The sequence below is a fragment of the Bubalus kerabau genome, chromosome 14, assembly GCF_029407905.1.
Source record: "Bubalus kerabau isolate K-KA32 ecotype Philippines breed swamp buffalo chromosome 14, PCC_UOA_SB_1v2, whole genome shotgun sequence".
Classification (NCBI taxonomy): Eukaryota; Metazoa; Chordata; class Mammalia; order Artiodactyla; family Bovidae; genus Bubalus; species Bubalus kerabau.
The window spans coordinates 22,268,788-22,845,503 of record NC_073637.1 but is presented as its reverse complement, the minus strand read 5'-3'; the positions used below and the strand labels follow the sequence as shown (position 1 = coordinate 22,845,503).

The 576,716-nt window shown below is 40.7% G+C and overlaps 1 protein-coding gene, 1 long non-coding RNA gene and 1 pseudogene across 3 annotated transcripts; 1 reads left to right on the top strand and 2 right to left on the bottom strand.

Annotated features, from left to right (window-relative positions):
- Positions 1-112,696: 112,696 nt before the first annotated feature.
- SNTG1 (syntrophin gamma 1) lies at positions 112,697-259,856 on the bottom strand. 2 transcript variants are annotated; one of them, XM_055545957.1, is made up of 17 exons: positions 259,830-259,856; positions 251,520-251,654; positions 239,974-240,030; positions 230,361-230,418; positions 229,727-229,770; positions 229,595-229,636; positions 209,342-209,444; positions 204,630-204,712; positions 196,857-196,987; positions 189,578-189,707; positions 181,212-181,250; positions 149,447-149,563; positions 147,126-147,197; positions 143,707-143,859; positions 138,450-138,542; positions 135,075-135,185; positions 112,697-113,159 (listed from the first exon to the last, which is right to left on the bottom strand). In XM_055545957.1, exons 1-17 carry the CDS (start codon positions 259,854-259,856, stop codon positions 113,001-113,003), a joined length of 1,554 nt encoding a protein of 517 aa, XP_055401932.1. In that variant the 3' UTR covers positions 112,697-113,000. The 2 variants fall into 2 exon arrangements, with proteins under 2 accessions (XP_055401932.1, XP_055401933.1); XM_055545958.1 differs by lacking the exon at positions 135,075-135,185.
- Positions 259,857-259,862: 6 nt separating this feature from the next.
- On the bottom strand, positions 259,863-364,933 carry LOC129626672 (uncharacterized). The gene is made up of 3 exons (XR_008702141.1): positions 364,845-364,933; positions 364,635-364,709; positions 259,863-259,882 (listed from the first exon to the last, which is right to left on the bottom strand). It is a non-coding gene; the product is annotated as an uncharacterized LOC129626672 (long non-coding RNA).
- A 136,001-nt stretch (positions 364,934-500,934) lies between these two features.
- On the top strand, positions 500,935-512,884 carry LOC129626883 (alpha- and gamma-adaptin-binding protein p34-like; annotated as a pseudogene).
- Positions 512,885-576,716: the final 63,832 nt, after the last annotated feature.

Sequence of the window (576,716 nt, the reverse complement as noted above, 5' to 3'; positions counted from 1 at the left end):
CTTTCCTACTTCTATTAATCTTTGGGCCATGTATCTTTCTTGTTAAGTTTGTTTCTCCAAGTAGTAGTATGACAAGAATATCCCCCGGCCAACACCCAGACAGTGCTGGGACAAGCTGCCTTATCATTCTGTGGACTCTCACCTCCCTCCGTAAATGCACCCTGAGATCCTCAGGCTATTCTCCCTTTGAGATCTTATATGGGAGACCACCCACAGTGATAGAAAAGCTCAAGGGAGACCACCAACAACTAGCTGACCTCGAGCTGTCCCAGCACCTCCAGACCCTGGGAACAGTCTTCTGCCATATTGCCCGAGAAACCTTAGGAAGGACACCCATTCCTCTGGGCAATTGGGTTCATCCCTATCAGCCAGGAGATGAGATATGGGTTAAAGATTGAAAAAAGGAACCATTTCTTCCAGTTTGGATAGGCCCTCACATGGTCATCCTGGCAACCCCTACTGCTATTAAAGTTATAGGTGTCATCCCTTGTATCCATCACACCAGAGTCAAGAAGGCAGCAGCTCCCTGTGATGAGGACACCTGGAAAGCCATTCAGGACCCCGAAAACCTCAAGGTCCAGTTCCAAAGACAACAGCCCTCACCCATGAAGGATGCTGAGCCCTGCTCTAGTCACTCCAGAAGCTGACCTAGTCAACGCACGGCAGAAGCTTGAGGATTCTTCAGCCTTGCTCCAGCCACACTCCAGCAGCTGGCTGGTCAACACACGGCGGAAGCTTGAGGATCTGGATATTGAAATAACGGTGGATTTTCATCGTCAGCCCTGGCCTCTATCCCTAATCAGTATCATTGCTGTGCTCTTCATTACGGAACCAACTAGACACCCTGGCTGAGGTGGTTTTACAGAATAGGAGAGGGCTAGACCTACTGACAGCTAAAAAGAGGGGACTCTGCCTCTTCTTGAATCAAGAATGCTGCTTTTATGTAAACCAATCAGAAATAGTCAGGGACACGGCCCAACAGCTAAGGGAACAAATCTTAAAAAGGAGAGAGAAACTAGCTAATTCCTGGGGTAATTGGAACAATATCTAGAGCTGGGCATTGTGGCTTCTCCCTTTAACAGGTCCTCTCTTCGTGGTCTTTGCAGCACTCTTGTTTGGCCCTTGTATTCTTAATGTAATTACCCAGTTCATAACCTCTCGGATTGAATCCATAAAGTTACAAATGGTATTAGCTCAATTCAGTTCAGTTTAGTTCAGTTGCTCAGTCGTGTCCGACTCTTTGCGACCCCATGAATCACAGCACGCCAGGCCTCCCTGTCCAGCTATATAGCCCCCTAAACGGTGGGGTGCTCTGAATGTCCTACCAGAACATGAGATGATGATTTCTACAATGAGTGATAAAAGCATCAAGAGGCGAGAATGAAGATGAAAAGTTAAAATTTTACATAACCTCCTGCTTGTTCGTTCTGCCTCTGTAACTCAGCTTGCTCCTTGCAAAGTCTGGATCACATAGGTCACATATTCTCAGAAAGTGGGGACTTACAATACTAGAAACTGGAGCTTATCTCACTCACCCTCGTCCTGCTCTTTGCAATTGCCCAGCCCCTGCCAACCTGCTTAATCATGCCTATCCCTCCCCATCTTGACTGTGGTTCCCGTGCATGCAAAACCCTTAGTTTAAACCAGCTTATTAGCAGTTAGTGTTGCCCACTATAGTCTGTCTATAAAAACTCTGTAACCACTTTGTTTGGGGCTCAGAGCTTTGAGTGTTTACTCTTCTGGGACCGCCAGCATAATAAACCTGAGTTCTCCAACTCTTTGAATGTGGTGTTTGGTTTCTCGATTACTGATTTCTGCAACAGGATGAAAATATTACCATAATGCTATTTAATATAAAGTGCCATTGAAGGAGGAAACAGACAGAACAGGCTCCATCTTGAAAGCAGGACTTCATCTTGGGCCGGACTGTGGACTTTGAGCTATATGCCCAGTACCTATGAAAATGACATACCAACTGGAAAACCAGACCCCTGGATGGAAGAGCCCCAGGGCTCATACCTAGACTCTCTTTTGCATAAAAGAATACCCTAATTATTTGTGTAACCAAATAGAATCATAAATTCTATTATGCTTATTGCGGTATGACCACAGGCCTATTGATAATTGTCCACTGTTAACTACCTAGGCTTAAGGCATACGAATCATAGGTTAACTTTGATTGTATCTTTCTTTTCCTTTGTTCAGACTAGTTTCAGAGAATTTGAGGAGGTGGGTTTGAGCATGTACACTTAGGGTATATAAGGTTTTATATATATATATATAAGGTATATATACAGAGAGAAGGCAATGGCAACCCACTCCAGTATTCTTGCCTGGAAAATCCCATGGATGGAGGAGCCTGGTGGGCTGCAGTCCATGGGGTCGCTAAGAGTCGGGCACGACTGAGCGACTTCACTTTCACTTTTCACTTTGATGCACTGGAGAAGGAAATGGCAACCCACTCCAGTCTTCTTGCCTGGAGAATCCCAGGGACAGAGGAGTCTGGTGGGCTGCGGTCTATGGGGTCGCACAGAGTCGGACACGACTGAAGTGATTTAGCAGCAGCAGCAGCAGCAAGGTATATAAATAAGGACCATACAAAAACTGCTCAGGGTTCTTGGCTAAGAGGAGATTCTGCCTTGGGCTTTCTGGTGTAATAAACTGCACTCCACTATCTGCATTGTCCTTCTGAGTGAGTTTGTTTCCCGGAACGCATGGCTACAACATCATAGATCATAAGATCTGTCACTATCTAAGAGACTACTAAGGAAAAAACGTGGTAAAATAAATTACATCATAATGTTTTGTCATTTGTATTTTTTATCTTTTACTTAAGATTTTTAAAAATCTCTTTATTTATTTAAGGGCTTCTCTGGTGGCTCGGGGTAAAGAACCTTCCTGCCAATGCAGAAGACTTGGCTTCGATCCCTGGGTTGAAGATCTGCTGGAGTAGGAAATGGCAACCCACTCCAGTATTCTTGCCTGGGAAATTTCGGGAACAGAGGAGCTACAGTCCATGGGATTGCAAAGGGTCAGACACAGCTGAAGCAACTTAGCACATAACAGTGAACGGTTTAATGTTTTCTTCTTAAATTTAGAGAATGAGCAGAGATGTTCTCTGATCATTTCTGTCCAGTGATTCTGGAGATCCAAATCAGTGTAAAGCAAAAAGGAGAACTGAGGATTACAGATTAGAAAGAAAGATTTAAAAATGTCATTAGTTGCAGATGAAATAATCAATGTAGAAAATACTAAGAAAACGGTAAAATAGCTATTAAAAGTAACAGCGAAATTTAGTGAGAACACAGGGTACAAAGTCGATACAAAAATCAATTCATTCTCAGGTGTCAGCGAAAATGCATGCCATAGTAACAACTTCGAAAATCTCCTCCATAAAAGCAACAAGAACAAAATAACTGGCCCAAATTGTCAGAATCAACATTTTCTGGCTCTGGAAATTAACCCTAGATAAAGAAAAAGGCTGAATCTTAGTGAGATCAGCAATTTTTGTGGTTTTTGGTCCTGGTCAATTTCCATCCCTGGCCCAGGCTTTGAAAATCAACAGCCCATCATTGAAGGGTGGCAGACTTGGACAGCCCAGGAAATGTCTCCTTGTCACAGGATTATTCTGAATTAATTACTTTGAGTAACTGCAAAGGAGTAGCAGTTGCCCCTTTGTAAGGGAAATCTGCATTTATAAGAGAAATTTCCATTAGAAAGGGGGCCTGTGCTGGGGGTGACATTTCCCCATTTGTCCCCTAGGGCAACATTTGTCCCTCAACATTTTCTTCTGTACACCCCTCTCCCTAAGCCCCCAAGCCCTGTGCTTTCCTCAGCTCAGGATGCTGTAAAAGCCTTCATCGCTGGCCACATTTTGAACCTCACCTCTTTTGAGAACTGGAGTATTTCCTGCCATATCAGTAAACAAGGGTGGTAGGGTCCACATGGGGTCTTACTGATATATGGCTTGTTATATTGACCTTGAAAACAAAGAATAAATCACAGTGATCCTTGAGACTGACCAAATTGCCCAAATGGCATTCTGTTATCTCACTGGCACTTATCTTCTCAAAGCTGTGAGACCACCAGATTCCAGACCTCCAGCTACGTGACCATCCCTTCAGAGAGTTTTTCTTTGGTGGGGTATAAGACAGACTCTGTCAGAAAGGGAGAATGCTAGTTCTCTTTAGGAGCCAGTCACCCTCTCTTTTCCTCCTTGCCTGACTGCCCAGCTTGCTCTCTTTTTCTCTGCACTCCCCATTACAAAGGGTGTTATAGTCGTCATTGATTCCAGCCATCCCTGTGAGCTGATAAGCCCTAACGGCACTCAGGAAGGAGAACAGTACCTTTGCCTTAACAGCCATCAGACTGTAAAAATAAACACAAAAACAGGAGAGCTGACCCAGGAGAGCTGAGATTCATACAAAAGGAATGATATCAGTGAACCCAAACTCTTTCATCTTCCCATACATAGAAAAGCACTAAATTCTTTAACTTGGGATATCTGGTTTCCTTTCAGTTCAGTTCAGTCACTCAGTCATGTCCTACTCTTTGTGACCCCATGGACTGCAGCATGCCAGGCCACCCTGTCTATAATCAACTCCTGGAGCCTACTCAAACTCATGTCCACTGAGCTGGTGATGCCGTCCAACCATCTCATCCTCTGTCATCCCCTTCTCCTCCCCTCTTCAATCTTTCCCAGCATCAGGGTCTCTTCAAATGAGTCAGTTCTTCGCATCAGGTGGCCAAAGTATTGGTGTTTCAGCTTCAGCATCAGTCCTTCCAGTGAATATTCAAAATTGATTTCCTTTAGAATGGACTGGTTGGATCTCCTTGCTGTCCAAGGGACTCTCAAGAGTCTTCTCCAACACCGCAGTTCAAAAGCATCAGTTCTTCAGCGTTCAGTTTTCTTTATAGTCGAACTCTCACATCCTTACATGACTTCTGGAAAAACCGTAGCTTTCACCAGATGGACCTTTGTTGGCAAATGTCTCTGCTTTTGAATATGCTGTCTATGTTGGTCATAGATTTTCTTCCAAGGAGCAAGTGTCTTTTAATTTCATGGCTGCAGTTACCATCTGCTATGATTTTGGAGCCCCCCAAAATAAAGTCTGTCTCTGTTTCCATTGTTTCCCCATCTATTTCCCATGAAGTGATGGGACCAGATGCCATGATCTTAGTTTTCTGAATGTTGAGCTTTAAGCCAACTTTTTCACTCTCTTCTTTCACTTTCATCAAGAGGCTCTTTAGTTCTTCTTTGCTCTCTGCCATAAGGGTGGCATCATCTGCATATCTGAGGTTATGATATTTCTCCCAGCAATCTTGATTCCAGCTTGTGCTTAGCCCGGCATTTGGCATGAGGTACTCTACATGTAAGTCAAGTAAGTAGGGTGACAAAATACAGCCTTGACGTACTCCTTTCCCAATTTGGAACCAGTCTGTTGTTCCATGTACAGTTCTAACTATTGCTTCTTGACCTGCATACAGATTTCTCAGGAGGCAGATAAGGTGGTCTGGTATTCCCATCTCTAAGAATTTTCCACAGTTTTTTGTGATTTACACAGTCAAAGTGGAGAAGGCAATGGCACCCCACTCCAGTGTTCTTGTCTGGAAAATCCTATGGATGGAGGAGCCTGGTAGGCTGCAATCCATGGGGTCGCTAAGAGTCGGACACGACTGAGTGACTTCACTTTCACTTTCACGCATTGGAGAAGGAAATGGCAACCCATTCCAGTGTTCTTGCCTGGAGAATCCCAGGGATGGTGGAGCCTGGTGGGCTGCTGTCTATGGGGTCGCACAGAGTCGGACACGACTGAAGCGACTTAGCAGCAGCAGCAGCACACAGTCAGAGGCTTTGATGTAGTCAATAAAGCAGAAGTGGATGTTTTTCTAGAACTCTCTTGCTTTTTCGATGGTCCATCAGATGTTGGCAATTTGATCCCTGGTTCCTCTGTCTTTTCTAAATCTAGCTTGAACATCAGGAAGTTCGCTGTTCACATACTGTTGAAGCCTGGCTTGGAGAATTTTGAGCATTACTTTGGTTTCCTTTAATTCACAATAATGTCTTGATGTTCAGATTACCTGCTCTTTGTTGCAAAAGTTCTGTATAACCTGGCTCCTCTCCCTGCCTCTTTGGAGCAGTTCCCTCAGGGTTACTTGAGATGCTGCTCCTGGGTTTGAAGTCCTAAGAACGTCCACCAAATAAAACATAACTCTCAAATTTTAGGCTGTGACTATTTTTCAAGTTGATACTCTTCTTAATCTATCTCATGTCAATTTAATTCTTAGGCCAGCCACATGACCTAGAACTGTAGAAGGGAATATTTCTGTTTCCCAACAGCTCCACAGTAAAAGCCATAGCCTGACAGCCACCTGAGGGGACAAGATGTGGCTGGAGCTCCTTAAAACCCTCCTCAGGTGACTCCAGTCCTCTGACCTGCCAGGTGTCTCCTTGAAAGACCTCAGCTGCAAGGCTCTCTTTGTCTTAACTGACTGGAAACACACTCAAGTCTAGTAAAAAGTGTTTTCCCTGATCTTTTTCCTGAAAACAATTACAAGTGTTGTATTAAAAAAGCATAACTCCAAGGGTATTCTTCATAATATTGTCTGTAATAGGAAAACACTAGAACCAATATGGTGGCATTAGTGGTAAAGAAACTTCCTGTCAATGCAGGAGACTTAAGAGGCACAGGTTACATGGATTTGACCCCTGGGTTGGGAAGATCCCCTGGAGATGGGCATGGCAACCATTCCAGTATTCTTGTATGGAGAAACCCAGGAACAAAGGAGCCTGGAGGGCTACAGTCCACAGGTTTGCAGTCACACAGGACTGAAGTGACTTAGCAGGAATAGAACCAACACCAACATTATCAGTAGAGAACTACTGTGTGTGATTAGTCTACAAGGGGGCCTTTAGCATGATATTGAGTAAAATGTCACAATTAATTTAAAAAATATATTTAGGTTAAAAAAGTCCAGAGGAGGATTTACAGTATTGCTGTTTAAAATAAGATGTATATATATACATATCTGTTTGTGTATTTATTAAACTATGAAGTATGCATATGTATGTATATATATATGGGCCAACAGTGGCAATCACTAGGTGGGTGAACTGGACAATATTCTTAGGGATCATTGTCATTTGGGGAAAGTGTATTCAACATTAAAATACTTTATATTTTAAAAATCAAACAAAACTGTTATTTTTGTAATATAAGTGAAAGTGTTGGTCACTCAGTTTGTGTCCCCATGAACTGTAGCCTGCCAGGCTCCTCTGCCCATGAGATTTCCCAGGCAAGAATACTGGAGTGGGTTGCCATGCTCATCTCCACGTGATCTTCCTGACCCAGGGATCTATTGAACCTGGGTTCCTGCATTGCAGGCAGATTCTTTACCATCTGAGCCCAATATATATAATATAATATAAAACAGTGAATCAAAGTTTGGCAAAATCTTCTTGGGTTCTAAAAGCTTATAGTGGGAAATTTACAAACAAGTCGGCAGGAAGAAAGCAGTTTAGTGTGAGATGGAAGCCATCAGCTTGTGTAGAGGGTTCTGATGTCTAGATTTATCAGAAGTGAGCATAAATTTTAAAAGGAGAAGAAAATTCTTACAGAATGACTAGATACTTTTTCTAAAGATTAGAGTAAAAATCTGTGTGTAATAAGATTTCTGAGCCCTGACATTTATTGAGGCCATCTAGTTGTATTCAATACAACACCATTTTAATTGAATGGAAAAAAAATTGTGAGCATCTATTAAAGTTTACTGTAACTATACTTAAATAAACATCTTGAAAGAAGGGCTTATTTAAGAGTCTACATTACACTGGATAAAGCATGTTATTGCAAGGGGATTTAGGGATTATAAAGATAAACTGCAAGCCCAGTTTTGAACTTTTATTATTGCAGAAGAAAATACAGAGGAGGGGAAAATGAGAATGTGGAGAAATAGAACCTCACCTTTTGCACAGTCATGATTGTAAAACAGAAAATTTGACAAGTTTTAATTAATTGACAAATAAACCCTAGATCTCAGGCCTAGGCAACCAGCAACCTACCTTGTGTCTCTAAAGATTTGCTTATCTGGACATTTTCATAAATAGAATCATATATGATGCGTCCCTCTGTGACCAGTTTCTTTCACTTGGCATGCTCTCAGAGTTCATCCACCTAGAGGCACCCATCAGTACATCATTATTTTTATTGCCAAATAATGTTCTCTGGTGTAGATATGCCATATTTTGTTTATCATTTCATCATTCAATAGACATTTCGGTTGCTTCCACGTTTTGGCTATTTGGAATAATGTTGCTATAAATATTTCCCACAGAGTTTTTCAAGGACTTATGCTTTCACGTCTTTTATTGGTACATTGTTGTTGTTGTTGTTTTCTAGTTGCTAAGTCCTGTCCAATGCTTTACGACCCCATGGACTGTAGCCTGCCAAGCTCCTCTGTCCATGGGATTCTCCAGGCAAGAATACTGGAGTGGGTTGCCATTCCATCTTCCAGGGGATATTCCCAACCCAGGAATTGAACCTGCCTCTCCTGCATTACAGGTGGATTCTTAACTGTCTGAACCACCATGGAAGCTCTTTGGTACTACCTAGCTGCTAAATTGCTGAAGTTGCTAATCCTGGAGCTGGTGTTGGTCAGAAGTTGTGCCTCAGTCCCTCCAGTCAGATGAGCTGGGGTGGGGACAGGGAGGACCCTGGGCTGAGCTGACTCCCAGGAGAGAACTCCCCTCCTACAAGCAGGACCTCAGTGCTTCTGGCTGCACAAAGCAGAAGGGAGCTTCTGAAACCCTGAGCTGAGAGGATGGGAAAAGCCAGAGGCCACCCTCCTGGGGTCTCAGGTTCTAGGGCAGAGTTTCCGGACCAGAGCTCAGGTGGGTGGGGGTTAGGGTGGTGGGTGTGGTTCAAACACCAGAGACTGCCTTCCTCCTTACACTGAATGGTTTTAACTGGATGATTACATACTCATGTGCTGTATGCACTCAGGATAACTTCCTGAGACTGTAGTTATTTTTATAATTTTCCCTAGTTAAATGGTTGATTTGCTGAGAGTCCTCCAGGCTCCTCACTCCACTGTTTAGGAAATCTCAACCCTCTGGGACATGCTATTATATTAAACTGCACGCCCTACACTCCACACCCTTTGGACTTACTATCTGTATCATGTTCTTCTGGTTTAATGGGAAGAGGATGCTTGTAATTCTGGCAACTGTCTGTCTTCCTCTGCTTGGGGTCACCTCAGTCCTGTTTTGAGGCTGAGCCCTGTACATCACTGGGCTCCACGCCCATTGCAGTCCACTCACCCTGCTCTGAATGAGGAGGTCAGAGAGGAGGCCCCTTCCTGCAGAACTTCTCCCAACACTGAGTGGGTGGCCCTCACTCCTGGCCCCACACAGAGGACAGAAGGTCCCATTTTCACTGGAAAAGCTGAGACAAACATTATCAAGGGCTTTGCAGAGTCATTCTAGAACTTTGTGACTTTTAGTTATTTTCATGTTTCTTTTTACCAGAAAATTATGAACAATTTGCCCAGAAACATCCATCTGCTCTTTTTACATGGCATAGAAAGTAATTTGAGGCATTGTTATGCTCTGCCATACCTAGGCAGAGCTCTAGGTTGAAGTAACTGATTTTTATATACGTTCACTTTCCCTCAGCTGATAAGGGCAATGGTTGTTAGATAATAAGGGGGTATATTAGTGGAAAGTTTAGAAAGTGAAATTGTATAATTTTAAATATTGCTTTTTAAAGCTATATATCTCCCTGGTAGCTCAGCTGGTAAAGAATCTGCCTACAATGCAGGAGACTCAGGTTCGATTCCTGGGTTGGGAAGAACCCCTGCAGAAGGGATAGGTTACCCAGTCTACTATTCTTGGGCTTCCCTGGTGGCTCAGTTGGTAAAGAATAAGCTTGCAATGAGGGAGATCTGGGTTCCATCCCTGGGTAGGGGAGATCTCCTGGAGAAGGGAAAGGCTACCCGCTCTAGTATTCTGGCCTGGAGATTCCATGGACTGTATAGTCCATGGGGATGCAAAGAGTTGGACACAATTGAGCTACTTTCACTTTTAAAGTGATAGCAAGTCTTTTCTATGAGGAGAGCACAAAATTATTGTTTTGTAATTCAAGGAAAATAATATAAAAATTGTCTGAAGGTTTCTTAAATCCTCCTGTATTGGACATTTTGGGGACAATGCTTTTTTCCTATAAATTACTTAGCATTGGAGATTATAATGTAGTCATTGATTGAACCTCAGGAAAAAAATTGTTGTTTCTGTTCAGTTGCCAAGTCATGTTTGACTCTTTTTGACCCTATGGGCTGTAGCATACCAGGCTTCTCTGTCCTTCATTATCTCCCAGAGTTTGCTCAAACTCATGTTCATTGAGTTGGTGATGCCATGCAATCATCTCATCCTCTGTCACCCCCTTCTCCTCCTGCCCTCAATCTTTCCCAGCATCAGGGTCTTTTCCAGTGAGTCGGCTCTTCGCATCAGGTGGCCAAAGGACTGGAGCTTCAGCTTCAGCATCAGTCCTTTCAATGAATATTCAGGGCTCATTTCTTTGGCAATGGACTTATTTGATCTCCTTGCAGTCCAAGGGACTCTCAAGAGTCTTCTCCAACACCACAATTCAAAAGCATTTGTTCTTCAGCACTCAGCCTGCTCTCACATCTGCACAAGACTACTGAAAAAAACCATAGCTTTGACTATACGGACCTTTGTTGGCAAAGTGAAAAAAATAGAAGCACTAAAATAAACTACCAGGATATACATTCAGCAAAGTAAACCCAAACTTTAGTTACATCCTACAGATAGCTAATTCTGCCTTCAACAGCCTTGACATGGAAACACTGTGATAGATGTGAACAATTTAATGAGTGGTAACACACAGCTCTCACCTTCAGAAATTTCATATTCTGAAAGGGCAGAGAGGAACACACAGTGAAACCTGTCATTAGAGATTCTAAGAAGGTGATAATGTGAGCGCATCTTCACTTTCACTAGTCGTAGCTCCAGTCTCTGGTGCTCCCACGTCTAGAGACACTCGATGGCTGCAGTGATTGTGTGTGAGCAAAATCAAGGTTCCTAAGGACCCCAGGCGACCCCACGACCCTCCAGAGGTAGGACCATCCTGGACAGTGGACACTGTGATGGGGCTTCCTGACCCCCAGAAGCCTAGGTGACAATGAACGAGTGACTGAGTGCATGGAGACCAGAGAGAATGGCTTAGCAAGCTTAACCTGGGGTATATAATCTGGGAGGAAGCTGACTTGTGGGAGTAATGAACAGGCACTTCTCAGGACTTCTACTTTGGGAAGCCCAGCTGAGCAAGGTTCCTCTGTTTTGAAATGCATCACCGTGATCTTCGCAGAGGCCAACTAACTCTCAGGGGCTGCTCCCAGCCAAATATGAATCCCAGCAGAGAGATCCCGGCAGGTGGTTCCTGAGAGAGTCTCAGTGGGAAACTGGCCTGAGGACTGGCAATGGCCTCACCAAACATCCTTACACCTGTGCTGTGGTCTGGACATCCCCCGTCCAGATGGGCATCACTGTGGTTAGCTGCACCCTCCTCTGGTTGGTTCACCGTTTCCCCAGGAGCATCTCCCCTGATCACCCTCCTCACACCCAGCATCTGAAAGTTTGTTGTTTAATCACGTGAAGACACCAGGATTCTTGGCCCCTGGAGGAGAATAATTCAATCCGGGGCCAGAGACGAGGCTTGATCGCTCAGAGCTTTTGTGTAATAAAGTTTTATTAAAGTATAAAGGAGATAGAGAAAGCTTCTGACATAGGCATCAGAAGCGGGCAGAAAGAGTACCCCTTTGCTAGTGTTAGCAATGAAGTTATATACTCTCCAATGAATCCAAAGAATGTCTGGAGGTTGTAAAGACCTCACTAGACCTACTCCCATAACTTACATTTCAAGATAACAGAATTAGCCAGAAGGTTTAATCCAGAGACTGACCTCAGGCAGGATACACTATTGTTATATAATCCTTGTAAAGACCAGGTCTACTCCCATAATTTACATTTTTAAGATAACAGAATTAGCCAGAAGGCTTAATCCAGAGACTGTCCTCAGGCAGGATACATTATTGTTATATAATCCTAAGGAATGCAGAGAAGGAAAAAAAGTTTGTCCTTTCTTCCTTCTTGAGAATTCCAGGCCCCTCTCTCCTTGGGGACCCCTAGACTCCTTATCAACCTGCCTAGGAAATGACTCTCTCACATCTCACCTTGGAATCTGCTTCTCAGGTACCACGATCAACACAAGATTCTTTATCTTCACTTGCGCTTTAGGCTGATGTGCCCCTGGAAGAATTGACTCTCACTGCTGGGGGCAAACAGAATAGGAAACTGACCACTTGCATATCTGAGGATACCTGGAAACCAGGCAGAAGATCAAACAGGACCGACGCCCACAAAAGGAAATAGAGCTTCCTGAAGGGATGTATCTTGAATGATAACTTTAGAACTTTACTACATAATGAAAGTTCCTGTGATCTAAGCATTCTTTTTTTTTTTAAATTATGTGTGTGCTCAGTTGCTAAGTCATGTCTGACTCTTTGTCACCCCATGGACTATAGGCTCCTCTGTCCATGGGAATACCCAGGCAAGAATACTAGAGTGGGTTATCATTTCCTCCTCCAAGGGATCTTCTCAATCCAGGGATAGAGTCTCTTGTGCTGCCTGATTTGACAGGTGGATTCTTTACCACTTGAACCATTTGGGAAGCCCTTTTTAAATTATAATGGACTTAAAATCTAATATGTCAAGTTCAGTAGATACGGTTTATTCAATGGCTAGTATTCTCATGCAAATTAATGTTCTGGAAGATTAAAAATAAAACATATTTCTAAGCCCAGGGCAAAACCAAAAGAAAAACAGTGAAGATAAGATAATAAATTCAGAATATCTTATATATGCATAATTAGATATCCAGAGTTGTAAAAGGGGTTGACAGAGGAGGAAATACTTAAACCAATAAAATACAATTTTCCTGAGCTAAGGAAGGATATACAATTTTAGATTCAAAGAGTCCAGGCCCTGGGGTAGATTGATTAGAAGAGAAATACACAGCAGCATACTATGGACAATTCCTAAATGTCCCCAGGTTTCTAAATTTCAAAGAGAAGGATAAAATTCTACACATAATCTTAGAAAGAACATACTATTTATTAAGGAAATAAATTAGACTTGTATCAGTGTTCTCATCAGAAATATTGAAATGACATCATTGGAATATTAAGAATGAAGGACTGAAATTAATAAAATGACATGCACAAGCAAGATATCTTCCCTGTTGGAATAATGAGATATTGGCAGACATACAGGAATTGAGTGTATATCATCCATATAACATGTAAGGCAACTTTTACTGAATTCTGTGTAACTACAATTTTGCTAGGATTTCATGTGCATCATTTCATTTTGTGTTTACAATCATGTGAGATCAATGGACTTATTGTTTTTATATGAAGATCAATGACTCAAAGAGGTTAACAAATTTGGGCAAAGCACAGAACTGGCATGCTATGTTTGGATGAAAATTAGGTGGTTCTGATCCTATTTACTTTTCAAAAACATAATTTTCTTTTTCCAGATAGCTATCACAGGAACCAAAAGTGTTAGTTTTATATTTATTATACTATTTTTTGCTAAGATTAGAAAAAAATGTAAGAAAGAGGGACTCCTGATAGCCTGATAGCCTCCAGCAGATTGCAGTTTGCAAAAATCTGTTTCTAATTATAAGATCTGTATATGTGTGTGCCTCTTTAATATACATATTTAAGGTCATTAAGCAAAGTAAATGCCTAAACTCACAGTATTGCAAGTTTATTGTGTTTATACTCATGTCTTTAGTTTTGTCAAGTTGCTGGGACTCTTTATGTAAAAAGGGGCTTCCAGGGTGGCTCAGATGGTAAAGAATCTGCCTGCAATGCAGGAGACCTGGGTTGAATCTCTAGGTTGGAAGATCCCCTGGGTGAGGGAATGGCTACCCACTCCAGTATTCTTGCCTGGAGAATGCCATGGATAGAGGAGCCTGGTGGGCTACAGGCCATGGGATCACAAAGAGTCGAACACGACTAAGCGATTAACACTTTCACTTTCCTTATATAAAAAAGGGGACACAGCAGTGGTTTTACAGGTTTTGAAATGCCAAGGCAGACTTCCTAGCGAACAGGAGGCATTACTGAGGTATAAATTTTGTCTGCAGTGATCTCACTAGCTAGTTTATTTCATCATGTGATGGTGTATCAGCTTTTGAAGGACATATAAATAACCATGGTATCACATTACTTTAGTGAAATGTAATAATGGAAAACACGGTATAATATTAAATAGCTCCCAGAAGCCTGGAAGAGTTAACATACTTCTAACACTTAAGAACTCATTGTCAGGGAGACATCAGACTCTGGTGAGGGGGACTAAGACCCAGCATTTCTTTCTGAGCATGCTCACAACCAAACAACAGCCAAACTTTCTGTAGCCAAAGTTCTAGTTCTCATTTCTTACAACCCCTACTTCTCTGACTGTTTGCTAAGGTCTGTCCCGTGTACAGTGAGGTCTGCATTGTAAAGGATGAACTGATGTGATAGATTTCAGCATGGCTGGGAATCAGAAATTTGTATTATTTTTTTCAATCAAATGTAGAAAAAAAGGCACATCATAAGAATTCTAAGAAAGTGTCATCGTTTTGATGAGAGTTGCATAGAAAACTATTGATGCAAATCCCCAAATTATTTTGGCAGAGAAAAAGAAATATATTATATAAAAAGTATAGCCTCATAGTATCAGTGAACACTAAAGAGAAAGAAATCTATATGGAAAAAAAATGAGAATCACACATCACAGCTTTAAAGTCAAATGAATGTACATGTAGTTCATGTTTAAATTTATGAGGGAAAGAAAATTATTTCTAATGAGATCACTGGAAGACATATGTTAGGTGCTAAACTTTTTTTCACACTAATTGCTAAATTAATGTGATAAAATTGTTCACAGTATTGCTAGCGTCTTGTTTGTCTGCCTTAAATGATTTTTTTATTAGCTTTGATTATAGGCTACTGTAAATATGATACTGAAAGACTGTTCTAGTCAGTTATATGCTGAGTGGTTTTATTATATTCTAGTTAAAATGCTGGCAATGTACCTTTGTTTAAAAGAGATGTAACTTTTATTTGACTTTACTGCTTTAACCCTATGACTTGGCTATAGCCCAAAGCAGTAGATAAATATTATTATAATGACTGTGACCTGTCACCTGTTTAACTGAGACTAAAAGTTCAATAAATCTTCCTCACCTCTGACACCACCTGCTTCTCACTGTGCACTAGGTGATGAACTCTTCCAGAGGTGACTCAGTGAAAACACAGAATTAAAATGATTATGGTATGGTCATCAATCAGTGCAATACGTTTTATTGCCTGTGTTTTTTGGAAGGGAGCCGAACACCACAGTAGCTAACTATGACCTCAGCACTCAAAAGGTTTTATTTCTGCTGCTGTGTAATGAAGACCCAACAGCAAATTGAGGCAGAACATAAGAAAACACATTCTTATTAAAATGAACAGAAGAACTACTCCAATCCAGTATTCATTGTTGCCCCAACACACATCCACATGCATCCACACACACACACGTACACACACATCCACACACACACATGCACATGCACATCCACACACACATGTACACACAGAAACATCCACACACATACAGACACATGCACACACACACGTACACACACATGCACACACATCCACACACATCCACACACACACATGCACCTGCACATCCACATCCACACACATACAGACACATGCACACACACACATGTACACACACATGCACACACACCCCACACACACGTACACACACATCCACACACACATGCGCAAACATGTACACACGTGCACCTGCACATCCACACACACATGTACACACAGACACACCCACACACACACAGACACATGCACACACACATGTACACACACATGCACACACACATACATGAGCAGCATCTGTAACAGGCAGTTCTGTCCCAGGTCTGCAAGCTCCCTCTGTTATCCTGCGCTGAGGCCGCTGCAGCCCTCCTGTTTGAAGTGCTTGATGATTAAGGAGTTTCTAGATGGGGGAGGAACATTACATGCTGACACTATCTGAAAAAAGTACTGAGAAAACCTTATAAGGTGCTCATATCACAACTAAAAGATCCTACATGGTGCAACTAAGACTGAGAAATAAGTAAGTAAATAAATAAACTAAAAAAAAAATGTTATCATTGTAAGGAACGCCATAGGAGACAGGGTGAAAACATCTTAAAAGTATATATACACTTTTTTCATGAAACGTCATTCTTTAATAAGAAAATTTAATTTTCAGTTCTGTATATATTAAAAAGAGAGAATGAGATATTCCTGTTGTTTATCATGAAACAAATTATTGGTTTCTACTTTGAATATGATCACTGTATTTCTAGTAATCCTTGAATTCAAATAGCTTGAATCTTCTACAAGGAGCCTGTAAAGGCAAATGTAAAGGTGCAAACTGGTCAAAGAAGTAAAAACAGGTGAGACATTAAACTCAGATATGATTTGGGATCAGTTCTCTGACTGTATTAAATATATTAGTTGCCATAAGTATTAACTGTTTTTGATAATATATTCTGTGCTGAATTTATTGATAATTTTAAGGTCAAAGCTGCTGATGCTGCTAAGTCACATCAGCCGTGTCCGACTCTGCGACCCCACAGACGGCAGCCCACCAGGCTCCCATCCCTGGGATTCTCCAGGCAAGAACACTGGAGTGGGTTGCCATTTCCTTCTCCAATGCATGAAAGTGAAAAGCGGAAGTGAAGTCGCTCAGTCATGTCCGACTCTTCGCAACCCCATTGACTGCAGCCCACCAGGCTCCTCTGTCCATGGGATTTCCCAGGCAGGAGTACTGGAGTGGCTTGCCATTGCCTTCTCTGAGGTCAAAGCTAGAACTTATTTATTTTTATTTTCTTAAGGTTTTTAATTGGAGGATAATTGCTTTACAATGTTGTGTCAGTTTCTTCTGTATAGCAAAGTGAGTCAGCCCTGTGTCTACATATATCCCCTTTTCTGATTTCCTTCCCATTTAGGTCACCACAGAGCACTGAATAGAGTTCCCTGGGCTATACAGTAGATTCCCATTAATTATCTATTTTATGCAGATAATTTATGTAGAATCCGCCTGCAATGTGGGAGACCTGGGTTTGATCCCTGGGTTGGGAAGATCCTCTGGAGAAGGGAATGGCTACCCACTGCAGCATTCCAGCCTGGAAAATTCCATGAACAGAGGTGCTTACTGGACTATGTCAATTCCAATCCCCCCAATTCATCCCTCCCCAGTCTGTGCAGTCTATGTTGAATTTAATTACTCAACTTTTCTAATAATTTTCAATAACAACTTACTTGTACAATGTACATCATACTATGCAATCATTGCAGGATACAGGCATTCCACCCTCCTACCCCAGAGACATTTTCTGCTTCAGAAGAAAATATATAAATAAATTTAAATTTGAGTTATCCATGTGTCAGATTTTGGGTAACTTAGTATTTATTTATTAAACCTATATGAATTATGCCATATGAGAGAAATCACCTTAAGAAAATGGACAGAAGTGAGGAATGATTTGCCTTAATGACCTTAAGAAAGACTTAATAGAGACAGTAATATTTCAGCTAAGCCTTTTGTGGTTGGTAGAAATCCTGTCATGAACATATAGCATTCAGCACATGGTAGGGTCCAAGATAGATACAGTAAACTCAGGATAATAAAAGCAATAACATGACAGAATATTAATTATAACATTAATGTTATAATATCACTGATGATTTTGCAAAGCAGGTTTGAGGACAGTGTTCAGGACAGACCTGAAGGTTGGATGGGACTGTGGTGTGAACGAGAGGAGAAGGTATGGAAGCAGTGAACACAGCCTGGACTTAGAGGAAAAGACCACTCAGAGAGGAGCAGGGGGTAAGAAAATTGAAGTTCAAGGACTGAGCCTGTTTCTTTTGTTTGTCTCAGGGCAGAGAGACAAGATTAGAAGTCAACAGGAGAGGAGATTGGTGATATAGGCGTAGGGGGTCAGGCGGTTGGTTATGTGACCACAGCCTATAGCCCACAGCAGCTCCTTGGCTATGTCTCAGCGTTGATTAATGAACTGGACTTATGGAATTAGGGCATAAAAGGAGAGCTGGCCTTCGGCTGGGAACAGATGCAGAATCCGTAATTTAATGTTGTCTTTTATAGTTGCTTTCATTTGCTTCATTAGAATACAAACAGAACTGATTTTGTGTTCAAATACTGTCCAAAGATTGTATCACTGATTCAATGAACGTGAATCTGAGCAAACTCTGGGAGATAGTGAAGGACAGGGAAGTGTGGCATGTTGCAGTCCAAGGGGTCACAAAAAGTCAGACATGACTTGGCGACAGAAAACAAGGTTTGCCCACTCGTGAATTTGCAGTTGAGTATTTCTGCCAACTGGCATTTCAGTTACCACGTGATGTGTCCACCAGAGAAGTGTTCTACAGCATTTTATGTACTTGCATAAATATGGTACACATAGTGAGTCTCTCTGAGTTCTTCTTTAAACTGGCTCTTCTTATTTCCTCATAAATTGCTGTTATCCTTTCTAGTTTGGTTTCTATGAAACATACCTCCAACTCTTTTTTCAAAGCAGTGAGGAAGATAAATGGTACCATTTTCTGCCATAATCAAAACTGAAAGCGGTGAGATCAGAAGCCAGCTTCAGCTTGTTCCCTGCTGTTCCGATCTCTACCCTGTTGGGTACCCTGATAAATAATCTTCTCTGTAATTGTCAACTGCAGCATCTCTCACCCAAGACACATCACATTAGCCACTTACCGTATTGCATCCTGCAGAGCTGGGAAATTTCCATTGTCCCCTGTGCCTCTCACGTAGTGGCAGGCCTTTTTCCTTTCTCCTCTCCTGCAAGATATCAAAGGAGCAGATGCTTTTTTATTTTCCAAGGGGTCTGTTAGCTAAGTTGGCTTTTAGACATGTTTAGAGCACAGGGGATCTTGGTATTCACAGACTGTCTGTGTGGCTTTGCAGGAGGCTTCAAAGATTTAGACAACCTGCTTGACCCCAACCATGGCAGTGCCCACCTACTGTGTGTGCAGAGAAACACACATACACACAGATACATACACACACACACACACACAGATATACACATACAGACACACACACAGATACATACAAACACACACACACAAACATAAACACGCACATGACAGGGACAGAGCTGGAGTCAGGCCAGTGGATTAAAAAAACCCCTAATTTTCTTTCACTTCTCATATTATTCCTTCCCCTACATTTATTCCAGCAAGTTGTTTGGGTTTCTCCTGTGGGCCTGCTATTCTATTTCAATGAAGATCTTGGATTTTTGATGAACTATTTATCCATCATTTCTTTGGTTTTAACTTTTCACTATGAGTAATTGAGATGTTCAAACAAGAGACAGATAAGATTTAGTATAAGGAAAATTACTTCTGTTTTGAATTATTTGGGGAAATAATAAATCAAGATATAAAGCAGTATTGTTGGATCCCCGAATGGCCTGGGGACATTTCCTATGGTTATAATGTTGTTAAAGTAGTGGCCTAGGTTCCTGGACATCCAAGATTCCAGGTTCTGCCCATCCGTTTGTGTCCCTTCATGTCACTTGTCTGGGCCCTAACAGAATTTGCAGTTGGCCCTGAATGCTAGGGGCAGGGAGTTCTTGCCAAGTCCTGTTACACAACCTCATCATCGAGGTTAAAGCGTCTGCCTGAAATGCGGGAGACCCGGGTTCAATCCCTGGGTCAGGAAGATCCCCTGGAGAAGGAAATGGCAAAGCACTCCAGTACTCTTGCCTGGAGAATCCCATGGATGGAGGAGCCTGGTAGGCTACAGTCCACGGGGTTACAAGGAGTCAGACACGACTGAGCGACTTCACTTTCACTCATCATCTCAGAGAGACATGTCCTCACCATTTTGTTGTTGTTGTTGTTCAGATGGTCAGTTGTATCTGACTCTTTTGCGACCCCATGGACTGCAGCCCACCAGGCTTCTCTGTCCGTGGGATTCTCCAGGCAAGAATATTGGAGTGGATTGCCATGCTCTTCTCCAGGAGATCTTCCCAACCGAGGGATCAAACCTGCGTCTCCTGTGTCTCTTGCATTGGCAGGCAGGTACTTCACCACTAGCGCCACCTGGGAAGCCCCACTCAACACTTCAGGTGTTTTCAAATATCAGCGGCATGAGGCTTTGACCTTGTGTCACCTGTGATCATATCACCATAAATTACCTGACCTCATTTTATCACTGAATAGGAAGAGAGAACAGATGTTCACCAGGTACACACAGAAAACTAGCATTTCAGTATAAAAAACACTTTCAAAAGCAAACTCTCCATTGCTATTATTTGTCCCATGCTAGAAAATTTCAGGGAGAAATGAGTCATGTAGAACAGTTTGGTTTTTTTTTTTCTTTTTAAATTTTATTTTATTTTTAAACTTTACAATATTGTATTGGTTTTGCCAAATATCGAAATGAATCCACCACAGGTATACATATGTTCCCCATCCTGAACCCTCCTCCCTCTTCCCTCCCCATACCATCCCTCTGGGTCATCCCAGTGCACCAAGCATCCAGTATCCTGCATCAAACCTGGACTGGCGACTCGTTTCATACATGATATTCTACATGTTTCAATGCCATTCTCCCAAATCTTCCCACCCTCTCCCTCTCCCACAGAGTCCATAAGACTGTTCTATACACCAGTGTCTCTTTTGCTGTCTCGTATACAGGGTTATTGTTACCATCTTTCTAAATTCCATATATATGCGTTAGTATACTGTATTGGTGTTTTTCTTTCTGGCTTACTTCACTCTGTATAATAGGCTCCAGTTTCATCCACCTCATTAGAACTGATTCAAATGTATTCTTTTTAATGGCTGAGTAATACTCCATTGTGTATATGTACCACTGCTTTCTTATCCATTCATCTGCTGATGGACATCTAGGTTGCTTCCATGTCCTGGCTATTATAAACAGTGCTGCGATGAACATTGGGGTACTCGTGTCTCTTTCCCTTCTGGTTTCCTCAGTGTGTATGCCCAGCAGTGGGATTGCTGAATCATAAGGCAGTTCTATTTCCAGTTTTTTAAGGAATCTCCACACTGTTCTCCATAGTGGCTGTACTAGTTTGCATTCCCATCAACAGTGTAAGAGGGTTCCCTTTTCTCCACACCCTCTCCAGCATTTATTGCTTGTAGACTTTTGGATTGCAGCCATTCTGACTGGTGTGAAATGGTACCTCATAGTGGTTTTGATTTGCATTTCTCTGATAATGAGTGATGTTGAGCATCTTTTCATGTGTTTGTTAGCCATCTGTATGTCTTCTTTGGAGAAATGTCTATTTAGTTCTTTGGCCCATTTTTTGATTGGGTCATTTATTTTTCTGGAGTTGAGCTGTAGGAGTTGCTTGTATATTCTCGAGATTAGTTATTTGTCAGTTGCTTCATTTGCTATTATTTTCTCCCATTCTGAAGGCTGTCTTTTCACCTTGCTTATAGTTTCCTTTGTTGTGCAGAAGCTTTTAAGTTTAATTAGGTCCCATTTGTTTATTTTTGCTTTTATTTCCAATATTCTGGGAGGTGGGTCATAGAGGATCCTGCTGTAATGTATGTCGGAGAGTGTTTTGCCTATGTTCTCCTCTAGGAGTTTTATAGTTTCTGGTCTTACGTTTAGATCTTTAATCCATTTTGAGTTTATTTTTGTGTATGGTGTTAGAAAGTGTTCTCGTTTCATTCTTTTACAAGTGGTTGTCCAGTTTTCCCAGCACCACTTGTTAAAGAGGTTGTCTTTAATCCATTGTATATTCTTTCCTCCTTTGTCAAAGATAAGGTATCCATATGTGCATGGATTTATCTCTGGACTTTCTATTTTGTTCCATTGATCTATATTTCTGTCTTTGTACCAGTACCATACTGTCTTGATGACTGTGGCTTTGTAGTAGAGCCCAAAGTCAGGCAGGTTGATTCCTCCAGTTCCATTCTTCTTTCTCAAGATCGCTTTGGCTATTCGAGGTTTTTTGTATTTCCATACAAATTGTGAAATTATTTGTTCTAGCTCTGTGAAGAATACCATTGGCACCTTGATAGGGATTGCATTGAATCTATAAATTGCTTTGGGTAGTATACTCATATTCACTATATTCATTCTTCCAATCCATGAACATGGTACATTTCTCCATCTATTAGTGTCCTCTTTGATTTCTTTCACCAGTGTTTTATAGTTTTCTATATATAGATAGGTCTTTAGTTTCTTTAGGTAGATATATTCCTAAGTATTTAATTCTTTCCGTTGCAATGGTGAATGGAAGTATTTCCTTAATTTCTCTTTCTGTTTTCTCATTATTAGTGTATAGGAATGCAAGGGATTTCTGTGTGTTGATTTTATATCCTGCAACTTTACTATAATCATTGATTAGTTCTAGTGATTTTCTGGTGGAGTCTTTAGGGTTTTCTATGTAGAGGATCATGTCATCTGCAAACAGTGAGAGCTTTACTTCTTCTTTTCCAATTTGGATTCCTTTTATTTCTTTTTCTGCTCTGATTGCTGTGGCCAAAACTTCCAAAACTATGTTGAATAGTAATGGTGAAAGTGGGCACCCTTGTCTTGTTCCTAACTTTAGAGGAAACGCTTTCAATTTTTCACCATTGAGGATAATGTTTGCTGTGGGTTTGTCATATATAGCTTTTATTATGTTGAGGTATGTTCCTTCTATTCCTGCTTTCTGGAGAGTTTTTATCATAAATGGATGTTGAATTTTGTCAAAGGCTTTCTCTGCATCTATTGAGATAATCATATGGCTTTTATTTTTCAATTTGTTAATGTGGTGTATTACATTGATTGATTTGCGGATATTGAAGAATCCTTGCATCCCTGGGATAAAGCCCACTTGGTCATGGTGTATGATCTTTTTAATGTGTTGTTGGATTCTGATTGCTAGAATTTTGTTAAGGATTTGTGCATCTATGTTCATCAGTGATATTGGCCTGTAGTTTTCTTTTTTTGTGGGATCTTTGTCAGGTTTTGGTATTAGGGTGATGGTGGCCTCATAGAATGAGTTTGGAAGTTTACTTTCCTCTGCAATTTTCTGGAAGAGTTTGAGCAGGATAGGTGTTAGCTCTTCTCTAAATTTTTGGTAGAATTCAGCTGTGAAGCCGTCTGGACCTGGGCTTTTGTTTGCTGGAAGATTTTTGATTACAGTTTCAATTTCCGTGCTTGTGATGGGTCTGTTAAGATTTTCTATTTCTTCCTGATCGAGTTTTGGAAAGTTGTACTTTTCTAAGAATTTGTCCATTTCTTCCACGTTGTCCATTTTATTGGCATATAATTGTTGATAGTAGTCTCTTATGATCCTTTGTATTTCTGTGTTGTCTGTTGTGATCTCTCCATTTTCATTTCTAATTTTATTGATTTGATTTTTCTCCCTTTGTTTCTTGATGAGTCTGGCTAATGGTTTGTCAATTTTATTTATCCTTTCAAAGAACCAGCTTTTGGCTTTTTTGATTTTTGCTATGGTCTCTTTTGTTTCTTTTGCATTTATTTCTGCCCTAATTTTTAAGATTTCTTTCCTTCTACTAACCCTGGGGTTCTTCATTTCTTCCTTTTCTAGTTGCTTTAGATGTAGAGTTAGGTTATTTATTTGACTTTTTTCTTGTTTCTTGAGGTATGCCTGTATTGCTATGGACTTTCCCCTTAGGACTGCTTTTACAGTGTCCCACAGGTTTTGGGTTGTTGTGTTTTCATTTTCATTCGTTTCTATGCAAATTTTGATTTCTTTTTTGATTTCTTCTGTGATTTGTTGGTTATTCAGCAGCGTGTTGTTCAGCCTCCATATGTTGGAATTTTTAATAGTTTTTCTTCTGTAATTGAGATCTAATCTTACTGCATTGTGGTCAGAGAAGATGCTTGGAATGATCTCTATTTTTTTGAATTTACCAAGGCTAGATTTATGGCCCAGGATGTGATCTATCCTGGAGAAGTTTCCATATGCACCTGAGAAAAAGGTGAAATTCATTGTTTTGGGATGAAATGTCCTATAGATATCAATTAGGTCTAACTGGTCTATTGTATCATTTAAATTTTGTGTTTCCTTGTTAATTTTCTGTTTAGTTGATCTATCCATAGGTGTGAGTGGGGTATTAAAGTCTCCCACTATTATTGCATTATTGTTAATTTCTCCTTTCATACTTGTTAGCATTTGTCTTACATACTGCGGTGCTCCCGTGTTGGGTGCATATATATTTATAATTGTTATATCTTCTTCTTGGATTGATCCTTTGATCATTATGTAGTGACCTTCTTTGTCTCTTTTCACAGCCTGTGTTTTAAAGTCTATTTTATCTGATATGAGTATTGCAACTCTTGCTTTCTTTTGGTCCCTATTTGCATGGAAAATCATTTTCCAGCCCTTTACTTTCAGTCTGTATGTGTCCCCTGTTTTGAGGTGGGTCTCTTGTAGACAACATATGTAGGGGTCTTGTTTTTGTATCCATTCAGCCAGTCTTTGTCTTTTGGTTGGGGCATTCAACCCATTTACGTTTAAGGTAATTACTGATAAGTATGATCCCGTTGCCATTTACTTTATTGTTTTGGGTTCGAATTTATACACCGTTTTTGTGTTTCCTGTCTAGAGAATATCCTTTAGTATTTGTTGGAGAGCTGGTTTGGTGGTGCTGAATTCTCTCAGCTTTTGCTTGTCTGAAAAGCTTTTGATTTCTCCTTCATATTTGAATGAGATCCTTGCTGGGTACAATAATCTGGGCTGTAGGTTATTTTCTTTCATCGCTTTAAGTATGTCTTGCCATTCCCTCCTGGCTTGAAGAGTTTCTATTGAAAGATCAGCTGTTATCCTTATGGGAATTCCCTTGTGTGTTATTTGTTCTTTTTCCCTTGCTGCTTTTAATATTTGTTCTTTGTGTTTGATCTTCATTAATTTGATTAATATGTGTCTTGGGGTGTTTCGCCTTGGGTTTATCCCCTTTGGGACTCTCTGGGTTTCTTGGATTTGAGTGATTATTTCCTTCCCCATTTTAGGGAAGTTTTCAATTATTATCTCCTCAAGTATTTTCTCATGGTCTTTCTTTTTGTCTTCTTCTTCTGGGACCCCTATGATTCGAATGTTGTAGCGTTTAATATTGTCCTGGGGGTCTCTGAGATTGTCTTCATTTCTTTTAATTCATTTTTCTTTTTTCCTCTCTGATTCATTTATTTCTACCATTCTATCTTCTAATTCACTAATCCTATCTTCTGCCTCTGTTATTCTACTATTTGTTGCCTCCAGAGTGTTTTTTATTTCATTTATTGCATTATTCATTATATATTGACTCTTTTTTATTTCTTCTAGGTCCTTGTTAAACCTTTCTTGCATCTTCTCAATCCTTGTCTCCAGGCTATTTATCTGTGATTCCATTTTGATTTCAAGATTTTGGATCAATTTCACTATCATTATTCGGAATTCTTTATCAGGTAGATTCCCTATCTCTTCCTCTTTTGTTTGGTTTGGTGGGCATTTATCCTATTGCTTCATCTGCTGGGTATTCTTCTGTCTCTTCATCTTGTTTAAATTGCTGAGTTTGGGGTGTCCTTTCTGTATTCTGGCAGTTTGTGGAGTTCTCTTTATTGTGGTGTTTCCTTGCTGTGAGTGGGTTTGTACAGGTGGCTTGTCAAGGTTTCTTGGTTAGGGAAGCTTGTGTCGGTGTTCTGGTGGATGGAGCTGTATTTCTTCTCTCTGGAGTGCAATGAAATGTCCAGTAATGAGTTATGAGATGTCTATGGTTTTGGGGTGACTTTGGGCAGCCTGTATCTTGAAGCTCAGGGCTGTGTTCCTTTGTTGCTGGAGAATTTGCTTGATATATCTTGCCCTGGAACTTGTTGGCCCTTGTGTGGTGCTTGGTTTCAGTGTAGGTATGGAGGCGTTTGATGAGCTCCTGTCAATTAATGTTCCCTGGAGTCAGGAGTTCCCTGGAGTCAGGGTTTGGACTTAAGCCTCCTGCTTCCAGTTATCAGTCTTATTTTTACAGTAGTTTCAAAACTTCTCCTTCTATACAGCACCATTGATAAAACATCTACGTTAAAGATGAAAAGTTTCTCTACTATGAGGGTCACCCAGAGAGGTTCACAGCATTACATGGAAAAGAGAAGAGGGAGGAGGGAGTAAGAGGTGACCCAAATGAGATGAGGTGGAATCAATAGTGGAGAGAGTGGGCTAGCCAGTAGTCACTTCCTTATGTGCACTCCACAACTGGACCACTCAGAGATGTTCACGGGGTTATACAGAGAAGAGAAGAAGGAGGCAGGAGACAGAGGTGGCCAGAAGGATAAAAGGGGGGAATGAAAAGGAGGGAGACAGATCCAGCCAGTAATCAGTTCCCTAAGTGTTCTCCACCGTCTGGAACACACAGAAATTCACAGAGTTGGGTAGAGTAGAGAGGGGTTAGGGAGGAGACACAGGCGACCTGGTGGAGAAAAAGGAGAGTCCAAAGGGAGAGAGAGCAGTCAAGCCAGTAATCTCACTCCCTAGTGAAAAATGGGTACTGAAGATTGGGTTCTTAAAGGTACAAAATTGGCAACAAATACATAAAAGCAAATATTAAAAATCTAGAGTAGAGTTTGGAATTTCAAAAATACAATGTTAAAGAAAAGAAGAAGGAAAATAAAGAGAGAAAAAACAAACAAACAAAAACAAACAAAGTCGCAAAAATTATAAAGAAAATATAGGTACAAAATTGATAACAAATACCAAAAAGCAAAAGTTAAAAGTCTAGAGTAGAGTTTGGAATTTAAAAAATACAATGTTAAAAAAAAGAAGAAGAAGAAAAAAGAGATAAAAAAACCCCAAACAAAAACGAAGTTGCAAAAATTATAAAGAAAATATAGGTACAAAATTGATAACAAAAACCAAAAACCATAAATTAAAAATCTAGAGTAGAGTTTGGAATTTCAGATATACAATGTTATATAAAAGAAGAGAAAGAAAGAGAGAAAAAAAAAGTCACAAAAATTATAAAAAAAAAAAATATAGGTACAAAATTGATAACAAATACCAAAAAGCTAAAATTAAAGATCTAGAGTAGAGTTTGGAATTTCAAAAATACAGTGTTAAAGAAAAGAAGAAAAAAAAAAGTCAAAAAGATTATAAAAAATATATATATGATGTTTGCTTTAAAAATATATATTTTTTTTTGCTAAGTAATAGGTTATAAAAGTGAAAATTAAAGGAATAATAGAGGACTTAAAATTCTTTAAAAAATTAAAAAAAAAGGAAAGAAAGAATGATCGTAAAAATAGTAAAAATATATCTAGGACTTTCTCTAGTTTTGTTGTGGGTATTGTGGGTTCAGTTCATTTTCAGCTAGTTCCTTGGTCCAACTTATATTTCTCAAGATCTATAGGCCCCTTCCTATGAAGTCGATACTAACCACAGGGTTTTAATCTATTGCCTGTAGCTTCCAAGGCGGTTCCCTCTGTTATAGCTTCTTCTGTTTGCTGGTCTCTTCAGTGTCTGGTTTCTGCCCTGACACAAAGGGGACGGTGGAGGACACTTTTTTTTTTTTTTAGGCTCACTTGTTCAGCCGCGCTGTGGGGAGGGAGGGACGCTGCAAACAAATAACACTGGCGTGTGCTCGCAGTGCCTCAGCCACACTGGGTCTGCCCCCTCTCATGGTGCGTGTAGCCTCCCTGCCCACACTGCTCAGACTCTAGGTTGCTCCGCCGGGAACCATCCGTGGCCGGCCCTGGGCTGCTTGCACCTCCCAGGTCCAAGCCGCTCAGGTTCAGGCACTCGGGTAGTCCTCAGAGGCGCAGACTCGGTTGGGCCTGCATTTTGTGCCCTTCCCAGGTCCGAGCAGCTCAGGTGATGAGGTGTTTGGCGAGCGCAATTGCTGCGACTTATCGCCTCCCCACCGCTCAGTTATCTAGGTGTACAACTGGTGCACCTTCTCAGGCGGATGTTGACTGTCCAGACCCCCCAAGAAGTTTCAGTTAGCAAAGAAGCCTGCTTACAGTTTTATAGATAATGTCTCTCTGGGGCTGCGAATGCCCCCTTCTGGCTCTGGCTGTCTGTCACTGGAGGGGGATGGTCTGCAGCCGGCTATCTCTGTTCAGTCCTTTGTTCCATGCGCGGGCCTGGCGGTGTCTTAGGTTAGGGCTGGCTTTTCGCGTGGTAGATATCCCACAGTCTGGTTCGCTAGCCCAAATTATTTCGCTCAGATAGCGCTCGGGTTATTCAGGCCAGATCCTTATTCTAAGCGATGCGGCCCATGCTGCGCCTCTCTGCCCAGCCCCCTCTTGCTAGTGGCGTGTGCAGGCATCTGCACTGCTTCTCCGCTGGGGGAGTTACCGTAGGGCTCCTAATCTGCAGGTTTTAATTGTTTATTTATTTTTCCTCCCTGTTACGTTGCCCTCTGTGCTTCCAAGGCTCGGCACAGATTCAGCAGTGAGGAGGTTTCCTGGTGTTTGGAAACTTCTCTCTTTTTAAGACTCCCTTCCCGGGACAGAGCTCCGTCCCTCCTTCTTTTGTCTCTTTTTTTGTCTTTTATATTTTTTCCCACCTCCTTTCGAAGACTTGGGTTGCTTTTCTGGGTGCCTGATGTCCTCTGCCGGCATTCAGAAGTTGTTTTGTGGAATTTACTTGGCGTTTAAATGTTCTTTTGATGAATTTGTGGGGGAGAAAGTGTTCTCCCCATCCTACTCCTCCGCCATCTTAGCTCCTCCTTCAGAACAGTTTTTGGAAAGAGATTCCAAACAACAGTTGGAGGGAAGACCCAGGTGGGGTTGGGAGAGAGAGCCAGCAACTTGTCCATGACGCTGGTTATATTGACTAAGTGGGTGTCAGGAGGCGGTCCTGAACTTGAAGAGATGAGTCCTGAGGGGAAGCAGGCAGACAACACTGGGCAGGGCATGCTGAGTGGCCTCTAAGTGGCCCAAAGTCTGACCCCAGAGTAGAGAGCAGGAGCCACAGACACTGCTGGAGCCCCAGGAACCCAGGCTCTTCCACCACCATGGCTCTGTGCCCGTGACCTTCCTCACTGAGGTCGTGGCTTCTGCTCATACAGAGGCCACCGTCTCCTGAAATACCCAGGACAGTCCCCACCTAACACAGAAAAGATGACAGGATTCATCCAAGTTTCACGGGCTTGAGGTTGCAAAGTGACGATGTGAGAAGATGCAAGGGCAGACAGATGTTTTCCCAGGCTGTTGTCTTTTTGGCTCAAACCACACGGCCCAGGGAGTCTCATCCGTTTGGGAGGAGCTGGACACCATTAGAACAAAGGGTGATATCAAGTCCTTTTGTCTTCAAAGCTTGTCTCCTAAAAAAAAACTCATCTCTTACATAGCAACACGATGTCTAGACATCTGTAACTCAACCTTTCCTGCAGGGTGCGATCACAGAGAAGTCAGGATGTGAAAACAAGAAAGCCCACTTGTCTGGAGAAGAGGTGGAGAAGCTTTGTGGCAAGAACAGGAGTGAATCAGAGAGAGAGAAAAAACAGGAGCTCAGCCCTGAGGCCCCCACCCTCATCATCAGTGCCTTTGGTGTAGGACAGAGTGGGAGGCACAGGAATCCTCAGAATCTGAGACAAGAGCAGGGAGGGGCCTGATAGGGGGCAGGACCTCTTCCAGCCCCAACACAAGTACAAGCCAGTTACAGGGGTGCTGATTCAGACACTATTTGGAAGGAGCTGCTGAACACCTGGGATGCTGAGGTCAGTGCCGTGAGTCTGAAACCTCAAGGACTGCAGATTTTCAAACTGGGTCCCAGTAAATATCGATAGCTGAGCTAGAGCGATGCTCCAGCTAGAATATTTGCTCATTAAAAACAGTAGTGCCCTAAGAAAATCAAATGTTAAAGGTTGTAGAACAAACCATTCCCAGTGCTAGTAAATGTTATCATTTTTATAATTAGAAAGAGAATATGTGTTTACTATACAAAAACGAAGCATGTGTGGGAGCATATGGTTTTATACACTGGGAATTATAAATCATATCTATCTTTCACATTGGAGTGACTGAGATTACACTGTTTTGGAATTAAAATTATAATTCACATCAGCTAGTTTGGAAAAATCCATTAAAATGCATAAACGACTAAATGGAATGAATTCAAGAATCCTAGTTTTAGAGATTAAAATACTAATGTGTTTATATGTTTCCAGGATTTTTTTCTGAATATATTTTCATAAACTAAAACTAAAATTGAGACTAAGATTGCATTCTTAGGTTGTGATGTAAAGATATTTATGTGGTAAGACTTTGTAAATGTATATTAACAGCACTGGATACATTTTTGTTTTGGTATGGCCCACCAGCTGAGAAGGCTTTTTAACATTTAAAATTCACTGAAAAAAATCAAAAGAAGAATGTATTTCGTGGCACACTAAAGTTGCATGAAATCCAAATTTTAGGGACCACAAATAAAGTTTTATTAGAACATGACCAGGCTCATTCATTTGCATATTGTCAGTGTCATACAGCAGCAGAGTCACAAGTTGTAACAGAAACAGCCCACAAGCCCTAAACGTTTACTAACCGCTCGTTGCAGATTCCTTTGGTTGACTCTTGCTGTAAGCCTCTTTGGGAAAATATTGGGCACTGACTCATCTTCTCCTCCTCAGTTGGCAGTCTGATGAGTAAGTGTCCATACATTTTAGTAACTTTTGACCCTATTTTTACTTCCAATAGAGAAGCCACAAGCATTCAACTCTCCAAACAAGAACACGCATGCATGGCTGCCGTGCTGTTTGGTGGTAATTAAAGCTCACAGCTGGAGGATGAGCTGCTCAGCCATTCATCTGGAATGGCCCCCTCAAAGAACGGAAATGAAACTTCACCTCTGATGACAAGTCTAGGGGAGCTCATGACAAATGGCAGCCTTCAGCAGCATAGCTTTTTGGGTCCAGTGGAATCAAGAAAATTTAGAACACCGCATTTTTTTTTCTAATTTCTGTTTGTTATTTTCAGGGGGTGTGTAGAATTAAAATGATACCAGAAGGGTACAGTCTGAGGAGATGTACATAGGACCATATCCCATCTGTAGGGACAGAGATGTCTGTTGGGAATAAACCCTGAACTTTGACTAGAGAACAGAGGGCTTTAGAGGTGAAATATCTCCCCATAAAACTTTCCATCATTTGTGTATTTTTGACACAGCAAAATGTATGTCAAAATCAAGCAATTATATTTCCCATTTTATTCCCATATGCCTTTCAATTTGTAGAAACTTCGCCCTGTATTGTAATACTTGTTTAGGAAATCATGGTTTTCATTCTTATTCTCATCAGAAGAAGTTTTTTTTTTTTTTCATTCCCCAGAAATGTTTATGTGAGAATCCAAGAGGTCATTTAATACTTTAAAAGGAATCAATCATTGATAATATAAATTAATATAATAGGTTAGCTTTGGATATCTTACAGACATTGAATTTTTTTTAGAGAACAGAATTAGTGATTTAAAAATATGAGGGGAAAATACAAAAGGACAAAGAGAATAAAAGAGATCAATTAATACCTTTAATTACTGTTACTAATATTGGTCCTGATTTGTAAAGGTGACCGAAGTTGTGAGCAGTCCAGGTGAATGATATATAATTAGTGCAAATTTGGTGAGTTTTTTTTCTTCCTGCCACTTCTAGCTGACACCTGCTAACCATTTCCAGGACTCTGTAGCCGTCTCCAGGTTCACTGATCTTTTCCATAACTCTCTTGTAGAAATCAATGAAAAGTTCCCCTCAAGCAAAGTCAGCCTCAATGAGGTAATCACAGTCTACCCACTGACTAGATTATGGCTCTCAGTTTTAAGTGAGCTCTTCCATTTTCATACTGTCAGACAAATTAATTGAATTTTATGGACTGGTCTAGTGCATTAGTCTGGGATTTCTATATGAGACTTTTAAATTATATTCTATTTTTCTGGGCACTAGATATAAAATTGTGGAAAAGACATGGTCCCTGCCTAGCAGGAGAGAGACAGACATAAACACAGATGATTTTAATAGAGTACTTTTAGATTTTTGTGACAGAGCTAACTAAAGGTTCTATAAAAGCCTCAAGGATACATAAGCCTTAATATGTATACTTCATCATTTTTAAATTTTACACAGATGTATTAAAAAAAAAACCTTGAGAATATTTTTAAACAAAACTACTTATTTGCCAAATGTTAGCGGGATGTTTAGGTGTAACCATCAGCCTAGGGATGTCCAAGTAACACAAGCCAGTTTAAAAAGGGCTTCAAATCACCTCTAGCTTGGCAGCCAAAAAGTATTCCCTAGAGAAATCTGAATCCTAATGCTTCCTTTTCTACCACACAGAACAATGGTATTTTCAAGACTTTTTTAGGTTACCTTCTCTATTTTGCTAAACTTGTTGTTTTACTTCACGTGTTTCTTTGCAGTAACTTGCCACTTCACATACACTCTAGATTTTCATGACTACTGATGCTCTATGCACAAACTTCATATCTTGGAACCACACTGACTGGGCCAGTGTTAGTGAAGTTCTCATGAAAGTAAGGGTAGATTCCCAAGTGGCTCAGTGGTGAAGAATCCACCTGCCAACGCAGGAGACCCGAGTTTGATCCCTGGGGTGGGAAGATCCCCTGGAGAAGGAAATGGCAACCCACTCCATTATTCTTGCCTGGAGAATTTCATGGACAGAGGAGCCTGGCGAACTATAGTCCATGGGGTCACAAAAGAGTTGGACATGACGGACCACACATGCACACAAAAAAGTAAGAATATTGAGTATAAATGCACTTGAAAAAGAGCAGCAAGATAATATAAAATACATTTGCAACTACACAAGAAGCAGAGGCACATGAGGATTGAGGTAACAATTTAGAAAGTGATTTGGGGTGACGGTTATCCACCATCCAAACTAGCTTTCCTATTTTAAAAATAGAGCAAAGGCAAACAGGAGAGATGATGGGTATGAAGGGTGTTACCTGTAGAGGACAGCAGTAGTGGTGGAATGTTTTTGTGTAATTTCCCTGAATCTCTAATTCAGTAACAAAAAATTAGATATCCTCCCAGACCCCAAAGTACAAGTGGATGGAGAAAATCCTTAAGAGCTGCAGGCTATCAGCATCTATGTAGAAAGAATCACAAGGAATAAATAAGGTAAGTCATACACCTAGAACAAGATAGCCCTCAGTAAAATGGGGCAAGGGTAGCAGCTGAAACTGGGTTGACTATTGCTCAGTCTTAAAGTTGAGACCTATGGTCTGATGTGTCAAGGATTGAGGCATCTGAACTCTCAAATTTCTGTGATTTCTGTAAAGTCAGTCAAGGCTGATCACCTTCAGGTCCCACACTGAGGGGCAGGACTCAAGATGGAAACAAAATTGAGCAAACCAGGATATCAAAGCAAAGGGAAGCAAAATCCTTGCCAAAACTGATGGAAGAAACAGGACTAGGGAGCCTTGAAAACCAACAAACAAGAAAACGACAGCAGTGATTTCCCTGATGGTCCAGTGGTTAAGACTTTACCCCCCAGTGCAGGGGGTATGGGTTCAGTCCCTAGTCAGGGAGCAAAGATCCCACATGCCTCAGGGCCAGCAAGCTGAAACATAAAGCAGAAGCAATATTGTAACAAATTCCATAAAAACTTAAAAAAAAATGGTCCACATTAAAAAAAGTTACAACATATGGCCCCATGTTGACTTCAGAAAAACTAATCTTGCAAAAACTGTGAGCCTCAAAAAGTATCAGCTTCTGATTCCACACAGTCACACTCCAGAGTGACGGAGAAGCAGCACAGCACCCCAGTGACAATGAGAGGATGCCAGAAAGACATTCCAATAAAACAGATTACATCTCACCTACTGCTTCCAAATGTGATAGAGCACACTTAGAAAATGACGGAAGAAATTAAAATGACAGCAAAATAGAAAAACTCAGGAATAAAATAAAATATGTCAGACAGAATTGGAAATAAAAAAAACAAAGATGAAGAAAAAATTAAAAGGAACACAATAAACAAATAAACAGAATGGAAAAATGGCTAAAAGGGAAGATAAAATGAATACAGGGTCCATTGTAAAACTTTCTAAGAAGAGAGATTAAGAGACAACCAGTTCTGAAGATTATGGAATAATGCACTAAACGATTTGACAAAATGTATTCTGATCTGATGAAATAATGACTTTTAGGCATTAGACAAAAGATAGCGCAGCACTGTATCCCCAGGGAAGGGAAAGAGACAAGGTCAGTTCAGCAGTAGCTCCAATTTCAGGTTCCATCTGCAGGACAGGGAGGAGGGAGTCTCCCTGAGGGAGACTGCTGACCTTGCTGACCTCAGAAGCAGAGCTCTGATTTCAGGGAGGGTAGGTCACCTGGAACAGAGGGTGGGACTTCGCAGGGGCACAGAGCCCCAGAGATCTGCAGAGGGCTTCCTACAGTTCTTCAGCTGAGAATTAATCTGTGTTTGCATGAGAGGAAATTGGTTGAGGCTGGGGAGAGAACCACCACCAATTGGTGGAGAGACACGGTGCTGGGAGGAGCTTGTGTCCACACAAGGCAGAGTGGATAAACCTTCTAAGCCTATGTTACCTGGGTGAACATGACCAATCTTAAAAACAAACCTAAAAAGAGATCCCATCAATTCAAACTAACTTAACTATTTGCCCAAGCCTGGCGTGCTACAATCCATGGGGTCACAAAGAGTCAGACATGACTGAGTACTCATCAATCACCAGCAGAAGATATAAACACAAACTTCTAAATACGAAAAATATAGTATCTGAAATTAAAAAAAAAAAAAAAAACCCTCGGGTGAGATTAATGGAAAATTTGTTGACACAAAACTAAACAAAATACTTGAATTCATAGCAATAGAAATTATCAAAGTTTTCCCTCCCTCAAAAAAGAATTTAAAAATTGAACAGAGTGGTACAGATCTGTGAGACAGTATTAGTCAGTCATACATGGGAGGAGTTGGTTTTCCAGAGACAGGATATATATCCAAGAAATTTGATGAACAAGAGTAGAATAAACATAAACAAAACTATACAAAAGCAGGATGAAATTTCTGAAAACTTGTGAGAGGCAACCATAAAGAAAACCAGAGGGAAAAATACTCATTAAATACAGAAGAATAAGGATAGTAGATGATTTCTGTTAAGAAAACCTGTAAGTTAGAACAAAATAAAGATACATTTTGAGTTTACTGAAAGAAAAAAATGTATATAAACTAAAATTCTCTATCCACCAAAGATGATTTTTAAAGTAAAGGCGAAATAAAACATTTTTAGACATACAAAAGCTGGGAGATTTTGTCGTCAGGAGACCTACACTGAAAGGCATATTCAGGAAGTCTTTCAGGCTGAAGCAAAATTATATAAGAAGGAATTTAAAATCTTCACGAAGGAATGAAATTGGATGAAGTATAACTAAATTTAATGACTTTTCTCACTTATTAATCTTGAAACAGATTTATTAAAAAAATTTATATTAAAACTTTAAAAATGAGTGATTTTTTATATTAAAAAAGCACTCAGTGTAGCATGGGGCTTACAGAATATGTAGAAGTAAAATATCTAAGAACAGTAGCACAAAGAACGGGATGGATGAATTGAAGTATATTGTTGTAAACTTCTTATATAATAAGTGAAGTAGTATAAAATTAATTAATTAAAGGTAGATTATATTAAAAGTGTAGATCAACCAATAAAAAAGAGAAAAATAAAAACTGATAAAATTGATAGTAAAGATAAACTGCTGCTACTGCTGCTAAGTCGCTTTAGTTGTGTCTGACTCTGTGTGACCCCATAGACGGCAGCCCATTAGGTTCCTCTGTCCCTGGGATTCTCCAGGCAAGAACACTGGAGTGGGTTGCCATTTCCTTCTCCAATGCATGAAAGTGAAAAGTGAAAGTGAAGTCGCTCAGTCATACCCGACTCTTAGTGACCCCATGGACTGGAGCCTACCAGGCTCCATCCATGGGATTTTCCAGGCAAGAGTATACTGGAGTGGGGTGCCATTGCCTTCTCTGAAAGATAAACTAGAAACAGTTTAAAAAAAGCTTAATCTAAGAGATAATAGATATAGAAGGGAAAAAAAGGGGGACATACACGTAAGACAAATAGAAAAGAATATTGAGATGGTAGATTTGCACTTATTATCAATACTCACATTAAACTATAGATAGTTTAAGTGGTCAAATTAGAAACCAGAGGTTGTTGGATTGGCTGGAATGAAGCTCCAAACAATGCTGTCAAACAGAAATCTAATTTAAATAGTGATTCAAATATAGATGGAAAGTGGAAGACTAAAAGTGCATGAAAAAGAGACACTATGCAAAAACTAAGCCAAAAATATAAATAGATAAAATAGTTGAATGGCTTATATGACCACAAGGAAAATTAGACTTCAGGGAATTGAATATTTAAATGGATAAAAGAAAATCGTTCTGTAATAATGAAAGGATTAACTGGCCGAGAGGATGAGAAGATGTGACCATCCTAAATTGTACTCACTTTTTAAGCTTAAAGGAGTTTACACAAAACCTGGAAATGTGAAGAGAGAAAAGTCCTCAGATATATTTGGAGATTTCAACATTGTACTCTCAGTAACTGATAAAACAAGTTGTATTTCCATATATTAGCAATACACAATAGGATGTACTTATTTAAATATTCAGTTTGTGATGCACTCACAAAAATATAAAAAAATGAAATATTTAAATAAAAGGAACAAAAGGATAAATTGTGCTTCCTTAAAATTAAAAATCTTTTTATATTCAAAAGACACATCTAAGAAAATGACTTATTTTCTGCGCTATGCAGTTTGGTTTCCTTTGTAGTTATTGTACAGAGGATATATCTTTTCCTGTTTTCCCCTTCCCACAAATTATCCCAATTAAATTCCTCCCTCACTTTCACACCCTGAGTCTAGTGTTATCTTTCTAGAGCTGGGTCTGCAGACTCACTCTGTAAGGATCCAGAGTGAATATTTCAACCTTGTGAACTAAGTAGGCTTTGCTACTGCTACTCAGCTTCCCTGGTGGCTCAGACAGTAAAATGTCTGCACGCAATGCAGGCAACACGGGTTCGACTCCTGGGTCAGGAAGGTCCCATGGAGAAGAGAATGGCAACCCACTTCAGTATTCTTGCCTGGAGAATTCCATGGACAGAGGGACCTGGTGGGCTAACAGTCCATGGGGTCGCAAAGAGTGGGACGCAACCAAGTGACTAACACTTTGTTTTTTCATTCAACTCTACCACTGCAGCACAAAAACCTCCTTGGATTACAGGTAAATGAATGGACTTGACAGTGTTCCAATAAAACTTTATTTACCCCAATCTGTCAGCAGGTCTGACTGGACCCACAGCTTCAGTTTGCCAGTCCTGGGCTAGACCAGTCCTGTCCAGTAGAAAGAACACTTTGGATGTAAATGCACCCTGCGTGCATGCTTTTAAATCTCCTCCTTGCCACCTAAGCTTTAAAAGTGACATTACTTTTGATATATTTTATTCGATCTACATATAAAGATTTTAATATATAGTTGACACAAAGCATTATTAATAAGATATTTAACATCCTTGATTTCATACTGCTGCTGCTGCTGCTAAGTTGCTTCAGTCGTGTCCGACTCTGTGCGACCCCATAGATGGCAGCCCACTAGGTTCCCCCGTCTCTGGGATTCTCCAGGCAAGAATACTGGAGTGGGTTGCCATTTCCTTCTCCAATGCAGGAAAGTGAAAAGTGAAAGTGAAGTCGCTCAGTTGTGCCCGACTCTTAGCAACCCCATGGACTGCAGCCTACCAGGCTCCTCCGTCCATGGGATTTTTCCAGGCAAGAACACTGGAGTGGGGTGCCAGATTTCATACTGCTGTTGCTGCTGCTGCTGCTAAGTTGTTTCAGTCGTGTCCAACTCTGTGTGACCCCACAGATGGCAGCCCACCAGGCTCCCCCACCCCTGGGATTCTCCAGGCAAGAACACTGGAGTGGGTTGCCATTTCCTTCTCCAATGCACTAAAACATTCAAATTCTAGTGTATAATTTGCATTATGGCACATCTCAATTGGGCCCAGCTCAGTTCAATTCAGTTCAGTCGCTCAGTCATGTCCGATTCTGCGACCCCATGAATCACAGCATGCCAGGCCTCCCCGTCCTTCATCAACTCCCAGAGTTCACCCAAACTCATGTCCATCGAGTCGGTGATGCTATCCAGCCATCTCATCCTCTGTCATCCCCTTCTCCTCCTGCCCCCAATCCCTCCCAACATCAGGATCTTTTCCAATGAGTCAACTCTTCACATGAGGTGGCCAAAGTATTGGAGTTTTGGCTTCAGCAGACTCAAGTTAATTGCCCAGTAGCCCCAGGGAGCTACCAGCTTCAGTTGAAGAGCACCGCCCACCCCTCCCCAACCCCCCCACCCCCCCCTCCCCAACCCCCCCACCCCCCCCTCCCCACACACACAAATTGAAGTTTTCCACCACTCAGAATGGAGGGTGCCGCTGAAAGAGACTTGCAGAGTTCCAGAGGAGAGGTGGGGAAAATTGTTTTATCTTTGGCTCATGTTTTCCTTTCCTGGGATTATTTGCTCACTATGTGTGTGCTCAGTCACTCAGTCGTGTCTGACCCTCTGTGACCCCATGGACTGTAGCCCGCCAGGCTCCTCTGTCCATGGGATTCTCCAAGCAAGAATACTGGAGTAGGTTGCCATTTCCTCCTCCAGGGGATCTTCCCGCTCCAGGGAACCAATTCTAGTCTCTTGTGTCTCCTGCATTGGCAGGCAGACTCTTTGCCACTAGTGCCCCCTGGGACATATGAAGAACATTAGTTTTATTGGTATAGTTTAGTTGCTGATTTTACAAATTATTTAGATTCCTTGTTAACCTTGTTTTCTGAAGGTCTCTTCTGCTTTCTGCTGACAGCTGAATCCACTGAGGTAAAGCCTTTCTGTCTTTTCTCTGCACTTTGAAATGGGAGTTACACATTTAGTCTATTTCAGTACCATTCTGGGGGGAAGTCCACAGAGATTTCAGTGTTCAATAAGCTAAAAATAAGAAAATAATGGAGTGCTTATTTTTAAAATGCAAGTACAGTAATATATTTGGATGTAGCAGAATTGTATACAGATATATGTAGAGCAGCAACACAAAATAAAAATAATTTGAGTTTATGCTTTTTTTCTAATTAGGATTTGCAACATCTATTACTTGCAGTTGAGGAAACTTCATTCTGAAATTCATACGGTTACAAGGAGATTTAAGTAGCCTCTATGGGAAAGGTTAATGAAACAGTTAATATAGGATAGAAAAGACCAGAGGTAAATTAAGTTGTATTCAAGAGCATTGTGTTTGGGGGAAATTGCGCTCTATTTTCACTAAGGATAGAGCTGAGGAGAATTAGCTTAAACTGTAATAGAAGCAATTTAGCCTAGACATTACAAAGAAACTTTTTTCAGCATGAGGGCTGCAAAAGGAAGTGTTACCAGGGGAGTCCTTGGCATTTCATTTTCTCAAATATGTATGTTTTAAAGGAAAGAGTAAACAGATAATAATTTGAGAGCATTACTGGGGTATAATTTTTCCCTAAAGTGCAAGGAGGTAATAGACAAACAATATCTCTCTATTCCTCTCATACCTTTAATCTTCTGTTCATTTAGAGACATAAGCATTCTCTCAAATGAAAAGAAATGCAGTGAGGTGCTGAAAAGCTACAAAAATGTGCTGAGATGTGAGGACAAAAGACTTGTGTGGTTATTATCACTTTTAGGCTGTTGTATTTTATTTTAATATTTTAATAAGCACAGTGGTAAAGAATCTGCCTGCAATGCAGGAGACATGAGTTCCCTGGGTTGGGAAGATCCTCTGGAGGAGGAAACGGCAACCCACTCCAGTATTCTTGCCTGGGAAATACCATGGATAGAGGAGCCTGGCGGGCTGCAGTCTGTGGGGTTGCAAAGAGTCAGACATGACTGAGTGACCATAGCACACAGCACAATAAGAAGTATCCCCAAACTCTATTTTGTCATTATTTTTTTTTCAACCTTGAAAGTCTACAAAGCTTCTTTTCAACTCCAAAGGTAATTTTATTTTTCTAAGTGTTCATTTCTAGTGTTTATTCAAAAATTGAATGGGCCCCTCAGTTGATTCTTTTACCTTCCTTTATACGGTTTCTCATTTTTCTACAAATACACCAAAGTGATCAATTTTAAATTTTAAATAATTTAAACATCACTACTGTTATGTGGACAGTTGTATGGCATGTAGGTCTTGACAGCCACATTGGTTCCTTCAAAGGGGACCAAGTTGGAAGTGGGTTTGGATAGTGAGAGAGAACCTAGCATAGGGCTCGAGCCGTGCAGAACTCACCACTGGCTAAATTCTAGGTTCCCCTGCTCTCCTTTAGATTTATCACCCTCCTTGCCATTCTTTCTTCTGCTTTTAAATCTCTCTAGTGAAATTTTCATTTCCGTTATTGTACTTTTGAACTCTAGAATCTGTATTTGGTTCCTTATTATGAATTCTCTCTCTATTCATACTCTCAGTTTGCTAAGACATCATTATCTTGGTTTCCTTTGGTTCTTTGTCCATGGTTCCCATAGCTTTTGATCATATATAAAGCAGTGGATTTAATGTCTTTGTTAGTAAGTCTATGTTGTCCTCTTAAAAGATATTTTCTGTTCTTTTCTTTCTTCTGAGTGGGATATTGTTTACATTTCTTTTAATGTCTCATAATTTTGTGTTGAAACCTGGATATTTTGAATAGTATATGATAAATCTGGAAATCAAATTGCTAGCCTCCTTCAGTTTGGTTGTTATTCTTTGCTATAATTGTAGCTGCTTGTGGTTTGATGCCTCTCTACACTATTTTTTTAAAGCTTGTATTCTTTGTAATGTGTGGTCTCTGAAGTCTCTTCCTTAGATTATGGCAAGCTATCGGCTTGACACAGAATCCCTTACATGTTTAGAGGCACAGAAAGGAAAGAAGAAAGCTGGAGTACCGGGTGTGCTGATAGGCTCTGTGCTATGGCACTCCTTCAGTGCTTGGCCAGTGTGTTTACTTCTCTTCATTAGCCTGCACTCTGCTTATACTGAGTCTAATGATCAGCGACAGGGGAAAGCCTCAGCTTTTCCATTTCCTCCTGAGCAGGACTTTCCCCTGGGTCTGGGGCTGGCTTTCTAGGTACCCTATTATATGCCGGAGAATTCTGAAGTCCTTATGCCCTGAATTAACTCTCTCCTTGGCTTTCCCTCCAAGGCTCTTTGGCCTGTCTGTTTATGTCCCAACTGCAATCTTTCATCCCAAGCAGCAGCGGCTTGTTAACTTCAATGTTGCCAAGCGATGCTATTCACTTAGGGACTCTTACTCTGTAAGAGAATTCAAATTAGGCTAAACAGACACAAATGTTTTGTGTCAATCAGGAAACCATCAGACCAGCTTAAGAGACAACACAGTTCCTCGAGAACAAAGCCCACTTTGCTCCCTCCATGGCCAGACCACCATGCTGGGAACACGGCTACCATCTTTGCCACCACCCAGACAGGGGAAGTGACACAACTAAGTTCAAAGGCCACAAAGCCTTCCTACTGTGCTTGAGTCAGCTTTGTCCTGATGAAACGTTCATTGCATTCCTATATATTTTTTACTATTCTCCAGAGTTCTGATCACTTCGTGGCAAATAGATTGGGAAACAGTGGAAGCAGTGGCTGACTTTATTTTTCTGGGCTCCAAAATCACTCCAGATGGTGATTGCAGTCATGAAATTAAAAGACACTTGCTCCTTGGAAGGAAAGTTATGACCAAAAGCAGAGACATTACTTTGCTAACAAAGGTCCATCTAGTCAAGGCTATGGTTTTCCAGTAGTCATATATGGATGTGAGAGTTGGACTGTGAAGAAAGCTGAGCACCGAAGAATTGATGCTTTTGAACTGTGGTGTTGGAGAAGACTCTTGAGAGTCCCATGGACTGCAAGAAAATCCAACCAGTCCATCCTAAAGGAGATCAGTCCTGGGTGTTCATTGGAAGGACTGATGTTGAAATTCCAATACTTTGGCCACCTGATGCGAAGAATTGACTCATTGGAAACACCCTGATGCTGGGAAAGATTAAAGGCAGGAGAAGGGGACGACAGAGGATGGGATGGTTGGATGGCATCACTGACTCAATGGACATGGGTTTGGGTGGATTCCGGGAGTTGGTGATGGACAGGGAGGCCTGGCATGCTGCAGTTCATGGGGTTGCAAAGAGTTGGACACGACTGAGAGACTGAACCGAACTGAGAGTTCTGATGAACTGGATTCTGACAGATTTAGCTTTTTTTTTTTTTTCTCACAACATTCTGTCAAGGGCCAGACTCTTGGAGCTCCCTACAATGCCGTTTTAACTGAAATAACCATTCTTGCCTAGTTCCTCACTTTAGTGATGCATTAAATAAATAAACACAATGCTGGGTTTTAGGCTAATAATATGTTTTTTATGTATTATAATAAAAAAAGATACACGGATTCCTATTTCATATACCTTTTAGTTATCTTCAGGGTGATGTTTTGTCAGATGTTTTCTGCACAAGTAAATAGGTTATCACATTATATATAGATTATCACCTTCTTTTCATATTAAGATGTATACATATAAACATATGAATGTATACCTTAATTAGAATCACCCTTTCACTCCTAGAATCAATCCCATTTAGTTGCTATGTGTTACTGTTTTAGTGTACAGTGTAAATATTTACTTAAAAAAAATTTTTTTTAATTTCTTTTGGCCATACCACTTGGCATGTGGCATCTTAGTTACCCAGCTGGAATCGAACCTATGCCCCTGCAGTGGGATCTTGGAGTCTTAACCACTGGACTGCCAGGGAAGTCCCTGTTTGTTTCTATTTTATTTGTGATTTGTATATTGATACTTGAAGTCAACTAGGTTCAGAGTTGTCTTTTATGTGCAATTTTATGATACAGTTATATTTCTGTTTCTTAGAAAGAAGCTGTTATTTTTCCTTTCCTTTCTTTGCTCTGGGGCAGCTTAAATAGCCCTAGCATTCTGTGACATGTGCCAGTACCTTAAAACATTACTACTGGAGTTTAATATTATGGCTTCTAGTAGAATTACCTGGAGATGTTAAAAAAGCATTTTCTCTTGAAGTTTAATTTTTTTGGGCCACTGCAATAAAACAAAGCCAAATAAACCAAACACATTATTTGGTATTTTGGTGTTAAGGAAGGATTAATCATCTACCAAAGTTAAGTTTAAAATTATCGTTAACATAGTTCTACCTATCCCCATCTTTGCCTACGATGGTCCCTGACATTTTTAAATGGAGAAATAGATAATATAATTTAACTTTTGTCTTTCAGGATGAAAATGGATCAAATGCATTGGGTGTACATTTTCATTATCTGAATAAGAACTCCCTCAATTTACAGGTGTGAACATAAATGTTAATCTTTCATTTATCTTCAGTAAGACTGTTAATTAACTATTTCACACTTCTTCAGCTGCTTTTATCAAAATGTCATAGGCTAGAATTCCTGAGACAGTGTTTCAGGCAGTGAGCAAATTATTAGGGAAAGTACTATGTTTGCATCTTATATTTAAAGAAAGAATGTGCTAAAAATACATAATTTTGGAGTATATAAATTTAAGGGATAAATTCTTAATATTTTTCAGTGGAAGAAAAATTATGTATGAATTATGAATTATTTATAAAAGTATGGCCAACTGAGTTGAAGAGGAAAATTGTATACACACTTTTTAAAGAAATAATATGTAGTATAAAGTTATTTTAATAAGACTAAACATTTAAATTATTTAATTTTTCTAGCATAATTTTCTTCCAGATAATGATGAACATGTATTCTTTGAATGGCTGCATTTTACGTACTTCATAAAGAAACAAAATTCCTTTCTTAGGAAAAGTCAGAGCTAGTAATATATTCACATCCCTTCAAAATGACCTCTTTTTATTGGAAATGTCATTAGATCTTTCAGAAAGGACTTACAAATTATTGATGTGTGTGAGTGTTAAGTCACTCTAGTCATGTCTGACTCTTTGCAACCCTGTGGACTGTAGTCCACCACACTCCTCTGTCCATGGGATTCTCAGGTAAGAATACTGGAGTGGGTTGCCACGCCCTCCCCCAGGGGATCTTCCCGACCCACGGATCACACTAGCGTCTCTTATGTCTCTTGCATTGGCAGGCAGGTTCTTTACCAATAGTGCCACCTGAGAAACCCAAAATTATTGATCCAATATCATAAACTAACAGGGCAAATCACTATCACAAACTGTGGAGACAAATGAGCACAGAGAGATAAAGATTAGTTCACCTGGAGCAGACGTCCTCGGAGGTGTAAACTTACAGGGGTGCCGAGGTGGTCGTTTCAGTGAACTTCCCCAGAACGAATGTGAACTAGGATGAGAGTGAGAAGCTCCTGAAGACTACCATCTAGGTGGGGGGTCTGCTTCCTGTGCTCTATCTCCAGGATCCCCATCGGGTTCTTCATATGGGGTCCTCTTCATGGCTCTTACATTGCAGAGAAGGGAAAATGTAACCACTGGGAAAACACAGAGGCTGCTCTGAAGACCTACACTGTAGGGGGGAGGTACCAGAGTCCAACTGTGAAACGTTCTGCCAATTCGGGAAGGGAATCCCTCCTCTTCTTGCTCTCCTTTGCCTTCCTGGGTCACATGGAGCAGGGAAATCTCTAGCCAGCAGGGGTTAATAATTCATAGAAATGCATTAAGAATTCAGTGGGCAGGGTAGGGAGTAGAATTCTGAGAGGGTAAAGAGACCATTTTACTGGTGAAACACTCAAGAAGGTCAGAGACCCATGACCTCAGCCAAATTAAACTCTAAGGCTTAGCTGGGACATTATACAAAGTCCCCTGCCACAACCTTACCAAAACATATGGTATGAAAGCCTACATGTGCGTGCATACTCAGTCACTTCAGTCATGTCTGACTTTATGCAGTCCCATGGACTGTAACCTGCCAGGCTCCTCTGTCCATGGGATTCTCCAGGCGAGAATACCTGAGTGGGTTGCCATGCCCTCCTCTAGGGGATCTTCCAGACCCAGGAATCCAACCCATGTCTCCTGCATTGCAGGTGGATTCTTTACCACTGAGCCACCTGGGAAGCCCATGAAAGCCTACAGTCCAGAACAAAGACAAAAACAAGGATGATAGAAATTTGAAGACTCTTGCATCTATACCTAAAAAGGTAGGTATCGCCCAACTCTTGGCCAAATCAACGTGAATACTTACAGTAAGGACCTGTCTACCTTAATTCTACTACCTATATAACATTGCATATTGATAATGAAAATTATAAAGCAGCCAAAAGGCGAGAGAAAACAGTCTTAAGAAACAAAGCAGTCATCAAAACTAGATTCAAATATAAAACAGATATTGTGAATTATCTGATAGACAATGTAAATAACAATGATTAATATTTTAATGGGATTCTCTGGTGGCTCAGACGGTAAAGAATCTGTCTGCAATACAGGAGACTCAAGTTCAATACCTGGGTCAGAAAGACCCCCTGGAGAAGGGAATGGCAACCCACTCCAGTATTCTTGTCTGGAGAATCCCCATGGACAGAGGAGCCTGGAGGGCTAAAGGGAAAAGCAGAAAACATAAAAGATCAGATAGATAATATAAGTAGATAAATGGAAATGCTAAGAAAAAAGAAAATGTTAGAAAATTAGAATCATAGGATCGTAAATGAAGAATTTCTTGAGTTAGCTCATTTATAGACTGAACAGCACCAAGGAAGGAGTCAGTGTTCCTGAAGATGTGTTAATTGAAACTGAAATGCGAAGGGAAAAGGAAAGTAAAACAAAAAGGGATATCCAGGGGATATAGGACGCTCAGGTCTATGAAATTACAGTATGAGAAGAATGTGAGAACAGAGCAAAAGAAATATTTGAAATAATGGCTGAGAAATATCCAAAATAAATGCCAAGAGATTCTTAGATATGACTCCAAAAACACTGGCACAGAATAACAAACAGATAGTCTAACTATCATAGCTGAAAACTTTGTGTATCAGAAGACATTACCAAGAAAGTAAAAAGACAGCCTACAGAATGGGAGAATATTGCAGCTCTTATACCTGATAAAGGCTTCCCTATGGCTCAGATAGGAAAGAACCCATGTGCAATGCGGGAGACCTGGGTTTGATCCCTGGGTTGGGAAGACCCTCTGGAGGAGAGCATGGCAACCCACTCCAGTATTCTAGATGGAGAATCCCCATGGACAGAGGAACCTGGTGGGCTACAGTCCATGGAGTCGTAAAGAGTCAGACATGACTGAGCCACTAAGCACATACCTGATAAACACTAGTGTCAAGGGTACATTAAGTATTTTTACAACAAATAAAAACAAACCAAAAAAATTATAGGAAGATGTGTAAAGGACTTGAAAAATGTTTTTTCAAAGAATATATGCAACTGTCTAACATGCACACAAAAGCATGCTCAACATCATTATTCCTAAGATAAATGTGAGTCAAAACCACACTGGGACACCATTCCACGCCCTCTGGGATTCTCTAATACATATTAAAAAAAAAAACAACCCAGGAAATGATAGGTTTGAGTGAGCTAAGGAAAAAGTGGAATCTTCATAAAAATTTGCAGGGAATATAAAATTTCCATTTTTACATAGTTTGAAATAGGTTGGAAATAGTTTGGCAACTCCACAAAAAGTTAAACATAGAATTACCACTTGATCCTGTAATTCCACTTTTCAGTATATAACTGAATAGTTGATAAGAGATACCCAAACCAGTATACAGATACATGCATGTTCACCACAGGACTATTCACAACAGCCAAAAGGTGAAGACAGACCAAATGCCTTTCAGCTGATGGATGGATAAACAAATGTGGGCTGTGAATACAATGGAATATCATTCAGCCATTGAAGGGCTGGGACAAGCTACAGCACAGATGTGTGTGACAACATTTTAGGATGCCTGATGTAAAATTCACATTGTGTTGATTCCATGTATGTGAAATAATCATAACAAACAAACTCTTGGAGACAGAATGGCGATGGTTGTTTGCCAAGGGCAGAGGTTGGGAAGGGCAGCAAGGAATCGGAAAAATTGCTTACTGGGTAGGGGATTTTACTCTAGATTGACAGAAATATTTTGGAACTAGATGGAAGTGGTACTTGCACAAGATTGTAATGTACTGAACTGTTCCACTGAAATTCGAAAATATAAAAATGAAGTAAAAACAGAATATTAAGCAGTTTTTAGATTTATTAGTATCTTTAGGGATATTGGGAAGATAAGTATTACATTCGATTCTTAAACTAGAAGTGAGTCTGGTGTCTAACCAGCTCTTGGATGATTAAAGCACATTTAGACGATGGGAACTTGCTGAGATGCTGGTGCTTGCTAACACTGCCTGAGGGACTGGAAGATTTAAGCCAGAGGCTGGAATCAATTTCAGCGTGTCAATGTCAGAGCTTCTTCTGAAATTTAGTTTTCTGTTAATATAAAAGTAATATTTTGCTATATAGTTTAGACTCATAAACATATGAAAGCAGAGAAAGCCAAGGGGAAAAAGGCTTTAAACTTTAAAGAAGATATGAATACCATCCAAACATTATGCCTGCTTCACATAATGAAAATAGCATTATTTGAAGTTATGTCCCTGCTAGACAGAATGCATTTGCTATTCATATATTTTAAAAACTGTAATTAAAGTCATCTAATGAGGTGTGATGCTTGAAGCTGTTTTTGAAGCACTTAAAATCAGATGCAAAAACAAGAATTTAAATTGACTCTGCAGTTGGACTCCTTAAAAAGGAAAAATAGATTTTACTGGTATAAAATAATATTCTTAATGCTCTTTCACCAGGCCAGGTGGTGTGTTCAGAATGCTTTATTACCTTTTCTTCACAATTAGCAGAAAAAAATTAAATTCAAGGCACTATTGTCAGGACCTAAAACTATTTGCTTGACTTACATTTTAAAATTAAAGTGCTATTGGATCCTATAGGAAGTCTTATTAGAATGCAAATAAGAGAGGGGTTATATCTGAATACAGAGATGTGAGAAATAGATGCATAGAGGTGGTAAACAGGGTCACTAGAGATGTAAATAGCAAAGAATAGCTACAAAGAGCAGCAAGTCAAAGTCCGGACAACCATCTGCAAGTGAAGAGAGGAAGAGTAACAGCCAGGGTCTAAACAGTTCGAGAGAGATTCATGACGCTCAAGGACAATGAAAGCCCAGGAGCCCATCTTTCCCCACTGATGGCAGAGATGACTTCTCTACGCACCTGTATTCTCCACCATTTTCCATCCATTAAGGCCTACAGCTACTCGTGTTCCTTTTCTTTACTCGGTCAATGTGATTAATCCTTCACTGAATAAGTGACTTTGGATACTCTTTTCTTTGTGATTGCTTGTCATTTAAGTTCTCCGCTGAAAAGTAATTACTTAGAGCAACATTCCCTGCCCTTCAGCCTGATACAGATCTCATCTTTTGTGACAACCATTATTCTCTGTAGTTTTTTATGGTATTTGATCAGCTGTGAACAAGGTTGTTGTTTTTAGTCGCTAAGTCATGTCTGACTCCTTTGCTACTCCATGGACTGTGGGCCCGTCAGGCTCCTCTGTCCATGGAATTTTCCAGACAAGAATACTGGAGTGGGTTTCCATTTCCTTCTCCAGGGGATCTTCCCAACTTAGGGATTGAACCCATGTCTCCTGCATTGGCAGGGGTATTCTTTACCACTGAGCTACCTGGGAACCCTGTGAGCAAAGTTGGAAAATGTTAAATCTTAAGGAGAGATGAGCATTGAATAGGTGTGGGAAAAGTGATGTGAAGAAGGCGACTTCTTCAGGGAAGAATATCAGAATATTAGCATAGACAGTGAAAAACCCATCATAGCCTCAGTTTTGCTGAGGTCATTTTCCTGAAACCAAGAATGGGCAAAGATGAAACCCAAGACTGTTCTAGTTTCCTACCAAATACCAGACAGTGGGCTGTAACTGAGTCCAGCAAGGTAATGAGAAGGCCAGCTGATTGATACCAGGGGTTCGGAGGTGCCAACTGGGTAGTATCAAACACTAGTGCTCAGGGATCTGAGTCTTTTCGATCCTACAGTGCAGGTGGGCACCTTAGGAGTCCTGTAAACCATGGCTCCCCATCCTGTGAGATCTAATGCCTGATGACCTGAAGCGGAGCTGATACAATAATAATAGAAATAAAGTGCACCATGAATGGCAACCCACTCCAGTGTTCTTGCCTGGAGAATCCCAGGGATGGAGGAGCCTGGTGGGCTGCCATCTATGGGGTTGCACAGAGTTGGACACGACTGAAGCAACTTAGCAGCAGCAGCAGCAGCAGCACCATGAATGCACTTGAATCATCACTTGAAACCATTCTATCACCCCAGTCTGTGGAAAAATGCTCTTTTACAAAACCAGTACCTGGTGCTAAAACATTGAGGACTGTTGAATAGAGCATTCCACTTGCTCCAGGTAAGGAAGTCCTGTGGTGGAAGGAGGGGTGGTGAGCAAAGTGGCTCAGATAAATCCCGTAGGACAGTCCTGAGCCCTGATGCCACCATCCCTAACTTTAGCAGTGCTGGGTCAGCAGGAGTCAGATACAAAGCTTAACGTAAAGGCAATGTGACCACCACCAAGGGTTGTTGCAGAAATGTGCAGCCTGCTCTTCTGGCCCAGATCCTGCCAGCTTCGAGGTCTCACTGCCAGGTTCCAGGTGGAGTCCTCACAGCTCTGATCTCCAAATCTGGTTCATTGCAAGGCATCTTCCCTTAAAAAGAACAGCAGATGCTCCAATACCAAGGAACAGGGAAGAAAAGAAACACATGGTCTCCAATGACAGATGGTGTAGGCTGGACAAGCAAAGCCAAAGGTCAATGTGTGATCTGCATTCTCCCTTCTGGGCCCTGTCATCAAGCCCCACCATGCAGTGCTTCCTCCAAGAGCTGAGCTTGAGCCTCTGAGGTGTTCTGATCTTGAGGCCTTTACCGAGGGCTTTTCTGACTGAAATGTGCTTTAGACTCTTGAGTGAGGTTGAGGAGTTTTAGTTAAAAGTTAATGTTCTATTCATGTCACTAAGGCAGCAGATAAAACCCAAGCAAAAGTGGCTTCCCTGATGGCTCAGTGGCTAAGAATCTGCCTGACAATGCAGGGGACATGGGTTTGATCCCAGATGCAGGAACATCCCACATGCTGTGGAGAAGCTAAGCCCAGGAGCCACAACCACAGAGCCCACATATCCTAGAGCCCGTGCTCTGTGGCAAGACAAGCCACTGCAATGAGAAGCCTGCACACACAGCTAGAGAATAGACCCCACTCGCCACAACTGGAGAAGGCCCCGCACACAGCAACAAAGACCCAGTGCAGCCATAGATAAATAAAATGATTAAATCTTAAAAAAAGGCAAAGGATATGTTTGGAAGAAAACGCTGGGTGAGGCATGTTCTAATTTTGTTGCTTATTTGCTTTGTGTGATTTCTGTTGGAATTCTGTACTTATGAGCAAGGTGTAAGTAATTCTGTACTTATACTACTTCTACGAGTAGGTATAGATATATGGCAGCTGTTACAGTCATTATGAGGTGTGTGGGTGAGGTTGGAGATGGGGCAATTTACAGAAGGAAAAATAGGTGTACAAGGAAAGCCAAGGGAGGGAGCATGCAGCTCAGTGCAAGGCTGCCACAAATCAGCAGAAATACATGACCAGGTGGTATTCCTCATGTTATGTGGACTAAATATATTATATAGTATTAAATATAATATAGTATTAAATATAAAAATAAATTTTCTGCTTCATGGAAAAGAAATGCAAAAAAGCGAAATGGCTGTTTGGGGAGGCCTTACAAATAGCTGTGAAAAGAAGAGAAGCGAAAAGCAAAGGAGAAAAGGAAAGATATAAGCATTGAATGCAGAATTCCAAAGAATAGTAAGAAGAGATAAGAAAGCCTTCTTCAGCGATCAATGCAAAGAAATAGAGGAAAACAACAGAATGGGAAAGACTAGGGATCTCTTCAAGAAAATCAGAGATACCAAAGGAACATTTCATGCAAAGAGGGGCTCGATAAAGGACAGAAATGGTATGGACCTAACAGAAGCAGAAGATATTAAGAAGAGATGGCAAGAATACACACAAGAACTGTGCAAAAAAGATCTTCACGACTCAGATAATCACGATCGTGTGATCACTGACCTAGAGCCAGACATCCTGGAATGTGAAGTCAAGTGGGCCTCAGAAAGCATCACTACAAACAAAGCTAGTGGAGGTGATGGAATTCCAGTTGAGCTATTCCAAATCCTGAAAGATGATGCTGTGAAAGTGCTGCACTCAATATGCCAGCAAATTTGGAAAACTCAGCAGTGGCCACAGGACTGGAAAAGGTCAGTTTTCATTCCAATTCCAAAGAAAGGTAATGCCAAAGAATGCTCAAACTACCACACAATTGCACTCATCTCACACGCTAGTAAAGTAATGCTCAAAATTCTCCAAGCCAGGCTTCAGCAATCCATGAACCGTGAACTTCCTGATGTTCACGCTGCTTTTAGAAAAGGCAAAGGAACCAGAGATCAAATTGCCAACATCCGCTGGATCATGGAAAAAGCAAGAGAGTTCGAGAAAAGCATCTATTTCTGCTTTATTGACTCTGCCAAAGCCTTTGACTTTGTGGATCACAATAAACTGTGGAAAATTCTGAAAGAGATAGGAATCCCAGACCACCTGATCTGCCTCTTGAGAAATTTGTATGCAGGTCAAGAAGCAACAGTTAGAACTGGACATGGAACAGCAGACTGGTTCCAAATAGGAAAAGGAGTATGTCAAGGATGTATATTGTCACCCTGCTTATTTAACTTCTATGCAGAGTACATCATGAGAAATGCTGGACTGGAAGAAACACAAGCTGGAATTAAGATTGCTGGGAGAAATATCAATCACCTCAGATATGCAGATGACACCACCCTTATGGCAGAAAGTGAAGAGGAACTAAAAAGCCTCTTGATAAAAGTGAAAGTGGAGAGTGAATAAATTGGCTTAAAGCTCAGCATTCAGAAAATGAAGATCATGGCATCCGGTCCCATCACTTCATGGGAAATAGATGGGGAAACAGTGGAAACAGTGTCAGACTTTATTTTTCTGGGCTCCAAAATCACTACAGATGGTGACTGCAGCCATGAAATTAAAAGACACTTACTCCTTGGAAGGAAAGTTATGATCAACCTAGATAGCATATTGAAAAGCAGAGACATTACTTTGCCAACAAAGGTTCGTCTAGTCAAGGCTATGGTTTTTCCTGTGGTCATGTATGGATGTGAGAGTTGGACCGTGAAGAAGGCTGAGTGCTGAAGAATTGATGCTTTTGAACTGTGGTGTTGGAGAAGACTCTTGAGAGTCCCTTGGCCTGCAAGGAGATCCAACCAGTCCATTCTGAAGGAGATCAGCCCTGGGATTTCTTTGGAAGGAATGATGCTAAAGCTGAAACTCCAGTCCTTTGGCCACCTCATGCGAAGAGTTGACTCATTGGAAAAGACTCTGATGCTGGGAGGGATTGGGGGCAAGAGGAGAAGGGGACGACAGAGGATGAGATGGCTGGATGGCATCACTGACTCGATGGATGTGAGTCTCAGTGAACTCCGGGAGTTGGTGATGGACAGGGAGGCCTGGTGTACTGCGATTCATGGGGTCGCAAAGAGTCGGACACGACTGAATAGATCTGATCTGATCTGATAGTTTTTGTAATAATACTAAGGGTAGTATAACATTTACCTTTTTAATGTATAAATGACCTTATTATGCTCTAAGTATTTATAGAAAATAGCATTCCATAAATATTAGGTTACAAAATTTTCTACATCTGTTCAGTTTTTATATAAACAAAATTATAATACTCAGCACTAAAGCTAGCCATTAAATGTCAAAAACTAAAATCAGTCAGTCAGTTCAGTCTCTCAGTCATGTCAAACTGTCTGCAACCCCATGGACTGCAGCACACCAGACCTCCCTGTCTATCACCAACTCCCGGAGTTTACTCAAATTCATGTCCATCGAGTCCGTGATGCCATCCAATCATTTCGTCATCTGTCGTCCCCTTCTCCTGCCTTCAATCTTTCCCAGCATCAGGGTCTTTTCCAATGAATCGGCTCTTCGCATCAGGTGGCCAAAGTATTGGAGCTTCATCTTCAGCATCAGTCCTTCCAATGAATACTCAGGATCTCTACTAGCCACTATACACTTTTAATGTGTGCATTTACCATTGTTACATCTTTGCATTCTAGTCCCCTGTAATGAAAAGGACGTCTTTTTTGGGAGTTAGTTCTAGAAGGTCTTACAGGTCTTCATAGAACCATTCAACTTCAGCTTCTTCAGCATTACTCGTCAGGGCATAGATTTGGATTACTGTGATATTGAATGATTTACCTTGAAAATGGACAGAGATCATTCTGTCTTTTTTTTGAAATTGCACCCAAGTACTGCATTTTGGACTCTTTTGTTGACTATGATGGCAACTCCATTTCTTCTAAGGGGTTCTTGCCCACAGTAGTGGATATAATGGTCATCTGAGTTAAATTCACCCATTCCAGTCCATTTTAGTTTGCTGATTCCTAAAATGTCTATGTTCACTCTTGACATCTCCTGTTGGACCACTTCTAATTTGCCAGGATTCATGGACCTAACATTCCAGGTTCTTATGCAATATTGCTCTTTACAGCCTCAGACTTTACTTCTATCACTGGTCACATCCACAACTGGGTGGATTTTTTTTTTTTTTTTTTTTTGCTTTGGCTCTATCTCTTCATTTTTTCTGGAGTTATTTCTCCACTGATCTCCAGTAGTATATTTGGCACCTACTGACCTGGGGAGTTCATCTTTCATGTCCTATCTTTTTGCCTCTTCATACTGTTCATGGTGTTCTCAAGGCAAGAATACTGAAATAGTTTGCCATTCCCTTCTCCAGTGGCCCATGTTTTGTCAGAACTCTCCACCATGCCCAAAATGGCACGACTTATAATTTCATTGAGTTAGACAAGGCTGTGGTCCATGTGATCAGATTGGTTAGTTTTCTGTGATTGTGGTTTTCAATCTGTCTGCCCTCTGATGGAGAAGGATAAGAGGCTTATGGAAGCTTCCTGATGGGAGAGACTGACTGAGGGGGAAATTGGGTCTCACTCTGATGGGCAGGACTATGCTCAGTTCAGTTCAGTTAAGTTCAGTCACTCAGTCGTGTCCGACTCTTTGCGACCCCATGAATTGCAGCACACCAGGCCTCCCTGTCCATCACCAACTCCCAGAGTTTACCCAAACTCATGTCCATCGAGTCGGTGATGCCATCCAGCTATCTCATCCTCTGTTGTCCCCTTCTCCTCCTGCCCCCAATCCCTCCCACCAACAGGGTCTTTTCCAATGAGTCAGTTCTTTGCATCAGGTGGCCAAAGTACTGGAGTTTCAGCTTCAGCATCAGTCCTTCCAATGAGCATGCAGGTCTGATCTCCTTTAGGATGTACTGGTTGGATCCCCTTGTGGTCCAAGGAACTCTCAAGAGTCTTCTCCAACACCACAGTTCAAAAGCATCAATTCTTCAGCACTCAGCTTTCTTCACAGTCCAACTCTCACATTCATACATGACCACTGGAAAAACCATAGCCTGACTAGACGAACCTTTGTTGGCAAAGTAGTGTCTCTGCTTTTTAATATGCTATTTAGGTTGGTCATAACTTTCCTTCCAAGGAGTAAGCGTCTTTTAATTTCATGGCTGCAATCACCATCTGCAGTGATTTTGGAGCCCCAAAAAGTAAAGTCTGACACTGTTTCCACTGTTCCCCATCTATTTCCCATGAAGTGATGGGATTGGATGCCAAGATCTTCATTTTCTGAATGTTGAGCTTTAAGCCAACTTTTTCACTCTCCACTTTCACTTTCATCAAGAGGCTTTTTAGTTCCTTTTCACTTTCTGCCATAAGGGTGGTGTCATCTGCATATCTGAGGTATTGATATTTCTCCCAGCAATCTTAATTCCAGCTTGTGTTTCTTCCAGTCCAGCATTTCTCATGATGTACTCTGCATAGAAGTTAAATAAGCAGGGCGACATTATATAGCCTTGACATACTCCTTTTCCTATTTGGAACCAGTCTGTTGTTCCATGTCCAGTTCTAACTGTTGCTTCCTGACCTGCATATAGGTTTCTCAAGACGCAGGTCAGGTGGTCTGGGATTCCCATCTCTTTCAGAGTTTTCCACAGTTTATTGTGATCCACACAGTCAAAGGCTTTGGCATAGTCAATAAAGCAGAAATAGATGTTTCTCTGGAACTCTCTTGCTTTTTTGATGATCCAGCAGATGTTGGCAATTTGATCTCTGGTTCCTTTGCCTTTTCTAAAACCAGCTTGAACATCAGGAAATTCACAGTTCATGGATTGCTGAAGCCTGGCTTGGAGAATTTTGAGCATTTACTAGTGTGTGAGATGAGTGCAATTGTGCGGTAGTTTGAGCATTCTTTGGCATTGCCTTTCTTTGGGGTTAGAATGAAAACTGACCTTTTCCAGTCCTGTGGCCACTGCTGAGTTTTCCAAATTTGCTGGCATATTGAGTGTAGCACTTTCACAGCATCATCTTTCAGTATTTGAAATAGCTCAACTGGAATTCCATCACCTCCACTAGCTTTGTTTGTAGTGATGCTTTCTAAGGCCCACTTGACTGCACATTTCAGGATGTCTGGCTCTAGGTGAGTGATTACACCATCGTGATTATCTGGGTCGTGAAGATCTTTTTTGTACAGTTCTTGTGTGTATTCTTGCCACCTCTTCTAAATATCTTCTGCTTCTGTTAGCAGAAGCTCAGCAAATCGTGCTCAGTAATCAGTAATCAGACCATGCTCAGTTCAGTTCAGTTTAGTCACTCAGTTTGTCCGACTCTTTGCGACCCCATGAATCGCAGCATGCCAGGCCTCCTTGTCCATCACCAACTCCTGGTTCAGACTCATGTCCATCGAGTCAGTGATGCCATCCAGCCATCTCATCCTCTGTCGTCCCCTTCTCCTCCTGCCCCCAATCCCTCCCAGCATCAGAGTCTTTTCCAATGAGTCAACTCTTCTCATGAGGTGGCCAAAGTATTGGAGTTTCAGCCTTAGTATCATTCCTTCCAAAGAAATCCCAGGGCTGATCTCCTTCAGAATGGACTGGTTGGATCTCCTTGCAGTCCAAGGGACTCTCAAGAGTCTTCTCCAACACCACAGTTCAAAAGCATCAATTCTTCAGCACTCAGCCTTCTTCACGGTCCAACTCTCACATCCATACATGACCACAGGAAAAACCATAACCTTGACTAGACAGACTTTTGTTGGCAAAGTAATGTCCCTGCTTTTGAATATACTATCTAGGTTGGACATAACTTTCCTTCCAAGGAGTAAGCGTCTTTTAATTTCATGGCTGCAGTCACCATCTGCAGTGATTTTGGAACCCAAAAAAATGAAGTCTGACACTGTTTCTACTCTTTCCCCATCTATTTCCCATGAAGTGATGGGACCGGATGCCATGATCTTCATTTTCTGAATGTTGAGCTTTAAGCCAACTTATTCACTCTCCACTTTCACTTTCATCAAGAGGCTTTTTAGTTTCTCTTCACTTTCTGCCATAAGGGTGATGTCATCTGTATATCTGAGGTTATTGATATTTCTCCCGGTAATCTTGATTCCAGCTTGTGTTTCTTCCAGTCCAGTGTTTCTCATGATGTACTCTGCATATAAGTTAAATAAGCAGGGTGACAATATACAGCCCTGACGTACTCCTTCTCCTATTTGAAATCAGTCTGTTGTTCCCTGTCCATGTTTAGTAAATCTTTAATCCAATTTTCTGTTGATGGGTGGAGCTGTGTTCCCTCCCTGTCATTTACCTGGGGCCAAACAATGGGGGAAATAATGGCAACTTCTTTCAAAAGGTCCGAAGCAGGCATTGCTACACTCAGTGCACCCTGGGTGCACACCCCAACCCTGCAGCAGGCCACCACCAACCCACACCTCTGCCAGAGACTCCTGGACTCTCATGGGCAAGTCTGGGTCAGTCTCTTGTGGGGGTCACTGCCCCTTTCTCCTGGGTCCTAGTGCACACAAGGTTCTGTTTTTGCCTTCCAAGAGTCTGTTTCCCCCATCCTGTGTAAATTCTGGCACAGTGGGGTTAATGGCGACCTCCTCCAAGAGGGCTTATGCTATATCCAGGTCTGCTGCACCTAGAACCCCTGCCCCTGCAGCAGTCCACTGCTTACCTGTACTTCTGCAGTAGACACTCAAACACAGTTCTGTCTCAGTCTCTGTGGGGTCTCTGGGTTCTGGTGCACAAAAGATTTGTTTGAGCCCTCTGAGCATCTCTGGCGGGTATGGGGTTTGATTCAAAACATGATTTTGACTCTCCTACCATCTTGCTGGGGTTTCTCCTTTGCCCTTGGACTTGGGGTATTCTCCTCGAAGTCACTCCGGTGCTGCACAGCAGCCGCTCCAGCGCCTACTGTCTTGCTGGGCTTCTCTGCCTTTGGACACAGGTTATCTCCTCACAGCTGCTCCAGCACCATGCAGCTGCTGCTCCAGCACTCTGCAGCAGTCCATCTAAGTAAACAGAGCATAGACTGAACACTAAAACTGAAAACAAAAATAATCAAAGAGAATGTTAATTTTCACTGTACTTTGAATACCAAAGAGCTTACTCACTCATGTTTTTTTCCTGCTGTGGTTTTCCCATGAATGTTCCAGTACAGGTTATGAATAAGCTAGCTGAAATTTAAAGATTCAGTTAAAGATGTCATTTTTATTGCATATGTCAATGTGCCATCTGATAAGCATATAATGCATATTTTATTTTTCAACATTGAAGTGTTTGCTATTAAAGAGTCACCCCGGTTAGAAGATAATAAAAGTGAAGGTGAGATTAAGACATTTGCCCAACATCACCCAGCTTGTAGGTAAGTCTGGATAAGAACCCCTCCAGGCGCGGTGGCTCTAACATTTATCTGACCCCGATGTGCATATGAATTACTGATTCAGTATGTCTGAGGTGGAGCCTGAGATCCTGAATCTCCTATGAGCCCTCAGTGGTACTGATGCTGCTCATCCGAGAAACAAACTTTGCAAAACAAGATTCCTCTCTAGACTTCTTCTGTTCAAAGATGACAGTGACTACATCTGTGAGACCATGGCGTTCCTTAAGTGAGCCACTGTAGATCTTAAAATAAGAGAAAGAAGGAAAATTACATTAACTGTTTAAAACAAAATCATGCAGCATTTGTCCTGTAGGTAGATGCTTATGTTTTCTTTGGGCCCACGGTTTCTATTTGGTCATTGTTTTGTATTTTTACTCTTTTATGGTTCTTTAAAGATTGTTGTATAACTTCTTGTATAACCAAGATGGTCATATAACTTGGACATTGCAAAGCTATATGTGGCATACTTTCTAAATGTCTTTTGGGGACTATCCCCCTTTCTTGCATTGTCTGGTTGTGATAGGCCTTCCAATAGTCATACCTCATTAGCTTTTTGGTTATTTATCCTTGGCTGTACTTTTGACTCAGTCAGAGAGGATAAAACCTAGAGAACAAAACCACTCTTGATCGGGGATCACTAATGCTATCCTGAAGCAGTCTGTGGTCATTCTCTCGCTCTATATCTCCCCACCTCCTCACATGCCCCCACTCCACCCTGGGAGGAATTATATGGATAGTAGGGGAACATGTGACTGACAGAAAGGGACAATTTTGAACCAAGGATTCAGGTCAGATGAGAGTTGGTTGATATCCTTCAAATCTCTGAATTCTCTGAAGATGACCTATTCCCAGATCTCCTAGAACAAGTGCATTTTATTGTCTGCTTACTGAAGAATGATCTGGTGTTCCATTGTAGACAAGTGAAAACACACTGGAGTCATTATGTCTGTCTGCATCTTAGTTTTAACACTTCACACTTTTTTGACCGTGAAAAAGTTGGTTTATTACCAAAAAGAGCAACTATATCTTAAATAGTTTGAGGATCAAAAAACATTGTACACTTGCAAAATGAGCACTTAATAGACATAAAACCATACCATGAAAAACAAGAGTCTGTCCAGCAGTCACTTTGGTAGAAAAAAAATAAGTGAGGAGATGAAGAGAACGACAAAGATTACTTCCACACATCTCTGACCTTCTCTGCTTATTTCTCTTGTCAGTCGCACTTCTCACCTTTGATCATACCAAGCAATTTATTTTGCTGCTTATTATTTTTATTTAATTTTCTGTTTCTCATACGGGATGTAAAGTTCCACAGAGGCAGAGAAGTCTCTCTGTTTTGTTTACATCAAACAAATGCACCAAAAAAGATGCATCAAAGAACTTAGAACAGGACTCCACACAATCAGAGACTAAGAACAGAAGCTCAATAAATACATGTTGAATAAATTCATAAATTTAAAAAGGTCTGCTCTGCTTAGAGAGAATTGCAAGGGACTGTTCATGGTTCTCACTCAGGCTGGTGGAAAGAATATAAAAATATCCTTCTGAGAATTTGTAACCAAAATCCAGGCTTCACTTGAGTTTGAAGCTTGAGTTCAGACTCCCTGGGTTTCTGAAAACCTCAGCAGAATTTATTTAGGACTAGACGGGTCTATAGTGTCACTATACCTGGCAGGAACCAATGCTCATTTTCTTCCAAGGAACAGGCTCTCAGCCCAGGACTCACACATTTCAAATATTCTTCAAAAATATGAGCTCGAAGTAAGCAAAACAAAACGTAACCAAAATACAAAAGATAAAAAACAAAAACAAAATAAAGCCCCACTGAAACAAAATTAGATACCTTAAAAGCCAGAAGGAACATAGACATCAGAGTCACAGCTGCAAAGCTTTGACTGATGGAAGGCTCAGACTGGGAAATGAATCAAGAGAAATGCTGGAAAGCAGAGAAGGAGAAACCCAGACAGAAATTCCCTAAACAAGAAGGTAGAAATAAATCCAAATATATGACTAATCACTATGAATGTAGGGCTCAACTATCCATGAGAAATTATAAAGTATCTAATTAGCTTTTCAAAAATATGGCATGACACAGTTATGAAGCAGAAAATGAAATGTAGAATATAATAAGCCACATTAAAGAAGGTTGTAAAGCCATATTAATATCAGAAAAAAATAAACTTTAAGAAAAGAAAGCATTACCAAAGAAAAAAGTGACTGTTACATAAGGACACAAAATAATCAAGAAGATATAATTTGCTACTTGTATCCAATGAATACCTTATCCTTAAAATATAGTTTGCATGTTAACAGACCTACAAAGAGATACTAACCTGTCTATAAGAATAGAGAAGGATTTTATCACTATTTCCCAATTAATGATTATAATTAAAGTTTGTGAGATAGTTAAGAAAAATTATTTCAAAAAATGTTCATAGGAAAAAATGTGTTAGCAACAAACAGTAAGCTATACAAAATATCTATTAATATCAAAAGGAAAGCTAATTTGCTATGATAAATAGTGAACATTTGGGTATCTGAGAGAATAAAAATTGTACATGGATGTTTATAACAGGTTTATTTATAATAGTAATAGGAAGTGATCCAGATGTCCATCAACAAATGAGTAGTTAAATTATGGTACATCAATACTATGGGATACCATGAAGCAGTAAAAAGTTCAAAATATTCATACTTAACAACTTGCATGGATCTAGAGGGAATATTGCTGATGAAAAACGCCAATCTCAAAATATTCACTGGTATTTGATTGCATTTACATGACGTTCTTGCAATGACAAAATTATCAGTTCCGATCAGTTCAGTTGCTCAGTCGTGTCCGACTCTTTGCAACCCCATGAATCACAGCATGCCAGGCCTCCCTGTCCATCACAAACTCCCGGAGTTCACTCAAACTCACGTCCATCGAGTCGGTGATGCCATCCAGCCATCTCATCCTCTGTCGTCCTCTTCTCCTCTTGCCCCCAATCCCTCCCAGCATCAGAGTCTTTTCCAATGAGTCAACTCTTTGCATGAGGTGGCCAAAGGACTGGAGTTTCAGCTTTAGCATCATTCCTTCCAAAGAAATCCCAGGGCTGATCTCCTTCAGAATGGACTGGTTGGATCTCCTTGCAGTCCAAGGGACTCTCAAGAGTCTTCTCCAACACCACAGTTCAAAAGCATCAATTCTTTGGCGCTCAGCTTTCTTCACAGTCCAACTCTCACATCCATACATGACCACAGGAAAAACCATAGCCTTGATTAGATGGACCTTTGTTGGCAAAGTAAGATCTCTGTTTTTCAATATGCTCTCTAGGTTGGTCATAACTTTCCTTCCAAGGAGTAAGCGTCTTTTAATTTCATGGCTGAAACCACCATCTGCAGTGATTTTGGAGCCCCAAAAAGTAAAGTCTGACACTGTTTCCACTGTTTCCCCATCTATTTCCCATGAAATGATGGGACCAGATGCCATGATCTTCGTTTTCTGAATGTTGAGCTTTAAGCCAACTTTTTCACTCTCCTCTTTCACTTTCATCAAGAGGCTTTTGAGTTCCTCTTCACTTTCTGCCATAAGGGTGGTGTCATCTGCCTATCTGAGGATATTGATATTTCTCCCGGCAATCTAGATTCCAGCTTGTGCTTCTTCCAGCCCAGCATTTCTCATGATGTACTCTGCATAGAAGTTAAATAAGCAGGGTGACAATATACATCCTTGACATACTCCTTTTCCTATTTGGAACCAGTCTGTTGTTCCATGTCCAGTTCTAACTGTTGCTTCCTGACCTGCATACAGGTTTCTCAAGAGGCAGGTCAGGTGGTCTGCGATTCCCATCTCTTTCAGAATTTTCCACAGTTTATTGTGATCCACACAGTCAAAGGCTTTGGCATAGTCAATAAAGCAGAAATAGATGTTTTTCTGGAATTCTCTTGCTTTTTCGATGATCCTGTGGATATTGGCAATTTGATCTCTGGTTCCTCTGCCTTTTCTAAAAGCAGCTTGAACATCAGGAATTTCAGTTCATGTACTGCTGAAGCTTGGCTTGGAGAATTGAGCATTACTTTACTAGTGTGTGAGATGAGTGCAATTGTGTCATAGTTTGAGCATTCTTTGGGATTGCCTTTCCTTGGGATTGGAATGAAAACTGACCTTTTCCAGTCCTGTGGCCACTGCTGAGTTTTCCAAATTTGCTGGCATATTGAGTGCAGCACTTTCACAGCATCGTCTTTCAGTATTTGAAATAGCTCAACTGAAATTCCATCACCTCCACTAGCTTTGTTCGTAGTGATGCTTTCTAAGACCCACTTGACTTCATATTCCAGGATGTCTGGCTCTCGGTGAGTGATCACACCATCGTGATTATCTGGGTCGTGAAGCTCTTTTTTGTACAGTTCTTCTGTGTATTCTTGCCACCTCTTCTTAATATCTTCTGCTTCTGTTAGGTCCCTACCATTTCTGTCCTTTATCGAGCCCATCTTTGCATGAAATGTTCCCTTGGTATCTCTAATTTTCTTGAAGAGATCTCTAGTCTTTCCCATTCTGTTGTTTTCCTCTGTTTCTTTGCATTGATCACTGAGGAAGGCTTTCTTATCTCTCCTTGCTATTCTTTGGAACTCTGCATTCAGATGCTTATATCTTTCCTTTTCTCCTTTGCTTTTTGCTTCTCTTCTTTTCACAGCTATTTGTAAGGCCTCCTCAGACAGACATTTTGCTTTTTTGCATTTCTTTTCCATGGGAATGGTCTTGATCCCTGTCTCCTGTACAATGTCATGAACCTCCGTCCATAGTTCATCAGGCACTCTGTCTATCAGATCTAGGCCCTTAAATCTATTTCTCACTTCCACTGTATAATCATAAGGGATTTGATTTAGGTCATACCTGAATGGTCTAGTGGTTTTCCCTACTTTCTTCAATTTAAGTCTGAATTTGGCAATAAGGAGTTCATGATCTGAGCCACAGTCAGGTCCTGGTCTTGTTTTTGCTGACTGTATAGAGCTTCTCCATCTTTGGCTGCAAAGAATATAATCAATCTGATTTCAGTGTTGACCATCTGATGATGTCCATGTGTAGAGTCTTCTCTTGTGTTGTTGGAAGAGAGTGTTTGTTATGACCAGTGTGTTTTCTTGGCAAAATTATAGACATGGGAAAAAGTTAATGATTACAGTAGTGAGTCGATTACTTGGAACCAAAATTATCATTATTTACCTTTTGGGTCCATGGACCCTTATAAATTCTTTATATTTTAAGTCCTTTTATTCATTTTATATGAGTAAGAATAAAGGAAGAAAGAAAAGCAACTTATCAGAAATTGTGATAAAGTTAAACCATCGCAAACCCAAAATTTATTTCTCATTTCCCTAGTTTTCAATTTATATGTACCCAAAAATGGGCAATACTTTGGCCACCTGATTGATGCGAAGAGCTGACTCATTTGAGAAGACCCTGATGCTGGGAAAGATTGAAGGCAGTAGGAGAAGGGGACACCAGAGAATGAGGTTGTTGTATGGCGTTACCGACTCAATGGACATGAGTTTGAGCAAATTCTGGGAGTTGGTGATGGACAGGGTGGATTGGTGTGCTGCAGTCCATGGTGTCTCAAAGAGTCTGACACAACTGAGCGACTGAACTGAAAAGGGGCAAAAATGGTCATCAAGGATCTAGAAAAATATCCATCTCATAAATGCTAGTACTAGATTCCAAATATGTTAATTCCAGCTCATCACTAGTGATTCCTCCTGCATTTCCACCAGCAAAATACAATACTTGAACAATTTTTGAAACCTCTAATGGCTCACAATGATCTTGAATAGATGGCCATATTCTTGATATTTTACCTTATATCTTCTTGATATATTATGATATATCTTCCATTTTTATTTATAAACATCACTCAGAATGATCTACCCAGTAATTTAAAAATATCTACACCATCTATTTCCTTCCAATGACCTTCATTTATTCACTTGGTTCATTGTTTGTCAACTTCTGAAGAGTGTCAAGTAAATTTTGGCACCTAAACATAATGAGTACTCCACTCCAGTACTCTTGCCTGGCAAATCCCATGGACAGAGGAGCCTGGTAGGCTGCAGTCCATGGGGTCGCGAAGAGTCGGACACGACTGAGCGACTTCCCTTTCACATTTCATTTTCATGCATTGGAGAAGGAAATGGCAACCCACTCCAGTGTTCTTGCCTGGAGAATCCCAGGGATGGGGGAGCCCAGTGGGCTGCCATCTATGGGGTCGCACAGAGTCGGACACGACTGAAGTGACTTAGCAGCAGTAGCAGCAAACATAATGCAGAATGAAAAATGTAAATTGGGATTGGCCAGAATCTTGTCACAAGATACTGCATAATGAAGTCCTTTCTGTTGAATGGCTAAACTAATATGAACATCATATTTCCCTTTTAACTTAGACATACATTGTCTATCCATACATTCTTAAGTTTGAGAAAATCTGTCTCAGATATTGTCATTTGAGTTTTTATCTGATGTTACATTTATATAATCAAATTCATTCAACTTGAATTGCAGTATCAAGTGTTGCTATCTATTTACTCTCTGATTTTTAAAAATAATTATGTCTTTCACTGCCAAATTTTTTCCTTTTGGCATTTTTAGTGAAGGACAAAAAGCTGTTTTCAATAAAATTTTTTTTAAAAAGTCTATGAAGATGGTATCTCCAGTCTTCTATACATTTTTGAAAATGCATAACTCTGGGCGATACAGTAAAAAAAAACTGAGTGATAATGCAATAGTGATAAATTACTGCACTTTTACATCATCCTTTGAACCAGCCGTAGGCAAATTTTTGCTGTAAAGAGCCAAATAGTAAGTATTTAGCTTTGGGGGCTATGCAGTCTGTGACATCTTGTTTCAATTTTGTTTTTGTAGCATGAAAGGAGATGTAGGCAATGCATACTGCATACACTTGGAGATGATCTCATGAATCTTTATTTATAAAATTGGGAGGAATACTGGATTTGATCCACAGCTGCATTTTGCCAGACCTGTTTAAGGAGTTCATAATTCTTTTGGTTTCTTATTATTCAGTATATATACCTATTAGCTTTCTTGGAAATAATTTCTGCAGGTCGATGAATATCTACTATAACATGATTAGAAAGCAAAATGATATATCAGTTCAGTTCAGTCACTCAGTTGTGTCCGACTCTTTGCAACTCCATGGACTGCAGCATGCCAGGCTTCCCTGTCCATCGCCAACTGCCAGAGCTTGCTCAAACTCATGTCCATTGAGTCAGTGATGCCTTCCAACCATTGCATCCTCTGTCATCCCCTTCTCCTCTTGCCCCCAATCCCTCCCAGCATCAGAGTCTTTTCCAATGAGTCAACTCTTCACATGAGGTGGCCAAAGGACTGGAGTTTCAGCTTTAGCATCATTCCTTCCAAAGAAATCCCAGGGCTGATCTCCTTCAGAATGGACTGGTTGGATCTCCTTGCAGGCCAAGAGACTCTCAAGAGTCTTCTCCAACACCACAGTTCAAAAACATCAATTCTTCTGTGCTCAGCTTTTTATAGTCCAACTCTCACATCCACACCTGACACTGGAAAAACCATAGCTTTGGCTAGATGGATCTTTGTCGGCAAAGTAATGTTTCTGCTTTTTAATGATACATAGAATATTGAAAAATAAGTCTCTAAGCTTTCCTAATGTTATTGAGATTTATAAAAGGGTCCCATGATTCAATATAAAAGTTGCAATGTAAAATTTTTCTATCGAAAATTAGTACATTTTAGTTTTAGGTTTTGAATGATATCTAGATAAGAATAAAATAACGAAATACCAATTATTGCAAATACTTCTAACAGCACAAAAACTCAAATTAAAAGTTCAGTAGATGCTGGTGGACTTTTATCTGGCGATAAGGAAGGTACTACATTGGGGTGAAACAATGGACCCTCTCATCTGACTTTCTCTCCAGAATTGTTGCCTGTTAACAAATCCTAGTGACAGTAACCCATGGAGGATGCAGAAGATCACCTGGAGGTGAGCACCCAGAGCCACTCTACTATCCAGCAATTAAGTTTCACAGTAGCAGCCAGGAGAGAAAAATGGACCTTTTTATAAATTTAAGATACATTATGACAAAAGGAATCTGGAATAGTAAGCCTAGGAATCTTGAGTGATACTGAATTGATCCAGTTTTAGTAGTGACCCCTGCTTCCCATCAAAAGCATGTGCATTCCTTCTGAAGAAATCTAGGAGAATTTAAGCCCTCACAGAAAATCTAAGATTGAGCACTAATTAACACACAAGCAAAATCTAGTGTAGGAAAAAGGCCCAGTGGATGAGGGACAGTAGAAACAGAATAGAAATATCATCCCTACAACTTTAGATCAAACCAGTCAATCCTAAAGAAGTCAGTCCTGAATACTCATTGGAAGGACTGATGCTGAAACTCCGAATCTTTGGCCACCTGATGCAAAGAACTGACTCACTGGAAAAGACCCTGATACTGGGAAAGATTGAAGGCAGGAGGAGAAGGGGCCAACAGAGGATGAGATGGTTGGATGGCATCACCGACTCAATGGACATGAATTTTAGCAAGCTCCAGGAGCTGGTCACGGACAGGGAAGCCTGGCATGCTGCAATTCATGGGGTTGCAAAGAGTTGGACATGACTAAGCAACTGAACTGACTAACTGACACTTTTAGATCCTTGAGAACTTTAGGTGATATATTTATTATATAAAAATATAAAGTGCTTGTAAATTAAAAGGACACATAACAAAAGCACAAAATAAATAATAGAACATCAGGCTGATCAGAAAGATTTGAAAAGATATCTTTCTCTCATGTGTGTGTATATATATATATATATATATATATAAAATGTCATCCTTTAATCTTCATCACCGACTCTAGCTGGTTTTTTAACCTAAACTCTTCTGTCTGAAAGCATCTCTTTCCTCCATGGTACCACCATACCCTGTCCCAAGTGGCCATTGGCTCTCTTCTGGATTCTGCAGTATCTTCAAAACTGACCTTATATCAACTCTCAACTCCTCACCCTCACTTGCTGTAACTAGAGGGATTTTATTTTTCAAATACATATCTAGTTATGTCACCAACTCTCTCCTATCACAATTACCCAGCACGGCCTTCTCAGATGTGGGTGCTCCTCTGGGGAGAAGATCCAGCTGGAGTGGGGGTGCCAGGTGTTGCCACCCCACCCTCAGGTCCCGTCTTCCGTCCCTTCTCAGGTCTTCTGTACTTGCTGGGATGTTCTGCTGTCTCGTACCACTCTTTCTCTCGGTCATCCCACTCCTCTCTCCTATGTAGCTCATCACCACGTTCTTGTGGGAGAATCCTGTACTTGCCTCCTTGGGATGCTCCCTTGGCAAGACAAAATTACAGCACTTTGTATTCTTGTTTGACGCTTATTTGAAAGAGCGTAACTGTATTTATTTGAGTGGCTCTTTTATTAGCGCCCTTCCAGCCTACCAACTGCAAAATCCCAGGAGAGAAGGAGACAAAGAGCTTTGGGCTAACATAAGGCCTGTCATACTGTGGGCTTCATAATATAGTTACCAAGGAAAATGATTGAATAATTAGCATTTATGTGATGAAAACATAACTGGACCAAGAAAATGCTAATATAGCTACCGTCACATGAATATCAGTTTGTTAAATGAAGAGATCAGTGGGCTGTGCCATCAACAGAAAAATAAACAAAACAGAACAGAGTAAATGGATTCCAGATTCATTATTTTTTATTATGTATGACATAGGGAGCATCGCTTGTCATTGAGAATTAAATGGGTATTAAATAAACTGATATTTACATAACTGATTTGCATTTAAAAAATGAGTACATTTAATTCCCATATATATGGCTGTAAAAGAGAAACAGAATACTCATGACTCTGAACAATAATTCAGTTCTGAAAAAGTTATCCTAAATGGTCTCAACTTTCCCTGTGATGACTTTGACCGTGGGGGGCTGAAGGTCCTAGGCTGTCACTTGCTGGTTATAATAGTCCTGCATGTATTTTCAGTTCACTGTAAACCCCATCCTGCCTCTGATTCTGATTTCAGAGCTGCTTGTCTTTTAAACATTTATTTTTTATGAACAGCTTGAGAGTTACCATAACACTGAGAGGAGAGTACAAGAATTTCCCACATAACCCCTGACCTTTTTCATCCATAGGCTCCCACACCAACACCACTCTTCAGATGGATGGTATTTTCTTTCTTTCTTTCCTTTTTTTTTAACCAAAGATGAACCTGCACTGACACATCACTATGCTCAAGAGTCCACCATGGTATGCCTGCTGTGAGTTTGGACAAATGTTAACATCACACAGTATATTCACTACCCTAAAGTCCTCCATCTCCCACTGACTACCTCAACTGCTGCTTCCCTGGGGCTTTACTGGGGCTTCCATGGTGGCTCAATTGGTAAAGAATCTGCCTGCAATGCAGGAGACCAGGGTTCCATCCCTGGGTCAGGAAGATGCCCTGGGCATGGCAACCCACTCCAGAATTATTGCCTGGGAAATCCCATGGATGGAGGAGCCTGGTGGGCAGTCCATGGGGTCACAAAGAGTCGGACATGACTGAGTGACTAAACTTCAACTTTAACTGCTGCTTCACCCTGCAAACGCTAAAACTTTCTACTGTCTTCATAGTTTTGTCTTTTCCAAAAGGCCATACAGTTGGAGTCATACAGCCTTTAGCTTTCTCAGGGAGCTTCTTTCACTTAGGAACGTGCATTTAAAGTTCTTTCCATAGCCTGGTAGCATATTTCCTTTAAGCACCAGATCACAGATGCTTTTCCAGCTGCCTGAAATATTGGTGATCCTTTATTTTCTTTCCACGTTCTTTCTCCTTCTAACCTAACACTTACTCATTCTTTAATCAGTTCAGTTGCTCAGTCATCCAATTCTTTGTGACCCCATGGACTGCAGCACGCCAGGCTTCCCTATCCATCACCAACTCCTGGAGCTTGCTCAAACTCATGTCCATTGAGTCGGTGATGCCATCCAACCATCTCATCTTCTGTCATCCGCTTCTCCTCCTCCCTTCAATCTTTCCAAGTATCAGGGTCTTTTCTAAGGAGTCTGTTCTTTGCATTAGGTGGCCAAAGTATTGGAGTTTCAGCTTCAGCATCAGTCTTTTCAATGAATATTCAGGACTGATTTCTTTAGGATTGGCTGGTTTGATCTCCTTGCAGTCCAAGGGACTCTCAAGAGTCTTCTCCAATAGCACCGTTCAAAAGCATCAATTCTTTGGCGCTCAACTTTCTTTATGGTCCAACACTCACATCCATACATGACTACTGGAAAAACCATAGCTTTGACTAGACAGATCTTCAATACTTAGGACATATTTTTCTCTCTTTTAAACTATCAATCTCCTCTTGTAAGCTGAAAATTCCTTCCACCCACCGTAGGACCCTCAGTGCCTTTTGCAGAGCCTGACAAACAGTAACAGTATATAAGGTACTGAATGGAGCCTTGCAGTCCAGTAAGAGCAGAGTCCAGACAGCCTGCACGCTCCCAGCATGAAGACACAGGTTCACCCACACCAGGATGAGTGCAGCAGGGACTTTCAATCTTGGTTAGGTCTTTGGAATAACTGCTTTCATAGAACAGGTAAACAGAAAAAGGTAAACAGAAAGGTTAAGTTTTTTAAAAAATGTATTTATTTTTAATTGAAGGATAATTTCTTTACAGTGTGTTGGTTTCTGTCAAAATCTACATGAATCAGACATGGATGTACCTATGTTCCCTCCCTCTTCAAACTCCCTTCCACCTCACTCCCCATCCCACCCTTCTGGATTGTTACAGAGCCCTGTTTGAGTTCCCCGAATCATACAGCAAATTCCCATGTTACTGTCTCCATACATCTCACCCTCTCCTTCCCCTGCCCATGACCAAAAGTTTGTTCTCTATATCTTAAACAGAAAGATAAACTGATAATTAAGCATTGCTAAATTTGTTAGGTCATTTTGTATCAAAAGGTCAAGTATGAAATGTCTGGAGTTGTTCAACTAAAGGAATATGCTGTTTGAGTTTTGCTATTTGCCCAACAGTGTTAACTTTTTAACTTTTAAAATTCTGTTGTAGGTTTTGATTTTTTTTCCACCAGAAATTGGTTTTATTTGATGTACTGAGTCTTAAGTTTATCAGTAAGGAAAAAAAAAATCTCAATTAAAGAGAGAACAAACTAATGACCAGTAATGCAAGTGTATCTTGAATAAAACTCAAAAATATTGACAGAAGTAATAAAATATCCAGGACCTCATGAGACACAATTCAAAACATCTAGAATTTTATCAATAATTTCAAAGGAAGAAACATAGCAAAATATGTTCTATACTTAAGAGGAAACATATCACAATTTATCCAGAATTGACAGGAATTAATAGACAAAGATATTAGATCAATTATTAGAACTCTATTGCTTATGTTCAAAAAATTTAAGTAGAGCCATGAAAGTTATAAAAAAGACAAAATCAAACTTCTAAAGTTGAAACTACAGTTTCTGGATGGATTAACATCAGATTAGATATGCAGAAGGTGAAATTAGTGAACTGAAAGATAAAGCAATAAAAATTATCAAATTCAAACATGGAGAGAAAAAATTAACAGAGCATTCTTGACCTGAGGCATAATTTCAACCAACATAACATACATATAATTGGAGTCTATGAAGTTGAAACAAGGATATTTTAAATATAATTGCCTGAAATGTTCCCATGTTGTTGTTGTTCAGTTGCTAAATCGTGTCTGACTCTTTGTGAAGGCATGGACTGCAGCACCCGGCCTCCCTGTCCTCACTATCTCCTAGAGTTTGCCCAAGTTCGTGTCCATTGAGTTGGTGATGCTATCTGACCATCTCATCCTCTGCCGCCCTCTTCTACTTTTGTCTCCAGTCTTTCTAATATTATGAAAACTATAAACTTCACAGATCCAAGAAGCTCAATGAAGCCAAAACACAATAAATATGGAGGAAGCAAATAAAATATAAAGGAAAGTATATCAAGTCATATTATAATCAAATTTTTCAAAATCTGTGATCAACAGGAATTTTTATAAACAGTAAAGGGACAAAGACAACAGCAGATGGCCCAAACACCCTCAGAATGCAACCCCGGTGATACCCCCCCCCCCACTTCTGCCTGTAAGCGTTCCTCCCACGTCAGGCCCTCAAATCTCCAGAAGAATTATCATGTTATGGCTTTGCCCCCTGTGTTGGGCACACAATTTAATGGATCACCGAAATCCTCAGTAGTCAAGGTAAATGGTATTTTAAAGCAATATTCTTACAAATGAAAACTTACACCAAAACCCTGGTTTAATAATTTATCAAAAATTTAAATAAAAGAAGAAAGGACTACTATCACCTTCATCCAACTTTACCATTCTGCTCATTTCTGGTTTTGATCTTCGCGCTGTCTCCTCCCCTGAACCAGTCCAGCCAGACACCCTCAGGCTCCTCACCAAGGTAGGGCGGCTCCGGACCCTCCCTCATCCAGGCCTTTCTGAGATTAGCAGATCTAACCAAGATTCTAGAAATACTTGCTACAACCAAACTGAATTACCCACAATCTTCCTTTTTGGTGTATACAAGCACAAGTTTTTGCTTTGCTTTGTTTTGTTTTATAACAAATTCTGCCTATAGAGATTTCCTCCTAAAGAAATATCATAAATTATAGCTCTGACAGTTTAAAACATAGTAAGAGAATTTTATGTGAGCTAGAAGAATTTCTCTCAGTCAAAACTGCTAAAACACAGACATGGGTTACACAGGAATTTTCATTACTGAGGGTTATATATATTTTAAAGGCAAATACATTTTGTGCAAAGGGTTATCAATATAATAGGAATCCCAAGTATTTTATTTTTCCAGCCTTCAAATAAACATTTATCATTTATATTTTTTCCTCAGAGGAATTTACTTCTCAGTATACATTTTCTTTTAATAGAGCATATTTTTGTAAGAAACTTCCTTGTCCTTTAAATAATAAAAGTGAGACTATTAAGAAACTTGATAAAATAATGCAACTGTTTATTATACAGAGAGAAAATACAGTTTTGAACCTGGGTCTGCCAGGTTCATTCTCTTCCTGGATTTCTCTTAGCCATTTTCCAACTGTTAATAACATGTTCACACTTCCCTCATGGGCTTGTGCCAAGTAATGTCATCGAGGTTGATGCTGTTGTAGTTTAGTGTCTCAGTCGTGTCTGGCTCTTTTCTGACCCTATGAACTGTGGCCTGCCAGGCTCCTCTGTCCATGGGATTTTCCAGGCAAGAATACTGGAGTGGGTTTCCATTTCCTTCTCGGAGGGATCTTCCGGATCTAGGGATCAAATCCAAGTTTCCTGCACTGCAGGCAGATTCTTTACCGCTGAACCACCAGGGAAGCTGTTTTAAAAGGACAAATTGGCAAAACTAATACAATTATGTAAAGTTTAAAAATAAAACAAAATTAAAAAAAAATAAAAGGACAAATTCTCCTAAAGTGCAGTCTGGTGCTGTGTAAGAACCCGCGACCATAGCCCTGCTTGAGAGCAGCTGAGTCGTGCGCCTCACGTACAGTTTCTACCTTCATGCTGATGACAATGTCCTATGTAAGGTAAAGACAGGTGACTGAGACAAAGTGTATTAGGGATCATACACCACTGGACTTGAACATTTTATTCAGTGTAGAATATTTCAAACAACTTGATTTACCATCTATGTAGCTTGAATTTCTGACCCATGAAGCAAAAATACTGGGTGAAGCAGTCTTCATGCGTCTATGCAGTTCTGACATTCTCTATGTGTAGCATATAAAAAATAGCATATTTTTTTAACATTTTACTTATTCCTTATCCTTAAATATTTAATGTATTTTGGAAACAATTTAACTTCCTCTTACTGTAGTTATGTTTGTTTAAGACTGTGTTAAGTTAATAAAGTGAATGATATCTGAGTACTTAAATTCTACGTCACTCAAATGAGAGCAACTTAGGGTAGTTGTTTGGATTAAAATTGCTAAAATACGTCCTGCTGCTGTTCGAATTGCTAATAATTGGGGATTAAAAGATGAGAAAAGATAAGAAAAATGAGACATAATTAAAACAACCCTGCTGGATATATAGTCCCACATTTTATGTTGAAATAAATTTAATCTACTTCAACATTTCTCAAAAGAACATTATATGACACTTCTGGTCATTTCTTCTGCCCTCTATCTTCCATTCCTAGAAGATTACATAGAAAAAATTATTTTCTTCTCTCTGACTAAATGCACTATTGTTGCTAGGATACAACCGGTTTCAGTCTTTTAAAAGTTGTTTTATGAAATAATAACTAAAATGTCTTTTTCTCAGTACAAGAATATAGGTGGGACCTCTCAAATCAGTCACTGTACTCTCTTTACAGAAGTAGACATTTTACTTGAATGTGCATAATGATTAATATAATTCTATTCCTGGAAGAGAAGGAGCTTAAGAATTTTGACTGTAAATGTCCTTTTAAAAATTCATTAATTTTAATATTTTTTACAAAATTACAAAGGCACATGTGTTTAATTTGTTTCTACAGAAGAAAAATATCTAGACAGAATGTGTTTCTCCCTGGATTCAGAGATTTACAGCCTGAATATGCTTAAATATTTAGTAGATTGCATAAATAAAATTACTTTTTGTGCTATAAAATATTCTCATTTGAATATTAAACTCATTTGTTGCCACTTCTTGATGGAAATTTGTATAACTAATAGAGTCACTTCTCATAATACTCAAGTACATTACTAATTACTATTCGTAAATCCTTATATTGCAGGGTGTTTTTCAAGATATTTCTTGAGGATATTTTTTGAAAGGAAATATTTTCTTAGCATGTAAAATTGAGTATACACTCTTAAAGTTGTATGTTTTCCTGGAAGATCACTGATCTGGTAAAATTAATGAAGATGCAGATTATTTTTAATACTATAACACATCAGTTCCTTATAAGGTATGCACCATAGCCCATGACTGCTATGATACCTTAGTGGATGTTTTAGTATTATTTTTGTATTTCATATAATTATTCAATGAAAGAATACTAAATAAATGATTTCATTTTTCTTGTTAGTATACATGTATGTGTGTGCATACACCATATCTTCTTTATCCAATCATCTGTTGATGGGCACTTGGGTTGCTTCTATGTCTTGGCTATTGTAAATAGTGCTGCAAGGAACCCTGGGGTGCATGAAAACTTTTGAATTATGGTTTTCTCCAGATACATGCCCAGATACATGTGATATATTTTCTCCAGGTACATGTGAGATCATTGGATCATGTTAGTTCTATTCTCACTACTTGATAAAAATAATTGCTTCTAGTCTTTCTTTCTCCCTTTCACCAAATTATTAAAGTGTTTCATAAACACATCATTCTACAAATTTAGGGGAGCACATTTTAAATTGTGAAACATTAAAACATCATTGGGAATTTTGGTAGATTGATAACCTGCCAATTTTAGCCTGAATGGGGGACCCTGATTCTGTGCCCTGGTTTCCAGTTACTAGCAGCTTTACTGATTAGATACCTTAATGCTGCTTCATGTTTCCAAAGCCCATGTTTGTCTTTATCATTTTCAATGTGGATTCAGTTCACAGAGGCATTTCCTGTTATTTATGAAATTTTCAAGTAGTGTGTTAGTTTCCTTAACTATCAAGTAAGAACATTTATAGTTTGGAAGCCCCTCAGGAACAAATGTGTGTGTGTGTATGTCCTGACATAAGCTGGCTAAATGTTCTTGCATGCCTGCTGCCTGAGTGAAAGATGGCTGCACTAACGATGAGGTCCTTTCAATAAGAAAAAGTAATTTGATTTTGTAAAAGCATCCTTCCCTTCCATGATTATATATATATATATATATATATTATTAATGTAATGCCAAAAATGCCTGGTACTCTTGCACTTACTCTCATCATCATTGCAGCCACCGTGCAAGGACTATGTTGCCATGGTAATTACTTATTGCTCCCAAATAGGACTTGCTGTGGTAATAACATCCCAGGCAGATCTCAGGCAATCAAGTTAGAGCTGCCTGTATACGATTGTGCATCTATACGAGACACAGGTATTTAAAACCCGTTTATGTTGCTTTGAAAAAATCAAATGTATTCAGTGTACTGAGAGGTCCAGCTTGGTCTCCACATTTCACCTGCTGTTGCGTTCTCCCTTCTCATGTGTCCCAGACTGTGTGTGCCTTTTGGAATAAAATAGTCATCAACATGCTGCTGTCACCTGGCTGTGAAATGCTATGAAAACTGTGAGAAACAAGATGTATAATTTTGAATAATCGCATCCTCTCTCATTTTTCAGTCTGTTAAGTGGGCATTAGTGCTGCTTATTCTTCCTCCCTCCCTCCTTTCTCCTTCTTTTTCTTCCTTCCTTCCTTTCTATCAAGTACAGAGGGGAAGTAATATGCAGATACCTACATCAGGAGAAAGTGAAGTCGCTCAGTCGTGTCCGACTCTCTGTGACCCCGTGGACTGTAGCCCACCAGGCTCCTCCGTCCATGGGATTCTCCAGGCAAGAATACTGGAGTGGGTTTCCATTTCCTTCTCCAGGGGATCTTCCTGACCCATGGATTGAACCCAGGTCTCCCGCATTGCAGGCAGACACTTTAACCTCTGAGCCAATACTGCCTCTACATCAGGAGGAAGAACACGATAAACACCCTAGGAGAGGTGTTGAGTTGTCAGCAAGTTCAAAGCCCAGGGAGACTACACATGTGGAAGGATTTGGGGGTGTTTTTCAGAGGTTGGTGGCTTTAGCATTAGGCTGCAATGTGTAGAGGAAATGGTGTGAACAGTAGTGAAAAGGGCATTTTGCAGGGTAGTGTTGGCAGGACAGCACACGTGCTCACATTAAAAGACACAGAAGACTGGAGAGATGTCTGAGAATACGGTCAGTCCCTGCCCCCGGAGGAGCTTGACCATGTGGTCAGGGAATTTGGAGTCTGATCTGAGGGCATCATTGTGGAAGAGACCCACAGAGCCCCTAATATCCTGCAGCCCTGGCCAGAAAAGGATTATGTGGCAGGACTATAGACCGGGCCTTCCCAGTGCCTCTAGGGAAGCAGTGAGCATGTTTCCCCGGAGGACGCTGAGGTTTTTCATGCAACTTAGTGCAGGTAAAGGGTCCGGTTCTGCTGGGAGGCTTGATGAGGCAGTGGGTATTTCTTCCCATCTCTCTCTCACGTGTGCTGCAAGAAGACCAAGTCCCAGAAAGCTTCTACTCTTTTGTGTCTTGGAAAGAGAAAAATGAGAAATGGTGTGTTCGAAGACACTGATGTTCTGGGATTGTTTGTTGTTCCAACGAAGATGACTAACAAACATGGTCTTTTTCTGCAGGGGACATAATCCAGTTCCTAAAACTATTATGTGGATTGACCCTCTTAACTGTTTTAGTTGAAAATCATGATTTCACCAACATAATTCTAAATATCCTTGGTGCTACGGATCTTCAAAATGTGTGAGTAAATTTAAGTGCATTTCAGGGTCCCTCATGGTTACCGGATCAAGAGCTACTTTGATTTCTTTCTTAATGCTTCTTGCCAAAACCTGAAGATTCGGTATCAGTGTGTTATATGAATATGTTTTTTACTGAAATGAAATTGAAACTCTGAAGTGCCTTCCAATCCCACATCTTTAAAATTCTGCGGCTGTACTAATAAAATTTTCTGACTCATGTTACATATATTCATAATGCATCTTGGTCTCTGGCTATTTCAGAAGTGACTAAATCCACATTATTCTAAAGCCCATGCTAAACAATTCCAGTTTTGAAAATTAGGGAGTGACATGGTGATTGATGTTAGTATTTAAGCTTATGTTTAAAGCATCCTATTTATACACAAGGAGAAAATTCAAAAGAAGAACTAGATTTTCTTTTGGAAGAACTGTATCTTTGTCTTTGGAAAGGTTATGTTAAATCCTATTTTTGATTGATCTGCTTTGCACCTTTCTTGCAACAAGAACATTTGAATACTGTCTGTTGTCTTGGGCTTAACTGTGTGTTGAGACACAGTGCATTTGGTAGGTACCTAGCTGGTTTTCTGCAGTGACAGATATGCTATTTCACTGGACTGTTTTCAGTTTCTCCTGGCTCTGCTATTTAGACAAGGGATCTTTGGATGAACTCACTCATGCCCAGTAACCTGCTGCCAGTTTTCCAGCAGGGCTGTGGAACCAAGTGAGGGAGGTCAATTTTACTCTACAGAATACCTGAATGTTGAGAAGAGAGTGATTAGAAATATAGGAGGGAGGTGGTGTGTCCTAGGTGGCTGGACACTAGCTGTTGCTCACCATCCAAAGTTGTCCTGTCATTGCTAAAGTATATTTATTTGATTCTCTGAGATACTCAGATGTCCATGCAGTAAACCCTTCTGACATTAATCAGAATCTATTGAATTACTTGCAGTAAAAAATGTTGCCATAAAATGCTGTGGCAGTGTTGCCCATGCATCTCGGCAGGCCCCTACTTTGAGTATTATCTTTGTGACTGTGTGAAACAGTAGAAAGCATATTGGGTCAAAAATCAAGCTAGTTTCCCAATAATCACCTTAATTTTATTTCAACAACAGCTACAGAAAGCCAGACTTTCCTTACTGATTAGCAGAAATAGTATGATAAAGAGCTGATTTGTCTTCCCCTGCCTCCTTTACCCACTCCAGTATTCTTGCCTGGAGAATCCCAGGGACGGGGGAGCCTGGTGGGCTGCTGTCTATGGGGTCGCACAGAGTCGGATACGACTGAAGCAATTTAGCAGCAGCAGCAGCCTCCTTTTACCTTATTGTCATAGAAACGATTTAAAATCAAGACTGATAGCATCACTCCCTTATTCAAAAACCTTTTGAGGCCTCCTCATGACCTACTGAATGCTCTTGGTAATCCTCAGACCAGCATTCACTATATGATTGAAGCTTTATGTTTTAGCTATAAATTCTAAGCTCACCTCTCATGTGTTCTAAACACCTGAAAAACAAAACAGTGGCTACTCCATAAATATGCTCCTTTATGTTACAAGCCCATGCTTTTGCTCATGTTAAGTTTTCTGTATCTAGAACATGCATCCAACTATACCTGACAAAATTGGACCCAGACATTAGACTCATATACAAGTTCTGCCTTAGCATGAAAACCTTGACCCTAAGACAGCTCATCCAGTATTACTCGTTCAGTATTTTCCATAAGATGGCTCTAGTAGCACTTGGTTGTCTTTAACTTTATTCAAACAATTTTGTTAGATTGAATTGTGACAGCTGTCAAATCAGCATGCATTTAAAAAAAATCAAAACTGGTGAATTTTTGTGTAGCCATTTTAATATTGAAAATGGAAGGAGAAAAGCAACATTTTAAGCACTTATGTTATAGTATTTCAAGAAAGGTACAAACATAATTGAAACGCGAAAAAGAAAAAATGATTTGTGCAGCGTATGGAGAAGGTGCTGTGACTGATTGAACATGTCAAGGGTGGTTTGTGATGTTCTGTTCTGCAGATTTTTCACTGGAAGGTGCTCCATGGTTGGGTAGACCAGTTAAAGTTGTTTCTGTTGTTGTTGTTTAGTCACTCAGTTATGTCTGACTCTTCATGACTCCATGGACTGTAGCTCACCAGGCTCCTCTGTCATGGGATTTTTCAGGCAAGAATACTGGAGTGGGTTGCCATTTCCTTCTCCAGGGGATCTTCCCTGACCTAGGGATCAAACCCATGTCTCCTGCATTGGCAGGCTGATTCTTTACCATTGAGCCACCAGGGAAGCCCTTAGTTGAAGTTGACAACAATCAAATCGAAACATTAATTGAGAACAATCAATGTTATACCTCATGGGAGATGAATCAAAATATCCAAATCACTCATTGAAAATCATTTGTACAAGTTAATGGCTTTGATGTTTAGGTTCCACATACGGTAAGAAAAAAAAGCCCCCTTTTAATTGTATTTCTGCAAGTGAAATGAACCACCACCAACCACACCAAAGGCTGGTCTTCATCTGAAGAGCGTGATATCAGAAAACATACAATCTTCCATCAGGATAATGCAAGACTGCATGTTTATTTGATGACCAGGCAAAAACTGTTACAGCTTGGCTGGGAAGTTCTGATTCATTCACTGTATTTACTAGAGAATGCACCTTTGGATTTCCATGTATTTCTGTCTTTACCATATTCTCTTTTTTGTTTGTTTGTTTTTAGCTTTTTATTTTTATTTATTTATTTTTTTAAATTTAATTTTATTTTTAAACTTTACAAAATTGTATTAGTTTTGCCAAATATCAAAATGAATCCACCACAGGTATACATGTGTTCCCCATCCTGAACCCTCCTCCCTCCTCCCTCCCCATACCATCCCTCTGGGTCGTCCCAGTGCACTAGCCCCAAGCATCCAGTATCGTGCATTGAACCTGGACTGGCAACTTGTTTCATACATGATATTTTACATGTTTCAATGCCATTCTCCCAAATCTTCCCACCCTCTCCCTCTCCCATAGAGTCCATAAGACTGTTCTATACATCAGTGCCATATTCTCTTAACAGATACAATTTTCGTTCCCTGGAAGACTGAAAGGGACCTGGAGCAGTTCTTTGCTCAATAAGATAAACTGTGTTGGGAAGATGGAATTAGGAAGTTGCCTGAAAAATGGCAGGAGGTAGGGGAACAAACAGTGAATATGTTGTTCAATAAAGTTCTTGGTAAAAGTGGAAAATGTGTCTTATTTTTACTGAAAAACTGAAGGAACTTTTTGGCCAACCCCAATTTTTAAAATTTAATAATTAATTCATACTTTTATGTACAGACCACAGTAAAATCGTAGAAAAAATATGGGGTTCTTTTGATCCTTCTACCACCTGGATAGCACTTAATATGATAGGTTCTCAGCAAATATTTTTAGATTGAACAGAAATTTGAATTATTCATACCCATGTTAGTTCCTAGTCAATTTATCAGATGGTTGTGTTAAGCTACAAGCAATAGAAAATCCAAAATGACTTAGGACATAAAAATGATATATTGGGTTGTGAACCTGATGAACTCTTAAGTGTAGGACTAAGAAGAGGCCGGATTTACAATGTCCCCGCCCCATTTCTCATGCCATGCCCTCTCTCTGCCCAGCTCCGAAAGTAGTTTTAGTCTCAGGCTGTGACAAGTCCTGGATTGATGCATGCATCTGGATACACGCAGAGGAATAGAGACAGCCTTTTATGGGAGATTATTCCTCAAAGCAGAGGGAACTTCTAATGTGAAATCTTGCTTGGAGTTTATTGACTGCAATTGGGTCAAACACCTATGCTGATTCTAATCCCTATCACAAATGGATCGCCATGTGGGGAGTGGTTTTCCTGGGTTATGGAATCTGGATGGGGGAGAAATGCCCTTAGACCACCAAGCACACCCAAGGGATAGGAAAGGGTCCAAGTTCCCTTGATGCAAATGGTCTGTAGGAAAAAGACAGAAGTGTTGCCAAGAAAGAGATACCCCACGTTGGTCCTGGGGTCCAAATCCACCCCTTTTTCCCCGACTGTCCCAGGGGCTGGAAGTTACGACTGCCCCCTGTGCTCTCCCAGTCCAGTTCTCTGTGAGATATAAACAGAAACCTTTAGTGTTGGACCATTTTCCTCATCAACCCTGCTGTAAAGGGCGTGTGACAGCTGCCCACAAATCATCCTGTGACCAAGAGGGAAATACCAGCAGCAGCATGGACACGCCCTCTGGTGTCACGGGCCCTGAGACTGCTAACTCCATGGACATCTTCAGGTTCCTCCTTGTGTGAGAAAAATAAAACCACTCAAGTCAGCATAACTGGGTCTTGCATTGCAACAGGTGAAAGTATAGCTAAAGCTCATGGTGGGAAAACGACCATTGTCATTTCAGTAACACAGGAAAGTGTGAACTCCCAAACCTGAAGTGAGTGTTAGATGTGGTTCTGCCTTCGACAGATTCCAGGAAGTGAAGGTCACTGAACCTTGATCTCATCACCAGTAAACTTGCTGTTAGTAAAATGCGTGGTGCCGAAATGCACGGTGTCTGATACCTAAAACTCCTCGTGCTCAGATCTTAGGAGTGTCTAGTTCTATCTGCTCAGTCACTCAGTCGTGTCTGACTCTCTGTGACCCCATGGACTGTAGCCCACCAGGCTCCTCTGTCCATGGGATTCTCCAGGCAAGGTGAGTTGCCATGCCCTTTCCAGGAGCTCTTCCCAAATCAGGGATTGAACCCACATCTCTTATGTCTCCCTCATTGGTAGATGGGTTCTTTATCACTAGTGCCAGCTGGGAAGCCCATAAAGCTGGTGGCTGAAAACCACACTTTATGATCATTTCTTGTAGCTGTGTGTCTGTTAGTCGCACAGTTGTGTCCGGCTCTTTGCAACCTCATGGACTGTAGCCCGCCAGGCTTCCCTGCCCATGGGATTCTGCAGGCAAGAATACTGGAGTGGGTTGCCATGCCCTCCTTGAGGGCATCTTCCTGACCCAGGGATTGAACCCACATCTCTTACAGGCAGGTTCTTTAACACTAGCACCACCTAGGAAGCCCAGTTGTTGAGCTGTTGAATAGGTAGTATTCAAGAAGAAGGGCCACAATTGTCTAAAAATAGTAGTGAAATAAGCCTCTCTCTGCAAACTGTTTATCTGTGTGAGGTAAGACTGCCATTATATATTTCAATCCAAACAACATAAGTTCAGAGAGTGAATTCAGAACCCAACTTCATTCTTTATGCTGCACGTTAAGTATTGGTAAATCTAACCAAGGCCACAACTCAGCTCACTGGTTTTGAAAAGTTATTATCTTCAAAGATATTTTTTTCATATATTTTATTCTTGACATATTTTATACAAAAATATAAGATTAAAGTGTTTCAAATATGTGAGTTATTTACATTATGCAATAAATTCACTATTGTTATTTTCACTGAATTAACCTATAACATTTAAATTGTTTTATTTTTAACTTCTATGAGAAATAGTGATACATATAACCCACATTAGGAAAAAAGCTCTTTAGTCCCCAATAATTTTTAATGGATGTTAGGATCTCTGAGAAGCATTCTCACATGGAACACCTTTTGTCTTTTTCCTTTCTAACTCATCTAAAACCGAGTACAAATTACCTTTGGCTGTGAAAAGTAAAGTAATAATTATGTTTGGTGTAAAATATCATGTATGAAACGAGTTGCCACTCCAGGTTTGATGCACGATACTGGATGCTTGGGGCTGGTGCACTGGGACAACCCAGAGGGATGGAATGGGGAGGGAAGGGGAGGAGGGTTCAGGATGGGGAACGCATGTATACCTGTGGCGGATTCATTTTGATATTTGGCAAAACTAATACAATTATGTAAAGTTTAAAAATAAAATAAAATTAAAAAACAAAAAACAACAACAACAACAAAATAATTATGTTTGGTAGTAGGACAAAGATATTTCCCTTTAGAATGTATTAATTGACATTTATAAAATGATTATCCTAAATGAGATCTCATGAAATTATTTAACTTTAAAGCATACATATAAATGTCTATATATATAAATGATAAACACAGATACATGTATACATTTGTACACATGTTGTATATATATAAACAATAATTTGTTTATAAATATTTATGCACAACATAAATAACTAATGTGTAGCTGTGAATGTTCATGGAGGGCAAATATATTGATGAAACAAAAAGATACTCAGTTGCAATAAACATACTTTGGTTTATTTTACATTCATTCAAAAATTATTTTATTCACATACAAAAATAAACAAAATATTGTAAACAATCTCATAGGTATACAGACATGTTTCTTACACTCAGCCAAGTGACACATAGTCTAACTAGAGTGACAGGCTGAAAACAATGCAATCTTACTGCTAGATGAACCTATAAAGACTATAATTATACTCTTGCTTGTTAAAAAATTTAAGTGGAAAATCTACAGTGTATATATGTTATATGATAATTTCATGTTATTCACTGTAACTAACTAAATGAACCTGAGTGTTACAGAGTTTGATGAGTATACGTCCACTTATCTCCCCACTTTTGTTGTTTTGTGGCATGCTTTCCACTCAGACACTTGAACACAATAATTTAACGACACTGTTAGTGAAGAACTTGATGGTAGTGAGGTTATCCAGGGAGGCAGAGGAGTTCATGTTCTAGATGCCTCCATCCTTCAGCTTATCATTTCCAATTTATCCAGTTTTATTGGTTACACTGTTACACCTTTTAAAAAGAAAATTGGAAGAAATGATCTAAAAGAAGAGAATCAAAGTGATTTATGAATTAGGGAAATGAGATACGCATGTATGACTCTTGTAAAACCCAAGGGAAAAGTAAAATAATTGGGATTACTCCAGTGAGCCGAAGGCAGACTGCGTGTCGCCCTATTAAACATCACTCGGTAGAACGTGTCAGCACCAAGGAGACGACTCCACTCTTCCCCATCCATAATAAGGACAGAACAAGGACAAATCTGCTTATTCTCAGAAATAGGGACATTTGGTTTGCTAGATACATGGAAGTTTTATGAAGATTTTAAATCTGTAAGAACTCCCTGAAGGTTTAGTGTAGTAGAAGATAACCTCGTTCTAGAGTGTATGAAATTAAGAGTCCATCGAGTGAACTGTATAACTAAACAGCACAAAGTGGGGACCTTAGTGGCTCAGGAGTGTTTCTCAGGGCATAGTGCTTCTCAGATGGCTTTTCCTGAACGAGATCTCAAGCTCAGTCACTCTGGAGAAAAGTCTTCCGAGCTTTTCCAGCTAATCCCAGCCCTGGAAGTGGCTTTCTAATGGCACATATGAAAACAAACTGACTGATGTGTGCTTCTATATGCCACCTGATGTATCACGTTGACTGTTTACCTTGTTATATGAAATTCTGTTCTCTCCTAAGGGAGAGAGCTTGTGTAGGCTGAATATCATGTTATCTTAGAGTATAAAGTTGGGGGATATATTACATAGAGCAGGAAGAATTGTTCTGTAGAGAGAAGAGGGGCCAGAGGGTTGGGGATGTACATCTGATTTTACTGGGAGAGCAAGGAGACTCGAGAGTGTTTGTTTTGCTCCCTTGTTTTCTGTCTCTGGGTACCAGAAAAAGGAGCTAAAAATCCTGAGTTTGGCAGTACAGGCCCCACCCAGCAAAAAGGAACACAAACAACAATTTTTTTTTAATAAAACTTCTGTGAAATGTGCAAAGGTAATATTCAGTCTTCCTCCTTTCTTATGGAAGGAATGAAGTTTTTCATTATCCAGTCAGAATGGATAAGTGAAGAACGACATATAAAGGATAAATGTAAAATTCACACAACCACTGTCCCTACTATGCAGTTCTTTATGAAGCTTGCTGCTGCTGCTGCTAAGTCGCTTCAGTCGTGTCCGACTCTGTGCGACCCCATAGACGGCAGCCCAATAGGCTCCCCCGTCCCTGGGATTCTCCAGGCAAGAATACTGGAGTGGGTTGCCATTTCCTTCTCCAATGCATGAAAGTGAAAAGTGAAAGTGAAGTCGCTCAGTCATGTCCGACCCTCAGCGACCCCTTGGGCTGCAGCGTAGTAGGCTCCTCCGTCCATGGGATTTTCCAGGCAAGAGTACTCGAGTGGGTTGCCTAAAGGGTAGGAAATAAAAATTTTTGAATAAACAAAAATAATTATATAACATGTGGGTCATTATTACTAGAAACATGTTACTTCTCAGTCATATACTCCATTTACAAAGAAAACCTTACATTTAAGCTCTATTTATAATTAAGAAATAAGCCAGTATATAATGGATAATTAAAACGTGAATAAGATTCTACTTTTATCTGGAACTGTGGATATAAAAATGAAAAGGCATCTAATTTTAAGTGATAATTGAATATGATGAATGTCATTAAATGACTTCTTCTCAAAGTCTTAATGTATTAACTCATTCTGCTTGTGCAGCCAGCCAGAGCCAAACACACAGGGAGATCAATTAAGACATTATTACAAGCCAGGGAGGAATTTTATTTTCTGTATGAAGCCTAGGATGTCTGAGATTTGAATAATCTTTATATGTATTTCTAGCAAGTCAAAGAAAGGGAGCTAAAATGATCAAGAATAATATAAAGATTTTTTTGAGATAAGATGAAAGATGAAAACTTTGGTAAAAGCTGAGAGTTTTGATCACAGCCTGAGCATGATGAATGCCAGAGAAGTATTAATTTTCTTTCTAAAAGTTTCAAAGACTTTAAATACTCAGGAATTTTAAACTAAGACAATGATTGTCATCAAACATGAGTACTACCCTGAGGATAAGACTTCCCTTGTAGCTCAGGTGGTAAAGAATCCGCCTGCAATGTGGGAGACCTGAGTTTGATCCCTGGGTTGGGAAGATCCCTGGAGAGGAAAGGCTACCCACTCCAGTATTCTGGCCTGGAGAATTCCGTGGACTCTATACTCCATGGGATTGCAAAAAGTTGGACCTGACTGAGCAACTTTCACTTTCACCCTGAGGATAAGGGGGTGAGGCTGGCTCCATCCAGGGAGGGAAATAAGACCACAGCCTCCTAGGTCACTAGTCAAAGCCATATTCAATTTTATTGGGATAAAACTGACCTTGTTGCCTCTGCATGTCAGGGAAAAATTAAGTGAGATGGAACACAAGCTTTTTTTGCTTTGGTGCCCCTTGACACTTGAGGGGATGGACAAAGAGGAGCTGGGCTGAGGTAACCCCCCATCCTTCAAGTGCCCCTAAGAGGAGGGTCAAGATCTCTTTACAGATGGGACTGCAGCTGCTGCTTAGACAACAAATGCAGTGAAGTTTCTCTAAGAGCGTGAGGTAGTGGATGTGGGTTTGATGAACTTGTCCATGACCTCAGCAATGCAATTTACTCAAGAAGAATAAAGAATATATATGAATGATTTTAAGTGGTCTGATCACCCTCAAGCTGAGTGTTTTGGTTACTAAACATACTTTTCTAAGACAGATATTGCTTCTTTAGTATTTTATAAATATAGACTAATTGTAAAATATTTACCTTTATCTTTTAATATGGCACCATTCAAAATAGTGGAAGTATTAACTAGGTGAGTGACTCAGATGGAAAGAATTTACCTGCAATGTGGGAGGCCTGGGTTCTAACCCTGGGATGGGCAGAGCCCCTGGAGGAGGACATGGCAACCTACTCCAGCATTCCTGCCTGGAGAATTCCATGGACAGAGGAACCTGCCAGGCTACAATCCATGGGATCGCAAAGAGTGTGACCTGACTGAGTGACACAGGCCCCGGAAAACTAACAGTGAGTGAATGAAATGTATACATACAGTACAAAAGAGCAAAAACAGTGGTTCTGATTAGTTACTAACATTGTAAATGAAGTAAAAAGGATTAAAACCCAAATAATCAGCCTGTGATGTTTGTCTGTTTGCATTATTCTCAGAAATGGAGATTTACTGTGCATTTGACATTCCAAATTTGAATATGAATAAATAGTATTAGTATCATCTTTTGAATTTACATATAAGTCAGTTTCTCTCCTGTCACTCATGAACATATAAAATATGGAGTGGACAGCATACATAACAGAAATAAACATTAAATTGTGTTCATACTCTTGAAATACAATTAGCAAATTCCATCTAGCACTGTCTTTGAAATCGGGATTAGTAATTTGAAGCCAGACTATTTGCTTTCAGGCTAGATGTTCTCAGGGTTATATGTATGTTTGAGAAATTTCTGTAACTGTTTAATCACATGCTACACTTTGAAAATGCAGAACTCAGAAAAAATTACAAATGAATTTATTTCTTTTAACATGTATTCTTGACCTGATACATCTAATTTAGTGGCTACCTAAACCATTGTAGGTTAAAAAATAATTTAAATAAAGATATTTTAGAAATAATCTTTCACTTTAAAACGCTTAAGGCAATCTGAAAAATACTGAGCATTGACACAAAATATATTTTAAGTGAGAACTTCAAACAGGTATAATTTAAAAGGAGAGGATGTAAGGAATTTAGTTACGGGATAACGGGCCAATTTTTCGGTTCCCTGACTATAATACAGGATGATCAGGGAGGATCGGAATGAGCATTGCCTTGGATTACTGGTAATGTTATTTTACGACTCTGACATTTATTCTGAAAATTCTTAGGCATTAAGAGACTCTTGTCGGTTAGTCATATTCACCTGAAGAAATGAAGAAAATGGTGAGGGTGAAACTCACTTGCATAAATCACAGAGGATGAGATGGGACATCCAGGGACGTAACATGGGTCCCAGTGACCGAGACGTCCCAACTGACTCTCTGTGGAAGACTAGACGTAAGAAACTGCGCTTTACTCAGCGCTATACACCAGACCTTCCTTCTTCTACCAGTAGTTAGAATTATGACTTTGGGTTTTAAATAATTACTCTAAATTGCATCATAAAAATGAGAATTTAATGATTACATTAATTGGCTTTTGCCATTGTGGACAGTAATAATTGTTACCTTGAATTGGCAAAGTGTCTATGAGGATAACTTTCAAATGCTTGCCTAGACTAACCTAATATCATTTTATGCTTATTATCCTTGGAATAACATTTAAATTGCTAATTCTTTAATTAAAAGACAAATGAAAGTGATAACATAGTTTTACTTACATCAAGACAACTTTTCCCTTGATCTTTAATCTAAACCTGTGAGTTCATATGTACCACATCAGTCATAACACATCTTTCCATCCTATGAAATGTCACACAATTCCTACATGAGAACTTTTCTACATTCTTCTTCCCTTCACCTGATATAACATTCATTCTTTTACTAAGTTCCACCCAATTTTTTATTCTGGCTCTGACCTCCCACTCTGTCCCCTCACTCTGTCCCATGAAACTTATCCTTGACTAGTCTGACTTTGTTCATTTTCTTGTTTCACCTACTAAAATGTGCAGTTTATATAATTTAATTTAGTGTACATATTTTGTTCATGAAATAGATTATTTCAAAAGTCATTGTCACAATTAAAAAAAAGGGATTTCTTTTAATCTGAGAAGTCAGTGTAAAAGAAAAGTAGGTTAGGGGAAATTTAGTGAAGGCAGTAGATTGATAGTACTTACTGATTGCTCACTCGGAAATTTTTTTGTGTGTAATGTCTGTTTTATATACTATATGTGGAACTTCTGGGCTTGTCTCCAACAACCTTAGATGCTCATCACTCCTATTCTTATTACATAAAGTTCTTTAAAAATGAATAATCTGTGACTTTTTTGCAGCCATCAGAATCCTGAGGCCCCATGGTAGACTGCCACCTTAGATCAGGCTGAACAGGTGAGCCCCGAGGGTCATGGACAGGACCAGAAGCCACTAGAGATAAGCAATATACAGAAATAAACGTACAATGTACACATAGAGGTGAAAACTCAAAGAAAGAATCAAAAGAAAATGCTAGAAATTAAAAAAACTCCACCACGATGAAATAAAAAAAAAAAATGCCTTGATGGTCTCATCCACAGAATGGGCAGAGCCAAGGAAGAGTCAATGAGTTTAGAAGGTCATGCATCACCGACCCATTGGACATGGGTTTGAGTGAACTCGTGGAGTTGGTGATGGACAGGGAGGCCTGGCGTGCTGTGGTTTGTGGGGTCACAAAGAATCGGACACGACTGAGCGACTGAACTGAACAAAAATCACTTATCCAGGTAAGTCCACACTTTCTGACAATCTCCTTTCTAGAGGCTGCTGAAAGGCTAGAGAATAGATGTATGATCTCTAAAATGTTCTCTTTCTGACTCTCTCTCTCTAGTTGTTTCACATGCCAACAGATGTTGCAAAGGCTCTTCCTTCTCTCCCCTTTTTGAAATCCCTCTACTCCCATGTGGTCTCCCTAACCCAGGACCCATGAGCTTTGGCACGCTGGTGTCTTCTTAAAAGGAAATGTAGGACATAGTCATGTTTCCGGCTACACATCTCTCCCTCTGTTTCTCGTTTCTGCCTGTGGTTGCTTATCCCCATCAGTCTGGAAATCTCACAGGAATCAGCCCAAGCAGAGTCACCAAAACCTACTGCCACACAGGGGGCAAGTGAGCTGAACCTGTGAATAAACTCAGCTAATGTATCTCGGATGATATTTATCTGATTCGTTTTAAAAATATACTTCTTCATGGCTCAAAGTCAGTTTTGAATTCTTTGTTGCTCCCTTTTCTATTTTCTAATTACAGGAGCATTATTTGAGAGCAGATGGACTGTACTGAGTCAATAGCCAGTGAATCAGAAAGGAAGTGCTAATGCTTGTCCAGTCTTCTGAGTGCATCCGATGCCACAGAAAGGGCAAAGGTGACTCTCACAACAGAGTCAGGTGCTCTCTCAAGGTCTGCTTCTGTTTGTTGCACATCAAGTCATGGAATCCTAAAGGAATGCTTTGACTCTTCTGTACTTGGTATTCATAATTGAGCAAAAAATTCCTTTGACCTTTCTATCAGAGGTAAAACTTTTTCCATACTTCAGAAATTCTGCTTTTAAATCCACCTCAGTTTCACAAAAAGAATAATTTACAAACCTCTGAAACAAAATGAAACTAGGTAGAAATTTTTAAGTCAGGAAGAAGACAGGGTGTGAATAGATGATGCAAGGCGTACCTTTCTAGAGAGATGAGCAGGTGCTGGAGCTTATAATGAAGGCTTTCTAAAGAAAATATAAAGGGATACAGACTTTACACAGAATATATTTAAATTGCATTTTTTTACAGTTATTGCTAATGACCTTTATATTTTTGAAAGCCAATGAATTGTCTTTCTGTGCATTTATACATACCATGGCAACTAAAAAATTAGAGATTGGAGCAATTAATAAAAATTCTTATCCTAGGAGAATATTGATTATTAGCAACTGAACAACAATAACAACAACAATCTCCTTCCCTCTGTCAACCACTAATCTGATTGCTTATCTATGAATTTGGTTTTATTTTATTTTTCTTTTTTAATTCCATATACAAGCAAAGTTTTATGGTATTTATCTTTCTCCGTCTGACTTGTTTCACTTTACATAATCCTTCAAGTTTCATCCATGTTGTTACACATGGTTGAGTCTCATTCTTTTTTAATGGCTGAGTAACATTTCATTTAATACATACACCACATTTTCATCAGTTCATCTATTGATGGACACTTGCAGGTTGTTTCTGTAGCTTGGTAATGCTGCAACAAACATAGGGGTGCACATATCTTTTCAAATTAGTGTTCTCATGTTCTTTGGATAAAAACCCAGAAGTGGAATAGCTGGGTTATATGTTAGTTAGTTCTAGTCTAAATTTTTTGAGGAATCTCCATACCTTTGTTCCACAGTGGCTGCACCAACGTACACTTCTGCCAACAGTACACAAGGGCTCCCTTTTCTCTGCACCCTCTCCAGCATTTGTTATTCCTTGTCTTTTCAGTAATGATCATCTTAACAGGTGTGAGGTGATGTCTTATTACAGCCTTTACTTGCTGCTGCTGCTGTTAAGTTGCTTCAGTCATGTCCGACTCTGTGTGACCCCATAGATGGCAGCCCACCAGGCTCCCCCGTCCCTGGGATTCTCCAGGCAAGAACACTGGAGCGGGTTGCCATTGCCTTCTCCAATGCATGAAAGTGAAAAGTGAAAGTGAAGTTGCTCAGTTGTGTCCGACTCTAGCGACCCCATGGACTGCAGCCTACCAGGCTCCTCTGTCCATGGGATTTTCTAGGCAAAAGTACTGGAGTGGGGTGCCATTGCCTTCTCCAGAGCTTTTACTTACAACTCCATAATACTTGGAGACATTGAACATCTTTCATGTGTTCGTTGGACATTTGTATGTCTTCTTTGGAAAAAGGTTTATTTAGGTCCTCTGCCCATTTTTTAAATCAGATTATTTGTTACATTCTTACAAATAGTGTGCATGTAAGGAAAAGTGTATTCTTCATCTAACATAATGACTTGAAAATATTTTATCTTTTCCTCTTGCTTTAAATTTGACTTATGTTAACTTTTATTTTATAAGCATTTATAATTATTAGTAGCTGTGTTTGTCTGATTTTTCCTTTGTGGTTACATGTATTTCCAGGGAAGAATATTCTTGCCCCAATATTATAGTAAAAATATTTTCTATGATTTTTCCTAATGATTTTATTGTTTCTAGAGGCTTTTTTTTTTCTTTTTTTTGGATCTATATTTGATCATTTACAATCTCAGAAAAAATGTTCTGCACAAAGAACTGCATAAATAGGATCATTTGCAGGACTTCTGTGCCTAGTGGTTAAGACTTCCCCTTCCAGTGAAGGGGATGTGGGTTCAATACCTGGTCGGGGAGCTAGGATCCCACATGCCATGGGGCCAAAAAACCAACACATAAAACAGAAGCAATATTGTAAAAAAGTTAATAAAAACTTAAAAAATAATAGGACTCTTTATCACCCGATCACCCAGGGGTTGTTCATTCTGCCCACTGGAAAGCTGCTTGGGGGGCCAGCCCTTGAAGGGTGTTTGTTCTCCAGTTCCTAGACTCGGGGGAGAGGTGTGCAGACACGCTTGCCATAAAGTGAGTGCAGGTGCCCGCTGTGCAAGCGCCTGAGGCTGGCTTGGCAGACACACTCGTTCTGTAGCATGGGGCAGCTACTGGCTCCTTCAGCACACATGGCCCACAGAACAGCTGTGCTCTGTCACCTGGAGACATGATGTCCATCCTGTGAGGATGGACAGAGATGGAGCCAATGACACTCCCCCTTGTAAGGGTGAATGGTGCTTCTGTGCAGTGGTTGAAGCCAGGTGTGGGCACTGCTTTCTGCTCTGCTAACACAGTTCATCCATCACAGCATCAGACTCCCCCAAATCCACTCCTCTGTTCCCTCTAAGAAGTCAGTGCACTTTGCACAACTGGGAACCAAAGTCGTCATCATCCATCACTGTCTCGTGGTCCAAGCTCCTGAGATGCTGAGTAGCCTCTCAAATGTAAGGAGTGTTTTTCTTAAAATCTCTGTTCTCATTGTGATTTTACTAAAATTTACAAGTGTGCAAAATCTTTGTTTTAAGTGAGCATACTTTAAAGCTTCTTTATCAGCAGCTGAATTAATGTTTTAAAATTTAACTTTCAGTCCTTGGAAAATAAAATCTAGATGTCCAGAGAGAAAAGTCTGTCTAGAAGGAGTTTATTTATTTATTTTTTCATTATCAACCTTTTATTCTTTCTTATTTTTGTCTATATTTCAGGAACCAGGCATAGTTTGCAAAGATGATCTATACTCAAGTATTGAAGATTTGTAATACTGTAAGTTAAAAATTGCAAAATTAACAGATTCTCTGAAGGCAAAGTGCACCTTGAGAATAAACGACCATGTTGGACTTTAGCTAGTTGCTAGTACTCTGAGTGTCACAAAAACGATAATCTAATACATGGATGTGTGGTGCTATAGGTTCAATAAATATCTCCCCAATTGAAATCAAGCAATTTTATTTGCCATAAGTATTTACTTTTTGAAATCAGATTTGTTGTTTCTGGAGTTATTATGTGCAGTTAGTTCCACAGGGAAATGAAATGCTTGTAAAATGCAAATCGGGAAGGTCATCCAAGCTCTCTACCATTTCACTAGATTCCCTAATGCCCTGGCCTGAACATCTCCTGTATTGTTCCTGGAATTGGCAAATCCAGAAGGGAAAATAGCTCAGTATAAATGGGGCAGTCCATGGTTATTAAGACATTTAAAATCAAGGGCGAATAATAAAGTGGACGCTCAGCTCATGCTATACCATATAATTTTAGTTCCAGCTGCTGACACCAGGCAATTAAAGATACGTTTGTTTTCAACAGCATGGATTACAGTAAAGACAAAGGCACTTTGGGTAGATAAAACTAAGAAGAAGATGACCTTTACAGCGCCTCTCAAGAAATTTTATCTAATTTGTGCTGGAGGCTGTCTTGGGCCATTGGTGGGAGAAGAAAATTAAGAGAACAGTGTCATAGCCCCTAAAGAGCTTATTAGAGGAGCCAAACAAACATATTTGGAAAATGATCATGCTGCTGCTGCTGCTAAGTCACTTCAGTCGTGTCCGACTCTGTGCGACCCCAAAGACGGCAGCCCACCAGGCTCCCCCGTCGCTGGGATTCTCCAGGCAAGAACACTGGAGTGGGTTGCCATTTCCTTCTCCAGAAAATGATCATAAAAATGTAATAAAAAATTATCACAGGAAGCAGTGGTTCTGAGAGATGGACACAGTGACCATGTAGGACAGAGAAGAGAGATGGTCCTTCATTTCCCAGAACACGATGGGCAGTATCTTCACCTGTGACCCCAGTAACAGATGGACATTCCTCTAAAGGGGTCAACTCCTACAGATACACACAAAGTCATCAGGAAACAGAAATGATGAACGAAAGGGTTGATGTTTCTTTCAAACACACACGTTTGTGCTCATAATTATTTAAAATTAAATACCTCTTCACAAGTACTTTACATTAAATACTCATTTCCATTTTTCTTCAAATATCAACAAAATCAGGTTCTTCTCCATATAATTTTTAATGCATATACTTAAATTTAATTAACAACTATACACATGTATTAAGGAGTATTAAGCATGTATATACGCAAACAAAATATTTTTTCTTAAGTTAATTGTGCCTAGAACCTAAATTTGAGTGAACTTATTTCCCACTATGAGTCTTAAAAGTTAAATCACAAAATGCAAGATAAAAACGCTGCATGCTCCTGGCTTAAATTCACACCAAACATTTATGTATCAGAACCTATGATTAGGAGAGGAGGGCATTTAAAAAGAGAAAGAAAAATATCTTCAATGGTTTTCTAATTTTTCAAACTTTTCTGAGGAAAAGTGGTCAAAAACAAGAAAATAAAAACCCAGATAATGACATTTTATAGACTCCATTGACAAATCCTCGCAGTCTTCTTTGTTTTATTCACCACACCTCCAGAGTTTCTTCATGCAGTTTACCTTTGACAAGATGTGGCCATGGGATTCTGTTTTTTGGTAGCGAAATGAGAACAGAGGTATTTGTGCAGATTCTAACATCTTTCCAGTTGAAAGTCAAACCAGTTCTTCTGAAATTGTCTCTTTTTCCTTCCATCCTCTGGGAGTGGAATCTGGATGTCAATCTGAGCATCCTGGATCCCAACCAGGAAGTCATCTAAAAAGCACTGAAAGAAAAGATGGAAAGAACCTGACCAGGAGTGATCCCTATCTGCTCTGGGGTGTGTCCTAACGTCACACTCTCATTCAGAAAGCTTTCATTCTTTTAAAGACACTCTTGTGCTCCCTTTGGTTTAGCAACAGTGAACCTTCCTGTCAGTAATAACATTTTACTTATCTCATTTTACATCTACTTCAGTAGATTAAATCTATCTCCAGTCTTCAGGGCATGGATAACTTTCCTGAGCACTTACCTGGTTCCTAAAGTTAGGTTGTGGTCTATGAACTTCAAGGTACTTTATTACAGAATTTTTAAATCTTTAATAAATAGAGTAATAGACAGATTTTCTTATTATTCTTTTCCAGGTTGATTCATTATTTTTTTTAAAAAACATGTAACCTGTTTGGTGAATATCACCAAATATTTTTCAATAGATTATCTCACAACACATCATGTTCAGGTTAACATGTCAGATGCAAACACCAATATTTACAACTGTTTTAAAGAATATTCTCTCAGTGGTAAAGGACCTGCCTGCCAATGTCAGTTGGAGTCTTAGAGAATTTGTTTGTGCCTTTTCATTTAGGTCCTAGAATTCTGGCTCTGGTAGTTCAATCATATACTTTTCTACATCATCAGCTTCCATACACAGAGAGATTCTGTGACGACAACTTTCACACTTTTTTTCCCCTCAAATTTTCATAAATGACGTCTTGTTTGAGACCAGAGTTCTTTTTCTCAGCCTAAGGAGAGCTACCCTCAGTTATCTAAGCATCACATCAACTTTGGAAGAGATGTAAGTCACTGGGCCGGAACACAGATGCCTGCCCTCTCTAGCTGCACCTACTTCCTGAACTTCAGTGTATTAGCTAACTTGGAAGTTTTTACTAGATTGGAAAAAAAAGAAGAAAGACAACAGAAGGGATGTGACTAAATTTTCACTGAGAAGAAACTGACAGTTTTAAACGTATGTGCTATAATCCAGTGGAGAACAGCTAGGAAAGGCAAAGCTAGTTCAATATTTGACAATCCATTAGTGTAATTCACATATTAACCAATTAAACAAGGAAAAACCTATGTGGAAACTGTCTTTTCATGGTGTGATAGCTCTTTATTTTAGGGTTGATGATAGAATGACATGGTCTGCACCATAGTATATTTATCCATTTACCTACTAAGGGACATCATAGTAGTAATAGCAGGGCTAAGTAGATTCAGTCATGTCCAACTCTTTGTGACCCCGTGGACTGTAGCCTACCAAGCTCCTCCGTCCATGGGATTTTCCAGGCAAGAATACTGGAATGGGTTGTCATTTCCTCCTCCAGGGGACCTTCCGGACCCAGGGATCGAACCCACGTCTCTTGCATCTCCATGTCAAGTGGACTCTACCTGGGAAGTCACCTGGGAAGCCAAGGGACATTAAAGTTGCTTCCACATTTTGGCAGTTATGAATAAAGCTTATATGGGTGGAGACTGTAGAATTCTTAAGAGCCGAGACTATGGAGCCAGACCACCTGGGAAAAGTGCCCTTGGGATCTATATATATATACATTTTTTTTATAGTTCTGATTAATCTATGATCATTCCAAAATAAAAAGTTAAAAAATCTTGGTAGTTAGCCAGAGGAGTTGAAAACTTATATTTGCACACACAAAAAATATGGGTCCATGGTTTTGTGCAAATGTAAGTTTTCAACTCTTCTGCCTAACTACAAAGATTTTTTAACTTTTTATTTTGGAATGATCATAGATTAATCATAACTGTAAAAAAAAAAGTATATATATATAGATCCCAAGGGCACTTTTCCCAGGTGGTCCGGCTCCATAATCTCGGCTCTTAAGAATTCTACAGTCTCCAATATGCAATCTAGAAATGCCTAAACTACTTAAATGTTAAATAAAGAAATAACTGAATGAAATAGAAAATGAACCAGGAAAATATTGGGAGATATTATATATGAGTGTCAAGAGCTGTGAAGGCTCTGAGATTTCCCTGCTCACTAGCTGTTAATCTCATGGCTGTTGGCAGAAGACATGAGGCTCCCAGGTACAAGCTGAAGGTAAGTTTATTAGTTGCAGTAATGGCAATAGGCAGAGAGCTTCGTTATTTTTTGTGCTGGTTTCCTGACTCTTGGTCCCATGGAGCAGTGAAAAGAGGACTGGATGATTCATGAATGGGGCTGCAACACCACTGAGAAGCCCAGAGTTATATGGACAATAAGGACTCCTGAACCAGCTACAGTGGACATTGTTATCTTATTACACTGAGCAGTTCGCTTGCCTGACCTCCACTCCAGGAGGAGACATCATCTCTGCTTCCCAAGGCTGAAAACAAACACGCTATTTGCTATTTAGGGAGCGACTAGTTCTATCATCCAAGACACTGGACTATAAAAGCATCCTTGCTAATGTCTTTCAGAAGAGGGACAGCCTGTGTTTCCCATGGAAGTCGTTTGAGTCATGAGACGCACAGGCAAAAACTATCTCCAAAAACTGATCTATGCACTAGGGGAGCATTTTATAACTAAAAATAAACAAAGTCATCAAGAAAAACTCGGTGTGTGTAATTAGGAAATAATTTGAGACATACACATGTCAAACAGCAGGCAGATAGCATCTTAAGTAACAGACAAATGTTAAATTGGAAAGCAATGTAAAATAATTACAAAGAATATAAAATAAATTTGAATATTGTATATTAATGTATAGAAAACATGCAAGACCATATGTAATAAATTAATGGACAAATGGCAAAAAAAATGCTCTAGGCATAAATGGACTCAAAAAAAATGCTCAGTATTTGAAAATAAATTTCAATATTGCTAGAAATTAAATAAATTAGCTAATAACACCAACCTCAGTCTTCTCTCACTTCATGGATATATATTATTACAATTCATGTAAACTGATAGAATATTGTTGTGAAACATTCATTAAATGTGTATGAAACATTTCAAATTCTTTATATCTTTGATTTTACTAATATAATTCTATTGTTAGGAATTTTTCCAACTCTGTTATAAAAGATCTTTATATATGTGGAGCCACAATAAATGTTTTAAAGAGGTTGGCATTTGTTGGGAGCCGCTTTAGGCATTACTGACAAAATAGAGGCAAGGCCCCAGCCCCCTCTCCTCATTCCACAGGCATGGACGGGGGATTAAGGAGTTAGCCTTGTAATTCTGACTTGTCTTTTCCTCTCCTTGGCTGAGTTGACTGAAAAGGAATATTAAGGTGCTTATTTTTCTTGAGAGGAGCATGAGAAGGCACAAAGTCTTCTGCAGCTGTGCTCAGAAAATAATTCATAAAGTTAATCATTGACATTTGTTCAAGGACTTTTACAAAAGACTGTTCCAGGATGAGCACATAGGCCGTAGCTTGAGGCCATGGGAGGGATTGATATCTGAAGCCTATTTATGAGGAGAATGTTTATGGCAAAGGAGTTTACTGAATTTAAGGCTTAACAATAATTAAAATAGAAGTTAAAGATTTAAGGAATGTTGTAAAGTTAGCATATTTTACTATAGGTTATAGAAGTTAGGAATTTTTAGAGATACTATAGCTAGAAGCCTTTTTAAGAGATAGTGAGCTCAGGATGTTAGGGGCAAACAGAATTTAGGAAGATAAGTAGTAAACTGAGGAATGTAGCATGAGTTACAATGTAATCACAAGTTAACTATAGGACATATTAGAGGAGGTAGATAATAGATGATAAGGCTGATTCCGAGAGAATCACTGAAGCAGGAACTCTGTTTGAAGAGCAACAATGATTTGTGGTGATAGTAAATCTGGGAGAGGGGGAACTGAAAATGTCAAACCTCTGGCCTAATGTTTTTGTAAAAGTATAAAAGAGAATCTTAAACTTGAAATAAGCAGGCAGTCCATAGAAAATTGAGAGGCTGTCTCATTCTCATCGCCGACTCCGTTCATCTCTTCCGGTTGAATCCCTGGCTGCTGGAGCTGGACTCCGGCAGGCATTTAAATTGATACCAATCTTGATGGTAATAGTATAATTGTTTTAAAATAACAGACAAACTTAAAAGGATACTCCAGCCATCAAAAGATATTGATATAAGAAGTATGAAATGAGAAGGAAAAAAATGTCCTCAGAATATTTTCAAGTGTTGAAAGTATGTTAGAAAACGCAGTACAATGACATGTTTCTCTTAGACAGCTGCATGCATATAGATACACATACACAGGCCTGCAAAGACAGTCATAAGGTTAAATGCAGGTTTATTCTGAATTCAGCATTATTTTTGTTTCTGAATTTATCATTTCTCTATTTTCCAATGTTCTCGGTAGATCACTTTTCAATTTGACTTTCAGGCTCACAGGAAGTTGCAAAGATGGCTCAGAGGGCAGCCTGGCTCTGTTCCCATCAGTGTCACAGGTCACACGACTAGGGCACAGTAACCAAGTCAGGGCATCTGTATGCACACGGTGTGCTGATGTGTGTAAGCAGCATGGCAGTCAGGATGCCGGGCTGTCCCCCGTCACAAAGACCTCACTCCTGTCATCCCGTGCTTACCTCCACCCCAAGCTGCTCGTTGGAAGTTCCTGTTTCCCCAGTGCTGTGTAAGGGGAATTGAGACCTGCCTCTTTCATGTCCCAGAATACCTTTGACATTCATCCTCGCTGTTGGGTGTCAGCAGTCTGGTCCTTTTTCACGGCTGAGTGGTGTCCCACTGTTGAATACTTGACCATTCACCCATTAACGGGCCTTGTGGTTGTTTCCAGTTTGGGGCACTGCTAGGGCAGCTGCTCTGAACACACTGCAAGGTCTTTGTGTGAAAACAGCTTAAAGTCCTGGGGGATGGGGCTTCCTGGGTGGTCTAGTACTTAAGATTCCGAGCTTCCACTGCAGGGGATGCAGGTTTGAACCCTGGTTGGGAAACTGAAATCCTGCATGCCACATGGCCAGACCAAAAAAAAAAAAAAAAAATTCCTGGGCGATAAATGTCCAGAGGGTCAATTGCTGGGTGGAGTGGTGAGCTCATGCTTATTTATTTATTTATTTATTTTAAAGAAACTGCCAAACTGTTTTCCCATGTGGCTTTAAAACTTTCCATTCCCATAACTAATGTAAGGGAGATCCAATTCATTTACATCTTCATCAAGATATGATTGCCAATGTATTTTCTATAGCGGTTATGATATACTTGGAGAGATATCTCCTTGTGGTCTCCGTTTGCATTTCCTCTTGCCTGTTGATGCTGAACGTATTTTCATACACTTATTTGCTCCTGTGTATTTTCTATGCTGAAATGTCTGTTCATATCTTTTGCCCATTTTCTAATTATTGACAAAGATATAAAAGCAATTCAGTAAAAGAAAGTCTCCTAAACAAATGGTGCTTGAGCAATTGGATACATATATTTGTGTACATGCATGTCTATATAAAAATCTCTAATTGAGATTTTTTTCCCCAGTTGAGTCACCAGGGAAGCCCACCAGTGAGTAGCCTGTCCCTTTCTCCAGGGGATCTTCATGACCAAGGAATCAAACTGGGGTCTCCTGTGTTGCAGGCAGATTCTTTACCAGCTGAACTACCATGGAAGTCCATACTATCTCTAATATATAATAAATAAAACTCCAATATATAATAAATAAAACTCCAATTTATTTGCATATATTTAATTAAAAAGTCAAATACAACCTAATCCTTACACTTTATACAAAAATTAAGTCTAAATGGTTCCCAGATATAAATGTAAAACATAGGGAAAAATCTTGAGGTCCTCAGGCATGGTGAGATGCTCTTAGACATGACACCAAAAGTATGAGGTATAAAACAAAACAAAAAATAATGAACTGCAGATCATCAAAATGAAAATATTTGCCCTGCGAGTTGAGTTTTACATTTTTCTTTTGACCTGCCACACTAAATTGCTAAGTCATTTGAGGAGAAATTTTATGTCTGTTTATATTAAGTGTGTCTATCATAGGTGCCAGAAAATGATTAATTGTGATTGAACAAGCAAATGCTTCTGTATATTAGAATATTTAGCATATGTTCAGGAATTAATGCTTATTGAATATTTATATAGTGCTGAGCTAAATCTGCACTGTGGAAATTCTCCAGCACTCAACAAGCATGTAATGAGTGATCATAATATTAACATATTCACCAACCTAAAGGGTTGGGCTTACTTGTTGGCTCAGATGGTAGAGAATCCTCCTGCAATGTGTGAGACTTGGGTTCAATCCGGTTGGGAAGATCCCCTGGAGGAGTGAATGGCAACCCACTCCAGCATCCTTGCCTGGAAAATCCCCATGAACAGAGGAGCCTGGTAGGCTACAGTCCATGGGGTTGGAAAGAGTCAGACAGGACTGAGCAACTGAGCACAGCAAAAGGTGGATACTCAGAAGGAAAGAAAAAAGGTTAGTTCATTTTCCAAAAAAAGGTAAACAGTGTTCAAAGGGACAGTCTTCACCTACATAGAAAAAAAATACACCAAGAAGTCAAAATAAAAATTATTAGAGAAGGAAAAAGATGAGCGTGGGTCAGAGAGGGCCCAGCAGAAGCTTAGGGGAAAGAGGAGAAAGACATTGAGAGAAGGCGCTGGTCTTTGGGGACTAACTCTGGTCACTCCTTTTATACAGAAGGTGACAGTCATGTTCTATCAACTAGGAATCAGTAAAACAAAGTCTAAACTGAAAGCATGGACATGATATGGAATCAATGAAATAATTCAAAATATATTTTCAAAAATTTTACAGGGCAAAAACTCCATAACAATTCCCTGTTCCTTCCTTCATTATTTTTATTTTTCTGAAGGAGAAAAGATGCCCTCCTTTTTCTAAACTCTAAGCCTATCATTATTTCTGCTTCTCTTCACTTTCCTTGGAAAATAAAACTTCAGGACAGGAGGAAGCTCATCTAGAACTCAGAGTATATACTTCTGATGAGCCAGTCCTCCATGAAGAAAAGAGAATACTAGAAAAATGGTCAAAATACACTTATTCAAAACACTAGAAATTAACCAAAATCTTGCACACAAGTACCCACAAGTGTTGATTAAGAAAGAAAAAAATGCATCATGTGAAGACTGCAAGGTTTGTGGGATTTAACCTTGTCCTGTGCCCAATGCCACGGCATATATAAATTGCAACAGCCTTTTAATGTTATTCTATCTGAAAGAAGCCAGACAAAGGAAATCACATATTGTCTGATTCTATTAATAACTTGGTAAGTAGTTGACCTACGTGTTGCGAAAGATTGAGAGCAGGAGAAGTGGGTGACAGAGGATGAGATGGTTAGATGGCATTACAGACTCAATGGACATGAGTTTGAGCAAGCTCCAGGGGATGGTGAAGGACAGGCAACCCAGGCATGCTGCAGTCCATGGGATCACAAAGAGTCAGACAGGGCTTAGTGACTAAACTGCAAGTAGTCATCAGAGTTTGGGGAAATGGGTAATTTAGTAGGGATGTTAATGGGTTAGAGTTTCTTTCTGTGGTGATGAAAATATTTTGGAATTCGACAGTGGTCATGGTTACACAACTATGTGAGTAAATTTAAAAAGCCAGTGTATTATACATTTCAGAAGGGTGATTTCTGTAGTCTTATACCAAATAAATCTGTTGTTTAAAAAATGACCTTCATAATACTTAAAAGCAAATATATGTGTGAAATCAAGCTAGCAATTGTTTAACTAACATAAATGTACACAATTGTTTAAATATCACCTATTTTATTAGCAATGCTGTTTATTGCTTGCAGTTAGAAAGTCTGCACACTAGCATTTATGTAGTAGTAAGTTAGGAGTTAAGTTGCTATATATATAATAAACAGAGATAATGAAAAATTTATGAAAAATGTTCTGTATGGTTTATAGCAAAATAAAAATAAGTAATATCACTAGATATAGCTGTTAAGTTTATAACAAAGCTTGCAAAATAAGTTCTGCGAACTGTATGTCTGTGAGGGGTGAGTTTATGCTCAGTTCAATGATCTTCATACGTGACAAAAATGCCCATCCATGTAGCACAGTGGTAAAGAATTTGCTTGCAAGGCAGGAGATGTAGGCTCTATCCCTGGGTTGGGAAGATCCTCAGGAGAAGGAATAGGCAATCCATTCCAGTAGTTTTGTCCGAAAAATCCCATGGACAGAGGAGCCTGGTGTGCTTCAGTCAATGGGATCGCAAAGAATCAGACACGACTTAGTGGCTGAACAAGAAGACAATTTTAGGGCAGCAGAATTGACTGCTTCAAAAATCTGATGTGTGTTTGGAGCTAAAGATGGAATATTGAAAGTTTATGTTAAGAACTTTTCCAATTCTTATATTAAAATCACCCCCAATAATATAAAATATAATTTTTTATTTCAATTTAATTTAGAAAACTTGATTGATATTTTTAAACATAAACTTAGACAACATATTCCATTTCAATGCAAAGTTAACTTATATGGAAAACTTTAAAATTTTATTTTATATATCTTTATGAACGTGAAAGTGTTAGACGCTCAGTTCTATCTAAGTCTTTGCAACCCCATGAACGGTAGCCCTTCAGGCTCCTCTGTCCATGGAATTCTCCAGGCAAGAATACTAGAGTGGGTTGCCATTTCCTTCTCCAGGGCATCTTCCTGACCCAGGGATTTGACATGGATTTCACACATTGCAGGCAGATTCTTTACCCTCTGAGCCAGAGAAGTCCCTATATATCTTTATATATAACTGTTAAAATAACAAAATTCTAGTTGCATGTTAAATGTTTTTCATAATTGCTTTTTTGTGAGAGAGCTTCTTGTGAGTGATGGAAAAATAGCTTGCAATGGTAACTTTGGGCTTTTCATTGTCCTTTTCTGCCATCTTCAATATATTTATTTTAATCCACTCTGAACAAACTTATCTCTGCATTTAATAAAAAGGCTGTTTCTAGGAGTATTTTTATTTGCTTGTTAGTTTATCTGTGTCTTTTATAGAAGAAATAGAACAGGGTATTTTTTCTGATCTCATTACTGAAAACAGTTGATAATTTCATGAGCAATTGAAAAAATGATCTTGTAGACACTGTTGATCAATAATAGCTCTTCATATTAATGACTGGAAAGCTCATAGCAAAATCGGTGGAATGGGAAAAATGAGTGCCTACACTTATACGAAGAAAGGAAAAGATCTTTGGGGTCATTGACTGTGTAATGTAATTGATTAGGCCTATGATTAGAAATTCAACATTCAAAAAATAAAGATCATGGGATCCGGTCCCATCTCTTTATGGCAAATAGATGGGGAAACAATGGAAACCGTGACAGACTTTATTTTCTTGGGCCCCAAAATCACTGCAGATGGTGACTACAGCCATGAAATTAAAAGACACTTGCTCCTTGGAAGAGAAATTATGACCAATCTAGACAGCATATTAAAAATCAGAGACATGACTTTGCTGACAAAGGTCTGTCTTGTCAAAGCTATGGTTTTCCCAGTAGTCATGTATGGATATAAGAGTTGGACTATAAAGAAAGCTGAGTGGCGAAGAATTGATGCTTTTGAACTGTGGTGCTGGAGAAGACTCTTGAGAGTCCCCTTGGACTGCAAGGAGATCCCACCTGTCCATCCTAAAGGAGATCAGTCTTGAATCTTCATTGGAAGTACTGATACTGAAGCTGAAACTCCAATACTTTGGCCACATGATGCAAAAAGGCAACTCATTGGAAAAGACTCTGATGCTGGGAAAGATTGAAGGTGGGAAGAGAAGGGGACGACAGAGGTTGGGATGGTTGGATGTCATCACCAACTCATTGGACACGAGTTTGAGCAAGCTCTGGGAGTTGGTGATGGACAGGGAGGCCTGGCGTGCTGCAGTCCATAGGGTCACAAAGAGTTGGACATGACTGAGTGACTGAACTGAACTGATGATTAGAATGAAAATAAAAATAAGTAGACATGGTTTTTAGAAAAAAAAAAAGTTAAAACTTCACTTATGGGTAAAGAAAGCATAGATAATTACCTTTTTATTTACATATGATAGATACATGTTTCCTTATAATAAATCTAAAGAATCATCTCAACGCTTCATATCATCAAAATTTTAAAGATGGGGGATTTCCTGGTGGCTCAGTGATAGAAAAAATCTGCCTGCCAATGCAGGAAACACGGGTTTTACCCCTGATCCAGAAATATCCCACATGCCTCAGACAGAGCCACTCACCCCGGGAGCTGCAACTGCTGAATGCTGTGTGCCCGAGCGCCTGTGCTTCACAATAGAAGAAGCCACTGCAATGAGAAGTACCTGTGCCACAAGCCGGTGCAGCAACCAGAGAAAAGCCTGCACAGCAATGAAGACCCAGGAGAGCCAGAAATTTAAATACATAAAATTTTAAAACTGGGTTTCTAATTTGTATTATGCATAAACTAAGGAATTGAAATAGATTTGACTTGGTCAGACTGAAAAAATGAGCACTAGAATTTGGAGATCTTACATATTAATATTTCAGATGGGAAGAAAATTAGAACATACTAATGATTAAGCTATCTTCATCAGGAAAGACATGAACTGAATCTAAATTATAGAAATTAAACTAAAAGAAGCAATAATTCTACACAAACTCATAATAACTCACACCCACAGAATTAAACAGTAATTCTCAAAATTTTTCACTTAAATGTTGCCATAATAACATTAGGAATTCCAAAAATTTAGATCGGAACATACCATCTGCTGAAAATATTAATGTCTGAACAAGTACAGCTGTGAGCTCAATTAGTCACACAGTCATTAAAATGAAGCGTGCATAAAAAATGCACCCTTTCACAAATAAAAGCTAGCCTACCTAATTCATACCAATGTTCTCTGCTGTGGATACCCTTGCCCTAAGAGAAGAAGATGACTAAAAAATTGCCTGAGTCCACACATGCAGGTGGCAAATATCACCCCAAAACTGCTTTCTCTGGCTATTTTCTTGAGAATCTTGAAAACCACAGCCTTCTGCCCAGAAGCTGCATGGAAGTACACTTCATCCAAATCTGGCTTCACAGACACAAGGAAACATCTGTAAAATTAATAAGGCACAGCATACCTCTTGCTTCTGTCAACTTTTAAGATGTTCTATTTCCTTATAAACCTTTTAGATCTCATAAATATTCTGGTAAATATGAAATACTGAAAAAAGCTTGTTAATGGAAGTTGCTTTTATCTGTTTCTCAGAGATCAGATCGGGTTGCTGAAGTTGAGTGCGTTCATGAGTTTGAAGTATATTTGAGTGTGTCGTTCAATGAGGGCAACTTCAAAGAGTCTTCACACTTGTTTCAGGTGCTGTCATAGTGTTAAATATTTCTTTCCCTTGATAAAAGGTGTTTGTTGAGCTTGACATATTAAAAACGTATTGCTGAGAATCCCTTCTTTGTGTTTTTTATATTTAGAATTGAATCATACTTGAATGATGTTTTGATAGCATCTATCCTCAATGAAATGAATAAATTATTTCTTATTGCTCACATTTATCAAAATTTTATAATGCTTAAGGGTTACAAATGATAGCTTGTCATAAGCAACTTTTTTAAAATTTGTGTAGGGGGGCAACTATTTATGTGAAGGAGGTTATATTGGAAAAAGTGATTTGAAGGATCCTACGTCCTCATTCCCACATTTCATTCTTAATTTTTAATTATCATAGAGTATGCATTAAATTGGGAGAAGGCAATGGCACCCCACTCCAGTACTGTTGCCCGGAAAATCCCATGGATGGAGGAGCCTGGTGGGCTGCAGTCCATGGGGTCGCTAAGAGTCAGACACTACTGAGTGACTTCACTTTCACTTTCCACTTTCATGCATTGGAGAAGGAAATGGCAACCCACTTCAGTGTTCTTGCCTGGAGAATCCCATGGACAGAGAAGCCTGGTGGGCTGCAGTCCATGGGGTCGCACAGAGTCGGACACGACTGAAGTGACTTGGCAGCAGGCAGCATGCATTAAATTACTATTATGCATCAAGCATTGTTCTTACACAGAGGATACGTTGATGAATAGGAAGCAGCCCCAGTATTCGAGCATTCGTCATCTCTGTGGGTATCGATAAATGAGAAGGACAACTATATTCTCCACTCTTCTGAGACATTTCAGACACTATTCTGGAAACACAAAAACAGGGCACATAAAGGAGATTTGGCTGGAGTTTCAGGGTAGGAAAGTCAGAAGAGACTCTTTGCTATTTGCAAGAGCAGAATTAATTCTAAAGGAGGAGGAAGGTATGGGGGTTGGGCAGAGCATCCAGGGGAAGAAGATTAAGTTAAAGTCCTGTATAAACAGATGTGACACTGTTTGGCTTCTGCTATAGTTCTGTATGATCCACACTGTACGTTGAAGAAGTGAGGAAGTGGGAGGATCCAGGGCATATTCTTTCCTCTGTGTCATATTAATGGATTGAAATTTCCAGTAAAGCTACAGGAGATTTTTGTGAAGTATGGAGTAGGTGACACAGTCAGATCTCTGTTTCTTAAGGGACCCCATAGCTGAATCACAGTGGATTTTTAGAACAGGTCAAACTCCCAACCCAGAGACCAAACAGGCAGGAGATAAGTATTCTCGGTAGGTGATGGGAGCCTGAATGCGGTGACTGATAGGAATTACAACAGGTGGTCCTTGACTCGGGCCCCACCATGTATATCGGATCACTTAATTTGCAATGTCATTCGTTTTCAGTTCAGTTCAGTTGTTTAGTCGTGTCTGACTCTTTGAGACCCCATGGACTGCAGCATGCCAGGCTTCCCTGCCCATCACCAACTCCCAGAGCTTGCTTAAACTCATGTCCATCATGTCAGTGATGCCATCCAACCATCTGATCCTCTGTCACCCCCTTCTCCTCTTGCCTTCAATCTTACCCAGCATCAGGGTCTTTTCCAGTGAGACAGTTCTTCGCATCAGGTGGCCAAAGTATTGGAGTTTCAGCTTTGGCATCAGTCCTTCCAATAAATATTCAGGATTGATTTCCTTTTGGATTGACTTGTTTGATCTCCTTGTAGTCCAAGGGACTCTCAATAAACTTCTCCAAGACCACAGCTCAAAAGCATCAATTCTTCATTCTTTAATTCTTCATTCCCTTTAATTCTGAACAAAGCTTCACTTTTAATTAGTACTTTTATTGAAATCATTTAGCAGTAGCCCTTTTCATTAAGCTCCTTCTGTGTTTCAGGCTCAGCTCAGTGGTGAAGATACACAGCTAGCCACGGTCACAGCCTTTGTAAAAACTAAAGCTTGAGAGGGATGGTAATTTCAGCCAGAGCAGTCAACGTGGCCAAGTGTTGTGAATGTGTCAGAAAAATTCAGCTTTTTTTTTTTTTAAATTTTATTTATTTTTTTTTGATGGTACTGTGTCTTTATTGCTGTGCAGGCCACTCTCTAGCTTTGATGTGCAGACTTCTCACTATGTTGGCATCTCTTTTGTGGAGCATGGGCCTTAGGGCACTCAGGCATCGGTAGTTGCGGCTCCTGGCTCTAGAGCACAGGCTCAGTAGTTGTGATGCTCGGGCTTAGTTGCTCTACAGCATGAGGGATCTTCTTGGATCAGATATATGTATAAAGTTCATCTAAGAGGAATTGTGCTTGTTTTTGGTGGTGGTGAGACTTAATATGGTATCTATTTGGAGTTTTTGTGTTCTTTTTGATTGGTTTAATTATTTACGATGAACAAGTATTAATTTTCCAGCAAATTTTTTTCAAAAAAGATAAAAATGAGAGCAAATAGATAATCATTAAGAAATGAAAATAACATAGATATCAGAATTGCTCCAGAACTATTTATACAATTGTTCACTCTTTGGCACTGTAATTACCTGAAAAAAAACTGGAGTCTCTTATGACACAGAAATGAGCTGCTTCTCGATTATGAATGACCAGACAGTAATGTCCTGTCAGACCTGTCTTCTCAGTATAGATTCAGCTCTTAATGGACCATTGTGAAGCCATAACTCTGATGGCTTCACAATGGTGAAGCCATTCACAACTCTAGTCTTGCTTTCAGTAATTCTGGTTGCTTAAATAATTGGACAAATATCATCTTTATTCCATTTCTAGGGCCTTTAGGGGCCAGATAACTAATCTTCATAAACATTAATGCTTGTTACTAAAAGCTGCTCAAAAGCCAATAAACAGTCCAGATTGGTGGAAAGAAAAGTTTGCTTTATTTTGGATGATGGCAACCGGTGGGGAGTGTAGACTCCTGTCCAAAGGCCAACTCCTCCCCTCTCACCCTTGACAATCGGGGGCAGGGGTTTCATAGATGGAGGGAGGAGGCTACATGCAGAAACAGCAGTCAGCTCTAACAGTTATCTTAAAATTGGCCATCAGTGGTCTGACCAACATCATCTTGATTACTTTAGGTGCAGTTAATCTTCAGTTCTAGGGTCAGTTGGTTTCCATTTCCCTGAGGCCATTTCTTGAAACTGTAGCAGCTTATGTAAGTCTGGTCATCATGTAGTTAACTTCTTCTGCTTGGTAGGGGTTTCATAGGATACAGCTCAGAATATGATCTATAACCCTTGAGAAGGAACCAAGTAAAGGTCCTTGACTGCGCTTAATGACTACATTACTATTATTTGATCTCCTTTGACCATTTTCCTTTGTTTCTGCATGTTCTCACTTCTCCGATTAAACTTATTCTTTGGCTAAAGTGTTTCCACAGATGAAAGGCAGGCAAAAGACACGGAGGGAAGGGCCGTAGGGTCCTGCTCCATTTCATACTGGTGGGCCAGAAATTGTGTTCTTAGAGTTATGCACCCAAGGGAAGCAGCTCACCACCGGCCCTGTTCATGGCAGCCAAGTCTTCTAAGGACATGCTCTAAACATCTGTGAACTCTACAAATCAAATCCAGGAAGTGAAAACACAGATGTAGTAAAAATTATCTGTTTTTATTTTCCTGTATGTGTCATTAAAAAAGGTACAGTTTTATTAGTAGTACATTAATGAACTTAAAGAACAAAGTGACAAGCTGTTGTCACAGATATTAATTTACATTTTACAAACATCCACCAAAACAATTAAAAATGAAATAAATATATTTACATTTCATACTTCTGGTATTTTCATTGCATTTTAATATGTATAAAATATATAACATTTATAGTATTCTATTTATCTTTAAAAGCAACTTCAAATGTGCAAAGAAGTGAATTATAATTTTAAAGTATTAGGCAATAAAAGTAAATCATAAACAAGAGTTTTAGAGGAATGAATAAAGTAATTCCTTATGGAGAGTCATCAGGACAGCAGTGTTAAGCGTGTGTTAACATTATAGAACATTAACACTTACCTTAAAGAGCTACGCACAAGATCTCCCTTGTGCTTTTAAAGCTTCTCCACATTGCTGATTTCTAGCAGTAATTCTACATCTGTGTTAGGATGAATACTTTTTCACAGTAATAAATCAAGCATTTCTCAAACCCAGCATTCCATGTAAACAAAGTTTATGACAAGTTTTGTTTTTGAAAATGAGGGAAACCTCTAACTTTAATGTTCCCAAAGGAAAGTCTCTCTGCTGACATAGTGAATATGGGGTTGGCATTTATTTTCAAGGACTTGTTTCTTCTTGATGAATGTGTTGTGTGATCAAAGGCTTTAAAACTCTAAGTTGGTGCATGCCTGAAAAATGGGCAAGAAATGACACGCTTATTATTTTCCCTTAAAAATAGTGTTGGATGGTAAATGTTGGGGTACACATTACACTTACATTATCTATTAAAGTAGTTTTGAAATAAATACTTGTTGCAATATAACAAATTACAAATGTCCCTGCTTTAATATACTTCAGCTTAAATGAACTGTGATTCTTTATCAGGCAATATACATTGTTATAGTAGTTAGCAAAGAGGTCAAATGATATTTGAACTCCTTTCTCTGACCCAAGTATGTATAATGTAATGTTCTCTTTGAGCTTATACAATGTATACCATCATGAACTTTAGCATGTATTTATATACACACATATGTATACATATATGTATATATATGTATATTGTGTATGTACACACACACACATACACACATATACCAAGGCACTGGAGAGATTAACACATTATTAAGCTTTCTGCTGTTAAAATGGCTCTAGTATAAACTAGGATTTAAGAAGAAAATCTCATGCATCTAAATCTAAATTACATGAGAAGTAGAGATTAATCTGAATATTTTTGTTTATTTCTAAGTTTTCTCATTCAAGTAGTCCAAGTTATAACAAATTTCAGTGTCTAATCATTGCACAGTGAAAAAATATGTTAAATGTTATTTGCTAACTGAAGAAAATCAAAGTAATATTTTTGTAATAGGTGGCTTCTCTACTAGTCATGTTAAGTAGCAATTTAGGCTTGTGGGTTTTGTTTTCCAGTAGTATCAAAAATAAACTCAACATGGTATTATCATAAATTTTAATTTAGCCTACAATTTACAATGTAAATTTAAAGTATATTAATATATTTATTTGAAATATATTCTTCTATAGAATTTGTTTAGCATTTTATCATATATACATGTGTGTGTGTGTGTGTGTGATACAAGGAGACATATACCCACACATATCTCATTGTGCACCTTTTCCTTTACATACACATAAGCACAGCCTAGAAGAGCTTTATGGCATACAAAAAGGGCATTTAATTAAATTGCTTTTTTTGCTATTTTTTGAATGGAGTTTTTACAAAATCTGACATTTTTAAATGATTATGTTATATATGTAGAAAGCTTCAAACTTTCTCTTTGTTTAGGTTGAGTAGCCCATTTCCTATTGCCTGCGGCCCGACTGATCATCACATTATGGACGCACGGACGTCACCCCAATATGGGGCAGGCTAACACACATTCAAGGTGATGACAGAGGTCTGTGATGAGCTGGCTGCTCTGCTCAGACCCTGAAGCAGCGGCCCATCCCTCCACACCCCGCCACCTTGAGCTGGTGGCCTCCTAAGTCTGTCTTTGGTGGCTTCTGATTTTAGAATGACTGTTGTATCTGATCAAAAAACAGTGAGCCATAATGCCATAGTCATATCCCCATTATGCTATGTTAGTCGCTCAGTTATATCCGACTTTTTTTGCAACCCTCTGGGCTATATAGGCTACCAGGCTCCTCTGTCCATGGCATTCTCCCAGCAAGAATACTGGTTGCCATTCCCTTCTCCAGGGGATCTTCTTGATCCAGGGATGGAACATTGCAGGCAGATTCTTACCTCCTGAGCCACCATATTCCTGTTATGAAAATGTATTTAGTTAGATGGTCAAAATAAATTATGTTAAAACTGTATTTTGTCCAGTTTGCCCCAGTCCTTTTTAAAAGGACTCCTAGATCAAACTGAGCACTTGCTCAGCTACAATCCTGAACCTTCACTTCTTTTCCATTTAATGTGCTTAAGAGTTGATCAGAGTGAATTAGTAATTTATATTGATTATGGAAATAGCTTGATGTTCATTTTTAATTATAATGTTCATGTGTCCTTTTTACAAATAATGTTTCCTTCCTGAGAGATTTTTTTTCCTTCTTTTTAAAATTAGTCCACCTTATTATATACTTGGTCATCTTCACAAGGAAGTATGCAACAAGTCTGACTGAGTTGGGAACATGTGTACTAACAAAAAAACTAATTTTTTCTTAATAGGGAGCTGGTTGTTTAAAAGATGATCTCAGCACAGCTGTGGTGTAGGACAGACAATGTTATACAAACACCTGGGATCTGAGCTGTGTGCACTTCAGGGCTTTCAAATCTCTAACCCCTTTATATCTACATTCCTAGGACAAGATGCCTACAATAATTCATAACTTGGCATTGCATGACTGCTTTTTATGACATGATAACGTAGAAGTTTTAACTTGTATTTTCATATCTCACCTTATTCTCTCATATTCTCTAACTAAAATGGAATGATGTTATCTACCCAGCAAAAGTAATAGATTTGAGAATACCTCCTGGGGACATTTCCCATCAGGATTAACTCCAGCTCCAGGTGGGGTTAGGAATACAAGAAGGAACTGTCTCTTATACCACATGAATTGATATTTTCTCTATGAAAGGTTTGGGGGTCACTGAAAATTTATGAAATTTTAATTTAATAATAAATTCCAGGTAAAATAGAAATCTCCTTAAATGAAGGAAAGAACAAGAGGTTCACGGATGTTTCCTTCATTTCTCACTAAATTAGCACATTTTGGCATCTTTGAAGGAACACTGGCTGTGAATAAAACATTTGGTGTCAGTGACCCCAGGAAGAAACTTTCCATTTCACATTGTATCTATTGTAGGTCGAATGTAACGATCTTTTTGAAATTCTCAGCAATGATTTACAACAGCATACACAAATTGGGGTGCCACTGTCAAGTCATGGGCTGAAGCTATAAGCAGAATCCACACCAGTGAGCTGAGGTGCTCTCTTCTTGGACAAGGGTCTTCACGCTGGTCTCAGGGCCTCTGCCTCCTTCTGTCGCTCCTCACATAGTAGCAGGGCACCGGTTCCTGATCAGGCCCTTCATGCATTTGTCATACAAAATAGTCTAAAATACAGACGTGACTGTTTAATGGGTGTTTTATTTATAGGTAGCTTACAATTTTTATATTATTTACACACTCGAGTCATTCATCGGTTCGTCTTCCCTTTCAATGAAAACAACACAGCGGTCCTGACCCAACGAGGAAGAGCAAGTCGTCCGCTCATTTAGGACGATCCCTCGAGGCCTTCGAACAGCAATGCTTTGGGGATCCGTCTGATCTTCTCCGGTCAGATTTCCACTTGGCTTCACTGCTAACTTGGGGATGTGATGGCTTCTCCATTGTCTGCGGCCATGAGTAATGTTGTTCTGTTTACAAGTCAAGATGAGAGGGAGGCTGAACTTAGGCTGTCAGGTCATGTACTTGGCTTTGCTCGGTACTCCGGAGCTGGAAGCCGCAGAGGCAGCAGCCTGACTGCCTAGAAACAGAGGGTCCAAACAAGCCACTTTGGCAGCGAAGAAGGAATGAATGCAGTGGAGAACAGCAAAGAGATTCGAAAACTCCAGCTCCTGAAAGGGACAGAGAGATGAGTCACACAAAATAAAAATCAATTTCCTTGAGATAAATGAAACATAACCACACTACTAGATAATAGCTAGACCTTCTCTTTAAAGTGCAATAAACTCAACTAGAATCCAAGATATCTAACCTATGGAAACTGTTGGCACTTTTGTTCCATATGTTAATTTCAAATGAAGATTTATTTCAAAATACAGTGCTCCAGGAGCTGGAAGGACTTAACATGATTATCACCCAGGAGAGTCTTTTCAACATTGATCAACGCTGCACAGAAATATACTTAGCCAGATTAAAATTTTACTCTTGATAAAGTGTAAACAAAGAGAAGCAGTAGATTTAAAAGTATTTTTATCTCTTTAGAGACAATTCAAATGAAGAATTTGGATTAGAATGATTAACAAGTACTCTTCACTATTCTCTAGAATCAGTTGCTATTTGCTGTTGGACAATGAATATGAAATACTGAAGCAAGGGATATGAGTGTTTTCGATGCTATAAGCCAAACGGTTCACTTCTGAAATATAATGTGTGTGCTCATTTTAAATTTAATTAGTTTTGATTATCATACTTGGTTGTTAAATCAATGCATCTGTTCAATGTAGGCAAGATAGCTATGCGGTCCAAGTAATTCTCTTCATGATGTCGGAAGTTCTTAGTTTCTGATGCTAAGTATTAAAACACCAGAGCTCTGGTTTAAGTATTTTAAGTTCCTAAAATGACTCCACCTAAAAGTGATCTTAGTTTCTCGGCCATTATGATTTCAGGAGCCTTATTATTAGTAACCTGCCTCATGTCACTGTGAGGTGTTACTGGTTATACAGCAGGTTTCCTCTGGTCACAATTCAGTCCACAAAAGAGCCCCTTCATTCTCTGTGCAGCCAGCTCATTTTACACACAGGTTTTGAATACGTTCAGTGTCAACTTGTATAAATCCACTAGGTATAAAAAGGTGGGAAGGCTCTGGAAAACATGAGGTGTGCTTTCTGTACTCTTGGTAAAAGGGAGAATACTGTTGAATATTGCAACTGGGCAAAAATACAAGTAACTTTTTCTCAAAAATATATTTGCCGCATCTCTGTTAAACTGGAGATTATAGCTTGGTTGTCAAAAAAATAAATAGTCTAAATATGAAGACATTTTGGAATGATTAATATTTCCATACCTTGTCAAGAATATGTCAACGATTTGATGTAGTTGGCACTTTAAAATTTTTACACCTATTTTCAGCTGTGGGGTGGGCAAGAAATTAAAGGCAATCAGAAGAAAAAGCAGGAGGCAGAGATGTGCTTAAGTTTAGCCTTTGATTCCAACATCAACTCATCTTTCCTCAGCTCAGTGGTCATCTTTTGCCATCACATCTACTCCTAAGGCTTTGATTTGCATTGCTATATACACAAGTAACACTCTTTTCCTCATTTCCAATGTAAATTCTAGACTTTCAGGTCCACCTATCTACTGAGCATCCACAGATGATGTCCATCGAGCCATTTACCATCTCCTTGGAACAGAGCTCTTCTGGAGCCCATGAATCTCGCTAAGTATAACTCTCCCCAAAATGTAATCATTCACTCAATGAATATTTATAGGGTTTACTATGCATCAGGCCTTTTCCTTGTTGAAAAGACAGAGTAATAAGCAATGCAGACAGAAAAATGTCCTCCTGGGAGTTACAATCTCGAGCAGGATACAACATGGAAGAGCATAAACAAATTAATATTTCTGGATGTAGTGATAAGTACAGTCAAGAAAATAAAGCATGGACAAGAGCAGAGTGTAGGAGGGGCTGTGGGATGGGAAATCCATGTCGTCATGAAGGCAAAACCTCAAGAGATAAGGGAGTAAACCATCTGGATGTTTGTGAGAGAAACACTTGAGGCAGAAGTCAATTTCAGAGGCCCTGAGATGGAGATATTCTAGGAGAGCTTGAGGAAAAGCCAGGGGCTGTTGGCACTGGGATGGAATGAAATGAGTGAATAATGGGGGCATCCCAGGCAGCTCAGTGGTAAAGAACCCACCTGCCAATGCAGGAGACACAGGAGATGTGGGTTCGATCCCTGGGTGGGGAAGATCCCGGGGAGAAGGGAATGGCAACTCACTCCAGTATTCTTCTTGCCTGGGAAATCCCATGGACTTAGGAGCCTGGTGGGCTACAGCCCATGGGGTCACGAAAGAGTCAGATACAACTTAGTAACTAACAAAACAACAATAATAGGTCAAGCAATGAGGTTGAGGAATAATACAGAGCATTCCAGCCCTTTATGAGCTTTACTCCAAGTGACACAGAAAGCCACTGGAGATTTCTGGGCATAGAGTGATAAGAATTAGTATTAAGTCTTAAAATGATAATTTGGGCTACACTGTTGATAAACTCTGTGGGAATATGATTTAAAGAAAAAAAGGAAGTTGTAAAATTTTTCAACTAAAAAATGTGTGGGATTGAAAGTAAACTCGAGTCAAGGACGATTTCAAGATATTTGATTGAATAACTGAGGAAGGATTTGCAAATTATCTGGTGAGGGCATAATATCCAAAAATATAAAGAATTCATATAACTCAACAGCAAAAAACACAACACACTCTGGTTAAAAAATAGGCAGATGATATGAATAGATATTTCTCTCAGATAAGATGTGTAGATGGTCAGCAGGTACACGAAAGGATGATCAGCATCGTCAGAAATGATCAGCCTCAGTGACATCAGAGACATGCAAACCACGCCCACCATGAGATACCACCGCACAGCTGTTGCAACTGTGGTTTCACCAACTCAGGCAGCTGGAGTCTTACAAAACTTGCTGCCAACTGTTTTCAGCACATACCTCAGTGAACAAGGTTTGTGTCACATCGAGTACTGACAAGCACTGCAAATGGGCTTTACCAGGGTAATTACCATTTTCATAATCAAATTGTTCCAGGAGGGTCAAAATTCACTTTATTTTTTTTCCATTTTCAAATGCTTTCATGATTTTTGCAATTTTGATTTTTTTTTATAATGAGAAGATAACACCATACCTGATTATTTTGAGTTACTTTGCCTCCTTAGAAAAACTTTCAAGTATATCTTTATTCTTAAAATTTTGATTTTCAAATGTTTTTACTTATATTAAATAAAAATGCAATTCCATTTCTTCTATAGGTGACTGGTGACTTTGGGGAAAAAGGAAAAAAAAAAATCACACCCTCGACATGTTCCCTCTGACAGTTGCTTACTTTGGAGGCAGTTAATATATGTTTTACCTAAAAAATACCAGGTTAAGTTTTCTAGTTTACTAGATTAAAAGAAGTTGGGATTCTTAACATATGTGGGTAAATAAAATTCAATATCCCTATGAAGAATATAAGAGGCTTGAAAATAAATTATGCACAAGGAGGAAACATTCTCAGTGAGAAATAAACATGACTCGGAACCCTTGGGGATTCCCAGGAGCTTAAGAGCTCTTTTCAAGGAAGACAAGTATCCAATGCAGAGTTCTCCTTCATGTATTCATTTCCCTGCTCCAATCAAGCGTTTGAAATAAAGTTTTAGGTAAGATCAGAGGTATGTAAATCTCACACACACACACTTGACTCATTCTCCACATTTACTTCCAGCCACTCCAGTTTCTTCTACACTATGATTTTGGATAAAGTCAGTTGTATGGAAATCACACTCATGCATGCGCATTCACACACACATACAAACACACATACCTCATCCCCACCTCCATCCCCATTCACTCCCAGCTGCTCCAGTTTCTACTGCTGTATGAGGCACCAAACTGCTTTGATAAAGGACCTCATTACAAGCATCCTCACTTTTCTTCTTCAGAATCTAAACAGCTGGGGCTCTGGGAGTTCACAATGAAAGGAGAGTTCTAGAAAACCTCTGGTTCTGGATGCCAGAAAGAGTGAGAAACTGAGCAACAGGCTAGCTAGGAAGCTGATCTTTCACTTTCTACACAGAGGACGGTTGTCGGTCCCAGTCCCTCCTGGGTTTGGGTTTGTGAATATTAAACTTCCTAGTGAGCCCTCCAAATGCCACATAGGAATCTGCTTAGATGATGAGTCATTATCTTCTGAAAGGCAGACTTCAGCACATCATGCATTCTTTAGTACGGTCTCTGCTGAAAGAGAAACTCCCCAAGTCAGTAGGTGCCCAATATGCTACTGGAGATCAGTGGAGAAATAACTCCAGAAAGAATGAAGGGATGGAGCCAAAGCAAAAACAATACCCAGTTGTGGATGTGACTGGTGATAGAAGCAAGGTCTGATGCTGTAAAGAGCAATATTGCATAGCAACCTGGAATGTCAGGTCCATGAATGAAGGCAAATTGGAAGTGGTCAAACAAGAGATGGCAAGAGTGAATGTTGACATTCTAGGAATCAGCGAACTGAAATGGACTGGAATGGGTGAATTTAACTCAGATGACCATTATATCTACTACTGCGGGCAGGAATCCCTCAGAAGAAATGGAGTGGCCATCATGGTCAACAAAAGAGTCTGAAATGCAGTACTTAGATGCAATCTCAAAAACGACAGAATGATCTCTGTTCATTTGCAAGGCAAACCATTCAATACCACAGTAATCCAAGCCTATGCCCCAACCAGTAATGCTGAAGAAGCTGAAGTTGAACGGATCTATGAAGACCTACAAGACCTTTTAGAACTAACACCCAAAAAAGATGTCCTTTTCATTATAGGGGACTGGAATGTAAAAGTAGGAAGTCAAGGAACACCGGGAGTAACAGGTAAATCTGGCCTTGGAATACGGAATGAAGCAGGGCAAAGACTAATAGAGTTTTGCCAAGAAAATGCACTGGTCATAGCAAATACCCTCTTCCAACAACACAAGAGAAGACTACACATGGACATCACCAGATGGTCAACACCGAAATCAGATTGATTATATTCTTTGCACCCAAAGATGGAGAAGCTCTATACAGTCATCAAAAACAAGACCAGGAGCTGACTGTGGCTCAGACCATGAACTCCTTATTGCCAAATTCAGACTTAAATTGAAGAAAGTAGGGAAAACCACTAGGCCATTCAGGTATGACCTAAATCAAATCCCTTATGATTATACAGTGGAAGTGAGAAATAGATTTAAGGGCCTAGATCTGATAGATAGAGTGCCTGATGAACTATGGAATGAGGTTCGTGACATTGTACAGGAGACAGGGATCAAGACCATCCCCATGGAAAAGAAATGCAAAAAAGCAAAATGGCTGTCTGGGGAGGCCTTACAAATAGCTGTGAAAAGAAGAGAAGCGAAAAGCAAAGGAGAAAAGGAAAGATATAAACATCTGAATGCAGAGTTCCAAAGAATAGCAAGAAGAGATAAGAAAACCTTCTTCAGCAATCAATGCAAAGAAATAGAGGAAAACAACAGAATGGGAAAGACTAGGGATCTCTTCAAGAAAATTAGAGATACCAAGGGAACATTTCATGCAAAGATGGGCTCAATAAAGAACAGAAATGGTATGGACCTAACAGAAACAGAAGATATTAAGAAGAGACAGCAAGAATACACAGAAGAACTAAACAAAAAAGAGCTTCACGACCCAGATAATCATGATGGTGTGATCACTGACCTAGAGCCAGACATCCTGGAATGTTAAGTCAAGGGGGCCTTAGAAAGCATCACTACGAACAAAGCTAGTGGAGGTGATGGAATTCCAGTGGAGCTATTTCAAATCCTGAAAGATGATGCTGTGAAAGTGCTGCACTCAATATGCCAGCAAATTTGGAAAACTCAAGCTGTGGCCACAGGACTAGAAAAGGTCAGTTTTCATTCCAATCCCAAAGAAAGGCAATGCCAAAGAGTGCTCAAACTACCGCACAATTGCACTCATCTCACACATTATTAAAGTAATGCTCAAAATTCTTCAAGCCAGGCTTCAACAATATGTGAACCGTGAACTTCCTGATGTTCAAGCTGGTTTTAGAAAAGGCAGAGGAACCAGAAATCAAATTGCCAACGTCCGCTGGATCATGGAAAAAGCAAGAGAGTTCCAGAAAAGCATCTATTTCTGCTTTATTGACTATGCCAAAGCCTTTGACCGTGAGGATCACAATAAACTGTGGAAAATTCTGAAAGAGGGGAATCCCAGACCACCTGATCTGCCTCTTGAGAAATTTGTATGCAGGTCAGGAAGCAACAGTTAGAACTGGACATGGAACAACAGACTGGTTCCAAATAGAAAAAGGAGTTCGTCAAGGCTGTATATTGTCACCCTGTTTATTTAATTTATATGCAGAGTACATCATGAGAAACGCTGGACTGGAAGAAACACAAGCTGGAATCAAGATTGCCAGGAAAAATATCAATATCCTCAGATATGCAGATGACACCACCTTTATGGCAGAACGTGAAGAGGAACTCAAAAGCCTCTTGATGAAAGTGAAAGAGGAGAGTGAAAAAGTTGGCTTAAAGCTCAACATTCAGAAAACGAAGATCATGGCATCCAGTGCCATCACTTCATGGGAAATAGATGGGGAAACAGTGGAAACAGTGTCAGGCTTTATTTTTCTGGGCTCCAAAATCAGTACAGATGGTGACTGCAGCCATGAAATTAAAAGACGCTTACTCCTTGGAAGGAAAGTTATGACCAACCTAGATAGCATATTGAAAAGCAGAGACATTACTTTGCCAACAAAGGTTCGTCTAGTCAAGGCTATGGTTTTTCCTGTGGTCATGTATGGATGTGAGAGTTGGACTGTGAAGAAGGCTGAGCGCCGAAGAATTGATGCTTTTGAACTGTGGTGTTGGAGAAGACTCTTGAGAGTCCCTTGGACTGCAAGGAGATCCAACCAGTGCATTCTGAAGGAGATCAGTCCTGGGTGTTCTTTGGAAGGAATGATGCTAAAGCTGAAACTCCAGTACTTGGGCCACCTCATGCGAAGAGTTGACTCATTGGAAAAGACTTTGATGCTGGGAGGGACTGGGGGCAAGAGGAGAAGGGGACGACAGAGGATGAGATGGCTGGATGGCATCACTGACTCGATGGACGTGAGTCTGAGTGAACTCCAGGAGTTGGTGATGGACAGGGAGGCCTGGCGTGCTGCGATTCATGGGGTTGCAAAGAGTAGGACAAGACTGAGTGACTGACTGATCTGATCTGGCAGGTGCTGACTCAGCATACAAAGTGTTCCCTTCACCGTGTTGTATACTCAATCCTTATCTGCAAAGCAGGGAACATTTCATCCTGAGAGTGATCCTTTTGGGCAGACACTTTTATCCACAATTTATAATCAGAAAATGAAGATTTATAGAGAATAGCTTGTAAGTAGCATTACTGGGATTCAATCCTCAATTCCTGATTCAAGTCTCACTAAACCTTGTATTATGTGGGAAGTTCTCTTGGGGCCACTTGATGTCTCTGAGACCATGGAGATTGGGGGCAGGAAGGATTTTGGGGAAAAGGTCTGTTTAGAGGTGTTTCCAAACTCTGCTCTGTTCCACTAAATAAAAAAGCAATTTTCTTTTTCCTTCTCTTATTATACAAAAAGTACTACCTTGGCTGCCAGATGTTAAATCCAGTAATTTAGGATTAATATGAGGTATACACTAGTTTATGAAAGATTCTAACAGTGGTTCCCTACAGGGATGGTCATGAATTTCAATGAATAAAGCGACAGCAGTGCCTTTGGAAGGCAGACTGTTTTGAAGTCTGGGGATTCCCTGACTTCTTGTGTTATATCAAATTATAATTTAAAAGTAGATACACATAAAAATAATAATGAAATGTTAAAAATAGTAAGCAAATATATATATATATTTTTTTAACTTAGGAAGTTTACTAATGGCCAACAATGAGAATATGTTAGTAACCCTTGATGAATTAGTATCTATACTAACATCATAAAAACAGCACTTTAAAAAAAGTACCCAGTAACAATAAAATGAGCTTTTAAATTAATTATCAAATTACTGCAATATTGCTCATGACTTCAACTGGGAACCACCCCTCTGTTCTACTAGGAAAGTTCTGGGAAGTTTAATGAGGCTTTGAAAAACTGATGGCAAATTTACTAAGCTTTCTGAGTAATGAAGTGAGAATTTATGAATTTCTACTTTCAGAGAAAAAAAATATAACCAGTTTTGGTATTATAACATTGTATTAATAGCCATAAAACAACAAAAACAAAAAATAAAGTATATTTCCCCAACTCTTGTCCTTTTTAAGTATTTCTAAGACTTTTCACAACGAAAAGTTTAAAAACTATTTAGAACTTTTAATCTTGTAATATGCACAGCAACTCAATCACATTCCTCAAACAAACAATATCTCTTGTGAAATAAGAAATAAGCTCTGGCTTTAATGTATTTGCCTTGTAACCTGGGATATATTATATACTATGAGAGTGTCTTATTTAAAGCTGTTGTCTTATCACATATAGCAAGAACTGAGTCCCTTTACTAAACCATTTCATCAGTTTTTTTTTTTAATACAGCTTTTTGATGATATCTTAGACATATAAAACTACGTGTTTAAGGTGCATGAGTTGATGTTCTGATAAATGTATGCACTGTAAAAAGCATACCACAATCAAACTAATTCATATACCACAACCTCTATAACTACTAGAGTGTATGCTAGGGGTGCTTTACTGACTACCTATCCTTGCCGCAAATGTCAAGTATTTCATATCATTACCTACCATCACCACATTACTCATTAGGTCTCTATTAGATACATAGATAGATAGGTGCTTCAGTCGTGTCCGACTCTGTGCGACCCCATAGATGGCAGCCCATCAGGCTCCACCATCCCTGGGATTCTCCAGGCAAGAACACTGGAGTGGGTTGCCATTTCCTTCTCCAATGCATGAAAGTGAAAAGTGAAAGTGAGGTCGCTCAGTGGTGTCCTACTCTTCGTGACCCCACGGACTGCAGCCTATCAGGCTCCTCCGTCCATGGAATTTTCCAGGCAAGAGTACTGGAGTGGGGTGCCATTGCCTTCTCCGAGGTCTCTATTAATCTTGTATAACTTGAGCAAACTCTGAGAGATAGTGGAGGACAGGGAAGCCTGGAGTCCTGCAGTCCATGCGGTTGCAAAGCTGGGCACGACTTAGCAACTGAACAATCACCACAAATCTTGCATAAGGGAAACTGATATATTTTCAAGATATAAATTTCAATTAATTTGGAAAAATATCTGAAAGTGGGATTGCTGGATAATTGCTGGCATCCCCTATTAACCTCTTTAGAGGAATCCTCATACTGATTTCTAGAAGAGTGGTACCAATTTACATTCCCACCAGAGATTCACAAGGGTTTCCTTTCCTCTTGTCTTTGCTTACATTATTATCTTCGTCCTTTTGTTGATAGTTGCCCAAGTTGGTGTAAGGTGATATCTCACTGTGTTTTTGAATTGTGTTACCCTGAGATTTAGAAATATTGAGCAAATTCTTATGTATTTGATAGCTATTTACATTTCTTTTTTAGAGAAGTGTCTATTAGACCCTAGCTCATTTTAACTGTAATATTTGTATTTTGGTATTGAGTAGTATGAGTTCCTTATATATTTTGGAAATTAACTCATTGGATGCATGGTTTGCAAAAAAATTTTTTCACACTACTTAGAATGCTTTTTAAAAATTTTCTTTGCTATGCAAATCATTTTAATTTAATGTACTACCACTTGTCTGTTTTGGTTTTTGTTGCCTGTGCTTTTATATCATATATCATATTTTGAATCATATCCAAAATATTATTGTCAAGACCAGTGTCAAGAAGTTTTTTCCCTATGTTTTCTCCCAGGCGTTTTATAGTATCAGGTATTATGGTGAAGTCGTTAGTTTATTCTTTTTTATTTCTGTATTATCGATTGTAATGTTTCCTCTTTCATTTCTAAATTTGTTTATATATCTTTTTTTCTTTATCTAACAGTTTTTGAGTTTGTTTTTCTTTTAAAAAATACAACTTTCAGATTTAGTAGAAGTGGGGTATTGAAGCTTCCTTTTGCTGTTGTTCAGTTGGTAAGTGGACATCAGCAAATGGTCAATACTGAAATCAGATTGATTATATTCTTTGCAGCCAAAGATGGAAATGCTCTACACAGTCAGCAAAAACAAGACAAGGAGCTGACTGTGGCTCTGATCATGAACTCCTTATTGCCAAATTCAGACTTAAACTGAAGAAAGTAGAGAAAACCACTAGCCATTCAGGTATGACCTAAATCAAATCCCTTACAGTCACACAGTGGAAGTGACAAGTAGATTCAAGGGACTAGATCCGATAGACAGAGTGCCTGAAGAACTATGGACGGAGGTTTGTGACGTTGTACAGGAGGCAGGGATCAAGACCATTCCCAAGAAAAAAGAAATGCAAAAAGGCAAAATGGTTGTCTGAGGAGGGCTTACAAATAGCTGAGAAAAGAAGAGAAGCTAAAGGCAAAAGAGAAAAGGAAAGATATACCCATCTGAATGCAGAGTTCCAAAGAATAGAAAGGAGAGATAAGAAAGCCTTCCTCAGTGATCAATGAAAAGAAACAGAGGAAAACAAATGAATGGGAAAGACTAGAGATCTCTTTAAGGAATTAGAGATACCAAGGGAACATTTCATGCAAACATGGGGACAATAAAGAACAGAAATGGTATGGACCTAACAGAAGCAGAAGGTATTAAGAGGCAGCAAGAATACACTAAAGAACTATACAAAAAAGATATTCATAAGCCAGATAACCATGATGATGTGACCATTCATCTAGAGCCAGACATCCTGGAATAAGAAGTCAAGTGGGCCTTAGGAAGCATCACTACGAACAAAGATAGTGGAGGTGATGGAATTCCAGTTGAGCTATTTCAAATCCTAAAAGATGATGCTGTGAAAATGTTGCACTCAATATATCAGCAAATTTGGAAAACTCATTAGTGGCCACAGTAGTAGAATAGGTCAGTTTTCATTCCAATCCCAAAGAAAGGCAATACCAAAGAATGTTCCAATCACTGCACAATTGCACTCATCTCAGAAGCTAGCAAAGTAATGCTCAAAATCCTCCAAGTCAGGCTTCAACAGTATGTGAACCAAGAACTTCCAGATGTTCAAGCTGGATTTGGAAAAGGCAGAGGAACTAGAGATCAAATGGTTAACATCTAATGGATCATAGAAAAAGCAAGAGAATTCCAGAAAAACTTCTACTTTATTGATTATGCCAAAGCATTTGACTGTGTAGGTCACAACAAACTGTGGACAGTTCTTAAAGAGATGGGAATACCAGACCACCTTACCTGCCTCCTGAGAAATCTGTATGCAGGTCAGGAAGCAACAGTTAGAACCCAGACATGGAACAATGGACTGGTTCCAAATTGGGAAAGGAGTACGTCAAGGCTGTATATTGTCACCCTGCTTATTGAACTAATATGCAGAGTACATCATGAGAAACACTGGGCTGGAAGAAGCACAAGCTGGAATCAAGATTGCCGAGAGAAATATCAATAACCTCAGATATGCAGATGACACCACCCTTATGGCAGAAAGTGAAGAAGAACTAAAGAGCCTCTTGATGAAGGTGAAAAAGGAGAGTGAAAAAGCTGGCTTAAAACTCAATATTCAAAAAACTAAGATCATGGCATCCATCCCCATTACTTCATGACAAATAGATGGGGAAACAATGGAACAAATGAACAACTTAATTTTCTTGGACTCCAAAATCACTGCAGATGGTGACTGCAGCCATGAAATTAAAAGATGCTTGCTCTTGGAAGAAAAGCTATGACCAACCTAGACAGTATATTAAAATGCAAAGACATTACTTGGCTGACAAAGGTCCATCTAGTCAAAATTATGGTTTTTCCAGTAGTCATGTATGGATGTGACAGTTGGACTATAAAGAAAGCTGAGTGCTGAAAAGCTGATGCTTTTTAACTGTGATGTTGGAGAAGACTCTGGAGGGTGCCTTGGACTGCAAGGAGATCCTACCAGTCAATCCTAAAGGAAATCAGTCCTGAATGTTCACTGAAAGGACTGATGCTGAAGCTGAAACTCCAATACTTTGGCCACCTGATGTGAAGAACTGACTGATTGGAAAAGACCCTGATGCTAGGAAAGACTGAAAGCAGGAGGAATAGGGGATGACAGAGGAGGGAATGGTTGGATGGCAACACCAACTCAATGGAAGTGAGTTTGAGCAAGCTCTGGGAGTTGGTGATGGACATGGAGGCCTGGCATGCTGCAGTCCATGAGGCCGCAGAGTCAGACATGACTGAGTGACTGAAGTGAACTGACTGAGTTGGTAAGTTGTGCCCCAGTCTTTTTGATCTCATGGACTACATCGTGTAGGATTCCCTTCCTGCACTATCTCCCGAAGTTTGCTCAAATTCATGTCCATTGAGTCGGTGATGCCATCTAACCATCTCGTCCTCTGATGGCCCTTCTTTTGTCCCCAGTCTTTCCCAGCATCAGTGTCTTTTCCAATGAGTCAGCTCTTTGTATCAGGTGGCCAAAGTATTGGAGCTTCAGCATCAGTCCTTCCAATGAATATTCAGGTTTGATTTCCTTTAGGATTGGCTGGTTTGATCTTCTTGCAATCCAAGGGACTCTCAAGAATCTTCATCACCATAATTGGAAAGTATCAATTCTTTGGCTCTCAGCCTTCTTTATGGTCCAACTCTCACATCCATACATGACTACTGGAAAAAAACATAGCTTTAACTAGATGGACCTTTGTCAGCAAAGTGATGTCCTTGAAGTCTCTTACTATGGTTGCATTTCTGTCAATTTTTTCTCTTCAGATATGTCAATATTTTTATATATTATGTGCTCTGATGTTAAGTACATATATCCTGATAATTGTTATAACTTTTTGTTGAATTGAACCCTTTTTCATTATATAACTTTATATTTTGAACAGTATTTTAAAGTCTATTTTGTCTTATTCAAGTAGAGTATCTGACATAAGGTAAGAGAAAAATGAAGTGAAATCATACAGAATATATTCTCTAACTGTATCATACTAGTAATCAATTCTAGAAATATAACAAAAAAATCTCCAGATACATAGAACATAAACATCACACTTCTTAAGAGAAAAATCCATTTGTTAAAGAGGAAGCCTTGAGGGAAATTAAAAACACACTGAGTTGAGTAAAAATAGAGATACAATATATCAAAATTTGTGGAATACAGTCCTAAGAAGGAAATTCTGGAATTAAATTTTTATATTAGAAACAAAAAAGTTTTGAGTCAACAATTTTAAAATTCCACTTGTGAAATCAGAAAAAGAAAAGCAATATAAAACCAAAGCAACCAAAGAGAAGTAAATAATAAAGGTGAGAGCAGAATTCATCAAGTTTCACAGAGCTCAACTGAGGAAATAAAGGAGAACTATTAGTTCTTTGAATAGTCTCTAACAAGACTGACAGATAAATAGAAAGAAGGCACCAATTATTAACACAGGGAATGAATTAGGGATGCTATTACAGAATCTGCAGACTTCAAAGTGACAATAAGGAAATACTATGAAAAAGTCTATACACATATATTTGACAGCTTAGATAAAATTAATGAAGACCTCGGAAAGTAAAAATTACCACAAATCATCTGATTGGAATAGATAATTTGAATAGTTATCTACTAAGCAAGTTGAACTCATAGTTTAAAAAAATCCTCAAAATGAAATCTCCTGACTGACGTGGTTCTACCAGAGAACTTTACTAAACTTTTAGGGAAGAATCAGCAACAATGGTATACAATATCTTCCAGAAAATAAAAAAAGAGGAGGAACATTTTCAACTCATTTTATTCCAGCTAGTCCAATACCAAAAGTAGGCAAAGACAGTACCAAACCAACCAGCCAACCAAACAAAAAACAACAAAAAAGCCCCAACAGACCAATAACTCTCATAGATGTAAAAGCAAAAATACTTAAAATTTTGACAAATAAAATTCAGCCACATATGTAAGAAATTCCACATCATTATTAACTAGGGTTTATTCCAGTTGTAAGACAGGGTCAGTATCTGAAAATCCATTAATATATTCTGTTGCATTAAGAAGCCAAACAAGAAAACTGATATTGTCATATTAATTGATATTCATTCATAATAAAACCTTTAGAAAAATATGGGACCTAGCTTAACCTGAGAAAATAATTCTATTAGACCACTGACTCAGCTGGTAAAGAATCCTCCTGCCATGCGGGAGACCTGGGTTCGATCTCTGAGTTGGGAAGATCCCCTAGAAAAGGGAAAGGATACTCACTCCAGTATTCTGGCCTGGAGAATTCCATGGACTATACAGTCCATGGGGTCGCAAAGAATTGGACACAACCGAGCAAATTTCACTCACTCACTTGGTGAAAAGCTAAATGATTTTCCCTAAAATAAGGAACAAATGAAGAATATCCACATTCATTACTGGTATTCAATATAGTATTTAAATTTTTAGGCAAGAAAAAGATAGCAATGCTATATGAATCTGAAAAAAGAAACATCTTTCTTTATTTCCATATGTCTTAGTAATCTATGTAAATAAACTGGAAGAATTTTAAAAAGCATAAATAGAAACAAAAGACCTAGAACTAATAATACATATATATGTGTGTTATATATATATACAGGTTTCAGGATGCGATGTAAATATATAAATGTTAATTATATTGCTGCATATTAGCATTAATATTGGAAAATGAAAAATTTTAAGATGTTTATATTCTCTCAAAAAAAAGAATAAATGGTTTATCTAAGTTTAACAAAATATACATAGGATCTATATAATGAAAACTACACAATACTGAAGAAATAAATCAAAAGTTCAAAAATATAGAAAGATAATCTGTTTTCATTGCTTTAAGAAATCAGCATAGTAAAGATGTCAGTTCTCCTGAAATTGATGTCATCATGCCCTCCCTCTTGAAGGGCCTCTGAGATTATTCATGAATATACAGAGGGTAATTCTGAAATGTCCATGGAAACACAAAGAAACGAGAACAACTAAAGCAGTTTTGAAAGATAACCATAAAGTGGACAGAACCATCCGTTTCAAGGACTGTCGTTTAGCTACTGTGTCAAAGAATGAATGATACTAGCAAAGTGACAGATGCAAAAATGAACCAAGAAGTAGTACCACAGAAGTAGGACCAGGTGATTTTCCAGTGAAGCTGCTAAAATAATTCTACAGAGGAAGAATGGTCTTTACAACAAATGGTGGTGTTGTAACCGGATAACCACAGGCAAAACAGAGAAGGTCAGTCAAACCCCACAACTTACAGGAAAAAAAATAGACTCAAATGTATCACATATTTAACTGTTGATGGCAAGCCTATAATACATTTTGAAAATGGCATAAGGGAAAACCTTTGGCCCTTGTGATGTGCTGAAGAATTTTTTATATGACACTAAAATCATTATTTCTAAGAGAACTGATAATTTAAAATTATCAGTTTCTAAAAATCTTTAAATTTGTCTGCAAGATACATGATACACTGTTAAGAAGATGAAACACAAATTACAAACTGGAAGAAAATATTTGCAAACATTACATCTAACAAATCCTCGTAGACAAAATATTGAATTGGCCAAGAAGTTTGCTTGGGTTTTTTCCAAACTTCTTGGCCAATCCAATATATAGTAACTCATAAAACTCTTAAGTAAAACAAATCACAAAATACAATTTGAAAACAGGAAAAAGTAGGAGGAAATGTTTCACCAAAGGGGACATAAATACTTAGAAAATAGTCACATAAGAAGTTGTTCAGCACTGCTAGTCATTCAGTTAAGTTCAGTTGCTCAGTCATGTCTGACTTTGCGACCTCATGGACTGCAGCACTCCAGGCTTCCCTATCCATCATCAACTCCCAGAGCTTGTTCAAATTCATGCCCATTGAGTCGGTGATGCCACCCAACCATCCCATCTCCTTCTCCCGCCTTCAATCTTTCCCAGCATCAGGGTCTTTTCCCATGAGTCAGTTCTTTGTACCAGGTGGCCAAAGTATTAAAGTTCAACTTCAGCATCAGTCCTTCCAATGAATATTCAGGGTTAATTTCTTTTGCAATTGACTTATTTGATCTCCTTGAAGTCCAAGTGACTCTCAAGAGTCTTCTCCAACACCACAGTTCAAAAGCACCAATTCTTCAGTGCCCAGCTTTCTTTATAGGCCAACTCTCGCATCCATACATGACCACAGGAAAAACCATAGCTTTGACCGGATGGACCTTTGTCAGCAAAGTAATGCTCTGCTTTTTACTGTGCTGTCTAGGTTGGTTATAGCTTTTCTTCCAAGGAGCAAGTGTCTTTTAATTTCATGGCTGCAAGTCACCATGTGCAGTGATTTTGGAAACCTCCGCCCCCCCCCCCCCCCCGAAAAAAAAAAAAATATCACTGCTAGTCATTAGGGAATGAAAATTAAAACTATCATGAGAACTCCTGGAAAGAAAAGTAGTGACGATTCCAAATGCTGGGGAGGCTGTAAGGAGACTGAGTTTCTGGTACATTGTTGGAGGGAATGCAAAATGTCACAGCTACTCTGCACAGCGATTTGGCATTTTCTTTAAAACTAAATAAACGTTTTCCATATGACTGAGCAACTGCCCTCCTAGGCATTTATTCCACAGAAATAAACTCTCATGCCTACACAATGACTAAATAATGGACCAGGAAATATTAAATTAAATGAAATAGAGACAGTTATGACTTGCCTGTTTCCAGGCAAGCATCAGGTTAAGCCTTAGGAATGCTGGGTTGTAAGACACGTTCCTCACACTTACACATTCTTGATCTAGTGGAGAAGGCACAGTGGTGAGTAACAACCACATGGGGTGGACGCCAGTGTTACAACAGACAGAAAGTAACAGCACATATATCATATAATATGCAGGAGAAGTTTCTGTCCCTGACTTGGGGCTCCTGTCTCTAACCCCATTACAATTTTTAAAATAATATAAATTAATTGTCCAATGAATTTGATAAGTGACACAAACTTGGATTATGGTTATACATTTGAATTTCTTAAATGTGGACAGGACCGTTTACATATAAGTAATCACCTTTACTAACTAGTCTTCTAATTATAACAACTGCTATTTTTAAATACTTCCTCTATATTTATTTTACAATCTTTGAAGATGAAATCATGCCTGAGTGATTTATTGTCTTCCATATGCCAGGTACCATGGGTATTTATTCCTTACATTTTTCCTGCAAGGCAGCAGTCATAATTTGGTGAATTGCCCAGGTCATGTAGCTGGGAAATGGTAAAGAAGAGAGTTTACTCAAGTTATTGTTCAGTCACTAAGTCGTGTCCAATTCTTTGTGACCCCATGGACTGCAGCACGCCAGGCTTCCCTGCCCTTCACCATCTCCCAGAGTTTGCTCAACCTCATGTCCATTGAGTCAGTGAATGCATCCAATCATCTCATCCTCTGTCACCCCTTTCTTCTCCTGCCTTCAATCTTTCCCAGCATCAGAGTCTTTTCCAATGAGTCTATTCTTAGCGTCAGGTACTTAAAGTTCAGTTCAGTTCAGTCGCTCAGTCGTGTCCGACTCTTTGCGACCCCATGAATCGCAGCACGCCAGGCTTCCCTGTCCATCACCAACTCCCGGAGTTCACTCAGATTCACGTCCATCAAGTCAGTGATGCCATCCAGCCATCTCATGCTCTGTTGTCCCCTTTTCCTTGATCCTAATTTTCTTTTCACTGTATTGTGTTGCCTATTCCCTCATTTAGAAAAAGTGAGGAAATGCTGAATTCTCAAGTGAATTCTTATCAGTTTATAAGTTCTGTGATGTGATATGTGCTGGCATTCTTCCTGCTTTCCTCCTGTGCAGGAGCTTCTGATTACTGCTCACATGTTATCATGATAAAGGTTACAAAATAGCAACTGTACTAGTTTTAATAGTATATGTACTCTGTGGTATTGGCAGAGGCAATGCACACCAGAATGGCTAAATGATTCTATAGAACTGGCCACTGTTCTGATTGGCTGGTTTTAAAACAGTGTCCATGATTAATTTGGTATTTTCAGTATCACCCATCTAAGTCTTTTTCTTCCTCATTTTATATAAGGTGGTGACTTTGAATAAGTCTGGCAATTCACCAATGGTCACACTGTCTCATTAGCCTTGAAACTTCTCTTTTCACTTGCTCAAAAATTACTGCCTCTAAATTTAAGGAGGAGTACCAGTGGAGCTATTTCAAATCCTGAAAGATGATGCTGTGAAAGTGCTACACTCAATATGCCAGCAAATTTGGAAAACTCAGCAGTGGCCACAGGACTGGAAAAGGTCAGTTTTCATTTCAATCCCAAAGAAAGGCAATGCCAAAGAATGCTCAAACTACTGCACAATTGCACTCATCTCACAAGCTAGTAAAGTAACGCTCAAAATTCTCCAAGCCAGGCTTCAGCAATATGTGAACCATGAACTTCCAGATAAAAAGCAAGAGAGTTCCAGAAAAACATCTATTTCTGCTTTATTGACTATGCCAAAGCCTTTGACTGTGTGGATCACAATAAACTGTGGGAAATTCTGAAAGAGATAGGAATCCCAGACCACCTGACCTGCCTCTTGAGAAACCTGTATGCAGGTCAGGAAGCAACAGTTAGAACTGGACATGGAACAACAGACTGGTTCCAAATAGGAAAAGGAGTATGTCAAGGCTGTATATTGTCACCCTGCTTATTTAACTTATATGCAGAATACATCATGAGAAACGCTGGGCTGGAAGAAGCACAAGTTGGAATCAAGATTGCCGGGAGAAATATCAATAACCTCAGATATGCAGATGACACCACCCTTATGGCAGAAAGTGAAGAGGAACTCAAAAGCCTCTTGATGAGAGTGAAAGAGGAGAGTGAAAAAGTTGGCTTAAAGCTCAACATTCAGAAAACAAAGATCATGGCATCTGGTCCCATCACTTCATGGCAAATAGATGGGGAAACAGTGGCTGACTTTCTTTTTTTGGGCTCCAAAATCACTGCAGATGGTGATTGCAGCCATGAAATTAAAAGACGCTTACTCCTTGGAAGGAAAGTTATGACCAACCTAGATAGCATATTCAAAAGCAGAGACATTACTTTGCCAACAAAGATCCATCTATTCAAGGCTATGGTTTTTCCAGTAATCATGTATGGATGTGAGAGTTGGACTATGAAGAAAGCTGAGCGCCAGAAGAATTGATGCTTTTGAACTGTGGTGTTGGAGAAGACTCTTGAGAGTCCCCTGGACTACAAGGAGATCCAACCAGTCCATTCTGAAGGAGATCAGTCCTGGGTGTTCTTTGGAAGGACTGATGCTAAAGCTGAAAATCCAGTACTTTGGCCACCTCATGTGAAGAGTTGACTCATTGGAAAAGACTCTGATGCTGGGAGCGATTGAGGGCAGGAGGAAAAGGGGACGACAGAGGATGAGATGGCTGGATGGCATCACGGACTCAATGGACGTGAGTTTGGGTGAACTCCGGGAGTTGGTGATGGACAGGGAGGCCTGGCGTGCTGCAGTTCATGGGGTCACAAAGAGTTGGACACAACTGAGAGACTGAACTGAACTGTACTGCACCTGGTGGCTCAGGTGGCAAAGAATCTGCCTGCAATGCAAGACACCTGGGTTTGATCCCTGGGTTGAGAAGAACCCCTGGAGGAGGGCATGGCAACCCACTCCAGTGTTCTTGCCTGGGGAATCCTATGGACAGAGGAGTCTGGCAGGTTATAGTCTATGGGGTCTCAAAGAGTCAGACATGACTGAACCACTAACACTATTAAATTCAAGGAAAAACATTCAATAAATAGCTTCTGAAACTATTTCTTATTAAATGAATTTATGAAGTATTATGTAAAACATGTTAACCATAAAAAGTAGCATTTTGAAGCTGCTGCTGCTGCTGCTAAGTTGCTTCAGTAGTGTCTGACTCTGTGCGACCCCATAGACGGCAGCCCACTGGGCTCCCCTGTCCTTGGGATTCTCCAGGCAAGAACACTGGAGTGGGTTGACCTTTCCTTCTTCAATGCATGAAAGTGAAAAGTGAAAGTGAAGTCGCTCAGTCATGTCCTACTCTCAGTGACCCCATGGACTGCAGCCCACTAGGCTCCTTCGTCCATGGGATTCTTCAGGCAAGAGCACTGGAGTGGGGTGCCATCATCTTCTCCTTTTTGAAGCTGGCAGACAATTAATAAATAGAGTAGTTAAGGAAGCAGTAAGTACATGAGCTACATTAACGAAGTCTAAATACAGTAGTTAGTAGTCATTTCACTGCATTTATCGTTTTTGCTTCATGTTGTGGACTAAGGTTTTGTTAGCACGTTAGATATATCAGACGAGAAGGAGTTTATCAAATCAAACATTAACTAGCGGTGGACACTCCACGTTTGCCTGAAGAACACAGAGCTGACAACACTGACACCACTCACCATGTTAAGATTCCTGAGTGTCGAAGTGGGAAATCCGCCAAAACTGAAAGATACATCCTTTTGGAGAGTAGAGATTCATTCTTATAGTGACACCAAGAAGCAATTGGAAGAGCAGTGTGCATGATGACACAGAGCAATGATCCACCCACGGCAGCCAGGAGCACGGAGTTGGGGTGCCCACACACAGGTCTGCACTTAGGAACCGGGTGAGGACATGGGAGTCAGGAGGGAGAGGGCGATGGTACCCAGGCCTCCGTCCACACTGACCGGAGACAGATGTGAGAAACAGCTGGACAGAAGCTGGCAGAGAGGAGTCGCTCCACAGCCCCTTCGCAGCTCCCAGGAGCAGGTGCTGAGAGGAGTCTAGGGACAAGCTCAGGGCAGGGGTGGGCACTCTGATAGGGTCAGAGCCAAGCAGACAGAGAGAGGAGTCCAGACAAAAGCAGGAGCAGCCACGAGAAGGAAGCTGTCTTGTTAAAAGGAGAGCGAGAGCCTCTGGTCTGCACAGAGGAGGGCTGCAGAGCCCGGATGGGAGTCAGGAAGGGTCTGTCCTTTGAAGGCTTTGAATGTCAGCCAAACCTCCGCCGGACTTAATAGGTACCGGGATGTAACAGAATTATGGTGATTTTAAGTCAGAGTGGAAAATTTATATCTGAGTTTTCATTTCCATAGAATTCATTTTTCACTTTGGTATTCATTATTTATTCTCTCTTCCCCACTGAAATAATATATTTATAACTCATTCTAACCCAAAGACTGTTGGTGTGAATTTCACAGTAGGGCAAAGGAAGTCCTTCAGATTTTGAACATCTACAAATACATAATCATAAACATGAAAGCAGTGAATCTTTCTGATATATTTCAGAATACTGAAAGTCTACATGGAGCAAAGCAAAAAACCATTCATTTATTCATTTTGTCTAACAGAATAACATACAAAAACATGAATTGATTTTTAAAGTATTTTTTAGGAATTGGTATTTATATCCAAAGGTTTCCCAGGTGGCGCTAGTAGCAAAGAACCCACCTGTCAATGCAGGAGAGGTAAGAGGAGTGGATTTGATCCCTGGGTTGGGAAGCTCTCCTGGAGGAGGGAATGGAAACCTACTCCAGTATTCTTGCCTGGAGAGTCCCATGGACAGAGGAGCCTGGCCAGCTGCAGTCCATGAGATCACAAAGAGGACACGACTGAGTGACTGAGCACACACATACACTCATTCATATCCAAAGAGGGAATAAATAGTGATAGAATATCTTTTATGAATTATTATTTAGAATGTGAAACCACCAAGAAAATGTTTCGGTTCCCAGAATATTATTTTAATGTGACAGAAATTCAGTTCACAAAAATTAAAACTAAGAAATGAAACGTTGTATGTAATTTATTCTCAAGTACGCATTTCAGTGAAAATTTGTCATTAAAATTTTAAAGTGAATCTATTGTTTTGGTCATGAGAGCTACTCCAAAGTAAAAAAACAACATGTGTTTTTGCACTTACAGGTCTCCTAAATTCTCTCCCCTCTGTCTCTTAATGGCATGAGTGCATTAAGGAGGTGGTTTGTGTGATGAATTTGGGTTTACCTTTGCTTCAATCTGTTTAGTATCTGGATTCTGAAACAAAAATTTGATTTTGCTCTTGCCGTCATCAGAGGAACCTTTCAGCTGAGAAAACTTATACCTCCAAAGTACCGCCTAACGAGAAAAGAAAAAATAGGTGAGTCAGTGCAGCTCATCTCTGTATTCAAATGGAGAGATTGCTCTTTAAACTGGTAAAAGTAATCATACTAAGTTAGTCCTATATATCCCAGCATTAAAAAGTAAACTAAAATATGCTTATCAAAGGCTATAATTTAGTAATTGGTATATCCTTTAATTCCCCAAAGCAACATCCATTTCCATGAAATAATCATTTAAATATATACATGAATAAATTAATTTGAATATCTCATTTTACATAATCATGAAATAAAAGCCATGCCAGGGAATCAGCAAAAACACCTATCATCCATTTCTTTGTTTTTCTTTCATAGTAGCAACAAAGTGATTTTCAGCTGATTACTCCACAGAACTTCCTCTTGAAGCACACGCTAACAACCAGACCCACATCTTTGTCAAGATGAAAGGACACCCGAGTGTGTGACTACGAGGAAGCATCTTAGAAACATCATTCATCTGGCAATGGTGGGAGCGGGGACAAAGAGGCAGGGGACTCTCCCAGACCACCAAAGGCCCCCAGCTCCAGACCTGTCCCATTCATGAGACTGTGGGTGTCTTGAGAGGAGGGAAGGTATCCTTTTCTGCGTACCTTGTGTCTCTCAACTGTCAAGGCACAGAGTCCATGCATAAAAAGGTAAGGTAAGGTAAGGTAAAGTCGCTCAGTTGTGTCCGACTCTTTGCGACCCCATAGGCTGTAGCCCACCAGGCTCCTCCATCCATGGTGGAGTGGGTTGCCATTTAATAAATACAAGGAGAAGGCAGGACTGGCTGATGCTGCAGGAATCCAAATGAGAAGGACTGCCTGCACTGGTCAGGTGCACCCTCCAGATTTATTTAAGGGGAATTGTTGAGGAAGAGGCCCGGGCACAGGACACAACTTAGGTTCCTTTTGATAATGGAGAGAGGAATGCAGGGGAGTCAGAACGAGATGGACAGCAAGCAGTAGGGTGGACCCGTGGTGCTCAGGGGCTCAGGATGCATCCTGAGGAAGCCAGGTGCGTTATCTGAGCTGGAGTCAACAGAACAGAAACTCACCAGCATTGGGCCAGGCCCAAGACTGGATGAAACTTCCTGATCAAACGTTTTAATTTATTTTCCTATAATGTCTGTATGTATCAGTATTTCCATCAAATAAATGGAACCTTTACAGAGGTTTAAACAGATGATCACTTTGACAGTTTACTTGGACTCTCTTAAAAGAAAAGGGGAAAAAACAAACAAACAAACAGAAAAAGTCTTTCTAAAATGTAGACCTTGTGGGTTGCTTTGCAGTAGCTCAAAGTCATGGAACTCTTCACTATGATCTTGTGTGGCCTTGCATGTCATGGCTCATAGCTTCTCTGAGTTCCGCAAATCCCCACATCATGACAAGGGGCCCTGATTACACAGAGTACTTACTATAATCATATCTATGTAAATTTTAGAATAATCAAGATACACATGGAAAAAGGGGTTCTTGCTCATGTTTCCACCTGCTGCTGGATGTGGTGTGCTGTTATTCATAACTTACTAATCTTATATTGAGTATCTTCACATGCCATCTGCATAATAAAGACTGGCAGAAAATTTTGGTTTTGCTGGTATAAATTTCTTGGATCCTTGGGGGTTTGTTTTTATGTTGTTTATTGTTGGTTGTTGCTTTTTTTCTGGTAACGTGATGAAATTCAGCCACATTTACGACTCATATTAGCAATTCTCTGTAGAAATCAGCCCTTTGCCCGTGATTTCTTTGTAGCATATGCATACATACGCCTTTGCCAGCTTAATGGAGAGCAACAGCTCTGGGGAGAACATGAAATGAGTTTACTGAGATGGCTACATCTAAGTCAATATACCTGACAACGTAATAAGCCACCGCTGCTTTATTCTCCTCCAGGTTGTCTGAAGGCTGCTCCAGTGACAGAGACTAAGCACTTTATTAAATAACCACTAAATTAACACATGAGCCCTAAGACATTTTATTTTTGAGGCAGTGCTATTCTTCAATTTGACTAATTTGATTTCTAAGCTTAGCTATGAACTTTATTACTACAAGTCAATCATTTTCCCTTTTCCCCCACTAAGTATGATTTAAAAATCCTGCAATTCAAAGAAATCTTTATTCCTAGAAATTGACTCAAATGTAAAGGTGTTCATTAAATTAGCAACGTATAACAAGTTACCTTGGGATGAGTGGTCTTTCTGTGCTGAATTGAACTGATTTAGTTACACGCTTCCAGGCTGCCTTGAACTCCCTTTGCTGAGAACCAGTGAACCTCCATCCTATAATTCTAACATACTACCTGTGCTGTGTGCTTAGTCACTCAGTCGTCCGACTCCTTGCGTTCCCACAGATTGTAGTCACCAGGCTCCTCTGTCTATGTGATTTCTCCAGGCAAGAATACTAGAGTGGGTTGCCATGCCCTCCTCCAGGGGATCTTCCCAACCCAGCGATCAAACCCAGGTCTCCTGCATTGCAGGTGGATTCTTTACCATCTGAGCCACAGGGAAGCCCCCACTACCTATAAAACTAAAAAAAAAAAGTTTCCCAATTTTGATATTGGAAATGTGGACACAGAAAAATAGTAAAAGAATACTTTGTTTAAAAAAAATGTTCTGAAAGAAGAAAATTTCCCTTCACTGTGAGGTCATACCTTTAGTAAAAGAGAATATACATATGTGTTGTGCTTAGTCACTCAGTCGTGCCTGACTTTTTGCAACCCTATGGTCTGTAGCCTGCCAGGCTCCTCTGTTCAGGAGGATTCTCCAGGCAAGGATACTGGAGTGGGTTTCCGTGCCCTTCTCCAGGGGATCTTCCCAGCCCAGGGACTGAACTCAGGTCTCCCATATTGCAGGAGGATTCTTTACCATCTGAGCCTCCCAGGGAAGCCCATTTATATAAAATACATGGATATATATGTCTATATGGGGCTTCCCTGATGGCTCAGACAGTAAAGAATCTGCCCACAATGCAGGAGACTCAGGTTCAGTCCCTGTGTTGGGAAGATCCCCTGGAGAAGGGAATGGCTACCCACTCCAGTATAAACACTTTATATAGTTGTAATGTTTTGTGGCAAAACATTTGTTTTATTAAAATTCAAACTTCTATTTTTCTCTAAGCAGATTGAGGCATAATTTATCTCCTATTAATAAAGTTTGACACCTGATCACCAGGCAGCCTGCTGACAGTAGTTGGAAGCAGTTTCTGTTGTTCTCAGCGCAGGACGCCTGCCTCATGCTCGAGCTGACGGGGTACCCTACCTTGGTCGCAGCGTCGAAGCAGATGAAGCCGGTGCTGAAGTCAATCGTGAGCCCCATCAGGTGACCCTCCAGCACACATGCATATGTCTTGCACTGGACAGAACAGAGAACTGTTACTTTCATGGGACTGACCCAACATCAGGGTGAAGAGCCACATTTATCAGACTGTGTCATACTGCCTGTGACAAGTTCCTTATATGATTAATAACACAACAGCAGACTTTACTTCAGCAATAGCTGTAGAAGAAAGCCGGTCTGACTGACATCCTGATGTAAACAGAGCACGAGCTGAATGGTTGTGGATCTGCCTGGGGGATGCAGGGTTGTTTCTCATCCTACCCTAGGTGACCTTGTCTTGACCTTGTGCCACTTTGATGCCCTTCACTCTCTTGGCAATAAAACTATACACATATTTTTGGGTGTAGGCAAGATGATATTAAATCGTTATATTCTGTAGCTAAATATCACTGCATTTTTATTAAACTAAAAGTGAGTTATTTTAAAGTTATTGTCATTTTATCAATATTATTAGAGAGAGCTCTCAGGCAAACAGACATATTTACTAATCAGGTCAAGAACACCACGACCTTAAGAGTCTCTGTATATTGATTGGTACAAGTTACGTCCTAAAGACATTTACTTTTGCCTATTATTTGTGTAAACTTATTGATTCTTCTAAATCAATAATTAACGATTGTTCACTGAGATCAGACTAAATTATAATTTTAATTATATAAATATTTTGGGAAGACTACTAAAATATAGATGCTGAGATACAAAGAATAATAGATAAGAAATCAAATTTGGGGATTATATGAAATGATGCATGTTTATGTTATAGGCTGGTTTTACTTGCACTTAATTGCAAACTGGAGTGGGATATTCAAATCATGAAAAATACTTGTAATTAACAAGCAAAGGGGAAAGAGAGAGGGAGGAAGAAAGAGAGAGACCTCTACCAACCCTTATATACAATTTGTGTTTGTAATACTGGGTATGAAAGTATCCATACATTAAGTGAGCCTCATTCTGACCATTGTTTTGTTGAGTTGCTAAGTTGTGTCCAACTCTTTCGTGACCCCATAGACTGCAGCATGCCAGACTCCTCTGTCCAACTATAACAATGGCCAAATGTATCAAGTTGCCTCCACCAGACAGGTATATTCATGTGCTTAAGCCCAGTTTACATAGGAAAGTTATGACCATGCCAAATTATTCATTTGAAGTTCAGTTTTTCAAAAAAGGAGATTAAAAAGCAAACTTAATGGGTCTTGTGAGTTGATTTGGGGGCTTCCTGGGTGGCTCAGTGGTAAAGAATCCACTTGCAATGCTGCTTCTTGCAGAAGACCTGGATTGGAGGTTGAATTTCTGGATGGGGAAGATCCCCTGGAGGAGGAAATGGCAACTCACTCCAGTATTCTTTCCTGAAGAATCCCATGGACAGAGGAGCCTGGTGGGCTACAGTCCATGGGGTTAGAAAGAGTCAGAAATGACTCAGCACACAGCAAGTTGATTTTGGAGTGTAATTTCATTTAGTACACGAGCACCTTCCCTCCTTGCATCCAACCATTGTCACTTTATTAAAAGTACTATCAAATTTAAGGAACATCCAAGGTTGCCTGATTTCCTCTAAATTATACATGATTGTTTTCTGTTTTCAAATGACATTATTTAAAAAATACATGCCAAGTGAAAACACCTTCAGTATAGAGCATTAACAGTTATCTAATAAAGAACATAATTGTGAATTAAATTACATTATTTCAATAATAATTATATTAAAACAGATGATATAAGTTGAAACCCCTCAAAGTTTTATTCTATGATTTATAGTCTTAATAAACATATATAATGAGTATACTTGTATGTTTGAATATGGAAATATTTGATTTATTGTTTAATTTATATGTTTATTTCATAATAAAATTGAATTACAGCTAGAAAAGAGCAAAAAATTATCCTTCTTAAAAAAGTTAAATTTGCACTTTATATATATATATATATATAAACATATATTTATATATTATAATATATAATCATATAAATTATATATTATATGAAAGTGAAAAAAGTGAAAGTGAGTTGCTCAGTCGTTTTGGACTCTTTGCAACCCCATGGACTGTAGGGTCCTCTGTCCATGGAATTTTCCAGGCAAGAATACAACAGTGGGTTGCCATCCCCTTCTCCAGGGACTATATATTTGTTATATATTATGTATGATCATTATATGTAATATAATTATGATATAATATATAATGATTATATATTAACTTGCACAATTTATATATTATTACATAACATTTGAAGATACATCAAAAATAAAATTATTTTTCATATGCCCTTTTGGATGACTGCTAAATGTCTATAGTGGATAAAAAACACAATGAAAGTCTGAAATAAATAACTTCAAGAGAAATCAATTTTTGAATGTTATACACTTTACTGAAAGCCTTATTTTAAAAAGGCTGTATTAATTCAGATTGAATTAGTGTAAAGTAAACAATAATTATCCATCCCTTACCAGTATTATTCACTTACTCTGGGGAAATGTTTCAACAATTGGACAAATAAAGGTACTAAAAATAATAGTAAATTAATTAGGCTTAATTGTGGTAATTTGAATACTAGGGAAACGTAAGTTGTAAGTCATATTTTGATTAATATAAAAATGTTAATTTTTGGTGTTCATTACATTTTATACTGTCATCCTGGGAAGTATGATTAAATTTTAAGATGTTAATTTAAATGACAATTAGGATGTTTAGAAATATCTCCAACAGTTAATTATCTATTAAATAAATATATAGATATTTGCATTAAGTACTAAGTAATTAGAGATCAGAAAATATTTAAATAGATAAAGGAATAGATTAGAAGGTAAAAATGTTAAAATGCAGTCCTCTTAATGAAAACTGATTTCAAAATAAAAATAATTTATTAATTCTTAATAATTAATCAATTCACTGGACATGAGTTTGAATAAACTACAGGAGATGTGAAAGCCAGGGTAGCCTGGTGTGCTGCAGTCTGTGGGATCATAGAGAGTCAGACACGACTGAGTGACTGAACAAAAACAACAAAATACCTGTTTCACAATGGGGCATGTGTCTCCTCTTTATTTCATTTAATTATCAACTTTAGTTGAAGTGAAAATACTAGGAAATATGAGTAAACTAAACTTGTGAGTAAACACATAAACTTCTTCATGTAAATATTTTTACATGCTTGACTTTTGAAAATAACAGATCCACAGTAATCAGTCATTGGTTATTTCTGGTGGAGCACACAAGGGGAAGTTATAAAATGTGCAAAACAACAAAAAGCTAAAAAGATATTAAATATTTTACTTTCACGTATATATGCATCTTAAATTCCTATTGTGAATATGTAAGGTGCCAGTCAAAAAAAGGCATTGCTCAGGACATCAGCTTATAGAATATGAGGTTCAGAGTTTAAAAAAATAGTAAAATAGAATGAAACAACACAATTTTATCTCTATCTCATTTCTAAACATTAGGAGACTTGAAAATCTTAAATTGAAACCAGCAAGTAGAAATTGCTGTGTATTTGTTTCCAAGTGAAGTGCAATATTCCAGGGAAATGATAATAAGGAAAACCTAAAACTATCAAAATGAGTAACAAAAATGTCAACTCCTATACAGCTTCATACAATGCTTTAAAATAGTCTTAGGGGTTGATACTTAAAATATTAATAAAATAATATTTAAGATATTTCTCATCTTTCCACTTTTGATATGAAAAATCTATTTACTAAATTGAGGTTCTATACAACTAGATTATTGAAACAACACGTCTTAGTTACTTTAACAATTTTAAATACATGCATATCAGCAATATATTAGAAAATGTTAATTGAGCAATGAAAAAATGATAAATGAGTCTTCTCCTTGTCTCTTCCCCTGATTTGTCATGTCACATTGTTGTGATTTGATGGATTGAATATAAAAATTTGTAGTCAGAAAAAAAATTAATACATGTCACAAATCAGTTCAATGTAATTGGAAAAGTATGCATCCAGGTCCATTGTTACAGGCAACCATCCCCGGATAATAATGATGTGTTGTTGCCATCAGACATTTCACATATAAGAAATAAAGTTTAATAAACACCTGCTGATTACCTGTGAGTACAAAATGCACTGACTTCAGTCGGTAGAGAAATAAAATACTCCCAGAAACCTATAACTCAGTGTGAGGAAAACAAGTACAGATCACTCCAACTCATGCAGAGTGTGGACAGACCTAAGGAAAAAAGACAAAAGAGATGCTGCATTCTGGAGGGGGTGGGGGGCAAGCTTGAATAGGACCAACGAGGAGGAACAGTGGTGGGCACATGGCAGGGCAGACTGGGAGTCAGGAAAATCGTCCTCCATGGTGTGACCTCTGAGAAAGCTTCAAATTCACCTGTGTGGTTTTGTAGGGTAATGATGAAAACTAGGCTTTCCAGCAAGAAAAGAGACTTGTGAGTGATAAAGTCATTCCGGCTGGAAATTAAGTGGTTGTGATTGGAGACCAGGAAATGGTTTTGTAAGCAATTATTTAAAGTAAGAACATTTCTGTTTTAGATGTCAGGTATGGATGTCAGAGTTTGGCTATAAAGAAGGCTGAGCACCAAAGAATTGATGCTTTTGAACTGTGGTGTTGGAGAAGATGCTTCAGAGTCCCTTGGACTGCAAGGAGATCCAGTCCATCCTAAAGGAGATCAGTCCTGAGTGTTCATTGGAAGGACTGATGCTGAACCTGAAGCTCCAATACTTTGGGCACCTAATGTGAAAAGCCAACTCATTAGAAAAGATCCTGATGCTGGGAAAGATTGAAGGCAGGAGGAGAAGGGGACGACAGAGGATGAGATGGACGAATGGCATCACCAACTCAGCAGACATGAGTTTGAGCAAGCTCCAGGAGATGGTGATGGACAGGGAAGCCTGGTGTGCTGCAATCCATGGGGTTGCAAAGAGTTGGACACAACTGACTGACTGAACAACAACAGCAAGATTCTAATTAAATTTAGAAATGTGTTTTTGATGAGCAGTAGGAAATAGGATAGAAAGATCAAATTATAGAAAAATTAAAATGCTTTCAGAGTCGTGTTGCACTTCATTTAAACAATGGCCAATGACTAAACGTTTGAGCCTCACAAAACTGGATTTTCATGTTCGCCTGAATTTATATCAGAACTCTAGGGAGGGGTCATGCATCCTGGGGGTCACAGGTCCTCAGCTTTCACAGACCCTCACCTGTATCCGCTCCACCTCGAGAAAGGTTGCTGTTTGGAAGGCTCGTTCCCACTGGGCGAGGTCAGAGTCGAGCTCCACTGAGAAGTACAGGTCCTCCCCAGACTCGGACTGCACGGTGAAGCAGTGCCTCCGCCGGTCCAGCAGGTCACTGTCCTGATGGAAACTTGGAGTTATGCAGACTGGCACATACCTGAGCTACTGACCCAGTCACCCTTGGGTGAGTGCTGACCACTGTGTGGTGGAGACGCTGTAGAAACAAGGATTCTACCCTCTGACATCACTAATTCTTCATTACAATGGTCACAGAGGACAATTTCCAGTCCTCAAAGTCCATAACACATTTCCTTTCTGAACTGACACTGAAGAATTTCTGGCTTCAACTCTTCCTAGCAAGAGTAGTTATCAAAGTACTGACTGCATGAGATTCCATTTCTCACTGGACAGGTGGATAACACACAATGTTCCTTTTTCCTTCCAGAGCTGTGAAGATGATGAGATTAAGCAATACTTAATGTAATTTGTAAGTTTTAAGGAGATTATAAGCATGGTATCTTTTACTGAGTTGATTTCTATAATCCTTAAACTATCATGGGAATATTCTACCAGCTGAGACATAAAAAAACTGAGTCTAACATGTTTCAGAAATTTTACTGCTTTTTAAAAACTACACATTGCCCTTACTTATGTAACTGTAATTCATTAAGTCAAAAGGACTTTGATATGGCAATTTCTTGGTCTGAGGAGAAGTTTTCAACTAACATGCTCACACATCTATATGTGCAGCAACTTCAGGGATGTTAAAAGGTGAAAAGAATGCAGCTAAGAACTGATGAAAAATTGTAGAAGAGAAAGTTGAGGAAATGACTCAGAATGTTATAAATCTGCTTTTGTACATCACAAAATGAAAAAAAATATTTTGTGTCCTTTACAACTAATATGACCAATGTGGGAAAATAGCATGCATTTTAAATGATATTAACTCAATAATTACAACACTTCAATTCTTTTGTGCTATGCAGAAAGTCATCAAGAGTAGGTGAAAGTAATATACATGAATGCAAGTATTTCCATTTTTATAGCTACGGGAGATGCCAAGATATTGAAATTACTTTTCTAATAAAATGTCACTGAATACCTACTGGAATAATTATTTTCAAAATGATCTAGCCTTTAAATTATTATTCATATATTCACTATCCAAAGGGGTGTGGGGAAGGGGGATATCATGACCCTGGCTGACCCTCTGCCTTCCAAACTGCCCTCTGTCACAGCCTGGATAAGGATCCCCCTGTTTAAATCTAGCCACTCGGCCTGCCTTGTACTCCTTCACTAGCTTAACATCTCTTAGATTCAGCTGTTGACAGGAAACCTGGAGGAAATTCCTTCTTAAAAAGAGGAGAGTTCCAGTAAAGACAAGTAGCCCTCACGGACAATGCTGCATACCTTCAAAGGGAGAAATGCTTCATACTTAAACTTTTTAAAAAGTATACAGCATATAAACAAAATATGATCATCAAAAGAAGCTTTTTTATCTTTGATTTACATTCTTGATTTGTTATTTAGTATACTTGAATCAGTTTTCATTATTACTTCGATTGATATCAGCATTTCCCCCCAAGACATTGTTATGAAGCAAACAGAAGCTTTGCTACAATAAATTAGCATAACTAGCACTAGAAAAGCAAACAAACAAGAGACACTTGAAAACAATAATGCTAATTTCTTATAATATTATTCAGGGTTGACTTTAAATACTGCCTATTCAGATTAATGGTTTTAATTAATAGCTATAAGATTCATCTTCAGATTTCTATTCTAATATTCTACTTCAGAGGATAATTACACCATACTAAAAAGAATCATCAAATCCATGCTTTGCAATCCAAAGAATATATGGTTTTTAGGACAAAAATCCATCCAGCAGGGAGAAGTGTACCACTTCTTCCTATAAATGTGGGCATTGTAGGGTCATAAACAGCCAGAATCATGGCTAGTTATTTGGCCCTACCTTTAGGAAATAATCCAAAGTCCCCCCTTTAAATAGTTCCAAAGAATAAAATTCCTACTCTCAGCTTTTAATACTTGGTATGTGAAGATTGTTCTTCAGTCTCCTAATATCCTTTTTTAGAAAATAGAATCTTTTGCAGAAGTAGTAAAAATAAAAATAGTTTATAAGATATAGACAGATGAAAATAACCTGTTAAGGTGTCAGCTGAAAAACCCTGCCCCCCTCAACAATAGGGCTTCCTGGCTGGCTTAGTGGTGAAGAATCCACCTGCCAATGAAGGAAATGGGGGTTCAGTCCCTGGGTCTGTAAGATCCCCTGGAGAAAGAAATGGCAACCCACTCCAGTATTCTTGCCTGGAGAATCCCAAGGACAGAGGAGCCTGGTGGGCTACAGTCCATGGGGTCGCAAAAAGTCCAACACAACAGCACACACACACACTCTTTAAAGTATGCAAAGGAGAAGTAACACAAAGCAGACAGTGCTCAGAGTGTGTGGCTGAGTTTCTTTAAGAAATACTGTGGCTGCTGCTAAGTCGCTTCAGTCGTGTCCGACTCTGTGCGACCCCATGGACTGCAGCCCACCAGGCTTCTCCGTCCATGGGATTCTCCAGGCAAGAACACTGGAGTGGGTTGCCATTTCCTTCTCCAATGCATGAAAGTGGAAAGTGAAAGTGAAGTCGCTCAGTTGTGTCTGGCTCTCAGCGACCCCATGGACTGCAGCCCACCAGGCTCCTCCATCCATGGAATTTTCCGGGCAACAGTACTGGAGTGGGGTGCCATTGCCTTAAAATTGACATCATTCTAAAGAAACAACTAGAAAAATGGATACAAAAGCTATCTGGAATTTTACCAAATTCTCAGAGACTTCCTATTGCAACAATCCTGTGTATAGCACAGAAGTTTAATTGATTTATGACAGCTAAATATGCAGCTCTACACTCAGAGAAACAATGTAACTGTGAGACTTAAATATATTACAACACCCACATATATACATACACACACACATCTTTCTTTGCATATACCTTTTTACTTTCTACATTCTCTAATTCCAAGTCTTATTCGGATCTTTCTCTTCTGCATTTTACACAGCAAATACAACTCTGGTAATAACTGAAGCTTAAATTCAGACTGTCTCCAGGTGACCTTCTACTTCATCCTTCAAGGACCTGACAAACTTCTCCTTGTGTCCCTCTCCCACGGAAGGGCCTGGGATCTGCTCAAGCCTTATCTAAGTCAATGTGCATTTCTCTCCACTCCATCTTTTCTCTTATGTGTTTTTCTTTTCCACGCCTTCACCTTGTATTTTCCTTCATATCCAGGTATTGTTTATTTTCATAAACTGCCTGTGAACCCAGGACCCCAACTGGCTAAGCAAAGCCTTTACAACCATCACTGCTTTTTGGTCCTACCTTCAGGATCTTACACATGATCTCGTAAACTGAAAAAGTTTTCTCTGCTCGGGTCCAGTCCCACGTGGTCACCTTGAAAAGATGAGAAACAAACTCATCATGTGTTTTAGAAAGATGGCCCCTACTTTCCTCTATTAATACACAGTGGTGCACCCATGAAGTTCTCACACACACGCAAGGCAGCCTGAGTAGTGAGGTTTTCCTCATGCAGTGTTTCTGCCTCTGCCCGCCCAGTTTCACACTGTTTCTCTTCCTCTTTCAGCAGACATTTCATATTATAAGCATATTATAAGACATTTCATATTATAATGGGACAGCTTCCCATTGCTCAGTGTCTTGACGTATCTTAAGTAGTGTCTGCGTTGTTGCTGTTAAGTCACTTCAGTTGTGTCCGACTCTGCGTGACCCATAGATGGCAGCCCACCAGGCTCCCCCATCCCTGGGATTCTCCAGGCAAGAACACTGGAGTGGGTTGCCATTTCCTTCTCCAATGCATGAAAGTGAAAAGTGAAAGTGAAGTCGCTCAGTTGTGTCCGACCCTCAGCGACCCCATGGCCTGCAGCCTTCCAGGCTCCTCCGTCCATGGGATTCTCCAGGCAAGAGTACTGGGGTGGGGTGCGTTATCTCTACAAAAATTATAAATGTTGTTTTGAGGGGAGTTAATTATTTTAATATGGGAAATGTAGCCAATATTTTGTAGCAACTGTAAATGAAAAATACGGTGTCCATATTTCACTATGTAATAGTCTGTTCTCTGTTTACCACTTAGAAGGAAAGTTATGACCAACCTAGATAGCATATTGAAAAGCAGAGACATTACTTTGCCAACAAAGGTTTGTCTAGTCAAGGCTATGGTTTTTCCTGTGGTCATGTATGGATGTGAGAGGTTGGACTGTGAAGAAGGCTGAGCTCCAAAGAATTGATGCTTTTGAACTGTGGTGTTGGAGAAGACTCTTGAGAGTCCCTTGGACTGCAAGGAGATCCAACCAGTCCATTCTGAAGGAGATGAGCTCTGGGATTTCTTTGGAAGGACTGATGCTAAAGCTGAAACTCCAGTCCTTGGCCACCTCATGCAACGAGTTGACTCATTGGAAAAGACTCTGATGCTGGGAGGGATTGGGGGCAAGAGGAGAAGGGGACGACAGAGGATGAGATGGCTGGATGGCATCACTGACTCGATGGACTTGAGTCTCAGTGAACTCCTGGAGTTGGTGATGGACAGGGAGGCCTGGCGTGCTGTGATTCATGGGGTTGCAAAGAGTCAGACACGACTGAGCGACTGATCTGATCTGATCTGATCTGACACACAAAGAATACTGGACATTGTGTCAACGCTGGCTTTTCATTTAAGAAAGACATATTTACATCAAGAAGTTTTTCTAAGTTCTTAACATTGTGAAGCTCTAAATAGCATGTTGAAGCTGTTTCACTAGTTTGGGCTTTTTTTTTTAATTCTTTTTTTAAAAAATTTTATTTTATTTAACTTTACAATATTGTATTGGTTTTGCCATATATCAAAATGAATCTGCCACAGGTATACATGTGTTCCCCATCTTGAACCCTCCTCCCTCCTCCCTCCCCCCTCCCCATACCATCCCTCTGGGTCGTCCCAGTGCACCAGCCCCAAGCATCCAGTATCGTGCATTGAACCTGGACTGGCAACTCATTTCAAATATGCTTTAAACATGTATTTGTCTCTCCAGTCCTAAGAAATTGTTCAGAGTAGGGCCAGTGTAAAAGGTGTAAGCATTTATGATTTTCTGTCTTCTGGGTGATTTGAACTTTATGTGCACATAGATACTAAACATTACAACAAGTCTAATCTGATGATTCCAAGATCCTATGTAGTTATTAGACCTGTAAGCAAGTAGTTCAGCATTTAATATTTATAGTTGATAAATATTTATTGAGACTCTACTGTTGTGTAAGGTACATGTTTCCAAAAGCAAGACCTTAGGTGCAACAGGGCCTCATCCAAATTTAATTTGAAGGCTGATGATTAAATATGGGATATTACAAGTTATCGAAAGCACTACTGGTTTATTTGACTTAGACCTGTCAAATAATAAACATATTGAGCCTGGAAAAAATGCCAAAATAGAAATGCATCCTAGGTCTCTCAAGGGCTATAAAGTCAGTGTTTAATGCCAAAACATATATCTTTAGCAAGAAATCCTCAGAAACATTTGGACTATTTTGCATTTTTTCCTGTACCTTATTTTCAAAATATATCACTAATATGCCCTTTGTCATTGTAAAGTTGATGTCACTATGCTGTGATACCATGGGAAAAATAAGGGATGTTGAACAGAAACACTTACTGGAGGTGCCAGAAACTTGTAAAGGCAGGAGCCCCTCAGGGCCAGAAAGGCGGGTGAGTACACACGGTCCTGAAGTGGGTCTTGCTCCCGCATTTCACACCAGCCCATGTAGACAATCTGCAAGGAAGTGGAATACAATGATCCATCAACGGAGTCTCATTTCTGGGGGCTTATGTGTATAAAGCACCACAAGACGCTTTCATTCTCTTATGAACGTATCAGATTAACTGCTGCAAAAAGTACGTTAATCACATTTACCTTCAATAAATGAGTGTGAACCAGTCATCAGATTTATAATATGTCTCCATCAATGTTTTTAAACAATAACCTCCAAGGAACCAATGATTAGGTTGATAACTGATTTCTCAAGAAAAAGAATGAAAGCCAGAATATCGTGGAACATAAACATCAGGGTATAAAATGAGGACAACGATCGGCCTAGAATTCCATACATGGCAAAATTATCTTTTATTCATGATTGAATAAGGTTAACCCAAATTTGGGGTGACTTTATGTATCTATTACATTGATGGGTTAAGTCTGAAAATTACAGCTCCTGTGCACTGCTTTCTTTCGGCTGATAAATACATTCAGAGCAGAGAACTACCTTAACCTATGGTGTATCACGAGTCTAACTTTGTCTAACTCTACGGAGACAAAAAAATACCTTTCTATTTACAAGTAAGTAGTCCTTAATCTGAGAAATAGTGCAGGGAGATGAATGTAGTTAATTTTTGCTTTTCGATAGCTCAGAATCACATATAAAATCATTTGGAAGTAGACTGTACATATCTATTGTGCTGTTTGCTGCCTTAGCAGCCATTAGGTTGAGATTCTTCTGCTTTAGAAAGTGTGTATGTTTTATTTTATAGTGACAATATATTACATTTAGCTTTGTGTATTTGCGGGCTCTGCACTGGCGGATTCAACCAACTGCGGACTGTAAACATAGGGCAACACTTCACAGTTGTGTGAATTCACAAATGCGGAACCCACAGACGTGGAGAACGGACTGTGGGACTTGAGAATCTGCAGACTTTGGTTCTGGAGACAGTCCTCTGCAGGAACCAAGGGATGGCAATAAGATCTGGGTAATAAAAATAGCCGTTTGACAGGAAGGGGCAAAAATGTTAAACAGACTTGCACTGGACCCTGTTTGCAATATAAAGACAATTTTGTGGGTATTAGAGACTATTAACACTAGACCCAGTAGACATAGTCTACTCTCCTTTGCTATCATATTGTAGAGAAAGAGTTGATTTTTATTCCTTCAAAGCAGGTTTAATCCTCAAACAAACAAATGCAATGCTGAGCAGACTATTTAAAACATATGCTAAGATCTTTTATGACAAATACGTGAAACATACTAGATAATGAAATAGAAAAGTACAGAAATGGTATTTTAAAACTTTGGGGAAATTTTACCTGCTTTAAAATGTGATTTACAGACTTTCTTTGTTTTCATTTCTTTGTTAATTTAATCATTACTATATAAATTTGCACACTGAGCCTTAATTTTGTTCCCCTTTGCTATTTTTAACTTTTATTTGAAGGGGTTCATTTTCCAGTCTTTAAATGAAATTAAGAAAACAATCTCATTCATAATTGCTACAGAGACTATAAAATACTTAGGAATTAACCCAAGAGGTGGAAGATTTGTACATTGAAAACTACAAAATTTTAATGAAGGGAATTATAGATACAGATAAACAGTAAGACATTTGCGTCCATGGATTGGAAAAATTAATATTTTAAGAGATCTGTAACATCCAAAGTGGCCACCATTGCAGTGAATCCCAACCAAAATCCCTGTGGTTTCTTGAAGAAATCATCCTAAAGTCCACAGGAAATCATCTTAAAGTCCACAGAAGACCCTGAATAGCTGTATCAATATTGAATAAGAAGAACAAAGCTAGAGGCACTGCATGTTCTTATTTCAAATGTATTGCAAAATAACAGTCATCAAAGGAATAAGATACCAGCAGAAAAACAGATATAGACCAACGGGACAGGATAGAACATCCAGAAATAAACCTATGCATACATGGTCTCTGAATCTTTGAGAGAAATGGGGAATGGCTAATCTCTTCAGTAAATGGTATTAGGAGAACTTAATATCAACCTGCAAAAGAATGAAATGGGACCTTTATGTCACACTGTATACAAAAATCAATTCAAAATCAATTAGACTTAAATGTAAGACCTGAAACCATTGCAGTTTTAAAACTTATGCATTTCTGTGTAAAATTTCCCAGAGTGGCTGCAACTAAGAAGACAGGAAATGTCACATTTTGGTGAGGGGAGGGTGACTAGAAACGTAGAAGCCCATATACCGCTGGCGAGGCTTTGATCCTTCACGTCTAATATAAACGCACCTCGGCGTGGACACCTGTGCCCCATTGCACACATGCAAGTGTGTTCCTTATGGCATTATTCTCAGTCCCAACCACGTACACGTGGCTTAAAACATTGATAAACCGTGTGCCCTCCAATATATGTTGTAGACGAACACCGTAGTAAACTGTGATACCATAAAGGAAGAGGATACAGCAAGGAAAATTCGTGCATTGTCGTCACACAGAACAATGTAAGTGAATGTCACAGAACACAATGTGAACTGAAAGAAAGCAGATACACAACTATATTTACACGCATTATATACATATATGACCTTGATTCAGATAAACTACAGGAGTAGTTTGCAATGCATTTCTGGTTGGGGTACAAAAGCAAAGCTAGACAATCATTACCCAGTTGTCAGGACAGTAGTTACTTTAGATGGACGCAAGCCCAGTGTGAGTGGGGAGGACAGACTGGGGAGACAGAATCTGAGTTGAACACAAGCCACTCTTCTTGACTTAGACTGTGATTACACAGGGCTTTGGCTTTTGAATAATGAAGCTGTACATCTATGTTTTATGAACTTTCTATATATGTATTATATTTTATGAAACCTCATTTTAAAAATAGCACCCAATGTGTACTATTAATAAAAGTCTTATAACAAATCCATCTTAAAAATAATAGATTTTTGTGAGTTTTACAGGCAGAAAGTCTTACAACAAATATAGTTAAATTGCCCTATTATTCTGGGGCTGCTACAATGAGGTAAAACTTTATTTATTATGAATTATATCACCCATATTATTATATTATTGCTCAATTAAGTCAGAATATTTCATTTTAATTCAATTGGATAAAACTTAGTTTCCCTGTAACTTCTCTGCATTGACAAGAGAAAAGAAGAGAATAAAGTGGTGTACACAATCAAGAGACGGAAATAACTGAGCTTCCTCAGAGCATGCGATTTGGAGTTTACTGTCTCTTTCCACCTCTATAATTTACTAGAAGCTGAAATATTAAGAATGATGTACTGATATTTTTCAAGAATTATCATTAAATACAATTTTTTAAAGTTTGAACTGATTGTAGCTTTGAGGAATGAGCTGAAGATGTAACTAATAAAAATGGGATTATCAGATCTGAAAGGGATATTTCTTCATACTTGTTCTCCAGGCCAAAGATTGACCTTATTACTTTCTGTGCCAAGGGAAAGGGCTGTTCTCAGTTTGGCAGAAAGGTCAGAAAGCAGTTTCTGCTTCTCATCATTAACCTGATTCGTGGGAATAATTACATGGTTGAGGAGGCATAATGCATTTTCAGTAAATTCATCCTACACTTGTCACACCAAACAATAACTCCAAAGAAAAACTGTGTCACTTAACCTTATTTTAAAAAGAAATAGATGAGCAATACAAGTATAAGGATATTTCAAATAGAATACTTTAGAAATAAGTAGAATTAAAGGGAAATAGTTTTTTATATAAACAAAACGACAAACGAACTGCCAACCATATATCATACAATTTTCAGATAAATATTTTGGAGACTTGCCTATTTTTCAGCTTTATTGAGGTATAAATTGACACAGAAAAATGTAAAATATTACAGTGATTTGCTATGCACATCTACTGTGAAACGATTCTTTCCATCTAGTTGATAAACACATCTATCATCTCACATATTTATTTATATATAAATATATATTATAATGTTCCATTCAGTTCAGTCACTCAGTCACATCCAACTCTTTGTGACCCCATGGAGCTTGCTCAAACTCACATTCATTGACTCGGTGATGCCATCTGACCATCTCATCCTCTGTCATCCCCTTCTCCTCCTGCCTCCAATCTTTCCAAGCATCAGGGTCTTTTCCAATGAGTCAGTTCTTCGCATCAGGTGGCCAAAGTATTGGAGCTTCATCATCAATCCTTTCAATGTATATTCAGGACTGATTTCCTTTAGGACTGACTGGTGTGATCTCCTTGCAGTCCAAGGGACTCTCAAGGGTCTTCTCCAACATCACAGTTCAAAAGCATCAATTCTTTGGTGTGCAGCTTTCTTTATAGTCCAACTCTCATATCCAAACATGACTACTGGAAAAACCATAGCTTTGACCAGATAGACCTTTGTTGGCAAAGCAATGTCTTTGCTCATTAATATGCTATCTAGGTTTGTCATAGCTTTTCTTCCAAGGAGCAAGCGTCTTTTAATTTCATGGCTGCAGTGACCATCTGCAGTGATTTTGGAGCCCAAGAAAATAAAGTCTCTCACTGTTTCCATTTTTTCCCCATCTATTTGCCATGAAGTGATGGGACCAGATGCCATGATATTTGTTTTTTGAATGTTGAGTTTTAAGCCAGCTTATTCACTCCCCTCTTTCACCTTCATCATGAAGCTCTTTAGTTCCTCTTTGATTTCTGCCATAAGAGTGGTGTCATCTACATATCTGAAGTTATTGATATTTCTCCCTACAATTTTGATTCCAGCTTGTGCTTCATCCAGCTCAGCATTTCACATGATGTACTCTGCATATAAGTTAAATAAGCAGGGTGACAATATACAGCCTTGACATTCTCCTTTCCCAATTTTGAACCATCCATTGTTCCATGTCCAGTTCTAACTGTTGCTTCTTGACCTGCATACAGAATTCTCAGGAGGTAGCTAAGGTGTTCTGGTATTCCCATCTCTTTCAGAATTTCCCGTAGTTTGTTGTGATCCACACCATCAAAGCCTTTGTCATAGTCAACAAAGCAGAAGTAGATGTTTTTCTGGAATTCTCTTGCTTTTTCTATGATCCAATGGTTGTTGCCAGTTTGATTTCTGGTTCCTCTGCCTTTTGTAAATCCAGCTTGAACATCTGGAAGTTCTCGGTTCACATTCTGTTGAAGACTCCATTGGAGAATTTTGAGCATTACTTTGCCAGTGTATGAGATGAGTGCAATTGTGTGGTAGTTTGAACATTCTTTGACACTGCGTTTCTTTTGGATTAGAATGAAAACTGACCTTTTCCACTCCTGCGGCTACTGCCAAGTTTTCCAAATTTGCTGGCGTACTGAATGCAGGACTTCTACAGCATTATCTTTTAGAATTTAAAATAACTCAACTGGAATTCTATTACCTCCACTAGCCTTGTAGTGATGCTTCATAAGGCCCACTTCACTTCAGACTCCAGGATGTCTGGCTCTAGGTGAGTGATCACACCATCGTGATTATCTGGGTCATTAAGATATTTTTGTATAGTTCTGTGTATTCTTGCCACCTTTTCCTAATATCTTCTGGTTTTGTTAGGTCCATACCATTTCTGTCCTTTATCGAGCCCATCTTTTCATGAAATGTTCCCTTGGTATCTCTAATTTTCTTGAAGAGATCTCTAGTCTTTCCCATTCTATTGTTTTCCTCTATTTCTTTGCATTGATCACTGAGGAAGGCTTTCTTTTTTTTTTTTTTTTTTTTTTTTTTTTTTTAATTTTATTTTATTTTTAAACTTTACATAACTGTATTAGATTTGCCAAGAAGGCTTTCTTATCTCTCCTTGCTATTCTTTGGAAGTCTGCATTCAGATAGGTATGTCTTTCCTTTTCTCCTTTGCCTTTAGCTTCTCTTCTTTTCTCAGCTATATGTAAGGCCTCCTCAGACAACCATTGTGCCTTTTTGTGTTTCTTTTTTGGGGGGATGGCTGTAATTTATATTACAATATAGATGCACATAGTTTTGGTGAGGGCATTTCAGTTCTCATCTCTTAGAAAATTGTAAATAACTCATGTTATCAACCAGTCACCATATGCACAGAGGGTCCTGGACATTGCTCCTCTTATATGTGCAAGCCTGCCCCCTTACACTGGTCTCTCCCTGTTTTCCCCAGCCCCAGCTGCTGGCAGCCATGGTTCTACCCTCTGTTTTTCTGAGTTTGATTTATTTTTTTATTCCATGTATAAGTGATACAGTGCATTATTTATCTTTCTCTTTTAGCATAGTGACTTCAAGCTTCATCCATGTTGACACAAATGCCAGGATTTCCTTCATTTTCATGGCTAAATAATATTTCACATGTATATGTGTGTGTGTGTGTATACATGTATATAGTATATAAACTCTCCATTATCCGTTAACCTGTCAACAGCTTGTTTCCATATCTTGGCTATTATAAGTAACACTACAGTTACATGGGAGGGCAGATGTCTCTTTAAGACTCTGTTTTTGTTTCCTTTGAGAATATACCCAGATACGGCATTCCCAGAAGGAAACAGCAACTCACCCCAGTATTCTTGCCTGGAGAATCCCATAAACAGAGGATCCTCATGGGCTACAGTCCATGGGGTAGCAAAAAGCTGGAGATGACTGAGTCACTGAGCATGATGGCTGGATCATATGGTAGCTCTATTTTTAACTTTTTGAGGATCCTCCATACTGTTTCTTGGAGCAGTGGCTGCGCCAGTTTACATTCTCACCGACAGTGCACTGGGCTCCTTTCTCACATCCACATAAATACTTACCTCTTACCTTTTTATATCAGCCACTGTGGTTTTGATTGCATAAACTTGCCTATTTTATTTTTTATTTTATTTTTTTTACATTGCTTTATATTTATTTTATTTTATTTTATTTTTAAACTTTACATAACTGTATTAGTTTTGCCAAATATGAAACTTGCCTATTTTAAACTACATGTGAAAACACATCCATTATGTGAAGCCGGTGCTGCATAGCAATATTTTATTCTTTAATTTTTGATCATTTTATTTTACATTACTTTTTTCCAGTTTTAAACAAACTTTATTTTGCAGAGCTGTTTTAGGTTTACAGCATCATTGAGTGGAAGGTACAGAGATTTCCCAAAGAGGTCTCACCCTGCTACCTCACACCTGTGTAATCCCCACTATCAACATCCCCCCACAGACAGCACATTTGTTACAATTGCTGATTCTATATAGATACACTTTATTGCCTGAAGTCCTCCATTTACTTTAGGGTCACTCTTGGTGTTGTACATTCTATAGGTTTTAACAAATGTGTAGGGACATGTATCCACCACTCTAGTATCTTCCAGAATAATTCCATTGCCCTAAGAACCTATTGTGCTAAGCCTATTCATACCTCCCTACTCAACCTCTAGAAACCAATTCCCCTTTCAGTCTTGCCAGCATTTTGCCCTTTCCAAAATGGCACACTGCTAAGTCACTTTAGTCGTGTCCGACTCTGTGCGACCCCATAGACGGGAGCCCACCAGGCTCCCCCGTCCCTGGGATTCTCCAGGCAAGAACACTGGAGTGGGTTGCCATTTCCTTCTCCAATGCATGAAAGTGAAAAGTGAAAGTGAAGTCACTCAGTCATGTCTGACTTTTAGTGACCCCATGGACTGCAGCCTACCAGGCTCCTCCGTCCATGAGATTTTCCAGGCAAAAGTACTGGAGTGGGGTGCCATTTGCATACAACAGCGGAGAAGGCAATGGCACCCCACTCCAGTACTTTTGCCTAGAAAATCCCATGGATGGAGGAGCCTGGTGGGCTGCAGTCCATGGGGTCGCGAAGAGTCGGACATGACTGAGCGACTTCACTTTCACTTTTCACTTTCATGCATTGGAGAAGGAAATGGCAACCCGCTCCAATGTTCTTGACTGGAGAATCCCAGGGACGGGGGAGCCTGGTGGGCTGCCGTCTATGGGGTCGCACAGAGTTGGACATGACTGAAGTGACTTAGCAGCAGCAGCAGCAGACTCAAACAGCACATAGCTCGTTCAGACTGCCCTCCTTCATTTGCTATCACACGTTTAGTTACACACGGGTCTTTCGTGGCTGGATGGCTCACTTCATTTTATCACCAAACAGCATCCCACTCTCTGGAAGTACCACAGGGTATTCATCCTTTCACCCACGGAAGACTGCTGGGCTGCTTCTGAGTTTGGACCATTATGATAAAATAAAAGTGCTGTACACAGCAAACGCATGGCTTTCTGTGTGGACACAGGCTTTCAACTAAGGTAAATACCATGAAGGGGTGATTGCCAAAACGGACGGTTAAAATATACTTAATTTTATAAGATGCAACCAAACTGCCTTCCACAGTGGCTGTGTGCACCACCTGCGTTCCCACCAGAGTGGATGAGCGCTCCCGCCGCTCCACACCCTCAGCAGCACTTGGTGCTGTCAGTGCTCTGGAGGTTGGCCATTGTAAGAGGAGTGTAGTGGTATCAATGTCTCATCATTGTAGTTTGCATTTTCCTGATGACATATGATTTGGGCCTTCTTTTCCTATGCTTACTTGCCATCTGTATTTCTTCTTTGGTGAGGTATTTACTAATGTCATTGGCCTCCTTTGAAATTGAGTTGTTTTCTTATTCTTGAATTTCAAATGTTCTTTGCATATTTTGGGTAACAGTCCTTTATCAGATACATGTTCTGCAAATATTTTCTCCCAATCTGTGGCTTGTCTTCTCATCCTATTGATACTGCCTTTTGCAAAGCAAAGGTTTTACTTTTAATAAAGTTCACTTTAGCAATGATTTCTTTCATAGATCATGTCTTGGTGTTGTTTCTGAAATGTCATCACCATGTGAGGGCTGGTCATGAAAGGTGAGACCCAGAGTGCCTGTCACCCGATAAGCAGCTTTGCTAACAGACACCCATGGAGAAGCAAGACTTCATCCGAATGGATGGTAGAAAAGGTCAAAATGCTTAAGGCTTTGTTGCAACCTAAAAGGTAAGATTTGTTGGTAGTTATATGTTTCAGGTTATAAATATTTAGGCCTGGGAGTTTAATTGGTCCTTTATTTGAATATAAGTATTTATTTAATTATGTACTACAACAGCAGAGGTGTAGTGGAATTTTTGCTTTTGATAAATATGTACAACTCTGCAAATAAAACATCATAAGCATGATTGTAGGGATTTCTGCTGTGGTCAATGAAGCGTTTTAGTAGCCAAAGCTACTGTGCATTTGAAATTAATATGGAAGCAATAAAATCAAATCACATTTCTTACAATCTATTTTAATTTCATTGCTATGCTGACATTACAATTTTTTCTACTACATAATTTCAAAGAAAAAAGACAATAAGTTCCACATATAAGAGAAGTTTATGAAGGGAATCAAATTACTAAAAATTTAGAGAGCTCGGAGTGAAGCTTGGCTTAATTTCCTATTCTGCTAAAAGCCAGTGAGTATAGGACCATTGTGGAAATAAATAAGCCACTGAAATATAGAAATAGTTTATTTTCTGAAAGCCATTTTTGTCACTAACAGATATTTCATAAAAGAACAATTAGTTTCTCTTCTAAAGAAATTTAAAGTTGTATTTCCATTTCAGTTCAGTTCAGTCACTCAGTCATGTCCAACTCTTTGCGACCCCATGAACTGCAGCATGCCAGGCCTCCCTGTCCATCACCAACTCCTGGAGTCCACCCAAACCCATGTCCATTGTTTCAGTGATGCCATCCAACCATCTCACCCTCTGTCATCCCCTTCTCCTCCTGCCCTCAATCTTTCCCAGCATCAGGGTCTTTTCAAGTGAGTCAGCTCTCCACATCAGGTGACCAAAGTACTGGAGTTTCAGCTTCAACATCAGTCCTTCCAATGAATATTCAGAACTGATTTCCTTTAGGATGGACTGGTTGGATCTCCTTCAAGTCCAAGGGACTCTCAAGAGTCTTCTCCAACACCACAGTTCAAAAGCATCAATTCTTTGACACTCAGCTTTCTTTATAGTCCAACTCTCACATCCATACATGACTACTGGAAAAATCATAGCCTTGACTAGACGGACCTTTGTTGGCAAAGCAATGTCTCTGCTTTTTAATATGCTATCTAGGTTGGTCATAACTTTCCTTCCAAGGAGCAAGCACCTTTTAATTTCATGGCTGCAATCACCATCCACAGTGATTTTGGAGCCCAGAAAAATAAAGTCAGCCACTGTTTCCCCATCTATTTGCCATGAAGTGGTGGGACCAGATGCCATGATCTTAGTTTTTGAATATTGAGCTTTAAGCCAACTTTTTCACTTTCCTCTTTCACTTCCATCAAGAGGTCTTTAGTTCTTCTTTACTTTCTGCCATAAGGGTGGTGTCATCTGCATACCTGAGGTTATTGATATTTCTCCAAAATTTTGATTCCAGCTTATGCTTCCTCCAGCCTAGTGTTTCTCATGATGTACTCTGCATATAAGTGTGGGGCCACCCAAGACGGACAGGTCATGGTGGAGAGGTCTGACAGAATGTGGTCCACTGGAGAAGGGAATGGCAAACCACTTCAGTATTCTTGCCTTGAGAACCCCATGAACAGTATGAAAAGGCAAAATGATAGGATACTAAAAGAGGAACTCCCCAGGTCGGTAGGTGCCCAATATGCTACTGGAGATCAGTGGAGAAATAACTCCAGAAAGAATGAAGGGATGGAGCCAAAGCAAAAACAATACCCAGTTGTGGATGTGACTGGTGATAGGAGCAAGGTCCGATGCTGTAAAGAGCAATATTGCATAGCAACCTGGAACGTCAGGTCCATGAATCAAGGCAAATTGGAAGTGGTCAAACAAGAGATGGCAAGAGTGAATGTCGACATTCTAGGAATCAGTGAACTAAAATGGACTGGAATGGGTGAATTTAACTCAGATGACCATTATATCTACTACTGTGGGCAGGAATCCCTTAGAAGAAATGGAGTAGCCATCATGGTCAACAAAAGAGTCCGAAATGCAGTACTTGGATGCAATCTCAAAAACGACAGAATGATCTCTGTTCGGTTCCAAGGCAGACCATTCAATATCACGGTAATCCAAGCCTATGCCCCAACCAGTAACACTGAGGAAGCTAAACGGTTCTATGAAGACCTACAAGACCTTTTAGAATTAACACTCAAAAAAGATGTCCTTTCCATTATAGGGGACTGGAATGCAAAAGTAGGAAGTCAAGAAACACCTGGAGTAACAGGAAAATTTGGCCTTGGAGTATGGAATGAAGCAGGGCAAAGGCTAATAGAGTTTTGCCAAGAGAATGCACTGATCATAGTAAACACCCTCTTCCAACAACACAAGAGAAGACTCTACACGTGGACATCACTAGATGGTCAACAACAAAATCAGATTGATTCTATGCTTTGCAGCCAAAGATGGAGAAGCTCTATGCTGCTGCTGCTGCTAAGTCGCTTCAGTCGTGTCCGACTCTGTGCGACCTCATAGACGGCAGCCCACCAGGCGCCCCCGTCCCTGGGATTCTCCAGGCAAGAACACTGGAGTGGGTTGCCATTTCCTTCTCCAATGCATGAAAGTGAAAAGTGAAAGTGAAGTCACTCAGTTGTGTCCAACTCTTCGCGACCCCATGGACTGCAACCTACCAGGCTCCTCCATCCATGGGATTTTCCAGGCAAGAGTACTGGAGTGGGGTGCCATTGCCTTCTCCAGGAGAAGCTCTATACAGTCAGCAAAAACAAGACCAGGAGCTGACTGTGGTTCAGATCATGAACTCCTTATTGCCAAATTCAGACTTAAATTGAAGAAAGTGAGGGAAACCTCTAGACCATTCGGGTATGACCTAAATCAAATCCCTTATGATTATACAGTGGAAGTGAGAAATAGATATAAGGGACTAGATCTGATAGACAGAGTATTTCCATTCAGTGCATTTTTAGTTTCTACTTTTGCATAAATAATACATTCTCCTCAATACCAGGCTGTAGTTAAGTTCTTGGGCTTCTAAGGTGGTGCAGTGGTGAAGAATTCACCTGACAATGTGGAAGATGCAGGAGACAGTTTTCAATCCCTGTGTTGGGAAGATCCCCTGGAAAAGGAAATGTCAACCCACTCCAGTATTCTTGCCTGGAGAATCCCATGGGCAGAGGAGTCTGATGGACTACATACAGTCCATGGGGTTGAAATGAGTCAGACAACTGAGCGACTAAGCAGGAACATGAGTTAAGTTCTTACACAATTTAAATAATGTTATAAAAACTCCAAAAACTGAATCAATAGAACAAAGCGATAGCAACAAGCATTTTTTAGCCTTTTGAGCACAATAATCTTTTTTCTCTAACTTCAGTTAATCAAATCGGCCATGAATCTAGATCTGGACAGAGGCGATCTACACACAAATTCAGTGTTGATGACTTCATAGACATCCAGTATCATTTGGTTGGTGGAAAACTGCTACTGTATAGCATGGTGGTGGTTTAGTTGCTTAGTTGTGTCTGACTCTTTGCAATCCCATGGAGTGTAGCCTGCCAGGCTCCTCTGTCCATGGGATTTTTCCAGGCGAGAATACTGGAATGGGTTGCCATTTCTTTCTCCAGGGGATCTTCCCAACCCAGAGACAGAACCTGGGTCTCCTGTATTGCAGGCAGATTCTTTACTGACTGAGCCACCAGGGAAGCCCACTGTATAGCATGCTCCAGACTAAACTCCAACTTAGTTATCAAATTTTCAATGATGTAAAACTATTTAAAGTGGAAAACTTGAGAGGGTTTCCTTCTGTTGGAAGAAAGTCTACTGAGGTATACCACAGTTACTTCCTCTTCTGGAGTGGAGGTCAGGAGATCATACAATCTCAAGAAGATTCTCAAGAGAAAGAAATATCATATGAAATCCCTTTAATGGTACAAATGAACTTATAACACAGAAACCGACTCACAGACCTACAGAATGAACGTCTAGTTGCTGGGGAAAGGGATAATTAGGGAGTTTGGGATGGTCACATACATTCTGCTGTGTTTAAATGGTTAACCAACAAGGACCTACTGTGTAGCACAGAGAACTCTTCTCAGTGTTATGTGGCAGCCTGAATGGGAGGGAGTTTGGGGGAGAATGGATACATGTATATGTACGACTGAATCCCTTCACTGTTCATCTGAAACTCTCACAACATTGCAAATCAGCTACACTCCAATATAAAATAAAAAGGAGAGAAAAAAAGGGAAAAAAGGAAGAGCTCAACATGTCAAGAAAAGAGTTTTGCTTCCTCCTGACTATATCAGTATATGAAGGGCTTTTCTCTTAAGACAGCAGAGGACAGATGCCTTCCTGCCCTGCCTGCTCACACTGGAGTACACAGTGTTCTGTGAAAAGGTTTTAGGAACTTTACTCCTTGCTCTTTCACTCAAAAATCATAGCAGAAGGCAGATGAGAAAAACCCATATTGTTACATGTTATCTTTGGATCTGTATTAATTTATAAATAATGACATGTTTAGTACTTTATAATGGCACTTCATTTTCAGATACCAAAATCTGCATTGTTTCCTGTTGCAGGAATAGAAAAATTACCACAACCATGGTGACTTGACACAGCATGAATGTATTATGTCATGGGCCTGCTGGATGGAGCAAAAGTCAAGATGCCAGCAGCCTGCCTTCCCCTCTGGGACTTCGGAAAGAAACAACTTCTCTGCATTGTCCAGCCTACAGAACTGCTGTGTTCCCTCTCTCATGACCCCTTCTTCCACCCTCAGAGCCAGCACCTCTGCCTGCATCCACAGTCACACAGTTCCTGTAATTTCACTCTCTTCCACTCACCTGAGCCTGGAAAGGTTCTCTGCTTTAAGGATTTGAATGGATAAATCAAGACAATACAGGGCAATGTCCCTATCGCAAAATTATCAACCAAAATCACACCTGAAAAGTCCCTTTTTCATGAAATCCATTCATAGGTTTCAGGGTTAGGACATGACACATCTTTGGTGGCCATGGTATTTGTGAAAGCAATGCAAGAATCAACATGTTGACAAAATATGCTTCAGAGACTTACCCTTGATACATTCAGTTCAGTTCAGCTTCTCAGTCATGTCCAACTCTTTGTGATCCAATGGACTGCAGCACGCCAGGCTTCTCTGTCCATCACCAACTCCCAGAGCCTGCTCAAACTCATGTCCATAGAGCCAGTGATGCCATCTGATCATCTCATCCTCAGTCATCCCCTTCTTCTCCTGTCTTCAATCTTTCCCAGCATTAGAGTCTTTTCCAGCGAGTCAGTTTTTCACATCAGGTGGCCCAACTAATGGAGTTTCAGCTTCAGCATCAGTCCTTCCAATGAATATTCAGGACTGATTTCCTTTAGGATGGACTGGTTGGATCTCCTTCAAGTCCAAGGGACTCTCAAGAGTCTTCTACAAAACCACAGTTTAAAAGCATCAATTCTTTGGCACTCAGCTTTCTTTATAGTCCAACTCTCACATCCATACATGACTACTGGAAAAACCATAGCTTTGACTACATGGACCTCTGCTGGCAAAGTAAAGTCTCTGCTTTTTAATATGCTGTCTTAAGCCTGTCATAGTTTTTCTTTCAAGGAGCAAGCATCTTTTAATTTCATGGCAGCAGTCACCATTTGCAGTGAATGTGGAGGCCAAGAAAATAAAGTTTCTCACTGTTTCCATTGTTTCCCCATCTATTTGCCATGAAGTGATGGGACCGGATGCCATGATTTTCGTTTTTTGAGTGTTGAGTTTTAAGCCAGCTTATTCACTCTCCTCTTTCACTTTCATCAAGAGGCTCTATAGTTCCTCTTCAATTTCTGCCATAATGGTGGTGTCATCTGCATGTCTGAGGTTATTGATATTTCTCCCAAATTTTGATTCCAGCTTGTGCTTCACCCAGCCTGGCATTTCACATGATGTACTCTGCATATAAGTTAAATAAGCAGGTTGACGATATACAGCCTTGACATTCTCCTTCCCCAATTTTGAACCAGTCCGTTGTTCCATGTCTGGTTTTAACTATTGCTTCTTGACTTGCACACATATTTCTCAGGAGGCAGTAAGGCACCCTGGTATTCCCATCTCTAAGAATTTTCCACAATTTGTTGTGATCCACACAGTCAAAAGATTTAGCATAATCAATAAAGCAGAAGTAGATTTTTTTCTGGAACTCTCTTGCTTTTGTGATGATCCAACAGATGTTGCAAATTTGATCTCTGGTTCCTCTGCCTTTTCTAAATCCAGCTTGAACATTTGGAAGCTCTTGGTTCATGAACTGTTGAAGCCTGATTTGGAGAATCTTGAGCATTACTTTGCTAGCGTGTGAGATGAGTGCAATTGTGTAGTAGTTTGAACATTCTTTGGCATTGCCTTTCTTTGGGATTGAAATGAAAACTGACCTTTTCCAGTCCTGTGGCCACTGCTGAGTTTTCCAGCTGGCATATTGAGTGCAGCACTTTCACAGCATTCTCTTTTAGAATTTGAAATAGCTCAGCTGGAAATCCTGTGCTGCACAGCATGTGGGATCTAAGTTCCCCAGCCAGGCTTGAACCCATTCCCCCTGCATTGGACGTGTGGAGTCTTAACCACTGGACTGCCAGGGTAGTCCCCTTGATACAATAGTGTGGGTTAAAGGAAATATTTCAAAGAGAATTACAGTATGATATTTTAAATTTATTTCTGCATCTTAAAATACAGAAACTAGACAATAAATTAATCTCTAGATAGCTAATTTGAATAAATTCTTTGAGAAACTAAATGCATCCAACGCTATTATGACTTATCCCTGATGCACATGTCCACCACCATGGGCCGCTTAGTGACGTGGCCTTTCACGAGTGTCATCAGGTAACAACTACACCTTCTTGACATGTTTCCAGTCTGGCTTACAGTCATTTGGGACCAACTTGGAACATTGCTTATGAACACTCAAACCACCATCTAAAGAATTTAAAAAGGAAAAAATCATTATTATTTTCAGAATTTTGGGTGTTCTGGAGTGTTTATTTTGGCAAGACACTTCAACCTGAATTAGGTTTAAAGACTAGCTTTCAGCCAGGAGAGTGAGGGGAATATTCTTCTCATTCTCTCTTTTGGAAAAATTTGATTTTAAGTTAGAAGATTAGAATTCCAGCTTATGTTCCATCATTTACTCACTGTATGATCTCAAGAGAATACCAACCCAGACCAAAGTTAATAAGTATTCAATTAAATGTATACAAAATGTAATATTATGCCAATTAAAAATGTATCCATTTCTTTACAGTTAAAAAAAATACATTAGAAAATAACCCAAATTAATCCTGAGATGTTTGTGATCAATCTTCCCTTTGTCAAAAAGATAAGGCATCCAATTTTGGGTCTTGTTTGGAGCAAAGATAAAATAGAAGCTTGTCATTGACTAACTTCAGTTCAGTTCAGTTCAGTCACTCAGTCGTGTCCGACTCTTTGTGACCCCATGAATTGCAGCACGCAAGGCCTCCCTGTCCATCACCAACTCCCGGAGTTTACTCAGACTCACATCCATCGAGTCGATGATGCCATCCAGCCATCTCGTCCTCTGTTGTCCCCTTCTCCTCCTGCCCCAATCCCTCCCAGCATCAGGGTCTTTTCCAATGAGTCAACTCTTCACATGAGGTGGCCAAAGTATTGGAGTTTCAGCTTCAGCATCAGTCCTTCCAATGAACACCCAGGACTGATCTCCTTTAGGATGGATTGACTAAAGACTGAACTAAATGTTGTTGTGAGAAAAGATTTATGAAATCTGTATCATAAGCCTGTTCTCACAATTCAGCTGCTTCCTGACCTTGGAAAAGTCATTTAACCAATACTGCATGTTAAGCTCCTGAAAAGGAAAGATGGATTATTTATGCCGGGTCATCAAAGCCTAAAAAGGTTTAGCTTCTAGAGATAACAGAAAGAGAACGCACTGAACAGAATTAATCTTCTGAGGTTTTTCTCTGTAAAATGCGAAAACTAAACTCAATAATCTATAAACTAACTCTAAATTAAAGGCTTTATGATTTTAATGAATATGACAGTATCATGTGTGCATGCATGCTAAGTCACCTAAATCATGTCTGAATCTTTGGGACCCCCATGGACTGTAGCCTGCCAGGCTCCTCTGTCCATGGGCTTCTCCAGGCAAGAATAATGAAGTGGGTTTGCCATGCCCTCCTCCAGGGGATCTTTCCAACCCAGGAGCTGAACCCGAGTCTTAAGTCTCCTGTGTCTCCGGCAGGTGGGTTCTTCACCAGTAGTATCACCTGGGAAGCCCTGATTGTATCATAAGAAACTTATTCATGACAATGCTAAGATTTAGAGGTAATTTTAGTTATGATCTTGGAGTACAGTGAGGTATCAGCATGTTTCTTATCAGGTAAGTGCAACGTTGTACTGGAACCACCAGTGTGCTAGGAGCAGGGGCATTGGGACCACTGACAGGCTAGGCTCCTATTCTACCTGCTGGATGCATTTTGATACCCAGCCCCTGGCAGGTGGTGGAGCTGCAGGACTCGGCCCTGGATGACCATGAGGAAAGGGTCTGCCTGCCTGTTCAGAATGCCTATCCTGGACTGTTAGTGAGAAGTTAATTTTATATCATGTTTAAGACATTACACTGTCGGTATTCTCTGTTATGACAGGTTAGCCTAATATAATGATTATAATGATTAGAGAAATGAATATTGTAATAATTACTTGTTTTAAGCATTAATATAAGCATTATTATCATTCTTTAAAGCTGCTTTTAAATATGATCTAATTATATGGGGGTCTATCTCAGGACTATTTTTTTTTCCAGTAGTCATGTATGGATGTAAAGAGTTGGACCATAAATAAGGCTGAGTGCTGAAGAATGGATGATTTCAAACTGTGCTGTTGGAGAAGACTCTTTAGAGTCCCTTGGACTGCAAGAAGATCAAACCAGTCAGTCCTAGCAGAAATCAGCCCTGAAAATTCATTGCAAGGACTGATGTTGAAGGTGAAGCTCCAATCCTCTGACCACCTGATGCAAAGAGCCAGTTCATTGGAAAAGACTCTGATGCTGTGAAAGATTGAAGGCAGGAGAAAGGGGAGACAGAGGATGAGATGGTCAGTAGGCATCACCTACTCAATGGACATGAATTTGAGCAAACTCTGGGAGATGGTAAAGAACAAGGAAACCTGGTGTGCTGCGATCCATGGGGTTGCAAAGAGTAGGACATGACAGCAACTGAACAAAACCAACCATCTCAGGAAGCATGAATGATTATCTCCTCAAAACTCAGTGTCTTACTTATACAAAGAGAAGATGATGAGTTTACACTAGTCCTTCCTTTCTAAGTTATCATGAATCCTTGTCAGCGGCCTACTCCTGCCAGACACCTTGCAGGATGTGGGAAGTGAAGTCACTTCCTGCAGCTCGTACTAATTGAGCCTCCAGATTACCACTGGGTCCCGAGCTATGTGATCAAGCACAAGTCTTAAGAGAATTTCTTAGAACCATTTAAAATTTCTGAAGAACGAAAGAAAATGGAAAGTTTTTAAAAAAGTGCATGCTACCATGATGACTGATGGCACAGAGTTCTGCACCACCCCTTCTGCTAAGGGCGTGTAGGAACTTAAGAATAGTGTAGTTGCCACCCCTTAATTATTTAAGGTTACATGAGTGCAGAAGAGCTACTGCATATGTAACTAAAGCCTCTAATCAGAGCTGAATCAGGTAAGCCATTTAACAGAGACTGGAAAGAGCAGGACGATGCCCTTGGCCTTGAAGACACCAACATGCGGGAGAGAACCCTGTTCTCAAATTCATGTCCACCGAGTCAGTGATGCCATCAGATCAACTCATCCTCTGGATGAGAGGAATGATGGGGAGCCCCTAGAAGCCAAGGATCTCAGCCCCACAGTTTGAACGGGACCCTTGAAGAGAACTCCAAGCCTCCCGTGCGATGATAACAAAGGTCAGAACCATGACTGCATTCTTGTGAGACCCTGGGAGGAGGACCTGAGCTTGGATTCTTGACCAGAACAAAATGGGAGATAAGTGTGTGCTGTATAATGTGGCTGCATGCACAGTCACATGTTGTACAGTGGAAAACTAACACAGGATTTTTCACTGGAATAGAGTTCTGCTTTTATAAACAGCCAAGAGATGGGAGCAGCTTGAGAAACAGTTGGTGGAGACTGGAAGAGTATGGGCCGGTGGGGAGGAGAGTGAGAGAGTGAGTCTATATCACAGGACAGAAGACAATCTCACCGTTGGTAGAAACCTGCACAGGGGGCAGTTGCCTGCCAGGGAGAGATCAGAAGAGAGTCAGGAGCATGTTATTGGAAACGAGAAGACAGAGACCCTTGCTGGTCATGGCAGGAAGCTTGATGTCACTGTTTCCTGCAGGAATGTGGAAAGCAGAAACGGTCAGTAGTCATGTCTACCTGGTTACACCCCTATGCTGCAGGTGCTGCCTGGTTTCTTCATTATTCGATCATAAAATGTGAGAGGAGGGGAGGAAGGGAGGACCTTGGTGACAAACTATCAGATTCAAACAAACAGGATTTGGTGATTCTTTTGGGTGTGTATGTGTGTGTGCACATAAGTTTTCTTTTTTTTTTTTTTATTGGAAGTGGATTGTTTTACAAACTTGTGTTGGGTTTGATGGCTCTGAATAGTCTCAGCTTCTTCAGATGCCAAAATATGCTGAAAATTGGGTGGCTTGAAATCCTAGCATGGGGGCAATCCTAGGTGTGTAACACAAAAGCTTTTCCTCAAATCTTAGAAGGATCAAAACTTCTCACAGAGGGTCTTCTGAAGGGATTAAGAACTTGACTCAGAGATCGCCTCAGCTAGACCAGAGGGTCTCTGGGAATCTGAAGGTGTTTGTCGTCCCCAGGCCTCTCAGCAGGAGGCTGGGAGAGAGAGACCGGCTCAGAAAGATCTGTGAAGTTACCTTTTGTCCCACACAGTGAAGGAATGCATCTGAAATCCATGAGAGTCCTAGAAACTGGTAAGAAAACTGAGCAGCAGCTGGGACAGAGTGAATGCAGAATCAAAGGAGGCTTTGAGAATCCCTAAATGCTACTGGCAGGGACAGTCCATGAAACTGCTCAGGGACAGACACTACTACCTTTCATGATGAAGGAAAGACTGACCTTTGTTCAGAGGTCAAGAGCCCAGGGCTGCAGTGGAGAGCTACGGAGCCTGGCAGTGCACTCCATGCTAGAAGCAAGGTGCAGTGGTTTTCCTTTGTGTCATTCTTCCTTATGAAACATTGTGTGCTCCACTCTCTCATCCCTCAAGTGAACCTCAAGTGAACCACGCATAGTTTTAACTGTTCACCTGGTTTCTCCCTATTGTTGTTTAGTTGCTAAGTCATGCCTGACTCTTTCAAAACCCCACGGACTGTAGCCCGCTAGGCTCCTCTGTCCATGGGATTCTCCAGGCAAGAATACTGGAGTGGGTTGCCATGCTGTCTTTCAGGGGATCTTTCCAAGTCAGGGATGAAACCCACGTCTCCTGCATTGGCAGGCAGGATCTTTACCACTGAGTCACCTGGGAAGCTTTCTCCCTGTAGTGGCTATAATTTTCCCCTCTGTAATGCTCAATTCAGGAGCATTTCTGTAACCATTGTCTGAAAAAGATCAGAGCTGTCTGCTGTCCCAGGACAAACATTATAGGGGTCACAGTCAGAGGACTGAGCAAGGCTCCCACCTGAAGGGCAGCTGAAAACACTTGAGGATGCTCTGTTCACAAGGCTGTTATTTAATCTGCTACCCATCCTCTGCTTAGCACCTCCCCTCAAATCACTCCTTATTAACAAGCAACTAACATGTGACTGTGTGGATCACAATAAACTGTGGAAAATTCTGAAAGAGATGGGAATACCAGACCACCTGATCTGCCTCTTGAGAAATCTGTATGCAGGTCAGGAAGCAACAGTTAGAACTGGACATGGAAAAACAGACTGGTTCCAAATAGGAAAAGGAGTTCGTCAAGGCTGTATATTGTCACCCTGTTTATTTAACTTATATGCAGAGTACATCATGAGAAACGCTGGACTGGAAGAAACACAAACTGGAATCAAGATTGCTGGGAGAAATATCAGTAACCTCAGATACGCAGATGACACCACCCTTATGGCAGAAAGTGAAGAGGAATTCAAAAGCCTCTTGATGAAAGTAAAAGTGGAGAGTGAAAAAGTTGGCTTAAAGTGCAACATTCAGAAAACGAAGATCATGGCATCCGGTCCCACCACTTCATGGGAAATAGATGGGGAAACTGTGGAAACAGTGTCAGATATTATTTTTCTGGGCTCCAAAATCACTACAGATGGTGACTGCAGCCATGAAATTAAAAGACGCTTACTCCTTGGAAGGAAAGTTATGTCCAACCTAGATAGCATATTGAAAAGCAGAGACATTACTTTGCCAACAAAGGTTCGTCTAGTCAAGGCTATGGTTTTTCCTGCGGTCATGTATGGATGTGAGAGTTGGACTGTGAAGAAGGCTGAGCGCTGAAGAATTGATGCTTTTGAACCGTGGTGTTGGAGAAGACTCTTGAGAGTCCCTTGGACTGCAAGGAGATCCAACCAGTCCATTCTGAAGGAGATGAGCTCTGGGATTTCTTTGGAGGGAATGATGCTAAAGCTGAAACTCCAGTCCTTTGGCCACCTCATGCGAAGAGTTGACTCATTGGAAAAGACTCTGATGCTGGGAGGTGGGATTGGGGGCAGGAGGAGAAGGGGACGACAGAGGATGAGATGGCTGGATGGCATCGCTGACTTGATGGACGTGAGTCTCAGTGAACTCTGGGAGTTGGTGATGGACAGGGAGGCCTGGCGTGCTGCGATTCATGGGGTCACAAAGAGTCAGACATGACTGAGCGACTGATCTGATCTGATCTGATCTGAACATGTTCACTTGGGGAAGGCAATGGCACCCCACTCCAGTACTCTTGCCTGGAAAATCCCATGGATGGAAGAGCCTGGTAGGCTGCGGTCCATGGGGTCACTAGGAGTCGGACATGACTGAAGCGACTTAGCAGCAGCAGCAGCAGCAACATGTTCACTGCAGGTGTGCATGGACTTCTTTCAAATCTAATTAACCATCCTTCCACTACCAAAAAACAACATTTCTGTCACCAGCTCATCCTTGCTACAAAATGTGATGAACCACGAAAGGTCTGAGATTTTGCAAGGTACTGAGCTATGAAGATGGTTGGATGGCATCACTGATTTGATGCACATGAGTTTGAGCAAGCTCCAGGAGTTAGTGATGGACAGGGAGCCTTGGTGTGTTGCAGTTGATGGGGTCGCAAAGAGTCAGACACGAACGAGTGACTGAACTGAACTGTTACCCTCTCACAGGTTTACGGATGCTGGCGGAAGATGTTATATTCTTGGGTCAGAGACAGAAGACTTCATATTCACAGCACAGCCAACACCATGAGTATCAGCATTTTGTGACTGAGGTATATGCACAGAACAGGCTGTGTCACATGGGGGTCCCTGAGGTTAGGGAACCAAGATCTTTTATAAAGGGCAATAGGCTCTTTTACTGACAAACCTAGACAGCTTATTACAAAGCAGAGACATTACTTTGCCAACAAAAGTCTGTACAGCCAAAGTTACGGTTTTTCCCGTAGTCATATATGGATGTGAGAGTTGGACCATAAAGAAGGTTGAGAGTCGAAGAATGATGCTTTTGAACTGTGATGCTAGAGAAGACTTTTGAGAGTTCCTTGGACCGCAAGGAGATCACACCAGTCAATCCTAAAGGAAATCAGTCGTGAATCCTCATTGGAAGGACTGATGCTGAAGCTGAAACTCCAATACTTTGGCCACCTGATGTGAAGAACTGACTCATTGGAAAAGACCCTGATGCTGGGAAAGATTAAAGGCAGGAGGATAAGGGGACAACAGAGGATGAGATGGTTGGATGGCATCACCAACTTGATGGACATGAGTCTAAGCAACCTCCAGGAGATAGTGAAGGATAGGGAAGCCTGGCATGCTGCAGTTCATGGGGTCAGAAAGAGTCAGACACAACTTCGAGAAGGAACAAAGGCATGCCTCCCCTGGGCCCTGCCCGGAGATGTTGTCTCTACCTTCTGAGACTTCCAAAGGGAGGGTAAGAAATTCTCCCCTTGGTTCTGAGGAGAAACACTGTCTGATTTACTAAGTCTGCTTTGTAAGTAAACACCCTTGGAGAAACAGTCTGAAACAAAATGCGTGCTCATGAGACAGCATGCAGAGATGCAACATGTCCAAAGAGAAACATCTCCCATTGCACAGCTCCTGCCCTCTTTCCCTGGAACTGGAGGGCCCATTTCTGATACTCTTCAGAGGTAGTATGACAAGGGCAGGTGTGTCTCCTCCACGTGTCACTGGGTCCCACTGATGCCTGACTCAACGATTACTTATCATTTCAAGGTCATGTTTTCCTCACCTTCATTAGTATGAAACGATTCCTTCCCTGCTACTTGTCCAGCCACACACAGTTCCTATTACCCTGGAAACCATCCTACTTTGATCCCTGTAGATGCAAAGCCAGCACACGTGCCACAGGCAGCCTGACTTTCTCCTCTCCTCTCGGATGACCGCCTACCTGCTCCACTCCACCAGGACCTTGTTTCTCATACTTGACATCTGACCTCATGCTTTGTGTTTATGTTTTATCCCCTTTCTCATTGACGACTCTTCCCTCCCAGCTCTGGGCTCCTAGTCCTGCCGGCCTCTCTGATTCAGGTGGGCCTAGGCTCCTCCCACCTGGGGCCTAGGCTCCTCCCACCTGGGGCCTAGGCTCCTCCCACCTGGGGCCTCGGCTCAGCGAGGAGCTGCCACCCAGCTCCTTGGGGGCCTGCGAGTGAACATAAAAGCATCACCTCAGTTTGCCATAAACTGTGACTTCTTGAATATGACACCCTTCATATTTTTAGCTTTGGGTTTGTATATAGTTTACTGCTTTTATAATATTAGGCCCCGAGTTATTCATATTTTTCTCTTTTACTTATTATTTCATGATAGAGCACACAGAATACATTTTTCTTAAGCTAATAGAAGATTATAAAATATAGGACATGATATTTATCATTTTATAACATATTCCTCCATTTCCCAAGCCTACACCTATCTTTTGCAGCTAGTATGTAACTATACATATAAACGTACTTTAAAAGACAGTTTTGTGTTTTGAGCTGTTTTGTTCCTCAGGTAAGGGCATGGCCTATCCTGTGAAAATTAATGACTGGTGAAAAAAACTGCAGTGTTTCTAAACAGTGCAGTGTATCTTTTTGACGTGAACTTGTTTTTAAAAGTATTTTTTAATTAATTTATTTATTTGGTTGTGCTAGATCTTTGTCGCTGTGTGGGCGTTTCTCTAGTTGCGGTGAACGAGGGCTCCTCTCTCCTTGTGGTACGCGGGCTTCCCATCGCAGGGCTTCTCTTCTCGAGGAGCTTGGGCTCTAGTGTGCAGGGGCAGTAGTTGTGGTGTGTGGGCTTAGCTGCTCCACAGCACGTGGAACCTTCCCAAACCAGGGATGAAATCCGTGTCTCCTGCACTGGCAGGCAGATTCTTATCCACTGTGCCACCAAGGAAGTCCTTTAAAGTATTTCTTAATGACAGATCATTTGACAGATCAACCACATCATCTGGGTTATATTTTAAGGCTTTGAACAGCAGACAGGAGAGCTGGCTCATTGCCGACATCATCAAAACTGCAGTAAGGGACTTCGGGCAGGTTCTGCAGTGCACGCACTACGGAGTTTAGAGTCAATCCATTAACCCCAATGGGATGAATGGTTCTTTTACGTGAACATTCTTGCTGTGCTTTTCTGTAGTGCTTAATCACGTATATCTTCTTTCACATTTCAGAGGAAAAGGAGTATACAATTTGGTCAATTAAATCACACTTAGAGAAGTGATAAAGGAAGTGAAATATAGCCACTGTCCTATCCACATGTGTTTAAAAGCATGAACTTTTTCACCAAGAGGACTTACCTTTACTTACCTTTTGCTAATTTGCCCATTTACACATTAACGGGCAAATTAAATTAAACGGGCACTACTCACTGCCCCTCTTGAGTAGTGAGGGATAGGGAGGCCTGGCATGCTACAATCCATGGGGTCATAAAGAGTTGGACACCACTTAGAGACCGAACAGCAACAGCAACATCAAATTAACAATGAGTGGCTCTGAATCTCAGAGCCAGAAGGTTTACTTATGAAACCTCTGCCACTATCTTTTCACAATGGTTTATAAGCTAATAGCTCCTACAAGAGTTAATTTATATGGGAATATTATTTTTTACAAAGTTTTAAGTTCCAGCATATTTTATTGCCAAATATTATAAAATGAACTAAACAACAACACTCATTATCACCAGATCATGTGACTCTATGATTTGCTGTCATTGTTTATAAACTGAATATATGAAAAATACATGAAGAATGGAAAAAAAAATTGCCCTTCAGTTGAAAAAACCCTCGGCTTTGAAATCCAAGATAAAGACCAATTGTCAGTCCCATTAATAGAATATTTTGTTTAAAAAGGATGCAGACACTCATGCAAATATCTTTGATACAGCAGACACAGATGATGAAAAAAATACGCATCATCTTATTAGATTACAAATTTTGAGCTAGCTGGTTTTAAGTGACGGGACAAAGACTAGACAACCAAAAGATCAGAGCTGATGGTGAAGAAACATAAGCCCTTAATTTTGAGGCTGCCCGATTGCTAGGAAGCAGGGGTTGGGGCTGGATCAGTTCAAATGCCGCAATGATCACTGTTCCTACCAAGATTCAGCTGTTTTTCTTGAATAAACGCTCACTGAGTTCAGCATACTCTTGGTGAATTTCCATAGATCTGAAAATTTTAATTCAGACCATTTTGCCAGTTCTTTGTTACTTTTATGGAGAAACAAGTGTTTGGAGGTCCTAACTCCTCTCTTTTCCCTAATGTTACTTCAAAACTCAATTTTTAATGTGTCCTTTAATTTCTCAGCACTCTCAACACAACTGGAGATTACTAGTCACTTTTTCTCTGTTGTTTCCAGAATTCTATGTATTCGTCTAAAATAATGTTTCCAAATTTTTATAGCTAGTCAAAAATGAATAACATTTATATGATAAACTTATTGAGGTAATAATTTATTGTAAATGAGTATGTGCTGTGTATGTGCCGTGCTAAGTTGCTTCACTTAGTCGCTAAGTCGTGACTCACTCTTTGAGACCCTATGAACTGTAGCCCGCCAGGCTCCTCTGTCCATGGGTATTCTCCAGGCAAGAATACTGGAGTGGGTTGCCATGCCCTCCTCCAGGAGATCTTTCTAATCCAGGGATCAAACCTGTGTCTCTTATCTCTCCTGCATTGGCAGGTGGGTTCTTTACCACTATTACCACCTAGGGAGTATAGTTTTTATGTATTCAGACTACTATAATTTAATAACTCTATTTTGCACAGTGCCTGATATAAAGGGAGATCAGTATTAATATTTTCATGATGAATTAATTCTCAATAACCCTTCTTCTTAGGAATTATAGAAAATATTAATTGCAAAGTGCCATTTTATGGGAGTAATGCGATGTATTTCAGGATGGAGGAGTTTTGGTTAATAAAGATTAAACATTAGAAATGCAACAAGTCGTGACTCAGAAGGCTATGTGCACAAAGCGCTGCATGTAGGTCTACTTGTGTACATGACCTGTAACTGAGTGAACTAGCACAACACAGTTTCACACCCAACTGAATATCCCTGTGTAATCTATCAGCAGGACCCCATTATCACTGTTATCACCATTATCATATGCACCGAGTATCCCTGTGTAATCTAGCAGCAGGGCCCCCATTATCAGTGTTATCATCATTATCACAGGCACTGTGTATCCTTGTGTATTCTAGCAGCAAGACCCCCATTATCACTGTTATCACTGTTATCACCATTATCTCATGCACTGAGTATCCCTGTGTAGTCTCACAGCAGGACCCCCATTATCAATGTTATCACTGTTATCATCATTATCACACGCACGGTGTATTCCTGTGTAGTCTAGCAGCAAGATTCCCATTATCATTATTATCACCATGATCTCATGCACTGAGTATCCCTATGTAATCTAGCAGCAGGACCCCCATAATCACATGCTTTTCAGGAAAAGTCATCATTCGCAGCTGAATCTCACTCTGCACTTCACAAATGAACCTGATCTGAATTGTGCTAATGGCTATGCTCCAGACACAAAGAGGAAATGAGAAAGTTGTTCTGAACAAAAGTGAACTGGGAGAAACTGTACTGACTCTACTGTAATTTCAAGTCTAGACAATAATTAAGATGGAGCCAAACCCCAATGGCCTTGATATAATATTATTTCTTAACTTATCTGGCTCCCAAACATTTTAATAACAAAAATGGCTTTAGCTTTATTGAGGTACAATGACATGAAGAAAGTACACATATTTAAAGGGTAAAATCTGATAAGTTTTGACATACATGTGAATCCACAAACCATTATTACAGTCAATATAATGAACTTATCACCTCCCAAAGCCCCCTCCTGTCCCTTTATAACCTGTCCCTGACCTGGGAGACCAGTCTATCCTAAAGGAAATCAGTCCTGAATATTCACTGGAAGGACTGATGCTGAAGCTGAAACTCCAATACTTTGGCCACCTGATGTGAAGAGCCAACTCATTGGAAAAGACTCTGATGCTAGGAAAGATTGAGGGCAGAGGACAAGGGGATGACAGAGGATGAGACGGTCGGATGGCATCAGTGACTCGATGGATGTGAGTTTGAGTAAACTCCAGGAGTTGGTGATGCACAGGGAGGCCTGGCGTGCTGCAGGCCATGGGGTCACAAAGAGTCGGACATGACTGAGCAACTGAACTGAACTGAACTGGCCTGGGAGGGGCTAGCAGAGAGTAACACACAGTGTGAAAACACAATGAGAAAAGTCAATTGTTCAAATGTAAAAATAATAACATAAACTTATTAGAAATCAGCAATGGATTGCTTTTCTCCTTTTATTAATCTTGAATGGATAAACTCTAAGAACAACATAAATCCTATAAGCCACTAACAAAGCGTGCTGATTTAGGTGACATAAAATACAACGGTTAAATTCCCTTCATGTATTGAGTACACAGTGCTTACAAATAAATAAGAAAACAACAAGAATAAAAGAGGAACATGTTCAAAAGGGTAGAGAAAGGCAAGCGAAAGGATACGCCAGTGTCATTTCAAGTTGCTCAACCTCATGCACGATATGAGAAATGCATCCTGAAAATGGCCAGTGCACACGTTTCTCCAGGTATCCAAGTGGACAGAGATGATTCCGGTCCACAAAAAGCAAAATAGAATGTAGGAAGAATAAGGACAGACCTAATACACATCTGTTTTCAAAACAGAAATGCAATGTCCTTGTGCAGGAACTGAAGAGGGGAAGAAAGTGAGAGAAGTCACAGGGGAAGGAATCCAGGCTGGGGTGGGGGAAGGCAGGAGCTTATGCAGGAGGCTGGGGAGGAAACCCTCCCCGTGGGAAGGAGGCTGGGCTGTTACTCTTGCTCCCAGATGTAGGCACTCGGGCATCTTCTTGTGCATAACATATGTCTGTTTCATCCTTTATTACACCCTTTATTAAAAGTAGAAGTTTATCTAGTCCCTCGTCCTTACTTGCCACTGGTACCTCATATGCTTTCTTGAAGAGTCTTCCAGACCAGCACCAGGAAAGCCAGCTCACCCTATGATGGTTGCTCACTACCCCACCGGTGGGATGTTCAGGTTGTGGATCTGGTTTTCTTCATCATGCTCCAGGGTTAGCGTGGTTCTCTAACCTCAAGTCTTATAGAAACTCTTAGCCATCAAATCTCTTCACAAGTTCGTCATCTCCAGTCTTTCTGCAGAATTTTTCTTTTTGGAGCCTCTCATTCTAAACTTCAACTCTTACATCATTTTTCATATTTTCAGCCCTTTCTGTATAGGATGTATTCTGATGGTACTCTCAGATACACTACTTCCAATTACATGTTTTATCTTTATTTTTATTTGTTCTATTATTCAGTTGGCTAATTGATTATAAGCTTAAACATATTAATGCTTTATTCATTTTTGAACTTCTGTTGAGTTGTTTTGCAAATCCACAATTTTTGATACCACTTCTTGTTCTTGCCTTACATTTTGTACCACCTTATTAAAAAAAAATAATTTAAAATAGTCGTGGATTGTTCCTTAATCTTCACAGTGTGTTTTCCCTTATGATGGTTTATTTGCTCAAATGGCTTATACTTCTGATAAAAATATTCTTCTCTGAGATGAACTTACTGAGAGTCTGCTGTGCTCTGGAGCATGGGGGTATCTCTGGAGACTCGGTCCACAGCGCTGGCCTCTGCTGGGTGCAGTGACTTTCTCCAGTTCCAACCCCTTTGCATTTTTTAATTTTAATTTCTCTGGTTGGGGTACTAGTACCACAGTGGCTGCACGAAGTCAAAACCAAACCCCACAGGAGGCAGAAGACTTCTGTTCTAATGTATTTCAGCTGATGTCTTTTGGTTTTGTTTAAGACCCAGAGTATCATGGCTATGAGGGGACTTGAATACTGTAACATTATGTCTGATGTTATTTAATAAAAAGCATATATATAAACATATATACTTATATTGAATCTGAGCATCAGAGAATGCTACCTGAAAATTAAGTTTGAAGAAATTTGAGATGAAAGCAACTAGTCCAAGGTAAGAGTTTGAGTGCTAAATCTCGATGAGAAATTAGATTACATATAATTTTCAATTTTTGTTCCTTGAAGTGGCTCAGATTTTAGGCAGAAGATGTACCCTGATCTCCTAATGCACGGCTATTACACTACGTGGGTGAGTTCTTCCTATTAAGCATAGATACGAAGGTTGAACTATAAAGTAATCCTATATCCCGAAAGACTTCATTTACAAGGTGGGAAGTAGTGAGGGAAAAATCTATTAGCTGTAGCTTTCAGTTGTTAAAGTATCTAGAATTCATTGTGATTTCAAATTGTGAGATGCTAGGAGATTTGAAATAAAATTTCACTATAATCATAATATTGAAAGGTTAGCAGATAAACAGCCGTGGATGCTTATCTGTGTTTATTAAATGTGAGTAGAATATTAAAGTTTTTGATTTCTTCTATAATCAAGGTTTTCCAGATTTTTACTGACTTCACTCAGCATTATTTAAAACCTAGATAAAAGCAGGGGTGGTGAGGAATGAGACAGGTCCCTGAAGGGAATGTGTAGGGAGTGTTCCACATGGTTGTCATCATGGGGAATAAAGCATAGCTGTGGACTAGTCAGGGTTAGGAAACATTCCTAGTGATGAAATCACACTAATTATTGATACTTCACATGCTGAGGGTTGAAGGGACAAGAGAGGGGATAACATAAATATTAGAGTCACTTTTAAAGAAACACTTCATTTGTATTTTTGGCAAGAATTCCCCAAAAGAGCAGGTCTACATTTTTACACTTCTGACTATAAAACAACCCTATCTCGTCCTGGGCATTGCAAACTTCCCTCACAGCTGAGGCTTCCAGTTGAACAATTTACCCTTAATGCCTGGCTTTTCCCTCCTGTTCAGCCCCGTGAAGCTGTAAAGTGTTTTCCCAGATGTGACCTGTGCACTCCAGCCTCAGAATCACCTGCGGTGGATGGAGCGATGCCCCAGTGTCCCAGGCATCACCCCAGAGCGAGTGAGTCAGGTGCTCTGGGCTGAGCCTCGTCTCTGCCCGTGAACAAGCCCCATGTGCCCGCACTTGCTGTGGTTCTGGGAGGCACAGACACCCCTCCAACCCTGTACCTGCCAAGAGTGTGGCATGGCTCAGAGGCAGGGGCCCGAGGGAAGGGAACTGGTCCCCCTGGCCTCACCCCAAGCAAGACAGGTCAGGGCTGTAGGCACAGCAGGCTCTGCAAAGCTGCCCACCACCTCACTCAGCCACATGGGCTCTGTGGGCGGCCCGGGCAAGGCGCACCCTGAACACCACAACCTACCCCAGAACATAAGTTCTCTGTTGCAAGGAACACACACATCTGACACGCTGATGCAAGCAATAGCATATGTTGAGAAATTTTGTTCTCATTTAACTTTATAAACACATATGAGATGGTTGCCCTTACACAGATGCTACTGATATGGGACCCCAGGCTTAGATGAAAAGGAACTTGGTTTTAACATACTGAAAGTTATTTTAAAATTTTACCATGGAAGCTAACTAGTGGTGGGTATGCCATTTAGGAATTGATATCGTCGATGTTCAGATTGTGGTCAGTGGCTGTGGACTGAGGCTGCTGTGGGGAGTCAGTATCAGCGTCCTGCCACCGAGCCCCCTCCCCGTCCACACACTGGACGGGGACAGCTCAGCGAGTCCAGGCGGTGAGCCTTCACTTCCTTTTCTTATTCTATTAATAGCTAATGCTTATATTATGGTTGTGAAAGCAATAGAAGTTAAGTTTAACATAATAAAATTATTACCATTTCCTTCCCCAATGCATGAGAGTGAAAAGTGAAAGTGAAGTCACTCAGTCGTGTCCGACTCTTTGCGACCCCATGGACTGCAGCCCACCAGGCTCCTCCGTCCATGGGATTTCCCAGGCAAGAGTACTGGAGTGGGGTGCCATTGCCTTCTCCGAATTAATTAATAATTCGTACGAATTATTTCCATGTAAAACTAAAGGCAATCAAAATTACCATTTGTAACAGATAAAATGAAAGAAATATACAGTTTGACTTTGCATGTGTTTCTCCATCTTACCTGCTGGTTTACAGGAAAGTTTCTGTTGATTTTTTTAATCTGAAAAAATAAACAAAGAAAAGTGAGGTCAGCAAAGATAATGTAATACAAGAACCCCAGGTTTATGGGACTCTCTTCTTAGTGAGTAAACTAAGAGTAAACTCTATTGTTGACACACTAAAATCATTGCATATCAAGCACCAATTAGGAATGTTTTTTTAAATTCTGACTGTCAAAAGTGTCCCAAATTTCATATACGAACATTTCAGAAATATTTCAACTTAACCATATTCTCTTGATGAGAAATGAAAAGCCTCTGATCCCACACAATCTACCGAGAATGTACAGCATAAATTTTTGTAACTTCTTTCATTATTCACTTTCACTTCATATTATATTTAATAGATAAGAGAACAGAGGGGATGGAATATTCAGACACTATAGGATACTGTATATTATCAAGATAGTTGCAGTCAGGATTACAAATAAAATAAACATTTAAGACCATTTATTGAGTGAACTGGAGAAGGAAAAGGCAGCCCACTCAGTATTCTTGCCTGGAGAATCCCATGGTCAGAGAAGCCTGGCGGGCGGGCTGCAGTCCATGGGGTCGCAAGAGTCGGACACGACTTAGTGACTATGCTGCCACCACCACCGTTGAATGAAATGTTATAAAAATTTAGAATAAATCTGCGGAGTTTCCTCTGTATCAAGTCATGTAAACAAACTTTAAAGACCAAATGAAAAATGATTATCAGATTTAGACAAATGACCTTATAACACATGAAATCTTCATTCAACAGAACTTTTACTAATTAAAACCTTCTTTTTCACTGGTTTTCTAGAGAAACTTAAATGATGCTCTCTGTATGCTATAATCTGACATCAGACTAAACACAGACTGTTTTCACTTAGAAAATGTTCTGTTGAATTGCTTTGTTTTTCCTTGTTTTAGTGTTAGTTTACCTTTGTCTTACTGATAAACATGAATTAAGAGGAGATGCAAGGAGGCACAAACTTGGAGAAGCGAAATGGCCCGTGGATGAGAACAGACTCACTGGTGGAGACATGTCATTTAAAATATGAAAAAAAAAGCTGACAATTTGAGAATATTTGTGTGATTCCTCAGGGTCATGTATAAGAAGCATATCTTTCTTGTTCTGCTCAGTCATGCCCAACTCTTTGCGACCCCATGGACTGTAGCCGCCAGGCTCCTCTGTCCACAGGATTCTCCAGGCAAAGAATACTGGAGTGGGTTGCCATGTCCTCCTCCAGGGGACCTTCCCAAACCAGGGATTGAATCCAGACCTCTTGCATTGGATTCTTTACCATCTGAGCCACCAGGGAAGCCCAAGAAAACTGGAGTGGGTAGCCTATCCCTTCTCCAGGGGATCTTCCCAACCTAGGAATCAAACTGGGGGTCTCCTGCATTGCAGGTGGATTCTTTACCAGCTGAGCTACCAGGGAAGCAGGTTGCTCTAATTGTTTAAAAGTATTTTCTGCTCTGATGAGGAGTCAACCAAGGAAAGTCTCTAGAAGTAAAGATGCTTTCAACCAAAGTCAGGATAGTTTGAAGATGGAGACAGAAGAGCAGATCCCTAAATGTGTTTTACCAATCAATCAAAAACCCACAATGAACACTTTGTGGAACAATACTTGTTACCAGTTTTTTTTTTTTTATAAAATTCCACCAATATATTTTTTAATTTTTTTAATTGGAGGATAATTGCATTACAATGTGTTGGTTTCTGCTGTATAGCATTGTGAATCCACCATCTGTATACATATACGACCTCCCTGCCCCGCCCCCATGCCAGCCCTCCAGGTCATCACTGAGCCCTGAGTTGAGCTCCCTATGCTGTACAGCAGCTTCCCACTAGCTCCCTATTTTACATGTCCACTAACATTTTATGTTGACCGTTGTCTCTGAGGGCATACTATATAGTATTGCATTTTTAAGTTCCTCCATCATGTAATTTTAGTTCTATGAATGAACTAAAATTTAGTTCAGTCATAAAATGTATGACTGAAGTTAAATCAATGATACTTCTTTGCATAGTATTTACTTAAAACAACATTCAACAAATATTGTTTTTCAAAATCAAGTCTATGCCATCAAATGTACTTAAAATCGGGTCCTCCAGATTTATTTAAAGGAGGTGTACTTACACTCTCCTTCGAAAAATGACTTAGTAACTTCAAGGTATTTGACTATGAAATGCATATAAATCAATAGTCATCCTAAATTTTAAACTAGACAAATAAAATACATTTTAAACAAAATACATTTCATTAAAAAATAAAATTCATAACAATTAGCCTTATATGAAATCATGGGCTTCCCTGGTGGCTCAGTGGTGAAGAATCTGCCTGCCAATGCAGGAGACGGGGGTTCTACTCCCTAGGTCAGGAAGATCCCCTGGAGGAGGAAATGGCAACCCACTCCAGTATTCTTGCCTGGGAAATCCCATGGACAGAGGAGTCTGGCAGGCTACAGTCCATGGAGTCACAGAGTCAGACACAACTGAGCCACTAAACAATGACAAATATGAAATCTACAGATCCATTTCTGAATGTCAAATTTCTTCTAAATTAAAATATTATACTGTGGTATTATTCTAGGGTGACTGTTTTTAGGCCTTTAAGGGCCTGTGGAGAATAAATGGTTGAATGCTCCCAGAGGTGTTTAATGTCAGGGGCTATTTCAATGCATTACAGAGCTACAATCATTGAGACAGGGTTTTCCACTGCAAAACTAAATGTGACAATGAATTTTGATAGAAAATTAAAACTGAATATAAAATGCATATTACTGAGTTAACAATAAAGATTGTATTAAATGTGAATGGAGAACAACACTTTAAAAAGTGGTTAATTACTTGAAAAACAATGTCTCACCTGCCAACTCCCAAAACAGCCCATATTTAGCCTATAGATTTAAGGCGGCTTGGGGTGGCCTGAGGCACGCCAACCTTCCTATTGCTAGCAATGGAAGCAGAAAGATAAACCTAGCAGCAGCACTTTTTGTGAAGACTTCTGAGAGCCCCCTGCACAAGTGTGGCTGAGATTCTGGATGTGAGTGGCTCAGAGGCGGGAGCGGACCCTCCGCAGTCACTAGCGGGCTCAGGGGGGTGTCCACTAATCGCTCAGATGGGACCAGGTGGACCGAGGGAGAAGCAGAGCTTTTGCTTTCTCCTGCGATAACCTGGGCAGCACTTGTGATGGGTAGGGCTTCAAACACAACACAGGTCTCTACCTCAACATGTGTGCTGAAGTCTGGATCTGAAAACCTATGAACACAGACAAGGGTTTTGTTAATTTGTGCTGAGGGAGAAGCTGGGAGAAGTCATTATCCCTGCATAGACCTGCCCCCCAGCCTGGTTGTGGGGTGTGCATCTTTGGGGCAAAAGGAATAGAAACAAAGAGAACCTCATGGAAACTCCAAGCCAGCCTGCATTGGGCTGCATTAAGACATCAATCATAGTTTACAAGATCAAAGAATGCTCATATTCTTAGATTCTTCTCCTAGACGCCTATGGTGGTTTGGTGGTTTCATTGCTTAGTCATATCCAACTCTTGAGACCCCATTGACTATATAGCCCAGGGATTCTCCAGCACTAATACTGGAGTGGACTGCCATTTCCTTCTCCAGGGGATCTTCCTGACCCAAGGATTGAACCTGAGTGTCCTGCTTTGGCAGGTGGATTCTTTCACTGCTGAGCCACCAGGGAAGACCCCTAGACCCCTATATTAAGGTATAATTAGTGAATTAGCAACATTTTCACTGACTAATATGCCAGAAATTCATAGGGCACTATTACATTAATGATGCATTTTAAATGATGTGCATTTCAAATAATACTCTATTCATTAATTTTAATTAAATGAATAGCAAAGTATCTATTAGTCCATTATATATAGGTGATTTCAGAATATAATTACTATCATAGGAAAATGCTCAGGATTATATGTTAACTGAAAAAAGGTTAATACCATCTACACAAGAAGATGGTCATTTTCTTTTATGTACAGTGTCCTGGCTGTGGGCTGGGTTGCAGGCACTGGGCACCTGGGTTTCAGGCGTGCGGGGGGAGGGGGGGTGGTGTTTGATTGGCCCACATTGGTCACAGGTGAAGAGGGCAGGGTCTAGCATTGTGGAGTCATTAGTCAGGCTTCCTATGGAGGGGACACGGAGTGTTTATAGTTAGAGCCTGGACCCTCAGGACGCCTGTGGCCACCTCTGCTCCCTCAAGCTTGGCTTCTGAGAGACATTCATCAAGCAATAGCAAACTGAAAGTGATTGCTGTATGATTTCTGCTGGCCCTTCGTCTGCACTGAGCTCACCGTGTGCCTCCTCTTCCACATGATGCCTGGTGCTGAGAGTGGGAACATCTCCCCCCGCCCCCCAGGACTGATCAGAGCCCTCAGTGAATGTCTGGAAGCAGGCGGTCCCCTGCGAGAGTCACAGGTGAAGGGAGGGGCCTGGTGCAGGGAACAAGCAGCAGCTGGTGAGTGGTCCATGTGTCTGAGCTGCTCAGGCTTCTCGTAACACGCTGTCCACGGTTCACCAGGTGTGACCTCCCCCTTCAGGGCCTGAGCGCTCACTGGGTGTCCAGTGGTTCATCTAGTGAGCAGGTTCTCTGCTGGCCGGTGTCCTCTGCCCTTGACATGCACTGGACAGCGTGTGTCCCCACACCCCTGTGGGGTCTCCAACAGCTCTGGGCCCAGGAGGGTCAGCTCCTGAAGCCAGCCTCAGCAGGGCGGGAGAAGGGTGGGTGGGTCGGGACAAGGCCCCGGGCACTCCCTGGGGGCTTTGAGGCCCCTGGAACATGGGAGACTGGGGAGCTTGGGCTGGAAGAAAAGAGAAAGACTGAGGCCCAAAGGGAAGGAACTAAGGCCAGGCAGGCAGAGTCTGGCTGGCTAGGGGGCAGCTCCTTGGAAACTTCCCAGGAAAACTGCCCATTTGCTTATGACTGCAATTGTCAGTTAACATCAAAGCAAAGGGTCTGGATTGTGCAACGAAATTACCAGCTAATTTTTTCCAACGTAAAAATTTGTTGAAACTTCCCTGGTGTTTCAGTGATTGGACTTTTCCTTCTAATGCAGGGGTTGTGGGTTCAATCCCTGATGGGGGAGCTAAGATCCCACATGCCTTTTGGCCAAAAAAACAGAACATAAAACAGAAGCAATAGCATAACAAATTCAATGAAGACTTAACAAATTGTTCACATCAAAAAAATCTTTAAATTTAAAAAAAAAATTGTTTAAAAGCTTTTTTTGGTGAGTAGCTTTCTACCGATAAAGTAGGTTAGTTATTTTATTGAAATCCCCCCAACACAACTTGCCAAAATAAACTCTAATCATGTAAAAAGAACAGTATGATTAAGAAAATACACTCGTGGTATAATGCTAGACTTCCCCTTGCTCTTATCCTGACTTGACTTACTGTCCCTGCCCTGTCTGATTCCACTCTCCATGGCCCACATCGAGTTGATGGCTGCACGACTGAAGTTCATATTTGATGTGTGAGAAGAAACAGTGGTGAAAACAAGACACTGCACAAAAGTGCATCCAAGGACTCGGGAATGCCAGCTGCTACAGAAGGAAGAAAACGTCTCCCTCGGTGACACCGCGCCTGTCAGAATCTCACTCTGCAACCTCTGATCACAGCTTCAGGCCTTTCTGGTAAATCTCTTTTCTGTTAGGCTTTATTTTGTTATGACTTTCAATTCACCTACGAGCTTTGTTGAGTCTTTCTAAGGCGGCAGACACAATAGAAGTTTTTCCTTCAGTTCTTCACAACCAACAGTATTATGGAAAAAAATTCTCTTTTCAGCTTGCAAGTGTTTGCCATCTAAAATAGCAGAACTCTATGGATTAAACATGACTCCCAAATGACCCTTTTTTTTTGGCTCCTGCAGGTAAATGGGTAAAATGTAGGAAGATGGCTGAAATACAGCCTGCAGGAACTCAAATGACTGATGAGATGTGTGGTGTGTGTATGTGTGCGTGCGTGTATGTATGTGTATATGTGTGAATCCTGAAGGACTGTGATCATTCCATAAAAACCACAGGGCGGCTGGTTGTTCATGCATTTTTTTAGAATTAATATGTTTTAAGTATTAAACAATGTAGTCGATACTGTCAGTTATCTGACTCAAAAGCCATTTACAGTCTTCTCTTCTTGGTCATCCCACCATAAACAGTACTAAAGGTAGAGACTAGCCACCCATCCCCAGAATTGTCATGGGGCTGAGTCAGGAGGAGGAGGAGAAGTGAGCCTTATTAGTCTAATAAAGAGTTTCTGGAAAATTTTATCTTATCTTGATAAAAAAAGGAGAGATGTAGCTGGCACTATGTATCCTTCTTCCCTTTCTTTCCTATTCTGAACACTGAAGTGATGTTTGGAACTGTTGCAACCCTTCTGTGATCATGAGGCAGCAAACTCAAGGTAAAAGCCAACACTCTAAGAGTAGTGGGTAATAGTAGCAATAATGTGTGTGGACAGAGGAAGGGTTCTGGGTGGATGGTAGCTTCCAAGAAATGCTGCCATCCGTGACTCTCTTCATTTGGGAAAAAAAGAAAACCACTATTTACTCCTTTGAGGTCTCTCTAACTTGTTATTGAGAGCATTCTCATTGATAAAAACATTTCGGGAAGAGAGTCTATCCTTTTTCTCATAATCAAATATGATTATGTATTTTGAAAATCTCACATATGCAACCATACATCCTCATTTAATATCACAGATTTTCAGTGATCCTTTAAGAATAGAAGCATATTGCATAAATATTTGTATTTATCTATATGCAAACACACACACATAAGTGATATATTTCAAGTACCACATTCCATTCTGATAAAGGGAACACATGCATAGGACATATGTGGAAGAATTTAGACCAGAAGAGATTCCTTTGTGTTAACAGGTAACCTTAGTAGAAATGTCGCATGAAATTCTCTCTGTTTATCAATCGGGATCTATTTCAGTGCTGGAGCAGTAAAAGGTGACTGGAAAGGTTAGATTCATGAAATGCTGGCTGAGAGAGAGCTCTGCCTTTTATTTGCTTCCCTCTGTCTCTTTTAAAGATGAGGGACTGAGGGGTAGGTCTTCGGTTGCCAGAAATCAGAGCTGCTTAATGGTCTAGTCAGCATTAGACATTTATTTTAGCTCAGCTTGTCCTGTGTGATTCACATTCTGGTATCCACACAGCCATTCTTCAGAAGATGAAGAATCTCAAATGACAACCGGACAAAACAGAGATGTGCAGTGTCACACACAATGAGCGAATCTATACAGCCATTTATCAGCAGTTTTGGATTAAATCATGAAATTTAGAGTGCTGCTTCAGAAAGGAGAAGTGCAACTGTTTCAGCATCATTTCAGGGCCAGAATGGCTGAAGCACTTCTTCATTTAGCCCTCGCAGAGACTGAGGCTAACAGCATTCATTTAAGAAGAGGAGCTTGAAGTCCAGCTCAGAGCTGGTACAGGGAGACCTGGGCTCCACACCAAGTCCCCTGACACCGCATCCCAGCTTCTCCCCGGCAAAAATATCACTGCAAAGGCAATCAGCTTGAATCCCCTTTGCCTGATCACAGGAGAGTGTGTTTGAAGTTATGCATCCATGGGTCCCTTCATGGTCCCTCCACGGGTCCTCCTTCACACGCGTCCTGTCCTTCTCCCTCCCCTGTATGTGATATTCACAGGCCTCCAGCCATGCCCACTGAGGCTGTGAGAAACACATACCCTCCCTTGCCACCTGAAGACAGCCCCTGTCCAGGTGCTTTAGCTCAGCAATTATTGCACAACTTTAATTGTGATATTCTTACAAGTGAATTATTCTGAAAAGATCTAGGGGCTCAAATAATATTGTAGGCTGCTTTGCAAGTGGACAAACTAGTAAACATATAGATGTATAGATATATAGGTAGACAAATGCATATATATACATGGATTATAGATGCTGATGGATGCATGATATATATATAGATAGACTGTATAGAGATATGAAATGTTAGGTAGATAGATGCATATATACATATATAAAAATATAGGTGGATGATATATACACACAGATACAGATATTTAGTGCTTACATGTTAAATATCTATTTTCAGTTATTTAACTAATGTAGATGTTACAATGTTTGTGAATGGAAACTTAGGTGTAAATACTGTTATACTGATACACTGGACTAAAACACTCAAGATCGAGTGGCTTTCTTTGAGCAAGTATAATCCACTTTAATAATAGCTCTTATGGTGGGTGTGCAGTGGTCCATTCCTAGCAGAACACCAAACAGCTGATGGAGTTAACTTGTATACTGAAGAGGTTCACTGAGGCAGGCGGAGGAGCTTTCCCAGCATTCCTGGAACCACTACTTACGTTGTGCTTTGTGAGGCTGGAAATGTTGGTGGCTATTGCTTGCAGCCACTCCCCGCAGTCCTCTGCGGAGAGACACTGGATGACCCCGCTGCAGACCCCGTCCACGGCGGTGACTTGGAAGGCGTTCTGCCTGCAGAGACGTCAGAGCAAATCAGACCAAGACATCATCTCGGGTGTCTGTGTGCAACTTGAGATAGCTGTCTGCTCAAAGGCTCTTCTTGCAGACCACATAAATGCAGCTTCAAATTCCTCTTTCCTTATATCTTAAAAAATCTGTTATTACACGGAACACTAAAGATAAACCCAGTTTCCCAGCTGGCACTAGTAGTAAAGAACCTACCTGCCAAGGCAGGAGCCATAAGAGACATGGGTTCGATCCCTGGGTTGGGAAGATCCCCTGGAGGAGGGCATGCAACCCACTTCAGTACTCATGCATGGAGAATCCCATGCACAGAGGAGCCTGTGGGCTACAGTCCATAGTGTTGCAAAGAGTTGGACACGACTAAGCAATTTAGCACACATGCATACAAATATGAACCCAGATGACCACAATTTTGAATTACTTAAAGCATCTTGAGAAACAGGTAAGTTTGGAGAAACTTGGAGATGTACAATATATTATGTAAATGGAAACATGTCAAAGACCTTTGAGAGGGATTCTCCCTGTTCCCTGCATATCACAAAGTTATGCATAGATGTTTATCCATTATTTTGGCTACCATCTCCTCTTGACATTTTTCAGTGCATTTCTGATGGAAAGCTCGCACGAAAACCCCGCACCCAGATACCGAGCATCATTTAAAACTCTCATGCTGTCATGAGCTGAAGCACTTTCTCAGCTGTTCATCCAGCTGTTTGTCTTCTCAGGGATGGTTTTGGACAAGGGTCCACAGCTCTTCACGTCTAAATATTCACGCTGTAAATTTATATAGATGTTTGCATTTCAATAACAACCACAATCTCCTTAAAAGTGCTCTGGCCAGCCTGAATATCTCTATTGTCTTTTCTTGAGTTTTTGTTGTTGTTAGAGAAAATTAAATAATGCCATCCTAAGTTGTTTACAAAAGTGCTGTAGAGTTTAAAGCAGCTTTCCGCAGCTTTAATTACTTACTTTTATTTTTCTGTTTCAAGTTCTTGCATGTTTCAATATAAGCTTAATGGAGAGGAATAGATAAAAATCCCAAAATGAATGGAAAGTAGCCAAATGCCTCATGCTTGAAAATTACTCTGTGGTGCAACACAATACACTTCAGAAAATGCACAAACTATCTTTAAATCCCAGCCAGTTTTGAAGCAATAGACAAATGATGTAGTTCAGCATTCCAAAGGCTATGTAAATAGTGTACATTTATATGTTTTTCTCCAATTAAATTGCTTTTTTGTCTCTTCTGAATTTTGTTAAGTAGGTGTTTGTGGATATTACACATATTTCAATTTCAAAAATAAAGACACTCCAGCTGGCAATTATCTGGCCTAGCTTCATCATGAGGCTGGTGTCTCTCTCCTGTCCCATGAGACTGGTCCAGACCTCAGAACCGGACATGCTCCAGAGACTTTCACACTGAAGGCCCTTTGCATCCACATTATTAATATTTTTAGAGACACTTGTTCTGATAAATTTGACCAAGCATTTTCAACTGATTATGGGAAAGTGTTCAAATATTCTTTTTTATTTGCTCTGAAAAACACATAAAAAGTCTGAGAGGGGGCAACTATTGTCTTTCTCTTTGAAATAATATTCTTTTGAATTTGTGACAAGAAAAAAACATGCACAGCACAAAAAGAATACTTTAACTTCCCATGACTTTCTCAACTTTAATTCTGATATTCACTAGTGAGTAAGACATTTAAGATATGCAGTCAGAAGCTCAACTATCCATGGAAAATGAGAACTAATTTGAGTTAGCAACAACGTTTCTTTCTGCTCTCTGATTATGGTAACCGTTGCTTCATGTACCAGAAATTAAAGCATGTCTTGAACATATTTGTCCTCTCTGCTGTAAATGAATCATGGCAGCTGGGTATTTTTAGCTGATTAGAGTTGATGCGCTTAGAGGAAACCCACAACCCATGCAATCGCATGTGGCACACAGTCTCCACAGTCATTTGCAAGGACTAGCCTTTATAAACCCAGGCTTATACACTACTATATACCAATTGTACATTCTGTTTCCACTTTGCAGGTTATTTGTCAGAAGCCCTTTCATGAATATAAGTGAAATATTTCAATGGTTTCTTTGATTACATACAACCTCTTACAAAATAAACAGGTCATCAAGATATTAGCCTGGGCCCTGTTTCTACTTCTGCTATTGAATAAATAAGAGCACTGGCACATTAGTCCACTTAGTTGTGCCCCGATTTCCCCTAACAGAGAATGAGGAAAACATACTTTACAGATTCAACAAACATTTATGGAGTAACTGGTGGGACCCAAATCCTCTCATTGATCACTGAAGCACTGAGAAAGAACTGCCAATGTGTGACCCTGAGGCAATATTTAAGAAAGTTTGGTAAGCATGTGTCACCCAGCACTTAGCCAGAGCCCCAAGGCTGTGGGGATATTTGTGCTTCTAGAAAATGGAATTCTTTAGGTCAAGATAATCAGTAATTGTAAAAAAAAAAAAAAAAAAAAAAAGAAAGAAAAACAAGATTTCTTTTTTTCAGCTTGTTTGATCAGATACTCTCTGAAATCAGTAAACTACACTACCTACTAAGTAGGACTTCCCAGGTGGTGCTAGTGGTAAAGAACCTGCCTCCCAATGCAGGAGACATAAGAGATGCGGGTTTGATCCCTGGGTCCAGAAGATCCTCTGGAGGAGGGCATGGCAACCCACTCCAGTATTCTTGAGTGGAGAATCCCATGGACAGAGGAGCCTGGCAGGCTACCATCCATGGAGTAGCAAAGAGTCAGACACAACTGAAGTGACTTAGCATACACATGCAGCTGCTAAGTTAGCATTGAGGTATTGGGAAATATGAAAATTTAACAACATTTGTAGTAGTCTTGAGGATTCCTAGATTAAATTACAATTCTTTGTGCACACACACACACAGATACAAACACACACACACACACTTGCTCAAAAAAAACCCACAGTGACAAGATTACAGTTAGATAATTTGAATTTTTTCCACTTTCCACTCAATATTGTTTTCTATTTTTCTAATGATTCTTGATCACTATTCTGGCAACAAAAGTTATGCTCAAATGTTGCTAAATTTCAAAGTAATTTTTTTCATTTAAACTACAAATTTATTCTTCTGTTGCATGAAAAATTCATAAATAATTAATTGTCAATATGCATGTTGCTGCTGCTGCTGCTGCTAAGTCGTTTTAGTCGTGTCCGACTCTGTGTGACCCCATAGATGGCCACCCACCAGGCTCCCCCGTCCCTGGGATTCTCCAGGCAAGAACACTGGAGTGGGTTGCCATTTCCTTCTCCAATGCATGAAAGTGAAAAGTGAAAGCGAAGTCGCTCAGTTGTGTCCAACTCTTAGCGACCCCATGGACTGCAGCCTACCAGGCTCCTCTGTCTATGGGATTTTCCAGGAAAGAGTACTGGAATGGGTCAATATGCATATACATCAATATATGCAATTCTTATTTACACAGTTAGTAATTCATGTTTGTGTTCATTGTTCATGGCATGCAGGCACATGCAGGAGAAGTTTACTTTGTGAGGAGTGAGGAGGAGAAGGCGGTGGTGGAAGGGCATTGCAAGCAGGAGGGAGAGTTGCAGAGCCTAAGCTGCACCAGTCTGGAGTGGCTGGACGGCCTTGTCCAGGAGGGGGTTAGCGGGACTGTGGGAAAGCAGGCAGAGTTAGACAGGGCAGCCCGGTGAATATCACGGAAGGAGCTTCAAGTCTATGGGAACCGTGGCTGAACCTCCATGGAAGACCCCATGGTCAGATTTGTGTGCACTGGGTTGATTGTGTCAGATAAGGTAGGATGACCGGCAAATACAAGCTGATGTGGGACTGCACATGTGTGAGTGGGAGGGAAAGTAAACATCAGCTCAAGAATATTACAAAGGCTATGGATCAACGAGAGCTTCCTGTAAAGGAAAATGAGGGAGCAGGGTCTGGGGTCCACCTGGATGGATGGCTTATACAGGGCATAGGAGACAAGGCACACGCTTTAGACAGGAGGTGATTCCTCCAAAAACAAACAGCAGCAGCATGAAGGCATGACTGGCTTAGAGGAATGGGGTCGTATGGAAATTAATCTGTTTCTCAGTCTATTCAGGATTTCTGTTCTATAGTTAATACAATGAAGCACTTTCTTCTCCTTAATAACCTTCCCATTCTAATCTCCCGACACTGAAATGTTCTGCAATATTATGATACTTCAAAATTGAACCAAAACACATATTTCCAAGTCATTATATAACAAACATAAACTGTCTTATTATTGATAAAATGTTATGATGTTTTAATTCATATTTACACAATAGCTATGACAGTAACACAATTTTGTTGCAATTAAAAATGAGAGGTATTATATCACCAAAGTTAACATTATGGGCCTTGGAAAAACCAACCAACTCATAATGTCCTGGCTTTTGATCCAAGTTCAACAATTTTGTATATTTGTCATCATGGGGCACTAATTTATCTTTTTTCTTTTATTTCCCTCACTTTCTCAACTGCCACTGGCCCATGAGCTCCTTCAGGGAAAGAAGCAAACACAACATCTTGCATATAGACATTAAATCGATATTTATTGAGTGAATGAGTGAACAATAAATTAGCTCTTGAATCTGAATTGTTGTGCAATCCACTCAGAAGAGTGTTGTGTTTATAACTGCTTATTACTGTCATAGTCACTGAGTGTAATTAATTCAACTGCTAAAAGCTGTTGATGTGTTGAGGTGTCATAAAAATAAAAATGGAAGAAGTCATCTAGATTTATACATTTCCTTTGTCTCATAAATTTCTTTAGCTAAACATTTCTACATCGTTTAACTACAAAAGATTTTTAAAGTAAAAACAAAAAGAACAAATACACACACTAAAAATACCATTAATAGAAATATTTTAAAACTTCTTAAAGCAGAAGACAAATAGATTCAAAAGAAACAAATAAACAGAAGCAGAAAGATTAAAAGTAGGGCATATTTGAATAACAGTTATCTGAAAACAAAAAAAAATATCTTGAGGAATTTAAGATACATATATAATTCAACCTTGAAGATTCATTGGAAAGACTGAGGCTGAAGGTGAATCTCTAATACTTTGGTCACCTGATGCAAACGGCTGACTCACTGGCAAAGACCCTGATGCTGGGAAAGACTGAGGGCAGGAGGAGAAGGAGGTGACAGAGGATGAAATGGTTGAATGGCATTGGTGACTCAATGGACATGAGTTTGAGCAAATTCTGGGAGATGGTGAAGGATAGGGAAGCCCGGCGTGCTGCAGTTCATAGAGACACGAGGAGTTGGACACAACTCAGCGACTGAACAACAACAACAATATAATTCAAATATCTTCAGAAATATGCACAAAGATAAGAAAGAAATAAAGGAATTAGTTAAGGTGTTTTAAGTTTCTAAAATTTCCTGAAAGAGGTAAAATTAATAAGTTGTACTGGTGGTAGTTTAGTTGCTAAGTCATGTTCGACTCTTGCAACCCCTTGGACTATAGCCCACCAGGCTCATCTGTCAATGAGGTTCTCTAGGCAAGAGTACTGGAGTGGGATGCCATTTCCTTCTCCAAAATAAGTTGCATTAAACACTAATAAATCGTGCATGGTGGTCTGAGTGTTGGTGCCAAACCTCCTAGTCACATTTTGAAATCCTAGTGACCAACATGATGGTGCAAGAGGAGATGCTGAAGCCACGAGGGTCAAGGCCTCACGCACAAGATCAGTAGTTCATAAAAGAGTCTCGGGAGTGACCCCAGGCCCCACCCCAAGGGAGGGCAGAGGAGAAGACAGCAGGCACGAATTAGGAGTGGTCTTCGTCAAAGAACTTGAGGACTCAGCCATGACCTGGATGCCTTAAACCAAGGCTTCCAGCACCCAGAGCTGTAAGAAACCATTTCTGTTGTTTGCTGCGAGTACTGGGGCTTCCCAGGTGGCACAGTGGTAAAGTACCCACCTGCCAAGGCAAGAGACACAGGTTAGATCTATGGGTTGGGAAGATCCGCTGGAGGAGGTAGTGGCAAACCACTCCAGTAGTCTTGCCTGGAGAATCCCAGGGACAGAGAAGCCTGGTGGGCGACAATCCACGAGGTCGCAAAAGAGTCTGACACGACTAAGTGACTAGAGAACAACAACTGCTATTATTATCTGCCATATTTTGTCACGGCAGCCTGGAAGGACTAAGACATATGGTGTAATGTTTAGACGATAACTAAAGCTAAATAAAAGGTGTATGTATAGTGATATAATAGAGGGAATATTAAAATTTTAAATATTTAATTACTTTGAAAATTAAAAATAAGTTAAAAAAAACAGAATAGAAAAACTAGCGTGTTGATACAAAGGACTTTTTTTCTTGAATATATACAAAACTCTCAAATCTCAACAGTAAAAAATAAAAGGGTAAAAATACATAAGTAAAGCCAATTTACTAAATGATCAAAAAACAAAGAGATATTTCACCAAAGAGGATTTCCTGTGATAAATACACATGTGGAAAGACGCGCAACATCATTAGGACACACCAGTTAAGGTCATGTGACACAGTGTACCCACACCTTACATCGATAGGAAGGCTAAAGCGGAAGACGGCAGCAACTCTAGCCTAAGTCTGCAGCTGCTGGGCTGGGCGAGGTGACCCGAGGAGGGGCTGCTGGACTCTGTACCCTCTTCCCACACTGACTGCTCTGGCTCAAAGGGACCTCAGGCCCCACTCCACCTGTCCTCCCCAAGATGGGGTGAGGTGGTGGGCGGGGGCTGACTGCCCTCAGTTCCCCTCCATCCCTGCCTCTGTGAGCAGGTTCCACGGAGAGCTGGGGGTTCATCACCACCTGCAGCAACAGCACAGTGTCCATGGCCCCAGCCATCCACCCTCCTTGGTGTCAGCAAGGCCGGCCCAGCCATGGAGCAGAGGCCCCACGGTGCGGACGGCCACAGGGGTAGAGCTGGTGTCTGAGGGTTCCCAGGGCTCGGTCAGCAGGGCTGAGAAGCGAGCCAAGCCCACGCCCACCACTTGCACTGCGGTGTGTTTGCTACCTGGCCCTCTTCCCACTTTTGGAAGCACACTGAACAAGGAATCATAGTCCCGTCACCAGTCAGACTCCAGGCCTCACTGTCGGCGCCCGTGGAACTCACCGGCTCAGGTCGGTCCCGGGAAGGTACTGGGAGAACCGTGAGTGCAGCAGCGGGATGAGCCTCAGGTCGCACCACCGCTTCTCCCACCGCAGCCCCGGGGACGCGGGCCACGATGAGCAGGACAGTGTGTCCTGAAAGGAAAACAGACTTTCAGCATCGAGGCCACAAACCCCTTCCACCATAGGGCTATTTCCCCCTAAGCAATCCAAAGACAGGGACAGAATACCATGGGATATCCATATTCACTGGCAATGAAATTAAATTTGCTAATGTCTCCATTAATGGAATCCTATAAGAAAGTGAGGAGGGAATCGTTGAGATGAAAAATTATAGTGAAAAACATATGAAAATAATGGGTCAGGAGCTGGAAGAAAAAATAAAATTGGGACAACTGAATCCATTCAAGAATGCAAAGACGGGTCAAACTGTAACTGTGATGAACTAGTAGGTGACAAAAAAATAAGTTCAGTTAGCAAGTATTTTCTATCTGTGAAGCACAAAACATTACAAGGGCTTGCGATTCATTGGTTAGTTAATATTTTTGAATAGAATGAATATTCTTCTAAAACAACTCTCAAACAGTACTCAAGGAAATCATTGTCAATTTATTTAACTTTATGTTAAGATGTTCGTATTTTCCTGTATTGTTTTAAAGTTATGTTAAGATAACCACTACTGGTTTGAAATTCCATGTATTTTAAATTCCATAAAAAGTCTGTGTTTTTTTCCTTTTGTAGAGAGAAGACATACATTTGAATAAAATTTGAGCTTTTCAGTGGGTGTTGATCAGTGTTTCTTTCATTTTCTTTCACTGTTGGATTTCTCCTTGGCTCTAGTACAGGGAATGATGCTGGTGTGTAGGTTGGCCTGGCTTCTGCCAGCCAAGGCTCAGTTTGATCAGAGAGCTGCTGACGTGGATTTGTCTCTAGTCTAGAGATTCTTTGTGTATAGATGGGTGCTCAGGCATGTCTGATTCTTTGTGTCCCCATGGACTGTAGCCCACCATGCTCCTCTGTTCATGGGATTTCCCAGGTAAGATTTCTCTCATTCTTGAGTGATGATACTAGAAGGAGATTCTGTTTTAGTCTAAATATTGAACTTCTGTGAGTCTAGATATTATTAACCTTTTCTTCTGGTATAATTTCTTCAAAATTGGTTATGGCAAAAAAAAATCTTCTATTATTTTCACTAAAGGTTGAGAGCTCTCTGGTATTACTATGTTAATTGTCAACAGTTGTGCCAGTGAAAGTCCATGAAATCCTTGGAGCAGTTTGGAGCACCTGGAAGGAAGGTCTGGCTTAGACGGTCAAGAGGCCCCCTTGGTGTCCAGTCTCTCGGGGGCTCAGCCTTTGTGCAGGATGGTCGCGTTCAGGGCTTCCGTGGTGACTGTGATGCAGACACCCAGGGTTCACATCAACCACCCCCTTTCTCCTCGTGTCAGATGTCACAGACAGTCAGCACGTGGCCCAGATGAGACAGTAGCTGTGCACCAGGGGGAGAGGGCTGAGCCCCCATTAGAATGAAGCCACCTGGGTTCAGAATCATGCTTCCCCAACTGACGAGTCCTGGGAGAGTCACTCACCAAGTCTGTGCACCCATGCATCTGTCTCCAAAGTCATGGCTGTCACCAACGGAACCCACAACTCCTCCTAAGTCTTTTCTGCACAGGGGTACTTGAAACCACCATCCTATGTGACATCCTGGGGAAAACCGACGTGGTTTCCTTGGTCAGGCTGGACCCAACCAAGCAGCCCAGAGAAGGGAGAGGCAGTAACCCACTTGTGGGCTTTTGCTTGAGGCCCCACCTGGGAGGCTGTGCAGTCAGGCATTGACCAGAGGCCCCCAGCTGGTCAGCAGCAGTGTCAGGATCCACTCGGACCTATATCTCTCTGACTCCACAGCCAACATGTGGCCCAGAGCGCAACATATAACATTCATAATCAGTGCTGAAATGATGGAAAGAATGACTCAGATTTTTGTCTTGATTATTTCACAATTCTGCAAAGTTATTTCAGGCAAATTATTTACAGACGGACCCTCATTGTTCATGAAAAGCACAAAGAACTCCTCTCACTCCATTGTTTCCTGAACAAATGGACAGAAAAAGTAAAAGAACATAAAAGACATGGGAAATGGAATATGGAGAATGAAATCACCATAGGAGAGGATGATAAGCTTTATCAATTACATTTTATAGACTTTGTGTGCTGGCAGGTATGAAAATACACATGACCTTTGACCCTTCCTGATATAGCACCTCAACCTGGAGTCTTTAAGTATCAAAGTTGAAAAATGTCACTTCCTCATACATTTCTTTCTCATAAAAAATGTTATAACTCCCACTTCAGCTATTGAAATAATTAAGGTTAGTGCATTTCATTTTACAGATCTGTTATTTACAGTCAAATATCTGGTGTCTTTTGAAAATTATTTATACTTATTGCTTAAATTATGACAGTAGAATATAAATTTACTTTCTAGTCTTTTTCTGTAACAACTGCCAGAATTATTTTTGATTGCATACAATGATCTAACAACACAAAGATTTTAATGGTTTTAAGGCCCATAACTAACTTTCAAAACATTTATTCTTCAATGTCAAGAATGTTGTTTCCTATAATATTAATAGCACAAATGGGAAAAGTAGCATTAACAGTCTTTGCTTTAAAATAAACTCTTGCCTGACTTCAGACTATACTACAAAGCTACAGTCATCATGACAGTATGGTACTGGCACAAAGATGGAAATACAGATCAATGGAACAAAATAGAAAGCCCAGAGACAAAGCCACACACCTATGGATACCTTATCTTTGACAAAGGAGGCAAAAATATACAATGGAGAAAAGACAATCTCTTTAACAAATGGTGCTGGGAAAACTGGTCAGCCACCTGTAAAAGAATGAAACTAGAACACTTTCTAACACCACACACAAAAATAAACTCAAAATGGATTAAAGACCTAAAGGTAAGACCAGAAACTATAAAACTCCTAGAGGAAAACATAGGCAAAACACTCTCTGATGTAAGTCACAGCAAGATCCTCTATGACCCACCTCCCAGAGTAATGGAGATAAAAGCAAAAATAAACAAATTGGACCTAATTAAACTTAAAAGCTTCTGCACAACAAAGGAAACTATAAGCAAGGTGAAAAGACAGCCTTCAGAACAGGAGAAAATAATAGCAAACAAAGCAACTGACAAAGAATTAATCCCCAAAATATGCAAGCAGCTTATGCAGCTCAATACCAGAAAAATAAACGACACAATAAAAAATGGACCAAAGAACTAAACAGACATTTCTCCAAAGAAGACATACAGATGGCTAACAAACACATAAAAAGATGCTCAACATCACTCATTATCAGAGAAACACAAATCAAAACCACAATGAGGTACCATCTCACGCTGGTCAGAATGGCTGCTATCAAAAAGTCTACAAACAATAAATGCTGGAGAGGGTGTAGAGAAAAGGGAACCCTCTTACACTGTTGGTGGGAATGCAAACTAGTACAGTCACTAAGGAGAACAATGTGGAGATTCCTTTAAAAAACTGGAAATAGAACTGCCATACAACCCAGCAATCCCACTGCTGGCCATACACACTGAGGAAACCAGAATTGAAAGAGACACATGTACCTCAATGTTTATCACAGCACTGTTTACAATAGCTAGGACATGGAAGCAACCTAGATGTCCATCAGCAGACAAATGGATAAGAAAACTTTGGTACATATACACAATGGAATATTACTCAGCTATTAAAAAGAACACATTTGAATCAGTACTAAAGTGGTGGGTGAAACTGGAGCATATTATACAGAGTGAAGTCAGAAAGAAAAACCCCAATACAGTATATTAATGCATATATATGGAATTTAGAAAGATGGTAATGACAACCCTATACATGAGATAGTAAAAGAGACACAGATATAAAGAACAGACTTTTGGACTCTGTGAGAGAAGGCGAGGGTGGGATGATTTGAGAGAATAGCATTGAAACATGTATATTATCATATGTAAAAGAGATGACCAGTCCAAGTTTGATGCATGAAACAGGGCAATCAAAGCCAGCGCGCTGGGACAACCCAGAGTGCGGGCATGCGGAGGGATGTGGGAGGGGGCTTCAGGATTGGGGACACATGTACACCTGTGGCTGATTTATGTCAATGTATGGCAAAAACCACCACAATATTGTGAAGTAATTAGCCTCTGATTAAAATTAATTAATTAAAAAATAAACTCTTTTTACAAAATGTAACACATTTCAAGGTATATTTCCATTCAAGATCTCAAGAACAATGATCAGGCCAAAGTAGAAATGCATACAGAGCAAAAGTGTGCTGTCAGTTACTCAGTCATGTCCGACTCTTTGTGACCCCATGGACTATAGTCCACCAGGCTCCTCTATCCATATGATTTTCAGGCAAGAACACTGGAGTGTGTTGCCATTCTCTTGTCCAATGGATCATCCTAACCCAGGGATTGAACCCCCATCTCCTACATTGACAGGCGGGTTCTTTACCATCTGAGCCACCAGGGAAGCCCATATAGGGCAAAATTCAGATCCAAATTTTGTTAAGGACTTGGCATAGAAAGCACTGATTAAAGGTGAATAGTGAGAATGTTTCTCAGAATCTGGTGAGCTAGTCGCCTGAGTTTAAGCCTCCTGGTGAGCACAAGGCAAACTCTCTCTTCACCTTGATGAGCAAATTGGGAGAATCTCATGTGTCCTAAAATTAGTGACCTCAAGTCCTTGGGAGGACTAGGCTACACTGTTATGTAAGGCAGTGGAGTGATGTTAACGTATCATCAGGTGTTATTTTCTCATATGTTTCAAATGTTGTCTTAAATACGTAAGCAATGTTTCAGGAAACTCAAACAGCATCTGCTTACTCAAAATTTGCTTCAGAAAATAAATATGCCGCAGGAACTGAACACAGCATCCCTGGGTTGGGACAGAAGTGAGGACTAGACACCGCAAGGACTGATGCTTCTCCTAGGGACCTGACTCCACGATGCACGTTCCAGGAACATGTGCCACAAGGCGCCCTGCTGTCCAGGTTCCCAGGTACCTCATTATCAGTGACAAGTCAGAAGGACACAGGCTCCTAATCTTATGAATCTCTGAGTAGACCATCCTCCATTCCCCAAACTGGCCACCAAGTCTGCGTGACCCACTAATTCCTGAGAAGCTTCAAGTTTGGTATGAAGTCTCCCAATTCTGGTTGATTTAAATTAAGTCAGATGTTCATAGTCTCTAGCAGACCTTTCTCTGATATTAGGATGCTAATGTCCACTGTTCTTTTTCTGCTAATGTTAACAGTTTATTTCACGCATTTGCCTATAGATTTGGGGTTTAAACATTTTTGGGTCAGGAACCATAATTAACTGTTTCCCATGGCACCTAGACAGATCCCCACATGGTAGGTTCTCAGTAAATATCCATTTGATTGAGATGCAATGTAATAATTGTCTTTACTTTTATTGTACTTTAATTTATATGTGTCTTGATTCTTATTGTCTAAAACATTGCAAGTGCTATTAATTCCTTTAAAAATCCTTGCATGCATGTGTGTGTTAAGTCATTTCAGTCGTGTCCGACTCTTTGCAACCCTATGGACTGTAGCCCACCAGGCTTCCCTGTCCATAGGATTCTCCAGGAAAGAATATTGGAGTGGTTTGCTATGCCCTCCTCCAGGGAATCTTCCCGACCCAGGAATCAAACCATCTTACCTCTCCTGCTTGGCAGACAGGTTTGTTACTATTTGCACCACCTGTGAAGCCCTAAAGATCCTTAGCAAAGTCAAACAATGTTCAATCCTAACACTAAAAATGGAAATCAAGTGGAAAGATATAACTCAGAAAGAAAAGTTTATGATGATGGAGTTTTTAAAGATTTGACAGTTGAATTTATTTGGAACAGTTGTGCTGTGGAATTGCTGAGTGGTTTCCTTAATGCAGTCAGGTATTTGTAAGGGAGACATTGACTCAAGCACCACACTGAGGCACAAGTGGTGAACTCAAGTCCACAGCCACTGCTGTGTATGTAATGGGAAGAGAATAAAGCAGCCTGAATGGCTCCCACCCACTGAGCTTCCTCTTTCCGTCTCCTTATTAGAGAGGGGTCCACGGGTATGGGGCAGGGACTAGAATAACATGTCACCCAGCCTGTTCAGCTCTGCAGAAGAACAGCTCTTCCCGCCTCTCAGGAGAGAGCGGAGATGGAGGCTCTGATGTGAGGGACAGATGGGGGAGGTCTCCGGAGAAGGGGATGAGGAGGGAACCTGGCAGGATGTGGGCTCCTGACGGGCGGGGTGGACACTGTATAACCTGCTTGCCAAGGCTGGAGGGCTGCTCAGTGCCCCATCTCTGCATCCCTGCTGCAGCCACAGTGGGGACGGGGCACTGAGCCCTGATTCCAGGCAGAGGCTCCTTTCAGAGGGGAGGCGGTCGACTCACAGCTGTGGGGGTCAAGGCCCACCCGTGAAAGAACCCGAAAGACAGCAGAGGCGTCACGAGCATGTTGACCGCAGGGATGGATGAGAGCACGCAGGAGGTGGAGGCTGGGCTGCGGCGGCGAGATGGAGCTGACGGCTGCGCGGACTGACGCCTGTATTCACTTCATACACATGCGCTCATTGTTTGAGTCACTCAGACCTTGCCGCCTTCTGAAGACCACATTTTAGATATTCTCCACCGGGTGACAGTTACTTCTCTGGTGACAGGAGTGAGAGAGAAGGGCAGTGAAGTACCGGATGTGGTTGGTTTACTTTTGCAGAGACAACCCTGGTGGTGCCAATGGTTCCTCTTTCAGAACAAAAAAGGCAAAGGAAAATGACTGGGAGCCTGCTGGACTTGGCTGAGACCGACGCTTTGCGGTTCAGTACACTGAGGCCAGAGGCATGAAGATGCTCGGAAGGAGGACTTTGAAGTGAAATGCCACAGTGAGGTCAAGAATTTCCAATGGAGAGTGAATTATACAGGTCAGAGGAAGCTCCACGTCTTATACATCCTAATACTTGGAATAGAAAAATAAAATTCTTCGTAAGTGAGCTCTACTTCTCTTCACGTTTGTGAGCACAGAGGTAATGACCATCTTACATTTAACCGGAAGGATTCGTTTTGTCTTTAGAATGTGTGCATGTTTCAAAGGGTGAAATACAAGGAAGTTCAAAATATTTATAAAAGAAAAAGAACTGCTTACTCCAAAGTACAGGTGGTAAATAAAAATCAGCACTTTATTAAATGTGTATAAAACCAACATGCTGATTTTATCAATTATTAAATACAGATCTAGTTTAACATCCCTCACATTTTACACAATGTGTAGATTAGATTTTCATCTTTATCACTTTGCATTAATTCCCTGGTGGGCATGAAGGTGGCTAAGAAATCCTAATATATCACAAATTAGATAGCTACTTTTTGTGAAATAATTTCAAATGAAAAATAACAAATTATGTCAAATTACATATAAGATGCCATGTTATAAAATGATTTATGATGTTCTTTCAAAGTTAAGTCTCTACAGCTTACAAAGGGCTTAGTGCAGACCTGAGAGGAGAAAAATGACATTAAAAAAATAACAGACCTACTTATTTACGTCCTCCCTGGATTAGCATAATTCTGAAAAAATAAAGCAGCCAAGGATTTCAAGTCTGTCAGAGAAGCCAGGTCCCAGAGCAGTTTGAGCAAATTCTAACTCTGTGTACCCTGGGCTTTGTCTAGGTTCCCTCCTCATTAGTGGGGACCATGCCCTGGGCATCTTACTGTGTTGTTGGGATGGTAGTTGAGGTGCAGGCCACTGTCACAGAGCGGGGAGGAGGTGCCGCTGCTCTGGTCGCTCGGTGCACCTGCGGGAAGAGTCAGAGCATTGCTGGTTAGAAGCCCACCTGCTCTGCATGGACATCTTCTGTCCCGTGAACTTCAGGTCACTTCAGGTATCATGCAAGCCAGGGAGTAAAATTATCTCTGTTTTATTTATGTCAAAGCCAGAGTTTTGGAAGTAAACAAAAATAAAAATGAAAACCTAAAGTGGATCCTAAAAGAGACCTGCAAATATTTATCTTGGATTTCAGAAGCATTAAGGTTTTATTAAGGGAAGCATTCAACCATATAAAAATAGTATTTTACTTTATTACCCGAAGAGGCCTATTCTTACGGACCATACTTAAAATGGTGCAAGATTTTGTTTGGCTACGAAGTCCTACTTAATTTTTTGTACTAAGGTACTAGCAAATCTCGTGTGTATTTACCATAATTTTCCGTAATGCAAACTTTGTAAGTACTCTGTCTTCACAATCACTCTTGCTGTGTACACTGTCACTGGGAGCACCTTCATTGACATGCAATCAATTTACAACTAAAATAGTTCGTATTAGATCCTCATGAGAAAACTACAAATATCTATTTTTAAAGATGAGTAATATAAAATAAAGACTTGTGATTTTCTAAGATTTTACAATTTAGTAATTGCTTCAAAGATATAATAACCTTGGTACCAAAATCCCACTAAAACATCACAGGAAAAATACATCTGGAAATCTTTAATGAACATACATTAAAAAATAATAACAAGACTTTACAAATTAAAACCTGTAATATATCTATAAAAATACAGCATGATCATGTTTATCCTAGGAATGCAAGCTTTATTTGGCATTCAAAATCAACTTTTAAAAAGTTACCATATCAACAGAAAAAAAATTTTAAATGTAGTATCTCAATGGATGAAAAAAATATTTGACACAATTCAACATTAACTTCTACTAAAACAAAGAAAGAAAAAGAAATATCTTCAGTAACCAGGATTAGAAGGGTGTCTATATTTTAACTGGGGCTTCCCTAGTGGCTCAGCTGGTAGAGAATCCACCTGCAATGTGGGAGACTTGGGTTCGATATCTGGGTTGGAAAGATCCCCTGAAGACAGGAATGGCTACTCACTCCAGTATTCTGGCCTGGAGAAGTCTATGGACTGTATAGTCCATGGGGTCACAAAGAGTTGGACATGACTGAGCGACTTTCACTTTCTATTCTAGCCCAATAAAAGGCACCTGTGTTATACAGAGCAAAGTAAGTCAGAGAAAGAAAGGCAAATATTGTATATTAAAGCATATATGTGAAATTTGGAAAAGTGGTACAGGTGAACCTATTTGTAGGACAGGAATGGAGACACAGACATAGAGAAGAGACTTGTGGACACGGTGGGGAAAGGAAAGAGTGGGATGATGGGAGAAAGTAGCACCAACATACACACACTACCATGTGTAAAGTAGACAGCTAGTGGGAAGCTGCTGAATAACACGGGGAGCCTAGCCTGCTGCTCTGTGACGACCTATAGGGGTGGGATGGGGAGGGAGGGAGGCTTAAGAGGGAGGGGAATTATGTATAATTATGGCTGATCTGTATTGTTGTATGGCAGAAACCAACACAACACTGTAAAGAAATTTTCCTCTGATTAAAAATAAATTAAGTAACTAAATTAATAATAAAAAGGGCAACTATGAGCACCCACAGCTGATGGCACACTTAACAGCGAAAAGCTGGATGGTGTCCACCAGTATCTTGCACAGGGGAAGGACATCTGCACTCAGGACTTCATTCAACACATTACTAGAGGACCACCCCATTACTATGTGCATAATCAAGAAAAAACAAGGAATTAAAGAAATATAGCTTGGAAGGAGACAAGCAAAACTCACTATTTGCAGATGACATAACTTCATATGCAGAAAAATTTTTACAAAGCACAAAAAATCTTATTAGAATTAGTAAGGAAATTAAGCTATGTTGCAAAAAGTCAATATATAAAAATGCTTGTTTTTTGTATGTTAGCAACCAATAATTGGAAAATTAAATATTTAAAATATTATTTACACTAAAATACAAAAATATAAAAGACTTAAACTTAATGAAAGATATGATATACTTTCCCATTGGAAACACTAAAATATTGACAGAAAAAAAAATATAAAGAGATGGAAAGATATGTTTGTGGAATGAAAGATTTAAAGTTGTTAAGGTGTTAAGTATACTAATTGTTTATCAATTCAATCTAGTCACATTCAAAATCATAATAGCTTTTTATATGGAAATTGATATGCTATTTATAAAATGTACGCAGCAGTGCAAGGATCTAGAATAGCTGAACACAAAATGAAATAGCTTGAAATATCACATAGTTGAAGAACCTACCCTGGATGACTTTTTAAAGTAGTATAAAGCTGCAATGATCAACCTCAGAGAAGGCAATGGCACCCCACTCCAGTACTCTTGCCTGGAAAATCCCATGGACGGAGGAGCCTGGTGGGCTACAGTCCATGGGGTCGCTAAGAGTCGAACACGACTGAGCTACTTCACTTTCACTTTTCACTTTCCTGCATTAGAGGAGGAAATGGCAACCCACTCCAGTGCTCTTGCCTGGAGAATCCCAGGGACAGGGGAGCCTGGTGGGCTGCCGTCTATGGGGTCGCAGAGTCGGACACGACTGAAGCGACTTAGCAGCAGCAGCAGCAATGATCAACACTGTGGTTTTGTTGAAAGAATACAGTATGCATAAATTAATGGAAATAAGATGGTGATTCCTTCATTCTTGATTCCTACTTCAGAACCAAAATGTTATTACTATAAGATAGATTATAAACGTAAACATAGAAATCAATGTTATAGGCGCTCCCCTGGTGATCCAGTGGCTAACACTCCATGCTCCCAATGTATAGGGCCCGGGTTGGATCCTGCATGGAGGAAACTAGGTCCCAGATGCCTCAACAAAGATCAAAGATCCTGTGTGCAGGAAGAGCCAAATAAATAAATAAATCTATTTTAAAAAAATCTAGCTGAAAAAGCTGCTTGCAAAAATGTAGAGAGAGATCCTTGCTACCAAGGGGTAGGCAAATATTTTTTACAGAAGATACAGAAAACCAAAAGCATATACAACAAAACAACAACAAAATGATAAATTAGATCTTATAAAAATAAAATCAAACTGTCACAAAGAGTTGTACAAACTGAGACACCTTGGGTAAAAAATACAGTCATGCACAAAATGAGTGAAATGTTTGTAACACACGTAACTAACAAAAGGCTTATAAACAGTCTTGTATTCTCCTGCAATGTGATAATATAAAGGCATACCAATAGAAATAGGGGGGAAAGACTTGAGCAGACACATCATAAAATAAGAGATGCAAATAGCACACGACAAGGAGCAAATCATCATCAGCCTTCAGAGAAATGCAAATTGAAACTTCAATCCGATACCACCAGACACTCAAGAGAACAGCTGAAGAAATTGTGACCGTCACATATTGCATTAATGCAGAGCAACCAAAACTCTCACCCACGCTGGAGTGGACACAGAGATCCGTAAATATATGCCCTTCTTAGAAATAGATTTGGCAGTTGGTCAGCAAGTTAATTGCACATCTGTCTTGTCACTCAGCAATTCCACTCCTAGGTACTTATAGTACCAGTTATAGTAGTGACATAAAATACTAAGACTCTCCATCCTTGTACAGGATTGTTTATAGCAGCTTTCTTTGCAATAGCAAAACACCGGAAACAGTTTGTTTGCCTGTAAGCAGGAAAATGTATTACCCAACTTCACTACAGTCACAAGTGGGACACTATGCAACAATGTAAAAAAAAGTTCTGAAAATATGTACCATGAGATGGTTCATTATGAAAGAAGCCAGATGTAAAAAAATAAAAACAGCTTGATTACATTACATAAAATTCTAGAAGAAGCAAAAAATAATACTTGATGGCAAGAAATCAAGTCAGTGGGTTTTTGTGGGAATGTTATTTATAGGAAGATGCACAGCAGAACCATTTTATGATCTATATGCATGTGGACTAAGCAAACATGCATTTGTCAAAACGGATCCAATTGAGAATTGAGGATCTTTGCATTTCATTTCATGTAAACTTCATTAAAAATATACTCTTATTTGATTTTAGCAAAACCTGTAAGATGTATGCATTTCATTTCATATTGTTCAAATAGATATGGAAAATTTTAAGTAGCTCTTATGAAAATTATTACATTTTCACATAGACCAGGGCTTCCTTCAATCTCCATATTTTCATCAGGACAGATTAAGTGTAAATGCTTATTTAGTAAATTCAGTAGTTGAATAAGAGTATATTGCTTTCTACTTAGAGAATATATATTCATCAAACATTATGAATGAAATTCAATCGAGATACAAAATGTATATATTTAATATGACACATTTTTAAATAAATAATGTTTCCCCAGTTATAGTTGGAAAATAGCTAAATGTGAATACATTTTGAAACAAAACCAACAGCTGTTCCCTTTGGAGAAAGGTTAATTGAATGCTTTGTGACATTAAGACAAAATGTTTGTATTCAGGTAGAAATCTCAACTTTGAAAAGAAGCTACTAATTACTGTCAGGAAATAATGGTTCAGAAAGCAAGCATGACGTGAGCATTTTACCCATCCTTCACAAATGCTTACATGCACAGTCTTCGTTCAGTGACAGTTTGAGGAAAGCAGGTGCTCGTTTCAAGAATGAGACTGTCAGGGTCACCTCTTCTCCAGCATTCCGAAGAACTTGAACCTAATAGAAAACATAATAAAAACGATACCACTATCAGTGTGTCGGCAAACATTTCTGTGATTGCAGCAGCTTAAAGTACTGGGTGGTCTTTTCCAGCTCTCACGTCTTGTGATGTGGCTGGAAACATTCAGTGGGAGGTGCACAGGATGAATGAGCTAAGCTGCAGGCACTCAGCCTTCACAGCCTCCCTCCCCGCACCATTCTGTGTCCCTGTTCACACACGATGTCATCATCCTTCATTTACATTCATCAAGACTCTCTTGAGTTTATGGTCTACCTTAGGTCTACAGAAAGATCTATATTTATGAATTTACTGAATATTCATTGAACATCCATGATGCACTATTTGGAGACCTATGAGAAAATTACCCTGCAGATGTTGACCAGAGTGCTAATTCTAATTAAATTGTTCCAGTGCACTCACACAAGTTCGCAAAGAATAAATAGATATTGCTGTTCCTTTATATCATTGCATATTTTCTTCTCTTTCCCTGAAAATATAGAACAACTCTTCACACTTTCCAAATTATAGAATTACTAGGTCTATTTCTACCAGTTAAATAATAGTCATTTGCCAAAATATTATAACAAGCCAAACGTTAGCAATATTAAAAGAAGTTCAGAAAGCTGAGGATTATTTATAGCAAACATATCTAGAAAAGATATGTATATCTATAATTTTAAAAACTCACATAGACTAAGAGTAGAATTAAGAATAAATAGTGAAGAAGCAGTTAATAACCATGGGGACATAATTTGTTATTAAACTTATAGAAAAATGATCATCATAAAATCATTAAAGAACTGACTATGAAAATGGTTTAGAATGACTTCTGGTCTCTATGTGCTATATGCATGTTAAGTCGCTTCAGTTGTGTCCAACTCTTTGAGACCCCATAGACTGTAGCCCACCAGGCTCCTCTGTCCATGGGATTTCCCTGGCAAGACTACTGGAGTAGGTTGCCATTTCCTCCTCCAGGGGATCTCCCAACCCAGAGATCCAGACTGCATCTCCTGCATTGCAGGGGGATTGTTTACAGCTCAGCCAGCTGGGGAAGCCCCCCAAATCAAATGAAATTATAGAAATAAAAAAGCAAAATAGCATAAACAACTTTGCTGGATTGGCCCTAACCCTGACTTGAGGACAGAACAATAACATTAACCCAGTCTGATCATTAGATAAGGTAGACACACACACACACACACACACACACACAAATAATACATAGCATCATGTTAAAAGTAGGAAATTTTAAAAATGAAGAAAATTATATAATCATTTTAATAGATATAAAGAAGACTTTGATTACATTCATTCGATTCATTTGATAAAAGCTCATAGAAAATTGAATGTACAAAGAAGTATCTTTCATATTATAAAGAGATACACAAAAAGTGTATAAGAAACATCACAGCTAATGGTGAATTACTGAGACATTTCTCTTTGAGATCAGAAATGAGACAAAAATGGCCACCAATTTCATTTCTCCTTAATCTTTCTTCAGGTTTTACTGTAATAAGGCAAGAACAGAGCTAATCAAAATCATTAAAATTGAATAGAAGAAATGAAACACATTATTCAGAGGTAACATGATTTTTGAATTTAGAAAATCCTTAAGAGCCTGTAGACATCACTGCATGGTGAGTTATTAAGTGAGTTTAGTGTGGAATATCACAGATACAAAGTAATGTATAGTGATCAACTGGCTTTGATTTAATATCAACAAATAAATACAAGATTAGCTGAACTGGAGGAAGATGGTGTATCATGGACACCCCCAGACATAATACTGTGAGGATATCAGTTCTCTTCTACTTTCCCATTGATTCACGATAATCCCATGCAAAGTTCCCATTTTTATTTTTTTTTAGTTTTTAGCTTAGTAAGAATTTATGAACTTGGCTTGTTTCACAGTGGCATTTAATGTTTATATAATCATTATTATACAAGTGCACTGGAGTGTGTGAGGCAGTGGAAAGCAGCCACTAAATGCAGACATTCTACAGCAAGTGTGCAATACATAATATCCAATGTTAAATAAAAAACAACACTGTCAGAAGCTCAAGTATAATTAAGAGAACAAAGTAGAATAAGTTAAATATAGTTGACCCAGAAATAGCTAATGGGCAAAAGCTTTTCTTTTGAAGCTTTATATTGGTAAACTTGAGTCTTGAAATTTTGTTCAAATGCCATCGAGATAAATAAAAACTTTTCAAAAATTATAAAACCTTACTCTAGCAAGGAAACTTTGAGTTTGTTTTCAATAAAAGATCAGTTATGGGTGTCTTTCTGGATAACCACAACTTCAAGTCTTCAACACATACATATTTTTTAATTAATGCAGAAACACATGCTTGATTCAGCAGCACATATACTAAAAAAATTAATGCAGAAATCGTCATATTTTCAGAGAACAGGATTGAGATAACTGGCCTGATACTGTCAGGTAGAAAATACAGGTTCCGTTCATAGCAATACAGGCACACCTCAAGAAACAAGAAAAAAGTCAAATAAATAACCTAACTCTACACCTAAAGCAACTAGAAAAGGAAGAAATGAAGAACCCCAGGGTTAGTAGAAGGAAAGAAATCTTAAAAATTAGAGCAGAAATAAATGCAAAAGAAACAAAAGAGACCATAGCAAAAATCAACAAAACCAAAAGCTGGTTCTTTGAAAGGATAAATAAAATTGACAAACCATTAGCCAGACTCATCAAGAAACAAAGGGAGAAAAATCAAATCAATAAAATTAGAAATGAAAATGGAGAGATCACAACAGACAACACAGAAATACAAAGGATCATAAGAGACTACTATCAACAATTATATGCCAATAAAATGGACAACGAGGAAGAAATGGACAAATTCTTAGAAAAGTACAACTTTCCAAAACTCGACCAGGAAGAAATAGAAAATCTTAACAGACTCATCACAAGCATGGAAATTGAAACTGTAATCAAAAATCTTCCAGCAAACAAAAGCCCAGGTCCAGACGGCTTCACAGCTGAATTCTACCAAAAATTTAGAGAAGAGCTAACACCTATCCTGCTCAAACTCTTCCAGAAAATTGCAGAGGATGGTAAACTTCCAAACTCATTCTATGAGGCCACCATCACCCTAATACCAAAACCTGACAAAGATCCCACAAAAAAAGAAAACTACAGGCCAATATCACTGATGAACATAGATGCAAAAATCCTTAACAAAATTCTAGCAATCAGAATCCAACAACACATTAAAAAGATCATACACCATGACCAAGTGGGCTTTATCCCAGGGATGCAAGGATTCTTCAATATCCGCAAATCAATCAATGTAATACACCACATTAACAAATTGAAAAATAAAAGCCATATGATTATCTCAATAGATGCAGAGAAAGCCTTTGACAAAATTCAACATCCATTTATGATCAAAACTCTCCAGAAAGCAGGAATAGAAGGGACATACCTCAACATAATAAAAGCTATATATGACAAACCCACAGCAAACATTATCCTCAATGGTGAAAAATTGAAAGCATTTCCTCTAAAGTCAGGAACAAGACAAGGGTGCCCACTTTCACCATTACTATTCAACATAGTTTTGGAAGTTTTGGCCACAGCAATCAGAACAGAAAAAGAAATAAAAGGAATCCAAATTGGAAAAGAAGAAGTAAAGCTCTCACTGTTTGCAGATGACATGATCCTTTACATAGAAAACCCTAAAGACTCCACCAGAAAATTACTAGAACTAATCAATGACTATAGTAAAGTTGCAGGATATAAAATCAACACACAGAAATCCCTTGCATTCCTATACACTAATAATGAGAAAACAGAAAGAGAAATTAAGGAAACAATTCCATTCACCATTGCAACGGAAAGAATAAAATACTTAGGAATATATCTACCTAAAGAAACTAAAGACCTATATATAGAAAACTATAAAACACTGGTGAAAGAAATCAAAGAGGACACTAATAGATGGAGAAATATACCATGTTCATGGATTGGAAGAATCAATATAGTGAAAATGAGTATACTACCCAAAGCAATCTATAGATTCAATGCAATCCCTATCAAGCTACCAACAGTATTCTTCACAGAGCTAGAACAAATAATTTCACAATTTGTATGGAAAAACAAAAAACCTCGAATAGCCAAAGCGATCTTGAGAAAGAAGAATGGAACTGGAGGAATCAACCTACCTGACTTCAGGCTCTACTACAAAGCCACAGTCATCAAGACAGTATGGTACTGGCACAAAGACAGAAATATAGATCAATGGAACAAAATAGAAAGCCCAGAGATAAATCCATGCACATATGGACACCTTATCTTTGACAAAGGAGGCAAGAATATACAATGGATTAAAGACAATCTCTTTAACAAGTGGTGCTGGGAACTCTGGTCAACCACTTGTAAAAGAATGAAACTAGAACACTTTCTAACACCATACACAAAAATAAACTCAAAATGGATTAAAGATCTAAATGTAAGACCAGAAACTATAAAACTCCTAGAGGAGAACATAGGCAAAACACTCTCTGACATACATCACAGCAGGATCCTCTATGACCCACCTCCCAGAATATTGGAAATAAAAGCAAAAATAAACAAATGGGACCTAATTAACCTTAAAAGCTTCTGCACATCAAAGGAAACTATTAGCAAGGTGAAAAGACAGCCTTCAGAATGGGAGAAGATAATAGCAAATGAAGCAACTGACAAATAACTAATCTCGAGAATATACAAGCAACTCCTACAGCTCAACTCCAGAAAAATAAGTGACCCAATCAAAAAATGGGCCAAAGAACTAAATAGACATTTCTCCAAAGAAGACATCCAGATGGCTAACAAACACATGAAAAGATGCTCAACATCACTCATTATCAGAGAAATGCAAATCAAAACCACTATGAGGTACCATTTCACGCCAGTCAGAATGGCTGCGATCCAAAAGTCTACAAGTAATAAATGCTGGAGAGGGTGTGGAGAAAAGGGGACCCTCTTCCACTGTTGGTGGGAATGCAAACTAGTACAGCCACTATGGAGAACAGTGTGGAGATGCCTTAAAAAACTGGAAATAGACCTGCCTTATGATCCAGCAATCCCACTGCTGGGCATACACACTGAGGAAACCAGAAGGGAAAGAGACACGTGTACCCCAATGTTCATCGAAGCATTGTTTATAATAGCCAGGACATGGAAGCAACCTAGATGTCCATCAGCAGATGAATGGATAAGAAAGCCATGGTACATATACACAATGGAGTATTACTCAGCCATTAAAAAGAATACATTTGAATCAGTTCTAATGAGGTGGATGAAACTGGAGCCTATTATACAGAGTGAAGTAAGCCAGAAAGAAAAACACCAATACAGTATACTAACGCATATATATGGAATTTAGAAAGATGGTAACAATAACCCTGTGTACGAGACAGCAAAAGAGACACTGATGTATAGAACAGTCTTATGGACTCTGTGAGAGAGGGAGAGGGTGGGAAGATTTGGGAGAATGGCATTGAAACATGTAAAATATCATGTATGAAACGAGTTGCCAGTCCAGGTTCGATGCACGATACTGGATGCCTGGGGCTGGTGCACTGGGACGACCCAGAGGGATGGAATGGGGAGGGAGGAGGGAGGAGGGTTCAGGATGGGGAACTCATGTATACCTATGGCGGATTCATTTTGATATTTGGCAAAACTAATACAGTTATGTAAAGTTTAAAAATAAAATAAAATAAAATAAAAAAAAAAGAAAATACAGGTTCCACATCATGAATAAGGAAGAATGTCATCTTCCTGCACAATCGGAAATCAGTGCCAATAAATCCAATCATCGTTTTCATATTCATTCACATTTCTTAATGCAAATCAAATGTCCATTTTAATCAGATGACATATCGGCACAGTTTTTCTCTCATACTGCCTTGGGTGAGTACATGAGCAAAAGCACAGAAGTTGGTAAAAGATGACAATCAATAAAAATGGAAAAAGGAAAGGGAACTACTCCTATATGTATAGGCTGACTCTGTTAAACCAGGACAAGATAACCGTTCGGACCGTGACCTAAATGTCTGTAAATTCCATCCGTCTGTTAGACAGGAAACTGCGTAGAATCCTGTTGTGTTCTCTGTCCTTCTGCCTTCACGCGGGGGCGATTCTAAATTCACAGGAGATTCTGAGGAAATATTTAGCCGCCCACCACCGCTGTGGTGTATGAAGCCAAAAATGCTCATAGCTGGAGGTTATTTTACCATTTTGCTTTCTGAAGACTTTATTTTTGTAGGGCAGTTTCAGGTTCTCAGCCAACTGGAGGGGAAAGTACAGAGATTTCACCTGGGCCCCCTGCCCCCTAGAAGTAAGCCTCCCTGTGGTCAACACACTCGAGCTGAGTGGGACATTTGATACAAGTTATGAACCTGCACTGACATGTCAACACCACTCAGAGTGCACAGCTGATGGGAGGGTTTAGTCTTGGTGGTGAGCCTGCTGTGGGTTCCACATAGCACACACACACAGACCAACCACAGAGACACACACAGACCACACACACCCACAGACACACCACACCACACACACACAGGACTTCCCTTTGACTTTGGCCTCACCCTGCTGATATGTCATTAAGTGCAGTAAATGATTTCCTTAGAGTCCTGACCTCTGGAGGAAAAAGAAATTGAGCATGACTTTGAGGAACGGTCTTAAACAAACTTCTTTTCAGACAAAACAGCTAAGCTGGCACTAGATATGATACCAAGCGTTACTATCCATGTTGAGATGGTGACCACCTGTGGACACTGAGTGAACAAAGTGTTTTCTTGTATAACTATTTTTATTTATACTAACTGTAGGGGGAAATAATGTACTTATTGTGTGGGGCTCTCTTGAGTGGGACTAGGTCCTCTGCTTTCCACTTTCACATGTACACTTGAGGGGAATCTGTGGAGCAGTGGGGGGGCACACGCCCCTCTCTGTGAGGACAGGTGTGCGTATCCACACCTACAGGTGACGGGTGGGGTCAGAGTGCTGCCAACGTTCAGGGTGGAGACAGGGCCTTCTCAGGAAAGAGACATCTGGTCAAGGACGGAGCCTATAGTTCCCATGAACCCTGGTGCCGGTGCGTGTGTGTTTAAGTCCTGTCCGACTCTGTACGACTCTGGCGGGACAGTAGCCCACCAGATTGGACAGTAAGTCGTGTGTGACAGCCTGAACTGTCCAGCTGGAAAATGAGGTGCAGAACTGCATACAGAAAATCCTGTCACCCCTGGAAGTAGTGGGTGGATCAACATGAGAAGGCAAGTATCACATGGAATGTGGAAAATAAGAAAGTGCAAAATAAGAAAGAAGTTTGAGGTAACTTAGAAATACCATCTCTTACCACAAAGTGACACTGAACAGTGATGGAAAAGCTGAAGACAGATGGAGGAAGGGATGGGGGTTTGGATTACTGTGGACATCACAGCTGGAGAAAGGTGCTGTGACGTTCCTGAGGGTGAATCTCACACATTCATTCATCCCATCACCTTTCCTGCATTTTAATTTGTGGGAAACATTCCACATGCACAAATAAGTACAACAGGATCCCTTATATAGACATTTCAAGTCTGAATGTTACATTCATATAAAATTTTTAAAAAAATCACAGCAAAAATGTGTATATAGTTGTATGTTTTAAAGAGAACTACTAAATTTTTAGTACTTCTGAATTCCTAAAGTTTCACCCTAAAATAGTGTGCAAGTATGTAGTAAGTTTTCAATTTGGGTAAATATTACAAATAAGAATGGAGGTTGACTAAATAACAATGTCAGCTCTAATATTAACCAGGATATAGTAATAACTCTTAATGAATTTCAATATGGAAAAAATCATTTACTTTAGTGAGGTGAGCATGTAGAACACCTGATCCACTTTTACTGTCATATTTGAAGCTATAACTAAAAATTCCATCACTTTAAAAGACCTCATTAAAATAAGATTCTATGTAATAAAAGTGGGTGAAATGCCACATTCTAGATGAGTTGAACTTAACAAGCAGAATACATTGGCAGCTAGTTCATACACTATAGTAACACTATTTCAGCATTTGTTTTAATTGCAGTATTTTTTCAAAGACACAAGTAATATTTTACCGTGCTTTCTAACGTTGTATGTCAACCGACGAGTTCATGTTCTATTAGGCACTTTAACAAAAATTTTAAATTGGTAAAAAGTTTATTTTTAAAAAGTCATCTGGAACAGATGGGTTCAAAACTAAGCTTTATCTAATTTTTGAAGGAAGGGAGAGACTTTCCCTTATTTTTGTACAACTCTGTATGAGATTGTCTCAGGAGTGAATTGTCAGGATCTGAGAAGCAACACGGACGTGGTGACTCCCACACCGGAAGAGCAGCTGAAGCCCGGAGCCGCAAGTGTTTGTTTACACACATCATCACAACACGTTTGCACAGCAGCACAGGACTCGGAAGTAAACACTGTGGAGTTGCTGGTGCACTTTGCTCCCGTAGTCTTTCATCTCACTCTATCACATGCATCATTTCTTATGTCACTTTGAACTTTAGGTACGCCCCCTGCTCCCCGGAGCACGCGGAGAGCAGGATTCATGCTCTGGTACCGTCAGCAGCGCTGTGGGGCCCCTGTTGGCTCTACCAGCACCTCCCTGGAAATAGACATTCAAGAAGGAGAAATACAGCTGTCCTGCCATGAGAAAACAGTGATTTCTCTGGGCGTCTGGTCATTTCAAATACTTGAAAATAGATGTGAGTTTCAAATATAATGTGTTAAATGAGTGGGGAGAAAATAATCCTTTAATGCTGCTAAATACATGAAGGAAAACAGAGTTTATTACTTCATGATTACTTCAGATTTCAGTTTTCAGAGGAATCTATCACACACAAAATGGTGAGGACATGGCGATTATAGCCCTGAAGATGGTTATGAACTTGTTGCAAAACGCAGGCACTTTATTTTGAAGCTGTGTATGTCTGTTCCTCTCTGACGTATCTGAAATTACTGAGAATGTGTAAGGGTGGCCCTTAGTAAGAGTATCAACTTACTGCCTTTTTATTTTGTCATCTGGAATCTCCCTCAAGTCTCCTGTTCTACTTTGAACTCTACTTCTTTTCAACAGAGTAAGTCCCAGAGGACAGTCCTGCCATCTGGTACCTGACAAAGTGACCAGTGATGGGATGACAAAGCAGAAATCAAAACAGACTCTTGGGGAACCTCTCTGTCAGTCACTCAGCTTCAGGCTCAGACCTCACACTCACCCATCCCTCTCCAACAGGCAGCATCATCTCAACCCAAGGACACTTCACGAAAGGGTGAACTGATCGAGACGATACATGAAACACAGCCGGTGCCCAGACATTAGCCTGTCTTGTCATAAAGCTGCCTTGTCTCAGAAGCCATGGGGAATCCTGTGTGTCTCATGTGACCCTGAAGCCAAGGTTGAACAACAGGAACTTTAAGCTCTATCTCTTTAAACAAATTCAGGTCAATGAATGCCAGTTTCAGAAATCTATAAGCTGGTCACTTGAGATGTAAAATTGAAATGGCTTATGTTCGGTTAGAAATTTTAGAAGAATGAGGGTTCAATGAGGGCACATACGCTTGCAGAGAGTACTTTCCAATGAAACAGTATCAGAGAAAACCACTGACTGTAATTCTCACCAGCACGTCCCTTAAAATGCAAATGGTGAGGAACACTGGGCTCCCTGCCCCTGACCCTCCTGGCTGAAGTCCCCACATACTCCCTCCACCGGCTTAGCTCTATTTGCAGTCCTGAGCAGGAGAAGGGTTCACCTTGTGAGTAATGAGAGGAGAAGGGCTGCTCTTACTCCTGCATCTAGTCTGGCTCTGTTTCCATAGCAACCTGGGCAACCGTGTCCCTAGACAGAGCACCTGCCCAGCACAGCTCCCGAAGAGGAAGGAGATTGATGAGGTGAGGACAGTCAGACCACTGGACCCACAGGGCCGTCACTCACCAGCGCGACTGGCAGTTCCCGTCTGGGTTTCACAAACAGGAGACTCAATCAGCAAGTCTGTGCCGTGTGGCACATGGGGCTGGAACTCCAGTCCAGTGCTGTTTCTATTCACTACTGGGAGGAACCCTGTTTTTTTTTTTCATCACTGAGCAGAAACCACAGCATGGACTGAGCAGCAGCCATGCCTGGCCAAGGACCCCAGTAAGAACCATCACACATTCTCTTTGATGTTGCTTGGCAAAGAAACTCTGAAGGAATTCTTGACGTTTCCCAGACTAACTATCCAGCGGTTTCTGAAGTAACTGGGAGATGTGTATGACCATCCCAATTGTTGAGGAAACATCTCAGGGGGATGCTGAGATTTACCTCCTGACATCCAGAGTAACAAATGGAGAGCCTTTCATCTTTCATGTGTCGCCTCACAAGGTTCACCATAGGGAAAGAGAAAAATGTTTGAATTTCATCTGATCTGGTCAGATTATTTGCTAACCAATAAACATAAAGTTCACATTATTTGAATAGATGGAGCACAAGTAATTATAGGCAGAAAGAATAAAACTCTCAAAGTGAATGAAGCAAGTGTTGTATATTGTCTATCACTGCTAAGTCACTTCAGTCGTGTCTGACTCTGTGCGACCCCATAGACGGCAGCCCACCAGGCTCCTCTATCCCTGGGATTCTCCAGGCAAGAACACTGGAGTGGGTTGCCATTTCCTTCTCCAGTGCGTGAAAGTGAAAAGTGAAAGTGAAGTCACTCAGTCATATGCCCAACTCTTAGCGACACCATGGACTGTAGCCTACCAGGCTCCTCCATCCATGGGATTCTCCAGGCAAGAGTACTGGAGTGGGGTGCCATTGCCTTCTCCGATTGTGTATCACTAGCATCTGACAATGCCTTATATTGTACACTGTATGTGGTACAGTGTACATTATACTACTGGGATTCTGCTTTGTGGATCCTGGCATCTCAAACCATAAAATCTTCACAGGGACAAACATAATTTCCAGTACAATTGTTTTATCCCAGAGACGTGAGTGCACACTAGATATAGTTGTTGTTCAGTTGCTAAGTCATTTCTGACTCTTCCCAACCGCATGGACGGCAGCATACTAGGCTTCCCTGTCCTTCACTACCTCCCAGAATTCGCTCAAACTTATGTCCATTGAGTGGGTGATGCCATCCAACCATCTCCTCTGCCCACCCTCTTTTCCTTTTGCCTTCAGTCTTTCCCTGGATACAATATTTGTTAACAAAAATAATGCTAATCATGGTTTTGTGTCTCTCACTCAGTATCTGAGCTACACCACTTTAAAAACAACTGTATTTTCCCTTATTTTCACAACCTGTAATTCTCTTGAAAAGACATTTTTATTGCTAATTACAGGCTGATTTTTGATGTGAAAGCAAAAAATTTTGTAATCAATCTTAGATTCCACAAAATAATCTGTATCTGAGCATCAAATTATACTTTCGTTAAGAATATAAAACATCTTTGAACAGACTTTCACCATCAAGTCAGTGTGAAAGAAACTTTTAGATGTGGTTCACAGCACAGCATAACTCTATGTATTATCTGACAGCATGGTTATTATCTGCCTCATTTTTTTAAATTTAAAATCCACAAAAATAAAATGAAATTACGTCATCTCTGAACAGAGATCATCTTTTTTATTTTCCAATTTTGATGTATTTACTTTCCTTTCATAGTTGCACTGGATAAAACTTCCAATACTATGTTGATTAGAACTGGTGAAAGTGGGCATCCTTTTCTTATTCTTGATCTTAGTGAAAAAGCTTTTTTTTTTTGCTGAGTATGATATTAACACTGGGTTTTTCATTTAAAGTGTTTATTATGTTGAGGTAGCTTACTTTTATTCCCTGCTTGTTATTTTTATCAAGGAAGTGTTGAATTTTGTCAAATGCTTTTCTCTGCATCGATTGAGACAATCACTCCTTTTTATCACTAAAGAGTATTCCACCTATGGTTGCAGCACAGTCTGTTTATCCATTCATATGTCGAGGACATGTTGGTTGGCTCTAAAATAAAAGCTTTACTAGAACCTCCTATACATATTTTTCTATGAACATATGTTTTCGTTTTTCTTGGCTAAATACTTGTGAATATGCATGCTCCGTTGTATAACATAATATTTCACTTTGCAACAAACTGTCAAACGGTGTTTCACGGTGGCTTCATCATTTTGCATTTCCACCTGCAATGAGTGAAAATTCCTGGGGCTCCACACCCTCTCCATTATTTTGTACTGCTGATTTTTGGATCGTGTTATTCTACGGGATTTATGGTCTATCTTCCTGTTTTCGACTCAGTTTTGTTTGTGGCACATAATTGTTGGAAGGCACTGGCTCACAAGTTGAAGCAATAGGTAGATAAACATCCCTTGAGGAATGCTGATGTGATGCTGGGCAGCCCCAAATGCATTTATGCAACAATCTTCAAAAAGTCATTAGTACATCAAACCCAACCAACAATGTATAAAAGGAGTTATACATCACAACAAACTAGGTTTATTCCAGGTAAGCAAGGATGATTCAGCATTGTAAATTCAAACAATGTTATCTCCACATCAAACATTTAAAGAACAAAACAAGTATATCCATATCAACTGATGTAGGACAAGCATTTGAAAAGCCTCAACATATGTCCTTGATTAAAACTCTCTGCAAACTAGAAATATAGGAGGACTCCTTCAACTTGATAAAGAACATCTACAAAACACACAGCTCATATCACACTTAATGATGGGAAATCCCCTTCCCACTGAGACCAAGAACAAGAAAACGACATATAAGGACACATTTTCTCATATTCATATGAGTATTCAAATCATGCTGCAAGCTTCCAGACTTGTTTCTAATATGATGGAAACAAAACAGAAATTAAGGTTACGTAGATTTAAAGAAGGAAATAAAGCAATCTTTATGGCTATCAAATAATTGATGTGTTGGACTTTATTGAAATTAAAAAACTTTTGTTCTGTAAAATATACTTTTAAGAAAATTAAAAAGCAATTTTCTCCCCCACAGACAGGGAGAAAATATCTTTAAACCACTTATTTATGTTGTATCCAATACACACAAAGAGTTACTTCCTATGTATATATACATATATATATAAAACTTTGTTCAGTTCAACAATAAGAAAACAAACAACTGGATGTAAACATGGGCAAAATATGTGAACGGACATCATCAAAGAAAATATAAAGAAGGCAAATAAACATATGAACATATGTCCTCCATCATCTGTCATTTAATGAATCATACATTAGCAGAATGAGATACCCCTGCCCACGTGGTTCAGATCCACAAACCTCGAGACACCAGTTGTGGCTGAGGATTCAGAGCACGGGACACTCCTTTACTGCTGACAGAGGGACTGCAGAATAGCACTGCCATTTCAGAAGACAGTTTGGCAGCTTCTTGTAAAGTAAGTAAAATCTTACCATACAACCAGCAATATACCTGCTAAGTTATTTATTTTCAAAGTATTTAAAACTTAGGTCCACACAAAAACCTGCATGCAAATATTTATAACAGCTTTATTCATAATCACTGGGTATCCTCCAATGGGTAAATAGATTTAAAGAAAAACTGTAGTGAAATTGCTTAATATTCCCTTGTCCAGACCCTGAAATATTATTTGTTGCTCAAAAATAAGTAAATCATCGAGAGCTAAATTACATGGATCATTCTTCAATGACATTGCTAAGTGAAAGAAGCCAGTCTGAAAAGGCTACATTCTCTATGATTTCAACTGCATGACATTCTGGTGAAGGCAAACTCTGCAGACAGTGAGATGGTTATTTCCAGAGAATCGTTGGTGTGGGGGAGAGGGGATGGTTGAGGAGGATATTTTAGGGATGTGGAACTCTTCTGCATGGTGTTATGATGGTGGAGACGCAATGCTGTGCACTTGTTAAAACTTGTAGAGTGTGCAGCAAAAGGTGAGTGAACCTTGGTGTGTGCAGACCTTTAAAGGAGTCATTTGAGAGGTTGAGGAATGTTAGGATGAAGAACAGAAGGCAACAAGATTGTGTTATCAGTGTCTGAAACCACTTTCCTGTAGGGCATGGGGGAGTGGAACCGACCTAAAACTAATGAAATCTAGAATACGAAAGGCAAAAAGGAAATGTACATCAATCCTCTACTGTCCTCATGGAGTTTGCCCACTGGTGAGTGGGTTAACCATCCTGATCCTGCTGTACATATGTACTGGGTTAGAACAATTAAATTAACAGACTGCAGATGGTGTGGCCATCTGTTGAGGGGGATTCAGTTCAGTTCAGTTCAGTTGCTCAGTCCGACTCTTTGCAACTCCATGAATTGCAGCATAACAGGCCTCCCTGTCCATCACCAACTCCCGAAGTTCACTCAAACTCAAGTCCATCGAGTCGGTGATGCCATCCAGCCATCTCATCCTCTGTCGTCCCCTTCTCCTTCTGCCCCCAATCCCTCCCAGCATCAGAGTCTTTTCCAACGAGTCAACTCTTCGCATGAAGTGGCCAAAGTACTGGAGTTTCAGCTTTAGCATCGGTCCTTCCAAAGAACACCCAGGACTGATCTCCTTCAGAATGGACTGGGTGGATCTCCTTGCAGTCCAAGGGACTCTCAAGAATCTTCTCCAACACCACAGTTCAAAAGCATCAATTCTTCGGCGCTCAGCTTTCTTCACAGTCCAACTCTCACATCCATACATGACTACTGGAAAAACCACAGCCTTGACTAGACGGACCTTTGTTGGCAAAGTAATGTCTTTGCTTTTGAATATGCTATCTAGGTTGGTCATAACTTTTCTTCCAAGGAGTAAGTGTCTTTTAATTTCATGGCTGCAATCACCATCTGCAGTGATTTTGGAGCTCAAAAAAATAAAGTCTGACACTGTTTCCACTGTTTCCCCATCAATTTTCATGAAGTGATGGGGCCAGATGCCATGATCTTCGTTTTCTGAATGTTGAGCTTTAAGCCAACTTTTTCACTCTCATCTTTCACTTTCATCATTGAGGGGGGTTACAGATAAGCAAAGGGAGGGGGCTAGTTCTAGTCGTTCATCTACGTGATGATGGCTTTCCTTGGAGACAGCCATGTAGTCTCGTGTTTATTCTAAAGTGGATATGGACATGGACATGGACATGTGTGAGTAGGTATGTGAGCACCTCGGTACACACACACACTCACACACACACACACTCACACATGCCCCCTGTCCTGTGAGCCGAGGGGCTTTGGAGGCACAGCTGCTCCAGAGCAATGAGCACCCAGCTCCAAGAACGCAGTTTATCAGCAGGGCCTCTGGGAGAAACGGTTGATTCCTGGCTTGGCAGGAAATGTGCAAAATGCGCCTAAAACAACTTTTAGTGCCACAAACTGAGAAAGTGCTTAAAAAAAAAAACCCAAAGCCCAAGGACCATTGCAAAGCAACACTAAAACCACTTGAAAAGAGCTTATAGCCCAGAGTACAAGGTCAAGGTCCACAACCCTTCTGATCTATCAGAATGCTGGAATAAAGTTTAAACATTGAGGATAAACAGACAAATCTCCTGTGCAGCAGAATTCCAGGGAACGTAGGCAGACAGCCCACCCCATGACAGAGAAGCATGTTACCACTGAGTGCGGAGTCTGCACAGCGACCCCCTTTCTCAAAGCAGAGCATTGGGGGAGCACGTGGGGCCTCAGGCAGAGAAGCCTGACACTCAGCCTCTGCCCAGCGCTGGCCACTCAGTCAGGAAGGTGCGTACACATGGTGAAACGGGATGAGGATGGGCTGTGCCTCTGTGGCCTTCCTCCTGCAACACAAACACCCAGTCTAGTTGCAAGAAAAACATGAGAAAACTCCCAATTGAGACATATTGCACAAAACAGCTGACCAATATGCCTCAAACCTATGAGTGTTATCGAAAAAAGGAGTCCTGGAAACTATGACGGCCCGGAGGAGCCATGGGACACTTGACAACTCCCTGTGATGTGTGATCTGGCTTGGATCCTGGGACAGGAAAAGAAACATTGGGCAAAAACCAAAGAAATGAAATAAAGTACAGACCCCTGTTAATAGCCAGATGGAGACTGGTGGAGAGTTTGTAGCCAGGAGGAAAATTAATTAACTTATCTCCTGTGCTGTCTCTATTCATAACCTAATTAGGGGACAGACTTGTGAGAAGGAACTCCTAAAGGTGTTAATGAAAACCTAAGGATATAAATAAGGCAAGTTTTGGATACTTCATTGCTTTTCCAAAATCACAGAGTTCTGGATATTTTATTGCTTTTCAAAATTCACAGATTCAATAAATAATATTTCCCACATTGTTGCCTTTGCACTTAACATTTCCCAAACCAGTGGGAAATATTAAAAGTTAAATTATTTCATGTGTGGCTTTAGTTGGTGGTAGTTGATCCAAAGAAAAAAAGTTCAGTATGGTCAGAGTTCTTGAGAAAAATATTAATCGGCTAGACCTTAAAACCTATTTTTAAACTGAGAACATGGGAGTTGTCAGTAGTTAGGTTAAACATGGTATGTAACTCAGTGACAAGTTTACCTTTTTGCCAAGGTCTAAATTGATCTGTAGTCCCAAGTCACATCCTGAATGTGTTTCTTGGTAACTCACAAAACCTCTAGTATATAAACTAATGCCTCATTTTCAGATGATGTGATACAAACCCTTGCAATGGCATTTTCTGATTGAGCTAAAAAGGTAAATGTTATTTTTATTCCAATGAAAATTTTGAATTAAGCATATATTATAATAATCAAAATTATATTAAGAAATATTTTATGTTTCTCTTATCAAAATTTGATATCATTGCTTGAATGAATCCTTTAATTTACATAATTTGAGCTCCTCCTTCTGCTGTTGTAAAAATTACACACTCTGGTAGAGTTTGGTTCAAATTCACAAATTCAGAATTAGAGTGACAGTTATTTTCACTTCTAATTATCTAATGCTCTTTATGAGTAAGATCATAACAACAAAGAGTGGATGAAACTCTTTTTCAGGACACATACATCTCAAAGTTGGTGCCTGTGCTAATCCTTTTTGATATGGAAACTGGGAGCTTTTCTTTCTTGGTTTCTTGTATCAAGAGGGCTCCCAGGGTTGGGTGGGTACAGCCTGGAGTTGAGATCACTCACCCCAACTGGCAACGTGAGAAACAGATGCAGAAGCCATGATGATCTATTTCTAGGCATTTGGGTAAAGAATTCCATTAACACAATCCCCTGAACACTTAGGGGTGAGGAGGAGGGATTCCCCATATACACAGTCCAGCCTACAGCTCATCATAGAAGCCATGGCTTCCTGTAGAAGGCATCTAAGAACAATGCTGCTTCCAACAGCAGTGACCTGTGCAGGTGAACAAGAGAGTCTCAGGTGTGCAAACAACCTACGGTCACACCTTCTCAGTTTCTTTCTAAATTAGGGACTCTGAGGCACTGACTACCCATACCTCTAAAACTATCCATACCTCTCAGGTTGTGGTGCCTTTTTCTGCCCATGTAAGTCTGGTCTTGAACATTTAATTAAAATCAGCCCCACTGAGGTGTCAGTCAGTTTGCTTACTTAGATAATTGACAGTGAAGATAAAAACTTGCTAATCACTGTTGCAAAGTGAAAGACTGGAACCAGCTAAGAAAATCAGTATCTACATTTCAAAGCTGATAAGTTTAAACTTCTCAAAAGAATAAAAGCTTATTATAAAGGGCCATATACAATTTGCAATACAATCTCAAGTCCCTTTTCTTTGAAACAGAATGAACACCATTCAAGCACGTTCCAATCTTTTAGACTGCAGCCATGAAATTAAGACACTTGCTCCTTGGAAGAAAAGCTGTGACAAACCTAGTAGCATAGTAAAAAGCAGAGACATCATTTTCTGACAAAGGATTGCATTGTCAAGTCTATGGTTTTTCCAGTAGTCGTGCACGGATGTGAGAGTTGGACCATAAAGAAGGCTGAGTGCCGAAGAATTGATGCTTTCGAATCATGGTGCTGGAGAAGACTCTTGAGAGTCCCTTGGACAGCAAGGAGGTCAAACCAGTCAATCCAAAAGGAAATAAACCCTGAATATTTATTGGAAGGACTGATGCTGAAGCTGAATCTCCAATACTTTGGCCAGCTGATGAGAAAACTGACTCATTGGAAAAGACCCTGATGCTGGGAAAGATTGAGGGCAGAAGGAGAAAATGGCAACAGAGAATGAGATGATTGGATGGCATCACTGTCTCAATAGACATGAGTGTGAGCAAACTCCAAGAGATGGTGAAGGACAGGTAAGCCTGGCGTGCTACAGTCCATGGAGTCGCAAAGAGTCAGACATGAATACTGAGCAACTGAACAACAATCACAAATCTTTCAGGCCACACTGATCTATTCAATCAAAGCCCCACACAGTTTCTGTAAGCTCACTGCGGCCTCTGAAGATCACAAACCGGACTCCATTGATAGCATGCGTTTTTGGAAGAGAATGCACCTGTTCTTGCTCCCTGGACAATGAGTTTAACATCTCTCTGTACTTCTGAAAAAAAGACTAAAGTTAAAATATCTCTGCTTACAGGGCTTTATTTGGAATTTACACACTTTCAGAACAGAGCAGTTTGTGCTGTGCTGATTATCATTTGTCTAAAAGTTTGTTCTCAAATGTTGCTTTTCCCTGTACCTATGTGGTGTGGCATAAGATCTGAGGTATATACATTTTCTGCGAGGCTCACCAGGGATGCCAAAAGGGACCAAGTAGGATTTTTGAAATAGCAGAGGAGTGATGCAAAGGGATACTCCTTGCCTGTCCCACGAAGAACCCTCCAGAACTCTGCTCGTGGAGCTGGAGCTTTTCAGACACTTGAAGCTGCCTCTTTGAGGTCTGAAATATGTAAATATGTCAGAAGAGTCTTCTCCAAGTAGCTGTTAGCAGAGGTGCCGCGTCCTCACAAACCAAATGAACTGAAGCTGTGAGAAGCCGAAGGCTCAGGGTATTTTCATTTTGTTTGACCCCTGAGTACAAACCTTTAAACATAATTTCTCCTCTCTCCTTTCCCATGTGAGCTGATATGGAAATTCAGTGAAGGTTCTATGAGTGTTATTGAATCAACCGTGAAAAACATTTCCCAAGTGCCCGACACTGGCTGTTCTTTCTGGCATCATTTTTTTATGTCCTCCCTGAGCCCCACAGAAGCTCCTCCACCTCCCAGCTTCTCCCAAGTGTCGATTAGAGGTTGCTGACAAGAAACCACTGGGGTGGCTGCTGAAAGACAAATTCCTGGGTCACCTAAAAGTGAATTAGGACATCTGAGGCCCGGAATTCAGGTCTGCACATTTACCAACATCCAAGAAAATTCACAATAAACACGGCTGACCTTTTTGTGTAGCTGCTGAGTGCTAAACCAGAGCCTTGAGATCAACTGTCTCTAAATGTTGTCTATCTCTGTCACACACGCATGCGTGCGCGGGCACACACACACGTGTCTCTTAAGTCTCCTGCCAGTTTGAACCCTGGGTGGGAAAGATGACCTGGAGAATAAAATGGCAACAGACTTGAGTATTCTTGTGTGGAGAATCCCAAGGACAAAGAAACCTGGCAGGCTACAGTCCATAAGGTCACAAAGACTCAGACAGGACTGAGCAACAGAGAATGTATAAGCTTTCAAAGATTTGCAAAGATTTAGAGGTATATTTCACCTAGAGATATGCTTAGTGGACACGCTCTGGTGGTGGTTTAGTCCCTAAGTCATGTCCGACTGTTGGGACACTGTGGACTGTAGCCCACCAGGCTCCTCTGTCCATGGGATTCTCTAGGCGAGAATTCTGCAGTGGGTTGCCATTTCCTTCTCCAGGGGATCTTCCTGATTCAGGAACTGAACCCAGGTCTCCTGCATTGCAGGCAGATTCTTTACTGACTGAGCTACAAGGGAAAGCTGTGGGGATTAATTGGGAAACATAGCAAATAGCCCTCCTTTAGTATTTCTTGAATTACATTTTGTTCCAGGTGATAGTCACTGATCTGTTTCTAATATGAAAAATAAAACAAGTAAGAGATTATTTGAAAATCTGATATCACACAGGACCAGTTTCATATGTTCCTAATGAAAAAAGCAAGTTTTTATCAATGCCATAAATCATTTGCACATGGGGAAAATAACAATATTAGAAAAAGTAAAGAAGACTCACCACTTCTTCATGTCTGCATTTTCTTACATTAATCCCATTTATCTGCAATGGAAAGAGAGAGAGAATTTGAAGAGCGTACTGTGAACTGACTGTATCTTGGTGACACATGGAAAATAATGGTAAAATGTATACCTGGAGAATTGCGTCCCCAATAAACAGCAGTCCTGACAGTTCAGCTGTGAATGGAGAAGGAGAATTGACTATGCCTCATCTACTTTCTTCACACAGATGTAAGAGTTCTTAATTCAATAAAGCCAAAACTAATTGAGGGCAAAGGCAAAGATGGTGGAGGATTAAAGGAAAAAGTAATTAAAGGGAAAAGTAAAATGGTCTATAAGGGTAGCATCTTAAAAGATCCACAAGCAATGGAAATGCAAAAAATAATCATATGATTCAGCTCAAGTTCTGAAACCCATGCTGAGATACTTCCATTTAACCCCATCATTTCAGATCTTACAGTCTGGAGGGAGGACTAAATGTTCTCATGTTCCCTTAAGTTTAAGGTGCCTATGAAAATGTCTAGATCTGGACAGTCAATCCACTAACAGAATCAGCTCCATGTTTCTTTTAAAGACCAGCCTGCCCCACCGCAGGGGGCTGGGTGTGGATAAGGGTCTGAAACGCCATAGTTAGAACCAGCCACGTGTGGCCAGGTCATGGGAACTGGACCGAGAAATTTCGTACAATCTCCTGGTTCTGAACTACAGTCTTGCTCCTCAGTGACTCACTCAGGAAGCAGCCACAGGACACCCTCTGAACACTTTACCTCTCTGTTCCTTCGAGATTTTTGAAACCACAACTGGAATGTTATGTTCCGCTCCCCCCTGGAAAGAAAAAAATCACACGTTTCACTTTTTCATCTCAAAAGAATAAAAACTCAGCTTTTAGTTCAGAAACTATACAGGCCAAGGATAGCAGGTGAACAGACACTAAGTAGAATTTAAATAAACTCGTGGAATCTCTCTATCAAGGAGACTGTGCTCCCAAGAAGCTTATCTGTTTAGAATTTCACTGTGACATCCCAGAATTAATAATAGTTGACTTTGAAAATTTTAATTTTTTAAGATTAATATGGTGATGCCTGAAGAAGACATTTCCTCCAATGACCAGCCATGCTATCCATCGTAGAAACTCTTATTTCGGGTTCCAAAGAGCAGACAATTATGCATTTCCATTATCTGGCTAAGTTGCTTTATGCTGGAAACCAAGCAATGGCCCCTTGGAATGCTAAGTAGCTAGACAGAATCTCTACCTGCACAAACTGGACAAAAAGCAGAGTGTGCATATGCTTAATGGAGCGGGGTAGGTCATCAGTATTATATGGAAGCGTATGCTAAAGAACACAGTAAGCCACCAAGAATAATGCAGTAGTGCTTTGGCTAATGGACCAAATGAGACAGGAAAAAATACAGAAAAATAAGTAACTGAACTTATGTGGAAGAAAATAAATTCCTGAAGTAACTGTATAAATTACTGTTTTATGTAACAGAGTTGAGAAGGTTGAAAGCAATAGTTAAAAAATCAAGTAAGTTCATTAAACAGTAAGATTTCACATAGAAGGTAAGGATGGCACTTTTAATGTGGGTAGTTCAAAAGAAGATCTAAATTCCACTGGGGCTTCTGCAGCTTCAGAATAAGTAAATCCCTAAGCCTTTCTCCCTTCAAGGGCAAAAATTATTTTAGAATAGACAATTTTTTCCCATAAATGTCCATTTTTAGCACTGAGTTTCAATAAACTTAAAAATAAGATAGACAATGCACACATGCTCAGTTGTGTCAGATTCTTACAGCCCCATGGACTGTAGCGCCAGGCTCCTCTGTCCATGGGATGGATTCCCCCGGCAAGAACACCAGTGTGGGTTGCCGTTTCCTCTTCAGGGGACCCTCCTGACCCAGGTATCGAACCTGCGTCTCCTGCATTGGCAGGCAGATCCTTTACCACTGAGCCCAAGAGAAGCGATAGTCAAGAAAAGCAGTGGCTCTGAGATTTTTCTTGACAAGTAGTACTTTCTACTTCTGGGGTATTAGGAAGAGATGTGATAAACAAATATTGAAAGCTGCCTTACCCAGGGTGAAATTCAAACCCACCCATCAGTCCCCTGTTTTCACCACATCCCACCGAGCACTCACCCCCTCCCCACATGAGTTCTGGGCAGAGTCTCTGGTGTGAGCTTCCTCGGCTCTGGGTCCTGCTTTTGCCTCCTGGTCTGTGTCACAGCGCCCTGATCCTGTCCAGGACAATCCTCACATGATCAGAGCCCAGGACTGTGACAGAGGGCACAGTGCACATACGTGCTTCCAGAGCATAGGAAACCCCACAGGATCAGGACCCAAGGACCTTTAAGTGTAGGTTTGGGGCTCTGGGTTCTCCATGCCTGCGTTCTGTTCTGTCTTCTCCCATTATATTCATCAGCTTCTCCTCTTCTACTGTCTTCTTCATTTCCTACATTCATCTTGTATTTTCTTTCTTTTTCCCTTGTCCCCAACCACAGAGTAAGTTCTGCAACAGCAATGGACTTATTTATGTATTTGTCTTGGCTATTTGGTTTGGCTATTTGTTTCCTGCTTGTGTGCACATGCTAAGTTGCTTCAGTCGTGTCCCACTCTTTGCAATCCCATGGATTGTAGCCCACCAGGCTGCTCTGTCCATGAGATTCTTCAGGCAAGAACACTGGAGTAGGTTACTTTGACCTTCTCCAGGGGACCTTCCTAACCTAGGGATCAAATTTGTTTCCTACATTGAGGTAATATCTGTGCCTGGAATAATGATGCTTTCTTAAGCTTTGAAATGTTTGTTGAATGAATAAGTGGAAACAATGAACTCTAGAGCTTTCTCAGACCTAAAATTTTTCACTCTTGAAAATACTTTGCAGAAAGATTTTGAGTAGAAACTAAGAAGGTGAACAATGGAATCAAAGGCGTATGGTTACAGATAGTTCCTAGAGATACTTCAAAAATGGGAAAAATTTTCAGAATACATCTCCGTTTCTTAGAAGAAAATGCTGATTAAAACAAAGCATACAGTGATGAAGTTTTATGTGACATAAAGAGAGAAAACAGACCCATCCAGATATGGTTCTGGTGTTGGGGGCAGAGGAGAACCCCGTGTATTTCACTCTAGGCCGGCAGCTGGCGTCATAGCACTTTCCTTTAGCTGTTCATTTTCTCTTCTTGCAGTACTGAATTCAAAGGTTTTCTTGATGCTCAGGTGTTTAGCACAGGCTACCATGGTAGGAGAGTGGGAAGTCTCTCCCGGGTTTGGTCTAGAGGTACCAGTTTTCTGAGGGTCAACTCAGCTATCCATCCTTCTCTCAATACCTGAGACTTACAATTATCTTTTAATAATAAGGTGTAACTAACCCCTGTTTGGTCAATATTTTTCTTTTATATGTAAAATTGCTTCTGAAATTTCAATGATTTGAATCCAAACGTGTTTTATTTTTACTATTTTTTTAATCAGACATTTGAGGCTCTGAGAGAATTTTAAAGCTAATTTAAGGAGATCACTTTATTAATTGATTAGAGAGAGATTTTTAAGACAAAACTCAGAAGATAAAATTGGAACTGAAGATCACTGTGCCTTCATTTATTAAATGAAATGTGAGAGCAGTCCAGCTTTATCAAAGTAAATTAGATTTAGCTCTGGACCTAACTAGGGAGATTCAAAACCTTCCAGACAGAAAGCAGATAACATGATTCACCCTGTTTACAATTGGTGACAGGCTTCACGTTGCACGTGGGATAAAAGCCAAGGTCCAGTGACCTCAGCCTCCCCTCTGCTTTATCCTGGACCTTTGTCCTCCTCCGCAAGCACGACCCCTTGGCCCCCAGTGCTTTTCCCCTTGACCCTTGGCCAGGTGTAAGGTTAAGACTCTGCTCATACACAGCCAGAGTCCTTCCATCAGCCTCTGTGCACATGCCCTGGGCCATGCCTGGGACCACATTTCTCTGCATGACACTTTGATCAGTGTCTCCTTTCCCTCTAGAATATGAAGGACCTGAGGTCAGGGCAGATTCCCTTCATCATCTTCTCCCCGACCTACCCTAAGGCCAGTCAGGCTGCAAGGCTTTTGGCCATGGTTTATAGAAAGTAAATGAATTACTCGAGCTCGGTTGATCCAGGGTAAAATGAGATTAGAAAAAGTGAGGTGACAATCTAAATTGCATCCCAGAAAATATTAAAAAGTACGCCACTCAGTTTTGAGAGAGCCTTTTCACAAAAGATAATCAATTCTATAGCTAGTTCTAGAGGTTCCAGGATATAAGGCCTCAGTTAAAGCATTTTGAGCTTGAGACTATACAATGATTTTCTAGTATTACTGTGAAATTCCACTAAACCAAACTCAGTTATGTTTTTAATAACACTGGGAATCTTGCCAAATAAATCCTTTCAACTCAATCTTTTCATTACAATCAATCAGTCATATTCTGGGCTCCAGAAAGAAAAAGATAATAGACTTCAACATCACAGATCCATTCAGAGAAAGGAGAATACTTGTAAACAGAAAATCACAGACAGTCAACAGGTATAGGAGAAGCACCTAAAGGAACATCATTTTGAGAACATGGACAACGTTCTTATCCATCTGAATGCAGTGCTGATCTGCCAAAACCACTCAGCTTAGCTATGGGAAAGTTAATGGTCTTTCCCACATGATTTATGATTGCCTTCCAATGGAAATTCAGAATAGGGAATCTGTAGGGGAGCAGACTGCTGGCTGCTCAGAGCTGAGACAGACTTGGGGGTGGTGGCTGAAAGCTATGGGTTTCTTCTTCAGTTGATGAAACTGTTCTAAAACTGACTTAGTGAGGGGTGCACACATCTGTGAACATAATAAAAACCACTGACTTGTACATTTTAAGTTGGTAGATTGTATAGTATGTGAACTACAACTCAATAAATTATTTAATTTAGAAAATCATCCTTTGAATGCTAATTCATTGGTGGTTTTACCTGGCCCTTGGAACCAGTGCACACTCTAACTGAGCTCAACTTCCTGCCCTGTCACACTCCTGTTTCTGCGGCGCAGAGGGATCCCTGTTGACACTGGCGGAGACAGAAGCCTCAGACTCAAAGAGTGAGAACAGGGCAAGTGAGCAAATGAATGCAAATACGTGTGTGCTTGTAGCAACCCCTGGTATCTACAGACTTTTGCCCTGAAATCACTAATAAATTAAAATGCAGACATTTATGACAATTACTATGAAGACGTGCATGTTTATTTGGTGAATCTGATACAATGAATACCCAGTCCTTGATGTTAGGAAATTGCTTGCTGCTGGACATTTCAATCTGTCTATTTCAGTTGTAAGTAAACCAGAAGGCGAATAATTTAGAGAGGAAGCATTGTTGTTGTTTTCAAATAGAGAGCATAGAGATAATTTCGTGCTGGTTGTACAGCTAGAGAGAATATTTATTGGGAGTCAAGACTCTGTCATCAGCTTTGATGGGGGTTGAGGTGCAGCTCTGCCTGTTATAACAAATGAGTAAATAACCTAACCTCTTAATACTAAATCTTGTTGTCTATAGAGGTCCAACAACAGTTGTCTACTTTCTGGACACAGAATATATTTAGCTCAGAATCTGGCAGTTCAAGAGCGGTTAATAACTATTAGAAATTATTGTTTATAAATGATAATTTTAATGGTAACAATACTTAGAATTTCACATTGCTGCAAAGTTCAAGATTTCAGATAGAAATTTTATCTTTGATCACAGACATTTCCTTGGTCCATCAACTTATTTAGGTAAGAAAAACTGAGTCTTTTGAAAAATACCCCATAAGACATCTTTCTAGTAATAATATTCAAAACACTCTTTCTCTAAAAGGTGATTATTTTAATCACAATGACCAGAGGTATGATTTAATAATATGCAAATGGATGGTATTGCACTTTAAGAGATAAACAGAAAAAAAATTAAAGTCTGACAAGGTCAAGATGACAGCTTACTTTAAGGTGATTATATGGTGATTCTTAAAAGCAGAATGGGGCAAAATGCAAGGTTATTAGATCTCTGGGGGAGAAACACTGGTGATTATTGGGGATGTAATGTGGAGACCATTACATTATTTTTAGAAATGTAAGTATCTGGATGGTCCAGATAAAAGAACCAGAAGATGCAGTAGGTCTAGTGGTAACCTGGACAGGAACCAGAGGCCACGTGAAGATCAGTGTGGACAGTGGGTGCCTGCAGAGAAGCCGAGGGTATAAACCAGGTGGATGCAGGAACCTGAGCCCTTCAGAAAAGTGGCTTCAGGCTGAGAACCCAGGAAAGTAGGTGATTGTAAGAGGAGAGTTAAGTGATTCTATGTCCAGCCTTTTATTGAAATCTAAAAATACAATTAGAAGAGCTTGGCATTTTACTGAGAGGCAAACAAAAACAAAAACTAATACAAGGGAAAAACACCCAAGTTTGTGACTTTTGAGAGATATTTTAATCAAGGAAGACTGTGAGTCTTGGTAGCCGCCATGAAGAATTCCAAATGGCCAAGAAAAAAGATCCTAAATTATAGCAGATATGGGAAAGACTCTAAAAAGCAGTATGAGAGTGAAGATGATGTAAAAGGAAGGACAGGAGGCCAGAGGGCAAGAGGGTGCACCCCACACAGACCCTGGGAGCACTTCACCGAGGGGCCAAGTCTCAGGCCTGCTGGTGGGCGCATTCCTCTCTGCTCTCGGCTCACCGTAGGGGCTGGGGGGTGAACTGTGGCTTGGAGATGCAGGGCCGGGCCAGGTGTAAACGTGTGCGCCCACACCTTCAGAGTTCATCCCACTGCACCCTGGGTCAGCTGCTCGACTTGTCAAGTTGGGAGATAAGCAAACAAATGGGCAACGTTAAAATACAAATTCTGCTTTTTAGCCAGAATACTTTCTTAAACTGCCCCTTATGTTTAATTCTCAGATGCAAAGGAAGTAATTCAAATAGATAATCACAGTAGGTTTACCCAATTTACAGGGTAAAGGAATTTGCATAAAATGTTGCCATTTAAAATAACTGAATGAATGAATAAATAAATAATTACATTTTGAAATACCTTAACAGAATGATAGCTTAAAATCTTTTTTTTTTTAATGTAGGAAAGCAAGAGTCAGTGGTAAGTATTGAGAAACCTAAAGTAGAAAACCCTAAAAGGAAAGTTTTCAGGCTGAATGGACAATACTCTAAATAAAACATATTGATGTTTTTTATTTCTGGTTGGTTGGTTTGTCACAAGAATTATAAAATAATTTCATGTTTTTGTCAAATCTCTTAATATATGGCACCAATCACAATTCAAATATTGCTTCTGTAGCCTATATTTTCAATGGAAAATATATACTTATTTGATTTAGAAAATAACTATTACATGTATAAGAGTTTTGTTTGTGCTGAAATAATGTAAATATTAAACTAAAATGATTTATTGGCAAAATTCTTAAGGTTTTAAGAATTGTCTAGGCTTAAATGTTATATTTCTTAATGTGTCTAGGCTTAAATGTGATTATTGACTATGCCAAAGCCTTTGCCTGTGTGGATAACAATAAACTGAGAAATTCTGAAAGAGATGGGAATACCAGACCACCTGACCTGCCTCTTGAGAAATCTGTATGCAGGTCAGGAAGCAACAGTTAGAACTGGACATGGAATAACAGACTGGTTCCAAATAGGAAAAGGAGTACGTCAAGGCTATATATTGTCACCCTGCTTATTTAACTTATATGCAGAGTACATCATGAGAAATGCTGGACTGGAAGAAACACAAGCTGGAATCAAGATTGCTGGGAGAAATATCAATAACCTCAGATATGCAGATGACACCACCCCTATGGCAGAAAGTGAAGAGGAACTAAAAAGCCTCTTGATGAAAGTGAAAGAGGAGAGTGAAAAAGTTGGCTTAAAGCTCAACATTCAGAAAACGAAGATCATGGCATCCGGTCCCATCACTTCATGGGAAATAGATGGGGAAACAGTGGAAACAGTGTCAGACTTTATTTTTTTTAGGCTCCAAAATCACTGCAGATGGTGACTGCAGCCATGAAATTAAAAGACGCTTACTCCTTGGAAGGAAAGTTATGTCCAACCTAGATACTATATTCAAAAGCAGAGACATTACTTTGCCAACAAAGGTCCATCTAGTCAAGGCAATGGTTTTTCCTGTGGTCATGTATGGATGTGAGAGTTGGACTGTGAAGAAGGCTGAGTGCCGAAGAATTGATGCTTTTGAACTGTGGTGTTGGAGAAGATTCTTGAGAGTCCCTTGGACTGCAAGGAGATCCAACCAGTCCCTTCTGAAGGAGATCAGTCCTGGGTGTTCTTTGGAAGGACTGTTGCTAAAGCTGAAACTCCAGTACTTTGTCCACCTCATGCGAAGAGTTGGCTCACTGGAAAAGACTCTGATGCTGGCAGGGATTGGGGGCAAGAGGAGAAGGGGACGACAGAGGATGAGATGGCTGGATGCCATCACCTACTTGATGGACATGAGTCTGAGTGAACTCCGGGAGTTGGTGATGGACAGGGAGGCCTGGCATGCTGCGATTCATGGGGTCGCAAAGAGTTGGACACGACTGAGCAACTGAACTGAATGGAACTGAACTGAAATGTGACATTTCAGTAAAATGAGTAACACTATTTTTGGGTTTAACTCTAAATGGAAATTGAACAAAAAGAAGAACATTTCCATCCTGAACAGAATTCACACAGCTCCACTACCAGAAACATCAGTGCTGATGTCAGATGAAACCGCTGTCATGAATGGATTTCAGCCACATTGAGCTGTTGTTCTCTTTTCATGGACAACATCTTCAGTGGTACTTTAGATCCTTCACGACAATCTCAATAAATATAGGGAAAAAAAAAAAGACAACAACAAGAAAACTTGCCTCTGTTTATTCCCACTGCCTCATTTCCACACCTTATAATTTGTCCTACATCTCTTGTAGGCCTTAGTTGATGATAAAGTGAAAGTAAAAAATATATCTTAAAATTAACATTTTAGATAGAAATACTCTCATCGCTTGACAAGATCATGCCATTCCACACTGATCAGATTTTTGAGTCATTTTCATAATGTAACTAGAGCTGATGTTCACCAAGCTTAGAGTTCTACTTTCCAAGCATCTATACTTTGAGTTGTGTTAAAATTTCATGAAATGTACACCTGAGATGTATGGCTTGCACCCCACACAGGCAAAGTATCTAAACCAACAACTAAGATAAAGTTACATTCTGTTGATCTCTGCACAGATGTGGGTTTCTGAAGGGCATTTAAAATCACTGAGGTAATTTTTTTCAATATTTATGTAATTTTCCATCCTTTCAAAACATATACTTTGTTTCAATGATGTTAAATTGCAGATATGTTGCATGTTTAATAATTAACAACATACAGGAAGAAAAACCCTTTAAAATTTGGTAATGAATGGAACAAGAGAGAGATGGTCAATTTTAAAAATAATTCAGAAATTAAAACGTTGAGTCTTCCTGCATACTTGGCACTAGGACATGAGGTTTTCAATTTCTTAAACAAAAAAAAAGAAAACTGCACGGAAGAAAAAGACAACTGGAATCAAACCAATATTTAACTTATTATCAGACCTTATATGAACCTGACACACATCCTGGCTCCTTTCACTGACAACCCAGATTTTTCTGCTCTGACTGGTTACAAGATATGCACACTTGAAGACTGTACTTGAAGTTCTAGATGAAACCACATAAAGAAAATTAATGAGTTGCATTCAATTTCAGGTAAGGTAAATCTCCCAAATGGGGCTTCCCTGGTAGCTCAGACGGTAGAGGATCTGCCTGCTGTGAAACAGACCCGGGTTCAATCTCTGGGTCAGGAAGATCCCCTGGAGGAGGGCATGGCAACCCACTCTAGTATTCTTGCCTGGAGAATTCTGTGGACAGGGGAGCCTGGTGGACCACGATCCATGTGGCCACACGAGTTGAACATGACTGAGCGACTCCAAAATACTTTTCTAAAATTTCTAAATCCAAAGGTGGCTAAGATTTTGAGAGCCTACTTATTTTACATGTCAGGGCAAATACTGAGAAGTTTTCTATAGGCACTCTTGTCTAATTAATTATCAATGAGCAAAAAGTTAAAGGGCTTTCCTGATGGTTCAGCAGTAAAGAATCTGCCTGCAATGCAAGAGATACAGGAGATGCAGGTTTGATCCCTGGGTTGGGAAGATTCCCTGGAGAAGGAAATGGCAACCCACTCCAATGTTCTTGCCTGGAGAATCCCATGGACAGAGGAGCCTGGTGGGCTACAGTCCATGGGGTTGCAAAGAGTCGGACATGACAGCACACGCACAATAGCACAAAGAATTAAAGTTCACAGAAATGCAAGCTTTAAGCACATGCTCTGTAGGACAGATGGAGAGACAGCTACCTTGATGCTCAGTCCAAATCCTCCCACAGCCTGTCTCCGAATGGTCACTGTTCTCTCCTGAAAGACAGGTTGTAAGAGTGGTTAGCACTTCCTGCCACTGCACCTGCACACCATCTTCCTTCTCTGGGTTTTGTGCTCACCCTTCAAGAAAAAGAACATTTTGTGACAGCATAAAGGCTCCAGATTTTGAAATAAATGGAGTCTTTTGGAATTTTTAAATCAAAGTCTAACCATTTGTCATGATAAAAGGGACTGTAGTTTATTAAACTGCTAACCTCTCAAAAGCTAACTTTTTTCAATGCCTATTTTGGACATAGTTTGGAATCTGAGCTTTAAAACCTCTTTTCATTCCCATGAATGCGTTGTCTAATAACACAATTTTTGTTACAGAAAAACAGCTTAGTGTCTGTGGTGAGTATGGTTTCCATCACTAAGTCATACTGTTCATGGAGACTGGAGCACACGGCTGGGGGCTGCCACATTGCGGCACATTAGCGGTCCATGTGCATGTCTGGGGGTGAAAATGAATAAACCATGTTCACAATGACTGCTTGCTGGGAAGAGGAACGGATTTTACAATTAACTGACAGTCATAATGGGATTATGACAGTGGGATTATCCATTTTCAAAAGCAGCTCTGTTTCCTTCCACAATATAACCAATCATTCAGTCACCAGCATATGACACTTAAAAATCAAAAAGAGTCACATTTGGACAAATCCTTTAGTTTCCAATAAAAAAAGACATCAATATTACTATTTCATGGTACTCTTCTCTACATAATACATATTCTCCTGGCATGCTGAAGGGTTGAGAGCTTTTATATACAAGCTTCTCCATTTATTTATAACCTTCTCATCTTCCTGAGCCCTCCCCTACCCAGGAAGGTTTACACTCCACCCATCTCCCCTGGTACCTGGGCAGATGTCTGTTTTCTGGTCCCTGCATGTCCACAAACTCCCAGTTTATTTGGCTACATTAGCCACTCCCCTAACTAACAGTCACCTAAGATGTCCCACCTGTGGTGGTTTAGAAAATATATCATAAATCAATTTTATCATTTTAAGGGCAATGTAAAGTATATTTAACAAAACTAGTTCTTATATTACTTTATCTGGGTTTCCTTCTGAATAATGAAAAATTACTCTACATATTTAGAATCTAATCAATACTGATCCACACCATCACCAATAGCTGAATCAGAGAAGCTCCAATCCTGGACGACTCAGAGAGACAAGCTGATTAAAGGTCACCTTTATCCTCACCAAGCAGACACTGCTTCTCCAACACTGCTTGTCAAACTAAACCACAGTTCTTGGATAGCAGAACCATTTTCTTCATTCTGTTTCTGAACAGAATAAATACTTGATCCCTTAAAACAGTGTCAAAACCAAGGTTATGGTTAATTCAGACAACCCACATCGACTCTCAAAATACAAATTTCAAAATGTCAGAACAAACACATTTTCTGCCACTTTATTTTTTTAATCGAAAGATCATTGCTTTACAGAATTTTGTGGTTTTCTATCATACATAAAGAAGAATCAGCCATAGGTAGACCCAGGACCCCACCCCTCTGAAACTCCCTCTCATCTCCAGTCCCATCCCACCCTTCTAGATTGTCACAGAGCCCCTGTTTGAGTTCCTTGAGTCATACACCAAATTTCCATTGGCTGTCTATTTTACATAGGGTACTGTAAATTTCCATGTTATTCCCTCCATACATCTCACCTACTCCTTCCTCCACACCCCCTGTGTTCATAAGTCTGTTCTCTATGTCTGTTTCTCCATTGCTGCCCTAAAAATAAATTCATCTGTACTATCTTTCTAGATTCTATATGCATGCATCAGTATACAATATTTAGCTTTCTCTTTCTGACTTACTTCACTCTGTATAATAGGCTCTAGGTTTGTCCACCTCACTAGAACTGACTCAAATGTATTCCTTTTTATGGCTGAGTAGTATTCCATTGTATATATGTACCACAGCTTCTTTATCCATTCATCTGCTGATGGACACCTAGGTTGCTTCCATGTTCTAGCTATTGTAAGTAGTGCTGCAATGAACACTGGGGTACATGTGCTTTGGGGTTTTTTTTTTTTTTCAATTTTGGTTTCCCCAGGATACATGCCTCATAGTGGAATTGCTGGGTCATATGGTGGTTTTACTCCTAGTTTTTTTTAAAGAAATCTCCATACCATTTTCCATAGTGGCTATATCAATTTACAGTCCCAGCAGCAATGCAAGAGGGTTTCCTTATCTCCACACCCTCTCCAGCACTTGTTTGTAGACTTTTTGATGATGGCCATTCTGACTGGTATGACGTGGTATTGCATTATAGTTTTGATCTGCATTTTTCTAATAATGAGCGATGTTGAGTATCTTTTCATGTGTTTGTTAGCCATCTGTATGCCTTCTTTGGAGAAATGTCTGTTTAGGTCTTCTTCCCACTTTTTGATTGCGTTGTTTGTATTTCTGATATTGAGTTGTATGAGCTGCTTGTATATTTTGGAAATTAATTCTTTGCCAGTTGTTTCCTTTGCTATAATTTTCTCCCATTCTGAGGGTTGTCTTTTCACCTTGTTTGTAGTTTCCTTTGCTGTGCAAAAGCTGTTAAGTTTTATTAGGTCCCATTTGCTTATTTTTGTTTTTATTTCCATTATTCTGGGAGGTGGGTCGTAGCAGATCTTACTTTGATTTATGTCATCGAGTGTTCTGCCTATGGTCTCCTCTAAGAGTTTTATAGTTTCTGGTCTTACATTTAGGTCTTTAAGCCATTTTGAGTTTATCTTTGTGTATGGCATTAGGAAGTGTTCTAATTTCATTCTTTTGTATGTAGCTTTCCAGTTTTCCCAGCACCATTTATTGAAGGGGCTGCCTTTGACCCATTGTATATTCTTGCCTCCTTTGTCAAAAATAAGGTACCCATACATAGATGCATGGGTTTAATTCTGGGCTCTCTATCTTGTTCCATTTGTCTATATTTCTGTTTTTGTGCCAGTACCATACTGTCTTGATGACTGTATCTTTGTAGTATAGTCTGAAGTCAGGCGGGTTGATTCCTCTAGCTCCATTCCTCTTTCTCAAGACTGCTTTGGCTATTCAGAGTCTTTTGTGTCTCCATATGAATTGTGAAATTTTTTTGTTCTAGTTCTGTGAAAAATTCCATTGGTAAATTGATAGGGATTGCATTGAATACATAGCTTGCATTTGGTAGTATAGTCATTTTCACAATATTGATTCTTCCTATCCAGAAAGATAGAATATCTCTCCATCTATTTATATCATCTTTGATTTCTTTCATCAGTGTCTTATAATTTTCCCTATGCAGTTCTTTTGTCTGCTTAGGTAGGTTTATTCCTAGATATTTTATTCTTTCTGTTGCAATGGTGAATGGAATTGATAATGCATTTTTAACAGCAAGCAGCATCACCAGAAGTTTCTAGAATGTCTTGCACGGCAATCATCGGACAGGAGGACAGCTTGGTGAGTGAGTTCTCCTGAGCAGTGGAGTGTGTGTGAAACCCGGCTTTTCTCTGAAACGATGGCAAGCATGCAAGTTACCAAAGGTCTGTGCGGGCCTTATTCACTCTGTATGATGCCCTCCCATCTTTGGGGGAGCATATTTAGAACAGGTTCCAAATCAAATACAAAACTGCTGATGCAGAGGAGAGTCTGGAGGGACCAAAGAGTCAGCAGAACCTACTAGAAATCTCAGAAGCAGCACTTATTTTAATGTTTTTTAAACACACAGGCACACGCACACTTGCAGACGCAGCCAGCACCTTTGGATGCTGCTGTTTCATTAGCTGACTACTAAGAAAGTGGGGAGACAGGACAAATGACTTTGTGCCTTAAAGCCAAAACTTTAAATTGGTGCCTGCAGGCAGCAGGAGGCATGTAAAGGCAGACCACTGTTTGGATGTCACCTGCTGACACTCCATCCTAGTCTGTGTGCCACCTGAGCTATGCCCCCAGCCCCTTCATACCTCCCCACGTCGGGGGTCTCCTTCCTGCCCCAACAGTCAAAGGAAAGAGAAACAGTGTTAATGGGTTGTTTCAGCTGCTCACCTCTAAAATCAGAGGCTACCTGGAAGTTAACTGGGAGCTGTATTTAGTTATCACAGCGTGAGTTTCATAAAGAAGTTGCCTAGCAACAAGCCACTGTCCTTTGGGAAACCAAGTATAATCGGTTATTTTATTTCTTAAAACACAAAATTGAGTCAGGAGCTCTGATGCACTCATACACATGAAAAGCTTTCCTTTAATCTTTCTGCTCCTCACAGGACAAAAAGATGGAGCCTAACATCAGTGCTGGCTTGTGTGAAGTTCTGTTGTGCACCTGAACCCATTCATGTTATGAAAAAGACATTGTGCTACCAAAAACATAATTATTTTCACCCCTGCTCTCGGAAAGATTATATTTGACATACTCTCCACATTTACTGTCTGAACTGCATGTGAATCAGTATGTACGTGTCACCAGAGAGAACACAGTGCTCTTATACACCTGAAAAATGGACATTTTCGAGACATGTAGTGAGAAGAGGAGGAAGTTATGAGAACGAGGCAGAAACTAGAGAGATTACAGTGAAGAAGTGGACTGATTTTGTGTTATAGATGCAAAGAAGATATATAAGAAAGAAACAAGAAAAGTCATGAGCTCTTTTTGACAATTCAAGAAAAATAACTAAACCTCAAAAAAAGAATAATAACAAGACAGTCGCTTCTGATTACTAAAAACCTACTATGTGCACACATGGGTCTATTAACACTCATGATGGTTTATTAAAATACACTGTGACCTCGACTGTCTTTTCCCACTAGTTTTCTGAGTTCTGAATCTATATCTTGCTCACAGTTGTATCCGTAGAATTTAGCATTGGGCCTAAATCAAAGTTAGATAATCATGTGCTAAGTGAATAAAGAGTTTTCCCCCCACATTTTCATTTCAAACATGTAATCATTGCAACAGCCCAGCTGCGTAGACAGCATTGTCCCAATTAAGAGTGAGAAAATGCAAATGCAAATGAATTGAAGTAACCTGGCCAAGATCCAACTCAGGATGGAAATGAAAGTTTCTCAGATTCTACTGTCTTTTCCATTACACAGCCCTGAGACAAAGTGGAAAAATAAGATGAAAGAAACAAAGATATTGAAAAATCTGGGTGTGCTCTGACAAAGGGAAAGAGTACTTAGAAACACCATTCTCCCCTGAGATGGGGAACAAGGTAGGCACGACCCTCACCACTGTCCTTCAACTTCATGCTGAAAGTTACAGGTAGCACAACACAGCAGTGACGGGAATGAAAAAATCTGTGGGTTAGAGGGGAAAAAAGAAAATTGTCTTTGTTCTCTATGTAGAAAATGCCAAAGAAGCAACAAAAATCCCATGGAACTAAAAGTAATTACAGCAAAGCCATAGGAGACAGAATTAATACACAAAATTTGACTGCTTTCATGTATATCAGCCATGAGAACAGAAACTTGAGATTAAAATCACAATACCATTTATAGCAGCCCATTAAAAAGGGAATGTGTGTGCTTAATTGTTCAGTCGTGTCCAACTCTGTGACCTCTTGGACTGTGCAGTAGGACTTACAGCCCGCCAGTTTCCTCCATCCATGAGGAATCTCCAGGCAAGAATACAGAAGTGGGTTGCCATACCCTCCTCCAGGGGATCTTCCCAACCCAGGGATCGAACCCAGGTCTCCTGCATTGCAGGGGATTCTTTACCAGCAGAGCCACCAGGGAAGCCACAAAAGGGAATACTGTGGTACAAATCTAACAAGTAAAGGTTTTCCTAGAGACTCAAATGGTAAAGGGTCTGCCTGCAATGCAGGAGACCTGGGTTTGATCCCTGGGTTGGGAAGATCCCCTGGAGAAGGGAATGGCAACCCACTCCAGTATTCTTGCCTGGAGAATCCTATGGACAGAAGAGCCTGGTGGGCTACAGTCCATGGGTCTCAAAGAGTCAGACATGAGGTCACAAAGAGTCAGACATGACTGAACAACTAACCAACAAAGACGAAAAGTTTTCTATGTGGAAAACTATAAACTCTGAGGAAAGAAATCAAAGATGAGGAAGGTAAAGAGAAATATTTTTATATTTGTGGACCAGAAGACTCAACATTTTCAAGACACTGACTGATTCCACTTGATCTATGGAATCGATAAATCCTAATAAAACTCCAGCAAGCTGCCTGTAGGTATTGGAAGCTGGCTCTCGGGTTTGTGGGGAGAGGACCCATAACAGCTGTGTGATGCTGAAACAGAGGACAGAGCCAAAGGATCTGGGATCTCTGCCTCAGACCTGCTGTAAAACTGCAGGAATCAAGACGACACAGTGGCTTTGTTTTTTTTGAAGATTAAACACAAGATCAGCGGGATAGAACAGCAAGCCCCAAAGTTCAGGAGACAGATGATGGTGAGAGTTGTAAAACAGCATGAATGTACTTAGTGCTGCTGAAATTTACAGTTGAATGTGGTTAAAATAGTATTTTTATATTATGTGAATTTTACCACAATAAAAAAAAAATTTAAATAGTTCTTAAGAGCTATAATTCATGTACCTTTAGAGCAGCCACTTAAAAGTGCATAATTTAGTGGCTTTTAGTATTGTCTCTGGAGAAGGCAATGGCACCCCACTCCAGTACTCTTGCCTGGCAAATCCCATGGACGGAGAAGCCTGGTGGGTTGCAGCCCATGGGGTCGCTAAGAGTCGAACACGACTGAGAGACTTCACTTTCACTTTTCACTTTCATGCATTGGAGAAGGAAATGGCAACCCACTCCAGTGTTCTTGCCTGGAGAATCCTAGGGACAGGGGAGCCTGGTGGGCTGCTGTCTATGGGGTTGCGCAGAGTTGGACACGACTGAAGTGACTTAGCCGCAGCAGCAGTATGTCTCAGTTATGCATCCATCATCACAATCAATTTAAGAGCATTTGTCTTTTCAAAATGTTGCTGGAACCCATCACTCCTGATCCCCTCATTCTAATCTTCAGCATGCCAATCTACACCATATCTCCATGGAATTATCTGTTGTGGACATTTCACATTAATGAAAATATACAGCATGTGGTCCTTTGTGTCTAGCTTCTCACTGAGATGCTTTTAGGTTTGTCCAGATTGTAGCATGTACCAACACTTTGTTTTCTAAGCTGCCAGCTAACATTCTGCTGTGTAGTTACACCACAATCTATGTATCCATTCCTCCACCTCTGGGGTATTTATATGATTGGGCTACTATGACTCATGCTACTGTGAACATCTGTGGGCACATTTCTGTGTAGACATGTGAGCTCATTTCTCCTGAGTGTCCTCAAAGGAGTGATACTGGGAACTGCCGGCTGTTCCACCCCATGGACATTGCACATCCTTCCCAGCAGGGTCTGAGAATCTCTGCTTCTCTGCATATTGAGGACTGCTTGCTCTTTTCTGTCTTTTTGATGATAAACATCTTAGTGGATATAAAATGGACCTTGCTGTGGTCTTGATTTCCATTTCCTGGATGGCTGATGGTATCAAGCATTTCTTTTTCCTTATTGGCCATTTATAAATCTTGTTTGAAAAAAATCTCTGTTCAAATCCTTTGCTCATTTTTATTGCCCATTTCATTAATGAGTTATAAGCTTCTGCCAGATTCTTGAAGGTTACTTAGGCATATATAGAAATCTGGGTTGCTGGTTCTTTCTCTTCAGTAGTTGAAAAATACTGTGCCACTTCCTTCTGGTTTCCATTGTTTCTAGGGGGGCTGGCGGAAATCTACTATCATTTGAATTACTTTTCCCCTATTGCTAAAGAACAATATTATTTTCTTCTTGCTGCTTTTAAGTTTTTTTCTTTGTCTTTAGTTTTCAGGATTTGACTAAGATCTGTCTTGATACAAGTTTCTTGGGTTTATCCTTTTGAGATCTGTCCCACTTCTTTGATGTATAGGTTTATGTCTTTGGCAAAATTTGGGGAGTTTCAGCCACTATTTCTTCAAGTGCTGTTTGAGCTCAGATCTCCTTCTCTTTTTTCTGGGACTCTTAGGACTTAAACGTTGGATTTTCATTTTAAGCTCATGGGCCCATTATGTTTTTCAGATCAATTTCTCTCCTAAATTCAGAGAGGGTGATTCTTATTGTTCTGTCTTCAAGTTAACTGATCCTTTCCTCTGTCCTTTCCATTCTGCTGCTGAACCCATCCTCTGAGCTCTTATTTCAGCTGAATTTTCAGCTCTGCATTTTCCATTTGCCCTCTGCTGAGACTTTCTTTTTTTCTCACTCATGTCAATGCTGTTGTAAGAAGGGTAAAACCATTTCATGACGGCTCCCTTCCAGCTCTTGTTATAATTGTAACATCTGTGACATTTCAAGGTTGGCAGCTGTTGATTATCTTTTCTTATTTAAGGTGAGGGTTTCCTTGCTACTGCTGGTCCAGGCAGGAGTTCCAGCTGCTTCAGCACCCCCTCCTGATGAGAGCCTGACTGGGAGGCACAGGGCTGCCCCATGACTGCCCCTGGAGAGACCTCCATGGAGGTCTCTGTCAAGGTGCTGAAGTAAATCTCAACCTTGCACAAGGCTTCTTCTCTAGTGGGAAGGGGAGGAAAAACACATTTTTAAACATCAAATTTCTCTACCTGTAGTACAAAACAACTGATGGCATTAAAGGCTGAAAAAAAATTTATCTATATAATGTGTATGTTGTGTGTATGTGAGTGGCTCTTTGATGGAAAAAAAGAGAAAAAACCTAAGGCTTCACACCCCTTTCACCCCAGATGAGCTGGTAAGAATCCACTCCCAGGAGCTGCCATATCTCTCCTGAGCAAATTCCAGACAGTGGACCTCACCTCTGAATCCTGCATCCCAGCCCATCCCGCATGGAGTGAACACTGACTCTCACAGTGAAAGCCGGACATCAATTTCTCCTGATGTCGACTTCAGGAAATGATGGTTTCACACATGGGATTACTAACTGCACACTTTCTCCCACAGGGAAAACTAAAGGAAGTTGCCCAGTTTTGTTGATTCTGAGTCCTAATGATATTCATTAGAACTCTGCTGCGGAGAAGGCAATGGCACCCCACTCCAGTACTCTTGCCTGGAAAATCCCATGGATGGAGGAGCCTGGTAGGCTGCAGTCCATGGGGTCGTGAAGAATCGGACATGACTGAGCTACTTCACTTTCACTTTTCACTTTCATGCATTGGAGAAGGAAATGGCAACCCACTCCAGTGTTCTTGCCTGAAGAATCCCAGGGATGGGGGAGCCTAGTGGGCTGCTGTCTATGGGGTCGCACAGAGTCGGAGCTGCTGGTGTTAAGTCGCTTTAGTCGTGCCCGACTCTGTGCAACCCCATAGACAGCTACTGAGGTGCTAATTACATTGACGCCACATATCTGATAGTTCTGCCATATTTAGAATTTAATCTCCAAGAGTTTCTTGTCTGTTACTGGCAACCCCTTTGAAACGGGCGTCTCTGAGATGAAATATGCAGCCATCTCATATTGATTTTAGTCTCACTGGCCTTCTAAAAATATATTGCCAACATTTAAAACTGACCTTGGCTAAATTTGATTTTCTTTCAGGGCAATGTTGAAGGAGATAATATCACAGGGATGGACACGGCTTCCTCTGGTTGAGGGGGCTGGTCACTCAGGAGGTACAGGGACAGAATAGTCCACTTCTGAGTACAAGGAAGGTGACTTTTTCTGTTAACTGAAGCATCACGTCTCCACCTGACAACTGCTATGTACCATGCTGATGTATGTAATACATGTGTATATATGTACCATTTTGATGTATGTAAAATATGTGTATATGTGTATATATGTAATGTATATGATATATGTAATATATTTTTCTGCCAAAAAATAAAGGAAAAGAAAGGAAGAAAAAAGGCAATGGGCCATTACTCTTTTATTAACTAAAAGAAAGAAAGGGCGATCCTATGGGAACAGTGTAATCAGCCTTGACAGCCAGACCCATGATTCAGGATGATATAAATGGTTTGCGACAAAGAACAGTTAACAGTCTGCAAAGCATCCATTGTCTTTAGTCAGCAGGAGATTATCGATTTAGGACCCAGTGTGACTCCCCGCAGGATGTTGGTGAGAAGTGAGGTGGAAGCTCAAATTCGGCATTATTCACCCCAACAAAATAGTCTGAAATAAGCCCGTGAATCAGCTACACAGTAAGTCTACCTGCTGAGTCACTACAGACATCCAGTGTACCCAGGAGTGGCCTGTGTGACACATGCTGACTCTCCCCTGAGATCACACGTGACAACACTGTTAAGCTGATGTCTTTGATGTTATTACACAAGAATGATAAACTCGAAAACATCTAGTTTTATGATAAGAGTATTCTGTCACATTCAATTTAGTTTCACCTATTGAAAAGGGTCCGACAGGCCCACATGGAATCCCATGTGCTAAGCCCAGGTCACCAGGAACTTGACATTGACCACCCTGCAGTTCCAGCTTCCCCAGGATGGCCACTGGTTTAACCACTCAGCCTGGAACTCCCCTGTCAGCCCTAGAATGACCCACCTCCCCCACAGACCTTCTCTCTCCTCAGGAGGATGACTGTCACAGAAACAAGCCTTTCTTTGGGAACAGTTTACTTTTTCTGACCATTTCTCCCCATGAAAACCTCTTATTTTCTTTAGCTAACAGAACTCCTCCTAATTACCAGATGGGTACTGCCCAACCCATGGACTGTAGCCCATCATGCTTTTCTGTCCATGGAATTCTCCAGGCAAGAACACCGGAGTGGGTTGTCATTTCCTACTCCAGGGGATCTTCCCGACCTGGGGACTGAACCTGCATCTCCTGCATTGCAGGTGGATTCTTTAACACTGTGCCACCAGGAAAGGCCTCATGAATCACTGAATAAAGCTCATGAGATCTTTAAATGTACTTAGGTGAAATTTTGTCATTGAACACCCCCAGCCTGTCTCCAGAGCTGTACTTCAGTGAGGCTGCTGACCAGGGGGCTGTGAGATAATTAATGCTGGTCAAAGGCAGGACCAGCAGCAGGTTCCCATGTCCACTGCTGAGGGCACAGACAGAGCCTGCACAGCACCCAGCGTGACTCTGTGAGGTCCACGGAATCTTCCACCCACAAGCCCCAGGGAGAATCTTGACATGTGTTCAGGGACCACTACCTAAACCCTCCTGCTTCCCAGAGACACCCCCCTCTGAAGGCTCAATGAGATGTAAGGTGAGTTCAGAGTGGAAACTGTCACGTGATGCTTCCACTTAGTCCTTGGGGAGGAGAGCTACAACCCGCTCCCTCATGATCACAAACACAAGTGTCGCTCCAGCCATACAGTGGCAACTCGGAGTCAACAAGACCCCGGGCTGGAGATGGGCCCCCATGTGTGTCTTTGGACCTGGTACGAATCCATAAGCAAGGATGCTGCTTACTACACTGTAGACAAAAATTACTGGCTCTGAAAGTAAAGGGAAAATATTAAGTATTTTCTGTGGATAGATGTTTTTATTCATAACAAGACAGAAAAAAATGAGAAAACTTCAAGAGAGGGAAGAGATACTTACACCGGAATAGAAAGGCTCTCCAGAGACACATGTCACGTCCTGCTCCTGGATCATCAGGATATCCCTAGCCAGGTGCAGCCGCACTTTGAAGGGCTCCTGGTTACCATCCTGCAGCAAACAGATCCCCGTCTTTGTCTTCAGACCAAAAAAGAGCAAAACAGAGAAAGAATTATACTCAGTTCATAGACTATATTTTTATGGCCTTTTTAGAAAAACATCAAGAAAGCTAGAAGAAATGTAGTCAGATGAGCCTGAAACAAAACAGGTACAGAGAAAAGTATAACCATTTCACACCAAGCTGTTGTTCAGTTGCTAAGCTGTGTCCAACTCTTTACGACCCCATGGACTGCAGCACACCAGGCTACCCTGTCCTTAACCATCTCCCAGAGTTTGCCCAAATTCATGTTCATTGAGTCGGTCATGCCATTCAACCATATCATCCTCTGTCACCCCCTTCTCCTTCTGCCCTCAATCTTGACCAGCATCAGGATCTTTTCCAAAGAGTTGGGTCTTTGCATCAGGTGGCCGAAGTATTGGAGCTACAGCTTCAGCATCAGTCCTTCCAATGAATATTCAGGGTTTATTTCCTTTAGGATTGACTGGCTTGATTTCCTTGTTGCTCAAGGGACTCTCAAGAGTCTTCTCCAGCACCACAGTTGGAAAGCATCAGTTCTTCAGTGCTCAGCCTTCTTTATGGTCCAACTTTGACATCCCTACATGACTACTGGAAAAACCATAGCTTTGACTATACAGGCCTTTTTCAGCAAAGTGATGTCTCTGCTTTTAATAACTGTCCAGGTTTATGAACATACCAGGTAGGCCTCGTAGAGATCATATCAGAAAATACCCACGAAGATTTGGAAAGGAAGGATTATAGTTTATATGCTATATTTGAAAAATAGTGAGCATTTATTTAATATTTACAATCTACATAACTTTTTTGGTAATGGTTTTAATGAAATCCAGCTCACACAGTATATATTACAAAATTCAACCCCTTAAAGTGTTCAATTAGATGTTTTTAGTGGAGCAATACACAGCCATTGTTATAATCAAGTTCTGACCATTTTCATTTCATTGAAAAAACATCATATCCCCATGCCGCCCCACCCCCATTGCATGCTCAGTCACTTCAGTCCTGTCCGACTCTGTGACACCATGGACTGTAAACCACCAGGCTTCCCTGTCCACGGGATTCTCCAGGCAAGAACACTGGAGTGGATGTCCTTCCCCAGGGTTCAAACCTGCATCTCCTATGTCTCCTGCACTGGCAAGTGAGTTCTTTACCACTAGCACTACCTCGAGCCATTCTTCATTTGGGTAAAGGGATAGATACATAGAAATTTATTTTTATCCTTAGTAGTTAAGTAGCATGAAATCCCAGGTAAATAATACAGGACTTTCTCTTGGAATATAAATTACACATGGATTATTAGGGGTTTGTTTCTTTAAGAGAGTGTTCACAACATTGATGAGAATATACTGAGACATCATGGCTTCTAGAGAGAATTTTCTGTAATTTGTTTTATTCCATGTGGGATACATACCATTATGCCCTTTATTATATGTGGTTAGATTGGTCTGTAATTACTCTGTAAGTATTATAATGTCTTTTAAGGAAAAATAAGCTTTGCCAGGAGTTGTGATGGTCCTAGTCCCTCCTCTGAGACCGCACAGCTGGGCCCCCATAAATCGTATCCATTAATTCCCCCAGAGCTCAGCTCGAGTGACAAAAGTATTGATATTTCAGCAAAAGCAAAATTTATTTTCTTTAATACAGAACACAAGTTTTGTACATTTTTCACAAGGCAAATTCTCTCATGCTTACAATGTGATCTTGGCCAGAGGCCGATATCAGACTGCCTGAAATGCTCAGGAGGAGATGACATCAAAGCCCAGGGAATTTAATTGGGTGTGTTTGATGGTTTTTCAGTGGACAGAACATTCCACACCATTCCCCTAGCAGAATCACGGACTAGCTGACACTCACAGATAAAGCTCTGCCTCAATTCCAGGAGGAGAGAGGGGCTTTTCCCTGAGACCCCATAAACACATTATTGTCTCACATCAAAGAGAGATTGAAGATCATCCAGGGAAAGCTTAAGGAACTAAAGCACAGTTCGGAGGTTTCTCTCATCACATTTCTGATGTGGTCACAGTTCCACCCACTCAAGCAATATGTGTGATGTATCCTAATTACTGGATAGTTGTCTGGAAAACAGAATGCTGACCTACAGCCGTGCTGGGCTCCTCAGAGGACAAGAGTGACAGGAGATAAAAAATGAGGCAGCTTCTATTAGAATGTAATATATGTACCATAAATATATATACCAATAAATTTCTATTTGGAGAAAATGACAAACTGAGAGATAATGAAGCTAACAATAAATTAACATTAAAATATATATTTCAATATAAATGCTATATATATTCTATTATGAAACTACAACTCATGGACATGAAATTACATTAAAAATCCCACAGATGCATTTGTTTTTCAAATATAATGTAACTAACAGAGAGTCAGACATGAATTAGATGATAATCTCTGGTCTCAGAATATTCCTACCCATCCAAATATACAAATAAGGTGCAATATGATGTTTCAGCACTTGATACGGGAGAAATGTAGAGGAATTAATTAGCTATTCATGAGTGAAGGCATGTGAGAGAAGGCTTTGTGGACAGAAACAGGTGGCTCGTCTTGAAAAAAATAAATTGAGAAAACAATAAGTAGAGAAGGTAAAAGTTATTTTATCCCAAAGGGGGAAATTTGAGTAAAAATATAGAAGCATGAGAATGCAGAGTCCATGTGATGGAGAACACAGCCCTGATGTGGAGCCCATGGAGTTTGACAGGAGCTGAACCAGAAGAAGTTTCAGGAGGTGGGGGGTGGTGGGGGGTGGGAGGCCAAGGTCCCTGTACCGTGTGCCTGGCAGGTAGGCACTGCACAGTGAAATGGTACACTTAGAGTAAGGCCTTATAAGTCTATTTCTTAGACCAGAGGAGAAGGTGGATGGGGACTAGGAAAGTGAGAACAGTTACTGTTGGCAGAAACATAGACCTCGGGCAGGAGACGCTGGGGACCGAATTGATGGGTCAGGCCCAGAGCTGCTTCAGTAGCTGCAAGAAGATGGGTAATATCCATTTTGGACACTCTCCTGGCTCAGAGCAGCCTGCTGGGTTGGCATCATCACTGTGGAAGGCGGGCACACCGTTCATTCACTGTATAGAGCTGACTGTGTGCCCAGATGTATTCATTTATTCACTTGACTTTGGTCCCCCAGCACAGCGGTTCTGGCAGACGGGACAGAAGCAGAGGCGTGGAGACAGGCAGGAGGTGGGGTTTGAACCTGGGCCTCCGACTCCCTGCCTGGTGTCCTCTGGCAGAGATCTCTGTAAGGATGCCTCCCCATCTTCCTGTACACGATGGCAGGGCTATCAATGTCTTTCACCAAAGCTCTGGAGAGAATTCAGTCTTGAATAGTGGTGCTTTCTGGATCAGAGTGATTGCAAGTGGCGGCAGAAGCCACTCGGCCTGAGGGATGCCCTTCCTGCCACAGCCGGGCTATGGAGGGAGCTAAGGACACCAGCTGACATGGGATGGGAGGGCTGGGTCCACACGCCCTCATCTCCGATGCAGTCGTGGGGGTTGAGAATGGGGAACAGCACCTGAGAGTGCTGCCTGCGCAGCATGAACTAAAACAACCCTGGCTGCAAAGTCTTTACAGATTTGTGGACCCAGATTGTTCAAGAATAAGAACACCCAGATAATGACCAGTACCACATTTTAGCATAAACTTAGGACCTGCACCCATCTTCTTTTTCTTTATTAACATAAGAGTTGCTTGTCTTCAACCTTTTTAAGCTGTGGTTGCATCACACATGCATGAGGACATGCACGTGCTGCATATAAGCTACAAGCACAGTATGTGATTATAAAATCTGAAAAATGACACATCTTCAAAGGCTGTTTTCCTATCCCTGATGGATGATCCTACCTTGCACTGGATTTTGCAAACCCCACACTGAAGTCTGTTTCCTTAGAGGAATACTAAAAAGCAATGCCTCTTCGTTACTCAAAAGGCAATGCTTTTAAGCATCTAGTCATTGATTTCTTTTCTGTGAATCAATGAAGTGTGTTCATGAATTTACATTGATTTACTCTTTGTTCTAAAAACATACCTCACATGTAAACTTATTAAGAATGTGTGCTTAGCATAAATCAAGTACTTTTGGAAATTCAAAAAGTAGACTGTCACCGACTTCCTACGTGAAAGAGAAAACCTCTTTAGTTTAGGTTCTAGGCCCTGAAAGAACACAAATTGTGTTTTCATTAAACTTTAATATCTATGTTCCTTTCACCCTGAAAGGTAGTATTTGCAAGATGACAGAAGAAACTGCACAAAGCCTGGTGGAGACCACCGCATGCATGGCCAGTATTCTTTCAGGAGTCCTCCTATTTCTCTGGTTTGGTTGCTGAGTGTAAGTTACCTGTTCCTTAAGCCTGCAGTTGTGAGTGATACGTGACCGCTTGTGTGGCTCCATCTGTGGTAGCAGAACTGATCGTACAAAGCGTCGTCCACACAAGATGCTTCTAGCCTCATTTCAGCCCCTCCCTTCCCTGCTGCAGTGTGTCTGACCCAGCCTCCTCCTCTGCTAACTTCCAGCCACTTTTCAAGCTCTTATACAAGAAGTGCAGCTCCTTGAAGCCTTCAGAGGCCCTTCCATCCAAAGGCCTTTGTTGACTATGAGGGCTACTCCATTTCTTCTAAAGGATTCTTGCCCACAGTAGGAGATATAATGGTCATCTGAGTTAAATTTACCCATTCTGGTCCATTGTAGTTCACTGATTCCTAAAATATCAATGTTCACTCTTGCCATCTTCTGTTTGACCACTTCCAATTTTACTTTGACTCATGGACCTAACATTCCAGGTTCCTATGCAATATTGTTCTTTACAGCATTGGTCTTTACTTCCATGACCAGTCACATCCACAACTGGGCGTTGTTTTCGCTTTGGCTCCATCTCTTCATTCTTTCTGGAATTATTTCTCCACTTATCTCTAGTGGCATATTTGGTACCTACCAAGCCGGGGGAGTTCATCTTTCAATATCATATCTTTTTGCTTTTTCATACTGTTCATGGAGTTTTCAAGGCAAAAATATTGAGGTGGTTTGCCATTCCCTTCTCCAGTGCACCATGTTTTGTCAGAAATCTCTACTATGACCCCTCCATCTTGGGTGGCCCTACATGGCATGGCTCATAGTTTCATTGAGTTATACAAGGTGTGATCCAATCCAAAGGCAAGTCCTTACTTCTTGAAACCCAGGGCCTTCATCAGGTAAGAACATTCACCTAAGAGTCAGTCAGTGTTGTATTTAGGTGTCACATGCCTAAATGATATCATAACATTTAGCTCCATCACATCATTTGACTTCACTATATATACTATTATCTCTAGAATATCTTAGCAAGTTATTACTCTTTTCATTTTTAAGGATTATTAATCCATAGGACCTAGTACAGTCTTTTACTTATAGTAGAGTTTCTTTCAATGTTTATTGATTGAATCAGTCACAGATTATATTTTATTATATGAGAGACTAATCAAATTATATGTGGTCAGGAATTATTAAATTAGTAAGTGTATGTTATAAAGGAGCATGTATTTTCACATCAACATCTATGATATCTCAAGGAGGACAGATGTGAAAGTGAACTGTGAGGACAGCTTGGACTGAAAATGGAATGGGGACCTACTGCTGCACATTTTGATGACACTTTTAAGGCAAAGAAGCAGTAATCACGCCTGGCTGTGCATACACTGCTTCTTCTGCACTGTGGGTTTTGTGTTTGTCTTCATTGTATTCTCTCCTAATTTTTGCTTCTTTTCAGATTATTGAATGCCAATTCCTTAAAAATAATAACAACGTTTTCTTCTTAAGAGAAGAATTTTTTAAACAATAAATAAACCTCCTTTTCAAAAACACTCTGTATTAGATAATTAAGATGTCTACATGAAACGTATCTAGCCACATTTCTATTTCTTCACAAAGAAGAAAGATCATGCCATTTGTAGGGTAATATTCTAAGTAGATCTCTCTGTGGACATGAATATCAAAATTTCATCATTAGTAGTTTATTGGCAGTCAAGAGAAAATAAGTTTACTTTAATATATCTTTGATATAATTTTCAGTGATGTAGGACTTTATAAAGAGGCCGAAACTTAGACTTCCCAAGTGGCACATTATGGTTTCGCTTTTGCCGAATTCATTAAATGGAACTCAGCGCTTCATGTTGTTGTTCAGTCACGCAATCGTGTCTGACTCTTTGTGACCCTATGAACAGCAGCATGCCAGGCTTCCTGTTTTTCACTATGTCCCGGAGTTTGCTCAAGTTCATGTCCATTGAGTCAGCGATGCTATCTAACAATCTCATTCTCTGCTGCCCTCTTCTCCTTTTGCCTTCAATCTTTCCCAGCATTAGGGTCTTTTGCTGCATTTTTCAGCATTTCATGAAATCTCTCAATCTGCTTCTCTGCAGAGTGAGAGATAGGCTAGAGTGTCTTTACGTGCCAGTCCATGGAAATGTCCTAAGGCCGAATGTCTGGCAAGCTCTGATTTTGGCCCATCTTCGAGGTGATTTGCTCATCCTCAGAGCATCATATCGTCCTGTATCCCTTCCAGTCCAGCCAGCAGATGGGAGACACATGGGAACTGCTCTGACAGCTCTAAGAAGCCGCTCCACTATGGGGGCGTCAGAATGGCGGCACCCTCAAGGGATCAGTGCCAAAGGGCAAGAATGTCGACTATAGAAGCAAGGGTGAGAGAAACCCCAAAGGTATCACTGGTGTAACATACAGCCGAAACCTAAGGGAATTTGGTATCTGCTTCAAATCAGTGAATCAAAACCTTTTGTGTAAGAAACCATCTAGGAATCAATATTCTGTCATCTCAAGTCCAGGTGAACTGTGCGCTAGAAACACTGCCCACTGTCCAGTCTCTAGCACAGGAATCTCCAAGGTGTTTCGTGGCTGTGTCATTCATACAACACATGTTCAGACTGATGAGGGCCTCACTGCCCAGAACTAAAATAACACTTCAATGGAACTGGTAGGTTTACTATACTCATTCAAAATTAAGAATACCTTGTTCAGTTAGTTGCTAAGTCAGATCCTACTCTTTGCAACTCCATGGACTATAGTCCACCAGGCTCCTCATTCCATGGGCATTCTCCAGGCAAGAATATGGGAGTGGGTTGCCACACCCTCCTCTAGGAGATCTTTCCAACTAAGGGATCGAACTTGAATCTCCTGTTTGGCAGGTGGATTTCTTTATTTACCACTGAGCCACCTGGAAAACCCATGGTGTATGATATCATATACTATATTTACAACTAGAAATGACACAGGATTCAAATTTATGCATCTAAGTTTGAGTTTCTAGAACAATAATTTACCTTTTTTTAAAAAATGTATGAAAAAAAAAAAGCACAGGGGGCATGTGCACCTGACACTGATTCATGTTGATGTATGGCAAAAAATACCACAATATTGTAAAATAATTATCTTCCAATTAAAATAAATTAATTAAAAAATAAAACAATAAGTTACCTTTTTAAAAAAGTATGAACTGAAAGGTGTTTTCCTTGGTTATTTATACCTAAGCAAATATGACATTTCTTAACATATGAATATTGGCCTTTTGCCTGAAGAGCGCAAAGACAATGCCTTGAATGTCACATGAAAAGATCATCTTTCTTCCTAAAATAGAGTCATTGCCTTCTCTGAGGGCCCAAGTTCACGCACTGTTGACTGCACACTTGAGTGGCCTTTAACGCCCTTGACAGAGCAATGCATCACTTTAGCTCACACAGAACATGATGGCAGCTCCACAGAGCCAGAATCACCAATATTAATAGTTCAACAACACTGAAATAGTGAAAGAATAGTGCAATCATGAAATCGGGGGACTTTAGTGCTAAGAGGGACCTTAGACGCCTTCTAACTTATAACCATTTATGTGAAAAGAATTAGTTTCAAGGCTCCCACTACCTGAAGCCGTCAGCACACAGTTTAGGGAGGAGGACAGCTCGACCCAAGGAAACATGCTCCCTTTTTGCAGGAAGAAGCCCAAGGCTTCACAGACCCTCCGAGCCTTCGAGTCTCACAGAAACAGGTTGTGCTCTGGACCCGAGGAGGGCCTTCACCCATCCCTCTGCTGCAGGCCAGGCTCCACAGACATGAAGGGGGGCCAGTGCCCACCCCCAGCCCCCTAATCAAAAAGCAGAAAGGTATGGGACCTACCTCCTCACAGGCAGTCCGGAAATCCATGTGCTACGGCACCCACAGGATGTCGTCTGAAAAGACAGAGAGAAGCCATCAAGCACAGCACTGAGTGTCAGAGAAGACTGCAAACCAGTACGAGAGAGGAGGCATCGGGTCCTGTGGGGCACCTGTGTTCACAGCCCCTGTGAGGACGCAAGGATGAGACAGGAGGAGGTGATGGACCGTCTCCCTCGGCTCCTGTGAAGTGTGAACCCCCTGTCATGGCGGGGCGAGGATGTACATGTCCAGGTCCCTCTCCCTCTGCTCAGCACCCGGATGGGATCCAGGGCAGCATGAGCCCCTCTCTCCAGGGGGCTCATCCCCACCATCCACTATGAACCATACTTTGCAACTGGGGAAGTGAAGTGAAAGTCTCTCAGTCATGTCTGACTTTTTGTGATCCCATGGACTATACAGGCCGTGGAATTCTCCAGGCCAGAATACTAGAGTGGGTAGCCTTTCTCTTCTCCAGGGGATCTTCCCAACCCAGGAACAGAACCCAGGTCTCCCACACTGCAGGCAGATTCTTTACCAGCTGAGCCACCAGGGAAGCCCAAAACTACTGAGTGGGTAGCCTATCCATTCTCCAGTGGATCTTCCTGACCCAGGAATTTAACCAGGGTCTTCTGGGGAGGAAACTTCAACAGGAATAATTACAAGTTGTCTATCATGTGGTTATCTCTTGAAAAAAAAGGTTGACAAGTCTTTTTCTTTTCAATTAAAAAGCTACATGCATGAATCATTGTCTCTGGAACTTAACATTTGATTCACAAACAGTGTGAAGTAAGAAAGCAAGCTATTTATCAGAGAAATAATAAGATAAATTGATGTATGAAATATCCAATACAGATTCCTCTAGTAGTCACTGTAATATCTAAATGATAGGCATAGACTTAAGTGACCAGAAATCCTGTCTTGTTTCATTTTAAATACTTTAGAGAGTTTTCCTTTAAGTATATGATAAACTTAAAACTAAGAGTCATCATAGAAAATTGACACCCTGTCAGTGTAGAAAATGTGGAGTTAAAATATAATCTTTTAAGTAAATGAGACTTCAAAGTAAAATGCATGGTGCTTTCCAAAACAGAAGACTTGATGCAATTCAAATTACTGCTCCTCTCCACCTTTGGAACAGTAGACTCTCTAGTCCTCTTTGTCACTTTCTGTTGTGTGAGATTGATGAGCACTTGATAAGTATGTGTGAGTGGAATAGAGTACGTTGCCACTGGATTATCACCGTTGCCTTTGAAAGAAAAGAGATAGACCATTTTCAGTATAATTGAACATGCCACATAATATATTATTTTCCATAAATATAAGTCTTGTGGACTGTGAGCCTAGTTTGGTTTGACTGGAGAGCATAAAGAGGTTGATATTAGTAAAGTTAGGTAAGAATAAATCGTTAGCAAATAAAAGGGCAATTTGATGAAATTATAACTTGATGACATGAATTACGTATTTTGTCCATGAAAATTTTGTCATTAATTTAATGATTATTTTTAAAAATCGCTCTTGAAGATTATATTTGAAAGAGCTGCAAATATTTACTTATTTCCATCTCTGACATATAGTTATTTCTTATCTTTAAAAGTAGGAACATTTCAGTATCTATTGATTACATAAAAACTCAGTGTTTCCAGAACCAATTTCCTGCTTTTAAATGCAGCCAGAGAAATAGGCATGAGGGCATTTAACCACTATCTAAACTTAACTCATAGTTTAGCAGGGAGTATATCTGTGCCTTCTTAACACTTTTTCAACCATTTTAATACATCTTCCTTTTTTCCCTTAATTTTCCATTAGCCTTAATGAAAATATCTGGTAATAATATCAAGAAAGAGAATTAGTATGATATTCAAAACAATTTAATTAGTAGTTACCATAAATTTCATAGTGTTATTTTTCAGTCACTAAGTTGTGTCCAATTCTATGTGACCCCATGGACTACAGCACACCAGCCTTCCCTGTCCTTCATCATTTCCCAGAGTTTGCTCAAATTCATGTTCATTGGGTCAGTGATGCCATCCAACCATCTCATCCTCTGTTGCCCCCTTCTCCTGCCTTCAATCTTTCCCAGCATCAGGGTTTTTTGCAATGAGTTGGCTCTTTGCATCAGGTGGCCAAAGTATTGGAGCTTCAGCTTCAGCATCAGTGGCATAAATTCCATAGCTATCATAAGACCATTTTCAGTGATTATGAATATAAAAACTGGAGTAAAAATCATACTAATTTATGTGTTTAAAAATTTCTGAGAACTTTTTCTGTATAAACTGCTATGTTAGAATGGTTTTAGTTTTACAGAGATATTGTAGAAATAGCTCAGAGGCTTCCTGAACACCCTTGTGTCAGCACGTTTATGGACGCCTGCATTAATAAGGCACGTGGCATGTAACTCTGTTACAATTAATGAACCAATGCTGTTGCATTATTGTAAATCAACCCCTACTTCTTTCAGATGTTCTTGGTTTCCCCCTCTTCCTCTACAATTTCCAGCATCCCATCCCAGAGGACACATGAGGTTTAATCACCCTGTCTCCTTATACTCCCCCTGCCTGTGACCATTTCTCAGACTTTCCTTTCTTTAATGACTTGGGCAGTCTTGAGGATTACTGATCATTTGTAGAACGTTATTCCATTGGGATTACTCTGACGTTTGTCTCATGATGGTGATGGGGTTGTGGGTTTTGGAGGGGATGCCCAGAGATAAATGCCACTTGACCACCTCACGTCAGAGAATCACTCTGTCCACACGTCCACAGGCTGCTGAGGCTGCCTGTGGGTCTGGATGACAGATGTTGGTCAGATCTCCCTGTTGTCAGTTCCTCTTTTTTTTTTTTTTTTCCTTTCACAATGTATTTATTTGTGAATATATCAAATCATCACAATGTACATTTTAAGTATCTTATATTTTAATTTGTTAATTGTACCTCAAGAAAGTCAGACAAAGGTGAATATTACTGACTTGTCTTTTTTTGTCCTGTGTTCCACACTGCACTCTGGAGCCCAGGCACTCTCAACAGCATAGGCTGTCCTGAGAGCAGAGAACCCACATGAATCACTTGGAATTGCTCTGCACAGTGGGTGCATCTATTCTCCCCATCTACTGATTTATCATTTACTCAGGCCCTCTAAGCTGACAGAGCAGGGCACACATGTGCATAAGATAACCCAGGTTAGAGCACAGGTGTTTACAAAGGTTTCCATGAGCAACCATCTGTATCTTTGTTAAATCACATATGAGCTCTCAATGATGTTCCTGCCTCTAATGCATGAACACAGGGACCATCCTAATCTCTTCCCTTGTTTTCCTGTAGATCCCCACTCACCAGGGACCCACCATTCACCTGCCTGGTTGTACAGGAACAGTCACACAGGAGCTGTTAACACATATCTCTGTGGGGAACAACTTCATCACTTAGAGTACAGTTTATTTTGCCTTTAATATTACAAGCTATGCCTATTTTCAAAATGACTAGTGTCAACACCTTTTCCTCTCCCCTATTTCAGTGAGATTTTTTAAGACATTGCATTATTAGTATGTCTTATAAGGAAAAAAAATAAAGCCTTTGTTTAAATTAATTTCTTAAAATATGATTCTTAAAAAACCTCATCATTTAAAATATGGAGATGAGAAAAGCAAAACATAAGAAGCCTGGGTGGGTAACGATAAAATTAACTTTGATGTTTACAGAATCACAGTGTGTAAATGTGACCACCACCCCACCACCCCCCAATTCTTGATCAACTTGGAATCCCTGTAACCAGTTCAGAGATGAGCTACACAACATGGAAAAGTCTTAGCCTCAGAAAACCTGTTTCTACCATTATTACAGGTGTGACCCAAGGAACAGTGCCAGTCTGTCGTCCCAGGCCACGAGTAGTGGGAGAGGAGTGAACATTCCCAAGTGCCCCCAGAGTGCCACCTACGTGTCCCAGGTCTCAGACCTGGCCTCTGCTCGAAGGGCTGGCCTTCTGCAATTAAATCTAACACTCCAGAGTTAGATGAAACCACTCTTGTTAACTATGCTGACAACAGCACCAATTCCTGTTGATTAAACCTCATTTATACCCCAAACCAGGGAGCAGAGGCATGTTGCTGCCTATGGAAATACTACTTCTCTCAGAATGATTCATTTGTCACGAGGCTGACAAGATGAAGACAAGGCCCTTCCCCACTTGCACACACATGGGGACGCGCTCAGGTGGAGACCTGAACAGGTGGTTATATAAGACTGAACGGAAAGCATCGGTGCAAACACATTTGGATTTAAATTATTTAAGTAATTTCCAGAATGTTTCAGTCAGTGCATATAAAAAAAGTCTCTGTAACACTCTGCTTACCATGACAGTTCAGTTTACTGAATGGAAAAATGTTATCTATTTATAGAACTTGCCCGAGGCTAAATAATAAAATATGCAAAATTTATTTGCTATCTTTCTGTGCACCCCAAACTCAAGCCTGACACACGCTCTCTACACACTTTCACATCTTCTTCACATGGTGATGCTTTGATCAATTGGAAATTAACTCCCTCTCCTCCTGGTTAAAACAATAAGAGTAAAAATGACATTTGCATTCACTTAGGTTTGATTTTTAGAGAACCTTTAGATCATTCAGGGGTGGGCATCTTTGGGGCGACTCTCCTTTCTATATTGATTAGGAGAGCGCATGGTTATTTTAAAATGCCACAAGCCAGTGGCTTGACCAGGAGAGCAGTTGGTTTCTTCTCCTGTGAGGACTGAGCCAAGTAGCTGAGAGGTGGCCTCACAACGTCTGGAGCCCACACTGCCACCCACAGCAACTCATGGCCAGATGTTTAGATGTTGAGGGGAGAATATTTGATCACCATCTGGAGAGGACATGGCAACCCACTCCCATATTCTCGCCTGGAGAAGTCCATGGGCAGAGGAGACTGGGGAGCTGCAGTCTATGGGGTTGCAAAGTTGGACACAACGGAGAGACTGAACAACAACAACTATTATTAAACCCAGGTGAGTTCTTTCTCCTACCTTGGCTTAAACATTTACTGAAGCACAGTGTTAAGTTTCCATGAAATAGGAGAAGACACATGTCACATTCATAGCTGGAAAGACAAAGTATAAACATAATATTTGAAAGAAAATGTTTACTTTGTAGTAAAGGAGATCTGGATTTGAATTCAGGCCACTCACTTGCTTTCTATGAGTAACCTTCTGATTGTTCAAGTTCTCTAAGTTTCATTAGTTCCACTCTAATCTTAGGTTGATGATCTCTATACCCCCAGTGACTGGGGAGTTTAAAGCATGTAAGAGGTGATTAGGGCCCCACCACCCAACACACAGCAGCCACCTAACAGTGCTGATGAGAATGAACTATGCCTTGTGTGCGTGCCTGCTGCTGTCTGCAGGTCACTCAGGCATGTCCGACTCTTTGCGACCCCATGGACTGTGGCCCACCAGGCTCCTTTGTCCTTGGGATTGTCCAGGCAAGAATACTGGCGTGGGTTTGCCATGCGCTCCTCCAGGGGATCTTCTGGACCCATGAATTGAACCTGCATCTCCTCCTGCATTGGTAGGCAGGTTTTTACCACTATCACTACCTGGGAAGTCCGACCTATGTCTTACATGGTAATGAAAGCAAATAAGAATGTGTCCCACTTCTGCTTAGATTAGCTCCAAATGCCCTAAACAGGAATGTATCAGCATGCACCGAGCAACTTGAAGAGGCCCATGGAATACAGCTCGCATAGTCTTAGCTCTGGTGTCCCACTCTCCCCCTCAGAAAGCAGAGCCTGGCTCACGAGCCAGTAGGCTGGGCGACTCCGTAACGATGGCAGAAGAGGAGCTTCTACCATCTTTCCCTGGAAGAACACCTAGTCTGACAACGACCTGCGGATGAGCACCTCTTTGTGGAAATCTGGGAGTCCAGTGGAGAAGTTTCCAGCAGCTTGCTAGAGGGAAAAGAATCCAAGTGTGGACACACTGGAGAGGGTCAGAGGCAGAGTCACCCCCTGCTCCTGCCCCGAGAGAGGTGCTTCCAGGACACCTCAAGGGGCTACAGCAAAAATATAATGAGACTGATGTGGACTTTTCTCCAAGAGAAAAAAGAAAGAACAAAAGAAATCTGCCAGATGCTGACAGAGAGCTGGATTACCAAGTGGATGCTAAGCAATGCAAGTGTTTGGGATTATATATATGTAATTATATGTGTATATGGATAAATATATGCATATATGTGTATGCTACTGCTGCTGCTAAGTCACTTTAGTCGTGTCCAACTCTGTGCGACCCCATAGACTGCAGCCCACCAGGCTCCCCTGTCCCTGGGATTCTCCAGGTAAGAACACTGGAGCGGGTTGCCATTTCCTTCTTCAATGCATGAAAGTGAAAAGTGAAAGTGAAGTCGCTCACTCATGTCCGAGTTTTAGCAACCCCATGAACTGCAGCCTACCAGGCTCCTCCGTCCATGGGATTTTTCCAGGCAAGAGTACTGGAGTGGGGTGCCATCGCCTTCTCTGATATATGTGTGTGTATATATATATATATGTAATTATATGTGTATATGGATAAATATATGCATATGTGAGTATAGGGATAAATCACTGCTGAGTTTGCAGCCCTATTTAGTGTGATGGGGGAACCCTGAAAGATTTGAGTAAGGATGATCTATCCTATCTGTGTGAGGGTGTTGAGCATTCTGTGTGAATAGTAAAAACTAGTCAGTAATCGCTGCTGATTATCGCATTCATTGAGACTTAGAATTGTTGTTAATTCATCCTAACATCTTTTCTACACAAAAACTTATATTTCTAGGAAAATTGCCTGGCTTTATTTTTTTTTTTTTTTGATGACCATTCAGTGAATTAAATGAGCACAAATGTAGTCAGAAAAATCCATAACAAATTCACGTAGAAAGAGAAAGAAAAGTGTCATAGTGGAAGAAGCAGAAGTAAAACAACGAAAGATGAGAGGTTTAAAATCAGACCAAAGATTGAAAGAAGTCAATAGAAAGAAGAGAAAAACTTCAAAATAATATTTTTATCTTGAATCCTGAAACTTTCTACCTTAAGTTTTACTCCCCTGATGCTGAAAGATATTTTTTAAAGTGTTTAGGAGAAGTTGACAGACCACTCTGTGCTTTTTTTCACACATTTAATTTAAAACACATTTGTTTTCATATTTCATTTAGACATTTGTGTCATATTTTAGATTCACAAAATCACTCTGAGATTGGAAAACATTACTGCTATCATGGATGCAAAGATTAGCTCAAAGCAAACTTTCTTGAAAAACATTATCACATTGAGGACAACAAGGAAAACAGAGACACAAAAACTGGAAATAAGCCAGAGTTTTATGTGTGAAAACATGCAAAACAAGCAAGTTGGGGACCACTGAAACAGCGGCAGTTCACATCATGCAGACCCAAAAAGTAAGATACACAGAGCAGCATAAAGCCCAGGCCTGTCCAGGTGTCAGCTACGGGCTAGAGAGTCTAGCATAGTTAAGTCAGAGACCTGGAGCCCCCGGCCAGCAGGGCTGATCCCATGAACAAAGGCAGGGAACTCAGATGAAGGCCGAGCAGGAAACAGCATGAGAGGCATGTCTGTCTGGGGAAACCTTGATGTTCATGTACCAGGGAGAGAGCCAGCCGATGGTTTCAGTTATGACAGCAGAAGCAAAGGGAAACACTTCTGCAACAAGAAGGCAGAAATGGTCATGATTATGACTTGGCAGCACCATGCTGGGATATGTCTATCGATGGTACCCAAAGCTCCTAAACCCTGAGAGGCAAAAGAGGGCCCACCTGTGTGCAAATTCACATGCAATAATAGGAAACAAACCGTCTGGCAGGGAAAAGTTCTACTGTCACACTTGATGGTTTGAACTTGCATAAATTAACCAAGGCTTAAAAAAAAACAGTACTGCATCTGCATAGAAGATGTTAATTTTTCTAATTTATAGGCTGAATTCCAAATCTGTGAAACATAACAGGCATTAACCCAACACTGCTGGAATAAACCACCCTTTCCATCCTCTAGTGGCAATGCTGGTAATTTACAGTGATTTCAGTTTTCCGCCGCAGAAAGCGATGGTAACCTACTCCAGTACTCTTGCCTGGAAAATCCCAGGGACGGGGGAGCCTGGTGGGCTGCCGTCTATGGGGTCTCACAGAGTCGGACACAACTGAAGCGACTTAGCAGCAGCAGTAGTTTTCCACAGAATCCACAGAAACACTCCCGGAATGTCAGTGGTCCCCAACCTGCTTGTTTTGCATGCTATCACATGTAAAACCTTGGCTTATCTCTAGTTTTTGCAACGTGGAGAGATTTCTTAAAAGAAAGAAGTTAGGGAAGTTGAACTCTAAGTTTTCCGGGGGCTAAGTGATTGCAAAGCTCATCAGAAATCCTAAAATGTGAACTGGGGTCCAAACCGCCCACCTGGCTTTATTTTATTCTCTCTCTCTGTGCCCAACACAAACATGGAGCTGGTTCCCTGCTCCTGTCTTTCAGGGTTTCCTGAGGACATGTGCAGATAAGCAGTCCTGACTTTTGCTTTTATCCTCCATCAGCTAATTAAAGTTGAAAACAAAACAAAACTTATGCTAGTGAAAATGGAGCAAACATCAAAGTGTGAGCCTCTCCCAAGCAAACTGGGAATGGCAGCAGCACCGCTCCTGGGGCAGCACTAAGGTTTCTCTACCTTTTGTCTCTATGAAGTCCAAGGTCTTTTGACACTAGCCCACAGCCCCTAGAGAAGGCTCCCTGCTCACCTCCACCCTTGGCATAGCATCTCCACACCCAGCACAGGTAGAGCCTGCCCTGCCGCCTGGTGGGCACCTGACAAATACTTGAAGGAGACCTCATGTCATGTCAGGATGGCTGGAAAACACTTGTAAGTATCAGCTGGGGTCTGGACTTTAAAGGACTGAGCAAGTACTTAAGACAACACAAAACAAGGAAACAAGAACACCTTCTAATTACACACAAAGACCAGCCTCCAGGCACCTGCAGGGACACCGTGGCTCCCACAACCCAGCAATTATTGATAATTGGCTGTCAAGTTCATTGTATGGTTTTCTCTTATTAAGTCTAGTTAGTCATTTTGTAAGTAACATGAGAATAAATTGCTTGATATTTCTTCAAATCATGTTGCTAAGCAGTTATTAAAGAACTGGAAAATATCCTAGGTGCCAAGAGAAGACCACTGGAAACACAGGGAAACATAACCGAGAAACAAAGGCAGGGAGCCTGCTTCAGTGTCAGGGCTTGTCAGTTTCCCTTCGGTCAGTATTTGCACAGACAGCGATGTTAGTGTAATAGAAAATCTCTTCACCTTGGTAATGGGAGGAGTAGCGATCACTCCCAAATACAGGGCACATTTATATTACTCTGGGATACAGTTCTGGGCCGGCTTTAGAACACAATGTGCCGGCTGCTCTGAGGGCTTATCACGTCAGAGTGGTAGTCAAGCCTGTCGCAGTACGTGTGCTTTGTCTCCTCTTGAGGCAGCTTAACTTAGAGCACTGACTGGCTTCTACAGCAAGGACACTGAGTGGACCACCCTCTGGTTCATGCTGGGTGGGACTGGACGGTCTATGGAGTGAACCTCAGAATGAGCAGATACACCTGAAGCCAGGGATCAAGTCAGCCTAAAGGCTGGGATTAAATCCAGGAAGATAATCACCAGGTTTTCAATGAATAGATTAAATGTACCCTTGTGAAAATGAAAGCTAAAAATGAGGATGCAGCTGGTCCAGAATAAAACCCTCCTTATTTTACAGGGCAGGAGCCTAGAGACTGAGGGCAAGCCCCACAGCTGATTGTTCAGTGGACTGGAAACCCTTGGGGGTCAGACTTCTCTACGGCACTCCATGAGACAAGAGGATGGACAGATGTCCTCAAAGCTCTGGGCAAGATGTACTTCAAACTACCCTCAAATGTTAGTGGAGAACACAAACATTTTAGACCTTTAAAGGCTCACAGATTTCATCTTTGGTGTATTCTTTCTCAAGTAAAGCAAATGAGTATATACAGAAGGCTCCATTTAATCCAAAAATACTAATATAATTTCAAACATGGACAGTAGTTGGCAGCATGAGAAAATAATAAAAATGAGCTCAGCTTCCTCCATTCAGTAGGTAACATCTGACCCTAATCATCACCAACTAGACATGCACACATATTATTTAGATTAAAATTGGCAACTTAAGAAATAAGAAAAGCAATGAATACATATCAGAAGATCGACGTTCTTCCATTCTGAAATCTTTTACTAACCAGCCCTTTGGCTTATATTTTTATTCATTGATTAAATTAAATATTTCAACCAAAATTCTGTGAGGCAGTATGATTTCAGGGACACACTGCAGGTGTTGAAAGTAAACAAACACAGTAAGTAAACACTCTTAAATTTTCCTTTCCTGCATTCCGGATCTCAGGTCACCTGTTGGAAGAGATACACACAACTCAAGGGTGGCGGGCTTTCTTATGTTAAAAGACATTCGACCCTCATATCCCAGTGCATCCCCCACATCCCTGAACTTTCCAGAAACTGAGTGCATCAGAGTTACATTCTGACTGGACACAACGGGGCTCACGTCCCTGTGTGCTGATTGCACCTTGAACTCTGCTCTTTCTTGCTGGAAAGAAAATGGAAACCTCAGGGCCCTGTAGGGAATTAAGTTCTCAACAGCTCATGAGCTGGGAATGGGACCCAGCTCCAAAAAGGGTGCAAGTGGCCAGCACCTTGATTGTTGCTTTGGGAACCTCTGAAACAGGGGTCCCTAAAAGTCAAGACTGGATACCTCCCACACACAGGCTGGGAAGTAACACATGCTGCTTAAGCCACTGAGTTTGTGGCAATCTGTCACACAACGTAAGAGACACAGGTTTTATCCCTGGGTCTGGAAGATCCCCTGGAGGAGGGCATGGCAACCCACTCCAGTGTTACTGACTAGGGAATCCCACGGACAGAGGAGCCTAGCAGGTTACAGTCCATGGGGTCGCAAAGAGTCCAACATGCCTGAGCGACTAAATAACAGCAACAAAGTAATTTTTATGAAACTGTAAGTAACATATAGTAAAAGAAAGTATTTTCTAAATCTGATCTACTTGGCTATTCGTTTCCTATTTACATTTATTCATTAAAAATCCAATGCAGTAATAGCTCCTGTTAGAAATAATTTGCTTTATTTTCTTTAGATTTAGTAATAGTTTAAAATTTTATTTTTATAAAGCAAATCAACTGTTATTTGCAATTCTATATTCATGACTCTGGTTATTCTTTTGGAAATAACTCATTATTCTATCCTTAAGATGTCATTTCATGACCCTTTTGACATAGAAATCCTGGTGCTGACACAGGTTGTCCTTGTAGCAGCTGGTTCATGAACCACTCTCTGATTAATAGGCCACATGACCTATTGCTCAGTGCTGATGGCATCCCGGTCTGTGTTCCCCACCTTCCAGGGGAGACCTGGCACTGATGGCATCTGGGCCTGTGTTCCTCACTTTCCAGGGGAGGCCTGGACAATCTTCGCTCACCAGGAGCTCAAGCTCCTTCAAGTCTAACTGAGCGTGAGCCCTCTGACTTGTGTAAAGCCAAGGCAGGAACATTTCAGTAACAACATTACGTGTGATGTGTATGTTTGTTGGCTTTCTGAGTTTGATCTCCATTTTGTTTCCTGGAAATAAAATCCAGGCAATTTTGCCTGAAGAAGGACTTTGACTTAATCCAGAGCTGTCTTGCTGATGGATTTGTCAGGCGCTCCGGGCAGATCACTCAGCTTCTCTGGAGCCCGCTTGCTCCAGCTTTGAAAGGACAGATTAGACCAGAGGACACATCAGTCCTTTTCCAGCTCTGAATCACCAGAACTCCTAAACGCCCCACCACCTGGCTGTAAGCCTGTCTGGACATGCACACAGGGGGATTTCAGCCTCAGTTTCCCCTTCCATCCAACGTGAGCATTGCACCTCTTCCATTCCCACATCTCATGTGGGGTAGCAAGGTCTGCTCTGCCTACTTCTCATTACACATGACTGCAATGAATTACATGGTACAATATATTTGAAAATATTTTGTTCAGAAACATTAATATGTTAACAGTCCTTGAGGAGAGAAATATAATACAAAGGGATCCACTGTAAATATGGGAAGAGAAAATATCAAAGATTAAAGCAGCATCTTCTATGGCAAAGTGGGAGTCTTGAGCCTAGTCTAGGGAGAATGTACAGACAGAGCATCTGGGCATCAGATAAAAGCAAGATTGGTTTCTCTCCTTTTCCAAGTTTAGCAAAGAGTAAAAGTTAATTTTACCTAGTTGATTCATATAACTATCAATATATAAGACTATATATACACGTGAGTAAAAATTATGCCTTCTTTTCTAGTGACATGTTTATACTTGTTACAGACTGTCATGGAGTCACAAACTAACAAATACTAAATCTTGAAGACACCAGAAAGTCTGAGACTCTGTAAATATAATGAGCTAATCACTACATGAAGACCAACTCAAGCAATGAGAATATAAATGTATCGTTAAACTACAATTGAGTTGATTTTGTTTATAAGTACGGGGATCATGCATTGCAGTAAAAAATGCTGTCCTTCCATGATGGGTTTGCACCACTTCTCTAGAGAGGGGCTGCCTGGAACTTACTACACCCAAACTTCACTGATATGAGATCACTGATATGAGACCTGCATGATCTGACCTTCCAGGGTGGCTGAGAAGCCGTCCAGTCTGAGCCAATGAGAGGAAACTCAGTGCAGGTTCTCTAGGTCCTGTGCGCCCCCTGCCTCTCCTGTGTGCTGCACGGAGCAGCGTCCTCCCAGATCCTGGGGCTGTGTGGTCAGAGTGAAGTGTGGCCACAGCCAGGCGACCTGTCAGCTGAGGGTGAATGTCATCTTCCTCTTGCCTCTATGGGTCTCACCACTTTTACCAGTTTTTACTGACTTCCATGGACAAAAGAAAGACATAAGGATACAGAAATAAATATAATGCATAATGCCTGTTCTGTGTTTAATTTGTATGGAAAGTCCCCCTTTATGCAAGGCCCAGAGTTCATTTCCAGTTTTGTAAGAGCAGATCGACAGACTGGGGGAAAGCAGATGTATTTTTACATCAGTAACAAACAACACGAGAATTCTTTTTCTATAATTGATTATTATACTAGTTTTTTTGGCTTCCCTGGTTGCTCAGGCAGTAAAGAATCTGGCTGCAATGTGGGAGACCTGGGTTCGATCCCTGGGTTGGGAAGATCCCCTGGAGAAGAGAAAGGCTACCCACTCCAGTATGCTTGCCTAGAGAATCCCTACAGACAGAGGAGCCTGGTGGGCTACCATCCATGGGGTCACAAGAAGTCGGACATAACTGAGCAACTAAGCACATACTAGGTTTAGGTCTATTTAGCCAAACCAAACAGGATAAGTTTATCCAAACGTCACCATGAGTGAGCATTTGTTTTTTCAAAGTTACTTTTAACTCATTTGTACAGACGTTTTTCACCAATAACAATTGTGTGTTTCTTTGGTTTGTCTTCCAGCTTGGATGACTTGCTTTGTTTGGGGAACGTAGGTGAGAGATTTCAGACAACTTAGAATGTGACATGATGGAGCCATCAGCAGATTAAACCAAAAGATGTTCTAGAAGTTTTGGAGTCAAAACACCTCTTTCTAAATATAGATGCAGAGAAAGCCTTTGACAAAATTCAACATCCATTTATGATAAAAACTCTCCAGAAAGAAGGCATAGAAGGAACACATCTCAACATAATAAAAGCCACATATGATAAACCCATAGCAAACATTATCCTCAATGGAGAAAAATTGAAAGCATTCCCCCTAAAGTCTTGAAATTGAAAGCATCACCCCCTAAAGGGTGCCACCTTGTCTTATTCAACACAGTTTTGGAAGTTTTAGCCACAGCAATCAGAGAAGAAAAAGAAATAAAAGGAATCCAGATTGGAAAAGAAGACGTAAAACTCCCACTGTTTGCAGATGACATGATCCTCTACGTAGAAAACTGTAAAGACACCACCAGAAAATTACTAGAGCTAATCAATGAATATAGTAAAATTGCAGCATATAAAATTAACACAAAGAAATCCCTTGTATTCTTATACACTAACAATGAGAAAACAGAAAGAGAAATTAAGGAAACTATTCCATTCACCATTGCAGTGAAAAGAATAAAATACTTAGGAATAAATCTACCTAAAGAAACAAAAGACCTATATATATAAAACTATAAAACATTGATGAAAGAAATCAAAGATGACACAAATAGATGGAGAAATATACCATGTTCATGGATAGGAAGAATCAATATAGTGAAAATGAATACTACCCAAAGCAATCTACAGATTCAATGCAGTCTCTATCAGGTTACCAATGGTATTTTTCACAGAACTAGAACAAATAATTTCACAATTTGTACGGAAATACAAAAAGAAGAATAGAACTGGAGGAATCAACCTGCCTGACTTTAGACTATACTACAAAGCTACAGTCATCAAGACAGTATGGTACTGGCACAAAGACAGAAATATAGATCACTGGAACAAAATAGAAGGCTCAGAGATAAATCCATGGACCCCTTATCTTTGACAAAGGAGGCAATACTATGCAATGGAGAAAAGATAATCTCTTTACCAAATGGTGCTGGGAAAACTGGTCAACCACCTGCAAAAGAATGAAACTAGAACACTTTCTAAAACCATACACAAAAATAAACTCAAAATGGATTAAAGATCTAAATGTAAGATCAGAAACTATAAAAACTCTTAGAAGAAAACATAGGCAAAACACTCTCTGACATAAATCACAGCAGGATCCTTTATGACCCACCTCCCAGAGTAATGGAAATAAAAGCAAAACAAATGGGGCTTAATTAAGCTTAAAAGCTTTTGCACAATGAAAGAAACTATAAGAAAGGTGAAAAGACAGCCTTCAGAATGGGAGAAAAAAATAGCAAACAAAGCAACTGACAAAGAATTAATCTCAAAAATATACAAGCAGCTCATGCAGCTCAACACCAGAAAAATGACCCGACCAAAAAATGGGCCAAAGAACTAAGCAGAAATTTCTCCAAAGAAGACATACAGATGGCTAACAAACACATGAAAAGATGTGTTGTCATCATTCATTATCAGAGGAATGCAAATCAAAACCACAATGAGATACCATCTCATGCTGGTCAGAATGGCTGCTATCAGAAAGTCTACAAACAATAAATGCTGGAGAGGGTGTAGAGAAAAGGAAACCCTCTTACACTGTTGGTGGGAATGCAAACTAGTACAGTCACTAAGGAGAACAGTATGGAGATTCCTTAAAAAACTGGAAACAGAACTGCCATATGACCCAACAATCCCAGACTGCTGGGCATACACACAGAGGAAACCAGAACTGAAAGAGACATGTGCACACCAAAGTTCATCACAGCACTGTTTAGAATAGCTAGGACATGAAAGCAACCTAGATGTCCATCAGCAGACGAATGGATAAGAAGGCTGTGGTACACATACACAATGGAATATTACTCAGCTATTTAAAAGAACACATTTGAATCAGTACTAATGAAGTGGATGAAACTGGAGCCTATTATACAGAGTGAAGTAATTCAGAAAGAAAAACACCAATACAGTATATTAATGCATATATATGGAATTTAGAAAGATGGTAACAATGACCCTATATGTGAGACAGCAAAAGAGACACAGATATAAAACACAGACTTTTGGACTCTGTGGGAGAAGGAGAGGGTGGGATGATTTGAGAGAATAACAAAGAAACATGTATATTACCATATGTGAAATAGATCACCAGTCCAAGTTCAATGCATGAAACAGGGCTCTCAAAGCTGGTGCATTGGGACAACCCTGAGGGAGGGGTTGGGGAGGGAGGTGGGAGGGGGGTTCAGGATGGGGGGCACATGTACACCCATGGCTGATTCATGTCAGTGTATGGCAAAAACCACTACAATATTGTAAAGTAATTAGCCTCCAATTAAAATAAATAAATTAATTTAAAAATATATTTCTGGCTTGTCTACCTTAGCAAAACATCTTCCTGTTGATTTATATTTTAGCACTATTTTTTGCCATGCATAGAGTAAATTAGTTTCTGGTTATCCATGAAAATGTCTTTACAACATAGTATAGAAATAAGCCATACAGTTACTGCTCACATAAAGCATACTGATGTTTCCTTCTATTGTGTGTGTGTGTGTGTTTGTGTGTGTGTGTGATAATGTGAATATTGCATGTTTTCACAGTTGTCTTATACATGTTTACTTTGTCTTCCAGTAGGTGGCAGTCTGTGATGTTAAAAGGATACGTGGCATTAATATTATTCTGGAAGCTTTTAAACTCCTTCATGCAGAACTGAAATGAGCAGAAGAAAAAAATAATGCCTTTTATAGCTGCCTATATATTCTGTGTAACAAAAACAAGTTATGTATTTATTGTCATTCTGCATGTAATGACAAAATCACTACTGTACAAATAATGATTATGCTGCTTTATGACCCAGACTATAAGGGTGAAGGGAGGTTTAAAAAACACAATATTTGGGACAGTACGTTTAATCTGAGAGTATAGAAATGGGCAGTTGTACGAAACGTATTTTTTGGAAAATGATCAGTTATTTTACTGTTTTCTAGCCTCTCTGAAGGAAATGGCAACCTACTCCAATATTCTTGCCTGGAAAATCCCATGGACAGAGGAGCCTGGTGGCTGCAGTCCATGGAGTCACACAGAGTTGAACACAACTAAAGTGACTAAGCAGCAGCAGCAGCATCTCTGAAAGTGAATGAGAAGATAACTTTATTTATACGTAGCTTATTATTGATAGCTCAGTTGGTAAAGAATCTGCCTGCAATGCAAGAGACCTCGGTTCAATTCCTGGGTTGGGAAGATCCACTGGAGAAGGGATAAGCTACCCACTCCGGTATTCTTGGGCTTCCCTTGTGGCTCAGCCAGTAAAAAATCCACTTGCAATGCGGGAGACCTGGGTTTGATCCCTGGGTTGGGAAAATCCCCTGGAGAAGGGAAAGGCTACCCACTCCAGTGTTCTGGCCTGGAGAATTCCATAGACTGTACAATCCATGGGGTTGCAAAGAGTGGGATACAACTGAGCGACTTTCACTTTATTATTATTCTACAAGGACAATTATCTTGCCGTGTACTGAGGGTTATTCAGACTCAATATCAATTACCTTTACAAGGCAAAATGACAATTGTCACCTCCTAACTGGTAACACAGTGCTTGAAGCTAACTTATCGACGTTAGTTTTCCTGTAACACGGTAAATCCCATTTGTGTGAGGACAGAATGCAATAATTAGGTTGCTCTATTGTCAGGTCTTCTCTCCAGTTGTGCACTTTCTTCCTTATTCCTTGTGTCAATCCTCCCCTAAATTCATTTTCTGCATCTACCAGCTTCCAGTATTCAATGGAGTAGCAAGCAGTAGATACTTTAATAAATGCTTGTTGAATAAATTAATATAAATGTTGAATAAATAATATGTCAGATTGGCCCAATATTTGGCACAGAAAGGAATACAGCAAATATTCACTAAGCTTCAAGCCTGGTTAGACAGAGAAGGAAGAAAAAGTCCCATTTAGGGAACAGAGAAGAAGTATTAGTGATTGTTCCTCTAATTCTTATTTGTCCCTTGTTTGAACTCCCAACACATTAACTGCCTTTTTCAACAATATGGATCTCTTCTCTATGTGCTAGGAGGCATGCTCAGTTTTATGTTTCTCTAGTTAAAACAAGAGAGAGAGAGAAAGAGACCAATTTCTCCAAGGAAGCTTGGGACTGACCACCTCTATTTATGCCGCCTTGCATCAAGCTGCCAAACTGTTATTCAGCTGGAAACAAACAAAAGACAACAACAAACAGTTGAAGTGATAAAAACTCAGATAACTTCAATCTTTTTGTTTCATTCATGCCTCTCCCACATTTGAATGAGGTAAATCAAATCTCAGTTCAAGAGTAAAACACTATTCTTTTGTGAACAAGTGAAGTAATTTCCACACTAAATTGAGTACTATCTACTCTGTAATCAAACTCGTTAAACAAATCGAACACCTCCTTGAAGCAGGAAGTGTTTTAAGTTTCAAAGACGCTACAGGGACAAAAACAGCATCTCTGATTTACAGAGTGTGTTATTTTTAATCTACTTGCAGTCGATGGACCAGCAAGACAGACCAATGTAAACACTGGTGAAACTCTTGCAGAAGTCCGTTCTCCACCATCTGGAACCGCAGCGCAACAGGCTGGAGGCATGCCTGTGTTTGTTTCTATTTTGTTGCCTTTTTTGTTTGTTTCCTTTTGCCCTCCTCTCTCTCTTCTTTGTTTTTAATTGAGCCCATCAAAGGCATTCTTTATTTCTGTTACCCTGATTTTCATTTCTAGCATTTACTTTTGATTCTTTATAACAGTTTTCTTCTTTTCTTGCATTGTGAAGTCACTCAGTTGTATCTGACTCTTTGCAATCCCATGGACTGTAGCCTGGCAGGTTCCTCTGTCCATGGACTTCTCTAGGCAAGAATACTGGAATGGGTTGCCGTTTTCTTCTTCAGATGATTTTCCTGACCCAGGGATCGAAACTGCATCTCCTGACTCTCTTGTATTGGCAGAGGTTCCCCGCCTCAAGGTTACCATTGAGCCACCTGGGAAGCCCGTACTGGGAGATATCACAGATCAGTCACTCAGTCATGTCCGACTCTTTGTGACCCCATGAATCACAGCATGCCAAGCCTCCCTGTCCATCACCAACTTCCAGAGTTCACTCAAACTCATATCCATTGAGTCGATGATGCCATCCAGCCATCTCATCCTCTGTCGTCCCCTTTTCCTCCTGCCCCCAATCCCTCCCAGCATCAGGGTCTTTTCCAATGAGTCAACTCTTCGCATAAGGTGGCCAAAGTATTGGAGTTTCAGCTTCAGCATCAGTCTTCCAATGAACACCCAAGACCGATCTGCTTTAGGATGGACTGGTTGTCCAAGGGACTCTCAAGAGTCTTCTCCAACACCACAGTTCAAAAGCATCAATTCTTCGGTGCTCAGCTTTCTTCACAGTCCAACTCTCACATCCATATGTGACCACGATGGACCTTTGTTGGCAAAGTAATATCTCTGCTTTTGAATATGTTATCTAGGTTGGTCATAACTTTCCTTCCAAGGAGTAAGCGTCTTTTAATTTCATGGCTGAAATCACCATCTGCAGTGATTTTGGAGCCCCAAAAAATAAACTCTGACACTGTTTCCATTGTTTCCCCATCTATTTTCCATGAAGTGATGGGACTAGATGCCATGATCTTAGTTTTCTGAATGTTGATATAGATATATATAATATATGATATAACATACCTAATATCAAAATATAGATGCTGCTGCTGCTGCTAAGTCACTTCAGTTGTGTCTGACTCTGTGCAACCCCACAGACAGCAGCCCACCAGGCTCCCCCATCCCTGGGATTCTCCAACCAAGAACATATTAAAACAAATATACACATGCATTTATAAGCTCTTAAAAATCGATGAAAATTTTTTTCATTAGCTAAATGAATCCCCATAATGTGATAATGTTATAATACTGTACACCTAAAATGTGTTTCTTAAGACACAACTTTCTGATCCACCATTTTGCTTAAATGATATCTCAGTAAAGTGAATACTGATGATAGGGATTTAATTTAATGTTGGAAAACATATTCATCATTTGATTTATGATTTTAACACTTCAGTTTTAAAACTACAGAAATTTTAAAACTTCTGTATTTTAAAAGTTTAGTTGTATATATGACCCTAAAAGTAAAATTCAGCTCCTGAATGAGATAGATAGATGACCATTATGAATGAATTCTTATCTTAGCCAGACACCTGAATCCAGATATACTATACATCTATATATCTTGGTCCTTGATGCAATTCTAAACTTTCTTTCAGATATTTTTTATTTAAATTTTTCCCCTCTGTGGCTTCCACCTTTGATTTAACCACTTGCCTTAAAAAAATAGAATAAAATAACAAGCAGGAAATTTCTTTAAAAGATTTCTCCTTTCATTATTTCTGATTCTATTTTCATTTTGGTTTTCCACATAATCTTTCTGCAACATAAGCCTCTGGTTATTCTCTTAAACCTAGAGAAACACAGGCCAAGTAACTGTGTAATGTATCTCTTTTCTTGGAATCCTGCTAAACAATTGTTTACAAATAATCCATTTTTATGCAAGACACATTTTATTGTTATGAAAGAAAATCATAGAGGAAATGGTGTTCACTATTAATAAATCAATATGTAAACTTATGAAATTCTTTGATGCACTCTGCCTGCTATGATGTGGGAAGGATCAGGTATGTGTCCACTCATGTCAGCTCCTGTATTTCACACCCTTTCTTGACTCAGTTGTGGCTGCCATCAGCTGCCACTGCATCAATGCCTCAGTCATATTTTACTCCCCTAAAGATAGTTTCTCCTATATTACTTTACACCAGCAACAAGAAGAAAGCTGAACTGAAGAAATCAGCATGTCTCCTCAGATCCACCATAACTCGAGGGTTGTAGAACACACTGCTGCCCCAGATGAGCCAGGTGGGTGCAGAGAGTCTCCACTCACTGGAGTGGAGACAGCTTATGGAGGAGCAGAGACCTGTGTGGGAGCCGGGAGCAGGCAGGACAACCTGAATGAGAACTGACAAGTCTTTGGAGGGCCAGCATGGACAAGACGGAGAGGTGAAAACTCTGGGCGTGGGGTCCACACATTTCTGAATTTGTTTCTAGGAAATCTACCTGTTTCTCACAGCGAAAGCTGGAGGAAAATCCCCTTATTATTCTGGCAGGAGAAAGGGAAGATAGCTATTTTGAAATACACCAGAGCGTCCTGTTCTTTTCTGATTTAATTTTTATTTTCTATCACAGTATACTTGATTCACAAAGTTGTGTTCATTTCAGGTGCACAGCAAGGGGTTCAGTTACACGTATAAGCATGGGAGCATTCTTTTCTCAAGAAGCTCTAGATTCGAGGAAAAGTAATTTACCAGAACCTAACCTAGTTTTTTCCAAAGCCTAAGGAACCTGTGTGAAGGGAAATAGCCAACTCCAGCTCACATGGAGAAGTAGAACTTCCAGTTCCAGCTCCCTCTGACTCTCCAGGTAGGAGAAGGGAAGAATCCAGCTCGGGAGGGGCTGCAGAGAAGCACAGTTGAAGGCCACGTCCTGGGGGTCTGGGCTCACTAATGCTGAGACCACAGGATGGTAGAACCCTCTCTTCCCCTCAGACCTCACCACCACATTACTGAAGGCTAATTTACTACAGTCTCTTACACTCAGTACATCATGAGTGGATTTCAACAACAACAACAAAAAAATAGCAAAACATTATCAACAGCAAAACCCACAGTTTTAAAAGATTCAGAACGCATTATAAATAAACATGGCAGGGATGTTGGAATTATCAGACCAGAAATGTAAAACAATTATAATTACTATGTTAAAGGCTCTAATGGGTAAAAGTAGACAAAAAGGAAAAATATATGGGTAATATAAGAAGAGAGAAAAAAATTCTAAGAAGGAATAAAGTAGAAATGCTATAGAGCAAAAACAATGCTTTTGATAAGCTCATTAGTAGATTGAATGCAACAAAAGGAAGAATCTCTGGGCTTGAGGATATGTCAACAGAAACTTCAAAAGTTGAAAAGCAAAAAAAAAAAAAAAAAAGACTGAAATATTGATCGAATATACAAGAACTATGGGATGACTACAAAAAGTACAATGAATGGATGAGAAAAGAACAGAAAGAAGAAAAATGGTCTAAGAAAATGATGACTAAGAGTTGCCCAAAGTAATATCAGACACCAAACCAAAGATCCAGGAAGCTCAGTGAACACCAGGATGGATAAATACAAAACCAAATACCTTGTATATCATAGCAAAACTAGAGAGAATCAAAGATAAAGATAAGTCTTAAACCAAACCAGGGGGAGGAAAAAGCCTTATCTATCTGGGAGCAAAGCCAAGAATTGCATCTACTTTCCTCTCAAAAAAAAAAAAAAAAAAGGAAGCAAGAAGAAAATGGAATTAAATATTTAACATGTTGACAAAAGGAAGTAAACAAAAACACCAAGATTTCTTTATCTATAAAATTATTCTTCAAAAGTGAAATGTGAATAAAGGCTTCCTCAGGCAAACAAAAATTGAGGAACTTTGTTTCAGGTATTTCTGTCTCATAGAAATACTAAAAAAGTTCTTGAGAGAGAAGGAAAATGATATAGGTCAGAAACTCAGACACACAGAAAGAAGATTAGAAAAGAAATAAGTTAAGACAAAGCAAAATATTTTTATTATTCCTAATTGATCTAAAAGACAGTTAAAAAATAATAGCAAAATGTATTTGGTGACTATAGCTCATGTATAATTGAAATGAATGACAGAAATAATACAAGAAATGGATGGAGAAATTAGGAATAATTTATAAGTTACTTGCACTAACAGAGAAGTGGAATAGTTATTTGAAGTACATTTGAATTAGTTGAAAATGCATATTGTGAACGCTCTACAACAATAGATAAAATATTTGGTAAAACTAATACAGTTATGTAAAGTTTAAAAATAAAATAAAATTAAAAAAAAATAAAATAAAAGGTAAGTGAATATCTAAAAAAAAAAAGTTTAAAAGAACTATAATTAATATTCTAAGAATGAAAGTTGTAATCATATAAATGTTTAATTAACACCAGAAAAGATAGAGAAAGAGTGGGGAAGAAAAGGAACAAAGAACAACAGGAATGAATTGCTGTTGTTGTTCAGTCACTAAGTCATGTTCGACTCTTCCCAACCACATGGACTGCAGCACGCCAGGTTCCCCTGTCCTTCATTATCTCCTAGAGTTTGTTCATATTCATGTCCATTGAGGCGGTGATGCTATGTAGCCATCTCATCCTCTGTCGCCCCCTTCTCTTGCCTCCAAACTTTCCCAGCATCAGGGTCTTTTCCAATGAGTTGACTCTTCACATCAGGGGGCCAAAGTTGATGCTTCAGCTTAAGCATCAGTCCTTCCAATGAATATTCAGGATTGATTTCCTTTAGGATGGACTGGTTTGATCTCCTTGCAGTCCAAGGGACCCTCAAAAGTCTTCTCTAGCACCGCAATTTGAAAGCATCGATTCTTTGGCACTCAGCCTTTTTATTGTTCAACTTCACATCCACACATGACTGCTGGAACAACCATTGCTTTGACTAGATGGACCTTTGTTGGCAAAGTGATATCTCTGCTTTTTAATATGCTGTCTAGTTTTGTCACAGCTTTCCTTCCAAGGAAACATTTTTTTTTTTAAATTTTGAGGCTGCAGTCACTGTCTGCAGTAATTCTGGAGCCCAAGAAAATAAAATCTGTCACTGTTTCCACTTTTTCCCCTACTATTTGTCATGAAGTAATGGGACTGGATGCCATGATCTTAGTATTTTAAATGTTGAATTTCAAGTCAGCTTTTCACTCTCCTCTTTCACTCTCATCAAGAGGCTTTTTAGTTTCTCTTCACTTTCTGCCATTAGAGTGATGTGTGTGATATGTGTGAAAGTTGCTCAGTCACGCCCGACTCTTTGTGACCCCATGGACTATACAGTTCATGGAATTCTCCTGGCCAGAATACTGGAATGGGTAGCCTTTCCCTCCTCCAGGGGATCTTCCCAATCCAGGGATCAAACCCAGGTCTCCTACATTGCAAGCAGATTCTTTACCAGCGGAGCCACCAGGGAAACCCAAGAATACTGGATGGGGTAGCCTATCCCTTCTCCAGTGGCTCTTTCTGACCCAGGAATTGAACCAGGGTCTCCTGCTTTGCAGGCAAATTCTTTACCAACTGAGCTATCAGGGAAGCCCAGTGATAACATCTGCATATCTGAGTTTGTTGATATTTCTCCCTGCAATCTTGATTCCAGCTTGTGCTTCATCCAGTCCAGCTTTTCACAAGATGTACTCTGTGTATAAATTAAATAAGCAGGGTGACAATATACAGCCTTGTATTCCTTTTCCAATTTTGAACCCCTCCGTTGTTCCATGTCCAGTTCTAACTGTTGTTTCTTGACCTGTGTACATGTTTCTTAGGAGACAGGTAACGTGGTGGTCTGGTAGTGCTTTCTCTTTAAGAATTTTCCATAGATTGCTGTGATACACACAAAGGCTTTAGTGTAGTCAGTGAATCAGAAGCAGATGTTTCTCTGAAACTCGTTTGCTTTTTCCATGATCCAGTGAACGTTGGCAATTTGATCTCTGGTTACTCTGCTCCTCGAAACTCAGTTTGTACACCTGGAAGTTCTGTGTTCATGGACAGCTGAAGCCTATCCTAGCTTGAAGGATTTTGAGCATAACCTTGTTAGAACATGAACATAATAATTACACCACTGTACATTATGCTTTTGTGTTATAAATATGACTGATCTACCTTAGAGATAACAAGTCACTGAAGTAACTATAGTACAAAATAAAAAGGAGCTTTTCAGATTCATTATGACTTAGGCTGTTGGCCAAGATAAAGAACAAAGATAGGATTCAATCTTCATAAAACAAGAAAAGCTGAATATATGAAAAAATGGTATTCAAAATATGGACATCAGGCAATAAAGTCAGTGTTCCATGGAAATGAGAAACATTGAGGTAAGCCCTAGGAATGCCCCTGCTGACTGCCTGGACAGAATTCCCAGGAATAGCATGCATATACACAGGAGGAAATTACTCAAGGCCAGGGAAAGAAACAGCTAGCTGTAACTGTACCCCACCTTCACACAGGCCTGCTGCTGCTAAGTTGCTAAGTCACTTCAGTTGTGTCCAACTCTGTGCGACCCCGTAGACGGCAGCCCACCAGGCTCCCCTGTCCCTGGGATTCTCCAGGCAAGAACACTGGAGTGGGTTGCCATTTCCTTCTCCAGTGCATGAAAGTAAAAAGTGAAACTGAAGTCACTCTGTCGTGTCCGACTCTTCGCGACCCCACAGGCCTAGAGGAGTGCTTTCCCAGTATCCCAGCGTATCTCTCCCCTCCTTCCCCAATAGCCAGAAGTTCTACATCTGTAACTCTATTTCTGTTTTGTAGATTTTTTTCATGTCTTTTACTGTTTATCTTGAAAAATGCTATTTATTTAAGACAGAACAGTAAATGAAATGGGTTTTCCCATAATCAAAACCAGCATGTAATCAAGGCTTTCTGCTAAGGGCATTTATCAATTAAGAAACCTTTCACTGAAACACCTAAAATCATGGCAGCTAAATAGAATTGATATCTGCCACATTTACACATCCTGGTGAGACTGGAGGGAAGTCTTCCTCCAGTGCCTCTCCATCATATTCTGGCTAAATCAGCTTCACCGGAGGCTTTCTCTAACATAGCTGCTGGAATCCATATTGATAAGCATAAAAAACTGAATATATCATTTCAGTTTAGAGAATGGTTCTGAAAATTGAGAGCATCATTTCTGCCCTCTTAATGCAGCTTAGACTTCGGCATGTATTACAATAAATGTGCAATCGCTACACCATTGTGCCTCAACAGTTGGAAGCAATGATGCATAACCAAACTGTATTATGGAGGCTGAATCTGTGTGCAAAGTGGAAAGGAATAAAGAAAGAAAGCAATACAGTTAGTGGAACCTGAGAACAAATTAAGGATAGGAAATAAATAATAATAAATGTTGCATAAAGATATCATTTTTCTATTTTATGATGAAGAAAGGGAATAAATGCCTTTCAAAAATACAGAAAGATCATGAATGCAAGATAGAATTCATAACTGAATGATGGATTAGAATACAGAAAGATAAAACATATTCTGAATAAAGCTGAGGCCCACCAGGTAAGTGAAGAAGGTGCCCAGAGCTGCAGGAGAAATCAGGGGAAAAAACAAGGAAGAGAAGAGATTTCCACTGCAAATTGTTTAGGTGGAAAAAACAGGAAAGATGGCATATAGTTGTAGTCCTATAAATGGTATAAACACAGTTGTGTAATGACTTTAACTATCATGAAATCAATACAGACAAAATAAGACACTGACTCAAAAACTAATGCAATGTCAAATATAAATTAAATGCACCAAAAATAAATAACTAAATACAACAAATAAGAATTTAAAATATTTTTATTTTCCCTATGTCCTACTATATTCTGCATATGTATTTCCACAAAAAAAAATTGCTCCAGAAATTACTTCTTTAATAATGAGAGTGGATACATATATAGGCAAAATTCAATGAAAAAAAATGGTATATTTATTTAACATTAAATTATGGGTAGGAAATTATGTATGAAAAATATAACAAAGTTATCAATGTCATGATTTTCTACTTAATTATATAATATGCTGATTGTCCATTTTTAAAATTTCTAGTTACCCAATTGAAGACGTTCAGTCACTCAGTCATGTCCAACTCCTTGAGACCCCATGGACTGTAGCATCCTAGGCCTCCCTGTCCTTCAGTTTCTACCATAATTTGCTCAAACTCATGTCCATTGAGCCAATGATGCCATCCAACCATTTCATCCTCTGTCACCCACTTCTCCTCCTACCCTCAACCTTTCCTAACATCAGGGTTTTTTCCCAATGAGTCACCTCTATGCATCAGGTGACCAAAGTATTGGAGCTTCAGCTTCACCATCAGTCCTTCCAAAGAATATTCAGGGTTAATTAACTTTAGAATTGACTGGTTGGATCTCCTTGCAGTCCAAAGGACTCTCAAGATTCTTCTCCAGCACCACAATTCAAAAGCATCAGTTCTTCAGTGCTCAGTCTTTATGGTCCAACACTCACATACACACATGACTACTGGAGAAACCATAGCTTTGACTAGATGGACCTTTGTTGGCAAAGTGATTTCTCTGCTTTTTAATATGCTGTCTAGGTTTGTCACAGCTTTTCTTCCAAGGAGCAAGCCTCTTTCAATTTCATGGCTGCAGTCACCATCTGCAGTGATTTTGGAGCCCAAGAAAATAATATCTCTCACTCTTTCCATTTTTTCTCCATCTATTTACCATGAAGTGATAGGACCAGATGTCATGATCTTAATATTTTGAATGTTGAGTTTTAAGCCAGCTTTTTCACTCTCCTCTTTCACCTTCATCAAAAGGCTCTTTAGTTCCTCTTCACTTTCTGCCATTAGGGTGGTATCATCTGCGTATCTGAGATTGTTGATATTTCTCCTAGCAATCTTGATTCCAGCTTGAGCTTCATCCAGCCTGACATTTCACATAATGGACTCTGCATATAAGTTAAATAAGCAGGGTGATAATATGCAGCCTTGATGTACTCCTTTCCCAATTTTGAACTGGTCTGTTGTTCCATCTCTGGTTCTAAATGTTGCTTCTTGACCTGCATACATGTTTCTCAGGAGGCAAATAAGATGGTCTGGTTGTTTAGAAAGATTATATAATTATTAAAGATTATTATATTTATTAAATATAAAATACCTCATAAAAGAAACTTTATATGTAAAAATATATTTTTGCTGTTTTTTTTGTTTTGTTTAAAAATAGCCCAGAAAAGCATGTCAAGACCGGAAAAAAGTTAAAAGTGAATCATATTTTGTGATACATAAGTACAGTGATAGAGATGTCGTTATTTATAATACTATTTTCTTTATTTTTGTATATGCTTAAAATTGTCCATAATCACAGTATTTTTAACCCAAAACCTTCATTAGCAAGAACAGAGCCCTTCTGCAGCCACATCCTCTTCCTTTATGAGGCAGCTGAAATGCCATTTTCTGGTTACAGCCCTGATTTTCAGTTTTCCTTTGGTACTTACCTTATTTTCTTAATTATGTTTTACACTGAAAATTGTTATATTTTAGCTGAATATTTTAAAAATTTTGTACAAAATATTTTTTCAGATTATTTAATTTGCCTTATGTTTGCAAATAAAAAAGAATTCATTTAGAATAGGGAACCTGTTTGCATTATTTTAAGATTATAACTGAACATTCATCTTTTTGAAAACAGAATGAGGGGTGTCGAAAAGAAAATGTGGGTGGGAACTGAAAAGTGTATGTTGGTTTGAGCTTTTACAATATCACCTAAATCATAGGTTATATCCTCAACTTATAACTTTGGATTTATTAATCACACTTTCACATTTTTAATATAAAAATAACTGCTATTCTTTAAGATTCTTTAAATTCTACATTTAGAACTGTTTTTATTTTTTATTTATTTATTTTTTTTTAATTTAACTTTACAATATTGTATTGGTTTTGCCATATATCAAAATGAATCTGCCACAGGTATACATGTTTTTAGAATGCATTTCTGCAGCTCTCTGTATCAATGTAAAGTCTTCATCCTTTAAAACTGAAATTTTATGATGCTCCAAGAAACCTGCAAAGTGATTCAGTAAAACTGGAGAAGAAACTGGGTGAGAAGTTTGAAATCAAAACAGATACTTGGGACAGTGCAGTAAGCATCACTGCAGTCAGCAAACTGCTTTCAAGCTTGAAGGATCAGGTTCACTTAGGTACATCATGGAGATTAGCACGCAGGCCAGTGAATATGCACATATGCAGACTGAGGCTCACTTAATATCTATTAAATACAATGGGCAATTGTGTAAGTGTTTTCGCATATGTAGATACAGACTTTTAACTCTCAGCATGACAGAGTTACAACAAATTCATATTTTCCATTACTTGTCTCAATTCAACGTGTCTTCCTTCCTGACTAAAGTGGTCTATGGACAATGAATTCATATGTGCAGGGTATTAAAATGTAAACATTTTACTATCATACAAGGTACTAAAATATTTTTCTTCTAGGGACTTATGGCTTTTTGGAAGAGAAGTGATGAGAGCTAAGTTAGGTTCACACTTGGCCAACATCTCCCCTTCCTCTTTGGCTGCTTACGTCAGTCAGCTTCAAAACAGCCGCACAGTTAGGCCAACAACGAAGACACAGTGTACTTGGTTCAGCCTTTAATATTACCTTTCACTTTTGTAGATTTTTAAATCTTTTCACCAAAGACAGACACAATTAATCTCTCTTAAATGAAAGAGGGTAGGACGCATAACAAACTTAAAATGTTAACACAGTGCAATAAGATTCACCGACAAATGGAAGAGTTTGCCTAGCAGTTGTTTTGCATCAGATGATGTGGGAAAAAACAAAACTACTACTTTCTTTCCTTGGAATCATTGTACTTTCTTTTTTCCCCAAAGGAGAACGTGGCATAGCCTATTTAATATTTAGCAGTTTAAAGACAGAGTGAACGCACTGTTAGCTTTTTATCATGGAATGCTATCATTTCTGGCTTGGGGAATGAAGGACATGTATCAAAAGAAATTTAAACCACTATGCCCTTTCAAATATAGACAATAGCAAAAAGCCTGTGTTTCCTTCATCTCTTGAACTTTAAGCTTGATTAAACTCAGTAAAGGGCCATTAACACCATCAGACAGCTTTAGAAAACTATTTTTATTAGCTCTTTCCAGATGACTATAAATGCCAAGCATTCATGAAGTTACATTTGCTTCCTTTTGTGAAAGCTGTTCAAAGTCATCTTTGATGTGTAGATCAAAAGTATTGCTTCCTAGTTAAAATAGACAAAAACTGGTTCATGAATAGAAGTCTCTTTCAGAAAACAAATTACTATTTCTGCAATTCTGTAGCTCTGGAAAACATTTTCTAAGAAAATGAGGGCAGGAAATTAGCAAGAACAAAAAAAATATCTAAATAGCATTTATAACCTTAAAAACCAGCTGTTGAAATACTTCAATATCTATGGACAGTTATGAAATGATAGACACTCATATTTTACCTGGTATTTAATATGAATAAATGAATAGGTATAACATATGAGATGTTAAAGAAAAATGAAGTTAACAGCAATATACTCTACTTAGATTAAGATATAGAACTTGGAATATTACAATCTAAAAGAATATAAAAGAAAGTTGGAGGTGATGCCAGTATAGGTCTTTATCTTCTTAAATTATGGCCCCTTCCAAAGAAAAACAACCCTAGAGTGACTGATACAAAGAGACAGTCTCAGATACACAGGTATATACTTTCTATATAAAAACTAAGATCATGTCATCTGGTCCTATCACTTTATGGAAAACAGAAGGGGAAAAATGGAAACAGTGACAAACTTTATATTCTTGGGCTCCAAAATCAGTGTGGATGGTGACTGCAGCCTTGAAATTGAAAGATGCTTGCTCCTTGGAAGAAAAACTATGACAAACCTAAACAGTGTATTAAAAAGCAGAGACATTACTTTGCTGACAAAGGTCCATGTAGTTAAAGCTATGATTTTTCCAGTAGTTAGGTATGGATGTGAGAGTTGGACCATAAAGAAGGCTGAGCACCAAAGAGTCGATGCTTTCATACTGTGGTGCTAGAGAAGACTCTTGAGAGTCCCTTGGACGGCAAGGAGATCAAACCAGTGAATTCTAAAGGAAACCAACCCTGAATATTCTTTGGAAGGACTGATGCTGAAGATGAAGCTCCAATACTTTGGCCACCCGATTCAAAGAGCCAACTCATTGGGAAAGACTCTGATGCTGGGAAAGATTGAAGGCAGGAGTTGAAGGGGACGACAGAGGATGAGATGGTTGTATGGCATCACTGACTCTATGGACATGAGTTTGAGCAAGTTTTTCTGGGAGTTGGTAAAGGACAGGGAAGCCTGGTGTGCTTTATTCCATGGGGTCGCAAAGAGTTGGCCATGACTGAGTGACTGGACAATAAAAACAAATGAATATAAATTGGTAAGATATTAATGATCAAACAAATATTCTGTCTGAGAACAAGAAGGAAGAGGAGGAAAAAACAGGCTTTGAAACACTGGCTGATGTTGAAGTAAAAGGGAAAATTCTGCATGTAAACAAACAGAACCACATGTTCTTTTTGTTTGTTTGTTTTTTGCAGGTTTCTACTGTCTGGAACACAGGCTCTCAACACAGAGGTGCTAACACCAGCAATTTCTAGGGACGAGTATGAAATTTTAGGGAAGTACTTAATCCCCTCTGAGAACAAGGAGATTAATATTCAAATAATATTTGGGCTTTATATTTGCAAACAAAGAATCTGGAAAACCTTTTAATATTTCTCTGTGTTCTATAACCTTTAAAATCTCCACTTTTGGCGTTAAAAGCATCAATGCATGAACTGACCCTGGAAGAGACAACTTAATTTTAATGATAATTAAAATAGTGTCAGCCATGATTTTGGAATTATTTGATTTATTTCACATAAGAATTCTGAGTATTCATATTCAAAGTAAATGCTATTTCACTTTTAAACAAATGCATCAGGACAACCTGGATTTTAAAACTTTCTAAGAGAGAAAGCTTTCCTGCAGCTCATATATATTAGCACTGTTGCTGTGAGATGGAAGGAAACCTCAGCTAAGACTAGAGTTGGGAAGAGAACTCTCATCCCTACCACTCATCAGTTTCCCCAGATGGTAAGAGACCTACCAGGACCTCCAAAAGGAAGAAGGTTGCTACTCTGCTACTCAGCTACCCCAGCTGTAGGAAGGAAGACCCTCTTCTCTTCCAGCAACAAGCCCAGCCAGCCAATGAGAAGCCACACCCTGAAATCTTACTCTCCTCCAATAAACTTTCATCTACAAGAGCCCCTCGGAAAGCCCCCTCCCCTCTGTAAAAACAAGCTCCCTGCTTTGCTCTATGGAGCCATAGATGGTATTTCCCAAATGGCAATCCTGGTGGCTATTCCTGAATAAACTCACTTTTCTGGTGAGATAACTGACTGTTTTATTAGTAAAGTTGACAAAAAGGCTTTGTGGGGACACAAATCTTCCCTGGAGTTTTCAGAGCTCATGCAAGAAGGCTTCGTCTTTGGAGACATGAAAATGTATACAACAGACACAAAGGAAACATTTGCATCACTTCCCCTAAAACACTTCATTCTTCGCATGATAGGAGGATTAGATCTGTGGTCGTTTGTCGAGCTTATTTCTCTGCTCCAAAAAAGTAACACAATTTCTTTCATCTCCCCAAGATGGACAAATGGTCACAGCCCACACTAGCCCTTAGGTTACACCCCAAAAAACCCAGGAAGACTAGTGAAGTTACCTTCCAAGGCATTTACATCTCAAATAGAAGTGGTACTTAGGATTTTGGAAACATCTCTAAATTGCAAACATCCACATGCAAGGTGCTATATGCCTCCCTGAGTAACCTGGTGATATTCCAAAGAGCTGGAGTTAGGACTCAGCACCATCATGCTTCCCAGAGACTCTTGTGAGAGGGGAGGGACAACTGCTTCATCCCCTGTACAAGCAGAGAAGAGTCTTTTCCTCGGCCCTCACCTTTGGAGTTTCAGGTTACTGATGTATGAAAAATTCCCTTGGCCTCTCCTGACTTGGAATAAGGGTTAAAGCATGGGAGGCGGGGGCGGGGCGCGGCGCGGAGGTGGACAGAGGGAAGAACTGGTTATTTACTCTGAAGCAGTAAGAAATCTGTGCCTGCTCCAGGACAGCACTCAGGACTACAGGGACACAGAAGAAAACTAACAGGCTGCCACCCGCATCCCCTCAGCACATCCTCTCAAACAACTTCCAAAGTCTACTTCACAGCTTTCTTTACTCTGTGAAAGCCTACTTCACAGCTTTCTTTACTTTCTTTACGTCAGCCATGTAAACACATACTGAGGGAAGCTTTTACATATTTGTACACCTGAGAATCAATGACTATACAATCCCCCCAAAACTACTGCTGAATGTGATTGCATGCAAAGTCAAACATACAAAATTAAAGCGTAAATAAGACAGTGCACTTTGTTAAAGCTGGCAAGCTGTGTCTATTGGCTCCATGTTTCCTTTTTCACTGAATTACTGCACTCAGAGCTAGTCCAAAATCAGGCAACCTGTAAATTATTGGGTTTCGTGCCTACATGCCTTTGTTCATGCTGACTCCTTTCCCTGAATCACCCTCCTACTCCATCGTCCAACTTTTATAATACATCTGGATTCAGATAACTTTATTATTTGCATTTGTATATAAATATGGTGCATAGCAAGTCAATGCATGAAAAATATTATCTCCATTAAAGGAGTTTCCCTGATGGCTCAGCGAAAAAGAATCTGCTTGCAAAGCAGGAGACATAGGAGATGAGGGTTTGATCCCTGGGATGGGAAAATACCGTGGAGGAGGGCATGGCAACCCACTCAGGTATTGTTGCCTGGAGAATTCTATGGACAGAGGAGCCTGGCAGGCTACACTGGGGTCACAAAGAGTTGGACACAGCTGAAGTGACTGAAAACACACACACACACACACACACACACACACACACACACACAAATAAAGAAACTGAAGCTTAGAAAGACTACTTGCAACTGTTACCTAGTGAAGTCGCAAGCCCTCTAGGATCAATCAGATTCTGGAGACAATACTTTACCGTCTCACTGGGCAAAGCCTATTTATTCTTTAAGTATCAGCTGAAACTTCCTGCCCACTTGGAGAGCTTTTCCTCATCTCCTAATTCAACAAGGTATACCCCGCAGGCCCCCTGTACATCCCCATCCTTACACCACTCATCACACGCTCTAGTCACTTGTGTGTAGATACACACGTCTCTACATGCGTCACTTCTGAAGTCAAGCAGTGCTGTAAGGAGACTGAGCTGATCCCTTCTCTCTTATGATTTAATAAACACATGAAACTGCCTTGAAATAATTATTAAGGTGCCAGATTGCTCTGAAGGACAACACACAGGAAGTAGCAAACAAAAGGAGCTACCTGACAAGGAGCATAAGGAACTAAAAGGTTTGTGCTATTTAACTTCTGATTCCTAGTTAGAATCAGGATCTGATTCTCTGAGGAAATAAGTTTCTAGAGGAGGCCTGAATAAAAGAAGTCAGGCATTGGGAAGAAGCAGAGGAAGATGTCCTGCGAGGAAGGGTTAGTGGTCGATGTGAATGATACTTGAGGCAGAAAGAACATACTGTGGGAAAACCTGGCCAAGAAAAGGAGCTGGACAATGGCCAGTGTATCAGGAGCATCCTTCAAAAGGGAGTGGGATGCCTGAGTGGCTGGGAAGCTGGGTGATGACCAGTGGAGCTTAGGAACAGGATGGGGACATAGTCTGTGTCCTCTGTAAGCTCCACTCCACCACAACAAAGGTGGCAGGTCACTTAGGCTTGCTTCCTCATTGTGGAGTACAGTCCTCACATAACAGACAGGGAACTACTTACTGGCTAAACAGCTGTTGTCAGAAGATCCAGGTACATCAACCAGCCCTTCCTCCCACAACCCTGCCCTCTAATTACCACACCATTCCCATGCTCAGTAACGAGCTGTTCAAGACTTCTCATTCAAAAATTTTCTGTAGGTAGTTTCACAAAATATATGTGTCCATGAAACAGCAGATCACAGCACATACTGGGCATAACCTCGTGCTCTGGGCTGCACTGAGCACTTTGCTCTCGGGGCTCCAGTGTCAAGCTGATGAACAAGACCTGGAGATGGATCTGTGGGGTGTGTGGGGCACATGTTTAGGGCAACTTCTTGTGCAAACTACTTAATAAGCGTGACTGCTCATTTCCTCAATGTAATGTAAAGTCCCTGGAACAAAGTTTGATTACTTTAATTGCAGCCTGTAACCCGCCTTTCCCATCCCAAGAGCTTCCTCCTCTAATTGGGATACAGAACACGGCACTGCGCTTGGGAGAGTGTGTGGTCCGGTGCAGAACAAATTAAATCTTATGTAATTTCAAATCTTAAAATCTTCTTAACCAATTTAACAATTTTTCTGAGTCTAGGGCCATGCTAATGAGATACACACAAGCTCAAATGCCATTATTGAATCTTAAGGCCCACGATGCAATTTCTCTATCAAGAGTTTCTTTATTAACAATCAGGAACTGACATCTCTGGAATGGAGTTTGACTCAACAGGGAACATTTGTCTAAAGATACCAATATCTTGGTACTTTACTTCCTATGTAGAGCATATGGGGATTCTTGCAGTTTCTAAATTTTCTTTAAATTGCCATTTGAATAGCCAAGCAAACACAGTGGCAGGTAAAGAGCATCTGTAGCAAAGAGAAAAATCTACCTTCTGCCAAGTTATCTGTCTGTACCAGTACTCATTGGCAGTGGTGGTGTCTCTCCTTTTAATCCACCACAGGAAAGAAGAACCAATGCAGGCGACTCAGGTCAATCAATGCATCTGTGCTGGCAGCTGGGAAACCACTTCTCAGTTAAAACTGCAAATCCTGTTAACATCAAACTGTTTGGTTTAGATCACAATTCTCATTTCAAAAAAGCATTCACATATTTTATTAAAGAGACAAGAACTTCTTAAGGTAATGTAGGAACTATACACACATATAGAAAATGTACAACTGCTTTAAATGTACATGGAGGCTTTTGGAATAAGCAGGGATAATAATCTCAGGCTTCCCTGGTGGCTCCAGTGGAAAAGAAACTGATAGCAATGCAGAAGACCCAGGTTCAATCCCTGGGTCAGAAAGTTACCCTAGAGAAGGAAATGGCAATCCACTCCAGTATTCTTGCCTGGAGAATTCTACAGACAGAGGAGCCTGGCAGGCTACAGTCCATGAGCCCCCAAAGAGTTGGAAGAGTATCATTTATTCACTTCCACTTTTTTTTCATAGGAAAATCAGGGTGCTTGAAAGGAATATTGACAACAAAAATTGTTCCCTCTGCTTAATCAGCTGTCAGTACTGACATTGATGTACTTCTTTCTATGCACATTTTGCTGGACTATAACTATTGGAAAATGTGAACTCTTATGTGGTATTTAAATTGAGGCTTTAAAAATGCACTCCGTTCTTAGGTCTGATTTTATTGCCTTCATTTTTTGGCTACATTTTCAAGGTGTCTTGGAGGTAGATGCTATCTTCAGTAGTTTTCTTTCTCTGACTCTAATACATGCAAGAGACGTGACAGGAACACATTCTGGTCATGTCAGGGCCAGGCTCCTGGGGGGAGGGTGTGAGGAGCTGCTGGGGGAGGGAACTGAGTGATCCCTGTCAGCTCTGGAGCCTCTCCAGAGCCTCTTCTCAGCCACTGAAGCACTGACCTGCATATCAGCCCCATGGGCCTCCTCCTGGCTTACCAGCTGCGAGTTAGCAGGTAGAGGAGAAATAGATGGCTGAGATGCCTGATTTTGTGTCACCTTGGCCATGGTGACTTCTGCTTTATTGACTACACCAAAGCCTTTGACTGTGTGGATCACAACAAACTGTGGAAAATTCTGAAAGAGATGGGAATCCCAGACCACCTGACCTGCCTCATGAGAAACCTGTACACAGGTCAAGAAGCAACAGTCAGACTGGACATGGAACAACAGACTGGTTCCAAATTGGGAAAGAAGTATGTCAAGGCTATATATTGTCACCCTGCTTATTTAACTTATATGCAGAATACGTCATGAGAAATGCTGGGCTGGATGAAGCACAAGCTGGAATCAAGATTTCCAGGAGAAATATCAGTAACCTCAGATACTCAGATGACACCACACTTATGGCAGAAAGCAAAGAGGAACTAAAGAGCTTCCTGATAAAAGTGAAAGAGGAAAGTGAAAAAGTTGGCTTAAAACTCAACATTCAGAAAACTAAGATCATGACATCCGGTCCCATCACTTCATGGCAAAAAGATGGGGAAACAATGGAAATAGTGACAGACCTTTATTTTCTTAGGCTCCAAAATCACTGCAGATGGTGACTGCAGCCATGAAATTAAAAGAAGCTTGCTCCTTAGAAGAAAAGCTATGACCAGCCTAGACAGCATATTAGAAAGCAGGGACATTACTTTGCCAACAAAGGTCCATCTATTCAAAGCTATGGTTTTCCCAGTAGTCATGTAAGGATGTGAGAGTTGGACTATAAAGAAAGCTGAACACCAAAGAATTGATGCTTTTGAACTGTGGTATTGGAGAAGACTCTTGAGAGTCCCTTGGACAGCAAGGAGATCCAACCAGTCCATCCTAAAGGAAATAAGTTCTGAATATTCGCTGAAAGGACTAATGCTGAAGCTGAAACTCCAATACTTTGGCCACCTGATGTGAAGAACTGACTCATTTGAAAAGTCCTTGATGCTAGGAAAGATTGAAGGTTGGAGAAGAAGTGACGACACAGGGTGAGATAGTTGGATGGCATCACTGGCTCGATGGACATGAGTTTGAGTAGGCTCCCAGAGTTGGTGATGGACAGGGAACCCTGGCGTGCTGCAGTCCATGGGGTCACAGAGAGTCGGACATGACTGAGTGACTGAACTGAACTGAACTGGCTGTGGTGCTCAGATATGAGTTCAAATGTTACTCCTGACATCTCTGTGAAGGTGCTTTTTCTGTCTTCACAGCAGAGGCTAACCTTGCTTCTATTTAACTGTATTCCTAACACGGGGTCCTGCACGCATGCAGGCATGCTCACTTGGGTTATTCTCTTATTATCCTAACTGGTGCCTCCCTTCAAATCCTTACAGCCTGTTCTCCACTAGGAATGATCATTTTAAACAGCCTTCCCTCATGATACTCCTTGTTTGGAACCCACATCAGCTCCCCATCACACAAACAGTAAAATCCCACATCCTCAGTGCAGCCTGGGAGGGCCATGCACAATCTGGCCCCACATTGTCTCCAACGTCGGGTCCCACTGGGCCCTCTTTCACTCAAAACCCTGCTGATCATCACAGGCAGGCTTCTACTGCACACACATATTTTCCTTCTGCCTGGAGAAGCCCTCCCCAGCCTGAATACTGACATGGTTTGCTCCTCTCCTGACCCAGGCCTCTGCTTGAATCATGCTCCTGAGAGAGGACTTCCCCAGAGCACACTCTCTGCCTCCCTCTGGTTTATTCTTCTTCATAGAGCTTCTTATTACCTGATCATTTATTATATACATGCCTGTCTGTCTGCCTCAACTTCCTCTCTAGTATATGGGACATCTGAGGGAAAAGACTTAGCCCTTTGGATCTCTCTGAAAACTTCAGGCTCTAGAGTACTGCATTGTGGTGCTAAGTCACTTCAGTCATGTTCACCTCTTTGCAACCCCATGAACTGTACGTAGCCTTCCAGGTTTCTCTGTCCATGGGATTCTCCAGGCAAGAATACTGGAATGGGTAGCCATGCCCTCCTTCAGGGGATATTCCTGACCCAGGGATCAAACCCACATCTCTTGAGTCTCCTGCATTGGCTGGCAATTTCTTCACCAATAGGACCACTGGATTGCACTATAAATGCTCAATTTTTATTACTTGAATGAAACGTCCTCACTCAGGAATGAACAGATGAATGAATGAAGACTGGTATTGTTAACATTGTAGCTGACTAGACCCTGTTCTCAAGGAGAATGAGGAAGAATAGACAATATATAAACAAAAAAGGCAATAAAGTGACATATGCGCAACACTAATGTCGATATTTAGAGACACGGGATGTTAGAAAATGAAAGCATTCTTTGTACTAATATCTTTGGAAACTGCAGCCCTGTAGTTTTGGGACACTTGTCAAAGGCTGCACAGTGGGCCAATAATTTTTCCTTGTGCCCCGTAACGCAAACAACGATGTTCCCCTGCAGTGGTGCTGTACTATATAGAAAACAGCATGAGGATTTTTACTCAATTCATTTGAGTAAAAAGAAGCAAAAAATCCTCTTCTGAGGACCTTGTCATTATTCCAAAGGGCATTCTGCAATCTGAGATAGGGCACTTACTAAAGGTCATGATTTTTTTAAAAAAGTAGAAATGCTATAATAACTCACAAAGCACATTAGATGGTTCGTTGGAATCATTCCAGATGTGGAAAATAAGCAGATTTGGAAGAAGCTAGGGGCAGGAGAGGTTTGGGGTGTCAGCCTCCTATGAGGCAGAGGTGAGACATCTGCAGGGAACTTAGTCACACCACCTGCTCACACACAGTTCAACAGGATTAATTCCAAATTCTCCAAGTACATCCTGAGACATGCAGACTCCCCACATGTCCACACCATGAATCTCCTGAAAGGGAAGAAGACAGGTGTCCAAAAGAAAGGTGAGTGCTCAACCAAGTCTGCTGTTTCCCTGGTACCACTCTTGACTCTAACCACCTGTAAATACTGGTTTGTCATTTCAGTTAATATTCACTCAACAGCTGCTCAGTATCCCAAAACTCAGGGCACCTAGAATGAAGTGAAGAGGAGAACAAACAACTCTCCCGTCTGGTAGATTTTACTTTCTAGTTGGGTGTTTAAGTCCAAATTTATGTCTTAAATTGAAGAAAGTAGGGAAAACCACTAGGCCATTCAGGTAAGACCTAAATCAAATCCCTTAGGATTATATGGTGGAGGTGACAAATAGATTCAAGAGGTTTGATATGATAGAATGCCTGAAGAACTATGGATGGAGGTTCATAACATTGTACAGGAAGTGGTGATCAAAACCATACCCAAGAGAAAGAACTGTAAAAAGGCAAAATAGTTGTTTGAGGAGGCCTAACAAATAGCTGAGAAAAGAAGAGAGGCAAAAGGCAAAGGAGAAAAGGAAAGATATACCCATCTGAATGCAGAGTTCCAAAGACTAGCAAGGAGAGAGAAGAAAGCCTTCCTCAGTGATCAGTGCAAAGAAATAGAGGAATACAATGGATTGGGAAAGACTAGAGATCTCTTCAAGAAAATTAGACATACCAAGGGAACGTTTCATGCAAAGATGGGCACAATAAATGATAGAAATGCTATGGATCTAGCAGAAGCAAAAGATATTAAGAAGAGGTGGCAAGAATACACAGAAGAACTATACAAAAAGATCTCGATGACCCAGATAACCATGCTGGAGTGATCACTCACCTAAGGCCAGACATCTTGGAATTAGAAATCAAGTGGCCTTAGGAAGCATCAGTACAAACAAACCTAGTGCAGGTCATGGTATTCCAGCTGAACTATTTGAAATTCTAAAAGATAATGCTGTGAAAGTACTGCACTCATTATGCCAGCAAATTTGGAAAAGTCAGAAGTAGCCACAAGACTGGAAAAGGTCAGTTTTCATTCCAAACCCAAAGAAGGACAATGCCAAAGAATTTTCAAACTACCACACAATTGCACTCATTTCACATGCTAGTAAAGTAATGCTCAAAATTCTCCAAGCTATGCTTCAACAGTACATGAACTGAGAACTTCCAGATGTTCAAGATGAAATTAGAAAAGGCAGAGGAATCAGAGATCAAATTGCCAACATCTGCTGGATCATTGAAAAAGCAAGAGAATTCCAGAAAAACATTTAATTCTGCTTCATTGACTATACTAAAGCCCTTGACTGTGTGGATCACAACAAACTATGGACAATTCTTCAAGACATGGGAATACCAGACCACCTTACCTGACTCTTGAGAAACCTGTATGCAGGCCAAGAAGGAACAGTTAGAACTGGGCACAGAACAACAAACTGGTACAACATTGGCAAAGGAGTACGTCAAGGCTGTACATTGTCACCTCACTCATTTAGCTTATATGCAGAGTACATCATGAGAAATGCTTGACTGGATGAAAATACACAAGCTGGAATCAAAGTTGCAGGGAGAAATATCAATAATCTCAGATATGCAAATGATACCACCCTTATGGCAGAAAGTGAAGAGGAACTAAAGAGCCTGTTGATGAAAGTGAAAGAGGAGAGTGAAAAAGGCTGGCTTAAAACTCAACATTCAAAAAACTAAGATCATGGCATCCAGTCCCATAACTTCATGGCAAATAGATGGGGAAACAATGGAAACAGCAAGAGACTTTATTTTGGGGGGCTCCAAAGTCTCTGCAGATGGTGACTGCAGCCATGAAATTAAAAGACACTTGCTCCTTGGAAGAAAAGCTATGACCAACCTAGACAGCATATTAAAAAGCAGAGACATTACTTTGCCAACAAAAGTCTGTCTAGTCAAAGCTATGGCTTTTCCAGTAGTCATGTATGGATGTAAGAGTTGGACCATAAAGAAGGCTGAGCACCAAAGAATTGATACTTTGGAACTGTGGTTTTGGAGAAGACTCTTGAGAGTCCCTTGGACTGCAAGGAGATGAAACCAGTCAATCCTAAAGGAAATCGGTCCTGAATATTCATTGGAAGGACTGATGCTAAAGCTGAAGCCCCAGTACTTTGGTCACCTGATGTGAAGAGCCAACTCATTAGAATTGAAGGCAGGAGGAGAAGGGGATGTTAGAGGATGAGATGGTTGGATGGCATCACCGACTCGATGGACATGAGTTTGAGCAAGCTCTGGGCATTGGTGATGGACACGGAAGCTTAGAATGCTGTAGTCCGTGGGATAACAAAGAGTCAGAAACAACCGAGTGACTGAACTGAACTGAACTGAAAGATTGAGTTTTACCATTTTGCTCTTCTAAAATAGCCTTGCAAAGCAAAATATCAAACAGCACGAGAATCAATATTCTTGGTTAAATTGTTCACATTTGGAATTATATGTCATATCTTCCTAGTAAATAGATTAAACACATCCTTGATCTATCAACAGAAAAAGAGTAAAATTGCTGTCTTTAATTTAAAAAGAAGAGACGCTAAAAATTTATGTTTTTAGCAACATATAATTTGAAATGCTTGGGTGGTAATTAAAAGTTAAATTACTAGGCATTAGACTAAAATGTTAAGTTCATTAACTTCTGAAATAACTAAAGTAGCCTTATGTTTCAATGTCATTTAATTGTGTAACTAGAAATCACTCTGTTAATCTTGAATTTAATTCTCCAGTTGACTTTAAGCAACACATTTTATAACTCTGCACACAAGATGTATCTCTTGAAATCTTCACTGTTTTTGAGCTTCTGAGTCCCCAGAGAGTTCAGTTGTCATGAAATGAGCTGTTTAATTCACTGCACATCTAATATGTGCAAGTGCAGAGGTTTTGGTTTGTCAGTTTGAAAAGATAATCAAGGACTGGTATAAAGAAGTAAAGTTTTTCAGTATCATGAATATGTCCTTAGCTTTGCTGAAATAGTGTGAATCACTGATCCTCTAATTAAACTAGTAAACTAACAAATTGATGGCATACCATTTAGAAATATGGGAAGCTTTTTTGTTACTTGAGTAGGTTATTTTCCTCTTTAGAAAAACCAATTTAAAATATGGGAGGGTGGTTTGTATTTAGAAAATATGACAAATCCGGTGATGCTTAGTCGCTAAGCTGGGTCTGACTCTTTGCACCCCCATGGACTTCAGCACGTCATGCTAGAGCCTGTTTAATATTGATGTATTAATGTGAATTCATTACTGTTAGCAAATGCTCCATGCTAATGTACCAGGTTAATATGGGATACTGTGTACAGGGGTGTATGGAACTTTGTGCTATAAGTTTTTCTGTAAGTCCAACTTGGTATTGTTCATGGGGTTCTCACAGTATGAAAAGGCAAAAAGATAGGATGATAGGATACTGAAAGATGAAATCCCCAGGTCAGTAGGTGCCCAATATGCTACTGGAGATCAGTGGAGAAATAACTCCAGAAAGAATGAAGAGACAGAACCAAAGTAAAAACAACACCCAGTTGTGGATGTGACTGGTGATGGAAGTAAAGTCTGATGCTGTAAGAGCAATATTGCATAAGAACCTGGAATGTTAGGTCCAAAAACCATGGCAAATTGGAAGTGGTCAAACAGGAGATGGCAAGAGTGAACATCGACATTTTAGGAATCAGCTAACTAAAATGGACTGGAATGGGTGAATTTAACTCAGATGACCATTATATCTACTACTGTGGGCAAGAATCCCTTAGAAGAAATGGAGTAGCCATAATAGTCAACAAAAGAGTCCAAAATGAAGAACTTGGATGAAATCTCAAAAATGACAGAATGATCTCTGTTTATTTCCAGAGAAACCATTCAATATCACAGTAATCCAAGTCTATGCCCTGAAGAGTAATGCTGAAGAAGTTGAAGTTGAATGGTTCTATGAAAACCTACAAGAACTAACACCCAAAAAAGATGTCCTTTTCATTATAGGGGACTGGAATGGCAAAGTAGAAAGTCAAGAAATACCTGGAGTAACAGGAAAATTTGGCCTTGGAGTACAGAATGAAGCAAGGCAAAGGCTAATAGTTTTGCCAAGAGAATGCACTGGTCATAGCAAATACCATCTTCCAATAACACAACAGAAAACTCTACACGTGGGCATCACTGATGGTCAATACCAAAATCAGATTGATTATATTCTTTGCAGCCAAAGATGGAGAAGCTCTATACACTCAGCAAAAACAAGACTGGGAGCTGACTGTGGCTCAGATCATGAACTCCTTATTGTCAAATTCAGACTTAAACTGAAGAAAGTAGGGAAAATCACTAGACCATTCAGGTATGCCCTAAATCAAATCCCTTATGATTATACAGTGGAAGTGACAAATAGATTCAAGGGATTAGATCTGATAGGCAGAGTGCTTGAAGAACTGCAGATGGATGTTCATTACATTGTACAGGGGGCAGTGATGAAGATCATCCCCATGAAAAAGAAATGCAAAAAGGCAAAATGGTTATCTGAGGAGGCCTTACAAATAGCTGTGAAAAGAAGAGAAGTGAAAAGCAAAGGAGAAAAGGAAAGATATACCCATTTGAATGCAGAGTTCCAAAGAATAGCAAGGAGAGATAAGAAAGCCTTCCTCAGTTATCAATCCAAAGATATAGAGGAAAACAACAGAATGGGAAACACTAGAGATCTCTTAAAAAATTAGAGATACCAATGGAACATTTCATGCAAAGATGGGCACAATAAAGGACAGAAATTATATGGAGCTAACAGAAGCAGAAGATATTAAGAAAAGGTGTCAAGAATACACAGAAGATCTATATAAAAAAGATCTTCATGACCCAGATACTCATGATGGTGTGATCACCCACCTAGAACCAGATATCCTGGATTGTGAAGTCAAGTGGGCCTTAGGAAGCATCATTATGAACAAAGTTAGTGGACGTGATGGAAGTCCAGTTGAGCTATTTCAAATCCTAAAAGATGATGCTGTTAAAATGCTTCACTCAATATGCCAGCAAATTTGGAAAACTCAGAAGTAGCCCCAGGACTGGAAAAGGTCAGTTTTTATTCCAATCCCAAAGAAAGGCAATGCCAAAGAATGCTCAGACTGCCACACAATTGCACTCATCTCACATGCTATCAAAGTAATGCTCAAAATTCTCCAAGTTAGGCTTCAATAGTATGTGAACTGAGAAATTCCAGATGTTCAAGCTGGATTTAGAAAAGGCAGAGGAACCAACATCCATTGGATCATCAAAAAAGCGAGAGAGTTCCAGAAAAACATCTACTTCTGCTTTATTGACTATGCCAAAGTTTTGACTGTGTGGATCACAATAAACTGTGGAAAATTCTTAAAGAAATGGGAATACATGTGTTGCCCCCCATGTATACCTGTGGCGGATTCATTTTGATATTTGGCAAAACTAATACAATTATGTAAAGTTTAAAAATAAAATAAAATTAAAAAAAAAGAAATGGGAATACCAGACCACCTGACCTGCCTCCTGAGAAATATGTAAGCAGGTCAAGAAGCAACAGTTAGAACTGGACATGGAACAACAGACTGGGTCAAAATTGGGAAAGTAGTACATCAAGGCTGTATATTGTCACCCTGCTTATTTAACTCACATGCAGAGTACATCATAAAAAATGCAGGACTGGATGAAGCACTGAATCAAGATTGCCAGGAGAAATATCAGTAACCTCAGATATGCAGATGACACCATATTTATGGCAGAAAGTGAAGAAAAACTAAAGAGCCTCTTGATGAAAGTGAAAGAGAAGAGTGAAAAAGTTGGCTTAAAACTCAACATTCAGTTTTGATCACAGCAACTGGTCCCATCACTTCATGGCAAATAGATGGGGAAACAATGGAAATAGCGAGAGACTTTATTTTCTTAGGCTCCAAAATTACTGCAGATGGTGACTGCAGCCATGAAATTAAAAGAAGCTTTCTCCTTGGAAGAAAAGCTATGACCAACCTAGTCAGCATATTAAAAAGCACAGATGTTACTTTGCCAACAAAGGCCCATCTAATAAAAGCTATGGTTTTTCCTGCAATCATGTATGGATGTCAGAGTTGGACTATAAAGAAAGCTGAGTACTGAAGAATTGATGCTTTTGAACTCTGGTGTTGGAGAAGACTCTTGAAAGTCCCTTGGACTGCAAGGAGATCCAACCAGTCCATCCTAAAGGAGATCAGCCCTGGGTGTTCACTGGAAGGACTAATGCTGAAGCTGAAACTTCAATACTTTGGCCACCTGATGTGAAGAACTGACTTATTTGAAAAGACCCTAATGCTGGGGATGATTGAAGGTGGGAGGAGAAGGGGATGACAGAGGATGAGATGGTTGGACAGCATCGCCGACTCAATGGACATGAGTTTGAGTAAACTTCGGGAGTTGGTGATGGACAGGGAAGTCTGGCTTACTCCAGTCCATTGGGTCGCAAAATGTTGGATATGACTGAGTGACTGAACTGAACTGAACTGAACACTGTACTAAAATTTCAAACTTATTAAACACACAAAAGATACACAGTCAGACCTTGATGCTGTGAAAGATTGAAGGCAGGAGGAGAAGGGGACGAAAGAGGATGAGATGGTTGGATGGCATCACCAAGTCTATGGACATGAGTTTGAGCAAACTCCAGGAGATGGTGAAGGACAGGGAAGCATGGCATATGCGGCTGAGCAACTGAACAAAAGATTGTCACATCTTCATCAAGAAAACAAACTTTCTCAATTAGGAAGAGCTTGGGAAATACAGTAATTCTGTGTCCTTCTTGAAAGAAAAAAAACTTCTTGGCAATTGAAAGCATTCAATTGATAACTGAGTTATCAAAATAAATATATCAAAAATTAAAAACTATGCTAAAAAGGTAATAAAAGCTGGTGAGCACCGAATCCATATCAAAGAAAAACTAGCATCAAAGACCTTGAAACTCGTGTTTACAGAAAAAAATTAACACTGCTGCTGCTAATTAAAAGTGTTAATTAAGAGTTAATTAACACTGCTGCTGCTGCTGCTGCTAAGTGGCTTCAGTCGTGTCCGACTCTGTGCGACCCCATAGACGGCAGCCCACTATATTAACACTATAGCAATGCAATGTTTAAAACTTAGAAACTATCTCCTTTATACTATGCTTTCCAAGTAAATACAAGCAAACATATAACAATCATGTGGAATAAGATGGTAAAATGGTGAGTTTATCCTAGTTGACAAGTTTGGTTTACTTAGTCATTTGGATAGACAAAGATTCTGGTAAAATTCATTAAGTTGGTTTTCAAAAATATTAATTAGAAATTTTACAATACTTTTCTCAGACTTATTTTCTTTTAATACCAAGAAGCAGCAATAATATACTGAAATCTGAGCATCTTTAAAGAAGTATCCTTAATACCATCTGACTTCATTCATTTCTTTTGAGGTTTTTACTTGGCTTTTCTTCACTCTTACTAATTTTATTAAGCACTTGTGCTTCATAAGTTATTTAGGTGAAGAACCTTGATTTCCTCCATGGTTCTTACATATGCAGTAAGTTTCAATAAACATGGATTGATTTGTCGCCTAAAACTTAGCTCTGAGAAACAATTTGAGAGTAGTCAACTCTCTCATGCTCCACTCATGCTGCTGCTGAGTCATTTCAGTCATGTCTGACTCTGTGCAACCCCATAGATGGCAGCCCATCATGACGGGGCACCAGGATGCCCCGTCCCTGGGATTCTCCAGGCAAGAACACTGGAATGGGTTGCCATTTCCTTCTCCAATGCATGAGAGTGAAAAGTGAAAGTGAAGTCGCTCAGTCATGTCCGACCCTCAGCGACCCCATGGACTGCAGCCTTCCAGGCTCCTCCATCCATGGGATTTTCCAGGCAAGAGTACTGGAGTGGGGTGCCAATGCTCCACTCATACCCCTAGTAAATTATGATGTGGACTAAGCGAGTTTTTATAACCATAACTTTGTAACAGTGACAAGAGTGATCCCTGAGAGGACTTCAAAATTGTTACACATGTTCCTTAAATTCCTATAGCAAAACACAGCAGTCTAATAACCCTCAACCACTCCCCCAGAGATTAAACATTAAAAACATAATCAAGACAAGACCATAAATATTTACCTCATCTGACAGACTGTAGCTTGCTAAGTCACTTCAGTTGTGTCCTACTCCGTAGGACCCTATAGACGGCAGCCCACCAGGCTCCCCCGTCCCTGGGATTCTCCATGCAAGAACACTGGAGTGGGTTGCCATTTCCTTCTCCAATGCATGAAATTTAAGAGTGAAAGTGAATTCGCTCAGTCGTGTCCGACTCCTAGCGACCCCATGGACTGCAGCCCACCAGGCTCCTCCGTCCATGGGATTTTCCAGGCAAGAGTACTGGAGTGGGGTGCCATTGCCTTCTCCCTATTTGTTTTCCCAGATGTATAACTATTTTGATGCAATTTTTGTTGTTGTTGTTCAGTCACCAAGTCATGCCCAACTCTTCCCAACCCCATGGACTGCAATACGCCAGGCTTCCCTATCCTTCACCATCTCCCGGTGTTTGCCCAAGTTCATGACCAAATTTGATTAAGTTAGTTCTACATTTTTCCCTGTTCATTTTTCCTTCATTATTTTTTCTCACTGGTTTCCTTACTTCAGGTTTGAGATTATTGATAGAGTCCATTAATGTTTTCCCAGAAGATTTATATAATTGAAATTATTTGACAAATAAGCAACTCATACCTGCTCTAGAATTTCGCTCTGAATCTATGTGCAAATTTTTGTATATCTGAAAGAATCCTTGTTTATTATTCACAATAAGTTCAATCAACAGGAGTTCTGAAGAGATTTCCATTCCAATTAGACAGACTCATTATAATACTTCTAGTCAGGCAGAAAGTACATTTCAAGGTCAAAGGTCAAAGACAAGGGAAGAGAAAGTAAAAAACAATAAAAGAAATCTTTGCAATTTCAGAAGAGCTGGAAATGAGTAGTTTTCAGGTAAACTGAATATAATATTCAGTTATTACACAGTCATATTTTCTTCTAAATTCTAGAGAAAGAATAATTCATAAAGTTAACTTTTGTTAGTTATATAGATGCCAAGTAGGTGTCTTTCAGGATGATCAATAAGATTTAAGACAGGATAATTAATAAAACTGATAAGATTTTAAATAAAATAAATAATAAAATATAAATAAAAATAATTAATGACAATTGTATTAGTCTAGATCATATTCTTGCCTAGAGAATCCTGTGGACAGAGGAGCCTGGTGGGCTGCTGTCCATAGAGTCGCACAGAGTCGGACACGACTGAGACGACTTAGCGTGCATACATGCATTGGAGAAGGAAATGGCAACCCACTCCAGTATTCTTGCCTGCAGAATCCCAGGGACGGAGGAGCCTGATGGGCTGCTGTCTATGAGGTCACACAGAGTCAGACACAACTGAAGCGACTTAGCAGCAGCAGCAGCAGATCATATTTAGGTGCCTTCCATAACAATCAACACAAGATAGTTTCACAGACATAGTTAGTATCTTCTTGGACAATAATTATGTAATTCTGAAATGGGACTTGTGAAAAGTTTGTAGATAACCCATCCTCCTAACAAAATAAATACATACATAAATGACCTGTTATATGAACATAGGACCATGTTATCTAATTGCTTAACAATGTTTTTAATTCTACTTAGTAACATCTATCAGATTCATTTTCAATTTCATTCAAAATAGACTAAAATCATGTGGATCTGCCTTAATTTAGATAAAGAATCATTCATCTTCTGGTTTATCTTGAAAAATGTATATGACTTCTCATATATTTGAAAAAGTTCCTATAATCCAATGTAACTACAATTTAAGGAGTTAAGAGAATGTTAAACCCTTACTGGATTTATTCCTTATATTAATATAACCTATTTTCACCTTTTCTTCTAAGGAGCCAGCATCTTTTAATTTCATGGCTACAGTCATCATCTGAAGTGATTTTGGAGCCCAAGAAAATAAAGTCTGTCATTATTTCCATTGTTTCCCCATTTGCCATGAAGTGATGTGACCAGATGCCATGATATTCATTTATGACAAATCTAGACAGCTTATTTAAAAGCAGAGACATTACTTTGCCAACAAAGGTCTGTATAGTCAAAACTATGTCTTTTCCAGTAGTCACGTATGGATTTGAGAGTTGGACCATAAAGAAGACTGAGCACTGAAGAACTGATGCTTTTGAACTATGGTGCTGGAGAAGAATCTTGAGAGTCCCTTGGACTGCAAGATTAAACCAGTCACAATTCCACTGCTGGGCACACACACCGAGGAAACCAGAATTGAAACAGACATGTGTACCCCAATGTTCATTGCAGCACTGTTTATAATAGCCAGGACATGGAAGCAACCTAGATGTCCATCAGCAGAATGGACAAGAAAGCTGTGGTACATATACACAATGGAGTATTACTCATCCATTAAAAAGAATACATTTTAATAGGTTCTAATGAGGTGGATGAAACTGGAGCCTATTATACAGAGAGAAGTAAGTCAGAAAGAAAAACACCAATACAGTATAATAGCACATATACATGGAATTTAGAAAGATGGTAATGATAATCCTATATGCAAGACAGCAAAAGAGACACAGATGTATAGAACAGTCTTTTGGACTCTGTGGGAGAAGGCAAGGGTGGGATGATTTGAGAGAATATCATTGAAACATGTATATTACCATATGTGAAACAGATCGCCAGTCCAGGTTCGATGCATGAGACAGGGTGCTCAGGGCTGGTGCATTGGGATGACCCAGAGGGATGGGATGGGGAGGGAGGTGGGAGGGGGTTTCAGGATGGGGAATACATGTACACCTATGGCTGATTCATGTCAATGTATGGCAAAAACCACTACAATATTGTAAAGTAATTAGCCTCCAATTAAAATAAATAAATTTAAAAAGAAATATTAAACCAGTCAATCCTGAAGGAAATCAACCCTAAATATTCATTGGAAGGACTGATGCTGAAGCTGAAGCTCCAATACTTTGGCTACTTGATGCAAAGAGTCGACTCATAAGAAAAGACCCTGATGCTAGGAAAGATTGAAGGCAGGAAAAGGGGACAACAGAGGATGAGGTGGTTGGATGGTGTCTTTGACTTAATGGACATGAGTTTGAGTAAGCTCCACGAAGTAGTGAAGTTCAGGGAAGCCTGGCGTGCTGCAGTGCATGGGGTCGCAAAGAGTCGGACAGGACTAAGTGACTAAACAACAACATTTTCACCTTAGATGTTCTATAAAAATTGTATTTCTGTGAAAGACATTTTCTAGTTTATCATAATTTGTACATCACATATATTTGAACCAAAGTTTTATTACTTTTATTCTCTCTCACTCACATTTCACCTCCAATTAATGGAGCAATGCTAAAAAACATATCCATAAACTAACCTCCTCCTCCCTCACCTTCCCTGCTCTCACTTTATCAGGCGTCATCACACTGTTCACCAGGAAGATTGTACAAGTCCCTTAACTGTTCTTCAAAATTGGGCTTCACCACCATGGAGCCAGTTCCTCTGCCCAAAAGGAAGTTGTGGAAACATTTTGGTCTGACCAGGACAACCCGGAGCTCACACTCAGTCATGGCTCCCCTCGCACCCGCCTCAGCAGCATCTTTGTAGCAGACGCCAAGTCCCTGGGTGACTCCGAGCCTTGCGGGATGCCCTCCCAGGCCTCTGCAAGTCATCTCTGATTGCCTGCCTCCTCATTTTTCTTCTTGTTCCCTCTGTACAGCCATCTGCTTCCTTGCGTGGCTCAGACACTCCAACAATGAATATACTCAAGGGCCCTGGCGTGGCTGTTCCCAGAACAGAAAATACTCTTCATCTGCATTGCTAGCCGTCACACTTTCTACACGTTTCTGTTTAAATGTGGGCTCCAGGAGACGTACACTGACCTTTGTGTTTGAAGTTGTAACCTGCATCTGTCTGCGTTCAACATTTCTCACCCTCCCAATTCTCAACTTTCAATCTTCTCCTGAGCTGGTAAAATGAGCTAGCATCTTACACATCCTTTTGTATTACAGTTATAATTTGCTTTCTGTCTTTGCTGAGTATGAATTATTTTATGTTTTAGTCATTGATGTCCCTCAGCACTTTGTGTGTGCGGCACACAGTGGGTACCATGTAGATGGTTGGGATGAAGCAATGACCGGGTAGGTATTCTTTGCAGAACTTCTCTCAGAACTTTTGTTCTTCAGAAACCATTTGAGCCATCTTGGGTTAAGTATTTGCATGAGGCTCTTTCTGTGAAAATATGTAATTATATTCTGAAAGCTGCTTTTATTTTCCTCAAAGCCCTTATCACATAACATGACTCCCTAAGAATTATTCCTTAAAAATATGCTAAACTATTCTAAACTTCAGCACACTAATCATCCTCTATATTGATGCAACTTCTATCTCACTCCAAGAAAAGTTTGACATGCTTTATTAGTTTTCATTATGGAAAATTTGAATAAACATTATCATTTAAAAAATGCATAGAATTAAAGGTTGCATAGTCTAAGTGGCACATGGTATATATATATAATCACTTTAGTGGTCAAGCTCAAGGCTCTGGCCCTGTGTCTGGGGCTGGCATGCACGGTCCACAGAGCAGGCAGTGAGAGGGGACATGGAAGGATGGCCAGGAAGCAGGAGCAAGCTGTGCCTGCTGTATGAGCCAGACTCACAGGAAAGGGGGGAACACATGCCAGTTCATATCATACATGATCTTGGTGGGACGGGGACCTTGCAGAGTAGGGGCTCTTTGTCATGGAGCCAAGTACACTAACCTACCCAGGGAAACCAAGAAGCTGGAAGGGGGCCCAAGGGAATACACACAGCACTTGTGGCCTCTGCTGTGTCCATCAGCCTCCCACAGGAAGACCCCTGTGTACCCCTCAACCCAGCCAGAAACACACGGGAAGGACTGTTCTGGGCAGGGCAGTGCAGCCTTGCCTCAACCTGGCAACGTTCAAGAAAGACATTGCAGTGGGCACCTGCTTGACAATTGGAGGATATTATAACCAAGTACGAGTATTATATACCTTAACTCAAACCGTGCCATGCCTCCAGAGAATCTTAGTCATAGGTTGTTCAGAGTCAAAATGCTTAGGAAGTAAACTCCTGTACCAATAGATTCCACAGTTAAGCTTTGCTGAATCATCCTGATGAAAGAAAACTGAATTACATCTTCATTTTTTAGCCCACAATCTAATTCTTGGAAAGCAATCTACATAGGTATGAAATAAACCCTCAACTATAATCAGCTAACAAAAACAGCTCAAAAGCTTAGAGCTGATTAAAATGATGTCACTGCTATTCATTATCAGAAAGCCTTTCAGGCTTTAACTGGATGCCAAAGGAAAATATCTGTTAGTGATTTTAAAAAGAAGTGGAGAAAAAAAGCCACTATGAGTTTGATATAAGCACAAAAACTTCCTGAGCTCTGGGTAAACATAAGAAATATGGTGCATTAAAATGGAAAGTTATACTGTTTATAGTTCTTTGGTAAATGTCACTACCATTATTCTTACAGTTTGTTGACATAATAATGGATCTTCAGAAAAGATTAGGGATGAAATACCCAAAGCTGACACATTTTTAGTAATATTTTCCATTTCTCACATACTTCGGTAATCTCTTTCACTAATCGTCTTTGCAAGGACAACGTGATTCCAGTTAATCATCCAACCCCAGCACTCATTGTTGACGGGAATTCAGTGCATAGTATCTCATGTTTCCTCTCAGAAAAATAACCAGGTTCATCGATTTCTCTGACTCTGAGTGTTTCTAAGTGTCAGTAATAGGCGGCAAGAGCATATTTAGAGAACTTGCACCATATTCCAACTACGCCCAGAGGCGGTGCAAACAGCCGAGCCATGATAGTCTCATAACTCACAGGGCATGGCTGCGACTTTGCATCTCCACAGTCTCCCCTCACCACACACCAGGGCACAGCGGCTTTCCTTTCCACACTCTCTTTCACAGACCGTGCAAACCCTCAGCTCCTTGGATTTCAAAAGCTTGAACACAAGACCGCTCTGCACCCAAACTCAACCGGCTTTCTGGTGGTTGATTCACAAGGTAACTGTTACTTGTTAAAGTAACTTTTCCTTCTTCTATTTCTTGATCCTTTCTATTTTTAATCTAGGATTAGACTGAGAGCTTTGATGATATGCGTTCTTATCAGATTGCGTGTTTTCTATCTGCCCCATTGAGACACTTACTGACTTTTAACAATCTAAGGGGCAAATGTAGGATTCCTCACGTGCATTCAATGCCTTCTAAAATCTAGCCTGGATTTTATCTGACAATGTTACCACATAGAACTCTTGATTTGAAAGAAATGGGCTGACTGGGTTTTGCCATCTTGTTTCTGTCACCCTGAACTTACTCCTGTTACTAATTTATATTTATAAAAACCTTCCTGGTTTTAAAGATTGTTGTTTGTCAGTTAGTCACTAAGTTGTGTCCACCACTTTGGGATTCCATGGTTTGTAGCCTGCTAGACTCCTCTGTCTATGGAATTCTCCAGGCAAGAATACTGGAGTGGGTTGCCATGTCCTTCTCCAGGGGATCTTCCTGACCCAGGGATCCTTCAATAGCAGGGGGATTCTTTACTGCTGAGCCACCTGAGAAGTAATCTTTAAAGATTACTGCCTGTGTTCCGTGGGCTTTTCCAAAAAGCACCCTCTTCTGCTTGTGCACGTCTTTTATGTAATAGGCACTTTCTGCTGCTGCTAAGTCGCTTCAGTCATGTCTGACTCTGTGTGACCCCATAGACGGCAGCCCACCAGGCTCCCCCGTCCCTGGGATTCTCCAGGCAAGAACACTGGAGTGGGTTGCCATTTCCTTCTCCAATGCATGAAAGTGAAAAGTGAAAGTGAAGTCGCTCAGTCATGTCCGACTCTGCCCTATGCCAAGATCATTTGTTGTGCATCTCATTTTCTTACTAACTCTGGAATCCTCAAAGGCAACAGCTGCATATGTATCGTTATTGTTCTTTTTTCTTGTTTCAAATTATATTTACTATATGCAAACTATTATATATGCTAAAATACTAAAAGTTTGTACATATTTATACTGACATACAGTACAGGGTTGTGTACATAAATCCAACTGTCCTATTGTGTGACCCTATGGGATTTGCTCAAACGTAATTCTTTCTGCATACAGATTTTGTGTGTGTGTGCTTTAAAAAACTTCATTTTGAGTAAATTATGGACTGACATGAAGTTGTGAGAATTAACACAGCCAGATCCAGTGAAATCTTTACAATTTCACCCAGTGGCAGCACCATGGGAACCTAGTACAACATGGAAACCAGAATTATGACATTGGCATAGCCCACCAACTTTGTCTAAATTTCCTCATCTCTGTTTGCATCAGTGTGTTTCTGTGTGGATTTAACTGCATTATTATTATTATGCTGGCGGTGTAGCCACAACCACAGGTGAGACAAGGCCGAGTCCAGGGTGCAAGGATTGTTCCCATTTCCCTTTATGCTCACCCCATTTCCCTCCACCTCCTTATAACCACTGGGAGCCACAAATGTTCTCAACTTCTGTAATTCTGTCACTTCACAATGGTCTATGGAAAGAATCATACATTATGTGACCTTCTGAGATGGACTTTATTCACTCTGCATAATTCCTTTGGGGTTCTGTTCTGCTGCGTTTCAGTATCCTGTTTCTTCTCCCCACTAACTAGTACTCCACAGCTTGGATGCGCTATTGTTTTTTCAGTACTTCATCCACTAAAGGCAATCAAGGGAGTGTCCTGATTTGACTATTACAAGCAAAGAAAGCTGCTGTGATACTTATCATCGGGATTCTATGTGACCGCAGCTCCATTTCTCTGGGATAAATGCCCAAGAGTGCAATTTGGGGGTTGTATAAACATGCATTTAGTTTTGTAAGAACCTGACAAATCGTTCTCCACAATGACTGTACCCTTTATGTCTCCATCATTGACAAACACAGGATGGAGATGCTTTTCTGTATCCTCACCAGCATTTGATGTGGCCCCTGTATTTTAGCCACTTTGATAGGTGCGCGGTGACAGGTCACTGTGAGTCTGATCCTCATTTACCTGCCGACTCATGACAGCAGACATTCGGTAGGTGCTGACTCGTCATCTGTACGTCCTCTCCAGAGAAAGCTTCTTCATATCTCTTACCCATTTTAGATGTGGATTTTTTTTAAACACCTGTTAAGTTTGAGAGTTTTAATATAGTCCAGATATTTTTTTATCCTTTGCAGATATTTGTTTCCAGCCTGCAGCTTGTCTCTTCATCCTCTTAGGTTTTTTGCAAAGTAAATGTTTTGAATTTTAATGAATTCTTCCTTTTATGGATCATGCTTTTGTTGCTAGGACTAAGAATTCTTGGCCCAGTTCTAGATAGCAAAGATGCTATCTTTTAATTTTTAAGTTTTATAGTTTTACATTTTATGTTTGGATCTGTGATTCATTTTGAGTTAGTTTTTGTACAAGGTGTGAGGTTTAGCCCATTTTTCTTTATCCATATCTAGCTGCTCAAATAGTAGCTGATGAAAACTTTATCCTATTCCAATAAATTGTTTCCATACAGTTTTCAAAGTGAGTTGGGCATAGTTTATGCATCTATTCCTGGGTTTCTACTGCACTGTGTTCCCTGATATGTGCTTCTCTCCTATCACGGGTGCCACTCTGCCTGGATCACTTTGGCTGCATATTAAGGCCTGATTTTGCACAGAGTGATGCTTTTAAATATGTCATTGGAAAACAGGCATAGTTTTTTTTCTTCATTTCCAATATGTATGGCATTTATCTCCTAGTATTCTTGAATAAGGGCTTCCCTGGTGGCTCATTGGTAAAGAATCTGGCTGCAATGCAGGAGCCGCAGGAGACTTGGGTTTGATCCCTGGATTGGGAAGATCCCCTGGAGGAGGGCATGGCAACCCACTGCAGTATTCTCCTGGAGAAACCCCATGGACAGAGGAGCCTGGTGGGCTACAGTCCATAGGGGTGCAAAGAGTTGGACACAACTGAGGTGACTTAGCATGCATACACACACTGTTTCGAGTGTTGAGAAGGACAATCTTGCCTTGCTTATAATCTTCGGAAATGCATTCATTCTATCACTGTAACTTGTCTGTCTGTTACAGTATCACTGTATCTTTTGCAGATGTTCTCTGTCAATTAAGTTTCCATTTATTCCTAAATTGTAGAGAGAGTTTTCATGAGTGAGTGCTGGATTTTCTCAAATATATTTTCTGCACCAGTTTAATTCTATTATGGTCTCAGTACAGACATTGTTGGTTGTTAGTGTTTTAAATGTCAAGGTAGATTTTTGGCTGAGGAACAAATTTTTCTTCACAGCCTCTTTCCAGTCTTCACAACTATGCAGACATAAATGTCTTTTTCTTAAGCCACCCAGTCTATAATTCTGAGTTAGGACAGCCCTAAACAATACACATGATGACAGATTAGAAAGTGCTACAATATCCTTCAGAAGTTAGTTCAAAACAGTAGTCAGTAGTAAGCTGATGTATCTACAAAATGAATTAGAGAGAAAGAAGCTTCTAGATATTAGGAAGCCAGCTAAGTGGTGAGAATAATAATCATGGCTAAAGGTAATAAATGCCTCGGCTCCATTCTAAAAATAAAAATAAAAGTCTGACCTTGTAATTACAAGTGACCCTGATGAAAAAGAAAACCATGGGTTTCTAAAGACTAATTGTGGATTCAGAGATGGCTCTGCTCTGTGATGAGCTCAGATATAACGAGGTCAGTTAAAAAGGACAGAAGGGCCACTGAACAAACCACAGCAAATAGAGCCACATAGATGAGTAACATCAGGATGGTTACCATTGAGACTGAAATGAGTTGAATGAAAATTACTAGATGGTGACAAAAATGCTTGGAGCACAATAAGTGAGAATGAAAGAGACCACCAAGCCCAGCAGCAGAATCTCACAGAACAGAACACCTAGTCAGCCCTTGGCTTCCATTCCCATTCAGCTCTTTTCAGTCTTGACATCACTAAGAGGAAACCCAGGTCTGCAGCTGGAGAAGACATTGTGAGAAATTACCTGGGGACTTTTGAGCCATTTACAGACCAAACTTTAGAGAGAACTGTAAGACTGTCCTTCTCAACACCCAAAACAGTGTGTGCATATGTGCTAAGTTGCCTCAGTTGCGTTCAACTCTTTGCACTCCTATGGACTGTGGCCCACCAGGCTCCTCTGTCCGTAGGGATTCTCCAGGCAAGAATACTGCATGTCTTTGAGCGATCTTCAGTGATCTTTGCACTTCCAGGAAGGGTACAGAGAAAAAGGTGGTCCCACATGGCATGGAGCCCATGGGGAGTGTGTTCTTTGCTAGCAGATGCTTTGTGTTGGCTGCAAATACAGGCTTTGAGGTTCATTGCCAAATTTTCCCTTGGCACCTTCTTTTAATTACTTGATAAATCCAGGCAGGTTATTTAACTATCATGTCATATTTTATTTTTAAAATAAAAATAGACTTTGCAAAACAATGAACACATATATAGCACAGGGCAAATACCAGACAAAATAGCTGTTGCTAATATCACACCAGCATCACCCCTATGTTCATTTCCAGTGATTCAGCTTTTCATTTTTTTTTAATTGAAGGATAATTCCTTTACAGAATTTTCTTGCTTTCTGTCTAACCTCAACATGAATCAGCCATAGGTATACATATATCCCCTCCCTTTTGAATCTCCTTCCCATCTCCTTCCTCATCTCACCCCTCTAGGTTGATTCAGAGCTCTTATTTGAATTTCCTGACCCATACAGCAAACTCCCATTGGCTATCTATTTTACATATGGTGATGTAAGTTTCCATTTTACTCTCTCCATAAATCTCACCCTCTTCTCCCCTCTCCCCATGTCCATAAGTCTGTTCTCTATGTCTGTTTCTCAACAGTTGCCCTGTAAACAAATTCTTCAGTACCATTTTTCTAGATTCCCTATATATGGGTTCAAATACAATATTTATCTATCTCTTTCTGACTTACATCACTCTGTATGTCTAGGTTCATCCACCTCACTAGAACTGACTCAAATGTGTTCCTTTTTATGGCTGAGTAATATTCCATTGTGTATATGTACCACACTTTTTTATCCATTCATCTGTCAATGGACATCTAGGTTGCTTCCATGTTCTAGCTATTGTAAATAGTGCTGCAAGGAACAATTGGATACTTGTGTCTTTTTCAATTTTGATTTCCTCAGGGTATATTCGTAGAAGTGGGATTGCTGGGTCATATGGTAGTTTTATTCCTAGTTTTTAAGGAATCTCCATACCATCTTCCATAGTGACTGAATCAATTTATATTCCCACCAACAGTGTAAGACCATTGCCTTTTCTCCACACCCTCACCAGCATTTATTGTTTGTAGACTTTTTGATGATGGCCATTTTGACTGGTGTGAGGTGATATCTCATTGCAGTTTTTTTTATTTTATTTTATTTTTAAACCTGAAACACTGTATTAGTTTTGCCAAACATCAAAACGAATCCGCCACAGGTATACATATGTTCCCCATCATGAACCCTCCTCCCTATGCCCATTTTTGAAGACTTTTAATCATAAATGGGGCTGAATTTTGTCAAAGGCTTTTTCTGCATCTATTGAGATTATCATATGGTTTTTATCTTTCAATCTGTTAATATGAAGTATCACACTGATTGATTTGTGTATATTAAAGAATCCTTGCATCCCTGGAATAAACCCAACTTGATCATGGTGTATGAGCTTTTTGATGTGTTGCTGAATTCTGTTTGCTAAAATTTTGTTGAGGATTTTTTGCATCTATTTCATCAGTGATGTTGGCTTGTAGTTTTCTTTTTTGTGTGTTGTGTTTGTCTGGTTTTGGTATCAGGGTGATGGTGGCCTCATAGAATGAGCTTGGAAGTATTCCTTCCTCTGCAATTGTTTGAAAGAGTTTTAGAAGGATAGGCATTAGCTCTTCTCTAAATGTTTGACAGAATCCTCCTGTGAAGCCATCTGGTCCTGGGCTTTTGTTTTTTGGGAGTACCTTTTCATTTTTCTTTCTTCTTTTAACCCAAATCGAGTGGTCGCTGTGTTTCATGTGCCACATCTTGCACTAATCTGTAGAAATATCTGGATATAAATAAATAGAAAAAACCCTATTCATTTCCTAGAGCAAAAACTCATTACAAGGAGAAATGGAGACAGAGATTCTGGAGAATTTACTGTTGTAGAGGTGGAGGAAGGAATTAGGATAAAACATCACAGGGGAATTGACAGTCTGACAGTGTCTGGCAGGGAGAGGAGGGATTTATGAAGGTATTACCAGAAAAAAAGCTTTTGGGAAAAGGAAATCAGCGTTTGGAGATGCAGAGATATATAAGGTCATACAAGTCCTTGAGGGAATTGGGTTTACGGTGGCAGGACTGGTGAAAAGATCTCTAGTCTTTCCCATTCTATCGTTTTCCTCTATTTCTTTGCATTGATCACCTAGGAAGGCTTTCTTATCTCTCCTTGCTATTCTTTGGAACTCTGCATTCAGACGGGTGTATCTTTCCTTTTCTCCTTTGCCTTTCACTTCTCTTCTTTTCACAGCTATTTGAAAGGCCTACTCAGACAACCATTTTGCCTTTTTGCATTTCTTTTTCTTGGGGATAATCTTGATCACTGCCTCCTGTGCAATGTCACAAACCTCCATACATAGTTCTTCAGGCACTCTATCAGATCGAATCTCTTGGATCTATTTGTCACTTCCACTGTATAATCATAAGGGATTTGATTTGGCTCATACTTGAGTGATCTTGTGGTTTTCCCTACTTTCTTCAATTTAAGTCTGAATTTGGCAATAAGGAGTTCATGATCTGAGCCACAGTCAGCTCCTAATTTTGTATTTGCTGACTGTATAGAGCCTCTCCATCTTTGGTTGCAAAGAATATAATCAATCAGATTTCAGTGTTAACCATCTGGTGATGTCCATGCGTAGAGTCGTCTCTTGTGTTGTTGGAAAAGGGTGTTTGTTTTGACCAGTGCGTTCTCATGGCAAAACTCTGTTAGTCTTTGCCTACTTCATTTTTCCTCCAAGGCCAAATTTGCCTGTTACTCCAGGTATCTCTTGACTGCCTACTTTTGCATTCCAGTCCCCTATGACGAAAAGGACATCCTTTTTGGTGTGAGTTTTAGAAGGTCTTGTAGGTCTTCATAGAACCATTCAGTTTCACCTTCTTCAGCATTACTGGTTAGGGCATAGATTTGGATTACTGAAGAAAAACATCTTCTGCTTTATTGATTATGTCAAAGCCTTTGACTGTGTAGATCACAACAAACTGTGGAAAATTCTTCAAGAGATGGGAATACCAGACCACCTTACCTGCCTCCTGAGAAATTTATATGCAGATCAAGAAGCAACAGTTAGAACTGGACATGGAACAATGGACTGGTTCAAAATCAGGAAAGGAGTATGTCAAGGCTGTATATTGTCACCCTGCTTATTTAACTTATATGCAGAGTGCATCATGCAAAATGCTGGGCTCGATGAAGCACAAGCTAAGGTTGCCAGGAGAAATATCGATAACCTCAGATATGCAGATGACACCACCCTTATGGCAGAAAGTGAAGAGGAACTAAAAAGCCTCTTGATGAGAGTGAAAAAGGAGAGTGAAAAAGCTGGCTTAAAGCTCAACATTCAAAAAACTAAGTTCATGGCATCTGGTCCCATCACTTCATGAGAAATAGACAGGGAAACAATGGAAACAGTGACAGACTTTATTTTATTGGACTTCAAAATCACTGCAGATGGTGATTGCAGCCATGAAATTAAAAGATGCTTGCTCCTTGGAAAAAAAGGTATGACCAAGCTAGATGGCATATTAAAAAGCAGAGACATTGCTTTGCCAACAAAGGTCCATCTAGTCAAAGCTATGGCTTTTCCAGTAGTCATGTATGGATGTCAGAGTTGGACCATAAACAAGAATTGATGCTTTTAAACTGTGGTGTTGGAGGTGACTCATGAGAGTCCCCTGGACTACAAGGAGGTCCAACCAGTCCATCCTAAAGGAAATCAGTCCTGAATATTCATTGGAATGAGTGATGCTGAAGCTGAAACTGCAATACTTTGGCCACCTGATTTGAAGAACTGATTCCTTGGAAAAGACCCTGATACTGGTAAAGACTGAAGGTAGGAGGAGAAGGGGATGACAGAGGATGAAATGGTCTAATGGCATCACCAACTTGATGGACATGAGTTTGAGCAAGCTTCAGGATTTGGTGATGAACAGGGAAGCCTGGTGTGCTGCAGTCCATGGGGTCACAAAGAGTCAGACAAGACTAATGACTGAACTGACAGAATGGACTGGAGAAAACCTGCAAGTTGTACCTTAACAGAGGCATTGTGGGAAGAGTTGTCAGTTTATTGGCCAGCAAATCAAGAGGGTTGTATAGCATATGAGATAGGTTGGGTGATGTCCTCCCCAAAAGTCTTATGTTCCAGTTCCTCGGAACATGACCTCATTTGGAGACAGAGTCTTTACAAAAAGGATGAAGTTTAATGAGGTCACTAGGATGGGTCCACAAAGAGTCGGACATAACTTAGTGACTGCACAACAGCAACAACAGAATGAGTCCTGACTCACTGGCACTGATGTCACAAACAGGCATAGTTTGGATACAGAGACAGACATGAAGTGGCGGAAGGAAGACATGAGGCAGAGAGACACAGGGAGAAGGAAGTCATCTACAGGTCAAGAAGAGGCCGGGCACAGATCCCCTCACAGCCTCAGGAGGAACCCTCTGTGATTATGGGCTTCCAGTCTCCAGACTGTGAGAGGATCAGTTTCTGCTGCTGGAGCCACCCAAAGGGGGACACTTCATTACTGCAGCAGACTTTACCCTGGCAAACTAAGGCAGATAGTGACACACAAGTATGCTGCTTTCTGCTCCAGCTCAAATGATCATATAGTCTCTACTAACCCAGTCTACAAAGCACCACATTTAATGCATCCAGTGTCAGATGCATATTATTTCTGTGCATGAGCCCTCTTAATATATTTTAATAATGCATATTTAATAGTGCTCACTCTTTCTTTAATTACTCAGTTGTTAAGGCTTTAAAAGCAGGCTATTATGTTTGCCCTGGTTTTTGAGATTACAATTACATATCACTTCTCCCAATTTGAGGATGAGTACTTTGGGAGTCATGGATGCTGTCATCCAATCAAGAAGGCATAAAGCAAAAACCTTGTTGAAAGGAGAGAGAGTGAAAGCCACTTTTAAAAAACTATCGAGAATTAATACTATAGTCTTCTTGTTTATCAGTATTAATACATGGTCTTCTTGTTCATCCTAACTTTCCAATAATAAAGAAATTTATCCTAAGTCCTTGTGAATTTCTGGATATCATTTTAGAGTGGACATTTTTCATTCTACAAAGACTTTATTCCATTAAATCTAACTTTCCTCGATTTACCATCCTTATTGTTAGAAAAAAGTAAAACAGAAAGATACACACATCATTTCCTTGAGATGAAAAATATAAATTCAGAATATGAATCTCTCAAGAGTAAAAAAGAGCATTATGAAAAAATTGGTAAAATACTAAAAATTATTTATGCCTAAAATTGTTTCCAAGTTAAGCATTATGCTATAAATTATTTTACTTGTAGGTAAGGGAATAACTCAGAGACCTAAAGAAAAACTATTGCTACCCCATCAGCTGAGACAAGGTTGACGACTAAACCTGATTCTGCTCCATCAGCAGCAGAAACGCCTTCACTCCCTGCCCCCAGTTTTCTCCTCTCACCATGGAGGACAGTGCTCTTGGTGTGAAATATAAAATATAATGTTTTGAGGAAAGCTTAGCTTGTTAAACGAACTCACAAAGTGAAAATAAGGTAAAAGATTAATGATGGTTCATAATAGTTAAATTATTTCAGATATAACCGATGGAAACTCACTGGAATTTTAATTCTTTTAACTTAGTAAATCTTATTTATTCAGCAAACATTACTGAAAAAAAAGTGTGACTTGGAGTATTTGAAAAAATTCAGTTCAGGCTGTCATCTGCTCAAAATAAAAACACAAAATCAGCAGGATAAAATAAAAATGATTTGGATGACTGCTAACAAAACCAGTATGCAAAGGCATGTTTATACTTCAGAGGTGTGGCTCTGTCAATCCTGTGGATCTGTCCCTCCCGTGGATCTGTCCACTTGCTCTCTTCAGCACGGGTACTTCTGGACACAACTGCTGTAGAGGTCAGACAGGAGAGCATGTGACCTGCACTTCTTTATTAACCTGGTCAACACTCTCAGCTTTAACTGCTCCTCCAACTTTCTGTCCACTAGCGGAAGCCAGCAAGGTATAATTAGTGACAGATAATAATTTATAATTTCAATATATAATGGAAGGCAAAGGGTGTTCTTATATCAGAAGGAGGATTGGAGGTTTTCACCTGATGCTGTTCTAACTATTCCAAATACTATTACATTAAATGACTGAGATCAAGTCTGGCCAACACACTGATGGATTAATACCCTTCCCCATCTTCAACCCTTTGCAAACCCCTGAAATAAAATAGCACTGTGCAAGTAGGGCAAAACAAACAAGGAAAGGAAAAAAAAAGGAAAAAAAAAACATGGACAGAATCAAGGACAATATTGACAAAGTATCCCCCAATCCCCAAATTATTTGCCAGGGAGCTGACGGCGTAAAGCAGAGTGCCCAGTGGTGCCAGCAGCTCTGCAGGAGGAGGGAGCAGAGGAACAGAAACCCTTCTGATGGCTCTGGAAGCACAAGAAATTGAATTGCCAAGTGGTCCTCGCCTGACAGCTTAGCATCCCCACTCAGTGGGAAAGTTTAGCGCTTGGCAGTCAAAGACGGGCTTTACAAGCTCTGGCTCATGACACAGCTCTAACCATACAGACTACGTCTTCATTTATCAGCAAGCAGCCATGCAACATTGGAAGATATTTCTGTATTCTGTCTTAAAAACCATCTTAACAATTTTCAAAAAGCACAGATAATGTAATAACACAATTTGAGTGTAGGTACAATAAATTCAATAAAATTAACACAAATGGAAAACCAAAAAGTATTATTGACAGCTTTAGATTAAATAAAAATTCAAAATACAATAACAGAAATACTTTAAAACAATTGTGTTGATTGTGTAATGTTTCAGACTCTGGAAAATAGCTAAAGGATTTAGAAGAAAGAAGTTTATGACATAAGGAATTGAAGCCTTTGGAAATAAAAACAAAGAAATGAACTAAAAATTCTAGTGAAGAAAAACAATTAAAATAAGATGAAAACAAAGAACAGAAAAATAGTAATTATAAATCAAAAAGAGTTAAAAAACATACACCTTCAGAATTTAAAACTAATATATAAATGCAAATATTGATTCATTAATGAAATCAGTAAAATAATAAAACCCCTAACCAACCTAATGGATTAAAAAGAGAGAGAGAGAGAGACAAAGCACAACTAAATAAAACTGGAAACTAAGAAGGGGAGCAACTATTAAGAGGAAATATCAAAAGTCTATGACACTGCTTTACAAAACTCTTCAAAAATACATTTGGAAACCTAGATGGAGTGACATTTTTCCTAAGGAGAACATATCCTATTGTAATAGAGCAGAGCATTATACAGAAATTGAACAGAGTAAGCATCACAGAAGAAATGAAGAAAGAAGGAGCTGAAGGGTTTCCTGACACACAGCAGTGAACCAGGATCTCTCCACATGGGAGGAAGAGGATCCGGAGGCAGCACCAAGAGTTTAAGTAACGACCCCATGACCAGTTCAGTTCAGTTGCTCAGTCGTGTCTGACTCTTTGTGACCCCATGGACTGCAGCACTCCAGGCTTCCCTGTCCATCACCAACTCCCGGAGCTTGCTCAAACTCATGTCCGATGGTGATGCCATCCAACCATCTCATCCTCTGTTGTCCCTTTCTACTTCCTTCAATCTTCCCAGCATCAGGGTCTTTTCAAATAAGTCAATTCTTTGCATCAGGTGGCCAAAGTATTGGAGTTTCAGCTTCAGCATCACTCCTTCCAATGAATAGTCAGGGCTGATTTCCTTTAGGACTAAACATGGAACAACAGACTGATTCCAAATTGGGAAAGGAGTACATCAAGGCTATATATTGTCATCCTACTTATTTAACTTATATGCAGAGTACATCATGAGAAACGCTGGGTTGAATGAAGCACAAACTGAAATCAAGATTGCCAGGAGAAATATCAATAGCCTCAGATATGCAGATGATACCACCTTTATGGCAGAAAGTAAAGAGGAACTAAAGAGCCTCTTGGTGACAGTGAAAGAGAGTGAAAAAGCTGACTGAAAACTCAACATTCAAAAAATGAAGATCATGGCATCCCGTCCCATCACTTCATGGCAAATGGATGGGGAAACAATGGAAACAGTGACAGATTTTATTTTCTTGGGCTGCAAAGTCTCTGCAGATGGTGACTGCAGCCATGAAATTAAGACATTTGCTCCTTGGAAGAAAAGCTATGACCAACCTAGACAGCATATTAAAAAGCAGAGACATTACTTTGCCAACAAAGATCCATCTAGTCAAAGCCATATTTTTTTCAATAGTCATGTATGGATGTGAGAGTTGGACTATAAAGAAAACTGAGCACCAAAGAATTGATGCTTTTGAACTGTGGTGTTGGAGAAAACTCTTGAGAGTCCCTTGGACTGCAAGGAGCTCAAACCAGTCAATCCTAAAAGAAATAAGTCCATGACTATTAAAGTCACCTCTTGGAAAAGCAACTCACCTTTCTACTGAAAGGCCTGGGAACCATGAGTGAGTGAGTAGCACCAAGTACCCACACTACCCAGAGTTTGGTCTCTAAATTTTTTTTTTTTAAGTTTAGCTAGTTTCAGGGCAAGTAACATATAAGCCTGAGGAATCCTATTATAGTTGAAGGCAAAACATCATCAAATCCTACTGCAGATCACTGTGACCCCTTGAACTTCAGCACACCAGGCTCCTCTGGCCATGGGGTTCTCCAGGCAAGAATACTGGAGAGGGTTGCCATGCCCTCCCCGGGGGATCTTCCTGACCCAGGGATGGAACCCTTGTCTCATATCTCCTGGGCTGGCAGGTTCTTTACCACTAGTGCCACCTGGGAAGCCCTGAGATATGCTAACTAAACTACTTGAAGAGGAAGTTTTATGATGTCTAGTATTTGCGTCAAAGAAGCAATAGAAGAAGGTAGTGGGAAGAAGAAGAAGAAGGTAGCCAAAAAAGGTAGTGGTAAGTGGATGGGGGGGCCCTGATTTGACAGCTGCTAACACTGAAGGAGACTGATGTACATCTGTGTACACTTGATACCTTCAAAATTTTCCAATTAAAAAACTAAATTTTCTAGTGATGAACTATCCTTCTCCTGTATAATAAACCCGTTGAGGTAAGGACCATCTAGTACAAGATAAAAGAGCTCTGGGGTATAAAGGACAGCATGGTCACAATAATTAGCAAAACTGTATCTGTACATGAGAGCTGCTAGGACAGTAGATTGCAAATGTCCTCAACTACAGAAAAGAGTTGTGTGCAGTAACAAAGTGTTAACTAACCTTATGTGGTAATCATTTCACTCTCTCTGTATATGTATCAAATCATCATGTTACATCTTAATCTGATACATGTTACATTTCAATGATGTCTCAAAGCTGGAGAAAAAGATGGAAATTTTTTTTTCCCATAGTAGTTAGTACATATTAAGCTCTTCTGCTGCTGGGAGATATTTAATATTTATTTCCCTTCAAAGTGTACAATTCAGTGGGTTTGGTATAGTCATGAGTTTATGTACGTATCACCAATATCTGATTACATAAGATGTCTGTTACCCCCAGAGAAAATGGTACCCTCAGCTAAGGACCTAACAGAAGCAGAAGAGATTAAAAAGAAATACCCTTAGCAGCCATTCTTTATCCCCATTCCAGTTAATATCTCTTTGAATTCCTTAATAGTAAACTTGATTTGAATTGCCCCTAAAATTGTTTCTAGGAGCTTTTTCAATTTTATATACATTTTCAAATGCGTTGGCATTAAGTGTCTGCTTCTGATAATGCCAATTGCTGAAGCCTCCGTTCACTTATTTCTGTTGACTGTTTATTGTTACTGCGATCTTCATTCACGTTTCCTTATCTCCTCCTCCTGTTGGTCATCGGTGTTGACTGCATGCATAACACTATATTTGGAAAGTGTGTTTACAGAAATAATCTAATGCCTAGGCTGATATTATCTGTCTCCAGAGAGGATGTTCATTTGCTTCCGTTTGCACGTGGAGGCACTGGCACTCCAGGGACATTTAGGCCAGTTTTGATAGTGGAGATCACGTGAGACTAAGCGCATTCCCTGGTGAGAAACTGTCTGCTTCAGGTTTATTCTGTTACTGTGTGGCTCTTCAAGCAACTAACATTCGGCAAGCCCTAGCTTCACATTGCTATCCCCATAGTGCCACAAAGCTGTCAACTTCCTGCCAAACTGGAAAATGCAGAGGAAAAGTGGGCCGAGTACAGAGCAAACACTCTGCACTACTGTCCATTCCCAGACCCTGCCTATCTCACGTGATTTCCCTCGCTGCAGGAGTGTATGTTCTCATAATTGGTCAGCTGTGAACGCACATTTGTGTGTGTGTGTGTGTGTGTGAGATGCAGAGGAATAGCAGGAGTAGAAGGGCTTGTAACAAATATTGCTCATAATTTTATACTAATTTTTTGTTTTTTATCTTTTCTTTTTTAACACTTCAATGTTGTTGACCCTCTCTGTTGTCTTGACTTTCCATTTTATTTAACATTTTCATAACTTCTCTCTTTACATGGCATCTTTCTTGGCATTCATATTAATTTTCAGTCTTGCATTTTCCCCCAATAAATGTATTAAAAAGGCTATACATAGTCTGTCTCCTACAAATTTTTGTATTTAATAATTTCTCTATTTCAATATTGTACACATTTGTATACATTTCCATTGTGTTTTCTTCTTTGAAAGATGAATTACTTAGAAGACAATTTCAATTTCCATATGTCTTCATTCCAAATAGAGGGGTGTTTCATGACTTTCTTTTGTTGTTGTTAAATGTGCTAACTTAATTGTGCTGTAGACAGAGAATATATAGCCTATGTGATACCAACGCTGTTTTCATGAACTCAATTCTAAAGAAAGATTATTTCTCCACAAGCCCTGCCCAGCACCTTACACAATCTATTCTGCACAACTTGTGTCTCTGTAAATCAAATTCACTCATACAGGATAAATTAATAGACTACTTTGAAACAGAAGGAAAATCGTATTTGTTCATGCATAGTGTATCCCAGGCAAGAGCTGACAGAACGACGGTAGAATTATGACCTCTGTTTGGAAGTGGGAGGGTCTTCAGTGTCACTGCTCCACCGGCAGGAGAAGCACTGCAGCATCTCCCTTGAGATGCGGGGAGCCAGCTCCATCTGAGCAACAAGATCTCAAGGCTCAGCCCAGAGAGAGCGGCCTGGCTTACCCCCATCTTGGCACCGGCTCCACTGCCGGCCCTCTGCAGTCACTCTGCCCCAAGCACGCATGGCACCTGGGCAAATAGCTCCTCTTCAAACCAAGTCCATAAAACAGCATAATTAAGGGGTTCCATCTGTCCCATCCCTGCCCCCAGCAGCCAGGGTCCAGATAAAGTTGAGACATCATTTCCAGTCTATTGTTCTGGCACATGTTCAGTCACCACTGTGACAGCATCTGTTCACACGCATACATCTGCACGAGCAGTCCAGATGATCCCCTCGAGTCCCAATCACTCCTTTTTGTTTTGTGTTCTTGTTGCTACAAAACGATGTAGTTTTGTACTGTCCTCCCTAACTTGCCTTTGCTCAGAAGACATGCTGTTTTTCCTATATACATTTGAAGACCGATAGGATTTTCAAGTAATATATAATAATGTTTTAGAAAAGAAATATCTCTTTGTCCTTTAGTTTTACTTTACAATTTGAGTGGTTCAAATCTTTCATACAATTACTATCAGTTTTTAAGACAAGTGTAAAAAAATCTCCCCAAAGATCTGTAGCTATGGCAATTTCTTCTTGTAGGTCTTCTACTTTTGGCTTCACATATTTTGGGTTTTTTTGTTTTTTTCCAGTGAAACTTTATCATTTCACTTGTGAATTCTTTTTTTTTTTTTAGTTGGAGTATAGTTGTTCTATGCTGCTGTGTCAGTGAGTCAGCCATATTTATACGTACAGTCCTACTTTTTTGGATTTCCTACCCATTTATGTTGCTACAAAGCACTGAGTAGAGCTCCCCGTGCTATACAGTAGATTCTCATTAGTTATTCTACTTTATACACAGTATCAATAGTGCGTAGATGTCAACACCAATCTCCCAATTTATCCCACCCTCCCTGCCCCCATTGGTATCAATGTTTGTTCTCTACATCTGTGTCTTTATTTCTGCTTTACAAATAAGATTTATATCATATTTCTAGACTCCACATAATATATGTTAATATACAATATTTGCTTTTCTTTTTCTGACTTACTTCATTCTTTATGACAGGCTCTAGGTCCATCCATGACTCTGCAAATGACCCAATTTCATTTCTTTTTGTGGGTTATATTCCACTGTATATATGTATCACATCTTCTTTATCCATTTCTCTGTTGATGAACATTTAGATTGCTTCCATGTCCTGGCTATTTACATATTTTAAATTTATGCTACTAGGTTCTTAAAAATTTAGAAGTGTTCGCTTCTCCTGCTGAATTGAACTTTTCCTGTTTCATGTCTAGAGAGGCTTCTGTTCAGAAGTTCTATTTTGTCTTACATTGATGAAATTATACTAGTCTTCTCCTGTATTATCTGCTTTTCATAATCGGGCTGTTTCGTCTGGAAGCTTTGCCACTTCAGTCCTGGGGCTGGTGCTCCTGTTACACTTGCCCTTTACAGCTTGTAACCACAGGTTTTATGTGATTTTGAGGATTGTGAGATTATAATCAATGGCATTTAGTGTATGGGACTTTTCAGGCTTTGATTTAAGGAGGAATCTCATTATCTATGCTGTCAGGCTCCTGGGAGGGGTCATCAACTGGGACCTTCTTAATCAGATTCCAGGCTTATGCCTTTGGGGTTCCATAGCAGTGAAGATAATACTAGGATAAAGTGCAGATTGCAGCCGGACTGTCGTTGGAAACTCCTCGCTAATGCCACTGCTCCTTCCTCCACATAAAGCAGGTGTGTCTACCCTCTGTCTTAGCCATTGACTGATCTCAGCCTTACATTACCAGCCCTTTCCTTGAGAAAAGCATCTTTTAGAGCCTGTTTTGTGGGGATTCTCATGATTTTCCACCTCGTGTGGAGTGGAAGCTTTTCCTCCTTCCTTTGTCATGAACCCCATTAAGATGGAGGGAATCAGGTCATGCAGGATCAAGGCTTTTGCTGATAAAGATCTGTAGAGTCAAGGCTATGGTTTTTCCGTGTAGTCATGTATGGATGTGAGAGTCGCACCATAAAGAAAGCTGAGCACCGAAGAATTGATGCTTTGAACTGTGGTGCTGGAGATGACTCTTGAAAGTACCCTGGACAGCAAGGAGATTAAACCAGTCTAAAGGAAATCAACCCTGAATATTCATTGGAAGGACTGATGCTGAAGCTGAAGCTCCAATACTTTGGCCACCTGATGCAGAGCTGACTCATTAGAAAAGACCCTGATGCTGTGAAAGACTAAAGGCAGGAGGAGAAGGGGATGAACGAGGATGAGAGGTTGGATGGCATCACTGATCCAGTGGACATGAGTCTGAGAAAACTCTGGGAGACACTGAAGGACAGGGAAGCCTGGCGTGTTGCAGTCCATGGGGTTGCAAAGAGTCAGACACAACTTAGTGACTGAACAAGGATCAGAATATTCTCAGAGCAGCCAGGCTTGGTGCTTCATTACGTTTCCAATCTGTTGTTTTTGTCTCTGAGGATTTCTGCCATTTTCTCACCAACTCAACTCCATACATAGAGAGCATATTTGTATTTCATTTTCAATATCATGTATTACAAAAGTTATTTAGATAGTTTGCCACATTGCTGGAATATGAATTCTGACTGTGGTTCTCTCTGTTTTATTCTCTGTGCTTCTGTATCTTAAAATTTCTTTATAACTAAAACATACTATTATGATAAGAAAGTATTAAGCATAATGACATTTGCTTAATTGAGACATTCTCAGTAATTCCCTCTACTGGATAGACAGCATAGTAACTATGTAATCAGTGTAGTTCATATGTTTTTATACCTTTGTAGATGAATAAGTTCTTATTTCTTAATAATATATAACCTAAGTAATTCAGTTCAGTTCAGTTCAGTTGCTCAGTTGTGTCCAAGTCTTTGCAACCCCATGAATCACAGCATGCCAGGCCTCCCTGTCCATCACCAACTCCCAGAGTTCACTCAGACTCATGTCCATCGAGTCAATGATGCCATCCAGCCATCTCATCCTCTGTCGTCCCCTTCTCCTCCTGCCCCCAATCCCTCCCAGCATCAGAGTCTTTTCCAATGAGTAGTTACAAGCATTAAATAAATATTAATATGTGGCAACCAGTAATAAATATTCTTATATACTGGCATCTAATGTAGTCAAATATGAATGAATTCTTTTCCCTGTGAACTTAAAAAAATGTTTTTTTCCTTAAATATCTAGGCTGGTTGAAGGGTGTTTAGAAGCCAAGCACAGCATGCAATACTATACATTCTTCCATGCCTTTATTTATTTTTTTTTAATTTTATTTTATTTTTAAACTTTACATAACTGTATTAGTTTTGCCAAATATCAAAATGAATCCGCCACAGGTATACATGTGTTCCCCATCCTGAACCCTCCTCCCTCCTCCCTCCCCATTCCATCCCTCTGGGTCGTCCCAGTGCACCAGCCCCAAGCATCCAGTATCGTGCATCGAACCTGGACTGGCAACTCATTTCATACATGATATTTTACATGTTTCAATGCCATTCTCCCAAATCTTCCCACCCTCTCCCTCTCCCACAGAGTCCATAAGACTGAATCCTGTCATTTCCTACAAGCTTCCTTAAACACTTTATATGTCATAGGGATTGCTAGTAAGGATGCTTTTCCTGTGGTTCAACAGAAAACACTGTTATCATTTTATAAAACAGCTTTTGTGTTAGGAGTTCAAATTTTACCTATTATGAAGAAAAAAGAAAATCCAAAAACTCAAAAACCATTAGTTCATGATGAAATAATATCTCAGAAGTTGATTCACCAATGAAGCTCTCCTGTCTCAAAGTGTGAGGAGATGTGGTATTTCTGCTGTTTGATTTTATTCCTGGAGAAGAATTAATAACAGTGAAGTTAAGAAGAGGAATCCAAGTCCCCATGCCGAGCTGCTGCTGCCTCTGCTCTCTGAGGCTCAGAATGAATTCACTCCTGTCTCCCCTCACCTCCAGATATTCTTGCTGTTCCTCAGCTTGCTGGTGTGAAACAGCACAGATCCTGAACTCTGAACAATTCTGCATCACTTCCCTTCACCATCAGGGTCTTCTGGAAGCCAGGTAACCCTCCTTAGCCTCAGAATGTATAGAGTTGTCATAATAAGAATATTTTTACTAAATGTGAAAACAGTGCTTTGTAGAATATAAAAAGACATTTAATACAGTCAGTTTTAATACCACAAGTCTTTCCTAGATACTAGAATTAAATCATAAATAGTGAGTATTAGCTTTGTATGCGTTCACTCAACTTTTTCTATCAAATCTACTACTGGTCCCTTTCCATTATGTGAAATGAGATAAGACATTACTACAGAATCACCAGCTCTTATAAAGGTGCTGAATAGCAATACAAATGGGCAACTGGATTTTATTGCCAAGATGAGTACTGGTTTAAAAACTGAATCTGACAATAATAGATGTAAAATTCCTCAGCTGTCTGAACTATCTTTCTAGTAGCTAATCAGAAAGTATTGCTCTACTGATACAATTCTCATCTTAGGCTAGTATGAACTTTATTTGACTTTGCTGCTGCTACTGCTGCTAAGTCGCTTCAGTCGTGTCCGACTCTGTGCGACCCCATAGACGGCAGCCCACCAGGCTCCTCTGTCCCTGGGATTCTCCAGGGAAGAATACTGGAGTGGGTTGCCATTTCCTTCTCCAATGCATGAAAGTGAAAAGTGAAAGTGAAGTCGCTCAGTCGTGCCCGACTCTTAGCGACCCCATGGACTGCAGCCTACCAGACTCCTCCGTCCGTGGGATTTTCCAGGCAAGAGTTCTGGAGTGGGGTGCCATTGCCTTATTATTTTACATCAGCAATATGAAATGAGTTACAATATGTATCATTATACTAATACTGCTTAATTTAGTAACATTTAAATATGTACACATTCACACCATAATGAAATTTTACTTTTATTAAATTAGTATCTCCAGGCCAAGTTGAATTACAGGTGTTGACAAATTTATTCCATGAATGTTTAAAACTAACAAGTTTTAAAAATCTTTCAGGTGTTTATCCCTGAGCTGTTCCTCCCCAAACTTAACAAATAAGTCTCGTATTTTTGTTACATACTCACAGGAGGGTATCTGGTGGGTTGACCAATCTCTGTCCCAGCAAACCTTGTAATGTGCATGTGTGTGAAGTCACTTAGTTGTGTCTGACTCTTTGCAACCCTATGGACTGCAGCCCGTCAGGCTCCTCTGTCCATGGGATTCTCCAGACAAGAATTTTGGAGCAGGTTGCCATGCCCTCCTCCAGGGGATCTTCCCAACCCAGGGAACAAACCCACATCTCTTACATCTCCTGCATTGGCAAGTGGGTTCTTTACCATCTGGGAAGCCTGATGAAAGGATAAGAAAGAATAATGTCCAACCAGTCAGAGAAGCTGTCCATAGAGCAGCTAGTGGGATGACAAAGATCCAGTCACCTGTCAGCATGAGTGGGACACTTTTCAGGAGGGAAGACACACCTGAGTCATTCTGAATGAGGTAGAAGAAATTACCTGACTTTCTATTCTTAAAAAATCTTTAATTTCTCAATAAATATTAATCAATGAATTTGCCAATATATTTTTACCATAAATAAGCTATTCTAATTAAAACTGATAACTAATTTACCTTTGAAAGTAAACTGGACATTACTCTTAAGAACATCTTTGTGTTAGTTCTTATCACTCTCTGGCAAACACTAAAGGAACTATCACCCAAGAGGATATAATTAAACTTCCATCTCCTCCTGGACATTCTGCACAGCATTTGAATACCACTGGGTTCTGTGTCTCAGAAGAGGAGCTTGCCCACCAGCTCTCTTGAGTGGAGAAGGCTTACACTAGATCAGTTATTTAGGTTACAATTATTTATCTGGATTGACAATGCTTATCAAATCAGTTTTAAAAACAAATCTATACTTGATCTTCTATTTTATGATTCTCAGAGATTGTCATCTTTGTCACTTTGAAAATTAATTATAAAATTTTAGGATATTAGCACAAACTTTGCCAATTATGGAAGACACATTCAAACAGGAACATAGTAATAGCAATCCTACTCCTTAGTTAAACAGTACGATATGATAATGAATTGCCATATTTAGGTAAAAGTTTTTGTTCTTATTGATCATTTTATAACATGACTCACATCTAATTATCTTGCTCTAACATGTCAATGTAGATAAAAATGAAAAATAATCAGCACCGTTCAGACTTTGATGTGTTATATAATGCCGTATATATGGTTTGAACATGGAGTTCAAGGTCAGGAGGGGTGGCCGTGAGGAGATACCCCCGTGAAAAGAAAGAGAAACCCAAGTAAGATGGTAGGTGTTGTGAGAGGGCATCAGAGGGCAGACACACTGAAACCGTAATCACAGAAAACCAGCCGATCTGATCACATGGACCACAAGCCTTGTCTAACTCAATGAAACTAAGCCGTGCTGTGTGGGGCCACCCAAGATGGGCGGGGCATGGTGGAGAGGTCTGACAGAATGTGGTCCACTGGAGAAGGGAATAGCAAACCATTTCAGTATTCTTGCCTTGAGAACCCCATGAACAGTATGAAAGGGCAAAATGATAGGATACTGAAAGAGGAATTCCCCAGGTCAGTAGGTGCCCAATATGCTACTGGAGATCAGTGGAGAAATAATTCCAGAAAGAATGAAAGGATGGAGCCAAAGCAAAAACAACACCCAGTTGTGGATGTGACTGGTGATAGAAGCAAGGTCCAATGCTGTAAACAGCAATATTGCATAGGAACCTGGAATGTTAGGTCCATGAAACAAGACAAATTGGAAGTGGTCAAACAGGAGATGTCAAGAGTGAACATCTACATTCTAGGAATCAGCGAACTAAAGTGGACTGCAATGGATGAATTTAACTCAGATGACCATTCTATCTACTACTGCGGGCAGGAATCCCGTAGAAGAAATGGAGTAGCCATCATGGTCAACAAGAGAGTCCTAAATGCAGTACTTGGATGCGATCTCAAAAACGACAGAATGATCTCTGTTCATTTCCAAAGCAAACCATTCAATATTACGGTAATCCAAGTCTATGCCCCAACCAGAATGCTGAAGAAGCTGAAGCTGAACGGTTCTATGAAGACCTACAAGACATTTTAGAACTAACACTCAAAAAAGATGTCCTTCTCATTATAGGGGGCTGGATTGCAAAGGTAGGAAGTCAAGAAACACCTGGAGTAACAGGCAAATTTGGCCTTGGAATATGGAATGAAGCAGGGCAAAGGCTAATAGACTTTTGCCAAGAGAATGCACTGGTCATAGCAAACACCCTCTTCCAACAACACAAGAGAAGGCTCTACACATGGACATCACCAGATGGTCAATGCTGAAATCAGATTGATTATATTCTCTGCAGCCAAAGATGGAGAAGCTCTATACAGTTGGCAAAAACAAGAGCAGGAGCTGACTGTGGCTCAGATCATGAACTCCTTATTGCCATATTCAGACTTAAATTGAAGAAAGTAGGGAAAACTATTAGACCATTCAGGTATGACTTAAATCAAATCCCTTATGATTATACAGTGGAAGTGAGAAATAGATTTAAGGGCCTAGATCTGATAGACAGAGTGCCTGATGAACTATGGATGGAGGTTCATGACATTGAACAGGAGACAGGGATCAAGACCATTCCCAAGAAAAAGAAATGCAAAAAAGCAAAATGGCTATCTGAGGAGGCCTTGCAAATAGCTGTGAAAAGAAAAGAAGCGAAAAGCAAAGGAGAAAAGGAAAGATATAAGCATCTGAATGCAGAGTTCCAAAGAATAGCAAGGAGAGTTAAGAAAGCCTTTCTCAGCAATCAATGCAAAGAAATAGAGGAAAAAAACAGAATGGGAAAGACTAGAGATCTCTTCAAGAACATTAGAGATACCAAGGGAATGTTTCATGCAAAGATGGGCTCAATAAAGGACAGAAATGGTATGGACCTAACAGAAGCAGAAGATGTCAAGAAGAGGTGGCAAGAATACACAGAAGAACTGTACAAAAAAGATCTTCATGACCCAGATAATCATGATGGTGTGATCACTCATCAAAGCTAGACATCCTGAAATGTGAAGTCAAGTGGGCCTTAGAAAGCATCACTATGAACAAAGCTACTGGAGGTGATGGAATCCCAGTTGTGCTATTTCAAATCCTAAAAGATGATGCTGTGAAAGTGCTGCACTCAGAACGCCAGCAAATTTGGAAAACTCAGCAGTGGCCACAGGACTGGAAAAGTCAGTTTTCATTCCAATCCCAAAGAAAGGCAATGCCAAAGAATGCTCAAACTACCGCACAATGGTACTCATCTCACATGCTAGTAAAATAATGCTCAAAATTCTCCAAGCCAGGCTTCAGCAATAAGTGAATCGTGAACTTCCAGATGTTCAAGCTAGTTTCAGAAAGGCAGAGGAACCAGAGATCAAATTGCCAACATCCGCTGGATCATGGAAAAAGCAAAAGTGTTCCAGAAAAACATCTATTTCTGCTTTATTGACTATGCCAAAGCCTTTGACTATGTGGATCACAATAAACTGTGGAAAATTCTGAAAGAGATGGGAATACCAAGACCACCTGAACTGCCTCTTGAGAAACCTACATGCAGGTCAAGAAGCAACAGTTAGAACTGGACATGGAACAACAGACTGGTTCCAAATAGGAAAAGGAGTACGTCAAGGCTGTATATTGTCACCCTGCTTATCTAACTTCTACGCAGAGTACATCATGAGAAATGCTGGGCTGGAAGAAGCACAAGCTAGAATCAAGATTGCCGGGAGAAATATCAATAACCTCAGATATGCAGATGACACCACCCTTATGGCAGAAAGTGAAGAGGAACTAAAAAGCCTCTTGTTGAAAGTGAAAGTGGAGAGTGAAAAATTGGCTGAAAGCTCAACATTCAGAAAACTAAGATCATGGGATCCGGTCCCATCACTTCATGGCAAATAGATGGGGAAACAGTGTCAGACTTTATTTTTTTGAGCTCCAAAATCACTTAAGATAGTGATTGCAGCCATGAAATTAAAAGACTCTTACTCCTTGGAAGGAAAGTTATGACCAACCTAGATAGCATATTCAAAAGCAGAGACATTACTTTGCCAACAAAGGTCCATCTAGTCAAGGCTATGCTTTTTCCAGTGGTCATGTATGGATGTGAGAGTTGGACTGCGAAGAAAGCTGAGTGCCAAAGAATTGATGCTTTTGAACTATGGTGTTGGAGAAGACTCTTGAGAGTCCCTTGGACTGCAAGGAGATCCAACCAGTCCATTCTAAAGGAGATCAATCCTGGGTGTTTATTGGAAGGACTGATGCTGAAGCTAAAGCTCCAGTACTTTAGCCACCTCATGCGAAGAGTTGACTCATTGGAAAAGACTCTGATGCTGGGAGGGATTGGGGGCAGGAGGAGAAGGGGACGACAGAGGATGAGATGGCTGGATGGCATCACTGACTCGATGGACATGAGTCTGGGTGAACTCTGGGAGTTGGTGATGGACAGGGAGGCCTGGCATGCTGCAATTCATGGGGTCGTAAAGAGTCAGACACAACTGAGCGACTGAACTGAACTGATATATGGCTTATTGTTATTTATTTATAGTGGCAAATTAAAGCATAAAGAGAAAAGGGAAAAAAATTCTCTCTTTGCCTTTTTCCACATTCAGCTGGTGGTCAGATCAGATCAGATCAGATCAGTCGCTCAGTCATGTCCGACCCTTTGCCAGCCCATGAATCGCAGCACACCAGGCCTTCCTGTCCATCATCAACTCCGGGAGTTCACTGAGACTCACGTCCATTGAGTCCATGATGCCATCCAGCCATCAAATCCTCTGTCGTCCCCTTCTCCTCTTGCCCCCAATCCCTGCCAGCATCAGAGTCTTTTCCAATGAGTCAACTCTTCGCATGAGGTGGCTAAAGTACTGGAGTTTCAGCTTTAGCATCATTCCTTCCAAAGAAATCCCAGGGCTGATCTCCTTCAGAATGGACTGGTTGGATCTCCTTGCAGTCCAAGGGACTCTCAAGAGTCTTCTCCAACACCACAGTTCAAAAGCATCAATTCTTCAGCACTCAGCTTTCTTCACAGTTCAACTCTCAGATCCATACATGACCACAGGAAAAACCATAGCCTTGACTAGACGAACCTTTGTTGGCAAAGTAATGTCTCTGCTTTTGAGTATGCTATCTAGGTTGGTCATAACTTTCCTTCCAAGGAGTAAGCGTCTTTTAATTTCATGGCTGCAGTCACCATCTGCAGTGATTTTGGAGCCCAGAAAAATAAAGTCAGCCTCTGTTTCCACTGTTTCCCCATCTATTTCCCGTGAAGTGATGGGACCAGATGCCATGATCTTCGTTCTCTGAATGTTGAGCTTTAAGCCAACTTTTTCACTCTCCTCTTTCACTTTCATCAAGAGGCTTTTGAGTTCCTCTTCACTTTCTGCCATAAGGGTGGTGTCATCTGCATATCTGAGGTTATTGATATTTCTCCCGCCAATCTTGATTCCAGCTTGTGCTTCTTCCAGCCCAGTGTTTCTCATGATGTATTCTGCATATAAGTTAAATAAGCAGGGTGACAATATACAGCCTTGACGTACTCCTTTTCCTATTTGGAACCAGTCTGTTGTTCCATGTCCAGTTCTAACTGTTGCTTCCTGACCTGCATATAGGTTTCTCAAGAGGCAGGTCAGGTGGTCTGGGATTCCTATCTCTTTCAGAATTTCCCACAGTTTATTATGATCCACACAGTCAAAGGCTTTGGCATAGTCAATAAAGCAGAAATAGGTGTTTTTTTGGAACTCTCTTGCTTTTTCCATGATCCAGCGGATGTTGGCAATTTGACCTCTGGTTCCTCTGCCTTTTCTAAAACCAGCTTGAACATCAGGAAGTTCACGGTTCACATATTCCTGAAGCCTGGCTTGGAGAATTTTGAGCATTACTTTACTAGCGTGTGAGATGAGGGCCATTGTGCAGTAGTTTGAGCATTCTTTGGCATTGCCTTTCTTTGGGATTGCCAGTCCTGTGGCCACTGCTGAGTTTTCCAAATTTGCTGGCATATTGAGTGCAGCACTTTCACAGCATCATCTTTCAGGATTTGGAATAGCTCAACTGGAATTCTATCACCTCCACTAGCTTTGTTTCTAGTGATGCTTTCTAAGGCCCACTTGACTTCACATTCCAGGATGTCTGGCTCTAGGTCAGTGATCACACCATCGTGATTATCTGGGTCGTGAAGATCTTTTTTGTACAGTTCTTCTGTGTATTCTTGCCATCTCTTCTTAATATCTTCTGCTTCTGTTAGGTCCATACCATTTCTGTCCTTTATTGAGCCCATTTTTGCATGAAATGTTCCTTTATTATCTCTAATTTTCTTGAGGAGATCTCTAGTCTTTCCCATTCTGTTGTTTTCCTCTACTTCTTTACATTGATCACTGAAGAAGGCTTTCTTATCTCTTCTTGCTATTCTTTGGAACTCTGCATTCAGATGTTTATATCTTTCCTTTTCTCCTTTGCTTTTCGCTTCTCTTCTTTTCACAGCTATTTGTAAGGCCTCCCCAGACAGCCATTTTGCTTTTTTGCCTTTCTTTTCCATGGGGATGGTCTTGATCCCTGTCTCCTGTTCAGTGTCACAAACCTCATTCCATAGTTCATCAGGCACTCTATCTATCAGATCTAGGCCCTTAAATCTATTTCTCACTTCCACTGTATAATCATAAGGGATTTGATTTAGGTCATACCTGAATGGTCTAGTGGTTTTCCCTACTTTCTTCAATTTGGTATCAACTATTAAAATGTTTTCCATTTTGGTATGTACATAAACATAGCTCGATATCTCACAGAAACATTGAAGTATCTTACAGTATGGCCCATTTATTACAACAAAACATTAAAATGTCAACACATTTGTAACATGAAAATATTTGAGAATTATTAATACATAAAAGGATAAATTTTTAAAAATATATTTAGCTAAATATAGCCCAATGTATTTGTCAAGTTCTGAATCTAACAGTATGGTCGTTAAGCAAAAAAAGTGATACAAATTTTTAATTTTACATAAAAATTACACTTCAAATATCCTGAATCATATAATTCTAATTATATATCCTGAAGAATATAATTCTCCAAAATTCTAGGCCGATTATTGTTTTTCTCTTTTGAGGCGCATGTGTTGTGTCTTAGTTGAGATAAGCCTGGTTGATCCTGACTTGAAAGAAAGATGCCACAGAAGTGGCCACCAGCAGGTGGAGCAGGTGGAGCTGTCTGGCAGGCGGGCTACAGACAGCGTCAGAGAAGATCCAGACAACTGCATTCTGATTGCTGGAATGGGAGACAGACCAAACGCAGGTTGGGTTCTGCTGTCTGTTTTCCCTCCAGCATCATGGTCACTGGAAGCACCACAGGTGAATCGGATAGGGTCTCCTGTGACATGCAGGTAGCTGCGGGTTGGGCAGTGACATCACCTCGCTCCTGGGGTATCCCCTTCCTACTGTTCTCAGCTTTGTCAGGAAACCACCTCACTCCTTGTTTGTCAATGCCGCAATTATCTACCTGCTTTGTGCTTCTCATTTTATATTCTAAGTGCCAAAGACTGAAGGTGGACAAATGAAAAAGCTCCCCTGGCTCCAAATCAAACTGTTATTCAGTTCAGTGGCTCAGCCGTGTCCGGCTCTTTGTGACCAGCATGCCAGGCTTCCCTGTCTGTCACCAACACCCAGAGCTTGCTCAAACTCATGTCCATTGAGTCGGTGATGCCATCCAACCATCTCATTCTTGGTTGCCCCCTTCTCCTCCTGCCTTCAATCTTTCCCAGCATCAAGGTCTTTTCAAATGAGTCAACTCTTCGCATCAGGTGGCCAAAGTATTGGAGTTTCAGCGTCAGTCCTTCCAATGAATATTCAGGACTGATTTCCTTTAGGATTGACTGGTTGGATCTCCTTGCAGTCCAAGGGACTTTCAAGAGTCTTCTCTAACACCACAGTTCAAAAGCATCAGCTCTTTGGCACTCAGCTTTCTTTATGGTCCAACTCTCATATCCATACATGACTACTGGAAAAGACATAACTTTGACTATATGCACTTTGGTTGCCAAAGTAGTGTCTCTGCTTTTTAATGTAATGTCTAGGTTTGTCATAGCTTTTCTTCCAAGGAGCAAGTGTCTTTTAATTTCATGGCTGCAGTCACCATCTGCAGTGATTTTAGAGCCCAAGAAAATAACGTCCCACACTGTTTCCATTGTTTCCCCATCTATTTGCCATGAAGTGATGGGACCAGATGCCATGACCTTAGTTTTCTGAATGTTGAGTTTTCAGTCAGCTTTTTCACTCTGCTTTTTCACTTTCATGAAGAGGCTCTTTCATTCCTCTTCATTTTCTGCCGTAAGGGTGGTGTCACCTGCATATCTGACATTATTGATATTTTAGAGACACAGATTAATACTGAACCAGGTCAGGCCAATGTCACTGCACAATAACTCTGAGGAGCTCCTTGGGAGCAGAAGGCTGCACAAAGAGGCACTCCTGACCGCAGTCTTCCTGGTCCACAAAACACAAAACTCGCACACCCCTCCCTCCCAAACAACCCAGTTCAAAGGGATTTCAAATTTTCTGGTCTAAGTGAAAATATAGAAAAGGTAAAATCTGAGTTTTTCTAATGCTGTAACTGAAAATTAAATCCTATTTCATGCTTCCAAAAGTTCAATGGCAAAACACTTTAGAGTATTTTCAGATCAACTCATAAATATTTATCCTGATGCCAAAACTCATTCCTGGAATTCCCCCCAGAAAGTGGTATGTGGTGTGCCCCGGCCTACATAATTTATCAGTGATTCCATCTGTACTCCTCCCATCTCCTTTGGGTTTGTTTTGCCACTCAATATTCAGTCATAAGAATATAATTTGGTACAACAGGCCCATATGAAAGAAATGCCTATATGGAATTTTTCATCGAGAAATCCCTGTTCATTTGTTAAGCTGTTTCAGCTCTTTCTCTCTCCATCTCTCTCTTTCTCTCTTTCACACACACACACACACACACACCACAGTATTTCCTTCTGGAAATGTCTACTAAAGGTCTTCTCTGCATGAGGAGATACTTGTTTCTGTGGCACATGTAAGGATGTTCAGGTAGTACATTCTGACAAGGAAGAGGGCTCCTGTGCACACCACAAAGACCAAGGGAATGTGTGCTGGGGCCCACAAAGCCAGGACAGGCAGTTCAGAGTAAGTAAGTAGTTCGGAGTAGAATTGTCCCAGATGGCGGCCATGCAGAAGGCAGCCCTGAGAAGTTGTTCACCATCAGGCAGGAGGCCAGGACCTTGTGGAGCCACATCATGTGCTCTCTGACAGGACAGTTCAGAGAACATTCCAACCAAAATCCCTATTCAGATTGGTCAGCCCAATTTGAAAACACAGCTGCTCAAAAGAGGTAAACAGAGCTTTGAATTCCAGCCATCACACCTCCTCGTGGACCGACTGCGTCTGACCAGCCCCACCCCACATCCTGTGCAGAGTCCGAATTCCTCTGCTACCCAGTGAAGAGGCAATGTGGCAAGACGTGAGTTAGCTGTCTCACACCACTGCAGCGCCTTGTGACTGAAAATGAAACACTTCCCATTTTTCTTACACTGAAGCACTAGCTCCTCTCCCTCGTGTGTCTCTCCCCCCAGCCCATAACTTGCTGGTGGGGAGGGCAATGCATGTTTACTTCCACACCACGCATCACTCATGTGCTCACAGGATGTTTGCCTAATGAATGCCCAGTGGGCATGGAGTGATTCCGTCACCGCCTCCACGTAACCCTGCCACCCAGCACCAAGTTCTCATCGCTCTGTAGAGATGCATTTCTCCTCCAAGTGAATTCCATTACTCAGGTTGGATAGAATCCCTGTCATTCATTGGGGGATATAATCTGCATATCTTTACTGATGGTTAAAATGGTCCCTTATCTGGAACCGGATGGATACAGGAAGAGAAGTGTTACCCAGGCAACGGAGCTGCTTTGTTTGAATGGCTTTCTTTATTATCACAATGGAAGTTAAAAGATACAATGTTGTGTAAATTACTGAGTTCACGTAAATAAGTGTAACGATAAAGAGAATGAGGAAAAAACTACCACTTTCAAGTGAAAGATAGAACATTTCTGGACTTCTTTCATAGTTGTATGGATTGTATAATCCATTTATGTTCATTAAAAATTATTAACACCCTTGAATAAATTCAAGAGTTTATCACAGTACACATATTCAGTCTGATGTTTATTTTTTTATTTGTTCATTTTCCATGTCTCCTTTTGAAATGTGAGCATCTTGAGAGAAGAAGCCTTGCTGATCTTGTTCACAGAGGTTAACTCCTATCCTAGGAATTCAGAAAACATAAAATAACAGGGAAATAAATTTTGAGACTGGGTGTCTGCCACTAGGTAGCATGGAGGTCCTTTTGTCCCATAAAAACAAATTTTACATTTGTAACTGCAGCATTTCATATAAAAATAAAAAACTTTTTAGAAATACTTATCTCCTTTTTTATTTCTTTAAATTATTTATTTATTTATTTTATTTTAATTGGAGGCTAATTACTTTACAATATTGTGGTGGTTTTTTCCATACACTGACATGAATCAGCCACGGGCGTACATGTGTTCCCCATCCAGACCCTCCCTCCCACCTCCCTCCCCATCCCATCTCTCAGGGTCATCCCAGTGCACCAGCCCTGAGCACCCCACCTCATGCATCAAACCTGGACTGGCGATCTATTTCAGATATGATAGTATACATGTTTTCAATGCTATTCTCTCAAATCATCCCACCCTCGCCTTCTCCAACAGAGTCCAACAGTCTGTTCTTTACATCTGTGTCTCTTTTGCTGTCTCTCATATAGGGTCATCGTTACCATCTTTCTAAATTCCATATATATGCATTAATATACTGTATTGGGGTTTTTCTTTCTGACTTACTTTGCTGTGCATAATAGGCTCCTGGAAACAGAATCTCACCACTCATTTCATTGATAATTATCTTGTTTTTGTTAGAATTGTCTTGAAAAGTATTAATGCAGAGCCGTTCTAAAATCAAACTGCTTGGCTTGGCATTCTAGCTGAGTCTGATGACTTTGTCAGCTAATTGGTGGGATGGAGTAAAAGACCACTGGCTCCACAGTGATGCTCTCAGAATGGAGAGAGGCAACAGATACAGGGTTAGCGCAGAGCATAGCACAAGGTGAGTACCCAGAACATAATCACAGGGAGAACGTGAAATATAATATGTCTTTGATAATAAAAGTCTTACAGAATCAGTTCAAATATCAGGAGCAAAAGTTTTCATTTTTATAGAGTGTGCATATGGTACAGAGTAAAAACACATTATTTAAACATTTTATTATAAAGTCAAACAGATTTCTTACAACCCCCCTGGTGTTATATCCTCCTTAGTTATGAAACTTATCTGAATATCATCAAGTCATAATAATTTTAAAAATCCATTGTGCATAGCTTAAGACAAATGCTTTGTCCTGCCTGCATTACGTGTTTGGGGTCTGACTTTTTTCACACCCTATTTCTGCTCTTTCACACCCTCTTTCTGTCTTACATTGATTCTAGGCTTGAAATACTAGGCTTGAAAGAAACAATCATATATTAACAGTATCAGTGCATAGGTTACAGTCATCGCAGGGTCTTTACATGACACATAGCATCTGGAAAGGTCCATGACTTAGCTAAGAGCAAAGTTAATTAGTGACTATGTACAATTAAGACCAACTTCTAATCTGGTTCCTTCTTATCCTGCTGCTTTCAAGAACTACAGTACCATGAAACTAATCCTTGTTACACAACTGTTGATGTTAATACCTCCTTTGAGCTACTGAAGAGTCTTAAGTGTCATAAATCAAATCACATCCAAGTCTGTTTAACAATGAAAGGGGTTATCATTAACTTATTTCCTTTTGGTTTTCAGATTAATTAGATTGATTGTCAACAGATTGTCTCACACTTATGTCATGCCTACATTAATATTTATAGGGATGTTATTTGCAATTTACTTGTAAGATATCTAAGAGAGAAAAAAATTGACTGGCAGGGAAAAGACAGAAAAACACTGTCAGGATAGTCCACTGTGAGCACAGTTTATGCCCAGATCATCCTGGATTGACTTCATTCGTTCACTGTCATGTTTGTTGGACAACAGAAAGATGTCTAGTCAAGGTAGAACGGGATAATGTGAAATAGAAAGAAATGGAAAGCTCTTCACTTGAAGAGGGTAAATCTCGCCTGTAGACACACCTCAAGGTGCACTGCGTAGCTGGCTGGACTATCAGCACCCAGACTCAAGGAAACCAGACATCCTGTTCCTGGTCTAACGCATTAGTAAATGTGTTAAATTGACGTTAAATTATGTGTCTATACACTAAAATGTATCCATTACAGTCTTTTTCCAGGGAAATCATCATATATTTTTCATAACCTTATAAAACTGAAAGGTCTCTAAGGTTGGGATACCCTGTACAGAGCTCATCAATAAGAACAGAATTATTAAGTTTAAATATTATATATTTGCTACAAGAATGACACTGGCATTGCCAAACTACCTTTAGTCATTCTCTATCCATTCCTTTTATAATTTATTTTTTAAACTTGAAGCTTTAAATCATTTTTCACTACAAATATAACCAGATTTTTATCACATACATATGTGTGCTTTTTAAGATATTTCTAAGTGCATGGCAAAGTAGTACAATGAAATTCTATGTTAACTCTATAATGACCCTCTCCCTCTGGTCCCAAAAACCACTAGGAATGTTTAATCAAACAGTAGACATTTTCAATTTTTGCTGTATGACTTCCTGCACACAAAGTCAAACCATATATTAAAACAACCTAAACTTTGCTATTTTAAAAACAGGCTCCTGGTTTCAACTCTGATGAGCAAAGAGCTTGGAAGTTGTCCCTCCCACATTTTCAACAAGAAAAGTTCTGCACAAATGGAAGGTCAACCACTTTTACTGAATGCCTCAGAGAATTGAGGCCTCAGAATAAATTGCCACGGGGACATCTGGAGAGATGACATGAACAGAGAAGGAGCTGGGATTAACTTATCTGCAGGAGAGGTGGCAGGAGCCTTCACCTGGACTATGCTGGAGAAAGCCAACAGCGTGCAAGAACAGACACATGATGTAAGCAGAGAAAAATCACAAAGATGCAAAAGGAAATGCTAGAACTAAAACCCTAAAACAGAAATGAAGAGGCATCAGTGTGCTCATCAAAAGCCTAGACATGCCAAAGAAAGAAGTGAGCTTGAAAACCTATCAGCAGAAACTTCCCAAACTGAAATACAAAAGAAAAGATACTAAGAACAATAAGAAGAAGAACTAAGGTCCTGCAAACCTTGCGTGAGGCCAGGACAAAAAAAAAAAAAAAAGGTTAAAGTCTGTTATTACATTAAAAATGGGCTACAAGGCCATTAAGGATGCTCCCCCTGTGACTTCCCTCTTTCTTGTTGCATTTTGAGCCATGATCCATTTCTTAAGGGTGTGCCTGGAAATGAACTCAGCTAAACAGCACCCATTCTCTAGACCCTTCAAGATCAAGTAAAGCATTCAATCCAATGAGTCACAATACACATCTTAGAAAATCTACAAGAAAGAAGAAAAAACGGTAACCTGAGTGACACTGTTTTCCTCCAAATTCACAGTTGTACCAGTCATTCTAAATTCTATTCACAACTACTATCCATTTCTTTTCAATTTTCTTGGGAAAAAGAAAAAATGTAGCTACTTAATTATAGCAAAATATCACATAAATTTTGGGGAATGATACTGAAAGGAGAAAAACTTATGCTCCAATATTTATTGTCTGACATTGAATTTATGCCTTTAAGGTGTATGTTACCTGTTTTAAACCTCTAGTCTCTCTCTGGAGAAGGAGTTGATATATTGTTTCCATCTTCCTTTCTTCCTGAAGTATGCTAATCAGTATAACCTCAAGGTAGTCCACTGTGTTGGAGAAAGTTCTAAGGCTTAAGATGAAAAGTCACACAGATGATGAATGAGGAAGCTGCTTATAAATGTGAGCCGTCCTCTGATTCAGGAGAAAGAATAATGTGTTACAAACCATGTCCACTGTGGTGCCACATGAAAAATAAAGTGGACATATTTACTAATACAAATGTGACCCTCTGGTACTTGGGGGTTATGGGTGTATTTTTTCCTTCATCCAAGTTGCCTCAGATATCACTTACACAAAGTTTATATGTAACACTTCAGGGATCCACCTCCTTCCTTCCTAAGAGACCTGTTTGGTATTCATTTCTCTCAAGCTTGACATTGGCTTTTATCAATTGAGTTCTTGTGCCCAATGCTTTCATTTCATATTTTAGACTCTTGCCCTTCTGATGACTGCAAACGGACTTGAAACTTGAGCAGGGAATCCATGGTTTAGGGAGTATATAGTTCAAAACACCCCAGATGAAACAGGCCAGATTTTGAGAGACAGCAGAGATCCACAGTTGTTCAGAGACTTTCTGAACAGTCTCTGCTTGCTAAGTTTCACACATTTTAACCCAAGCCTAGGGGCTGAGCCTCATGTGTTAATGCTGTAAATTAAAGAACCAAGTGTTCTTCTGTGATCACTTACTTTCTCTACAAGTCAAGTCATTATGACCTTGGATTTTCCGGTACCACAGTCATGAGGCAGTTCGGATCTGTTAGCAGAGGATTAGCAGTTAGTTTAGTGGTTAAGTGAAGGGGTTTCAAAGCTAAGCTGCCTGAGTCAATGTCCATTTCCAACACTCAGTCATTGTGACCCCGGGCAAATTATTCTCATTTGTGGTGAATTAGATTTCTCACTATAAAGTGGATATATTAATGGGCCTTGTCTGACAGGGTGGCTTGAGGATTCAGTCAGTCAGGGTACTAAAGTGCCGGTCCAGCCCCTGCCAGACAGTGGGCCTTCCTGAAGACCAGAAGTTCGTGCTGACTTAACCGCCACCTGGCCTGCTAACACAGCCATACGGACAGTGAGGTAGGGACTTGTGTCACTCAGACCTTCAAAAGCAAGGTCATGTTATTGTGGAATGGTAAACCAAAATGCAAGAGTGAGACTAACTGTCTCTCACCTTATTACACACCTGATCTCTCTTGCTAAAATCTACCACCACAAAACAGATTTCCCTGATCATTCTTCTTTACCCAGGTAATTCAGAATCAAAGGTCCCCACAAATGCAAGTGACATGAAACGGAAGTCACACTTGAGGAGTCAGGAAGTCTATGCAGCTTTGCATCCTTGCCGTAACTGTCACAGAACGCAGAAGACTTGGAATGACCCAGTCCCTGCATTCACCATGGGTCCCAGTTGGGCCTGCACGCAGACTGGACAGCTGCCAGCCTGTACTCGTATCCTCAGGCTGCTCAGTATCTGCAGCCACAAATAGGTCTCGTCCTCTTGGCCCAAACCTCCCAAAGGACCTCCCAAAGGCTGCTCACCCAGATCATGGGCTTTAACCTTGCTTAGTTGACTTGCTTTCTGGGAGCACATTAGAAGTTTTGTCATCTTCCATTTTGTTTCAACTGTTTTGTCTAATTAAGTAAAAACAAAAATTTTAAACACTGAAAGAGAAAAAAAAAAGTTTCTAATGAATGGTAGAAATTCTCTTCCCAAGAAAGTAAGTCCTAAACCTAAGCATGACCAAGTCTCCCAGGTTCTGACTTCACGGGTGAGCTGGCCCTAACATAATCTACAATAAATTTCTCTACTAAGCATTTCACATGAACCTTCAAAAAAAAGTGAAAATAATTTGCCCCCAGGGTCACAGTGATCGAGTATTGGAAATAGACATTAACTCAAGCAGTTTGGCTTTGAAATCCCCTCACTTTTCTATTACTACTATATTGTTTATTTTCTGCTAAAAGATTTAAACCTCCTCCTGACTGTGATAGCAGAAAATCCAAGGTCATACTGATTTGGGCAGTAAGGAAAGCAAGTGATCACGGAAGATCACATCGATTCCTTGAATTGAAGCATCAATAGCTGTTTTTGCTATCAAAAGTTCTATGAGGCTTCACACTGTTAGTCTAAAAAAAAATGACAGAAAGGAAGAAATGGATGCTTTATTGTACTTTGCTGATGATGTTAATATTTCTGGCTATAATTCTATCTCCCTTTCTACTATATGTACTTCTTTAATACCTGTCAGCTGTCACAAAAGTACACTAGCAGGGCTGGACCTGTGCCGAATTCGCCTTGGGAAACTCTGAAGCAAGAAGGATCAGGGGCTGCAGACCTGCAGGTGTGAGGCCAGAGAGGGTTCTGCAGCTGCCCCCAAATTACCCTGAGGATGCGGAGGTCTCTAATGTGGTTTTACTTGTCCTGATTGTCTTGTAGAATTACTGGCCGCCCCATTCCCAGAGAAATGATCTGGAGCAGAATACTGAAAATCTATTCTCCTCCTCAGAAAAGGAGCTGTGAGCATGCAGGATTTCCCCTCACCACGTGCAGAGCCGGCAGGTTAACCCTGGAGACAGCCTCCTCCCAACCGGCTCCTTCCTGATGCGATTTCCTTCTCACAGTCTACAGTCTGTGACTGACGTGCCCAGCATCTCATAGCCTGCACTTGGTTGGTCACTGACTTGACTGCTGCAAAGGCTGCAAATAGGCAAGCTGACCACAGTGTGTGTGTGTGTTGGGGTGGGGGGTGTCGCCACCTGATGCGGTGCTCATTCTAAATGGAAAACAAATGTGTAGACACACTGCATAGCCAAAGAAAGAAATACAGTGGCTCTGGGAGGGCTGTGGACACCAAAAGAACACAATGGGGAGATTTCAGATGGACCAATTTATAAGTAGCAACTAAATACATAATCAGGGCTTCCCTGGTGGCTCAGTCAGCAAAGAATCTGCCTGCAGTGCAGGAGACCCAGGTTCAATCCCTGAGTCGGGAAGATCCCCTGGAAAACAGAATGGCAACCCACTCCAGTTTCTTACCTGGAGGATTCCATGGACAGAGGAGCCTGGTGGAGTTGCATGGGTCCATGGGGTTGCATAGAGTCAGACATGACTGAGTGACTAACACTTTCACCTTCAAATACATCATCAGAAAGCCACCAAAATCAATTAGAAAAATAGACTGTTTAGCAGATGTTCTACAAGTAGGGAAAAAAAAATACCTGTCCCCACATAACTCTATATTTAAAGGTTTAAAGGAGATATACTGAAAACATTAATATAGGAGAAAAGGCAACAAAGATAATACGAGATAATGAAGTAAAATTTTTGTCTCCACCATAATAGTTTGGTTCACCATTCTGGAGAGTTATCTGGCAATACAAATTCTACTTAGTTATGTGCAAATCTTAGGAAAGAGAAAATGGGATCCTGGTAAAATTCTAAAGATATTCTCATACAAGGGATAAAAATTTTTGGATTGGAGATTTTCTTTACCTTAATATAATTTATGTTACAGTTATACTGCATATAGATTATGGAAAGTAAATATATCAGTTTCCCTAAATGATAAAAGCACACTGACTTTCAATTGAAGTAAATTAAAAGACTAGTATATGTCTCCTGCATTTTCCATGGTATTTGAAGAGTTAGAAAAGTAATGTAATTTGGTGAGATGATTTTCATTCCTCAAAAGAGAATTTCAATGACAGGTCAAATTGCAGTTAGAAAGCAAAGCTCCCTATGTCACTCATTTGCCCCTCAGGGTTCTGTTGAATAAACAGTTGTTATCTACATGCTTCCTGCAGACTTTAAATGATCACATTGCTGCTGCTAAGTCGCTTCAGTCGTGTCCGACTCTATGCGACCCCATAGATGGAAGCCCACCAGGCTCCCCCATCCCTGGGATTCTCCAGGCAAGAACACTGGAGTGGGTTGCCATTTCCTTCTCCAATGCATGAAAGTGAAAAGTGAAAGTGAAGTTGCTCAGTTGTGTCTGACTCTTCACGACCCCATGGACTGCAGCCTACCAGGTTCTTCCATCCATGGGGTTTTCCAGGCAAAAGTACTGGAGTGGGGTGCCATTGCCTTCTCTGAATGATCACATTATTAACTTTCAAAAATCCATACTAGAAAAGGTGTAATGAAATTATGTAAATCAGATAATAAACCAAATTATAACTAAAAGCACATGTAGAGGAACTGAATAGATCCTTCCGTTTACTAGCAAAAAACATGTTATTAAAACATTAATTTAAGAGAAGAGTGTAGTTCACTTACATCTTGATATAAAATTCTAATATTAATAATTTGTTACAGATCTTTATCCACCAAAATATATGATGATGATTCAACTGGAGGTAATTTGAAGAGTTCCATGAGCTCAATGCAAAGATTCTCTTGTTTTCGGATGCCTTTGTCATTTCAGATGCTGCCATTGGTAGAATTTTACTAGTAAATTACTTCCATAGAGTCCTAGAGCATCTCACTCGAGTTGATCAATATCCACGAGTCTCTTGACCAAGTGTCAAAAAAAAAAAGCATTGAGATACCTAGAAAGCCAGGATAGAAACTTGCTTTGCTGTTTTATAGCTAACAACTACATTCATAGAATTGCTGAGGGTATGGGGTTCTTATAAAAACTGGAAAACACAGTTTATAAAAACTAAAATGTACAAATGTTAAAAACCAAAACCATCATAAGTGGTACAGATCAATCAGAACTTTCCAGAAGCAACCTTCAAGTTATCTGTTCTTACCTGAGCTGCCTCTATTCTCCCCTTACGCAAGTCAGGCGGGTTGAAGAATGTAACCCTTATCTATCTTGGATTATTAGGATGAAAATGTCTTCAGCTTTTTTATTCAGTGTAGAAGAGAACAAAGAGGAAAGAAAATTTTGGGGGGTGCTATATCTGGCAAGTAGATGTGAAAATGCTTGATTAAAAATAAAAGTAGTAGATGGAGAGAGAGAATCTCTATGCTACTAAGCATTTTCTTAAAGATTAGAAATTGACTGAAAGCTTATTTTAGCAAAAAAGCTTGTTACATATATATATACACACAATATATATGTACATCCATATATATAAACTCATTTGTATATATAAAACATACATACATATAACCACATACATACATATAACATCTCTCTGTCTCTGTATGTATCAAGATCTCTCTCTTATCATCTATCTATTCATCAAATCTATCATCTACCTGCCTATCTACCTATTACTCAATATGCTAGGCATATTTAGTTATTGCAGATTGCAATTGCCTTGTGGAAAATCACCAACTCACAAGGGTAGACACCATAAGAAGAAAAATAGGACAACTTATACCACAAAATATTCTGAAAATAATAAAGTGGCACTAAAAAGTCCTTGCACATCAATAGTCACATCACTAATGATCAGATAAATGCAAATGAAACCTGTGAAGGTATCACTTCACAGTTGTTGGAATGTCTACTCTAAAAAAGGAGAGCAGTAACAAGTGTGTGAGACAGGAAGACAGGGGACTCTTTGTTCACTGCTGGTGGGGATGTAAATGAGTGCAGCCACTATGGAAAATAAATGGGGATTCCTCACAAAATTAAAAATGGGACTACAATATGATCCAGCAATCCCACCATTGGGTGTACATACAAATGAAATGTAAACAGGATAACAGGATTTCCCGTGTTTACTGAAGCATCACTCACAACAGCCAAAATGAGGAAACCTAAGTGTCCATAAATGGATGACTAGATAAAGAAAAGCTTTTATATACACAATAAAATATTATCAAGCCACAAGAAATACAGAAATCTTGCCATCTGCAACAATATGGATGGTCCATTAGGTCATACTGTGCAAATCACAGTCATTAGATTATTAGGTCATTAGGTCATTAGGTTATACTGTGATATAAGAAAGGGAAAGAGATATGTTGTATGTTATCACTTATAAGTAAACGTAAAAATGCCAAACTCATAGAAACAGAATAGAATGGTAGTTACCAGGGGCTGGGGGCAGAGAGAACTGAGGAGATGTTAGCCAAGTGTAGAAACTTTGTTAGAAGATGAGTAAATTCTTGAGGTCTAATTAATACACACTGTTTATAGTTAACAGTACTGTAAAATATATCTTAAACTTGCAAGACATTAGATCTTAAAAGTTCCCACTCTGAAAAAAGAAATGTTAATTAAGTGATGAGATGAATGGTAGCTTACCCTACTCTGGTGATCATTCATAAATCTATCAGATCATCAGCTTGTTCACCTTAAACTCACACAATGTTATACATCAATTAAAATTTTCCTCTAGCAAAAGAAATTAACCAGAAGAGTAAATTTTATGAATGCCACTTCATACTCAGATGATAGCTTTGGATGGATATTCTAGAGAGAAGCCTATTCAAGTTAAAAGATCTTTCACTCTTCAGAGCTTTCTTTGAAAAGAAAGCAACCAAGAATGAAACACAAAAGAGAAATAATGCTCTCATTGGGATGCAAGCACGTTTTCCCTCACCTCAGAGCCTGTGATTAGAGCAAGGAGAACATAAGCCTCTAGGAGCTTTTTCTCAACTAGGAGAGCTCTGCTTACTCAGATGCAAATGTGGACCCAGACCCCTGGACAGTCTCTACTCCCATCTGAGAACCATATTGAAAGTGAAAATATTCGTTGCTTAGTCATGTCCCAGTCTTTGTGACCCCATGGACTGTAGCCTGCCAGGCTCCTCTGTCTGTGAGATTCTCCAGATAAGAACACTGGAGTGGGTTGCCATGCCCTCCTCCAGGGGATCTTTCTGTCCCAGGGATCAAACCCGAGTCTCCCACATTGCAGACGGGTTCTTTACCCTCTGAGCCATCAGGGACGCCCTGGATTCTATTATCTATGTTCAAATAGTTCAAGGCCTTCAAAGGAAAACCATGACTCAGGGAAACTTAAGAAAGCATAATAGCAAGTCCTTTGGTAAAGGAAACATTTAACTGCTAAGTTATTTATTTCTACAATTCTGATTTGCATCATTCTGTTAACCCATTGGACTGTTGACTACTAGAGCACACTTGAAGTTTGTACTTTCTTTGCCTTCGATCTACTTCTTTCTCATCTTCTTTATATCTGTTCTCCATCCTGATGTAGAAATAATATCATAATATAATCATGAAAATATAATATAATAAAATAGAAAAACATGACTAAATGTGACCTTTTCATAAAACATTGAGAGATTTTAAGTCAAAAATTTTTACAATAAAGTATGAATCTACAGATTCATTTATTTCTCCTTTCTTCCTGTTCTCAATGCTCAAGTTTCTTTCAGTATACCATTTATTTAATATAAAACATTTTCTCATGTCTGCACAGCTCAATGTGCTCAAAATATTTAATGATCAACAGTATCTCTCCTAAAGTTCCTGAGTCATGAACAGGAAAAGCTACACCCTTAAACTGAGAGGGCTTCCCTGTTGGCTCAGACAGTAAAGAATCCACCTGAAATGCAGGAGACCTGGGTTCGATCCCTGGGTCAGGAAGATTCCCTGGAGAAGAGAATGGCTACCCACTCCAGTATTCTTGCCTGGGGAATCCCATGGACTATAGGCTATAGTTCATGGGGTCACAAGAGTTGGACACAACTTAATGACTAAACCACCAATCTGAGAGCAGTTAAGTGAATTAAATGAGGGGCCATCAGACTGAGGAGGCTCTAGTGCCTTAGCAGCCTATGTAAGCAAACACAAACCTCAGGCTGAAACGTCTCAAGGTTGAGAAATCAAAACCTAAGGCCGGCCTTTCCCAAATACAGCAGTGGTATACCAGCCAGGCTCAGGATTTCCTAGCTCTACTTCCTCTGTGTCTCTTCGGCTCCTGTTGGTGGCTCCGAATCACTCCAGCTGCGGTGCTGCCTGAATGGAAGTAATTTTGGGATGATATACATTCTTGTAATATTTACTATGTCCCAGCTTATCTTTCAACACTAGGGAGTAGAAAATCCTTCCTTAACGTTGTCCAATTAGACCCTAGTTTGATTAGTGAGCTCACACTACTCATCTGCTCCTTGTCCTCTCATGTCATAAACAGTTATAAATAAAGTGGTGTGGACACACACACACACTGGCGTGAACACAGACCCACACACACACTGGCGTGGACACACAGACACACACAGTAAATCAGATTTCTTGCTAGAGGAGACCCGTCCCAGATCTGAATAAGGACAGGACCTGTATTACACAGAAATAGTCTTAACTTTGATGTTTGTTTGAAGTCATTTAAATGACACTCTAGGTTGCTAAAGATCAAAGAGAAAACAGAAGTCTGAAGAAGATCATAAACAATGTTAACACACTATGAGGTAGTTAACATATTACCAAATATCTGTCAGTACTCTTAAAAAATGATTAGACTATGTCCCTGAAATAGGTAGTATTTGACCTTGTTCTGAAATAAAGTTTTTTTCGGAATTTGGAACATTCAAGAGTATGATTAGAAAAATACCTGATCTAGATCCTATGTATTCTTAATGTCCTAGTAGTAAAGAGCCCACCTACCAATGCAGGAGACATAACAGACCTAGGTTCAATCTCTGGGTCGGGAAGATCCCCTAGAGGAGGGCATGGCAACCTACTCCATTATGATCATCACAAATGATGACTGTCCTGATTAGAAACCCCCCAAGAGTCTTGCCTTTACTTTCCAGGAGTGGGTCCTCTCGTTTGATCAGGAGGGACAGCCACGTAAAGGCTATGTGATAGCTTTAGATTGTGCATTTTCTGAAGACCTTGAAAGTAAGTTCACCCTCTGACTAGTCTGAAATCCATTGGTCTGAGCTCCAAAATTATAAGAGCTAAATGCATTTTCAAAGTTATGCAATGGAAGAAATTCCTCCACCAATAAATGTCTGCATTATTTCTCCCACTTTGCTGTTTGCTGCAGTGCTTCTTAAGCAGCTGCTGCATCTACAGCTCACAGTAACCCCAGAGGCACCTCTGCGTCTCTCAGAACTCTTCCCGTATCAGCTGCCTTCACTGTGATGAATGCTCTCTATCGTCCTTACTTCTGTGGTTTTAAGTGGCTTAAATTAATAGATTCCATTTTAAAATGATCTAGTGGGCTTGAGAGAGAAGTCCAGAGTGAGAAACTCAGAAACAAATTGAATCGCAAACAACACTGAGAGTTTTGGACAAGACACCACTGCTGGTTGCCTTAAGATGAAACCTTGAGAAGCCCTGCAGGGGGCCAGCTGGCTGCACTCAGACTCCTGACCTGCAGCGCTGGAGACAATAAATACGAGTTACCAGAAGGCATTAAGTTGGTGCTAACTCAATACACAGATATTAAGTGTATAGATAACGAAAGTGATCAAGTAATAGATAGCTAAAGCAAAGTCTGAAAATGAAATTCTAGACCAATTTTGCTGCCATGACAGTAGCTGAAACTTACTGTTCCTAAGAGGATCATATAAATTAATAAAGGAACTCAAATCAAAGATGCACATATACATACATTTCTTTATGTCTTGGCACGCTGAATCCATTTTTTCCCTAAAATCTAAACTAAAATTTATCCACTTTGGTACACCAGCTCTCCTAGGTATTTCTTCAATAACTTATCAAATTGGAAACTGATGCACATTTTATGAATCAAGCATATTTTAGGTTAAAATTATTGTTTTTCATCACAGAAAACAAACAAGGCTTTCTTTTAATCACTGAGGACAAATAAAAGTGTTAGTCTCTCACTTGTGTCCAACCCTTCACGACCCGTGGACTGTGGCCCACCAGGCTTTGCTCTCCATGGGATTCCCCTGGCAAGAATACTGGAATGGGTTACCATTCCCTTCTCCAAGGGATCTTCCACACTCAGGGATCAAACATAGGTCTCCTGCATTGCAGGCAGATTCTTTACCAACTGAGTCACCAGGGGAGTCCAATAATTAATAGTATTTGGTGTCACTGGTCTCATCCCCAGAATAGGTTCGTCTCATAATTCTGTATTAAAGGCATGGGGTTTTCAAAATAATATGCACTTAATTAACCAATGATAGCAAAAGTGACCTGCCAAACTCTCAAACTTCACTCTTGTGAGTGGACTGAATAATGGGAGCAACCAGAGCCAAGAACTCAACAGGATGCTTCAAAATGAACAAAGATCCACAGAGCATTGTTCTCCCATGTTCTACAGTGTTGGTTCTGATGAAACAAAAGGAGAAGAAATGAGATTTTTAGAGGAAAATTTCGGTCTTCTCACCATCACCAAGCAGCTGCATATAATGCAGGTAGTTTGACATCAGAGAGGCTTTTGTTTCTTGCAAAATCACTGCCTAATATTAAAAAAAAAAAAAGCCAGCCTAATGTTTTTAATCAAAAAGTCCCATAAAATTGCAAGTTTAAAGAAAGAATGAGTATTTATGACATATTGCAAGACAGATGAAAACAGGAAAGTTCTGAAATGGTAAAATTTGGGGAAAAGAGCAGTAATGAAAAAAATAACAAAGTGCTTATCTAGAAAGCACTCAAACCCAGCCTGGCTTATTGGCACAGGAAGGCAGGCTGTTTGTAATGTAATTGCACCATTCTACCTAAGCCCAATTCACTCTCATTATCTTGTCACTCCACCTTTTCTTCTGCAGACTCTCTGGCTGCCTGGCCTCATAGGCTGCAGGAGGGAACAGGTGGCGGGCTCCTCACTTGGCCTGCGATGCCGCCTTTCTAATAGCTCCTGCCCGAATAGACCAGCCTGCTCATCTGACATGGGCAGACTCTGCCGTCTTTGTGGGTAAGACAGGATGTGCTAATGTGGCTTACAATCTTCTGTAAGAGAAGAAGATGGCTGTACTGAAACAAGACCCCTTTAAAAGATAAGTGTTACAGAAAAAAAACAAGAAGAGTACTTGCAGTTCTATACTTTTCTTAGGTTTTCAAACAGAACAAAACACATCCATGTGAATCAGGACATGTTCCTCAGTTACAGCCAAGTCTTATGTCTTTCCTCAAAGAGAGATAATTTAAATCAACTGGTGCCAGGCATTTCCAACAGACTGGAAGCAGGCATCCCCTAACGGATGCTCCCAAAGTGATCCACGACTGAAGTGTGCGTGTGCTTAATTTGACTTGCACACAGCTACTGCCCCTTACTTTTAGAAGACAGGGTCGGTTGCTTTAGCAGCCATTTAAATTTGTGACAGAGAAAGATATCCTTTGGAGATAACTGTAAATATTGAATTGGCCAAAACATTCATTCAGCTTTTTCTGTAACATCTTATGGAAAAACCCAAACAAGTGTGTTTTGGTTGACCCAATTTCTTTACTTTTAAAAAATGTGACACATTGAATAAAAATAAATCCGAATTGTAGTTTTAAGAGCAGAAAACATGAAACATGAGTCTTAGTGCTTTTTGTTCTGAATGACCTCCTCAGTCAAAGAGGGTGACGACTATAAAGCACAGAAGAGCTGAACTGTGCAGTACACACAGCATCGTATGCAATGAAATACAGAATGGTTCTAAAGAATCAGAAGCAGAAAGCATGGCTTTCCCCTGTAAAGACTCAGTTACAAACCACCAGACTTCACGGGCTCCACAGAGGCTGTGATGTGTACCTTATCCGTCTTTGAGTCCTCATAGTACACAGTGGGTATTCAACACATACTTGCTGAATTGAAGAATGAATGTATGAAAGGTGAAAAATAACTGTGCAGGATAATTTAATTTTAAAAATACAAAATGCTCAAAACATAATCAAATGTTGCCCACTGTTCACAAAATAACCTTCCCTCAAGTGTACTCAAGATGAGAATTAGCCTGGATTAGAATTTAACTCAGGAAAGAATTTAGAATTAAGATTCAACTAACCTCAGTTCAATTCTTAGATCTGCTACTGATGGTAGTTTGAAATCTTTTCTCTTTATCTTTATACTTTTTGTAAAGATATTATATTTTGTGCACGGAATATTCAACATTCATACTAAAATTGTGTCTCTTCTGAAAGGTATGGAATGCTTGGTTCTATTGTATAAATGGCACACACAGACATAATGCAGGAGTTCAGGCAGGGTTTTACAGAGAAACTGGTACCTGGAGTGTGACTGTTGTCAGTTCCCCTTACCCACAGAACACCCTCAGAAATAAAACAGACAGATATCAGTGACAAGTCACAGCAGAGTCAACTTACAACTTGCTTCCCAATGTAAGTCATCCATCTTGGCCTCTGGTAGTTTTCTAAGGGTGCTCCCTATCTCAGCAGCCCTGGAAACTCTAAGCAATGCAAATTCTCAGCTTCCAACCAACTCACTGAACTGGAAGCTCTGTGCTGGGGCCCAGAAGCCTGAGTTGGGACCAGCAGTCCAGGTGGTTCTGATGGGTGCCCTAATTTGAGAAACACTAACCTACGATATCTGTGGTGCTGGAGAAGACTTTTGAGAGCCCCTAGGACAGCAAGGAAATCAAACCAGCCAATCCTAAAGAAAATGAAACTTGAATATTCATTGGAAGGACTGATGCTGAAGCTGAAGCTCCAATACTTTGGCCACCTGAAGCAAAAAGCTGACTTATTGGAAAAGACCCTGATGCTGGGAAAGATTGAGGGCTGGAGAAGAAGTGGGGTGAGAGATGGTTGGATGGCATCACTGACTCAAAAGGACATGAATCTGAACAAACTCTGAGAGACAGTGAAGGACAGGCAAGCCTGGCACACTGCAGTTCATGGGGTCACAAAGAGTCGGATGTGACTCAGTGATTGAACAACAACAGCCTACGATATCTAAGCATATTCTAGAAAGCACATTAAAGACATGGGCTAACAAGGAGCAAATGTTTCCATTCTATTAATTTCACCCTTAAACCATCTTCTCTGAGGTGCATTCAGTGTGCTCCCCCCAAGTTTCTAGCATCCAGGTATGGAAAGACTGTCAACAGCCCTCTTGACAGTAAAGGACAGGTGTTGCTTCTGGGCCTGTATTACTCCTGCTGGGCCCTCTCTGGGCTCCAGAATAAACACATACCTAAAGAGGCTTAAGAGCTGCTATATTTGAGTCGGGCTCAGAAAAGCAGGCTCAGCATGAGCTCCAGGAGACCCTTCCTGCTATGTGGTCAGTGTCACGCGATGTGACAGGTCAGCCAGTGCCTGGAGCTCCAACACAGAGGGAGACGCTGTTCAGAGCTTCATTCTTACCAATGAAACTTCACATCATTTTCTTGCCTTAAATCATTGTTATATGCTTACTAGCAACCACATTTAAAAAGACATAAGAAAGCTGTTAACCATTGTCCATTATACCAGTGCTATTTTCCTCTTTAAATCCTCAAAATGGTGACTTGTTGAAGCAGTGACTCTTATAAATACCAGTTCACCTCAATTGATTAAACAAATAGAATGTACACTATGTAAACAGCACCTGATGAACCCATGGAGTGCCCTCTGTTTATTTGTGGGGGTGGAGCAGGAAATTGCTTGCCAGAGGGTGGTTCCTGGAGCTTTAGTTTGGGCAAAGGCAAGGATGCTGTAATTATATCAAGACAATTAAAAGGACCAGGAGTCACATTAATGTTAATATCCATTATGAAAACCAAACAGAAGGGTTGAGTTCAAAGAGCCAGACGTAGTATCTGAGGGGTGCTGGGAACAGAGAAGTGAGTGTGGAGACTGGGGAAAGGGGAGGGGCATATGTCTGAGACAGGTTAAGAGGCCACCTGGTCCAGGGTGGCCACTTCCGGTGGTGTCAGCCTTAGGCTCAGTGCACACATCCAGGAACTAGGACTGGACAAAGACTATCAGAAATAAAGCAAATACTTCACACTTGGGTAGGGAAAACAGACAAATGTAACTATGGAAAAAATGTACTTAATTAAGATTATGGCACCTGAGAAATCTGTGGATGGTGATCGGGTTTATGTTTGGGTCTTACATGGTAAGAAGGCTTTTCACAGAGGGAAGAGGATTCCCTGAATAATTAGTACCACACGGAGTTCATGGCATCGAGGAAAGATGTGATTTAATGATGAAGCAGAAATAGATCCAGACAGCAGCAACAAAGCTATCATCAGAAAACAGGTGAAGAGACAGTAAGAGAGGATGGTTATAGACTTTATGGACAATTAGAAGCAAGAACATCACAAAGAAGTCGAGGAAGATGTGGAATAAACACTGACAAAGCATATGCTATGATTTGAATAAGCGTCACATTGGATCTGTTCATTCGTGTGTTAATTTGTGTAGTTTTTCATTGCATTTTCTAATTTGTTAACCACAAAACTTACATATTAGGCAAGCACCTAAAATGTCCTTAAAGCTCTCAGTGTGTGAGAAAGTATGTGTGAGTGAGTGTGTGTGAATGTGGGACTTTGTGTGTGAGAATGTGCATGTAAGTGTGTATGTGTGTGCGTGCATGTGTGTGGAAAGAGAGACAAAAAGAGGGGAAGAGGGGGAAGGGGCAGGCATCTCCCATGGCCACTTAAACTTTCCCTCATAGGACTTGCATAAATTACAACTACTTCAATTTTCTGTTTTCAGCTTTGTGATATTAGTGTCCCCTACCAAATGTTGTTCATAATGCATATATGGCTGGGAAAGTGTTAATAAACTTTTATATTGGAAGAAAATGTCTCTACTTACTCTGAGAGCATATTTTAAAGTGTCTTGTAAACGTTTTGGTTCGTAATTCTACAAAGATATTATAAAAGTTAAATATTAAAAATAAGCATGAAGTGTTAAAGCTGACACCACCAGCTTCTGGCAGGAACCGGACGACAGTTTGACGGCTTCTTATAGAATTGTCCACATTCTTACCATGGATGCAGCTGTTGCACTACTAGGTTTTCAACCAAATGGTTCAAAAACGTATTAAGCCTGCACCTGAATGTTTATAAAAGCTTTCTTCCTAATTTCCTTCCTAGGTGAGTGAACAGACAGATGAATAAACGTACATCTATGGAGTGGCATGTGATTCAGCTTTAAAAAATCATCTATCAAGCCACAAAAGGACATGATGAATCTTAAATGGGTATTGTTCAGTAAAAGAAGTCAGCTAAAAAGGCTTAAACACTGGACATTTGAGAAAAGGCAAAACTGTAGAGATGACTAAAAACCAGTGGTTTACAGAAGCGTAGCAAGAGGAAGGAAGGGCAGAGCAGGTGAAGCCCCTGGAGTGTTTCCCATGGGCATTCGTCTGTGTGACGCTCTATGGTGACTTCCTGACATGGTGCCTTTGGGAGACCCTGTGGAACTCACCGCACAGAGCGGGTCCTGTATGGATTAAGCCAGCGGGGCTGCTCTCCATTCATGGCCCTGTGAGTATGGGGTTTTCCCTCCCAGGAAGCCAGAACTGCCCCTGTCTCATGGTTAATGTCTGCCCAGGGAGCCTGGACCCCTTGCACTGAGCTTAGTACCAGCATCTCTGCCTCCGCTCAGGAAGCCTAGTGGTTGGACCAGCTGGACTTTGATGACTCTTGCTCTGCGGGAACAGCAGGGGCTGAGCTACAGACGGGAGCAGAAGGGAGCGCTGAGGCACATCTGGAGACCGGGCACTGACCGCAGCAGAAGCTTACACCGGGTGATCAGGGTGGGCACCACCAGGACTATTCCAGCCACAGGCAGGACAGGCAGCTGTGGTGCAGGAAGTGGGAGCTGAGTGGACATGGGAAGCAGGAGAGCCAGGTCCACACTCACAGGACAGCACAGTGGCCTCCACCAACCTGGCCACCATGCTTCATGTTCTTCCCCTACTTCATCGTGCAGTGTGACACTGTGCTCAGCATTTAGAGTGATCACGTTGGTGAGATTTTAAGTTAGAACTTGTGGTTATCTCTTTTATCTATAAAGGTACCTCACAGCGATCTCAAGACTTTGTTGTGAATCTCCTTCACAACCAGACACTGATGCCAACACACAACTGTTTTAAGCCCCGAAAGGACACCAATAGTCTTCAGCGGCCAGAATTACCCAACAATCTCTTGACCATATTTTCCAAACAGGGAGAGGTGGGATTGTCAAGACCAAAGCAGGTGAGACTACAATCTGTCCCTGAAGGACAGGATAATGTCTTTGAAATGCATGGAATGCAACTCCAGAAACAGTGCCACTAATTTATTAAATTTTCTGAAATACTTATTGGGACCCTGTACATCTAAGCATGATGGTAGATCCTGGGCTCACAAAGAGAAACTAGCATTTCTTCCTTCAAATTCTCATGGAAACAAACAAAAAAGAAAAAGTGAAAACTGTAACATAAGTCAGCATCCTCATTTCTACAGCAGGGATCAATCAGCAACCCCAGACGCCAGCTCCAGGAGTCGCACCTTCTGTGGTGGCAAAGTCTTCAGACCCTCTTGTAAGCAAGGCAGTTGGAGAGCAGGTCAGAGTCAGGAAACATTAAGAAAATTGCCTGAATACAAAGTCAGTCTTGGAAGCAGGACTAAGCTTCTTGGCCTTTGATAATTGTGTCATTTTTTTCATGACAGACAACATAGTCAGCAAAACTAGAAGTAGGGATGATTCACTAGGGAAGCCAGTGGCTCTAACATCACAAATACACCTGAAAGGGCAGGAATATGAATCACAAGTCTGGAGGGAAATGGGCCGAGAAGTTGATATAGAGGCAGACCAGGAGTACAAGCCCATGTCTCAGACATCTTCAAAGCCACAGAAAAGCAGGGATCACACTCACCAGTTCAGATGTTTAGTGTTTATATTACAGCAACCTTGCCTTGTCAATTAGAACGAAAATGCCCAGGAAGGTTGGACCTTGTTAGTTCAGGGTGCAGGGCGGTTGGCACCAGGCGGGGCAGGGCCAGTCTGGAAAGGCAGCCCGCATAGTGGCCACCCAGCGTCCTTTTGCTCATAGGGCCATTTCCCATTCAAATGGGAAGCCAGCCCTGCTTTAAATGTGGACAAGCAAGTTGGAGGCACAGGTGACATTCTACAGATCAAGGCTGCATGAGCAGTGCCTACTAAGACCTGCAGGTTTAAGTACCCTATGTGAGACCAGGAATGCCGGCAGGCTGTGTTACAGACCCAGTGTAGTGCTTCTCCTCCTCCTCCATCCTCTCCCCAAACAGTATCAATTCAGACACACTGCTTGAACTTCAAAAATACATTCCTAAGAAGGGAGATACATGCTTGAGATGCAACCAGGGATATTTTAATAACAAAATTGTGATTCCAGAAGGTGTGCTAGGGCAAGGAACAGTCACCCTCAGCTAGTATTTATCACTCCCCTTATAGCTGCCTTTGTCCCCCTCTTCATTTAGAGTATATGACCTTTCTAGGACCGCAGTCAGAGTTTGCAGGGCACGGTACTTTGAAATCCTGAAAACTGGGCTTTGCACAACATGAAGTGAACACACACAACAGCTGATGTTGGGAAATTCTAAGTAGGTGATAAATAAGATTCTCCAACAGAGCAATAACTGTACTCACAATGACGTATCAGAAAGCAAGGGTCTTACCTGAATTTAGCTAGAGCAATGTTTTCCTTTCTCGGAGGTCACTTCTCTGGCAATCTCAACATTCTGGAGAGTGGTCTAAATGCAGAAAGCAAAAATGAAGTCCTATGAGTGTTCAGAAGAGAGAAGGAGAAAAAAACTATACACAGAAACTGACTTCATCCACAAGAAACACATGCATCCCGTTCACACTTATATCACATACAACTTTACCACAGTTTCTTATCAGTTTCTAGGAGTAAACCAAGCCTTGTGAATTGTCAAGAGGAGAAATAAGAATACAGTAAAGGAGGCAAATACACGCAATGGGAAACGACAGTCTCTTCAATAAATGGTGTAGGAAACACCGGATAGCTGTTAATACTTGCAAAATAATCAAACTGGATTACTTTCCCACACCATATACATAAACAAGTTCAAAGTGGATTAAAGACTTAAACCTAAGACCTGAAACCCAAAAACTTCTAGAAGAAAACATGAGCAGTATTCTCTCTGACATCAGTCTTGGCAATATTTTTTGGGGGATACATGTCCTCAGGCAATGGAAACAAAAAGTAAAGGAAAAAAAAAACAAAAATAAAGAAAAGGGACCACCTTATCAGACTAAAAAGTTTTTGCACAATGAAATAAGCCATCAACAAAAGGAAAAGGCTGCCTACTGAATAGGGGAGATGCTTACAAATGATATATTCAGTAATGAGTTTATATGAGCTGTAGCCTGCCAGGCTCCTCTGTCCATGAGGTCACAAGAGTCAGACATGATTTAGCAACTAAACCACCAACACATTCAAAATACACAAAGAACTCATACAACTTAATGTGAGTAAAAAGCAACCAGTTTAAACAATTGGCAAAGAATCTGACTAGATATTTTTTCAAAGATATAGATAGTCAACAGGCATATGAAAAGATGCTCAATATCACTAATCACCAGGGAATGCAGATCAAAATCTCAGCAAGACACGACTTCATACTTGTCAGAATGACTTTTATCAAAAAGAAAACAAATAACAAGTGCTGGTGAGGATATGGAGAAAAAGCTATTGGTTGGAATGTAAATTGGTACAACTTCTTTAGAAAACAGTATGAAAGGTCCTCAAAAAATTAAAAATAGAAGAACCAAAAGATCCAGCAAATTGACTTCGGTTTTTGTTTTTTGGTTTTTTTTGCAAAGAAAATAAAAACACTAGTTAGAAAATATATATTCACTCCAGGGTTCATTAAAGCATTGTTTATAATAGCCAAGATATGGAAGCAAGTCAAGTGCCCATCAGTAGATAAATGGATACAGAAGTTGTGGTATAGATATACAATGGAATACAGCTCAGCCATGAAAAAGAATTGAGTCTCGCTAGTTGCAACAGCAGCGTGGATGGACCTAGAGACCTGGGATCTATTAAGCTTGCTGAAGTAAGCCAGACAGAGGAAGATAAATGTTGTATACCATTTTTATATGTGGAATCTAAAAAAACCCGAAACAAGTAAATAAACATAAAACAGAAAGTGTCATGGGTACAAAGAACACACAGGTGGTTGCCACAGGAGAGGGCTAGGGGGTGAGTGAACTAGGTGAGGGAGGTGAAAGGGCACAAACTTTAAAACAAATGAGTCACGGGGATGAAATGCACTGTGTGAGGAACGCAGTCAGTACACTGCAATAGCTTTGTATGCTGACAGACGGTTAACTAGACTTCTAGAGGTGATCGGTTTGTAATATATAAAAACACTGAATCGCTATGTCATATTCCCGAAACTAATATAATGTTGTTAAGTCAATTAAACATCAATGAAAATAATACAAAAAACAGACCAGAAAAAGAAGCAAAAAGATAATAAGTATATCCCGAATAGTTAATGTCATAAGGTTAATTTCCGTAGAGCACATTTTAGGGAAATTGGCTTTAAAAGAATTACGAGAGTATATTGGTAACCTGACCAAAATTTTGTCTGCCAGCAGCTGGCATTTCGATGTAACTGCCAATATGGTAGCCTTTAGAGTTAGATTCCAAGTTTAAATTATTGATAATATTTAAAAGCATTCCTTGTAAGGAACAGCTTATTGATTTAATGCCAAGAGGTGATTACTATTTTAATGAGACACAGCTATTAACTCAGTTTTGTACTGTGGAGGGGGGCTGGCCTCTATAAATCAATACCTAAGCAACAATTGGATTGCTAATTCGCAAGACCAAAATCATGTTTCTGCTTGTGCCTCTTAATTTTTAATGATCCCATTTACGTTACCTGTCCTCTCATGAACTCAATGGTAGTCTTGAAAATACTGCAATACTTTAATAAACTGATGGCCAGGTGAGATGTCACACTTAATAGAGCAGTGATTTTCCAAGGAAGCTCCAGGGAAGACATATCTGACTCACTAGACACATTCTGATTCTGAATCAGGTTCAGATTCCTACAGAAACCTGTGACAGAAACTCCTACAGAAACTCCTCAGACAGAAATGACCCTAGGCAAGTCAGGAACCTGGAGTTTTAATGTATAACCTCACAGGCTGTGGTGGGGTAATTCTAGGATGACCATCAGTTCATGCCCTGGTGTACACTCTGGGTGAGCTGTTCTCCTGACTGTGGGCTCAGGGCATGGCTGGATATTACCTTAATGACATAATAAATTGTGTGACAGTTCACTCTGACACTGACAATGATAGTTCTCATCACAATAAAAAACAAAGCCACCAGGTTTTCTGTTACACATGAAAATCTTCAGACGTCAACTGAGTTTAGAAATATGGATCCAGCTGAATGAAACTCCTGAGCTATCTGAGTTTACTCATCACTAAGAATCACTGTGAGTCTTCCTGCAAACTGTCTTATCTCCTTACACTCCAGTGACTCACTCCTGGCTCTGTGCTTCTCCGTCTTGGCAGGGATCTGGGGAATGTGCACAGTGGGCACATGAAAGATAATTAGCTGTTTCTGCAAATAGCGCCATTGTAAAGTAAATCACCCCTCAATCCTATCAACGGAGAAGGTTCTTTCTTTTCTCCCTTGCTGAATCCTCCAAGAGCTGACTATATCATGACACAGCTAATGAATGTAGGTTTTCACTAATGGACTCTCAAGAACACTGTATTGAGTCATTTTAGCATCTATTTGGGAATTTTAACCGAGTCAAATGTTGGCATACATGGCACAGGCATTCTGTTTTCCAGTCAGCAACACCTCGTGGCAGCCCTTCTGGGAGGGCCACTCAACAATATTTATCAAAGCCTAAATCACTGATATCCTTTAGCCTAAGCAGGATTTAAAGAAATAAGTCACATCAATAGATTTCATGCACAGGAATGCCCACAACAGTGTTACATTAAAAAAAAACAAAAAACAGATTACATGTCCAAATATGAATCATTGGTTTAAAATGGCACTATGGACATTCAGGATAACACTGTGCTGCCATTTAAAACTTTTAAGGTTTTTTGATGACATCATTTCCCTATGCTCTATGTCTGCTGTGGGCTGGATTATGTCCTCACAAACCTCCCATGTTGAGTCTCTAACCCCAGCGTGATTGTATTTGGAGACTAGCTATGCCCAAACCCTGGTCACTGGACGCTGGGAGACGATAGGTGCACTTAGTGGTGAGCCACGGAGTCTGTGATCACAGACTGGGCTGACACAGAGGACTAACAGGACCGCTGAACACCCCCTCTCTCTGGGCACACAGCTTCCTCTGACTTTCAGATCTCTCCTGTCAGCTTTCTCTTTCCTCACCAGTGATACTCGTTGGGTCTCCTGCTGGCTCTGACTCCTTGAGCCTCCAATGCACACATTTCGGAAGGCACTGAGCTCCAGAGTGCTTTTCTCTGTAAAGTCGCTTTCAAGGCGATGCTGTCCACCCTCAGAGAGTCGAAGTCCACCCAGTGCTGACGATGCCTCAGAGTAGGGTGCAGACCCCTGCCCAGCCTCTTCTGACGCCTCTTCACACAGCCCCTAGTGGTTCATGCCCCATCACTTCGTCCAGGCCCCTGCAGCTATGACTTCCCACTGAGCCCTTCCTTGCAACCCCTTCAGTGTGAAGCAGCACAGAGCCACTCTATCCACAACCCGGCTCTCTTCGTTCTCAACACCACTCACTGCCACCCAGGATATTATCCATTTACACGTTTGCTACTCAGTGACTTCCTGCCCTCACAAGAAGATGAGCCCTTACTACAGGCTTTGCTTGCTTATCGCTATGTCTCCACACCTGTACTAACGCACAGGACACAGCATCAGCATCTGCTGACTGGATGAGGCAGAACCCACTGCAGGCAGGGGAGCAGGGTGACACTGTGATACCAGTGCTGCAAGGTAGGGGACGCAGAGCCTGTCACTGATGCTAGACTGGAGATGAGTGGGCCGAGGGGAAACAGGGCCTTAACCTGTGCTCCCCTCTTGGCTCTTATGTCCATGCAGTCAGTCTTTAACTCATCTTCTCAATGCCAGCCTCACTCTGGTGGCCTTCGGCTTCCACACAGCTCAGGAGAACTTTAAATACAGGACTCACAGGCTGCAGCCTGCAGGGTCCACCTGGTGACTGCTCTGCTGAAGATGAAGTTGTTCTGAAGCGGTCATCTTTCCCAAATGTGCTGTACAGAGGCTGCTCAGCATAGATCCCTCTCCTTAACCCCAAGTGCCCTGTGCTCCCTTCTTCCTGGTGAAAACCTGCTCTCATTCAACAGACCCTGCAAGCTTGTCAGCTCTAAGGATGCTCCTGACCACTTCCTCATTCACGGACACTGGCTACAGCTTCCTCGGTCTCCCCAAAGCTGTCCCCTGTGTGCACTTCTGTCAGTCACTATAGGGCTACTGTGGCTTCCGCAATATCTCAGCTCATAAAGAACTTGCCTGCCAATGCAGGAGACTCAAGAGACATGGGTTCAATCCCTGGATTGGGAAGATCCCCTATAGGAGGAAATGGCAACCCACTCCAGTATTCTTGCCTGGAGAATCCCATGGACAGAGAAGCCTGGTGGGCTACAGTCAGTGGGGTCACAAAGAGTCAGACTGGACTGAGCATGCACATTTGCACATAGGGTTATTGGTTTACAGGTCTGTTTAACATAAACGAGTTGAGCACAGGGATAAATCCCATTCATCTCTGGCTCCTCTCAGCTAGACCTAGAATAATATTCAACAAATATCAAATCAATGCTCCAGTAAGCAATGGAAATGTGGAAGTTTAATAAGGGGCAGCAAGGAAAGGAAGTGAGGAAGAAGGTAAGGAATTGGACAGGAGGAATGGAGACAAGGAGAAACTGTGTAAAGTTTATGAAGTCATCTTCACAGAAAGTGTAGGTGACAAAGGAGATAAAATAACTCAAGTCCTAACCTTGGAAGAGCAGGTCAAAAAGAAGGATTTGATAAAAATAAATAAATAAACAGAAAAACTTAAGAAAAATCTATCAAAGTGGTGGTATCTGTGGTTCAAGAGATTACATTATATCAAATGATTTAAAGAGAGAAACTATTCCTATAATTGAAATATTTGGAATATAAGTTACTGTATTTCACAATGAAAGATGATTACTGATTTTGATATGGCTCTGATTTTAATTTCAACATTACATAGGAACCTGGAATGTTAGGTCCATGAATCAAGGTAAATTGGAAGTGATCACACAGGAGATGGCAAGAATGAACATCAACATTTTAGGAATCAGTGAACTAAAATGGACTGGAGTCCATTCAGTGGAATCAGTGAATTTAATTGAGATGACCATTATATCTACTACTGTGGGCAAGAATCCCTTAGAAGAAATGGAGTAGCCCTCAGTCAACAAAAGACTCTGAAATGCAGTACTTGGGTTCAATCTCAAAAACGACAGAATGATTTCTGTTCATTTCCAAGGCAAACCATTCAATATCACAGTAATCCAAGTCCATGCCCATACCACTAATGCCTTAAAAGCTGAGGTTGGATGGTTCTATGAAGACTTACAAGACCTAGAACTAACACCTAAAATAGATGTTCTTTTCATTATAGGGGACTGGAATGCAAAGGTAGGAAGTCAAGAGATACCTGGAGAAATAGGCAAATTTGGCCTTGGAGAAAAAAATGAAGCAGGGCAAAGGCTAGCATAGTTTTTCCAAGAGAACTCACTGGTCATAGCAAACACCCTCTTCCAACAACACAAGAGACAATTCTATACATGGACATCAACAGATTGTCAACACTGAAATCAGATTGATTATATTCTTTGCAGCCAAAGATGGAGACGCTCCATACAGTCAGCAAAAACAAGACCAGAAACATACTGTGGCTCAGATCATGAACTCCTTATTGCCAAATTCAGACTTAAATTGAATAAAGTAGGAAAAACCACTAGACCACTCAGATATGCCCTAAATCAAACCCCTTAAGATTATACAGTGGAAGTGACAAATAGATTCAAGCAATTAGATCTGATAGAGTGCCTGAAGAACTATGGACAGAGGTTTGTAACACTGTACAGGATGCAGGCATCAAAACCATCCCCAAGAAAAAGAAAGGCAAAATGGTTGTCTGAGGAGGCCTTACAAATAGCTGTGAATAGAACAGAAGCTAAAGGCAACGGAGAAAAGGAAAGATATACCCAGCTGAATGCAGAGTTCTGAAGAACAGCAAGGCTAGATAAGAAAGCCTTCTTTAGTGATCAGTGCAAAGAAATAGAGGAAAACAATAGAATGGGAAAAACTAGAGAGCACTTCAAGTAAATTAGGGATGCCAAGGGAATATTTCATGCAAAGATTGGCACAATAAAGGATAGAAATGGTATGAACCTAACAGAAGCAGAAGATATTAAGAAGAGAGGGCAAGAATACACAGAAGACCTATACAAAAATTATCTTAATGACCCAGACAACCATAATGGTGTGATCACTCACCTAGAGCCAGACATCCTAGAATGCAAAGTCAAGGGGTCCTTAGGAAGCATCACTATGAACAGAGCTAGTGGAGGTGATGGAATTCCAGCTGACCTCTTTCAAATCCTAAACGATGATGCTGTGAAAGTGCTGCACTCAATATGCCAGCAAATTTGGAAACCTCAGCAGTGGCCACAGGACTGGAAAAGATCAGTTTTCATTCCAATCCCAAAGAAAGGCAATGTCAAAGAATATTCAAACTATTGCATAATTGCACTTATTTCACACACTAGTGAAGTTATGCTAAAAATTCTCCAAGTTTAGGCTTGGAGGCTTCAACAGTATGTGAATCAAGAACTTCTAGATGTTCAAGCAGGATTTAGAAAAGGCAGAGGAACAAGAGACCAAATTGCCAGCATTCATTAGATCACAGAAATAGAATTCCAACAAAACATCTACTTCTGTTTTATTGACTATGCCAAAGCCTTTGACTATATAGATCACAACCAACTGTGGGAAATTCTTAAAGAGATGGGGACACCAGATCACCTTACTTGCCTCCTGAGAAATCTGTATTCAGGTCAAGAAGCAACAGTTAGAACCAGACATGAAACAATAGACTGATTCCAAATCAGGAAAGGAATAAATCAAGGCTGTATACTGTCACCTTGTTTATTTAACTTATATGCAGAGTACATCATGTGAAATGCCAGGGTGGATGAAGCACAAGCTGGAATCAAGATTGCCAGGAGAAATATCAATAACCTCACATATGCAGATAACACCACCCTTATGGCAAAAAGTGAAGAGGAATTGAAGAGCCTCTTAATGAAATTGAAAAAGGAGAGTGAAAAAGTTGGCTTAAAACTCAACATTCAAAAGACTAAAATAATGGCATCCAGTCCCCTCACTCCATGGCAAATAGACGGGGCAACAATGGAAACAGTGACAGACTTTATTTTCTTAGCCTCCAAAATCACTGCAGATGGTGACTGCAGCCATGAAATTTAAAGACACTTGCTCCTTGGAAGAAAAGCTATGACCAACCTAGATAGCATATTAAAAAGCAGAGACATTACCTTGCCGACAAAGGTCCGTCTAGTCAAAGCTGTGGTCTTTTCAGTAGTCATGTATGGATGTGAGATTTGGACCATAAAGAAAGCTGAGCACCAAATAATTGATGTTTTTGAAGTGTGGTGTTGGAGATGACTCTTGAAAGTCCCTTGAACTGCAAGGAGATCAAACTAATCCATACTAAAGGAAATCAGTCCTGAATATTCATTGGAAGGACTGATGCTGAAGCTGAAACTCCAATATTTTGGCCACCTAATGCAAAGAACTGACTCATTTGGAAAAACCCTGATGCTGGGAAAGACTGAAGGCAGGAGTTGAAGGGGACAACAGAGGATGAGAGGGTTGTATGGCATCACTGACTCTATGGACATGAGTTTGAGCAAGCTCCAAGAGTTGGTGATGGACAGGGAAGCCTAGCATACTGCAGTCCATGTGATGACAGAAAGTCAGACATGATTGAGCAACTGAATCAAACTGAACTGATTTTAATGGAATGTAAAGGATCTCTTCTCCTAGTATTCCATATATTGCTTTATATATATATATATATATATATATATATATATATATATATATATATTTTTGTCTAAATGGGAACACTGTAAGAGAGTCAAAGAAAATTCTGAAAGACTATGTACAATTTAACTAATGAGAAAACACCATAAACCCAGAAACAAACATATGAAAAGCAGTAGTTCCTGTTTTCCATTCATTTGTTTAATATCTGCTTCATGAAATGGCAACTTTCTCCATTGGTAAACCCATGAACAGGACTAATGTATCAATTCAAATAATGACAAGTGCCTACAAAAATGAAAATAAACATCAAGGAAGACTGCATTTCTTCAGCTGCCTTCTTTTATGTGATATTTAAATTTTTGATTTATCTATTTATTTGTTACCACATAATGGAGTGCCATTTAAGAACTGCTGAGATTTTAATATAAAATAAAATTCCCTTATTAATGCATGTAAGATAAAATAAAACCAGACTTCTCTCAAAAAGCTGTGAGGACAGAGTCTTGGTAAGGGGTGTGAGTAACTGTAACTATATTGCCCCTTGGAGACTGTTTCCTGTTGACTGCGGCTGCACTTCACAGGAGACTGGCTTTTCCACTCCCACAGCAGAGTACAACTGAGTGTCAGGGAAATATTCATTTCCAGGCCGATCACCGACTGACACAATTGGACCCATGGAGTTGTTTCTCACTGAGATCACAGAAAACAACCAGTTCAAGATCAGATTTGTGCTGTGGCTTCTGCTTCTTTGATCTTTTTTTTTCATTGTAAAGAACATGAAAGAGGCCTGAAATTACTCTGACAACCCCTGAAAGGATATCATCAAAGCCTTTTTCTTTTTATAATGATTTTGGATAATTCCAGTCTCCCATTCAAAGTGAGTCTTTCCATCTACACTCTATCTCAACTCTTCCAAAAATCACGTCCTCCGAGTTATTCATGATTCCCTCCCTTTCTGGTGTCTTTCATTTAACCTTCCAACTGGTTTTTCTCCTAAGTATACATACCTCAGTGTACTATCTCTCATTTTTTTAAATTATAAAAAGGAATGTACTCCACCCATTCAGGCCACTTCCCACCACAAGTCCACCCAAAATTGCTCTCTACACTTGCTGATTACACTCCCCCCAGATTCCATGGAAACATCTTGCCCATAGATCACAAAGAGGCTATTTACCAAACCTAAGGGACACACATATGTCCTTCTGCTGACCAATCTCCCTGTTCACATCACGACCCACCACCTCCCTGGTCAACACTGCCATCCTCACTCCCTCTCTCCCATCCTACATACTGAGCCCTGTTAGGAAGCTCTTCTTGTATCCTTTCCATGTTGCTGGTAGCTTCTAGGGTTTGTTCTCCCTCTTCTCTTATTAGCTCTGCATGTCTGATTAACCTCAGTGCTCTATTCACTTCCACTGGCTCAGTTATAACCTGTGTCCTAATAACTGCCATTCAGGTATGACCTAAATCAAATCCCTTACGTTTATACACTGGAAGTGAGAAATAGATTTAAGGGGCTAGATCTGATAGACAAAGTGCCTGATTAACTATGGACAGAGGCTTGTGACACTGTACAGGAGACAGGCATCAAGATTATCCCCAAGAAAAAGAAATGCAAAAAGGCATGTATAGTCAAGGCTATGGTTTTTCTAGTAGTCATGTATGGATGTGAGAGTTGGACTATAAAGAAAGCTGAGCACCAAAGAATTGATGCTTGTGAGCTGTGGTGTTGGAGAAGGCTCTTGAGAGTCCCTTGGACTGCTAGGAGGTCCAACCAGACCATCCTAAAGGAGATCAGTCCTGAATGTTCATTGGAAGGACTGATGTTGAAAATGAAACTCCATCCTGTTTGGGACTCTCTGGGTTTCTTGGACTTGGGTGATTATTTCCTTCCCCATTTTAGGGAAGTTTTCAACTATTATCTCCTCAAGTATTTTTCCATGGTCTTTCTTTTTGTCTTCTTTTTCTGGGACTCCTATGATTCGAATATTGGGGTGTTTAACATTGTCCCAGGGGTCTCTGAGGTTGTCCTCATTTCTTTTAATTCTTTTTAATTTTTTCCTCTCTGTTTCATTTATCTCTACCATTCTATCTTCTATCTCACTTATCCTATCTTCTGTCTCCATTATTCTACTGTTGGTTCTCTCCAGAGTGTTTTTGATCTCACTTTTTGCATTATTCATTATATATTGACTCTCTTTTATTTCTTCTAGGTGCTTGTTAAACCTTTCTTGCATCTTCTAGATCCTTGTCTCCAGGCTGTTTATCTGTAACTCCAATTTGTTTTCAAGGTTTTGGATCATTTTCACTATCATTATTCGGAATTCTTTATCAGGTAGATTCCCTATTTCTTCCTCTTTTGTTTGGTTTGGTGGGCATTTATCCTGTTCCTTTGCCTGCTGGGTATTTCTCTGCCTTTTCATATTGTTTATATTGCTGTGTTTGGGGTGGCCTTTCTGTATTCTGGCAGTTTGTGGTTCCTCTTTATTGTGGAGGTTCCTCACTGTGGGTGGGGTAAGACAGGTGGCTTGTCAAGGTTTCCTGGTTAGGGAAGCTTGTATTGGTGTTCTGGTGGGTAGAGCTGGATTTCTTCTCTCTGGAGTACAATGAAGTGTCCAGTAATGAGTTTTGAGATGTTAGTGGATTTAGTGTGACTTTGGGCAGCCTGTATATTGAAACTCAGAGCTATATTCCTGTGTTGCTTGGGAATTTGCCTGGTATGTCTTGCTCTGGAAATTGTTGGCCCTTGGGTGGTGCTTGGTTTCAGTGTAGGTATGGAGGCGTTTGATGAGCTTCTTTTGATTAATGTTCCCTGGAGTCAGGAGTTCTCTTGTGTTCTCAGGATTTGGACTTAAGCCTCCTGCCTCTGGTTTTCAGTCTTATTCTTGCAGTAGCCTCAAGACTTCTCCATCTATACAGCACTGATGATAAAACATCTAGGTTAATGATGAAAAGTTTCTCCACAGTGACAGACACCCGGAGAGGTACACAGAGTTAAATGGAGAAGAGAAGAGGGAGGAGGGAGATAGAGGTGACTAGGAGGAGAAGAGGGGGAATCAAAAGGGGCGAGAGCAAACTAGCCAGTAATCACTTCCTTATGTGCTCTCCACAGTCTGGATCCCTCAGAGATGTTCACAGTGTTACACAGAGAAGAGAAGAGGGGGGAAGGAGACAGAGGTGGCCAGGAAGATAAAAGGGGGAATCAAAAGGAGAGAGACAGATCCAGCCAGTAATCAGTTCCCTAAGTGTTCTCCACAGCCTGGAACACACAAAGAGATTCACATAGTTGGGTAGAGAAGAAAAGGGGGAGGGGGGAGATAGAGGTGACTTGGTGGAGAGAAAGAGAGTCAAAAGGGGAAGAGAGCAATCAGGCCAGTGATCTCACTACCAAGTAAAAATGGGTACTGAAGATTGGGTTCTTAAAGGTACAAAACTGATAACAAATACCAAAAAGCAAAGATTAAAAATCTAGAGTAGAGGTTAAATTCTCAAAAATACAATATTAAAAAAAGTCACAAAAATTATAAAATATATATATGTGAAGTTTGCTTTAAAAATGAGGCCTTTTTTTTTTTTTTGCAAGGTAACAGTAGGTTATAAAAACGAAAATTAAGTAATAGGGGACTTAAAAATTTTTAATTAAAAAAATGATTATTGTAAAAATATATTTAGGACTTTCTCTGGAGCTGTTGCGGACAGTGTGGGGTCAGTTCATTTTCAGATAGTTTCTTGGTCCAGCTTGTACTTCTCAAGGTCTATAGGCCCCTTCTTACGTAGTCGGTGCTAACGACAGGGTTTTAATCTATTGCACCTGTCACTTCCAAAGCGGTTCCCTCTGTTTAACTCCTTCTGTTTCCTGGTCTCTTCAGTGTCTAATTTCCACCCTGACACAAGGGTGGGGCAGTGGTGGTCACTTTTTTGGGGCTCACTTGTTCAGTCGTGCTGTGGGGAGGGAGGAACACTGCAAACAAATATCACTGGCATGTGCTCACAGTGATGCAGCCACACTGTGTTTGTCCCACTCACAGTGTGTGTCCTTCCCCAGTCTACACTGCCCAGGCTCTAGGTTGATCTGCCAGAACTGTCTGATGCTGGCCCTGGGTTGTATGCACTCCCCAGGTCTAAGCCGAAGGCAAAACACCCCAAGACACATATTAGTCAAATTAACAAAGATCAAACACAAAGAACAAATATTAAAAGCAGCAAGGGAAAAACAACAAATAACACACAAGGGGATTCCCATAAGGATAACAGCTGATCTTTCGATAGAAACTCTTCAGGCCAGGAGGGAATGGCAGGACATACTTAAAGTGATGAAAGAAAATAACCTATAGCCCACATTACCATACTCAGCAAGGATCTCAAATATGAAGGAGAAATCAAAAGCTTTACAGACAAGCAAAAGCTGAGAGAATTCAGCACCACCAAACCAGCTCTCCAACAAATGCTAAAGGATCTTCTCTAGACAGGAAACACAGAAAGGGTGCATAAACTCAAACCCAAAACAATAAAGTAAATGGCAACTGGATCATACTTATCAATAATTACCTTAAATGTAAATGGGTTGAATGCCCCAACCAAAAGACAAAGACTGGCTGAATGGATACAAAAACAAGACCCTTATATATGTTGTCTACAAGAGACCCACCTCGAAACAAAGGACACGTACAGACTGAAAGTGAAGGGCTGGAAAAAGATATTCCATGCAAATAGAGACCAAAAGAAGGCAGGAGGAACAATACTCATATCAGAAAAAAATAGACTTTAATACAAAGGCTGTGAAAAGAGACAAAGATGGACACTACATGATGATCAAAGGATCAATCCAAGAAGAAGATATAACAATTATAAATATATATGCACCCAACATAGGAGCACCACAATATGTAAGACAAATGCTAACAAGTATGAAAGGGGAAATTAACAATAACACAATAATAGAGGGAGACTTTAATACCCCACTCACACCTATGGATAGATCAACTAAACAGAAAATTAACAAGAAAACACAAACTTTAAATGATACGACAGACCAGTTAGACCTAATTGATATCAATAGGACATTCACCCCAAAACAATGAATTTCACCTTTTTCTCTAGCACACACAGAACCTTCTCCAGGATAGATCACATCCCAGCCATAAATCTAGGCCTTGGTAAATTAAAAAAAAAAAAAAAAACTGAAATCATTACAAGCATCTTTTCTGATGACAATGCAGTTAGATTAGATGTCAATTACAGGAGAAAAACTATTAAAAATTCCAACATATGGAGGCTGAACAACACACTGCTGAATAACCAACAAATCACAGAAGAAATCAAAAGAGAAATTAAAATATGCATATAAATGAATGAAAATGAAAACACAACAACCCAAAACCTATGGGACACTGTAAAAGCAGTGCTAAGGGGAAGGTTCATAGCAATACAGGCTTACCTCAAGAAACAAGAAAAAAGTCAAATAAATAGCCTAACTCTACACCTAAAGCAACTAGAAAAGGAAGAAATGAAGATCCCCAGGGTTAGTAGAAGGAAAGAAATCTTAAAAATTAGGGCAGAAATAAATGCAAAGAAACGAAAGAGACCATAGCAAAAATCAACAAAGCCAAAAGCTGGTTCTTTGAGAAGATAAATAAAATTGATAAACCATTACCCAGACTTATCAAGAAACAAAGGGAGAAAAATCAAATCAACAAAATTAGAAATGAAAATGGAGAGATCACAACAGACAACACACAAATACAAAAGATCATAAGAGATTATTATCAGCAACTATATGCAAATAAAATGAACAACTTGGAAGAAATGGACAAATTCTTAGAAAAGTACAACTTTCCAAAACTGAACCAGGAAGAAATAGAAAATCTTAACAGACCCATCACAAGCATGGAAATTGAAACTGTAATCAGAAATCTTCCAGCAAACAAAAGCCCAGGTCCAGACGGCTTCACAGCTGAATTCTACCAAAAATTTAGAGAAGAGCTAACACCTATCCTACTCAAACTCTTCCAGAAAATTGCAGAGGAGGGTAAACTTCCAAACTCATTCTATGAGGCCACCATCACCCTAATACCAAAACCTGACAAAGATGCCACAAAAAAAGAAAACTACAGGCCAATATCACTGATGAACATAGATGCAAAAATCCTTAACAAAATTCTAGCAAACAGAATCCAACAACATACTAAAAAGATCATACATCATGACCAAGTGGGCTTTATCCCAGGGATGTAAGGATTCTTCAATATCCGCAAATCAATCAATGCAATACACCACATCAACAAATTGAAAAATAAGGACCATATGATTATCTCAATAAAGGCAGAGAAGGCCTTTGACAAAATTCAATATCCATTTATGATAAAAACCTTCCAGAAAGCAGGAATAGAAGGAACATACCCCAACATAATAAAACCTATATAGGACAAACCCACAGCAAACATTATCCTCAATGGTGAAAAATTGAAAGCATTTCCCCTAAAGTCAGGAACAAGACATGGGTGCCCACTCTCACCACTATTATTCAACATAGTTTTGGAAGTTTTGGCCACAGCAATCGGAGAAGAAAAAGAAATAAAAGGAAGCCAGATTGAAAAAGAAGAAATAAAACTCTCACTGTTTGCAGATGACATAACCCTCCATAGAAAACCCTAAAGACTCCACCAGAAAATTATTAGAACTAATCAACAAATATAGTAAAGTTGCAGGATATAAAATCAACACACAGAAATCCCTTGCATTCCAATACACTAATAATGAGAAAACAGAAAGATAAATTAAGGAAATAATTCCATTCACCATTGCAACTAAAAGAATAAAATACTTAGGAATATATCTACCTAAAGAAACTAAAGACCTATATATAGGAAACTATAAAACACTGGTGAAAGAAATCAAAGATGACACAAATAGATGGAGAAATATACCGTGTTCATGGATCAGGAGAATCAATATAGTGAAAATGAGTATACTATCCAAAGCAATCTATAGATTCAATGCAATCCCTATCAAGCTACCAACGGTATTTTTCAGAGAACTAGAACAAATAATTTCACAATTTGTATGGAAATACAAAAAACCTGGAATAGCCAAAGCTATCTTGAGAAAGAAGAATGGAACTGGAGGAATCAACCTGCCGGACTTCAGGCTCTACTACAAAGCCACAGTCATCAAGACAGTATGGTACTGGCACAAAGACAGAAATATAGATCAATGGAACAAAATAGAAGGCTCCAAGATAAATCCACACACCTATGGACACCTTATCTTTGACAAAGGAGGCAAGAATATACAATAGAGAAAAGACAATCTCTTTTGGCACCCCACTCCAGTACTCTTGCCTGGAAAATCCATGGATGGAGGAGCCTGGTAGGCTGCAGTCCATGGGGTCGCTAGGAGTCGGACACGACTGAGCGACTTCACTTTCACTTTTCTCTTCCATGCATTGGAGAAGGAAATGGCAACCCACTCCAGTGTTCTTGCCTGGAGAATCCCAGGGATGGGGGAGCCTGGTGGGCTGCTGTCTATGGGGTCGCACAGAGTTGGACATGACTGAAGCGACTTAGCAGTAGCAGTAGCAGCAGTTAACAAGTGGTGCTGGGAAAACTGGTCAACCACTTGTAAAAGAATGAAACTAGATCACTTCCTAACACCAGACACAAAAATAAACTCAAAATGGATTAAAGATCTAAATGTAAGACCAGAAACTATAAAACTCCTAGATGAAAACAGGCAAAACACTCTCCAACATAAATCACTGCAGAATCCTCTATGACCCACCTCCCAGAATATTGGAAATAAAAGCAAAAATAAACAAATGGGACCTAATTAAAATTAAAAGCTTATGCACAACAAAGGAAACTATAAGTAAAGTGAAAAGACAGCCTTCAGAATGTAAGAAAATAATAGGAAATGAAGCAATGGACAAAGAATTAATCTCAAAAATATACAAGCAACTTCTGCAGGTCAATTCCAGAAAAATAAACGACCCAATCAAAAAGTGGGCCAAAGAACTAAACAGAGATTTCTCCAAAGAAGACATACAGATGGCTAACAAACACATGAAAAGATGCTCAACATCACTCATTATCAGAGAAATGCAAATCAAAACCACAATGAGGTACCATTTTACACCAGTCAGAATGGCTGCTATGCAAAAGTCTACAAGCAATAAATGCTGGAGCGGGTGTGGAGAAAAGGGAACCCCCTTACACTGTTGGTGGGAATCAAACTAGTACAGCCACTATGGAGAATAGTATGGAGATTCCTTAAAAAACTGGAAATAGAACTGCCATATGACCCAGCAATCCCACTGCTGGGCATACACACCGAGGAAACCAGAATTGAAAGAGACACATGTACCCCAGTGTTCATCGCAGCACTATTTATAATAGCCAGGACATGGCAGCAACCTAGATGCCCATCAGCAGATGAATGGATAAGAAAGCTGTGGTTCATATACACAATGGAGTATTACTCAGCCATTAAAAAGAATGCATTTGAATCAGTTCTAATGAGGTGGATGAAACTGGAGCCTATTATACAGAGTGAAGTAAGCCAGAAAGAAAAACACCAATATACAGCATACTAACACATATATACGGAGAAGGCAATGGCACCCCACTCCAGTACTCTTGCCTGGAAAATTCCATGGACAGAGGGGCCTGGTGGGCTGCGGTCCATGGGGTCGCTAGGAGTCGGACACGACTAAGCGACTTCGCTTTCACTTTTCACTTTCATGCATTGGAGAAGGAAATGGCAACCCACTCCAGTGTTCTTGCCTGGAGAATCCCAGGGACAGTGGAGCCTGGTGGGCTGCCATCTATGGGGTCGCACAGAGTCGGACACGACTGAAGCAACTTAGCGGCAGCAGCAGCAACACATATTTATGGAATTTAGAAAGATGGTAATGATAACCCTGTATGTGAGACAGCAAAAGAGACACAGACTTATAGAACAGTCTTTCTGACTCTGTGGGAGAGGGCAAGGGCAGGATGATATGGGAGAATGGCATTGAACCATGTAAGTTATCACATGTGAAACGAATCACCAGTCCAGGTCTGATGCATGATATAGGGTAGGGTGTTCGGGGCTGGTGCATTGGGATGACCCAGAGGGATGGGATGGGGAGGGAGGTGGGAGGGGGGTTCAGGATGGGACACCCATGGTGGATTCATGTCAATGTATGGCAAAACCAATACAATATTGTAAAGTAAAAATAAATAAATAAATAAAACTGAAAAAAAAAGAAAAGAAAATGAAACTCCAATACTTTGGCTACCTATGTGAAGAGGTGACTCATTGGAAAAGACCCTGATGCTGGGAATGACTGAGGGTAGGAGGAGAAGGGAGCAATAGAGGATGAGATGGTTGGATGGCATCACCAACTCAATGGACATGAATTTGGGTACAAGAGTTGGACATGACTGAGCAACCGAACTGAACTGAATAACTGCCATAAAGGCATCACATGTTCTCAGCAATTCAATGATTTCATTTTCTAGGAAAGACATGTTGATATTTACCTTCCACAATAGCACAGGTTGAGTTTCATGCATTTTATACAACTGACCAAACCTTGGTAAAACACCCATTTTCTTTATACTGACCTTCAGTGATTGCTACTCAACAATAGACTACTTGAGCACCATGTCCTCATAGATGGTCTTCCTTAGCATCCCAGTATGGAACAGTCATTTCTTTTCTTGGTTCTCATAACTTCCTGATGAGGAAGGATGAACTCTTATACCCAGCGCCTCAGAGGAAGCTTGCCCCTCTTGAAATCTTGGGCTTCTAGTCTCCAAAACTTTCAGAGAATAAATCTGTGTTGTCCTAAACCACCCAATTTGTGATACTTTGTAATCAGAATCCCAGGAAATGAACACAGAGGTTGGTATTAGAGAGTGTGTTGCTGCTTTAACAAATACATAAAACGTGCAAATGATTTGGAATTAGGAAATGGATAGAGGGTGGGAGCCTTTTTCTTAATAGCAAAAGCCTGAATTATTTAAGAGCTGTTGTTAGATGTACAGACATTCAAGTTGCTTCTGTTGAGACTTAAGGTAATAATGGCCGTATTAGTGGACAGTTGAGGAAAGGCCATCCTGGTAGTCAAGAGTCAGGGAACATGACTGGATAACACCCTAGGGTTGGATGGTAGCAATGAACTTCAGCATTACCTGAGATCTGCAAGGAGAGCATGGAAGGCACAGCCTGCTTTCTCCTAGTTGTTCACAGTAAAATGTGAGAGAAAAAGGGAGAAACCGAGAGAGTGATTGTAAAGTAAAAAGGAGCTAGCCTGTGATAATTTGAAGAAGCTACATCCTGAGACAGGCCAGTGTGCAGCTGAAGGACTGCAGACAGAGGTCAGGTGTGCGTCTCATGTGCCCAGTCACATGACTCCACAGAAACCAGGGAAGAGATGCCTATTCAGGAGCGACCTAGGGAGGATTCTTTCTTCTGATGGCTCAGACCCCCTGAATTGTACAAAAGGTCAACAAGGTTTTTGAGAATTTTATACTGGTAGAATCACCACCAGCATGGGAAATGAGACAGGATGAAGGAAGAGCAACTCCAAGGGCAGAGCCAGGGATTGCAGGGCCTGTTGACAAGATCTCAGCCGAGAGGGCAGAGCCACTGCCCTAAAAGGCCCAGACGATGGAGCATCAAGGCTCAGAGAACAACATCCTAAAGCCTGATGGAATTTGCTCAGCTGAGTTCTGGCCTCCCTGTGACCCAGGTCTCTCCTCTTTCCCCCTGATTTCTCCCATGAAGATGAAAACATCTACCCTAGGGCCATCTACCATTGGATCTTGAAATGGTGAGAGTCTTGGGGTTAAATTGAAGCTTCATTTCAAAAACATTTAGGCACTTACTGACCCCTCTCATAGTCCATATCCTAACCCTCTTATTGTCTCATGTTAATATCCATCCTTTTCTCTTCCAACAGTATTCAGGATTTTGAAAGCAAATACTTATCTAATTTCTCACTATTAGTTAGTTATTTACTATTGCCCTATTTAATCAACTTGAATCACAAGCTGGAGTCAAGACTGCCAGGAGAAATATCAACAACCTAGGATATGCAGATGATGCCACTCTCATGGCAGAAAGCAAAGAGGAACTAAAGAGCCTCTTAATGAAGGTGAAAGAGGAGCATGAAAAGGCTGACTCAACACATTTACACCCATGGCTGATTCATGTCAATGTATGGCAAAACCACTACTATATTGTAAAGTATTTAGCCTCCAGTTAAAATAAATAAATAAAAACTCAACATTCATAAAACTAAGATCATAGCATCTGGTCCCATCACTTTATGGCAAATAGATGGGGAAACAATGGAAACAGTGACAGACTTTATTTTCTTAAGCTCCCAAATCACTGAGGACAGTGACTGCAGCCATGAAATTGAAAGAGGCTTGCTCCTTGGAAGAAAAGCTATGACAAACCTAGACAGCATATTAAAAAGCAGAGACATCACTTTACCAACAAAAGTCTGTGTAGTCAAAGCTATGATTTTTCCAGTAGTCATGTACGGATGTGAGAGCTGGACCATAAAGGACAGCCTCACTCCTGGGGGAATCATTCCATCACACCAGACTGGAGCCCTGCATTGTGAGTGTACACCTGTTATCCACAGTACTGAGCACAGCACTTAGTACATAGAGTGAACTCAGTACTAAAGAATTAAGTACAACAGAGTACAGAAGCTGTCTCAGTAAATAAAAAAAATTTTAGAGTTGATGTGCTTTTCACTGAAAAATCACATGTTCTAACACTACATATTTAAACTTCCTAGACACTAATTAAATATTTGAGTGATTAGTATGTGACACACATTCACAATAAGGTGGGGGATGGGCAGAGAGAAGCCCTGATGCTTATTTAAGGAAACAAAAAATAAAAGATAATGATACTGAACCAAATTAACCTTCTCCTTTAGTTTAGTTAATGATTTTTTAAAAACAATTGAGCCACTTTGAGATGGTTTTGAGAGTAGAAAAACAAAAGACGGAGATACCTATACTTAGAATTTCACAGTAATTGCTTCAAAGGAGGGTTAGATTCTTAATCAAAATTGAATTTCACAGTTAGAGGAGGAAATTGATTCCTGAGTCCCTGACATTAAAAAAGCATGCTCTCAGAAGTCCACCTCCCAGGCAAATGAGATCCCACAGGTTACTTCTCACTCGCACAATCTCCATTAAGAGCTCTACACTTTTCAGAAATAAGCAGTCAGACTCATGCAGGGACAGCAGCCATCTGAGCACTTTCAGATGTGGCCATAGACAGATCAGCAGGTGAGTAATCATTTTATAGTATCACTTATGAGACTGAATGCCATGAAAATAGGATACCATGTATTCAATGCAAGCGACTACCTACCAGCAAGAACTTGCAATCCAGTTACAAACCCTATGATGAAGAAAACACTTGGAAAATTGTATGAAGTATTGAATCCCACCTTTAAGAGTAAATCTCATCCTCCTACCTTTTTTAACCCAGCACTATGGTTTCAGCAACAGGCATGTGGGATTTATCTTGTTTTCATGTCACTCAGGAAAGCAGTTTCTTTAGGAATCTAGCAACAATTTTTTTTGTTACTGTGTTAGCACAAATGCAAGGAGAGGAAGCCCCCAGAGGCAATTTGGCATGCAAATGGGATGATCTTCTGCCTTATTTACCAGTGATGTGAAGCTATATCAATAATTTATCAGTAGATGGTTAACAATAAAATTTCCTTGTCTGTTCCACTCATGTGCAGGCCACAGTGCTCTTTGGCATCTTATTTTTAGGTGTCAGTTTAATGCATAGCTTTCATTTTTTAATGATTTTGTCCTATAGAAGCATCAAATACTATTTCACACAGTGGATAAGAAATATCTAAACACTTAGCTGTTAAATCCATTCTTTAGCAGAAACGTTGTCCACAAACTAAGGAGGTGTTAGGGCTGCCATAACATAGCACTACAGACAGGGCAACTTCAACAACAGAAATTCACTCTCTCACAGTTCTGAAGGTTAGATTTCTGGGATCAATCTGACCACAGGGTTGGCTTCTTCTGAGGCCTCTCTCCTTGGCTTGTAGGTGGCCGTCCTTTCCTGCATCTTAACAGGGTCTTGCCTCTGTCTGGCTTAGTCCTGACCTCCTCTTTTTATGAGGACAACAGTCCTATGGGATTAGAGTCGAGCCTATAACATCACTGCAATTTAGTTACCTCTTTAGAAACTATCTTCAAATACATTCACATTCTGACCTACTAGGTGTAGAAACTTCAACATATAAACTGGCAGGGAGTGCAATTCAGCCACAAACTGTTTTTCCTAAGAAAAAATAAACTAGCAGTGTTTCTTCCTTTTGTTCCCTTGGTGTCACTGATTTCTGGGAAGAAACAAACCAACCCAGTGCTTTGCTTAGACCTAAGAGGTAAATGTTATTCTGAAAGTAAGTTTTATATAAAAATATGAGAAGTAATCAAGAATCCCCCAATTTCTGAAAGTCTGCTTCATGCCACACTGTTTTTACAAAAGACTACACCACTATCTGGTTTCACTAACTGAAGGAAATCCAAAGAGAAGTTTCACTTTTACGAAAAAAAGGTGAAAAGTAAAAACAGCATCCACATTTGTTTTGCAGGAGCCCTTAGAGGGCAGGGTACACCCTGAGTAGTGAGGCTGCTCCGCCAAGCGCCCTCCTGCCCAGGAACCACTCTCAGCTTCCCAGCGTCCAGCCTCCACAGCCTGGAGCTGTCCATGCACACCTAGGCTCCATCTCCATTCACTTTGTGCATCCCAGGGCAGGACTGGTCCTAAGGTAAGCGCTCTTCACCTTAGCCATTTCAGCTTAGGGCTCTACCTTGAGATAGCAAGGAACCTGTCACAGGGACCCCTCGGCAAGCTGAATTTCATCACTTAGAATGGATATGGGAGAAGATTGCACTGTTGCACTCTTGCATTTTCTTAATATCAAGATATTCCTAAACCCTTAATCTCTTCATGTTTTTGGCGGTCACGAGTCAGCTACAAAAAGGCTTTAGAAGAATCTCACGGCCTCACATTTTCACTGTTTAGAAATGTTCATCTGCTCATCACGGGGATTCATGTAAGATCTGTTCAGTATCCTTGTCTCTCCCTTTAGGGACACTGAAACCAGCCAACACATTCATTTTTCCTAAATTTGTCATTTTTTGGACAACTTAAGTATCTTTGCTTTTGAACATGTGCGCAACTGTGTCAGAGCTCTGAGCAGTACAATCATTGCCGTCAGCTGACTGTCTATTTTTCTGTAAGCCTCCTCAATGTCTAGATGAAAATGGGCACATTAGGTTTTCGGTGAGTTTCGTGATGCCTTGGAAGCACGCAGCCTGCTTGGCAAGTGAATCTGTGATTGCATACCCCAGTGGTCTCATTCTCACACCCAGTTCTGAAGACGTTATTTGACCACATGCTTCTGCAGAGTCTTTAATCCTTCCCACAAGCTGGAAGTTATGAGCTGCTAGAATCCCTGGAGCGTTCATGCTCAACACATAATAGATACTCAGTAAATAAGTGTTAGACAAATGCACTGCCGTTCCCAGTCTATAAGCAGAGGAATTGGTCTCCTCTCTTCCTGCGGGAGAACAAGGGGTTCAGCTTCCTCCAAGGAGATGCATCAGGCACGTCTCTGGAATCCCTCCATCTCCCTCACTGTTCTTCACTGATCACAGTGCTTCCTAAAGCAGGACCAGCCTCCCTACACACCCCCCCACCCCCGACACCCTGCGCCCTGCCCCAGCCTGGCAACTGCCTCCCCACCCTCCCCTTCCAGCCCCACCCCTCCATCTACTTCTTGGCTCTGTGGCCAGAATGACCTTCCTAAAATGTAATTCTAAATGTCATTTATATGTAAAATCTAAGAAAATGATACAATTGAACTTGTTTGCAAAACAGAAACAGACTCACAGACACAGAAAACAAACTTACAGCTATCAAAATCGGGGAGGGATAAATTAGGAGTTTGGGATTCACATACTCACATTGCTTCATATGTTTTTATATATATATATATATATATAGAGAGAGAGAGAGAGAGAGACACACACACAGAAACAGAGACAGAGAGAGAGAGAGCTTCCCTGGTGGCTCAGATGGTAAAAAGTCTGCCTGCAATGTGGGAGACCCGGGTTTGATCCCTGGGTCAGGAAGATCCCTGGAGAAGGCAACCCACTCCAGTATTCTTGCCTGGAGAATCCCATGGATGGTGGAGCTTGACAGGCTACAGTCCATGGGGTCTCAAAGAGTCAGAAATGACTGAGCAACTTTCACACACACACACACACACACACAAAATAGGTAGTCATCAAGGACCTACTGTAGAGCACAGGGAACTCTACTCAATATCGTGTATATTCAGTGTCTTTTCCTATAGCGGAAAAGAATTGGAAAAATTACATAAGTATAACTGAATCAGTTTGCTGTACACCTGAAGTGAATAATATTGTAAATCAACTGTACTTCAATCAAAAAATAAAAATAAAACATAAATGGCATTCCCTATTCAAAAGTCTTTAAGCTCTGCAGCTTTCCTTTAGGATGAAGTCCAAACAGCTCTGTCTATAAGTCCTGGGTGCTGCCTCCTGGCGATGGCTGGGCTGCCTCCAGTCCCTCCCCTCCTGATGGCAGACCCACTGCAACTCCAGAGGGCACCTGCTCCCTCCTCTCTGCCCTCCATCCCTGTGCCCTCTCCACTACATGGGCACCCTGGACCTGCTGCCCACAACAGCCAGAAACATCTGCCCATCTCCCTCTTTGCTTTGCAAAACCAGTAGACATTCGTGAGAAGGGGGCACATGACTGAGCACAGGGATAGGGCCTGAATTGTTGTGGATATTTCTTATTATTTATCCAAAGGAAGTATGGATTAAAAAGTTTGAAAAACACCTGATGCATAGCCTAGAAGGTGTGTGTCTATGCGGAGGCAATCTCGGGCCCTGACAGTGGGCACCTCGATGAGCATGGAGGCATGAGGCCAGCTCAGGCCTGCCTGCCATCCCCTCCTTGAGGGCCATCCCACCCAAAGGCTCAGTGGTAAAGAATCCACCTGCCAATGCAGAAGACACAGGAGACCACCTGGGTTGGGAAGATTCCCTGGAGGAGGAAATGGCAACCCACTTCAGTATCCTTAGCTAGAAAATCCCATGGACAGAGGAGCCTGGCGGGTCTGTGGGGTCACAAAGAGTCAGACACTACTGAGTGACTGAGCACATACTCAAGCACATCAACCGTTCTTATTAGCTTTCCCATCCAGAAACCCCAACTTAAAATTTAGACTTAAGACAAATATGCCTGCCCTCCTGATTTTGTTCTCCCTTCTCATTTGGAACAGTTACAATCTCTTGGTTCAAATCTTGGGAAAATTCAACATCTGATTATTCTAAAATATTCTGTACAATACAACTAAAGAAAGTCAATATTACTTATTTGACTGAATCACATTACTTCTTATACCTATCTGAGTATTCATTACCCTCCAAAGCACTTAAAACCTGTTAGCAGCAGACTCCTTTTAAATTATATTCATATATATATATATATAATGTTGTATATTTTGATAAACTGGTGAGCTCAACTTACCTAGAACTTCCCTAGGTATCTGTGCACTGTGCGTAGAATGAGGAATGTAGGAACTTCAAGGAGCCTTAGTGACAGTCCAGCTACAGGTTTAATTTTATACATATGAAAACTGAGACTCAAAGGTGGAAATCCACCTAAGTTCACAAAAATAATAAATGTCAAATCCGAAGGTAAACTTGGTCACTCACTCAGTAACATGAATTCTGACTATTTGAAGATGCAGTTACTATATTCTGAGGCACTTATGTATGGAAATTACAGCATCGAGAAATAAGTTTCTGTATATGTTGTAAGTACATATTTATTGGCAATAAAACAGCACACTTTCCAATATTCACAGATTAAGATAAAACTAATACCTAAATAGTTTCCCTTCAGTATCTACTTAGTTTGATTTGTCCACAAAGAATGGGCAAAAAGAAAATCACACTATGGGAGAAAAAGAGCATAGGCGTGTTTAACGTAGGTCAAATTATCTACAATATGTTCACGAGACAGTATAACAAGCTGCCTGGTGAACATGACCAGCTGTCTCCTCGAACCACGTTTATTCCACAGGTCCACAGTACATTATATACCATTAGTACATTATATACCTTAGTACATTATATACCGTTTCTTTACCAGATTAGGGCAGGTTAAGAACTTTATACATGCTTCTTGACTAAACAAAATAGGAGGGATAAAAATTAAAATAGGATCTGAAAATTTTAAAGGGGTTAGTAGAAACAGTGAATTCAGAAGAAGAATATTGTTCATTATATTCATGGTGGTGGTGTATTAGTAGTAATGGTACTGGCAACGGCGACGTGAAGGTGATGATGCTAATAGTATGTGTTAGTCCTTCAGTCGTGTCCTGCCCTCTGAGACCCCATGGACTGTAGTCCACCAGGCTCCTCTGTCCATGGGATTAGAATGGACAAGAATATTGGAGTGGGGTGCCATTCCCTTCTCCAGGGGATCTTCCCAACCCAGGAATTGAACCCAAGTCCTGCACTGCAGGTGGATTCTTTATCGCCTGAGCCACCAGGGAAGCCTACTAGTCAATAACAATAGGAGCAGCTATTTCCTGAGTGTTTACTGAGGGTCCAGCATATTCAGAGCCTTTACGAGCACAATTTTTCCTTGTAATAACCCTGGACCGCAGGTACTATGACAGTTACTTTTCGATGGGAAAGAAAACAAGCACGGAGCGTTGCCACCAAGGCCGAGCCACACATCTGCTAACTTGCACCACTGGAATCAACACCCAGGCTGGGGGCTCCAGACCCCGCCTGCTGCCCTCAGCCACTCCACCTCTCCAGGGGAGACGTGAACTGTCACACTCAGGAAGGCTCTGGGTAACCCTTCCTGAAGGCTGGGGTCCCTCATTCCGAGACAGGCTCACAGATGAGTGTGGTGCACTCCTTATCCGAGCACGCACTCTCCTGGAAGAGCACATGTGTGTGATAAATCAGCTGTGAGCTTGCATCATAAAAGGTTAACATTTTTTGAACACGTACATATTCTGGCTCCTGAATTTACCAAATATGAGCGTAGAACAGTGTGTTTAACTTCCCTAGGCCTCAGTTTCTCATCTGAAAGGGGGATATTAACCATATTTGCAGCACGAACTTGTCACTTGAAGTGAATCAATATAAGAGCTTAGATAATAAATGATAGCACAGCATGAACTGTTTACACATCACCTCATTAATTGTCACATCTTTTAGGTGAATCAAACAATGTGAAAGGGATTCAATAAGAAACCCAAATCACCCGAGCAGTGACAAGCTGAACCAGGGTTTGAGTCACTCTTTAACCCTTGAATTCTGTGTTCTGGCCACCATCCCACATTACACTGTGTTGTGCATCCCATCAGCTCTCCTGCTCTAGGTCTTGGCACTGCCCTGACCCACACGTCTCCCGTGAGCACAGCAATGCCTCCAAGACAAGACACTCGCTTATCCCCAGGAGGCCACAGCAACATCGGTATTTCCTTAAACATACCACATTGCACCTGAAGAACGGAATAACTCTGCTCCCAGTTGTCACAGTGGTAAAATATAAAATTGGGCATATTCACTGAGTCTATTTTCCTACCACCTAGAGAAAACTCACAAGAGAATAAAAAGGCTAATTTAAGAGAGAGAAAATCATGAATAATCAAAGAAAAATGATTTATAGAATTTTTTTTTTTTTTTTTTTTTTGGTCTGAGGTGTTTCTGAGGCTCACCTCTTTGGCGGTTTACCTCTCCATTTGTTTTCATGAGCCCATACATCTCACCGTATTTCCCTTAGCAATTTAGAGGTAGAGTTCATCACTCAACCAGAACCCAGGGAATCTCTATTCACGACTAGAAGACAGAGGAGATAGATTTCTTTACACTGCTTCCAGTTCTTTCAAGAGACCGACTTCTGTTTTCAAAATGAGCTTAGTAAGATATCTATCTCTTTAGAATAATGAAACCTGACATTTTTGTCATTTGAAAAACTAGTATTTATGGAATTTAAGAACAAATTTCAATTTTGTAAACTATAAGTGGAAACCAAAATAAAACAGCTGTTTGTTTTCAGACAATAAGCTCCTGATTTGTCTTTCAGATTTCTCAGGTGTCTCTGGAGGCCTCGTGAGCAGGTGAACTGAGCCTGCCTCTGCTTTCTTATGAATCTGGCTCTGAGATTTCCCTGCTCCATTGGCCTTGAGCTGGAGGTCCATCCTGCTTGCTTCTCTTCTTTTATACACAAAGTAGAGGTAACAACAGCATCCACCCCATGTGGAAATTACAAGCATTACAAGAATCTAAATTTGCAAAAGTGTTCAAAGAAAGTACTGAGACAGCACTTGACAATTAAAAACTTAATCGACATTATTATCATTCTCCTAAATATTTATGTGTAATAAAATTTGAGGACACAGCAACCTACTCCAGTATTCTTGCCTGGAGAATCCCATGGACACAGGAGACTGGCAGGCTATGGTCCATAGGGTTGCAAAATGTTGGACACAACTAAAGCGACTTAGCATGGACATTATGAAAAATGTAATAAAAACTGATGAAGTAAACTAAACTGTTGCTTCCTGGGGAACCATGGCTTCTCCTCTGGATGGGAACCCACTGAAAACCGGCCCTCAGTGACTCTCAACCTCAGATGCCAGAACACCAAGAAATCCCAAGATGCCAGCAAATCTAACCTTCACCCGACGGGCGTGCACCTTACCAGTTATCATCAGACTGTTTTAAGCCATACATCTGAAAAGCAGAAAAGTAAGCAGGGGCTCTGGGGTAAATGCCACCTAAGAACACGTGTCCACACTCTCTTTCCTTCTCCACCGCAAGCATCCCAGCTTTACCCACAGCTGCAGCCTGCCTGTTTCCTGACTGCAAACCTGACCAGTGCTTACCAGACTGCCAGGTGACACCACATCATCTCCTGACGTCAGGCCTGATGGTACAAAGGGAACAGAAATGACTGAGGCAGGTGTTCTCTTCCTCCTTCCTGAGACCGTGGAGTTGGAAACCCTTCCTGCCACATTTCAGCGACAGCAGACACATAATTAAACTCAATGACCCACACATAGCAACTGAGCTTCCCCACTGAAACTCACTGAGAGCTACAGCTGTGATGGTGAAGTGTTTGGGGAAATTGTTTTTACAACAATGAATTGTAGGATTCAGACAGAAATCCAATGATCAAGGTTTTGCTGAGAGCATGAGGGCTTGTGTTGTGCTTTACTCTCCCCCTCAGCTCTGAGACAGTGGTGCTGTCTTGCCGGTGAACCAAACCGTACACCGTATGTTCTCCACAAGGAAAAGAAGGTAAATATGTCACATACTGATGTTATGGATCATTCTTAGATAAGGAATAATCCTTCCTGTTTTATTTTTCCAAAATGTTCTGAAAATGTGAAGAATCACATATACTTTGATCATGCAGTATAAGTGAGTTTAGGCTGTACATCTTATGATACGCTGGAATAAAATGTTGGTGGTCTAAAGGTATAATAATAAATTATATCTGTTTTTCAGTTAAATTATTTTCACATTATAACACGCCCTTATTATTTGCACACTCTCTGGAAATAATGTCTTAAGAGGGATTGGAATATTTTTATGTATATGTGAAACAGTGGCAAACAAATGTTCTCATTCACCTGAGTGATTAGAAATTTGTCAAGCAGAAAGAATAGAATACATTGGTTCCAGTATTATTAAAAAGTGTTTTACAATATTAACCTTAACAATAGGTTATCAAATATAATATTTTTAGGCAATTATATGCCTCATTCTCCACTGAGAAAATGAGTCCTAGAAAAAATTCAGAATCTCTGGTCTTCTGTAAATTAATACAATTTTTCCTACTTAATTTAAAATGCTGAAATATTCTACAAATTTAGCTTTCATAGTTCTGAAAATTATTCTCTTAATGGCATGATCAGGTAGAGTCACACGTAAATTCTTAGAATGAATAGATGAAACCCAAGAAGTTATTGAAATATCACTTCTTTAGGAAAGAAATTAGAGCAACAACCCAACCACCACATACTCCTTAAATGCTCACAGAAAGTGAGCTTAAAATAAAACATTTTTGGCAAATAACAAACTGACACAACCAACAGGAAAACAAATGGACCCTCAGAACAAAAAGCTCACCTGGGCTCACACCCAATGGGCAGGCTAAGTGCAACTGAGGGGGTATGTTCAAATCTCTATCCACTTACAGACTCAGAAAACAGGTGGGCCATGACTGCAGATGTAGAATTGACGAGAATTTTGTCAGTGCAGACAATGTTCTTCCAACGCAAAGCCAGTGATTCTTAGGAACTTCAAGCACAGAAAACAAAAGAGCAAGTTAAGAGTCACAGAAATGAAAGACCCAAAAGTAAAGGTAAAGAAAAGGCAGAAGCAGTAGTGACTTCTCCTGAGCTGCGTGTTGGATGTAAGAAAAATCAAGAATGTTTGCTCTGATCGCTAAGTGGCCAGAATCCTGAATTAGCAAAAGGCTTGACATATGGTAGGTTTTCAGCAAAGGGTCAATGAATAGTACAAAAATACCTGAAGTACTTTACCTTCAATAAAATCACAAGATTATCTATGGAATCATATTTTTTATTTTATTTATAGATCTTAGCTTGTTTTTCCCCCTTCATGGACTCTTCTTGAGAAATACAAAATCTTGCTTATTATAGATTATCACCTTTATAATATTGAAAATCCCCCTTTCCACCTTTCCTTCCTACTGTTGTTTTTAAAAAAAAAAAAAAACATTAAATCAATCCCAATTCCATATAAGACCATTGCCAAGTATGACAAATGTATGTTACTCAGCTTTCAGCTTTTACCTGCTAGAATACCACCTGTCCCGTATTTTGTACATTCCTTCAACTTTCCTGAACCCAGCATGACTTTACCCTGTTCACGTCAAATAAATGACAGTGCCTGATGTTTTCTCAAATAGAAAGGCTGTGTTTTGCCTCAGTCCCTTCCAACAGAGTTCTGTTGGTGAGCACATGGTATCCATTTGAGGACAGAAAACTCTGCCATGCAGGGTGTATGTGGCCCATGGGAGCCTCTTCACCATCATCTGGAATCTCATCTGCTGCATATATTCAGGACGAGACCACAAGTCGTTTGGAAGAGATCAACGAAATGGACACTGACTCACCATTTACAGTATGGCTCTGGGAACATCCAAGGCAGTGGCAGGTACTTAGTATTTATCAAGGGAAAGTATTTATGAGGTGCTAAAACTGAATATTTTATACATAGCCTCATTTGATTCTTATAACTCCTTAAAAGTTATTTTTTTCCTTGTTAAAACCATGATCCCTAATTTACTTTAGCTTATAAAATAAGCTTTGAGGTAATGTACTCTTAAATCTTAAATAAGATGAGTACATTAATTGTAGAGCTATTAAAAATAACAAACTAATAAAAGTGAAATATTTCAAAACAAATTGCATGTAAAAACTAACATTTAAATAACATCTCTGTGTGCAAATCTCTCATCAATCTATCCATCTATCTATCATCTATTATCCACCAATCCATCCATCCATCTATATCATCTATTGAAACATCTATCATCTACTCATCTATAGCTTATCTATGTATCTAGTATCTATCATCTATTACCTATCCTTCCATCCATCTATCCACCCATCTCTATCATCTTTATCTATTCATCATCTACGTGGCTGATATTTTGTACTGAATCATCATATAATAGGGAGGGGAGTCAAGGTTTCCCTCCTCCAGTATGGTCAAGTTACCATTTCTTGGGGCGTATTTTAACAGTCTTGAGAGACTTTGATATGAAGCAAAGATATTTAGAAGACTAAAGCATTCAAGGGCACTTCAGTTCAGTTCAGTCACTCAGTCATGTGAGACTGTTTGCGACCCCATGGACTGCAGCATGCCAGGCCTCCCTGTCCATCACCAACTCCCGGAGTTTACTCAAACTCATGTCCATTGAGTTGGTGATGCCATCCAACCATCCCATCCTCTGTCATCCCCTTCTCCTCCCGCCTTCAATTTTTCCCAGCAATAGTGTCTTTTCCAACGAGTCAGTTCTTCGCATCAGGTGGGCAAAGTATTGGAGTTTCAGCTTCAGCATCAATCCTTCCAATGAATATTCAGGACTGATTTCCTTTAGGATGGACTAGTTGGATCTCCTTGCAATCCAAGGGACCCTCAAGAGTTTTCTCCAACACCACAGTTCAAAAGCATCAATTCTTTGGCACTCAGCTTTCTTTATAGTCCAACTCTCACATCCATACATGACTACTGGAAAAACCATAGCCTTGACTAGATGGACCTTTGTTGGCAAAGTAATGTCTCTGCTTTTTAATATGTTGTCTAGGTTGGTCATAACTTTTCTTCCAAGGAGAAAGCGTCTTTTAATTTCATGGCTGCAGTCACCAACTGCAGTGATTTTGGAGACCAAACAATAAAGTCTGTCACTGTTTCCACTGTTTCCCCATCTATTTGCCATGAAGTGATGGGACCAGATGCCATGATCTAGTTTTCTGAATCTTGAGTTTTCAGCCAACTTTTTCAGTCTCCTCTTTCACTTTCATCAAGAGGCTTTTTAACTCTTCTTCACTTTCTGCCATAAGGGTGGTGTCATCTACATATCTGTAGTTATTGATATTTCTCCCAGCAATCTTGATTCCAGCTGGTGCTTGATCCAGCCCAGCATTTCTCATGATGTACTCTGCATATAAGTTAAATAAGCAGGCTGACAGTATACAGCCTTGACGTACTCCTTTCCTGATTTGGAACCAGTCTGTTTTTCCATGTCCAGTTCTAACTGTTGCTTCCTGACCTGCATACAGGTTTCTCAAGAGGCAGGTCAGGTGCTCTGCTATTCCCATCTCTTCAAGAATTTTCCAGAGTTTGCTATGGTCCACACAGTCAAAGGCTTTGGCATAGTCAATAAAGCAGAAGTAGATGCTTTTCTGGAACTCTCCTGCTTTTTCAGAACAATTAATTTACTAGACACTCATGACACTCTTCCTAAACAATAAAGTTCAGTTCTTCAGCAGCCCTGACTTTGTTTGAAGTCTTCTGTTGGTACTGAGTGACCCTAGTGCTCCATGTGTGTGTGGTCAACAAGCTACAAGGTGCCAGCCTGCTTCCCTCCTGCTGGTTCTTTTGGTTCCATTTGTCAATCAGCTGTGTCTGTCTCTAAACCCATTCATTCTAATGCAATTTGTTACTATAATTACCTAAAATAATATGGGAAAACACATGGGCTTCCCTGGTGGCTCAGATGGTAAACAATCCATCTGCAATGTGGGAGACCTGGGTTTGATGCCTGGGTTGGGAAGATTCCCTGAAGGAAGGGCATGGCAATCCACTCCAGTACTCTTGCCTGGATAATCCCCATGGACAAAGGAGCCTGGAGGGCTACAGTCCATGGGGTCGCAAAGAGTCAGACATGACTGAGCAACTAAGCACATGTAAATTGTTGAAATATTCATGCCAAAATATAGCATGGATAAAAATCTATAAATGGTGTGGTTGATCTAGGTTAACTCGGCTGAGTTTTCTCTACCAGCAGGAAACAGCATCCAAGTTCTTTCCCTTGTGCTGTTTGTATGCTGACAACACTGGACTAGACTTGCTGTGGGGGAGGGGCCGACAGCTCCAGTGTTGAGTCTCTGCCAGTGGAGGCGGTGTCAGGTCAGGTTATGTCTGGTTTACCTCCTGGGAGGTCACTTTGTGGAGATGACCTTCTCACTGACTTTCCTTCTGCTGATGTTTTCAGGTCAATTATGTATGCTAACCAAATTTACAAATAAACATGGTCATCCAATTAATAAATAATTATTTCTCATGTTCTGGAAGCTCAACATCTGAGCCTGGGTTTTGCCAGTATGGTCAGGCTTGGTGAGAGCTCCCCTCCGGGTCCGGACAACTTCTCACTGTGGTGAGAGCTTGCTGATTTGACAGCTTGGGTCCCTGACCTTTGTCCGTGCTCACAATGTTCCCTTTCTGTGTGCTTCAGCTTCCTTTCTATCTCTGACTCCTCATGATATGATGCTACTCCACTCTACACCCAAGTAATCTCAAACACACCCATGATTTGGCAAATGACTGAACAAAACTCAAAAATCCTTATCTTCAAAACACCTATTGCCCAACCTCCTAAGTCCTATAAATAAATGGAATCCAAACACACAAATAAAAACCTTTTCTTTTCCTTTGTCCTTGCTCAGGTAATGGTTTTATCATCCTCTCAAATCACTGAAGCTAAAATCCTGAATTTCTTCTGAGGTCCCTATTTCTACCACATCTTTTTGAATTCTCACAAAGCTCTATCCATTCATTCACAATCCAATTGTGAATGGATTATTGAGGCCTTAACAAGTATTGCTTTGGTTACTGGAAAATCCTTCTGGTTGGGATGCTTACAATCATATTAAATTTTTTCAGATTGATCTTCTAGCCTTTTGCCAGAATGACCTTTCTACAGTGGCTATTAATCATGTTTCTTTGTGGTTTTACGTTGTTTCATGGCTCTTCATCATCTGTAGATAAAACCCAAGCTCCTACATGGATCATGGGCTTTTTGAGGTCTGGTCATAGTTTATTTTCATCTTATTCCACTGTGTCTAAGTGTTTCATCACAGACTTTCTGGACATCTTATAGATCTAGAGAGCCTACATTCTTTTACATTGTAGCATCTCCATCCATAATGCCTTCTCCAGGGGTTAATAACCAAACCCAACTGATAGCTTCTCCATCTTCAAACTCATTCCCTTTTACCTCCTCTGAGCAAACTTCCTGAGCTTCTCGTGTAACCTCTTTACAAGTTTTGCCTAAATCTCAGTGAAAACTAGATGAAAGGACCTTGGGCAGGACTGACTACTAGACTCCCATTAAGCCACGTCCGTGTGGGATTTTAGACTTTTTCAGCTGGCCTAACAGAAACTATACAAGAGTGAGATGGTGAGCTGATCAGACTCTTAGCACTCTGCTATTTGACGTGTGGTCTGGACATGAATTTGTTATATGATAGAGATAACTGTATAGCTCTTTGAACAAACTGAAAACCACCAAACCATACACTTCAGAGAGCAGATTGATGGTATGTAAACATATCTCAGGAAAACCATTTCTGGAAATGTAAATGGTCTCAAGCCTTATCCCTGACCTGCTGAGTTTTAACAAGACCTCCAGAAGCGTGCTGCTGCTGCTAAGTCGCTTCAGTCGTGTCCAACTCTGTGCGACCCCATAGACGGCAACCCACCAGGCTCCCCCATCCCTGGGATTCTCCAGGCAAGAACACTGGAGTGGGTTGCCATTTCCTTCTCCAATGGCTGAAAGTGAAAAGTGAAAGTGAAAGTGAAGTCGCTCAGTCGTGTCTGACTCCTAGCGACTCCATGGACTGCAGCCCACCAGTCCCCTCCATCCATGGGATTTTCCAGGCAAGAGTACTGGAGTGGGTGCCATTGCCTTCTCCGCAAACCTTGTATGTAGGATGATAAACAACTGCCCACACTCAGCAGGCCCTAATAATCAGGAATGTTTGCTCCCCAACTCAGATCTTTAATTTGCATGACTATCTCCATACAGATGAGCATTCCTATTCTCTGATAGAATTCTCCTTCAACTGTGGTGCATTTTCACTAATCACATCCTTTTCCTTCTGTGGTAAATCCATATAACAGAATTCCGAACAATTTCACTGTACTGTATTGTATAACAGAATTTCCAAACAATTGCAATTTCACTATATTGCAATTACTCTTTCTCTCAATATAGTAAGATTTCACATGGAGCATTAACTGTCTTTCTTATCTTTACATTTCTAGGATCTATCCTGTTAACATCACTGTTCACACAGTTTGTTGAAACATAAAATGACTCATCCGTGTAGCATGTTTTGTTAGTCCAAGTCCTCTGAGAAACACATGCCAAGACAGGATTAAACATACAAGAATTTCATTAGAAGAGATATCTGTGAAAGAAAATGAGGTGGGGCCCAGGAAGTCTGGCCCCCAGAAAACATGATATAAGGACTCTGAGTGAAGAAGTCTGGGTGGATGTTCCCTGAACTGCCACCCTGGCTGAGGAGAGGTCTGGAGGGCTATCAGGGAGTCTCAAGTCCACACCCACTCCAGAGGAACCCTGTATCTTCCAGAAATGGGCCTGCCTATGTGCATCCCTGCCACCGTCCACGGACAGCTGAGAGCAGCCAGGACACAGTTTGGAGGAAACACAGAGACGATTTGGAGCAGAGTGGATGTGTCCTCATATCAGTCGTGCGCCCCACAGTCGGTGATCTGAGAGGCGTGTTCACTGTTGTCACTGTGGTTTCCACGAACTCAGGCACATTTTAACTCTTCAGATTGTCAACCACATATTCATAACTCAATGCACCTCTTACTTTGGTCTGTGTTTCTCTTCACTGGACACCGATTCCTCAGCATGGGCGAAGTGTTTTTGTGTGAGGGGCAGAGGACTTCCCAGGTGGACAAGTCTCTGGCCTCAGAAAGCTGAGGGAATGGCAACAAGTTCATGTGTATAGTTTATTAATACAACTTTGTTAAGTGCCACAACAAGGAATACATGCCTTGTGATATTTTCCTTAGAGTAGGAAAAGGGATTCAAAGAGTTTTATATCTAGACCAGGAGCTCCTATGTAACAGATTTTATGCTCTGTCATTGCTATTGGTCTCTTGGCCGTGTTCCTGCCATACCATATATTTTACTCAAATTGAATTTTATGTTTTAATTAAAATTATACTGAAGCTTCCAGGGGCTATTAAATAGGAGATAAATTTTAAAATTAAAGAAGAGCCAGTTATCTGTTTGCTGTCCTCCTAATAGATTACCTACAGCTTCACTCCTCATCAACCATTCTTCAGGGACCCCATCAGCCAGGGTACATTCAAGGAAAACAAAAATCTCACCTTAAGTAAAATACATTCAAGAAGAAAAATATATAATCTACTGTTTCTCTAACCACAAATTAAGAAAGAAAAATGTTTCTTCTTACCAACTTTTTTGATTACCTATGCCACTGTTCTCATTAACTAAAATTTTATTTTGAAAAAATCTATTATTTGGCCCACGGTTATTCTTATGAGCACTTTCACCTCTTCAGTAGCCTTGAGCATTTTCAATACACAAATCATTTTTAAATACAGCATGGAGAGGCACAGCTTTAGAGAGGGCCCTGCACTTGGCCTCGCCTCTGTGGAGCTTCCTTGCTACAGTCACTTCATTTGCTTTTCCTGCATTTGATGCACTTCATTACACTCTGGCTCATCGTGCTCTTGAGGTTCCAGTCTGTGCAGTGTGCACAGCAATACAATGACTCTTCCTAGCTGTTTTCTGCCCCATATCTAACTCCTCTTCTTTGTCAACAGCCCTCGACTTCCTTGGAGCTCACCCCTGCTTCTGACTCTCATTCTGTATAACCTGGCTGCAACATGAGACTCAGATCACTATCTTCACCTACTCTGGGAGTAAACCTCAGAGGCAGACTCCATCCAAGGTGGGGACTTCAAAGTGACTCTCAGGACTTGTAGAGGGATTTCTGAAGCTGAGTTCCTCCAAGTCTACTGCTCTTTGAGTTGCAAGGCAATAAAGCTGAAAGCCATCTCACTGATATGAGGGAAGAGCCAATCTCACACAGGAACCAACCCAGAGGAAGAGAAGATGAGAGGGAAGAGGAACAGGACCCCAGGGACATCTTCTGAGACCTCACTGGCAGTGAGCATGGAACCAGCCCTGTATTAATACAAGTTACAAACCAATCAATTCCTCTTCTGCTTAAGCTGTTCTACCACAGAAATTTTATCACTTGCAAATGAAACCATTTGAGCAATACACAAAATGAATGAAATAAAACCTGACTCAGGACCTTACGACAGTTAAGGAGAAAGAGTCCTCACACCACAAGCAAATTTGAGGTCAGGGGCAGTGACAGAGATGCATCCATGCTGTCTACTACCAGCACACCTTCTGGGAAACTGAAAACACCCTCCCCAAGGGGGTGGCATTTGTCTGGGCTTTTAAAGTGTGGGTAAGGATTTCATCAGGCAGAAAAGTGAACATGGGCATTCTAGTATGTGGGAACATACTGTGCTAAGTTTAGAGCAAGTACGACACTCTGTTCCAGTTCTTTTATTTCACAGCTTGAAGAAACTGATATCTTGAGTGGTTGTGATGATTTAGAGATATTTCTGTGATGAGTCGACTATTTCCAGACTTGCTATCAGTTTCCATTCACCAGTCATGTGAAGGAAGCAGAAGAGTGGCGAAGGATGGTCACTGTTTATCCAAAATTTTGTCCCTGGTTTGCCACGTTTAAGGTCTATTTATTAGATGAAGAAGCTTTACTGCCACATTGTCATATATGATCCATAGAATGGTATGAAATTCTGTCTCCTGAAATAACTTCTACACTTTTTTAGAGTATAATAAGACTTTCTATGGCTGTCTGTTGTGTAATTTGGATTTAAGTTTAACAGTGAATATTATCCTCACATATTTTGCAGTAGGGGATATTAGCAAGTTTATACTTTGATCAAAAATACTTACTGAGTTAACTAGACTATATCCATAGACCACAGTATGGACCACCCATAGTATTGTTTGATGACATAAAGATATTCTTTCACGTGAAAATACCTAAAATATTTCAGGAGCTAAAAAAAAAGTGAGGGAAAGGTAAGCAAGAGGAGATGGGATGTTCTGATACTATTTTGATATCATGTAAAGCTGCCTGAAATTATTGAAAAAGTCATTTCTACATGACACAGGAAAATAGTGAACTACATTGCAAAGATTTTCAGGCCCCCTAGAACTGAACAGACCCTCTATTTGAGAAATCAGAGCTCCAGGACACTTGAGCAACAAGCTTTTATGATCAAAGGCAAATCTGACCCTTTCAGAGGAAGCCAGCCCCCCAAGGAGATTGCAGTGGAGAGAAATATCATATCAACAAAAGAAGAATCCAAAAGTGAGTCAGGAATCTGAGACTTTCTAAAACATGTCTTGTTCACAAAAATTCAGTTACAGAGAACAGCTCAAAAAACTAGACATGGCAATCTCTCACTTATTTCACAAAAACTATCAGAAACATAAAGGTGTAATAACACAACTCAAAAGTCCCCTTAACCCTGACAAGACCTCAAAGCCCATACTGTGTGGAGGAAATAAAAGAACAGTGTCCTCCCTTAAAATTGTGGAAAAGCACAGAAATAGCTTCAAAAAGAGTGTTCTACAACACTGCTATTTTCCATTCCACTGCTGCAGTCACCTAAAACATTGTCGTTACTGATTGCATACATAAAACCTGTATGCTAATCCTTCATCACTTTATGCAATAGGTAATAGGTTTTCTTCCCTTCCAATAGTGGCCATCACACCCATGTAACTCAATGACCTCTTGGAAACAACCCAGAAGTCCTTGTCCCTCAATGGGCCCAGAAGTCAGATTTGCTCTGTCCCCTGCTGAACGTGAGATATTTAGTACAGGCTCCAACACAAACTGTCTCTGTAATGTGACAATGAACCAACCTAATGAGTTAGACACCAAGAAAAGACAAGAAAATCAGGAAGAGCTGGAGGGTCTGAGGATGTAACTGGAGTGCTAATTACTCTGTGCATAAGTCATGCCTCTGGTCTTTGGATCCTTCAGCCCTCAACTTCCCTGGAAGGATGCAGTCTAAACGAGATGAAGGTCATGTCCGAGTTATCCAGCACAGCCTCCCCAGCGCTCACAGGAGTGCTGGGACCTTCTGGAGTTCAACATACAACGTGAAAGAGAGAGAAGAACAAAAATAGAGAGAAGGAAGTCAGCTCTATGCATTGTTAAAGACAGTGCAGATATTGCTACTGAGAAGTAAGGAGGTTTTCAGTGCCCAATTAATTTTTCTCTAAAGAATTATTGCTCCAGATTGTGGGATTATTGATCATTTGTTTGACTTGCATACATTCTATGTATGGTCTTAATATTCTACAATCTTCATGCATAATGCTAATAATGAAAGAAAAGTAATTTTTAAAAATGAACAAAAGAGGCTATATTTAATTTGCTCCATAATTAGTTTATACATGAAAATGTTGTATAATGGCTTCCTGCTATTGCATCATCTAACTTGAGAGTGTACTTTTACTAATAATATGAAAATTACAAACATGCTCATAATCAATTAAAATTATGAACATGTAAGTATTATAATTACAAATATGTCCATAATTAGAAATTTTAAGCATTATAGCCTCAAATTGTTTACTCTCACTTGAATCATAAAATAACTAAAGCTGAAATCTACAAATGACTTTTCCAAAGTCATGCAAATTTTGGTAATCCAGATTTGAGGGAAAAAATCATAGTATATTTAAAGATTTTATATCACTATATGGTATTTTGCACAGTATTTCCTTCAATATCACAGAACTTCCTCACGCAGTATCAGCAGCAGTGACTGTCTTTAAGAGGTGAGTGTTGGGAATATATATTCAACTTAGAATGAGGAAGCACATAAAATAATTTATGTGTAAGTCTATAAGAATGAAGCACTTAGACTTTAAAGAAGTTCTACATAAAAATTACATCAACATATTGAAGATGGTCAAGAAAGCATTAAATTGGTATGGTAGAGCATTTCTTCTATTCAACCCCTGGGTCAGGAAGATCCCCTGGAGGAACAAATGGCAATCCAGTCTAGTATTCTTGCCTGGAGAATCCCATGGACATATGGTTCATAAGGTGGCAAACAGTTGGATACTGAAGCAACTTAGCAGTAGCAGTATTTTTTTGAGTAATTTTAGACTAAGAAAAATGTGAAATTTTGCAGAACCAAAGATTCACAATTTTGAATAATAATGAGACATTGCAAAATTCCTGACTGGGTAGTCAGAAAGCTTGATGCATTGAACAAACGAAAAGCATAAGCAAATACAGTTCCATCATTTTGACAGTTATTTTTTCCCCAAGAAACAAGAATATATAACAACAGAGATATATATCTGTGTTAGGACAATAAAATATTAATACACAAATCAAATGAATGTTTGAAATAGTTGTTTTTAAATAATCTTGTAGCTTAGATGCATAATACGCTACTTCTAATGGATAGAATTCTGGCAGTGAAAGAATGTGGTCCTTTATATAAAATCCACAAATTTAAGACTTGAATTTGTATGCTAATTTCCAGTTCCCTTACTGCTCCCTTCTTATAAGTCAGTGTACATGTACTGCAGAGACTAAAGGGTGCAAAGACAACCCAAACGTCCCAACAGAAGAAGCCTGTGCACTTGAGCAGAGGCGGTGTGGAAAAGTCCATTGAAAGTAACAGCAGGGAAGCTTTAAGATGAACTGACATTTACAAACTCTCCAGGCCAAAAGTTGATCCAACAGCAGGGACTAGAAACTTTACTGGCTAAAGGTCTAAGTATATGCTTTTACCAATACTAAGATGAACCCTAACCTAATCAAACAGTAGTAGATAACCTAATCAGTTATCAGTAGTAATCCAGACCTAAAAATAACACAACAAAAGACAGAGAAGAGAAATAACTAGGCACACATTAGAAGAAATAGAGAATCATCAACTTGTCCTGGCAAGTTATAAAGCAAGCAAAGAAACAAAATGACAACACTCAGTGGAAAAAGTCAGAATTCACTGTTTCTAGATTAATTTATCAAAATGCTTATTCTTAAGCAAAAACAATTTCTAAACATGAAAAGAAACAAGAAAATGTAACCAAAACATAGTCAAAAAATAGTCCATATGTATTTTTTCTGATTGCCAATAGATGTGTTACTCAGCCAAGAATTAAAGGTAGCTCTTATAAATATGGTCAAAGAGCTAACGAAGATAATACCTAAAAAATTTAGGGTGAATGACAATGACTCAGCAACAGAGAATCTGAACAAGCATATAACTTATTTTTTAGAACAGACTTAATTGGAAATTATAGAGTTAAAAAGTACAATGGCTAAAATAAATGCTCTAGTAAAACTTAACAGAAAATTTGAGATGTGGGAAGAAAGAATCAGCAATTTGAAAATAAAGCAAAATAAGTTACAGTCTGAAGAACAAGTAGAAAGAAGATTAAATAAAAAGAGCTTAAAAATATGTGGAAAAATATCAAACACTACAAACATAAAACTGAGCCACAGAAGAAAGGAGAAAAGGGGGAAGAAAATATATGAAGAAGCAATCATTCAAATTCACAAATATCATGAAAAACTTTAATCTACAGATTCAATAAGAAAAATAAATCCCAAACAAAATAAAGACAAAAAGTAACATTTAGGCACAACAGTCAAACTGTTGAAAACCAAAGAAAAATGTGGTAGAAGCAAGAGATAAATGATCAATCATAAACAACATGATTAATGGTTGACATAGTAAATAACAGGCAAAAAAATATTTCACTCTATTCAAATTGATGACAGAAAAGTATTGACGACTAAGAATTTCTTTTACCCAGCAAAATTCTACTTCAAAAATGAAGCAAAGTATAGACATTCTCAGAAGTTAAGAAGGCTAAGGAAAACTGTTACTACCAGGCCTGACTTACAAGAAATAGTATTAATAATATAAATCTTTTAGACTGAAAGAAGCAGCCAGAGAGTAATTCAAACTGACAAAAAGAAATGAGTGCTGGCACAGTATTTGTATGGGTATATATAAAACACTCTATAAATATACATTCTCTTTTCCTATTAAACTACTTGAAAAACATAAGATGGTTTAAAGCAATAATCACCACACTGCTCTCAGGGTTTATAAACATAGAGACATGATATTTACGATGTGTGTGCTTGTGGGTGCTCACTCAGTCATGTCTGACTCTTTTGATCCCGTGGACTGTAGCCCCCCAGGATCCTCTGTCCGTGGGATTCTCCAGGCAAGAATATTGGAGTGGGTTGCCATTTCCTTCCTCAGGGGATCTAACCGGCATCTCCTGCATTGACAGGTGGATTCTTTACCACTGCACCACCTAGGAAACCCCGATACATATGATTATATTAACAGAAAAGGGGTGGAGGACAAGGAGCGAATCTTGTAGCTGATTTCTAATCTTACTATGATGAGGTTACTCTGGCTCTGAAGTAGATTATAATGAGTTAGTATACACATGTGATCCCTAAAACCTGAGGGCACAGATGACTGGCAGAGCACACCTGTCCCACCACCTGCTTTTCACTTGCTTGTGGACCCTGGCTGCTTTCATAGTTCAGTGGCAGAGCTGCAACAAAGAACTTGGAGCTCACAGTCTAAAATATTTACATCTGGTCCTTCACGAGAAAATGATCTGCCCACTCCACTGCAAATGAATACTAAGAAAATAATTCAAAATAATGTGGTAAAATATAAATAGATAGGTTAAAATATCATACTGAAATGCTTAGCACAAGAAGAGACAGTAAAGGAGCAGAGTAGCTGAAAAGGCACGAGATAATTTAAAAATAAGTACCAAACAGGAAACAAAGGTAAAACAACATAAAATACAAATGGACTAAATATTCTTTTCAAGAAGCAGATTGCCAGTCTTGATTAAAAATCTAGATGCAACTACATGTCAACAAGAAACTCATCTTAAATTCAACAACATAGATTGAGAATGACACATGACACATGATACACCATGCAAACAGTAACCATTAGAGAACTGGACCATCAGACAAATAGGGTTTAAAACAAGCAATATTATTTATACAAGGGAAAAGAACATTATATAATTATAAATGTCTGAATTAGCCTTAAGTGTAAATAAGCATGCGTTTTTATTCTAGTTGGGTTTACAAGTGAAATAGATTTATTTATAAATCTCTGCTAGATGTTTAATGTTATAAAGTTATAAATTAAACCTAAGAACAAATGTATAAATAAAGATGCAGTGAAAAATAAATTGTTGGGTATCCTTTACTTCTTTCATATTAGGCACAACAGTAGAACAGAGACCCATGTATTTAAACATTTTTAGGGTATTTTGCTTTTGCGATACTTTCCTAACACTCATGTGCTATAAAAATTGTTGACAGGGAAAGGCCTGAGATGACAGATAAATTTGTTTAGTATTACATTTTGCTAAATAAGAAGATGAAATAGTTTCCAAAAAGTTACAGAAACTGTTACAGGAAATTCACAATCGTCTAATTCCTAGTTTTATGTGTAAAAGATATCTTACTAAGGGTTAAAAATAAAGTTCACATATAAAAATAAAACTATTAAAATAAAGAGAACAATTTCACAAGAGAAGTATGCACCAAAAGTGAGATGTATCTGAAGGATACATTTTCATTAAGGAGAAAAGAGAGTAATTTTGTTTTAAAATAAGTGACTGGATGTTTCAGAATGAGATAGAGGAAAATGAAGAGGGGGGATTGAAGCTAAATAGACATAAAAAGTTGTAGAAGGTTTGCAAAAAAAAAAAAAAGGAGTTTTATGTGTTATCAGAACTGGCTAAGATTTGAATGGATTTATTTATAAGCTTGATTTTTAAAGCAGTCTTTAATTTTCTGGTGCAAAACAGAATTTGCTATTTTCTCTGTTAAAAGGACAAAATTTTCTGAATTATTGCTCTTCAAAACAGGTTGTACAAGATTTTTACTTTTTGAGTAATCTTTCTAAGAAACCAAAATTTTATGTCTTAATCAGAATAATTTCCTAAGCTTTATGTTAACCTTTTCATGTCCTTGATTTGAGAGATGAGACTTTTCACTTTTAAAAGAGGTAAAGTTTTTTATATTTTTGACAGTTGGCTTTCCCCAAATGAAATCCTAAATAAAAACTTGTTGCTCTTAATCTAGGCTTGGCATCATTGACTAATGGACATGAATCTGAGAAAACTCTGGAAGATAGTGAAAGACAGGGAAGCCTGGTGTGCTGCAGTCCATGGGGCTTGCAGAGTCGGCCATGACTGAGCGACTGAACAACAAGGGGTTACATTTGTATGAGTAAATACTATATAGTAACATTTACATGAATAAATGCTATTGTAGGTATTCCAGAAACTGTCTTATAAAAGTTCTGAGAATTTTTTCAGTACCTTTCCTGTTCATGATATGGGTTTTAAAGTGTCTCTAAGTGCTGGAGTGAGGACGGCTGTGAGGAGGATGCAGACTTCCTGGTTTGCAGGCTGAATGTGGCTGGGCGTGGTTCAGGTTCCAGAGTTACAGGCACGGCTGTTACCTGGAGAATGGTGGTGCATGCAGCCTTAGCCCACAGGCCTTCTCTAAACAGTCCCAGTTAAGAGCTGGGTGGTTGGGTTTTAATTCTCAGAGGCACCAAGCAAGGTAGGTGAAAGAAAAACTGGGTTCAGAAACTGAGTTTGCAAGCATTAACCTCTGTTATTCTTTTATTTCCATAGAACTCTCTCTCACTGAATGCCTGACTACTGGCACACCCACTCTGCATCCACGTCCCACAGATGGTTCACTGGTCCTCAGTGAATAGGAGGCAACCGGATGAGAAAATTGACTTACACGTTCAAACAAAAGAGAAACGTTCCTTTTTTCCATGAACAAGAAGTGGGGCTAATACCGATGAAATCTCAGGCTTTTTGGAGCGCTCCACGCTGCAAGGTCCAAACCTGAGCTCCATCTCGGGCCTGTGGTGTCCAGCTCTAGGGACAGTTCTGCTACATCAGTTAGAGAACTTCTGCTCCCTCTAGAAACCCCTCAGAGCTGATGAGACTCCTTGTCCCCCACCATCCCTAGGGTGCTATCTCATCACTATGCTCTGCTGAAGCTAGAATGCTCTCAAGTTGGCTTGGCCAGAACCCCCTCACCCTGGATGTTGCTTCTCAGTGATTTTTCCCGTCCCCATCCCCCTTCCCCCTGCAAACATGCACACACTCTTCTCCTTGGCTATAAACACCCACTGGTCCACGTTGTATTCAGAACTGAGCCCTATTGCATCATTCATGATTAAAGCCTGCCTTACTGCTTTAACTACTGTCCAGCTCTGGTTTTTATTTGACAGGGATTAAGCATCAAGCAGAGAAAAGAGCACGTAGCATACAGCACAGAAAATCGCACCAGGGAGGCTCTGTGAGAACCACAGGAGAAGTCAGTGAGAGCTTTGAAAATAGAAGACCTTCTGATTATGAACCCGTATATTCTCACCTGGGAGAAAGCCAAAAGAACATGCACTCTCAGTCCCACTACCCAGGATAACCACTCAGCTCAGTTCAGTCGCTCAGTCGTGTCTGACTCTGTGACTCCATGGACTGCAGCACTCCAGGCTTTCCTGTCCGTCACCAACTCCCAGAGCTTGCTCAAACTCATGTCCATCAAGTCAGTGATGCCATCTAACCATCTCGTCCTCTGCCGTCCCCTTCTCCTCCTGCCTTCAATCTTTCACAGCACCACAGTGTTTTCCAAAGAGTCAGCTCTTCACATCAGGTGGCCAAAATTTTGGAGTTTCAGGATCAGTCCTTCCAATGAATATTCAGGATTGATTTCCTTTAAGATTGACTGGTTTGATCTCCTTGCAGTCCAAGGGACTCTCAAGAGTCTTCTCCAACACCACAGTTCAAAAGCATCAATTCTTTGGCACTCAGGTTTCTTTATAGTCCAACTCTCACATCCATACATGACTATTCAAAAAACCATAGCTTTGATTATATGGACCTGCAGTAAGGATAACCACTAATATCACATTAACACATTCATTTTCAATATAGTTTCAATGTACAATTTTTAGTAATAAATAATTTCGTACAATGAGAGCTGGACCATAAAGAAGGCTGAGCACCAAAAAACTAATGCTTTTGAAGACTCTTGAGAGTCTCTTGGACTGCAAAGAGATCAAACCAATCAACCCTAAAAGAAATCAATATTGAATATTCATTGGAAGGCCCAATCAACCCTAAAAGAAATCAATCCTGAATACTCATTGGAAGGACTAATACTGAAGCCGAATCATCAAATATTTTGGTTACCTGATGAGAAGAGCTGACTCATAAGAAAATACCCTGATGCTGGGAAAGATTGAAGGCAGGAGAATTAGGAGGCAACAGAGGATGAGATGGTTGGGTGGCATCACTGACTCAATGGACATGAATCTGAACAAACTCCAGAGATAGTGATGGACAGAGAAGCCTAGCAGCTGCAGTCCATGGGTTGCAAAGAGTCGGACATGACTTAACAACTGAAAAACAACAAATTTTGTACAGCATTTTAATTGTATTTTTATTGTATCATAAAATGTTCTCTAGAACATAACTTTATGTTCATGGGATTCTCACTTTATTAGATAAGACAGTTTCTTTTAGATCAAAGTTCACAGCAAAACAGAGAAGAAGACACAGAGATTTCACAGGGCCTCTGCAGTTGCCTTCAGCATCGGCGTCTCCTACTCAAGTACATTTGCTACCCTGACGAGCCCTTACTGACACACACAGACACTGCCAGCCCAAAGTCCACACCAGAGTACACTTCCGGTGGTGCACATTCTCTGCATCTGTACTAAGGTGTAAGGATGTGTATCCATCATTACAGCAGCAACAGAACATTTCCACTGTCCTAAAATTCCTCTGTTGCCCTCCCATTCCACCAACCACTGGTAACTACTCATCTTCTATCTAGTTTTCTAGTCTCTCTAGTTTTGCCTTTTCTAAATAATGTCATATAGTTCAAGTCACGCAGTACACAGCCTTTACAGACTGGCTTCCTTCACTTAGTAAAATGTATTTAAAGTTCATCCATGTCTTTTCATGGCTCATTTCTTCTAGTGTGGAATAATATTCCATTGTCTGGATGTACTGCAGTTCATGCCTTCACTTAGTGAAGAACATCTTGGTTTGCTGATTATGAATAAAGCTACTTGCAATATTGTATCTATAAGAAAAGACATATTGGGTTGGCTAAAAAGGTCCTTCTGTTTTTTAAGTAAAAATAAAAGACACATTTTTCATTTTCTCCAAGAACTTTATTGAACAAAGATTAAGCATCTGAATGCAGAGTTCCAAAGAACAGCAAGAAGAGATAAGAAAGCCTTCCTCAGCAACCAATGAAAAGAAATAGAGGAAAACAACAGAATGGGAAAGACTAGAGATCTCTTCAAGAAAATTAGAGATACCAAGGGAACATTTCATGCAAAGATGGGCTTGATAAAGGACCAAAATGGTACAGACCTAACAGAAGCAGAAGATATTAAGAAGAGGTGGCAAGAATACACAGAAGAACTGTACAAAAAAGATCTTCATGACCCAGATAATCACAATGGTGTGATCACTCACCTAGAGCCAGATATCCTGGAATGTGAAGACAAGTGGGCCTTAGAAAGCATCACTACGAACAAAGCTAGTGGAGGTGATGGAATTCCAATTGAGCTATTTCAAATCCTGAAAGATGATGCTGTGAAAGTGATGCACTCAATATGCCAGCAAATTTGGAAAACTCAGCAGTGGCCACAGGACTGGAAAAGTCAGTTTTAATTCCAATCCCAAAGAAAGGCAATGCCAAAGAATGCTCAAACTACTGCACAATTGCACTCATCTCACATGCTAGTAAAGTAATGCTCAAAATTCTCCAAGCCAGGCTTCAGCAATACACGAACTTTCTGATGTTCAAGCTAGTTTTAGAAAAGGCAAAGGAACCAGAGATCAAATTGCCAACATCTGTTGGATCATCAAAAAAGCAAGAGAGTTCCAGAAAAACATCTACTTCTGCTTTATTGACTATGCCAAAGCCTTTGACTGTGTGGATCACAATAAACTGTGGAAAACTCTGAAAGAGATGGGAATACCAGACCACCTGAACTGCCTCTTGAGAAATCTGTATGCAGGTCAGGAAGCAACAGTTGGAACTGGACATGGAACAACAGACTGGTTCCAAATAGGAAAAGGAGTACGTCAAGGCTGTATATTGTCACCCTGCTTATTTAACTTATATGCAGAGTACATCATGAGAAACGCTGGACTGGAAGAAACACAAGCTGGAATCAAGATTGCCAGGAGAAATATCAGTAACCTTGGATATGCAGATGACTCCAACCTTATGGCAGAAAGGGAACAGGAACTAAAAGCCTCTTGATGAAAGTGAAAGAGGAGAGTGAAAAAGTTGGCTTAAAGCTCAACATTCAGAAAACTAATATCATGGCATCTGGTCCCATCACTTCATGGGAAATAGACAGGGAAACAGTGGAAACAGTGTCAGACTTTATATTTTTGGCCTCCAAAATCACTGCAGATGGTGATTGCAGCCATGAAATTAAAAAACGCTTACTCCTTGGAAGGAAAGTTATGACCAACCTAGATAGCATATTCAAAAGCAGAGACATTACTTTGCCAACAAAGGTCCATCTAGTCAAGGCTATGGTTTTTCCTGTGGTCATGTATGGATGTGAGAGTTGGACTGTGAAGAAGGCTGAGTGCTGAAAAATTGATGCTTTTGAACTGTGGTGTTGAAGAAGACTCTTGAGAGTCCCTTGGACTGCAAGGAGATCCACCCAGTCCATTCTGAAGGAGATCAGCCCTGGGATTTCTTTGGAAAGAATGACGCTAAAGCTGAAACTCCAGTACTTTGGCCACCTCATGTGAAGAGTTGACTCATTGGAAAAGACTGTGATGCTGGGAGGGATTGGGGGCAGGAGGAGAAGGGGACGACAGAGGATGAGATGGCTGGATGGCATCACTGCCTCGTAGGACGTGAGTCTGAGTGAACTCCGGGAGTTTGTGATGGACAGGGAGGCCTGGCATGCTGCGATTCATGGGGTCGCAAAGAGTCAGACACAACTGAGCGACTGAACTGACTGACTGACTGATACTTCTATTTTAGCCTATTTTTAATGTATTACATTAATTGATTTGAAAAGGCTGAACCACCCGGGTAAATCTAAGTTGACCGTGGTGTATAGTTTTTTATCCACTGTTGGACTCAATTTGCCAACATTTTGTTAAGGTTTGCCATCTATGTATCTGAGAGATACTGGTTTGTAGCTTACTTTTCTTATAATGGCTTTTCCTGATTTTTGTAGTAGGGTAACTCTGGCCTCATAGGATGAATCAGAAAGTATTTCCTCTGTTTCTATTTTCTGAAAAAGAATATAGAGAATTCCACCCTTAAATGCTTGGTTGAATTCACCAGTGAACCCATCTGGGCCCCACACTTTATACTTTGGAAGGTTATTAATTATTCATTCAATGTCTTCAACAGATATAGGTCTGTGAGATTGTTTCATTCTTCGTGTGTCACAGAGTTACTTTTGCTTCCCTGGTGGCTCAGTCAGTAAAGAATCTGCCTGCAGTGTGGGAGACCTGGGTTCAATCCCTGGGTTGGGAAGATCCCCAGGGGAGGACATGGCAACCCACTCCAGTATTCTTGCCTGGAGAATCCCCATGGACAGAGGAGCTTGGTGGGCTACAGTCCACGGGGTTGCAAAGAGTGTGACTGGAGTGAGCAACTAAGCACAGCATAGAATTAGCATAATTCCTTCCTTAAATGTTTGGTTGAATTCAGCAGTGAACCCATCTGGGCCCCATACTTTCTACTTTGGAAGGTTATTGATTATTCATTCAATGTCCTCAACAGATATAGGCTGTGAGATTGTTTCTTCCTGTGTCACAGAGTTTCTTTTACGAGTATGTTGATTAATACTGATGCAAACAGAACTGGACATGGAACAACAGACTGGTTCCAAATAGGAAAAGGAGTACGTCAAGGCTGTATATTGTCACCCTGCTTATTTAACTTATATGTAGAGTACATCATGAGAAACACTGGGCTGGAAGAAACACAAGCTGGAATCAAGATTGCCGGGAGAAATAACAATAACCTCAGATATGCAGATGACACCACCCTTATGGCAGAAGGTGAAGAGGAACTAAAAAGCCTCTTGATGAAAGTGAAAGTGGAGAGTGAAAAAGTTGGCTTAAAGCTCAACATTCAGAAAACGAAGATCATGGCATCTTGTCCCATCACTTCTTGGGAAATAGATGGGGAAACAGTGGAAACAGTGTCAAACTTTATTTTTCTGGGCTCCAAAATCACTACAGATGGTGACTGCAGCCATGAAATTAAAAGACACTTACTCCTTGGAAGGAAAGTTATGACCAACCTAGATAGCATATTCAAAAGCAGAGACATTACTTTGCCAACAAAGGTTCGTCTAGTCAAGGCTATGGTTTTTCCTGTGGTCATGTATGGATGTGCAAGTTGGACTGTGAAGAAGGCTGAGTGCCGAAGAATTGATGCTTTTGAACTGTGGTGTTGGAGAAGACTCTAGAGAGTCCCTTGGACTGCAAGGAGATCCACCCAGTCCATTCTGAAGGAGATGAGCCCTGGGATTTCCTTGGAAGGACTGATGCTCAAGCTGAAACTCCAGTACTTTGGCCACCTCATGCAAGAGTTGACTCATTGGAAAAAACCCTGATGCTGGGAGGGATTGGGGGCAGGAGAAGGGGACGACAGAGGATGAGATGGCTGGATGGCATCACCAACTCAATGGACATGAGTTTGGGTAAACTCTAGGAGTTGGTGATGGACAGGGAGGCCTGGCGTGCTGCAATTCATGGGGTCGCAAAGAGTTGGACACGACTGAACTGAACTCAAATGTTTAACAAGTAGCTTTCTGGAAAAGAAAAGCTGTAAATTGCAGACTTTAAGGTTTCTGTTATGTAAGTACTCCCAACTCTGCCCAATTTTACTGACGGTAGCTTTGGGAAGAAATGTACAGAATGGTTCTTGTGAGCTGGCCCAAGTCAGCTCAAGCACATCACTGAGTTTGTTTTCAATTGCATAACTGGATCAACTTTAGTTCATTTCTTTTATTGGAGATGCTTAGTTAATTCCCATGTATTCGCCTTTGTAAATAAATTTTGTCACTCTAGCACTTAATTCCTGAAAAAAGTATACCAGATAAAATTTATAAGGGAGTAGTGACCATTATTAATGTTCTGGAAAAAACAGATGAATTTTAAATCATGGGTAAGATAAGGTTTTTCTAGCTTCTCTATTTTGCCAAGAACTGCAGTGAATAGACTACACATGATCACTTATCATTATTGTTGCTTTCTCCCTTTCATTTATCTGCTTATTACGTTTCTGGCTGCCTTTCTAGTTTGCCTTTATCTTTGTGGGTCTCCCAGTGCACATGTACATAATTAATTTTTTCCCTCCTGTTAACTTATCTTATATTCCAGGCAAGTTTTGGCTAATAACTAAGAAGGGTAGAGGAAAAATTATTCTTCCTTCCCTACAAGTTCAGTCCATGCTCACTGAGAGTTTTGGAGTGGTTGAAAGATGACCATTGCAAGAGCCCTGAGGCCTTTTTCATGCCCAGCAGCTTGGAAATACTGGGAGGCAATATTTTACTCAGGAAAGTGACTGGTATAGAATTGATTGGTATAGCTCACAACACTGATGTAGAGAAGAAGGTACAAGTCTGGTGACAAGAAAAGCTAGTTAGAGGTGATAATGCAGATAGATCCTCTGGAGGTAATTCCAGACGAATGTAAAAGCAAAATTCCCAGAACCTCTCTCCTGTCACACCCACTCATCCTCTTGAGACTGTAATTAGAATTACATCACACCTGTTACTTAAGAAGATGGGTAACATTGCTCTGTAGACAGTATATCAAGGAACATGATTGATGGTTTCCATTTCTTCCCATCTTTTTTTATCTTCCCATCTTTTGCCCTTGAGGAAAGTTCTGTACTTTACTCCATGTGAATTCCCTCAAGTTTCTTGATGAGCTTTCCTAGGCATTTGGTCTGATTTGCATTATGTGGGTGTGCTGGAACATGGTACATAGTAAGATGCTTCAAACTCCAGTGGGATTTCTGGGGAATATCTATTTTGTCTAAAACATTCTTGCAGTCATTCATGTAGCACCCACAATTGGAGGCTGCCCGGTGACAAGCCCTCTCAGGCCTCGTGCCCAAGTACCGGAGACGGAGGACGAGCCACACACAGAACCTAGTCCAGGGTCTCCTGGAAAACACTGGGACCATTCTGAAGACATCAGGCCAAAGACAAAATCAGGATGGGAATTCTCAAACTGGCACAGAAAGAGAAACTCGGCCAATGGCACCTTTTCATCCAAAGAAGATAACAAATGAGTTAAGATTATGGAAATACATTATAGAAAGTGGAAAGAAAGCAAATTACTAAATTGTTAAAGGGAAGACCAAAAAGGTTTAGTAAATTTCAAGAATGAGAAAGTAGTTCAAGAAACCGAGTAATTTCACACTGAGCTAAGTAAACAAGCCCATTTGAAATGAAATTCCACATCAGAAATGAAAAGACCTGAGACAGCCATATGGCCTGCAATGCACTTCTACTAATCTTATTTTCTTAATGGCTTAAAGGTAAATTTAAAGTTAAATTAGGTTCAGAATGCAATTGGAAATTAAATGGTGTATAAATTAATAGCTCAATTTTTAAAGTAATAGCATTAGTTTGGATTTTGAAATAAACTGGGGAGAAACCACATATGTGCAAAAGAAGAATGTTTTCTACTTTGTAAAACTTCATTAAAATTGTTTGCACTGAAACATAACAAGCAAACTAATGAAAATGAGAAAGCAATCATACTAAGCTTAAGAAATGCAGAACCTTGCTGGTTTGGGGAGGGAGCACATTTGACACAATCAAAAGTAAGATGGATGTGGTTGACAGCAGAAGAGTTTTGGTCTTTAAAAAAGAGAAGGAAAAAGGATTGATGAAAGAAAAAGCAATCATTGATGATATTTATTGCCATGAGAAAATTGATTGTTCTGTTTCTTCCAGACATATTTTCTATATAAGCATACCACATTTTCTTTACCATGTTTTCTCCTGTTCAAGAATTTTTCAAAAAATTTGTCTGTAGGTGCTAGAGACCACTTGTGACTAGGTAATTTGGCAGGTGTAAGAGTATGAAGTCCACGTAAAAAGTGTTTGTCAAGATAGGCCTGCAATTAGAATATTTCCATTCCATCTTTTATTATGTTAACCATTGAAGCTAAAGCAAGTTTGTTTCTTTATATCCTTCACTAGAGGTTTACAACATAAGGAAACAGAATTACAGGCTCATATATTTGTACTTCAAATTTGCACTCATTTGTGTCTGAAAACATTTTTATTGTTATAACATAGATACAATAAACAAACAAACAAAAACAAAACAGAGGGGAGAGAAGAAAAGACATTCTATTAATAATTTTCAAGTTGTCACATTGTTACTATAGATATTATTATTACTCTCACTTCTCAAAAAGGTTTTACTGAGTAAAAAAAAATAAAAAAAATAAACAGCCAGAATGATGTGGGGGTTATTTTAAGCTGAAACAGTAATATGACAAATGGTTATATAGACTATTACTATGGCTGAAGCATCCTGGGACAGACATCTATGTTCTGGGTATGGTAAGAAGGCAGTGGTTCACGGTGTGTGTGTGTGTGTGTGTGTGTATCTGTGCATCTGTGTGTGTCTGTATCCAGTTCATGGTATATGTCTGTGTGTGGAGGGAGAGTATTTCATGTATTCCCTCATCTGAAAGCATCTCCCAGGTTGGTTAAACAGCATGTGTACACATTTCAGGTCCCACCCTTCCAACCCTGCCCTTATATGTATCCTCCCACCCACTGGTGACCATTAGTCTTTTCTTTGTATGCATGGGTCTGCTCCTTTTTTGTCACATTCGCTGGTTGGCTGTAGCTTTTAGGCTCCATGTATAAGTGAGATCGCACAGTGTTTGTCTGTCTCAGACTTGTTCCACTTAGCGTGATGCCATCCAAGTCCACAGGGATGGGGTATTTTACAGGCCATAGTCAGAGCAAGTTCCCCAAGTGGGGATAAGTGAACTGAGATCAGGATGACTATAAGGAGCCAGGTTGGAAATCTCTGGCCAGAGTCCTGCAGGCATGAGGAGCAGAGCCAGGACAGCCCTGAACTGGGCAGGAGCTGGGCATGTTTGAGGACCAGAGAGAGGAGCACAGACAGAGGGCTAATAGCCCTGGGGAGCACCAGGAGGCGCAGCAGAAGACCGCCTGGCAGTCTCTGCTCTGAGGTCACGGTGGGGCTGATGCTGGGTGAGCATCTAAAGCACCTTGTGATCTCACCCACCTTCATAAGAGGAATGAGTCTATGTCTGCAGCCGTTAGATTGTTACATGTCTGTGGTCGAGTCATTCTCTCATACTTCTAATCTCCAGTTCCCTTACATTTGATGTAATTCACTGTGCAACCTGATACAATTTGGGATAAATATACATATATCACATATGCAAGCAATATAAGTAATACATAGAATATATAGGGCTTCCCAGGTGGCATTAGTGGTAAAGAAACAGTCTGATAATGCAAAAGACATAACAGACGCAGGTTCAGTCCCTGGGTCGGGAAGATCCCCTGGAGGAGGGCATGGCAACCCACTCCAGTATTCTTGCCTGGAGAATCCCATGGACAGAGACTGGTGGGCTACAGTCCATAGCAAACAGGTGGACACAACTGAAGTGACTTACCATGCATGCACCCACAGAATGAATGAAACCAATGTTGGTGGGCAAATCACCTTTCAAAGTTTTCAGAATTTAGTACTGAACAGGAACTACAAATCCTAGTTAAGATGAATCTGGTTTTGTTGACTATGAGACTCACTTCAAATTAAAAGACAGGTTGAAAGTGAAAGAATGGAAAAAAATGTAACATGTAAACATTAATAAAATAAAGCAGGAATCATAACACTAGTATCAGAGAAAACAAATTTCAGAACAAAGGAACCTGCTAAAGAATAAAAGAGACAGAGCATAATAATAAAAGTGTCAATCCAGCAGTAAGACATAACAGTTTTAAGAGTGTATGCATCAAGAAACAGAATCACAAACACAGGGAGCAAGTTGGCAGAATGGTAAGAAAAATTAAATAAACCCACAGCAGCCAGACATTCCTGTGTGTGTTATTCTCTGTGTTGAAGTGATGTCATGTCACCACATATCATGAGGCAGGAGCCGAGGCCCTGAGATGGGACTCTCTTGAGCCATCCATGCCGAGAAAGGGACTGAGCCAAGAGCTGCTGAGCCACCAGAACAGGTGGGCACAGCCTCAGGTCCCAAGTCCTCACAGCCCACAGACAGGGAGGAGGGGTACCCTGCCTGCACCTCGTCCTGTGTACACAATGCTGTAGTCATGAGCATCTCGTACACATTTACTCCTCAGGCAACCTTGCGTGAGGCAGTCTCTCCATTTTCCAGATGCTGACACTAAGGAGGTTACATAACCTGCCCAGATAAGTATTAGACCTTGCATTTGATCTTCATTCTAATTTTAGAGCCTCTCTGCTGCACACTCTCTGCTGCACTGTGGCATTTCATACAAGTTGGAGAGATTAAAAAAAGAACTGAGAGTTCAAAAAGGAGAAAAAAGGAAAAAAACAGGTGCAACCTCAGCCAAGACACATGTCCCAACAAACCTGCCCTCCTCCAGGGTATCTTCCCGACCCAGGGATCGAACCGGCATCTGTTATGTCTCTTGAATTAGCAGGCTGGTTTTTTACTGCTAATGCTACCTGGGAAGCCCTATATATTCTCTGTATTACTTATGCTGTTTGCATATGTGATACATGTATATCTATCCCAAACTCTATCATTGCATGGTGAATATCATCAAATGTAAGCCAATTTCACTTTCACGCAGCCTGGCTCGCGTGAGCTGAACATGTTTATGAGTTTATGTGTGTTTAGAAACATGCTTGTACTCAGCATGGTCCTGGGGACCAACATATCAAAGGGTGAATGTGCATGACAAAATGGCCCTGGCCAGGATAGCACTACATTGTAAGGAAGCAATTTCCTCCCCTAAAAATGAAAGGAAAGATACAAAGGAAGGAAGGAAGAGAGGAGAGAGGGAGGGAACGCTGGCCATGTAATCAATTTCTTAGTAACCATCACAAGCCTAAATTTTTGCTCTAAATTATGTTTTGCTGAATCACTACAGAAATGCATCATGAAATACATCTTTCTATCTCTTCTCTCATGTCAGTGTGCTCAGGTTTGATATAAACAGGCTAAATCTCAAAATACATAGTAGCTGACATGGTCTTGCTCTTGAAATGGAGCCTGCAGGCTTGGTGAAGGTTTATTTGCTTACTCGTTTGTTTGAAATAAAACATGTCTGTCCTCAACTCTGACACGTGGTCCACTGCACCACTGTTCTGGTGACCACCGCCCCCAACACACACACACACACTTTGCTTCCGTGGGGCCGTTTGCTCATGCATTTTACCAGGCATTTGTTGGAAGGTGAAATTTGATCTAATAGCTAACTTGGTGATCTTGTGCCAGACAGTGTCCTAAAGGACTTAATCTATCAAAACCATTCAAAACCTAGGCAGAAAGCACTATGATTACCTTCCTATTCGCCTGCTTGCATAGAGAGGTGCAGAAAACGGCCTTCCCTGGTGTGGAGTAGATTTGAATCCAGAGAGTTAGTCTCCAAGGCCTGCAGATCTAACCACCTAGGCCGCTTATTTTAAAGGATGGCTCCCATTTCCCAACTTAACTCTTCTCCACAGTTTTTCTGCTCATTCTATGAGCGGCCTAAAAACTGGGGGAGAAAAAAAATGAGAGACAAGTTTCCATAGTGACAGGAGGAGGCAGTGGATGTAATCTCACCAAAGGGTTGGCTCTTGTCTTTCAGAAAGAAGCTGTACAGCTGGTGTGAGGTCTAAATCTCAGTCTTGTCCTTGAGGGTTGAGCTCAGTCTCTCACGTACAGAGCACAGTAGGACACACAGCCTTTCACAAACTTGCTCTAACGAGGCCCTTAATCTTAAGGACAAAGAACCCTAGATTAAAGGGGTACCTAGGGACCCATAAAGATTGTGAGATGGATAGAAACCCAGGCTTTATCTGAAGTGAAACAAGATGCAGCCATTTTCAGAGACAACCTGAGAGCCGAGAATGCATGTGCAGGACATGATGATTCATTCAGCAGCCCCCTCGCAACTGCTTCCAGAGCCATTGAGAACAGCAAGGGTAGAAAAATGGGGTCAAAGAGAATTGCCTGACATTATCCATTGTTTTCAATAAAAAGATGATAAAACATATGTTCTAAGGAAAACAGAGATAATCAAATTTATTAAAAAGCAATTCTTAAAAAGTTACAAAATGCACTGACATGCTTGTTTCTCTACAACTTTAGAAACAGTACAAATTTTCTTATGTGAAAGCAAAAAAGATGGGGTATATGGCTCAGACAGTAACACAGAAGACCTGAGTTTGATCCCTGGGTCAGGAAGATCCCCTGGACAAGAGAATGGCAACCCACTCTAATAATGTTACCTGGTGAATCCCATGGACAGAGGAGCCTGAAGGGCTACAGTCCATGGGGTCACAAAGAGTCAGACACAACTTAGCAACAAAACAACAGCAACAACAAATAGAAAAAGAATCTAGCAAAGAATAGATAGAGGTGTATGTATAACTTAATTACTGTGCTATACATTTGAAGTTTCCTTCTCCAGGGGATCTTCCCAACCCAGGGCTCAAACCCTGGTATCCAGCATTGTAGACAGACGCTTTACCATCTGAGCCACCAGGAAAGTCCATCTGAAGTTAACAGTGAGGCTCGATCCCGCCTTTGCGTATGCCGAGCCTCCTTCCTCATGAGGATCTGTAATAGCTCAACTGGAATTCTATCACTGCCGGGAGCCAGCGTAACAGGACATTGTAAATCAACTATACTCCAATTTTAAAAAGTTTCATAGCAAAATAATATGGGCCTCCCTTCTTTCTAACGATGTGTGACAAATGTAATTGCAACAAAACGAAAGAAGTGGAGTTAAATCTTCTGGGCTTTTGTGTCTGGTGCAGAAGTCTCTCCCACGAGCACTCCCGGTCCCAGGGATGGTGAGACGGGATGGCCACAGCAATCACGAGGAGTACAGGCCAGCTCTGGGGCTAGCGCAGTGCTCAGCTCTGTCTGCCCACCTCCTGCTCCCGCCTTGCCTCTCCCTTTCTGTTTTATAGGTTGCCTGAGTCCTTGACTCAAAATGACTCATCTTCGTTCTCATTTCAGAAACTCAGGGTGTGCTGCCCTCATGGACGTCTTCTTTGGGGACAAAGGGAATCTGGTCCTCACGTGTACTCTGGCTCTGTCCACGCCTAGGAGATGGCGTGCTGTGCAAGAAGCCGCAAAAGACAAAGGCCAGCTCCACCCCCACCTCTTACCTCTCAGTTAACAAAAAGCAAGTTGGTGTCTTTTGAATCATGATTTCTGAGTCGAGGATTTCAGCTTATGTCACGCATATTGAGAGCTCCCCAGGTTACCCAGTGGTAAAGACTCTGCCCGCCAGTGCAGGTGACACAGGCGACGTGGGTTTCAATTCCTGGATTGGGCAGGTCCCCCAGAAGAGGAAATGGCAACCCACTCCTGTATTCTTGCCTGGGAAATGCCATTGACAGAAGAACCTGACAAGCTACAGTCCATGGGGTCACGAAGAGTTGGACATGACTAAGTGACTGAGCACGCATATACACACTCACCCATATTACCAGAAAAGACACCATACAAATCTGATGATTTGCCACAAAACAAGACCTAGAGAGTTGACAGCTATGACGATACTCGGGGGAATCCAACAACAAGAGTTACTATTTAAGGGTAACAGGGAATATCCTCAAGGACATACAAGCAAATAACTAATTAAAGGGAGAGGAGCGGGGAAGACTAGAGGAATGGTGATGTGCTCGCTCGCACGTTAGAGCTGGATAGAGGAGGGCCTCACCTGTGCCAGCACCCATTTTCTATAAGAAGTTTCCTGGTAATTAAACTGAGTTTTTATTCTGAGAGTCATGTGTCAGGTGTAATGATCACATCCAGGTGGATGCGTGGATAAAGGTGGGGGCTCCCGTGGCCATTCTAAGCCAGTGACCAGAAGCCACGAGACACACCCTGGGGAGCCCAGAGCCTTCTCCGATCCCTCTGAAGCACCAGGCGCCACTGGAGAGGGGCCACGTGTGGCCCACTGGTCACGCAGAAAGCAAATGCTGGGCAGCCAAAGTGAGTCTGCAGGAGACATGGTGCCTTTAGGGCACTGGCTGAGCAGAACGTCCAGGGCGTCTGGGGATGACTTGTTGACGTCACAGGGTGCCCCTGGGTGATCAGTACTGTTGTCTCTATCGCCACTAGCCCTGGATGGAACCTACGCTCTCCTGCGTTCTGCTCCCCCCACTACCTCCTCACTCTTCCCTTTTTTCTCAGCAGTGAGGTCTCCACAGTAGCAAAGTTTATAATTGAGTCTCACGGCCAAGGGAGAGCAAACCACCATACCCACTGTCAGAACACTGAACAGAAGGAGACATTAAAACTGTAGGCAATGCTCATAAAGTTGCCACATCTCAAGCCAATTTTTTTTCTTTATAATTACAGCCAAATGTTAAGAGGAGAAATGGAAGGAAACAAAATATTGGAATATATAAATACTCACAGAAAGTAACTAGAATTAATGTGCAGTCACTTCAGTGTCTCCTGCCAGATCTCTAAAAAAAATTTGCTGATTTTGTCTTAAATTTAGTGTCTGTTTTCTTCAGGGACTTAGTTTAAAAAAAAAAAATTAGAATTTAAATAGTGAAGAATCAAGCAGCAGGATGGAAATGAAAATTAATAGAGACTGGGAAACCTATAACTGAGATAATTCCCTACTAAAATAAATATGCAATAATACTTCCCAGTAAAATACTGGTTTGGAAAAAGAAGCTATAAATAAAATCATTCATCACAACTCTTTTTTGATAACCATGCTTTATGAAAATTAATTTGAGGACATTAAAGAAACACCAGTCACTGTGTGTGTCTTCAGAACTCTGCCTCCCATAGACTTTATTTCTGACCTAGATGAGGACTTCCATACCAGGCTGATGTGTGTGTGTGTGTGTGTGTGTATTATCCTTTGACACAAAATTGGAGGAGCAGCAAATTTATTGATGGAAAAAATTATCCAGATGGACGGGCATGAGGCCAGCATGTTAGGGATACATTAAGCTGGGGTAACAGTAAGCAAGTCCATGGGGCCCCTAAGCTCTAAAGCCAAGGAGGACTGGAGGGAGGGGTGACAGGGTCCCATAGGGGAAAAAGGTCTGTGGGATGCAGCCAGCTGCCATCCTGTGCCCACCTATGCTGTGGCCATAGGTGCTGAGTGAGTCTGGGCTGCACAAAGAGAACTCCTGGACTGAACAGGAGATGTTGAAGGACCCACCACACAGCACAGACCTGGGACTTCTCCAGCCCAGAGGAGAGGCACTTAGTCCAAGGGACTCTCAAGAATTTTTTTCCAACACCACAGTTCAAAAGAATCAATTCTTTGGTGCTCAGCTTTCTTTATAGTCCAACTCTGACATCCATACATGACTACTGGAAAAACCATAGCTTTGACTAGATGGACCTTTGTTGGCAAAGTAATGTCTCTGCTTTTTGATATGCTGCCTAGGTTCATAGTAGCTTCTCTTCCAAGGAGAAAGTGTCTTTTCATGGCTTCAGTCACCATCTGCAGTGATTTTGGAGCCCAAGAAAATAAAGTTACATAAACAGAAATAATAAGAAGCACTGATATTCAAACTATTCAGCTCTTATACTGTCATTACTAAACTTACTGTTAATCCCATTTGAAGTCTTATGAAGCTTGAATAAAACAGGTAGGAACACCTGTCTTAGGTTCTTGGATTCAGCGGCTGGCGTGCAGGCCATCACAGAAAGCTGGTGAAGAACGTGGGCTCTCAGACCTTCTGAGTGTGTATCTCCATCCAGCAAAATCCCGGGTGATTCATGGGAAACAAAGTCTGAGAAGTACTGGTTTATTATCCATTTATCTAAAACCTTAGATACACCTTTTGTTAAAATAATAACGTTGAAACTATCTGTAACTTAACAAAGTACATGTGGAAATACACACGGTACTGACAATTTCCTAAACTTAGAGAACAAATGTGCTGGTTGTGCATCCCAGTCAACTCAGGATCTAATGAGAAGAGGAATCAGGACCTAACACTGAGAAGCCAATTAGGAAACAATCATATCTCCTGTTTAAATGAAGCCATAGGTACCAGCAAACAGATGAACTTGGATAGCTGAGATTAACACAGGTATCCACTTCTCAAAACTGAAGGTTATAGAATATTAACTCTTTTATCCTTACATAAGTTTCTGTATCTTTCATAAGTGGGTAGAAAAAAAAAAGTAAAAAGTGAAGTCACTCCATCGCATCCAACTCTTTGCAACCCCATGGACTGTAGCCTACCATGCTCTTCCGTCCGTGGGATTCTACAGGCAAGAATACTGGAGTGGGTTGCCATTTCCTTCTCCAGGAGATCTTCCCAACCCAGGGATCGAACCCGGGTCTTCTACCTTGCAGGCAGACGCTTTACCATCTGAGCCACTAGGGAATCTCAAAGTGGGTAGACCCAGAAGCATCTATCTGCTAGTGAACAATAGCTATTGCTAGAAGATAATTTTAGGCAAAATAAAAGATGATATAATACATGTGAAGAAATGAAAACAAGTTATACTAAACTTGCAGAGAATGCTTGCAATGGCTGAAGAAAAGGAGCTTGGTTTTTAGAGAGTTAAATTCACATAATAAATAACCAGTCATGCCACCCATTCATCCTACAGGGGTTAGACCTGAGGACAATGGACTAGTAGCTGATCCAGGAGCTGGGACTTCTTAACCATGAGATGTTCCCCTTTCCAAAGTGCATTTCCAGTTTAGTGAGGAGACAGATGAGGAAACATGCTGACAGAATAGAAGTGTGATGATAGGGAAATATTTCTGAGAATAGCTCATCCCAGACTATGGAGGAGCCCTGGAGAAAATTAAATCTAGAATGGAGCTTAACAACCGAGTAAGCATGAGTCCAATGGAAGTCGGGATAAGAAGGAGGTTTTCAAGCCTAGGAAAGGAGGTGCTCAGAGTTGCAAATGACCCTGAGGGTGCGCACTAAGGGAACCAAGAGATTGCAGACTGCACAGAGATGGAAAAATGGTCCTTTCCCATCAGTACGACGGCATTTACTGACCTTGCAGGCTTTTTGAGTGCTTGAGATCAGATATATGAAAGCAAAGCATGCCTATTAAACACCACACATTTAATTCATATCATTGTGCTTTCATCTGTAACAAATCTAATCCCCTCACTACACATTCCTCACTGCTTTTATTCACCTTGTCCCATCCTGAGTGGGTCTGTTGTGAGGAGGAAGCTGAGCACAAAGAGACCACATTTTCTAAATGCTGCAATGCTAATTTTTTATGACCCACCTTTGCCTGTGCCTTTTCTCACTAAATCTGATATAAACCCCAAACTGGCCTCACCAGCAGGTCCTTTAGTTAGATTATGGCAGGTGCAGGCTGTGCTAGGACATCTGTCCTGAGGATTCACCCACATCTTTTCCTAAGGAACTCCATCTGGCCCTCCTTGCTGGCAGGTTAGCATTTCTAGCCTAGCACAGATGTCCTCTTCTATTTCACTGCGCCTTAAAGGGGTTTGTCTATAACCTGTTTAGACTGTGTACGTGGGACAGTTACCCACAATGACCTGTGATAATGGGCAGAGGCCAAGAGCGATTTCCTTTGCCTGCATTTTGGAGTCTGGACCAACAAATGACTCAAAGCTTTGTTGAGCTCAACATGAGGGGACATATCAGGAATTTCCTGGAGACACAGTGCTCATTTTTATACCAAGAAGTGAGAATTTTGACAACTCCCAAGATATTTGACGTGTATCTTTCTGAAAGTTTCACATTCTTACAATGTGCCACCTCTAGGAAAATGGACTTAGGGAATAAGATTATGTGGGTCCAAACCTACAGATCCTGAAAACAGGAAAAGACCAGCAAAGTGAAGATGTAACCAGCTTCACTTCATAAGAACAAACGGAGACCACAGGGTGGGGAGTGTTAGTGGTCCTGGGTTAGCAAAGGACACAGCAAGAGCAGTTTGACATATTCATTTAACAAACTGAACACGCAGTATCAACTCTGTTGGAACAGCCATGTTTCCAAGAAGAAACACTGCAGACAGCCCAGTGCTCTTTAGAAGTCGACAAGGCTCCCTTGGAGGGAGGCCCTGTAAGACTGTCCGTGTTCTGAGTGCCAAGGGAGGGGCCAGCCAGGAGGAGATCCCAAATTGGCACATCAGGGGGATAAAGAATTACTTCTAGTAGAAGGTCCATGGGGACGTCACCAGTCAGAAGGCAGCCCCAGAAGGAGGAGGGTTCTACACCAGAAAGCACCATCTCAGTCCCCATTGTGGTCATCCAAGACTCACAAGGACAGCTTTCAGAAGACAACACTAATTTCTAAACATTGAGGCTGCTCGCTGCAGCTGCTGCTAAGTCACGTCAGTCGTGTCCGACTCTGTGTGACCCCATAGACGGCAGCCCACCAGGCTCGCCCGTCCCTGGGATTCTCCAGGCAAGAACACTGGAGTGGGTTGACATTTCCTTCTCCAATGCATGAAAGTAAAAAGTGAAAGTGAAGTCGCTCAGTCATGTCTGACTCTTCACGACCCCATGGACTGTAGCCTACCAGGCTCCCCCATCCATGGGATTTCCCAGGCATGAGTACTGGAGTGGGCTGCCATTGCCTTCTCCAGAGGCTGCCCACGGAGGTTCATTATTCAAATCCCACCCCATCGAGTAACCCATGCTCTTCCTGCTAGAGCGATTTCAAACAGAAGAGTTGTCCTTGCTGTAAAAATTCAACCTCTCAAACTGTAGAACAGCACTTCTAGGAGCTTACTGTAAAACAGCACTTCTAGCTGACTTTCTAAATAGATGAGTAGCAAGGCTGAGAGAAGCTGAGCCACGCTGTCGTGTCGTGCTTAGTCGCTCAGTTGTGTCTGACTCTTTGTGACCCCATGGACTGTATCTCGCAAGGCTCCTCTGTCCATGAGATTCTCCAGGGAAGAATACTGGAGTGGATTGCCATGCCCTTCTCCAAGGGATCTTCCCAACCCAGGGATCAAACCCAGGTCTCCCGCCTTGCGGGTGTATTCTATACTATCTGAGCCACCAGGGAAGACTAAGACACACTGCCTCATCTCTTATTCTTCTAATGAAGTGAACAAAGGAGTGGGTGTTTTTTTTTTTACTCCTTTTGTCTGTTTTGATGCTTTCTTCTAAAGCTTTGTTAAGTGTTCTGGCAACAAGCTTGATGGTCCAGTTGCTGTAGTTATTGGAATGAGAAGGAAAAACACGAATTTCTCCCAAAATCCAGATCCCTGGGGATATTGTGCCTGATTGCTAAGATTATTATGGTAACTATTTGAACAGTCAGAAGAAAATCTTTCATCCTTACCACTCTCTAATTTTTCTTAAGCTATGACTTCCACAACCAAACAATGCAGTTAATTATCTTTTTATCACAGTCGTTAGAGTGATTACTGAAAGGTTTTTTTTTTCCCCCTCTCACTGATCACCCTTTCCCTTTTATGATTTTTTAACAAACCATCAAAAGATTACAGAATAACTTGCTTGTTCCAAATAATGTGAGTGAGACTGGATATATATTAAGTATGAGTATTGAGAAAAGTAAATGACTTTTACCGAGCACTATGCAAGACAGTTGTCAAAGAAGCTTCATCTGCACCATCTTGTTTTGTTACCTAAACTACATCCATTACTTAGGCAGATGGAAGAGTGTTATACCCTGATTTATGAGAAATATGCATTTGGTCTTCCACCCCACTTCTGGCACAAAGTTGCTAATACTCTTGGAATTTCCTAAGTGTGATAAAGGTATCTTCTGTTATGTTAACAGGGTTTGCAGTTGCAGCTGGGGGCTGGTTGCCTATGGAGTCAGCCTAGTAATTCAATGGTGGAAACTTTTAGTCCCAACCCCTACCTCTGAGAGGGGGAAAAGGCTGAAGATGAGCTCAGCCCAAGGTCAACGACTTAGACAACCATGTGAATGCAATAAATCTCCATAAGCTGCAAAAGGGGAAGGTCAGAGAACCTTAGGGTTGGAAACACTTGGAGGTGCTGGGAAAGAGCCCCTGAAGAGGTTGTGGGGGCTCCCCGCCCCTTCCCCACACCCTGCCCTGTGCCTCTCATCTGCCTGGCTGCTCCTGAGTCACATCCTTTTATAATAAACCAATAATCTAGTAAGTTAGAGTAGGAAATAGCAATCCATTCCAGTATTCTTGCCTGGAAAATTCCATGGGCAGAGGAGCCTGGAGAGCTAGTCCATCAGATCGCAGAGTTGGGGACACAACTGAGAGACAATCTGAACAATCTAGTAGGTAAACTGAACAATCTAGTAAGTAAATGTTTCCTTAGTTCTGCAAGCTGCTCTAACATACAAACCTTAATATAAACCTTAATACCAGGCTAGTAAATGCTTGGCACCCCACTCCAGTACTCTTGCCTGGAAAATCCCATGGATGGAGGAGCCTGGTAGGCTGCAGTCCATGGGGTCGCTAAGAGTCGGACACGACTGAGCGGCTTCACTTTCCCTTTTCACTTTCATGCATTGGAGAAGGAAATGTCAACCCACTCCAGTGTTCTTGCCTGGAGAATCCCAGGGACGGGGGAGCCTGGTGGGCTGCCATCTATGGGGTCGCACAGAGTCAGACACGACTGAAGCGACGCAGCAGCAGCAGCAGCAGTAAATGTTGACCACACCCTTTAACCAAGGGTTGGTGTCTGGGCTTTCTAGCAGAAGAACAAAATGAGAAATGCAGTATTTAAAGATTAATTAAATTTTGACATCTACTTCCTGGGGGCAAAGTACAATTAAAAATTCCAGACCCAAAAAACAAACGTGAGAAGACACTTCAAGTTGAAGTGAAGGAGGCAGACGTGCTAAGGACTTGAGAATAACTGAGATTCTGGTCCCAGCAAAGCGGGTCACCTGGAACTACTTGTGAGTGTAGACCAAAAAAAAAAAGCTCCAAGAAAAACTTGCTCCTCTCTAGTTACAGGGCCACAGAAGGAGCAGCCAGCAAGACAGGAAATCTGTAGACCTTGCCCACTGTACTCTAGCCAAAAACCTCACAGAAAAAACTGTGGTCCCACCCCTATTCACTCCAGCAAAAAACAAGTGGGCATTAAAGTCCCAATTCACGCTCAGTCTTCTCTGACACCACCCTGGTGGGGTATGTGGCCCTCTATAGCCTTTCAAGGATGTGAGTTATCAACTCTCTGTAACCAGTTCAACTAGCCAGGCAGACAAGCCCGTTACCATCAGAACAGGAAAAGTCCATTAGGTAAGTATGCACATACACACACATACCAAGTAGTCCAAGACGGTGAGGAATTCAGACAGCTAGACTTTCCAGAACAAGAAGCCTAACATAAATCACTGCCCTCTGTACGTGCCCAAAGACATTTTTGTTTAAAATCTTACAAATAAAGCAAAACCATTATTGATAAGATATACATAGACCAAAAAATAGTCTAAAAATGGGACTTTTAACAAAAGTCCACATAAATCCATAAGAAGCGAAATGCATATTGATTGAAAATACACAGCAAGTGTTCCAAGAAAACCTTTACAAATAAACATTTGAACTTATTTTTGCAGTAGGAAACAATTTTAGATAATTTATGTTCTTCTGAAACTCATTTGTATTCTACTCTATATATACAGCAGCCCAAAAGGTTGAGGAAATCTGGGCCAGAGACCTAAATACAGAGCTCTGGGAGGATTTCTGGCTGGATGAAGCTCATTTATGTAACTGCTGGTTGAGCATCTTATCAATGTGAGGACAGTTATACGCTTCCCTGGGGTCGGTGGGATGCTCTCTGCGACACGTGGAACAGTGGGAGGGAAATCCACAGTGTATTGTTCAGGACATTATTTCCTAGAGCAAAGGCAGCGTGAAATCATACTTTCAGAGTGCTTCTAATGTTTTTAGCATTCTGAGATTTCCATACGCTTTTCCAAAAAGAAAAGGTTTATAAAAATACGAGATTTTCCTCAATATCTGAAATCATGAATTGGCAACAGAAGTCTTTAAAAAAATACCAATACACTTTTTCTGACTGCAGGAGTTACGACACCCACTTCTTTTCCCACCGACCTTCCTTGAATGCTTTCATTTAGTAGTTAATCTCTTTGATTTATTGTATGTCTCAGAGTATCTTTATAAAACACATTTCTTATACTTGATATCACATCATCTCATAGAACTAAACATCCTACCTTCCATTAATTTCTGGAAGGACAAATTTATCACTCTAAACTAATTAATAGTCTGATATATATATGACTGAATGTACGGTACAGTAAGTAGAGAAAAAAAGATACCTACTAATTAGATTTTTTGATAAATTAGTATTAAGATTCATGATAAAATAGCCTAATACAGATGACTAAAATTAATGAACATACTCTTGTTTAATTTAAAGTGGTATTCTATTTGGTAACCAGAAAAACCCCACAGTGAATATACTTCTATATTTAAAAATTTTCATCAAAAACATGTCTTCTCTCAATTTTTCTTATCCCTCAAAGTGGTTGCTGTAAAAATATTACAAAGTATTAATATGTAAAATATTACAATTCAACACAGACAGCTGGTATTACCAAAGTAGCATAGTAGAGTGTTGAGCTTTGGAGAGAAAAGAAGGGGGAGGGTGGTGAGGTACGACTAAAAGGGAGAAAGTCATTTCCATGTGTTTAAAAGCAAGCCTTCCTGATAGACATCTAGGGTTCAGGCTTTTGCAAGTTTCCTTTAAGAAGTGTCTAATGCCATCTTGCTTTGGTACTACATACTCATTTTCCTAGATTTGGATTCTGTTTGCCTAGAATAGTAGTTTTCAAACCTTATTGTACAACAAAATCACCTGGAGAGTTCATGGAAATGTAGACTCTCAGAGTTCTTGACTCAGAAGCTCTAGGGTGGAAGCAAATTTGAATTTCTAGCAAATTCCCAGGTGGTACTGATGAAGCTGGTCCAAGCACCATGCATGGAGAACATATGGATAAAAACTGAGAATACCTGCTGTATAAAGTGTATCCAATATTACACAAGACACAGCTACACAGAGCCCGTTCAGAACTGAAGTACATTCCCTGGCTGGCCCCATAAACACATCCCCACACTTAGTACAACCTGGAGACATCCTTGTTAAGTAGAGGAGGCTTGGAGCCTGAGAGCCTGTGGACTCAAACAAGACCATCCTGGTGGTCAGAAAAGAGCAGGCTTAGACATCACTAGAGTCCTCTTTTCATCTCAGTTATTTGGGTTTCACAGAAATTTATGGTTGAAAGCATTTTATTGCTATTATTCTTGCCACTCATTCTTTTAGTTTAGGAAAGATTGATTCACTAAATACACCAGGCATGAGTACAACTGCATTTCCTTTCCTCTGAGGCCCAGGAGTCCATAGAGAAAGACATGGGAGATGCTGAAAAGGACACTGGAAGAGGCTGCCAGAGAAGTTTTATGGTCCCAACAGCAGAAGATTCCTTTCTTGTTGTTCAGTCACTCATTTGTGTCCAACTCTTTGTGACCCCATGGACTGCAGCACACCAGAGTTCCCTGTCCTTCACTATCTCCCAGAGTTTGCTCAAACTCATATCCATTGAGTCGATGATGCTATCTAACCATCTCATCCTCTCTTCCTCCTGCCTTCAATTTTTTCCAGCATCAGGGGTTTTCCAATTAGTCGACTCTTCACATCAGGTTTTCCTCTATTTCGCATTGGGTGACCAAAGTATTGGAGCTTCAGCTTCAGCATCAGGCCTTCCAATGAGTATTCAGGGTTGATTTCCTTAAGATCGCGAGAGACTATTAAAATTCAATGGATGAAATCACTTTTTGAAACCCTCGTATGCACAACTGAATAAGTTTTTTGTGATGAACATAAAGTGGACTATACACTTTGTCCTCTGAGCTTCGTGTTGGTAACCTAAGGTGTTCTGTACTTGGAAAGCAATCATTAACAAAGTAGTGCCCTCTTAAGTGTAGCCTGATTTCTTGGAATGTATAAATCTGCTATTATTGATTAGGATTTAAAAACTGTTCTTCCCCTCTCTCTTTTCTATTCTAAACCATGGCTATGAGTTTTCCCAAACTCGGATGATTTAACTGGAGTACAGCTCTAGGGGAAATGATGAGGTCATGGAAGGCTGGCTCATGCCAGTCCTAACTGCTAATGCCCCCGCTGTCACCCCTAAGATTCACTGCCCTGGCCCATGTCATCCATCCATCCATCCCCACAGGCTCCAGCCCAGCTGCCCTGTGAAAGCCAGTTCTGGGCTTTTCTCTACCACAACTCCTGATGAATAGCAATCAAGAGCCACTCTTCCCAAGCCAACAAAAAGCTGTCACTTTATCATCAATCCACTTTAACCACACTGATTGTCCATTATGGCCTCTTAGACTGCACCTACCATATATTTATAGAAAACATTAAGTAACTGAGTTTTTGTTTTTATTTTGTATGGTTTTGTTTTTTTTGTACTGATCACATTGATTACCTACTTAACTGCCATCAGGACAAACCTAAATGCTCCTGCAAACCAGAGATGACCAACATGTGTATTGTGTGAGCAAGCATCCCCTCACACACACACACACACTTCACCACATCCCCGCCACCGGGAATAGGGCCCTCTAGATTTTGCCCCATGGGAGCACGGCTGACATGCACACTGCTCTGAACTCTATGTATCCTCTGACACCACAGCACTTCCTGAAAACACAGACAGGAAGTAGCAAAAAACACCTCTCCTATCACAGGTCAAGGAAGGCTGGAAAGCTAGAGGTGATTCATTCCACTTAATTAAATCCAGTTCCATTCAGTTTAACTTGGGTTATAAGACATTGATCAAGCTGCAGGCCTCCACAGAGAAGACCCGTCAGCACGAGAGTGGACCTTCAGCTCTCATGAGTCTCTCTCATAATCTGCCTTGCTTCAGCTCCTGTGGCTTCCCAGAACTTGTCCCACACTTCCAGACTGTTGGCGTGACTTCCTACTGCAGGACTGGACTCCAGCCCTGATGCGCTGGGAAAGCTGGTGCTGGGCTTTTCTCTCCCACAACTCAAGATGTAGCTGAGCATTCTGTCCCCTTAAGCCTCAAGCACATTCTGCAAATTTCTATTAGTGTCATCAGCATCATTATCTATTTTTCTGCATAGCAGGCTCCAGGGTTGTTATGCTCTCAGTCACTGGGCTTACTTCCCATGAGTGAGTCCTGAGAGACTGCATCTTGCTGAACCTGATGCACAAGGAAGTGAGGGTGTTTGGTCCATGCTCTGACCCACTCGTATTCTTGACATCAAGGTCTTCCCTGCCGTGTCTGTGAATTTCTGCATTACACTTCTGTTCACTAGAAGGAAGTTTCTCTACAGTAACTGTACTATATTCCTCTTGTAACCGAGCACAAATGTAGTGTCTGGCATACAGAAGGTGACTAATGAGGATTCCTGATGGTCATGGAGCCATGTAACTCACCAGCACCATGACAAAGGACTGACTCCCCAGGCCTGTGTAGTTCCTGGAGTCCCTGCACTAACTGTACCTATATCCAGGGTCATTTATTTTCATTAACTCAATGGGAGATATAAATTTATCCAATTAAATGTGTCATCTAAAAAGGGCTTGAAATAACAGGTCATTGACCACATACATGATATTAGTGGGAGAGATTAAGACAAGTCTAGAATCTGAAAAGGATAACTGGACTGCACCTGTTTTGAGAAGAGATGGCAAAACAGGGGGAGAGATGACAGGATTCAAATACAGGTTGTGAGAAATGGTGATAGTGCAGACAGAATTAAGGAAGCCAGTCAGAAGAGCATTATCAGACTGAAAGATTTTAGATAGAATTTACAGTCTTTCCCCTGAAAAATAAACTCTGGAATCATGGGGATTGACCCGAGCCAGTTTCTCGAGTAGGTTTAGCTCTAGCAGAACTTCACAGAAGGCCTTCTGTCACCCTCAGGGTCTTGTGAGCACAGCTAAGACCTGGGCTGTAGTTAAGATGCAGGCACCTCCATCCCCACCAGAGACTTTCCGTGGGGAAGGGTGGCAGTTCATCACATCTGTGACTGAACCGTGCTCTGGGAGATTCTGAGTTAGTGGGCCTTAGGCCACAATTGGAGAAACTTTGGGTCTTGCCTGTATCTCGGATTTTTATCAGAATGAAGAATCCATTTATAATAGAGTTAACCCCCACCAAATATTTTATCTCTACCAAATAGAGATTTTCCTCATAAAATTTCTTAAACTCTAGAAAAGTCAATTTTTCATGCTTTGCATATAGACGAGAGCTGAGTCTAAATCCCAGGTGCACTGATTATTCCAGTTATAACCAGAGAGAGGGAGGCACCTGCAGTCCCTGCCATCACAGCTCATCACAATGCAAGTCATCAGCGTGGACAGAGATCCTGTGTGCAGTATGTTCACCATCTGCCTTCCAATACAAAGTCTCTTCAATAAGAAGGTGTGTGCATCAGAAAACAAAACCTCCATACAGATTCATGGTGTGCCCAAATAGACAAATACAACCAGAAAAAAAATATTTTGCAGAAAAATACATTTCAAGGGGCATATATTTGAAAGTTGATTACATTGTACATAGTAAAGTCATTATCCATAGTAATTGATAAACTTGACACAGCTTTGCTTGTACTTCGCCCAAGGATTTAAAAGCAGGAAGAGCTGCTGTCAAGGAAGAGCAGGCTGCCAACCTGTGGGAAGTCTTCCTTCTGCATAAGCAGACCTGGTGTAAATATGTCACAAGTTACCTAAGAAAGGGAAGGTGTTCTATTCACTCTGCATTGCAAGAACTTCACACTCTCTGATGAAATGGGCGGGGAAGGAGGAGAAGACAGAGAAGGAGAATAGCTGTCCATCAAAACAAAATATTTCCTTCTGGATTTCAGGCTTGTCCAAAGCAGGAAGAGATAACAACCCCAGGGTTATTTGATACCAAAAGAAATGAGGATGCCTGAGTGAGCAATGGGGGCACACCCACTGAGGCCAGACTGCTCACTGATCATTTGTTCAGACTGGATCCCACTGCCAAGCTGCTGCCTATTTTAATCTCTTACTTACATCAATTTCATCATCAACCTCAATATGACACGTGGGGTGAAATGGCATCCACGCTTGGAAGGCGCTCTCCCCTCTCCTGGAACACGCGGCACGCTGTGTGTAAGGCCCTTCTCCCAGTGGGACCTCAGGCTGGATAGAAGCCAGTCACGTGTCTCTCCATACAGACCTATCCCAGCTCCCCGGGGTTATAGGCACTTCTTCATGATCACCTTGCTCTCTGTTCTTAATGCATCCTTGAGTATTTGGGGAGCTTTTTCGTTTGTTTGTTCATGTTTTTACTAAGTATATGAGAGTATATCAGGACTCTCTTCTTGGAGTGAAGCAGTTCTTAAAGTGAACTGGGTGAACACATGCATGGAAGAATAAGCGGATGGTGAAGGGATGAATGAATGACACAGATACATTTTCCCAGATATCGAAAGTGAGTGAAACTGAGAGATTGTGCTGAGAATAAGTATAAAGTATAATAAGAGTTCTCTGGCTGTCAGTCAACAAGTAGAATTTAGATGTATAACACATTCACTCACCTCTGCTCAATGACTTGTGCTCCACAATCACTCTTTATAGAGACTGGAGATCTTATCAAATAAAGTAATTGTCTTCAAACCTATCAGAATGATAATGGAAATTTTTTCTCCATCTTTACAGAGTCATATTCACATGCCATTAAATTTACTCATTTACAATACTCACTCCCGTCTTGATAGTATGTTCACGGAGCTGTAAAACCACCACAACAAACTAATCTTAGAACTTTCTTGGCACCACCCCCCCCCCCACAAAAAACCCCATACACATAAGCATCACTCTCTTGAAGGTACTCTTTGACACACAAGTTGTTGATTTTGATGATGTTCAGTCTGTCCATTTGTTTTCTTTCAGTACCTTTACTTCTGGTGTGGTGCCATGTGTAAGAAACCATGGTCATGGAGATTGACTCCTGTTTTGCTGTGGGAGTTTCACTGCTTTAGCTCCAGACCATTTTGAGCTGATTTCTGAGTATTCAAGAGGCAGAGGTTCAAATTCATCCTATGCGTGTGGATATCCAGTTGTGCCAGAACCGTTTATTAACAAGATCCTTCTCTCTCCACTGAATGAACTTGACACTGATATTATAAATCAATTCAGCACAAATGTGAAGATTTAGTTCTGAACTCTTAACTGTATTCCGACAATCTATGTATCTATCTTTATGCCAGTATTTCAACATCTTTATTACCGTAGCTATGCAGTACATTTTGAAAGCAGGAAGGGTGACTCCTCCAACAATATCCTTTCTTAAAATTATTTTGACTGTTATGAGTCATTGGCTTTTCATATGAATTTTACGAGCAGCTTGCAGTTTCTGTAAAAACCTCGCTAGCATTTTTATGAGGTTACAATGAATCTGTAGATTAGTGCAAGGAGTATTGCAATCTTAGTAAAGTTCAGTCTTATGTTTGATGAAAACTGGTTGTCTATTTATTTTAAAGTACTTTAATTTCTTTCAGTTTTGTGTTTTTCAGTATCTCCCATGCACAGGAGAAGAATATTTTTTTTTCTGTTAAGTGTTGTGTTCTATAGGTGTCTCCTAAGCCTAGTTGTTTTACGATATTGTTCAAATCTTCTATTTTCTCATTGATCATCTGTCTAGTTGTTTTATCCATTATTGAAAATCCATTCTTCATCTCCAACTAAATTGTTGACTTACATCTCTCTTTAGTTCTGTCAGTTTTTGCTTAATGTATTTTGAGGATAAAGCTTTAGGTGCATCTGTGTTTATAAACATATATCTCTCATTAATTAACACTCCTATCATTATAAAGTTTGTCTTTGTCTCAGTAACAACTTTGTCTTAAAATTAATTTTTCTGATTTAATATTGTTCTCCCAGCCCCATAGTAATCAATTTTGTATTGTATACTTTTCCAACATCTTATTTTTCAACTTATTTGTCTCTTTAAAATGGCAAGTGTTTCTGCTATAAACAGCATACTGTTGAATCATATTTATTTCTTATCCATTTTGCTAATCTTTGCCTTTTGGTTGAGGTTTTAGTCATTCAAATTTTATATGGGTACTAAGGCAGTACTTGTATCTGTCATTTTGCCTTTTGTTTTCCATATGTCCTTTGTCTCCTTTTTTTCACTCATCCACTCCTGCCTTTTTCAGCTTTTCAAGTAGATCTACTCTGGTATACTTTTTAAACTCCCTTGTTTCTTTCACTGTGCTCTTTTTCAGTTATATTCTTATTAGGTGCCCTGGAGATGACAATTAACATTTCAATTTAAAACAATCTAGTTCACATTAATAATAATTTAATTTAAACAATATACAAAATCTTTGCTCTAATACACCTCTTTCTTCCCCACTCATTTGTATTATTATTATTATCATACAAATTACAGTGTTATGCATTACAAGGTCATCAAACTGTTTTATACTTACTGCTTTATGCAGTTATATTTAAAACAGACAGGACAAAGAAAAACAATAACCAAAACCACATTTACAATGCTTTTCATAATACCAGTACACTGGGTTGTTTTTTTTTATCTCTTTGTATTTGAGCAACTATTTACTGTCCTTTCATTTCAGCCTGAAGGTTCACTTTAATATATCTTAAGAGCATGCCTGCTAGGCTTTTAGTGTTTTTTTTTTTCCTACAAGTGTTTTAATTTTTCCTTTTTTATTAAAGATAAGTTTAGCTACATATAGAACTCTTAAACAATATAGTTTTTCTTCCAGCACTCTGAAAATGTTTTCTCATGTCTTCTGGCTTCCATGATTTCTGATGAGAAGTTAGCCATTGATCTTAAGTGCCCTTGTACATAAGTCATTTCTACGTGTCGAGGGACAGGTCCTTTTGAGTTTATTCCACTTGGAGATGGTTGAGTATCTTAAAGGTGAAGCTAATATTTTTTTTACCTTTGTTTTTTCCTTCTCTCTCTCTCTCTGTGTATTTACCTTTCTGTATTTTATACATGTAAGCTTCATAGTGTCCCACACGTTGCTGAAGTTCTGTTCATTTGTATTCATTGCTTTTTCTTTCTGTTTTTCAAGCTGCTTTATCTGTACTGCTGCTGCTGCTACTAAGTCGCTTCAGTCATGTCTGACTCTGTGCGACCCCATAGATGGTGGCCCACGAGGCTCCCCCGTCCCTGGGATTCTCCAGGCAAGAACACTGGAGTGGGTTGCCATTTCCTTCTCCAATGCATGAAAGTGAAAAGTGAAAGTGAAGTCGCTCAGTCATGTCCGACTCTTGGCGACCCCATGGACTACAGCCCACCAGGCCCTCCGTCCATGGGATTTTCCAGGCAAGAGTACTGGAGTAGGGCGCCATTGCCTTCTCCATTATCTGTACTACCTATCTTTAAGTTCTTTGACTGTTTCTTCTGCTTGCTCATATGTGATGTTGAAGCACTCCAGTAAAATTTTGATTTCAATTATTTTACTTTATAACACTGGAACTTCAGGGCTTTTTTATTTATTGATATTTTTAAGTGAGATTTGCTTTATACTTTCATTATTTACGCATGGCTTCCTTTTGTCTTTAGACATATTAGGGTTGATTTAAAGTCTCTTCCTACTAAGTCTCAAGTCTGGAAGCCTTCACAGCATTTGTTATCTCCTTTCTTCCCCTTGTGTATACATCATAATATTCTGGGGTTTTATTTTTCATGTCTCATAGTTTTTTTCTGTTGAAAATTGGATACTATATTATAACTTATTTAGTGTCACATTCTTCATACCCTCTCACACCACCAAGGTCTCTTGATTCTGATATTCTTTTTGTTCTTTATTTAACAAACTTCTTGGAAAAAATTTAGAATCTGTATTTCCTGAAGTTTGTGGCCACTGAACTTTTTTCTAACATTGTCTTTTAAATTCTTGTTACCACTTTAAAGTTTGGTTTCCTAGGAGGCACACCTTAGTCATTACAATTTACTGGTGAGCCAGTGACTGGTTACATTTCCTTAAGTGCCGATATAGATTCTGCATCCATCCCAACTTCAGCCAGTTTACAAGATAGCCAGAGCGCTTACTTCCTGCTTGTACAGAGCCCTGAGGTCAGCCCAAGGTCAGTGACTGTTGCCGTCTCCTTTGTTAGATCTTTTCTGCACCTTCGCTCTTCCTTTTCGGTACACAGGAATATGTAGAGCTTTTTTGATCCCTATCATGTTTTCCCCAGTGGAAATTGCAACCTAAGTACTTGCAGTATTATCATATGTTTTCTATTGTTTCCATAATAAAGGGGGATAGGCCTTTTACTTTGCCTCCACCCCAAGATGAGCACTGAGTCAAATGAAACAGCCACTACCCTCTGAAATGTCCCAGGGAGCTGCCAATTTGGACCACCGCAGACTGTGCTCTGCAGACAGAGCTATAGTGGAGCTCTACACACGCTCACATATCTCCACTGGTCATGGTGATCCTGGCTTTCAGCAGCTGTGTCACTGAGCTGGCATGCGTGGTGTGCAGGGAGAGTGGGAACAGCTCTAAGATAGCACAGAGCCTGCTGTCACACTGTGGTTCAATGCTTTCTCTCTGACAGAAGACCAGTTCATTCTGTAGCCTTGGTTAATTATCAACGTTCTGAAAGGGTTGATTTTGTTTTGTCATATCTGTTGCTCTAGAGGAAACCTGAGTTCATCGGGGTCCTTACATTGTAATTCTGGAACTTGTTCCCAGAATAAACTTCTCAGGTGCCACGTCTGCACTCCCTCAGCATGGGTACCTACAAAAACCCTGATACATCTTTGTTTTTCCTCTTCATAATCTTTCCAGGAAAATAAGGTAAATATGTTTGAATTTTCATAGGATCAGATTAAAGTAGCATTAAAAAGAAACAATATTTATACCTGATTTTTGTCCAGCACGTTATATTCAGCCTCATCCTGAAGGTTAAAGCACCAAAGAATTGATGCTTTCAAACTGTGGTGCTGGAGAAGACTCTTGTGAGTCATGGTTACTGGGAATTAAGATTTCTGTCAGGATCCAGAGGATCTGCACATAATATAATTCTGCCTCTTGAAGAGGACGAAAGAGGAGAGTGAAAAAAAAATGGTTTTAAACTCAACAATCAAAAAAATAAGATCATAGCATCCGATCCCATCACTTCAGGGCAAAGAGAAGGGGAAAAGGTAGAAGCAGTGACAGATTTTCTTTTCCTGAGCTGTAAAATCACTGCGGATGATGACTGCAGCCATGAAATAAGAAGCTTGCTTCCTGGAAGGAAAGCTATGACAAACCTAGACAGTGTAGTAAAAAGCAGAAATAGCACTTTCCTGACAAAGGTCCATGTATTAATAGCCAAAGCTATGGTTTTTACACTAGTCATGTATGGATGTGAGAGTTGAACCATAAAGAAGGCTTAGCACCAAAGAACTGATGCTTCCTAACTGTGGTGCTGGAGAAGATTCTTGAGAGTCCTTTGGACAGCAAGGAGATCAAACCAGTCAATCCTAAAGGAAATAAATCCTGAATATTCATTGGAAGGACTGATGCTGAAGCTGAAGCTCCAATACTTTGAGCAAACTCTGGGAGATAGTGGAGGACAGGAAAGCCTGGTGTACTGCAGTCCATGGGGTCACAAAGAATAAGACACGACCTAGCAACCAAACAACAATACAACAAGTTATTGTGGCAAAATATATTGTCTCTTACTAACCATTGTCCATTCTTATCATCCTTGGAATGACTTTATTTTTATTTCTTTAACACTCATAATAACATGTAAGCCATGAGCTATATTTTCACTGTTCCCTAGTTTAGAACGTAAACTTTACTTTTATGTTTTGTGAAGTGAAAGTGAAAGTTGCTCGGTCATGTCCAACTCTTTGTGACCCCATGGGCTATACAGTCCATAGAATTCTCCAGGCCAGAATACTGGAGTGGGTAGTCTTTCCCTTCTCCAGGGGGTCTTCCTAACCCAGGGATCAGACTCAGGTCTCCCACATTGAAGGATTCTTTATCAGCTGAGCCACAGGGAAGCCCAAGAATACTGGAGTGGGTAGCCTATCCCTTTACCAGTGGATCTTCCCCACCCAGGCATTGAACCAGTATCTCCTGCATTGCAGGCAGATCCTTTACCAGCTGAGTTTTCAGGGAAACCCCTTTTATGTTTTAGAGTATGTTTAATAATTATGATTAACAGTATGAATAAATAGATTTTAGACACTTACCAGGCTATATCTTTTGGATTATTAGTATCAAAAACAATAGAAAATACATATATGACTCTGGCATTTCAGCGTATTTTCTGTTTCCAGAAACAAAACAAATAACATATAATTCAGTCTGGTTCATGTAATAAAGGGGATTTGTTAGCTCAAATAAACAGAGAGTCAGTGAGCTGCCAGTCTTTGTGCACGGTTTAAGTCAGCAGTGCAAAACATCATAAAGACTCCAGTAGGTTAGACTCCACTTCACTTCCTCTGCTTTGCTCCTGTGACACTGGGTTTATTCCAACACCAGCTCCACTTTAGTTCAGAACACCTAAAGCGATACTTGCTTTTTCATCACCTACTGCTAGGGATGGAGGATTTCTTCTGAAAGTTATTTCAGGAGACTGAGGAGTTGTTGTTCAGTCACTAAGTCATGTGCAACTCTTTGTCACTCCATGGACTGCAGCATGCCAAGCTTCCCTGTCCTTCACCATCTTCCACAGTTTGCTCAAACTCATGTCCATTGAGTCGGTGATGTCATCCAACCATCTCATCCTCTGTCAACTCCTTCTCCTCCTGCTCTCAATTTTTCCCAGCATCAGGGTCTTTTCCAATGAGTTGGCTCTTCACATCAGGTGGCCAAAGTATTGGAGCTTCAGCATCAGACCTTCCAATGAATATTCAGGATTGATTTCCTTTAGGATGGACTGATTTGATCTCCTCACTGTCCATGGGACTCTCAAGAGTCTTCTCCAGCACCGCAGTTGGAAAGCATCAATCCTGACATCTCTACATGTACAATATCGGACCAGATGAAGTCACATGCCAATCACTGCAGCAGTAAGTACTGCCTGTAGATGGGATGTGGGACTGAGAGATTCATCCCTTTCTACAGTCATAAAGGAGTCAACATTACCAAAGTAAATGGTCTGTGCTGCGGGGTGGGGGTGGGGACGCAGATCCTATGGATCCTGACAGAAATCTTAATTCCCAATAACCATGGCTCGCCTCTGTCACCCTACTGAGACTGAGGAAGCCAACAGCTTTTGTTACAAATATTTTAAGTGACTATTTCCCCAAATTTACTAGGAATTCCAGAACTAAATCCTTTGGAGCTTAGTAATTTCCCAATTTATATGATGTCTGTTGACCTAACAAGATAAATCCTTGGGGCAGAACAAAGGGTAAAATTTAAGCAGTTGTATTATCACTATTACAACCACTTACATTGTTATACTAAGGCTTTGTGTGTATCATCAAAATCATTAATGGCAAATGTACATTATTCTAATAAAACACAGAGATTCAGGTTAAAGGACATTAAATAATGTCCCTGGGATGACATGATCCCAATATACGTGCTGCTAACCACTACCATAATGTGTAGCCTTCTATAAATGTGAAAACCAAACAGGAATAAAAGTTCTAAATAATTTTGGATCTCTGGCAATGTCTTCTACCTGGGGCAATAACCCTGGGTCAACCACAGTGAAGTTCACATCCCCCTAATCTTCTGGATCAGAACCAGACACGAGACAGGATGGAGACACCTGGACCCATGATTTAATTCTCACTGAGAGTGCCAAGTGAGCAAGCGATTTTCATTTGGGCATTCTCCAGAAAGAAAATGACCAAATCATTTTTAATCTCCCCTAGAGGTATTAGCACAGTGTTCTAATATATGCAAGGGTAGCTCCTCTTACAGGAGAAAAAAGGAAAATATCAAGTAATTCAACAATAAAAACATCTCTCTTCTAAATTAAATTTTCTCTTAAAAGGAAAAAGTAAATTTTACACAATAATCTTGCTTTTTAACTAAATTAAGACAAATCTTTCCAAGGTAATTACATCAAAATTTTGAAATGTATTATTTTATCCTTGAACTTAAATTTTTATTTTAAATTAAATAAAATAGAAATTGTTTAGCACTAGTACTTAATGCAAAAATGGCAATTGCTGCTAGATTTTGAGAAGACTTTTCCAAAGCATTTGTTTTTCCCATGAGATCAATGCAATTGTTTTTGGCAGGAAGCATTAATATTTAATCTTTAGTAGTTAACAGTAATATTTTATGCAGTAAGAAGAAATAATTTCCTTTATTTTAAACAAATACAAAATGCCATGACACTTCACATAACTACCTTATTGAGATATAATTGATATACCATTAAATTCCCCTTTTAAGAGTGTGCAGTGCAGTAGTTTTAGTCTGTTTGTACACTTGTGCAACCATCACACAGTCTAGTAGAATGCTTTTATCACCCCCAAAGAAACCTTTGTACCTAGTAAGCAGTCGCTCACATCTCCATCTGCCACTAGTCCCTGGAAAACACAAGTCTACATTCTGCTTTTATAGGCTTGCCTGTTCTAGGTATCTCACACAAATGGAATGATGCAATAGGTGGTCTTGCAGAACGGCTTCCTCCCTGTAGCACAAAATCAGGTTTGTTGTGTTGTAGCAGGATCAGTATACCATTCCTGCTTACGGTAGTGTCCGACTCTTTGCGACCCCATGGGCTATACAGTCCATGGAAAGGGAAGACTTTCCCTTCTCCAGAGGATCTTCCCAACCCAGGGATCAAGCCCAGGTCTCCTGTATTGCAAGCAGATTCTTTACCAGCTGAGCCACAAGGGAAGCCCAAGAATACTGGAGTGGGTAGCCTATCCCTTCTCCAGTGGATCTTCCCGACCCAGGAATCGAACCAGGGTATCCTGGATTGCAGGCAGAGTCTTTACAAACTGAGCTATCAGGGAAGCCCTTATGGCTGTTCAGTGTATCATTATTTATGTGAGTTTCGTTATCCATTAGCCTGTTAATGAATGTTTGGTTTGTTCCCACCCTTTGGTCATTATAAACCTGGGTCTCCTGTGTTGCTGGCAGATTCATTACTGTCTGAGCCATCAGAGAAGTCACATTGTAAATAATGCTACTACAAATGTTTTGTACAAGATTTGTCTGAATATACATTTTCATTCCCCTTGGGTATACATGCAGTAGTGGAATTTCTAAGTCATAGGATAGTTTTTATTTTGTTATTATTAAAAACAATGCTCATATCTACCAAATTTGGAGGAGGTATCATGTGTGATCTCTTTAACAATTTTAAGGATGGAAACCTGAACATGGTTCACAGCAAACTGAGCATCCCCCCAATACTCTTAAATTTCTTTACAAAACATAGGGATACAGTGTACTAAGATATTAAAATTATGTTCACGATTTTTTATTGTTGAACTTAAATGCCTGTTCATATTATAAAATATTGTATGTTTTTAGTTTAAAATATTCCAATCACCATAGTGAAAAATAGTCAATACTAAATTTTCAAAGTCATTTTTTCTATTTCTTTAACGGTTCAAAGGGTTTTTAGTCAGATGTACTCTTTTCACATTTACTAAAATTTTGGCTGTTTTTACATCAATCCCCAACAGTTAAACCTCCTCAGTCAATTATATTTCAACTAACAAACATTAATGTGTGTGACGGGGGTATAGAGAACCTTCAAAATAAAAATAAATTTCATCATCAATAACTTACTTTTAGTCACCCTATATACCAAGTACGAACCATTAGTAATATATACAAATAAAGGATGTCATCCATGTCTTCCAGAAGGTCGCATTATAGTTGAAGAGACAATGTAAAGAAAAGAGGAAAAAAGAAATACAGTATGCCCAGCAGTGGGATTGCTGGATCATAAGGCAGGTCTATTTCCAGTTTTTTAAGGAATCTCCACACTGTTCTCCATAGTGGCTGTACTAGTTTGCATTCCCACCAACAGTGTAAGAGGGTTCCCTTTTCTCCACACCCTCGCCAGCATTTATTACTTGTAGACTTTTGGATCGCAGCCATTCTGACTGGTGTGAAATGGTACCTCATAGTGGTTTTGATTTGCATTTCTCTGATAATGAGTGATGTTGAGCATCTTTTCATGTGTTTGTTAGCCATCTGTATGTCTTCTTTGGAGAAATGTCTGTTTAGTTCTTTGGCCCATTTTTTGATTGGGTCATTTATTTTTCTGGAGTTGAGCTGTAGGAGTTGCTTGTATATTCTCGAGATTAGTTGTTTGTCAGTTGCTTCATTTGCTATTATCTTCTCCCATTCTGAAGGCTGTCTTTTCACCTTGCTAATAGTTTCCTTTGATGTGCAGAAGCTTTTAAGGTTAATTAGGTCCCATTTGTTTATTTTTGCTTTTATTTCCAATATTCTGGGAGGTGGGTCATAGAGGATCCTGCTGTGATGTATGTCAGAGAGTGTTTTGCCTATGTTCTCCTCTAGGAGTTTTATAGTTTCTGGTCTTACGTTTAGATCTTTAATCCATTTTGAGTTTATTTTTGTGTATGGTGTTAGAAAGTGTTCTAGTTTCATTCTTTTACAAGTGGTTGACCAGAGTTCCCAGCACCACTTGTTAAAGAGGTTGTCTTTAATCCATTGTATATTCTTGCCTCCTTTGTCAAAGATAAGGTGTCCATATGTGCATGGATTTATCTCTGGGCTTTCTATTTTGTTCCATTGATCTATATTTCTGTCTTTGTGCCAGTACCATACTGTCTTGATGACTGTGGCTTTGTAGTAGAGCCTGAAGTCAGGTAGGTTGATTCCTCCAGTTGAAAGAGACACATGTACCCCAATGTTCATCACAGCACTGTTTATAATAGCCAGGACATGGAAGCAACCTAGATGTCCATCAGCAGATGAATGGATAAGAAAGCTGTGGTACATATACACAATGGAATATTACTCAGCCATTAAAAAGAATACATTTGAATCAGTTCTAATGAGGTGGATGAAACTGGAGCCTGTTATACAGAGTGAAGTAAGCCAGAAAGAAAAACACCAATACAGTATACTAACGCATATATATGGAATTTAGAAAGATGGTAACAATAACCCTGTGTACCAGACAGCAAAAAGACACTGATGTATAGAACAGTCTTATGGACTCTGTGAGAGAGGGCGAGGGTGGGAAGATTTGGGAGAATGGCATTGAAACATGTAAAATATCATGTATGAAACGAGTTGCCAGTCCAGGTTCGATGCACGATACTGGATGCTTGGGGCTAGTGCACTGGGACGACCCAGAGGGATGGAATGGGGAGGGAGGAGGGAGGGGGGTTCGGGATGGGGAACACATGTATACCTGTGGCGGATTCATTTTGATATTTGGCAAAACTAATACAGTTATGTAAAGTCTAAAAAGAAAATAAAATTTTAAAAAAAAATGAAAAAAAAAAAAAAAGAAATACAGTAGACTGTCCTGATGGCTAAACAGTAACGGCCTTGCATTCCAGTATTTATATGAGGATGAAAATATCTGAAGTCAGATCTTTTCAAAAATACCAATTTTTGTTACCATCTTTCTAAACCCTGTGTACAAGACAGCAAAAGAGACACTGATGTATAGAACAGTCTTATGGACTCTGTGGAAGAGGGAGAGGGTGGGAAGATTTGGGAGAATGGCATTGAAACATGTAAAATATCATGTATGAAACGAGTTGCCAGTCCAGGTTCGATGCATGATACTGGATGCTTGGGGCTGGTGCACTGGGACGACCCAGAGGGATGGTATGGGGAGGGAGGAGGGAGGAGAGTTCAGGATGGGGAACACATGTATACCTGTGGCGGATTCATTTTGATATTTGGCAAAACTAATACAATTATGTAAAGTTTAAAAATAAAATAAAATTAAAAAAAATACCAATTTTTTTGATGCATCACTTTCATAAATGATTTAATCACAGCACTTCAATTTGCCCCTCTTGTTTCTTCATAGTTTCCAGAGTATTATTCAGTAACAGAATCTTTCAATATAATAAAATGTCTAGAGTTGGAGCTGATGAACACATGATAAGCACGATAAGAAAGGAGACGCCAACTGGAAGGAGCCTTGGTCCTGGAGCCCAAACCTCAATCCTTGGCCTGAACCGTGGCTTCACGGCCTGTGTCACCTTTGGCAAGCACTCAGTTCCCTGAGCTGAGTGTCCTTATCTACACAGTGGGGTTCAGGCTCCTGCTTTCTTCACATGGGAGTTATATAAATCAAATAAACTGGTATTTGTGAAATGACTTTATAAACCATAACTTTTGCTGCAAATGACTGTATAACCTTGCACAAGCACCTGCCTTGGCACATGCATTGCCCCTGGACACAGAGAGGGACTCTACTCCATCCTCCACAAGCTGTAATCCCTTCACAACTTAGGCCAGGAGACCTCCCCTGGGTTTGTGGCTCTCTCACTCACACTGTGCTCTGAATACTCACAAAGAGACCTGTCCTGTGTGCAAAGAGGAGTTAATGGTCCACAAAGCCCTAAGATCGCTGGTGCCACAGGAGTGATGGTGAACCAGGGTATGGACTAAATTAGGTGAGAGAAGGTGAAACTGAAAGTCGCTCAGTCATGTCCAACTCTTTGCAACCCCTTGGACTATACAGTCCATGGAATTCTCCAGGCCAGAATACTGGAATGCGTAGCCTTTCCCTTCTCCAGGGGGTCTTCCTAACCCAGGGATAGAACTCAGGTCTCCCACATTGCGGGCAGATTCTTTACCAGCTGAGTCATAAGGGAAGCCCCAAATTAGGTGATAAGCTATCTAGAAAGACAACTGTGCCACTTGGCAACTACGCTCGGATGCCTTCAAAGGGCCAAAAGTTCAGACATGGTGGAATCGTTTCCTTCAATCGGCTAAAATAAACACATGTGTATGCCACCAACAAGAAGGAGAACCTTTTTCCAAATCCACAGCAGACTAACAGGAATGGAACGAAGTACATTAAATGAGAAGCAGGGTGCAGTTATTTCCAACTATATTTATAAACCACAAGCTCTAGTCTTTCATGCAGTTATGCGACACAAGGGGCAGGAAAGCGTAAAAGCTTGGTGTATTGGAGCCAAGGCGAACATTTGATATTGCTTATGGGAAGTAACAGAGACTGTGATATCTGCATTATGGGCTAGTGTTTCTCAGGTCAGGCTCAACACTGAAGTTTCTTTGTTTTCACAAAAATGTTAAGTTCCCCATGATGTAACAGACAAAGAGGCTTTTGAAGGGATAAAGACGTGCAAAGCTAAAATACATCACGAGAAAGAGAAAGACATTCCAGGATAACAGGAAGGGGCAGGCATTTTCTGAGTGCACATGAACTCTTGAAACATTTCTGTTATTTAAAAACTTGGAAGAATTGGAATTGATAGATTTTTAGGAATATAGTTGATGGCACGTGGGCTTAAAATTTGAACTGGGAAAATGGCATTCAGAAAAAGGTTGAAGACTCTTTGCTGTAGATATTAAAAGCCTGGGTCGAAGCAATCAATCACTTCAACACAAATGGAAAAAGGCAAGAACAGAAGCAGATCTTGGAGCCTGAACTATGAAAAGAGGACATCTGGACAGCTTGGCACAGCATTAGCTGTTATGGTCAGCACTGAATGGAAAAAAAAAAAAAAAACGTTAAATGAACGAGCAGACTTTCTCCCAGCCACATCAGGCTATGGTTTTACTTGTCTTATAGCAAAGAGTGACTAGATGGAAACAGCAGCTATAATTAATTGATCAATTCAACAGCATTTATGGAGGCAGGAACTGATCTGGGCACTGGGGATACAGCAGGGAACAAATAGGAAAATAAGGCATTCTAGTTCTTTTGGAGTATGCGTTCTAGTGAGCTACTTACTGGGTTCCATCATTTGAGAAGGCTAATTATATTTTAGATGTGCCACTCATTACACATACATTGGATAAAGTATAATAAATAAAATTATTTTAGCATTACCTAAAAGTATACAATACTGATTTCCATCTTCAAATTCAGATCAGGAAGAAACTTTGTAAGTCCCTACAAATATCAAAGTGCTAGATATTAAAAATTCAAGGGTTATGAGAAATGCTGGTTATTAAAACTATGACTCTTCTCATAGTATTGAGTACTGAAAGCACAGCAGTAGATCAAGGGGGCAAATTTTTAAAAACATTTTGATTGCCATTAGCTCCTTTCTTCAGATAATTGTACTTTTTGAATGGTGAGTATTTTAAGAAATATTGTCTTCTATTTATTTATAGGGACTTTATTGTTCTAGAAAGTATATTCTGTATTTTAAGCTGTCCCTTATTTCCAAGCTTTAGAGTAACAAAATAATTCTCTCCAACACTCAAGGTGAGGCTCGTGGATAAAATTAGAACTGAGGGAACAGGAGAGGACAAGGACATGAGAAGGAAGAGCTCTTCCTTTAGAGAATGTTCCATCAAACATCGGGGAAGGAAAAGAAAACACCCAGCTTCCCTTTACAGGCTCACCTTGGTATATTTATACAAGAGTAATGAGCAGCAAGATTTCTAACACTGCAGGTAATTTGGCATTCTCTTACTCCCTTGAAAAAGTTTATCACCTGGAGGAAACAAAACAGTTGTTGTAAAATAGTAACTACATCCTTCTATTTCACTTAGTTTATGAGTAAATTTCAGGAAATAAGATGAAATCAATGAAAAGGGCTAAGTGGCTTGTTTTCTAAATTGAAAAACCAAAAAAACATGTGAATTTGAACATTAAATTGAATGATACATATTTCCCAGTATTGGGTTACTCTTCTGAATTTCTAAGGCCTATTTTCTCTTAAAATTTGAGTTGACACATTCTTCCTGTCAGTGTGAAGCTTGTAGACTCAATGAAACTCAGAAAATACTTAAGTTTAAAGGAATGGGCATTTATGTGTAGAAAAACTTTAAAACTCTTGGTAGAAGTATCTCGATCATCAGACTTCCCAGGTGGCACAAGTGGTAAAGAACCTCCCTGCCGATGCGGGAGACTTAGAGACTCATGTTCAACCCCTGGATCAGGAAGATTCCCCTGGAGGAGGAAATGGCAACCCACTCTAATATTCTGCCTGGAGAATCCCATGGATAGAGAAGCCTGGTGGGCTACAATCCATAGGGTCACAAAGAGTCAGACCCAACTTAATGATTTAGCATGCACGCACCCACCTTGATCATAAACTAATAAAATAAATAAAAGGCCTTCTAGCAGCAGGGATAAGCGGCGGTCTGCTGTGAAACAGTGATGTCTGAGTGCACAGGACAGCCTAGGGACTTTGAGGACACAGCAGAAAGTGTTCCAGAGTCATCCTGTACTGAGCACAGATAACAGTGTCTATTTCGTCAGTATCCTGAACATTTTTGTAGCAGTATTCTTGGATACTGACCAGATAGTGTGTCTGCGTTGCATGAGGGGGGAAACTCAGCTTGATAACTGTGCAAAACCCCTCAACTGCTGGAAGCTACTAGAGAAAACCACACAGCTGCACATTCGATGCCACCATTATTTTCTGGTTTCCAAACTCAACTGAGTTCTCAACTCTGCCCACCAACCCTTCTACTTAAACACTGTCTCCAGTCCTCAGCAGATGTATTTTCCAATTTCTCCATTCTTCATAGAGTTATAACCCTGTGGCCAGATTTATTCTCAGGAAATAAACTTATACACAATTTTCCTTTAAAAAAAAGTCATCTAAAAATAATATTTACTCCAAATCCAACAAATATAGAGAGAGCTGCATCCATTCTTTCTTTTTTTAATATAAATTCATTTATTTTAATTGGAGGCTAATTACTTTACAATATTGTATTGGTTTTGCCATACATAGACATGAATCCGCCTCATCCTGAACCCCCCTCCCACCTCCCTCCCCATCCCCTCCCTCTGGGTCTTTCTTTTTTAATTTTCTGTTTTACACTATAATTGAGTCACCTTATTTACTTCAAAATTGAACTCTTCATCAGACTTTGAGATTTTTCTACTCTAAATTTTTGAAATCTCATCAATCAATCATTTCTCTTTCTCCTTTTTTCATTCATATCTCCCAATCAATTGGTATTTCTCAATCTACCGATTCTCTCATCTTAAAGTAAAAGCCACACACAAACCATCTTACTATCAGACCTCAATATTCATATTTAAATATGAGGTGATTTTTCTAGGCAATTACTATATTTTTCTCTAGCACTGACATTTACTACTTAAAAGATCTACAAGGCTTTGAGGCAAATTTTTAAAAAGTGTCCTAAACTGTTTCTTAAGATCTGAGATGACCTACTAATATATGAAATTAAGAAGTGTCCATTGTGATCCTTAATAAACTATCTTTGATTTCTCCTCTAACCCACTCACTGTCTTACACTCCTGACATCTCCATCACAATCCCCACCATCTTTTGTCTCATTGCAATGAAGCATTCTCTACGTTCAGAGGGAAAAAAATTGGTATTATAATTAAAAAATGAGGGGATTAGATAAGCTTTAACAGTTTTTCGACTTTGGAATAATGTTTATTTTATTGCATTATCTTAATCCAATACACAGCTCTTTATAATATTCCTTAATAAGAAATATGATCTTGAGAATTATACTTAATATTTGATGAACAGTAGAAAAGAATTTATTTTTTCATGTCTCATTTATACCATTTAAACAAAGCATATCATGAAAAATAATGCTATGTGTATATGCATATGCTTACATTTATGTATATGTAAATATCTATATCTCTATCCATCCACATATTCATGAAAATTTAAAGCATGTATTAAGATGCAGTAAACTGCAGATAGTATAATGAGTATCCTGGGGGACTAGAAGACTTCTCACCTAGAGAGGTGAGAAGGATGCAGAAGGGGAACTTCCCTTCTCACATGTGTAAGCATTCAGTTATCCTCAACAGCAATATGATGGTTCAGTTGACATTTCACCGATTTGTTAACCAACCCTCCCTCTCTTCAACATAGAGCCCATAGAGAGGCGATTTCCAATTTCCTCACCTTAGGATGAAAAGATCTTCACGCATCCTCCCTGATCTCCATAAAAATGTAATAATGGTACATGCACACATAAAAGCATATAGCGGCTAGTAGGGATCCTGAATATTCATTGGAAGGACTGATGCTGAAGATGAAGCTCCAATACTTTGGCCACCTGATGTAAAGAGCTGATTCATTGGAAAAGACCCTGATGCTGGGAAAGACTGAAGGCAGGAAGGAGAAGGAGACAACAGAGGATGAGATGGTTGGATGGCATCACTGAATCGATGGACATGAGTTTGAGGAAGCTCTAGGAGTTGGTGATGAACAGGGAAACCTGTCTGAAGAGTTGGACACGACTGTGACTGAACTGATTTGAGGGATTCTGAGCATGTAAAATGTAGATAAGGGTAAGACATTCCTCAGAAATAATACTCTGCTTTCAAGTTTCCAATGTCTGTATATACTCATGCTCTAGTAAAAAATGCAAGTATAAAAAATCACAATATATTAATAAATACTACTGGTTGATCTACAAAAAGCTGATTTGAGCATTTCGGTGGACTTTTTATTTATTAAGAATAACTTTTTAGCATTACATTTTGAATTATGTCTGTATATTAATGGTTGAGTTAATACATACAACTGTCCTCAAGAGATCCATTAAAAGGTAAAACCCACTTTCACCCAACAGGGACAGTAAAAGGTTTAATCAGGACAGATGTACTTAGAATTCCACCTTTTTGCTGATGGCAGGCACTATCATGAAAGCCAATTTAAAGTTTCTTCCAATACTTGCCATCTGTTGGTACAAACATGTGGGAGTTTGTTTCCAGTTGGCTAGTTTTCTAAAGCTCTCTGTGTACACTTAGGACTTTTATCCATCAACTTTTACCTTATTATTAGGTACCTCAAGAATGTTAAAAGCTAACATGCTTCAAATCCATGTAGAAAATACCATATAATAAAATGTTGGTTTTCAGACTATGTTGTTGTTTAGTCACTAAGTCATGTCTGACTCTTTGCAACCCCACGGACCACAGCACACCAGGCTCCTCTGTTCACAGGATTTCCCAGGCAAGAATACTGGAATGGGTTGCCATTTCCTCCTTCAGGGGATCTTCCCCACCCAGAGATGGGACCCACATCTCCTGCATTTCTCTGACAGTAAATGGGTAACCTAACTGGTTTCCTGAGTCTGTGAGCAGTTCTAGCAAATTCGTTGGACTCAAGGAGGGGTTATGAAAATCCCTGATTGTAGCCAGTTGGTCAGAGGCACAAGTGACAACCTAGACCTGCAGTTGGCATCTGAAGTGGGGGCATCTTGTGGAACTGAGTTCTCTGCCCATGGGACCTGACACTCTCAGGTTGACAGTGTCAGAACTGAGGTAAACTTGTGCGAACCTGGTCAGTGCCCACTGAGAGTTTGAGAATTGCTGGGTGGTGCAGCTATGGTGCTGATCATGAACTGATCAGATCTGTGATCAGTGGCTCAGTGGATCTGAATCTCAGTGGGTCTGAACTGTGGCTCAGATCATGAACTCTTTATTGCCAAATTCAAACTTAAATTGAAGAAAGTGGGGAAAACCACTAGACCATTCAGGTGTGTGTGTGTGTGTGTGTGTGTGTGTTAGTTGCTTAGTCTTGTTCATATCTTTGCAACCCCATAGACTGTAGCCCACCAGGCCCCTCCATCCATGGGATTCTCCAGGCAAGAACACTGGAGTGGGTTGCCATTTCCTTCTCCAAAAGGAAATACAGAAAGAAAGAAAGTGAAGTTGCTCAGTCGTGTTCAACTCTTTGTGACCCCATGGACTGTAGCCTACCCGGCTCCTCCATCCATGGAATTTTCCAGGCAAGAGTACTGGAGTGGGTTGCCATTTCTTTCTCCAATTCAGTTATGACCTAAATCAAATCCCTTATGATTATACAATGGAAGTTAAAAATAGATTTAAGGGACTAGATCTGATAGACAGAGTGACTGATGAACTATGGACAGAGGTTCATGACATTGTACAGGAGACAGGGATCAAGACCATCCCCAAGAAAAAGAAATGCAAAAACGCAAAATGGTTGTCTGAGGAGACCTTACAAATAGCAGTGAAAAGAAGAGGAGTAAAAAGCAAAGGAGAAAAGGAAAGATATACCCATTTGAGGGCAGCATTCCAAAGAATAGCAAGGAGAGATAAAAAAGCCTTCCTCAGTGATCAGTGCAAAGAAATAGAGGAAAATAATAGAATGGGAAAGACTAGAGATCTCTTCAGGAAAATTAGAAATACTAAGGGAACATTTCATGCAAAGATGGGCTCAATAAAGGACAGAAATGGTATGGACCTAACAGAAGCAGAAGGTATTAAGAAAAGTTGGCAAGAATACAAAGAAGAATTGTACAAAAAAAAGATCTTTATGACCCAGATAATCACGATGGTGTAATCACTCACCTAGAGCCAGACATCCTGCAATGTGAAGTCAAGTGGCCCTTAAGAAGCATCATTACAAACAAAGCTAGTGGAGGTGATGGAATTTCAGTTGAGTTATTTCAAATCCTAAAAGATGATGCTGTGAAAGTGCTGCATTCAATATGCCAGCAAATTGGGAAAACTCAGCAGTAGCCATGGGACTGGAAAAGGTCAGTTTTCATTCCAATCCCAAAGAAAGGCAATGCCAAAGAATGCTCAAACTACCACACAATTGCACTCATCTCACATGCTAGCAAAGTAATGCTCAAAATTCTCCAAGCCAGGCTTCAGCAATCTGTGAACCGTGAACTTCCATATGTTCAAGCTGGTTTTAGAAAAGACAGAGGAACCAGAGATCAAATTGCCAACATCCACTGTATCATGGAAAAAGCAAGAGAGTTCCAGAAAAACATCTATTTCTGTTTTACTGACTATTCCAAAGCCTTCGATTGTGTGGATCACAACTAACTGTGGAAAATTCTGTAAGAGATGGGAATACAAGACCACCTGACCTGTCTCTTGAGAAATCTGTATGCAGGTCAAGAAGCAATAGTTAGAACTGGACATGGAACAACAGTCTGGTATGTCAAGGCTATATATTGTCACCATGCTTATTTAACTTACATGCAGAGTACATCATGAGAAATGCTGGGCTGGAGGAAGCACAGCTGGAATTAAGATTGCTGGGAGAAATATCAATAACCTCAGATATGCAGATGACACCACCCTTATGGCAGAAAGTGAAGAACTAAAGAGCCTCTTGATGAAAGTGAACGTGGAGAGTGAAAAAGTTGGCTTAAAGTTCAACATTCAGAAAACTAAGATCATGGCATCTGGTCCCATCACTTCATGGGAAATAGATGGGGAAACAGTGGCTGACTTTATTTTTTGGGGCTCCAAAATCACTGCAGATGGTGACTGCAGCCATGAAATTAAAAGACTCTTACTTCTTGGAAGGAAAGTTATGACCAACCTAGATAGCATATTCAAAAGCAGAGACATTGCTTGCCAACAAAGGTCCATCTAGTCAAAGCTATGGTTTTTCCAGTACTCATGTATGGATGTGAGAGTTGGACTGTAAAGAAAGCTGAGCATCGAAGAATTGATGCTTTTGAGCTGTGATGTTGGAGAAGACTCTTGAGAGTTCCTTTGACTGCAAGGAGATCCAACTAGTCCATTCTAAAGGAAATCAGTCCTGGGTGTTCATTGGAAGGACTGATGTTGAAGCTTAAATTCCAATACTTTGGCCACCTCATGGGAAGAACTAACTCATTGGAAAAGACCCTGATGCTGGGAAAGATTGAGGGCAAGAGGAGAAGAGGACGACAGAGGATGAGATTGTTTGATGGCATCATCAACTCAATGGACATGGGTTTGGGTAAGTTCCGGGAGTTGGTGATGAACAGGGAGGCCTGGCATGCTGGAGTTCATGAGGTTGCAAAGAGTCAGACACAACTGATCGACTGAACTGGTGCAGCAAAAACACACTGTAGTTAGTGTAATATGCAAAGTCACCAGCGCCGAGATGCTGTGGGGCTTTGCTGGCACTCAGTACAGGTCGCTGTTGCCCTTCCTCCACCCCAGCTCTCCTGCCTGCTCCACCCACGTGTCCTGATATACGCTGCAACATAACACCATTTCTGAAAATTCCCTATTTTCTTACATTCACAGTTGAAATCTATTACCACAGTGGCACTTGAGAGTTCTCCTTAAATATTTGGAAATAATACCAGGTAACCCCATGAATTGGAGAAGGAAATGGCAACCCACTCCAGTGTTCTTGCCTGGAGAATCCCAGGGACAGGGGAGCCTGGTGGGCTGCTGTCTATGGGGTCGCACAGAGTCGGACACAACTGAAGCGACTTAGCAGTAGCAGCAGCAACCCCATGAATACAAGTACTCTATATACAAGTTTTAGGTCTGTGCACATTACATTCCAGCTCAGGGACAGCATGCTGTAAAGGAGGCATGTGCCTGTGTGTGTACGTGTGTGTGTGTGTGTGTGTGTGTGTGTGTGTGTGTGTGTGTATGCATTTGTGTGTTACTTACTCAGTCAGGTCTGATTCTTTGCAACCCCATGGACCGTAGTCTGCCAGTCTCTTCTGTCCACGGAATTCTCCCAAGCAAGAATACTGGAGTGGGTAGCTATTCCCTTCTCCAGGAGATTTTCACAACCCAGGGATTTAACGCATGTCTCCTGCATTGCAAGCAGATTCTTTACCATCTGAGCCTCCAGGTAAGCCCAAAGGAGGCATATTGCAGGGGGGAGGGTATAATACTAGAGAAGTGTGGTAGAAAAAAAATGGGGAGAATTCTTCTTTATGGCCTTCTTTATTTTTTAACAGCTCTAATGATATTAGTCACATATCATAATACTCCCCTACTTAACTTTACACATTATTTGTTTACAGTATTGAGTTGTGCAAACATCACCACTGTCTAATTTTAGATCATTTCATGAAGCCAAAAAGAAACACAATACCCATTTGCTGTCACACCCCATCCTCCCCTGCCTTATCCCCCGGCAACTATAATCTACTTTCTTTCTCTAAGGATTTGCCTATTTTGGATATTGCATATAAATGGAATCATAGAATATGTGTTCTTTCGTGACTACATAATTTCACTTAGCAAGTTTTCAAGGTTCATCTATTTGTAGCATGTATCATTACTCATTAATTTTACTGTCTGATACTCTTCCATTTCCAATTACAATTGATATCAGACATAGTTTTGTTTCATTTCCACATACTTGTGCATTTTCCAGTTTTCCTTCTGATACTGATTTCTAACTTCAACACCTGTGATCTAAGAAAATACTTTGATTTCAATGCCTTTTACTCTTTTTGAACTGTAGTGTTTAAATTAATTTTAAATTAATAACTGTGGATTTAAATTAATTTATGAGGTCACTTATTTTCAGTGAGTATTTTCTTTTAGTATTTTTTCTAAGGCAGCTACAGGAACAAAAGATAATGTTAGCTTTCATTTGGGAAATGCTTTTATTTTCTCTTAATTTTTTAAATAGTTTTCTGGATATAAGATTCCTACCTGACAGTTTTGTTTTGCATTTTTCCCTTTCAGTACTCTTCATTTCCTTTCAGTCATCTTACTCTCTCTGGCCTTCATCATTTCTGATGGAATGTCAGCGATAACTTTTATTAGCATTCCTTTGTACATGACAAGTTAATTTTCTCTTGCTGCTTTCAAGATTGAATCTTTATCTTTGGCTTTCATTCTTTTTCTACAGTGTGTCTGAGTTTGAGGATCTTTGTCTTTACGTTAACTAGACTATATTGAACTCCAAAGTCTAGTTCATTTTTTTCAACCCGTTTGCAAAATTTTCCACCATTATTTCTTCAAATACCTTTTCTACTTCTCTCTCTCCACTCATTTTGGTACTCCCATTATTTGAATATTGGTTACTTCCTGAAGTTCCTTTCATTTTCCTTCATTGTGTTTTCTGTTCTTTAGGTTGCATAATCTCTATCAATCTATCTTCATGTGTGTTGATGCTTTCTTCTGCCAGCTCAAATCTACTAATGGGGCCACCTAGTGAATTTTTCATTGTGATTATTAATTATACTTTTCAACTCCAGAATTTCTATTTTTTAATAATTTTATCCACTTCCTTACATTGCATATTTGATGAGATATTGTCCTATCTTCCTTCACTTCTTTTTGTATCAATTGCATTAGTTCTGTGAACACTTCAGCAAAAGCTTCTTTGGAGTCTTTTTCTGCTAAGTCTGGCATCTAAGCCTTCTCCAAAGCAGTTTCTGGGACTTTTTCATTCATTTGTTCATGTGTTTTCCCTCATGTATGGATCACCCTTGTCTTAGGAGAGTTTTCTTTTCCTAATTTTGTCTTGGCTAGACCATTTTACTGAAGTATCTTTCCTGTCAATTTTCGAAAGTCGCAGCCTTGAGCCTGGATGCAGCCACCCTGGGATGACCGTGGTGTTCATGCAGTTCTTTTGAGTGTCTCTCTCTTCCTGATCTCTCTGTTAAGCTGTCTACATCTGTTTGTATCATACCTAGCTGTTAGTTAGCTTCCACTAATTTCAAGCTGATGGTTTTATTATATTCAAAAATGCCCTAGGCACAAATTGTTCCAAAGTCTGATCTAATTAAATTTGGACTCCTTTGCAGAGGTTAACTTTGGGAATAGATTTTGAGGCTTGTTCCAATTCCAGGAAGGTTCTTCTTGGATGTATGTTTTATTTCTCTCTGTGAAACTTTCAGATGGTCCCTAGCTTAGCCTGTTGCTCTCAAGAAGCAACCAGTCCTTTTCTTTAACGACTAAATGAGAGTGTACACAGTATGGATCAAATAAAACCATCTTAGGTGGAAAAATGTCAATTTAATAAACCATACTCAAATTTGGTTGTTTTCAGCTTTGTTTTGGGTTTTAAGCTGAAAGTGTATAAAAGTGGGTATAAGAGGTTTTTTTTTCAATTTTTAAAGTTATGACCACCTTTGACAAGAAATTATGACACCATCAGGAATGGGAGGAAAGTGTGTCCTCTGTCAAATTATTTGAAATAGCTGATTGGACTGTAAAAACTTACATTGCTATAGACCAAATATGAGTCTTCTTTGAACTCTATTTACTGTGTGTTATATGATTATATGAAGTGCTTTGAGTCATTGACTCCCTCAACTTGTAAGTCTAAGGAAAAAATTTCTATTTTATTTCTGAATAAAAGCCTAACCCACCCGAAGAAGATTCTCTGACAACTTAATAATGTCGATATTCTCTAGGAAGATAATAAGAATTATGACTTGGATATTTATCTTAATAGAATAAAAGCATTATGTATGCTTTCAATTTTATAACATGTGCACTATATTTGAACCATCAATTTGTGCCTCTGTAAATTTCATTCTCAATTCCTGATTATGAAATTTTACTTCCCGTGTTATCTAATCCTAGAAGCCAGAAGGAAAGCTGGTTAATTAGAATTCAATCAAAACTGCCTTTTAGATAATTTTCCTTCTGGAAATTGATAAGGTAGAGGTTAAAAAACGCATTCCAACAGGAGAACAGACTGCTTTCTGCTTCAGATGCTTAAGAACTTAACATTATCGAAGCTGCTCACCTTTCCCGAGGGTCCCCCAGCCAAAATATCTAATGATATTTATTGCGTGGGAAGTTTGCCATTTCATTAATGAAATCAGGTAGGCAGAAATTCTTAAAACTGTACAACACTTAGTATGGTAATCTCTTCCTATTACAAAGGGTCAATTCTTCAAGTTACTCCCTTTGGAATTTAGTGATGGTTTTGAGGAAAAAAGGAGCAAAACACAGTAATTTGGCAAGGTAAGTTACACATTAAGGTTTAAAACATTAGGAAAATTTATACCTCAGGTCATTCACTGAATGTTATTGGAAATAATTTATAGTTGTCCTCCCTCCACTGCAAGAAAATTACACTGTTTAGGAATAATAATTAAAAAAAAAAGTTGGTCACAATATGAGTTATATTTTTAAACGTTTATGCTTTATTCCAAATCAATTTATTTTTTTCTTTTAAATCTAGACTTGAAATAAAATGCCCCCAAAGGAAACCAGTGGTGTGGAGAGTCAGAGAAAAGGTGGATTGGAAGGGAGCAGGACAGAACTGCACTGCACAAGCCCAGGGCGTGTCCCATCAGGGCCTCAGGGCAACGGTCCGCCCCATTCGTGGTCACATCTCCTCCTGACCAAGACTGAGCTACACTGAAGTTCCAGCTCCTCAGTGGAGCAGTGTTCTCTGCACTCCTTGGATGCGGGGTGGGGGTGGGGAAGGCACAGAACTGGTTTCCTACGACACTCTCCTGCAAACCCACAAGCACCAGGACACCGAGAGCCTGTGATTGGACCTCCAAGGGCTTTCTTCCACGATGAGATTTGTGTCTCTCTCAACAGGGAAGCTGGAGGGACAGGGACGAACAGTAAGTTACTGGCCACTTAGGATCATCGTGATCCATGTTATCTCACATATACTACTTCACCTGCTTATTTAAGTTCACCTATCTCATCCATTTCTCAATAATAAAAGGCCAATAAGATTAACAATAAATACTTAGAGGTTCAAACAAAAGAAAGGATTCCTTAAATATATAACATGCATATCCCTTGTATCAAATGACAGAATTTTGTCCTTTTATTGAACTCAGACTAAACAATAAGTTAGGTGTTGGGACTGATATATACACACTACTACACACAAAACAGATAAACAACAAGGACCTATTGTAGAGCAAAGGGAACTTTACTCAATATTTTAGGATAATCTGTGTGAGAAAAAAATCTAAAAAAAACAATGAATATATGTACAGGTAGAACTGCATCACTTTGCAGTACAACTGAAACTAACACAACATTGTAAATCAACTTCAATTAAAAAAATCAAATAGAAAATAAACTGACAACCAATTTAAAAAATAAATAAAGACCATATGCATGAAATGATCTGACCTTTATATTAATACTTGATGTGTCAACAACTATCTCTTAACAAACACTAATCAGAAGGTTGTTTTTTGTTTTTGTTTCAAATTCTCCCTTGTCACTTAGGGTTAAGTTTTCATAAAATACAATCATCCACCCAGGACAAGTTGCCCAGCACCAATGTGACTGCTGATTGTAGAGCAACTGGACTTTCCAGGACCCCACACTCCCAGGTATGAATCCCGCTGTCCCCCCAGCACCTCCCAGGGGAAGTTTGGGCAGAACCAGTGTTGAATACAAATAACCATTACATCACCCTGGTTGTCTGCACACACAGGCACACACAAGCATGTGTACATGCACATACACACAGCTATACATGACCCACACCAGAGTGTGAGTGCAGAAGCTGCACAGTTGTCCTACTGGCCACTCAGCCCACATGCAGAGCACCCCCCACTCCAGAACCCACGTCCCCATGCAGTCTGGTCTCAAGGTCCCCAGCACACACGTTTCCTACCAGCAGATCCTCGTGCAAAGCTGGAGCCGGTGTCCAGCAGCAGCGGGCAATGATCAGCACATCCTGGTGTCCGACCTGCCTTCCTGTCCCTGCATGTCTCTTTGCCCACAAGACCCAGAGTGACGCTTCAAGAGGAGTGAAATCAGCCACCGACTCTTGCTGAGAACCTGCTGGTGGCTTCAGCTGTACTTGGAATCCCGTGGGGATCCCTGTCCTTGGTGCTGCTCACTGCCCCTCTTGCTGCCGGCAAACCCTCCTCATCACAGAGCTGGCTTTGTTCTGCCAGTTACACCTCAATTTAGGTCTTCCCTTCCCATGTGGCTCAGTGGTGAAGAATCCACCTGCCAATGTAAGAGACACAGGAGATGTGGGTTTGACCCCTGGGTTGGGAGAATCCCCTGGAGTAGGAAATGGCAACCCACTCCAGTATTCTTGCCTGGAAAATCCCATGGACAGAGAAACGTGGCAGGCTACAGTCCATGGGCTTGCAGAGTCAGACACAACTGAGCACATGGCACATTCGCAGAAAAGCCTTACTGGACAAGCTTAAGTCACTTTTTTTCCCCCTAATACTGTAGAATTCTCTATATCACATTCTGTAGCATCACATGTTTATCTTTTCATTTGCTTACTTCATGTTCCTGGTCCCTCTTGGACCCCCTTGGAGGTCAGTTTCATGAAGAGTCAATAGTTGGCCTTATTCAGCCTCAAGAAAACATCAGGTAGTATTTTGGGAGTAAATATACAAATGCAAAAACATGGGAGAAGGCAATGGCACCCCACTTCAATACTCTTGCCTGGAAAATCCCATGGATGGAGGAGCCTGGTAGGCAGCAGTCCATGGGGTCGCTAAGAGGCGGACACAACTGAGCGACTTCACTTTCACTTTTCACTTTCATGCATTGGAGGAGGAAATGGCAACCCACTCCAGTGTTCTTGCCTGGAGAATCCCAGGGACGGCTGGGCCTGGTGGGCTGCCGTCTATGGGGTCGCACAGAGTCGGACACGGCTGAAGCAACTTAGCAGCAGCAGCAGCAGGAATAAGTGAGTGCTCCCCTTGCAGCCCTTCCTGTCTGTATCAAAGTCACCTACAGAATGCTGTGTACCATGACTTTACAAGAAGGAAGCCTTCCTTCCCACTCCTTTCTGTATTCCACATAACTATTCACACTCTGAGCTTCAAAGAAGGCCTTACTTTCCCATGAAAAAGATATAAAATCCAATTAAGTCTGCACTGATTGCAAGGTACATCTGGACGGATCATTGCTCAGTGGTGAACTGGCTGCGAATCTTGAGATTAATGATAGCTGACAGACATGGCACCCGGTCTTCTTTCCAATTCTCTTTTCATCCCAACTTTTGAAATAAGAATAAGAAGAATAAATAACTCAAGAAGCAAATTTACTCTGCAAAGAAGCTGTTAATTAAAAGGTAAATAAGGCAATGCCATGCACCCCACCACCAACAGGAACAGAAAACAAAAATGTAAAAAAGAGGAAAAAAATGCTGAAAGCAGGCACTATAACAAATTCTCAACCTCATTAATTTGTCAGAAACAAGGACAAAATATTTTCACATTATATATCAACAAACAGAGGCTTTTCATGTGTGAATCTGTGTCTGAGGTATTTCAGGGACACAGTGATTTAACCAGGATAAACCTAACCCCACACTGAAAGGAAGGGCCCTGTTCCTGGGACCGCTCATGATTCAGGGCATAGAGAACGATTCTCCCAGGTACTGTTGAGCTCTCCTGGAAGGCCTGGGCATGCCAAGCACACTCAGGCCAGCTCCACAGGGTTTTTAATGGTGAAAACCATAATAAGGGAAAACATCATCAGGAGTTGTAGAGGCCGTGCACCAACACAGCGACCCTGCACAGCTCCAGTGATCTGGAAGGCAAAGGTTATGTGTATTTCCTGGTGATCAGTTAAAATCTTAACACTGGGCGAGTTCATGCAATAGGTTTATATCATAAAGTCAGCATCAGAAAGCATGCTAAGGTAACAGAGTCAAGGATTCTTAGAATGAAACTCCAAGAAATGTCAGAAATGAGGAACACTGCCATAAATAAAGAAGAACTAAAGTAATCTCAACAGCTGAGGAGATTCTGAATTAAGACATTCTAAATTGTATGCCTCTGGTTATATTTGGTAAGAGACGTCTGTAAATCTTATTCCACCAAAGTCTTTAGCCACCTCAAAACCACTTTGGAAGAGACAGAGCGTGGGAGATGCAGTGGTGATGTGGGGATTGAAAACCACCTCCAAATGTCGGGCTGGCAGGGGTCTTCCCGGGACTCAACCCCTAGACAATCTTGCCCAGAAGATGCCCACAATGCCCTCCTGGCATGCTTGTGTTTGTCCCATGTGTTCTCTTTCAGTCTCTGCACTCATCTGTGAGAGTAACAGAGTATCCTACCACAAACAGAAGTAGGTCCAATTTGGTTCCACCCTGTATATCCTAAACCAAATTGGCCATAAAGCTTATTTTTGACATAATGCATATTAGCATATGTGAAACTAACATTTTCAGGATACTTTCTGGGAAACTTTCACCAATAAAATACATTATTGTAGATGTAATTTTTCTAAAACATCTTAAAATATTTTATATAAAATCCCCAAATGTTGTTAGCTGAAAATTATCCAGTGCAAGCCCTTTTGTAGTTGGTGAAAGAAGCCACAGACAGGCCACAAAGAAGTCACTGACCCGGCCTGCCAGGGCTGTGTCCTCCAATTCTCAGGCCAGGCTCTTTCCCGACATCAAAATAAAGCAAAAAAAATTCCGTATGCATCATCCTGAGAAATGGTTGAAAGAGCAAGAATGTTGAAATCAAAAGGCCTGAGGCTAATTTTACTACTTTTAACTAAACATCCTTGGGAACATTGATTTCCCCTCTTAGGGGAAAAAAGAAAAAAAAAACTGTTTTCATTTATGTATCTCATAGAATTATCCAGAGGCCAAATAAACTAACAAAATATAGAAATGAACTCTATCCATACGGAGGGCTAATGTCATAAATTAATGTTTTTCCAGTGGCTGTTTTAGTTTATCGACCTCCATTTTGAGGATGAAGGTGATTTTAGTAACTCATAGAATTAGTCTCTTTGCTAACGGTGTTTGGCCAGTGCTTCTATACATACTGGGCTTCCCTTGTGACTCAATTGGTAAAGAATCCGCCTGGAATGAGGGAGACCGGGGTTCTATCCCTGGGTTGGGAAGATCCCCTGGAGAAGGGAAGAGCTACCCACTCCAGCATTCTGGCCTTGAAAATTCTACGGTCTGTATAGTCCATGGGGTCCCAAAGAGTCAGACACAACTGAGTGACTTTCATTTTAACTTTTCTATACACATAGGAGCAAAAGGACAGCTGAAAGATTTGAAACTGTGGAAGCTATATTCATTCACTTTAGGAGAAAGCACACTTCCTAGTGTAACTAAATAAAAACTCGAACTCATAGATGATCTTAACATGTTCAAAGAGCAAACAGCCTCACAGTCGAACAACGGGAAACCTGGGTTTCTCCTAAAAGTTGGCATGCTTCTCTATCCCCTAAGATGGTCATGTGCTGAACACCGAGAACCCTCTCTTACTTCATCTGAATAAAAAGACAGGACCTAAAAAAGTTGTTTCAGTAATTGCAGAAATATTGTTTTTTGGAAATGAGATATATGCTACCAAAGAGAATCAGAGTGACCATTGTTGCCATCCTTTTTTCCTCCAGATATTCCTTTCTCACCCTATGCATCTCTACTGTTTTTCTGAAGTCCTAAGTTCAACTGATTTGACCTATGTATTGAAATATACTGAATGAATACTAAATCTATTGAAAGAATATTCTTTTGTCCCACCATATACTTTATCTGGGGCTTCTCAGGTTGTGCTAGTGGTAAAGAACCTACCTGCCAATGCAGGAGACATAAAGTGATATGTGGGTTCAATTCCTAGATCGGGAAGATCCCCTGGCATAGGAAATGGCAACTCACTCTAGTATACTTGCCTGGGAAATCCCATGAACAGAAATGCCTGGTGGGTTACAGTCCATGGGGTTTCACCCAACTTAGTGAATAAATAACCACAATAACATACTTCCTTTTACACCTTCATGGCTTGCTTGAATTATTCTTAAATTATAGAGCACATCAGTGCACATTTTATGAAACCCAGGAGTCACCAGGCTGAAGCAGTGAATTTCATCTCATCTGAAACACAGACTCCATCTTGGAGGACATCCGACATGCATTTACCACAGCCCTCCACACCCTCTGCACCTTTAAGTCACCTTGACATAGACATGGGCGCCTCCCTCACCATGACTGCCAGCAAGGAGTCCCTAGTATTGATATGACAGCTATTGGTCAGGCTCAGTAGCCCGAGGGTCTAGGGCAGCAAAAGGGTGCTTCTCTAGAGCATGGTGCTCAGAACCGCATAACTGACATCTTTGACTCGCAGCTTGGGAGGAATCTTTGAACAAAAGATAAAAGAAAGCATTTGACTAGTTTGGATTCAGGTAGTAAATGCCTATTTCTCTAATGAAATAGATATTTTATTATTATCTTGGAAGCTCCAAAACAGAAACAATCACCTAAAACAAGTGGCTGTGTCCTGAGAAAGGATCACTGCTCAGGTCAGACAAGGCCACTAGCTGCCAGATGTTGGATAAATATGTTATTGTTGTTGTTTAGTCTCTCAGTCATGTCCGACTCTTTGCGATCCCATGGACTGCAGCACACCAGGCTTCCCTGTCCTTCTCTATCTCCCGGGGCTTGCTCAAACTCATGTCCACTGAGTCAGTAATGCCATCCAACCATCTCATCCTCTGTCACCTCCTTCTCCTTTTGCCTTCAATCTTTCCAAGCATCAGAGTCTTTTCCAATGAGTCAGTTCTTCACATCAGGTGACCAAAGCATTGAAGCTTCAGTCTCAGCATTAGTCCTGCCAGTGAATATTCCAGGTTGGACATGTGTGCACTGCAGGAAGAATGCAGTGTGTTTCAGTGCGTGTCTGCAGCGCTGCCTGCTGCCCACAGAAGTTACTGAAACTGTTTGCTGGGCTGACAACTGCCTGGTGATGGCCTTGTAGAACCGCCTCCTCACCACACAAGGAAAGACGTTTTGCAAGAAGATGAAGTAGAGATATCACTGGATTTTCAAATCACTGAAACCTTTTCCTAGTCAGATGTCAGCCTGCCTAGTACTTGCATTCTGCAACCAACCCTTGCTAATCATCCCAAGATTGGTCTAACTATTCCCTTAAGTCACTGTGCATCATGCCATTTGATTAAAATAAATAATTAGATCATGAGATGTTCTCACCAAGATTCAGTAGTACACCATGACGAAAAAACACACAAGCGGTCCTTAATTCCATCATCAAAACCCAGCCTGTATTGGCTGAGGAAGAGAGGAGGGAAGACACAGCTTTTCATGTTCTGTAAACAGGAATTTACGAAACTGCATAATTATTGTTTTGATAAATGCAGCCATCTCTCTTTTATAACATGCCCCAATGGCATGCCACATGTCTCAAATGTAGTTTGAAAAACTAGGTGAACAAAAATAAATTTGCTACTAAGAGTTTTCCTAAATTTTACAATTCTACATAACAGTTCTCCCCAAGTGATTTATGAACCCTGTGGTGAAATATATCCAAGGTTTCATTGTATTAATGTCTCTGAGTTCTCACAAATTCATAATCAATCAAAAGGAGGAAATTTAAAAAGTGGATTAATCCTCCTAAATAAATTAGTTCAACTACCTCATTAAAAAAAATAATCAGAACAGAAGACTTTAATTGAATTAAGCAGCGGGTCCCCAAGCCACCACTGATGTATTAGCCTCCCTGGATCCGGACGTGCAGTCACCTGGGTTCTCTCTCACTCTTTCACTAATCCATCTTACACACTATTCTTAAATTAAAATTTCTGAAGCTCAGAAATGTTCACTCACGTCCCATTCCTCTACCAAGGGACTCTACCAAGTTTCCCTTACTTGCATTTAAGCCCCTCAATTTAGATGCCGCCTGGTTTTATTCCTCCTCCTGGATACTGGCACTTTCCCTGTTGTGGTTTTTTAGTCACTAAGTCATGCCCGACTCCTTGCAACCCCATGAACTGCAGCACGTCAGTTTTCCCTGTCCTTCACCATCTCCCAGAGTTTGCTCAAACTCAGGTCCATTGAGTCAGTGATGCCATCCAACCAACTCATCCTCTGTCATCCCCTTCTCTTCCTGCCCTCAATCTTTCCCAGCCTCAGGGTCTTTTCCAATAAGTCGGCTCTTTGTATCAGGTGGCCAGAGTATCGGGCATTTTCCTTAAGTAAACACCAAACCAAGGGAATGCTCTGTTATGTCCCTAGATGTGTTCTGAATAGACCTGCCATCCAGGGCCATTCAGTTTTCTGAAACTGGAGCACAGCGTACACAAGTGCATGTCCTTGAGCCCAGGGGACCCATGCTTCTTCTCCCCAAGTTCAAGCATCACCTTCACTATAAAGCTGCATCTGACCTCCTAGTCTTATGTGATCTCCTCGGAATGAGAAGACACCTCTGCTCATGGTAACCTGGGAATGTTATTATAAGTCTGTCCAGGACAAGGATCACGTCGGATTTAGTTTATATCCTTTAGTACCTCATGCAGTAATCTTTCCTTTTCAGATACTTGTGAAAATTCAGGGACTAAAAGATAAGCTCAAAGTCAGGTTCTGAGTCACCTTCTGCAGGAAAATGGATGTGCTCTTTCCAGTCACCTCTCAAGCCACAACAAGCAAAAGTAAGAGAAAGGATCTATTTATTCATCAGATTCTCCAGATAGTCAGGAGATATATGTGTATATATATATATATGTGTGTGTGTGTGTGTATATATATATATATATATATTTATTCGTTGGCTTCCTTTGTGGCTCATACAGTAAAGATTCTGCCCGCAATGCAAGAGACTCCTGACCCAATCCTTGGGTCAGGAAGATCCCCTGGAGAAGAGAATGGCAACTCACTCCAGTATTCTTGCCTGGAGAATCCCATGGACAGAGGAGCCTGGAGGGCTACAGTCCATAGGATCACAATGAGTCAGACACAACTGAGTAACTAATACTTCCACTTTCTTTCTGTGAGAAATCAGCTCGCATGATTATGAAACTCTAAACATGTGTCATCTGCAAACTGGAAACACAGGAGAGCCAATGACACATTTCAGGCTGAGTCCAAAGACCTTACAACCAGGGACCAAAGGTGAAATTCCCAATCCAGGGGCAGAAAAGATGAGACAGAATGTCCCAGCTCAACAGTGAGGGACATTCCTTCCTTCCTCCACCTTCTGTTCTGTTCAGGGCCCCTGTAGATTGGACAGTACCAGGCCTCACTGGGGAGGACCTCCCACCAATTCAAATGCCAACCTCACCCAAAACACCCTCACAGACATAACAGGAGTTAGGTTTACTCCTGGCATCTTGTGACCCATCAAACTGATACACAGAATGAACCAACATCCTTATTCTTGAGACAAAATACAGAATGACTAGGAGGGGGACAGGGTGCTGAAACCCCATAAACTAACGTCTGGGATGTGGGGCCCATTTCATATCATCAGACTCAATGATGTATGTGAGCAAATGGCTTTGGACACCGGAGAAATGGAAGAATAGAAAACAAATCCATTTTTCTCTGCAAAAATCTTTGCTCCCTCTCAAAAAGTTACACATAAACAAAAATATAGATTGAACATTTACCACTGTACTTCTTTGCAGGAAAAAAATAAAACAGAGAATGGCCACCAGGGTATAGTGGAAACATGCTTGGGTTTACAAGGTGAGGAGGGAAGTTTTTGCTGCTTGCAAAGTATTAAGGACAGGATGAACTGTGAGGAGAGAACATGTTCACATCTTTACCTTCACAGTCTGATACCCACACTTCTGGGGCACAGTGAGGAAGATACTCAAAAGACATGTTATTTTGATTATCATTATCTTGAACTATAAATGTCACTCCTAAGGCATACATGCTCATAACATCTTTGTATTTGCCTTAAAAACTTTCTGTAAAATGCCACCCTAGTAATTAATTCTGCTTAATGGATTCTTCGTTGCTTTAATCTCACTTTCAGCGATAATTAACACCTATCAGTTCTCACTAAAATGAAAAAGATAATTCAGAGAAAGGGCAGAACTCAGAAGACCCAGCACTGTCATAGTGAAGATAGATTGAAAAAAGGATAAGATTACATTTACTGAGCTTAAAAAGAAAATTATCCATATCAACCCATTAGAACTTAAACACAGTATACACATTATACTAAATATACAAAAATTGAAAATCAGAACATGAATGAAAAATGAAGATTTTATCAGATGAAAAACTCATCACCATATATGCTCTGAGCAAATGTGTGTAGGAGAATGTAAACCGAGGCAGGAAACTTCACAGGCTCATGTCTACATAAGCAGATTCTGGAAGAGATTAAAACACAGTAAAAGGATAGACAGAAAATTCTCCAAGGACAGGGCCTCATCATTTTGGTGGAAACAGAGAATAATTATTAAAGGCATGGAATCCAGAGCCAGCAGGCGTTGCTCGAAGCCCCGCTATGTCACTATATTAATGTGACTTTTGGCAAGCTGTTTAACCTGTCTGTGGTCAGTTTGTTCATCTGCAAAATACAAATGAGAACAGGTCCAGCTTTGCGAGGTTATTATGAGGACTCCAATAAGCGCTTAGAGCTTAGAGCAATGCTTGCCAGTACTGGGTGTTTAGGAAGCCTTGGCTTTTATCATTATTAACAGAACTGTCTAGCCTTGCACCCTCCAAACAGAGCATAAAAATACTTGTTGGCACTGTTCATAAAAAGATTGAAAAAAGTGTCATTGGCAAATTAATAATATGACACTAAATTTACATAAAATGTAATATAGCTGTTAGCATTGCAACAGAATCATAAAAATATTTATTAACTATTAATTATGTGTTAGGCACACATAGAGTGGTACATACAAATATGCCTATAAAATAATGAAAATTATTTCACAAGTCATCATTCCCTTTGTTTATCACAAATTAACTACTGCTAGGAAAATGTGAAATAAAACTAAATCATTTTCAGAGGCAAAAATCTATGTTTTATTAAAAAGAACTGAAATAAGCAGCAGACTGTTTTAAACAAGAAAAACAATAATGGTAACTATTACATCTAAAATACTGACTATATTTCAAGTGCAAACCTACAATTAGCAACTCTATGCACTAAAATCCAAGCTGGGATGTTAAAGCAGCAACTTGACCAAAGACTCAGACCCACGAACTCAGACTCCAAAGTCCATTTTCACCCCCACCACTTTCCTAATATGGGCTTCCCAGGTGGCAAATGGTAAGGAACTCAACTGAAAGTGTGCTACGTGCAAGACATGTGGGTTTGATCCCTGAGTCAGAAAGCTCCCCTGGAGAAGGAATAGCAACCCGCTTCAGAATTCTGACTTGGAAAATTCCATGGACAGAGGAGCCAGGCGGACTACAGTCCATGGAGTCACAAAGAGTGAGACACAACCGAGCATGCAGGCATGCGTTTTCCTAACAGAGTTAAGAAAAATAGAGCACTGGAGGCTTGAATAAATAAAAATTCAATCAACTAGAAACCAAACACATTTTTGGAATGAATATTACATGCTGAAGATACTGGAAAAGAAACCCACAGTCTGGAAGATTCACCAACATTTAGGTGAGCAGATGAAGCAGAAAAATGAGAAGGGCTGACAGAAGAAGCTGAAACAACAATCAACACATTGACAACCGTAGTAGTCATTAAACGGTAAATAAAAGATGATGAATGACCTCAGGACAAAGACAGGAAAAAAAAAAATCTCAGTGAATTAGTAAAAATAACATATAGGGGAAAAAAGATAAAGGGAGAGGGAAAAAACTAAAAATTTGTAATATAATGTTTGGTTGTAAATATCTTCAAGATGACAAAAGCCAAAGTGGTGCCTATTTGTCCTGTTTTCATTAAAAAATTCTGTTATCTGAAAACTGAATCCTTCTGGTGGAGGGAGGGAGCAATGACTAAGATCCATGACAAGGAATCCACCTCAAGGAAATAAAAGTTTCTGGTTACCTAGATTTCTAATCTCTACAGAGATCATTGTCCTGGGGTCTGGGATAAGAATGCTCGTGTGCTCCACCGACGACCTAAATTATTCAATTTGTGAATGCATTCCCTGTTTGGTGAGTAAATATGACAATCAGAGCAAGATGTTCTTGGGGAGAGAACAGACTGACTGCACAGCAAGTTATGTTGGCAGATACACTCGGGCCTCCAAATCTCACAATATGCCTACATATTCATATACACTCATGTTCACTACATACAAGTACATACTCAGAAAGGAGTAGAAAAAGGGGCCCTGGGATCTACCATTACCTGTTAACCGTCTTGTTAACCACCACATTAATGTCACCTGTTAACTGTCTTGCTCTCTGACAAGACGTTACACTCTGCAGTAGAAAAAAACTCTCTCAGAGCTGACGGTGTGCAGCCTGTCAGCATTTACTAAATGAAAATCCATCCAGGCAAATGATTGCACTTTAGTCCATTCCGGAAAGCGGCCAAAGCCCGTGCTCTTTACGTGACGCAGGTAGTCTCAGCTCTGGTATCTCATTTACCAGGATGACAGAGACAAACACAGACCTTCAGCAAGAACTGGTGCGTGGCCCTGAACTTTATTTCACAAAAACAGTGCTGGCTTAACTGAAAACAAAGGTCAGAAATTCCATGCCCTTTACTGCTCCATATGTCATTAATAATTCCCAGTTGCCCCCATGAATACTCTACAGATAAACTCTAATTTATACAAAATGCGCGGGCAACACTTTGTGTGTCACCGATGACTCCCAACTACAGAAGAAACAACACAGACACAACTTCACAATTATACTGAGCATAATTCCTTCTCTTCTGCAGATTTCTGAGATAATTTTTAAAACTTCATTGCATCAAGGACATCACGAATAGTATACTGATTGTCATTGACCTGGATAAATACAATTCTGGTCAAAAAGAAGAAAATATGAACACAACAACAACAAAAAAAGAGCAGCCTAGTCTTGTTTTCAACAAACATGACTGGTTCTTCCCTGTACAGGGGTTGTGCTCGGAAGGAAGATTGCAAAGGTGAGCAGGGCACACCTGGACCAGAATTTGCAACCTCATGAGAAGGAAGGAAGGAAGGAGTAAACCCATTGTCACTACGTGAGTCAGTCAAGGTTCTCCAGAGAAATAGCACCTACAGACCAGACGATGTGTGTGTGTGTGTGTGTGTGTGTGTGTGTGTCCACAGAGAGAGAGATTTATCTTAATTGGATCACATGATCGTGGCAGTCTGCAGGGTAAACCAGCAGGCTGGAGACCCAGGGATGAGCTGAGTCCATAGGCTGTCAGCTGCAGGATGTCCTTTCACTCAGGGAGGCCAGTTTTCTACTGACTAGTCAGGCACACCCGCATAGGAAGAGCACTCTGCTTTCCTCAAAGTCTACTGATTTAAATGCCAATAGCATATAAAAAAGGCTTCCCTGGTGGCTCAGTGGGTTAAGAATCTGCCTGCAATGCAGGAGACACAGGAGTTGTGGATTGGCTCCTCAGGTCAGGAAGATCTCCGAAAGAAGAAATGACAACCCACTCCAGTATTCTTGCCTGGAGCATCCTATGAACTGAGGAGCCTGGGGAGCTATAATCCATAGGGTCACAAAGAGTTGGACATGACTGAGATGACTGAGCACGCATGCACACACATCACCTAAAAATGCCTTTGCAGAAACAACATTAAGAATAAGGTTTGACCAGTTATCTGGGTACTTCAGTCTTGACAAAATTAACAATCCCACTGAGGCCCTACTATGTATAAGCCCTGGGATGTGTGAAATAGGTATTCAAGTTAACTTGTGTTATGTTGAAAATAAGTGTTGAAAATTTAACAAATTTGACTAATACCATTTTTTTATGTTGAGTTTTAGAGATAAATTTTAAAAATCAGACATTAGTGAGGGGGTAAAGCAAAATTCTTTCTAAATTGAAAAGATTTACAAAAACATGTTTTGTCAGATCAGCTATGAAAAACAGGAGAATATGAAGTCTCAGCAAGGTCCTATTTTTAACAGGTTTCAGAACTCACTGAAATAAATTGTGAGCTATTCATAGCAGTGCTGCATGAATTTGAGCTCAGATAGTCATCCAAAGGTTTCAAAGACCAGTTGCTCATAGAAAAGGAATCCCAGGCCCATAAGCACCAGACCTGAATCCTACCTGACTTACAGAATTGCAAGGAACAATGCCTGCCTGCAAGATAAAGAAGCAAGATCGTTGTTGTTGTTCAGTCGCTCAGTTGTGTCTGATTCTGCAAGACTGCAGCACACCAGACCTCCCTGTCCTTCACCATCTCCCAGAGCTTGCTCAAACTCATGTCCATTGAGTCAGTGATGCCATCCAACCATCTCATCCTCTGTCATCCCCTTAAATGATCCTTAATTTTTCAGAAAATATAGTAAACACTAACAAAGAAACTCTGTTGCATTGAAACAGTAATTTAAGGCCCTACAAACTATGACTTTAAAAAGATAATAAACTTGTGAAATCATAGTCTATAAAGGAACATAGCAAGCCCAAGACGTAAACCAAACCAAAATCAGATCTGCCGAGATGAGAAGCAGGCAGAGTGCCAGAGGAACTATCACACCCTCCTGTCCAGTCTCCTGTCTGATTCCCAGGAGAGTCTGTAGAGAGATGCTCAGCTCGCATGTGTGACAGGCACCTATCTTGAGCCTCCTCATTGTTGTTGTTTAGCTGCTAAGTTGTGTCCTACTCTTTGCGATCCTCTGCACTGTAGCCCACCAGTATCCTCTGTCCATGGGATTCTCCAAGCAAGAATACTGGAGTGGGTTGACATTTCCTTCTTCAGGGGATCTTCTTGACCCAAGGATCGAACTTTGGTCTCCTGCATTATAGCCATATTCTTTCCTATCTGAGTCACCGAGGAAGCCCAGTGGTTGTACAGCTCTGTATATATTCTAAAATCAATGAAGTGCACACTTTAAGTAGGTGTACACTTTGGTATGTGGCTTCCCAGGTGACTCAGTTTACTTAAACCCGGGTCTCGCACACTGTAGGCAGATGCTTTACCATCTAAGCCACCAGGGAAGTCCAATATGTTTATCAGTAATTGTTAAATAACACTGCAGATGTTCTTTGACGACAAAAATTATGTTCACAAGAAATTGATCTCCAATCCACATGCCCCATTTTAGTATTTAAGAAATGTTGAACCTGACAAATTTTCCAAAGTGCTAAGTAGATGAACTGCAGTTCCCTGTTGCAAGGAGGCTCATCGCATTCACACTGACTGGAAGACCAGAAAGGATGAGGCGGAGGCTTTGAAGCACGTTTTCAACCGTGAGATCATTTCAGGTCTGACTGAAGCTATAGTTTCACTTTTATGAGGGCTGTAATCTCTGCTTTGGAGCCCCAAATGGAGAAATATTTCTGTGCTAAGTGTCACCTTTCTACTCCGTGACGAGTAATGATTCACCTGTGATTATATGCTTCACTTTTTTCACCTAAAATGATCTTAATTAGGCTTCATGGCAGTAAATCCTCAGAGCAGAAAGAAAACAGGCACAAGCCAACCAGGCCTGGAGGTGCAGGTCTGTACCTTGCCAGAGTCCCTCCCTAAGTGAGTGGACACCGTGGGTCCCTTCTACCTTTTGGGGGCTTTGCCTTTAGTTTGGTTCCAGGATGAGTGCACAGTGTGGACCTGTGGCCCCTCAAGAAGAGCTCAGCCCTCTCACTGGGTACTATCTGTCACAGCCCTCAGCAACTGCCTTGTCCCTCATCCACCTTCCTTCCCTGTCTCCCCATGACCTGTTATTAGTCCAGAGCTAAAGCCTGACTTGTGGACACTCAGCCTGAAACACAAGGCAGCAAAGATGTTTTTAAGGGCAGGGCTTCTAGCATCAAGGTCCATGGGCCCCACGTCATGGTCATCATTTTAAAGCCCCTGCTTCTTCTTCCAACCAGTTCTCCAAATCCAACTACATGAAAGATAAAAGCAATGATGCATCACCTCCTTCAGACTTGGCCAATATTCCAGGTTTTATCTTCATCTGGATCTGTGGGACAGGAACGGGAGGACTTGGTCTTCTGGAAAATGTTCTTTCCAGGCAGCATATCCTTGCCAAGAATGCCCGGCTCCCCTGTCAGCCCCTCCTCCCTTGTCAGCCCCCCCAACCCCTGTGGGGATGTCCAATTTATGAGGCTCTCACCCTCCTACACGCAGCTGAAGCAGCTCCAACTGCTCAGAAATACTTCAAAACAAAATATTAATAATTGGTAATGACAAAAAGAACAAAAAGATGAGTGACAACCACAATCAGTAATATGCACACTGAAAAATGAATGAGCTTAATACAATCAAAATGTACTATAGATGGGACAACCTTAGCTAAAATGAGCTCAGGAAAACAGCATTTTGCTCATTCTGCTGTTCCCGCTCTTAGTTACAAAATATCACTGCTTCTGAGAAAGTGTGAGCATGAGGCAACCCCACTCCTGTTCACAAGCCCTATGTGAGACCTGAGTCCAGCTGCAGAAGCATTGTCTCTAATGGGTGGGGCTCCTGGAGGTCACCCTGAGGGCACTGATTAAAGATCTGGAAGGGCTATCTTTAAAAGACTTGAATCTGTCATCACCTATTTAAGTCAGCATTTTATTAACCTTACTTCCTGAGTTCCCACTTTCATGGATGTGTCTGAAGATAAACTTAAGTAATGATCTCTTTAGAGTCAAGCTACACTTCCCACCACCCGGGGAAGTACACGGATCATCACGCTTTGAACCAACCAGCTTTCATACTTGCTGTTTAGTGGCTCAGTCATATCCAGCTTTTTGCCACCCCATGGCAAAGAGGAGCCCACCAGGCTCCTCTGTCTATGGGATTTACCAGACAAGAATACTGGAGTGGCTTGCCAATTCCTTTTCCAAGGGATCTTCCCAACCCAGAGAACGAATTTGCATTGTGGGTAGATTTACCGCTGAGCCTGCATTGGCAGGTGGATCCTTTACCACTGAGCTACCAGGGAAGCCCAGCTTTCATACTGCTGCTGCTGCTGCTGCTGCTAAGTCGCTTCAGTCGTGTCCGACTCTGTGCGACCCCAAGGACGGCAGCCCACTAGGCTCCTCTGTCCCTGGGATTCTCCAGGCAAGAATACTGGAGTGGGTTGCCATTTCCTTCTCCAGTGCATGAAAGTGAAAAGTGAAAGTGAAGTCGCTCAGTCGTGCCCGACTCTTAGCGACCCCATGGACTGCAGCCTACCAGGCTCCTCCATCCATGGGATTTTCCAGGCAAGAGTACTGGAGTGGGTTGCAGCTTTCATACTACACTTGTTTTAATACAGGTTGATGAGCTGTTTTACTCACCTCTACTGAGTAATGGGACTCTACTTACAAGGTAGCAAAATGAAGTGGGAGATACACAGCTGTTTGGAAAGAGCAGGTCTTGTGATCTAGAGAATCCCACCCCTGGACAAAACAGGGGATTTTTGTCCAAAAAAACAGTCTGAGTTTTTTGTTTTAGGTTTTGTGTTTCTTGTACAAATGGGCTCAATGGGGTTCTTCAACTCACTAGTTGTACAATGAATTTTGCTCATAACTATGTTTTTATTACTGTCCATGTAAGAAGTAAAATTTCTGCCTGCAAAATGTAAAATCAACCAGATAAGAATTTTAAGTCTGTGTGTTGTCTGTGAAATAAATAGCAACTGATCCATGTAACACTGCAGGAGATTTCTTTGATGAGGAAATCTTTCTAGCTGGATACAAGGAAACTATGACACTGAAAAGAGACAGGCATCAATCCAAAGAAAGCCAAAGAACACCGGTACTGAAGATGAGATGACATACAGTGTCCTTGAGTTATTTTGCCAAGGACTTAGGAATCCAGCCAGGGACCTCCCAGAGCCCTACTGGCCCTCGAGGCAGCAAGTCTGAGAAAAGCCCATGGATTGGTATTTATCTCTGTGCTGATATTGAGATGCAGCTGTGGAAAATCCCTGAGCAGAGTGGGGACCACCATGTTCTTGCAGGGCCTGGGTCTCTTAGAGCAGAGACTGATTCCCATGGGAGTTAATGACATCTTAAAGCAGAAAGTCCATTCCAATCACAGGAATACTGAGTACATGGAAAAGGCACGTCACACTCATCCATTTCCCATGACAGAGAAGGAAATGATGACAGGCGGCCGTGGGTCTTTGCCAGTTGATCTGTTACTTAAACACTTCACCTCCCAACTGTGCACTTGAACCTGAAACAGTCTGGCTCCTGCAGGCAGGGCGTGAGCTCAACTCATTGGCTGGGTGTTCACCATGCTTGCCACCAAGGCCCAGCCAAGGGATGGGTGAAGGCATTGCTGAAAGAACGTTACCGCTGCAGACACTCTACCGAGGTCCTTTTAAGTTAAAAATTACTTTAAATAGCTGAAAGAGGAAAAGTGACTTGTCCAATTACTACTACAAGCAGAAGATTTTTTTTAAATAACTGAATATGCACTGAAATACATGCTCTGGATGTCAATGAAAGAAGGATGCCAAACACTGTGCCTGGGCAAGTGTTCACTTATAACATTTATGGATCAAGAACCTTTAAGAAATAAGAACACAAGAGATATAATATTAAAATGATGACAGAATAGATATTCTTTGTAAAAAAAAAAAAAATTCGGCTGCACCACACAGCATGCGGGATCTTAGTTCCCTGACCAAGGATTGAACCCATGCCCCCTGCATTGGGAGCATGGACTCTTAACCACTGGACAATCAGAGAAGTCCCAAAATATCCTTTTGATGTTGATGAAAACACTTGAAATATTTTCACTATTTTGCAGTTATATTACATTGCCAATTATAGAGATGTCAATTATATAGATATTATTATTATAATAAATACTTCTGCTTAAAAGAAAGCTGGATAAATATTTGCAATAAATGCATCTTGATAACTAAAAATACTATGTTTTTCTGATCCTTTGAAGCAATCAATGACATATATATTTAACACAATATTGCATCCTAAAAAGTCAATAGGCTTTTCTCTTTTTCTAAGGAAACTGGAAAAAACTACTAGTGGAAATATGTTAGTCCTTCTAAGACATACCGTAAACTTAATAGTAACTTGGTCATTTATTCTCTGGCTCTGTATTTTATGAGGAGGAGAATTACTAATTTAATTAAGGAGCTCTATCCTATAAAATACCAAGAAAATAGCAGATTTTATTAGAACCATAAATTAAAGATTAAAAGAAAGGAAAAACTAAACATTCTAATTCTTTTAAATTTTCCTTTGGCTTCATATTTCTCTGTTAAATTTTAACACAGAATTAAGGCAATAGAAACTGGGTCACCTTTCTCCCTCAAAATAGCAGCCTTTACAAGTTGGGTTTCGCTCACCTTGCTCACTAGACACTGCAGCCTAAAATAACCTTTTCCAAGGAGCATGTTAGTAATTTTTCTGTCTTAAACATGGTCACATAGGAAGAACTAATGTTGAAGCTGAAGCTTTAATACTTTGGCCACCTGATTCAAAGAACTGACTCATTAGAAAAGACCTTGATGCTAGGAAAGACTGAGGGCAGGAGGAGAAGGGCACATCAGAGGATTAGATGGCAGATGGCATCACCAACTCAATGACATGAGTTTGAGCAAGCTCCAGGAGTGGTGAAGGACAGGGAAGCCTGGTGTGCTGCAGTCACTGGGGTCGCAAAGAGTCGGACACGACTGAGTGACTGAACCACAACACAGTCTCTAATCATGTGTGAACTGTCAGCTGACATCTCTCTGAATGCGCTCTACTAAGTTCATTACTACACATTTAACTGTACTTTCTGGCCACATGGAATCCTCTCTCCAGCTGGGTTTCTTTTATTTTTTTTTTCTTGGTAGGAAAATGTTTTTCTTTTTTTTTTAATTTATTTACTTTAATTAGAGGCTAATTACTTTACAATATTGTAGTGGTTTTTGCCATAAATTGACATGAATCAGCCATGGGTGTACATGTGTTCCCCATTTTGAGCCCCCTTCCCACGTCCCCATCCCATCCCATTCCTCAGGGTCATCCCAATGCACCAGCTCAGAGCACCCTGTCCCATGCATTGAACCTGGACTGGTGATCTAGTTCACATATGATAATATACATTTTTCAATGATATTCTCTCAAATCATCCCACCCTCCTCTCATCCGATCCCACTTTCTCCTCAGATCAGATCAGTCACTCAGTCGTGTCCGACTCTTTGCAACCCCATGAATCGCAGCACGCCAGGCCTCCCTGTCCATCACAAACTCCTGGAGTTCATTGAGACTCACGTCCATCGAGTCAGTGATGCCATCCAGCCATCTCATCCTCTGTCGTCCCCTTCTTCTCCTGCCCCCAATCCCTCCCAGCATCACAGTCTTTTCCAATGAGTCAACTCTTCGCATGAGGTGGCCAAAGGACTGGAGTTTCAGCTTTGGCATCATTCCTTCCCAAGAAATCCCAGGGCTGATCTCCTTCAGAATGGACTGGTTGGATCTCCTTGCAGTCCAAGGGACTCTCAAGAGTCTTCTCCAACACCACAGTTCAAAAGCATCAGTTCTTTGGCGCTCAGCCTTCTTCACAGTCCAACTCTCACATCCATACATGACCACAGGAAAAACCATAGCCTTGACTAGACGGACCTTTGTTGGCAAAGTAATGTCTCTGCTTTTGAATATGCTATCTAGGTTGGTCATAACTTTCCTTCCAAGGAGTAAGCATCTTTTAATTTCATGGCTGAAGTCACCATCTGTAGTGATTTGGAGCCCAGAAAAATAAAGTCTGACACTGTTTCCCCATCCATTTCCCGTCAAGTGGTGGGACCGGATGCCATGATCTTCGTTTTCTGAATACTGAGCTTTAAGCCAATTTTTTCACTCTCCTCTTTCACTTTCATCAAGACGCTTTTGAGTTCCTCTTCACTTTCTGCCATAAGGGTGGTGTCATCTGCATATCTGAGGTTATTGATATTTCTCCCAGCAATCTTGATTCCAGTTTGTACTTCTTCCAGCCCAGCGTTTCTCATGATGTACTCTGCATATAAGTTAAATAAACAGGGTGACAATATACACCTTTGACGAACTCCTTTTTCTATTTGGAACCAGTATGTTGTTCCATGTCCAGTTCTAACTGTTGCTTCCTGACCTGCATACAAATTTCTCAAGAGGAATGTCAGGTGGTCTGGTAGTCCCATCTCTTTCAGAACTTTCCACAGTTTATTGTGATCCACACAGTCAAAGGCTTTGGCATAGTCAATAAAGCAGAAACAGATGTTTTTCTGGAACTCTCTTGCTTTTTCCATGATCCAGCAGATGTTGGCAATTTGATCTCTGGTTCCTCTGCCTTTTCTAAAACCAGCTTGAACATCAGGAAGTTCACAGTTCACATATTGCTGAAGCCTGGCTTGGAGAATTTTGAGCATTACTTTACTGGCATGTGAGATGAGTGCCATTGTGCAGTAGTTTGAGCATTCTTTGGCATTGCCTGTCTTTGGGATTGGAATGAAAACGGACCTTTTCCAGTCCTGTGGCCACTGCTGAGTTTTCTAAATTTGCTGGCATATTAAGTGCAGCACTTTCACAGCATCATCTTTCAGGATTTGAAATAGCTCAACTGGAATTCCATCACCTCCACTAGCTTTGTTCATAGTGATGCTTTCTAAGGCCCACTTGACTTCACATTCCAGGATGTCTGGCTCTAGGTCAGTGATCACACCATTGTGATTATCTGGGTGGTGAAGATCTTTTTTGTACAGTTCTTCTGTGTATTCTTGCCATCTCTTCTTAATATCTTCTGCTTCTGTTAGGTCCATACCATTTCTGTCCTTTATCGAGCTCATCTTTGCATGAAATGTTCCTTTGGTATCTCTGATTTTCTTGAAGAGATCCCTAGTCTTTCCCATTCTGTTGTTTTCCTCTATTTCTTTGCATTGATCGCTGAGGAAGGCTTTCTTATCTCTTCTTGCTATTCTTTGGAACTCTGCATTCAGATGTTTATATCTTTCCTTTTCTCCTTTGCTTTTCACTTCTCTTCTTTTCACAGCTATTTGTAAGGCCTCCCCAGACAGCCATTTTGCTTTTTTGCATTTCTTTTCCATGGGGATGGTCTTGATCCTTGTCTCCTGTATAAGTCATGAACCTCATTTCATAGTTCATCGGGCGCTCTATCTATCAGATCTAGGCCCTTAAATCTATTTCTCACCTCCACTGTATAATCATAAGGGATTTGATTTAGGTCATACCTGAATGGTCTAGTGGTTTTCCCTACTTTCTTCAATTTAAGTCTGACTTTGGCAATAAGGAGTCCAAAAGTCTGTTCTTTACATCTGTGTCTCTTTTGCTGTCTCACATAGAGAGTCATCGTTACCATTTTTCTAGATTCCATATATATGTGTTAATCTACTGTATTGGTGTTTTTCTTTCTAACTTACTTCACTCTGTATAATAGGCTCCAGTTTCATCCACCTCATCAGAACTAAATCAAATGCATTCTTTTTAATAGCTGAGTAATATTCCATTGTGTATGTATACCACAGCTTTCTTATCCATTCATCTGGTGATGGACATCTAGGTTGCTTCCATGTCCTGGCTATTGTAAAGAGTGCTGCCATGAACACTGGGGTACATGTGTCTCTTTCAATTCTGGTTTCCTTGGTGTGTATACCCAGCAGTGGGATTGCCAGGTCATATGGCAATTCTATTTCCAGTTTTTTAAGGAATTTCCACACTGTTCTCCATAGTGGCTGTACTAGTTTGCATTCCCACCAACAGTGTAAGAAAGTTCCCTTTTCTCCACACACTTTCCCAGCTGGATTTCTTTTAAAAATTACCCATCTAATACCAATTGTTAGTGGGGTGAAAATCAAATGAAAATAGATGTTAAATTATTGCAATTATTTCTATCAAGCCACTCTCATAGCATTTCTTCTTCACATTTATCACATTTATCTTCTACTCCCAGACTTGGACTGTAACAGAAAACACAGCAAGTGATTTCAATCCTTAAACTTCGTCACTGAAGAAATATAGTAAAAATACACTACGATGCTTGCATTTCTACCTCTTTGTTAATCACAGAAAATTTTTATTAGAAATATACTAGAAGTACCTGAGAAATAAAGGGGGAGAAAAAAGCAGAAAATTGTAGCTGCCACTTAAAATAATTTCAGTTTTCCTACCCAGGTGCTGTAATAGTCTTTTTTGTTCAGGGATCTGATTTTTTCAAGAAATGAACTGAGCTTCCACAAAACTGCATTCATTTCTGTGACCCGGGCCATGTTTTCCTTCCCTCAGTGGGAGACCTGGCCTCAGCAACAACAAGTACTAACCACTATGTAAGGCTTCAAATTTTCAAGGCAGTCTCCAGCATCTAAAGTAATTTAATTCTCACCATACCCTGGGGAGATAAGAAAGCAGATAACTTCCACATTTCCCCTGCACTTTATACCATTAGAGATGAGGAAAGAGCAGGCAGGCTCCATCCCCCTGATTTAAACCCTGCTGTTCTCCATGCCCACCCCTCTCTCTCCCCCGTGGGGCACTGTCCTGCCTGAGCTGCCATCCACAGGCTCTGGACCTCCAGCTTCCAGCGGATTTGTACAACAGGCATATCAAGGGAAGACAGGAGTGCCCTGTACAGCTGTGATTCCTGCCCACTGGTCTGCCATCCCCAAGGTGAGGAGCGGTGACTCATTGACTGTTGGTCCCCCAGAGGGTAAACTCTTCCAATTTGATCCACCACGTGTTGCTGTCGGGACCTTGACAGACATGGTCTCCCTGCTGGTTTCTCCTGCTAATGCTGGAGCCCTTCAGGCTCCTCCTAGACTTCTGGTTCCTTGGCACCATTGGTCATCTCATCCATTCTCATGGATGAAATCCCCTGATAAGCTTCTGGCCATGCACATCAAGTTTAGACTCCTCTTGGCTCCAGCCTCTTGTATCCGCCCATTCACTGACACCTCCATCTAGAAGGAAGTGATTTTATTAACAGGAATAAGCCTGACACTGAGAACTCGATGTCCTCCCACCACGACTGGCTGTCCTCCCACTGAACCATCCAACACGTGTTCCTAACCAAGGTATTCTTAGCAAATGGAATCAACCAGCTGGTTGGCCAAGGAAAATCCCTAAGAATTTCTCCTTGATCCCTTCTTTATTCTCAGTGCTTGAATCAAGTCTGTCAAGTACTGTACTCAACACCAACAACACACTCGCCACCTGCCCATGCATGGTTTATGATCCAAGCCCAGTCATCTGATGGTGACCTGGACCCTGCAGTGGCATCAGCTGTGCTTGACCCCACCTCTCTGCCCTCCCAGGTCAGGCACCTCTTAGACATCACTGATCAAAACAGCAATAACAACACTGGATGAACTACACCCCTCACCTGCCTGTCTCCCCACCTCATCCTAAACCATCACCCTCACCCCTAAGCCAAGGCCACAGCAACCTCTGGTTCGCTGGACAAGCTGAGATCCTTCCCGCCTCCCACGTGTGAGAGTTGTTCTCCTGTGGACATCTCGCCCACTGTTTGTGCAGGACGGGTCCTCCTCTCCCCTTCTCACTGCTGGAGGAAGTCTTCCCTCCCCTCACTTACCACTAACCCAGCATCGCCCACTGCTAGAATTTCCCCTGCTCTGGGAAGCTCTGTGGAATGAGTCTGAGTTTGCTCTGGGTTCTGTTTTATTCTTCATGGCAAGGGACAGTCTACAGTAGTTTAATGAAGACAAGCAATAGTTTGCTGTAAGAAAATTCTGTTCATGATGACAACAAGTGTAAAGCGGTCTTGCTGGTGGGAACCTTTCTCTAGACTCTGAAGTTGTCTTGAGAGCCACTCAGTTCCAATTATTCTCTTAACACAACAAGCAAAATATTCATTCCAGGTGATGTTTTTACTGAATGCTCCTGTCTCCACTTCCTATGTTCACAAATGGCCTCAAGAATTCACATGGCTATTAATAAAGATCTGCACTTTCCAATGACAGTTGCTGCCACTTCCTGCTCACGTGACCATGGTCAGTGGATTTCCTCTCTGCCTGGATGTGGCCAGCAGTGAAACCGGCAATTATACCTGCCATTAAAGTTTGGGAGAACCCATTTAGATGGTGTATTTAAAGCCTGGATATAGCAAGCATTCAGTTAATTACACTTATTATTTTTACGTTATTTATTATTATTTTATTTCTTACTTCACTGATTATTTTATTTCTCATTTCACTAGTAAAATATCACATAATAGTAGGATGAACTAGATGTCAGCAATCTAATTTATAGTCTTACTTTGACTACTAATTAGCTGTGTAAGATGGCAATTAAGACAACTTTCTTGGTCTCAATTTCACTATCCTCAAAAATGAAAGTGTCTGAGTAGATAAACTCAACATGATCTGATAACCCTAAGATTATAAGGGTTTGATGAGTAATCAAAGGGGAAAAAAGAGTTTTGGCATCGTTTAGACAGCAGATTTATATCACTTAATATTAAGAAAAAGTATGATGTGAGCTTCTCACAGCTGGAGAAATGCACAGTTTCAAAACAGTGACAATATTTTCTGGAACCCCGGGAGAGAGTCACTTGCCATTGAGCTCTGAGAAATGAATGAAGCCTGGGAAGCATTTGGTAAAACCCACACTTGGCAGACAGTGAGGGTGAAAACTGAAAGATTTTCTTCATGCCAAATCAAAACCAACTGTCCAGACATTTACCACATGATCAAGTTTATCATTGGAGAAAGCAAAATATATCCTTTTCATTAAAAAGACAGCATGGGGAGCTAACCTCTGGGTTTACTTACTCTCCTGATAAAGATGATGTGTCAGTGGTGGTGATGGTTTTGCCAGTGCGCTAAAGTTTTCCAGGTGCTTTCACACTTTTTTTTTTTTTTCAGTTGGTAAGTCATGTCTGATTCTTTGTGACCCCATGGACTGTAGCCTGCCAGGCTCTTGTGTCCATAGGATTTTCCTGGCAGGATTATTGTAATGGGTTGCCATTTCCTTCTCCAGGGAATCTTCCCCAATTCAGGATCAAACCCTTATCTCCTGCATTGGCAGGAGGATTCTTTATTGCTGAGGCATCAGGGAAGCCCCTTATCTCAAATTTATAGAGGCCTTGGATGGGTATCATCAGAAACATCATTTCTAATTTACTGATTAAGAAATTGAGTGTCAGGCTTCCCTGATGGCTCAGTGGTAAAGAATCTGCTGGCCAACGCAGGAGACACAGGTTGAATCCCTGATCCAGGAAGATCCCACATGACACAAGGCAACTAAGCCTTGTGAGCTACCACCTGAGCCTGTGCTCTAGAGCCTGGGAGCCACAACCACTAAGCCCATGTGCTCTAGAGCCCGTGCTCCGCCAATAAGAGAAGCCACCGCAGTGAGAAGCCCATGCATCGCAGCTAGAGAGTAGCCCCCATAGCAACAAAGACCCAGCACAACCAAATATAAAAAAATAAATACTTTTTAAAAAAGAAGAAACTGAGTATCACAAGGACCAAATAATTTCAAAAGGGCATTCCTAGATTAAGGAATAATGCATCGAACTTTTGGTCAAAACTTTAAAAAAAAAATCACTATATTGTTGTTATTTCCTGGTTTAATTGTTTATATGGGCTATTAAGTTTTTTTTTTATTTTTTTTTATTTTTAAACTTTACATAACTGTATTAGTTTTGCCAAATATCAAAATGAATCCGCCACAGGTATACATGTGTTCCCCATCCTGAACCCCCCTCCCTCCTCCCTCCCCATTCCATCCCTCTGGGTCTTCCCAGTGCACCAGCCCCAAGCATCCAGTATCGTGCATCGAACCTGGACTGGCAACTCATTTCATACATGATATTTTACATGTTTCAATGCCATTCTCCCAAATCTTCCCACCCTCTCCCTCTCCCACAGAGTCCATAAGACTGTTCTATACATCAGTGTCTCTTTTGCTGTCTCGTACACAGGGTTATTGTTACCATCTTTCTAAATTCCATATATATGCGTTAGTATACTGTATTGGTGTTTTTCTTTCTGGCTTACTTCACTCTGTATAATAGGCTCCAGTTTCATCCACCTCATTAGAACTGATTCAAATGTATTCTTTTTAATGGCTGAATAATACTCCATTGTGTATATGTACCACAGCTTAAATGAAATAATGAATTAGCTTATTTTTTCTAGTTATCATTTTAGGATTCTAAGAAGCCTTTTCATAATGTCCAAAATACTTTAAAGAGATAAAATAGATATTTGGGGAATTATTTCTTCTTGTAATTTTGTAAATATGGAATAAGATCAAATTTCCCATTGCCAGTTATTTCTGTTTTTTTCATGTTCTATGAAGTATTTTAAAGGCAAATGTTGTGATCATATTTCATACACTGAAATACAAAGAGACAAAAGTAGCATAAATATTTATGCCAATTCTAGTTAAGGTATAAATCCAAGCATTACATAGTTATATTCATATTTAGAATGACTTCTAAAGAACTTTTTAACATACATATTAGGAATATAAAGATGTACTAGAAAATATCAAACACTGGATAATATTGTACCTTTTTGTATCAATATCCCTAGTTTTTTATTTCAGAGAACATATGAATTATGGTGCTTATAGAAGGATAAGACTCACAAAGCCTCCACAGGACAGACACTGGCATAAATGTTTAGTTCATTTGTGTCATTTCAAATTCTAGACGTCTTATTATTATTATGGCTTTTTTTACTTCCAAGTGTGGGGACACTGTGGAGAAGGCAACAGCAACCCACTCCAGTACTCTTGCCTGGAAAATCCCATGGACGGAGGAGCCTGGTAGGCTGCAGTCCACGGGATCGCTAAGAGTCGGACACGACTGAGCGACTTCACTTTCACTTTTCACTTTCACGCATTGGAGAAGGAAATGGCAACCCACTCCAGTGTTCTTGCCTAGAAAATCCCAGGGACGGGGGAGCCTGGTGGGCTGCCGTCTATGGGGTCGCACAGAGTCGGACACGACTGAAGCGACTTAGCAGCAGCAGCAGTGGGGACACTGAGGAAGGGCCCTGCTCTGGGGACACAGTAGTTCTGAGCCACATCCAAGCCTAGCCTCCCCTCCAGTCCTGTTTGTGCCTGTAACGCTCACTGAGGATAATTTATAGCTGTACCGAGGACAGGCTTTTAGTCTCCTGTTAATCTTGTGCAACAATCAAAGAGTACTTAATTTTAGTAAATGTGTTAAACATGTATTTTGAGTATTATGCGTTTGTGTGTTTAGTCGCTCAATTATGTCCAACCCTTTGAACTGTAGCGCACCAGGCTCCTCTGTCCATAGAATTCTCCAGACAAGAATACTACAGTGGGTTGTCATGCCCTTCTGCAGGGGATCTTCCCGACCCAGGGATCAAACCCGAATCTTTTGCATCTCCTGCATTAGCAGACAGGTTCTTTACCACTAGTGCCACCTGGGAAGCCCATATATTGAAGATGTTAATATAAAAAATGAAAATATGAACATTTATGGGCATGTTCATTTTAAGAAAAGATTTTAAAATGGTATGCAATTCACACAAAATTTGAATTCAACTAAAGGTTACATCTCCTAAGAATTATCTAACACAGATATAAAGTTCATCTTTTCATAGTTTAGATCCTGTCCAGATTAAAGGAGGCACTGTGTCAGGGAACAGAAGATTTTCATAAAATTGAGCAGACTCAGATTACATTTGAAGGCCCAGTCTGACTACAGAAACGCACTGTGAGACTTTATTTACTAGTAAGCCTCTCTTTCCCTTTTTCACTAAGAAATATTCTCTTTTCTATTTTATGAATAAATAAAAAGAAACCCTGAAATCTCTTCCTCTGGAATTCTATAAAGTAAAAGCTACCACCACCACTTTAAAGTGAGTATTTTTTAAACACTTTATAAAATAATTTCCCAGAACCCAAGTAAAATTCAGAAAGGACTAAAGTTCTTAGGATATATATATATGTATATATATATATATTCCACAACCACACACCTCCCAGAGTTTTCGAGATTTTATTCAAAGTTTCCTATTGAGGCCTAAACTGGTCAGACATATATTGATTTATCTTATCTATAAAATTATTTTAAATATTTTGTCTAGTGGTGGTAGCAGATTTTAATGTGATTGTGAGTATGAAATAATGGTGATCGCAGTGTTTAGCAGCCGGAATTCATCTGGAAAATTAAAAGATTCTGATGGTAACTGGGAGGAACAGTAGCGTGTTTGGAAAAGAGAAATCTTAAGGGGAGTATGAAGTTTTCTTTCAAATTGATGTACTTATGGTCTGGATGCTGAGCCAGAGAGAAGCCATGGGAATAATGCAAAGACAGCAGCTTTGGACTCAATTAGCCTGGATGAGCCTGCTGGCCTTTCTCCTTGCTGTCACCAGGGTGGGACATTTAATCTTTCTGATTTTCAGCTACTGTATCTGCAGTGAAAGGGGAAGCTTATAATGACCCGCTTTCATGCAGAGATGAGATTTAAAAGGAATGATCTTTTGAATTATTGTTGAGGAAGTACTTGGCCTCCTGCTCCACTCACATTGGGCTGGATGGGGCTATTTGCTGGGAGTGGATGCTCGTGACCTGATGCCACAGAGGCCATGAGCGAGCCTGTGTCCTTGCCAGCCTGGCATGCTCCACTCATCAGTATGAGAACAGGACCCAGAAGGCACAGCACACATGTGCAACAAGACCTACCCTTACCTGAGTCCAGAGCAAGGCTGAGCCCAGCACAGTGAGTTGGACATGGGTCACCTGCAGACTCAGGGATGTGAGCTAAATGCTTGCTGGAGTCAGGTTGTGTGTCACTACGTCCCCAGTGAGCATTACTGAGGGAAGAGCCGATTAACAAGACCACTGAGAGTCAGTGAAGTGGATGCTCAAACATTTGGAGCAGTCCTATAACAGAATGTATACCCCTGAAAATAAAACTTCTCTATTGTCTCCAGGTGCTCAGCAGAGCACAGGGGCGACGCTGACCTGCCAGGGACACCTCAGAAGGGTCCTCCAGTCAGATGCGAGTCCTTAACCACAGATCCTACCAACCTATGTACCTAGGAATGTGTGTGCATTTCAGCACCAAAGTAACTTGGCAAAACTAGGACACTTCTCTGAACATTGTAAGTCCAAAGACAAAAGATGAACTGAATGGATGGTGTCTTAAGCTGAGCACTAAATACATAATAATTAAATATATATTCAGAATATTCATCACACCACGAGAGCAAATTTCATGTCAATTAATGTTTTATTGGGGAACTTTGTGACAAACACAGTAATAAACAGTAGTGAATATTCAGATTAAAGAATTACGAACATATATTATGAAACTGACACAAACGTCTTTTCTCCAATTACTTCTTCTTAACACAGGGTCTACTGATTATAGAATAACGAGTATAAATTCCATTAATCCTTAAAACAGAATTCTAGACTCACGGCCCACAGAGAACTCTGCAAAGTCAAACCTGATACCCTGTTTAACCATTTGAGGAGATATTCTTTCCCCAGTGAAGTAGTTGTGAAATGTAATGTGTGTCAGAATTGGGACCCTGAGAAGATCTGGAACTAGGTTAAATCAGACAAGAATCTGGAGATGCATGAACTATGGATAGAGTGACTGCTGAAATAATTTGGGAGGGGACATTTAGAAAGATCACTTTTTAAATTACTAAACAGTAAACACCAAAATTATAATACATAAATTTTAAGCCGTTCAGTTCAGTTTAGTCGCTCAGTCGTGTCCGACTCTTTGCAACCCCATGAATCGCAGCACACCAGGCCTCCCTGTCCATCACCAACTCCCGGAGTTCACTCAAACTCACGTCCATCGAGTCAGTGATGCCATCCAGCCATCTCATCCTCTGTCATCCTCTTCTCTTCCTGCCCCCAATCCCTCCCAGTATCAGAGTCTTTTCCAATGAGTCAATTCTTCGCATGATGTGGCCAAAGTACTGGAGTTTCAGCTTTAGCATCATTCCTTCCAAAGAAATCCCAGGGCTGATCTCCTTCAGATTGGACTGGTTGGATCTCCTTGCAGTCCAAGGGACTCTCAAGAGTCTTCTCCAACACCACAGTTCAAAAGCATCAATTCTTCGGCACTCAGCCTTCTTCAGAGTCCAACTCTCACATCCATACATGACCACTGGAAAAACCACAGCCTTGACTAGACGAACCTTTGTTGGCAAAGTAATGTCTCTGCTTTTGAATATAGTATCTAGGCTGGCCATAACTTTTCTTCCAAGGAGTAAGCATCTTTTAATTTCATGGCTGCAGTCACCATCTGCAGTGATTTTGGAGCCCCCCAAAATAAAGTCTGACACTGTTTCCACTGTTTCCCTGTCTATCGCCCCTGAAGTGATGGGACCGATGCCATGATCTTCATTTTCTGAATGCTGAGCTTTAAGCCAACTTTTTCACTCTCCTCTTTCACTTTCATCAAGAGGCTTTTTAGTTCCTCTTCACTTTCTGCCGTAAGGGTGGTGTCATCTGCATATCTGAGGTTATTGATATTTCTCCCGGCAATCTTGATTCCAGCTTGTGTTTCTTCCAGTCCAGCGTTTCTCATGATGTACTGTGCATATAAGTTAAATAAGCAGGGTGACAATATACAGCCTTGACGTACTCCTTTTTCTATTTGGAACCAGTCTGTTGTTCCATGTCCAGTTCTAACTGTTGCTTCCTGACCTGCATACAAATTTCTCAAGAGGAATGTCAGGTGATCTGGTATTCCCATCTCTTTCAGAACTTTCCACAGTTTATTGTGATCCACACAGTCAAAGGCTTTGGCATAGTCAATAAAGCAGAAATAGATGTTTTCAATAATTTCTTAACTCTACATTTACATTATAACTTTTTGATATGCTTCAGAGACCTTGTGAAATTAAATTTTCCTGCTTTAATTTTTAAAACTTATAAAAAAATTAATAAATGCATTGAAAGTGAAAGTGAAGTCGCTCAGTCATGCCTGACTCTTTGCGACCCCATGGACAGTAGCCTGCACCAAGCTCCTCCATCCATGGGATTTTCCAGGCAAGAGTACTGGAGTGGGTTGCCATTTCCTTCTCCAGGGATTCTTCCTGACCCAGGGATTGAACCCAGGTCTCCTGCATTCTAGACAGACGCTCTACCATCTGAGACACCATGGAAGTCCCTATAATGCCTTAGCTAAATTAATATGATAACAAAAACTAAGCAGTTAAACTTACGTGATTGCTTTAAAAATATTTATGGAAACATAATTCAAATGTGCTACATTGAGTGATGCAAAAGTTTGTCTAGGGAAAAAACTCATTTTAATAGAAAAATATAGCATGCAACATAATTTGGAAAGAAACATAGAGATATTTCCATCCAAATAAGACATAGTTAATGTGGGGTTCACAGTGACATTTGAAAAACATGGGTGATGGGGTGACAGAGGCAAGGATTATAATTCTACAAGTTGGACAGAATAGTGTCCCTCAGACACATAGCAACGTTGGCTCAAGCCTTCTGAGGTGGCAAGGGGGTGGCAGGGGACGCTCCCACATTCACACCTTTTACCCTGAGTGATGGTCTATAACTCTTAGCTCTAGAAGGTAATCTTGTTCTTCAGTTTTACCATTTCAGGAAAAGCAGTAATAATAGTTCCTGGAATGCAGAGGAACATTGGGTGAAGAGCTGTCTTAGAAAGATAGGTGTTCACTCAGATATATGCCACCAAGGGGCAGTTTATTGCTGAATTCCATCTAGGTAATGTTCTAGACTCTAAATGCCCAGGGTGGTCCCAACAGTGCGTTAAATATCGGTCCATCAAAGATCCCTGGTTTCACCAATTCAAGTTCATTAAATTGTGTGTATCAGTCCAAGATCACTGGCTCAGGAGGCTCCCTCCTGACACATCAGATCAGGACGGTCTGGGGAGGCAGCCTGCATCTCTCCAGCACGGCCCTCATACAGCAGGTCCTCTGAGTAGCTGCTGTCTTCCCAAACAGGCCCTGTGCTCAGAATTTCCTCTGAAACCCAACGCACTTGGCAGACTAGGAGAACTGGGGGTGGATGGGGCACAGGAAACAGCCAGAGAATAAGTTGTCAGTCTGTGTGTTTTAAAAGCCTATTGACTGACAGCTTAAAAGAGTCATTTCATGACTTGTTACCTATGGTTACTGAGCCAACTCAAAAGGCAAATGGCAGAAATTAGATGTACAGAAAATAAAATGCGGTACATTGCATTTTATTAAATGAAAATTTACTGCGTCTCTACTAAGTGGTCAGTGGCAAAGGGCTCTTAAAAGGCTGTGATTAGATGAATACTAAGGTCATTTTCATTCAATTAAACTACTTATTAGCATCTGCCTATAAACAGACAATTTACAGATGGGATCTTAATGGCTGAAAAATTTGAAAAGATTCTAGAATTTACTAGTAATAATAGAAATACTAATTTAAATATCAACTTATTAATTTTTACCCAACAGAAGAGCAAAATTAAAGACTGGCATATGACAAAGGATATTCAGAATGTACGAAAGTGGAAGTCCTCACACACAAGTGAAGAGAGGAAAAATTCAAACAAAAATAGTCTGACCGTATTTAATGTAATTGAAAATGTGCAAACCTTCTGACCCAGCAAACCCATAAGTCAATAGGAGACATACAGAAAGGCTCTACCCCACTACTGCCCACAGAATCTGGTCACTGGAAGCAATCTGGGTGTGATGCAGAAGTTCACTGTCGTTCACCGGCAGACAGTTCACTAGTAGGTAAGCAGGTTACTGCACTTGTTCACTAGTACATATAGGCGGGTGTAATACAGTAGTCCACTAGTAGACAGGTACGTTAATGCAGTAGCTCACTAGTAGGAATACTATGCAGCACTTAAACTGTAAAGTGTTCATTGCTGTTATGTCCAACTCTTGGTGACCCCATGAACAGCAGCCCACCAGGTTCCACTGTTTATGGAATTTTCCAGGCAAGAATACTGGGGTAGGTTGCCATTTCCTCCTCCAGGGGATCTTCCTGACCCAGGGATCAAACCGGAGTCTCCTGCATTGCAGGTGGATTCTTTACCATTAGGAGTACTGAACTTTACAAGGACATAAACAACATAATGGTATCTTTGCATACACTGGAGAAAGTAATTCATAAGAGAACAGGATTATAGCATAAATTTAAAACACACAAAATGTCACCTATTTTATAGGGCTATTCCCATCTTTAAAAACTCTTTGACCTGTATTCTTCATCACTTCTGGCCACAGGAGGTGGACCTGCATAGACTATATCTCTCTTCCTCTAGTTTCTGCTTGAAGGGGCCAGCAAGAAATGGGGGCTGTGGAAAAGTGTCTGGGGGTGTTTGTTCTCAAGTCTCTGCCAGTCGAGTCCTTGGGGTGGCAAAATGCCTTCTAAAGAAAGCAGGTCATGGCAGGTGGCTCTTTCATATGGTCCCTTCTCTGGGGCCAGGTGGGATCCCTGCCCTCCATCCTTTACCTCTTTGAGCACCTCAGGAGGATGCTCGATGTGCCTGCTGTTTCCCCAAGCCCCACCCACACTTTGTAAATAACCCATTTATTAAATTCCCTTCAAATTACCTATCAATGATCACAGCTTCTGGCTGAGTCACTGACTGATAGTAAGTAGTATAATTAATTACAGTCCTACCATAAAGTCCAAGAAAATAATGGAAGAAGGGGAGAAATGGAGGGAGGAGCCCTCTAGATGTGAAGTCTGGCCGGATGGTGCAAATATAATGTGAATCATGATGGTGAATCAGGTTTCCATCCTGAGGATCTGATCTAATGAACATGCATCCTGTTTCTTCATGTATAAAATGAAGATTACAGTTGCTACTTGCCTTACAATTTCCCTACACAGGTTAAATGAGCTATGGCCTGCAGAGTGTTCAGCATGTGCTGAGCTGATCCCATGGTACTGGATCACACCCCGGGGAAGGACCACACACGGGACTAAAGACAGGTGGGCAGCTTGTGAACAGCTTGGCAAATCCGGCTGAGGAGTCACTCTGTGTGCACCAGTGCAGGTAGTAAGCAAGGGCATGGGAACAGTGGGGTTTCTGCTTGAGAAAATCGACCTGAAAGTGGCATGTATTTGGAAGGAGTCTGGCAGCCAGTGAGGAGGGCGCAGGTACAGCCATGGAGGAGAGAAGCAGATTCAAAGATCAATACAAACAAGAGTGAAGACCAATGACTTGCACAGACATGGACTTAGAGCCTGTCATACAGAGTGAAGTAAGTCAGAAAGAGAAGAGCAAATATCAGATATTAACACACACATGTGGAATCTAGAACACTAGTACAGATGAGTCTATGGACATGAGTTTGAGCAAACTCTGGGAGATAATGGAGGACAGAGGAGCCTGGTGTGCTGCAGTCCATGGGGTCACAAAGAGTCGGGCACGACTTAGCAACTGAACAACAATAGAGACACAGACAGAGATAACAAACACATGGACACCAAGGGGTAAAGTGGTGTGGGATGAACTGGGACATATGAATTGACACATATACACTATTGATACTGTGTATAAAATAGGTAACTAATGAGAACCTATTGTATAGCACAGGCAACTCTACTCAGTGCTCTGATTAATGGTCTATATGGGGAAAGAGTAAAAAAAAAGAGTGGATACATGTCTATGTATAACATTGATTCACTTTGCTGTACACATGAAACAAACACAACACTGAGAATCAGCCATACTTCAATTTTTAAAACAAGATGGCTCCCTGGCAGGATACGAAAGGAAGCAGAGAAACAGGCTGTGGACTCGGACGGAGGATGAGAAGCGGAGGATCCAGAAAGAAGAGGAGAGGTGATGCAAAAGAGGGAGGGGGAGAGATGACAGTGTCGCCAAGAGCAGAACAACTCCAAACAGAGATGGGAAATCCAGGTCTAACAACGTCCCTGCACTTGGTGGCTATTTTCATAAACGCTTTTAGCTGTGGCTTCTCAAGTCTTCTATTTGTTGAAAAAGCCCAAGCCCTCTTCCCACACTTTCCATCTTCTGGACATACTTCTGGACATAGCTCCCTGGACCCTGGGGATGATGCTTCATGAACCTTTTGTTCCCACAGTTCCTGAAAGATAGAGCCCTCAGCCAGCACTCTCCAACAAGAATGTAATACAAGCCACGTCGATCATCTCAAATTTCCTAAGAGTCACCTTTCCAAACTACAAAGAAACAGATGAAATTAATTGTAACAGCCTTTGTAAGGATGACTGACATACAACAAGCTGTGTGTATTTAATATCACCATAATCAAGATACTGAAAAATTCACTTCAACCGATTGGCAATTTATATTTAAATTACTAAACATGAATGATACTTCTACAATTCTCTAAAATTGCAGGTTGCATAATAATTCTTCTAAGAATATTAAGTTCACTCTAAAATTAATTCATACTAATAAATACCCAAAGTAGTTTTGATGCTTTCAGCAACCTGAATTTTTCACTGCAAATAATTAAGAAAGCCACATATAAAAATAAAGGAAAACCTTCCTTTTGCTTAAATCAATTTTTAAATTTATTTTAAATAATTATCAATTTGGTTGACACGATTTTGGCCAACCCTGCTAATGGCCCTTACCCTTGCATGAAGCCTTTCAATTACATCCATTAGGTTGCTCTGACCTCAAGATTCTTGCATTTCAGAAACAACATCAGCCACTGCCAACTTAGTTCATACAATTCATTCCAATTAGGATAATATTCATTGTTTAGAGACATTTTTAATTTCAACTTTAATTGGTTTTCATTGGGTTCCTTTTCATATTATCAATTAGTTCCTTAAAACTGTGAATGCCAAAGTTCATTGTCATCCATATCCATTGAAAAATCAGGGGAACTGAAGTAGGGTATTTAAAAACCTGAGATGGTACAACCATGTATCATGATCCAGTAGGAAAAATGAATGGAAAATTAAGATGAGGACATAAACTGTAAAGACCAGAAACTAGGGTGCCTGCCAGGCTCTGGTGCACTGCAGTGTTGGGTTTTATGTTGGCAGAGGTGTGAGGATGCTAGCTTGAGTCCACTGGGCCAGAGCTGTGGGTGGACAACAAAGAATCCTGACAGGTGCACCACAGAGAGGCCACAGTGACTGCATCCAAGCTGGGTGCTCACTCCTTGGTTCAATGCCTCGGCCTCTGTCTCCAGTGGACTAGGAACGCAGGACTGGTATGTCTTTAGACAGATCCACCTCCTCTACTGTGACGATTCCTTCTTGGCTGAGCTTCCCCTCGTCATGGGGACACATTCTTCCAGTGACCCAACATCTCCACTTGCACAACTCTACCTGCCCATGCCCAACACCAAGAAGGGAATTATGACTTCAAATGCCTTTAGTAAGGGAAATGATATGGAGGAGTCTCTGAGGGAATGCTTCTAGTTCCTCATTTCATTAGGATGCTCTTCAGACATTTCATTTCAGAAGATGACATTCGAATACCCCAGAGTTCTGTCTGTCTCTCATACATACACACACATACAGACACATGCATGATACAGATACACACTTGTACATGAACATATGTACACACATGTTCACACATGTAGAGGCACATGTGCACACGTACACACATATGCACAGACCCGTGTGTGTACATATACATGTACATGAACACATATACAGACATGTGTGTGAACACATATACCTGTACACTTGCACATACATGCATATGTGTACAGGCACACGTGTGCACATGTACACATACATGCAGCACATATGTACAGGCACATGTGCACATTCGTGAGCATATACACATGTACAGGCATGCATGTGTACAGGCGTGTGTGTGTGCATGAACACTTATACATACATGTCACATATAGACATGTGTGCTTGAGCATATGTGTACTTCACATGCATATACATGTACATGTACATGCAGGTGCATGCATATACATGCACATGTGCGCACACACAAGGGTACACGCACTCTTTCATTCCAGAGATGAGATTCAGTTCAGTCGCTCAGTCATGTCCGACTCTTTGCGACCCCATGAATCACAGGATTTAGCAAATCTGGAATAGGGTCTAGAATCTGTACTTTCAAAAGTCTCAGAACTCCTTGGCCAGTTTTATTAACCACAAATCTAGACTAATTTTTGCTTCCCTCAACCTTTACAGCACTGGACTAGTCCTAAATGTGGAACATCTTTTCATATGCTTATTTGACAACTGTATATCATCCTTGGTGATGTCTCTGTTTAGATCTTTGGTCCATTTTTGTAATTGAGTTGATCATTTTGTTTATTGTTGAGCTTTAAGAGTTCTTCACATATTTTGGATCAGAGTCCTTTATCAGATATGTCTTTTGAAAATAAGTCCTCCCAATCTGTGACTTGCCTTCATAGTCTCTTGATGTTGTCTTTCACAGAGGAGAGGTCTTTAGTTTTAGAGAAGTCCAACTTCTCGATTATTTTGTTTAATGGATCGTGCCTTTGTTCATGTATCTAGAAAGTCAGCACCATACTTAGGATCACCTAGATTTTCTCCTGTGTTGTCCTGTAGGAGTTTTATAGTTTTGTGTTTTACATTTAGGTCTACAATCCATTCTGTGTTTACAAAATCAAGTAAACATGACATTAACTAAAATCTCTTCTTTAAAAATCAATAATTATGTGGGACCATTAATGAATGGTTTAAGATTCTGCATTGCCTTAGAGAAAATACTGTTTTACACCTATTACATATTAGAAACCAGTGCTCACAAAGCAAAAGTAATGAGTACAAAACTGTCATCATTTATCAGTGGAAAGCCAGAGTTTTAAACAGTATTACTTGTTTCAAATCCTTTGCTTATGGCCTGCCTTCGAAATACTATTAATATATCCTGTTAGGCGTTCAAGTGAACTTATATAGATATATTCAGTTTATATATTACTACATAACAAACTACTTCTATGTGGATGTTCATAACATCCATAGAAGCCCCAAACTGGAAACAACCCAAATACTCTTCACATAGTACATGGCCAAAAAGCTGGTGCAAGTGCACCATGAAATACTGCTCAGAAATTAAAAGAGATAAACACCTAACATGAGCAGTGACCTGGGTAGATCTCGTTATGCTGAATGGAAAAGCAAACGTCATCTCAAAAGATCACAGACTACACAATCTTATTAATATAACATTCTCAAAAAAGACAAAATTCTAGAGCTGGAGTATGGATGAGTGTCTCTAGGGGAGTGGGGAGTGGTCACAGTGTTAAGGGTTAGGTGAGGAATTTCTATTGCAGACATTAAAAAGAACTGTCTTGATTGTGATAATAGTGATACAAATCAACACACAGGGTATATTATATAGAACTACACACACGCAAATGAGTTCAGATGAAAATGAATGAACAAGCTATGGCTGTTGGTGTTCCCCACACACTCATCACTAGCTGCTCCTCTACCTTATCCACAGACCAGCTAATACAACATATTCTTGGAATAGAAGGTCTTACTGTGGAGGTGACTGCCAATGAAGCCATGAGGTTTTATCCCCAGACCATTGATAATAAACAGTACTCAGCAGATATCATTCTGTGTGTGGGACCACACAAATTTTTCATCATCACAGAGACTGCAGTCTGTCCAAGCATTTGTGGTTTACTTCAACAGCACACAAAAATCTGGTCTTGATAGTGTTTCCTCCTGGCTTCCACTGGCAGAATAGTGGTTACCCGATGATCTTGGTTTGCAATAGAGTGCCTGAAAATAGTGTAAATCGACAGAAAGCTCAAGTGGTCAAACATGGGTTTGAATTGCTAAAACTTAGTAGAAACGTTGCCTGAAGAGAATGAGTTCCAAGAACTACAGGAGTAAAGCAAACTGTTCAAGCCTCGAATGCCAGTGGCTGGTAGTGGTGAAGAATGAGAGGAACCAAGGCTTTAGCATTCTAAGCTCTTTGGCTGGAGCAAATCATAGCACCGGATCAGCAGAAACCTGCCACTCAGAGCAGTCCCATCTGCCAGCAGCAGAGAGGACTGAAACACTCTTGGATCATCAAGGTGGTCCATCTAATATAAGACTGAAGGCAGGAAGAGAAGGGGGTGGCAGAGGATGAGATGGTTAGATGGTATCACCAACTCGATGGACATGAGTCTGAGCAAGCTCCAGGAGTTGGTGATGCACAGGGAAGCCTGGTGTGCTCCAGTTCATGAGATGGCAAAGAGCTGGATATGACTGAGCAACTGAACAACAAAGGAATTCCCTATATAGGCCATTGACACTGATCATATCCTGAGACTTTTGCATTAGTATTACTGTGGAGAAACTTATTTCTTAGAGTTTGTTACCTGAGATGGCAGAGCTGTGTTGTCACAATTCATACCCTCAAAACAAGGGGAGATCGCTCTTCTGTCTCTGAATACCAGACATCTCTGCCAAAATAGTAACACTAAGGAGCAGACTTGGTAGGAAAGCATGCAAACACGAGGCAGCAGATGCCTCAGTACCTGTGTTACTTCCAGGGCTGGAGGGGTCAGCTCCAGGGGAACTGATCACCAAAGGGAAACTTTTCAGAGGAAGAGTGGGAAATACAGCAAATGAAACCCTTTAGTTTTGCTTTTCTAGGCACTCCGTAGTGCACATCATGAGTCTTCACTCTGCCATGGCTCTCAACTGGCTCAGGGCACACGGGCTGAGAACCGCTGCTGGCCTGGTGTGGGTATGGACCCCATAGGTTGCCTATGGAAACACGGCTCAGACCCGTCTGTGCAACACTGTCTAAGCACCAAAGAACGTGTGACAGAAGGAATGGAATATTCCAGTTTCCAGAGGGAAGATTTCAGTGAGTAGAACATTCAGGAAGAACCTCTCCAGGGAACACTGGAAGGTATCTTCTTTAATAACTATTTTTTTCTTTTTTTTAAACTATTCTGGAGGTCTTTGAGACTGTAGTTTAGCTGCATTCCAGCAGTATCTCTTTGAGGTTGAACACTGGCAATTTACAGGCCATTTACAGGGAATGTTAGGGAAATCAATGTTAGCTCTGGGGTTGCAAAACGAAAGGTGGAATATGTTTTTCTTAAAACACCAAAGGTTTCAGAAAATACATTAGGTCATGTGGCTAGGGAAAACAGACTAGAAAAAGCTGTGAACTTGATCTTGTGGGTTTAACAAAGCCAGGTGATTAAAATATGATTCATTTATTTTTTAAAAAATGAGCTGTAAATAAAATTTGTAATCTGTTTAACAGTACTGTGGCAATATCAATGTCTGGTCGTGGTGCGTTACTATAATGATTTAAGATCTCACCCCTGGGGAAAGCTGGGGGAAGACTTCACAAGAAATATCTCTGCCATTTCCTTTGTGTGTGTAATTATTTAAAAATAAATAAGAAGTTAAAAAGGTGATTATTCAAATACAGCATCGCTATGCTAGCAGTGTCTCCAATGGACATTCAATCTCACCTGCTTGAGACTTTAAGACTTACATCTTTTCTAGCTTCTCATCATCCTGGGTTGCTCATTTACTCTGAAGGATAGTTCCGGGAGGAGTCATAAACAGTATTTGATCTTCCTTTACCATCCTTGGATCATCATCACTGATTAAACCATAATTTATGGTTCTATGTTGATTCAGCCATGAGCCAAATTTGAACCTTTTTGCAAATTTCCAGAATGTTCTGAGGGTCAGCTTCCTAAGCTGCTGATCAGTGAGTATATCTCCAGCTCTGTCTTCCAGGGACTTCATGACTCCAGGTACCCTTGCTTTGCCTCATTAGACTCTGGCCTCCTTGAGGTCAGAGACAACACTTGATCCTTAAAAGGAATCTACCTTGTATCATTCTGCATGCTCAGGTGGCCTGAAAATACTTGGGCAAACAGGAACTGATGAGTTATGAGCTGTATGTGCATCTACTCATCAGTATTCTGAGCACTTGACATTGAAATTTAGATTTTGGCAATGCCAACCAAGCAAGCTTTGAGCACAGATTATTTCTAACAAAGTATTATTTTCTACAAAGTACATTCAACTTTCCTTATGAAAGACTCAAATATTTTAAGTGATCGGAATACTGTATCTTCAACATGAATATTGTTCTACAATTCTAAATATTGCAGAAATTTAAGAAGCCTTCAGATTTTTCACTTTATCAGTTAGTTGTAAATGAAAACATTTACTGGTTTATCAGAGCTAGTTGATATACTCCTCCCATTCATTAAAATGTAACCCATCTTGAACTTTCCTTCAAAATATCCTAGAAAATGACAAAACTGGTATTACATAAACATATATTGCCTTAACAATCCAATAAACAGATCTAATAATGTTCTATCATGTCCTGATTCAGTATCATTCTGCTAAGCATTTATTGCTAATTCACTTTATAACAGGCTTTATTAAAAGTCATTAAAACCTGCAGCTGCATCCCTAATTATTTCCTAAATATAAAGACTGCTTTTATAAATGATCTTCTTGTTCAAAACACTGCCATACAGCTCACAAACTCTTTGTTGGGAGCCAGAGAGCTTTTATTCTTTACGAAAAGAGATGCTAAGTAATTCATCAGATGCCAAACACTTTTTTTTTGTCACATTTCGGCTTTGTTCCAAGCGGTCAACTTCTATGTTCATTAAGAATAGGTATATTGATAACATAGTCTCAGATTCATGCCCAGGACTTCTACCCACTGGTGTGTCATCCAATCTCTTAATGTGTATCCTTGATAAACTTGAAAAAGCTCAGTGATTTGGCAAAGCTAAGCACATTGAAGTGTAGCTCGCATGCAAATATTCTGGAGACACACGTGGAAGGAAGAGAGCGCATTTCATTTGGAGTTTGGTTAATTCTGCTCAGGAGAAAATAGCCTAGTGGGGTGAATTATATGCTTGTAAAAATAATGTAAATGATTTCTGTTGCTGTTATTCAGATGCTCAGTTGTGTCCAACTCTTGGCAACCCCATGGACTGTAACCCATCAGGTTCCTCTATCCATGGAATTCTCTAGGCAAGAATACTGGAGTGGGTACCCATTTCCTTCCCCAAGGGATCTTCCCAACCCAGGGATTGAACCAGGTCTCCCATACTGGGAGGCAGATTCTTTACCATCTGAGCCTCCTGGGCAGACCAAATTATTTCTAGGCTCCATTTAACTGATTATTTTATGATTTACTGCTTTTATACATAACCAAAAAAAAGAAAACTTCAGAAAAATTAAGTATGGATATGATTTAAAGAAATTTCATTTTCACTGGAAGAAAGACACACTGAATTCTATGTAATAGAATTGCTTATTTCTCAAAACAGTTTTATACATTCATAAGCATGACCAATGTATCAACACCCATCAATACTGTTGACAGTTGCCCGAAAAATGTAGGACACCTGTGATTTAGTGGGTAGGACAGTATGTAATTTGTATGCATATACTGCCCAGAAGATGACCTAGAGGTACAAGGACAAAGGTTCCCAAAGGATATTGGAATAGTGACAGAACACAAGAGTAAGCAGCCAAGTAGAATCACTGCAACTACTAAGAAACACCAGAAGTGTTCTCACCACAGAGCTGTGTTGACCGGCCATCTACACTGAGGTCATTGAGTTTTATAACTGGCATAAAGTAATTACTCCATTAGTCAAAAAGACAAGGACAAAAATAGCCATGGTCACTACATTAATACTAGAGTAGGTGTTGCATTCAGTCACTAAGTCGTTTCCAACTCTTTGCAACACCATGAACTGCAGCACGCCAGGCTTCCTTGTCCTTCACTATCAAGCTTCTATCCATTGTGCCAGTGATGCTATCTAACCATCTCATCCTCTGTCTCCCTTTTCTCCTCCTGCCCTCAATCTTTCCCAGCAACAAGGTCTTTTCCAGTGAGTTGGCTCTTTGTATCAGGCAGCCAAAGTATTAGACCTTCAGCAGCAGTCCTTCCAATGAATATTCAGGGTTGATTTCCTATAGGATTGACTGGTTTGATCTCTTTGCTGCCCGAGGGACTCTCAAGAGTCTTTTCTAGCACCATGGTTCGAAAGCATCAATTCTTCCATGCTCAGCTTTCCTTATGGTCCAACTCTCACATCCATACATGATTACTGGAAAAGCCACAGTTTTGACTATATAGATCTTTGTCAGCAAAATGATGTCTCTGCTTTTTAATACACTGTCTAGGTTTGTCATTCCTTTCCTTCCAAGGAGCAAGCATCTTTTAATTTCACAGCTGCAGAGTAGCTGATTACTTCACAAAGAACACGTCTTTACAAATCTATAATCAGATAATTTCTTGTAGCCGTGAGTGACTGACTTGCCTATGGTTGCCAAGTATACAGACAATGGCACAGAGATCCCATGCAGATAGCAGTTGACAGCATAGCTGCATTTCTCAAGGGCAGGGTACCCCTTCGCATTGCCCTGCTCCCCTGTCCACATCTCCTAACCTCTGTGGGCCAGCCTTGGACAGACTCACTGACTCAACCCCCGTGTTGATGCAAATGTGACTCGTTGAGTCAAAGTAGCTCCTGTGGATGTACCAAACCACGGACTGCATCAGTGATGAGGGGATAGCCCCCACTGTTTGGTGGCACATCCTCCCCTGAACATTACTGGAGGCCTTTTAGGGCTCTGCAAGTTAACTGGCTAAATGGCACACTGTTGGCTTAGAAAACTTAATTGCCCACCAGAAACTAGATAATTTATTCCTTTTATACCAAGATACAGTCAGGAAGTTATCTGGAGAATCTGAGAGGCTGGAGAAAGGAATTTGAAAATCAGACAAAAACAAATTTCTGTTTGCCTGGCTTGAAAATTCTAGTCATTCCCATGGAAGTTATTCAGCTATTGAGAGAGAAAAAGCACTGAGGACACTTAGATTGATCTGAATAACACTGCACTTATTTTTACCATCTGAAATTTCTTTTAGCAAAATATGGAAGTTTTACATAAGATCTAATATCAATGAGATATAAAAATTATACAATGAAAAGACATTATTATTGAAGATCAATTGCAGCCTTTCAAGTAAAATCAACAACAGGTTACATATCACCTTAAGAAAGTTAATCTTCCAGTGATAAAAATGAGTAATTATTTGAATGTTTGATATATTTTACATGATCACTTAAAATGAATATATAATTTACTGAAAAAAAAAAGATTTTAAATAGGTCTCTTCCCAACTATTATCTGTATTTCTTTTAGATTTATTATGTAAGATATGATATTTTGGGCTTCCCTGGTGGCTCAGACAGTAAAGAATCGGCCTGCAATTCGGGAGACCTGGGTTCGATCCCTGGCTGGGGAAGATCCCCTGGAGAAGGGAATGGCAACCCACTCCAGTATTCTTGCCTGGAGAATTTCATGGACAGAGGAGCTTGGTGGGCTATAGTCCATGCGGTCCAAAAAAACTGGACAAGACTGAGAGACTAAGGCTATATTTTCACAGCTTCAGCAATCATTTCCATTTTACCAGCTCTGAGCTGGACATGTCAGGTTGTACCTCTTTCTGAAACCAAAGGTTCCTTCCTGCCGTTTGGTCCTTCCACCTGTTCCCCACTCAGAGGACACGTCCCAAGTCAGGTCACACCTTTCCTTCCAAAGATGGGTGTTTTATTCCCAAGTGCATTTGTATTTATCCAGCCCATGGCAGGTACCAAGCACATGACCTAGCTTGATTCATTTCCTATGTGCCAGTCCATCACCCATCACCTTACCATCCAGTCTCAACCGACTCACTGCTTGCCTTCACCTCATGAGGTCAAGTTCTCATCACCTCAAACCTGAATCACTGCAGCAGAATCAACCCTGGTCCTTTCTGACTCACCAACGCTTCTAAAATATGACATTCAACATACGAGTACAACATCCACAAACCCTCCTATTTGTACAAGAGTGTGGAAGTGAAAGTGTTAGTTGCTCAGTCATGTCTGACTCTTTTCAAACCCAAGAACTGTAGCCTGCCAGGCTTCCCTGTCCATGGGATTTTTTTCAGGCAAGAATACTAGAGTAGGTAGCCATTCCCTCCTCCACTGAATAAGATTAAGATTAAGATAATCTGCAAGACCTTTCAAATCCTTAAGAATCTAAACCCTTCCAGTTCCTTAGTAAAAGCAAAAGTTAGTAAAATACAATCACTCGGTTTGTTTGTTTGTAATCATAATTTGAAGCAAGTGAAGCATGTAATCAATGGGACAAGAGATATTTCTTCTTTCCAAACCACCTACAAAGTATGGAAAATATGAAATATTGACACAAATCTTAATTTTGACTCAATGTATGGAGACTCATTTATGGACCTCACTGTCTCATTGGCAAAATAGGAATCAGAATGTTTGCCTCAGGCCTGCTGTGAGATTCCTAGATAAGATGCCCTAGAGAGGGAATTTCACAAAACTGCTGAAGCCACAGAAGTGCTGAGTCTCACTGAGGATGGGAACTCAAGGAGGTTGGGTCGCCTGGAATGTAGTCATATGGCCCACAAAAACCTCATATAACAGTGAAATACTCTAACTTTAAGACTTCCCAGAAATTTGCCACCATGGAAACAAAATATGAAATGGAAAATAAAAACACATTGCTTAGGTAGATAGTAGGCAAGTTTCATTTTTCAGTAATCACTTAAAAGGATTTGTAAATAGAGAAAAAGGATGGACTTGGAAAGAAAAATGAATAGCCTGTGTGTTTGTGAATGTAATAAATAGATGAACTACCCTCATCTTATTTACCTGAACTCTAAAGGTCCTGACCATGTAACTATTTGCTCATATGAGCTGTAATCAGAGGTGTATTCAGGCAATTAAATTAATCTGCTCTTAGGAGTTTTACTTCTTCAAGATTAAAATCAGACCAGAGAAACAAAGGATAAATAGTTGAGCTAAACTGGTATAGGCTTACCACTTGATAAATGAGGAAATATTATATAAAACTGCAGGAAAAAATATAGAAAAAAAAGCTCTCCAGCCAGAAGTACTATTACCCACATTAGTCTCTGGCTCTGTTTGTGTGTCCTCTGGATATTAGTATTTCTGCGTAACAAACTGAAAGGATGCCCACAAAGCTGGGGTGTCTTAATTACATCGAGGCCACATTATGAACATTTCATCTTGTTAATAAAACGTTCTGCAAAAACAAGCTTTTAGAGAGACAACAGCCTACCTTCCTGAGCATTCTATCAACGGTAGATATAGAAACTGACCTAGAAAGCTTTGGTAAATTCTTTATGACACTGCAGTGGACAGTTGCTGTTCTTTCCACCTTATAATATAACCTCTCCCCTTTTCTTGAAAACTGCATCAAAACTTGTATTGGAGGCAGCGCTGCATTTAACAGACCATAGTAACAGCTGGTTCTCTGTTTTCCTCTTGGTCTTATAGTTCCCCAAGGTTTTCACCTGGTTAGAGCTGCTATTGTGGGCTTCCCTTGTGGTTCAGCTGGTAAAGAATCTGCCTGCAATGTGGGAGACCTGGGTTTGATCCTGGGGATGGGAAGATCCCCTGGAGAAGGAAACAGCAACGCACTCCAGTACTCTTACCTGGAGAAGTCCATGGACGGAGGAGCAGGACAGGCTGCAGTCCATGGAATCACAAAGAGTCAGACACGACTGTGCAACTAACTTTCACTTTTCACAGCTGCTATTGCAGGTATCAGAGGACAAAGAAGGGGAAGAGTTGCCAGAAGAGACACATCATGGAACATTGTTGATCTGGCTTCATTCCTGCCTGTTCTTAGGACTTTTTTCCCACAATATTTTGACCAAAGAAATGGAGTGGTTATTGCTTCTTAGCCACTCCTCATTTTTAGATATATATTTTCTTGTAAACTTCTAAAAGATATTAATATGAAGTTTTATTTCGCCAAGTCCTGATTCATTCTCCCACTTTTAGAAAGAGAGAGAAAGGACTGGAAAAAGACTGATGAAATATGTCAGTTTTGGTTTTTAACAAATGGTACTGAAATCGGAGTAGTCATGGTCTGCAGCTCTGTGCCGAGTCCAGCTTGCAGTCCGTTTTATTCCAATTAAATCAGGTAAAAACCAAGAGATTTCACCCAAAATCTGGTTCTGGATCAAATGACATTATTCTAATGACTTTTCACCCATTGTTTTTTTCCTTTTTTTTTTTTTCTTCTACTGTGTATTAACTTTTTCTTTTTTGGTAAGTGATAACAAATCAAACCAAAAACTTATCATCATTGTATCACTGACTAGACAATTATATAATTTTCCATTTCCAGTTCAGTCAAATAGTTTAACCAGCAGACTCTACGGAAACTGACTATGACACCAATGGTAGTTTAGATTTCTCCAGCTTACTCTTGATGTATTTTTAGTGATACTCTAGAAATCTATGCAGACCAAATGCTTATCAATTACATTTTTTTAAAATTATAGCCACTTTTAAAATTCCAACTGATGAAAAAAATAAATCATGACATGTTACTTAACTGGAGATTTCCTAAGATACCTATGAAAACCAAGACCACAGCATTTCCAGGGTCGCCCATGGGCCAGCCCCACGCTGTCTACCCTCCACTCCATCCTTACTAGTTGGTGAAGCAAGACAAATTGCTTTCTGGGTGTATTATCAGATGCTGAGTTTTTAAAGACCACTTAATCCTATGAGCTTCCTTATTGGGATAACTAATGGTAAACATTACTTCTCCTTTACAGAGCAGAAAATTATGACAAAAATGCAGTGGTTGATTCATTTCAGGTCAAAATGAAAGTACAGTTGACCCTTAAACAACATGGGTTTGAACTGCATGGGTCCACTTATACCCAGATTTTTTTCAATAAATATATTTAAATTTTTTGAGATTGGTGATGATCTGAAGAAATGCATAGCCCCCAAAAAAAAAATCTAAAAAAATAAGAAAAACTTAGGCACATCATAAATACATAAAATATACAACATACAGTGTCAATGGACCATTTATATTGTTGTAAGGAATCTGGTCAAGAGTAGGCAATGGGCAGTCAGTTTGTATGCACGTTATGCTCAGTCGTGTCTGACACTTTTGTGACCCTATGGACTGCCAGGCTCCTCTGTACATGGCATTTCCCAGGTGAGAATATGGGAATGGGTTGCCATTTCCTCCTCCAGGGAATCTTCCCAACCCAGGGATCAAACTCCTGCACTGGCAGGTGGTTTCTTTATCACTGAGCCACCTGGGAAAGCTATTGGGAGCAGTCAAAAGTTACATATGAATTTCTGACTACACAGAAAGTTAGGGCCCCTTACCTCTGCATTGCTCAAGGGTCAAGGGTAATTAAAATGAACTTGGGTGTCACGTTGACCTCGTCTTGCCTATTTGGTTTAAAGCATGATGTCAGTTTTGAATACTAATTTTAAATGAAGTCCTCCCTGCATTAAAATATTTTTTCCATTGAGAGATATAAGAAAATTGATGCTGAATTCCCGGGGAAATATTATATTCCCTACATTTAAGCTCTTAAAATGCAAGAAGCATGTTGCCATGTACTAATCAGAAGGGACTTTTTTGAGGAGTGAAGGAATGATTGCTGTAAGAGATGACATAATAATTCAAAGATATAGCACTTAAGTTTCCAAAATACTCTCAAGAGCACCATATTGAGACTTTCCAATATTCCAGCATATGCATCTCTTCATTTATTCCACAAATACCTAGATGTCAACAATAGGTAGAGGACTGCATCTTAATTGGTAGATAAAGTACCCCATGCTAGGTAGAAAAAGTTGAGTAGTGGGTTGAGTGGCTTGCCCAAGATCTTATGACCAGCATTTCAAGAATCCCCATGTCCTGGCTGTCAAACAAGTCTTGTTCTGCTACATGATGATGCATAACATTTTTCATGCTGCAGAATGCTGTCTCTTTCCATGCATGCCATGCACAACTCATTCTGCAAAGCTCAACAGGAAGAAAATACAAAATGAGAGGTCTCTCCATTTGTGTGCCAGTCTATGACTCACTGGAGGTGACATAACTATAGAAATAATTTCTGGCTTAGGATACACTTTTCTTCAGTGGCTTTTGCCTTCTTAATAGAACTGGGTGAATAACCAGCTTCCTTGCCTAGAATTTTTTAATCAGTATGAAAATAACAAATCAATTATCAAGGGACTTCTTAAATTCCAAAATAATCATCTCTTCTTTTACATTTTTTATAAACATGTATATAACTTGGTTCAAACCCAAGCAAGCAATTCCAAAAGCAAACTGTGGACCTTCCAATGCAATAGGATCTGATGGTCAATAATCACACTGAAGTGAAGTGAAGTGGCTCAGTCATGTATTAATAATTAGATGGTCTAAATAATAATACTGACTGATAAGTGTTTCTATAATATTTGTATAATATAAAGGTTCAAGCCAGAAATCTCTGTCCCACTCTCATGCAGACCATTTCTTGTTAAAAGAAGAAAAGTAACTTACCAGATTCCAGAACTCATTTCAAATTATCCTATGGTCCTATATACACTTCCCATTGTCCTCATTATGCAATCTTACTTCACTTTTCTCCTCTGAGTCTCAAGTAGAAGAAACACAAAAACACTGACCCCCGCCAACAGAACTCCTTCCTCTGAGAGGGGATATTGAATACTATGTCTGATACTTCTCAAACTTCAGGCATCCTTTTTTGGTAACAGACCAAAAAAACATCAGGAAAAAGAGCTATTTTAATAGGATATGCATGTCCTAGAATTAAGTATTGATTTCTCTTTATAGACAAGGGATTCTGTGCAAAAAGCGGTATGATTGTATTAGCCCACCCACTCCTTTTGTGGAGTCAGGGAGACTGGGGGGAGTTAGAGATTATAATTTACATAGGCACTAAATTGGTTTACAAAATGCTGTCTCAATGCAATGGCATTTCCCCACAGATAAGGAGAGCTTCCAGGCAGCTTGCCTGGGCTTGGAACGGTGAATCAGTTCTTTATCTCTGTGATTAAATCTCTAAAGGGATGAGCCCAGGATAACTTTTACTTTGTGCTGTTTCTGTCACACATGGAGAAAGCCTGCCCCCTCTGCCACCGAGAAGGTAACTGCGGCCACGTGCCCACAGGCCTGCTTCCATCTTATGCTCTGCTGACCAGGCAGTCTGTCTGTGCTATTAACTGACAACCACACTCAGAGTCTAGCAACAGGCTGCAACTCTCTTAAAACATGATTAATTAGTATAGGTGGCAAATTCATGTTCACATCTTCCAGATTAGGGGAAAAAAACAAACACACAAAAGCAGGTTTGTCAGGGGCACACCGCAGGTCTCCTGGTGAGGATTCCAAATCAATAGTGCATTTTTCCTCCTGAGATTGCCGCTTCTGACCCACACAGGGCGGCAATAGAGCCCCCAAGGAATTCCATGACGCCGACACCACTCTCCCTTTCTGCTAAGCAAGCTGGTTGGTAGTAAGTGGCAAGTGACAGTTAAGAACAATTTGTCCCCAGAGTGCAGTTTCTGCTCTCAGTCAACGCAAAACAAGGGCCCTTCAGCACACTGGCCAATGCCATCTTAACTGCCATCAAGGATTTGAGTGATGAAATTGAAAAACAGGGCAGTATGGATATGTATTTTATGATCGATTATAGATGCTCTATGAAATTCAAAGGAGAACCTGAAGAACTGTGCTTTTTCAAAAGGGCCAACTCTCCCCACAGGGCTGGTCGTGCTCACAGCACCACATGTGTTCACAGGGTTGTCAGAGTCAGTCCTGCCAAGCCCTGCTCCCCACTAACTGGATGTGCTTGGTGGAACCCACCGAGCCCTTAGTGAAATGTCAGGCGTGGGCTATAAATATGTGCCTTTACCCTGTGAAGTCCTTTTCTTAAAGCAGAATGCTCATCAAGGTCACTGTGAAAGATTGCAGTTCTAAAGCTACAGAAGTAAGAGTCAACAGAAAATAGATTTCATAAACACTTTAAAGCTTATGGTTCTTCCAAAAACTCTTGGCCCCCCACCACTTTGTGGATTTCAGTGACAAATGCATTTTCATAGGACTAAGAATGCTTTGGAAACCTGTTCTCCTAAAAAGGCACACTATAGCTTCTCATTTTCTGCCTTCTGGCAGATCTGGTTTGAGCAAGCAGTCTTTAGAAGGCTAGAAAGACAACACTGCATAAAAATGTGTATATTTCTGTAGATTAAGATCCACAAGTGTAGGTACACTCTGGATTGGGATAGAGAGCGGGACTGGGTGTACAGTTTGCACATTATATTCATATAAAATATAATAGACCAGATGGTGAAACCATCACTACTAGTAACTTTTTGAGTCTTGCATACTATGCAATACAAACAGGATCACTTTAAACTACATGCATAACATCAAGAGGGAAAAAAACTTACAAAATGCCACACTGTATTATTTTGGGGGAAAACACAGACACAGATTCAAAAAGATACTAGATCATCAACAAAAACATCCAACTAAATTTTTACTATATTTATATAGGCTTACACACACACACACACACACACACACACATATCATTTTTAATATTCTTGTCACATAAAGGACTTCAGATAAGTAAAACATCCAACTACTTTACTAGGCAAGATTTTCCCAAAGATCATTACGCAGGAACAACCATTTAAAAATCAGTTTATCATCTTAATCCACAAGGAAACAATAATACTGTTTTAATCTTTCCGTTAAAATCTTGCGGGGGTGGGGGTCACTTGAGTTACAAACAAGCAGTAATAATAGTATTATTACTTACCGGCCAAGTAAAGGAATTAGAATCTTCCAGTTTCTCTAACGCCAGGTTGTGAGTAGTTCTAGAAGCTCCTCTCGCAAAGCTATTTCCAAAACAGGTGCAGCCCGCTCGGGAGCATCCTGTTTATTTGGAGCAGCGCGGGCCTCCTCAGAGCGCTCGGACCCAGTCTGCAGAGCCCATGGTTCTCAGAGGCCGGACAACTTCGGCCTCTCTGGGCTGCCGGTGCTCCTCTGGCCCCTGTCGACAATTTTCCTGGAAGTTGCTGCCGAGTTTAATCTGTGGATCAGGTGAGCTTCTCTGAGCCCTGCGCGGGGGTCGCAGCAGGCAGAAGAAGGTCCTTTTCGGTCTGTCACGGCCGGCCAGGGGGGTGCCAGGGCATCGGAGACGAAGCCCCTTAGCTGCTCCGAGCTGGGAGCCGGGCAGCCCTTGGCGACGACGGCGGCAGCGAGGACCGTGGCGGCGCAGTAGGGTCCCGGCGGTGGCCCGGTCCAAAGACGCTGTCCATCCCCTCTGGTGCTGAAGTGCGGGCCGAACCCCAGGCCCGGCCCGGCGCTGCACTTTTCCCCACCGGCGAACGCGATCGGTTAGCTGTTCTTTCAGGCTCGCCTCCCCCGGCGCTTCTTACGCTGCAGGGCTAACCGGCTTTCCAAGATAACGGTCTCATGTTTGTCTGGGGACACCGCTTCCGGACAGCATCTGCCGTTGGAGGCAGAAATCCGTGGGAAATCAGTTGTGAGCCGCTCCTGACTTTTCAGTGGCCGCGAACGAGTTTCCTGATGCTAGAAATGAACGGGAGCGCACGCACACGCGCGCGCACACGCGCGCACGAGGGTGGGGGGGGGGGAGAATAAATATAGATTATGTACCGTGGAAAATCCAGCGCTTCTGTGGGTCTCTAATTACATAAGATGGAAAGGGCTATTTCAGAAGGCTCCGCAATCTCCATCATCCATGGGGCGAGGGGGGGGGGGGGGGCTGCGTTTAGATTCTGAGAAGTGCCTTGTGAAATTCCCAGGTTAGACACAGCACCGAGACCCTCTGAGCAGAAACGACAGGTTACTGTTCAATGAAAACACAGAAAATGAAAAAAGAAAAAGAAAGAAAGAGAAGGCCCCGATACCTTGTAAAGCGTTGCTGAACTGGCTGGAAATCCTTGCCGAGCCCCTGGGAGGGGGTCGAGCGGGACTAGGACGCGTGAGCGCGGGGCTCCGAGCCGGGGAGGCAGCGATGCGCGCCGGGCGCAGGCTCCTTCCCCGAGGCCGGGTTGGCGCACGTCCGCAGCCCCGGGCCCTGCAGGGCAGCGGGGGAGGCGGTCTCTCAAGGACCGAACGAGGGACGATAAAGTCAGCGGGAAAGATCGGCCGTCCCCGCCCTTCTAATGCCTGAATGCAGCGCAGCCCGCCGGTCCCGGCTTGGGTTTCCGGTCTTTAGCCTGCTTCTGATCGCTGCCCCCAGGCCTCGCCGGCCCCTCGCCCCCGCGGCGCGCAGACCCCACCTCTGCCCGCGGCGCTGGCCCTCACAGCCGCCGACCCCCGCACCGGAGGGGCGGCGCGGGGGTCCCCGGGACGGCCACCGAGGGCTCCGCCGCCCACATTCGGCACCCGGTGCGGACGCGCGTGGGGTGAGGCGGGGGACCGAAATTCACTACGTTGGAACTGCTAGAGAGCTGATCAAAATTACGATCAAGGACTCATAGAAAAGAGGGAAAATGTAGCTGGGGGTGGGGGTCGTACCACGGCGCACCTCTCCAGGCACTGAGATTACAAGTGTCATTTTCCGCGCCCGGAGATTGTTGGAGACCTGGGAGGGAACTCAAGAGGGAAGGACCGGGTGTGGAGTGAGGGCGCTGGAGATAATACGCGAATTTCCCGAACCAGGTCCTAGGCCCTCCTCGAGGCCGGGCGTTCAGAGTCCTCGTGCCCGGATGCCGACAGCAGAGGGAGTAGTGCGCGCAGCGCGGTCCTCCACGCCGGCGCGGGGTATCCGAGCCAAGGGGCTGGCGCCGCGCGTCCAGAGGGCTCCCCCAGGACCTGAGGGTGGGGGACTGCGTGGGAGGCGGCAGCCAGCGCGGCTCCAGTTGGTTCCCTCAAGGCTAAACGGGACTGGACCGGCGATCACCTGGGATGGAAATCAGACATGCTCGTTATTTACCCCGGGAAGTCCACGGTTTCCTTAGACTTTGAGCCACCTCTCCGCAGCTAAGGCTCGAGCGGGATCCCGCGGTGGGGGGGGGGGGGGGGTGGCGTGGGCCGGGGGGACTGGAGACGCGCAGGGGAGGTGGGTTAAGTGCGGCGCGGCGGCGGGCGAGGGACCGACTCACTACAGGCCTCCAGTACCCGCTGAGCTGCACTGGGGAACCTGCTCTTTCGGTGGGAAAGGGCGCGTCGCCCGCCCTCTATCGGGCCTTTGACCAGGGGCGCTGGTGACCGGGGCGCCGGTGGCAAGTGCGGAGGGAGCTCTCACACCGAGTCAGATGGAGCCATCCCGCCTTCACTAGACCCGCAAAGCTACTCAGAACGTTGTTACTTGGGGCGAATGTGGAAGCGTGTGTTTTGCTTTAGGGTCCGTGTGAAAGTAGACGGATTGCTGGGGATCTTGGTAAATGAAGTTTCTCTTTTCCTTGGACAGATGTAGACACACATGTGTCTCTAGTGTCTGCAGAGACACGTCGTGTCATCCCCACAGACAAGCTTCACAAAGTGCGGGGTTTGTGAGAGGACAAACACATCGCTTCCAGGTTTGGGGAGCTCGGACTGTGCTCGCCAGGTGGGTGAGAACGCTTTTCTCCGCAGAATTTAACCCGCTTGATGCGATTGATGGCGTCTGTTATCTTCTCCCGACAAGTAGAAACAAGGATAATAGCAGAAATTTAACACTTCAGATAAAAGAACCGTATTTAAATGAGACGCAGGGCACAAAGATGTGACTAATTAAATCATATGCCGTTAGATTATTCAGACCTGGAGGGAGAGATTCCCTTTATGGGGCTGGTTGACAGGGACTCAAAGTCTCTGGGTCTTTTCCCCTGCCTCTGTCTCTGCCAGGAAGAGAAAAAAGAAATTGCTGATTAATTTGAACTGTCAGTCCCAGTAAGATCAGGTTAGTTTGATGTCTTTTTTTTTTTTTTTTTTTTGGAAGGAGAAGCAATATCGACTCCAAATTTTCCTCATCAAGTCGTGTAACCAGTTACGGAAATTAACATGATGAAAATTAAATGCAGTCTAACATCTGATGGTCCAAATGAATATAAATAAAGTACACAAACCAGGGGACAGATAAACTGAGATGAACATGAACTATTCAAAGAAAGTTCACCTTTAAAGCAGTTTCTTAAGGTTCATTTTAAATGTTAAAAATTTTGTTATTATTTTTATAATATAAGCATAGCAAAATGTGAATGTAAATCTTCAAAGCAAATACAATCTATGAAGCATAATTTTCACAAAAACCTGCCTCTTGAGAAACCTATATGCAGGTCAGGAAGCAACAGTTAGAACTGGACATGGAACAACAGACTGGTTCCAAATAGGAAAAGGAGTACATCAAGGCTGTATATTGTCACCCTGCTTATTTAACTTATATGCAGAGTACATCATGAGAAACGCTGGGCTGGAAGAAGCACAAGCTGGAATCAAGACTGCTGGGAGAAATATCAATAACCTCAGATATGCAGATGACACCACCCTTACGGCAAAAAGTGAAGAGAAACTAAAAAGCCTCTTGATGAAAGTGAATGTGGAGAGTGAAAAAGTTGGCTTAAAGCTCAACATTCAGAAAACGAAGATCATGGCATCTGGTCTCATCACTTCATGGGAAATAGATGGGGAAACAGTGGAAACAGTGTCAGACTTTATTTTTGGGGGGCTCCAAAATCACTTCAGATGGTGATTGCAGCCATGAAATTAAAAGACGCTTACTCCTTGGAAGGAAAATTATGACCAACCTAGATAGCATATTCAAAAGCAGAGACATTACTTTGCCAACAAAGTTCTGTCTAGTCAAGGCTATGGTTTTTCCAGTGGTCATGTATGGATGTGAGAGTTGGACTGTGAAGAAAGCTGAGTGCTGAAGAATTGATGCTTTTGAACTGTGGTGTTGTAGAAGACTCTTGAGAGTCCCTTGGACTGCAAGGAGATCCAACCAGTCCATTCTAAAGGACATCAGTCCTGGGTGTTCATTGGAAGGACTGATGCTGAAGCTGAAACTCCAATACTTTGGCCACCTCATGTGAAGAGTTGACTCATTGGAAAAGACTCTGATGCTGGGAGGGATTGGGGGCAGGAGGAGAAGGGGCTAACAAAGGATAAGATGGCTGGATGGCATCACCAACTTACTGTGCATCTGAAACTAGGTCCTTCAGTCTCACTGTTTACAAAACTAGAGTACAATGGCCACCCACTCAGCCCACCCTTCACAGTGTAGGAATCTTAGAACACTGTATTAGTTTGTGAAACATTTTGGAAACAGTTCTTTGGAAGAGGGAGTTTGAAATGCATATCAAAACCTCTATATGCTATCATATAAAGTAACAATCATTGTATATGAAACTCAGACACTGGCTGAGTTGAGCCATTTTGACTCCATAAAACGTCTGTTAATCTCACTGAATTACCATATGCAAATAATGTGTGTAAAACTTCATATATCCTAATATATTTCTGTAAAAATAGGTTTTATTATCATCTATGGAATATCCCTTGGTCACTATTTCTACACCTCAGTTTTAAGAGTGGATAGGTACATTTAGGGTTTCTGTTTTTGGTTAACATATTTTTCTTACGTGCTTCACTTTGTGTCTCCTGTTAGAAAGATAGGGTTACATGAATTCAATACTCACATCTGAATCCTTCTCACTTCATGGTTTCAACATGTCCAGTATGATTTCAAGCTGATTTTCTTTATTGTGTTCAAGTGCAGCTAAATATTAATACTTAACCATTACCAAATACCCACTCCAGTACTCTTGCTTAGAAAATCCCATAGACGGAGGAGCCTGTTAGGCTCTGCCAACTGCCCGGAGAGGGTTAGGGGTAGGGGGGACTCGTGGTGGCCCAGGAGAAACTGACAAGGGAACCACTAATGGCATAGCTGGCCTTCCCCGATGGCTCAAGTGGTGAAGTATCCGCCTGCAATGCAGGAGATGCAGAAGACACAGGTTCAGTCCCTGGGCCAGGAAGATCTAGAGAAGGAAATGGCAATCCATGGGGTCGCTAAGAGTCAGACGCGACTGAGCAACTTCACTTTGACTTTTCACTTTCATGCATTAGAGAAGGAAATGGCTACCCACTCCAGTGTTCTTGCCTGGAGAATCCCAGGGACGGGGGAGCCTGGTGGGCTGCCACCTATGGGGTCGCACAGAGTCGGACACAACTGAAGTGACTTAGCATAGCATTACCAAATATTTCTGAATTGGAACAGTGATCCCATTTATTTACTTCTGTGGGTTTTCTAATGAAGTGTTGCTGAGGGTACATTGTTTTGCCCCTTTTCGTTTAAGACCCCTCCCTCAAGACACACCTTTACTTAGCCAAGGTGTTCTAGGCTACTGAGTCATCACCAAATAAGTCTAGAGGACTTCCATGACAAACTGAAACTATGATGGAACAATAAGATCAGACATTCAAACGTGGAGTCAGGTAGTCATGGAGGATCTGGGCTCAGACTTGGTCCTACTTGCACTGAGAACTTGAACTTTCTCTGAACTGCTCCAGATGTAAGGAGACCATCAGATGTACTCGGAACAGCAACTGACAGCTGCAGCCTATGGTCTCAAGGTGACCTCTGGCTGTGAAGCCTTTCAGACCCCAACCATCCTTGTTTGGCAAGCAGCCTACTCCTCGCCAGCCCCAGTTATAACTCTTGAGAAAAAACTCATGGAACCAACAGTAACCTTGCAATTTTTTTGTTTTTCCTTTATAAGCCTCCCCCATTTTGAAGTCAGGGGAACACAATTCAGGTGCTTCTTGAATCTGTGTCTCCTGGGCTTCAGTCCTAACAAATAAACACCTTTTTATTTCAACTGGGTCTCCATTGCTCAGATCTTGGCTAACAGCTTCATGTGCATTTCCCTCTGTGATAGTTGAGCTCAGCTGTCTCCAGCTACAGGAAAAAGGTGAATGTATTAAATAACTTCAGAATTCCACTCACCTCATTAATTGAAGTGCAAAGATCCATTGGTTAGCTTAATGTGGTTTTTGTTTCAGTATGGGGGGGGCAGAGGCGGGGGAGGGAATGGTGTCATAAGAGAGGTCAGAAAAACTCAGGAAATTAACTGGAACTGCCTGGGAGGGAGATTTCATTTTAGACAGTGTAGGTTGAGCACTGAGCCTTTTATTTTTTATCTTTCTTTTTAAAACAGGAAGTTCAGTCTGACTTGCCTCAGAAAGAATGCTACTTTCTGCTACGTGGGTAAGATACTAGACTACGTGGGTAAGATACTAGACTATGTGGGTAAGATACTAGACTGTTTTGAGTCTACTTCATTTCAAAATGGGAATAATGCAACCTACTTAGTAGCCTTGGTAGATAGCCTGTGGCTGGGGCTTCAGGTATGGCGCATGCCCCTCCCCACCTCTTGGACAGACAGAAACAGTGCCTGGGAGGACTTTCTTGTTCATTCACATCAGCTTTATTCGAAGTGCATCCTTGTAAATAGAACGGTTACAAGGATGTAGAGATCCCAGGGCAGGTTTTCAGTGCTGTGGAAATCACCCATAGGTCATCAAGTCCTCCATGGTGGCAAGTTCCTAACTGCTGACACAAGACACAAAACCATCTTTAAAGGGCCTACTGCTGATTCAGCTTGTTTATAATGGCAAATATTTTTACACTGGCCAGTGATATACATTCTTTCTAATAAGCATGCATACATGGAGAGCAGCCCCGCTCTCCGGGCAGTGGAGGGGGTTAGGGGTAGGGGGGACTCGTGGTGGCCCAGGAGAAACTGACAAGGGAACCACTAATGGCATAGCTGGGCTTCCCCGATGGCTCAAGTGGTGAAGTATCCGCCTGCAATGCAGGAGATGCAGAAGACACGGGTTCAGTCCCTGGGCCAGGAAGATCTAGAGAAGGAAATGGCAACCCACCCCAGTATTCCAGTCTGGGAAATCCCAGGGGCAGAGGACCCTGGCTATATAGTCCATGGAGTTGCAGAGATGGACATGACTGAGCACCCACACACACTTGTGCTTTATACAAGTAATTTCCTTAAAAAAAAAAAACTGTGTGTGTATGATGGTGCATGCCTGTGTCTGTATGTCTATATATGTAGATAAGAATAAATAAGTATGACATTGACACCTCTAGCTGGTGCCCAATAATTTACAGAAAAATGTCTTGGAAATGTTACCTAGAGAGTCTCATTTACAGCTTTTCTTCTTTCTCCTTTCCTTATACTGCCTTATTTTGGGATCCATCTGATTAGACGCCTCTGTCAAGGTCGCCAATGCTTGCTTTACTTCCAATCCATCAGTCACCACTCTGCCTTCACTGTGTTCAGCTCTCTTACAAGACTCCAGAGCATGCTTCCACCCATTTGGTGAGTCCGTCCCTGAAACTCAATACCCCCAGCTGCTGTGAAGTTGTTCACACATGTGGCTGTTCTTCCTCGGTCTTCCCTGCTGGTACCTTCATGCTCAGATCCCTTCACTGTGGAAATTCACGTGACTTAGTTCTTGAGTCTTAACTCTTCTGACTCTGTCATCTCTGCTTAAGTGATCTCATCCAGTCTCAAATGCCACCACTCCTAATATCATTTATATGATGTTGACTCTTAAATCCATCCACTGAGCTCCAAATATACAGAGATACGAGTTGCATATTTGAGATCTCTGCTTGAATGCTTCTCAACATCTCAAACGTGACCTGCCTGAATCAGCACAGAGTCACCACCCCAGAAAAGCTGTTCTTCTGACTACAGTCTTCATGGACTAAATGCACCCCCTACCCCCACACTCAGTTAAAGCTCACAGTCAACAACGCACGTCTCAGTGTTTGTCCTCCCTCCCCGACATGTCCAAGCAATCAGCAAGGACTTTTGCTTTTGTTCCTAAAATATTTCCAATCCACCCCCTTCCTCTAGGATAACTTTTTTGCTCTGGCTCAAGGTCACTAGGAGTCGGACAGGACTGAGCGACTTCACTTTCACTTTTCACTTTCATGCATTGGAGATGGAAATGGCAACCCACTCCAGTGTTCTTGCCTGGAGAATCCCAGGGACAGGGGAGCCTGGTGGGCTGCCGTTTCTGGGGTCGCACAGAGTTGGACACGACTGAAGTGACGCAGCAGCAGCAGCAGCAGCAGCAAGGTGCTGTTATTTCTTATCTATCCAAAGGCCATAGTCCACTCATTGATCTCAGGGTGACCGCTGTTCCCTGGGACTCCTCTGCACAGCAGCAGGAATGAATTTTGATGACATGAATCCTTCCATGTCACGCCTGTGTTCAGACAATCCTAGGGTTTCCCAGTGCCCTGGGGCCAACACCCAGCTTTGGCAGCCTGATGTGGCTCTCATCAACCACTATCTTCTCCTGGTCACCTTCATCCCAAGTCCTCGTATTGACCAAGCTCAGTCCTGCCTGAAATACACTGCCCAACCTAAACTACAACTCCCCCACCCACCCCCCTGCCCCAGATCTTGACAAGTCTGGTTCCTTCTTTGCCATCAAGTCTCAGCTCAGAGGTCACATGATCAAAGAGGCCTCCATTGACCAGCCAGTTCAAGTTATCCCCCTAGTCTCTTTGAACATCCATCAAGGTGTTTTAAGGTCTATAACAAGTATTTATCTGGGAACATATTAGTGTCTTTTTTTCCATATTGATTCTCCTTTCCTACTATAACATGGACAGCAGGGAAGCAAAACCTTGGTACCTTCTGAGTCCCCTTCCTGAAAAACAATGTCCAGCCCACAGTGGGTGTTCCGTAAACAGTGGTAACTGATTAACAGTGGAAACTCTGTGATAATTGCTAAGGGTACAAAGGTAAACAAAATGATGTCTTTGTTCTTCAGAGCTGCAAAGTATTTGTTATTTACAGGAATAAGTGCTTTAACACTGTGGCTACTTTTTTTTATAACAATAGCTTTTTAAAAAAATATGCTCATTTATTTTGAAACTATCAAAGGTATATTTTCAAGGAATAATAAGGATTTATTTTTAGAGAGATTTCACTTCATATGCTTCCATAATTAAAATCTTCAGCTAATTAGCTAGATGGATATTCATGTTTAAATTACAAAAATTATTCATTGTCTGGAAAAAACAAAAGTAAGGACATAGGCAGAGATTTTATTTTCAACCTTCCCCTAATTCTCTTTGCTCTGCATTTGTTATGCTTTTGTTATTTTTGCTTCTGTATAAAGAATAGTTATGTAATTATTTTTATTTATAAATGCATCTACTATTATAACAGCAAGTATAATGACTATGGAAAAACTAGGAAAGAATGAAGAAAACAGCCTGGCACATCCTTACCAATTACATCACAATTTTAATGTATTTTCTCCTAAACATGTTTCAATGTATCATCTCAACCCCTATTAAAGTATCACAGCTTACTTCCAATTGTTACTAATACTCAGTAAGATTTTAATATGTAATAAAATATGTAAGATTTTATTCTGTTGTTATAAGATCTTTGTCCTCACTTTTAAAGGCTACATATTATGTGGAAGTAACATAGTTGTTCATATCATTATTTTAGGACATAAACTGCATTTTTATATTTTATATTATTTATATTAAGAGTTTCATGAGTATACCTTCCCTATTATTTGCATGATTTTGTGGATGGGAGAGCCAAAGAAATATAAATACTGGTTTAAAGTAGTTGCTTGTTTTATGGTTCATAGTATATGTCGTGTATGTGTGTGTGTGTGTGTGTGAGAGAGAGAGAGAGAGAGAAAATGTAAGAGAGGAAGTTACCTGACTGCCCTGCCTCACTGGGGAGATCGCTGACCGTGAACCTCATGGACATGATTTAATAAATGCTGCTTTGCATTTATTAAAATCTCCAGAACCCACTGTTTACAATGTGAGATGAAGCCTGATTTCAAGTCCTTGAGACTCTCTCTATGGGCTTATATTTGTTTGTTTGCTTTTTCCACATCTTAATATGTGTTGTCACATTACACACCTCTTGTAATATTAAATTTTCAACCATTCACAAGGATAACCATCTGTCTTGTCAAATCTACTCCCAGTCCCCCAAAAGCGAGTTCTGTAAATGCTAGAACACACCAAAAAAAAAAAAGTCAAATCACTCCCAAAATGCCACTTCAGTGAGGTGAAAGCACATTTCCAGCCACGCTTCTCTGGGTGATGAGCACGGAATGTCTTTGCAGTTCTCTCCCCAGTTCCTCCATGGAAAGTTCACATCTATTTTAAGTAAGATCATTCCAAACATAAACTCACTCAGGTTTTCGTAGCAGACAGTTTAAAAGAGAAGACAAGTAAACAAAAAGTCTTTTTTTTTTTTTGCTTTTCTAAAATACATACGTATTTTCCATAATGATTGGAACCAAACACAATACCAAGGACAACATATAAAAGTATAAATTTGTGATGGATTCCCATAACTATGGATTGTATATAACTATTGCTGTCTTTTCACACTGATTTGTTGCCCTATCATAATCTCTTAAATAAAGAAACCAACCTCTGGCAGGTAGGCAAACTGAGTTGCCTGAGTTCTAATCTGTCTACACAATAGACCACATGACAATCTTCAGTTCAGAAACACACCCATGTATAAAGCACATCCATGCACCTTTACCTAGCAATTGGATTGATTGAATACACAGATTTAATCAATAGCCTCTCTGTATCTATACTCTGCAGTTTCCATAAAGAGTTGGGATCTGTTTCTCCACCCCTTGAATCTGGGTCGTTTCAGGATTTGCTGTTATCAATAATTCCAGAAGTGATGGCGTGTTTCTGCCAGATCTGGGTATCCAGAGCCCTTGAACCCTTTGGTCCTCTTTTGAACTTTTTCCAACCAAGAAAACAAGGACAAGCTCGTTAGAGGGAAAGAAACGTTGTTTGGTAGACCTAGGTCCTCTCAGCTAACACTGACCCAGCCCAGCCATCCCCTAGCACTTCAGAACCTTATGAATGAAGGCCAAACGTGGTTATCATCTTGGAATAAAGTTCATTCTAGAGTGCGTGTGTGTAATTTAAATAGTATAGTTTCTCTATAAAAACTATACATATAAACATATAGTATATGAATACAGAGTCAGAGAAATATTTTCATGCCAAGCAAATGCATGTTCTATAAATTTTTATATCTCTATGTTTTTATTAACACTCTTGATTAGTTGAAATTTTTTTACTTCTCTTCCTCTGAGTACAGGTTGTCATGTTCAAGAGGAGTCCTGATTTCTCAAAGTTGTACCAAGATTGCTGGCTGATGTTTATTTACCATCTGTAATATCCAGAAGTTTATATTTCAATCTTATTTTACTTTTGTCTTTCCTCCTTTACTTTTGCTCCCAGTCCCTTCTTCTCTTCTGCGTTTTCATAATTCTGTTGTGGCTTTTTCCTTCTTCCTCTCCTCATCCTTCTCTTCTCCCTCCTTTTAGTTTCTCTTCTATATTGGAAAATACAGAAAAAGGCAAGACAAAGATTCCATAGCCAGCAATGATGTCTGCATATGAAGCAAAATTTGTCTGTGCCTTCTGATGTTTTCCCAAATTGTGCTAAAAACACACTCTGCCATCTCAAGTTTCAAAGATGTTAATAATCAGGGTTTGTCTTTATAAGGAAAGTACATGTTCCTGTCAAGTTGAGTCCAGCTCTTGCAATTTCGGGGACTGTAGCCCTCAAGGCTCCTCTGTCCATAAGATTTTCCAGACAAGAATACTGGAGTGGGTTGCCATTTGCTTCTCCAAAAGATTTTCCTGACCCAGGGATCAAACCTGAGTGTCCTGCATTGGCAGGTGGATTCTTCACCACTGAGCCACCTGGGAAGACTCGTATAAGCAGCACCCCTATTATATTTAAACAGCCCCAGGTTCTTGTGAGATTCTAATAGTCTAGAACAGCTCCTTGTGATAGTCACTCACTGTGTCCCTTCATCTCTTTACTCAGCAGCCAGTTAGCAAATGATGCTGGGTGACTGCTCTCTGCATACCACTTGCCAGCACTTTTCTCTTTCTAACTTTTATTGGAGATAGTTGATTTACAATGTTAGTTTCTGCTGTAGAGTAAAGTGAATCAGTTCAGTTCAGTTCAGTCACTCAGTCATGTCAAACTCAGCAACTGCATGGACTCCACCACCAAGCTTCCCTCCATCACCAACTCCCGGAGTTTACTCAAACTCATGTCCATTGAGTTGGTGATGCCATCCAACCATCTCATCCTCTGTTGTCCCCTTCTCCTCCTGCCCTCAATATTTCCCAGCATCAGGGTCTTTTCAAATGAGTCACTTCTTCACATCAGGTGGCCAAAATATTGGCGTTTCAGCTTCAGCATCAGTCCTTCCAATGAATATTCGGGACTGATTTCCTTTAGGATGGACTGGTTGGATCTCCTTGCAGTCCAAGGGACTCTCAAGAGTCTTCTCCAACACCACAGTTCAAAAGCATCAGTTCTTTGGCACTCAGCTTTCCTTATAGTCCAACTCTCACATCCATACATAACTACTGGGAAAACCATAGCTTTGATTAGATGGATCTTTGTTGGCAAAGTAATGTCTCTGCTTTTTAATATGCTGTCTAGGTTGGTCATAACTTTCCTTCCAAGGAGCAAGCGTCTTTTAATTTCAAGGCTGCAGTCAACAACTGCAGTGATTTTGGGGCCCCTCCAAAAAAATAAAGTCTATCACTGTTTCCACTGTTTCCCCATCTGTTTGCCATGAAGTGATGGGATCAGATGCCATGATCTCAGTTTTCTGAATGTTGAGTTTTAAGCCAACTTTTTCACTCTCCTCTTTCACTTTCATAAGAGGCTTTTTAGTTCTTCTTCTCTTTGTGCCATAAGAGTGGTGTCATCTGCATATCTTAGGTTATTGATATTTCTTCCGGCAATCTTGATTCCAGCTTGTGCTTTATCCAGCCCAGCGTTTCTCATGATGTACTCTGCATATAAGTTAAATAAGCAGGGTGACAATATACAGTCTTGACATACTCCTTTCCCGATTTGGAACCAGTCTGTTGTTCATGTCCAGTTCTAACTGTTGCTTCCCGACCTGCATACAGATTTCTCAGGAGGCAGGTCAGGTGGTCTGGTATTCCCATCTCCTTAAGGATTTTCCACAGTTTGTTGTGATCCATACAGTAAAAGGCTTTGGCATAGTCAATAAAGCATAAATAGATGTTTTTCTGGAACTCTCTTGATTTTTCGATGATCCAACGGATGTTGGCAATTTAATCTCTGGTTCCTCTGCCTTTTCTAAGTCCAGCTTGAACATCTGCAAATTCATGGTTGACATACTGTTGAAGCCTGGCTTGGAGAATTTTGAGCATTACTTTGCTAGCATGTGAGATGAGTGCAATTGTGCAGTAGTTTGAGCATTCTTTGGCATTGCCTTTCTTTGGGGCTTCTCTTGCTGAGGCTTCTCTGAAAGTGAATCAGTTATGCATATACATATATCCCCTTTTATTTAGATTATTTTCCCATACAAGTCTTTATAGAGTATTGAGTATTTCCCTATTCTATATAAAAATAGGTAACTAATAATGCTGGGCACTTCTCTGAGTATAGAATCAGCAGCAGTGGAGGAGAGACCTGTCTGTAGTGACCACAGGGAGCGGGGCCAGCCCTGGGTTCCCAGTGAAGGACAGTGCAGGCAAGAGAGCATCACACTGCCTTGATACACCCCCCACAATTTCCCATCCATCCACAAAACATAGCCAGGAGTGTGTGAATAGAAAGGAATTCAAGGAAAAATAAATGGATCAATGGCAATTACTCCAGTTACAGAAAGAAATTAAGACTTTAGTAATGCTATATTTCATTATTAGGAGGTTCCCTCACAAATCAAGGATCCAATAAGTAAAATAATGTAGATAATCAAGTCCATGTTGCAAAGCGAGCCCCCTACCCCCATCTGCACCTCAGGACCCTTGGCCTCATGGGTAGAAATTTTGTATAGCATCCTAAACATTTCCTATTTTGCCTCCATGCATTCTACATACAGAAAAGCAAATATTTTTCAACAATTAGTAGAAAACCCTAGAATTCATGCACAGAGAAGAGAGACACTATGTCTCATAACAACAATTACAGTTACTTTCCATCTAAAGCCTAGTTAGTACTACTCCAGTTTTGGAGACAAATATATGCTTATACACATATTTTATTTCTGAATTTTTATGCAATAAATAAGTAATGGTTTGGAATAGAAAAAAAAATGGGCATGCGTGTCTGCTGTAGGCTCTCATGTTAAATTCAAAATCATTTAGAATAGAAGTCCCTTTGGATCAGAGGTGACATAGAAATATTCATGAGGACAAATTTGTGTGTTTAAAAATTATAACATAGTAACATAGGATGGTAGAAAATGAACATTTTTATAAGAATTGTTGTGATTCTTTCTTCCCTACCCACACCCACCTTTGGTTTAAAAGGCAAGTGTCTTTCATCCCCACTCTGAGGAAGAGAAGTAGTTGTTGGGATGGGGCGTTTCTCTGTGGAGCTGCTATGTATCTGGTGACAGCTTCTGTCCTGCCTCAGTTTTTCAAGGATGTCTGCACAGCAAATGTCTGTGGAATGCAGAGGGGCAGAGTGCCTTCTTCCAGGTGGAAGGAAGATATTTCCTGACCAGGATAATTAAGACAGTGTCCCCCTGAGGAGGCAGAAATTGAGCGGGTTTGCTTGCAGCCGCTTTATGAACTATGGATCGCGTGAGTTCCTCCACTGTAACACAGACCTGCCCTGTGTAAAGAGTGTGCAGCAGCCCTACCACCTGCAGCAGCCCTGTGGGTGGAAGGACAAGAGAAAAGGATGTGAACCCAAGGCTCCTTCTGTTTTCTGTGTCCTGGGTAAAAGGCCCCTGGTTTCTGGCTCCAGTCTTGAATCTTTGGCCAGCATCCTTCAAGTGCGCAGGCTCACTTAGCTTCAGGGAGGGCAGACGCTCAGACCCTTCAAGTTCTTGACATGAGAGGACAGAGAAAGGGCCCGCAGAAGCCCACGGCAGTGCTGGCGAGAAATCATGGTGCTAAATCAGGCAAAACGGTTTATCCAGATCCTTAGCTGTTAGTTTATTTGAACTCCAGGGAGAGGAGGAAACACAAACATCTAACATAACCCCTACTGGGAAAATAAATTTAGGATTTTAAACTTAATTTATGACTTTGCCCAAATTATTAATATAAATCCAGAGGCAAGTCAACTGATGATACACTAATTTACAGAATTTTCAACCATCTGACCTTAGCCAGTATGATTTTATCTGCAAAATCATCAAAAGCTTGGCTGAATTAATCATTACTGAACATTTTTTAAATGAAGCAGGAACATTCAAACATGAAGAAACTAAGGAGGACTAAAACACCCTGTCTTCTGTGAATGGACTCGATGAATGGATATGGAATTACAGTATTGGCCACGAGATAGATAGATAAAATCAATGCATTCTGTCTGTGCTAACTTTTAAAGGGGAGAAACCACTAGGAAAGGGGGCAAGCTGGCAGAAGGGAGAGATGCCGTGTTGTTAATCATCTCATATTTCTAGAAAAGGACTGTATCCAGCTACTGTAGAGAAAGAAAAACAAGTCTCCTCAACTTCCTTAGGTTCAGTGACTGGGCCTGCTATTCAAACTGGCAAAAGACAGATTCACAGCGAAAAGGTTTATTCTACATGTGTGTGGGTGGCTCCACAGAACAGGAGTAGCCCCCCAAAGAAGCCCTTAGTTCTGGCAGCTGATACTCCCTCTTAACAAAGGACAATACATCATGGAGACTGCCTGGAGGAGGAAGAGGGTTGTGGTGTGGAGGGATGGTGAATCTCGGGAGGAAATTCTTGAGGATAGCTAATAGAAGGTAAGAGTTATTTTGGGAGGTTTGCTTACAGACTCAAGTCAGCAAGACGTCCAGAGACAAACAATGTCCTCGAATAGGAGTTATTCTGTTCTGCTGTTGAGAAGGACCCCTTCACAAAAAGGAGTTTATGCCCTGCTTTTAGGGAGAAGAGATGTGGGTTTGATCTCTGGGTCAGGAAGATCCCGTGGAGAAGAAAAAGGCAACCCACTCCAGTGTTCTTGCCTAGAAAATCCCGTGGACACAGCTGAGCACAGGGGCGGGCAGGGTTCCTCCTCTGTCACTGTTGCTCACTTGCCCTCACCTCTCACGAATTGCCATGCCATCCTGGCATGATTGGGCCAGCACAGTCTGGTCCCCTTTACTGCTAAGATGCAATGGGAAACTGTATCCTTTGTGAAGGCTCAGAATGTGCTTCCCAGGCTTACTCTGACAGCGATCGCCACAAAGTACCTGATTTCAGCATCAAGAGAACAGCTGGTCAAGTCTAATTATTTAGTTCCCTGAAGTTACACTTAACCTACCTTCCATTTTAATCAACATTTACCTTTAATATGCAGACTGTCACGCGAATGTCAGTATGACTTCTAATTTGGTTAGCTTTCGTTACGATGAACAAAGGCAGGTCTATACCGGAGGGGGCTATGCATGTCACATGATACACACAGACATCAGGTGGGTCCTTGAAATGTTTGAACACAGGGGGTCCTATGAGCCATGTAAGTTGAATGGGAGTATATACATGCATTTTTCTGATAAAAGTGTTCACAGCTCTTATCAGAGTCTCTGGCCACTGTGCATGCGTAAGTGCTCAGTCATGTCCAACTCTCAGTGACCCCACTGACTGTAGCCCACCAGACTCCTCTGCCCATGGGATTCCCTAGGCAAGAATCCTGGAGTGGGTTGCCATTTCCTTCTCCAGGGTATCTTCCCGACCCAGGAATCGAACTCACATCTCTTGCATCTCCTGCACTGGCACTGTGCCACCTAGGAAGCCCACTAAAGGTATTGATATCTGTGGTTCAGCTAAGGGGAAAAGGAAGCCTGTGTGCTAAAGACTGCCCATCGAACACCACCAGTTCCTTACTCAGAACACGTGGGTCAGGCAACTATCCTAAGTGTAAGCAGGTAGGAAAAGCATGTACATGGTCGTTTCTTCTTCCTTTTCTCAGCCATTTTTAAGCCAATAGCTTCTAGAAAAAAACAAATTGAAAGAGTCACTGTGATCCCCCTGCACCAAGTCTTTGCTGAACAGCTTTCAGTAAATGGTAGGTTTTTGTCTTTCACGTTGTTTCCCTTGTCTATAGAAACACCTCCACTAAGAAGGGCATTTCCCAGGTGATCTCCCAGGGGCACTTACAAGGCTGAACAGTCCCAACCTGTTCTTTAGAAGTGCCTCCCATAGCTCCGGTCACAGCTTATCGCAGAAGCACCTAGCTACGCCAGCTGCGTAGGCCGCTCCCATCACGGGGATTCCGTGTGGCCTTGATATGAGAACACAGATGCCATCTGCTCACCTGAGCACAGTGCCTGCTAGAGAACAGAGTGCCACCCTGAAGGAGACGCACACACACACACACACACACACACACACATCAGAAACAAGCCACAGCAGGCTCGCAGGCCTCCAAGAGCATAAGAGCATGCCAGCTTTGTCTCTGTGCTTCCTGCTGAGATCCAAGTTAATACAGTTTAAATTACTTAAAGAAGGAGATGCGGCTTCATCCACATTACAGACTTTTAATTATCTTTTAAGCAGCACGTCTTTTGGTACAAGGTACACAGTGAAGTAATTTAACTGACATTTAAATTCAATGACTTGTGAAAGTTTATTGCTTTTCAGATGTGTGTTTATTCTCTTTAGCATTGCACTCAGTGCCTGTGTTGGACCAACACACCTGAATTTATTCACCTTCGGAAGAAGCAGTGTTACTTTGTGATGTACAAGACTCATTTGTCAAGGCGTAGTTTACCAGGAAGTGGCCACGTTCTTAAGAAGTTCCTTAACGTGAGGCATTTTCACATCACACCTGCCTGGACACGGGAAGGCAACCATCATGATGTTGATGAATGGCTATTGTTATTATTCTAATAGCAATAATAGCTATGTCTGCTGCTGTTTCTAAACGCCAGGCACTCCTCTGAGGTCTATCATCCTCTCTTTACTGACACTAAAGCTGAGGTTCAGCTACTTGCCCAAGACTCTGTGACTAGCAAATGAAGAGCTATTCTCAAAGTTGAGCAACTGAAGTTCCAAGCTCAGGCTTATAGCAGAGCTAAGATGTAAATGTAATGCCAGTTTCCTTCTTATAATCCCCCTCCTATTCAGCCCTCCATAGAATAACTTTTTCCCATGGATTTATACTACTGTATTTATGGCAATATAGAACTATAAATTTTGACTTGCTCTACTTTTATTCTGAAGCTGGCTAGTTTATTTGACAAATATCTGAAATGCCACCTGTTGGATTGGAATTCTATAGTGTAATAAATTTATGTCAAATACATATATACAAGGCGTTCCTTTGGCTCAGCTGGTAAAGAATCTACCTGCAGTGTGGGAGACCTGGATTCTATCCATAGGTTGGGAAGAAACCCTGGAGAAGGGAAAGGCTACCCACTCCAGCATTCTGGCCTAGAGAATTCCATGGACTATATAGTCCATGGGGTTGCAAAGAGTTGGACACAACTCAGCAACTTTCACTCACACGTACACAAGGCAGTTGAAAAACACTAATTTTTTTGGTAAGATTGTAAGTCTGAAATTGCTAAAATCATGTACAATCTGCATGTAAATCATTTTCTTTCTGTATCTACGTATCTGCAGATAACTGAATGAGATAATTTGAGCACATATTAGATATGAAAGTGTTAGTCAGTCAGTAGTGTCCAACTTTTGCAACCCCGCAGACTGTGTAGCTCACCAGGCTCCTCTGTCCATGGGATTGTCCAGGCAAGAATACTGCAGTGGGTCACCATTCCCTTCAAGGGATATTCCCGACCCAGGGATGGAACCCAGGTCTCCTGAATTGCAGGCAGACTCTTTACTGTCTGAATCAAGTGCTAAATTTAATTCAAAAGTACATATTTAAATGGCCCTACCTCTGTCAAAGTGCCCTCTTGATTTAAGGAACCCCTGCCTCTCCCCAGGAGTGGCAGCTCCCAGGAGCTGGAAGCTGACAGTGGTTCACAGAGGAACAGAGCTCCGTATTCAAGGACAGAAAGCACTCACATCCTGGAGACGGCAGCACGGTGTCTGTGCTGCCCCTGTTGATGTGGCTGCAGGGCCCCAGGGAGCCGGCGGCTCTGGTTTATTCTCCTTTACAACGTCTACATCTGAATGTGGCTCCTTGCACCCTGACAAGTCAGATGCCCAGAACCTCAGCCTTTCCCTTGAGAACCGTGAGCCAACCAAGCCCAGAGTGGCTTCTAGCGCCAAGGTTGTCCGGCAGGGGGGACCCTGCCCTCCACATTGTGTGGTCTGCCTGAGCCCTCTGCTGTGAGATGTGGCCCCAGTCACATCTTCCCTCCCCAGGCAGCTACCTATGATGTCCTGCGACACCAGACATGGTCATTAGAGCCACATGTGGCTTTGTTCTGATACTGGGAAGTGGCAACAGCTTCAGGCTTGTCGTCTAAGGTATGTGCTGGCATAGCCGGCTTAGCCGTCTCAATTTATTTTCTCTTTTTTCCAGCGTTTGTGTACATTTAGACCCTACTTTCAGACCGGTTTAACCTTCGACCCTCCCAGAAAGCTTAGCAAAGCAAGGATGAGGACACTCAGCATCTTGCTCTTCCCTGGAGGACAAACTTGCCAATGGGATGCAATCTGAACCTCTGTAGACTAAAAATTAGTCACAACCTGAAAATAGAGAATTATTTTATTCAGTGGGAGGGTTTATTTGGTGGGACTCCGAGCCCAGGAGACAGCATCTCAGTAGCCCGGAGAAAACTGCTCCAAGGAGGCAGGAGGTGGAGTCAGACTATATACAAGTTTGCAACAAAGGTAGCAGGCAGTCTGAACATCAAGGGTCAGATATCAAGTTAAGGAATTTCACGTTCTGTGTATGGAATACGCAGGCTCACTATTCAGTCGTGTCGTGTGCACCTCAGCTAGCTGGGGCCAATCCTGTTTCCTTGTTTGCCTTGAGGAGTCACAGATGGCTGCCTCTCGCATCCCCCAGCTCCTTAGCAGTCACCATGGAGGGGGTGGCAGAATTCTCTGGGTCACAGTTTGGGGAGCGCTCATTCACATTTGGAGGCCAGGAATCGCTGATAGCTGTGATATTTCTTGTTTATCGATATGGCAGGAGATATTTGCATTTCACACCTCCAATCATCTTTCAGGACTTCACAAGTTCATTCTGGATCTAATTTCAAGTTCCACAATGTATCAGAATTGACTGTGACTTTGACAGAAACAGCACAATCATTATGTGAAGGGTCCCTCTAGGTCATAATTTGCAGAAAAGTTAAAGGTGATTTTTCACTATATTAAAATCTGATGTGTTGAATGATAACAATGTTCCACCTGCATTTTAATGATTGTATCATTTTCATATAAATAAAGATTTTCATAGGCAACACATCCTTTTCTGTGGTCACCTGCTGTGAGTCCCGTAATAAAAAGTGAAGTCTCAATTATGCTGCAAGCGTTATTCTTATAATGCTCTAAAGTGGAAAATTCACACCCTGAAAAAGAATATTTTGTCTATATTTCTCTACTGTGCCTGTCAACATGAGGCTGGATGACAGCCACTGCCCTGCCTGCCTGATTTTATTTTTAATCAGGAGGTAGAAATTACAAGTAAAAGCTGCACAAAGTGGGGAAATTAATGATGATATAAAAATTTGTTTCAAAAAAGATGGATATGCATTTCTAACTCATCAAGTCAGGGAAGACTTTGGGGGTTTGGAGCAGCTCCTTAGAAAGCGGATTGCATGCTCAGGGCAATTGAAAGCTCAGGGCAAAGAGAGAGTAAATGAAGTATATGTTGATATTTTTCAGAAAACTGGAAATTTACACCAGGGCGGTATAAACAGCAGTGTTGTTTTTTTTATATACTAGACATACTTAAAAAGATAAAATGAATGCAAAAACTAATTTCAAAAGCCATAAAGAGTAAGTGTGCCAGCATGTAAACTGCCAAAAACAGTGCAAGCTTTGGTGTTCTAGAATATCATTTCCCTTCAAAAAAATTTCAGTGGCAAAACAGATCAGCAGAACATATAGAGGGCCAATGAAAGTGCCTTATTAGGTTTTAGCCATCTCATTCTTGGGGTTATTACTTAAGTTTTACATCCAATGTATACAGTAATATACATTTCTCTTAAAACAGTGTTTGTATGAATTGCATTTCATGCTGTTAGTTGGCTGTATTTAAATTACTATCATATTTCTGCATACATACTCCCAGAGGAAAAAGGCTGCCAATAAATCTAATCCTTTGGAAGGACTGATGCTGAAGCTGAAACTCCAGTACTTTGGCCACCTCATGCGAAGATTTGACTCATTGGAAAAGACTCTGATGCTGGGAGGGATTGGAGGCAGGAGGAGAAGGGGATGACAGAGGATGAGATGGCTGGATGGCATCACTGACTCGATGGACGTGAGTCTCAGTGAACTCCGGGAGTTGGCGATGGACAGGGAGGCCTGGCATGCTGTGATTCATGGGGTCGCAAAGAGTCGGACACGACTGAGCGACTGATCTGATCTGATCTATGGAAGCAATGTGGAAGGGGAGTGGGTAAAACCACGTGTCCGGCGATGAAGAGCCCACGTCTCTTACATCTCCTGCCTTGGCAGGTGCATTCTTTACCACTAATGCCACCTGGGAAGCCTTTGAAAAAGCCTGGGGTGGCAGTAAGACATGCTACTCAGATTGTTTTGGGTCATAACTTTCAAAATCATAACTACCAGGTGTTTATTTTAGATATGGATGCATACAGCTGTTTCAATTAATTTAATTTCATTCCACCTGTTGAAATGACTCAAAAGAGGCCCTTTCCAAGGTTTAGCCTCTTTCCAGGAAGCCGAGTGGAACAGTTGGTCCTAATCACTCCCAGGTTTGGAATCTGCACAGTGACCATCAGAGTCCAGAGTCCTCTCAGGACAGCAGCATGGGAGGAGAGTGCTGGAATTGTCCCCATCTCCTGCTGGGTCTGGGGAAATACATGGGTCACCTTTGAACTCAAAATGTTGGTTGGGGCTCTGTTGATTTCTGTTCTTTGAGATGGGCTTGCAGGAACATTTCAGGACTAGACAATGCTGGGCTGAGCAACATACTGGAAATATTGAAATGTGTAAATGATAACCTTAGAGTTTTCTTTGGAAATTATTACAGAAGTGTTTTTAAATGATTTGGAATATATTTAATTAAATGCATTACAAACATATTAGATCATAAGAATAACTAATGTTTGGATAGAAATTTACAATTTTGTATGGTCAAGCTCCTTAACTTTAAACAAACTCGACCCTGGGATGGTGTCTCAATGTGGATTCAAGGCACATCTCCAGGTTCTGATGAAATGGGGCACATTTTTATATCTTTATTTACCATCCAATTTCCCTCTATTTAAGTAATTGTTCAAGCCCCTCGATTATCTGTGTCATAAAGATATGCTCCAATATAAATTTCAGGGTTTTGATGGATCCATTTGGTCTTTGATGTGCACAAAGTGATTTTATGCATGTGGTGTGGGGTATGGGTTTTCTTTCAACCATATGGATGCCCGTTTAAAGTTCCAGACTTTCTTTTGGATTAATATTAATAAATTCTGTCTAGGCAAAAGCAGTTTTGAATGTTGATCTTAAAGATCAGCGATCTTTCCCTTAGATTTTGGTCTTATAATTTCTTACTAACTTGTTAGTTTTTGAGAAGCTTTATGAAGTATTTCAAGCTTCCCAGGTGGCTCTAGTGGTAAAGAACCCACCTGCAAGGCAGGGGATATGATCGATGCAGGCTCGATCCCTGGATCAGGAAGATCCCCTGGAGGAGGGCATGGCAGCCCACTCCAGTATTCTTGCCTGGAGAATCACATGGACAGAGGAGCCTGGTGGGCTACAGTCCATGGGGTGGCAAAGAGTTGGACACGACTTAGTGACTAAACAACAACATAATGCTGAAACTTAAAAACCTAATGTTTGTTGACACAGATAATCAAGGGGCTTGAACAGTTACTTAAATAGAGGGAAATCAAATGTCCTATCATAATTGAATAATGAAAAGATATCATAAAAATCAACTTCTTGAAACATCAATACAAAACATGCTATGCCTTAAATTCAATAGACTATCAAAATCAAAATTATTAGGCATATCTTTAAAACATTTTATTAGAATATAGTTGATTTACAATGCTGTGTTAGTTTCTGCTCTACAGTAAAGTGAAAGTGAATCAGTTATATATGTACATATACAAACATGTCCATTCTTTTTTTAGATTCTTTTCCCATATAGGTCATTACAGAGCACTGAGCAGAGTTCCTTGTGCTCTACAGTAGATCCTTTTAGTCATCTATTTTATATATAGTAGCATGTACATGTCAATGCCAATCCACGTACTAATTCCTCCCCCCACTCCCGGCCTTACCTTTTTGTAACAAGTTTGTTTTCTACATCTGTGACTGTTTTGTAATTAATAATTTCTTATCCAGTTTTAGTATTGACTCAATATTACTGACAGTAAACAAGCTCCTAATCCTATGGCTTAAAAATGATAAGTATTTATTGTGTCCATGTGGCTGGGGATGAGCCGTCAGGGCCTGGCTCTGAGCTGCAGGCTTGGTCAGGAGGCTTCTGTGTCTCCGCCTCCAGGGACCTACAGGACCAGGGGCCAGTGAGCGTGCCCTTGTCATGGCAATGGCAGCACATTCAAGCTTCTACTTGTGTCACTTCTGGCAACATCTGTTTGGCCAAAGCCAGTCTGTGGGGTAAGGAGACCACCTCCCTACCCCCCAACTTGAGGTAAAAGCTGCACAGGATCCAAGCTCAGGTCTGGAGAACCAGGGCAATAACCCCACCCTCCACCTGCTCTCCATCAGCATGTGAAGACTCACTGGAAGAACCATATCGTCCCCAGAGGGCAGACATGGTTTAAGCCCCACATGATCAGTTATCAAATGTTGTTAAACTAGGGTGAGTCTTTCAATTGCATCTGTAACATTTGTGGGTTTTTTTGTGTGGAGAATATTGGAAGCTAGATGAGCATGATTCCTAAATCTCTCCATGCATGATACTCTGAAAATGTAATATAAACCTCATATATCAAATGTCATGAAAATCACACAACTATAAATTAGCCACACTGAAACCACATCATGGCATGGCAAGAGGTGTGTGTACATTACAGCTGTAGAAAACATACGTGTGCAAGTTTTCATGTGTAATATATAGAGACATTAACCATATATTTTGATGTATATTGGCTTTCCAGATGGCTCAGTGGTAAAGAATCCACCTGCCAATGCAAGAGATGCCAGAGATTCGGTTTTAATCCCTGGGCCAGGAAGATCCCCTGGAGAAAGGAATGGCAACCCACTCACGTATCTTTGATCTGAGTTACTCTTTGGAGGGTTGAATGCATTTTAGAAACCAAACACATCCCCATGAATAATGTTATATTGATGTCTTACCTCTTCCCTTTTCTCTTTTCCCATCTTCCACTTGTAGGAAAGGTTGTTGGGTTGTAGGGCTGTTTCTGAATTAGAACACAGGTGCACGGAATCAAAACTTTGTTTGATTGTCAAAACCTTTGATATTTTTACTGTTAGGACTACACATCCCAAAGCCAATGCTATTTACCAAAAACACATCATGTTTGTTTTGCTTTTGAAGGCAATTTAAAAGCTCAGACCAAATCAGTGACAGCAGAAGTTTTCCTGACAGAATTTCAGTCAGCAAGAAGCCCCTGTGAGAAGCGGCTACTTATATTATATTAAGGGCTGTGAGCAGAAAATGCATGAGAATACGGCATTAACGCTCTCACATAGAAACGAAACAGAAATTTCATTGAAATTAATGTATTGACAACACTTTCTCAATTAATTAAAGTTAAACAGTAGCATTATGATTCTGGTAACTAGCTGCAAATCTTGTCTTACAAACACAGACAAATTCTTGAAGATATGTGCCATGTAGCCCATGAGGGAGAGGGGTGACCCCCAAAGGCAGAGCAGAGAAGTAGCTGAGGGCTGGGGCATCGTGTGATAGCCGGGCGGGGCAGTGGGCAGTGCTACTGACCTGCACTCAAGAGGAATTGGGTTTTTGAGCCAGGAGAGGGCCATTTGGACAGGAGATGAGGCCTGTGACTTTGGAAAGGTAGAGAACTGTTATTAAATTCTTGCAGTAGGCTGCCAAATATCACTCTGGAGGGAGGAATACCAACCCCCACACCCACACCCTCACGACAAATTTTAGATGACTTTAGGTGGCCCTCATGGTAAAGAATCCACCTGCTAAAGCAGGAGACCTGGGTTCGATTCCAGGGTTGGAAGAGCCCCTTGAAGGAGGAAATGGCAACACACTCAAGTATTCTTGCCTGGAGAATCCCACGGACAGAAGAATCTGGCAGGCCCCAGTTCATGGGGTCACAGAGAGTGGGGCACGACTGAAGTGACTTGGCACGCACATCGCATTGAAACATGACGAGTGTCCTGGGCAAACAATCCCCTCGATACACAGCCAGAGCAGAGGAAGGTTTAGCATCGCGTGGGATGTGGTCCTTGCTGCCCCCCTCCCCGCTCTCTTCCACAGTATCTGCCTAATCATTGTCCAAATTTTTATTAAATACAGTTGATCTGTAAAGTTGTGCCAGTTTCACATGCACAGTATAGTGACTCAGTTATACACGTGTGTGCTAAATTGCTTCAATCATGTCTGACTCTTTGGGACCCCATAGGCTGTAGCCCAACAGACTCCTCTGTCCGTGGGATTCTCCAGGAAAGAACACTGAAGTGGGTTGCCATGCCCTCCTCCAGGGGATCTTCCCCACCCAGAGACTTAACCCATATCTCTTAGTTCTCCTGCATTGACAGGTGGGTTCCTTACCACTAGTGCCACCTGAGAAGCCCTCAGTTGTGTATAAATACACACACACACACACACACACACACATGGGCTTCCCTGGTGGCTCAGCTGGTAAAGAATCCACCTGCAATGCAGGATATTGCTTGCAGTGCAGGAGACGAGGGTTCAGTCCCTGGGTTAGGAAGATCCCCTGGAGGACAGCATGACAACCCACTCCAGTATTCTTGCCTGGAGAATCCCATGGACAGAGGAGCTTGGTGGGCTATAGACCGTGGAGTCAGAAGAGTTGGACACAACTTAGCGACTAAACCACCACCATGAAAGTGAAAGTCACTCAATCATGCCCAGCTCCTGGTAACCCTGTGGACTATCCAGTCCATGGAATTCTCCAGGCCAGAATACTGGAGTGGGTAACCTATCCCTTCTCCAGCGGGTCTCCCTGACCCAAAAAAATCGAACCAGAATCTCCTGCATTGAGGTGGATTTTTTACCAACTGAGCTATCAGGGAAGCCCAGAGAAAACCACCACCATAAATATACATATTCTTTTCTTTTTTTTTTTTTTACATTGTCTTCCATTATAGGTTATTGCAAAATATTGACTACAGTTCCCCATGCAATATAGCAGGTCCTTATTGGTTTTTAAATTCAGTTAATTGGAAAAGGTCCTTCTAATCAAGGCTATGGTTTTTCCAGTGGTCATGTATGGATGTGAGAGTTGGACTGTGAAGAAAGCTGAGCACCGAAGAATTGATGCTTTTGCACTGTGGTGTTGGAGAAGACTCTTGAGAGTCCCTTGGACTGCAAGGAGATCCAACCAGTCCATCCTAAAGGAGATCAGCCCTGGGTGTTCTTTGGAAGGAATGATGCTAAAGCTGAAACTCCAGTACTTTGGCCACCTCATGCAAAGAGTTGACTCACTGGAAAAGACTCTGATGCTGGGAGGGATTGGGGGCTTGAGGAGAAGGGGATAACAGAGGATGAGATGGCTGGATGGCATCACTGACTCAGTGGACGTGAGTCTGAGTGAACTCCGGGAGTTGGTGATGGACAGGGAGGCCTGGCGTGCTGCAATTCATGGGGTCGCAAAGAGTCGGACACGACTGAGCAACTGAATTGACTGAACTGAACTGAATTGGAAAAGTCTCATATATGCTCACTCCTTTAGAGGACAAGTGGCAGTTGATGCCATCTATTGGCTGGAACATCTTCTGCTATGAGTCACCTTGAACTGCTCTCCATCACCTGGTAACTTCTCCCACCCTCTTGTTGTATGGTGAAAGTCTTAGGCTGACAGGGCAGAAAGCCTTAGGTTGAGAAAGCAGATTGTCTCCTGAATTCTATAATTCTGGCTTTGTTGAAGTGAGCTTTTTGATTTTAGCTGCCAAGGGCTGTACTTCACAAGAAACGATCTTCAAACAGCCCTTCAGACCCTTCCATTGACCTTCACGTCCTGCCTTTGTGCCAAGCCTTCTGTTCAGCACCCTTCTGTCATGTCATGTTCACGTGACATAATCTCTGCTGCAAATACTGCCCTCCCCATCCTGTGGGCAATTCTGTCTCCACTCAGGAGGCATTATTCCAGAATATTCCTTGGGGATCAGATAGCATTGACTTCCAGCAACACGTTCACCCCCCAGCTTAAGTTCAGTTCAGTTAACACAGCCCTGAATGGACATCATATTTTGGGGTGTCCACCACGGTCACCACAGCCTCCAGATCACCTTACATCACCCTTCAGGCTGTCCTCAGAGACTGCAAGCTTCAGCTCCACCAACAGCAGGTGTTTTCCAGATTCTGTGTGTCCCCAAGATTTCCCTTGATACCCTGGAGATAGCTCTTATTTGGTTTGGGCTAATAAGTGCTTATTGGCCTTTGAAATTCAAACACAGGAACGTGGAAGTCTTGTAGTTCTGGAAAAAAAACTGATGTTCTCTGTATTCCTGCACTTCAGGGCCTTCCCTAGCAATGCCCAGATCTGTAAGGTGTCCAATCTCTTGTGCAGAAAGCTCACACAGACCTCACCTGGATTAGCCTCATGACCCAGTCCTGTTGATTCTTCTGGCCGGGGAGGTCCCACAAGAGTCTGGCCTGGATGGCAGATAGTTTTTACAGAAAATTGTATTTTCATGCTTCCTGTTGCTCATATCACACTACCTCTCAAATCTCACCACTTACAGCTTCCACCAAACACAGGAGCCCCAGGCATCAGGTTTAAAAATAAGAGCTATGGACTTCCCTGGCAGTCCAGTGCTTAAAACTCTGGGCTCCCAAAGCAAGGACTTGGGTTTGATCCATGATTGGGGAACTAGGATCCTGAATGCCACATAGTGCAGCCACAATCTTTTTTTAAAAAGGAAAAAAAGAAAAAGTTAGAGTCATAACCCTCAATTCCATCTGTCTAATCCCCAAAAGAGGTTCCTAGACTGCAAGGAGATCCAACCAGTCCATCCTAAAGGAAATCAGTCCTGAATTTTCACTGGAAGGACTGATGCTGAAGCTGAAACTCCAATACTTTGGCCACCTGATGCTGACTCATTTGAAAAGACCTTGATGCTGGGAAAGATTGAGGGCAGGAGGAGAAAGGGACGACAGAGGATGAGATGGTTGGATGGCATCACCGACTCAATGGACATGGGTTTGGGTGAACTCCGGGAGTTAGTGATGGATGGGGAGGCCTGGCGTGCTGCTGTTCATGGAGTCGCAAAGAGTCAGACACAACTGAGCAACTGAATTGAACTGAACTGAACTGAACTGAGGTGGCTCAGTGGTAAAGAACCCGCCTGCCAATGCAGGAGACACAGGTTTGATCCCTGGGTCTGGAAGACCCTCTGGAGGAGGAAATGGCAACCCACTCCAATATTCTTGCCTGGAGAATCCCATGGGCAGAGGAGCCTGGCGGGCTACAGTCCATGGGGTTACAAAGAGTCAGACATGAATGAGAGACAGCATGAACACAACCCCTAAATGCACTTGGAAATGTTCCCCACTTCCTCAGCTTCTTATCTTAAGAAATAACTCCTCCATTTATGGAACAAGGATTTTCCACTGACACACATCTTTCAGGTTAAACAGGTTTCAGTATAAGAGACTTGTCAGTAGTAGCTTCCGAATACAAAACACTCACTCATGTAAAGAGTAATCCAGATCATTCTCCTGCTGGAAGAAAAGTCCCTGTATGTTTATAACAATGTCATCAAAGTGGGTTTGCTATTATTCAACAAAACAGACTATAAATAAATCTAAAAGTTGCTGATACTAATTGTATCACTTTTTAAAATTTATTTAATGATCTAGCAAAACTGAACTAGGAAAGATTTGAATAACTACACATTTATTTTAAAAATGGGACATTTACTATGATATGTAGAGGATGTACCCAGAGGAACACCTGCCTTTCTGAAAAGGAATACCAGCCCTACAAAGAAAAGTCTCTGTGTGAAGCACCTCCTCTAGTTATCCCACCTCCTGCTCTGTGTCTGGAACTCTGCGATTCTCACCATGTGACCACTGAAGTGATGCAGTAAAGGCAATCGGAGTGTTTTGGACCCCCTGCAATGAACCTGTAAAAACTGCTCTAAGAGCCAAAAGACCAGGGAATTGGACTGTAAAGGAGCCATGCCACCCACCTATAGAGCAGCTAAGCTGAGAACCACGTGAGGTTTTCCCTGGATGCCTCCAAAAATGAAGACGCCTCAGTAAGCCAGCATGGGGCTACACAGAACTGAGACTTGCAACTCACGTCACAGAGCTCAGTCTCAGCTGCTTTCCGGATCCCAGAGATCAGCAAGGCTTTGAAGTGTTTTGAAAAATCAGTTGGCAGACCACAATAGTTCAGAAGCACAGAGAGAAAATACTTTGATATGAAATATATTTATTTAACTTCTAAACTAACTTTTTTTTTATTCTTCTTGTTTTCACTTACCTCTGACACATTCCTCTCATTTATTCCAAAAATATTTGGATTTAAAATCCGGGAGAAGGGGCCGGCAGAGGATGAGCTGGTTAGATAGCAACACCAACCAAATGGACGTGAGTTTGAGCAAACTTTAGGAGATGGTGAAGAACAGGGAAGCCTGGAATGCTCCAGTCCATGGGGTTGCAAAGACTCAGACACAACTTAGCAACTGAACAACAACAAATGATACACCAAAATTAAACAAAGGGTTTAAGAGATGATCTTAAAGGGAAAATAAAGGAGAAAACTTTAAGAAGAAGGGATCAAAATAATTTCCAAAATTGGTCATGTGTCACATTTCTGAAAATACCGCGGTTGAGCAATATTTTGGTCTTGAACCTGTAGCTGTCAGTGCAGGAGAGGGAAAATGAACGGCAACGTGGTTTGCAGCTACTGTGAGGGAAAAAGAAGCTAACTGCTGAGAATATTGAGACTGACATCGGAGCACTCGTCCTCCTGCGAGTGAAGTTCCCTGGATAGGATGTCATCATTGTTTTGCAGTCGCCCAGGGGGGCTAAGCGGTAAGGAACCCACCTGCCAATGCAGGAGACGCAAGAGACCCCGGTTCGATCTGTGGGTCAGGAAGATCTCCTGGAGAAGGAAATGGCAACATACTCCACTCTTCTTGCCTGGAGAATTCCATGGGCAGAGGAGCCTAGAAGACTGCAGTCCAAGGGGCTGCAAAGAGTTGGACACGACTTAAGAGACTAAATGATAACATAACACTGAAACTTAAAAAGCCTAATGATTGTTGAGATGTCTTGAAACCCAGGCCCAAAGCAATCCTTTCTACATTCACATATTCTCGAAAGAGTGAAGTCTGTCAACATCATTATCAAATGGCAGATCAACTCATAGGAAGTGTTCGTTCCATTCCATGTACCGAAGTCCAGCTGACTCAAGGTTTAAGAATCACCATGTTAAGGGGTAATATACATGCATTTATTTTGTTCTGGTATTATCTGATTTATCATTCAGAATCTTGATGATGAAGTAAATATGAATGAATATTATGGATTGTGTTTTAAAATGGAAAAGTTAATGACATCATACATAATCAAATCGACTTACTACGCATACACAGCTTTTCTTTGGGGCTTCTCCGGTGATGCTAGTGGTAAAGAACCCTCCTGCCAATGCAGGAGACGTAAGAGATGCAGGTTTGATCCCTGGGTCAGGAAGATCCCATGGAGGAGGGCACAGCAAAACCTCTCCAGTATTCCTGCCTTGAGAATCCCATGGACAGAGGAGCCTGGCAGGCTACAGTCCATAGGGTCGCAAAGAGTCGGACATGACTGAAGCGACTTAGCACAAACGCTAATTAGGAAGAAGTCACATTTTAGGGGTAAGATTGGTGCCATTGGGAGGGAGGGTTAGGTCACTGGTTATCTCTAGACTTCGCTTTCTCCCGTACACAACGTTTCTGTTGCGAGATTAATTGTTCCTACAACTTACCTGTGATTCTTCCTCCTGCTTCCAGGATAGGATGCTGTGTTTACAAATAGACAGGTCCTCCCTGCTCCTGTTCTCTGGCTGCAGCCTGAAGTCCCAGGGGAGACTCTACAGACCCCAGCCGCTTCTCTGTTGAGGTGTAAGGGCCAAGGTCACACTAATCCCATGTGGGTACATCCTCTTGCAAAGCGCCACATGGTATTGGTGCCACAGACCCCAAACCTCAGGAAACTAACCTGCTTCCTGTGCTGTGTGGCCTCGCTCTCTTGTGAAGTTTGACAGGTGTCTGAGGTGAGGTCACCTAACCCAGAGGTCTGGCCTGATGCTCACGGGCTGACAGCTGAGGATAAGGTGCTGCAGTGACAGGGGTGGGGTTTCAGTCCTTGTTTGGAAATGTATGAAAAGTAGGTACTTGTGCTCAGTCATGTCCAACTCTTTGGTACTTATGCTTAGTCGTGTCCAACTCTGCAATCCTTTGGACTGTAGCCTGCCAGACTCCTCTGTCCATGGAATTCTCAAGGCAAGGATACTGGAGTGAGTAGCCATTTTCATCCGTGTATGAAAAATATCTGCTTAATTCTGCCCCTGCTGGCTCACTTCAGTTCCAATACTTCTCTTTCATGAACATAATTTTAAAAAATCCTGTGGTCAGAAAAACTCTCTGCAAATATCAAGGGTTTCCACTCATGATCCTTGTCTTGATTAAGTAGTTACTGCAGTTCCAAACCCATGCCACCCTCTAGTGAGGGGACTATCAGGCTCAGCCGTGTGTCTGCATAGGAGCACCGACCTGCCACCCCCAGCAATGAGAGCGGCCCCGCCTGGTGCCTGGCCCCCCTCCCCTCAAGTGCACGCAGCTGCCAGGGGTCTCCATCTGTCTCTTTCCACCCCTGGACCAACCTCAGGATAGTATGGTGAGCAGCACAGACTGACCTCCACAAATGGCCTCCAACTCCTTCTCATATTTGATGTCTTCAAGTTTTAAGCGAGTTTCAGTTATGGAGGCAGAGCTATTTTCTCCACCATCATTACCTTTCTATTTAGAAATCAAGTATCCTGAAAATTCAGCATGGTCCAGGAATGTTTTTAACCTTGGCTCTTCAGCTGGTTAGCCCTTGAAAACCCCTTGGACTTCCAAGAGTCCCATCTTCATGCGTGTGTTCTCTGAGCTCCACAGCACTTCCAGTGTCCACTCTCCAGACAGACTCCTCGGGGGGACCCTGATTCCATCACCTCCCAGTCGTGGGCCTCAGGGTCTCCTCCATCAGATGGAGGCACATGTCACACCTGCACCACAGATTGATATGGCAATGAAATGACTTCTGGTATGTTGGGAACCTAAAACTGTGCTCAGCACAGAGTCAGCTTCAAACACATTTGTTTTCTATCATTACTCTTATATTATTGTCATTATCTCTTCTGCCCCCTGAGAGGCAGTGAGCCCTGGCGTGACCCTGATCCAGTCTCTCAAGTTGCAGAGAGAACCTGTGCATTTCCCATCAATTTCTCAGCCGCAAGCATTGGAAGCTCTTCTCTATTTAAACCTATCCCTGAAATCAAAACCAGGGCACCTTAAATTTGGATCATAATGAAATGTAACCATTAACCTCATTGTTCCCTGTTTCAAAATCAACACAGATCCTAACTTCCAAACATAAACTGCATTATCAGGACACCTCAGGATTCTGATTCAGGCTGTAGAGTCAATAAGGAACGTCCTTGATTTCAGGAAAATAATCCCCCTGAAGTCTCCCCACCAAGGTGGACACGAGGTTGTTTGGTATAGACCCCTCTTGATGTAACAGCAACTCTCCTGTCTTGCAGGGAGAACATTCCCACCACACCTGTTCTTCCCAGAACATGCCCACCACACCTGTACTTCCTGTTCTAATTCCCTTTCACTCCCTGTGCACCAGGGAACAGCTGAGCTCTGAACTGTCTGCTGCAACCTCGCTTCTCCCCTCAGGGTGTCTAGTCCGGTGCAGACACTGGCAGTGACACTGGCTGGGGTACAAGGACCTTCTCGCCTAACTGGTGCCATCTGACCACAGCACCCAGCACAGAGGGGATTCACAACTCCGGCTGTTGTGAATAATAACCTCCAAGGTCTATATGAGCTACTTTACTCACAATGGTTCTGTGGCACTACATATATACAGGAGTGTTTCTCACTCAGGTCTCTTCTCCAGCTCTCTGGACAACAGCTTGGTGTTCTGCAATTCAGTTCTATTACTGCTGACCCTAGAGGTTAAGGGCTCAGTCCTGTGGCACTGCCCCTACTTCAAACTCCAATCCAAAGCCTTAAGTTGCCATCTGCACTTCAGACAAATCAGCTGTCAACCAGGGGCTTCCAAACCTCCCCTTCAGGTTTGGAAACTGTCTAGAAAGACGCACACAACTTCGGAAGACACTTCACTTACATAACATGGCTACAGACGAGCAGCCATGGGGGCGGTTCCTGTAGATGTTCAGAGCAGGGACTTCTGTCCCTGGGGGGCTGGTAGGCCAGACTCCTGTCTCATGGGTGTGTTTTCCAACTGAGAACTGATCAACTCCACTGCTGAAGGGTTACTATGGAGACTCCACTGTGCAGATGTGATTGTTGAAAACACTGGCCTTTACAGATTGATTTGGTCTCAGCCCCCTGTCTCCTCCCTAAAGGTCAGGGTGCTGAAACTCAACTTCTAATCAAGCCTTGACTTTCTGGTGACCTACCCCATTCTGTGGGGCAACTGGCCACCAGCCAGCTCATTAACCCACAAACTACACCCTTACCACTCTGGAAACTTCAAGAGTTACAGAAGCTCCATGTCAGGAACTGGGCACAAAGACCAATATTTTCATTACATCACATCAGGAGAGGTTGATCTGCCCTGGAGAGAGGCCCAGAGTGATGGCCCCAAGGGGGTGGAGATTCCTCCGCCCTGTGCTGATGGCCGTGGCCCACATCCCAGGAGGCCCAGGCCTCGGTGCTTCATCCTTCCCTACCAGGTGTGTGGATGCCGTATCCACATGCCCAGGCTTCAGACAATGCTAACAGTGTAAGGGGTTTACAGGGCCTCCACCAGCTCCTCCTGCCGCTTCCAGCAAACACACCTGGTGACCAGGGTCCTGCCATCTTAGGAAATCTTTCAGCCTCTACACCTGCCTCCATAGGCTTCTCATCCACCACAGCTAGTTCACAAACAGGAGTAAAACTTTAAACAGAAAAGGAAATTTTTAAAGAATATTAGGCAGCTCAGACAATCTTCAAAAGGCCAGGGAATCAAGTTTAGAAGGTTTCCCACTGGGAGTAAGGCCTGGAACCACACTGGAGAAGTGGTCTATTTGGGTCCACTGGCCTGTGGTCACCTGGCCCAGAATGAGAAACATCTAGAAACCAAGCTCTGAGCTTACAGCTAAGAGGCACATTTATCCTCCTCAAGTCATCAGATTCTTGCTCTCTGACCAGCACTAATCACATCAGTGGAGATGGACTTGGAAGTTCTTCATGTCCCCCCAAACCCAAGACGGACTGGCAGGGTACAGGTTACCAACTCTGCTCAGAACTTGTAAGGTTCCACTGCTGTGGGCAAGATACTACTGCTTCTTATCTGCTTCCTCCATAAAATCTTGTTGTTCAGTCAATAAGCCATCTCTGATATTTTGCAACCCCATGAACTGAAGCATGCCAGGCTTCCCTGTCCTTCACTCTTCCCTGGAGTTTGCTCAAGTTCATATCCATTGAGTCAATGATAACATCTCATCCTCTGTCACTCCCTTCTCCTCCTGCCCTCGATCTTTCCCAAAATCAGATTCCAGTGAACCGGCTCTTCACATCAGGTGGCAAAAATATCAGAGCTTCTGCTTCAGCATCACTCCTTCCAATCACTCCTTAATTTCCTTTAGGACTGACTGGTTTGATCTCCTTGCTGTCCAGGGAATTCTAAGAGTCTTCTCCAGCACCATAGTTTGAAAGCATCAATTCTTGATCACTCATCATTCTTTATGGTCCAACTCTCACATTCGTACATGACTACTGGAAAAAAAAGCGTAGTTTTGACTATACGGACCTTTGTTGGCAAAGTGATGTCTCTGCTTTTTAATATTGTGTCTAGGTTTGTCATAGTTTTTCTTCCAAGGAGCAACTGTCTTTTAATTTCATGGCTGCAGTCATTGTACCTTATCTGATCACAACAAGAAAACTGCTTCTTATCAGCAGTGAATTAGCAGACAGCCATATGCTGTCACCAGCTCTGTGGCTCATCCCTGGGTACCAACTTTATAGTGGAAGGTCCAGAGTTCTCCCTCCTGGCATTGGAGGAAATTTCCTCTGCTGACTGGGTTCTGAATGACCCACCTTCAAAGATGAAAGTGAAGCAGAAATACTCACCAACATATAAATATTTCAAGGACAGAGGTAGAGAAACAACTGTGGTATTTGTCCAATACATAGTGGTGATGGTGTGGTCCACGGGACAGACTGATTGAAAGCATCTCACAAGTGTCACTTGGATCAGTTGTTCCCCAGATGTCATGGAAACACATTCATTTAACAAGTATTAGTTACATCTTACAGATATTATACAAGAAATGTCAGGAGTAAACCTTTCAATGGAAAATGATCCTTCGTGGTATTTTTCAAGCGTTGATACTTGGTGATGAAACACAGATGTGCGGATTGACTGGAGACAGGAAGATGGCACCTTTAACAAATCACAGAGACGGGAATATGGCATTTTTAATAAATCATAGGAAGAGTTATGGCATTTGAAATGAAAATTGAAGTTCATCTAAATTACTTTATTTTCCATAAAATAGAGTAATGCCTCCCTACTTAGTTTTATAGCCATGTTATGAAGTAGGTACTTCATTATGATTTCATAAATCATGCTATGGAAATCCTTGCCACCGTGCCTTGTAAATACACTTTTGGTAGACATGACTGTTCTGTGAAGGTTTCACTCTGTTAACATTGATGGTTCTGAGCTTTGTTCACGTACTGGATGCTTTAGGACAAGATAAGCTTGCATGTATTACATTTCTAATTATTTTCCAAAATCTTTTAATTTAAAGGGAATCCCAGAAGTTATGCAAATATCTAGTTTCTGACATTTCTCCGACATTAAACTGAAAATCCATTGAGTTAAAAATTTCCACTGTTTTTAAAAATTATTCCCTCCAGGAAGCTGAACAAATGAATTATTTAAATTTACCTCTGCCACCCATCTCCCATAAACATGGGGAAAATGAATTCACTTTACTGTGTGGTGTCCTGTGATGGTTTACTTGTTTCCTGTGTGTATACATGATGCTGTTAGGAATAGTGTCCTTATAATTCCTGTTAAATGTGTGCACATGTGTGTGCACATATGTGCAAAGAAAGCATGAAGCACTCAGTCTCACACTGTGAAATATTCAAGGGTGAGGTTAGGAATTCTTCCTTCTGGTTCAGAGAGTTGAAGCGATGGAGCTGAGGATGAGGTGAACTTCAGGGAGTCTAAGAACAGCCCCTCACTCTATGGTCATTTATTCGGCAGGATATTAATTTCAGTTTTCTGGTATCATCAATAAGATTGAGATGAAAAAGTGATCTGTTTGAGATCTTCTGACAATTTCTTAATGAGTCAGAATTTTATGACTTTTCCTTAGCTGAGCAGGAAACCTCTGTACACCTGGAGATATCTGGATGGTTGCAGAGCCCAGACAAATAGTAGGTGACTGTCTGGCCAGACTGAGAGCCCCTTATCAGGGATGAAGCTCAAGAATGTGAAAACACGTTCTACCATCATTGGTGTCTTCGGACAGGACCTCTTTCCTGAAGACTTCCAACAGCACAATTTTATCAATAAAACACTTTCCTGAGCACTGATGTTATATGTATATCTTATAAATGGACTACCATGCCAGTACATCTTGTTGATAATAAAACATCCATGGACCTGGTAGAATAAATACATAACTACATGTATTTCCTGTTACTCGTAGTCATTTTGTGTGTCCCTGGGGTATTCAACTGGATTGGAAAACATCGCTGTAGGATATTTTGCAGTCTTCATCTAAGATTTATGTGACCAATTCATAGTACAGTATATTATATTAAGCAAATAATACATTTTTTTCTTGATTGAACACATTTTTCTCAACTCTATGCCCATCTCTTGAAAAGTAAATGTACCTAATTATCTTCAGAAGATAAGTGCTACTGTTGAAGGGTTTACACACATCATAGGAGTCTTGGGAAAAAAGGAAATACAATCTCAAGAGTCGTTGTGCTTCACTCTAATTATTCCATTTTAAAGTCGTGAGACAAGCCTGTGTAAACAAACCATAGCAGATGAGAATGGCATAAATAGGAAACACATTTTGACATATTTTCATGATGACCATTTGATACTAACATCAGGGGTTTTTTTTGTTTGTTTGTTCTTACAAAATGTCTTTGGAAACAAATTAGTTCAATATTTTTTTCAGTCAATTCAGAATATAAAGTTATGAAGTGCTGCCCAATTCTTTTAGGAACAATGAATAAAATTATAGTAGAACTTCAAGTATGTGATATTTCAAAGGCCATTTTAACTCCTAACACCTTACTTAGATTTCAATGATTAAAAACAAGATTAAGTTTCTGAGATTTTACATCTAAGAAGAGACAGTTGATTTCTTCTCCAGAATTTGTCACTGCCCAGACTCTGCTGGTCCCGCTATGAGCACAGCGTCCACTGCACAAGCAGAACCTCTGTCCTGGTGAGTCTCTTTCCTTGTTGTTGTTCGGTTGCTCAGTTTTATCTGACTCTTTTGCGACCCCATGGATTATAGTCCACCAGGGTCCTCTGTCCACCAGATTCCCAGGCATGAATACTGGAGTGGGTTGCCATTTCCTTCTCCAGCAGATCTTCCCGACCCAGGAATCAAACCCATGTCTCCTGCATTGCAGGCAGACTCCTTACCCCTGAGCCACCTTGGAAGCCCCAATCATGACATCTGCATGGTTGTCTCATTAAAAATAGAAAAAAGAAAGTCCTGACTGATCCTTGAAGATGCAGCTTTAGGTAATGCAGAGCAGAGTGCATCTCCAGGTGTGCACAGCTCCCCAGGGCTGCATCTTCCCTCATGGCCATCCTGACCTTGGCCTCCACTGCCAGTCTTGGCAAACCCAGCCTTCTTTGTGATTTGACAGCAGGGTTATTCCCAACACCTCCAGCTCATACACAAGATTGTGAGGTATCTTCTCTATATGGATTCAATTTTTAAAACCTCTGTCAGCTAGAAACACATATGACTAAAATGAGGGTTAGATTATCGTGGTCCTTGCTGCATCTTTGGGAGCCAAGTGCACCCTGCATCATATGCTCCCCTGAGTGATAGGTAAAAGAGACTGAGGTAGGGCTGTCTGAGCCACTGAGAGTCCCAAGGTTGGAGCTGCGTGGTGTGTGGTGATCCTCATAATTTTGCCTCCTCAGAAAGTTAGAAATGCTATAAAGCAGATTTTTAGAGTAGAAATCAAGCTTAAGATATATATATATATATATATATATATATATATATATATATGTATTTTTTTTTCTGCTCAATATGAGGCTGGTATTCGTTTCTCCTGGGTGCTCTGACTTCTCTCTCTGCATATATTGCTAAACAAATATAGGGTCTGAATTGCATTAGGCACAAGCAAATTTGATTTAAAATCATAGTTTAAAGGAGAGTCAAGATTTTACATTTTGTTTTTCTGAATGCTTTGGTTATCTTTCATGCCATTTTATCATACCATGCTACCATTTACTACATACTTTTAGATTTTGATTCGCATCTAATTTCAAAATCTTAGAAGCATTAGAGAGGCTGAGTTTTGGCAGAAAACATTCTGTAACTGATCAAATTAAATGACCCGTCATGAAAGGTCACTGTAAGAAGAACAAATATCTACCTAACCATGTTCTAGACTATAAAGTAGACAGATTTAAGCTGATATTTCCGCTGTAATATTTGAAAAATATAGTCAGTGGGGTAGGTGCATTTTGAACCAGAGGAGTTATTTTTAATATAAATACATTGTATATTAATTTTTCTAAATAGAGGAGGCTAATGTTTGCTATTAGATATATAATTGGCCTATATTCCATTGGGATTCCTACTTGTATCAGTAATTTTCCTCTCTGCTGTTGCTATATATACACATACATATTCTTTGAATGCTGAAATGGTGTGAACATGCAAATTACAAAGAGCGAGCCTCATTTAATCATACATAATTAAACATTTCAAGCTTAGCATGGATAATCTGTCTTGCCCACAAAGGCACAAATGATTTCCCAGCTCTCCAAGCAGTGCCAACGGGTATGCAGTTGTGAGCTGTCAGTAAAACACACTGGAGCTCTAGCAGCCTTAACGTGGGGGTGTCACAGGTGACACCTTGCACCAAGTGGCCTTCCTGGTTGTCAAGGTGGTGCAACAAAAGACAGTCATCATATGTCACCAGCTATGGTGACATACACATGGAACTGCTGTGCTGTGTATCAGGTGGAAAATGTCATCTTAAAACATCTGATAATTTTGTTCAACCAGTATTGACTTCATAAGTGGTGTATGGGGATATGCATTTTCCATGGTTGACCTCAGAATAAAATAAAAATTTTATGTTCAAAGTTACATATAATTGTTCCAAATGTTAAAGTTAAGGTAATTGTTTCAGAATAAATTATGTTTTCAGGATAGATAATTTAAAATTCTATTTGTAAAAGCTCAAGAATGAAGTTTCGGGATCTGATGGGGACTCAATGCTGTGCACGTGGTGCACGGCTCAGAGCCACCTCGCTCTGTGAGAAGCGCAGCTGACACTGTCTTAGCCTGCAAACGCGGTAAGGAGTCCCTGCCGACCAGTCCTTCCTTCTAGGGAAGTGAGCACTGGGGTTTCAGAGGCAAACACTAGAGAGGATGTGGAGAAAAGGGAGACTTTGTGCACTGTTGGTGGGAATGGAAATTCTAGAAAGCAGTGTGGAGGTTCCTCAAAAACTACAAATCGAACTACCCTAGCCTCCAGCAACTCCACTCCTATTAATCCAAAGAAACAAAAACCCCAGTGAGAAAAGATACAGGTACCCTATTGTTCATGTGTGCGGTGTGGTACTGTGTGTAGTCGCTCAGTTGTGTTCAACTCTTTTCGACCCCATGGACTGTACTAGAGTGGATTTTCATGCTCCCCTCCAGGGGATCTTCCCAACCCAAGGATCAAACCCAAGTCTCTCACACTGCAGGCAGATTCTTCACTATCTGAGTCACCCAGGAAGCCCCTAGTGCAGCATTATTTACAATAGCCAAGACATGGAAGCAAAGTATCCATCAGATGAATGGATAAAGAAGATGTAGTATTCATGCACAACAGAATATTATTCAGCTATAAAAAAAAAGCAATGAAATCTTTCCATTTGTGACAACATAGACCTAAAGGGTGTGACGCTAAGTGCAATAAGTCAGAGAAAGACAAATACTGTGTGATTTCCCTTACACATGGAATCTAAAAAACACGAGAACAAACAGAACAAACCAGAAACAGACTCATAGACACAGAGAACAGACAGGTGGTCACCAGAGGCAGTGGGTCAAGGTAAAGGGTGAAATAGGTGAGAGAGACTAAGAGGTACAAATTTCCAGTTATAAAATAAATGAAAGTAAATGTCACAGGAATGAAATGCAGAGCATAGGAAACAGAGTCATAATAATGTAAAAATCTCTACGGTGAAAGACTAGACTCATCTGGTGATCACTCGACAATGCAGAGAAATATTGAATCACTATGTTGTATACTTGAAATTGACATAGAATTGTAGGTCACTATACTTCAACCCAAAATATGTGACCTAAATGAAAGGAAATGAACAAAGAGGGGAATATATTACTATGTATACCTGTGGCTGCTTCACTTTGGTGTACAATAGAAACTGACACAACAGTGCAAAGCAACTATATGCCAATAAAAATTTTACTAAGTAAGTAGTAAATTAAAATAAATATAAATGTATGCATTGGGAGGAAATAGATCAAAATGTTAAATGGTTATCTCTGGGGGGGGTGGAGATTATGGTTAATTTTTACTTATGGTTTAATGTATTTCCACTTGCCTGTGAAGAATATGTATTGGCTATAAAATTAGAAAGAAAATAATAAGTGTCATTAAAAATGAAAAAAAAAAACCTGAATTTCTGAAAAAGAATCCATATAGATGGTTTAAGTTCAGTGGTAAAATCAAGCAGACCTGGGATTACATATTATTTCCAAAATGTGACCCCTGTGTCAGCTTTGGAAATGCGTTCAATTTCTAACTCTTGGTTCCTCATCAGGAAAATGGAGAACAATCATATTAAAGCATTTGTCACAGGACCTGAATCATGGTGATAACACTATGTTAACGCTTAGTGTTTTGTTAGAAGGAGATTTTCAACGTTTTGATCTCAATTCTATGTAAGAAAGATGGGAAGACATGGAAAGATTCTGAGAAACTACGGAGAGCATTAACTTCCACCAATTTCCCCTGAATTTGAGTCACTGAAAGAGGATCGTGGGCAGACAGCACCATCATTCAAGATATCAGGGGATGTGATGATGGGGATCCAAAGGGGAAAGAAAAGATATCATGGAACCTCTGGAGGCAATTGACACAAACTAGGCCAGCTTAGCAGACATTAGAGCCTGTGATGCTGACTTGCACAAACAAATAAGGTTAGAGAAACCAAGTCTGACTGTCAAAGGAAAAGTAAAGCTTGATACGATTTTAGAAAATGTAAAGTTAGATACAGACTAGGAAATAGTATCAGTAAAGGTATTTGTTTGGGATATTTACACTGAAATAAGGAGACTTAGACCCATTAAGTGTTAGTCGCTCGATCAAGTCCGACTCTTTGTGACCCCATGGACTGTAGCCTGCCAGTCTCCATCTCCATTGTCCATGGAGTTCTCCAGGCAAGAATACTGGAGTGGGGTGCAATTCCCTCCTCCAGGGGATCTTCCGATCCAGGGATGGAACCTGGGTCTTCAGCATTGCAGGTGGATTCTTTATCGTCTGAGCCACCATAAAGTCCTTTTGTAAATACACAATGTGCACATTTAGGAATATTGATTTACTTGTTTGGGAAAACAAATTTTGAAGGAAAAAAATCAGACATGAAAATATGAAAGATCATACCTACTTAAGATTCTAAGACTGTTTTTGTTGCAGTGATCTTTGGTAGCTGGTCCTCAGTGGAGCTCCAGCAGAAACCCAATGAAAAGAGCAGAGCCAAGTGCAGAGACGGGGTCCCAGGTCAGAGTGCGAGCTGTTCCAGTTAGCCACTGAGAAGCCATTTTACTTTCCTAGGGCAGCCGGAGTGAAGTACCACAGACTGGGTGGCTTAAACAACAGAAAGTTATTTTCTCAGAGTCCTGAAGGTAAGAAGTCCAAGAGCAAGATGTCAGCAGGATAGCTGTCTGTTCACCCTCTCTCTTTGGTGTGCAAATGTCCAAAGCGCCCTTGGGTCTTCCCATGGTCTTCCCTCTGTAGGTGTCCTTATGTCCTAACTTACTTTTCTCAAAAGCACACACAGCTGCTATCAGATTAGGGCCCACTCTCATGATCCAATTTAAACTCCTCTTTCACAGGGCCTCCCAGGTGGCACTAGTGGTAAAGAATCTGCCTGCCAATGAAGGAGACACAGAGATGTGGGTTCAATCCCTGGGTTGGGAAGATTCCTTGAAGGAGGACTTGGCAACCCACTGGGGTATTCTTGCCTGGAGGTGATCCCATGGACAAAGGAGCCTGGTGGGCTACAGTGCACGGGGTCACAAATTGGACGTGACTGAGCACCTGAGCACCACCACCATCTCTTTCAAGACCTTGTCTAAGGTACAGTCACATTCCAAGATACCGGGGTCACTGCTTCAATATATGAATTTGTGGGGACACAATTCATCACATACCAGATGCTGTTTATTTTTACTTTGGGATAAAGATAAGGATGGTTACCAGGTGTGTGGCACAAAGACACTGCTAGATATAAAGGAAGCCGTCTATGCTGTGGCTTGTGACAGATGCCCCCTGTAAGTGGCACCTCCGTGATTAAGGCACACTCGGCTGAGGACATGTTGTCAGCCTGGGACATGTGCTTCCACACAATTCATGTCTTCTTGACCTCAGAGGCGGCATACACATAGTCTTTTTTTGTTTGTTTGTTTGTTTTTATGGAATGTAGATTTCTGAAACATTTCAAAAAGGCTTAGAAACTTCACAGCGAATCTCCTCCAAATGGTAGTTCCAGGGTGACGCAGTTTGCCGAGATAACACGGGACTCAAGTGGAGGTGGGTTTCACAGCAGTGGAGCTGATTTCAGTTTTGGGGAAAGAACCTGTGAAAGGTTCCTGAGACGATGAGTAACTCAACTCCTGGTAAGAACCTAGAACCACAAGGGCGCCCGGGGAAGTCGCATCTCAGAGTAACAGCTGAATTAAAAGCCCAGGACTTGATGAGAGAATGTCAACAAAGCATCTCCCCAGAAGAAGGCGAAAGAGGCTCCCCGAGGCTGCACCGGAGTGGGGAGCTCAGAACAAGGGCCACTGTAAGTACCTTAACTGTCATTTGTTATTCACACTTCTTTGAAAATAAAAATCTTTACAGTTCAACAGCAGCAAACATACTGATTGGAACTTTTCACATTGCAATTAGAGTAAAAGCCATTGAGATGTGTTCATGGGGACACTTGAAGCAGAATTTATGCAAAAGAGATCAATTTTTAAAACTAGAGTGACTCAGGATAAAATCTGTTGGGGAGGTACTGAAATCACTCAGGGGTGCTTAGTATCATGGAGAAGGGTAGATGTGGTCTAACTCTCAGCCACTTTTCAGTCGAGCAGATATTTATAACAATCTCATGATGAATTTACACGTTTAGTACATCTTTAGAAATTTGCATTTGTATTTGCTTTCATCTAAAACTAACATCTTAAGTGTGTAATTCTGAGCAAACTGACCGCTGTGGTGATCTTCCTGTGGCAATGATTTCCTCTGGATGTCAGGCTCCAGGGTGAGTGAGAGCTGATTCTGACTCTCTTTGTACATGCACACATGCATGTACACACATGTGTGCCACACACTTATGGGCGTGCATGCATGCACACACACACAGGAGCACTGAGCTTGAAATAAGTACTATTTAAATCAGACAAAAAATTAGTGACATCTGTAAAATAACAGATTAAAAGCTGATCATTCCATTCCCACTGTGTAGAAACAAAAGCTAAACCAGCCTCGCACCCTCCATGCCCTGTTCTGATCTCTCAAATACAGCCTTGGCATCTCAGGAGCATGACTCTGGGTCTCATGCAGGGAAGGAGAATACATCAGAATAAATGAACCAACTCTCCAAGGGAAAATTCAATTCTGTGACCAAACAGTAGTGAATCTTATGTTTGAAAACAAAATTCTACTTTTCTATTAAAATCTGAATTGATGATTCTATCTTTCCTGATAGTAGTCCAGGACGTGTCATTGGTTCTGTAATTTCTATATCCTGCTCCAACACCCTGTATAGCCCTCCATCCTGGGTTGTCTTCACCTGAACAGGAAGCACCACATAACCATGGAGCAGGAAGCCTCATGTTCAAATGTCAACTGTGTCTTCTGATCACATCCTATGCCATACCACACACTCCACTTTGTTACTGACAATAAATAACATCCCACATGGTATTGATTTATGTTCAGGAAAGCCGGGTTTAATAAATTTCGATCTGGAAAAGATGAGAGAAGATAAGGAAATAGATTGTTTTATTTCTCTAACCAGCAAAGTTCACTTGTAGAAGACATAAAAAACTGTGTTTGTGAGGCTTAAAATAATTTCATATTCTATTGCTTTTGAAAGCTGAGCTTTTTTTAGCTACCAAAAGGACTAGGAAAATGCAATATGTCAAAACACTGAGGAAACAAAGAAATAAGGGAAAATAAGAATATAAAAGAGGTTCCCTTTGCTGCTAAGTACTTTTAATGAGAGGAAAGAGACCTTCTGAAAGAATAGCCTGGTTCATAGACTATTAAAAACACTTGCTGTTTTTAAAATGTTATTTCATAGATTAAGAACAGAGATAGAAAATATTAACTGTCCTGATTAGATTTCAGAAACGACACATATGTGAAAACTATCCAGGGACTTTTACACGTCTTCAATATTTTCTTTCAAAATATTCAAAGGGACTTGAAAAATTATACATATATATGATATATGTATAATATAGAATTTTTATATTCTCTAATAGTAAATACTGATACTTCCTCATGGTTATCCATATACATTTAAATCAGATCTGTTGCTAAATAACAATTATTACATTTTCTCTGGGTGGCATAAAAGTGTACTCATTTAAGAATAGTATCTGCACAATCTGTGAAATATTTTAATATTTTAAAAATAAAAAAATCAGCACTGGAAATCAACACTGAAGAATAAAATTAAGTTGTTAGTAGTTTAAGTTTGGTGTGATCCTAGGAGAATGGGTAGTCATTGCAAAGTTGAGAAAATATTCAATTATTTACAATGAGATTCTTTTGAAAATTGAGATATAATTAACATATACTATTATGTATGTTTAAGGTCTACAAGATGTTGATTAGATGCACTTATATACTGCAGTATGATTGCCATCTTCGTGTTAGCTAGCACTCTGTTAGGACATATAACTATTATTTCTTATATATCACAATGTATATATACATATATCAGATCAGATCAGATCAGTCGCTCAGTCGTGTCCGACTCTTTGCGACCCCATGAATCGCAGCACGCCAGGCCTCCCTGTCCAACACCAACTCCTGGAGTTCACTCAGACTCATGTCCATCGAGTCAGTGATGCCATCCAGCCATCTCATCCTCTGTCGTCCCCTTCTTGTCCTGCCCCCAATCCCTCCCAGCATCAGAGTCTTTTCCAGTGAGTCAACTCTTTGCATGAGTTGGCCAAAGTACTGGAGTTTCAGCTTTAGCATCATTCCTTCCAAAGAAATCCCAGGGCTGATCTCCTTCAGAATGGACTGGTTGGATCTCCTTGCAGTCCAAGGGACTCTCAGGAGTCTTCTCCAACACCACAGTTCAAAAGCATCAATTCTTCGGCACTCAGCCTTCTTCACAGTCCAACTCTCAGGGTTGGCTTATATATATATATATATATATATATATGTATATATATACACACACTATATGTATGCTTAGTTATTTTCTTTAAGATGTTATGAGAAATTTTTCAAAGGAGAAAGCAAAAGCTCCAAAAAGAACTTTCAAAAATTGCAAAACTGTGGTTGTAGATACAAACATCATTTCTTCAGTCTCTAGTGGAAATTTATTGCTTGTTTCAGTTGTCAACTGAGAATTCTACATCCAATTGAAAAGAAATAAAGGCAAAATAAAGACCTTTTCAGCTGAATAAAACCTAAGAAAAATCTTCATCAGCAAACAAGATGCACACACACAAAAAAAAAGCTAAAGAAAGTTCATCAGACTAAGAAAATGACACCAGATGGGTACTCTGATTTGCACAAAAGGCTGAAAATGAAAAGAAATGGGTAAATACAATTTTTTCATTTGCAAAGATTTCTTTAAAAGACAAATGATTAAAGCAAAAATTAGTGACTATATTGTCAGGTTAATAAGATATATTAAAGTAAAATATATGAAAACAATAAGGAAGAGTGGAGAGATGAGTCCCTTTTCTTCAGCCCTACCCCCATTCCTGAGCTGGTGGAAGCTTACTGACGTGCTGCTTGGACAGTCAGAAGGAAAAACATTCAAGGGAGTGTCAACTACAAATGGGCACTTGCCAAGAACACTGCCAATGACTGAACAACAAAGGCATTTGCCATCTATCTCTATGGAGATTGAACCCCATGCTGCTGTAGCTGGTGAACTTCAACAACCCCTAAGGGAGTTCACGAAGGGCACTCTGTGCTACGGGCAATCTGGCGGGACCTGTCTTTAGATAGTTGGATGTTTTTAGGAACAGATTTTATGATCTCAATCCTTGCGTCTCCTCATATCTAGAGAAGCACTAAATCCCTTCATGGTGACACCAGATCCTCATGAATAGCAAAAAACCTTTTGTAAAGTGAGTGCTTCATGGTATTGAACTCCACCTTCATCAAAACCTTATATATTGATCTTGCCCCACTACCTCTTGGGAGCAGTCTTTCAGAGCTATCTGAGAAGATGCCTCCCATGTGGCAGTCCTCATTTTGCCCCAAATAAAGTTTAACTCAAAATTCTCAAGTTGAGCATCATTTTTTAGTCAGCAGTAGTTACATGAAAACTTTTTAAACTTTAAAATCCATATATTCCTTTAAAGCTACATGAGATTCTAAATAAATGTAGTATTTAGCATATAGCAACAAGGTCCTACTGTATAACACAGGCAACTATATTCAATATCCTATGACAGACTATAATGGAAAAGAATATGAAAAAGAATGTATATATATAACCAAGTCACTTTGCTGTACACCAGAATTAACATAGCCTTATAAATCAACTATATTTCAATAAAGGGGCTTCCCTGGTGGCTCAGATGGTAAAGAATCTGCATGCAATGTGGAAGACCCAGGTTCACTCCCTGGGTCAGGAAGATCCTCTGGAGAAGGGCATGGCAACCCACTCCAGTACTCTTGCCTGGAGAATTTCATGGACAGAGGAGCCTGGCAGGCTACAGTCCATGGGGATGCAAAGAGTCGGATACAATGGAGCAAATAACATTTCATACTTCAATAAGGGCTTCCCTGGTGGCTCAGCTGGGAAAGAATCCATCTGCAATGCAGGAAACCTGGGTCTGATCCCTGGCTTAGGAGGATCCCCTGGAGAAGGGAACAGCTACCCAGTCCAGTATTCTGGCACGGAGAATTCCATGGACTGTATAATTCATGGGGCCACAAAGAGTTGGACAACACAGATGGTCAATACTGAAATCAGATTGATTATATTCTTTGCAGCCAAGGATGGAGAAGCTCTATACAGTCAGCAAAAACAAGACCAGGAGCTGACTGTGGCTCAGATCATGAATTCCTCATTGCAAAATTCAGACTCAAATTGAAGAAAGTAGGGAAAACCATGAGACCATCCAGGTAAGACCTAAATCAAATGCCTTACAATTATACAGTGGAAGTGACAAAAAGAAGTGATTAGATCTGATAGGCAGAGTGCCTGAAGAACTATGGACGGAGGTTCATGACATTGTACAGGAGACAGGGATCAAGACCATTCCCAAGAAAAAGACATGCAGATCCAAAAGTCTACAAGTAATAAACGCTGGAGAGGGTGTGGAGAAAAGGGAACCTTCTTACACTGTTGGTGGGAATGCAAACTAGTACAGCCACTATGGAGAACAGTGTGGAGATTCCTTAAAAAACTGGAAATAGAACCGCCTTATGATCAAGCAATCCCACTGCTGGGCATACACACTGGGGAAACCAGAAGTGAAAGAGACACGTGTACCCCAATGTTCATCGCAGCACTGTTTATAATAGCCCGGACATTGAAGCAACCTAGATGTCCTTCAGCAGATGAATGGATAAGAAAGCTGTGGTACATATACACAATGGAGTATTACTCAGCCATTAAAAAGAATACATTTGAATCAGTTCTAATGAGGTGGATGAAACTGGAGCCTATTATACAGAGTGAAGTAAGCCAGAAAGAAAAACACCAATACAGTATACTAACGCATATATATGGAATTTAGAAAGATGGTAACAATAACCCTGTGTATGAGACAGCAAAAGAGACACTGATGTATAGAACAGTCTTATGGACTCTGTGGGAGAGGGAGAGGGTGGGAAGATTTGGGAGAATGGCATTGAAACATGTAAAATATCCTGTATGAAACATTCGATGCAAGATACTGGATACTTGGGGCTGGTGCCCTGGGACGACCCAGAGGGATGGTATGGGGAGGGAGGAGGGAGGAGGGTTCAGGATGGGGAACACATGTATACCTGTGGCGGATTCATTTTGATGTTTGGCAAAACTAATACAATTATGTAAAGTTTAAAAATAAAATAAAATTTAAAAAAAAAAAGACATGCAGAAAGGCAAAATGGTTGTCTGAGGAGGCCTTACAAATACCTGAGAAAAGAAGAAAAGCTAAAGGTACAGGAGAAAAGGAAAGATATACCCACCTGAATGGGAGTTCCAAAAAAAAAGCAAGGAGAGATAAGGAAGTGTTCCTCAGCGAGCAATGCAAAGAAATAAAGGAAAACAATAGAACGGGAAAGACTAGAGATCTCTTCAAGAAAATTAGAGATACCAAGGGAACATTTCATGCAAAGATGGACACAATAAAGACAGAAATGGTATGGACCTAACAGAAGCAGAAGATATCAAGAAAAGATGGCAGGAATACACAGAAGTGAAGTCGCTCAGTCGTGTCCGACTCTTTGCAACCCCATGGACTGTGGCCTATCAGGCTCCTCTGTCCATGGGATTTTCCAAGCAAGAGTGCTGGAGTGGATTGCCATTTCCTTCTCCAGGAGATCTTCCTGACCCAGGAATCGAACCCAGGTCTCCCGCATTGCAGGCAGGCGCTTTACCTTCTGAGTTACCAGGGAAGCCCTGGAATACACAGAAGAACTATACAAAAAAAGATCCTCATGACCCAGATAACCACGATGGTGTGCTCACTCACCTAGAGCCAGACTGGGGTCTGAAGAGCCTCTTGATGAAAGTGAAAGAGGAGAGTGAAAAAGTTGGCTTAAAACTCAACATTCAAAAAACAAAGATCATGGCATCCAGTCCTATCCCTTCATGGCAAATAGATAGGGAAACAATGGAAAGAGTGACAGACTTTATTTTCTTGGGCTCCAAAATCACTCTGGACAGTGACTGCAGCCATGAATCTAAAAGACGCTTGCTCCTTGGAAGAAAAGCTATGACCAACCTAGACAGCATATCAAAAAGCCGAGACATGACTTTGCCAAAATGAAAGTCGCTCAGTCGTGTTCGACTCTTTGCAACTCCATGCACTACACCATCCATGGAATTTTTCAGTACAGAATACTGGAGTGAGTAGCCTTTCCCTTCTCCAGGAAGGTCCATCTAGTCAAAGCTGTGGTTTTTCCAGTAGTCATGTATGGATGTGAGATTTAGACCATAAAGGTGAGCACCAAAGAATGGATGCTTTTGAACTGTGGTGTTGGAGAAGACTCTTGAGAGTCACTTGGACTGCAAGGAGGTCAAACCAGTCAATCCTAAAGGAAATCATTCCTGAATATTCATTGGAAGGACTGATGCTGAAGCTGAAAATCCAATACTTTGGCCATCTGATGTGAAGAATGACTCATTTGAAAAGACCCTGATGCTGGGGAAGATTGAAGGCAGAAAGAGAAAGGAATGACAGAGGATGAGGTGGTTGGATGGCATAACCGACTTGATGGACATGAGTTTGAGCAAGCTCCAGGACTTGGTGATGGACAGGGAAGCCTGGCATGCTGTAATCTATAAGGTCACTAAGAGTCAGACATGACTGAGCAACTGAACTGAACTTCTAGGACATCATGGGGCTTTCCTAAAAAAGCCAACAGGCTGGTTGTTGTGTTAGCTGTACAACACATTCCATTGCCCGAAGCGATAAGACCTTTTAGAAAGCTAATTGCTAGTATGCAGTAATGGATATAGATTTCCTCTATATTGGCCAAGGACAATGGGAGACGTTTTTTTAAGCTTAATTAAATTTCCCTTTATCTCCATCCACCAGGTTGAGATGAACTCCCAGGCTTGCCCCACTACCTCTTCACCAGAGGCTGCATCTAGGAAGGATTTCAATAAGGAAAGAGACTAATTTTGCCACACACACTGGGGCAAGGAGGCTCAACAATCTAACCTAAAATTTTACTCATTTGGAAGAATAGACCTTCATTTTGTTTTCCTGTGTTACTGCATAGAAAACTGGAAATCATCTGTATCTGAATGAATTAGTTTGCTCTGAACGTTTAAGCTGCTGAAGGACTAGATAAAAGTAGGATGAAAAAAATGAGGAAATAAAGGTGCATGAGAGATGTGAAAACACAGCATAATTTTGCCAAACTGGCTGCACACGGAAGCCATGCCCTGCCCCCTACTCCCTTCCTTCTTGCCCTTTCTCCTTCCCCCTCCTTTTCGTCCTCCCTCTCTCCCTGCCTCCACGTTTCCTTCCTTCCTTCCTTCCTTCTTTGCAACAATACTAATTAACAGCTTCCTTGTGCCCAGCTCCGGGTCTACTGGGGAAGGACACATGACCCTTGCTGTCTAATGCCCATTTACCTGCCACTGGCATAAAAACGGTAAGCAGTAAGCAATGGCCATTGGTACAGGTTGTACTCACAGTTGTGAAGAAAGCAGAGTTGTGATGAGATACTAAACAGCTGGGATGGGGAGTAGGTGGAGTCAGGGGGCTCCCTGGAGAAAGTGGGTGGGAAAGACCTCTCCAAGGAGGTGGCTTTTGAGAGGAACCAGAGAAAGCCCTAGTAGGAGAGGATGCAAGCTGAAAAAACAGTGGCAACAGAAACAGTCCAGCGGGTGAGGAGTGTGGATCAAGAAAACAGCCAGTGGAACACAGTGAGGGAGGGGACTTTGTAAGAGAAAAGCAAAACCTTAGAGTCTGGATGTTGGTGTTGTTGCTTTTTTTACTGAAGGCAATGAATTTGTGTTATGAAAGATAATTTCTACACTATGCCAAGACATGTTTTTACTACAAATGGACTGTTTCATGTTCATGCAATCTGTTTCAGATGACCCATGTCATTGTCCAAACTCGAGATGGATGAACAATTAGGAACATCTGTATGGCTGATCGTCATTGATCTGATTGTATATATGTGTGTATCTATGTATATAAATATGTGTATATGTATACATGTGCTTGTATGTCTGCATATTTTTACCACAGAGAATATTTATAGATTTTTCCTTATGAAGGTTTCCTACTAACTGTGAAATATGAAATGGAAATTTCTCTGTGCCTAGACCCAAAAAATGGAGATGAGGAATTAAAAACATCTGCTTGTGCCAAGAAATAGATCAACATAAGTCTATATGCCAGTGGCTGCCAGAACTGTCTCTTGTTAAGGAATTTATGTAAAGATAAATAATGCTTTTAAAAGCTGTTCTTGAATCTTAATCACGGACTGTGGTTGTCATGAGTCGATACAGAGGTTCTCCTCCATCCTACAGTCATTCAAAGACATGTGATTTCATCAGTCAGTGAAAGCAAGTGACACACACTGAGAGGCTGAACACCACAATGGAGAAAGGCCAGCATAGTGTATGAGAAAGCCGCTCGGACCCACAACCTTTGCTGCAAGCCCACCACAAGCTTCTGAGTGGTGTGCCCACAATAGGCAGGACTTACTAGTGAGTAACTGCCAGTTTCTCTGGTTTTGCACCTCTTCCAACTCCTGAGTCAACCTGCGAAAAACAATTGAGCTCCCTGGACCAATGGTATAGGGTGTCTCATGGTTACCACTTCTAGTTCCCCTCCCCCCAGCCTCTGGTTGGGGGTCAGAGGACCTGAGCCACCCTGTGTCCGCCTGAAAGGTCCCCCTCTGCTGTGCTGCCTTCCAGTCTGCTTAAACGCATGAGTCGGTGGTTGACAACCTCCGCTTTTCTCGTTTGGGCAGGCTCTGTGTATCTTACGCTTCGGACTAGTCACTGAGTCACTTTCCTTTTCCGTAAAAGGATCTAGAGACACTGTTGGGAGGGGAGAGATGATTGAATTGAGAGCTACAGGCTCCCAGGTTGTGTGATGACTGTGATGGCAAAGTGTGGAGGCCAGAGGCTTGTCCACTGATGCTCGAGGACTCCAGTCTCCTCCGCCTTTGCACTGAGGTTTGGTTGTGCAGACGTTTTAGGAGTGGGTACACCATTTGCTAAACCCACCCTCTCTCTGCCACAGCTCAGCTTGGGAAAACACTGCCAGGACACCAGCAGCTGGAGGGACATGCACCCTTCACTGCGCAGCCCCAGAGGCTGTTTGATTGGCTGTTACAGCAGCATGTTCAAGACCATCCTACACTGACCATGGATGGATATACCATCATCCAGTCAGAACCATAGAGTTTACAGCATGTCTTGTCTTCATATGGAAAATAAACTTCCTATTTCCCTTCATATTGAAAATAAATTTCCAATCAAATAACTGTGATGTGGATCCAGCTGGTGAAACAGTTAGAGGTAATCAGATTACAGGAAAAGGGTCGATTAGAGTCCTCAGAACACGCTGCTGTGTTTGAAAATGTTCATGGCAACTTACAGTGTTCTGAGTTTTTGTATGTCGCTATTCCAAAGGTTTCTGTCTCTGTGTCTATTTCTTTCTTTTCTTCTTTTTTTTTTTTGCAGAGAACAGAGGGGCTGATAATAAAACTTAAAAGCTTCTGCACAACAAAAGAAACTATAAGCAAGGTGAAAAGACAGCCTTCAGAATGGGAGAAAATAATAGCAAATGAAGCAACTGACAAACAACTAATCTCAAAAATATACAAGCAACTCCTACAGCTCAATTCCAGAAAAATAAATGACCCAATCAAAAAATGGGCCAAAGAACTAAATAGACATTTCTCCAAAGAAGACATACAGATGGCTAACAAACACATGAAAAGATGCTCAACATCACTCATTATCAGAGAAATGCAAATCAAAACCACTATGAGGTACCATTTCACGCCAGTCAGAATGGCGGCGATCCAAAAGTCTACAAGAAATAAATGCTGGAGAGGGTGTGGAGAAAAGGGAACCCTCTTACACTGTTGGTGGGAATGCAAACTAGTACAGCCACTATGGAGAACAGTGTGGAGATTCCTTAAAAAACTGGAAATAGAACTGCCTTATGACCAACCTAGATAGCATATTCAAAAGCAGAGACATTGCTTTGCCAACAAAGGTTCGTCTAGTCAAGGCTATGGTTTTTCCTGTGGTCATGTATGGATGTGAGAGTTGGACTGTGAAGAAGGCTGAGCGCCAAAGAATTGATGCCTTTGAACTGTGGTGTTGGAGGAGACTCTTGAGAGTCCCTTGGACTGCAAGGAGATCCAACCAATCCATTCTGAAGGAGATCAGCCCTGGGATTTCCTTGGAAGGAATGATGCTAAAGCTGAAACTCCAGTACTTTGGCTACCTCATGCGAAGAGTTGACTCATTGGAAAAGACTCTGATGCGGGGAGGGATTGGGGGCAAGAGGAGAAGGGGATGACAGAGGATGAGATGGCTGGATGGCATCACTGACTCAGTGGACATGAGTCTGAGTGAACTCCAGGAGTTGGTGTTGGACAGAGAGGCCTGGCGTGCTGCGATTCATGGGGTCGCAAAGAGTCGGACATGACTGAGCGACTGATCTGATGTGATCTGATCTGATGATCCATACACTGCTGGGCATACACACTGAGGAAACCAGAAGGGAAAGAGACACGTGTACCCCGATGTTCATCACAGCACTGTTTATAATAGCCAGGACATGGAAGTAACCTAGATGTCCATCAGCAGATGAACGGATAAGAAAGCCGTGGTACGTATACACAATGGAGTATTACTCAGCCATTAAAAAGAATACATTTGAATCAGTTCTAATGAGGTGGATGAAACTGGAGCCTATTATACAGAGTGAAGTAAGCAAGAAAGAAAAACACCAATACAGTATACTAATGCATATATATGAAATTTAGAAAGATGGTAACAATAACCGTGTATGCGAGACAGCAAAAGAGACACTGATGTATAGAACAGTCTTTTGGACTCTGTAGGAGAGGGAGAGGGTGGGAAGATTTGGGAGAATGGCATTGAAACATGTAAAATATCATGTATGAAACGAGTCACCAGTCCAGGTTCGATGCAAGATACTGGATGCTTGGGGCTGGTGCACTGGGACAACCCAGAGGGATGGTATGGGGAGGGAGGAGGGAGGAGGGTTCAGGATGGGGAACACATGTATACCTGTGGTGGATTCATTTTGATATATGGCAAAACCAATACAATATTGTAAAGTTAAAAAAGAAAAAAAAAAGAGAGAGAGACAAGGAAGAAAGCCCAGGTAATCTGCCTTTAAATACACACAGGTAGGTGCTCAGCGGGTCCTAGCACGTTTACACTTGTGCCATATGTGTGTGAACATTCCAGAAAGCTGAACAGATGAACAAACGATTCATGTTCAGGAAGAGACAGCCCAGGAGAGAGGCTCCCAGAGCACAGCTAGTTCAGAGTCATTTCCTGACTTCGGGGCTGCAAGGAAAAGGCTCAACAAGCAGTAACGCAACAGTTGTTCCATCAAGGTTCCCACAGCCTTGTTAGAAGCTGACCCAACAGGACAAAGAGCAGGGCAACCCCCACTGGCCCTCCAGGACCACTGCCCTGATCTCCCAGTGAGAATGAGAGTGGAAGCAGCTTGCCTGTAGGACACATCACAGTGACAGACGGGGCTTGGAAACAAAGCAGTGGTCCAAAGTGCCCAGGTCACTGGCCAGAGCCAGGGGCGCCTGGGGGAAGGGCTGCTCTGACCTTGGGCTCTCAGAGCTCGGGGAGCCTGAGCCCCAGGCCCAGGTGCCCCTGGAGAGGCTGTGACTGTACGAACTGGTGTTACCTGAAAACCAGAGAAAGTCTAGGGGAGTCTTGGGTGCATGTTGGGGCAAAAGTTACTTGAAATATGAATGTAATTCTACCCACAAACAGGTGAGGCTGAGTGAAGTATGTCAAATATGGCTTGTGTATCTACCTCATAAACTCATACACACGTGGAACTGTGACTGTTAAGGTTGGAAATGTTGATGGAGAGGTGGCAGTCAGTAAACAAGGAAGCAGGCAATAGTGAGACATCACCGCTTCAGAATGTTCAAATTTTACATACAAATGAGCAAAATTTGTGATACAAATGCTAATTAGTTGTATTTTCATGTAATTGTTGTGCAAGTTGAACAATAGTATCAAAAAGGCATTATCATGTTTTAATGATTCATAAAAAATAAGAGAAGCTAATACATTTAGAGAAAAAATCTGATGGCAAGAATACCTTTGCCCAACAAATAAACTGTTCCATTACATTTTCTACTCTGTGACTATGATTGCAATTTATATTAAATCAACTATTTATGTATAAATCTGCTATTTATATATAAATATACTGACATATTAATATCAACTAATAACTCAGAGTAGTTATTTGTTGTAAATAAATCTTTGTTGTAAAGATTTTGTGCAAAGGGACTTTTTCATTTTGTAATTTCAATGCAGTTGGAGTTACCACCATGGACTTGCAAAAAAAATTAACTTGATGTTCTGTTGCTATATAAGGACGTGGGCACTTGATACTGGTCTTATTAAACTGATAAGCAAGGATAGCTAAAAGGGATAAATTAGACTCTATACTGGCCCAGTTAAATGTGCATAAGGCAACATATAAAGTTTTAGATCGCCTTACTATCTCTTTGTGGTGTGATATTAAAATCCACTCAAAGTGTTCAAAGAATTTCCTATGAATCTAAAATGCCTTGCAAGTCGAGAGGTTAGAAGAAGTGTGTACTCAGAACTGGTTTTAGCACAATTAAGAAGAAAGCTTAGTCAGTGTTAATGTGTAGCTGAGTTTAAGACAATTTTTTTTTTTTTAGTTTAAAAATTTTTTGACCTTGCCCCAAAGCTTGCAGGGTCTTAGATTGATTCAACCAAGGATTGAACCTGGGACCTGTCAGTGACAGTGTCGAGTCCTAACCCCTGGATCACCAAGGAATTCTCAACAATTATTTTGAATTCTTTGTCAGGTAATTTAAAGATTTCCATTTTTGTAGTGTCATTTTCTGGAGATTGGTCTTATTCCTTTGATGGGACCATGTTCTCCTGTCTCTTCATATTTCTTGTTATTCTAGGGTTTGGGCATTTGAAAAACAGTCACCTCTCCTAGTCTTCAAGGATTTCTTTGTACAGGGAAGATTTTCATGAGTCAGCCTGGCTGGGAACGCTGAGGACCTTCCTGAGGACATGCCTCCTCAGCGCCTGAGCATGCAGGTTCCTGATTGTCCAGAGTTGCTGCTTGTTTGTTCTGTTGGGAGCTCTGAACCACTTGCTCCTTCTGGGGTCTGTCTGCAGTGCTTTAGCTTCTTGGAAACTGCCTCAATCTAGCAAGATCTCCTTGTTCTCAGGCCCCCTGGGCTTTCAAAACACGCTGGCTCTCAGAGCTCAGAATCAGGTGAGGCACAAACAGCCCCTGCACAAACCTCTGGATGTGCCTCCCAGTCCTGGGCCTGAGGGGATGAGCGAGGAGATGAGTGTTTCCTTCAGATTGTGTGAACCATGCTAGCCTGGGGAGGGATGTTTGTTGTGAAATAGGACACATTTCAGCACCTTTGTGACTGTCGCTGGAGCATCGCGAATTCCTAACTTATTTCTGGAGTTCTCATTAAAGCTGTAGGTTGTCATTTTTTAAAGTTTTTATTTCATATTGAAGTACTGACAGATTTTATTTTCTTGAGCTCCAAAATCACTGTGGATGGTGACTGTAACCGTGAAATTAAAAGACGCGTGCCCCTTGGAAGGAAAGCTATGACAAACCTAGACAGCATATTAAAAAGTAGAGACATTACTTTGTCAACAAAAGTCCATATGGTCAAAGCTACAGTTTTTCCAGTAGTCATGTATGTGAGAGTTGAACCATAAAGAAGGCTGAGTGCCGAAAAATTGATGCTTTTGAATTGTGGTGCTGGGGAAGACTCTTAGTCCCTTGGACAGCAAGGAGATCAAACCAGTCAATCCTAAAAGAAATCACGCTGAATGTTGATTGGAAAGACTGATGCTGAAGCTGAAGCTCCAATACTCTGGCCACGTGATGTGAAGAACTGACTCTGGAAAAGACCCTGGAAAAGACTGATGCTGGGAAAGATTGAAGGCAAAAGGAAAAGGGGGTGGCACAGGATGAAATGGCTGAATGGCCTCACCGACTCAGTGGATATGAATTGAGCAAACTCTGGGAGATAGTGGAGGACAGAGGAACCTGGAATGCTGCAGTCCATGGGGTTACAAAGAGTCGGACACAACTCAGCAACTGAACAATGACATGCCTTGATTAATAGTGTTGTGTTTAGGTGTATAGCTAAGTGACTCAGTTATATATATACGTGTATATATATTCTTTTTCAGATTTTTTTCCCTTCTAAGTTATTACTTATAAGGGATACTTATAAGTTATAAATACTTATAAGTTATTATAAGGATACTGAGTATAGTTTCATATGCTACTGCTATCCCAACCGTAGGGCCTTATTGTTTATCTATTTTAAATATAATAGTATGTATATATTAACCCCACACTCGTAATTTATTACCCCCCACCTTTCCTCTTTGGTAAGCATATTTGTTTTCTAAATCTATGACTGTTTCTGTTCTGTAAATAAGTTCATTTGGATGCTAGTTGTTTGTCAGGAAGTCATGGGAGTCCGGGTGGGTGGCTTCCTGTTCCACCATCTTGCTCACACTGACCACTCCCAACGTCTTTCTTTTAGACGGGGAGTGACCCTGTGCTTTGTCTCTTCCTTAGGAGGACACGTTGATGGAGTGTGTCAGCCTCCAGGAGAGCAGATTAAATGGCATCTCTGAGCACAGGAAGAGCCCTAAGCATGTGAAAGAAAGTGGGCTTTACCAGGACTGTGTTCTCGGTTCTCTTGACTCTGAAAGGGGAACAGTTCTACAAGCTACTGTAGAGTTTGTACAAGCTCTACAAGCTACAAGTTCTACGACACACCTCTGAGAAGACACTAAATGTCTAACAAATGTTTATGAAGTATAACAACATTTCAAATTATTAGACAGGCACTGCTATAAACCTAAAGTGAAAATCAGTTATCTGTCCTCAAAGTTGTGTAGCAAGTTGATTACCAACACCTGACAGAAATCATTACCCAAAGCTTCAACAGATCAGGGAATTAATTACAGAAAAAAAACTACAGGAAGAAAAACGACAAACCCATTTCACAAATAATTTACTATAATCACCCACATCATTAAGTACAGGTGCTTACTGTGAAAATGGCTTTCCTTAATGCAGATTCAATTCAGGAAAAATATAAATTACTGACATTTATCTCAACATAAAATTTTTTAAAAACTGAATCTTCAGAATTAAGACTCTGTCATCCCAGTACTATTACGTAGGTTACTGTCAGGAGTAAAATAAAACCATTCTATGTACCATGGCAGGAAAAATATTTGTCACACACACAATTATTTTCTAACCACCAGGAAAATTACAGTCTTTCACATGGAACATTTTTATGGCATTTCAATAAGAGTCTCCACAGGGGGCTACCTGAAGCACATGAAAAAGTTTAACAGTCCCCAGTGGGCAAGGTGTTCTTTCTGTGTCTCGATTTTCAAGGAGTTTTAATAGCTCAACTTGCAAAAGTTTAACCGTCACTGTAATTGACGAGTGCACTGAGCGCAAACTTTATTACTAACCTTGTATTAAAACGTGAACAATCTAATCTTAAAGGTTTTGCAACAATAGTGACAAAGTTTTTCACTAAATGGATGGTTAACTCAACAAAACTTTTCAAGTTGAATTTTAAACGAGTTGGCTGAATGACATTTCATCTGAAGGAAAAGTCTAACGTTGGGCGATTTTGGAATGTGCATTCCTTCTTCAGAATTACAGATTCTCGATGAATCTTTGGGCTTAATAAATGACAGCCTGGTGATGATGCATAGACCCACAGTCCCAGGAACCATCTTTAGAATTTAGATCGAAGGTCTTTTGGGACTTCTCCACTGGGATGGTCCTTTGGGGTCCCCAAAAGTCTTCTGTCCTTTTCTTTATTCTCAGAAAAGTAGGGGACCTTATCTCTCTCTCTTTCCCTCTCAAACACACACACACACACACACCATCATCAGTACTGAAATCAAGCAGGACCAAGTGGGGTTTCTGGGCAAAAAAACCTTTTCAGGAAAGAGGGTGCATTCACCCCCCAAGACTTGCTCTGATTTCCAAGGAGCTGGTTCAAATGGTCACTAATTAGGGAAGGGAGGGGATGAAGAGACAAGGGGGGAGCAGTCAAGAAACAATCATGCGCCCTTGGGGCAATATCCTGGTTCCACCTCAAGAGACGCGCATGACAATATCTTTGAGCTGTTTTTCAGATAGTGGAATCCTTACCTGGTTGGAGAAGTTAATTGCACTCTGCCCACAAGTAGCCCCGGGTCTCTGGGTCTGGAAGATCCCTGTGTTGGGAAGATCACAAGGAGGAAGGCATGGAAACCAACTCCAGTATTCTTGCATGGGGAATGCCATTGACAGAGGAGCCTGGCAGGCTATGACTGAGCGACTTACCATGGCACAGCACACAAGCATGTAGATACCAGACCAGTTGGAACCAGAAGGTTGATGATGCTGATTCCCAGTTACTTCCCCACCAACCCGTGACAAGAATGTCCACCACTGATCATGCCCTCCCTGAACAATTAATAGAAAACTTCTCACTATCTTCTCCGGGATAGGACAAAGAGTCTGAGGGCATGAGCTCACTGTGGTCACGTTTGCCTGGAAAGCTATAAAGCTAATCTTTTCTACTTTCCCCAAAACTCTGTCCAAGATTCAATTTGGTGCCAGAGCACAAAGGCCAGATTCGGCTTCACAGGTACCTTGTCAGGAACCTTGTGTCAGTTCAGTCAATCAGTTGTGTCTGACTCTTTGCGACCCTATGAATCGCAGCATGCCAGCCCTCCCTGTCCATCATCAACTCCCGGAGTTCACTCAGACTCACGTCCATCGAGTCAGTGATGCCATCCAGTCATCTCATCCTCTGTCATCCCCTTCTCCTCCTGCCCCCAATCCCTCCCAGCATCAGAGTCTTTTCCAATGAGTCAACTCTTCACATGAGGTGGCCAAAGTATTGGAGTTTCAGCTTTAGCATCATTCCTTCCAAAGAAATCCCAGGGCTGATCTCCTTCAGAATGGACTGGTTGGATCTCCTTGCAGTCCAAGGGACTCTCAAGAGTCTTCTCCAACACCACAGTTCAAAAGCATCAATTCTTTGGCGCTCAGCCTTCTTCACAGTCCAACTCTCACATCCATTCATGACCACAGGAAAAACCATAGCCTTGACTAGACGGACCTTTGTTGGCAAAGCAATGTCTCTGCTTTTGAATATGCTATCTAGGTTGGTCATAACTTTTCTTCCAAGGAGTAAGCGTCTTTTAATTTCATGGCTGCAATCATCATCTGCAGTGATTTTGGAGCCCAAGAAAATAGTCTCTCGCTGTTTCCACTGTTTCCCCATCTATTTCCCATGAAGTGATGGGACCAGATGCCATGATCTTTGTTTTCTGAATGTTGAGCTTTAAGCCAACTTTTTCACTCTCCACTTTCACTTTCATCAAGAGGCTTTTGAGTTCCTCTTCACTTTCTGCCATAAGGGTGGTGTCATCTGCATATCTGAGGTTATTGATATTTCTCCCGGCAATCTTGATTCCAGCTTGTGCTTCTTCCAGCCCAGCCTTTCTCATGATGTACTCTGCATAGAAGTTAAATAAGCACGGTGAAAACACACAGCCTTGATGTACTCCTTTTCCTATTTGGAACCAGTCTGTTGTTCCATGTCCAGTTCTAACTGTTGCTTCCTGACCTGCATATAGGTTTCTCAAGAGGCAGGTCAGGTGGTCTGGTATTCCCATCTCTTTCAGAATTTTCCACAGTTTATTGTGATCCACACAGTCAAAGGCTTTGGAATAGTCAAAAAGGCAGAAATAGATGTTTTTCTGGAACTTGCTTGCTTTTTTGATGATCCAGCGGATGTTGGCAATTTGATCTCTGGTTCTTCTGCCTTTTCTAAAACCAGCTTGAACATCTGGAAGTTCATGGTTCATGTATTGCTAAAGCCTGGCTTGGAGAATTTTGAGCATTACTTTACTAGTGTGTGAGATGAGTGCAGTTGTGCGGTAGTTTGAGCATTTTTTGGCATTGCCTTTCTTTGGGATTGGAATGAAAACTGACCTTTTCCAGTCCTGTGGCCACTGCTGAGTTTTCCAAATTTGCTGGCATATAGAGTGCAGCCCTTTCACAGCATCATCTTTCAGGATTTGAAATAGCTCAACTGGAATTCCATCACCTCCACTAGCTTTGTTCA

What these genes read in the sequence shown, in the direction of transcription:
- SNTG1 (XM_055545957.1), bottom strand. Translation starts at nt 259,856, where the DNA reads ATGGATTTCCGGACTGCCTGTGAGGAG. An exon ending in AATGCAGACATGAAGAAGTG is followed by an intron (nt 209,445 to 229,594) that starts GTGAGTCTTCTT and finishes GTTTTCTATTAG; the next exon opens with GTTCAAGTTCTTCGGAATGC. An exon ending in ACAAGTTTCTGGCACCTCCA is followed by an intron (nt 147,198 to 149,446) that starts GTAAGTGTTTCT and finishes CATCTTTTCAAG; the next exon opens with GTGACCACGTGGGACTGGAC.